General features: G+C 46.4%; 3 protein-coding genes and 5 long non-coding RNA genes across 14 annotated transcripts; 4 read left to right on the top strand and 4 right to left on the bottom strand.

Annotated features, from left to right (window-relative positions):
- Positions 1-2,310: 2,310 nt before the first annotated feature.
- Positions 2,311-8,128, bottom strand: LOC310666941. Its single transcript, XR_014506125.1, has 3 exons — positions 7,389-8,128; positions 5,288-5,418; positions 2,311-2,700 (listed from the first exon to the last, which is right to left on the bottom strand). It is a non-coding gene; the product is annotated as an uncharacterized lncRNA (long non-coding RNA).
- A 9,791-nt stretch (positions 8,129-17,919) lies between these two features.
- On the top strand, positions 17,920-38,932 carry LRRC43 (leucine rich repeat containing 43). 3 transcript variants are annotated; one of them, XR_014506045.1, is made up of 13 exons: positions 17,920-18,193; positions 19,080-19,358; positions 20,346-20,456; positions 20,915-21,054; positions 24,261-24,499; positions 25,813-25,991; positions 27,696-27,819; positions 29,566-29,705; positions 30,188-30,385; positions 32,802-32,987; positions 34,578-34,668; positions 37,683-38,600; positions 38,687-38,932. XR_014506045.1 is itself a non-coding variant. In XM_083418299.1 (12 exons), exons 1-12 carry the CDS (start codon positions 18,104-18,106, stop codon positions 37,823-37,825), a joined length of 1,920 nt encoding a protein of 639 aa, XP_083274425.1. In that variant the 5' UTR covers positions 17,920-18,103; the 3' UTR covers positions 37,826-38,932. The 3 variants fall into 3 exon arrangements, 1 of the variants encoding a protein (XP_083274425.1); XR_014506046.1 differs by having other exon boundaries at positions 30,188-30,395; positions 37,683-38,932; XM_083418299.1 differs by having other exon boundaries at positions 37,683-38,932.
- Positions 38,933-41,073: 2,141 nt separating this feature from the next.
- LOC310666910 lies at positions 41,074-66,268 on the top strand. Of its 2 annotated transcripts, XR_014506093.1 has the most exons (5): positions 41,074-41,139; positions 42,851-42,920; positions 45,879-46,081; positions 64,272-64,382; positions 66,144-66,268. It is a non-coding gene; the product is annotated as an uncharacterized lncRNA (long non-coding RNA). The 2 variants fall into 2 exon arrangements; XR_014506094.1 differs by lacking the exon at positions 66,144-66,268 and having other exon boundaries at positions 64,272-64,465.
- A 31,127-nt stretch (positions 66,269-97,395) lies between these two features.
- On the top strand, positions 97,396-450,444 carry TMEM132B (transmembrane protein 132B). 2 transcript variants are annotated; one of them, XM_083418175.1, is made up of 9 exons: positions 97,396-98,470; positions 204,414-205,320; positions 255,835-255,981; positions 346,208-346,394; positions 394,773-394,916; positions 437,325-437,530; positions 442,455-442,728; positions 445,845-446,036; positions 447,979-450,444. In XM_083418175.1, the coding sequence occupies exons 1-9, from the start codon at positions 98,392-98,394 to the stop codon at positions 449,125-449,127; spliced, it is 3,285 nt and encodes a 1,094-aa protein (XP_083274301.1). In that variant the 5' UTR covers positions 97,396-98,391; the 3' UTR covers positions 449,128-450,444. The 2 variants fall into 2 exon arrangements, with proteins under 2 accessions (XP_083274301.1, XP_083274302.1); XM_083418176.1 differs by lacking the exon at positions 204,414-205,320.
- Positions 167,794-172,811, bottom strand: LOC310666903. Its single transcript, XR_014506082.1, has 2 exons — positions 172,537-172,811; positions 167,794-168,261 (listed from the first exon to the last, which is right to left on the bottom strand). It is a non-coding gene; the product is annotated as an uncharacterized lncRNA (long non-coding RNA).
- On the bottom strand, positions 281,112-293,016 carry LOC310666924. Its single transcript, XR_014506108.1, has 3 exons — positions 292,604-293,016; positions 288,158-288,221; positions 281,112-281,874 (listed from the first exon to the last, which is right to left on the bottom strand). It is a non-coding gene; the product is annotated as an uncharacterized lncRNA (long non-coding RNA).
- On the bottom strand, positions 359,132-368,357 carry LOC310666939. Its single transcript, XR_014506123.1, has 2 exons — positions 368,280-368,357; positions 359,132-359,308 (listed from the first exon to the last, which is right to left on the bottom strand). It is a non-coding gene; the product is annotated as an uncharacterized lncRNA (long non-coding RNA).
- Positions 425,225-551,348, top strand: LOC310666890 (uncharacterized protein). Of its 3 annotated transcripts, XM_083418446.1 has the most exons (5): positions 425,225-425,228; positions 547,505-547,604; positions 547,711-547,794; positions 548,290-548,394; positions 550,811-550,981. In XM_083418446.1, exons 2-5 carry the CDS (start codon positions 547,509-547,511, stop codon positions 550,877-550,879), a joined length of 354 nt encoding a protein of 117 aa, XP_083274572.1. In that variant the 5' UTR covers positions 425,225-425,228; positions 547,505-547,508; the 3' UTR covers positions 550,880-550,981. The 3 variants fall into 3 exon arrangements, with proteins under 3 accessions (XP_083274572.1, XP_083274573.1, XP_083274571.1); XM_083418447.1 differs by lacking the exons at positions 425,225-425,228; positions 550,811-550,981 and adding an exon at positions 551,021-551,348 and having other exon boundaries at positions 547,388-547,604; XM_083418445.1 differs by lacking the exon at positions 425,225-425,228 and having other exon boundaries at positions 547,388-547,604.
- The last annotated feature ends 4,906 nt before the right edge of the window (positions 551,349-556,254 follow it).

The raw sequence follows: 556,254 nt of genomic DNA, 5'->3' as shown, positions 1-556,254 counted from the left end.
TCCTCTCTATGTTTACTCTGAGAAAAGTCCGTGTGAATTCCAGGGGCTTATTCCCAGGGAAGTGTGGACTGCAGCTTGGGGTCCACATTCCCTTCCAGGGGCCACATGTCAAGGGTGGACGAGCCCACAGTAAAGCAGATTTGCCTTTCTACTGCACAGCCCCAGAGATTCTGTTCTCCATACAGGGAAGCAAGAGGCATCATCAAGTTTCGCGGACACCTTTCAGACAGGCAGAAACACTCACAGGGGGGTGTAGAGCAGGGCCTGGGAGGAGGGTGGCTGGGGGGACCCCGAGGCCCAGAGAGAAAGAGGCTGGGGGCTCCCCAGCTTCTCTGTGCAATGAGAACCCTCCAAACTCTCAGACACCCTCCAAGTGTCCCTATTTCCCAGGGAAGTCCCTGATTTAGAAAAGCTGTCCCGGATTCTGATTTGATCCCAGAATGTCCCACTTTTCCTTAAAGGTAAAGGGTCCAGTCGTGACTGACTCTGGGGTTGCGGCGCTCATCTCGCTTTATTGGCCAAGGGAGCTGGTGTACAGCTAATGGGTCATGTGGCCAGCATGACTAAGCCGCTTCTGGCGAACCAGAGCAGTGCACGGAAATGCTGTTTACCTTCCCACTGGAGCGGTACCTATTTATCTACTCGCACTTTGATGTGCTTTCAAACTGCTAAGTTGGCAGGAGCAGGGACCGAGCAACGGGAGCTCACCCCGTCGCGGGGATTTCGAACCACCGACCTTCTGATCGGCAAGTCCTAGACTCTGTGGTTTAACCCACAGCGCCACCCGCGTCCCTTAGGACGTCCCTATTTTCATTAGAGAAATGTTGGAGGGTATGGAATTATCCCACCCCCAAGCTGTCTGAAGGCAGCCCTGTATAGCAAAGGAATCCCCTCCCATGTTTAATATTTTACAGTGGTACCTCGGGTTACAGACGCTTCAGGTTACATAGGCTTTAGGTTACAGACTCCGCTAACCCAGAAATAGTACCTCCAGTTAAGAACTTTGCTTCAGGATGAGAACAGAAATCGCGTGGCAGCAGTGGTAGGCCCCATTAGCTAAAGTGGTGCTTCTGGTTAAGAACAGTTTCAGGTTAAGAACGGACCTCCAGAACGAATTAAGTACAGTGGTGCCCCGCAAGACGAATGCCTCGCAAGACGGAAAACCCGCTAGACGAAAGGGTTTTCCGTTTTGGAGGTGCTTCGCAGGACGAATTTGCTATGGGCTTGCTTCGCAAGACGAAAATGTCTTGCGATTCCTGGGGTTTTTTTCCGCTCCCCACCCCCTTTTTCTAAGGCACTAAGCTGCTAATAGCCTTTTAGCAGCTAATCCGCTAATCCCTTAAGCCTTTAATAGCCGCTAATAGCTGCTAAACCGCTAATAGCGCTAATCCGCTAATCCGCTAATGGGCTTGCTTTGCAAGACGAAAAAACCGCTAAACGAAGAGACTCACGGAACGGATTCTTTTCGTCTTGCGAGGCAGCACTGTACTTAACCCATGGTACCACTGTATTATGTTTTTATATATGTTGGAAGCTACCTAGAGTAGCTGGGGACACCCAGTAAAACACGTGGGGTATAAATAGTAAAATTATCATTATAGATTGGGAACGTCCCTACTTTCATTGGAGAAATGTTGGAGGGTATGAACTCTTGGGTGCTTTAAGGTCCCAGTGCATTTGAAAAGTGGGCATATACATAACAGGCAGTGCAGAAACCTTTGAATGTTAACCTATAAAATGTTAAACATACAATTTAACTTTAAATATCATAATTTTATTTTGTTGTGAATCTTAAAAGGTGGCTTACAAATACATAAATAAATACAGAAATACATATAACGGAGGATCTTTCAAATACTTTAAAAATATATTTAAATATTTAAAGGCACCTGCCCCAGTTTCGTCCTGAGATCAATAAAATATATATTATTGTATAAACCTCTCTTTAATATAATTACACTTTATAAATTACACACACACAAATGTCAATATAAAAATAAATAGATTTTTTTTAAAAAATAGAATAAATATATGCATTAAAAACATTTAGACATACTGCAGTGTGAATTTCTTGGGTCTATAAATCAAATTAAAAAGCCACATTTATTGGCAGGAATCGACTTTCCACAGGAAGGAATTGTCTCCTTCCCATTTTATTTGTGTTTTGAAATGACGTTTTAATTCCCTTGCAATTAAATCATTACTCAGAGGTCAGCCCCACTGAGCTCAGGGACACTTAACTCATAGGAGCCTTAGTTTCTCCAGGGGAAATGTCTTCTGTATACAAAAATGTGACCAGCTGATCTTTACAAAATCTTTCTCTCAAACAAACTGTATTTTACTACTGAAATTTAACATGCAACTCTGGTACTCTTGGAAAGCATAGTAATATATCATTTTCTGATTAGTAAAAGAGGCATTTTTGGTGTAAGAAATCTTTTCATCAGGGCATCGGGCATTTTGCTGCTCAAAACAACGGCGGCATTCAGCTAGCTGTGTGATCGTTTTCGGAATCCCCCAGCCAGCGATCTTCAGGATGGGATCGTGGCTTCTGTTAAACTGCTCCAGCAGTCCAAGGAATGCCGTTATGGCGGCACAGCCTTCCTCGGCCTTCGGCGGTTCTGAGAAAGCGCAGTTAGGAAATCCTGTGAAATTGAGATGGATGTTGGGGAGAAGCGCAATTGGCCCGGAATCATTCTTCTGTGGAAGTTGAAACAAAGACAGCGCATTGTTAACAATGACATGTCCTGCCAGGGCTGGGAAACCTTTTGGGGCTGAAGTGGGACGTGGGTGGTGCAGTGGTCTAAACCACAGAGCCTAGGGCTTGCCGATCAGAAGGTTGGCGGTTCGAATCCCAGCAATGGGGTGAGCTCCCGTTGCTCGGTCCCAGCTCCTGCCCACCTTGCAGTTCAAAAGCACGTCAAGGTGCAAGTAGATAGATAGGTACTGCTCTGGTGGGAAGGTAAATGGCGTTTCCGTGCGCTGCTCTGGTTTCGCCAGAAGCGGCTTAGTCTTGCTCGCCACATGACCCGGAAAAACTGTCTGCAGACAAACGCTGGCTCCCTCGGCCTGTAAAGTGAGATGAGCGCCACAACCCCAGAGTCGTTTGTGACTGGACTTAACTGTCAGGGGTCCCTTTACCTTTATTACGAGGACAGTTGCCACTCCTCTTGGCTGTGTGCCAGGGACAGGCAAGGGATGCCACCTGTGTTCTGGCAAAATACAGGACAGGACGGTGTGCAGCAGGAGGGGGCATTGGGGCAAATCCACAGCCCCCCTCCCCCCAGCCCGGTGCTGAAATAACTTCAAAGCAACCAATTGCAATCTATTGCAGCCTAACTAGGTGCCCCCCCTCTCTCACACATACTTGTAAATCTGCCTGTGTAAAGGGGCCCCTGACCATTAGGTCCAGTCGTGACCGACTCTGGGGTTGTGGCGCTCATCTCGCTTTATTGGCCGAGGGAGCTGGTGTACAGCTTCTGGTTCATGAGCAGCGCACGGAAACGCCGTTTACCTTCCCGCCGGAGCGGTACCTATTTATCTACTTGCACTTTTTTGGCATGCTTTTGAACTGCTAGGTTGGCAGGAGCAGGGACTGAGCAACGGGAGCTCACCCCGTCGCAGGTATTCAAACCGCAGACCTTCCGATCGGCAAGTCCTAGGCTCTGTGGTTTAACCCACAGCGCCACCCACGTCCCTCGTGTTTTGCTATACAGAGCTGAAATACATGGCGCTTCACACACACATGCAGTACTGTACAGTCATACAGGCAGGCCGGGCAAAAAATAAATGGGGGGGGGGCATATTCTGATGAGGAAACAAGCTGTTCCATGTGTTAAATTTCTGAAAGAAATAAAAATATTGGGCTGGGGGAGAATAAGCCTTGCGAGGAGCTACTTCTCCCCCACCCTCCTCTCTCAAATATCATGCAGATATCTATGTTCAGAATTGGGACTTCTGGGCTACACCAACACAAAAACCACTTGTTTCTAGAGACTCTCGGAACCTGCTCCTCTCTGAGGGACCACCTTAACCCAGTCCAAGCTGCAGGGAACTGGAAGCGACAACACGAAAGAAAGCCTTGGCCTGGTTTGCTCTTCCTTGGGGTCAAGATGAGGAGAGGGAGAGAGAAGGAAAGAGGAAAGGAAAGGAAGTGAGAGGCGGGGAGAAAGAGAGAAAGTGCAGCAGCAGAGCAGAAACAGGGAAATGCAGGACAACCTGCGTCCTGTATTGAATCAATACAGGACATAGCATTTTACACTGAAGTAAAGGACAATCCTCTATGATGCACGATGGTTGGCAACCCTAGATGGGCCCACACACCCAACGCCCACGCAGTCAAAGGCGCCTGCAGAAACACACATTCAGAAAGGCACACACACACACAGGCCTGGTGCCAGCAGCTGCCCAGGTTGGGCCCTGACTGGGGGTCCATAGACCTATAGGCCTGAGCATTACATGTGGGGGCGATTCAACTTGTGGGTGGTCACTGCAGATGAGAGTCCAGCTTGGCTCCCTTTGCAAAGTGGCAGCCCTGGCAGCTATCCACGGTAGAGAGTCCCAGATTTATAGAAGCCATCCCGGTTTCTGATCTTGTCCTGGGATGTCTCACTTTTCCTTAAAGGTAAAGGGACCCCTGATTGTTAGGTCCAGTCGCGGACAACTCTGGGGTTGCGGCGCTCATCTCGCTTTATTGGCCCAGGGAGCTGGTGTACAACTTCCAGGTCATGTGGCCAGCATGACTAAGCCACTTCTGGCGAACCAGAGTAGCACACGGAAACGCCATTTACCTTCCCGCCGGAGTGGTACCTATTTATCTACTTGCACTTTGACGTGCTTTCGAACTGCTAGGTTGGCAGGAGCTGGGAACGAGCAACAGGAGCTCACCCTGTCATGGGGATTCGAAACGCCAACCTTCTGATCGGCAAGTCCTAGGCTCTGTGGTTTAAACCACAGCGCCACCTGCTTTCCCTTAGGATGTCCCTATTTTCATCAGAGAAACGCTGGAGGGTATGGCGTTGCTGCTGCAGGTGTGGTAGGAGTAGAAATGCATGGCCACACTGGGGGCTGGAGGGAGAGCTTGTTGGGGAGTCAGAGTGGGGCCTGGGAAGGCCATGTGGCCTAGGGAGAGTCCCACGGGCCTGATGGAGATCCCTGGAGGGCCTGAGGCTCCTTGCTCCTGAGCTAAATGCTCCTAGCATTTGATATTGCAAACTGCCCCGTGATTCTCGGATGAAGGGCAGTATAGACATTTAATTAATAATAAAAATCCATTCGGCATACTTACATAGGCATCGAAAAGTTCTTTTGCCTGGTGTCCCAACTGCCCACAACAATCTTTGTCCCACTGTTTCTGCTTTCCATGGGGAGCTGCGAGTGCCAGGGCCCAGCAGAGGACAAAGGCCAAGGCATGGATTCCTGTTCAGGGAGGCAAAGGAGGAAATAAAGAGCAGAGTTAGGCAGTATGGGGTTTTCCCTTCCCTGTGTGTCATCAGTGATTTCCAGACTGGGCTCTGGGGATGGGGACCCTGAGGATGGAGCGGACGTTCATCAATGGAAGGGTCCTCAAGCACAAACAGGCTTCCTGGGAAGACCCCTCCCCTGCCACAGCCTCACTTACAAGGCCACAATGCAGAGGGGTGAGTGGGGGGAGTTGAGGGGAGGGAAATTTGATCCTGTATACGAGTACAGTGGTACCTCAGGTTACATACGCTTCAGGTTACACACTCCGCTAACCCAGAAATAGTGCTTCAGGTTAAGAACTTTGCTTCTGGATGAGAACAGAAATTGTGCTCAGGCGGCACGGCGGCAGCAGGAGGCTCCATTAGCTAAAGTAGTACCTCAGGTTAAGAACAGTTTCAGATTAAGAATGGACCTCCGGAACAAATTAAGTACTTAACCCGAGGTACCACTGTATTAATATTATTACCTTTGTTGTTTGTTTTACAAATGTTTCACATCATAAAGTCATCAAAGTGGCATGCACAGGAAGGGACACCTACCCAATTTGCTCTCAACGAAACAATATGCAAACTGAAATTCAGCCCTTCTGCGAATTTTGCAATGCTTGTGTGCAAAAAATATTGCTGTTGTTTTTATTAATGCAGCACATTGTTACATTTATTAAATTGCATGTGCTGGGACAACATGTGCATAAAATGCATGTGTGAGTGAAAACAACGCACACAAATGCATTACGCTAGGGGCAAATGGCTTTGCAGGGATGCGTATATAAGAAGAAACTGAGACAAGCATGGGTTCCTGGGGGCGGATTTTCATGAGGACCGTTTTTGTGTGTATCAAATTCCAAACGGGTGTGGAATTATGAACTGAACTTGAAAGATGAGAAACAGAGAGAAGCCAAAAGGGGCAGATTTGCTCATCTGTCGTTGTCCAGCACTCTCCATTCAGCCAGCACAATTTTTAGTGTGGCAGAAACATTGGAACTCCCTGTTTATTGACACCGGGCAAAAACCTTCACCCTCACCTTTTTGCTTAGATAAGCCTAACCAGACATGTTGACATATGTTTCGAGCTTATTGTTGATTTTAATTATTTTCCAATTCTTTTAAATAGCTCCTTTAAACTTTTTTTTCTGATTGTTTTATTCTTTTTGTAAACTGTTTAGAAGGGTGTGGGTTTTTTGTTTTTTTTTTACAATCAAGCAGTATATAAATTTTATGAAATAAATAAATGAATAATAAGTCTGGTCCAAGACATTTTGCTACCTGAGGCTAAGATTGCCTCTCCCACCCCAAATTCAACATTGCAGGGCCAGAGTAACATGTTTCTGCCTGAGGTGAAAGCTTCCCTCTCAGAAGCTGACTGGACAGATGACTCCTGGCCACAGGACAGGGTCCCCCCACCACATCTGTGGGCAGCTGGCTAGCTTAAGGGCTACAGGGCTTCGTCCCTCCCCCCCAACACCCACCATCCTCCAAAGTGTGCATGGCCTTCTGGGAAAGGAGAGTTCCTTAAAGGCAGCACACTTGGAGAGCTTTGCTCTCCATCCCCCTGTGATCAAATGAAGAAGCCATATTTGCCAGAAAATCAGGCCATCGATAATTTTTCCCTTTGATGAAGCTCTTTTAGAGCTGTTGGTGCTGATTACCTCCTCATTCCCCCTTATACAGTTATCATTCTTGACATGTAATATAATAGAGCAACTTCCATGACCCCTTACATTTCAATAAAATAAAAACATCCACATTTACTGAAATATTTTGTCGCCATCCATTGCTTCATTTCAAATTCGGACATTTACACTGCAATGCTGCCTTCTTCATCCCCCTCCAGATCTTATTTTTTGTATTATTACTATTAATAATAATATGGCATACACACATACATCTATGATATATAAGTAATAAAAAATATACTATGCTCACCTTTGTGACTTTGCATGACTGATTGAGAAATCCTCTCCAATTTTACTGTCGAGTGTCGAGCTTCTGTGTCTTTCAGGATCAGCCATAGTGTCCAATTTATACATGTTGAAGAGATGGGAGTTTTGACTCAGCACCATCAAAAGTGTGGAAGATCTTACGTGGGGACCGAGAGGATTCCTTTCTCTTGAAAGAGGACCAGGGTCTTTCCCTGCAAGCGACCTGCTGCTACAGTGCCCAGGGAAGTCACAGCTGATTAGGATCGTTTTCTATTGCGTTCGTAATCGCTAGTTTCCTTTTTCTAACTTTCCTGTTTGGTTTAGAGTGGTGCTTTTCTGATTTGAGCAGGTGGGTGTTGAAAGGCTGGCCATCCCTGCCCAGGCAATCTGTGGCCTCGCTGTGCATCTGGCCTCAGTATCTCCAGTGGCAGCTGCAATTTTTGTAGAGAACTTGGCAGAGAACCCACCATTCCCTCTCAGTGCCTCTCACCCCAATCGTGGCCAACTTCCTCCTCATTGCAACACCCACCCCACCCAGCTTGCCATCATAGGAACCAACTCCTGGGGGCTGAGGTCCCTTCAGCCCCCCCCCCCAAATATTTGAAAGGGCCATCACCCCCAGAGTTGATGGGCATTCAAATGGTTGCATGCACCAAGTCTTGTGGTCAAGACCTCTCTCTCCTTGTATGTCCCACGGAGGAACTTATGGTCTTCAAATAAAAACATCTTGGAGATCCTGGGCCACAGGGAGGTTAGACTGGCCTTGAGCAGAGCCAGGGCCTTTTCGGCCGTGGCCCTGATCTGGTGGAACGCTCTGTCACAAGAGACTAGGGCCCTGCGGGACTTGACATCTTTCCATAGGGCCTGCAAGACAGAGCTGTTCCGCCTGGCCTTTGGGCAAGGCACAGTATGACCCCTTTTCTCCTTCTGTAATCCTCATAGAACTCTAGCCCAATGGTTGCCATTAATTTGATTCTGAATTGATTTTAGAATGTATTTTAATTAATTGACTATGTGATTTTATGTGCTATTTTTACTTCTTGTTAGCTGCTCTGAGCCCGGCTTTGGCCAGGAAGGGCGGGATACAAATAAAATTTGATGATGATGATGATGCAGGGTCCAGGGCTTACCTGCCCCCCCCCAATATTTTATTCAAGTTGTCACCCTTGCTTGCCATCCAGGGAGACAATGACCACACGGGCAGCAGCAACCACTGCTCTCATTCTCCACCACCACCATTATCTAGACCAGAGCGAAAGGGAGCTACACTATTGAAGCCAGGTGCAGTCAGTGGTGAAGAGTAGGAGGACCAGGTGCTCTTGGCAGTGTCCCCTGCCCTGCTGGGAGATGCCCAGTTGTGCCAACCTTTGTCGCCAACCCTGAGGACCTGCTTGTTCGCAACTGGGGCCATGCTGGCTCTCCCAAAACAGACGCTGTTTCTCCCAATGCATCTTGACTTAGATTGTTTTAAAATGGAAATCCGTGTCATCAGCCACTTTTGCATTAAAGTTTAGGATCACAAGCCCAGCCAGCTCACATAGCTAGCCTGGGAAAGGCCATTGGCAGACAAAGCTGTGGATTGCTGGTCATGAGCACATCAAAGTCCTTTTGTTGTTGTTTAGTCGTGTCCGACTCTTCGTGACCCGATGGACCAGAGCACACCAAGCACTCCTGTCTTTCACTGCCTCCCGCAGTTTGGTCAAACTCATGTTAGTAGCTTTAAGAACATTGTCCAAACATCTCTTCCTCTTCTCCTTGTGCCCTCCATCTTTCCCAACATCAGGGTCTTTTCCAGGGAGCCTTCTCTCCTCATGAGGTGGCCAAAGTATTGGAGCCTCAGCTTCAGAATCTGTCCTTCCAGTGAGCACTCAGGGCTGATTTCCTTAAGAATGGAGAGGTTTGATCTTCTTGCAGTCCATGGGACTCTTAAGAGTCTCCTCCAGCACCATAATTTGAAAGCATCCATTCTTCAGCGATCAGCCTTCTTTATGGTCCAGCTCTCACTTCCATACATCACTACAGGGAAAACCATAGCTTTAACTATACGGGCCTTTGTCAGCAAGGTGATATCTCCGCTTTTTAAGATGCTGTCTAGATTTGCCATTGCTTTTCTCCCAAGAAACAGGCGTCTTTTAATTTTGTGACCGCTGTCACCATCTGCAGTGATCAAGGAGCTCAAGAAAGTAAAATCTCTCACTGCCTCCATTTCTTCCCCTTCTATTTGCCAGGAGGTGATGGGACCAGTGCAAAACAGAGATTCTCAAGGTTATCAAAGGGTGGAGAAAGGTGTAGAATTCCAGCTTCCCTGATTACGAAAACAGGTGAGCAGACAGGCTATGCCCAGAGGGGGGAAAGTGTTGTTTTACAGGAGGCTTGAGTTTTTGGAGAAAGGTGTGCTGGAAAGAAGGAGGAGAGCAAAGACAGCCCTCCATGAGCTGCTGGGCTGGTCAGAACTCTATGGCTCTGGCTGGCAGCGGCTGAGGCGGCACTGGGAGATGGGGAGCCAGGGTTGACGGCTGCTTTGGACTCAGACTTCATGAAGCTAACGAGAGACACTTTTGGAGTGTGATATTCTTCACCCTCTCCACTGAAAACTTCCAGGTGTAAATATGTGCAGTGCTCCCCCCGCCCAATAAATTCACATTTGGGTCATCCATCAATGCTGGGGACTGCTGTCAGGTATAGTTCAGAGATTTTCACACCCATTCAGTGCTACTAGTACTTCATTAAAATAAAGTAATTCATTCTAAGTTCATGCCATGCACTGGGGTTTATGGAGGGGGGGGGGGCTCCTAAATTCAAATTTAGCTCATGCTTTTCCACACACCAAAAGTTTCCAACTGGCAACACACCAAGTTCGGAGAATATTTTCTTCTTATTCCTCACCTTGAATCAGTAATGCTGAAGGAAGTGACAGGCTTTGATGTGCTGATAATGTGAGGAATCATGACGGCTTTGAGGCCAGATGTCCTGATAATATGAGAAAGTTCAGAGGCCAGGAGGAAGGTACCAGCCTACTCCACATCCTCAGGGGTTCCCCCTCCCCACAATGAGCTGGAATGTGAGGGTGGCATCTGGACTCTCCCCACAGCAGATAAACACCAAAATGCCCCCTTCCGCCAGAGCCTAAAATGCCCTTATCCCCGAACCCCCACCCCAGCCCTACGATTTCAAGGAACTGATTCTGAGAGGAAGAAACCACCATTTCCATTTCTGGGCAAAATTAAATCAGAGCGCGTGAGATGACATGCGAAGTAGCACCTACAGGGGAAAGCGAAGCTCATTTTCATCCCAGTATCCTCCCACAACTCAGTGCAGTGGTACCTCGGGTTACATACGCTTCAGGTTACATACGCTTCAGGTTACATAGTCCGCTAACCCAGAAATAGTGCTTCAGGTTAAGAACTTTGCTTCAGGATAAGAACAGAAATTGTGCTCCGGCGGCGCATTGGCAGCAGCAGGCCCCATTAGCTAAAGTGGTGCTTCAGGTTAAGAACAGTTTCAGGTTAAGTACGGACCTCCAGAACGAATTAAGTACTTAACCCGAGGTACCACTGTATAATCGTCAAATTGTTAACCATGATTCCAATTTCAGTTTGATTCGTAAATGCTATCCTAGCTTCTTCTTTTTTAATCTCAATTTCGATTTCTCTAGAATCATGGAATCACAGATTTGTAGAGTTGGAAGGGACTCTGTCATCTAATCTAAACTAGATCATAAATGACAATGTGGCCATCAAATATCTACAGTGGTACCTTGGTTTACGAACTTAATCCATTCCAGAAATCTGTTCTTACACCAAAGAGTTCTTAAACCAAGGCATGCTTTCCAATATCTCCATTCAGACCAGGTCTCTCCATAGTTTTTAGTTTGGTAATGAGTTGCAATTCAGCAACTTCTCTTTCAAGTGTATTTTTAAAATTCTTTTGCAATAAGACAGCTACTTTAAGATCTTGTATAGAATGCAATTAGAAGCTAATTTTGGTCATCTATCCCTTTAAGAATCCTTTACCCTTCCCTGTGGAACCAAGTGGCCATAACATTCCTCAACAGTTAGAAGGCTAAAGTATCTGACGAAGTGTGTATTACACACAAAAGCTCATACCTTGAAAACTTATATTGAGTTGATCTTTAAGGTGCCACTGGAATTATTAAAAAAGATGTTTTCATCTTGTTATTTATTATGACTATGACAGATCAACATGGCCTTCCACCTGAATCTGGTGTCATTCATAGTTGACCTCTCCCACGCACACTGTCTTAGGCGACTTATTCCGGTTTTCAACTTCGGCTTTTGATCTCAAAGTGTTCTGTTTATCACAACTGATTCCTCTCTTCATCTTTATTGGAATCGGAGGGACCGGCCTGTGCACCATGCGCCTTGCTCTTCGCAACCCTGATGTCAGGTAACTGCCACCCCTCAGGGCAGGATCAGCCCTTGGCATGGTGCTGACAACTGCCATCCCCGCAAAACCACGTCACGTGCTCCCCGCCTCCCAGTGGCCCCTGGGTGTCCTTCACTGATGGATGCCAGGCAGCGCTTTTGAATGGGACCTCAGCTGGACTCCCATCCGTGGCCCCATGTAGAGCGCATGGTAGTAGTCCAAGATGGAGATAACGCTTAACGGTGCTGCCCTCTTTCAGTTCTGTGCAGTGAATGCAGACTATGACAAGCTGAAAAAAGGAGCGCCCAGATATCTGAAGAGCAAATGAATCTGGGAGCTATAATTTGGGTCTTTGGGTTTGATGCTTTTGTAACTGGATCTGTAATGGCTTTTAGTCAAATACAATAAATGATTGATTGATTGATTGATTGATTGACTGATTGGTGAAAAAGTGCTTTTTTACTGAGATGCTAACTTTCTCTCTGCATGCCATTGCTTGAACAGCGAAGATAAGGCTTGCTTTCATTGCTCTGTTCATTTGTGCATTTGACTAGTGTTATGTGGAGGGAAATGCAGACCCTGGGCTGAAAAATGTCCCCCTCCTGCCCCCTTGGGTGCCCAGTGTGGCCTTCGCAGATATAGACACAACTTGGGGGAGGATGTTTTGGCTGCTGAGCTGTGCCCCCCCCCCCATTGTGAGGCTGAGGGTGTCATGGTGATGCCTCCCCAGCTGCTGCCATTGTCTGTGGGTTGACTGTGATGCCACAAACACACCTGGCAGCTGAGTGGGTATAAATGTGGGCCAAGGCGCAAGCCTTGGCAGTTGCCCTCCCCAGAGAGAAATGGGCAGCTCGGTGGCACTCAGCCCTGGTGGTCTCCTGCCCCGTGGCAGCAAGCTGACAAGCGGAAGGAGGCAATCGCCTGGTGCTGGGATGCTGTGGAGCAAGGAGAAGGCAAGTACAAAGTTGACTTGCTGGTGAGATCGCTACCTGAAGGCGATGGATATTCAGCGCTGAAGCTGGTTGATGTCTGGCAATGGACCTGGCGAGGCTGCAGCTGGTGGGTGGTTGTCGGAAGAGTTTGCGTTCAGGCTAGTGGATGCCGTGAGGCTACGCTGGCAGAGATGGATGCAAAGTGGTTTGGAAGCCTTATTTGTTAACAGGCAGCCAAACAGAGGAGGAGTCTGGGGGGGGGGACGCTGTTGGATGGGGGCCATCCCACTCACCTGTTTGCTTTTGCCTTACAGGGATGCCGGTGAGGTTTTCCCCAAGTCCAGTCTTCAAAGTCAAGAAGAGAACCGCAGGACGTCCCTATTTACATTGGAGAAATGAATGTGAAATACTGGCAGTGAGCAATGGACAAGGCTGTGGCCGTCCCTGAGAGAAGGAGCTTTGAAGGAAGACTGCAGGCGGACATCTGCTGCATTGCAAGTGATGGGGCAGTGGGGAGAGAGAAGAAAATGAGGGAGGAAACATTAGGCCACATTAGGCCACATTGGAAGTGCTATGAAGACGCTTTGAACAGGAATGGCTTCCCCTCAGGGATTCTGGGAACTGTAGGTGGTTAAGGGGACAGAGAGTTGTTAGGCGGGTTAGGCTTAGGCTTAGGGTAGGGGTAGGGGTAGGGTTAGGAGTAGGGTAGGGGCAGGGGTAGGGCTAGGGTTAAATTGGGTTAGTGTTACGGTTAGGGTTAGGGTTCCCTTCTTGTCAGGGAAGTTTGGGAATTTTAGCTGTAGTTAAGGGTTAGCATTAGCGTTAGAGTTAGAGTTAGCGTCAGGGGTAAGGGTAGGGGTAGGGTTCCCTTCTTTTCAGGGAACTCTGGGAATTGTAGCTCTGGTTAGGGAGTAGGGGTAGGGTTCCCTTCTTGTCAGGGAACTTTGGGAATTGTAGCTCTAGTTAAGGGTTAAGGGTTAGCGTTAGCATTAGAGTTAGCGTCAGGGATAGGGTTCCCTTCTTGCCAGGGAACTCTGGGAATCGTAGCTCTTGGAGGGGAACAGGGGGTCTCCTAACAACTCTCTGCACCCTTTTCAAACTATAGCTCCCAGATTCTTTGGGGGAAGAAGCCATGAGTATTTAAAGCGGCTTCATAGCACATGAAATGGTGTGGATGTGGCCCTGGCCTCCCTCACCCCACTGCCCCTTATTATTGAGGAATCAAAAAGATTTCCCCATGCAAATCTCTCGGAAACAATGTATTTCATCTGGAAAACTATTTAATAAAGATTACTTTTTATTAAAACCTTTGAATGTGTTTGAACTCTGTTTGAGTGCGCAGAGAATGATTTCACTTGAAAGCAATGCCCTTAGATTACAGAATCATGGAAGGGTTAGACGGGACCACGAGGGTCTTCAAGTCCAGCCCCTGCAGGAATCTGTTGCTCAACGTGGGGCTCAAAGGACGGCCCTTAGATTAAGGGTCTTGTGCTCTACTCAATGAGCTATACAGATCTAAATAGCAAACACCAATTATTTATTTTCTACAATTTACAGTGGTGTAAAATAAAATAAATAAAGGATGTTTTGTTAAGTCTCTTGATTCAACATATTTATTTCAATATACAGTTGTACCTTGGTTTTCGAACTTAATCCGTTCCGGAAGTCCGTTCTTAAACCAAACCATTCTTAAACCAAGACGTGCTTTTTCATTGCAGGGGACTCAATTTACAAATGGAACACACTCAACAGGAAGCAGAACATGTTCTGCTTCCAAGGCAAAGTTCACAAACCAAAACACTGACTTCTGGGTTTGCAGCATTCTTCTCCCATAAACTAAGCTGTTTTTAAACCAAGGTACCACTGTACTTAAAACCTCCAAGGAAGAAGTGCCCACAACCTCCCAACGGAGACTGTTTCACTGCTGAACAGCTGTTACCTCCAGAAAGCTCTTCCTGACGTTTAGTCGGAATCTCCTTTCTTGTAACTGGAAGCCATTGCTTCGGGTCCTATACTTCAGAGCAGGAGAAAACAATAGGCAATAAACAACTATGTGGTGGTGGAAGACATGGGAACCGTACATTTGCAACTGCATCAGGTTTGGCCTGTGTTTTTGCCATTGTGAGTCAGCTTTTCCATCAAAGAAGCTGTATTCACCGCACACCGCTGTACCAACTACCTATAGAGAAACCAGAAACACTCTCTCTCTCTCTCTCTCTCTCACACACACACACACACACACACACACATTTCCCCAGGGTTGAGCATTGTACTGCAAAGAAAGGTGCCAATCAAAGCCTCATTTCTTGATCCCAACAAGAGGCCCAACCCTGAACTTAGACCACATTCACACCACACTTTCAAAGCTGCAAAATCCGGGGAGCTGTAGTTTGTGAAGAGTTGTTAGGAGGGCCCTGTTTCACTCACAGAGGTACAATTCTCAGAGATCCCTGTGGAAGAGGAACTGATTGCTAAACCATCCTAGCAACTGTAGCTCTGTGAGGACTAGCCTTGTGGATCACCATTTATTGACGACATCCCTTTCTTGCTTTTCCACCTGTGCATTCAAGGGGACGTACACCAAATTACAATTGAACTACTGTCTCAGAAAGCAAAAGAAACCATAAAACAGCAAAACCATCAGCCCACAGTTTATTGTTTTGTAACTGAAAAGTGAATTTTCTTTTCAACATGTGATGATAATGTGAAAGAAACTTGTAGCTTGGAGGATTACAAACTTCTCATCATCTCTGCTTCACCATTTACAGCAAATGGCCATGTAGAAAAGCAGCTTAAATTTATCTCTGTTATTTAATGTTCTTGTCTACAAGGGCTTTACCTGTTGAATTTTTCATTGCTTTTCTGTGTGTGACTATTTTATGAGCAAACCTAGTTGGCCGCCAGCATTTCCCCTTATTATTTTCAGCGTGGTCTGGCGTACACCAGGGATCGCTGATAGGCCCCATTTCACAGCATAAGAGTCACTGGATTGGAGCAACAACTTCTTAAGATTCTTTACTGAAGCGGAATGCAAAGCTGTAGACCTCATGGAAGCAAATCTGTTTCCACGACATGGAAACAATCTGCTCAGTTTGCCAGATTTGGGGGTGGAGGAGAGTCTGACCAATAGAAGGAAGATGAGATAGCCTTGAATGCATTGCCATAAATGTGCATTTTTGTTTCAGAGTGCTTTCTTCTTCTTCTTTTGCTCTAAAAAGAATAGGAAAAGGAAGAGATAAAGAGTTTTGTCTCAAGATTCCCCCGATTAAATACACACATGCAAGCCAATGTGGCTATGAGCAGTCAGATAATGAAGATTTAAGAAGAAGCTGCTGTCGTGAGGTTAAATTTGGAAACCAATTCCTGCCCCCAAAGGAAGCCAGACATGCTGGGCCACGTTGAGGAACTCTACAAAAAGATAGGCTCAATCAAATAAAGGCAATGCAGCTTATCATTTTCCTCTTACTGTGTGTCATGGACTGGCTAGACCAGTGTGGCCAAACTTGGCCCTCCAGATGTTTTGGGACTACAACTCCCATCATCCCTAGCTAACAGAACCAGTGGTCAGGGATGATGGGAACTGTAGTCCCAAAACATCTGGAGGGCTGAGTTTGGCCACCACTGGGCTGGACACAGAGGAAAGGTGGGAGGCACCAGCTGGGGAACCCCTAAGGGACAAAGGCTCAGAGCCTGGGAAGTGGTGGCGGGAAGACGATGAGTGGTCAGGGGAAGAAGAGGGAGAAGCCAGGGAGAAGGAGGTGTCAGAAGTTGAAGAGGTAACAGGGTTTAGTGAGCAGGGAGAGTCTGTGGGAGAGAGAAGCCCAGAAGCAGAAGCAAGAGAGGAAGGAGGCCAAGAGGCAGAGAAAAGTCCAGCTGGTGAAGAGGCGTGGGGGTCTCCTCACCCTGCTGCATCAAGCTCCCCTTCTCCTGGACCAGAAGGGGTATGAAGTGGGTGAAGCAGAGACAGGCACATTGGTATAGTCTCAGATTGCTTGAGAAGGACCCAGGGGAGGAGGAGATTTAGGCAGCTGTGGGAAGATGGGGACCTTCAGCCTCCACAACTGCCAACCAAGAAGAGTTGCTGTGCTCACTAGGCCTGGCACCCCTGAGCGGGCCTTCTTTCTTCTAATAAAGTTTTAACTTCACCCACTCCGTGTGATTTATTGCTGGCTGGGTTTCTTTCCTATGCTGCTAATCTGTTGCAAGACATTGTTTTCTTCTGTTATATTCATGCCTTGATCTCTGCCTGGTCTGATTTCTTGGGCCTGATTATCTACAGTGGAACCTCAGTTCTCGAATGTCTCTGTTGACAAATGTTTCGGAACCCAAACGCCGAAAACCTGGAAGTAAATGCTTCTGTTTTGGAACGCGCCTCGGAAGTTGAACGGCTTCCGCTGCGTGTTTTTCATTTTTTTCAATTGAATTTGCTGACAGCCCTTGCACTTCGGTTTTCGAACCTTTCAGAAGTCAAACCATCTTCCAGAACGGATTATGTTCAGAAACTGAGGTCCCGCTGTATTTCCTTTTATTCTGTTTGGCTTTTCACCTCTTTGTTCCTGCTTAGATTTCAACCATCAAATGTTATTACACCGCTGCCTGTTGCCTGTGAGTTTCTAACTTTTTCTCACTGAATTTTTCTCATTCTATTACCATTACACCTCCCTTTCCTTTATCATGTTCTTCTTTTTGCCTAAATAAATAAGTAAATTTCTTATTTATACCCTGCCCATCTGGCTGCCCATCTGCCACCTTGGGCATCTTCCAGCAGAATATAAAAACATAATATATTTTCTCCTATTCATATGCTTCTTCCTGTGATTTACTCCCCACACCACCCATTGATGACCTGTCTAATTGTATTTTCTTATCAGACTTTGGCTTTCTTTCTGTCTCTTTCTCTATTTCGGCTTTGACCGGCAACTTGCTGTGCAGTGCATAGAAATGCCCAGCCAAACTTCCCTGCGCGCGCACCGCTTCCCAACCCAGCGGTGGGAGCGCGCTGGACGCGGAGGAAACGGTGGAAGCGCGTGCACGGACTAATCTGGAAACTCCGGACTACTGTACTTTGGAAAACCGAAGCAGATTCTCGAGAGGGCGTTGCGTGTATTTACATCCGAAGGATTCCTACCCAGCCTGTCAGCAAAATTCCCGGGGCAGCTTTGCAACATTTAAACACCCAATAAAGCAACGTTCCAAACGTGCGGCGCATCTTGCGCGCCGGGAGAAGTGCGCGAGGCACCCGTTGCTTGCAGCGTCTACAAAGAAGGGATTCCAGGCCAGGATCCCGCGCAGCGCAGCCCTCGGCGCCTCCACCCGGAAGCAAGCCCCGGGAGCCTCGGCGTCGCGCGGCAACCCAGCCCGTCGCCTGGCAACGGGGGACGCCGGAGAGGGATGCTCGGCCATGGCGGGTCCCGGCGCCGCCTCCGCCGCCTTCTTGGAGCACCTCCGCCGGCTGTGCCTCGACCAGTTTCCCTGCGGGATCGGGAGCTGGGTGAGCTGGAGGGAGGCGAGGGGGGCGGCGGGAGATAGGGGGGCTGGGGGAGGGGGAGCAAGGGGAGTGGATCCTCGTGCTCTCTGCCCCTCCCGCCCAGCAAACAGCTAGCTGCCCCATGGCACTTCCACGCAGGGCTTGCCCAGGTGCGGAGGGGTGCCAATGGCGGGCAGAGTGTATTGCGGCGGGAATGCAAATTTCAGTACAATGAAATACAATATAAGAAATAACATAAGCAATGCACACATACACATTTTTGTGTGTTTGTGTGTGTCTACACACAGAGACACACATACACATAGATATAAAAGGTAAAGAACCATTAGGTCCAGTTGTAGCCGACTCTGGGGTTGCGGCGCTCATCTTGCTTTATTGGCCGAGGGAGCCGGTGTACAGCTTCCAGGTCATGTGGCCAGCAGGACTAAGCTGCTTCTGGTGAACCAGAGCAGCGCATGGAAACGCCATTTACCTTCCCGCCGGAGCGGTACCTATTGATCTACTTGCACTTTGACGTGCTTTCGAACTGCTAGGTTGGCAGGGGCAGGGACCGAGCAACGGGAGCTCACCCCATCACAGGGATTCGAACCACCAACCTCCCGATCGGCAAGTCCTAGGCTCTGTGATTTAACTCACAGCGCCACCCACATCCCTCAACGTATAGATATCCACACACACAAAATTAAAAATCATGCTCAGTCCAATTGCTACAGCAGGTGAGAAGATGTTTTAAGTGGTCTGCCAAGACCCTCCTCCGTTATCAGGTCGTCCATTGGGAGCAATAGATGGGGAGCAGCTCCCGTAGACTCTCAGCCTGTGGGTGTCTTGTCTCCTTCTCTGCAGTGGCCCCAGCAGAAGCTTATACATCCCTCCTTTGTGTCCTCCGCAGAATAAGTCCCGTTTCCCACCGAGGAAGGCTATAGTTTCCCCCATATGGGCCTTGCCAAAGGCCAGAGCTTCCCCTCGCGATGGGTTCCTGCCGCCAGAGGAGGAAAGTGTGGAATCGCTCACCGACTACCTGAGAAGCCTGGGCTCTCCGTGGGCCCTGCCTGCTGACTGCAGCCCTGAGGACCAGCAGCTGAGGGAGCTGGCTGTGCAGGCTCCAAGGGACATCCAGGACAGCTTAATCTTCTCCTACTTCAAATCGCTCAGGATTGTGAACAAAAATGTGGGTGGCCAAGACTCTTGGGTGGTTAAGACCACAGCGCAAGAATTAGGGAACCTCGGCTCCCCTCCCAGGTCAAGTGGGGCCCACCAGCCCTCCCCATTTGACCTGTAAGGCCATTGTGGCCAAGCTAAGCCCACTTACCTGTGGGGGCAGCACCTACGAAGCCTTGTGTCTGTCGCTTTGCAAGTGCCAAGAGTCAGCTGACGATGGAGGGAGTGGTTTTTTTTCTTTTTTGCAGAGCTGTGCAGGTGTTGACAGTCATCTAATTGTTGGCACTTGCATAGGTCAATGTGTGGCCCTAAACAAGCCTCAGGGATCAGCTGATTTTCAAAGCTTGCGTAGTTCTGTGTGGGTAGCACCCAAGCCATGTTGAGGGATGCCCTGTAGCCCAAGGAACAGCCTAGTGCTTATATTCCGTTCTGATGCCGATGCCTTGTTTGTGCCACTTTGACTCAGAGCTTGAGTGCTCCCCTTCTGTGGACAGCTCAGTTGGTTAGAGCGTGGTGCTGACAACACCAAGGTCACAAGTTTGATCCCCAAATGGGACAGCTGTGTCTGCCTTCATTGTAGGGGTTGGACTAGATGTTCCTCAGGGTCCCTTCCAACTCTATGATCTAAGTGCATCGACTGCTCCTTTCTGACTGCAGAGTTCTCAGGTGGGATGTAACTGCCTTCTGTATTTGGGTTGCCATGGCACTGCGTTTTTGAGTTCAAGTTTTACGCAGTTCTGACAATTTTAAAACAAGAAATAGAGTGTGATTGTTGTTTGCTTTTCTTAAGTTGCCTGGCTGCATTTACTGTGCTAGACCTTTACAGTGGATCGCTTGTTTCCTGCTTGTGACCACTCACAGTTTAGTCAGGATTGTGGAACTTGGACTGCTGGAGGCAGCAGCTGTGTTTTGCAACAAGAGGGATGGGCTGGATGACCTCTGAGAGACCCTTGACTCCCTGAGCATGAGCATTGTTTGTGTTTTGCTCTCTTCCTAGGTGACTGAAATTGATGCTGACTTGTTAAAGTTCCCAAACCTGGAAGAGCTAATCCTGAGTGCAAATCACATCAGCAAGATCAACTCCAGCAACCTCCCTCCAACCCTAAAGGTACCTGCAGGTGGGAGGGAAGGTGGATAAGGGCGGGGGACGTGGGAGAAGTTAGTGGAATGGAAGATACATGGAGCTGAGAATGTCAGCTTGTCGGTGGGAGGACCGGCTGAGGGGTGGGATACATAGGCCTTTGGTCTGATCCAGCCTCAGGGCTCTTTCTGGGTCAGAAGGAGTCAGATTGCATATCTTGGTACAGAAAGTATTGATGGGATGTGTAGAGATCTTTCCTTTTCTAATAAATTCAAGATGGTTCTGGAAGATTCTGGAAGCTTCTCTGTGTGAAAGAAAGAAGCAGAAAGTTCGTGTTGTGCTTTTCCCTGGAGGCAAAATTCCTATTCTTTCTCCTTCTATCTGAGGAGTCCCATTAAACGATTTGGATGTGTATCCAGCACTCTCGCCCTCTTTGTTACCCGAAATGTTATTTCCTCCCTCTTTCTCCGCCCTCCGCTTGGCAGGTCCTAGAACTTTGTGGCAACGAAGTGGATGGTCTGAAGGACTTGTGTGCCCACCCGCCTCCTGAGCTCCAGCATCTGGGCCTCGGCCACAACTGCCGGCTCAGTTCCTCCGAAGAACAGTATCTCACAGACACTTACTGGTAATGGGAAACTTTTAAGCAGGCAGGAAGGGGAACGGAGGAGAAATTTAGTTCAGTGCGCATTTGAAGCTAAAACAGTGGTTCTCAAACTTCTTTCTCTGGGTCTGGTTTTCAGAAAAAAAAAATATTTTTCATGCCACACCAAATTTTTCACGGATAAAAAATACATTGGAGAACAAAAAGGAGCAACCAGCAGAGCTTGATTTAAAACACAGAACACAACTATTTCATAATATGATCATGGGAGATACAGAAAGTATTCAAAAATGCAGCTGCATAAGAACATAAATCATTCCCAGAATATGATTGTAAACAAGTCTTCTCCAGCACTCTGTTCAAACAGTGATTCTGGATCACAGCTCGGATTTTCCTCTGTATCACTTGATGTTCTTGTTCTCATTTTGCAAAATATATCTATCCATATTCTGCAAATTATTATTATTTTTATATACTATGCTACACTGAAATGTTTGGATGTTTCTTTGATCTTGACTCTTCTCACCACCCTTGCTATACTCTCTGATCACACCAGTGGGACTCACCACACCCTTTGAGAACCACTGAGCAAAATCTATTAAAAAATTGCACTTTCTGAAACAATATGCAAACTAAAAGACCTTTGAAATTTGCACTTATCCAAATGTTGTGATGGACCAAATGTTTATAAAAATGTATATATTGGTTGAAAATGCATAAAAATGATGGTGTTAGTAGGAAAATACATACCAAAATCATTATTTTGGGGGAAATTGCTTGCAAAAATGTGTACATTAGTCAAAATTGCTTATAAAGATGTGTTTATTATGAGAAATTTACACTAACGTGCTGGTTAATTTTTATGAGGATCTTTTTAAAAGTTGTTGTTTTTTTGGCTGATTGCTGCAAATTGTGGGAAACTGAATTTAGGATTGGAGAAATGAGAAACTGGAAGAACTGAAAGTGACAGTTCTTTCCATCCTTAGGCAGGAATATGTTAAGAGTGTGGGAAACACACTAACCTCCCACCCCATCTTCTGCCACTAAGTTCAATCTCCCTTGAGGTGCAGATGGGGAAGGACCTTCCCCACATTCTTGGTCACAATCAGGTGTGGCTGAGAAGGAGGAAGGAATTAGATTTAGTTCCCAGTTAAAAGTGAACTCGCCTAATTTCCACGTTATGAAACAAGACACCAAGCAAGACACGGTTACTCTTTGAAATTTGCACTTTTCAAATGCTGTTTCCCAACCAAATAATGTTGTTTTTATTAAATGCATAGACTAGCCTAAAGTGTAAAGGTAAAGGGACACCTGACTGTTAGGTCCAGTCACAGACAACTCTGGGGTTGCAGCACTCACCTCACTCTATAGGCCGAGGGAGCCGGCGTACAGCTTCCGGGTCATGTGATCAGCATGACTAAGCCGCTTCTGGCGAACCAGAGAAGCACATGGAAACGCTGTTTACCTTCCCGCCAGAGTGGTACCTATTTATCCACTTGCACTTTGACGTGCTTTCGAACTGCTAGGTTGGCATGAGCAGGGACCGAGCAACTGGAGCTCACCCCATCGCGGGGATTTGATCCACCGACCTTCTGATTGGCAAGTCCTAGGCTCTGTGGTTTAGACCACAGCACCACCCGCCTCCCAGCCTAAAGTGTGCATGCACGCATTAGTTGAAAATAGCATTTACAGTCATACCCTGGATGTCTAACGCCTTGGCTCCCAAACAAATCGGCTCCCAAATGATCGAAACCCAGAAGAAAGTGTTCTGGTTTCTGAATGATTTTTGGAAGCTGAACATCTGATGGGGCTTCTGCAGCTTCTGTTTGGATGCAGGAACTTCCTGCAGCCAATCAGAAGCCGCGCTTTGGTTTTCGAATGTTTTAGAAGTTAATCGGACTTCTGGAATGGATTCCGTTCGATTTCCAAGGTATGACTGTACATGCATTGTTTTAGGGGAAATTGCCTTGCATAAATGTGTGTATTAGATAAAATTGCATGCAAACGTATGTACAGTTCTATCGCATCTTGTGCAGGGGTTCAGTACACATGAAAATTTCGTATATCCAAACTCTTTGTACCACTCCATGGCTAGCACCCCCAGAGCCTGTTGCACTGAGTGTAGGCCATGCTCAGTGATGAAGGCGGAGAGCATAAAAGCATTTTCCAAACTGGGTAACCCCAACCAGACCTTCCAGCTCTGGAAGCCATGGGGTGCTTGTGAGAGATCTTGCAGAAACTTGGATTGCCCTGCAAGATCTTGCATGAGCACACGAAAGCTCCCTGCCATGCTTGGGTTTAACCTGTGCCCTTTCAACCAGCCTGCCTTCAATCGCATATGGTTGAGATCGTGCCAGTTAAAATATGTGTAAGACACAATCATACTGTACAGTGGTGCCTCGCAAGACGAAAAGAATCCGTTCTGCGAGTCTCTTCGTCTTGTGGTTTTTTTCGTTTTGCGAAGCAAGCCCATTAGCGGATTAGCGCTATTAGCGGTTTAGCGGCTATTAGCGGCTATTAAAGTCTTAAGGGATTAGCGGATTAGCTGCTAAAAGGCTATTAGCGGCTATTAAAGGCTTAAGGGATTAGCGGATTAGCTGCTAAAAGGCTATTAGCGGCTTAGATCAGCTGATAAGCGGCTTAGATCAGCTGTTAAGCGGCTTAGCCATCAGCTGTCAAGCGGCTCAGCTAACAGCTGTTAAGCAGCTTAGGGGCTTGGGAAAAGGGGGGAGGGGAAAAAAACTCCTAGGAATCGCAAGACATTTTCGTCTTGCGAAGCAAGCCCATAGCAAATTCGTTTTGCGAAGCACCTCCAAAACAGAAAACCCTTTCGTCTAGCGGGTTTTCCGTCTTGCGAGGCATTCGTCTTGCGGGGCACCACTCTATTATGAAAAAATTACTGTTTTTTTTTTTAAATTGCAAACTGATATTGAAATGGGAAGAACTGAATTTAAGGTTGGAAAAATGAGAAATGGAGAGAGACTAAAATTGATGGGTTCACCCGTTGCCAGGTGGAACACATAGAGAATGTGGGGCACTATGTTCATGGGTGCGCGCTTCTCACTGAGTCCAGTGCAGCTGCCTTTAATCTCGAGGTGCCCAATGTGGTCCTCCCCGGATCCTGTAGGACTCCAACTCCCACCAGGCCCAGCCAGCAACATCCATCTTACTTGTCCCTGTTCCCATTAGCTCTTACTAAAGACCCATTCCCTTCCCTTGTTTTGCCTTAGGCCGAAACTCGTCTCCCTCGACTTGAGCTACAACAATTTCACCAACTTGCTGAGCCTCCTCTTGCATCTTTTGACGATGAAGAAACTGCGGGTTCTGGTGCTTCAGGGAAACCCACTTGCCCTGTTGCCTGGCTACAGGGGGTTTGTCATCGATAGCCTGCCAAAACTCTGCACGCTTGACGATGTGATCATCACACCTGACGAGAGACACGACTTCTTAGAGCTGTCTAGCACTCCGGGTGAGGCTTCCTTAGTCAAAGAGCAGTCCATTGATGGAATTTCCACATCCCTGACAAGTGGCCAGGCAGGGCTATCTTAGTTCCAGCAGCCAAAACATCCAATGTGTGATAGTCGGGCCAAGTAAAAGAACTGACTCATACTCAGAATGCCAAACCTAGCTTTGCAGTGCAGCTGGACCAGTGGTGTAGCGTGGGTTGTCAGCACCCGGGGCAAGGCAAGTAATTTGCGCCCCCTAACCCGGGGCAAAGCAAGTAATTTGCGCCCCCCCCGCTGCACTGTCCCTCCCCCAGATAGTCCCTCTCTCTCTCTCCGCACCGCACCGCACCGCATGCCTGGCACCCTCCCCTCCACAGTGGGCGGCGACCCGGCAGCTCGGATCGGATTCGCACAGCCAGCACTGCAGTGAGAGAGAGTGAGTGAGCCAGGTAGGGGCAGAGAGCTGCGAGTGCGAGCGTGCCCCCCCCCAGATGTTGCGCCCGGTGCGGCCGGCCCCCGCTGCACCCCCCACGCTACGCCACTGAGCTGGACACTTGAACCTAAGCCTGTGTATGTTTTTCTGGAGCCTCAATATTCAGTTTCTGCCCAGACCCTGTAATATTATGGCCCTTGGGTGACCCCTGGTGGTGTAGACTTTTAGGCCTCTTCTGAAATAGACTAGGGTTCATGCTGAAGCAAAGCTACAGGAAGTTAAAATGCTGTGCCGGGACAATACCCTCCGTCGTTTTTATTTTAGAATCCCCTTCCTCCTCTGCTGTGAGATCACAGAGTCTCAAAACACACATTTTGGTGCAAAGCGTTCAGGACTGCCACCTTGTGTGATATCATGGAGTCCAAAAATGTGGGTTTTTGTGGCTCTAATAATCGTGCGAGGTTGCAATCTCGTGTTTTGAGGTGCTGTGCTGAATTGCCTCCGTTTTAACCCCCCAAAACCCTTGCAAATGCTAAACATTCTGTGAAAACACAGAATGCTGATTGTTGGGTGAAAACATGGAAAGCCAGAGGAAGTGGAATGGAATGGAGTGTCCCGGGAGAAGGTGTAGCTGAACCCTGAGCAGGAGCATTCTATACTGCAGCATTCTGTTGCAGCTCCCACTTGTACCCACCCACAATTCAGTGCTCTCTACTCCCAAGCCCATGAGACCTTTGCACAGCTGAAACAGCTCACCTTCCTTTGCCCCCACGGCTTGACCAATCCTGCTTTGCTAAGCTGTTTGGGGGCAGATGTTACATCCTGCCTGGGTGTGTCTGTCTATCCTGCGATCTGCATTCAAATGGATGTTGCCGCTTGATGTTTCGTCTCCTGCTTTCGCAGAGCTCTTAAAGTGCTACACTAAAATGGTCGTGGTCGTTGGCAAAGTCAGGGGTGTCCCTAATCCTCTTGGCCCAGAGGAACCGGAGACTGGACCCGAGGCTCCAATAATCACCTACAATTACTACGTGACGTATGAATTTGCCAAAGATGAGAAAATTGAGGAGAAAGAAACATACAAGGTAGACTTTCTTGAAATGGGGTTGTGTGTATGCCGCTGATTAAACTGGTTTCAACAGTTCTGCACTTTCTCCAGGGAGCCCTGGAAACTGTAGTTCTGCAAAGGGAGATAGGGAACTATTATTAAAACAATTCTTAATTAAAAAAAAATACCCTTCAGCCAATGATCATAGGGTGCTTTACAATGTAAAAACACAAAATTGCATAGCATGATAACAAACGAAAACAATACCCCCTAAGACATATACACAGCTTAAAAGTCTATAGATTTTTTAATTAGCCAAAGGCCTGGCGCCTAAAGATATGAAATGAAGGCACAAGCTACAGTTCCCAATGTGGGGGAAGCCATGACAGTTACTATAGTATACCTTTGGTAGTGTGAACAAGTCTTACCCTATAAGCTTAAGTCCTACACATGGGAGTATTTGCATAAGGGCACAACAGTCCAGTGAGGACTGAACCTTGCTTGCAGCTGTTGTGCAGAACCATCAACTGCGAAATGAGGCGGAATTTGGGATGGATGCATTTAAGTAATTCAAAGGAGGGGGCAATTCTATCGTGCCAGGAGGAGACACCGCAGAAAATTATGATAAGGCTTTTTGCCCCCTTTAAAGCTGAATGGCAGGGACGTGGGTGGCGCTGTGGTCTAAACCACTGAGCCTCTTGGGCTAGCTGATCGGAAGGTTGGCAGTATGAACCCCTGCGATGGGGTGAGCTCCCGTTGCTTGGTCCCAGCTCTTGTAAACCTAGCAGTTTGAAAGCACGTCAAAGTGCAAGTAGATAAATAGGTACCACTCTGGTGGGAAGGTAAATGGTGTTTCTGTGCGCTGCTCTGATTCGCCAGAAATGGCTTAGTCTTGCTGGCCACATGACCTGGGAAAACTGTCTGCAGACAAACACCAGCTCCCTCGGTCTGTAAAGCGAGATGAGCTCTGCGACTGGACTTAACAGTCAGGGTCCTTTACCTTTACCCTTTAAAGCTTAATGGCAAGGATAGCAGAATATAAGTGTCAGCTACGATAAACATTGCAAAGTTGATTTTTTCTGTTCAGGATTCCAACCAGCCAGACAAGCCCCTTTTCAGGATATTCCACTCTATTCCCCCTGCAGTAGTTGCCCACAACAAGCTTCCCATCAATAGTAGATGCTTCCCTTATAGCACAGAAGCAGAGTCACTTGTAAATGCAGTTTTTCAGGGGGCCAGAGAAACTCTGATATACACCATTATGCAGTCTTTTCCAGGTTGATCAGAGTTTCTGTTGATAATCTTTTGGGAGAATTCCAATTTTTAAACTAAAGAGAAGTTTCAAAGCTCCTAAATGTAGCAATTTTGCTTAGACAATTTTTATTTTGCTTACAAATATCTCTACCTTTTAATATTATGTATTCTTTATTCTGTAACTGGTTGATGGGTTGTAAATAACTTGTTTTATTCAATAGTATACATTAGGACAGCCTTCCCCAAACTTCTGCTGTCCAGATCTTTCAGACTACAACTCCCATCAAGTTTGCCAGTTGAGGCTGATGGGATTTGTAGTAAGAAAAAATCTGGAGGGGACCAGTTTGGAGAAGGCAGCTTTAGTGCCACCTATGCCTTCATCCCCCCCCCCCTTATTTTGATCCATGGAATGCAGCTGTTCTTGGTGTCTGCATATTTCCCAGCTATGAAATTTTCACGTGATTCTTCTTATATATTATAATGGCAGTGTGTCTTAGCAGTGCCGGAATCAACTACATTGAATGTTGTAAATGCACAAGGAGGAGTGGAAGGAGGGGGAAGCAATGAGCCCACACCTGTGGAATCTTCAATCAAATCTCCTACTGAGCCTGGTGAGTAGCTCCACAGGGCCTGATGGAGTAAATTGGACCACAAGTGAACTTGCATTCTGCATGCTTTACCAGCCCCACACAGATAACTCCAAGAATCCTAGCTGCAGGGAGTTCCTCATGTGCTTAGCTGAGCCTTCTAGCTGAGCTTAGCCGAGCCTTTGGGCACAGCTGAGGGCTTCTGCAAGCTTTAAAACTCATGCAAAAATTAGCTAGGGTAATTATTAAATAGCTGAGCTCTAATGTGCTATGAGTGCACTTTACAAGACTGTAGTAGATTTGAGCTATCTAGCTGCTGATATTTAGCTATAGTTTCTAAATAATGCCTATTAAAATCCTTTGCTAGGCTTCTACTAGGAAGTTGCTTGGCCTCCTAGTTTCAGAAGTCATGATTGCAAAGTGGGGCATGACTCTTCAATGGCAGAAAGTTCTTATGCAGCCACCTTTGTTTCCAAGCTCTTTCCCAAAGTCTGTGGATGAGTAACGGACAGCCTTTAAAATGTCACCAGGTTTAAATGCACCATAAATGCAACTACCCATATGCCAGTCCCTTCAAATTAAGTCCAGGTTTTCTTCAGCTGCTATGGAAAGGAGGGGGAAACCTGTGGCCCTATAGATGTTGATGGACTACACGTTCCATTATCCCTGATGGTTTGCCATACTGACCTGGAGATGATGGGAGCTAGAGTCCAACCACACCTGGAGGACTATAGGTTCCTGCATCCCTGTGCTAAGGGACAAGACAAAGCACAAGTGCGATCCCACTTCATGCCCCCACCTCTCCTTTTCTGTCAAATCTGTTATTGTTACACCTACAATAACGACATTTAAATCAGTCATGGATAATGGACATTGTAGTCCAGGACACCAAGTTGTTGGAAGTTGGTTTAAATCAATAAAGCCTTTCTCTCTTTGCTTGGGAAGGGAAACAGCACAGATATATTAATTCTGCTTAATGAAAACTTGGTGTGATTGCAAAGTATGCAGGCTGTTATCTTTAACTGAACCACATATTTGGCCCAGTTAAAGAGAATCATTGCTGTCCTTGATTTTCTGTTACCTGAAGGTGATTATCTCCAACCAAATTTGGGAATGATTATTGGCCTAGTAAGAAATCAGCTGTCCATTTCTTAAATGGTGTTGCTACTGCTTTATCTCTTGGGACACTGAGAGCATTGCTGTTAGCAGACCATGCTGGCTGATTATTAACAAAGGACATTCTTATCCTGAACTGTCACCTGGTCTAGCACAAGAGTTTTGGCATTTGTGTTTAACATGCTGAATTGCAAATCAGACGTTGAGGCAAGAAGGGGTTGCTTTTAAATCTACCCGTCTGGTTTGATGCAAAACCCCAGTCATGTTATAAGCAATGGGGCAGGGCAGGGGTGGGTCTCTGGGGTTCGAAGCCCAGGGCATTGAAAACCAGAGAGATTCTCTGTATTCTTCTCAGATGCCTTTGCCTGGCTGGAATGTGTCATTGGAAATGTGATAATGCCTTTCGCTTGCCTGGATGAAGGGCTAGAGGGGTATATTGGGCAGGTGTCTGCAAAAACCAGAAATTTGCATTGCTAGACAGTATGCTTCCATACAACAGTAAGGGAAGAATCCATTGCTCTACCTCCATTTTGCCCCTGGTGTCTGCCCCACCGGCCCCTCAAAGGTGGCGCATGAGGGAATGTGGCCCGACCTTTGAGGTGTCCTGTTCTGAAGATGTGTTTTCCTCAAAAGCCCTTCGTTTCTCCCCCTTAGGAAATGTTTATTCCACCCCTCGAAAGCCCTGGGCTGAGGTCATAGACTGTGAGCACACGAAGGAGCATGTCACCAGAGATATGGTTGCTCTGAAGGCCTATCTTCTCGCCGGAACCACGGTGACAGTTGTGGAGGAAAAGGTTATGTATTCCAAGGCAGATTCTGTACAGATATAGATGCAAATATATGTGCAAATATTCAAACTGCCTTTTATATTTACATTTTTAAAATGGTTTTTGTATATGCAATTGTTTTCACATGTGTTATTATGTTGTTAATCGCTTCATGATGCCCCATGGGAAGTGATTTTGACCTGCATCTGCCTCAGCTTTTGTAGCTGGAGTCAGTCCGGACCCTGCCCTCCCAGGCCAGGGGAAAAAAAGCTTGCAGGGCAGGGAGCAAGTCTTTTAGGACTCACAGCCAAGATGGGAATATACTAAAAATCCATGTTAACATATCTGTTCTGGATGTTGGCTTTTTAAATGTTAGCGGATGACATGAAATATTACAATGTTACATTAAATGTTACAGTGACATGAAAACGCCCCTTTGCTTTTGCGTTTTGAAAGTTCACTAATAATCTGGCCTTTCGTAGCCCTAATAAACTCTCTTGCTTCTCCAGGTTGTCTCCTGGCCCGTCGTTCTCACCCCAAATGAAAGCCCAACCAAAAAAGGCAAAGATAAGGGGAAGGCAGAGAAAGGGAAGGGAAAGGGGAAAGGGAAGGAGAAGGAGAAGGAGAAGGAGAAGGAGAAGAAGGCAGAGAAAGGGAAAAAGGACAAAGCCAAAGAGGAGAAGGGGAAAGCAAAGGATTCTGGAAAGGTAATGAGAGGTGAGAGTTGCTCCAGTCAAAACTGTATGAAGCCAGACCAGGGGGCAGTTAAGCAATGCCTGAAACAGAAATGTCAGTTTGCAAAACATGCATAAAACATTTTATGTATCTAAACACAAAATTGGGGGGGGGGGGGAATGGAGCTATTCTCAAAAGGTGTGGCAGGAGAGGATGGCAAGGGTGACGGGAAGATTCAAGGACAACCCAGGAAACATTTTAACATTTCAGCCTGGTGCGGTGCAGTATCAAAATATTTTTGTTTTATTTGTAGAGTATGTAGCTGCATTGTTTAATACTTTCTGGATGTTCCATGATCATACTGCAAAGTAGTTGTGTTCTGTGTTATATAAATCAAGCACTGCTAGGAGTTGTTTCTTTTTAATTTTCCAAAAATTGCTGTAGTGCGAGCAAACCTTTACAGTGGTACCTCAGGTTAAGTACTTACCGTAATTCGTTCCGGAAGTCCGTTCTTAACCTGAAACTGTTCTTAACCTGAAGCACCACTTTAGCTAATGGGGCCTCCTGCTGGTGCCGTGCCGCCGGAGCAAGATTTCTGTTCTTATCCTGAAGCAAAGTTCTTAACCTGAAGCACTATTTCTGGGTTAGTGGAGCCTGTAACCTGAAGCGTATGTAACCTGAAGCGTATGTAACACGAGGTACCACTGTAATCTGAAAGTATGGCTCATACTTTCATATATAACCACTGGGTTAAGCAACGCAGGAAGCATTGCCTTCCCGTTATGTCCAAACAAGGGATAGTGGTTTGTTGCTCCTTAACAAGCTACGATTTGTAAGCTGGCAACAAACTCTGGCTTCAGGTTGGCTGGTGGTCATGGCAGCTTGTTTGGTAGAATGAAACCGTAGCCCCTGGTTTGGCTGTAACCTGCAAAGCCAGGGAGTCTGGCACAGTCCCCTGGGCTCCTTTGGGAGGAAGAGGGGTGGGGGTATGAATTTAAATAAAAATAATGGCCCTGGTTTGTTTATTGCACTCATGCAAAGTGTGTCCAAGCTCCCTGCTCCTCACAATAAGCCAAGGTAAGCCAGAAAGTATGCCTTGGCCACTTTGTGATGTAACAGAAAAAGATCTCACAAGGAAAACAATTAGCTGCCCACAGTCTCATTTTTAGGACGAAAAGGCTTGCCCTTCAAAATTCTCTTCCTGTGTAGACCTGATAAACTCTCTCCCTTCCCATTTTTAGATGTCACTTGAACATGTTTCCAAAAGGCGATTCTGCTTTTGTTGCTGTAGTCCAAAATATCCGGAAGGCTTTAGATTGGCGAAATCTGTCTTGCATTTGTTTGTAGGGCTAGCCTAAAGCATTTGGATCCTTTAGGTGAGGCAGCAGCAGATGGTGTCTCCCCCCACCCCAGAGAGGACCCAAAACTTGCCAAGTTTTTTTGGCATCCAAGGCAGAAAACCCCAGAAGTGCCTCTTTCCTTCTCTGGCAGGTAAAACAAAAATAACAGTAATAAATGCCTTTCGTGACAGCCATAATTAGCTGCCTTTGGTGCCTGCCTCACATTGCCCAACAGCGGAGCTAGTGATGGTTTTGGATTTTCTGCTGTTTTCAATTGACGACAACAAAAGCAATAATAAGTTACCATATCTTTATTTTTTAAAAGTATTTAGCAGTTTATGTTGCATTTGCAATAGAACTGCCAGGATAGCAGTGTTTAAAACATAATAAAATTTCCAAGATGATGGTCTTGGAATTGCATGCCCTCTAACATTTCTCCAACAAAAATAGGGGCATCCTATTCAATAATAATAATAATAATAATAATAATAATAATAATAATAATATTTATATCCCACTCATCTGACTGGGTTGCCCTTGCCAGTCCAGGCAGCTTCCAACATATATAATAACATAATAAAACATCAAACATTAAAGAAACTTCCCTATACTTCAGATGTCTTCTAAATGTTGTATAGTTACTTACCTCCTTGGTTCTGGGAATCACATAATTCCATACCCTCCAACATTTCTCTGATGAAAATAAGGACGTCCTAAGGGAAAGTGGGACATTCTGGGATCAAATCCGAAACCGGGACGGCTTTTGTAAATCTGGGACTGTCCCTGGAAAATATGGACATCTGGAGGGTCTGGAATTAGGATTCAGTATCAGTGAATCACAAATAAACAAGGAATTAATTTATAAATATTTAACTAAATAAAAAGTTAGCTGACTGTAACTCCTCCTCTGACCCACGGCAATTTTTGTAGACTCTTTAAATTGACCTGCTTGAGTTTACCATGTACATTATTGCAACAGCTGCGTTGCAGTTGTGTTTATTGTTAGTGTTTGTTACCGTGGTTGTTAGCTGTATATTCTGAAAACCTTTGAATAAGATTATTAATAACCCAGAATGAATTTATCTGATATGCTGCCACATCCTCATAGGGTGGGAAGAAAAAGAAGTCTCCTCCTCCTGAGCTACGAAGTGACCCTCCCATCGTGAAGGTCCTGGGCTCAGGCCATGTCAACCTGGAAAGCCTTCTGGCGGGAGAGCCTCTGGTGGAGACCGTGTGTGACTTTGGCATTCTGATAACGGAGTCAACTAGTAAGCCCCCGTCTCCGAAAGAAAAGGTACTTGGCAACTGAATCTGTGTTAAATGCAGCCAGCAGGTCAGAAAGGTTGTTTTCCTGAGAAAGCCCCCCGTGGGCAGAATTGGGCCTTGATGCTCCTATTTATTTCACCAACATTGCCTGAAACAGGACAGAAACGGCTGTTAAGCCTGTGCTTAAAGTCAGAATGGGATGTTAGGTTGGCCCCCATCCCAACATAGAGGAGGGAGAAAGGTTGTTTTCTGCTGCTCCAGAGAAGCGGACACGGAGCAATGGATCCAAACTACAAGAAAGAAGATTCCACCTAAACATTAGGAAGAACTTCCTGACAGTAAGAGCTGTTTGACAGTGGAATTTGCTGCCAAGGAGTGTGGTGGAGTCTCCTTCTTTGGATGTCTTTAAGCAGAGGCTTGACAACCACATGTCAGGAGTGCTCTGATGGTGTTTCCTGCTTGGCAGGGGGTTGGACTCGATGGCCCTTGTGGTCTCTTCCAACTCTATGATTCTATGAACATATATCCTGAAAAAAGCTTTCCCTGTCATCAACCAACATGGCCAAAGAGGTTTCAGTCCCATGATGGGTTTCAGTACCAGTTGGAAGGGATCCAAATGGTCCATGTGCTCCAGATGTGCCTGGAGGGAGCTCCCACTCAGACACCTTGGCCAGGAAGACTATCTGCAATAAGGAAAGCAACGTGGAAAGTGAAACTGGAAAGTATAGGGGTAACATTTTCCTGATGCAACGTCCTCTAGCCTCCCTGCAAACAAACCAGGAAGAATGCTCATTCAGCCGCCAACATCATCTAATCTCCCCACAGCCAAGTCAGGATAAAAGCAGCCAGAGGGTTGTAGTAACTGAGAGCTCAGGAGTCACGAGGCCCTTCGTGTGGCCCCTGGGGGCATGAGGCCTACTGCATGGAGCAAGGGCTATCTGCTGACCTGTGTGGGATGTCATTCCACCTACCCACAAATATGGGGCAGCTCATCAGCTGGGCTTCTTGTGGGCAATGTTATGTGCATATTGCCTTGAGAATGGTGTTATAGAACAGGGGTCAGCAAACTTTTTCAGCAGGGGGCCGGTCCACTGTCCCTCAGACCTTGGGGGGGCAGACTCTTTTTTTTTGGGGGGGGGGGGAATGAACGAATTCCTATGCCCCACAAATAACCCAGAGATGCATTTTAAATAAAAGGGCACATCCTACTCATGTGAAAACACGTTGATTCCATGACTGTCTGCGGGCCGGATTGAGAAGATGATTGGGCTGGATTCGGCCCTTAGTTTGCCTACCCATGGTTTAGAAGATGATTAATAAATGTAATAATGATAATGACCTCAGGTTGTGTCACAGAGTCTCAAAACGTGTAGGTCAGGCCTCCATCTGGCTGTACAGACTGTTCCTGGAAGAACTCTTAGTCTGTCATAACCTTGTACGGAAGAAAATACCCACTTTTTAGAATAACTTGGCTGATCAGACTGAAAGTACAGAAGTGTGGTCTGAAAGGTGTGGCTTCAAAGTATTTAATCGGTATGACATTTCTGACTGCCTTTTTTTTTTTTTTGCACACATGTGTTTCTAGCCTTCCTAAAAACCACAAACTTCTTTTCTGTAGGATAGTAAAAAGGGTGCTAAAAAGGACAAGAAAGCCAAAGCTGCAGCTGCCGAGAGCGCAGCGACAAAGAAGGCCACCACACCTGTCAAAGGTAATCCCAGGAGAGCCCCTTTGTATTATGGTTATTTTGGGTGTCTTTGGGTGCTAGAAATCTGCACGAAGCCCGGGCAAACTGCAAAGTTAAAATCTTCACTAAGATGACAGTTATGCAAAACTGTGGTGTTTTGCATACCTAACTGCCTGTAACTAGGGCTGTGTACCCACCATATATTTAAAGTACCGTACATTTGAAAGACATTTCCTTCCTCCTGGGAACGGTAGTTTGTTAAGGGTCACCAAGAACTGTAGCTCTGCTTGGGGTAAACTTCATTGCCCATAATTCTTTCAGGGAAAGAATGTGCTTTGAATATTCTTTAAAGGTATAATGGGTACATAGCCTAGGGATGTAAGAAAACCTCGTTTTCAATTCTGCCCCATACAGCACTGGTTCCAGTCCACTACCATTTGTTTTCTGCCCAAAACTATTCCACTTGTCTCTCCATCTGCTGTGGTGAAATTGGATAGCTCACGTAATTAATTATGTAAATTACATTATTGCATTGTCATTACGCTATTCCACCCTATTAATTCCAGGGCAAACACAATACGGATGGGGAGCAGGAAGCAACGTAATCAGCAACGTGCTCCTTGTGGACTGGAAGCCACAACAATAGTGACTATTTGCACAATTGATTTGTCTTCCAGACATGAGACGAATAAGCAAACATTGGAAGTTAATTTTGTTTAACAAAATTTCTATAACGCTTATAAAATTTCTAAGCACTTACAAAACACAACAGCAAAACATTAAAATCATCAATAAAAGAACAGTATTTAAAACATTCAAAAGATAATTAAAAGCAACAAAAAGGCAAAAGATGTGTATATTTCGATAGGCATCCCTAAGCAAAAATATTTTAAGCAACACAAAAAGGCCTGAGGCCAATAAGAGTCCCAAAGTGTAGCTGTGTTGCCACATCAAAATACCGTTCTCTTATTGAATGAGTATCCCTTGGCACTTGTAACAGTGCCACTTCCACACCGACCGAAGCAGCCAAGATGGGGTTAGGCAAGTAAATGTATGCTCCCATTCCCATTGGAATTCTCTGGCATCTCTCCCTGCACTTTTGCGAGCATTTTGCTTCTCTTATGGGGACCAGGAACTACTAGTTCTTTTTTTAAAGGGTAATGGAAAATCACCAAGAGGTCACGATTCTATGTCATTCTGTTAGACTATTTCGGAACAGAGGAAGCTGCCAAGTCAGAACCATTTGCCCATCTACCCCAGTATTGTCTACACTGACTGGCAGCAGCCCTCCAGGATTTTAGAGAAGGAGTCTTTTCCAACCCTCCCTGGAGAGGCCAGTGGGGACTGAACCTGTGACCTTTGGCTCGCAAGGCAGGTGCTCTGCCACTGAGCTGTGGCCCTCCCTCCTTGTCAGAGTGGACTGGTACGACTGTCTTACATGGAGGAAGTGATTTGACCTTTCCTGGAGATCTCAGGCCATAACAAGAAAGACTGGCTGCGAGAAAATCTATGAGGAGATTGTGCCCCTGTTGGTTAGACATGGGCAGATCCATTTTCCATTTGAATTGCACCCAGAATCAGTTGCAGTCCCCTTACGGTAGGACAGACTCTGCCATCACACACTAAAGGCATCTGCACTTTCCCTGGGCAAGAGGTCCAGGAATTCAATGGGACTTTGTTCTGTGTTGGATTGTGCTGTAAGTGCACATTTTAACCCTTCATTTTAACACTTGTAAAGAGCTGGGCGCACCACCTGATTTGTTCCAACTACAGGAAATGGCTGTCATTGTCTTCCAACTGGTGTCAAATATTGAGTTACTAGCCCATATAAGTAAACATAATATATAAGGCGGTGCTTGTCGCTTCCAGTTTTCCATGATGCGGATTACGATGTTTACCTGGGAGACAGGTAATTCCTTTCAGCATCATGTGGAGTGTTGTTAAGCCAGAGTAGAGTTGACTTTGTGATAAACACTCTGACTTACCCGTTGGTCAAGGTGCCTGGGTGGGAGAAATGAAGAGGAAATATGTTTTCATATAGAGGCATTTCCTTGAATGGTTTGTGAAAGGCAGACAATTTGTTTACAGATGTTTGGGTATGACTGCTGAACTTGAAAATGTTGTTTTCATAAAGTCATGTGGCAGGGAGGTGTGGTATCAATTCATGCATGAGGGATTCAGCCTACATGCACCCCAGACAGCGACAAAATATTTTGGCAGTAAAAAAAATAAACCTGGAAGATGAAGAAATAGCTGCAGGTGTGTTTCACTTCAGCTCCACCAGAGGCACTTTACCAATACTGTTTGATTTTGTGGTCAAAGTCTTTGACAGCCTGGTGTCTTCTACCTGTTTTGGACTACAACTCTGCCCAGCACCTCTGTGCTGGCTGGAGCAGATGGGAGTTGTGCTGCAAAAGAGCTGGAGAACACCCAGTGGGAGAAGGCTGGTTCCAACAGTAAGCAGGGGCTGTATGTGGCAATGACCATGTTAATGTAAACATATGAAATGGCATTGGAAGTTATAGATTAATCAAAACCTTAACGACTGGGCGTGGTTTAGCTCAGGGGATAAAACTCCGAGAAGTCTGTCTCTGGGATCTTTAATGACTCCCAATGTCAATTGCAAACAATCTGATAACCTGCACCTTCGCTTTTTCCTTCAGCTCAAAACCTCTTGTTGGAGTTTTGAATTTTAAAATTACTGAATGGGTAGTCCCTCCTTGGGTACATAGAAAGTTGACTCCTACCCATAGGCCCAACTAGCTCAGGACACTGTCTGGAGACAGGGTTGCTCTCAGACCTGCAGGCTGCAAAACATTTGCTCTACCACTGACTGACCTCCTTTCCCATTCCCCCCCCCATCAGTTCAGCCCCTTTGAGGTATGAATAATAGTTGGTTAAAAACAAACCAACAAACCCTGAAAGTCTACATGGGTTGAGGGAAAAGGTCCTTCAGGGGGTCAGTTTTAAGTATACCCACCCAGTGGATAGGAGGCTTAAAAGAAGCAACAGTACATATTTCTCCCTTCTTTTTCCAGGAAAGGGGAAAAAGAAGGACTCTCCAGATGGGGCAGATTTTCTTCAGAGCCAGCCAGTACCGCTGACGGTGGAATTCCAAATGCAACATGTGAAATGGAATTCAGCTTCACAAATCCTTTTAAATTACAACATGTCAGAGTAATTGTTTTGTGGGGAGCACAGATTGTGCTTTTTAAAAAGCTTCAGGGGTGAGGGATGTGGATTCTCAAGAGCTATGTCTACCTGCTGTGGGAAGCTGAGGTTGTAAGGGCAGGCAGCCGCAGTAAAGGTTATGCCAGGGCAGGGATGCCTTTATATCACACATCTGCATCTTTGGCCTGACCTCAGAGGTTTGACCATTCGGCTCATCCTGGATGCAGGGAGCATCACTTTCCTGTGGAACACTGAAGACCTGGTGCATTTGGGTGGGGGGCAGCGTGGCGGAATTGATTTATTTGCAAATGTTCTGAGGTCCAGATGCAGAACTGTCCAAAGGCAGAGTCGGCACAGGTTCCCCCTCCCCCCAAAAGGTTCTGAATAGACAAGAGTCCCCCACCCACAAGCCTTTATGCTTCCAAAATCCAAGATCAGCATTAGTGGCCAAATCTGCCCACCCCCTTTCCCCAAAATAGAGACAATATATTTGATGGGACCATTGGCTTAAAGAGAATGTACCAACTATGTCGTCAGTTTAGTCTCTAATCTTTTGTAAGAATCAAGGGAATAAAACCTTTAACCATCTACCAGCAGCCAATATATCCTCCTGTCTCACAGTGTGGAAAGTTTGAAACCTGCAAATATGGACACCCGAAAGCCTACGTATGTGGGGGTAAATGCATGTGCACTCTCTGTTCTTTATTTGTGCCTGATAATTGTCACCCCAAAGCCTGCAAAAGCTTTACTCAACAATAGCTCAACAATTTTGTCTTCAGCATCTAGTACATTTCCCACACCAGCAAATTGCATCATTGTAACTTTTGGGACTACTCTGGACATGCCATCTAGCTAGCAAGTTTTAATAGAGCATTTTTGGTTTGGTGAAATATGTTCTATTCAGCAACCTGGATTATTAGTTCCATTTATCACAAAGCAAGTGTTTAAACCTCATGGTTTCAGAGAAGCTCAGAAGAAAACTGAATAGCACTTGTCATTGTGATAGAGCTTCTGTTGGCTTACCTCTCCTACTGCACCCTGCCTCTTTTATTCTGCAGTTTGTGAAAAGTCTCAACAGCCCACCTGGTGTTTATAATAAATGTTAACTAGGAATGTTTATGTGATTCGCCTCGTTTATTTTGCAACAGAAAATCTACGCTTCCCTTGAATTTTATTTATATTGGTCTACAGAGACTGGCCAGTACTCTTTGGCTTTTGCTCTCCACTTCCAGAATCAAACACAGCCCCTATACTGTAGGGCAGCTTTTGTCAAGCTGGTGCCCTCCAGATGTTTTGTACTACAACTCCCATCAATCCCCACTGCTGTAGGGAGTTACTTCTGCACCCGCATCTTTCTCAACCATTTCCCTTTCAGCCTCCCGCGTCAAGATGATTGGCAGAAGGGTGCAATATGATTATCTTCCTCTCCCTTCCCCTTAAGACAACTTTGCATTTGGGGAAGAGCCCCAAAGAGAAGGAATGCACTGTACTTCCAAATTTTAATGCTGTGTGATGTTACATTTACGTTGTGTGATTCTAGAAGAATGTCTTGCTTTGTGGGAAGTGCCCATTGGGTATAGGCAATAAGCTGAACTGACGAGGACCCCCTGCCCCAACCCTGAGGCTGCTGCAGCCAGAGCGCCGCGTGGGCAGACTCCGTCGTTGCTGTGGTGATCCTGGCCTGGAGGCATCCCCAAAAGTGCCTATTGCGTTTCCCCAAGGGGGTCCGCGAAGGGCCCACTTCGCTGGGGAAAGGGGTTGCAGGGTAAACCGAGAGTCTTTCCCAACGTGGACCTGTTGGATTTCTGCCTGCCAGCCGTTTTGTTACTTGTGGTGCTGCCCGACTGACCTCCGTTCTCAGCCTTTCCCAGAGGGACGGTTGCTTCCACTCTCGGAAGGAGCTGCATTTCCTTCAGTGGGCGGCAGAGGACTGCCCCCACACCTGCTTTGTGTTGAAGGGTGACAATGACATATTTGTGAAAACGTGCAACATTGTAGAATTCCTTGAGCATCTGGACCCTGACAAAGATCTTTTTGCTGGGGATGTCATCAGCAACGCCCGGCCAATCAGGGACACCAACACTAAGAATTTTATCCCAGTCATTGTATCCGGCATCCTTCTATCCACACAGTGCTGGTGGTAGGGGCTTTGTCATGTCATGGCTGTCAGTGCAGCAGCTGCAGGTGACTGCAGGACACTGAGCTGTCCCCAACAGATGATGTCTTTGTTGGAATGTGCTTGGCCAAAATGGGGATCATCTCGATGCACCACCCAGGCTTTAAGACCTTTGGAATCTAGGCCCTTTGATCCCTGCCTGTACAAAGAACTGATGATTATACACAAATTGAACCCAACGGAGCTATGGTTCCTGTGGACGTTGCTGAAACACGACAACCTCTGATGTGCCATGTCAGAAACTATAGGATAGGTTATGATGTGTCTGGTACAGTAAAACTACCAGATTGAGACTCTGGTACCTGGTACCTTTGAAGAGGCAGATATTTATTTCTTTATTTAATACACGTCCAGTCCACCCTTACGGTGCAAAACAAGCAAAATAATCCAAATAAAACAATGCAGACAAACTACTTCCGGGTACGAGCAAACTGAACGAGCAGCTAAAAAACAACAGCAAGAGCAAGAGAGATTTGTACAGTGAATACAAACTGGGTGCTGTTACACTTAACTGGGTGTCCATATCAAATTTCGCTTAAAGTATCTACTGAGGATTTACTAATTCACTGCAGGAGCCGCTCGGCGGAGCGAAGTGAGGGAAGCGGGTTCCTTCCCACAGATACCTGAAGAAAGCGAAGCAGCTCCGCATCCACTGGCCCCTCAAGGCCGCCGCCATCTTGGTTCGGTCAAGGCGCAGCGGAAACACGTCATCACCTGCGCCACGGCTAATACCATAGAGCTGATTTCGTGAGGGGGGATGTAGCCTTCTGCGCCCCTTTTCTTCTGCGAGAGTCTCGGCCTTCACATTTCGCGCCGTCGCCTTCCTCAGAGACTGTTCTCCCCCCGGCTGCGTCTATTAGGGATTTACACAGCTAGAACGACAACAGAAATCCTCATGATTGGGAAGCCGCCGCCGCCTCTTCCATCGTCACTTCCGCTCTGGAACGGAACTTATCCTGTTTATGTTCACGCGGAGCGGGAAAGAGAAGGTGCGCATTATAGAGACGCGAAAGTGAAGAGTGGCGCTCTTCTGTACATACGGCGAGCTTGCTCCCCGCCCGCCGCCAGAGGCCACGTGCCTTTGGAAATCATGAGCGAGATGGCATTGGCGTCGGCGGCTGCGAGATCGGAGCGCCCTCTGCCGATATGTTACATAGAACAGGTCTAACATATTATTATATACTATACATTATATATTATATTATATTATATTATATTATATTATATTATATTATATTAATTAGTGTAGTATATGTATTATATTATATTATATGTTATATGTTATATATTAGTGACAATAATTTGAAGGCATTGTTCAGCCAGTTGGAGTGTGTTTTTCCCTGGCTAGGAGTTTTGATTTATTTCGCAACACAACCAGCCTGGCTTTCTCTTGTTTCCCCGGTGTGGTGGGGGCCCTAGGGGTGGGAGAGTGGGGGGGGGGGGTTCAGGCACAGGGGGTAATCATGGTGGCGGTGGTGGTGGCAGAGGTAAAAATAAGGGGAGGGGGAGGTCACCCCAATATGACAGTGAAAGAAGATCAGAAAGAAACGGGGGAGATACAGTTAGAAGAAGAAGAAGAAGGAAGGGGGTTGCTTCCAACCATTCCAAGGGAAAAAAACTAAATAAAGATATAGGTTCTTGGGAAAAACCCTCTTGGGACAGCGCTCCTCCATGGGCGCCCCCATTTTCATCCTCCTTTGCGCTCACCCATCAAAGCAAACCCCTCAAATATATATATTTTTTTACAATAGAAGAGAAGGACCGAACTGAACTAGGCAAAATAAAACAAGGCAGCACGAATTGCAGAACGGTTGAATTTGGACAGGGGGTGGGGTGGGGGGTTCAGTCTGTGACAGTAGCCTCCCTAGACCCGGGTTTGACAGACCTCTTCGTCTGTCTCCTTGTTTGTTCCAGGAGTTAGGGTGGACTTTCTATCCCTTCAGGCGTCCAGTTTTGGGGCTCCCTGGTGCGGTACCACGCCCCTGGCTCCTGTTCAATGGTGGGTGGCCTGGGAGAGCACTTGAGATGGCTCCCCCAAGCCTGCCATCTCCCCCAGCTCTTAGGATTTCATGAACGTATGGAGGGCCAAAGGTTCCTTACCCCTGGTCTGAAAGGTTATTCCAGTGGTTCTCAAAGGGTGTGGCAGGAACAGGGGTTTTCAGCTCCTGACAGATGTGAAAGATCAGAAAATACAAAGGCTTATTTGTGTTGATGAGGAGATGAGAGTTTGTCTGTCTTAAATTAGACCTAAAACTAAGGAGATTACCTGGCAAAAGCAAGCTCTCACCTCTCACTGAGGTTGTATACAGACTTAAGGTACATATGTAAGAGGCTCATTTATAATGATATTTTGGGAATGACTTGTGTTCTTACGCAGCTGCTTTGTTTTTTACTTTCTGGATGTCCCATGATCATATTACAAAGTAGTTGTGTTCTATGTTATAAATCAAGCACTGCTAGGAGTTGTTTCTTTTTGTGTTCCAATGTATTCTTATCAATAAAAAATTCAGTGTGGCCCGAGCAAATATTTATTCTGAAAGTGTGGTCCAGAGAAAAAGGTTTGAGAACCACTGGGTTATTCAGTAAACATAATAAGTTAAAAGGAGAGTGACTTGAATCCCTGAATCCCCCTACAGCTCTTCTAGTTTTCTGTGTTCTTGTAAACATTTTTAAAACTGATTTTATATACCGCCCTATACCTACCCTATACCCAAAACATTGTACTGTATTGTGTTGTTGTTTTTTTTAAATCATCAATTTCCACTGTTCTTGTGAATGTGAAAACAGATTTGTGTGCCATCCGGGCCTGGATTGTTGATAATTGACCTGGTTGCCCTCCATGTGGGTTTTTCTGGACAGGTGTCTGGGCTCACGGCGATTATTGCAAGATCAACCCCAAGACAGGAGGCATTGTCATGCTTGGCTGCAGGTATGCCCATCACTTTGGCGTGACCATATGTGAGGAATGCTTAGTGGCAGATAGCAGAATGGCATGCTGTGCACTTGTTGGCTGGGAATACGGGGACACAGTGTCAGTCTGGCTCTGCTGGCTGGCCGACGTTTCTGAGGCTGGGCCAGGAAATTTCAGAAACTCCCCCTACTCTTTTCTCCCCCTCTCCTCTGTTTCAGCGTCCCGTGGTCTTCGTCAGGTGGCACAACCTTTCCTTTGATGCAGGGCTGGCCCAGGGCATACTGCTGCCCGAGGCAAAACAGCAAATCCCTCCTTCTCCCCCAGGTCAAGTTGCATGGTACCCAGTCCAATGCCAAGCAAGTTGCTTTGGCATCTAAGGCAGGCTCTCAACTCTCAGCCCCAGCCAGGTTATAGAATCATAGAATCATAGAGTTGGAAGAGAGCACAAGGGCCATCGAGTCCAACCCCCTGCCAAGCAGGAAACACCATCAGAGCACTCCTGACATATGGTTGTCAAGCCTCTGCTTAAAGACCTCCAAAGAAGGAGACTCCACCACACTCCTTGGCAGCAAATTCCACTGTCGAACAGCTCTTACTGTCAGGAAGTTCTTCCTAATGTTTAGGTAGAATCTTCTTTCTTGTAGTTTGGATCCATTGCTCCGTGTCTGCTTCTCTGGAGAGGTTGGGGAAGGCTCTTTAATATCTTAGACAGACACTCTTTCTCATCATTTGCTACCTAAGCCTTTTACCTGGAGATGCCATTGTAGATTATCTCACGAAGAAACACCTGAGATACTTCCCCAAGGTCTCCTGGAACTTGGGTTTGAAAGCCACTGTGCTGCACAGGATAATTTGAAAAATTGCTTAAGGAAAACTCGTGTTTTTGGTAGACGAGAGAGGCTTAGTAATTTATTGTGAAGTTTATGCCCTGCCCTTCTTTATAAAATGATCCCAGGGCAGGTCACAGCAACAACATACAAATACACTGAGGTCACATTGAAAGATAAAATGAGGATTAAACACCACAACAAATTACCGTTTGATAAAACTAGTTCTTCATTTGTTCCGCTTCAGGGAACCAACCTGACGGTTGCTCAAAGAGACTGGCGGACAGGAATAGGAAAAATCTGATCCAAATGCTCGTGGTTTTAAGGTCCAAAATTAAATAGCCTTATGTTGTCCCTTTTAGTTGACACTCCCAAAAGAGGCTCTTAAGAACATCAAAGGAGGCTTGCTCCATTACAGTGAATGGGGCACTGCCCCACTAGGCCAGTCTGCTCTCAGCGCCCCCAACTGCCTTCTTTCTTAGCTACATTCAGTTCAGAGGGCTGGCACTGCCTGACAGCTGCCTCCTCCTTGGGCTCAGTGTTGTCTTTGGAGAACTCAGCAGGGAGGAGAAGGAAGGTGGGGACAAATCTAGAACTAGTTGCCTCTGCCTGCCCTTGCCTCTGGCGCCACCTGCTGTTAGTCTCCCTGCTTCTGCCCTTCTTGTTTAGTCGTGTCCGACTCTTCGTGACTCCGTGGACCAGAGCACGCCAGGCCCTCCTGTCTCCCACTGCCTCCTGCAGTTTGGTCAAACTCATGCTGGTAGCTTCGAGAACACTGTCCAACCATCTCGTCCTCTGTCGCCCCCTTCTCCTTGTGCCCTCCATCTTTCCCAACATCAGGGTCTTTTCCAGGGAGTCTTCTCTTCTCCTCCTGAGGAGGGGGAGAAGGGGGGGGGGCAAAGGGAACTGGAAGGAATACACCGTATTTTTTGCTCTATAAGACGCACCAGACCATAAGACGCACCTCGTTTTTGGAGGAGGAAAACAAGAAAAAATATATTCTGAATCTCAGAAGCCAGAACAAGAGGGATCGTTGCACAGCGATCCCTCTTGCTGTTCTGGCTTCTGGGATAGCTGCGCAGCCTGCATTCACTCCATAAGACGCACACACATTCCCCCTTACTTTTTAGGAGGGAAAAAGTGAGTCTTATAGAGCAAAAAATACGGTATGCTGGGTGCAACGGCTGTGAAACTTGTGCTTGCTTGTGAGTTATCACGCTAGCTCCTTCTGCTACCCGGAAGGCAGAATAAATAGCTCTTTCTCTGGTTTAACCCTTCGGTGTCTGTTGACTCCTTCTTCCCTCCTCAGGCGCAATGCTCTTCCACCCATGAGAAAGGCCTAAAAGGCTACACTATCCCACTTTAAACAGTCAGGGCTTCTTCCCCCCAAAGAATCCTGGGAACTGCAGTTAGTTAAGAGTGCTGAGACCATCCGATTCCTCTGTACGGAGGAAAATGGGGACAAAACTAGACCAAGCTGGCTGTGCCTGCCATTGACTCTGGCGCCACTGGGCTCCCTGCCTTCTGCCCTACCAGGCTTATGGAGTGCCACCATGGCCTGGCTTGATATTTTATTTTTTTAAAAATATTTTTATTAAGGTTTTCAAATAAAGGAAAAAAGAAGAAGAGAAAAATACAAAAATAAAAACAATTCAATTTCCATAATATTTCTTACATTTGCTTGTTTCCCGGACTTCCCCACACCTCCCCTCTCTGTATTCCAATTCAATTATTTAGTCAGCAAATCCCTTCCCTCTACCTTATCTTTATCTTAGTATATTATACCTTTAGTTTTTCATCTTTTAACCATCCATTTTTCCATATTTCTTCACCACATTATTGCTAACAACCCTTTAACCTCAATCCAACATCATGCTAACATTCATTAATTTTATAGTGTTTTTGTAAATAGTCTTTAAATTTCTTCCAATCTTCCTCCACCAGCTCTTCTCCCTGGTCTCGGATTCTGCCAGTCATTTCCGCCAATTCCATGTAGTCCATCACCTTCATCTGCCATTCTTCCAGGGTGGGCAGATCTTGTGTCTTCCAATACATGGCCTGGCTTGACAATGGGCACATGTTTACTGCTCCCTGCCTTGGGGGTGGGGGCACGAATAAGTCTAAGCCAACATTTCCTTTGTCTCTTCAGTGGAAGCTATTGAGGAGGTTTCGGACAGCCTCTGCGTCCCTCAGTACAACAATGATGGCGAAGAAAGGGTGATCCTTTTCCTAAAGATGGCCACCAACCAGGAGTTCGGCCCAGATTTGGTGAAACGCATCAGGGAAGCAATCCGTGTCGCACTCTCTGCCCGACATGTTCCCAGCCTCATTCTGGAAACTGAAGGCATTCCGGTATGTCAGCACAAGCCTTTTTTCTTACTTCTTACTGCTGCTATATGGTTTTTTTTCATTTTCACCTTGGAATAGTAATTAAGGAGCACTTGTCATCTCTCTTCAAAGCCCACACATGCCTGGAAATTTTAGCCTCATCTTTTTTTAATTAAAAAAAGTGGAGTGGAGTTTTATAAATAGTTTGTCCATGTTGCTTGGCAACTTGTGTGTGCTTTTCTTCCTGAATAAGCCTTCTCCTCTTTCTCCTCCTTTTTTTTAAACAACAAAAAAAGAGTCCCCTAATAATAAACACATCTATTTGGTTTATAAATATACATGCGTCCTGTTGATATACTGAGAACTCTTGGGCGTTGTTGATAATTATAAAATGAGATGATTGCCTTTCTGGTGTGCCAAAAAGCTGCTCCCCACAAAAAGCATTTCGGATAGTTCTGTTCTCTAAAAAGATAGGTTTTTGATTTGTTTTGCAAGAAGTCTCTCTCAAAAAAACAAAAAACAAAACCCGAAATATCTTGCAAAGCTTGTGACCAAATGTTTTTCAAAACTGAAGGAGCACAGAGACAAGTAAGGCCCATGAAGAAAGTTTTGATTTGCTTCTGACATTCATGTGCAGGAACATAGGAAGCTCTCAGATCACTAGTCCATCAAGCTCAGTGTTCTCCACACAGACTGGCAGCTTCTTTCCAGAGTTTCAGGCAGGGAGTCTCTCCCAGCTCTACCTAGAGAAGCCGAGAATTGAACCCGGGACCTTCTGCATGCAAGGTGGATGCCGTACCCTTGAGCTACGACCCTTCCAGTGATAGCCTTGTTCTCCGTAGTAAAGGTAAAGGGACCCCTGACCGTTAGGTCCAGTCGCGGACGACTCTGGGGTTGCGGTGCTCATCTCGCTTTATTGGCCGAGGGAGCCGGTGTACAGCTTCCGGGTCATGTGGCTAGCATGACTATGCCGCTTCTGGCTAACCAGAGCAGCGCAGGGAAACACCATTTAGTTTCCTGCTGGAGCGGTACCTATTTATCTATTTGCACTTTGACGTGCTTTCGAACTGCTAGGTGGGCAGGAGCTGGGACCGAGCAACAGGAGCTCACCCCATCGCGGGGATTCGAACCGCCGACCTTCCGATTGGCAAGTCCTAGGCTCTATGGTTTAACCCACAGCGCCACCCGCAGCCCTTGTTCTCCATGACTTTGTCCAATTTCCTTTTCAAGCTATCACTGCCTCCCGTGGAAAATTATGCACTGTATGACAAAGTACTTCTCTTGTCGGTCCGAAATCTCCTAAAATTCAGCTTCATTGGATGGCCCAGAAGCTGTGTACGCGCTACACCTTTTAAACCAGATTCAAAACACTCCCCCCCCCCCTTCAAAGAATTATCGGCAGAGAGTTAAAATTCTCACCAATCCTTAACTAATTACGGGGTCCAGAATTCTTTGATGGGGAAAATGTGTTTTAATGGTATAGGGTGTATACCTGCCCCCCTGAAAAGCAGCAGCGTATGGCCCAGTGTAGTGAAAGAGGGAGAAGAGCAGTATTGGACAGACTTTAAAAATGATGTTGAGTAAGTCACTCATGACTTCTCTCATATATATATTTAATGTGTGTAAGAGAGGCAGAGATTTCACACATGGCTGAATCTCCCTGCCTTTCCCAACCTGTTGCATATGGGAAGTTGTTGGATTGCAACTTGCCTTCCCATTGGCCTGTGGAGTAAGTTTGTTCATTTATAGAAGCATTTAATATACTGCCATATCATTTAATATACTGCCATATTATACTGGTGTACAACATATGAAACACCATTTAAAAGCAATAGAAATAGGTAGATGTTGAGTGTGATTCTCAGTGGTGATAGTAGCAGTGTTCCAAAAAACCCAAACCTCTTTTTAAGATTACCTTTTAAGATTACTTTTGGACTACTGTTTACATCAGAACAAAAGTTGGCATCTTGAATATTTTGTTGGCACAGAAATGGCTGCAGGTACAGAATAACCAACTGTCCAAGGAAATGTTAAAGTTCAGAGCTGAATATGCAGGGAAATTACTTTCCTCTTCAGTCAAAATCAGGCACTAGAAATTTGGGGCCAAGGGTGCTGACCTACAACCTGCCATGTTGGCTATATTGTTGAGGTATGGTTGTAAGAGTTAGGAGACCCTGTGGGAAATAGACATTATTTTAAGGGGAGAATTGGACCTTTCGGGATTCAGGGTTACAACAGACAGGTGTGTAGGGGAATCCCTGAAGAGATAAATTAGCAACCTACCCCTCCAGTCGCTCGGGAGTATAATAAAACAGCATTTCTTTACTTTGTAAAAGTTAAAAGCTGCAAGCCAGTTCAGGAACAGTTATATAACAATTAACGGGAAAGTTAAGGAACACTTTGCAATGACCCAACTTGAAACTCCTGCTAGTTCCCTGGCAACTGGGGGTTTGATGACTCAATGAATAATGCCGGTTAACTGTCGCCAGTTTAATAACAGTTTCTGTCACAGGACTTTTCAGTCTCTCAGAGCCTCCACTCTCCTTTCTGCTCTACAGTCTCTTCCCTTCTTCCCTCCTCTTCAGCTTCTCCACGCTGCTTCTTCTCCTAGTCCAGGCAGGGGGGTGTTTTTTGTAGTTTGGGGGCCACATTCCCTTCTGGATAGCCTTCTGAGGGCCATGTGCCGGTGGTGGGTGGGGCCAGAGACAAAAGTGGGTGGAGCAACAAACAAGCAAATGTTGCCACTGTACAGTAGGCCAGTTTCTCCACATACTCAAAGCACCCTTCCCTGTCCTCCATGTAGATGATTCTCTCCATTCCATGCCCACCTCACATTCAGTGGCCTCTGGAAGCAATGTATCGCCCTTGCAGAAGGAAAAGAGGTTTCATCACAGAGTCTTGAGAACAGGGGCAAAAGTGAGGGGGCACAATAAACTGGGCTGCTGTCCCTTACAGAGATCAAATCTGCAACCTTGACATTATCAGCACCACACTGTAACCAACCGAGCAAGGTGCTTTTCATTGTGGATTCAGGATGATTTGTCAGAGTGGCTATATATGATTCTGCTTTCAATAACGCTGGCACCTGCAAAAGTCTTGGGGCAGGCGTGTGGCTTTATTTCCAATCAGTGCGTGTCCTATAATTTCCTCCTGAAATCCTGTAACTTTTCAGAGCATACATATTCTGGTGTTGCTTTTTTTTGGTGTCCTGCTGTTGTTGCCTCTCCAGACCCCAGTAAGACTGCAGCAGTATCACAGAACAACTAATAAAATGGAATGATTTGCAGACGCTCCTGCATAAATCTAGCACTCGTGGATTATTTTTGCTGCACAGCACACCCACAAAAATCACCAGTCTGGAAAAGCCCTCATATTGCAAATAAAGACACCATAAGTCCATGTAGGGTTGTGGTCTAGATGAGGTGAGATAACTTTGCATGTGATGGCAGCTGTGGGCAGTTCTACTGCTCAGAAAAAGAGGGGTAGATTCAGTTTGGACAACGTCACTTCTAAATTTTCTTTCTAATTTATGCATGTAATGCTCAGCAGGTTTTGTTGGAAGTTGATCAATGCCATTTTATTATAAAATCAATAAAATATTCTAAAAAGAGAGAGGTGCTGAGTACACCACTGGTTCATGCAAATTGTATTCCTTCCTGGGGCATCAATGGTACTGGTGAAATCTCACCTGCACCCCTCCACAAACCTGCCCATGGTTAAAGTTCCTCCAAAGCCTTGGACCCCCAATCCCTTCTCCAGCATTCTTAAATGTAACTGTGTACAGTGGTACCTCAGGTTAATAACTTAATTCGTTCTGGAGGTCCATTCTTAACTTGAAACTGTTCTTAACTTGAGGTACCACTTTAGCTAATGGGGCCTCCTGCTGCTGCTGCGCCTCCGCCATGTGATTTCTGTTCTCATCCTGAAGTAAAGTTCTTAACCCGAGGTACTATTTCTGGGTTAGTGAAGTTTGTAACCTGAATGGTCTGTAACCTGAAGCGTCTGTAACCCGAGGTACCACTGTACATGTATTCATTAAAACCTCATCATATATTCTTTAATTCGTGCAAAATTGCTGGTGTTCACAAAGCACTGTAAAGTGGTACCTCAGGTTACAGACGCTTCAGGTTACTGACGCTTCAGGTTACAGACTCCGCTAACCCAGAAAAAGTACCTCGGGTTAAGAACTTTGCTTCAGGATGAGAACAGAAATCACGCAGCAGCAGTGGGAGGCCCCATTAGCTAAAGTGGTACCTCAAGTTAAGAACAGTTTCAGGTTAAGAATGGACCTCCAGAACGAATTAAGGTCTTAACCCGAGGTACCACTGTAATCTTTATTAATAAGCAAATACGGAATAGTACATTAATTAATGCCAGCTGCTTCAGAGAGACGCCAGTTACCTGAGGAAGTATACTAAGACTTATCCAAATTGGGTTTCTTTTTAAAGTCTTGTTTTCTAACAAATGCATGGCAGATCTCCTCCCCCTTTTTAAAAAGAATCGGTGGTAGCAGATGGGATTTAATCTCTTGTTCGTGTTTCCTGCATAGTGTGGCAGCCTAGTCTTTTAATGCACAAATACAAAAATGATAGATGATGGTGCTTCAAATACCCACAGGTGAACTGAGAATTGCAGAAGAATACCTAGACATGTGTAGCACATTTAAATCGGATATGCACCCAGAGAGGTTTTTAAAGGCAAACGATTTTTGAATACAAACTCATGGTCATAAAGTGCATTATTTTTATTCATTAAATAAACTACCACTTAACTGAACTTAAATTTTTAAATTAACAACTAAACTTTACTTTAAAATGTTACAATCTTTTTTCTGTAGCAATAACCAGGTGTATACAAAGATACAGGCAATTTTCATTATCTTTACCAGATAAAGAGTTAGTGCACATCTTTCTGTCCTGGAGAACGAGAGATCGCTCAGCAGGTGTGAGCAAAAGTTGGTGAGTGGAGCTCACAGAGGCAGAGCCACGAGACAGAGGCAGGAAGAAGCTGCAGATCCAGTCCAGTATTTTTATTCAGTCTCGAACCTGCAGTTTTTATCTCCCCAACCCTAGCCCCCATCCCTGTGAGCCATGGCAGCTGAGGGAGCAGGGCTTCCACCCCATACTCTCTCCTCCTTGCCATCATCCACATTTTCTGTAAAACATTAGTGTATGAGCACACCTGGCATATCGTGTGCACACAGCTGTGGAAGAATTTAATCTTCGGTGTCGCATACCCTGCAACATTTCTCCAATGAAAATAGGGATGACCTGTTCAATCATCGGGACACGGGTGGCGCTGTGGGTTAAACCACAGAGCCTAGGACTTGCCTAGTTTGAAAGCACGTCAAAGTGCAAGTAGATAAATAGGTACTGCTCTGGCGGGAAGGTAAACGGCGTTTCTGTGAGCTGCTCTGGTTTGTCAGAAGCGGCTTAGTCATGCTGGCCACATGACCCAGAAGCTGTACGCCAGCTCCCTCGGCCAGTAAAGCGAGATGAGCGCCTCAACCCCAGAGTCGGCCACGACTGGACCTAACAGTCAGGGGTCCCTTTACCTTTACCTTTATTCCATCATCATCATCATCTTTATACCCCACCCATCTGACTGGGTTGCCCCAGCCACTCTGGGCTGCTTCCAGCGCATATAAAAACATACTAAAACATTAAACATTAAAAAATATCCCCCATACAAGGCTGCTTTTAGATGTCTTCTAAAGTTACTTATCTCCTTGGCTCAACGGGTTGCACAACTCAATACCCTTCAACATTTCTCTGATGAAAATAGGAACGTCCTCAGGAAAAGCAAGACATTGCAGGATCAAATCAGAAACCAGGACAGCTTCTGTAAATCCGGGACTGTTCCTGGAAAACAGGGACACTTGGAGGATCTGGTGTTGACCAGTCCAGGGTTCTGGGGAGCATAGATATTTAGCCACTGCCTCAGTGACTTCCAGGTTAGAGTACTGTCTGTGGAGGCTGGTCCATTATGATATTTCTTTCTGCTCTGCTTCCAGAAAGGCCATTTCCATCCCCTCCTCTGTCCTCCAAAACTCTGTGGAGTCTGGGGTTACTTTTGACCCTGGTATTTTATTATAAGACACCCTCTTATCCCCCAGTTGTGATGTTCTTGGGGTCCCCTGCAAGGCCTGTCTCTGGGTGGTCCCTGAGGCAACAGAGGCTGGTTCATTAGGGCAAAGGTGGCACTGCCCCACCAACCTTAGTCTACTCTCAGCTAGTCCCTACCTGCCTGCCTGGTACTGCCTATTATCTTCCTCCTCCTTAGTCTCAAGTTGTACTGGTAGGGCTCTGCAGGAAGGAGGATGGGGACAAAATTAGAATTAGTGGGCTCTGCTTGTCATTGGTTCTGGCATCTACTGTTTGGGCTCCCTGCCTTCTGCACTACCAACTTAGTAGGCACCAGCCAACACTGACTACTGCAATGGGCTCTGTGCGGGCCAGAACTGTGAATTTCTTCAAAATGATTGGAGCAACAATCTTGGAGTGCTAATATACAACTCTCTCCAGCAGGTGTCTTCCTTTAGACGTGGGATCTAAAATTTGCTTTTAGGCATACTACTGTTTTGTTCAGAACCATTACCATTAGTGCTCACCCTAAGCAGCCTTGCTTTCGATATAGAAGAAGAAGAGTCTGGACTTGATATCCTGCCTTTCACTCCCCTTAAGGAGTCTCAAAGCGGCTAACAATCTCCTTTCCCTTCCTCCTCCACGACAAACACTCTGTGAGGTGAGTGGAGCTCAGAGACTTCAGAGGAGTGTGACTGGCCCAAGGTCACCCAGCAGCTGCAGGTGGAGGAGCGGGGAAGCGAACCCAGTTCACCAGATTACGAGACTACTGCTCTTAACCACTACACCATGCTGGCTCTACAGCAGGTTGTGCTTACACAAGTGGCACAAGATTGAAATTTGAGGCTGGAATTATATGTATGGAAGAATTTTGGACCTCTGTTATGCAGTGGCAAAGTTGTGGAAGGAGGGGGGTAATTTTCAATGGGAAAGCAGTGAGAGGAAAGATGGTGCTGAGATTTCCTCAACTGCTTCTCCTCTAACTCGAGTTCCCACATAAGTGATTGAAGAGAAGCAAGTGTGACAATCTGGCTCCAAGCAAGTTTCTACTGTGTTCCTCTCTCTGCTGCCCAACATTCTTCTGTTCATATTCTCGGACACCTTGATGCTTGCAGGACTCTCCTCGGGGCATCCTCCCTCCACAGGGAGGGCAGGGTTACCCACGCGACCCCCTAGGCTGCAACCAGGCACCCCACCAGATCTAGGTGCCACCACCCTCCACTGGTCCCACCACGACTATCTCCATGCTACAAAGTTAATAGTGATTTTCTTTTCCCAGTCAACCTTGGGAACTGTAGTTCCATAGTAGTCTTACTAGATTGCCAGCTCACTTGCCATGCTACAATTCCCAGCATTCTTTGAAGCCATGATACTTAAACTGGCATAAGGCAGATGCAAAGTTTGTGGCGTAGCTATCCTAACTTCCAAGTATAGGTTCTCAACATTAGGGATTAGGAGCTTCTCTCTCTCTCTTTCCCTCTCTCTCTCTCTCTCTCTCTCTCACACACACACACACGATTCTAAAGCTAACTCCTGTGTCCAGCTCCACATTCTTTGCTCGTAAGGAATAATGGAATATACATACCATTGATCATAACTGTGTGTTGTGTGAATGGGATGGGACCTGTTAGTTGCAGTAAGATTGTAAGCCAGGAAAGGGGAATCTCTGGCCATTCAAATGTTGACCTGCCCTTCCCATCCTCCCTAACCATTGGCCATGCAGGTTGGAGCTGATGGGAGTTATAGTCCAAACACATATTGAGGGCCACAGTTTCCCCACCCCTAACCTAAGTCAGCCAAGCACCCTTTGACAGCAGCAAAGGCCCCCTTACAGTAGCCTGTTTGCTGGCCTGCTTACTTTCCTTTGTTGCAAAGATGTGGGGGCTTCTGAATAGTGATTTCAATGTGATAGGGGGCTCCACTCTCCTACCCTTTTAAGATAGAACAACGAGGAAGCTGTAGAAACTTAGATTTATTGCAGCTAAAAAGAAAGAAAAAGGAAACGAAATTGTATGCAGATTTGCACAGCGCTGGAGTCGTGCTCTGGCACGACACAGTGGCTACTGAGATTTGGAAGCCTTCAGGTTTCTGCCTTTCTGGGACTTGGGGGCCTCGTTTAGATTCCAATCATGAGACCGTCAACAGAAACTCACTAGGCTCACTCTGTGTGCAGATGGAAGAAGCTGGATACGCAATGCAGCCTCTAGGAATTATGTTAGCCAGCCCAGTGGTGAACCTCTGATGGAATATTCTTTGCCTATCCACATACGAATGTCGTTAAGCAACAGATGTCTGTGCAATTTCTCATCATTACTCCTGATGCTCAGACAAAGTCTCCCTCTCCGACTCACAGAGAACAACGGCCAGTTGGAGGCATTTCTAAAGTTTGGCCTTTAGAGAAGGCAGAATTAACAGAATTACCCACCTTTTCACTGTATACCTAGCATATTAGTGCTTCATTTTATTTTTATTTTTAATCGTGGGGTGGAGCTGCAATAAACCATGATTGGGAGTTGCGTTTGGAGGAGTGGGTAGAGGAGATTGCTTGCGGTTGCTGAAGGTCAAGGTGAGAGGAGGAGCTGAAGGAAGAACGGAATGGTGGGAGGTGGTGAGAATTTAGGGGGAGGGAAGAAGAGAAGGAATTATCTGGCAGGAGAGCGAAGAGGCTGAAAGGTAGCAGTGGTGACTGGTAGGGAGGAAGGCTGGGAGGCAAACAGTAGGGGGAGCCAGAGCAACAACAGGACAGAGATACCTTCTCGCTGCTTAGTTCTAGAAGAGCAATACACACAGGTTCTCGCATGTGCCTTGTGATCTTCAATAAATCCACACATGAGAGCTTGGTGGAGTTTTGTTGAATGCTATCCAGATTGAGAGAGAAGTCTCAGGACGGAATACTTCCCCTACTCACCCAAAAATCCTGGGGACTATAGTTTGTTAAGGACGCTGAGAGTTGTTAGGAGTGCTTTAACAGCCAACCTATCTTCTCAGGGAACTCTGGGAATTGTAGTTCTGTGAGGGGAATGTGGAGGGTGGGCTCTCCTAATGAATCTCATCCACTTTAACAAACTACACCGCCCAGGATTCTTTGTGGAGGGGGAGCCTGTCGGTTTGCAAGCCCCCTCCATAGAGGCTGGCCCCTCTCACTGTCCTCGGAGCTTGCTTACCGGTAACCTCCTCTGGCTGATATCCAGACAGACCAGGGAGGTTTTCATAGGCGACATTTTCCCAAGCGTGGGTAAAATGCACAACCCCTCCCTCCTGCTTCCGCAGGGGAAAGAAAATAAGTCAGAAATCTGTTTACATGATGTTTATTTCTGACATTACAGCACTAGAGAAAAACACGTCCTTTCAGTTCAGTTCTTCTAGCAAGTCAGATAAACTTCCTGAACATGTGCACACAGAAGGTTTCAAGTTACACTCTTCACAAAGACTTATCCAGCCTGTGAACGTCCTGGGAAACTCTTCTTTCCCACAGATAGGCGCATCATGTGATGTCAACAATCTGGGTGTCTGCAGCGGTGATGTTTCCATATACTGACAGAGCCATGACTGTTTAAAGTGATGTAGTCCCACTTTAGGTGCACAAGTGTAGACGAGGCGTTATTCCCATCCTCTGGAACGCCTTGCCTGTTGCTGTTAGGGAGGCACCTTCCAGTCTACTGCTTTCAGCACCTGTAATTCCCCGCCCTCCGGCTTCTTAGGCAAGCCTAACAAGCAACATAATCTTATGTGCATTTGTTTTAAAACTGTACCAACATTTTGATAAAGGTGCTGCCAGCCTTTGGTTGCAGCAGACCAATACAGTTTACTTTTCTGCCAATAAATTAGCTTGCCTACCTCTTTGAATTAAAAATAGTCGCCTTGGAGCCTTGAGGTGTGGAGTGCCTCCCCCTGCTTCTCACCAGCCCTAGGGCGATACACATTTATTACTTTATTATTTCATTTATTCAATTTATATGCCTCGGTTTATCCAAAGATCCCAGGGCAGCATACAACATTAAGAACGTAATTTATGCAGCATAATAATAAAAACACAACACACAGCATAACAATAAAATAATCATAATAATGGGCCATAGATTATTTAATTTCCGAAGCCCTGGGTAAAGAGGAATGTTTTCGCCTGGCGGCGTGTTTGATTCCAACCTTGTTTGTAAGAAAGGATGCAAGTTCTGCCTTCTGGACATGTATAAAGCAACAGGCAGGCACAAGATTCCTGTGCTCTCCGTTTACTGCAAGCTGTAGTTTGATATATGACATTTTGTGAATTAATAGAAGGCTGCGGTGAGCCCAAAGTGAGCTTCTGGGGCCAGTTTAATCTGCCCAGCACAAACAGACAGGGAGAGTCTTTAAGTGACCTGAGTGTTTGAGAACTCCAAATCTATTTTGTGCTTCGTTGGCTCTGAAGGTTCTGTCTCTGTCATGGAACGATTTCGCGGCTCTGCTGGGGTGTAGCAGGGACATGGAAGAGGAGGAGGCCTGCAAGCAAACTTTAAATGCATCCGGGACGTGGGGGAATTATCATCTAGCGGAGAGAATGTTGGAAGGCAGCTCAGAAGGACCGTAAACGTGTTAGATGGATATCGTCTTCCAAAGTGCTGACGAAAGGCATTATTTAGTTCCACTAGGGAGAAATGGGTGGGTTGGCACAGAACATTGGAAGCTGCCTTATACGGAGTCAGACCACTGGCTCACCTAGCTCAGTGCTGTCTATACTGACCTGTAGCAACTCTCATGGTTTTAAGCAGGGCTGTTTCTCAGCCTTAGCTGGGCACGTCCCGGATTTAATCTGAAACCATTTGTGTCCAAAGCAGGGACTCTCCTGCTGAGGCCTGGTCTGTTGCCTAAAAAATAAAGTAAGATTCTAGTCCTCATGGTTCTCAATAAAGGGCAGTTAAATAAGGACACTGGAAGCTGCTTTTTACCAAGTCAGGTCTTTATCGAGATCAGTATTGTCTACACTGTTTGGCAGGGTCTCTCCAGGGCTGTAGACATAAATACATTATTAAGTATTTTGCATTCTCATTTTGCATTTTTCTGTTGTGAACTATCCTGGGATCTTTGGATGGAGGATGATAGATAAATTTAATTAATTCATAGAATCATAGAGTTGGAAGGGACCCCAAGGCTGGTGGCGTTTGGTGGGCTTGTTGTTTTTGTTTGCTACTACGGCGTGTATTTTTGTGTTTTTATATTGTGATCCTCGGATGAAGGGCAGTATAGAAATTTAATAAATAAGTGGCGCTGTGGGTTAAACCACAGAGCTTAGGACTTGCTGATCAGAAGGTCGGCGGTTTGAATCCCCATGACGGCGTGAGCTCCTGTTGCTCGGTCCCTGCTCCTGTCAACCGAGCAGTTTGAAAGCACGTCAAAGTGCAAGTAGATAAATAGGTACTGCTCCGGCGGGAAGGTAAACAGCGTTTCCGTGCGCTGCTCTGGTTTGGCCGAAGCGGCTTAGTCCTGCTGGCCCCATGACCTGGAAGCTGTACGCCGGCTCCCTTGGCCAATAAAGCGAGAGGAGCGCCGCAACCCCAGAGTCGGCCACAACTGGACCTAATGGTCAGGGGTACCTTTACCTTTACCTAATAGCAACCCCACGTGGAGATGCGTGGAAACTGAACCCGGGACCCTTTGCATGGAAATCTTGCACTCTCCCACTGAGCTTCAGTGGGGAAACTGTTTTGATAGTTCCTGTTCATACATTCCAGCTCCTGGGGAACAGCAAGTATGGAGAGATAAAGTTTTTTTTAAATATATTTTTGCATAAGGAAAGATGTAACAAGAGCCAGCTTTGTTATACTTGACACCCACCATTCCGAGAGAAAAGGGAAGGGGCCATAGCTCAAGTGGCTTTGTGTACTGAGGGCCCAAGGTTCGAATCCTGCCATCTCTAGTTAAAAGGACGTTAGCAAGCGATAGAGTGATGCAGCTTGTTTAACCTAATGATTTATAAAAATAGTAGACAGCAGGTATCTCCTTTAAAAAGACTTTCCCCTCAGAGTTCCCTGAGCACTGTAGCTTTGTGAGGGGAATAGGGAGCCTCCTAACCGCATCCATAGCGCCATTTCCCAGGATTCTCTGAGGGAAGGCATGGCAGTTTAAAGTGGTATCATAGTGCTTTAAATGTATAGTGCGGATGGGGCCTAAGTCTTTGCTAGGGGCTAAAGGTATTTTATTAAACTTAGAATTTCTTTTAGCTGGGTAAACAGGCCTGATGCTACCCCATTTAATTCAAAAACAATTTCTGTTGGCGTACCTAGGCAGGTATTTTGGCGAGTTAACAAGTGTCTCAACTTGCTGGGTTTATTCACTACTAACCAGCTAACTAACTAACTAACTAACTAAATAAATAAATAAAATGGCATCCCTGTCTCTACCCTTTAGCAACTGTAAGATGACAGTTTGATTTAAAAACTGAGTTAAGGGGGAAAAAGGGAAGGGGGAGAAGACAAATCAAATTCCACCGTCTGCTAGATGATGAAATGTATTGATTGCCACATACAGTTTCAAAATCTGTATTGATGGCTGCCGTATTCTCAGCTCTGCCTGTCGTAACCTGTGATTAGATTTAAGGGGAGACTAGTCGATTCCCATGCCATCCAAATATTAAAAGGCTTTCGTCGTGAGTCTGGAGCTTTCAAGGCTTGTGGGTCTGATTGAATTTCCAGGGAGACGGGTTAAGGCATTATTTATAAACCCGTAAGACAGAGGCTTCCGCAATGGCTGGGGGACTCGAGCTTCTTTCAGAACAGCGGTGGTGAAATGGGGGAGAGCATATGAAAGGGGGTCTCTTCCCTCCGTTTGCCACCTAACTTTATATTCCTCTTGTATTCTGTGTTCCACGTTGTATTCTGGCCATGTTCACACCGTACATTTAAAGTACTACGGCACCACTTTAAACAGTTATGGTTTCCCCCAAAGAATCATGGGAACTACAGTGGTACCCCGCAAGACGAATGCCTCGGAAGACGAAAAACTCGCTAGACGAAAGGGTTTTTCGTTTTCTGAGGTGCTTCGCAAGACAGATTTTCCTAAGGGCTTGCTTCGCTTGACGAAACGGCCCTGCCTCTCCTGTCATGGCGACGGTCACTGCACGCACGCACGCTCGCTTCCCCGCTCCTCCGGCTTCCTCCCACCTTCCGGCTGACGGTCGACCTTCCGGCTGCCTTGCGCCGCTGCCCACCGCCCTCGCGCGCTCCTCTCAGAGAGCCGTTGCAGCCAGAGTCGCGCTCCTGACCCCCGCCGCCCTCCAGCAGCCGCGTCGCGCGGTTGCCACAACACACGGGTGAGTCCGAGGTACCGGCTGCAGCAGCTGTCCTGCTTCTCCCCGCCCCTCCCCGCCGTTTTTAGTGTTAAAATGCAGTGGTGCTTCGCAAGACGAAAAAACTCGCTCAACGAAAAAACTCGCGGAACGAATTAATTTCGTCTTGCGAGGCACCACTGTATAGTTTGTAAAGGGTGCTGGGAGTTGATAGGAGACTCCCTATGCCCCTCACAGGGCTACAATTCTAAGAGGTCCCTGTGAAGAGGGATTGATGCTTAAATCAATCCTCAGCTCTGTGAGAGGAGCAGGGGGGTCTCCAAAGCCTCTTAGAGCTGATGGGAGTTGTAGTTTAACAGTGCCCAGATTAAAAGGAATAAGAGACAAGACATTTTTTGTGTGACCTTTGACCCAGGTTGCTTGGGCTGATAGGAGCTGGAGTCTAACAACATCCGAAGGGCAATGGCTTCCCTGGCCCTGAAATAGATGATAAACCAAGGGATACCTTTCCAGATTTCATCAGACTCCAACTCCCATCAGCCCAGGCAGCCAGGGTCAAAGCTCAGGAAAATAAAGTGGTACCTCTGGTTGCGAATGGGATCCGTTCCGGAGGCCCGTTCGCAACATGAAGAGAACGCAACCTTCAACACGCGCGGGTTGCAATTCGCCGCTTCTGCGCATGTGCGTGAAGTCATTTTGCATGTCTGCGCATGCGTGAGCGGCGAAACCTGGAAGTAACCCTTCCCAGTACTTCCGTAACGTAACATGAAGCGGACGTAACATGAGGTATAACTGTATGGGAGTTGCAGTCTAAAACATCTGGTGGGCCCCAGGTTGGGCAAGGCTGCTGTAATGCCTTATTACTCCAGCATAGAAATGCAAGGATTCTGAGTTTTGGTAACATTTCTGAATCCAATGTGACAATTCTATTAGGTTACCTGCTTGACCCTGTAAATTAAACACCTCAAAGGCCACTGCTTCTATCTCTTCTCCCAGTTTTCAATTTACTCCTCTCAGCTTTGTAGGGCAGAGAGACGTAATGCCAGAACCAAGTGTCATTTAAATCTGACTAGGGAGGCAGAGCAGTAGGTTTAATTTTTATTTTATTGGACATTTTTTCTTCCCTCTCCGCTTTCCCCTCCTGTTCTTGTAGCAATCCAAATTCCATTACACATTCGTGCTTTTGGAGCAAAACATTTATGCCTCTCATTTCTAGCCCCTGAAGGTAGAAAGAAAAAAAGGGGGAGATCATATTTGGCATGGGATTGATAGATTGGTTTGTCAAGATTTTGTGAGCTGTTCCATCAGTGTGGCAACGCTGTTTATCATCCCTTAGGATCAAAGAACTGATTTAAAAGTACACCTTGAATTAGACCTAAAGCACAAAGACAAGGATAGGCAATGTGGTGCCCCCTGCCCCGACTGCTGGACTCCAAATTCCATCAGTCTCAGTCAGCCTGCCCAGTGGCCAGGGATGATGGGAATTGTAGTCCTTGAAGGCACCATGCTGGCTACCCTTGTGCTAACAGTTCTGGTAAGGAAGGTGTTGAGACTCATGAATGCTTAGGAGGCATCATAGTCTCCGATTCGGGACCCTACGTTTTGATCCCAGATGTGGCGCTAGGGATGTGGGAGGCGCTGTGGGTTAAACCACAGAGCCTAGGACTTGCCGATCAGAAGGTCAGCAGTTCGAATTCCCGCGACGGGGTGAGCTTCCGTTGCTCAGTCCCTGCTCCTGCCAACCTAGCAGTTCAAAAGCACGTCAAAGTGCAAGTAGATAAATAGGTACCACTCCAGCGGGAAGGTAAACGGCATTTCCGTGTGCTGCTCTGGTTCGCCAAAAGCGGCTTAGTCATGCTGGCCACATGACCCGGAAGCTGTACGCCGGCTCCCTCGGCCAATAAAGCGAGATGAGCGCCACAACCCCAGAGTCGGTCACGACTGGACCTAATGGTCAGGGGTCCCTTTACCTTTACCTGTTTAGAAGCCAGTTGTGGTTGAGGAAAAACAAAACAAACCCCTTTGCACATGGAAAGCCTTCTGCATCAAGCCAAAGCCCATCTCATGCAGCAGTCTGTTCTCACGGTGGCCAACGGATGTCTGTGGGAAGCCCGACCTGAGAGCAGCAGCATTCTCTCCTCTTGGGATTCCCAATATAGCCATCCTAGCTAGTAGCCATGGATAGTTTATGATGCTCTGATGGAAGTAGCAGAGCCTCCTCAAGCAGATGCAGGTCTTCTCCATGAAGCGCAGTGCCTGTTCCACCTGAATATTGCAAAGAAGGCTATGCAGTGCCTTACAACAGGCATTGTAACTGTTAGCTCCCTCGTGAAGAAATGTGTGGAGTTCATCACATTGTGCCAGGAAAGCATCTGCCCAGAGGCAGTTATCGCAGCCAAAGGACTCATGGAAGCCCTTGATGTTGAAGCCACTTTCAAGGACTCCCCATGTAAGCGCTGCAAGAAGAGGCAGCTTGAGAGTCAGACTCACGATGAGGAGTGCAGTAGTCCAGAATAAATATTCAGGCAGGAATTCTTGTAAACACAGCTTGTGTTTTAAGAGAAGAGTGACTTGAACCGCTTGATTCTCACAGGAATACATAGGGATTCTTGTACAACCTTGAGAAGTTACTAGAAGAGACACAGGCCACCCACTGTTTGGACCGGCTTAGGGGCCCGTCTGATGGTAATCACTGACACGGATGGTGAGGATTGTTGTGTTGAGCCGGGATGTCTCCATCACATCCTGCCTCTTGGGAAAGGCTCCCCATGAGATGCCCTGAAGTACATCCACGATCCCAAAGTGTTTTCTCTCATGTTTGTGTCACACTACGAATTCTCCTGACACATCCACTTACAAGTTGCCTGTGGTGAGTGCAGCTTCTCAAAACTGAAGTTCATCAAAAGGTCCTTGTGATCATGTGACCATGATGGAGGAGAGGCTCACATCACTACTTGTCCTACCTGCTGAGAGGGGCATTGCTCAAAACCTTGATCTCTCAGCCAGTGTTCTGCAGTTTGCACAAACCACACCTCGAAAAACACACAGTGTGGCTGTGCACCATATAACACTGCAGAACTATCGCAGGTTTGCCTTTTTTTTGGGTGAGCATTCTTTATTTTAGAGTATCCATTATTTTTATGCTTAAAAATAATAAAGATAAGTCATAAATATGAAGGTATCCAGCTGACCTCTTACAACTTCAATTTATTTTATTGTTATTTATATACTGTTTGGGACACAGGTGGTGCTGTGGGCTAAACCACAGAGCCTAGGGCTTGCTGATCAGACGGTTGGCGGTTTGAATCCCCGCGACGGGGTGAGCTCCTGTTGCTTGGTCCCTGCTCCTGCCAACCTAGCAGTTCAAAAGCATGTCAAAGTGCAAGTAGATAAATAGGTACTGCTCTGGCGGGAAGGTAAACGGAGTTTCCATTTGCTGCTCTGGTTTGCCAGAAGCGGCTTAGTCATGCTGGCCACATGACCCAGAAGCTGTACGCCGGCTCCCTCGACCAGCAAAGCGAGATGAGCGCCGAACCCCCAGAGTCGTCCACGACTGGACCTAATGGTCAGGGGTCCCTTTACCTTTACTTTACATAGTTATTTTCTTGTGACTTTCTAGAGCAGTCAGAATTTCTGGCTTGCTGCTTAGATTGACTAAAAATGATTGGTTGGCTCAGGAGGATAAATGCTGTTGAGAAGGGTTTGAATGGCACAGGGTTGTTTTTTTCTCTTCATTTCTCCTTAGCTAAAGTTGGTCCTTTTCTCTCCCCCCCCCCCGCCACCCCTCCTAGTAATTGCATGTTCACCTGCCTCAGTGTCTCAGCTGCAGTACCTGGGACCGTCTGGCTTGCAAGAGCATCTTCTGTTTGAGTGTACCAGGGACTGGATCCCCCTTGAGACAGAGAGAGAGGGAGGGAGCCAGGTGGCGACTTGAAAGAAAGATGCAAAGCAGGAGAAACTTGCCAACCCCACGACCCCGCCTGGCTGCCAAAATGTCATGCCGTAAAGAAGCCTGTAAAAAAAGATCTCACACAACCTACTGATCCATCTGTCCATTTGGGGGGCGGAGTGGAGATTGTTCCTTTGTTGGCAGACTCAGAATTCAGCCCTGGTGCTGTGTGTGTGTGTGTGTGTGTCTGCCTAGCCCACTTTTTAAAAAGCTCTTAACAGTTGCTGCCACCCAGAGTCGTCTGCGACTGGGCTTAACTAGGCTTAACTTTACCTTTTTAACACAGCAGAAACAACATAGAACACAGCAGTTACGAGTTACCAGTTTCTGCAGCCGCAGCAAGCTCTGTAATTCTCCAGTAGTTTGACTTCACCTTCAGAGTCACACTGTATTGTCTCTTGAGACAGACAGATGCCAGCAACAGCAACAATAGTATTTGAAGTGCTAAGTGTTTGGCAATGTTTCCTCAAAGTAAAACTGTGTTCCACAGTTTACCCAGCGCAAATGACAACGAAGTGGGAATCAAAAGAAGAAAATAATTTAAGAAGGAGGGTCATCTCTGCAGTTAGTATCCAAATAACCTGTAGAACCTTGAGGCAGTGTGTGTGTGTGAATGTGAATGAATGGTTGCAGACACTTGACTTTTGCCACCCTTGCTCACTGCAGACAGTACATTAAAAACACAGAATCGCTGAGCTCCGCTTGGTGCCCCCCTCAGCTCTTTGCCCCAAGTGACTGCCCAGCTCACCCACCCCTAAGGCCACCTCGGGGTAGGTCACTGTGAGTACAGAAATCTGGATTAGGCGAGCCTTTGGTCTGATCCAGCAGTACTCTTCTTACACACTTGAACTTTTAAAAATTGCATATATATACACACAAAGCTTTCCCCATAATGCCCCTCTCTCCTTTCATCCTTACCAGGAATTCACCTCAGCTGACCGGCCTCCACCTGTTCCATCAATACCCAAAATGAATCCCTGATCAGGGATGAAGAGAGATGCTCAGCATTACTGAGCTCCTTGACGAGCCCAAGTAAGGCTCTGGTTCCAATTCAAGTTGAAACAATTATCTGTGTCCCCCCTTTCCCATTCCCCCCTTTCTTAAATATGCTGTAATATTTTTGCATCTTAAATATTTTCATGCTGGGTTCCTTTCCAGGCAGCTAATTATAAACTTCATTATAATAGTTCATTATATTCTTCTATTGTTCAATTAGTCTAACAAGTTGCCAAGCGGAATACAAGGCAGGCAATTAGCTTGATCTAATGGCAATGAACTCCTGAATGTGGGTTACCAAAAATATCCTTTATAGAGCTCTTCTTGCAAATTTTACCAATCAGTGAACAATAGAAAAAAGAAAGAAAAGGGGACAGAAAAAAACAGTGTGTCCAGAAATTTATCCATGGGTGGAATTGCTCTTCTTTGCTTTTATTAAACGGCCGTGTGAATAGTGAAGGAGAACATTAAAATTCTACCACCACAAACTTTCTTCTCCCTTTCCTCATAAAACACTGTGGGTATGTCGTCATCCTTGTCTTTGCTTTTTATTTAAGCTTTAACATGTTCGATGCACTGAATGGGCAAGATCATGATCGTTTTGATCTGATCAAGTATTTGTGAGCTTTTAAATGGAGTGTGTGTGTGTGTGTGTTCAGAGCAAAGGCATGAAAGAGAGAGAGAGTGCAAGCCAAACAAGAAGTTTGGACAGTGATAAGAACATAGAAAGGGCTCTGCAGCTGGATCAGACCAGATGCCCATCTTCTCCAGCATCCTGTTTTCACTGTGGCCAAGTGGGGTCCTATGGCAAGCCCACAGGCAAGACATGAGCACAACAGCGGTCACCTGCCTTGTAGTATGGCCTGCAATAGTGGAACCAGGTCATGGGCATCATGAGTAGCAGCCAGCCATTGGTAGCCTTCTCCTCCATGAATTTTCCCAATCCCCGTTTTAAGGTGTCTTAAGTTGGCAGTCATCTCACTAGTTCTTTAGGGAAGAAATTCCACAGTTTTAACTGTGTGCTGTGTGGAGTACTTCTTATCTGTCCTGAAACTCCTGACATTCGGCTTCAATATCTAGCCCAGAGTCCTAACACGAGAGGTAGAAACGATTTGCTTTCTCTCCATTGTGCGTAACTGTAATGGTTCTAGGGGTTGCTCGTGCGTAAATCGGCGCCACACCTGGGTGGGTTGCCTGAGTGAACCCTTTCTGTCTGGACAGCCACTCGCCCGTGGCTGTCTCAATCGTTGGCAGAATCCATCAGTGGGCATTTCTTGAACTTCTTCCAGCATAAAAGTTCTTTGACGCCTAGTCGCCGCCTACTCTCCCTGCGCGGAAGCCTTCTGCGCAGGGAGGGTGTGGGCATCGGAGGACCCGTGCTCTCCCTGCTGGTCCCCGGCGAGGAGTCTTGGAGCCACCTTGCCGATTCCCCCATCTGCCCCCCTTCTCCACTGGTGCTACGCTGATTTCCTTCCCCAGAAGATGTGCTGCTTCTCTCCCTCCCGGGACGCTCTCCGGAATCCCTCTGGAGCCCTCCCTCTCCTTCTGGCTCCGATGGCAGTTCCCTGACAGTAACGTCGTACATCCTCAGCATCTCCTCCCTTTCTTGTCTTTTTTCCTAAACTCAAAAGCCTCAGATGCTGTAACCCTTGCTCATATGGTAGCTCTCCCTTGATCATTCTGCTCGCCTGTGTGAATGCCTCTTTTAAAATCCACCCCAATAGCAATCCACAGGATTCCTAACATGGCACAGGAAGATCTGACACTTCTCCCTCTTTATCCAATACCTCCCTGCAGCGATGGCATTGATCACAGAAGGAGTTAATGACACGGCAGTCGATAGAATCACCATGGAATTAAGTTCAGGCTCAGGCATTATTAGCTCCTGATAGAACCAGAACTTCTTGACATCTGTTTCCGACAAGGACGAAAAGTGCACGTACCCCTCAGCATGCCACAAAGGGAACTAGGGATGCTAGTCTTTACGGGCCGAGTCATGTGATGCATATCCTTTGCTAAGAGAATCATAGACTTATAGAACAGCAGAGTTGGAAGGGTTCCCGAGAGTCACTGTTAGAATCCCTGCTCCATGATTGCAGTCATGGGATTTTTGTCTATCACATGACGGTATACGTTTTGACTCCACAGAGTGGGAAGTGACGGAGACAGGATGTTTGTGTTACTGTGTTCCGTGAAGTGGGACTGTTGTCCTTTGTTCTTTTTCTCTTTGGTGTCTGATGCTTGAGAGAGAGGGAGCCATGTTGCAGTGTTCTGTGTGTGTTTATATGTAAATAAAGTAGATTAGCCAAAATGCTGAGTTGCTGAGGTCTGTCACGCAAGATGCGCAAAGTGTGCCAGTGTCGGTTGGCATCTGTTGCTGTGATGTTCGGGCTGAAGAAAGCTTATGAAGCTCCCGAACGATTGAACAGGAGGGAGAGAACATGCCAGTTGGCCATGTGTCTCTGCCAGGGTCCTACTCGAGTGTAGGCTGAACTCCTGACACCCACTGCAAGGCCAGGATCTCGCCCTAGCAGGACAGGTTTACTGGAGGCTGAGAGTGCACACTCTCCCCTTAAAATCGGCTGCCTGTGAGGAATGTAGCCAGTCGGGTGACAGAGAGGAGGTGTGGCAGGAGCCAGAGCTGGAGTCCGCTGCATTCTGCTCCAACACTGGACAGAGGTAGCCGCCCTATAGCCAGTACCAGTGCTGCCACTCAGGGACTATGGGCACCCGCTTAGCCACTTGCCTCCCAGCAAGGATGGGGCACATGTCACAGCAGCACACCTTTTGCACAGCTGCACACTCCTCTCTTCTCGCTCAGGTGCCTGAGGAATTTGGAGGTACCTGCTGCGGCTGCCACGGTCAAGGGCGAAAGCCGCAGGGCTAAAATCTGGGGTGTCTCGATTAAATCAGGACAGTTGACGGGTTTGAGACTGATAAGCTCTCCGCTCTTGACACCAGCTGGGATTTATCCCTCAATTGAGACAGGTGTGTGTGTCTGAGACAAAGATTATGGTGGCTTGCTTATGGCACAGTGGCAAAACTGTGATAATAAAGAGTGGGGAATTCAGCATTATTGTTCAAATATCTAGGCAGATTTTAGAATTTAAGAACTTAAGAAGAGCCCTTCCGCATCAGGCCAAAGGCCCACTTAGTCCAGCATCCTGTTCTCACAGTGACTCTTGAAATGACTCTGGGAAGTCCACAAGCAGGGCATGATTCTGTTTTGAGGCATAGCAAAGTACACAGATCCAGTGTGAGAAGTTTGAACATTCTTAAGAAAAAGACCATTAATGGCCAGTATATTGTCACACCCAGCAGGGGACTTCATAATGGATCTTCTTTGTGGTAAAACAGACAGCTCATCGCAAGAGCAGCCGCTCCAGAAATAATGACGTAGAGCAGTCTTTGCCAACCTTGTGCCGTCCAGATTTTTGGGTCAACAACTCCCATGCAGGTGGTGTCAAGATACAACAGGCCTTCCCAGTGGTGGCTCCCTGTCTGTGGAATACTCTCTCCAGGGATGTGCACCCGATGCCTTCATTGTTTGCTTAAGGTGCCAGGTTAAAACATTTCTGTTTCCTCAGGTCTCCTGGCCATCTTTTAGTGGGGTGGGAAGAATTGAATTATTTATCTAGGATGAGCATGTCCAGGTATTGTGTCTTAAATTTGTTGTTGTTGTTGTTTTAAAGTGTTTTAATGCCTTTTAAAGACACCTGCTTCTTGGGAGAAAAGCAATGACAAACCTAGACAGCATCTTAAAAAGCAGAGACATCACCTTGCCAACAAAGGCCCATATAGTTAAAGCTATAGTTTTTCCAGTAGTGATGTATGGAAGTGAGAGCTGGACCATAAAGAAGGCTGATGGCTGAAGAATTGATGCTTTTGAATTATGGTGCTGGAGGAGACTCTTGAGAGTCCCATGGACTGCAAGAAGATCAAACCTATCCATTCTGAAGGAAATCAGCCCTGAGTGCTCACTGGAAGGACAGATCCTGAAGCTGAGGCTCCAATACTTTGGCCACCTCATGAGAAGAGAAGACTCCCTGGAAAAGACCCTGATGTTGGGAAAGATGGAGGGCACAAGGAGAAGGGGACAACAGAGGACGAGATGGTTGGACAGTGTTCTCAAAGCTATGAACATGAGTTTGACCAAACTGCGGGAGGCAGTGGAAGACAGGAGTGCCTGGCGTGCTCTGGTCCAGGGGGTCACGAAGAGTTGGACACGACTAAACGACTAAACAGCAACAATGCCTTTTATGCTGGAAGACACGTTGAGACACTCTTCTCTGTGTGAAAAGTGACAAAGAAATATAGTAGATAAAGGAATCACTAAATAATTTTGGGAATGGGCACAGATCCCACCCCAAGTCACCCACAGCTTCTCTGGTTTAACCACAAAGAAGAAAAATGCCAAGTCATAATTTCCTTCCATATTATGAATTCGAATATCTGAGGCCTGGGACCGAACACTCCCAGTCAGGGGCTGGTCCCCATGCATTGCTCTTTCTACCTCAACAATTTTAAATTTAAACCTGGGAAATCCAACTGAATGCCACCTGTGTGCCGTTTTCCAATTCAGCGCCACTTTGATTCCCTTCAGTCGTGAGCGTCACTGCCTGACAAACCCCCTCGCTTTGACAGATGGATGAGCTTTGTGCTATCCTCCCCTTAATGTGCTCCCTCGGTGCTCTTACAAAATTTCCTCTCAGGGATTCTTGTTCCTAAGCAGAAAGAGAGAGATAAATGGCTTGTCGCGTTGGAGAGATGAATAACCACACCCAGGACAGTTCATATGCTGCTTTTTCTCTTCCTCCCGTCTCTCTCCCTCTCCCTTTCTTCCCCCCTCAGCAAAATCCTCGTAATGTGGTGTCATATCTCCTCACGAGCTCTAATTAGTCTCTCCTTTCCAGTTGCGAGGGGACGGATGTCAACAAGTCTGTTCCCATAACAGGCTGGAGATTAAAGATGATGGCTGCCACCCAAGGCGAAGGGCGCTGAGGAGCCGGAGAGCCCATGGGGAGATGACAGAGGGAGGAATCCACATCTGCAACTCTCCAAAATCCAGGCGACTGCCTCATCAGTAATTCAGGTCTCAGCGGAGAGAACCGTTCCGCCTAATGAGGACACTTCCGTGCTGGAGGGTTAGCATTTGTGTGCATCTATCTGTTGCCAGGATGCTCTGACAAGACTATTTCTCCCAAAATGTCAAGTGAGCAGAAGAGGCAAGAAAAAGCCAGTTTTGTTGATGGAAGTGCCCTGCCCTGGTAGAATCATAGCACTGTAGAGCTGGAAGGGACCCTAGGGGTCATCTAGTCCAACCCCCTGCAATGCAGGAATCTCAACTAATCTAATGACAGACCCCACTCGGCTTTTCCTCAGTTTCTCATTCTGCCAATCTTAAACTCACCTCTCCACATTCTCACATTGGTTTTGGATTTTTTTATTTTTTATTGGCTCGCTAAATTCATCAGCGTTTTCGTGCGAATTTGTCCTACCGCACACATTTTCCCAACCAATTTTCATTAATTAATGCATTTTTTTACTAAATAAAGAAATATTTATTATTTATACCCTGCCCATCTGGCTAGGTTTCCCCAGCCACTCTGGGGGGCTTCCAACAAAATATTAAAATACAATAGTCCGTCAAACATTAAAAGCTTCCCTAAACAGGGCTGCCTTCAGATGTCTTGTAAAAGTTTGGTAGTTGTTTTTCTCTTTGACATCTGGTGGGAGGGCATTCCACAGTGTGGGTGCCACTACCAAAAAGGCCATCTGCCTGGTTCCTCGTAACTTGGCTTCTCGTAGCGAGGGAACCACCAGAAGGCCCTCGGAGCTGGACCTCAGTGTCTGGGTAGAACAATGGGGGTGGAGACGCTCCTTCAGGTATACTGGAACAAGGCCATTTAGGGCTTTAAAGGTCAGCACCAACACTTTGAATTGTGCTCAGAAACGTACTGGGAGCCAATGTAGGTTTTTCGAGATCGGCGTTACCTGGTCTCGGCGGCCACTCCCAGTCAACAGTCTAGCTGCCGCATTTTGGATTAGTTGTCGTTTCTGGGTCACCTTCAAAGGTAGCCCCACGTAGAGCGCATTGCAGTAGTCCGAGCGAGAGATAACTAGAGCATGCACCTCTCTGGCGAGACAGTCTGTGGGCAGGTAGGGTCTCAGCCTGCGTACCAGATGGAGCTGGTAAACAGCTGCCCTGGACACAGAATTGACCTGCGCCTCCATGGACAGCTGTGAGTCCAAAATGACTCCCAGGCTGCGCACCTGGTCCTTCAGGGGCACAGTTACCCCATTCAGGACCAAGGAGTCCTCCACACCTGCCTGCCTTCTGTCCCCCAAAACAGTACTTCTGTCTTGTCAGGATTCAACCTCAATCTGTTAGCCGCTATCCATCCTCCATTTCTGTGGACACTCTACCCCAGTATGTGCATTTTTGTACAACTTAGGGCTTGTCAATACTTCCACTTTTTTCCGTGCCCATAAAGCAAATGCTTGAGAGTTTTCTGCTTGTCCTATGCACAGATCTGAGCGGTTTTTGTTTATCCTGCCACTTTCCCTGGGAAAACCCTCTTTTTCCTGCTGAATTGGAACAAATGCCTGAGCACTATAGTTCACCCCTCACAGAGCTACAATTCCCAGCACCCTTAAAGAACTACATCTCCCAGGATTCTTTGGGAGAAATCATGTGCTTCAAATGTATGGTGGATCTCTACATATTTCCTTTTCTTCCTCCTCGTTTGATAACGGTTACAAGATCAGGCTCTGTTGCCGCCATCTACTGATTGTAACATTATTACACCTCACGTGCAATCGAGCATAAAGGCCCATATCACTCCAATACATCTATAGTCTCTAAAACTGAGCCCGAAAGATTTTTATCTTGAAGGGCAGCCCCAGAGACAAATGCGCAATGCCCAGCTCATTAATTTCTTTTGAAAGAGAGGCTCTCTTTCATCCATGTGTAGCAAACAACCCCATATTACAGTCAGCTATTTCCTCCACCTTAGAAACTTCACCAAGACCAGTGTAAATCTCTCCTCCCCCCAAAAGTAAAGGTAAAGGACCCCTGACAGTTAAGTCCAGTTGCAGACGACTCTGGGGTTGTGGCGCTCATCTCGCTTTACAGGCCAAGGGATCCGGCATTTGTCCGTAGACAGTTTTTCCGGGACATGTGACCAGCATGACTAAGCCGCTTCTGGGGAAACCAGAGCAGCACATGGAAATGCCATTTAGTTTCCCGCCAGAATGGTACCTATTTATCTACTTGAACTTTTGGGCATGTTTTCGAACTGCTAGGTTGGCAGGAACTGGGACTGAGCAACGGGAGCTCACCCTGTTGTGGGGATTCAAACCACCAACCTTCTGTTTGGCAAGCCCAAGAGGCTCAGTGGTTTAGACCACAGCGCCACCCGCCTCTTTCCAACCATAAATAAATTACTCCGAAGTAACATGGGTCTGTCTGTCGCTCTGACCCAGCTTCTGCCAAACTAGCAGTTCAAAAGCATACCAGCACAAATAGATAAATAGGTACTGCTGCGGCTGGCTGGTGAACGACATTTCTCTGTATTCTGGTCCTCTGTGCAGCAGTAGCAGCCCATGGTCAACTGGGCTTCACTGTCAGGGTTCCTTTACCTTTACTCCAAAGAGCACAATGTCCCGTCAAAATTCTCAACAGAATGACTTTCTCAGCTCCCTTCTTAACTTTAAAAACCAAAAATCTGGCTCTGCGCTTTCACTCAGGCCTGCTGCTGCTTTTGCTCCTGGGTCTGATCTTGGCTGGACTAAAGTGCTGGTGGTCTCATGAACCTGTGTCATGGGCTGGCTGGATGCAGAGGAGTGGGGGGGGGCACCAGCTTGGGAACCCCCAAGGGAAGAAGGCTCAGAGCCAGGGGACTGGTGGTGGGATGACAATGCATGGTCAGAGGGAGCAGACTGGGAGGAGGAGGTGTCGGAAGCTGAAGTAGTAACAGGGTTTAGTGAGATGGGAGAGTCTGTGGCAGAGAGCAGTTCAGGATTAGAGGAAGAAGCGGAGGCTGGTGAGGAGGGGGGCCAAAAGGCAGAGATGAATCACGCTGATGCAGAAGCCAGGGGGCTCCCCCTCTTGCTGCAACCATCTTCCCTCCCTGCTGGTCTGCCAGAACCAGAAGAGATATGAAGAGGGTGGAGCACAGCCAGACAAGGCGATGAAGTCCCAGACTGCTTGGGAAGGACCTGGGGGAGGAGGAGCCTTAGGAAGTTGTGGGAAGGTGGAGACCTTCAGTCCTCACAACTGTCTCATTGGGGCAAGATCTACTGGGAAGAGTTGCTGTGCTCACTAGGCCTGGCCTCCTGAGCTTTCTTGCTTCTTTGAATAAAGAGTTAACTTCACTGACGCCATGTGAGTTATTGCTGACCTGCTCCCAGCACCTGCTCCTGACAAACTATGACCTCAAGCAGAGTATTTCCCAGTATGGTGGTTTCAGGGTCGGCATTGGTGTCTTCTCATGTCCTCTTGAACTTGGTAAGGAGCTTCTCTTCCTCTCTGGTCCATTCCAGTTCTTGGCTGGTACTACCAGGAAGTGGAGATACACAACCAGCAGGAGTTGGGTCAATAACAAACTGGTAGCTTATGAGTGGAGCCAAGCAAATCCTGAAGGTCATGGATGAACATGGAACTTCTTTGCGCTGGGTTCTCCAACAGAACATTCCATGGATGGCCAGCAAGTGGATTTCTAGGTCGTCATTACACGGAGCAGCAGTATTGGAAATAGACTGGGAGTGGTCCTGTCCTGTCCTGCAGTCTGACAAAGCCAGGCACATCTTTGGGGAATGCAGAGGCCTGAAATTGCTCCAGCAAGGAACAAGCCTAAACTGAACCCTTTCATAAGAGATAACACCAGGTGCAGCCTAACTATTAGCATCACTCGTGCTGCAAGATGCTTAAAGGGTTCCAGACTTCTCCGGTAACGTCCAGCTGTGACAGAGCAGGAGAAGCTCAGGTCTTCCAGGGTCTTCCATAGCGGGTACCTCAGAGTCAGACAGTGCCAAATCTTCATTCCGGCTGTAGGTGGTGGACCCACAGGTTCACTGCTATAGCTGTGGCTCTGGGGCTGGTACAGGGTGCCCTCCAGAACCCTTGACTCTGTCACCTGATGAAGAATCCAACTCCTGATCATAGAATCATAGAGTTGGAAGAGACCACAAGGGCCATCGAGTCCAACCCCCTGCCAAGCAGGAAACACCATCAGAGCACTCCTGACATATGGTTGTCAAGCCTCTGCTTAAAGACCTCCAAAGAAGGAGACTCCACCACACTCCTTGGCAGCAAATTCCACTGTCGAACAGCTCTTACTGTCAGGAAGTTCTTCCTAATGTTTAGGTGGAATCTTCTTTCTTGTAGTTTGGATCCATTGCTCCGTGTCCGCTTCTCTGGAGCAGCAGAAAACAACCTTTCTCCCTCCTCTGTGTGACATCCTTTTCTATATTTGAACATGGCTATCATATCACCCCTTAACCTCCTCTTCTCCAGGCTAAACATGCCCAGCTCCCTTAGCCGTTCCTCATAAGGCATCGTTTCCAGGCCTTTGGCCATTTTGGTTGCCCTCCTCTGGACACGTTCCAGTTTGTCAGTGTCCTTCTTGATCTGTGGTGCCCAGAACTGGACACAGTACTCCAGGTGAGGTCTGACCAGAGCAGAATACAGTGGCACTATTACTTCCCTTGATCTAGATGCTATACTCCTATTGATGCAGCCCAGAATTGCATTGGCTTTTTTAGCTGCCGCGTCACACTGTTGGCTCATGTCAAGTTTGTGGTCAACCAATCTGATCTCTGACAGATCCAAGTTCAAATCCCTTCTCAGCCACAGAGCTTGCTGGGTGCCTTTGGACAACAGTCTTTCAGTTGGACCTGACTTTACAGGATCGTTGTGAGCGTAAAACTGTGCAGGCATGTATACTGTCACAAAACCTCTTTGAAAGAAGAGAGGGATAAAAATGTAATAAATGTGAACCAATTCCTAGACTCTGGCTTGAGACGGTTAACCTGGACCGGTGCCCAGCCAGCTTGGTTGTGACCTTTTTGTGAAGAAAAACTAAACTGGCCTCTTTCTTTGGGTGGAAAGGAGAGAATAACGGGAGAGGCTGAGAACTATGCAGGCTTTAGATGGAGATGGGGCAAAAGAAAAAAAAGGAACAGCAGGTCATTTGGAGAACAGCTATTAGCCCGATCCCATTCCTTTGTCACGAATTCAAAAGCCCCATTATTCTCAGGGCTGCCCCTCCGCTTCTACTTGACCCCAGAGCAGCTGCCAATTCTTCATGAACTGTGCCACTAGTGTCCCCTCCCTCTGCCCCTCCACAACTCACTGTGAAGACATCTAAAGCAGGGCAACCTCTCCGCAGCCCTTCCTCTTTCCTCGTTTCTTCAGTTTGACTTGCAGACCAAGTTTCATTCATGTTGTTGAGGATACAGTCTAGGGTGGAGGAATATGCCAATTCTGGTTCCTCTCAGTGTCTCATTTTGCCCAGTCTTAAGCTTGGCGTTCCACATTTCCACACCAGTTCATTCTTTTGCATTTTAGTGAAAAGTTCTCCTAATATACCCACCTGTGCATGCTGTTTTGCCTAATATAAACATCTTTGCAAAGCATTTCCACACAATGTAATGCATTTTTGCTGTGTCATTTTCACTAATACAGTGGTAACACAGGTTAAGAACTTAATTCGTTCTGGAGGTCCGTTCTTAACCTGAAACTGTTCTTAACCTGAGGTGCCACTTTAGCTAATGCGACCTCCCACTGCTGCCATCGTGCGATTTCTGTTCTCATCCTGAAGCAAAGTTAGTAACCCGAGGTACAGTGGTACCTCGCAAGACGAATGCCTCGCAAGACGAAAAACTCGCAAGACGAAAGAGTTTTTTGTTTTTTGAGTTGCTTTGCAAGACGAATTTACCTATGGGCTTGCTTCGCAAGATGAAAACGTCTTGCGCCTTTTTCTTAAAACCGTCAATGCATTTCCTATGGGAAACCGTGCTTCGCAAGACGAAAAATTCACAAGACGAAAAAACTCGCAAAACAAATTAATTTCGTCTTGCGAGGCACCACTGTACTATTTCTGGGTTAGTGGAGTCTGTAACCTGAAGCATCTGCACCTGAGGTACCACTGTATGTGCATTGAATGCACACTTTACATGAGTAGATGCATTTTTACACACTACATGAGCTGGAGAACTGCATTGCAAAATTCAGGGAAGTGCAGATTTCAAAGGGTGGCTAGTTGCTGAAGAAAGTGCGGATTTAGATAACTTTGGCTGTCAGTGAGAACTGAATCGAATTCCTCTTCTAATTTCTACCAGGACATCACACCCTCTGGTAGTTGTCATTGACCTCTTTCAAACTGTGATAAATTTTCATTCCCCCAGCACAGCAGTAGAGGCTCATGAAATCATAATTAATACACTTTCCCGCTTTCATTCTTTTTTTGTTTCTTTTAAACGAAGAAAATCCTACAGTTCAAGCTTCCCAAACAACCTCCCATCTGCCTCACATGCTGTGGCAACGAACTCTTCCAGATGGCATCTGAGCATCCTCACGGATGGCTCTGCGTGCTAATGGCTCCCAGCTAATTCTTAATAATGAGCGAGAGAACATCTGGAATGGATCTGGGTGCCTTGTTAGAGTCCCCTTTACCTGAGCAGAGAAACTGCAATTATGCTCTGACAACGGGAATATTAGAATTAATTGCACAGCACAAGGCGGGTCTTCCCTGCTCTCAGAGGGCAATTTTGGTTAGGGCAAGTCGAGTTCCTTCCGTTGGCAAGAAATACCATGTGGAAATAATGAGCTGTGTTTTTGTCCAGACCTATGCCACTTCTAGTAATTCGAGAAGCCTAGAAATTTCAAAGACCTGTAGCCAGATGCAATATTACTGAATTATATCTATGGCAGGGTATTCCAATTCCTGGCCTGAGGGCTGCATGCGGCCCTTGAGGCCTTTTTTGGTGGCCCTTGCAAACTTCTGAGGCCCCTAATCTGGTGCCCCCAGATGTTGGACCACAACAGGAGCAGGAACATTTTACAGCCCAAGCCTTCACACACCTTTCTCCTTCCTTCACCCAAGGCAAAGAGGCATTGGCAGAGTTGAAGAATATTTTTCCAGCCAGGCAAAAGCAATAATAATAATTTTTATTTATGCCCCGCCCTAATGGAGGGTGCAAAGCAAGACCAGTGGGGAGGGTGGGTGGAGTGGGTGGGGTGGCCTGGGGAGAGTGCTGAGGGGCCAGAGAGAAAGGCTAGGAGGACTCCATTCAGCCACCAGACCTGTGCTTCTCCACTACTAGGCTCCAAGATCTGAAGACCATCAGGTTGGGTGAGGCTGGGACAGCCACATATAGAATCATAGAATCATAGAGTTGGAAGAGACCACAAGGGCCATCGAGTCCAACCCCCTGCCAAGCAGGAAACACCATCAGAGCACTCCTGACATATGGTTGTCAAGCCTCTGCTTAAAGACCTCCAAAGAAGGAGACTCCACCACACTCCTTGGCAGCAAATTCCACTGTCGGACAGCTCTTACTGTCAGGAAGTTCTTCCTAATGTTTAGGTGGAATCTTCTTTCTTGTAGTTTGGATCCATTGCTCCGTGTCCGCTTCTCTGGAGCAGCAGAAAACAACCTTTCTCCCTCCTCTATGTGACATCCTTTGATATAGTTGAACATGGCTGTCATATCACCCCTTAATCTCCTCTTCTCCAGGCTAAACATGCCCAGCTCCCTTAGCCGTTCCTCATAAGGCATCGTTTCCAGGCCTTTGACCATTTTGGTTGCCCTCCTCTGGACACATTCCAGTTTGTCAGTGTCCTCCTTGAACGGTGGTGCCCAGAACTGGACACAGTACTCCAGGTGAGGTCTGACCAGAGCAGAATACAGTGGCACTATTACTTCCCTCGATCTAGATGCTATATTCCTATTGATGCAGCCCAGAATTGCATTGGCATTTTAGCTGCCGCGCCACACTGTTGGCTCATGTCAAGTTTGTGGTCAACGAAGACTCCTAGATCCTCATGTGTTACCCATGAGTTCATTCTTGAAGAAGTTTCACCTTGGCTGCTTTTGACCAGTGTTGGTGCTTCCTCTCACTTGCCTGCAGCTGTGTGACAGGAGCTGTGTGCTGTCTGAAGGTGCTGGGATTTGTGCGCAGTTCACTGTGTGGTAAACCACTGAACTGCGGACAGCAGCTTCTTAGCAAAGTACCTTCTGGGCTGCTGCTGTCCACCCAGACTGGTCATTAGATCTCCTTGAGATTGCTTGTAGCTCTCTATAGTCATGTTTTCTGCTCCCCCCCCTCCATATATATAGCAGTATCATCTGTGGTGCAAATATATGTTATATGACTAGTGATGCTTGAGGAATGAAATCTTTGCAAGTCCCTACATGAGATGATCTGATCCACACCTCGGAGTAATGTGCTGAATTTTGCAACCCACCAGGTTTTGCACTTTCTCCAAATGTTGGAACGCCGTTCTCTGCAATCTAAGCTAAATAATAACAAACATGCATTTTAATCCATGTTTTTAGAGGCAACACTAATTATGTATCTTAAGAATAGGTGCACATTTAAATATGGATTTAGATAGCATTGTGAGAAGTTTTTTAAAGGAGCAGCCGAATATTGCAGGGACATAATTATGGGTAAAAACATATGGAAGTGATAAGGACTGGCAGTTTTGCTGGTTCTCTACATGGCACAGTTGACTCCAGGTTGTCCCATCAGGAGTGCACAGCAAACAAGACCAAAGAGAACCAAAGAGTAAGGTCAATAGGACCTTCACACAGGTAAGTGCCATTAGAATTGCAGTCCACACCTGCTCACCTTCAAGGTGCATCCAGCCCAATGAACTGGGTCATTTGTCTTCTTGATGGAGATGCCGGTATGGTATTGTGCACAAATCGCCAACTTCTGGGGACCTCCAGTCACAAAATGAATGCAGCATAACACAAAATGGCTGCCATTTTCAAAAGAACCAAAGGAGAGGGTCCAAAAGGCAACAGGAGGTTTGAGGGAACTTCAAGAGTTGGAGAAGTATGGGAAACTTGGGGGGGGGTCCTAAGGTGGGGAGGAAACCCCAAACACCTCAGTAAAGGACAGTGTATACTCAAGAGGCAGGGAACACTGAGTGACTGTTGGGGTGGTGGCGGAATGGATGGTGCTTTTTTGGCCAGCGTGGTCTAGTGGTTAGAGTGCAGGACTAGGACCTGGGAGACCAGGGTTCAAATCCCCACTTGGTCATGAGACTCACTGGGTGACTTTGTACCAGTCCCTTCCTCTCAGCCTCTCCTACCTCACAAGGTTGTTGTAGGTGTTAAATGACATGGGAGGTAACTGCAATCAATATGAAGTTATAGGCGCTCTCAGTATATACACACAGCAAATGCTCTGGCAAGGCATCAAATCACCCACAGAGCAAATGGGGCAGAGAAGCTAGGGGTCGGGGGTGAGGAACCACCAGCCCTGGCCTGCCACACCTCACCATTCAGCCTAGCAGGCTGGTTTCTCTAAACCACTTCCACTTGCCTCCCTCTTCACATCGTATGTGACATCAACACAACTTGTCGGCTGTCTGTTAAGTTAGATCCCTCCTGCCTTTCACTGTGAGGCTGCAGTTGCTTTAGGGCATGGGTAGGCAAACTAAGGCCCGGGGGCTGGATCCGACCCAATCGCCTTCTCAATCCGGTCCGTGTACGGTCCAGGAATCAGCGTGTTTTTACATGAGTCGATTGTGTCCTTTTATTTAAAGTGCATCTCTGGCTTATTTGCGGGACATAGGAATTCGTTAACCCCCCCCCCCAATACAGTCCGGCCCCCCACAAGTTCTGAGGGACAGTGGACTGGACCCCTGCTGAAAAAGTTTGCTGACCCCTGCTTTAGGGTTTCCAGCTTCTCCACCTGCCTCGGCCTCATTGATACTGGAGAACCCTTTTCTCATCGCCTGTGATGCAGTCAGTTTTCAACACCTCCAATTAAAAAGGATGTCTGATATCAGGTATTGAAAGGATTCTGCTTGAGATCTAGAGAGCCACTCTTAATCGGAGTGTTTAGGGAAGTTTTTAATGACCGATGTTTTAATGTACAGTGGTGCCCCGCAAGACAAATGCCTCGCAAGACGGAAAACCCGCTAGACGAAAGGGTTTTCCGTTTTTCAATGCGCTTCGCAGGACGAATTTCTGTATGGGCTTGCTTCGCAAGACGAAAATGTCTTGCGATTCTGGCGATTTTTTTTCGCTCCCCACCCCCTTTTTCTAAGGCACTAAGCTGCTAATAGCCTTTTAGCAGCTAATCCGCTAATCCCTTAAGCCTTTAATAGCCGCTAAACCACTAATAGCGCTAATCCGCTAATGGGCTTGCTTCGCAAGACGAAAAAACTACTAGATGAAGAGACTCACGGAACGGATTCTTTTCGTCTTGCGAGGCACCACTGTATTTTTAACCTTCTGTTGGAAGACCCAGAGTGGCTGGGGAATCCCAGCCAGATGGGCGGGGTAGAAATAATAAATTGTTGTTGTTGTTGTTGTTGTTGTTGTCATCATCATCATCATCATCATCAAAGGCCTGGTGGAACAGCTCCGTCTTGCAGGCCCTGCAGAAAGATGTCAAGTCCCACAGGGCCCTAGTCTCTTGTGACACAGCATTCCACCAGATCGGAGCCATGGCCGAAAAAGCCCTGGCTCTGGTTGAGGCCAGCCTAACCTCCCTGTGGCCCGGGATCTCCAAGATGTTTTTATTTGAAGACCGTAAGGTTCTCGTGGGACATACCAGGAGAGGCAGTCCTGTAGGTACGAAATCCAGAAACATGAACCAAAACGATTTTATGCATACATACATACATACATACATACTGTTGCAAGACTCTTCAGGACTTATCTAAAAATAAAACCAGGGTTTTTTTTTTTTGCTTGGCTGCTAATGTGATTATGAGAAAACTGCTGGAGTAGAAAAGGAAAAGAGAGAGAAAAGCTTGATTGTGCCCCAGTCCTCATGGGATCTCTAGAAGGCTTATTGTGACTGTGTTTCTCAAATTTCTCCCTCCTGTGTACATGCTTGCCAGTGCTGCCATCCCATTCTTCTAAGTCAATTTCTGTCTGTGTGTAGCTGTGGGGGTAATCACGTTTGCCTGGTTAACTGCTCCTATGATTGCCATAAATTTTTTAAGCCTTTACATCCCACCACTGCTTCTGAGACACACAAATGCTGATTTCACTTTTCTTAAGGGGGAAGATGTAATGTTATCCAATTGCGGGTGATGTATTTCAAGTGGAACTTGTTCAGGGGGAATGAGACGAATGATAGGAACCGGGGGCGGGGGGGGGGGCGGACTCTGTGCTTTTTACATTTCCGTAAGGAAACGTAAGATTAATTAAAGAGAACTCGCTGCGATAATAATCAAAATCACCTTGTGCTTTTTCATCTTTTGTACTCACTGTACTAGAATAACGTCACGGCGCATTTAGCAGCTAACTCAGCTTTAATGAGCAAAAAGTAAGTTTAATTAGCTATGATACACATCGTTCAACAGCCCATTTCTTTGGCAAAGTAAAATAAAATAAAAAGGGTTGAGGCTAATAACGAATCAAGTGACGATCAGAACAGTTGAAGCTACGGATTTAGGATATTGCAGAGAGCGTTGCAACGAGATGCGGGGTCTACGCACACAAAGAAGCAAATTTAGGTGCATGGATGTATGTAGATGGACAGGAAACTGTGCACTAAAACAGGGCCCAGATTTGGGATTCTCCCCCGACTCCAGTCATACACAGCGGGAGCCAATGCAGTGCCTTCCAGATGTGTTGGACCACAACTCCCATGACCATTAGCCAGGTTGGCTGAGACTGCATAATCCATGACACCTGGGGTGTGTGTGGGCCATGTTGGGCATCCCTGACATGGCCCTTGAGGAACCATAGTATTTAAGAGTTGGGAGATCTGTAGAGGTCATTGAGCCCAACCCCTCTACTCAATGCAGGAATCAACAGCATCTCTGAGAATAGGCCATCCACATTCTGGGAGACGATTTATAATGAGCTGAAAAAAGTGTTTAAGTACACATTCCCGAAGAAACCAGAAGCCTTTCTCCTGGGTATGGTTAGCCAACAGGTGCATAAGAAGGATAGGACCTTTTTTATGTATGCTACAGCAGCAGCAAGAATACTCATCGCACAGTATTGGAAGACACAACAGTTACCCACGCTGGAAGAATGGCAGATGAAAGTCACTGACTACACGGAACTGGCAGAAATGACCGGCAGAATCAGAGACCAGGGAGAAGAGACGGTGAAGGAAGACTGGAAGAAATTTAAAGATTATCTACAGAAATATTATAAGATAAGGAATGTTTGATGACATCAGATTGATTATAAATGGTTATTAGTAAAAAAGTAAATAGAAAAAGATCCAACATTTTTAGATATAAGGAAAAGTAATTATATATTATAAATTAAGATGATTATAAGAGTAAATTATGACAGAGGGAAAGAATTTGCGGACACAATATATGATTGGGAATACAGAGAAGGGAGGTCTGGGGAAGTCGGGGAAATAAGTTAATGAAAAGAGTATAAGGAGACAGAAATTGTTTTTAATACTTATTATTTTTTATTGCTTTGTGTTTGTGTGTTGTAGTGTTCTTTTTTTTGTTAGTTTTTCTTGTTGGAAATTTCTTGTTTGTTGTTGTTTTGTGTTTATTGTAAAACTCAATAAAAATTTTATTAAAAAAAAAAAAGAGAATAGGCCATCCAGCCTCTGCTTAAATCCTGCCTCCTGAGGCAGCCTCTTCTACTGAGGAATGCCTCTTCCCCTTCTTCGGAAGTTTTCCCTAAGCTTTAGTTGAAATCTGGCTCTTGGCAGTTTTATTCCATTGCAGTGGCGTAGCGTGGGGGGTGCAGGGGGGCCGGCCGCACCGGGCGCAACATCGGGGGGGGGGGGCGCGCTTGCACTCGCAGCTCTCTGCCCCTACCTGGCTCATTCACTCTCTCTCACTGCAGTGCTGGCTGTGCGAATCCGATCCGAGCCGCCGGGTCGCCGCCCACTGTGGAGGGGAGGGTGCCAGGCGTGCGGTGCGGTGCGGAGAGAGAGCAAGGGACTATCTGGGGGGAGGGACAGTGCAGCGGGGGTGGGGGGCGCAAATTACTTGCCTTGCCCCGGGTTAGGGGGCGCAAATTACTTGCCTTGCCCCGGGTGCTGACAACCCACGCTACGCCACTGTCCCATTGGTTCTAGTCCTGCTCTCAGGACCAACAGGGAGAGGTTCGTTCCATCTTCCATACAACAGCCTTTCAGACGTTTGAAGCAAGTCAGGCAATGGTGTCATTGACAACATCCGGCGAGTGCTAACGATGCCAGCACAACTTCCGGTGCTCCCCTTGTCCTTCCTGGGGTGGGATTCACTCTTTAACAGCAACCTCAGTTCCTGGCTTGTGGATGGGGAAACTGGTTTCTGGGGAAGGATAGTGCCTTGCATGCAGAAGGCCACAGGTTCAATCCCTGTCATGTAATATCTTGTTTCGTTTTGGCAAAACCTCTGCAAGTCACTGTTGACAGTGTTGAACCAATGGTCTGACTTGGTATAAAGCAGAGAGTCTTCAAAAGGTTGGGCGGAGAGATGTGTCAGCTGCCTGGACATCTTGGAGCTTGCATTTGGTTATGAACCTCTCGCCTTGCCCACGTACCCTGAACTCTGTTTGTGGTTCACTGTGTTTTATATATGCTATAAGGAGCCCACAGTGGCTGGGGAAACACAGACAGATGTTGTTGTTGTTTAGTCGTTTAGTCTTGTCCGACTCTTTGTGACGCCCTGGACCAGAGCACGCCAGGCACTCCTGTCTCCCACTGCCTCCTGCAGTTTGGTCAGATTCATGTTTGTAGCTTCGAGAACACTGTCTAACCATCTCGTCCTCTGTCGTCCCCTTCTCCTTGTGCCCTCCATCTTTCCCAACATCAGGGTCTTTTCCAGGGAGTCTTCTCTTCTCATGCGGTGGCCAAAGTCTTGGAGCCTCAGCTTCAGGATCTGTCCTTCCAGTGAGCATTCAGGGCTGATTTCCTTCAGAATGGATAGGTTTGTTCTTCTTGCAGTCCATGGGACTCTCCAGAGTCTCCTCCATAATTCAAAAGCATCAATTCTTCGGTGATCAGCCTTCTTTATGGTCCAGCTATAGACACAGACAGATGGTGGGGTATAAATAATAAAAAAATCATCATCATCATCATTTGCAGCATCCCCTCAGGTACTGTGTCCAATGAGACAGAACTGGCTGCATTCCCCTAAATCCATCTCTGATAACAGAGGCCTGGGAAGCCTCATTAGACCTGCAAGCCACAGATTCCCTATTGCTGGGCTGCAACATGGTCAGTGAGGGCAAGGGTAAAACTATGAGCTGGAGGTGTCTCCATGATTCGGCCACTGAAGGCGAGGGCAGCGGGCAAGTGTTTTTGGGAAGGAGTGCTGAAAATGGGAGTGGTTTCTCTTCTCCAGCACCGCCAACAGCTCTGATGAAAAATGGCGAGTTGTTTTGCTTAGTCACAGTAACAGAGCACCCTCGGAGTATCTGTTCTTCTTGCGTGTCCTTGTCGTCAGCTGGCCTGTTAAATCCTCATTCCCTCGAACCCTATGATTTGTTGTTGTTTTTCATTGAAATTAAAATTCATTTAAGTGAGCGGTCAAGACAGGGGACGTTATTCACCTCACCCATGTCAGCGTTCTGACAAGCGGCTGTCGTTCAACATTGGCTCACCCATAAATTATGTGTTTCTTCTGCCCTGTTTTCTTCCCTCAGTGGGGATTTGTTTTTCCTGGCGTAGTTGAAATAATGGACACTAGGGGGCAGTCTTGTTATTGTTTTGTCAACAAGTTGCACTTTTTGGGGAGACGGCTAAAACAAATGCCAATATAACGGAAATGCAGGTGATGGATTTTGCAAAAAAAGAAGAATTGCCTTTTTTCTCATGCGGAGAACCTTATGAAGAAAAGTCTAACTAATTTAATAAAATGATTGTAACAATACGTGCAGAAAAAGCACATATATTGGTTTACCTTTTGGCAGTTGGCAAGGATGATTTTCCCCACTCTTGTGACATGGGAAATATTGTCAATGAAGAAATGGGCTTCAGTGATCACATTCACTGACGTTTGCTGCAGGCATATTCACACATGGTTTTTATTTCTTAATGTGCCCGTAAGATTTAAAAACGTAATGTGTGAATGGCATAAACACTTGAATGCAAACCAGGGTATGTTGAATGTCATCACGGAGCAATGGATCCAAACTACAAGAAAGAAGATTCCACCTCAACATTAGGAAGAACTTCCTGACAGTAAGAGCTGTTCGACAGTGGAATTTGCTGCCAAGGAGTGTGGTGGAGTCTCCTTCTTTGGAGGTCTTTAAGCAGAGGCTTGACAACCATATGTCAGGAGTGCTCTGATGGTGTTTCCTGCTTGGCAGGGGGTTGGACTCCATGGCCCTTGTGGTCTCTTCCAACTCTATGATTCTGTGCTTTATGGAGCCTTGGAACAGGCTGCCTGGCTGAACTCCTAAACCCACTTACCAGGCCGTTAGCAGAGCTGCTAAGACCCGTCCTTTTCTGTTCTCTCCATTTCTCAGGGCTCTGGCAAGGGCAGGAGGCCTCTGAGTGCCACTTGCTAGGAATCGCAGGTTGGCACAGCGCTGTTGCCCTCAGGTGAGAAGGGGATGCTGGGCTAGATGGGCCACTGGCCTGGTCCAGCAGGCTCTTTTTAGGGACTTACATTATGTTCTCATTTTTTCGGTCTCAAATTAAGTTCTCCACATTTGTGATTTTTTATTTTTTTTATTTTAAAATACTTTGTGAAAACTCTTAAGCATTTTAGTGTGAATTCCCCCTAATAAGCACATTTTTGCATGAGGTTTTTTACTAAGGTACACCTTTTTGCAAGCAACTTTTCCTAATATAATTTATTTTTTGTATGCTGCTTTCACAAATATATGCATCTTTATGCACACTTTCAACTAATACATGCATTTCTTGTAAACATTGCTTGGCTAGAGAGATGCATTGGATAAGTATGGATTTTCAGTTTTCCAGTTGTCTTGGAAAGTGAAAATTTGATCTATTCTGCTTTAAACGAGAACTGAACTGAATTTATCCTGCATCTCTAGCAGCATATGTCCCGCTGAACTAAATGGAGAATGAATGAATGAATCATTATTTGCATCAGCCATTGGCCATAGCAATAAAACAACAATATGATATACAAAAATAAAAATAAAAAGTCAATTATATAGAATACACTTTGGGTTTTGAATCAATAGTCAAATAGTGGATCTTATTCTAATTGCTCCGGCTAAAAACCTTGCAGCCTTTGCTGTCACCTGCTCATCTTGAAACTAAATGGAATGTTCTTGGGACACACTGTTCTCATTCCTTCCTTCCTTTCCTCCAGGGATCTTAAGGCACCACTGGTGCCAACCCCAGGCACTCAGCCCTCCCCCATTTTTTTGGGTGGAGCCTCAGCACACACACCGTGGGGCTCTGACACGACTTCCCAGGCGATGTCCGAGGCCCTGCGAAGCCTTCGACACAACTTCCAGTTTCTACTGGAAGTCACGTCAGAGATCTTGCAGGGCCTTCGAAGCAGTAGAGGAGGAAGAGGAGTGTGGGGGGAGCGCACCACCCCCGGCAGCGTGATCCCGGTGGGGTGCCATTGCGGCGGGGGGAGGGGGGTGTGCTATGCCCCAGGGATGCACACCAGCCCTGCCCCCACCTGCTCTCCACCCCCCGGTGCCGGAGCATGAAGCTCCACCACTGCTTGGACGTGACCTCTGAGGCCCTGCACTGCCTTGGAAGCAATGCCCAAGGCTCTGCCAGACTTCCAACACGAGTTCCGGTAGAAACCAGAAGTCGCGTTGGAGGCCTCACAAGGAGAAGAAGAGGAAGAAGAAGAAGAAGAAGAAGAAGAAGAAGAGGAGGAGTTTGGATTTGATATCCCGCCTTTCACTCCCTTTGAGGAGTCTCAAAGTGGCTAACATTCTCCTTTCCCTTCCTCCCCCACAACAAACACTCTGTGAGGTGAATGGGGCTGAGAGACTTCTGAGAAGTGTGACTGGCCCAAGGTCACCCAGCAGCTGCATGTGGAGGAGCAGGGAATCGAACCCGGTTCACCAGATTACGAGTCTATCGCTCTTAACCACTACACCACACTGGCTCTCCCACTACACCTCTAGCGTGACCTCCGAGGCCCCCCAAGGCCTTGGAAGTGCTGCTGTGGCGCACTAACATCACGTTACATCACAGGCGCCGTTGGGCACCCATAAACTGGGGTTGAAGTTGGCGCCCTTGTAAGGTGCCACCTTTGATTGTTTCGCACTTATTTTCTCCTCACAGGAACCCTGTGAGATAGAGTTCAGCTGAAGAATAACCACTGTCCCAATTTCTCCCACAGAGCTGCATGGCCTGAGTGGAAAGGTGTTGTCACTCAATGGCAAAGCATTTGACCCCAGGTTCAGACTCTGACACCTTTGGGTAGGTCTGGGAGTACTCCTGCCCGAAACCCTGGTATAAGACAGCTTCCTGTGTGTTAAGTTGTGGGTGAACATATCAGACGACACAGCGATTCTTGGCCTCCAGAATCCTAGCCTGACACGCTGAGCCTGCCTTTCTCAACAGAAAAGAGGATTTGGATTACAAGCTCCTATCAGCCTTTGTCGGTATGGCCAGTGGTCCAAGGTGACTGAAGTTGTGGTCCAGAACATCCAAAGCACAATGGAAGGTGGGCTCACCTGTGAAGATGGGAAAGTAGCAGGATAATCCTGTACAAGCCCAACTTTACCCATCATGGCAATTTCTCAGAAGGAAGCTACCACAAACCACTGGGTCTTGTTGACCTTCATTCTTTGACCACAGGTGCTCACATCCTCCACAGAACCTCTTTGCTCCAGGAGTGCCCACCCAGGCCCACAGGAGCCAGCCTGGGCACCCACAAAGTCAATGAGAAAAGCCGGCCAGCGGCAGTGGTGCTGCCTCCGAGACAGAAGCAGTTCAGCTCCGCCCTCTGCAGCCAGCAAGGGGGCTCGGGCATTGAGGCAGAGTTTCTCTGCCTCCAAGTGCGAGCCCCTCCCCACGGAAAAGTGGCCCTCACTGGCTGCTGAGAGGAGGAAGAGGAGCTGCCAGTGGCCACTGCAACACGGACAAGCGATGTCACACGCACATGCCTGCATGTAGTGGGTGTGATGTCACACGCACTATGTGCAGGTATGTGCGTGTGACGTTGCACGTCCGTGTTGCGGTGGCGGGCACCCACAATCCGGAGGGCGAGATGGCACTCCTGCCCATGCCCCTAGCATTAGTGCCATTGTGCAGGCTGCTGAGAGGCCTGGGGCAGATCGAAAGGGTGGGAGGGCAGAGTCCTTTTTACCCGCTCATGAACATGCCATCTCCCCTCTCCAGTTGCCGCAAGTAATTTCTCTCCCTCTTCCTCACCAGGATTTATTCAGTCTTTGACCCACGAGACAAAACACGAAGGTGCTGGGTTTTGCCTCCATAGGGGACACAGCTTGGCTCTTGTCTCCTATAGGCAAGAACATGTTTCAAAAGCTCCCCTCTGTTGTGCAATGAACAGAATAACTCTTCATAGAATCATAGAATCATAGAGTTGGAAGAGACCACAAGGGCCATCGAGTCCAACCCCCTGCCAAGCAGGAAACACCATCAGAGCACTCCTGACATATGGTTGTCAAGCCTCTGCTTAAAGACCTCCAAAGAAGGAGACTCCACCACACTCCTTGGCAGCAAATTCCACTGTCGAACAGCTCTTACTGTCAGGAAGATCTTCCTAATGTTTAGGTGGAATCTTCTTTCTTGTAGTTTGGATCCATTGCTCCGTGTCCGCTTCTCTGGAGCAGCAGAAAACAACCTTTCTCCCTCCTCCATGTGACATCCTTTTATATATTTGAACATGGCTATCAAAACAGGATGAACTGAAACACACCCACCTCATCCTCTGTTTCCAGTTTCTCATAGGCAACTACCACCGGGTTGCAAAGAAACACATTCATAACACATAACTTTGGAACTCCTTCCCATAATGTAACGTAACTGTCTCTATTTCTTTTCTCTTTTTTTGCAGCCTGCTCAGGATGCTCCTTTTTCAACAAGCTTTTAAGTAGAGTTCATTATCCCAGCCTATATCTCTACTGGATTTGTAATCATTTTGACATGTGAAATGGTTTGCAATCTTTTTGACATACATGATTTTAATTGTTTTTACATTTGGAGCTGTTTTGCATATGGAGTTGTTTTTAAATTGTTCTTATTGTCAGTGTTTTTGCTGTGAAATCGTTTTGAGAGATATCATGGGAAGCAATTCTTAAATGGAATCAAATAACAAATGGATGAATAAATAATATATCTAGTATTTTGAAGGCATTACCACTCCAGCGAAATATCCCTGACATCTTTAATTAACAAAGTTCCTTCCTTCCTTCTCTTTTGTAAAATGGGGGCATAAGGAATTGTTTACCAAGCGATCAGAGATATGCCAAAGAGGTCATTTGCTTTCTTCGAAGGATGTCTGATTACAGCTGAGTTTTCTACTTCTGGGTCCCAGCCTTGCTGGAGATTAGACCAAGGATCTAATCCATTGTGTCTCCAAATACAGGTCTGTCCCAATTTTTAATTTCTTGGGTGAGCAGGTGGTCTGGAGGCCTGAGAGGCCTAACAGCGCACACATACAGAAATAAAAATAAAATCTTTTAATGCCCGACGTCTGGAGCTGTATCCCAACTGGGCTGTAAGCGGTGGTCTCTCTCTGCATAATCTCTAAATCTAACCATTATTTTGTCTGTTTTGCTACCCCTCCCATTTGTCCCAGTTGGACATAATTGGGGGTTTTATGAATGAAGAGATTAGACTGGGAATCAGGAACAGTTAGACCCTGCTGGCATTTTGAAGGCTGTTGACTGAGAGGTGAAGATGGCAGATTTGTTCCTCTCCCCTGAGACCATCAAACAAAAGTTTAGATGCGGTAAAAAGTTTGCCGTTCCCAAGTGGGGAACCTACAAAGGTCTTCTGGAATTCCAAGGCGATTTGATAAGGCTAAAAAAAGGGAAGAAACTACAGAATTTGTGACAAATTGGTTCCAGCATCTCCAAATAAATGAGTGATTCAGGAAAGACAAAGAGAAAGGGTTTGCGGAAGAATAACCAGAATTTGGGAAAATAATTTGTGGGAAGAACAACAAATTGTTATCTAAAATCTACAGCATTTTATTGGAATGGGAGACAAAGGATGAGTTGGTGAAGGAGACAATTATTCACTGGGTGTCTGATTTCAGATACAGTATAGAACTATCAGCATGGGGAAAACTGTGGAACAACACGATAAATTTTTCAGCATGTTGTACAATTAGAGAAAGCATCCAAAAATGATTTTCAGACGGTATTTAACGCCCAGTAAACTGGTCAAAATGTACAAAAGAGGATCCTACATATGCTGAAAATGTTTAGACAATGAGGGCTCGTTAATCCATATGTGGTGGCAATGTGAACTCTCAAAAAAATTCTGGAGAATGATTTATGAAGGATTAAAGAAGATGCTCAAATGCACCTTTCCCAAGAAACCAGAAGCATTCTTGTTAGCTATAATAGGACAGGAAATTGCAGACAAAGTAAAAAAAAAAATACCTTCCTTTACGCAGCAGCAGCAGCAGCAGCAGCAGCAAGGGTATTACCTGCTAAAATGTAGAAGGAGAGGGAAACCCTTTGTGCTTTCCATGTGCATGGTGTGTATGCAGCCCAGTTCTATGAAAACAACCAAGCCTCCTGCAAATAGAAAGTAAAAAGGTAAAGGTAAAGGACCCCTGGACAGTTAAGTCCAGTCAAAGGTGACTATGGGGTTACGGCGCTCATCTCGCTTTTAGACCAACGGAACCGGCGTTTGTCCACAGACAGGTTTCCGGGTCATGTGGCCAGCATGACTAAACCGCTTCTGGTGCAACGGAACACTGTGATGGAAACCAGAGCGCATGGAAACACTGTTTACCTTCCCGCCACAGCGGTACCTATTTATCTACTTGCACTGGCCTGCTTTCGAACTGCTAGGTTGGCAGGAGCTGGGACAGAGCAACGGGAGCTCACTCCATCTTGGGGATTTGAACCGCCAACCTTCCGATCAGCAAGCCCAAGAGGCTCAGTGGTTTAGACCACAGCACCACCTGCGTCCCCTTGCAAATAGAAAGCAGTACATCATGAAGCAGACTGCTTCAGGACACTCCTTCCTGACGTTGCAGCCATTTTTCTTACTTGCATGGAGATTGTGCTTTGTTTAAATGAGGGGAGCACTACAAAACACCCCACCCTCCTCTCTGATGAAGTTTGATTCCCCCCAGGATGCAGCAGCTGCCTTATCCTGCTGCAGGTGTGGGGGCCAGGCCTTCATCCAGACAGCAGGACCACCCAGGCCCTGTTGCCAAGGGCAACAGAGAAAGGAAGGAGATATGTGGGACTGGGTCAGGACCACACCCAGTGCCTGCAGCCTAGACTGGCATGAGGGCAATCTTGGGAAGAGGCAGAGATGGGTTGTAGAAATGGGAGGTTGGGAGTGGCAACAGAGGGCTCACACAGAAGGCTTGGTCCCATTAGGCCTGGTGGGGACACTTCTGCTAGGATGACAATGCAGAAAACTGTGACTGCCATGATATATGAACTTAGGCCATGGGGAGGAGGGGGGAGCCTTTTTCTGTTTGAGGGCCACATTCCCCTTTGGGTCACTTTTGTGGGGGCCACATAACCAGTGGTGGGTTGTGCCAGAGGCAAAATTGGGTGGAGCAATGGCTGCAGATTTCACCCGTACACACACATTCCCCCACCCAATATCCTCTCTCCAGACATTCAAGAGGCGTTTTCAGAGTTCAGTGACATCTTCGAGTCACTGAAAAAACGTTTGTGATCCAAACAGGGCCAGAAAAAACATTTGTGATCCAAACTGGGCCAGGGAGCGATTGGGGCCTTTATGTCTCTTAAGACAAAGATGGTGAAGTGGCCCAACTGAGCTAGGAAAGAGAGGTTCTCGCCAGATTGGTTCACCTGGCACCTTCCTTAACCCCTTTTCAAGACCCTTCCTATTTTCCCAGGTCCTTTAAACTTTGTACTATGCAGTGGTTTTCTTGAAGTCATTTAGCTCTGTAAAAGCCCCCCCTCCTTCCCTAACTGGGTCATTATAATAGCGTTTCAATCTATTGGTCTCTGCTTTGAAGTGATTTGTTTTGATTTTATACTTGCTGCTGCTGTGTCTTGTTTTCCTGAAACTGGGCTTTCAAAATGGTATTTACTTTGGATGCAGGAGTGCATGTGTGCCCATATATATCCACCCGTTGTAGTTTTTGAATCCACAATAAAAGCCACCTGCATAAAGAAAACTCTCAAATAGTGGAGAAAGGAAGAAAGCCCTTTCCCTGTTGTCTTAGTTTAGTTCCATGTTTGACATGGAGGAGCACCGAAAGGATATGAGCCTCCAAAGAGCCTTTGTAAACTGAAGTGACACAATCCCATAGGCTGCTACCACCAATGGTATTGTGGAGGAGGAGTTTTTTTTTTTAGCAGGAACAATGACGTCATCTGCTGGAGCACCAGAGTAACTGATGGACCTTCCTTGCTCTACCAATAGTATGAGGTGATAACGAGGCTCTCAAGTTTAACCACGGATTATGACAAATTAGCACAGAAGAAGTCAGAGAATCAGGAAAACAATCAGAGAGATTGCATACCTCTTTCTTCTTCGATGGGCTTCATACTTTATGCAGCACTTTGAATAGTAAATTGTTGGGATTTTTTTTGGCAAAATCATTTGACTTTGTAAGGAGAGGTTGCATTTCAGCGGGCCGAAAATGCTTCGTTAAAGTGCAGTTCAGTGGGTACCTCGGGTTAAGAACTTAATTTGTTCTGGAAGTCCATTCTTAACCTGAAACTGTTCTTAACCAGAGGTACCACTTTAGCTAATGGGGCCTCCCGCTGTCGCCGCATGATTTCTGTTCTTATCCTGAAGCAAAGTTCTTAACCCGAGATACTATTTCTGGGTTAGCGGAGTCTGTAACCTGAAGCGTCAGTAACCTGAAGCATCTGTAACCTGAGGTACCACTGTATGTTTCCCAAGCTGAACCCACTGAGTTCAACAGAGCTGGTCTGAGCCTGAAGTCCAGCAAGGAGCAGCCCACCAAGCTGGAGACTACAGTGTCACAGGCTAAGCCAGTTCCCCGGTTCTGAGCCTGGTGCTGGTGACTAGGGGACCAGCAACCCCAATGCTGGACCGCTGTTAGATCCCACAGCACCAGGACTGGTGCAACCTGAGCCAGGGCCCTCGTGGGCATCTCATCCCAGTGCCAAGAAACTGCCTGCCTCCCATAATAACCATACTTCCCTGGTTCCCTGTTCACACCTTGTCTGCTTGGCATCCCTCTGTCTTGAGAGACAGTGGAGGAGTGCGCCTTTGCGGGTGAAGTCAAACTGTTAGAAGGTTGTAGAGCCTGTTGTGGTTGTAGAGACCGATATGGGAGAGACATGTTTTGTTGGAGCTGGAGCAGCTGAAGGTTGCGCTGCTGCAGATGTACCATGGTGTTTCTTCTCTCTGTGCTCCTCCCGGCGGTCATTCCTCCTCTGGTCACCGCTGTGGATACACAACCAGAATGTCTGTCTCCAGGCACTGCAGTTGTCTTCAAGGGATTCCCACACGGCAGCGTTGATGCTGTCAGCCTTCGCATCACATTTGCAGTCATCTTTGTAACACAGAGTTGGTCTGCCAACAAGCTTGGTGCCTGAAGCCACCTCCCCACAGACCACGTCCTTGCGGATCCTGCTGCCTTCGATTCTGTGGACATCACCAAGCCAGGAGAGATGTCGCTGAGACACAAGGGCAAACATGTTGGGAAGGAGAGCATGGGAGAGCACGTGTTTGTTTGGGACTCTGTGTGCAAAGTTAACATTTATATTTGTTGACCCACCCGCTTTTGCCACAGGCCCCCACCCCACCTTGGCATGTGCCCCCCCCCCCCAGAAGGAAATGTGGCTGTTGGACCTAAAAATGTTCCACACCAATGGCGGTGACAGCAGCAGTCGTCCTGCCACATGATCAGGAATGTGAAGCCCAAACCCCAACATGCCGACTGCTACACAGCCCTTCGCCATCTCAGTATTCTACATACTGTCTGTTGAACCTAATAAATTGGGAATGTGGTAGGGGCTGCTACTTTTTCTGGGTATATAATACCTGTCTGCATTGATGAAAACTGACACGCTGAGGTCCAGCACTTCTGAATTTGCCACTAAATTACCCTTTCAAAAATCTTTCCATTCACCTTGGCATATGCCGTGGTGTGATGCACATTTTAATGGTTTCTGAAAGTTTATTTTGACTACTCATTACTTCGGGTGCGTTTGGATTTTTAGCTGCATTTCTGTTTATATAAACTCAACTCGTTGGACCAAAGTGTGATTTTGTTGCGACTTCACCCATCTTTTGGCGTTGACAGGTCCAAAAGCGCGAATTATGTTATCCACTTAAAACTCACAATATTTTTTGGTTTCCACAAATTCCTGGGCACTCGCCGCTAATGACTTATAATTGGTTATCTTGTTTAGGTACCTATTTGGCCACCAGAGTGCCTGAATTAAGGGGATTGATCCAATATTCTTATTAATGTCCTCTGCAAATGTTTTATAAAACATTTTTCTTGTTATATTTGCACATTAAAAAACCAAAAACAACTACTGCACATTTTCATTTTGTATTGCATTGCCTTTTATGGTCTGGAAATGTAATTGTGACAGGAAAAGTAGACATGTTATTTATTTAAAAACGTAGAGATAACCATATTTAAAAATGTAGAGATAACCATCTGCCATGGGATACGACTTCACTGCGCATCCTGTGTCAAAGAGTCTTGGCCCTCTGACTTCTGAACTGCATCCAATGTCCTGTGTGCTACCCAGGCCTTTGAGATCTGGGGGGTGGGGTGGGCTGGGTGGGGGGCACAGCAAAGTGAGAGGCTGCTGATCATATTAAGGATACATGAAGGTGAGAGTGGCTGGTGGATGGAGCTCTTACTTAGGTAGCCCCAAGAAACAGGCTTGGAAACAGATGGGTTTTACCTAACAGGGTTCGTACACAATGACGCTTTGTGCATTTCTGGGAATAACAGTATCAGGGAAACAAAGAAAAAGAAGAAAAGGACAACCGCAGTTGTTGCTTGGCCACAGCGGAGGCAATAATTACACTTGCCTGCCTACCCTCTCTCCAGCACTCTGCAGCCAAGATCATTCACCTCTCGCGCAATTCCAGTCATGCAATGCCCCAACTTAAATCCTGACATTGGCTTCCTGTCGACTCCTGGATCCTGTTCAAAAGCCATACTTTTAAGCCTCTTTGCTAGGGCCTTGCACCCCATCTCTCTATATCCCTGCCTGGGACCTTTGCTCAGGGCCAGGGCAGCTGCTAGGGACATAGCAGGGCCCATTGCTGATAGATGCCCTAGCCCCCGCCCTAAATTCCAGCCCCCACCACTCCAAAACGCGACTAAGGCTGTGATCTCATACGCACGTAGTTGGGAGTGTAACACACACATGTTTATTTATTTATTAAATTTATATGCCTCTCTGTTTACAGCGTAGAAATATAAAACGGAAACACAAAATACACAACAAAATAAAACAACAACCAACTAACCAACAACAAAAAAAGCCAATAGCTCCCTCCTACAAACTGGTTTCCATTGATGGTTTAGTAGCCAAAGGCCTGGTTCTACAGGGAGGTTTTTGCCTGATGCCAATGAGCCTCCCTGGGGAGAGCATTCCACAAAGGGGGAGCCACTGCAAAAAAGGCCTTAGAGGATAATCTCAGGGTCTTGGTAGATTCCTGTGGGGAGAGGTGGTCCCTGAGGTTTTCAGAATCACTTAGATAAGAGCAGTGCTTTTTTTTCTGGAGGTACACAAGGGTACGCAGTACCGGCACCATTTTTTTCTAGAAGAAACGTACTGGTTTAAAATGTGGCACTTACTGTAACCACGGTGAGTAAAAAGGTAAAGGGACCCCTGACCATTAGGTCCAGTCACGGATGACTCTGGGGTTGTGGTGCTCATCTTGCTTTATTGGCCGAGGGAGCCGGCATACAGCTTCCGGGTCATGTGGCCAGCATGACTAAGCCGCTTCTGGCGAACCAGAGCAACACATGGAAATGCCATTTACCTTCCCACCAGAGTGGTACCTATTTATCTACTTGCACTTTGACATGCTTTCGAACTGCTAGGTTGGCAGGAGCAGGGACTGAGCAACGGGAGCTCACCCCGTCGCGGGGATTCGAACCGCCGACCTTCTGATCAGCAAGCCCTAGGCTCTGTGGTCTACAAGAAAAGCACTGGATAAGGGGTACAAAATGCATGCTGAATAAATAGGAAATGAACAGGAACTCTCATGGGAATGAGGCCTCTTGGGGGACGCACAGTTGTGCCGTCCAGCAGAGGCGAATATCTGGGGTGGCTGCTCCCAATCATCTTTTACCTGAAGCAGTTGCCTCACTCTGTCTAATGGTAGAGCCGGTTGGGTCAGGAGTTGTAAGTCGCTCACCTTGCAAGGCTTTTTGTAGGGGATGACGCCTGTGCGACACGATCTAAAGATGCAGAATTGCTGTTACACTTCCATGCCTGCTTACTTGGGAGTAAACCCCACTGTGTTCAATGAGACTGACATTCCCAAAGTGACGTGTGCATAGAGAAGGAGCTTTGACTCTGATCTGAGGCTGCACCCTTCCCTGGGAATAAGCCTACAACACAGTGGGACTGAGCCAGGGTCCTTGGCTTCAAGGCACTCCCAGCCCCACCGGGAGACAGGAGATGGTGGGGATGCAACAGAGGCCTTTTGCAGACTCTGATACCCAGGCTCAGCGCTTTCCCTCCATCTCCAGCCTGCCTCCTTTATGCAGTGGCGTAGCGTGGGTTGTCAGCACCCGGGGCAAGGCAAGTAATATGCGCCCCCTAACCCGGGGCAAGGCAAGTAATTTGCGCCCCCCCTGCTGCACTGTCCCTCCCCCAGATAGTCCCTCGCTCTCTTTCCGCACCGCACCGCACCGCACGCCTGGCACCCTCCCCTCCACAGTGGGCGGCGACCCGGCGGCTCGGATCGGATTCGCACAGCCAGCATTGCAGTGAGAGAGAGTGAGTGAGCCAGGTAGGGGCAGAGAGCTGTGAGTGCGAGCGCCCCCCTCCAGATGTTGCGCCCGGTGCGGCCGGGCCCCCCTGCACCCCCCACGCTACGCCACTGCCTTTATGGCCTGCTCTCCAGCTTCCCATACACACAAGCCCCACACCCATGCTGCTCCCATCTGAAGGCTTTACATTATCCCACTGTGTCCACTGCAAGCTCACTCCTGAGCAAAACAGTGCAAGGGCTCAGGGCTAACCTTTGCAAAGCTCCCACTCTTTTCTTTCAAGTTTGCACCCAAATTCTACTCAGAGTAGACCCGCTGAAGCGAATGGAGCTCAGCAGCCAGACTTTTTCCTATTGATTCCAGCGGAGCAGGCCTGACCCTGCCTCCTCCTGCAGCGTCGATCAGCCGCTGCCGCCTGTTTCGTTCTCTGGAAGTCAAGAAGCCGGCGCTCGCTCTATTTGCCAACGAACGAACGCGTTCACACGACGCAGAGCAAACCCGGAGCGGCAGCCCTTCTCTGCCTGCGATTTCCTCTCCGACTCCGTTTTGTTTTCATCTCTGGCATCCAGAAAGGCGCCCCCCCCCCCGCGAAATAAAATAAAATAAAATAGAATAAATGTGAGACCGGTTTAGGGAAGGGGGGAGGGGAAACCTAGGCAAGCCTTCATCTCTCTCTCTCTCTCTCTCTCTCTCTCTCTCTCTCTCTCTCTCTCTCCATCCCTCCAGGCTGTCCTCCCCCAGGCAAGGAGATTGGCTAAGATAGTTTGTCAATCGCAGCTCTTTCCCCTCCCTCCCCCCCCCCCTTCCATGCCATCCCACTCATCTCTGGCTTTTTAGGAGAGAAGAGAAAAAGAGAGAGAGAGAGCGAGGAGTTTGAATCAGTCAGCAGCCAAGCTGTGAGCGCCTGTCCCCGGCATTTATTCCCACCCCCCTAAATCTAATTTAATTGCATTTTTAAAGGGGGTGAGGAAGTGGGGGCGGAGTGGGGGCGCCTGTGCGTGGAAAATGGGAGAGGCATGGAGGAGCCAGCCGACCAGTTGCATCGGGCAAAGTCCCCGCAAGGCAGCCGGCGCCGAGCTGCGCTAAAGACCCGGCGCGCCTGGCAATCCGGATCGCCGGCGCCGCCGCCGCTGCAGCCAAGAAGGAGCTGCTCCGGAGTCGGAAGAAGAAGCTCTGCCCGGGTGGTGTTGTCCTTTTTTGGGGGGGTGGGGAGGGCGGAGGAAGAGGAGGAGGAGGCGGCGGCGGCAGAAGAAACCCCAAATGTTTGGAGGCGATCTGGAGGGGTCACAGCTTGAATTTTAGGGGTGCAAGCGGAGGAGCGCACCTGACCGGGACCCCGATTCTTCGAAGCAAAAGATCGAAGTCTATTTTTATCTCTCTCTTTTTGCTGCTGCTGCTGCTTTCACGGTTTTATTTATTTCTTTAAAGAGAAAGCTTCATTTGGGATTTAATTTCACCTTCCACGTCTCCTCCCCCGCCCCCCACTTTTCTTCTTCTAGCGAGGAGCGAAGGGGGGAAAGCGCTCTCTCGAATCGCTTTCTTGGGTTCGATTCGGAGCCGCTGAGCAAATCCCTCATTATTTTTTCCCCCTTTTTAAAAAGCACAGGTAGTTTTGGGATTATATGGACTGCAAGCAGGTTGGAAGGCGGACTCCAGAAATGCCTGCCGGTTGAAAAAGAGCCCAAATCTGAAATACGGTTTAAACAAAATAAAATATTTATTGGTCCTCACCCCGCCCCGCAACCAGGAAGACCTGCCGGTGCGGCGGTGGGTTTTTTTGGAGGAGTTTTGTCTTCGCGCAGCTTTTTCTCGCAACTGCTTGCCTGCCTTTTCTAAGCCCTCACCATGACTTCTCCTGGGCATGGAGCGACGCTTTCCAAAGGCCTTTTTCTGCTGTTGGCGCTCGGGGCCCTTCTCGGCGCAGGTAAGACGCAAAAAGTTTGACTCTTAACCTCAAAGTTCTTTTTTAAATTTTTCCCCCCCAGAAGTCTTTTTTTTTATTTGCAGGCAAAACTGAACGCAAGAGAAAGGGGTGTGTTGGTGGGCGTGTGTGTGTGTTCCTGTGTGTCTGCCTTTTGGAGTCATTAGTCGTCTTCTCCCCACCTGCAAAATGCACTTTGCAAATATGGAGTGTGTTTTTTTTTTTTGCCTTCCAGAGTAATTGTGTGTGGCTTTCAAAGTTTTATTTTATAATGCCTTGGAGTGAACTGGACGGTGTGTATGTGTTTTTATTTTTAAAGGTGAGATGCATGCCCCAAACTCCCCACAAACCAGCAAACTAAGTCCTTGGGTATATAATAGGCTGCCTTTGGTGAGAGGAGGGCATGCACTCTGCACATGCTAAAGATGCTCTTTTTCTCTCATGTAGGATAGGTCTGAAAGTCGCGTCTAGGTCAGAGCCTTGTGATACAGAAATAGACAGTGGGGCCCCAGCCAATTAAGTTCTGCTCAAAGTAGACCCAGTGAAATGAATGGACCCAAGTTAGTCATGTCCGTTGATTTTTATGGATTTCATATGACCAGCCTTGGATACATCCTGCTCTCTACAGAATGTGATGCCATGATGCAACTATAATAGAATGCTAGGATTGTAGAGTTGGAAGGGATCCTGGGGGTCATCTAGTCCAACCCCAGCAATGCAGGAATCTCAGCTAGATCGCAAGAGCCTTAGTTGTTGATGCTTATCTTGCTTACAACCCCTGTAAGTTGGGTCAGTTTTATTACCCCCCTATCACACATGGTGGACTGAGGCCATGAGAAGCTCTCTTGCCTAAGGGCAGAGCGGAAACCTCCATCGCTTCCATGCTCAGCTAGCTCCCCAGTTGTCATGTCTGTCTGTCTCTTCCTTCCCACCCACACATGTGAAAATTGCTGCCTTAGCTTCATCTTATATCTCCGGCAATTAAGGGTGCCACTCCCACCTCCCCCGTACATGGCAAAGCAGAAATTCAACAGGTGAAGCTCTCCCCATCTCTGGCTACTGTTTTTGGAAATAAAGCTAGCCTAGGTGCACTGAGTTCTGCTTCAGACTAGAGTTTTGTCCTCCCTGACAGGCTGCTCTTAAAAGTGGAGGGGATAAGGTGTCATCTGCCAAAATAGCTCAGCTGGGAGAGGGTTAGACTGAAGATCTAAAGGTCCCTGGTTCGAGTCTAGGTTTCGAGAAATGCTCTGGTCTAGGGCTTGTGGCTTTGCATGACGACGGTCCCAGGTTCAGTCAATGGAATCTCCAGACAGGGCTGTGAGAGACCCGGTCCAAAACCTGGGGAGAGCTGCTGCCGGCCAGTGTAGACAAGGCTAAACTAGATGGACCAGGATTCTGACTTAGCATTAGGTGACTTCCTGTGTAAGGTGGCAACCTTGTTATCAATTTCCCCCTTTAAATCACACTGATTTGATTAAAGAAGAAGAAGAAGAAAAAAAACCCCACACCGAGAATAGAGTGAGGGCAAGGAAGGAATAGTCAGACTATTTTGATGCTCACCATCTTTTCCAGTGACATTTTTTTATAAGGCGCTTGGTCTTGACCCTGTTTGCTCAGAAGCAAACCTCTCCTGGTTTCAGTGGAGTAACCCTTGCAGGTCTTGATCTGCGACACCTGTTCTCATTTTGCAGCTGGGGACAGCTGACCCTGGGAGACAATATCCTGAACTATGCAAGCTGACTCTGGCCTTAAGGGTCTGCATGCCTGGTTGACAGCCTTATCCCAAACATGTTTACTCAGAAGAAAACTCTGTTGAGTTCAGCAGGACTCGTTTCCTAGTCAGGAGTGCAGTCTTATTGGCAGGTCTTGGAGACATGTTACCTTTTCTTACCCATGGAGAATGTCTGCAGAGGCACACGTCCACCCATCTTTATTTGTGCCTGTGTGCAAGTAGCTATACCCAACTCTCCAAATCTGTGATTCTCCGATATTATGAACATGAATGTTCACAAAGTAACAGCAGCAATAATTTTATTATTTGTACCCCAACCATCTGGCTGGGTTGCCCCAGCCACCCGGGGTGACATAACCAAAGGCCGATGACAGTCTCTTGGCTTTGCAATCCAAATTTAAAAGATTTAAAGCAACCAGAGGTGAATATGAAATAATCATAGAATTGTAGGGTTCTCTAGTCCAACCCCTTGCTATGCAGGAATCTCAACTAAAGCATCTATGAGAGATCCATCCAACCTCTGCTTAAAAACCTCCAATGAAGGTCCACCACCTTCCAAGGTTGAACAGTTCTTACTGCCAAAAAGTTTTTTTTTCTGATGACAGGAAGTTACCTTATATGGAGTCAGACCATTGGCTGTCCAGTCCAGTCCAGTCTTGTCCTGGACAATACTCTGGGGTTTCAGGCAGGGGCCATTCCCACCCCTATGTGGGACCTAGATGCTGTACCACTGAGCCGCAGCCCACAAGCGCAGCTGCAGGTTTATTCTTTCAATGCTTCTGTTCTGTTACAGTGGAAATCCTGTGCCCATTTCCTTGGATGCGTGTCCTGTGGATCGGAGCAGAGATGGCTTCTTAGTAAATGCACATCCAAGCTGCAAATGGACTCAGATGTCTGCTTGGTGTGGGGATGGGCAAAGCCAAAGGCTCAGATTAGCAACCCACAATCCTAAATGCCCAGTGAGGTCTCTGAACTGTGCTGCAGAATGGCTAGAATGCGCTGCTGTCTGGGAACTTCTCTGGGGTGGGGGCAAAGAAATATGAAGACTCCCCAGCAAGGAAAATATACCATCTCCTTTCTCTTTACCCCAAGGCAGCATGGCAGGCCACCTCTGCTGCTGCTTTCTCTGAACTGGGCCCCAGTGGCGTAGCGTGGGTTGTCAGCACCCGGGGCAAGGCAAGTAATTTGCGCCCCCTAACCCGTGGATTTTAGCACTGATTTTAGCACTGCGAGTGCAAGCGCCCCCCCCCCCGATGTTGCGCCCGGTGCGGCCGGCCCCCCCCTGCACCCCCCACGCTACGCCACTGCTGGGCCCTCTCTAGGCTTGCAAATTTCCAACAGGAATGGCAGGGCACGAGGTCAGAAGTGTGCATTCCCTGTTCCCTACCCTTTCTCTGCAAACCCCTCCATCCACAAAGTGATTGTTCAGGTTTTCTTGTGTATACGTGTCTCCAAGTCCCTCTCAGTTGTAATGCACAGCTCCACCACTGTGTTCACTAGGTTGTGGGTGATGATTCCCAGAGGACTGGAGTTTACAACGACATCTTTCAACACAATGACTGTTATTTGAGTTTGGCATCTGAGAGTTTTTGCGTTTTGCTGAGTTTCTTTGCAGAGCAGGGAGGCTATTTTTGGGTTTTGTTTTGGTCTTTTCAAACAAGAATGGAGGAGAAATCTGATTTAGTTTGTGTCTAGAAGAAGAACAATTTAATTTGCACTTTCTGAAACAATAAAAACTCACCCTTCTCTGACTTTTTCAGCGCACTTCTCCAGCTAAGTAACGTGTACAAAATCCATAAAAGTGTGCCTATAAATGTGAATATTAATGAAAATAATGGAAATGTGCATTTATTAGGGGTAATTTCTTTGCAAAAATGTGTATGCAAATCTGCATACAAAAATGCATATACAGTATTAGGATGAATTTGCACTAATCAATCAAGTTTTTAATGAGGACTTGAAAGAACAAGATTGCAAACTGACGTAGAAAATGTGAAGAACTGAACTGAAGATTAGAAAATAAAGGAATTCAGGGAATCTGATATTGACATATTCAATCATCGCTGCTTTTTTTTAAAAAAAATCATTATTACTTTTCCTGTACTTTGCATAGTCAAACAGATACCAATAGTTTTTACACCCTGATTTTATTAGTGAAGGCATTTTCTAAAAGAGAGGATTGGAGCTGCATGGATTTTGATATAGAAATTGTGCTACGCAAGGGGCGCTTGAAGACTATAGCTATTTTCTGGTGGGATTCAGCCACAGTGTGGCAAAATCAGGCTCCAGAAACCAGAATCATAGCTGGTTTGGAACCTGCTCCCCAACAGCTTTTTTTGCAATAAACGAAGTGGTGAAGGAACAGTATGGGATAACTTTAGCTTGATGCAACATCAAGCTGACCTCCCTGCTAACAAATAAAAATGAATGTTCAATAAATAGGCGACATTGCCTAACCTCCCTGCAAACGTGCAAACAAATGCTCAATAAGCTGGTTGTCTGCAAGGGATCTGGGATTATTGGTTTGATTTAATTGGGGATTAGTGTGTCCTTGTCTCCCTGCTTTGCCACAACATTGCATGATGCAGCAGGCAGATAGCTCAACGGCAGAGCATGTGCTTTGCATGCAGAAGGTCACAGGTTCAATCCCTGACATGTAATAATATTTTTTTTTGTTTTTGTTTTTAAATAAAGGCTTGAATATCAGGAGATGGGGAAGCTTCTGCCAGTCAGAGTAGTTAGTATAAGGCACTTTTATCTTCTGGAGAAGTGTTCTTACAACAGAAGAACACCTTCTTCGTTAACAAAAAACAGGGCAATGGGCACCTCTGAGAGCAATGACTCTTACAGCCAAATTCTGAGAGAGTGTAAAAGCATTGCACATCCCCATTTTTTTTAGAATTTAGGAAACCCCCAGCCCACACTGAGCCGCTATCAGAAGCCTGGAAAACTCTCAGCTTGATAGACCATTGATCCTGCCCACTGGGGAGGCGAAACCTTGTTTTGCTCTTCTGTAGCTTCAGGGCTGCACCTGTTTGTATCTTTTCATCCTGGGGTCCAAGAGAGATGAATGGCTTTTAGTGTTGCTTGTGTGCAGGCTTTGATCATTGTGGTTTTGGTCCTTGGGAGGGTCTGTGTGTGCATGCCTGTGACTTTGATGCCATGTGAGTATTTTGTGTGTGTATGCACTGAGGGCAAAGATGATATTGAGTCTGTGGCAATGGAAGGGCTTCCATTGCATTTATTGTAAAGGTTCACAAAATCTCGGGGAACCACAAGGCGCTCTGTGTCTGAAACATCTTCCAGATAAGTTCATCTCCCTTTTCTTTCCCTCTCTCCCTCTCTGCATAATCTACTCTTTACCCAAAGGTTCCTGGACGGAAAGCAAACAACCCAAAAACACACATCAAAGTATCTCCCTTAGTTGGTCTCTAAGGTGCTACTGGACATTTTATTATTATCATCATTTATTTCGATCAAGATATCAGTGCTTTTTTCTGGGGGGACGCAGGGGTACGCATACCCCTAAACATTTTGTGAATCTAAGTTTGGCCTCATTGAGGGGCAGTACAGTGGTACCTCTGGACGCGAACGAGATCTGTTCCGGAGCCGTTCGCATCCTGGAGCGAACGCAACCTGAATCTGCGTGGGTCGCGATTCGCCACTTCCGCGCATGCGCGTGACGTCGTTTTGACCATCTGCGCATGTGCGAGTGGTGAAACCTGGAAGTAATGCGTTCCATTACTTCCAGGTCGCCGCGGAGCGCAACCCGAAAATGCTTAACCTGAAGCTACTTCAATCCGGGGTATGACTGTATTTCAATATGAGTAGGAAAATGAGAGTACTCCTAAACGTTCTTTTTTAAAAGAAAAAAAGCACTGCGCATAATTGTAAACTGCTTTGAGGTGCCCCATAGCAGCTGTGGGGAACCTTGGGCCCTCCAGATGTTGCTGCATGATCTCGGGGTTGTGGGTTCAAACCCCACATTGGGCAAAAGATTCCTGCATTGCAGGGGGTTGGACTGGATGACCCTCGGAGTGAAACAACAAATTCCACAACTATGTTAGAAATCAGTGGAACCCCTGCTGGCAGAAGCAAAGCGATTCCTATCCGGTGTCTGTGTCTGTGTCAATTCGCCATGAAATCCTGGACAAAGAGGCCCATCTCCACCTGTTGCTGGAAGAAAAGCAAAGTTGTGGTGAGGCACACCTCAGAGGGGAGGTCATTCTGTTGGCGAGAAGCTACCACAGAGAAAGCCTGCCCCCAGACCCTGCTCTATAGGAACATTGGAATCTGCCTTCTTTAGGCTATTTGGTTCATCTAGCTCAGTACTGTCCACACGGACTGGCAGCAGCTCTGCAGTGTTTCAGACCCGATTCCTTCCTAACTTGGAGATTGCCTAGCATGCAGAAAGTCCCTGCAGCTGAGCTATGGCCCTCTCCTCCCTCAAAAAAAAGTAGTTATGCCTTGCACATATTTGTGTAATCAGCACCTGGGCAGAGAACATAGGAAGAGTGAGTCAGACCAATCAAGCATATATAGATTTTGTTGAATAAACAAACATAAGGAAGCTGGTCTTCAAAGGAGGCTCCTGTAGGTGTGCTGCTTCCAGGTGTGCTTCTGACTTGGGGTAGCGGTTGAGAGTGTGGGAGGGAGAGCCAGGCTTCCACCTGGACACAGGTGTGAAGCTCATTGCCTGGCACTGGGCCTGTCTGTCTTTGAAGCTCACCTTGTAGGGCCAATGTGAGTAAGTGTGGGAAAACCATGGATTCACTTGCCCTGAGGTTTTGGGGGGAAGATGGTTGCGAGGCCTTTGCCCTGTGAGCATGGCTCTAAGGCAGTGGTTCTCAAAGGGTGCGGTGTGCCACACTGGCGTGGCAGAAGGGCAGGGCAAGTGTGGCAGGAAGATTCAAGGACAACCAAGGAAACATGTAAGCATTTCAGGATCAAAACAATTTATTCTGGGTATACAGGCAGAACCAGTATCCATGCTTTTCTTCAAGAGCATTGCCTAGTCTTTTACAGTTCTCCACCACATATTGTTGTGAACAGAGGTTTTAAACTCTGACAAATACAAAAGGTCAGAAAAGGGAAAGGATTCTTTGTGTTGATGCGGAGGTGAGAGTTCGTTTGTCTCAAATCAGACCTAAAATAAAGGAGATTACCTGGCAAAAGCAAGCTCACGCCTCTCATTGAGTTTGTATATAGACTTAAGGTACATAGGTAAGGGGCTCATTCATAATTATATTTTGGGAAGGATTCTTGGTCTTATGCAGCTGCATTGTTTTTTACTTTCTGGATGTCCCATGATCATATTACAAATGTAGTTGTGTTCTATGTTATAAATCAAGCACTGCTAGGAGTAGCTTCTTTTTGTGTCCCAATGTATTTCTTATCAATAAAATATTCAGTGTGGCACAAGCAAATATTTATTCTGAAAGTGTGGCCCAAGGAAAAAAGTTTGAGAACCACTGCTCCAAGGTTTTTCTTTCCCAGTGTTTCCACCTGTGTGTGAAAATAAAATGTGAACAGTGGTACCTCAGGTTAAGTACTTAATTCGTTCTGGAGGTCCATTCTTAACCTGAAACTGTTCTTAACCTGAAGACCACTTTAGCTAATGGGGCCTCCAGCTGCTGCCGCGCCACCGGAGCACAATTTCTGTTCTCATCCTGAAGCAAAGTTCTTAACTGGAGGTACTATTTCTGGGTTAACCTGAAGCGTACGTAACCTGAAGCGTATGTAACCTGAGGTACCACTGTACTTCAAAGGTTTGTAAGTCACTTTGAGATGCATGTGAATTCTTTTAATTACAATAAATAAAATATACGTGTGATCAAGGAAAAGAAAACAGAGCTGGCAACTCAATCAGAGATGCAGTGGGAAACCTCCTCAGACTGGAACCCCCCCTTATTAAATTAAGGGATTTAGGGGTTATTATAGTATTGAACCCCCCCTTCCTGTTACTTCAGTTTTGTACTCTCTCTCTCCAGTGCAGAAACTCTGGATCGAAGCATTTATATAAAAAAAGTTAATGAATGCTGCTTCCCCTCTTCTCTCTCCTTCTTCTGTGGCAAAGGACAAAGTTGATCAAGAGGCTGTGTTTTGTGCTTGATACCGGGTATATCTTCCCCCACCCAATTCCTTGCCTTTTCAGCCTGCTTTCCTGATATCTCTGTGGAATTGCGTCGCCTTCCTGAGCAGAGTGCGCTGGCCGGGAGGTGGTTGTTGCTGCTTTTTTTCCTGTAAAGAATTACTGAGGCGAAACGTTTGCTGATCTGTGTTGACAGTCCCCCCCCCCCCCCAATCTCTTTAACGTGACGAAAATCTCGGAAGCCAAGTTGGGTGGCGAGAGAGCCTTCCTTCTGCCTTCCTTGAACACAATCAAGTTGTTTGAGGCCTAATGGGCTTCTCGGCTTCCTCAACAGCATCGTTAAAAAAACACACAGCGACACTAAAGAAAAGATGGGAGAGCCGAACTTAGCTGGCAGCCTTTTGAGGAGACTGAGTCTTGCCTCCTCTTTTTCCTCCCCTTCGGATCTCGTCGCAACTGTGATTTATTTCTGTGTTGCTTCACACTGAGTTTGGGACTCTCTGCCCCTCTTTTTAAAGAAACCTGCGGGCTTTCTATTAGCAAGCTGCATGCCTCCCGTCAGACTCCTCAGTAAAGGCACAGATCCGTGCTTGCTTGTTCTGAAAGTGTTGCACCAGTTTTTATGCACATGCCTCCTGGACAAACCTAAGTAATCTCTTCCCCCCTTCAGTGGTTTCCTTCTGTTTTGGAATGCATCAAACATTGTTGAATTGAAGGAAGCATCTAGCCATCGTGGTCACTGAAGATTTTTCTTTCTTTAAGAAGCAAGTGGTACCTGTTTGCGGTTCCAGAAGCTATGTATTGATAAAGTAGAGCAGCTGAGAGCACAATCCAGCCCACATGAGTCACAGCAATGATTGGTTTACATATGTTCACAGGATGTACGTGCAGAGTGCTCACACATGTACACACATTGCTTACTGCACACTTTCTGACTGACATCTAAATATGTGCGCTAAACCTCTTCTCACGTAAATACTAAGTTCAGCTTAGTTAGGCTGCAGTGGAACCAACAGGAAAAGTTAGTCATGGCTTCCCCCAAAGAATGCTGAGATCTGTGGTTTGTTAAGGGTTTGGAGTGTACTTAGGAGGCCCTTGTTGCCTTCAAAGAGCTACAGTGTTCAGAGTGATCAATCCCTCTTCCCAAGGACTTGCTGGATTTAGGGCAGTGCAGGTGGTTCCTCAGCACAGGGCACCGAGTTGAGGGGGCACAAAATTGAGAAGATCCATAATTGAGAAGATCCATTTTTGGGGTGCCAAATTTTGGTTTTGCTCAGGGCGCCATATTACCGAAGATTGCCAAAGTCTGCCACTGTCAATGACTGGGAATTGCAACTCTGTGAGGTGAATAGGGGTCTCCTAACTACTGTCAGAGGACGCGGGTGGCGCTGTGGGTTAAATCACAGAGCCTAGGACTTGCTGATCAGAAGGTTGGTGGTTCGAATCCCCGCGACGGGGTGAGCTCCTGTTGCTCGGTCCCTGCTCCTGCCAACCTAGCAGTTTGAAAGTACATCAAAAGTGCAAGTAGATAAATATGTACCACTCCGGCGGGAAGGTAAATGGCGTTTCCGTGCGCTGCTCTGGTTCGCCAGAAGCGGCTTAGTCATGCTGGCCACATGACCCGGAAGCTGTACGCCGGCTCTCTAGGCCAATAAAGCGAGATGAGCGCCGCAACCCCAGAGTCGGTCACGACTGGACCAAATGGTCAGGTGTCCCTTTACCTTCTTTAACTACTGTCAGGACCCTTGACGAGCTGCAGTTCACAGGATTCTTCCCCACGACTGTTTAAAGCAGTACATTACTGCTTTAATGTGTATAGTGCAGATGGGGCCTGACTTAACTTGGATCCAACGCAATATGCTAACTGTGACCATTCCTTCACACATGCAGGTCATCAGAAGAATCACATGTGAACTAACATTTGAAATCAATGGGACTTGACTGCAGCTAACTTTTAGAGATACAAAGCCTCTTGTTGACAAGTGCTTGTTGGTATTGTAGAAGCAAGCTATGATGATACTGCATGACGTTAAAGAAATCTGCAAATGGTGACCAGGAAAACCTCTGTATCCTGTCAGCCTTGCCAGACCTGTACAAAGGCAATAAAGTCTAGCGCTTTCAACAGCCTTGTCAGTTGCACTCTCTTTATGGGCAGATGGGGATATAGATTTGCTGGTAATCCTTTTTTTCCCCCTATGGCTAGTATGTGCTTGAAACTATTCAGCATGTTCCTCCCCTCTGCCAACAATTTTAGATGAACTTACCTAGCAAAATTTACTGGGTTAACCATAACTGTGTGATAAGACGGTGACCCAGTTTTGATCCACAAGGAAATACTAACTGGCAGTGGCTCTTCGGGAATTCAGCCAGTGAGTCTTTCCCAGCCCCACCTGGGATCGAACCTGGAACCTTCTGCATGCAGGACAGAAGCTCTTACCCCTGAGCTATGGCCCTTCCTCAAAGGCAGAGGTCAGATTTCCTACTTCTGGGAAAAGGAACTTTCTGCAATTTCTTCCCATTTTCACCCCCCAGCTTATGAAAAATATCAATTTCTGCTTATCTGACAAAACCAACCATGTATCTCCCTGTGTGTGAAAAGAGTGAATGAGTGAGAACGAGAGCGTCACATGGGGAAACTTTTTCTAATCACAAATCCTCCTGGCAAATTCACAGGTCCCGAGTCGCAAATTACATTTTTCTTCCTCCCAGTGGAGTGCTTGGGCTGGTGTTTTATCAGCTCTTGCTGGGAAACGTAGTGAAACAAAACCCGTAGTACCCTGGTCCTTGTTGAGACACAGGCCAACCAAATAGATGTGACTGGGGGTGATGGGAGAAGGGAGGGGATTGTAAGAAGACTGAAGCAGGGAAACACACACAAGGACTCAATTTCCCCACAAAGTCTTAGGGGGCATCAAACTATTTTGTCCCAAGAGTTGAAAGGAAAATGAGGCAAATGTATGAAGTGGAGGTCAGCCTCTGGGTTGGGGAAGCCTTCCAGATTTCAGAGATGAAGGGAGCTGGTCCCTAGGTCCCCATTGTTGGTCTTTACTGAGGCTGTGAGCAAATGACAAAGGTATTCTTCCCAGGAGGCATCTAGTTGGTTCAGGCCAGGAGTTGGCATGTTGCCAAAGTTCAGTGCCCTGGCATCATCTACTGTAAATGGGTGACCCTTCGGAGTCTGCCTCTTCCCCCACAAACACTGAATGTCTTCGTCTGTGAGCTAGTACAATTTTAACCCCCCACAGTTCCTCTAAAATAGCATTGCTCTAGACCAGCCTTTCTCAACCTTGGGTCCCCAGATGTTCTTCAACTACAGCTCCCATAATCCCTGACCACTGGCTGCGGTGGCTAGGAATGATGGGAGCTGTAGTCCAACAGCATCTAGGGAACCCAGGTTTGAGAGGCTGTTCTAGGGTCCTTACCCATCAGGGATGTTGCTGTCCTAGGTAGTTGGCTGCTCAGCTGAGAGGACACCAAGTAAGGCAGTTAGGAGGTCCTGATTTGGAGGAGTGCTGGTTCAGGACCCTGAAGGTTTTGGTCCAGAGGTTCTTGGTGTGAGTTTTGGACCATGGCTAGTGATCATGAAGCAATGAGAAGAGACCTAACGCCTCAAAATCCGTTTGGAGAGATTGTCAGGAGTTTAGCGTTGTCCAGGAGAACCTCCTGGAAATGTCTCCATCATGCTTCAAGTGCTGTATTATAAAGGGCCTGGGATCTTGAGCTTCAGTTGCTGGCTTCTTCCCAGGGGTGAATGTTGGAGCAGTGTTGGCCTGGTTGAGGGATGCTCCCCCGTGCATTTTTGTGCACTGGAGGAAATCAAGGTGCATGGAGACTTAAGGGCAGCTGCTTGTCCCTGAATTCTAGTACATGATCTGAGGTGGGTTGCCCTACTTGGGAGTGGGCAGACTCCTCCTCTGAGGTGCTGCTTCTAGAGAACAATGACACTGAAAGTTCTCAGTTTGTGGCCATGATACGTGCCGACCAATTCATGGTGAATTTGCTTGTTGCTACCAGGGGGTCTCAGAGAGGAGACTGCCAAGGATAGCCTCAAGCGGGCTTTGATTTGGCTGCTGTGAAAAGCAGGATACCTGGCCAGAAGGAGCTTTGGGTCTGAGCTAGCAGACCTCACAAGGTGGTTGTGAGGATGGAGAGGGGCAGCCCCTGGGTGTATCTCTGTTCTCCTTGAAGAAAGGGACTCTGTGTTCTCCCTCTAACAGTGTGGTGTGGTGGTCACAGTAGGACCTGGGACACCAGGGTTCAAATCCCCACTCTGCCATGAAGCTCACTGGGTGACCTTGGGCCAGTGACTCACCTTCAGCCTGACCTACCTCACAGGGTCGTTGTGAGGATAAAGTGTGTGTGTGTGTGTGTGTGTGTGTGTGAGAGAGAGAGAGAGAGAGAGAGAGAGAGAATAACTATTATGACACCTTGGAGGAAAGGTGAGATAGAAATGTAATAAACAAATAAAATAAAACAGTATCTGAGACCTTTTTCCAAGGAGAACAAAGCTACAAGCAAGGACCATATCTCTTTGTCCTCACAACCACCCTGTGAGGTAGGCTAAGCTGTCAATGAATGAGCAAACCCAGTTCACTTCCATACCTTTGCTGAGTTCCCCAGTTTGAAAGCAAACAGATCCACTTCATTTCAAGCTATACTACACACACACACACCACCTGCCAGCTCATTATAGCAATCTTTTCTCTGACATCCCCATCTTCTCTGGTGTGGGTAGCTACCATGGTGAAGATAGCTTGTGGGTGTACATCTCCGAGCAGTTATGCTTATGGAAATGTACTTTCAAAATGGTTTTGTGCTGCAGATTTAGCTCAACAAAAAGGACGTTTTCCTGCTGCTTTTCGGTTTGGCTATTCCCTTGGGGCTCCGGAGAACCAGCACTCTGGTTGCCATGCCAGGTTTTAATGGAATCTGTTTGCTCACTCGCTTTCCAACTGGTTTTGGAAGAGGCTTGTTGCAGCAGTGGGGTAGACCTGGTGGGAGATTCCAGAGCCTTCAGAGGGGCAAAAGCGTTTGTGGCAGTGCCCCATGGATGAGCATATATGGACCAGGAATTCTGCTCTAGTGGAAACTGTTGCTAGGGAGTGCCAGAAAAAAGGAGTGTGTGTTGCACATTGACAATGAGGTTTGTTTGTTTGTTTGTTTATTTTATTTATAAATTTACTTACTGGCCTTCATCCGAAGATCACAGGGCGGTTTGCAACATAAAAATGCAAAATGAAAACACAAAATCCCAATAAACCCCCTCCCACAAATACGTTTAAATAGTCATAGATTGTTTTATCAGCCAAAGGCCTGGTGGAAGAGAATTTTTTTTGCCTTAAAGTGTACAATGAAGGCACCAGGCGAGCCTCCCTGGGGAGTGCATTCCACAAATAGAGAGCCACTGCAGAAAAGTCCCGTTCTCATGTTGCCACCTGAATGATAACTTCATCAGCGATATTTTAGCACACAAAATTCGGAGGGTTCTAAGGGAAAGGGCTGTAGCTCAGTGGTGGAGCATCTGCCTTGCATGCGGAAGGTCCCAGGTTCTGCCCTTGCCGCCCACTTCTAGGACTGGGTGAGAACCTGTCTGAAACCCTGGAGAGCTACTGCCAGTCAAACGATACTGAGCTCGATGGACCAATGCTCTGACTTGGTATAAATCGGCTTCCTGTGTTCCTTTATATTTGTATATACATACACACACTGTGCTCCATCCAGGAGGCAGACCCAGATCGCTGCAGCACAAATTGGGTCCACGCAGGGTGATCCAGGCAGCAAGGAGAGGCAAGAGCGAGACGGTAATGCTTCCAGGTAGCCTCTGTGCATCTCGCCCCTCTCCTTCTGATTTCAAGTTTATTGCACAATTAAATACTGTGCAAGGCATCTCCTTTGGTTCAGGACCTGGACCCGGGTTGGCTGGCACTGGAGAGTCCTGGGTTGGATTGGGCCCCAAACTGGATATGGGATTGGGGGCTGCATAGCCCTAGCCATTCAGCCCCCAGGCCTGCATTCCTTTAACCCCACTTTGGAGACTGCAACCCAGGGGGACAGAGAGCCAGGAGAGGTGGTGGAACTGGGGGAGGCTTTTGCCTACACATTTATTTATTTTTTAAAGCTGAGCCGATAGGTCTTTGGCTGAAGGTCTCCAGAAATAGTAGAAAAAGTCCACATTGCCATGGTGTTTCAATTTTTAATTATCATCTTCAATTTGTCAAGCTTGGTCTTGGAGTGCTGTTTGCCAAGATCTGACTCTTTAGCTGATCAATATTCCCTTCTCCAGGTCTTGGGGCTCTGAAATAGTTACATAAAAAAATCGATGGTGTCCAAATTGGATTTGGTGCATTTTATGATTGGGGATGATACGGCTTTGAAGAGACTTTTCTCTCGTTCTCTCTGAGAATCTTGCTGCCTATGCAATGAGGGTGGTGCCTTTGTGGACTGGATACTTACCCCGGCAATGCCTCGCCCTGCTCTCCATCAAAGCACCCCGGTCCCCTTCTGAATTGGCCCTAATTCGCAACATCTGGACATGACGTCACTCCAAGTGATAGTCCAGTGATAGTCAAGAACATGTAAGCATGTGGCCTTTACTGCAGCTTCCGTTGGGGACTTTGCAGAATTAATTATGGGATAATAATGGATGAAGGGGCTAATTGCCTGTGTTTCATATCTCTAGCTCTGCTATTTAGCATGTTTTTTAAAAACCGATGATGTATTATTGTATCGACAGCCATGCAAATCTGCCCCCTCCTTGTAAAGTTATGGAACCAGGTGGAGAGAGGTAGGTCAGGAAGGGGATACCGTATTTTTGCTCTATAAGACTCACTTTTTCCCTCCTAAAAAGTAAGGGGAAATGTGTGTGCGTCTTATGGAGCGAATGCAGGCTGCGCAGCTATCCCAGAAGCCAGAACAGCAAGAGGGATTGCTTCTTTCACTGCACAATCTTGCTGTTCTGGCTTCTGAGATTCAGAATATTTTTTTTCTTGTTTTCCTCCTCCAAAAACTAGGTGCATCTTGTGGTCTGGTGCGTCTTATAGAGCGAAAACTATGGTATATTTTTGTCCTTGCTGGTGCCTTCTGGCCTCTTCCAGTCCACACTCCCCCATTTCTTCCAGAGCTTGGGACTCTGGGGCTCAAGCCAACTTGAAACGATACGCTCCCAACTTCATAGCCCTTGTTTAATGAGTGGCTGTAATCTGAGACCATGGGAAGTGCATGCCTGTAATTGGAGACCATGGGAAGTGCAATTGGGGACCACAGGAAGTGAAGTAGCTCGGTGGTAGAGCAGCTGCTTTGCATGCAGGTCCCAGGTTCAGTCTCTCTGTGTTTTTTTAATGGCCTTGTCTAGATAGCTGGTGATGGGGAAGAGATGCTACCAGTCAAGTAGACGACACTGAGCTAGATGGACAATAGGATAAACAGCTTCCTTGGTCTCTAGCAGGGTATCACTGATCTCTCTGGTTGAGGCAAAACTATATATTCAGGTTTATTCAGTCAAAAAAAGGCTTCCAATGCATTTTGAACAGGGTTCTTGCATCTTCAGACAGAAGCTATACATCCCATGACTTTTCTTTTGCTGTGTTGAGCTTTTTCCCTGGAGAAAGAACTTTGAGATACGTTTGATGCTCTTGGACTGACTAAGTCTCTCTAAACAACCGTGGAAGCGTGTTGCTGTTTTGTACATTCAGGAGATCACCTGCTTGTTGTTGGATCTGATCCTAGTGCACATCACGTTTAGCTAAATATATTTCCTCCTCTATTTCTGCAGAGGGAGAAGAGAGCTTTTTCCTGCAAGAGATGATTTGTTTGCAGTTCTGCTGCAGATCTCATATTCCCTTTTTAAAGGCTTCTCTTCCAAATCTGACTGATGGAAAAATATTGGGAGCTATTCTTGTTTCAGTGGCTGGGCTGTTTCAAGCATAATATAATTATACTGCGTGCCTTGCAGAATATTATGATTTTTTTATATTAAAAGCACAATGTTAAATCCAGCATCAACCCAGATTACTCACTGCACCTTCAGTTTGCCTGTCACTTAAAAAGTGTTGATTAAGCCTACGTCTCTCACCACCTCAGGTGAAGAGAAGAGTGTCACAAGCTGTCCGGTTTTTGCTCTGTTTTCTCTTTGCTTCCAACTCTCAAAATATTCGTGGCTTGGCTGGTTTTGCTCAAGGTCTCCCCCCCCCCCCCATTTTGCTTCTTGCACCTGGTCCCCATCAGCCCTCTGTGGTCAGCAACGTGATGATGATGATGATACCATATCATTATCTATCCACCTTCTATCTAGACTGCTACTATATATTTTGGAAAGTTGTTTGTTTGCCTGTTTGCTCTGCATTCAAATACCTGTTAAAGGTACAGTGACCAATTTTGGCCTAGCGGTTCCTAGAACTGAAGAGAGCAGGCTTTTGCCTCCGTTTATATACAATCAAGCACCACTGTGGATCCAAATGGCAGTCTTGCTTTTAAAAACTGCCTTCTATTACCAGATTGGGCAGGGTTGTATATTATTGTTTACCCAACAGCATTTTTAAAAAATGAAATTAAAAACCTTTCTCTCTCTCTCTCTCTCTCTCTGAGTTTCCAAGCAAAGTTGGGCACTTTCTGCTTGTTTTATATCTAGTGTTTCTCAAGTGTCTAAAGGGCTTCATGAAGTTTATGTCCAGCCTGGAAAAGGAAAGCTTAAGAGGAGAAACAGTAGCAGCTTTGGCAAAGATAGCAGAGAAGATTTGTTTTCTGTTGCTGTGCAGCAGAGGGCCACATTCTGTTCTGGGCAGCTTTCCAGGGGCCATATGCCACCGGTGGGAGCGGCCAGAAGCAAAAGTAGGTGGAGTAATGACTGTAAACATTGCCTTTCTTGTCAGAAAGTTCTTCCTGATGCTTAGTCAGAATCTTCTTTCTTGTAACCTGAAGCTATTGGTTCGGGTCCTTTCCTCCAGAGCAGGAGCTTGCTTGCTCTTCCATGGGACAGCCCTTGAGATATTTGAAGATAACTATCATATCTCCTCTCAGTCTCCTCTTTCCCAGGCTAAACATACCCAGCTCTCTCAAGCATAAGGCATGGTTTCCAGACAGTGATCATCTTGGTTGCCCTCCTCTGCCCATGTTCCAGCTTGCAATATCATTCTTAAATTGTGGTGCCCAAAACTAGACACAGTATACCAGGTGTGGTCTGAACAAGGCAGAATAGAGCGGTACTTTTTGCAAATCCTTTTCTGGCTTAGAGAGCCCCCTGGTCACCCATGCCTGGACTAGAGGCATTGCAGAACTTGGCACACATTACGTTTCTATGGGGTTGGCAGAATGGTATCTCCTGAATTTCTAGGAAGGTTCTGAACAGTGGGGGCTGCTGCCCGCTGAGACTGGTAGGGGGCAAGGCAGGGAGACCAAACTCATTGTTGAGTTCTACAAGAACAATACTGAGACCAAGGAGGAAGAACCTGACAGCCACCTGGACTGCACTGGACTCTGACTCTGAGTCAACTCCCTGGGATAGTTTATTGTTGTACATTGTTTCTAAATTTATTGTTGTACATTGTTTTAATTGTCTGTTTTAACTATATTTGCACATCGGTTTCTAATGTTGTGAGTGTCCTCTATTTCAGAGGCTCCTACTTTGCAGTCTCTTATAGTTGTTTTAACTGTGAGTCTTTTAGTTCTTATGCTCTTACAATTGTTTTAACTGCGTGTTTTTGTTTGCTTTTTTAGTTCTTATCTGTTTTAATTATCAGTTTTTACCCATCCATTATCCGTGTTTAATCTTGTATTTTATTCAGATGTTTTATCCTATGCTTGTTTCTTTGTCCTTATTTGCTCTAACAGTTATCTGTTAAAAAAATCCTAACTGCTATTTTATTTATATGGTTTTTTTGGTTGTTTTTTTATCCTGGTCTGTGACCATAATAAAGTTCATTCATTCATGGACTGGACTCTGGTGCTGGAAACTGCAGAGTGCTCTTGTGTTCAGGTCACACTTGCAGGTTTCGCACTGGGAGCACAGGGCTTAAGAAGGTAGGTAGAGGAGGACCAGTTGAGGGCAGGCTGAGAAAGGCAGACAGAGGCTAAAGCACTGGATTGGGATCAGGGTATGCAGTCATTTGGCTCCCTTCCCCCCTTTTTTGGGGGGGGGGGGAGCTCTGTCAACAAAAGCACCTCCCCACCTCCCAGCCCCCTGCTAGTTTTGAAGACCTTTCAAAACAGACTGCGTAGCTGAGATTTATGCCCCATTTTAAGTGCAAGGGGCTGGTCTCAGGTCCTTATCGCCTTGCGGGTTTGGTAATAAACCCATCAGTGGGTGATTTAAGCTTCCTTTCCCCCTGATTGGAAAGAAGGGAGTTGATGTTATTTATGATAGGAATGTACAGCGATGCTAAGATGTTAAGGCGCCACATTTTTTTTTTGGGGGGGGGGGAGTTGATGCGGTGACATCTTTCCCAAAGAGATTATCTCCCAGAGTTGCAAAAAGGACAACATAAGCAAGGGGGGATTTGTAGCCGGCCGTTTGCTTTTTGCGCAGCTTGGCATCCATCATTCATCTTGAGAACTGCTGTCAATTTAGGCAACCGAGGTTTAGGGGCTGGAACCCCCTGCTTACCCCCCCCCCCCCCGCAAGCTTCAGGAAGAGAGAAAGGTTATTAGCCAAAATGGAAGGTTGAGGATTGGAAAGGGCTCTTTTGCTTTCCACCTCAGAAAGATCCAACATTGGGGAGCAGAGGGTGAAAGAAGCACATGAAGAGAGAACCCAGAAATAGAGATGGGGCAGAAATTCAATTCACATTTAAAGGTGAATTTCCCTAATTTGCAGTTTCCAAAACAGCATGAGGACCTAAACGTGGCCATGTTCCAAAATGCACAATTCTCAAGTTATGTGTACAAAACTGCATATACTAGGGTCAAGTGTGCATTAAAAAAATGTGTTTTGGTGTTAAGAACATAAAAAAAATGAAAACATTATAGACAGAATTGCACACAAACGTGTACATGGGGAGAACGTTGCACTGAAATGCAGATGAATTTTCATGAGGACTTTTTTGTAAAAAATTGTAAACTGATGTGGAAATGTAGAGAAGTGAATTTTAAGTTGGAAAAACTAATGAGGAATTGGAACAGCGATGCTCCGTAAGTGACCTTCATTCCTAGGTAAAAGGAAGTGTCAAATGTTTGTATCTATTCAAGAGAAAACTGTAAAATGAGTGCACTTTAAGCTGCAGAGTTGTTTTTCTAAACCCATTGGGTTGCCTTACCGGGGTGGCCAACGTGATACCTTCAGGGGGTGTTGAAATTCAGCCCTTATCAGCCCAGCCTACATGACCAGAGAGCAGTGATGATGGGAGCTGCAGTCCCAAAGCATTTGGAGAGCACCAAGTTGTATTCTCCTAATCTGTACTATATAAAAATGTGTGTGTGTGTGTGTGTGTGCGCGCGCGCACACACACACACACACACACACACACAGACAGTGGTACCTCGGGTTACATACGCTTCAGGTTACATATGCTTCAGGTTACAGACTCCACTAACCCAGAAATAGTACCTTGGGTTAGGAACTTTGCTTCAGGATGAGAACAGAAATCGTGCTCCGGTAGCGCGGCAGCTAAAGTGGTGCTTCAGGTTAAGAACAGTTTCAGGTTAAGAACAGACCTCCGGAACGAATTAAGTACGTAACCAGAGGTATCACTATCACTCTCTCTCTCTCTCTCTCTCTCTCTCTCTCTGTGTGTGTGTGTGTGTGTGTATATATATATACAATCCCTGCAATCCCTACACAGATCTGGCTGGCACAGGCCACAAAACCACAGCTCGCCCCTATACACGAAGCCAAGCCAGAGCACAACCAAGTGCAGTACAGCCATCTTCTCAGAAAAACTCTTCACAAAGTTCAAGAGTTCAAGACACGAAGGCTTTAGCAACTAATCCACACCTAATGACCCACCTAAGTGGGATTCAGGAAATCACTCAAGAAATCACTCAAGATATCCCTCAAGTAATTAAGGAACAAAAGAAGAAAAGGCACACTAGCCTGGGAACCTCCTCTCTGCCCAGAACATTGGAGGCTATACACCACACCTCCTCAACAGTATTTATAGGAACTCAAACACTGAGATCCTGCTCTGTTCCAGTAACAAGAAGCCGAAAGCACCAGCCTGAAGATGACGAGTGAGACCTCGTCGAAACGTCGCCTAGACACCCCAACTTTTACACGGGAAGACACCCGAGGACACCAAAACCTGCATTCCTGTACCCGTGAAAATCTACGAAAGCATATATATATATATATATATATGAATGAAGTCTTTCCCCAGCTGTAATGTGTTTGCATTAACAGAGTGCATAGTTCCCAGCTGTATTTAAATTCTCCCATTTGAATAGTCACTGGTATTTAATATAAAGAACCCTCCCTTTTGAAAAGAATGCTCTGTGTTTTTTCAGTTAGTGTCCCTAGTTCGTGTGTGTTTTAAAAAAATGTTAGTGCAACTGTTTTTTTGACCAGAAAGCTAATCTGCATTATGAGCTCTTTAGTCTTACAAAAAAGAACTCCAACGCTGTGCCAAGAGAAGCTCACTTTTGTGTATTTGCTACATCTGTTAAAGAACCTGGGCTGATGTTGATCTAACTCAGGTGTGGGGGGATTTTTGACCCTCAGTTGCTGCTGAACTACAACTCCCATAATCCCTGGTCATGCTTGCTATGACTCATGAGAGTTGCAGTTCAACAGCAGCTGCAGGGTGAAAGCTATTGCTATAATATCATAATAAATGTCATAATATAGCATAGTAAGTCTTTTTAATATGCCACATGATTGTGTCATTTTTGCTGCAACAGGCTAACACAGTTACCTGTCTGGAAAACCTTATTCAGGTTTCCGAGGTTTCTTATTCAGGACCACGGCACCATAGATCTCATTACCTCGACTTAGTGAGTGGGGAAGAAATTTTATTCCAGCTGCACTTCCTGAAACAATATATGAATTGAAATGCATCGCCCTTTGAAATCTGAACTTCTCTGAGCTTTTGCTCTCCAGTTCTCTAGTGTGCGCAAAATGCATATGTTAGGGTAAAGCATGCATACAGATGCATGTATCAATGAAATTAGCATGCAAAAAACCACATTATATTAGAGCTTGCCAAAACGTTTTCATCAGGGGAAATTGAATGCACAAATGTACTCAATAGGGGAAATTGCATGCACAGTTTTGCAGCTTAGGAGAAATTAGCACTAAAATGCTGATGGCTTTTCACAAAGACTTAAAAAAATACAATGAAATTGCAAATGAAAATGCAGAACTGAACAATTAGACAGGAAAAATGGTTCCTCTCTGCCCAATTATTGGACTGACATACTTCTCGTAGTTATTCTCTTGTGACATTCTAGAGCAGTCAGAATTTCTGGCTTGCTGCTTAGATCGACTAAAAATGATTGGTTGGCTCAGGAGGATAAATGCTGTTGAGAAGGGTTTGAATGGTACAGGGTTGGGGTTTTTTTCTTCATTTCTCCTTAGCTAAAGTTGGTCCTTTTCTCTCTCCCCCCGCCACCCCTCCTAGTAATTGCATGTTCACCTGCCTCAGTGTCTCAGCTGCAGTACCTGGGAGCGTCTGGCTTGCAAGAGCATCTTCCGTTTCAGTGTACCAGGGACTGGATCCCCCTTGAGACAGAGAGAGAGGGAGGGAGCCAGGTGGCGACTTGAAAGAAAGATGCAAAGCAGGAGAAACTTGCCAACCCCACGACCCCGCCTGGCTGCCAAAATGTCATGCCGTAAAGAAGCCTGTAAAAAAAGATCTCACACAACCTACTGATCCATCTGTCCATTTGGTGGGCGGAGTGGAGATTGTTCCTTTGTTGGCAGCCTCAGAATTCAGCCCTGGTGCTGTGCGCGTGTGAGTCTGTCTAGCCCACTTTTTAAAAAGCTCTTAACAGTTGCTGCCACCAGATTTAAAACGTGGTAGAGAGGACTATAACCCAGGAAGGAATTTTATTAGTTACATTTGTAGTTGAGTAGAGTCTCCCGGGAATGTATGGGTGTGCTGGGCCCGGGGGTTAATCCGAGCAACGCAGTCCAGGTCCGGTCCCGAATCCAAGTGTTCTGCGAAGAGCCAGTCCGACAGAGCCAAGGCAGAAAACCAGGCAAGGTCAGGCACAGGGTCTCAGGCAGGTAACAACAATGTTGCTCCCGCAAGCCAAGTTACAGGGAACCAGGATGAGGGCCTTCTCGGTGGTGGCACCCGCCCTGTGGAATGCCCTCCCACCAGATGTCAAAGAGATAAACAACTACCAGATTTTTAGAAGACATCTGAAGGCAGCCCTGTTTAGGGAAGTTTTTAATGTTTAATAGGTTATTGTATTTTAATATTCTGTTGGAAACCGCCCAGAGTGGCTGGGCAAACTCAGTCAGATAGGCGGGGTATAAATAATAAATTATTATTATTATTATTATTATTGTTGTTGTTGTTGTTGTTGTTGTTGTTGTTGTTATTTATTATTATCATGCACTGAAACCAAAAGTGAGTGGAGCAATAGATGCCCATTCTTGCACTGGAGGCCTGTTCCTACAGCCCTCTCCATCCCATGAAGGAAAAGGCCTGGTCTGAGTTCAAAAAGGCAGTTCTGCATCCAGGCGGAAATGCTCAAGGAAGGTGTGAAGCTGAGCTGATGACGAAGGGCGAGACCTGCAGAGACTCCCAAAGGCCAGGCAGAGAGCCTTGGAGGACTGCATTTGGGTCCTGGGTTTGAGGCGTCCCACTCCGGGAGTCCACAAGGTGTGGCAGCTGGACTCTGTGCCATCATCAGCTCTGAGCGCTCACCCGCCCTGCTCCAGCGTGAAATGCCAAGCGCCTTCCTAGAGAAGATGCACAGGCCCCCGTCCTCTCTGAAAACCAGTTGCTGGAGCTGAATGTTCCCAATTCCATGTACATTTCCCCCCCCCCAAACTGATTCTGTGTGGGCTGCTCACTAAGTGTTATAATGGAATTGAACCAGTTCCAGCTTGCTGTAGCCGTCGATTCATTGAAACCCCCTTTGAATGCAAATTAATCCTTATAAACTTTTTTGTTTTTAAGAAGCCATGCCAATGTAAGCATCGTACGCTTATAATGCTTACGGTACAGGAGCCCCCCCCCCCCCCCGGGTGTGGGTTGCACGGGGAAGGAAGAAAGAAAGGTATTGCAAACTAATTTCAAACTAGTTAATCTAATCAGGTTGCTGGCAAGTTGCTTTAATTACAAATGATTGTTTACAATAGCGGAGCATCTGCTGTTAACTGGTAATGAGGGGGGGGGACTCGCTCCTAGGGTGTACTGCTGTGCCACCAACAACATTTCAACCCCCCCCCCACCCTTCTGCTCTGCTAAGGGTCAAAGTAGACAGTGACATGGTGCACCAGCCAAGGCCCTTGGGGGTCACTAATGGGAACAGATTGCACCTGGTGGGGCAGAGTGATGGCCTTGGAAAAGATGTTGTGGGCGTGTGGTTCAGCCTGCCTCTCCCAAAGCGCAATCCAGATTGCCCCCTCTCCCATATACAGTATTTTGTAAAGAAAAAGATGCCAGATGCTCTACTTACAGAACTACCTTAATGTAGCCTGACTGCTTTGCTAGGGTGCTGGCCCTGTGCTGAGGGTCATCTCAAGGACAGAACTTTTTAGCAGATGTGGTCAGCTAAGAGACCTTTGAAACTGATGGTTAACTTTCCACGCCTGGGAGAACTTTCATGCACACGTTGTCTCTGAACACACCGAAGAAAATAGCTGTGCAATGCTGTGCTGAAGTGAAATATAGAAAATATAGAAAAAAGTGTAGTGAAACCAGGTCAGGATCATCTGAGTGTTGCTGTGTGTGTGAGTGAGTGATAACGCAAAACCCTCACATGTACTCCGAGGCAGTGCGATCGTGTAATTGCCAGTGCTATGAACCAGAATGCTGGACAGCCTACAACTCAGCTGAGGCAAGGCAGTTGCCTCAGAGGCCCCCCAAATTTGGGAGGGCCAGCAAATCCAGTCTCTGTGGAGGGCCCCCTGTTCTCATAGAATCATAGAATAGAATAGAATCATAGAATCATAGAGTTGGAAGAGACCACAAGGGCCATCGAGTCCAACCCCCTGCCAAGCAGGAAACACCATCAGAGCACTCCTGACATATGGTTGTCAAGCCTCTGCTTAAAGACCTCCAAAGAAGGAGACTCCACCACACTCCTTGGCAGCAAATTCCACTGTCAAACAGCTCTTACTGTCAGGAAGTTCTTCCTAATGTTTAGGTGGAATCTTCTTTCTTGTAGTTTGGATCCATTGCTCCGTGTCCGCTTCTCTGGAGCAGCAGAAAACAACCTTTCTCCCTCCTCTATGTGACATCCTTTTATATATTTGAACATGGCTATCATATCACCCCTTAACCGCCTCTTTTCCAGGCTAAACATGCCCAGCTCCCTTAGCCGTTCCTCATAAGGCATCATTTCCAGGCCTTTGACCATTTTGGTTGCCCTCCTCTGGACACGTTCCAGTTTGTCAGTGTCTTTCTTGAACTGTGGTGCCCAGAACTGGACACAGTACTCCAGGTGAGGAGGTCTGACCAGAGCAGAATACAGTGGCACTATTACTTCCCTTGATCTAGATGCTATACTCCTATTGATGCAGCCCAGAATTGCATTGGCTTTTTTAGCTGCCGCGTCACACTGTTGGCTCATGTCAAGTTTGTGGTCTCGTTTTCTTCCTCCTCCTCTGCCCATTGTCTTTTGAGGCAGATGGGTGCCAATAACAAGAATACCCCACCTTTTTCGCCAAGCAGCTCAAGGTTGCATATACAGTTCTCCCCCCCTCATTTAATCCCCACAGCAACCTTATGAGGTAGGCTAAGAGGCAGCAACTGGCCCAAGGTGAGCTTCATGGCTGAGTGGGGATTTGAACCCAGACCTCTCAGATCCTAGTCCGACACTCTTAACCACTAAACCACTTGCTTGCTTTGTGTCCTTCAGATGTTGTGGGACTACAACTCCTATCATTCACTGGCTTCCAATTAGCTACCGGGCAAAGTTCAAGATGCTCGTACAGGTATAGAAAGATGTATACAAACTAGGATCAGGACACCCAAAACACCTGCTCACCCTTTATATACCCAACCAATTGCTGTACTCCTCCATGTGCCATTTCATCAGGAGGTCTTGTTCCATGTGATTTAGGAATGGGGCCTTTAGGGTGGTGGCACTTCCTCTGTGGATCCCCCGTTATTTATCAGACAGGTGCCATCCCTATTGTCCTTAGGACACCTATTGAAGACGTTTCTTTTTTCTCAACAAGCCTTTTAAGTGGAGGTATTTAACCCAGCCTGTATAGAAATGGGCACAACTTTCATGGGAGACAAACCAACCAACCAACCAACCAACCAACCAACCAATCCAGAAACTCATGGGAATGTGAAGAGCTGAACTTAATGGTTGGAAAGAGAAGGCACTGAAATGGTCAGATTTGCTCCCCACCCTGCCAGTATGGCCAGTAGTCCAGGATGATGGGAATTGTAGTCTGGTGACACCTTGCAGCTTCCTCATCCCTGCAATAGATTGGGCACCCAGGTCTGTTGTTGTTGTTGTTGTTGTTGTTGTTGTTATTTGTACCCCGCCCACCTGACTGGGTTTCCCCAGACACTCTGGGCAGTTTCCAACAAAGTATTAAAATACAGTGGTCTGTTAAACATTAAAAGCTTCCCTAAACAGGGCTGCTTTCAGATGTCTTCTAGAAGTCTGGTAGTTTTTGTTCTCTTTGACATCTGGTGGGAGGGTGTCCCACAGGGCGGGTGCCACTACCGAGAAGGCCCTCTGCCTGGTTCCCTGTAACTTGGCTCGTCTCAGTGAGGGAACTGCCGGAAGGCCCTCGGCGTTGGACCTCAGTGTCCGGGTAGAACGATGGAGGTGGAGACGCTCCTTCAGGTCTACTGGGCCGAGGCTGTTTAGGGCTTTAAAGGTCAGCACCAACACTCTGAATTGTGCTCGGAAACGTACTGCCCATTTATAGCTGCCCAGGTGACTGTTGCTAGGTGAGTTCTAGCTGCAGCTTCTGTGGAACTGCAGTTTCTGCATAGCCATAAATGTTCGTTTCCTGTGCCCCCCCCCCGCTTTCCTTAAATATCTGTTAGCTGCTTGTGAGTGGAATTCTGGAAAGGGTGTGCGCTGGTGTTTCTTAACCGTGTTTCTTGTGCACTTGATGCTAAATGCAGTGTGGGTGTTTGTGACTTGATGGCTGGTTGTGAATGTGTCTGTCTGTCTGTCTGTCTGCCTGTCTCACACACACACTCTTACGCTGACAGGGCTGACAAAGATATTCAGACTTTTTAAAATTTAAAAGTGGGGAGGTACTTCAAAGGTCATCCAGGTGATGCTGGAAATCTGCTGTTAACAACACCCCTGAAAGCCATCCAAACTGCTTGAAAATATTTAATATTTAATATTAAAATACTAAATATTTAATTTTCCCCTGTTGGAAGTACAGTGGTACCTCGCAAGGCAAATGCCTCGCAAGACGAAAGAGTTTTTTGTTTTTTGAGTTGCTTCGCAAGACGAATTTCCCTATGGGCTTGCTTCGCAAGACGAAAACGTCTTGCGCATTTGTCAATGCATTCCTATGGGAAACCGTCAATGCATTTCCTATGGGAAACCGTGCTTCGCAAGACGAAAAATTCACAAGACGAAAAAACTCGCAGAACGATTTAATTTCGTCTTGCGAGGCACCACTGTATTGTTGCAAGTGGCATTTATGATTTGCTGGGGCAGCTGGTGCCCTGCATTTCTTTTTGGACTACAACTCTCATCATCCCTGACCATGCTGGCAGGGGCAGATGGGAACTGGAGTCCCACCATAGATTTAGCATAGATTTACCAAGTTTGCTGTTCCTGCTGCTTTGAGTTTTGGGACTTAGGAAGCTGCCTTACGCTGAGTCATCGCTTCATCAAGCTCAGCACTGCCTGCACTGGCTGGCAGCAGCTTTCTGGGGTTTCTGGTGGGGAGTCTTTCCCAGCCCTACCCGGAGATGCCATTTGGGGTTGAACCTGAGACCTTCTGCATGCTCCACCACTGAACTGTGGTCCTTCCTTGAGGGATTTTTGATCCAGTGCCCTGGGAGATGCCATCTGTTCTAGTGACACATGCTTCTCTTGGCCCTCTGTTTTCCGGCCTCCCCTTTACTTCAACTTCAGGAATGTCCTCCTGGTCTGCTTTCCCCCTTTGCTGCCCTTTCCTCAGCCATTCTTGAGTTCAGCTTTACATCACCATCATCATCATCATCAGTCCAGAGACCCACCAAATCATTACAAAGCAATACAGAATTCATACAGCCTACCTCCAGGTTAAACAAGCATTTGGTTCGGAATCTAAGGATCATTTGTTCTTGCAACCACTGATAAAAACTTTGCCACTGCTAATGTTCTAGCATTTGTCTGGTCTTCCAATAGGAACCTGATATAGTGAGCCTCTGAGTTCCCGGAAAAGGTACCAGCAAGGGTAGTATCAGTTCAGCCCTGGCTTGCTCATATTTTTACAAGTATCCTTCACTTTCTGGCTTGCAATGTTGTGAGACTCAAGACGTGTTGCGTGGCAAGTTCCCGCCCCCCACCAGGATAAATAAAGACACAAGACACCATAATTTAAAGGTTAAATGGGCGAATTAGGCCACAACTTTATTGAATTCAGGAATGAGAGGCATTGGCTTAGGCATTGGTCCTATCGACTATCCGGCTATTCGCCCATTTGCTGGAGACACGGGAAGGGTTAACACCATAGAGGGGGAGACTCCTGCTTTGGCACGTCAACTAGGAGCTCCCCCGGTCACCGCTCTGGGGCGTGCCTTTGACCCACACCTCCATAGGCTTCGGACAGGGCCACGCCCCCCAGAGTCCTTTATCGGACCTCCCTTCATTCACTGGGGGGAGGTGATGGTGTCCCCCTCCCCACATCCTCTTAACCCCTTCTTACCAATGCCTAACCGCTAAATAGGGCTAGGAAAGCCTTGGATCGGGCGGTGGTGCGTAGAGTGGCAGCCCTGGGTGGGAGGGTCATTGACCACCCGGGCATACGTTTCAACTGTGAGGCCCTCTACCGGCTTGATGGCGTGCATCTTTCGGATGCGGGAAATGATATTTGGCTGATGGATATAGCAAAGGGGGTAAGGGATTGGTTTCAGGCATGAGAGTATTGGCAGCGAGCGATTGCTCGTGTGGCGGGGCTAGCTGGCGAAAAGAGGGCGAGCCCCCTCTGTGCCGGCCCTAAATAGGGCAGGCCATGCCCTCCAGCCAGCCGATTGGCTGGCTGGGGGGGGGGAGATGCGGCCGGGATTCCCCTGTTCTCGCGGGGGCTGAAACCAGACCCCGCTCATGTGGGGGTGGGCATGAAGCCCGCAACCCCACCTCCTGGGCAGGCCGGAAGTGGCTGAATACACTTCCCTCCCTCTGTCTCTCATCATGTGTCAGCTTGGACCAGATAATTGCTTTGTTTGATGGCTCTGAACTCTATATGCAAAATGAAGAAAAAGCTTGCATAAGGGGAAGAGGCCTGCAGGATATCCAGGCATCCTGGATGCCCAGAGTTTTTCTTCCTTTTAATAACAGAGGTTTCCCAATCATTCCCAGCCCAATGCATAAATGCTGCTTCAGGAACAATTATCTTTCATTTCAGTATTTATCCTTCTCCCCTCCTCCAAGGACAGGGCAGCATACACCCCCCCCCCGGATTTCACCCTCACATCAACCCTGTGGAGCAGGCTAGGATGAGATTTAACATTTGATCTAGTGAGGTGTGCAGTGGTACCTCGGGTTACAGACACTTCAGGTTACAGAGGCTTCAGGTTACAGACTCTGCTAACCCAGAAATAGTACCTTGGGTTAAGAACTTTGCTTCAGGATGAGAACAGAAATCGCATGGTGGCGGTGCAGCAGCAGCAGCGGGAGGCCCCATTAGCTAAAGTGGTACCTCAGGTTAAGATTGGTTTCAGGTTAAGAATGGACCTCCAGAATGAATTGAGTTCTTAACCCGAGGTACCACTGTACCTGGCGAGCCTTTCTCCTGCTCTGGAGGGTAGGACTCAAACCAATGGCTTCAAGTTGCAATAGAGGAGATTCCAACTAAACATCAGGAGGAACTTTCTGATGGTAGGAGCTGTTCAAGGGTGGAACGAACCCCCTGGGAAGGTTACCCCCTGGTTACTCTCTGCCTCTTGCCCTCAAAAGATGAACAGCATTAGGAGACAATGCAATTGGCACTTTTTTTTTTGCTTCAGTAATTTTCTTAAACAAGTGCAGATTTAATTAAGGCTTATTGTAAATTAATTTGACCTGGGCACTGAGCCAATGAGGGGAGAACATAAAGATACACATCTGGCTCAAGCTGATCTTTTGCTCTGTTTTTTAAAACAAATCTTGGGAAGGGGCATTTAAGCGAGATTGGTCTCGGTGGGGGTCAAGCACAGGTCTCTCTCCAGGCTTCTGGAGAAAATCATGTACCGTATTTTTTTGTGTATAAGACGCCTCTGTGTATAAGACGCCCACTATTTTTGGTGACTCTAATTTAAGAAAATAGAGGGAGATGGCACAGAGTTGTTGAGCTTTTGGGGGGGAGGATTGAGGGGTTTTTTGGGGGGGGGGGTTGCACAGGGTTGTTGAGCTTTTTTTAGGGAAGATTGCAGACACGCATCACGAAATCTGCTTCTCGTCTGTCCCCTCGCTGGCATGAGCTACCAATCGCCCACCCAATTGCCGCAGCAACAGCCAATCAACACCAACCCTTGACGCAGCTACCAATAACACGCCCAATAGCCACTGACAGCCGCAGCAGCAACCAATCAAATGTCCACGCCATGCACTATCCATGTATAAGATGAGCCCCACTTGAAACAAATTGGTCTTATACACGGAAAAGTACGGTACAAAATGACTCTTGGATGTGAAATTGTAGTGCTACTTAGGCCAGTGGGGAGGTGTGGGTGTGAGATGTTCAGCAGCAGCAAACCAGGACAGCTGCTAGGGAGCTGGCTCAGTCTGTCACCTCAGCCACCCACAACCCACACTGTCCAGCTGGGTTGCCTGCCCACTCACCTGCCTGCCTGCTCTTCCACCACCCAGCTACAGTTCGTGTGGCTGCCTATTGGCAGCCATGTAAACTGCAGCATGATGACATTCTTAAAGGTAAAGGTACCCCTGCCCGTACGGGCCAGTCTTGACAGGCTCTAGGGTTGTGCGCCCATCTCACTCAAGAGGCCGGGGGCCAGCGCTGTCCGGAGACACTTCTGGGTCATGTGGCCAGCATGACATCGCTGCTCTGGCGAGCCAGAGCCGCACACGGAAACGCCGTTTACCTTCCTGCTAGTAAGCGGTCCCTATTTATCAACTTGCACTCGAGAGTGCTTTCGAACTGCTAGGTTGGCAGGCGCTGGGACCGAACAACGGGAGTGCACCCCGCCGCTGGGATTCGAACTGCCGACCTTTCGATCGGCAAGCCCTAGGCACTGAGGCTTTAACCCACAGCGCCACCCGCGTCCCTGATGACATTCTTACAGTGTTCTTTATATAGGGAGATATAGCAACTAGCAATTAAATTTGCAGAGAAGACAACCCATACTTCTTTCCAAAGGCCAAGGTACATGGCTTTATCTCAAGTCAACAGGTGAAAGGTTTAAAAGTGTTGGTGTCAGATGCACCTCTATAGGGAGGGAATTCCGTGTTTGGGGGGCTGGCCACAGAGAAAGCTATTGCATGAGCCAATGTCCCCTGAACCTCTGAGGACAGCCATACTGCCAGCAGGACTTCATCCTCCCATCTCCATATTCAGATTGGCAGCTAAGGAAGGAGGCACTCCTTCAGATATTTAGTTTTTGTTTAGGGCTTTATGTGTTCATATAAACTGAACACCATTTATTCACCCCTTTTGGCTTCTAAGATTTTGCTGGACATTGCTCATACATTGCCATGAGGTCCAGAAATTTGCTTCTTTTTAAAAAATGAAAGCTTAGATTTTTTGGGAAGTGGCAGCAGCACCTCTTTCCCATCTGTCCCTGCTACATGGCTGTGGGATCCAGGTCATATTCTCAGCTCTCTTGATAGGCGACACCATTAATAATGGCCTTCCTTAAGCAATCTGTTTGTTTTTTTTTTTAATAAGAGGTTGATGAAAACAACTGGATTATTATTTTTGTGTATTTGTTCAATTGCTTACCAGTTTCGACCGGAGCACCAGGCTTCTGCAGCAAGGTTTCTGTCGCTTGAGGATTGCTGCTGGCTTGTCGGAAGCCTTGCGGGCTATAATTCTCCACTCACTTCTGCAAAAGGAAAGGCTGCTTTGTTTTAGAAATCCACCTTGGGCAAGATGGTCCAACTGCCTCCTTGGACGCCTATTAGAAATGAGTTGGTGGTATTAAAGCACAGGTATCTTTTTGCTACCTAAATCTCTCTAACAGTCTGGTAGCTCTAATCAGGGAAGTTAAGGGTCTGAACTGGATTATCTTCTTACACCAGGAGGTGGCCTCTTCAGGCTAGAGATTAGATGTCTCCTCAACTGTCTGCCGCCTTTCATGCATTGTGATTTCCTTTTGAGCAAATCCCTCTGTTTCTTTTGGCTTTTCCTACAGGAAGCCTTTAGCTCTTTTGACTAGATCTCTGTTTTCTTTCTCTCGTCTTTTCTCTCAGTGTGGAACAAAAGGTAAAGGTAAAGGACGCCTGACCGTTAGGTCCAGTCGTGAACGATTCTGGGGTTGTGGCGCTCATCTTGCTTTACTGGCTGAGGGAGCCGGCGTTTGTCCACAGACAGTTTTTCTGGGTCATGTTGCCAGCATGACTAAGCTGCTTCTGGCAAAACCAGAGCAGCGCACAGAAACGGTGTTTACCTTCCCGCCGGAGTGGTACCTATTTATCTACTTGCACTTTGACGTGCTTTCGAACTGCTAGGTTGGCAGGAGCAGGGACCGAGCAACGGGAGCTCACCCTGTTGTGGAGATTCGAGCCGCCGACTTTCCAATCGGCAATCCCAAGACTGCCCACAGACTCATCAGCAGATGGTGTGGATGGGGTTGGGCACCCAAGGGGCATTTCTCTGGTTCCATGTGGACAGCATGGCACTGATCTCCTTCCTGTCTCCCCTTCTTCTCCACTTGTAGTATTCACAAGCCTCCTGCAATTTAGGTTTGACACAGGCAGAGGAGCAAGATGGGGCAGGATTCCCCGTGTGCCTTGTTCTCTCTCTCTCTCTCTCTCTCTCTCTCTCTCTCTCTCTCTGAGATTGCATGGATTGATTGGGGCCCAGGGGAGATGTGAGCAAACAGGCAGTGGCGACAGTGAGGAGGTGGGGAAGAGGAAAGCTGTGAGACCATCTTTGCCATTATCCAACAATGGGTCTCTCCACACACGCATCCCGCCCTGCCCTGTGGTCTGAAGTGATGTTCCTGGACAGGGAGGCATTTTAAAAGCTGCCTGTTTGAGATGCCATGACAGATGGCCATCCAGCTTCTGCTTAAAAGCCTTCAAGGAAGGAGAGTCCACCACCTCCCAATATAATAATTGTTAAGTTCATAGAATCATAGAATCATAGAGTTGGAAGAGACCACAAGGGCCATCGAGTCCAACCCCCTGCCAAGCAGGAACCACCATCAGAGCACTCCTGACATATGGTTGTCAAGCCTCTGCTTAAAGACCTCCAAAGAAGGAGACTCCACCACACTCCTTGGCAGCAAATTCCACTGTCGAACAGCTCTTACTGTCAGGAAGTTCTTCCTAATGTTTAGGTGGAATCTTCTTTCTTGTAGTTTGGATCCATTGCTCCGTGTCCGCTTCTCTGGAGCAGCAGAAAACAATCTTTCTCCCTCCTCTCTGTGACATCCTTTTATATATTTGAACATGGCTATCATATCACCCCTTAACCTCCTCTTCTCCAGGCTAAACATGCCCAGCTCCCTTAGCCGTTCCTCATAAGGCATCGTTTCCAGGCCTTTGACCATTTTGGTTGCCCTCCTCTGGGCATGTTCCAGTTTGTCAGTGTCCTTCTTGAACTGTGGTGCCCAGAACTGGACACAGTACTCCAGGTGAGGTCTGACCAGAGCAGAATACAGTGGCACTATTACTTCCCTTGATCTAGATGCTATACTCCTATTGATGCAGCCCAGAATTGCATTGGCTTTTTTAGCTGCCGCGTCACACTGTTGGCTCATGTCAAGTTTGTGGTCAACCAAGACTCCTAGATTCTTTTCACATGTACTGCTCTCAAGCCAGGTGTCACCCATCTTGTATTTGTGCCTCTCATTTTTTTTGCCCAAGTGCAATACTTTACATTTCTCCCTGTTAAAATTCATCTTGTTTGTTTTGGCCCAGTTCTCTAATCTGTCAAGGTCGTTTTGAAGTGTGATCCTGTCCTCTGGGGTGTTAGCCACCCCTCCCAGTTTGGTGTCATCTGCAAATTTGATCAGCATGCCCTTGAGTCCATCATCCAAGTCGTTGATAAAGACGTTGAATAAGACCGGGCCCAAGACAGAACCCTGTGGCACCCCACTAGTCACTCTTCTCCAGGATGAAGAGGAACCATTGATGAGCACCCTTTGGGTCCGGTCAGTCAGCCAGTTACAAATCCACTGAGTGGTAGCATAGTCAAGACCGCATTTTACCAGCTTCTTTACAAGTTGTGGGTGAACATATCAGACGACACCGCTGATGAGTCTGTGGGCACTCCTGGGACAGAAAGCAGCGACCTCTGGGGCTCCATGAGGCCTCCCCACCGAGCAGGCTTGACGGCCCCTACTTCTGGTTGCACCAAAATGTGGGCAGGCTGAGCTGGCAGCTCTGGTGGAGCTGCTGTGCCCCTGCCCCTGCTGGGTGGGGTGTGGTGGGCAGCTGCTTAGCACACTCAGTGGCTGGCACTGGCCTGGGTGCCTCCGCTGGGGCCACTTTCCTCTTGGTGGTAGGTGTTGGGACCTTGTTGTGCAGCTGACTGTCTTCCCTGCTTGCAGATCAGGGTCCGTTGAAGTGGAGCTGCAGAAAGTGGGAGGCAGGGAAGAGGAAGAGGAGCCCAGATAGCATGATGGAGGCTCCTCTTCCCACTCCACACAGGTGTTCTTACTTGTCAGTGACTCCATACCTGTTCTGCAGGCAGCTTCTGTTGGCTGTATCAGACAAAAGTGGTTGCCATGGTGTGTGTGTGTGCAGACATGATTTGGACCTTGGTGCTGGTGCTGAGGGAAGCTTATTTAACCCTTTCTCTCAACTCCGTTCTCGCCCTCCTCAGCTTACATTGCTACCTTCCCTACCCAGCCGCCACCTGCGAAAGGGGAAAATAGGTGGGTACCTGTATTCCGACCACACTTTCTTAACATGACTAGTGTGTGTACGCGCGCACTTGGATGTGTGAGAGTGAAATGGGGAGAAGGGCAACACCATCTTTGATTCCTCCCTCCTCTTAGCCAGAATTGCAAAGGGGTGGTTTTTTTTTTTTAATAGTGTTTTTTCAGTCAGCTATTTGGTATAATTCCACTTGGGCAGTTTAGTTCCTCTTGAATGTCACAGACAATACAAAGCCATCATAATGATCCATATTAAATTTATCTCCCCCTGGAAATGTTTCTCTCTCTTTCTCTGGAACATTCAGTGTGTACCACCCACATAGTTTAGCACCCTCAGAACAGCTGACAGGGCCTCGTGTGAGCTTCTATTACACGTTATCATTTGGAGAGCACTGTGGCCTGGTGTGTGTGTGTGTGCGCGCGCATCATATTCATCTCCATGGAGTCCTCGGCCTCCTCTGGTTATTCAGCCTGTGAGACATGGCACAATCTCTTTCTCTACCCACCCTCTGTATCACCCTCTCCCCCCCCCGTGAGACTCATCAGGTGGGAGGACTTGCTCAAAATCTTGCTCCTGTTCTCTTCCATGCCACCCCCCCCCTGGAAGATGATATATATAAAATCCAGCCCTGCTGGTTTTGCTGGGATCTGGCATGGCCAGGAACCGAGTACCCGAGAAAAAGCCGATTCCATGTTCAGGGAGGTAGATCAAGCAGGGGTCTGAAAGTAGTATAGAGTCCGGTGGTGCAGTAGCTCAGTGCATCTGCCTGTTAACCAGAATATTGGTGGTTCAAGCCCACCCAGGGACAGCTGTGGGCAGGATTGCTGCAACGCAGGGGTTTGGACAAGGTGAGCCTCAGGGTTCCTTGCAACTCTGCTATTCTAGAGGCAGGATAATAAGGCCTTTGTACCACCGGCAGTGTGCGTGCTGCCCTCCAGATGTTGCTGGACTACAGCTTCCTTCATTCTACAGTTCTGTGATTCCTGACCACTGGCCATGCTGGCTGGGTTTTGGAGTCCAGTTACACCTTGGTCCAGTAACACCTTAGGGACCCGGGTGGCACTGTGGGTAAAAGCCTCAGCGCCTAGGACTTGATGATCGAAAGGTCAGCGGTTTGAATCCCCGCGGCGGGGTGCGCTCCCGTTGCTCGGTCCCAGCGCCTGCCAACCTAGCAGTTCGAAAGCACCCCCGGACGCAAGTAGATAAATAGGGACCGCTTACTAGCGGGAAGGTAAACGGCGTTTCTGTGTGCGGCTCTGGCTCGCCAGATGCAGCTTGTCACGCTGGCCACGTGACCCAGAAGTGTCTGCGGACAGCGCTGGCTCCCGGCCTCTAGAGTGAGATGAGCACACAACCCTAGAGTCTGTCAAGACTGGCCCGTACAGGCAGGGGTACCTTTACCTTACCCTGACACCTTGGTCTCCTCCGCAGGCGACTTTGTGCTGCGGTCTCTTTGGAAACACCGTGTGCAGCACGAATGGAGAGCTGTATTCAGACGGAGGGCTGTTCTCCCTGCTGGGCAACCTTCCAGGGTCCACGTGCCACTGGTGGGGCGGAGCCAGAGGCAAGATTGGGCAGATCAACGGCTCCCAATTTTACCTTTGGTCAATAGTTTCTGCGCATTACAAGATCCTCCTCTCTCCTCCCTCAGGGCAAGCAGGAGATGATATGAGAGCTCAAGGTTGCATTCCAGTTGGGAGGGTGTGGCCTGTGGAGAAGGGGGTGTGGCCTGTGGAGAAAGGGGTGTGGCCTGTGGAGAAAGGGGTGTGGCCTGTGCCGAGTCCCAAAGGCCCAGATAGTAGCGTGTGGAGGGCTGCATTGCCCTCGCTCGGTGCTGAGGCTCCCCACTCCTGGTCCAGTCTTAAGAAGGGTATTGTGCAGAAAAGTGCAACCACAAGGATTGAGTGCCACAAGGAAAGACTGAAGCAGTGTTAGGGTATCGATGGCCTCCCAGCTGCTTCTGAACTCCATCTCCCATTACACCCAGCCAGTGTGACAATGGCCAGGGATTAAGGGAGGTGGAGTTCAGCAACATATTTTAAAACACTAGCTAAACCTTGGGAGTGTTTAGCATTTTTTCATACTGTGTATTAGGGAGATCAGCATTTGGCAGGAATCTGCTGTTTTGGACGCGGGTGGCGCTGTGGGTAAAAGCCTCAGCGGCTAGGGCTTGCCGATCGAAAGGTCGGCGGTTCGAATCCCCGCGGCGGGGTGCGCTCCTGTTGCTCGGTCCCAGCGCCTGCCAACCTAGCAGTTTGAAAGCACCCCCGGGTGCAAGTAGATAAATAGGGACTGCTTACTGGTGGGAAGGTAAAAGGCGTTTCTGTGTGCTGCGCTGGCTCGCCAGATGCAGCTTTGTCACGCTGGCCACGTGACCCGGAAGTGTCTCCGGACAGCGCTGGCCCCTGGCCTCTTAAGTGAGATGGGTGCACAACCCCAGAGTCCGTCAAGACTGGCCCGTACAGGCAGGGGTACCTTTACCTTTACCTTTACCTTGCTTGCAGGCATGGCCAAACTTGGCCCTCTAGAAGTTTTGGGACTACAACTCCCATCATCATTAGCTAACAGGACCAGTGGTCAGGGATGATGGGAATTGTAGTCCCAGAACATCTGGAGGGCCAAGTTTGGCCATGCCTGGGGAATGGGCTTCACTTACACTTTAGAAGTCCCTGCCTATTGACACCAAACAGACTCCTCCTCTACTCTTTTCAATGCCTGCATAAAACATGGCTTTGTTTAGGTCAGGCTATCCAGACACGTGGCGCTAGTTACATGTGTTTTATTTCTTTTTAGCTGCCATTGATTGTGTTTTGAATATTTTAAAGTACCCATCTTTAACTGTTTTTTTGAATGGATAATGCTTTAGTTTTTGTAAAAATTGCTTAGAGAGGTTTTTTCCCCCTTTATAATTATGCAGTATATAAATTTTGTTAAATCAAAATGAGTAATAATCTGCTAGCTGAAATCCAAGAGGTTGGCAAATGCAAAGCGGAACTTGTTTGCCAGCTTCCCTGCTCGCTCCCCCCCCCCGGCTGCCTCAAATTTCTTCTTTTTTTAAAAGCATTGTTCTGAGTCATCGTGCTAATAAACATGGAACGGCTTAGATCAGTGCTCGCTGTCCTTATCGAAAAGGGTCCTTTTCATAATGAACACAAATAGTTTTATGCTCTTCTCTGCGTGCACCTTTACAGTTGCATAGTCAAAAATAGCATGAAAACCTCCGGTAGTTTAGCAAGAGTGACTTGACACACCTGAAGCTAATCAGGAGCAGAGGTCAATGCGCAGTTTGAAATGCATCCGCAGGGAAGGTTATTACAACTGGGCGACTCTCTCTCTCTCTCTCTCTCTCAGCTGTGCCCTGGTTTTTACCTGTGGAAAACAACAGGCAAGAGGCAACAGTTTGTACAATGCTCAAGTCGCTTCATTTGGATGCAGGTTCCAGCTGTGCTTTTATCTGTCAATAGATCTAGGTCAGGGAGGGGGAAAACTTTCTTTGAAACCTGAAGCTTGCATTCCCTTAGGGCTAATTCTCCATTGCTGGCAGTGGGCGGGACAGAAATGAAAGTGGGCAGGGCCAGCTTCAGTGGTAAAGGTAAAGGGACCCCAGACCGTTAGGTCCGGTTGTGGATGACTCTGGGGTTGCGGCGCTCATCTCGCTTTACTGGCCAAGGGAGCGGCGTACAGCTTCCGGGTCATGTGGCCAGGATGACTAAGCCATTTCTGGCGAACCAGAGCAGCGCACAGAAACGCCGTTTACCTTCCTGCCGGAGTGGTACCTATTTATCTACTTGCACTTTGATATGCTTTCGAACTGCTAGGTTGGCAGGAGCTAGGACTGAGCAACGGGAGCTCACCCGGTTGCGGGTATTCGAACCGCTGACCTTCTGATCGGCAAGCCCTAGGCTCTGTGGTTTAACCCACAGCGCCACCCGCACCCCAGCTCCAGTGGTAGGTGGGGCTGTTCTAGCATCCCTCCCTCATGTACCACCCCACATCACAAATACAAATAGTCCACATATATATGTGTATGCATGTATATCTATACCAGGTGAGGGGAGGACTTTGGTACTATGACGCCCTGAGCTAGGCCAAGATTTAGTACCCCTCTCCCCAGCCCTCATGCTATGCCAGGCTTTGGGAAGGAGGTGATAGGGCCCTGTCAGGGTCCTAGAGCCCGCCCACCGCCTTCCCAAAGCTGGACATGTGCTAAGTAGGCATTGGGGAGAAGATGGGAGGACTCCAGGACCCTGCCAGAGCCCTCGCGCCTTCTTCTTGAAGCCAGGCTTGGAGGCTAGTGGGAGGGAACTGGGCACATTGCCCGAAAACCGCCTCTGCTTTGGCCCTCCAGATGTTACTGGGTGACAACTCCCATCATCCTTGACCATTAACCTTGCTTGCTGGGGTTGCTGAGTCCAGCAACATCTGGAGGAGCAAAGGTTTTCAACACCTGATCTACACACACACACGATTGTGAACACACATACACATTCACACACACCTGAATGTATGCGCTTATGCACTGTGAGTACATACACTCTTTCATTCTCTCCCTCTCCCTCTCGCTCTTTAGGCATCCTGCTGCCACAATCAGGCTTGAAAAATGTCTCCTTTTGGAGCCAGTGGGAGGCCTAGATTCTAGGTTTACTGCATTGATTTCCTTTTGGCATCTCCCTTGTCTCCCTTCCTTCCAGCTCGTACCTGTTCGATGGGCACACAAGGCGTTCCTTTCTCTGTGTGCTTCCAGCTATCGGCACGCACTCTGATATGGCATGTTGTACTGCTCAGAGACCCTTGTGCTGTCTTTCCTATGGCAAAATGACAGGCTGTGAGACGAAGGCAGCTTGTCTGCAGAGCAGATGATGGGGAGGTAGAACCGTTCCTGGACTGTCCAACTTCATGCTGAAACCACACACACACACACACACACACACAGAGCGCGTTTGAAATGAATGCTTAGCAAATTCGCTGAGTTAATTCAAAAATCACTAAATCATATCTGCAAGCTGTTTCTATAATTTCCAGGTACTGTTTATGATGGAACTTTGGGCAATTTTTAATTCCATTCCATTTTAATTTGTTTCAAGTGTATTATTTATTTATTTAGTTAGTTAATGAAATTTATATACCACTTGATTGTAGAAAAAAAACCCTCATAGTGGTTTTACAAAAAAGGTAAAACCACAAAATTATCACTAAAAATTTACAACCATAATTTAAAACAAAAAGAAGTTTGAAACCACAATAGACTAGACCAAAACAAATTAGGACAAATTGCAAACTTTCTAAACATTTGGGTCGGCTTGCCCAGATAAGAATGTCTTCAGCTGCTGCTGTAAAGAATACAGCCAAGGCATCTGGCTAATATAAATAGGCAGGGAGTTCCAAAGTGTTGGTGATTCTACACTAAATTATCAAATGTGGAGCGGGTATTATGTGGCACCTGTAAAAAGTGCCCAGTCTGCTGACTGAAGCGGTCAAGTGGGCACATACAGAGTAAGGTGATCTCTGAGGTAGACTGGTCCCAAGTTGTTATATATATATATATATATATATATATATATATATATATATATATATATACATACTATATCTATCTATCAATCTATCATCTATATCTATCTCTATCTATCTATCTATCTATCTATCTATCTATCATCTATCTATATATCATCATCTATCTATCTATCTATCTATCTATCTATCATCTATCTATCTATCTCTATCATCATCTATCTAATCTATCATCTATCTATATCTATCTATCACCTTTATCTATCTATCTATCATCTATCTATCTATCTATATCTATCTATCTATCTATCTATCTATCTATCTATCTATCTATCATCATCTATCTATCTATATCTATCTATCATTTATCTATCTAATCTATCTATCTATCTATCTATCATCTATCTATCTATCTATCTATCTATCTATCATCTATCTCTATCTATCTATCATCTATCTATCTATCATCTATCATCTATATATCTATCTATCTTAACAATAACACCTCGAACACGGACCCGTAGCAGACCTTTGAACCACAGGGGCTACTTAAGGTTACCAGATTTTTTTCAAAGAATCTGGGGACACTTTTTTTTTTGAAAAGAGAAAAAAAAGTTATTAAATTTTTTAAAAGACGTAATATCTTCTCTTCTGTGGTCTCCTCTGTCGCGTGGCCTTCCTCTGGGCCCCAGCCTGCTCTCTTGGAGTGCTAGCTGCTGTGAAGTAGGGTTGGGACAGGCCTGGACTCAACCAGGTGTCCTTGCCCTCCCAGTGCTCTCCTTCAAAGTGGTGGCGGCAGTGGCGCGGCAAGGTCGGGGCTCCCCTCTTTTTTCTCCTTCCTCTTTCTCTCTCTTCCTTCTCCTTCTCCTCTCTTCCTTCTCCCTGCGTTGGCCTCGGGGTTTTCCTGGCCCCGGAGCGCCGCTGGGCAGTCAGCCGGGTGCTCTTGCTCCCAGCTCGATTTGGGTTGCGGCGGTGTGTGTGTCAGTGGTTCCCCCAGTTGACATGATGGGCGTCCCCAGTTCCCCCTCAGCAGTGGTGGTGGCAGCGGCAGTCTCAGCAGCCCAGAGCCAGCCTGGTAGTGCAGTTGGCTCTGGCTGGCTTCAGGAGCTGCTCGCTGCCGTGTTGCCCACCATTTTGTTTCGCCGGAAGTCTCCATATGACGTGTCTTGTGCCACTGAACCAGTCACGCAACATTCACTCCCTACTAATAAATCTACAACACTTAAAATATAAATCTGGGGACATTAAATGAAATCCGGGAACATTCCGGGGACAGATTTTGTCCAGGGACAGATTTGTAAATCCAGGGACTGTCCCCCGGAAACAGGGATGTCTGGTAACCATAGGCTATACATACTGCAGCATTCTGCACCAGCTGCCGCTTTCAGGCAGGAGTTTCTCTCAATGCTACATAGAGATGCCAGGGATTGAACCTGGGACCCTCTGTTTGCAAGGCAGGTTCTCTGCCACTGAGCTATGGCCATCACCCAAAGGTTGCTGAGCTACATCCCCCCATCAGCCCCAGCAAGCACAGCCAATGGCTAGAGAGGATGGGCGTTGTAGTTCAGTGGCATTTGGCGCACAAATGTTTTCCTACCCTTGTGCCCGTTCAGGCCTTAAGTGGGAGAATCGCGCCTGGGGATATTTGCCTACCAACTAAACGGACCGCCTTTTGGCAGGAGCAGAGATGGGGTCTGCGCTGGCACAGACCAATGGAGCCTGGCAAATGGAGACTCTTGCCACATCCTAACGCCTTTCAATGCAGTGGAACAGGGGTTAGGACTGCTCTCTGCGATATGTTCCTGTCTACTTTGCAAGGTAGTTGCACAGGTGATTGTGGACTGCTATAGAGGACAAAGAGAGATCTGAAGAGTTCCTGAAAGATCTCATAAAATTTTCTTGATTTAAAGATGTCTCCTGTCATGCACCACTCTGATATGAAGATATATAGTGACTCTCTAGTTAAGCTGGATAATTAACACAGAGGTCCCGTTATTATGTGAGGCGATCGCCTCTTACCCTTTTCTGCTGGGGCACCAAGCTATGCACTTCAAAGGCATCTCAAAATAATGATTTTTAAACATTTTATTATTTATTTATTTATTTATTATTATTATTATTATTATTATTATTATTATTATTATTTATTTTGAAGGCTGGAGACAGTCCCCGATATGTATGGAGGAATTTTGTTAAATATTTCTATTGTTGCTTTCACAAACCTCATTGAAAATGAAAAGACATGACGATGTGTCAATTGGGTTTTATTTATTCCCTTTGATGTATCTTAGCTCATTTCTCCTTGTGATAGGATTGTCCGTGACTTGTGAAACCCTCCTCCCCCAAACCCGCACCACGCTCAAGAGCTGGACGTCTCTCCCATCTGCTCAGACCTTCTGGGCGATTTTTAAATTTTTGCTCTGCACCTTCACTGTCTGAATCCTGCTCTTTCCCCTGTGTCTTCAGCAGAGCAGTTCTACCAAAAGGTGGCTGAAGTGGGGCCCTCAAGATGTCATGCACCCAGAAACCCATCACCTTTGGCCTCTGACCAGGCTGACAGGGACTGATGGGAGCTGGAGTCCCAAGACCTCTGAAGGTTGTGCCTCTGTTGACTGCCTGTGATCTAGACCAGGGTGGCCCAATCTTTCATACCAAGTGGGTCGCGAGAGTACTTCAACATAGGACCCGTGGGTCACACACCGTCTTCATGTGTGTGGGCGTGGGGTGGGGAGAGCGAGACCCATACTCCAGCTCTCATACTGTCTTCCCCAAGCCAGCAAATCCAGATTTTGGGAAGGAGGTGCAAAGCTCTGGCAGGGTCCTTGAGCCTCCCACCTCCTTTCCAGAGTTTGGAAAGGAGGGAGAAGGGCTCTAGGACCCTGCCAGAGCCTTGCACCACCTTCCCAAAGACTGGCATCTTGCTTACCTGGCTTTGGAGAAGGCAGCATGAGGACTGGGGTGTGTGTCAAATGTTGCTGAGGGCCGCACAAAAGGTATGGAGGGCCGCATGCAGTCCCTTGTGCCGCGTGCTCGACTGCTCTGATCGAGACAGTTTGCTGGTATGTGGAACTGGATAAGTGCCTAATCACTGCTTGCCTGCATTCAACAGGAATATGGTTTTTGTTTTGTTTCCAAGCACATCTACAGTACAGAAATAGACTGGTTTAAATATAGCCCAGTCCCTTTCCCCAAGGGATTCTGGGAATTGTAGGTCTGTAGTTATGTGAGGGGTGTGCATGAGGTATTTCAAATGGAAAATTTTCAGTAAAATTCAGTGGATGAAAATGGAGACACTTTTGTGTCCCTCTAATGTTGCCGCTGTTTCTGTCTTTCTATCCTCCAAGGAGCTGAAAGCAGCATACCTGATTCTCCTCCTTCTCCTCCAAGGAGGTCAGGTTTGCTAAGCCTGTTCATACAGATGCAGTTGACTCACCCCTATTCTTTGGCAATGGAGGTGGCATTGATGGAGCCAGATTCAAGCCTCCTCTAGCCCCAGACACCCCCCTGGGGAGGGATGGCTCTTGGCTGGAGGCAGGCAGCTCTGGAGAAAACCTCTGTCTGCTGTGACGTATCACCCAGGGCAGCACTGAGGTGAGCTGCTTTCTCCCCCAGGGTCTCAACTGGGATCTCCCAACCTGCTGGGCCCTTCCCAGGACCCAGACTCTCCAGATATCTGCTCTCTTCCCATTCCCCCTCCCACCAGTCCTGCCGAGATTTCTCCACAGGGCTCGAGGCAATTTTCTAAGAGTTGTTATTGGGGTCCTATTCCCCTCATGGAGCAACAATTCCCATAGTTCCCTGGGAAGGGGAATTGATTGTCAAGCCCCTCTGGGAGTTGTAGCACTCCCATGGGAATAGGGGCCTCCTAACAGCTCTTGGCACCCTTAACAAACTAGCCTTCTCAGGAGTCTATAGTTTTCCCAGCAGTGATGTATGGAAGTGAGAGCTGGACCATAAAGAAGCCTGATCGCTGAAGAATTGATGCTTTTGAATTATGGTGCTGGAGGAGACTCTTGAGATCCCATGGATTGCAAGAAGATCAAGCCTATCCATCCTTAAGGAAATCAGCCCTGAGAGCTCACTGGAAGGACAGATCCTGAAGCTGAGGCTCCAATACTTTGGCCACCTCATGAGAAGAGAAGATTCCCTGGAAAAGACCCTGATGTTGGGAAAGATGGAGGGCACAAGGAGAAGGGGACGCCAGAGGACGAGATGGTTGGACAGTGTTCTCAAAGCTACCAGCATGAGTTTGACGAAACTGCAGGAGACAGTGGAAGACAGGAGTGCCTGGCGTGCTCTGGTCCAGGGGGTCACAAAGAGTCGGATATGACTAAACGACTAAAGAACAACAAAAGCACATGACGCCTGTCTCAAATCATTGACCAAACTTCACTTCGAAATATATGTAAAAATAAAAAAATTGTCCATTAGCACCTTAGAGACCAACTATGCATGCACACGAAAGCTTATACCAAGAACAAACTTAGTTGGTCTCTAAGGTGCTACTGGACAATTTTTTATACATATTTTGACTGCGTCAGACCAATACAGCTACCTATCTGAATCACTTGTTTCTGAGACTTTCTCTCTGCATTTACCTGCTAGGAGGCCTAGTCTTGTGTTCAGCTTTCCTCAGGCGGTCTCTTTCCTTCCTTCCCCAGGACAGCTCCTGTTTGTCAAATTGTTCCCTTTCGTGGGTGGATGTTTCAATTTGGCATTGCAGCAGCTGCTGTGGCGAATTAACACATTAGGGGGCTCTGGGGGTGAGTAACCCCATCACAAACTCTTCAGGCTCTCTCTCTCGTTCTTTTTTATTACTGTCTGCAAAAATATTCTTTTTTCCCAGCTGGAGACTCGGACTGTGGCTAAGGGCACCCACCATCAATCTTGTTCCAGGCAGGCAGAAGCAGGTAAAAGACTTCTTTTGACTGACGTGAGGCTGTCAGTCTCCTTTGGCTGAGTGAAATGAGGGTCTGGGTCAGCTGCTCTGTTTGGCTTTGCATTAAGCTTGTTTGGAGAATGCTAACTCAGATGAAAAGAGCGATATCGGCATGGAATTTGGTGTACACGGGCTCTGTTCAGGTGCTCGCTCCCTTGACTCAGCAAACAGGTAGGGTGGTTTTGGTGAAGAACTGATTTGAGTGTGCTAGCTCTGCCCCTGTCTCCCTCTGTGAGTTCAAGGGTGACTCTGCAGCTTAGAAGCCTCACGTACTTGTGGAGCTCCTCGTGGGATAGAGCACCCTGGTACTTTGTAGCAGGGAAATCTCACATACTTGTGGATCTCCTTGCATGACGGAGGACCTTGAGGACTCTGCAACAGGGAAGCCTCACGTACTTGTGGAGCTCCTTGTGCGATGGAGCACCCTGGTGACTGCTTCAAGGAAACCTCATGGACATGTGGATCTCCACAAGTCTGGGAGGCTTCCCTGCTGCAGTCACCAAGGTGCTTCATCCCACAAGGAATGGGGTGCTCTCGCCTGCTCTGCCTGTCTTTCACCCACCACCCATGTCTGTTTGCTTAACCAAGTTAGTGAGTGCCCAATTGCTGCTGAAACTTTGAAGAGCTGCTGCCCATCAGTGTAGGCCGCACTGAGCTACGTGGGCTAGTGGTATGACTCAATATGAAGCAGCTTCCTATGTCATTAAAAGGTGCCCTAGTAGACAGGACAACAGCTCACACGCTGCAGAAGGCAAACACCATTTTAAGAGGCGCTGTTTCTCACAAGAGGGAATAATACCTTTGAAATGCCTGCCACAATCCACATGGGTGACTCAAAAAATAATAAAAGAAAAATGCTTTTTTGTTTTGTTTTCTGGACTATTGTTTGCTCATATGCAAAGGTAATCTTTATTCAGTTGGTAAAACCAGTCAGTGTAGACAACGCTGAGTCGCTGAGACTCAGTGCATCCGTGTCTTGTGTTCCTGTGTATTGAATTTCATTAACAAATTTGACTCCCTTTGGCCTTGCTCAGGCATGCAATTTGGACTACAGCACCCATGTGGCAGCGATGGCCACCAACCTGGGTGGCTTTGAAAGAGGATTAGGCAAATTCATGGAGGAGGAGAGGGCTGCCGATGGCTACGCACTGCCTCTGCAGTTGGATGGATGGAGGCAGAAATGGTTCTGAATGCCAGTTGCTGGGAATTGCAATTGGGAGAGCGCTGGTGTGTTCAGGTGCCACAGCTATCTAGTTGGTCACTGTGAGCAGGATGCTGGACTAGGTGGCTCATTGACTTGATCCAGCAGACTCTTCTTATGTTCTTCTGCTGAGGCTTGATGTGGCAGTCAACAGGTGAATCACACAGGTGTGAACAACCTTCTTTATTGGTTCAAATTGAGCCTGTGGGTGGTTGGAGGGTGCAAAATGCTACAAAGCTTCAACAGGATAATTGACTCAGTCCATACAGATGGCGGCTGTGCTTTGTCCTATTTCTTATGCTTTGATTCCTGCCCTCCAGTCCCAATTCCGCCATGTGCCCGGCCCACGTTTTCCCCATCCTCTTCCCATGGCACCGGAGACATAGAAATTCTCACTCTCTCGCCTTTCACAGGTCATCTCTTCTTGGTTTTGGCTTTGAAAAGCACTTCACAAAGAACTTGCTTCAGCCAAACAAAACGATTCAAAGAAGTGTGGCTGTTCCCTGAGCCCGTCTAAAAATAGTGCGATGGAGGTCACTGTTTGTTTGTCTCTCAGAGATGTTCAGATCAGATTGTTACAAGTGAAGAAGGGGAAAAAAAAGAACGAGAAAAGAGAAAAAAAGGTCCCCCCCTCCCTCCCTCTCTTTAACTGGCAGTTCCTCGGTCTCCCTCTGGGAACCAGATTTCCAGCTGACTGCTCTGAGTTTGCCACCAACATCAGTAATAAAGATTTTGCAGTTTGCAGTCAAAAGGTAGATAGCAATTAGAGAGCTAATGCGCAGGGCAGAGTGAAGCTCACTTGCCTTTGCTCCTTCTTCCATGGCAATCCGATCGGCTTTAAGCTGTATTGGCTTTGGCAAGGGAGAAAACAACTTTTTGTCTGCCCCCCAAATTGCCCGATTTGATGTGGAATCTCCAAGCTGACGGCTCATAGCTCAGTGGCAAGACAGAGGTTGAGGGAATCTGCCAGTTTTGCTTTCTCTCAGTTTATCATTTTTCCAATCTTAAATTCAGTTCCCCATATTTCCACACCTGTTTGTGATACATACTTAAGAAAAAGTCCTCATGGAATTCCATGTGCACACTTTTGAATGTAATATTCCCTAAGATAGACATTTTTTTAAAGCAAACTAGTTCCTCCTAATATGATTTATCTTGGTATGCCCCCCCCCTCCCACTAACGTGTGCACAACATGTGTGCCACTCCAGGTGCCAGAGCAGCTAGCTCCACCTCTGGGTTTGCACTGTTAATCTTTTTGTGCTTAGCCATGTTTGGAAAGTCATGGCATCTGTAACATTTTAGCTTGTAACATACAAATGTGGAAGCACTGCTCTCTAATAATATTAATCTGGAACGATAAGATTTAATGCCTGGCATGGCTCCTGTTATATGGCACCGGGTGAAGCATCTTAGCTTTCCTTTTCTAAGCTGCGAAGGGATCTGTGATCCATTACTGAGCTGCTGGTCAGGTGGTACTTGGACTCTATCCTATCTCATTTCTGATCCTATCTCCAAGATGGATCAAGTGGATTCTGAAAGAACCAAACATTGCAGCATGAAAGCATAGATGTGTATGTATATCAATGGGTTTCAACTTGGTTGCATTGAGGATTTCTACACAGGAAACTGCTTCATCCCAAGTCAGGCTAAGAGTCCACCTAAATTCATAGAATCATAGAACTGTACAGTTGAAAGGGACCCTGAGGGTCATCTAGCCCAACCCCTTGCAATGCAGGAATCTTAACTAAAGCATCCATTCATATTGTCTATGCTGACTGACACCAGCTCTCCAGGGGACACTCCGAGCCCTACCAGGAGATGCAGATTGAATATGGGGCGCAGCTTGCGAAGAAGGTGCTGTTCTACTGAGACACAGTTCCTCCTGGCTGCTTGCTAGAGTTGACCACAGTGGCTTCAGGTCAAGATCCAGCACCTCTGTAGGTTGTGCTGCTGGCATTTCCTGATTCTGCAGATCCCTCTTCCGCTGTTGGCATAAAAGTTGCCAACAACTTTTAAGTCCAGGTTGTGGCAATGTCTTGGCCAGCTGGTCTTTGCTTTCTCTTTTCAAGAACAAGGGCTGCAGCTTAGCGGTGGACCATGCACTTTGCACCCGGAGGGTCCCTGGTTTTGCCACCTCAGCACCTCCAGTTAAAAGGCTCTTAAAATTAAGGCTCACAGATTCAAACAGCTTACTTCTGCCACTGCTGCTCAGATTACACTGTCCTGGACAAGGCAGAACAACAGCCCGACTCAGTGCAAGGCAGCTGCATATGTTCATACAATAAAAGCATCTTTATATAATTTCCCCTTGTATGAGAGAAGACTCGAAAACATTCAAGTCACGCTTCCAAGTGTGTGAGCCTGCGAGTCAAATTCCTGCCTCATTGTATTGCTGTCTCTTTTACTCAAGCATTGTACATGATCCAGCTATATATATATATATATATATGCAGGTTTTGGTGTCCTCGGGTGTCTTCCCGTGTCTTCCTCCTCAACAGTATTTATAGGAACTCAAACACTGAGATCCTGCTCTGTTCCAGTAACAAGAAGCCGAAAGCACCAGCCTGAAGATGACGAGTGAGACCTCGTCGAAACGTCGCCTAGACACCCCAACTTTTACACGGGAAGACACCCGAGGACACCAAAACCTGCATTCCTGTACCCGTGAAAATCTACGAAAGCAAATATATATATATATATATATATATGCAGGTTTTGGTGTCCTCGGGTGTCTTCCCGTGTAAAAGTTGGGGTGTCTAGGCGACGTTTCGACGAGGTCTCACTCGTCATCTTCAGGCTGGTGCTTTCGGCTTCTTGTTACTGGAACAGAGCAGGATCTCAGTGTTTGAGTTCCTATAAATACTGTTGAGGAGGTGTGGTGTATAGCCTCCAATGTTCTGGGCAGAGAGGAGGTTCCCAGGCTAGTGTGCCTTTTCTTCTTTTGTTCCTTAATTACTTGAGGGATATCTTGAGTGATTTCTTGAGTGATTTCCTGAATCCCACTTAGGTGGGTCATTAGGTGTGGATTAGTTGCTAAAGCCTTCGTGTCTTGAACTCTTGAACTTTGTGAAGAGTTTTTCTGAGAAGATGGCTGTACTGCACTTGGTTGTGCTCTGGCTTGGCTTCGTGTATAGGGGCGAGCTGTGGTTTTGTGGCCTGTGCCAGCCAGATCTGTGTAGGGAATGCAGGGGGGTGCAGCATCCGGAGGTGCCACCCTGGTTTGGCTACTGGATGGTGTCTGTAATTTATCTGTGGAGAGGGTCTGGGTTTGGGTCAGAGCACAACCAAGTGCAGTACAGCCATCTTCTCAAAAAAACTCTTCACAAAGTTCAAGAGTTCAAGACACGAAGGCTTTAGCAACTAATCCACACCTAATGACCCACCTAAGTGGGATTCAGGAAATCACTCAAGAAATCACTCAAGATATCCCTCAAGTAATTAAGGAACAAAAGAAGAAAAGGCACACTAGCCTGGGAACCTCCTCTCTGCCCAGAACATTGGAGGCTATACACCACACCTCCTCAACAGTATTTATAGGAACTCAAACACTGAGATCCTGCTCTGTTCCAGTAACAAGAAGCCGAAAGCACCAGCCTGAAGATGACGAGTGAGACCTCACACCCGAGGACACCAAAACCTGCATTCCTGTACCCGTGAAAATCTACGAAAGCAAATATATATATATATATATATATATATATCCCTCTCATTGTACTTTAGTAAAAGAAGAACTCTGTAAAAACTGATGTAAACATACACAGATCTGAAGCGTCATCTCCCGCAGTGGTACAATTCTTTCTGCATTTGAGGATGAGCGGCATTTGAAAGACACCCTTTAGTGTTCTTTTTCTGTGTGATTTCAGCCTTTCACAAAGAGTCGTCTTTTCATATTGATATATCCTAAAAGCCTTTTGGCTTTATTATTGGTTCTGTTGGGGAAACGTCTCTGCTGTGGAGTGTCGTTGCGACGGGAGCTGTGTAACAGTCCCCCCATGGCTGTTTAGCATGGAGTAGCTTAATGCGCAGTTTGGGTGCGGGATACAACACTTTAAAGTTCTCTTAGCCCTTTGTTTGAAGGCAAGAGCTGCAGGGGAACGGCATTCGATGGTCTGGATGAGAAACAAAGCTAAGGAAACAGCCAACACTCACCTGTGGAGTCTGCGTTCATGTAAATAAGGGAAGAGCCCACGCTCAGTGGGGGAGCAGCTGTTCTGCAGGCAGAAGGTCCAAGGTTCCACCCGTTGTGCCATGGTGCAGGGACCGTGCAGTGGGTGGTGGGACTCTGAGGATGAGGTCCAGGCTATTTCCTTGAAGGGAGGGCAGCCAGTAGTACTTTATTCATGGTCCAAACTGGAGAATGCAACCCTGCCACAGAGAATGAGTCCCTTGTAGTACCTCCGTCTCCACATCCCCTCATAAGCTCATCCTCCTTGTCATTTTGTAGGACTTTGTGAATGAACTTCTCAGGTGCCGCACATTTACTACTCAGTTCCTTCTTGTACACCCAACTGTTCTGGTCCTTTTGGCTGAGATACTAAACCGGTGGATCCTTCCATGGGGAACTGGCATATTGGTGTCTTTTAGGTATGATAATAATAATTTATTAATTATACCCCGCCCATCTGGCTGGGTTTCCCCAGCCACTCTGGGCGGCTTCCAATTGAATATTAAAAACAATACAGCATCAGACATTAAAAACTTCCCTAAACAGGGCCACTTTCAGTTGTCTTTTAAAAGTAAAATAGTTGTTTATTACATCTGCTGGGAGGGCATTCCACAGGGCAGATACCACTACCTAGAAGGCCCTCTGCCTGGTTCCCTGTAACCTCTCTTCTTGCAGCGAGGGAACCGCCAGAAGGCCCTCGGCGCTGGACCTCAGTGGGCTGGACGATGGGGGTGGAGACGCTCCTTCAGATATACAGGACTGAGGCTGTTTAGGGCTTTAAAGGTCAGCACCAACACTTTGAATTGTGCTCGGAAATGTACTGGGAGCCAATTAAGACCTTTCAGGACCGGTGTTATATGTTGGCGGCTGCTCCCAGTCACCATTCTAGCTGCCACATTCTGGATTAATTGCAGTTTCCGAATCACCTTCAAAGGTAGCCCCACGTAGAGCGTATTGCAGTAGTCCAAGCGGGAGATAACTAGAGCATGCACCACTCTGACAAGACAGTCTGCAGGCAGGTGGGGTCTCATCCTGCGTACCAGGTGGAGCTGGTAAACAGCTGCCCTGGACACAGAATTAACCTGCGCCTCCATGGACAGCTGTGAGTCCAAAATTGGAGCCTTCAGCTCTTGAAGCAAAGTGTGCCACTGAATACCATTTGCCGGTTTGGGGTGGGTTAGAGAACAGACAGGGAAGGATGCTGCCTTTGAGGCGGTGGTGGGCTTCCTGGCGTCTTCTGACTGCCCACAGTGGGAATCTGGGTGGAGAAGGAGGTGGAAGTGGCCCTTGGCTTGATACAGCCTAGGTCTCTTCTTAAGTTGTCAAGAGCTTGTACTTGCATGCTGGCGCACAACCGCATGTTTGAGCAATGATCAATCTGATCACAGGAAACTAGGCTTGGTGGCTGATAGTGGCAACAGAAGGTCTTGTAATCCTCTTTTCCTCAGCTTCATTGATTATTGGGTGGTTTTCATGTCGCACATGCCGGGAGGCCTTCTTATTAGATCAGAGTTATCTCAGCAGCCTTAACAAGAAAAAAAAAAAAGAGTTACCAGAGGGCAGTTTGTAAAGCGGTTCCTCAGTACTTGCTGATGTCCCTCCTCCTCCTCTCTTAACGGACTTTTCCTCCCCTTGTCTTTTGCAAACACTATTCAAGGTGACTGTCAAAGCCACAGAAGGCTTTTCTTAATGAATTGTAAAAAGCTTGTAAAGCTATCTTCCCCGGGCTCAGCAGCCGTTCCTTTTTATCTCCTAGTAATTGTCCCCCTTAGGATCAGCCATGTGATTCTAAAAGGTTCTTTTCTTTTCATGCAGCTGGTTTCAAAACCAGCATATTCCCCACGTATTGGCTTCCCAATCTTTATTTCACCCCATTCGTTTGGAAGGGCCTTGGCACGGGCTCCGTGGTTTCTTAATCCCTCGGGCAAAGAGAGAAAAAAATACCCACCTTCTCCCATAATAACATTTGCAGTGTTTGTTTGCTCTCAAGCAGGGATGGAGGGGGGGGGGGTATCTCAGGCCTGGGGCAACCTGGGGCCTCTGGACTGAGGAGAGAGTGTGCAGGAACGAGGCTTCTGTGCATATGTAAAATTCACCTTCATTACCCCTCTGGCCCCACCCAACGCTGCCATGTGGCCTCTGGAAGGTTGCCCAGAAGGGAATGGGCCTCCTCTTCCCTGCTCTACAGTAAATGCAGAGACCACAATAGTAGGATTAGGTCATGCTCACCTGTGGCTCATAGAAGCTGTGAGCATGCAACAGCAGCCACAACCTGGGAAGTGGCTTCAACTGGCTGGCAAAACCAGATGAGGGTAGCCTATGGGTCTCAAGCCCTCAGTGAATTAGGGACTTGCCCTGCATGCAAAGACAGGCTCCAGCGGATGGAGACCAATAGTGGGTCCAGCAGTTAAGAAGGTGGTTTCTACACGTGCTGTAGAGCAAAATGAGGGACAGATGGGGCGCATCAACCTGGGAACGTAGCCCATCTAGAAGGAAAACTCTGATCCTAAACCTCTGCTGCCTTGCGGGGTATCTTTGGGAAAAGAAAACATTAAGGAGTGGAGTCCCTAAGATGGTTGGATGGCGCGTTGTACGCCTCCTTCTGGAAACTCCTGCAGCCAAGCTGGTGCCAAGCATATTGCTCTTTGGACCACACCAGTGAGAGGGGGGTCTTGGTGTCTGGGCAGCCCAGGACCTCCAGAGGGGGGAATTCCATGCAGGATCACACCCAGAAGTGGCCTTCAACCTGAGTTTGTGCTACCAGTGCCTTTCTGGACCAAGGATGTTGCATTGCCACTCTCTGACTTTGTGGACTTCATGACAGTTGTCCCAGTACAGCCAGAGTCTCCTCTGCTCTGGCAGAGTATAGAATCATTGAATTGTAGAGTTGGAAAGGAGTCATCTAGTTTACCCCTCTGCAATGCTGAAATCCTACTCACTGCCATCCCTGGGTGGGCTTCAACCTTCTGGCTAGTAGCCAGACACACTGATCTTCTGTGCCACACAGGCTGTTTCACTTGAACTGAAGAAGCACCAGGAGGAGGAGTCATATTTGTCTTCATCAGAGGGTGGGTGGGTGTACTCTGAACCTGAAGGGGAAGGGTGTGTGGGACCAGCCCCAGAGGTTCTGCTTCCAGGTGAACCTGTGGGGCCAGTGCCTGCTCCCTACCTCTGAGTAAAGGATGTGGCATGGCCATTCTCTGACTCCAAGGACTCCACTGTAGAAGACCCTGAAAGGAGGCCCCTTTAAGTGGAGCAGCATCTTGCCTGTTTAAGCCTGTTCCTTGCTGGAGCAGAGCTATGTTCCCCAAAGCACAGCCTGAGCACTGCCTTGCATCTCCTTGCCTTGTGGCCATCCTGACCCTGACCCTGACCCTGTCCTGCACTCTATTTGAGCCTTTCCACACACCTTTCCATAAAGGCATAGCTTTCAGCCAAGGCAGAGCTGCTGCTCATTTATAAGGCTCAGTCTAAGTCAGGCTGTTGCTGATGCAGCATCCGAACTCGGTCGATGCCAGTGCTAGCATAGCATAGCATAGCATAGCATAGCATAGCATAGCATAGCATAGCATAGCATAGCACTGATGACTCTTTGCACCCAACTCCCATTTCCCGGCTGTTGTCCACAACAAGCCCAACCTTCACAAGAGGAGCCAGGCCCATTAGTGTGCAGTGAAGTCACTTACCGTTAAACAACAACTCCTACTCTAAGTGAACTCTCAACCTCTGAGGAGTATATAATTTGTGCCTCAGTTGCATGCCTGCTAATCATGGTGATCATATGGGCCATTGGTTGCCTTGGGGTAGCTTTACCTTGAGGTTTTTGAGTTTTTGTTTTTGTTTTTATAAAAATGCTCATTTCCATTCAACAGAAACAGAAACAGAGTCTGTTGTGCTTCTATGTCTCTCCCCACCTTCCATCTGTAATTGCTTAATTTATTAATCCCGAGAGAGTCATTGGCCTTAGTGGCACCTCTAGTACTGAACAAATGGAAATAAATACAAAGAGGTCTCAATAATAACCCCAGGAATGCATAAATCTTCCTTCTTTATATGGAGGAAGGAAGCCAAAGGGACTGTTATGTCTCAAAGCCTGAAGAAGAGAAAACTGAGAAGTGAGATTATAGACATCTTCAAATATCTTCACATGGAAGATGGAACAAGCTTGTTTTCTGCTGCTCCAGAGGGCAGGGCCCAAAGCAATGGATCCAAATGACAAGAAAGAGGATTCTGACTAGACATTAGCAATAACTTGTGTGTGGCAGATTCATCAATGGAGAAAGCTACCACAGTGTGTGGCAGATTCTCCTTCATTGCAAGTTTTTCAATGGAGGTTGGATGGCCATCTGTCCCTGAGCAGACACGGACTCTGGCGGGCCTCCTTTGGGAGACTGTCCTACATTGCTGGTGCCATGATTGAGAAGGCCATATCTCTATATTATGCTCATCTTCCCTACACATGTGTAAGGCTTCCAGTGTAGAAATGGGAGCCTTAAAGAGTGCTCTTGATTGCTCATTGGAAAGAGAAAGCAGACTTGGCTCTATCACCATCCGTGGGGAGCTCACTCAAACAGAAAGCAGCTCAAGCCCTCCAGTAGAGCCAACGCCTGCTGGATCAGCTGTGCTAGCAAGTTCCCTGGAGCCTCTGGCACTTTAAAGCATGGTGATGGGCTCTTCACGAAACCTGGGAGCCAGTGTGGTGTAGTGGTTAAGAGCAGTAGTCTCCTAATCTGGGGAACCGGGTTCGATTCCCCGCTCCTCCACATGCAGCTGCTGGGTGACCTTGGGCCAGTCACACTTCTGTGAAGTTTCTCAGCCCCACTCACCTCACAGAGTGTTTGTTGTGGGGGAGGAAGGGAAAGGAGAATGTTAGCCGCTTTGAGACTCCTGAAGGGGAGTGAAAGGCGGGATATCAAATCCAAACTCCTCTTCTTCTTCTTCTGTGCGATGCTTTGAAGTCCTGACTTTGGGACTTCGAAGTACCCAGTCATCTGACAGAACATACAGCTGGGTGGCCTTGCACACCTGCCAAACTATGTCTGAGAAAGATCTGGCTTGCAGGGACCAAAAGGTTTCCCGCCCCTCCAAGAATTAAAAGCATCAGCAGGTAAGTTTGAGGCCTAGGCAGAGAGCACCCAAGCAGGAGCTCTTAATTGGCCTGTCAGCAGCCTCTTCCTGCTTCCTTTTCCAGAGATTATTTAGCTTGGTTGGACTAGATGACCCTTTGGATCCCTTCCAACTCTTCAGTTCTTTGATTCAGGGCTGCTGGACAACTGACACCAAGAGAAGCTAAGGCATGCAATGAACTATGTGAAAACTTTTGTTGTAAATTGCATTTTGCATCCCACCGTTCTTCCAGCGAGGTCAGTTCTCCTCCTGCATAGTTCTCCAACCACCCTAACTACGTGTTGTCCTCACAGAAACATCAGTCCTGTAGGGTAGGCCAATGTGAGATAAAGTGACTGGACCAAGGACACTCATTGCACTTTAAGGCTCAGTCGGGGATTTTAATCAGGGGGTGGTATCTGCAATGGTAGATTGACCCTTTGGCCACTACTACATCATCCTGACGAATTCCATCTGTGGTCAGATGGATGTCTAGGTGGCGCAAGGTCTCATCCACTGGGGTACCTTATGCATGTAGTTATTTGCTGAAGAAGACTCGTCAGCCCCTCTTGCATTGCATCTCTTGGAGGAGGATGAAGAGTGAAAACAAAGAATTACAGGCGTTTTGGAGGCATTCAATAGCTGGCAATGAAGCTTTTCTTTGGATGGCTCAGATTGTCATCTGAGCTGGAGAAGAACCTTTCCCTAGCAGTTTGGCCACTGCTCCCTGGAGATGTTGGAATCCTACTTCGGTGCCATGGGAGGAATTGTATTTTCCAGGGTCCCTGCCTGTGATACTAACATTATGGATGCCAGGGGAGAGGAAGGCTGAGGTCTCCCAGGTCTTGATTCTCTTGCCAGTTGTCTCCTCTAAGCCAGATGTGCAGGGAGGGGGCAGGGGAATAGGGGTGCCATTCTTGTGTTAAAGTTTGGGACCGCATGGTGGAAACTTCCTGAGATCCATCACCTTTTTATCAGATAGAGGAGAAGAAACTTTTATAGCAAAGGAATTGCTAATTGCTGAGCTCTTGTGGATTCCTGTAATTTTTTTAAAGCTGTGTTGGCGACGGAACAGTGAGGCATGTGGTGCCACACTGGAAGGGTATTTTTATTGATATCTGATTCACAAATGTCGCCATGGCAATGGGGCACACGAAGGCGGAGGAAAGAAATGAGTTCTTGCCGTATTAAATGACTCCAGTAAGGAGAAAAGAGAGAAAGAAAGAGAACAAGGACACGAAGGATTAATTTAACAGCGCAAGAGCTGCCCGCCAAGCTATTTGCAATATTGTTAAGGATTCGTTAGTTATTTCCCCTTACTTCAAATGCACATTTGCTAATATCTTTATCTCGCTGTTGTGAGGCAGGCCGGAACTTTGCAGGCAGGTTTTGTTTTGCTTTTGTTGGCAAAGGCACTTCATATTAAAAAAAATAATGAAAGCATTTAAACCTGGAGTGCTTATGGCAGAGCTGGGAAAAGGTGTAGAAGGGGGCAACAAGAATGACTGGGGTGAGTGGAGTGGGTTCAGAGCCTGATACAGCTGGACTACAACTTCCATGATCCCTGACCATGCTAGCTGGGGCTCATGGGAGTTGGAGTCCAAACTTTTTGCTTCGTTTTGAGAAAAAAACTAGGGGGGGTGCGCGCGATGGCATGACACAATTTTATAACATTGTGGATGGAGTGGAGAAGGCAAATGCTCATGAATAACTTTAAAAAAAAAAAATCATTTTAACATTTATTTATATCTCACGTTTCCTTCAAGGAGCTTGAGGTGGTGTACAGCAGTCTTCAGCTGGTCCTGTTCCGAGACCCACCGGGACCCACCACGTGACTCCCAAGCTGCAGTTTGGGACTCACACATTAATTAATCCTAAAATGGAAATTCAAAGAGCAATATGCATAGTGTTGTTGTTACCTCAGCATTATTACTAAACGAAAACCAGTCCAGCATTCTGGCAGAAGGAAGGCACGAGCGCAGTGGCGTAGCGTGGGTTGTCAGCACCCGGGGCAAGGCAAGTAATTAGTGCCCCCCTGCTGCACTGTCCCTCCCCCAGATAGTCCCTCGCTCTCTCTCCGCACCGCACGCCTGGCACCCTCCCCTCCACAGTGGGCGGCGACCCGGCGGCTCGGATCGGATTTGCACAGCCAGCACTGCAGTGAGAGAGAGTGAGTGAGCCAGGTAGGGGCAGAGAGCTGCGAGTGCGAGCGCCCCACCCCCAGATGTTGCGCCCGGTGCGGCCGGCCCCCCCTGCACCCCCCACGCTACGCCACTGCACGAGTGTGTGGTTGGCCAGGAACTCTGTCTCTTACTGAAAAATGGCTCTTGTCTTTCTCCGGCCACATTGAAGCACTTGTGGAAGTTTATAAAATGGGCATCTTGTCCATAGAACGTGTGTCCAGATACACATGCCCCTTCAGTCTGCTTAGCCTAACCTGGAATCCAACATGGTGGCAACAGCTGTGCTTCAGCCCACCATGTGTGACCAGGTGATCCACTGGCTGAAGATCTGTGGTGTAGGACCTACAGTAACCTGACTCTATCCAAAACAGTTTCCTATCTTTGCTGGGTCCCCCACTTTCCTTCCCCCCAACAATAATTCAGCATTCTGAGGCTACTGAGCATGCTCAGTTCCCATTGGTCTATTTTAGGGTGATTGTTCTTTATTATTCTTTATTCGTGTTCTTACCTGCCCTTCTTACCTGCCCTTCAAGTTGAGGTCCCAGGGGTGGATTACAAGCATTTAAAATGCAATATTAAAATCAGTTAAGTTACACTTAAGAGCATAGGATGCGGGTCCTACATCTCTGTACAGTCATACTTTGGGTTACAGACGCTTCAGGTTGCGTTTTTTCGGGTTGTGGACCGCCGAAACCCGAAAGTACCAGAACGGGTTACTTCTGGGTTTCGGCGGTTGCGCATGTGCAGAAGTGCTAAATCGCGCTTTGCGCATGCGCGCTGAATTGCAACCCGCGCATGTGCAGCCACGCTGCTGCGGGGTGTGAATGTGCATCCTCAACGGATCACGTTCGCAACCCGCGCGTCCACTGTACTGCTTTGACACAAATTGTGAAAGAGGTATAGAAACCTTCAAATAAATAAAATCAATAAAATGTCTCAATATCTAGTAGCGTGGTGGCAAATTCAGAAGTGCAGGGCCCCTTCATGATAGTCACAGTCGTGCCACCATGTAGCCCCCTCACCCCTTCTAAAAGTCTACAGCTTATAGAGGAAAGTTTTCACCGGGCGCCTAATGATATGTAATGAAGGCGCCAGTGGCATAGCGTGGGGGGTGCAGGGGGGGCCGGCCGCACCGGGCGCAACATCGGGGGGGGGGCGCTCACACTCGCAGCTCTCTGCCCCTACCTGGCTCACTCACTCTCTCTCACTGCAGTGCTGGCTGTGCGAATCTGATCCGAGCCGCCGGGTTGCCGCCCACTGTGGAGGGGAGGGTGCCAGGCGTGCGGTGCGGTGCGGAGAGAGAGCGAGGGACTATCTGGGGGAGGGACAGTGCAGCGGGGGGGGGGGGGGCGGGCGCAAATTACTTGCCTTGCTCCGGGTTAGGGGGCGCAAATTACTTGCCTTGCCCCAGGTGCTGACAACCCACGCTACGCCACTGGAAGGCGCCAGGTGAGCCTCCCTGGGGAGAGCATCCCACAAACGGGGAGCCACTGCAGAAGAGGCCTGCTCTTGTGCTGCCACCCTCTGGACCTGTCATGGAGGAGGCACACAATAAAACAGTCGTAGCAGCTTTATCACCAGTGGTACCTTAGGTTACAGGCGCTTCAGGTAACAGGCTCTCCTAGTACCTAATAGTACCTAATCGCGTGGTGGCAGTGGGAGGCCCCACCGCCGTTTACCTTCCCACCGGAGGCCATTTACCTTCCCACCAGAGTGGTACCTATTTATCTACTTGCACTTTGCCGTGCTTTCAAACTGCTAGGTTGGCAGGAGCAGGGACTGAGCAACGGGAGCTCACCCCGTCGCGGGGATTTGAACTGCCGACCTTCTGAACGGCAAGTCCTAGGCTCTGTGGTTTAACCCACAGCGCCACCCGGGTCCCTTTGAGGTACCACTGTACAGAGTCCCAATTACAAAGCTGGACACTGTAAGTGTGATTGGGTGCTCCTCTTGCGCTATTTGGGGGCCCATGTTGGTGCTCTGGCAGCGGCAGCAGGAGGCCCCATTAGCTAAAGTGGTACCTCAGGTTAAGAACAGTTTCAGGTTAAGAATGGACCTCCAGAACGAATTAAGTTCTTAACCCGAGGTACCACTGTAATGGAGTCTTCCTAAATGCATGTTTAGACCAGCAGTGGGCCCTACATTTGAAAAGCTCAGAAGCCCAAAGAATGCAACATTTTCATTAATTTCTCACTCTTTGCTGTGTACGCTTTGTCTTACTTCAGCCTGCTTTTCCCGCTGTTTGAAACTTGCCTCCAAAGCGGACAGTTCATGTGTAATAATTTAGCTTTTACATTTATTATTAACTGGCTCCGTTTAGCCTCTCACTCCTCCCCTTTTTGGTTCATATCTCTGTGTGTGACGCCTTCTCTTTGGGTAGGCTGTGTGAATAACCTTCATTTCCCACATTTACTTGAATAGTTGTCATGGAAATCCCCTCACCTGTAGGAAAAAAGACACTTAAGAAGAAACGCCAGTCGTGAGCTCTGCCGCTTCTTGATAACAACAGTCAGATTTATGCTTCCTTTGGCTCCATCTGTACCATACATTTAAAGCAATATCATACTACAGTGGTGCCTCGCAAGACGAAATTAATTCGTTCTGCGAGTTCTTTCATTTTGTGAATTTTTTCATCTTGCAAAGCACCGCTGTGTATTTACAGTTTCCCATAGGAATGCATTGGCGGTTTAAAAAAAAAGGCGCAAGACGTTCCGTCTTGTGAAGCAAGCCCATAGGGAAATCTGTCTTGCGAAGCAACTCAGAAAACGAAAAACTCTTTCGTCTTGCGAGTTTTTCGTCTTGCGAGGCATTCGTCTTGCAAGGTACCACTGTACTTTAAACAGCCATGGCTCCACCTGCAAGAACCCCGGGAACTGTAGTTTGCTAAGGGCGCTGAGACTTGTTAGAATACTCAAACTCTCCAAGGAATTCCCGGATTGGCTTAATGATAAATCCCTCTTCCCTAGGACAACTGAAAGTTAAAAACTTAAAAATGAACAATTAACAAAATTGAAGAACCCCTTTTGTATATAGTGGTACCAGTTGATAAAATATCAGCTCAGAACAGGACAATAAAGCAAAGTTGCCCCCACCAGTGACAATGAATTGTTTTAATAATAATAATAATAATAATAATTAATAATTTTTTAAATTTATATCCTGCCCTCCCTGGCCAGAGCCGGGCTCAGGGCAGCTAACACCAATAAAATCACAGTAAAAAAACAAAACAAAACATGATAAGGGGGAAAGAAAACCAATTTAAACCAATTTAAAATACAGGTTAAAATGGAATTTAAAATGCAGTCTCATTTTAAAAGTAGCCGATATATCAAGACCATAAGGGGAGGGAAACATAAGGGTCAGACTGAGTCCAAACCAAAGGCCAGGCAGAACAGCTCTGTCTTGCAGGCCATGCGGAAAGATGTCAGGTCCCGCAGGGCCCTAGTCTCTTGTGACAGAGCGTTCCACCAAGTCGGGACCAGTACTGAAAAGGCCCTGGCCCTAGCTGAGACCAATCTAACCACCTCGCGACTTGGGACCTCCAAAGTGTTATCATTTGTGGACCTTAAGGTCCTCCGCGGGGCATATCAGGAGAGGCGGTCCCGTAGGTACGTGGGTCCCAGGCCGCATAGCTGTAATCAATTGGAGGAAATTGACATAATTATTAGAACAACCAAGGTAATATCAGGGAAAAACCAATGGATTCAAGTTACAAGAAAGGAGATCCCACCTAAACACCAGGAAGAACTTTCTAACAGTAAGTGCTGTTTGACAGTGGAACAGTCTCCTTTGGGAGGTTACGGACTCTCCTTCCTTGGAGATTTTTAAGCGGAGGTTGGGTGGCCATCTGTCATGGCTGCTTTAGTTGAGATTCCTGCATTACAGGGGGTTGGGCCAAATGAGCTTTGGGTTACCTTCCAAATATGATTCTATATTTATACTGTATCTGTTGGCTCTATTGCAGAAAGGATAGATCAACTATGCAGATTTCCAGTACAAACAATGGAGATCCATAGAGCAATGGCTTTATGAAGTTTTGTATTATCTTTTATCTGGCTTGACACTTCTGTGTTCCAATAGATGAGGTGATCTCTTATCAGGCCTTATCTGCATTATCATACCACTTCAAAGAGTCATGACTTCTTCTAAAGAATTACAGTGGTACCTCTGGTTAAGAACTTAATTCGTTCTGGAGTTCTGTATTTAACATGAAACTGTTCTTAACCTGAAGCACCATTTTAGCTAATGGGGCCTCCCGCTGCCACTGCACAATTTCTCTTTCATCCTTGTAATGGTTCTAGGGGTTGCTCGTGCGTAAGCCGCTGCAAACACCTGGCTGGATTGCCTGAGTGAACCTTTTCTGTCCGGACAGCCACTCACCCGTGGCTGTCTCAATCGCTGGCAGAATCCGTCAGTGGGCGTTTCTTAAACTTCTTCCAGCAAAGAAGCTCTTTGACGCCTAGTCTTCTCCTACTTTCCCTGTGCGGAAGCCTTCTGCGCAAGGAGGGCGTAGGCAACGGAGGACCCCTACTCTCCCCACTGGTCCCCGGCAAGGAGTCATGGGACCGCCTCGCCCCTTCTCCACTGGTGCTACGCTGATTCTCTTCCCCAGAAGATGGGCTGCCTCTCCCAATCCCGGGACGCTCTCCGGAATCCCTCTGGATTTTGCTCTCTCCCTCCGGCACTGATGGCAGTTCCCTGACAATCCTGAAGCAAAGTTCTTAACCCGAGGTACTATTTCTGGGTTAGCGGAGCCTGTAACCTGAAGCGTCTGTAATCTGAAGCGTCTGTAACCTGAGGTACCACTGTATGGGAAACGTAGTTTGCTAAGGGTGCTAAGAGTTGTTGTGTGGCTGCTAGTCTGCCCATTGAGCTACAGTTCCCAGAGTTCCCTGGGAAGAGGGATTGACTCATAGCTGTCAATCGTCCCTTATTTGGCGGGAAACTCCCTTATCCCAGCGCCGTTTCCCGCAGTTGTCCCGGATTGATGATGTCCCAGTTTTCTGTCAATCCTACCAATGTACTCTTTACAATAGCTTTTCAACTAAATTATAAACTTTCTGCATTCTTTATTAAAGAGGTCCTCTTCTCGGTTTCTAATTCTGCCTGTACTCTTTGCCATCTCGACGTTGTTCATCAGTTTTGTCTGCCACTCTTCTTTGGTCAGAGTTGTAGACCCTTAGGATCATCTACTCCAACCCCCTGCAAAACACAGTCAGTCACAGCAAAAGCAGCATGGCTCCATCAGTGGCAGATTTATGTATCAGCTAGGCAAAATCCCTTATTTTGGCTGCTGATCCCTTATTTTCAAGGCTGCTGGTCCCTTATTTTCAAATCTGTAAGTTGACAGCTATGGATTGACTGTTAAGCTACTCTGAGAATTGTAGTTCTGTGAGAGGAACAGGGGATCTCCTAACAAGCTTGGCATGCATCACAAACTAAACTCCCCAGGATTTTTTTTTAGGGAATCCAGGACTCTTTAAAGTGGTATAACAGTGCTTTAAATGTATAATGCGGAAGAAGCCATAGAGGAGATGACTTCATGGCCCAGTTAAGTGTAATGTTTCTAAGGGAACGTAAGGAAGTTGTTGGGGGTAATATTCAGAGAAGCAGCCACTTCTTTTTTAAAATAGGAACTTACTTTTGCTAAGTGCTGCAGTTGGATTCTAGCAGTTTGCTTCCAGTTGTTTGCTTTTCTTTTGCTATTGTTAAAAGCCTCGAATTACCCAGGAACCATTTTGAAGGTAATAATGGGGCTCCACAGAAAGCCCATGGAGGGCTAATCCTGCCAGGCCTGCTGTCTCTCACGCAGGTAAAGTGCTGCTGGTGCGTCGCACAGCACTCAGGTAATGAGTCCGATTTAATGCTGCCCGTAAAGGATGGAGACAGCTGCAGAGCAGAAACTGGCAATAATCAACCTAGTGAAGGAGATAGATTTCAAATCCTCTTGGCAGGACACAGAGTCAAATCGGGATTTGATCTGAAGAGGTTCACTTCAGCTTTGTTTGGAGAAGGTTAGCGCTTGTTGTTGTTGTGTTGTTGCTATGGAGATAATGGGAACCTAGTGTTTCTGCCTCCCCTCCCTGTACCTGCCAGCTTTTTCAAACCCACATCCACAGATTTAAGGCCAAATAAGTTGTTACATGGGCGTTAAAAGGAGGAAGAAAGGCAGCTGGGAAAGGCTTCCAGTTTGTGTAGAGGAACGAGGATGGTGATGTTTAGAGGCTGTATAACTCTTTCTTCTGCCACTGTTGTAAACGAAATCTGCCCCTTTTCCCTTATGGGGTATCCAAGAGCCCCTATAGAGTCCTTACATAGGTTCCCTATTGGTAGAAGAAAATAACAGAGGCCAACCAGAGAATATCGAAAAGCAAAGCAGCTAGTAAGCCTGATCTTTATTGATCTGTTGCAACAGGGTGCTCCCCTCACACGCAGGAGGAGGACCCAGAACAAAGGTGTGTATGCCCTTATATAGCCATTTTAAATTCCCTGCCCTGGAGCTCAAGACCACCCCTCCATACATCATACATACACCACAGAAGGGGTGTAACCCAAGACCACCCCCCACAAACATCATACCTACATCACAGAAAAAGTGGTCTACAACAGAAATTTGAATGTTGTTGTTTTTCCTGTCTGCTAGGTTATCTGATAATGCCTTATCTGATTGCCTTTCCTGGTAGTCTGGCCATTCCTTTGAGATGGCGATTCCCCAATTCTTGAGACAATGGGACGGTTACCTCCCTCCCTCCCTCCTTGCAGAGAAAACATTTCGTCAGTTTGGGAGTCAAAATGGTTTCAGGTCAGTCTTCCTGAGCTGATCTATGTACGTGCTTGGTTGGTACATTTATTATATATATAAGACCTTAAATTTTATTATTACATCACCTAAGTCCTCTTATGGTGCTGAGCCCCGATATGTGCGGCTAACATGTGCGGAGTAGGGGGGCGCCAGTCTCTGGGGGCCAGTGGGCACATTTGAGATTTTGAGAAAGTGCCCTGATCTCCAGGTGGGAAGAGATGCAACATTAGGGATGGGGCCAACATGCACCCTCTCCTACCCTTCCTTACCCTCTCCTCTAGGGATGGGTGAATTTGTCAGTTTCAGTTTGCACAAGAAGAGCCCTGATGGATCAGTCCAGCATCTCGTTCACACAGTGGCCAACCAGATGCCCACTGGACTCCCTCAATCAGGACTTGAGCGCCACAGCAGCCTTCCTTCCTGCCATTTCCAACAGCTGTCCTTCAGAAGCATAATGCCTCTTGTGCGGAAACCTGCAGCCGAATCACAAATGCATGATTGCCAAAATCACAAGCCGGGGACTGTATGATGTCATATCCTCTAAACTTTTGAGGTAGGAGGGGGAACAATAGGAAACTTAATCTTCTTCCTGTCACAGCACACTCTGCTTCTTACACACAATGGAGTAGGTTGTTCGTAAGCTCTCTTGCAGAGAGCGCACTCCATTTTGAATTGGACTATGGACCTTTGTAACTTTTAAGGATTATTGCCTGCCTGATTTGCATCGCTGCCACTGTTGAATCCTGGCAAGTCTTTTGATGTGAGTAAACCTTATATTTTTCTTGTTAAACAATCTAAGAGTGATTTCTTTGCTAAGAGGGAATCATAGAAGGGTGAAAAGTGACCCAAATCTACCTATGCATCCTTGGATATCATAATTGTTCTAGAATGTTATAAAACATTGTCTCTAAAAGATTCTAAAGATAAGCTGCACATGGATAGTGATTTTTTAACTCTGCTGAAATAGGTATTTGCATTCTTACAAATGTAAGACGAGGACGGCTAATTGATAAATAAAATATCCCCTCTTACTCATCTTAAAACCATCCAACTCCTCTGACAGTGGAGTTAGAAAAATGAATTCAGAGATGGGCTATGCGATCATCCAGCACGCGACCCTGAATCGTACTGTATTATTAAAGACATCCTTTGGCTTAAAATGTAAAGCAAGGTGCATGTGACTACAAAGTAGAAGTTTGATAAGACCAAAACTGTGTAAAGTGCCTGTGAGTGCTGCAGGGTGATACAGGTTTAATTCTTAACTTTAGGAAGAGCACAACCAATTTGCAATGCACATTGGCCAATTTAATGGATGTGAAATTGCACATCGTGTATCCTGCCCTTTGACTGTAATCCTTGAATGGACTGACAAATGCAATGGGGTACATTAAAAGCCATATGCTTGTGTGGAAGTATGGCACCAGGAAGTCAGTTTGGAGTGAGGGCAGCACTTCTTGCCCTCACTTGGGTTTGGCATCATGATGCCATTGTGTAACCAAGATGGGTTACAGAAGAAAAAGAAAATTGGGTGCCAAACAGAAGTGAAGTGGTATGACCAGCATAAAATAGTGAGGATCTTGAGAGATATTGAGAGCCCCCTTTTGTGTGTAGTGAAAATAGTTTCCAACAAAAGTTCAAGGCACCTTTAAATCTCTCTCTCTTTTCCTGCTAGTTGAGACTTTCCTCCTTTCAATACACTTAGAGTATAGGGTGAGGTGAGATGTTGCACTAGGTAACTGATTCAGGCTTGTCAGTTGATTGGGACTGCTTTGATCGGCTGACAGGTGTGCTCGAAATGGATCCTAACTGGCCCATAATCATGTCCTCTTCGCATTGACAATGCCTTCAATTAAACCTGCAAAGGAGCCTATTTGCATGCAATCTGAGTGCCACAGGGCACATCCTTGCTCTCTGGCAGAGAAATGGCAAAAAAATTCTTGTGTTGGTAGCGCATCAGAAAGTCTCAGAGAAGTTTCCCTGAGGGTAACTAAAAGCACTTGGGATGTTGGCAGCTGCTGCAGAATAGCTTGGGGCCATCCTCCAGAGAGAGAGCTTTAAATGTAACTGATTACAATTCACCTCCTTTCAGGCCAACTTGAGGAAAGCTGGAATAATCTGATGGTAAAAGAGGAGGAGTGCCTGGCGTGCTCTGGTCCATGGGGTCATGAAGAGTTGGGCACGACTAAACGACAAAACAACAAAAAGAGGGGGGAAGGCTGGTTATCTTTTGCTCATGTGTACAGGGACGCGAGTGGCGCTGTGGATAAAACCTCAGCGCCTAGGACTTGCCGATCGTCAGGTCGGCGGTTCGAATCCCCGCGGCGGGGTGAGCTCCCGCTGCTCGGTCCCAGCGCCTGCCAACCTAGCAGTTTGAAAGCACCCCCGGGTGCAAGTAGATAAATAGGGACCGCTTACTAGCGGGAAGGTAAACGGCGTTTCCGTGTACTGCGCTGGCTCGCCAGATGCAGCTTGTCACTCTGGCCATGTGACCCGGAAGTGTCTCCGGACAGCGCTGGCCCCCGGCCTCTTAAGCGAGATGGGTGCGCAACCCCAGAGTCGGACATGACTGGCCCGTACGGGCAGGGGTACCTTTACCTTTACTTACAGTCATACCTTGGGTTGAATATGCTTCAGGTTGAGCGTTTTCAGGTTACGCTCTGCGGCGACCCAGTAGTACAGGAATGCGTTACTTCCGGGTTTCACCGCTCATGCATGCACAGACAATCAAAATGACGTCACGCACATGCACGGAAGCGGCAAAACGCGACCTGTGCACGCGTAGACATGCCGTCGCATCTTACGTTCTACTCAGGATGTGAACGGGGCTCCAGAACGGATCCCGTTTGCATCCAAAGGGACCATTGTATTGAATGTTATCCCTGCCACGCCCCACTCTCTTGTTTTCAGACATCACCAAAATGTAGATTGCAAGCTTCTTGAGGCAGGGATCTTCCATTTTTTAAAGGTGCTGTTTGTATTACAGTGCAAATGCAAAACACACACACACACAACTCTGTAATGCCCTGTGATATTTTGTATGGTGTGGTACCTTGAGTAAAGTACCCCCAGATGAGCTAAGTGATTTTTGCAAGACTATACAGGGACTCCTTTGAGTCCCAAGGCAATCCATGGCAGGCTGAGATGAATGAGAAGGGGGAAGAAGATGATGACATGGGGGAAACAGAAGAAGAAGAAGAAGAAGAAGAAGAAGAAGAGGAGGAGGAGGAGGAGTTTGGATTTGAGATCCCATTTTATCATTATCCAAAGGAGTCTCAAATCGGTTAACATTCTCCTTTCCCTTCCTCCCCCACAACAAACACTCTGTGAGGTGAGTGGGGCTGAGAGACTTCAAAGAAGTGTGACTAGTCCAAGGTCACCCAGCAGCTGCATGTGGAGGAGCGGAGACGTGAACCCGGTTCACCAGATTACGACTCTACCGCTCTTCCTCCCCTTTCAGGATTCCCTTGCTCCAGCTGGAGAAGCCGAACTTCCAGCTCCCCTTTATTCTCCCAGGGAGAAGAGTACAGCAAAGGAATCTGGGGAGGGCATCAACCAACTTCTGAGGAGAACTAGCTATGGAACCCCTTCCACAGCACGGTTGTCCAGGACCCAGTGGTGCTTCCATCACTGGGAAAACACCCATCAGACCTGACTCAGTGAGCTCCTGTGTCCCCAGGCACGGGAATCTCATGAGCAAGCATGCCTTGTCCATCTTTAAATGCTTGGAGGGTGGGTCTGCCAACCTGTTGGGGGCAACTCCGTTGCTTCCATGCTTTGCTGAACATATTCCCCTGATTTTGGACTCGTTCAGCTTGGAGCTCTGCTTCTCACCTGGCTGCTCTTGCCTTTCCCGTCATCTAGTCTGAGTGTAGCAGCTGCCGGGGACCCATCACCTGTTGCTGAGTCCTGTATCTCTTTTCTGCCTCAGTGAAGATGTCTTCCTTACTCTAAAGCGGTAGTTCTGAAAGGGTGTGGCAGGAATAGATGGCAAGTGTGGCAGGAGGGTTCAAGGACAATCAAAGAAACATTTAAACGTTTCAGTATAGTATGGTATCAATTTTTATTTTTTATTTTAATTTGCAGAATATGGCTAGTCAATAGCATTGTCTAGTCTTCTTCTGTTCTCCACAACAGATTGTTTCAGCTCTGGCAAATATGAAAGTTCAGAAAAGAAAAAGGCTTTTCTTTGTGTCAGATTAGACCTAATATAAATGAGATTACTCAGCAAAGGCAGGCTCACAACTCTCATTGTATATAGACTTAAAGTACATATGTAAGAGGCTTGTTTATAATAATATTTTGGGAATGATCCATGTTCTTGTGTAGCTGCAATGTTTTATGCTTTTTTGGGGATTCCCCACAATCATATTATAAAGTGCAGGCAATCCTTGTTTTGTGCGTGGGTTATTTTCCAGACCCCTGTGGGCGACGGTGGAGTGGGCGTACGCCCACGCTGGCCTGTTCCGACCCCGTTCTACCCCTTCTCATGATGTCTTCACGACAATTTGGAGCTACATCTGGGTTTGGTGCCATGCATGTGTGATCGCATGTTATTCCGATGCACCAAAATCAGTTGCCTGTACTTTTGTTCTATGTTATAAATCAAGCACTGCTAGGAATTGTTTCATTTCGTGTTTTTGTGTTTTTCTTATCAATAAAAAACTTGATGTAGTGCAAGCAAACTTTAATCTGAAAGTGTGGTCCACAGGGAAAAAACTGAGAACCACTGCACAAAAGAGAGAAAACCTGTTGCTGTGGGCTGGATGGGAGCCACGACTGGCGCCGGTCATCTTGTTCTGAGTTGTTCAGGGCTTTATTTGTTATTAAGAAGACCTTGGACGTGGTCTGGTCTGTGAACCAAGACCTTCCTGTGGGAGACATTTCCAGGAGTTGCATAGAAATGATTACATTGCAAACATTAGGGGGACCCCTGACCATTAGGTCCAGTTGTGGCCGACTTTGGTGTTGTGGCACTCATCTCATTTTACTGGCCAAGGGAGCCGGCGTACAGCTTCCGGGGTCATGTGGCCAGCATGATTAAGCTGCTTCTGTCCAACCAGAGCAGCGCACGGAAACGCCGTTTACCTTCCCGCCGGAGTGGTACCTATTTATCTACTTGCACTTTGACGTGTTTTCGAACTGCTAGGTTGGCAGGAGCAGGGACTGAGCAACGGGAGCTCACCCCGTCGCGGGGATTTGAAGCTCCGACCTTCTGATCAGCAAGTCCTAGGCTCTTTGGTTTAACCCACAGCGCCACCCGCGTCCCATTGCGAACATTAGAAACCACTTAAAAAAAATATGTTGGTTGGTTGGATGTATTAGATTTAATAAATTGGAGAGCTACCTTTACATTGTCCTAAGGAGGCATTTTCAGCAAAGGAGAAAAACATGGATCTTACAACTTGGCTTTGAGAAGTCATTTTTTTCTTTGCCTTCAGCTTCTGCATCAGGTGTTCCTAGTCTGGATTTTCTCCGTGAACTTGGGAGCGAATGGCCAGACCTTAGTCGACAGGCTTGTCTCTTCTGCCTGAGCTGCGAGGATATTGGTGGCCATGTCCTTGTCCTTCAAAGTGGCTTGATGACAGCCAATCAAGTCCCGTGTTATGACTGGGGGTCACTGCCAAGGTCAAAGCAGCACACCTGTGGTCTTGCTTTAGCAGTTTTGATTGACAGGTTTCCAGTCCTTTGTTTCGTTTGCCCTTCTGTGTTTGAGCCCCTGTCTTGCACATCTGTCGCTGAAGGCTGTGTTTGGAGAAAGAGGGTTTTCTTCTTCTTCCCTTTTTGGAAGAGAGAAAGAGGATTCATTTGTACACTTGTGCAGATAAATATTTGCTCCTGGGTGTTTGTCTAAAATTCCCTGGAGATGGTGTGGAAAATGCATTTTCAATGGATGCAGTCATTTCTTTCTTCTTTTCTACCACCACCAATGTGTTTGCGCATGCATGGACACTCATGCCTTTCTTCTTATTCTTTTAGAAGTGAGAACAGGCCTCTGAACATTTCCAAACTGGTAGCTAGAAGGTCCTCCTCTTTCACATAGCAGATAGTAAAACTATGGCATTTGCTCCCACTAGACGTATCAGTGGCCACCAGCTTGGATATTTAAGGCATGGTGATGTTTCTTGTTGGTCATTCAATTTGAGGGAAACTGAATTGGGGAAGGACATGAGATTTTGGCTGATTTCCTGGAGGTAATTAAAAATGACTATCTAGAGATGATTTGGAGTGGGGTATTGTGTGTGCGGGAATGCGGGTGGCGCTGTGGGTTAAACCACAGACCCTAGGACTTGCCGATCAGAAGGTCGGTGGTTTGAATCCCCACGACGGGGTGAGCTCCCGTTGCTCGGTTCCTGCTCCTGCCAACCTAGCAGTTCGAAAACACGTCAAAAGTGCAAGTAGATAAATAGGTACCACTCCGGCGGGAAGGTAAACAGCATTTCCATGCGCTGCTCTGGTTGACCAGAAGCGGTTTAGTCATGCTGGCCACATGACCCAGAAGCTGTAAGCCGGCTCCCTCGGCCAATAAAGCGAGATGAGCGCCGCAACCCCAGAGTCGTCCGCGACTGGACCCAATTCTCAGGGGTCCCTTTACCTTTATTGTGTGTGCGGGGAATTGAAAGGGAACCGAACTGATTTGGATCATACGTAAATCATGATTTAAAGCAGAAAACAAATGAAAGAGGTACTTATTTGCACAGTGTATAGTTAAACTTGTTCGCATAAAAGGCAGTGATAGTCACCAGCTTAGCTGACTTTAGAAGAGGATTAGACAAGCTCATATAGTACAGTGGTACCTCAGGTTACAAACGCTTTAGGTTGCAAACGCTTCAAGTTACAGACTCCGCTAACCTGGAAGTAGTATGTCGGGTTAAGAACTTTACCTCAGGATGAGAACAGAAATTGTGTGGCATCAGCGCAGCGGCAGCAGGAGGCCCCATTAGCTAAAATAGTACTTCAGGTTAAGAACAGTCTCAGGCTAAGAACGGACCTCTGGAATGAATTAAGTTCTTAACCTGAGGTACCACTGTATAAGGCTATGCTCTACCTCTATTCCTCTGGTACTCAGGGGTAGACCCCATTTTGTTACAACTCCCTGGAGCCCCATAAAGCATGACCAATGATCAGAGATGATGGGAGTTGTAGTTCAGCAACACCTGGAGGGCCAAAGGGTCCTCACTCCTGACTTAAGTCATCTCCTCCCCCATCTAAAAATCCCCACATCCTTTTGCCTTTCTTTTCACAAGAAGGTGCCCCCAATTCCTTGATCCTTTTGGTTTCTCCTTTCATACTTTCCCTGCAAATGTCTTGTTTCGTGACCAGAACGGTGCCCAGTCTTCTAAATGCAGCTGCACCATTACATAAAGCAGGCTGTGGAATATGTCACTCCCCAGATGTTTCTGGACTCCAGTTCCCATCCCTGACTCTCTCCCTCTCTCTGTGTGTATGCATGATTTATGCACACACACACACATATGTATAGTGTCTAGAGGTCCCGGGCCCTAAGGAAGTTAGATTAGCCTCAACCAGAGCCAGGGCCTTTTCAACTCTGGCTCCGGCCTGGTGGAACGCTCTGCCTCATGAGACCAGGGCCCTGCAGGATCTGATTTCTTTCCGCAGGGCCTGTAAGACAAAGTTGTTCCGCCTGGCCTTTGGCTTGGAACCAATTTGATTCCCTCCCTCTCTTTCTTTTTTCCTTTCCTTCTCCTCCTGCGATGAGGCTACATTTTAATGTTTCAATATTTTAGTGTTGTATTTTAATTTTGTTTTTAAGTTGTAATCATTCAACTTGTTTTTATTATTGCTTGCAAGCCGCTCTGAGCCTGGCCTTGGCTGGGGAGGCGGGGTATAAATAAAAATTATTATTATTATTATATGTATATATATACATAGATCATATATGCATGAAAAAGACAGCCCTTTCCCCCAAAGAGCTTACATTTGGGAAATGCAACATGTGTCAAAGGGGGAAAAAAGCGTATGAGAGTAGCAAGTTCAGATATGCTGTTCCCTGCTCAGTGACCCTAACAAGACAGGGTGTCTTCTTGCCAAACCAGAGGGGTGGGGGGTGGGGACTCTTTTAAAGAAATCTAAAAATGAACAGATGGCGGCAGAGGAAGGGTGGTCCAGATGCAGTGAGGTGTGAAAAGCTTGAAGACCTTTGGCTGCTTTGACCTCAGTCAGATAGAAATTCTGACAGCCATTTACTCCACAGAGAAGAAGCTGCTTTCTGTAACCAAGGGTGGGCTGAGGGCATCAGCTTGGCAGGAAGAACAAGCTGTTGGAACGTGGCAGGCCCTTTCGCATAGTTACAGCCCCACACACCTGAGGGTGGGGAAACCATGCGTGGCCTCTCAGTCCTCTGTATATGGCCCTTGAGACTCTCCCTAGGTGACAGCCTCCCTTGCCAGACTTGCTCCCTACGGTCTTCAAGTGCCCTTGCCTGGCTGGAATGTGTCGTTGGAATGGAGACGATGCTGCTTGTTTCCCTGGTTGGAGAAATGTGGATGGTTGCGTGGCGAGTTCCCGCCTCCCCCCACAGAAATAAAGACACAGGACACAAGAATTCGAGTTAATGGGTCAAATTAGGTCACAACTTTATTGATTACAGGAATTGAGCGGTATTGGCCTAGGCATTGGTCCTACAACTAACTGGCCTGGCCGGTGAGGGTTAACCACCAGTGGGAGGAGTCCTGCTGAGGCACGTCAACTAGGACCTCCCCTGGGGTCACCACGTGGGGGCGTGCTGTGGGCTTACAACTCCATAGGCTTAGGATGAGGCCACGCCCCCCAGAATCCTTTACTTGACTGCCCTTTATTTGGGAGAAGGTGATGGCACTTCTTTTCCCCCTTCATCTGCATAACAATAGACTGGACCCCCACCAATGCCTACCGCCAATACCATGGAGTTGTGATGGTTTGCTACGAGGTAGGCGAAAACCAAATGGCTGGAGCCAATATGCCAGATGGAAAAATTCCTACCAGGCCCCTTGATGGCGACCAACCGGAGTTCATAGCAACGTCAGAGAACCTAGCCTAATGGGTGGGAGGGAAGGGAAAACCAGGTCAGCTGCAGCGTGGGAAAGAGAAAGGTCCTCGGCCGAGCCAGACCTAAGTAGGCGAGGCCACGCCCCCCAAGCCAGCCAATTGGCTGGCATGGGGTATGACACGGCCGAGGATTCCCTGCTATCCCGTGGGGTTGAAGCCAGCCCCCGCGAGTGTGCGGAGGGGTGTGAAGCCCGCAACCCCACCTCCTCCCTAGCTCGGAAGCAGATATGTCAGAAATGTTTGCTTGGGTGGATTGCAGATGACTGTGCAAAGGTGACTTGCATCGACTTTTGCCCCTGGCCTCGCCACTACTGGCATGCAGCCCTTGTGGGGTTACCTATTAGGGAACATGGGACCGAACGACGGGAGCGCACCCCGCCGCGGGGATTCGAACCACCGACCATGCGATCGGCAAGTCCTAGGCGCTGGTAAGCGGTCCCTATTTATCTACTTGCACCCGGGGGTGCTTTCGAACTGCTAGGTTGGCAGGCGCTGGGACCGAACGATGGGAGCGCACCCTGCCGCGGGGATTCGAACCGCCGACCATGCGATCGGCAAGTCCTAGGCGCTGAGGTTTTACCCACAGCGCCACCCGCGTCGTCTTAGCTTACGATTAATCACATATCCCAGAGCTGTGCTATGAATTGTAGACATGTAACCTGATCTGTGATGGGGCCCTATGGTGGATTCTGGAACAAAGCCTTTCACAAATGTTGGATAGATTTAGACGAGTAGGAGAGGATGTTTTATTTAGTAATTATTCTTCCTCTTTTTCTCACTTGTGTAAGTATGCAAATACTATTTCAGCAGAGGTAAAAAAAATCACCCTCCATGAACAACTTATCTTTAGAAGCTTTTAGGACAAAGTTGCATAACCTTCTAGAACAATTATGATGTCCATGGTTGCTTAGTCAAACTTGTATCATCTCATTTTTAATGTTTCACTCTTAACAAACAAATCACTCTCAGGCTGTTTAAGTAAACAAGAAAATATTAGGTTTACTCACATCAAAATCTTGCCAGGATTCAACAAATACAGTGATGAAAATCAGTCAGGCAATAATTCTTAAAAGTTAAAAAGTCCACAGTCCAGAATGGAGTGTGTTCTCTGGAGGAGAGCTTACAGACATCCTACCCCATTGTAGGTCAGAAGAAGAGTGTGCTGTGACAGGAAGAAGAAGAGTGAATTTCTATTATTCCTCTTCCCACCACAAAAAATTAAAGAATATGACATCATAGTGTTCTGTTTGTGACTCTATAGCAATCATGCTTTTGCGATTTGGCTGCAGATCTTCCCACAAGAACAATTGAGCTGAAAGTTTCAATGCTGAGTCTACGAGTGAGAGCCAGGACAAATGGGGCTGCAAATTTAGGCCAGATGTTAGGCTCCACGAGGAACAGGGACCTGTATGATATTGCTCAAGCTGTAACCAAGACTTCAATTTTTTAGCTATCTTTTATTACATTGATATAGCGCTTTCCTTTCATCATGGAACCTATGGTGGAGTGAGAGGGGCCACATCCCATTTTGCAGGTGTTCACTCTGGCAAAGCCAGAATGCCTCCCGAAGCCTATGGGAGGAATTTGCTAGGACAGGGATGTCCAACCGGTCGACCGCAATTGACAGGTTGATCCCCGGGTGCTAGCGGTCGATCGTGGTCTCTTTTTTCTCCATGGGGGAAAAAGAACATCCGGCCCTGCCTCCTCGCTCCGTCCTTCATTGGCACATGATCGCAAAAATGGAAGACGGGGGCCCTGCAGGATTTAACTTCCTTCTGCAGGGCCTGTAAGACAGAGCTATTTCGCCTGGCTTTCAATTTGAACTTAGCCTTTTATTCCCCTTCCTTCCCTCCCCCTCTCCATTTTACAAAAGATTACCTGCTCTGGGATCCCACAGCTAATTCTCCCCTGGTTTCCTCGCTGGCCCAAATAGGACTAATTTAGCCAGCTAGCCCTGGTGATCATGTAATGTTTATTGGATGCATCTCCCCCTAAATTGATTTTTGAATTCTGAATTTATTGTTATTCACATTTTATAGTGTATTTTATGCTATTTTTTGTTGTATCAATTAAGTGTTTTAAATTTGTTGTTAGCCGCCCTGAGCCCGGTTTTCTGAACTGGGAAGGGCGGGGTATAAATAATAATAAAAAATATTTATTTATTTGTTTGTTTGCTGAGTGACTTTTGCTGTCTCCCCCTCCAAAAAAAGCTCCACAACTTTGACCTCCCCCCTAAAAAATGCTCAACAACCTGGGTGTCCCCCCCCCAAAGGATAGACCATTGCCATTTTCCTCTTCTGGTAGTAGATCACAGTCTCTTGGGAGTTGGACGCCCCTGGGCTAGGAGACTTTGGGAGTCAGGAAATGGTGGCAAAGCTACTTCTTGGAAGTAGCGAATGGCGCTATCACTACTGTCTCATGAGGCTCCCCTGTTGGGGGTCTTTAGCAGAGTGATCTTCGCTGACTCCAGTTGCCCCCAGGACCCTGAAAATACAAACCCATACATCAAAAGAGCGGTCCAAAGACTGGGATCCTGGATACGGATAGAAAGTAGTAGTTTTATTCTGCTTATTTTATTTTATGTGCAACATAGTGGATGTAGGTTTAAAAGATGTGCTCTTGGGATGCCTGATTTCAGTTGCTCAGATACAAGAAGATAGTGAGAGTTTTTTGTATTTATTGTTACATTTAAAACTCACCTGGAGTTAGTAAAATTGATGGATTTAATAAGGCATAAGTCAAAAAAAATTATTCAGAAACAATGGAAATGATTATTTGTACAAGCTCAAATACGAAAGTTTGGTTGTGTCTAGACTAACCTTGTGAAGAATACAGAGAACATGAAGATTTGATTGATTATGAAAGAATCTAAGGGAAATTATTGAAGAACAGATTTAAATGCGAGCAAGAGAACTAAGAGACATGTGGTGAATGCGATGGAAGTCTTTTATAATATTTTAACTAAGATATTTATATTGCAGTATTTGAAGCAAGAATTTGGTAATATCTTTTATTTTTCCTTTTCTTTTTTTAATTAGTTTTCATTTTGGAAAATATGTACTGTATACAGTGGTACCTCGCAAGCCGAATGCCTCGGAAGACGAAAAACTCGCAAGACGAAAGAGTTTTTCGTTTTCTGAGCTGCTTCGCAAGACGGATTTCCCTATGGGCTTGCTTCGCAAGACGAAACGGCCCTGCCTTTTGTATCATGGCGACGCGCACTGCACGCATGCATGCTCGCGCCTGCGATCAAGCGAGCGGGACGTCACTGGCCGACCGTGCCCACTACGCGGCCACGGCGAGGCGGCTCGCGGAGGAGCGGTTTGTTTCCCCCCCCGCTTCCCTTCCCTACTCCTCCGCCTCCCTCCCACCTTCCCGCTGACGGTTGGTGCCTCGTGCCGCTGCCCACCCCCCTCGCGTGCTCCCCTCAGAGAGCCGTTGCCGCCGGCGCCTCTCTCTCCCTCTCTCCCTCAGGTGAAGAGGATGGTGGCGGTTCCGCCGAGTCGCGCTCCTGAGCCCCGCCGCCCTCCAGCAGCTGCGTCGCACGGTGGCCACAACGCGGGTGAGTCTGAGGTACCGGCTGCGGCAGCAGAGACCTCCTCCCCGCCTCAGGAAAGCGCCCTGAGGCGCCCGGCTGCGCTTTTGGTGTGGACGCCAGGCCTCCTCCCGGGGCGCCGATTGAATGGGGGAGCCGCGTTGGCCCCTCTCGCCTTTCTCCTATCCCCGCCAGCAGCATTCCTCCTCCGGAGTCTCCTCTTCCGTGCCACACTCGCTGCAAAGTCAGTCAGCCTGTGAATTAACGTCCTGCTTCTCCCCGCCCCTCCCCGCCGTTGTCAGTGTTTAAATGCAGTGGTGCTTCGCAAGACGAAAAAACTCGCATAACGAGAAAACTCGCAGAATGAATTAATTTCGTCTTGCGAGGCACCACTGTATAAGTGTGTTTCCAGTGTTATATATTGTTCTTTGTTTCTCTTTGTTTAATTTCTATTTCTTGAAAAATTTAATAAAAATAAATAAAAATAAACAAATCTCACCTTTCCTCCAAGCAGCTCAATGTGTCATGCATGGTTCTCCCCGCTTCCCATTTTATCCTTGCAATCATCTTGCAAGGTGAGCTAGGCTGATAGAGAGCAAGGCCACCCAGGGAGTTTCACGGCCAAGTGGAAGATTTGAACCTTGATCTCTCAGGTCCTAGTCCAGCACTCTAACCACTTCCTGTGCCTTGTGCTTTGCAGAAGAAAAAATGGGCAAGCTGCAGACTGATTTTCGTCCTCCTTACTGAGACTGCATTCCGTGTGTTATTTCCATGGGATTAGAGTATCTGACCTTGTTAGAAACCTTAAAGAATCCCAGCTTCCACTGTCTGCTAGAGCCTGGGTTGCTAAGGGATTTATACATGTAAGAAAAACACTGTCAGTAAACTCTGGAATTGAGTCCTCCCACAGTAATATTTGACTGCATCCCTGTGAAAAGTAGATTCTATGCATGGTTTGCGGATCTCTTAACGGTGTTAGTGTGACACCAATTACAAATGCTAATGCATCATTCTCTTCTGTACCAAATTTTTCATCAGGTGTGCATTTTTTGGGGGGAGGGGGGAAACCATGGAAGCATTGGATTATTTTTTATATATTGCACGCTGAGGAAAGATATGATAAAATCAATATGTTTTCTCTTCTCGCCCTACACATCACTTTTTCTGCAAATTTATGCACTGAAGCAATTACCAGGGATTGATGTGGCTTGGCGCTCCTTGCATTGATTCTGAACAATGCCGTGTGCTGTGCTGTAGCTTTTCAGAAAGTCTCATCCTCAAAAGATTCACCTAATCCTTAAAATATTCCCCTGCCCCACCATTAGTGAGAGCAAAGGTTCTCACCTGCCCTGCTGGCAGAGTCTGAACTACCATTAAGGGACAGCAAGTGGTCAGTTACTTAGTCTATAGACCAGGCTTCCTCAACCTCGGCCCTCCAGATGTTTTTGGCATCCTACAACTCCCATGATCCCTAGCTAGCAGGACCAGTGGTCAGGGATGATGGGAATTGTAGTCTCAAAACATCTGGAGGGCCGAGGTTGAGGTAGCCTGCTCCAGATCTACAAGAGCACCTTCCCCACTATTGGTCACCTTGACCTTGTTTGGGGTGCTGCCACTGGGGGCTGACCAGTTGCTGTAGGGCCATCCCAATGGGGCATTTTCAGTGGTGGTTCCCCATTTCTGCAATGCCCGCCCCCAAGATGTGTATCTGTCTCCCTCAATATTGACTTTCTTTTTTATTTAAAAAATATGTTTCACCCAGGCATTTGATGGCTCAAATACACTGTTCCAGCCAACTCTGAGATCACTGGTGGGGAGAATATTTTGATGTTTTTGGAATGTTTTTAACTGCTTTTAGAATGACTTTTAATTTTTGAAATATATATATATATTATTGATGCATTTGCTGCTGTGGAGGAAGGGTGGAGTAGAAATTGACTGATTGATTGATTTGCGGCTATGAATATTTTATATGGGTCCCCCCTCCCCGGCCACCCAATTTCTCAGCCATCTCTTTTCCCAATCTAGCGACCCTCACTGGTTGCTCCAGAGCAATCACCCCCCCCCCGGGTCTTCCCAGGTTGCCTGTTTGTTTCAATTGATGGAGGTGCCTGCGGATAAACAACACACTGTATATACCGTATTTTTCAGTGTATAAGACTCCCGCATGTATAAGACGCCCCCTATTTTGAGGGACTCCAAACTGAGAAAACACCCCCTCAGCACTACCCGTGTATAAGACAAGCCCCAATTTCAAACCTAATTTTTTGTTTAAAAAACCTAGTCTTATACATGGAAAAATACAGTAATTCCAAACAATACCATATTAAATGATGGAGAATTCCTAATGCAGAGGTCATCAAACTAAGGCCCACGGGCCGGATACGGCCCACTGGGCTCGTTAATCCGGCCCGCGAACCTTGCAGACCCTGCCACCCGCTCGGCCAGTCCCCGTGCTAAACAGGCGCAGTGCAGATGTCTCGCCGCACGGAGACTGACTTCCGCAACTTGGCACGGCTTCTGATCAAAAGCCACGGATGCCTCTGGGCAGGCAGCAATGCTGGCAGGAAGCTCCTGCAGCCAATCAGAAGACACAGACACCTTTGGGCGCCACCCCTTCCTTCCCACTGAGGCGGCCGAGCAGGAGGAAGCGGCAGCGGCGCGAAGGCGGCCTCTGCCACCCAGGCCAGTGGCATGGCCTCTGTGCCCCACCGAGACAGAGGATGCTGACGCTGCTGAAGACGACGCAGCGTGGGCAGCTGCGGCGTGAATGGCATAGGCGGGGAGGCATTTTTGGGAGGGTTTATTTTCGGGAGGCGGTGGGTCTGGCCCCCTACAAGGTCTAAGGGACAGTAGACCTGCCCTCTCCTAAAAAGGTTTGCTGACCCCTGTTCCCCCTGTCCCTGTTCATTCATTTCCTTTTGGAAAACAGACCCAGTAACCTGGAATACCCAAATCTAGGGAGAAGTTTTAAATCAGGGATAGGCAAATCAGCCTGCCTTTAGTCTGTTTTGGATTTGCTCCCCCCCCCAGTGTATCCAACACAGGGGCGTAGTAAGGGTGGGTAGTGGGGGTGGTCTGCCCCAGGTGTCATCTCTGAAGGGGTGTGTGACAAAATCCTGGCCGGGTGTGATCACAGCCATGCCGGATTGCACCCCCGGCTGCGTTGCTGTGCCGGATCGCACCCCCTGGGTGGATCACCCTGCCCCCCAGGCAGAGTGCCCCACCATGGGCGCCCAGCATGTGCACCGATCCGGGTGCCCAAGCGGCTAGCTCTGCCGCTGATTCAACTATGTTTTACTCAGAGTAAATCAGGCATTGCAGGGTGTCGTACTAGATGACGCTTCGGGTCCCTCCTAACTCTGCAATTCTATGATTCTATGAGGGCAGGCCCACTGAAATGGCTGGAAATGCCAAATTTCAGACCATCCATTTCCATCGTTTTTCTCTGCATAGAATCTACTTGGACGCAACCTATCCTGTTTCCACATTTAATCTGCAATTAAATAACAATAATACCTCAAATGTGTATTTTAGAATTTATTTTCATAATATGTATTTCTTTATTTATGAATTTATAATCTATTTATAACCTGCACTTCCATAAAAAATTTAGCAAGTACAACAAAAAAGGATGAAATTAACAAAATATCCAAGACAAATCAAGCATCAACAAAAGATGTGCTTTTAATATGCATATTTTAAGGCACATTTTAATAGACTCAGGTGTTCTACTGAATTTATTTTTTAAATCCTATTTATTAAGTCCCACTGAATTTAATGGGCCTTCCCCCCAGATAAGTCAGTGTGGGATTGCAGCCTTGGACAGCATTACAACACTTGCGGAAGTGCATAATCTGGTTTTAAGCAAAATTCCAATTTGCACCTTCGTTTGAGTGATGTGGATCAGGTCTGTTCATGCAGGAATTCACACGCATCCATTTCTTCCAGCATCCTTAGGTTGTATGGGGAGGATTTCTGAAGCATCATTTTCCTGTTGTTGACCAGCTGTGAGGTGGTTTGAAGACTGTGCCTGGACTTACCTCTGACTAGCACCGAGATTGCTGTTGCTGATGACTTATTGGCCTTCTGAGCATGCGAGACAGTAGCTGGCCTCTTCCAAAGTCTGAGGAAAAACCTGTCTGTCAGAAATTAATGGGGTGGGAATCCTAACATAAAGCAAAGCCTTGAGTGAAATTCCATGGCTTCATGGACTGTTAATTCTTTATTAGGTTTTCCTAAGACTGAGATAAAAGGCATTTTATCTTTTTTAAGGTTTGCATTAACATGTCATTGAGCTTTATAGGTACATTGATCTTCATTTGGCTAATGTGGAAAGGATAATAGAAATGTGTGTTCTTTGCAATGGCAAAGACAACTCCGTAACGCTTGGGATGGAGAGAGGGGGGACACAGTTATCTTGCATCGTAACAGTATCGGCTTGGACACCTTGGCTGAAAGGGTTCAGAGGAGGTCTGTGAAGGGGCTGAAAGAAGGGAGGGAGGAGAATTTGGTTTTGTCCATGTTTCAAAGCACACCAGACAAACATGTAGCTCCAGGATTTATAAGCAGATCAAAATGCAATTGACAGACAGATTGCAAACTGCTCTGAATTTTGCAATGCACATTGTATGTGTGTGTGTGCGCGCGCTATGCAATTATACCCCTCCTTTCCTTCAAAAGGGACGTGGGTGGCGCTGTGGGTTAAACCACAGAGCCTAGGACTTGCGGATCAGGAGGTCGGTGGTTCGAATCCCCGCGATGGGGTGAGCTCCCGTTGCTCGGTCCCTGCTCCTGCCAACCTAGCAGTTCGAAAGCATGTCAAAAGTGCAAGTAGATAAATAGGTACCGCTCCAGTGGGAAGGTAAATGGCGTTTCTGTGCGCTGCTCTGGTTCACCAGAAGCGGCTTAGTCATGCTGGCCACATGACCCGGAAGCTGTACGCTGGCTCCCTCAACCAGTAAAGTGATATGAGCGCTGCAACCCCAGAGTCGGCCACGACTGGACCTAATGGTCAGGGGTCCCTTTACCTTTACCTTTCCTTCAAAGAGGTCAAGGTAGTATACAAGGCTCCTCCCATTCCCCCTTTTGTTTCCAGAACAACCCTGCAAAGTAGGTTAAGTTGAGATACGGTGGCTGCCCCTAGCTACTTACCTGAACAGGAATTTGATATTGGGTCTCTCTGGTCCTAGTCTGACATGCTACACCACACTGGGTCCTTTTATTTTAGGGGGAAATATACAGGGGAAATGTCTGTTTCATGCATGTAGACAAGATGCATATATTGAGAAGAGCATGTACAAATATCTGTATAATTTAAATGTTGCTTCATTGCTTCTTAAGCAGCAACAACTCTGTAGCAAATGGAACAGAACAGACTTCGTTTTGCATGCATTCAGCAATGACGCCACACAACCCTTGACTGAATCATAGAATATAGGACTGTAGAATTGGAAGGGACTATAAGGGTCATCTAGTCCAACCTCCTGAAAGCAAAACCTGCCAGCCCTGGCTTGGCAGATGGTATCTTTAGGATCTTTATGCTTATTTACCCTGGAGAGCGTTTAAAAAGAGAATTGGGAGTGTTTTTTTGTTTGTTTGCTACATTTATATTCCACCTTTCCTTCCAGGAGTCTCAAAGCGTCTAACAATCTCCTTTCCCTTCCTCCCCTGCATGTGGAGGAGCGGGGAAGCGAACCCGGTTCACCAGATTATGAGTCCACCGCTCTTAACCACTGCACCATGCTGGGATTGAACCTGGGACCTTCTGCATTTTTATTTTTTTAAAAAATAAATTTTTTTAACCGACCAATCAAATCAAATCAAATCACATCACATAAATTCCAAATTACAAAGCCGAATTTTAAATTTTTTGTCGGGGGGACTCATATTTTAAGTTCCGAAGGGGATTCCAATCATCTTCTTGCTGCTGCGTTAATATCCACAAATCTGTCCAAATAATGTTCATAATTCTATCCAGCCCTATCTTGCTGTTCCCACATCTCATCTTGTTCGTATATTTTTCTTTTTTTATATTTTTCTTTTTTTATATTTTTCTTTATGATCTCTTCTGATAATCTCCTTAAGCAGGTAGACACCAGTTATAATCCTGTGTGAATTTTTCCGTTCGTCCAATCATCATGTCGAGATGGTTTCCATATATCATCACTTTCATAAATAAAAGCACTCTTTCCATCATTAGTCTCGCAAATCTGTCGCCTTCTTTAGTCCCTCTGAGGAGGCTCACTCACAATATGAAAACAGATCTATTCCTCCTCCCAGACATAAGTCTTCCGACAGAACTTGCCAAAATGGTGACGCTATTTTTTGCTGCGTCATTCCAAAGCTCTTATACTTCCCACGATCTCCTTAAAACATGCTTTGGTTAGAAAATTAGCTCCACACAGTCTTAATTCCTCAGGTTAAGTCATTTAAAGGGCATTTCTGACTTGTGACTTGTGGGGGGGGGGATTCTTGGTTAATCACATAGAGAAAAGAAAGAAAAGCCACCCCCCATCCAGGCTCGTTGCCGAACATACCGAGCCTTGGTGTGTCTTCTCATGATTTATTCCTGTTCCTCCGACCCGTCTTGTTTCTCAGAGATCTCTTCGGTTAGCAGTCTTTACTCCCCATTCTTCCTTGAAATATGTGCATTAGCTTCCCCCTAATTGCTTCTGTTTCGCAGCTAGAGGCGCGAATCAGAGACAGCGTCCAGGAGCGCCGAAGTCCGCACAAGGGCTTTCTGCCTAGTGCCCCCACCCCCTCAAATTCGCGGGTGGTATAGGGCACAGCAGGCAAGGGCAGTCCCCCCCCACACACTTGGGGGGGCGGGAGGCTGTTTACTCCCATCACAGCCTCTTAATTACTTCGTGTGGGTCGGAGAGATGTTATTGACAGCCATCTTCCGATGCACCCCTAGTGCCCCCCCCGGGACCTTCTGCATTCAAAGCAGGTGTTCCATCTCTGAACTGTTGTCCCTCCCCTTAACACCCAGGGTGGGAACTCCTTTCAGCCCCCAGGTGCCACACTCCTTTCTGAGCAACCTTCCGCGGGGGGCACATGCTGGTGGTGGGCAGGGCCAGAGGTGCAAATGGCCAGAGAAGCGGATGGAAACTATACCTCTGTGCAGCAGGCTAGTTTCTGCACATGTGCACATGCTCCTCTAGATCTAGGCAAGCAAGTGTCATTTTCAGAGCTCATGGGCACTTTCCAGGCAGGGAAACATGAGGCGTGTGTGGAGCAGAGATGGTATTGGGATGTGGCCTTGGGAGAATCCTGAGGGCCAGATAGAGAGGCCTGGGTGAGAGCCAGTGTGGAGTAGTGGTTAAGAGCGGTGGACTCGTAATCTGGGGAACTGGGTTCGCGTCTCCGCTCCTCCACATGCAGCTGCTGGGTGACCTTGGGCCAGTCACACTTCTTTGAAGTCTCTCAGCCCCACTCACCTCACAGAGTGTTTGTTGTGGGGGAGGAAGGGAAAGGAGAATGTTAGCCGCTTTGAGACTCCTTAAAGGGAGTGAAAGGCAGGATATCAAATCCAAACTCTTCTTCTTCTTCTGGGGGGCTACATTCAGCCCCATCCATGTGGTGCACCATCCCTGAGCCTTTCCAGAAATAAGGGCCTTCCAGATGTTACTGGACTCCAACTCCCATCGTCCCTGTCCATTGGCCAAGCTGGCTGGGGCTGATGGGAGTTGGAGTCCAACTTCTCTTGGAGTTCCACAGCTTCCTCACTCCTGCCAGGAACAGAATTTCCAGGTTGCATTGAGGGCATTTTTTTTTTTTTAATGGAATAAAGTCTCACACATTCAGGTGCCATTTATTAAGTCTGAATGCATGAACCAGCCCTGTTCTGTTTTCCACGAAAACACAACCCCCTCCATCTCTGATATGACTTCATCAACAAAGGCAGAGTGCTAGTTCACAAGTCAGAACCCCTTTTCTTTCTCTTCCATCGTAAGTGAGTAATCATCTGCCAGTAACCTAACTGTCGCCCTGCATCAGTCCCGTCACAGACACTTGCAAAGTTTCACTTCTGCACACGCCAGCATTTTTTGACAAATTTCTCCAGGATCAGTCTTGTTTGGAGCAGCAGCAGGGGAGGTTGCTGGGTGTTCCAAGGGTTTCAAAACAGCAAAGAAGTATCGGAGCCCTGGTTTTTAAAAAGAAAAGGGGAAAAAACAACCAAACAAACCTGAACCCCCTCCAGAAAAGTGTAACGCCAAGCAGAGAAATAGCTGCTTCCTAACTGGAGGGGAGCTGTTTGTGCCGTATCTGAATGGCATGTCTCAGCCTTTGATCATTGCTGGGGAAGATGACTGGTCCTTTTCCGACAGCATCTGCCATGCATTTGGAAAAGATGTCAAACACATGTGAGGAACGCTGGAAAAAAGTATCCCATTGGTTTCGGGGATTGGGGAGGAAACATTAGGCTGGGGTGTCCAGATAATGCAGTATATTTAAGTAAGCAAGGGATTTGGGAACTGTGTGTGTGTGTGTGTGGTTTTTTTGTTTGGCTTTGCGGTGGGGAGTGCTGAGTGACACCCTAGGCAGGCAAAGATGGTTTATGCAGCAACTCTTGCATGAAATGGCCGGAGGCTGTTTTTGTTTCAAAATGAAGCTGGAGGTACTTCAATGTAATGGAGGCGCTCAGGTGCCAGCCAGGGGAGGCTGCCCACAAAACTAGGCACATGGAGTTGTCCTTTGGAAGGAACTGATGTAGCTTTCAAATTTCTCTTTCATTGGAATGAGGCTCAGGAGACCCAGATATGCAGTATCAGAATATTGTGCACAAGGTTTTTCTTTTCTTTTTCGTGGAGAATGGGGAGGTATGATGATTCCTCCCCCCTTTTCGACTGGTGAAACCAATACAGATTTTGAATGTTAATTGTGGCAGGTAGGGATTGGCTCCGACCTTTTCCCTCACTCTGCACACCTGTGGGATGCAGGGAAGAGCCCCCTTTCAGGGATCAGCCCCAGCAGCTCAGAAGCAGGCGTGTGGTGTTTGACACAGGGAGCAGGCAGGTTCTAAAGCAAGCACACATGGATTGGAGTTTTTGCATGGTCAGGACCACCTGATTCCTTCTGCTCCACCCCAATCTGCAGTGGCGTAGCGTGGGGGGTGCGGGGGGGGGGGCGGCTGCACCGGGCGCAACATCTGGGGGGGGGCACTCGCACTCGCAGCTCTCTGCCCTACCTGGCTCACTCACTCTCTCTCACTGCAGTGCTGGCTGTGTGAATCCAATCCGAGCCGCCGGGTCGCCGCCCACTGTGGAGGGGAGGGTGCCAGGCGTGCGGTGCGGTGCGGAGAGAGTGTGAGGGACTATCTGGGGGAGGGACAGTGCAGCGGGGGGGTGCAAATAACTTGCCTTGCCCCGGGTTAGGGGGCGCAAATTACTTGCCTTGCCCCGGGTGCTGACAACCCACGCTACGCCACTGCCAATCTGCTCCATACATTTTAAGCACTGTTATACCTGATGCCTTTTATTCAATGCTAGTCCTACTCAGAGGAGACTCATAGAAAGCAATGGGCCAACGTTAGTCATGTTCATACATTTCAGTGGGTCTGCTCTGAGGAGGAATGCTGCAGGACACAAACCAAGGATGATAATGGGACAGTGGTTCTGATGCTGCCTTTAATGCTACATGTTTAAAGTCCTCAGACTTGGGTTCAAATCCTTCCTCAGCCATGAAACTTGCTGAATGGTTCACTTGTGCTCTCCCAGCCTAACCTACTTTGCAGGGTTGTTGTTTGGGTGTGTGTGGAATAATAGTCCAATGCCATTCTCAGCTGAATGGTTGAGAGGACAATCCTGGAAAAGGTCTGAACAGGTTTTGTAGATGGAATTTGCTGGGGCTTCATTCAGACAGCACTTTATCCTGGCTTCTGGACATGGACAGATTATTTGATGGATTATTTAATTCATATACTGCTTAATACATTAAAAACAACAACACTCTTAAGTGGTGTACTAAAAACCCGAAGCAGCAACAGACAACTTAAACAAAACATTACACAAACACACAGTTACATATAAAAATGTTACATTAATAAAAAATCTACAAATCTATCTCTCTATCTCTATCTATCTATCTATCTATCTATCATCTATCTATCATCTATCTATCTATCTATCTATCTATCTATCATCTATCATCTATCTATCTATATCTATCTATCTATCATCTATCTATCTATCTATCTATCTATCTAATCTATCATCTATCTATCTATCATCTATCTATCTAATCTATCTATCTATCATCTATCATCTATCTATCTATCTATCTATCTATCATCTATCATCTATCATCTATCTATCTATCGTCTATCATCTATCTATCTATCATCTATCTATCTATCATCTATCTATCTATCTATCTATCTATCATCAATCAACTATATCTATTATCTATCTACTAACTGTATCTATCGATCATCTATCCACCAACTGTATCTATCTATCATCTATCTACCAACTGTATCTATCTATCATCTATCAACTGTATCATCTATCATCTATCTATCTTTCATCTATCTATATCATCTATCTATCATCTATCTATCTATCTATCTATCTATCATCTATCTATCTATCTATCATCTATCTATCTATCTATCTATCATTATCTATCTATCTATCTATCATCTATCTATATCATCTATCATCTATCTATCTATCTATATCTATCTATCATCTATTATCTATCTATCTATCTATCTATCTATCTATCTATCTATCTATCTATCTAATCTCAGTTAATTTTCCTTCTGACACACACTCCCTGTCAGCCTCAAGGTTCTCACCCAGAGTCCAAACTGACTCTCAGCTCACTCACAAAAGTCTCATAAACAAGAGAGTTCCTGGAAACAAGCAGGCATCACCCTAGCCTCTCCTTCCAGACTTGCTTTTTATGAGCAGGCCCAAGGTAAATGATTCCTAATTAATACTTTATTTTATTTTATTGCATCTTTTGGTTGGACAGCTGAATTGCAGAATTCAGGGAACTGTAAATTCCATGATAGCTTTGCCTAGTGGCATTGGAAGTGGAAAAAGGTGTGCTTGCATTAAATCGTGAAGCAAATTAAACTCACTAATCCCCAAATCCTAATCTGATCCATCAGGACTACTTTTTAAGCCTCTGTCCATGGTGCTGAAGGACCTCCGTTTCATCTGTCTTCCTTTGTTGAAACTCCAGACTACTTGCTGAATAACTGGGAGTTTGGGGTGCTACTTTCTGATGGGCATCATAGAGTTGGCTTGTTGCATCCGATGTCTTACAGTTGCGCCAGTGACTAACTTTTTGAGAGATGGTGGCATGCTGTGCTATTCAACCTTAGCTGCTTAGATCAATATCTGTAGCAGGAGACTGATTTTAATAAAAGGACTCTCTCGGCATTCCTATCTCTGTGACAGATAGGCCCCGGCTAACATAAATCCTTGCTTTTCTGCTGTCACTCTCCTTGCTTAGCGTAGCTTGCACGTTCACAACACTGAATACAAAGTATTCCAAAAGTTGGTTAACGGTTCTGTGCATGCAGTTGGGAGATTTTAGCTGTCTCTGAAATCTTGAGGACCCCTGACTACCAGAGTAGCTCACTGGGCAGAGCTTAGGAGATCAACTCTGCAACTCAGTCTGCAAAAGTTAGAAAGGTGATTTTTTTTTTAAAATAAAAAATGAGACTTCCTGGTGCTCATATATAGTTGTGTTACTGAGGTAGGAGGATCAATGATCTGATCTGGTATAAAGTGGTTTCCAGTGTTACTGTGTGGTAGAGCATCTGCTTTGCACACCTGATAGTCCCAGGTTCAATCCCTGGCATCTCTAGGTAGACCCCTGAGATAGACACCTGCCTGAAACAATAACAATAACAATAACAATAACAATAACAATAATTTATTATTTATACCCCACCCATCTGACTGGGTTTCCCCAGCCAATGGGCGGCTTCCAACAGAATATTAAAATACAATAACCTATCAAGCAACATTAAAAGCTTCCCTAAATAGGGCTGCCTTCAGATGTCTTCTAAAAGTCTGGCAGTTGTTTTTCTCTTTGACATCTGCTGGGAGGGTGTTCCACAGGGCAGGTGCCACTATCAAGAAGGCCCTCTGCCTGGTTCCCTGTAACTTGGCTTCTCGTAGTGAAGGAACCACCAGAAGGCCCTCGGAGCTGGACCTCAGTGTCCGGGCTGAACGATGGGGGTGGAGACGCTCCTTCAGATATACGGACCGAGGCCGTTTAGGGCTTTAAAGGTCAGCACTAACATTTTGAATTGTGGTTGGAAACGTACTGGGAGCCAGTGTAGGTTATGTGGTCTCGGCGGCCACTCTCAGTCACCAGTCTAGCTGCTGCATTCTGGATTAGTTGCAGTTTCCGGGTCACCTTCAAAGGTAGCCCCACATAGAGCGCATTGCAGTAGTCCAAGCGGGAGATAACCAGAGCATGCACCACTCTGGCGAGGCAGTCCGTAGGCAGACGGGGTCTCAGCCTGCCAGATGGAGCTGATAAACAACTGCCCTGGACACAGAATTGACCTGTGCCTCCATGGACAGCTGTGAGTCCAAAATGACTCCCTGCAGAGCTGCTAGCAGTCAGTGTAGATATTACTGAACTACATGGACCAGTGGTCTGACTTGGTATAAGCTTCCTCTATTATTATGTTTTTCAAAGACAGCACCCCAGTGTTCCTAGAATTATAGAATCATAGAAATGTAGAGTCGGAAGGGATCTCAAAGGCCATCTAGTCCAACCCCTTCTAATGCGCTAATCTCAACTAAAGCATCCACGACAGATGACCATCCAACCTCTACTTTAAGAACACCAAGGAAGGAGCGTTCACAACCTTCCAAGTGACACCATTCCACCGGTGCTGGATTACCTAATAGCAGGCACCAGCCTATGGACCCCATGCCTTTTAGGGCACCATGTGACAACGGATCAAAATAATATTAATTTGATCTTGAAAGACAATTACAAAAACGTATGAGGAGATAATTTGCAAGGGTCCCCCCGAGATTTTGACTGCCTAGGGGCCTCCACGGCGTTTAATCGAACATTGCATTCCACTGTCAGACAGCTCTTACTGTCAGAGAGTTCTTCCTGATGTTTAGTCCAGACCCTTGATAATCTTGGTTGCCCTGCTCTGCATACATTCCAGATTTTCAGTATTTTTATTAAATTGTGGCGCCCAGAACTGGAACACATTATTCTAGGTATGGTTTAACCAAGGCAGACTAGAGCGGGACTGTTATTTCCCTAGATCTGGACACTATACTTCTGTTGATGCAGTCTAGAATAGCATTAGCTTTTTTGCTTCTGCATCAAACTGTTTACTGATGTCAAGCTCGTGGTCTACTAAGACTTTGGGATCCTGTTCACAGGTACTACTGGCAAGCCTACTATCTCCCATCTTGTACTGGTGCAGCTAGCTATTCCTGCCTACGTGTAGTACCTGACATTTGTCCCTCTTAAAATTTGTTCTCTTAGTTTGAGCCCAGTTCTCCAATGTGTTAAGGCCATTCTGAATTCTGATTCTGTCTTCTGTGGCATTAGCTACCCCTCCCAGTTTGGTTTCATCTGCAAATTAGATGAGCATCCCCTCAATTCCTTCATCCAAGTTATTTATAAAACCCTTGAACAACAACAGGCCCTGAAGACAACCCAGCACCACAAGTTGGGCTGCTGGTTAACTGATTGGTTAAAAGGTAAAGGTACCCCTGCCCGTTCGGGCCAGTCTTGACAGACTCTAGGATTGTGCGCCCATCTCACTCAAGAGGCCGGGGGCCAGTGCTGTCCGGAGACACTTCCAGGTCACATGGCCAGCGTGACATCGCTGCTGTGGCGAGCCAGAGCCGCACACGGAAACACTGTTAACCTTCCCGCTAGTAAGCGGTCCCTATTTATCTACTTGCACTTAGGGGTGCTTTCGAACTGCTAGGTGGGCAGGAGCTGGGACTGAACAACGGGCGCTCACCCCGCCGCGGGGATTAGAACCGCCGACCTTTCGATCGGCAAGCCCTAGGCGCTGAGGCTTTTACCCACAGCGCCACCCACGTCCCAACTGATTGGTTAGATATCAGCTTATTTTGTTCCATTTATATCCTGCCTTACTTCCATCATCAATCAAGATAAAGGGGCTGGGGCTCCTTCTTGGTTGCTCACCCACTGATCACACCCTGCTGCTGAGTTTTGCCCAGCACAGCTGTACAGGGGTACCTCGGGTTACATACGCTTCAGAGTACACGGAGCGCAACCCGAAAATATTCATCCTGAAGCTACTTCAACCCGAGGTATGACTGTAAGTTAATAGGATGAGCTACTTAAGCTTTCAATATTTCCTTTGTAAATGAACTTGTAATAGTTTGTTTAGCCGATGATTTTGTGACCTTTCGGGCTGTTTTACTAACATTGCTTAAGTGTGATTGGCAGAGCATTTTCCTGCTTGCTATTGTTCAAGGCTAGAAGAACTAACCAGAATGACTACTTTGGTGTTGTTGTTTTAAAACAATAACAAAAAACCCCTAGAAGCCTAAAGCCAGAAACTTGATTTGCTAAATTAATCTATGAAATCTGGCAGCTTCCACTTTCACTTGGACCTTTCTGGCCCCAATTCCCTGTCTTATATCTCACATCAATTTCCTCTCACTTGCCCTTGCCAGGTACTTTTCTGGAATCTACTGCCAGCTCTGCACCCTTCTGTCCGCAACTTCTCTGCTAGGTTCCCTACCCCTTAGCATATCTATTCCCTTGCGTCTCTTTCTAGCCCTCACAAAGCTTCCATTTGACTCTAGGAGTCTGTGTGAAGTTTTCAACCCAGCCACACTGACAACTTTATCTTTCCTCACAGAAACCAAACTGCAGACATTCTGACAGTTGGATTCCCTCTAAGTTTGGGATTCTGTGTTATTCCCACAGCTCAACCAACCAGCGTCAGAGATTTCACCACCAGAAATGCAGTACAGTATAGCTTGCTGTGACATAATGTGCTTACAATCATTAGACAGTCGAGGAGCCAAGGAACCACCCTCGCCAAAGTTGCCCCCATAATCATTCCAAATAGTACTATTTTCTTAGGTCATTCCACCATTATGAAGTTTCTCCTGGTGGCTTGTATGATCGGAGATCTCAATCTTCACAACATTGTTACTATTTCCCAGAAACCATTTATTTGGTTTAGACAAGGAATTCCAGGCTGGGCTAGGCTGCATCTTATTGTTGGCTACCTTGAGACATTCACCATCTAGTTGGACTACCAAGGAGCTCTTTATTCCACTTACCTCTCAGATCTGCATGCTATAAACAATAACCCTGCTCTTGCTGTATGTGGAACCAGATCTTGCTTTGCATGCAGAAATCCCTGTGCTCGATCCTAAGGTCTCCAAGTAAAAGAACTTCAGCAAGTAAGTGATGAGAGTGTTTTGTCTGAGACCTACTGATACCAATGGGCTAGATTACAGGTAGGAGCCCTTATTTTTGCTGAGAGCTGCACTCCCTTGAGGGGTAAGCTATTTGGGGCTACATGCTGACCATAGGTGAGTTTGGAGCCAATAGCTGGACAGACCACTTGGAGGAGGCTTTTGAAATCAGGCCAAGGCTGCTACAATTAAGACAAGGGCTGCATGTTGCCTGCCATGGGTTACGTGGACCAGTGGCTTGCCTCCATTACAAGGCACCTCCATATGTTCATTAGGGATGGAGGAGGAATCTCTTTTAAATGGATTCTGGCAGTTCTGACCTGATCAAGCTTGGCTTCCATCAGTGGCCTTTCACGCTGAGCTTCTGCTTTTGCCTGAGCCACGTCTACATTGTCATTTTTTTTACACTAATTATGTGCAAAGTATTTGAATATTATTTTTTTACTTATATATATATATAATACACATAAAAAGAGCCAAGTCCCATGCTGACTATATTTCTGCAGTATAATTTTATATGCATGTCCACAGATACATATTTTATATTGTTTTATGCACTCTTATATAGGTCTGTTTATGTGCTGGTTTCTTTAGGAAACCTGGAATGTTTATAAAAATAGCATAAAATGTGGGTTTCCCATCTCCTTATTTTATTTTAGCAAAGCTGGAAAGAGAAAAAAAAGCTTAATTCTCTTTGAGATTAAGGAGCAAAATGGAAATTAGAAGCAAATCACGCAGGGAAACTTGGCGTCAATATTTTCTGAAAATTCCATTTCTGAACTCCATAAATTTTATTTTATTTATTAACAGGGCCCAACAAATATTGGCTTGCCTTAGCAGCAGCAAAGCTCCTATCTGTTCTCTTGAACTCTTGGCCTGTGTTGGGGGCTTCAAGAAGACCCAGGCAAGCAGAGATAGCTTGCTAGATAAATTGAGTCCTGCCTCATTTGCATGACGGCGTGGTTGGAGGTTTTGACTTACCTAACTTTATTAATTTCAAAAGGTTTCTTCTGAGCAAAAATTTAGCTGGGTACTCTCCCTACTAGGGACACGGGTGGTGCCGTGGTCTAAACCACTGAGCCTCTTGGGCTTGCCGATCAAAAGGTTGGTGTTCAAATCCCCATGATGGGGTGAGCTCCCGTCGCTCGGTCCCTGCTCCCGCCAACGTAGCAGTTCGAAAGCACACCAAAAAATGCAAGTAGATAAATAGGTACCGCTCTGGTGGGAAGGTAAATGGCATTTCTGTGCGCCGCTCTGGTTCACCAGAAGCAGCTTAGTCATGCTGGCTACATGACCCGGAAAAACTGTCTGCAGACAAACGCTGCCTCCCTCAGCCTATAAAGCGAGATGAGCGCTGCAACCCCAGAGTCATTTGCGACTGGACTTAACTGTCATGGGTCCCTTTACCTTTTACTCTCCCTACTATTAATACTAGGCATGGGTACTGGCTGGGCCTTTACCCCAAAGAGAAATTGCTCCGGCTGAGGAACCAGGCTGACATGCTACATATTGGGCTGGATCAAAACCAATTGGCTCCTTATGATCACCTGCCGCTGCTTTGCCAGCATCCACAGTACTCCTCTATGTGGTGCAGTAGAGAGCAGGCTAGTAGCTGCCTCTTGTGGCCAGTTGGCTGATTGACACAGAGAACAAGGCACCTGGGTTTGGCCACCTCCGGGTTGAGAACATGGGCACACCACAGTCCAGTGGTGTAGCGTGGGTTGTCAGCACCCGGGGCAAGGCAAGTAATTTGTGCCCCCTAACCCATGGATTTGCGCCCCCTAACCCGTGGATTTGCGCCCCCTAACCCCAGATGTTGCGCCCGGTGCAGCCGCCCCCCCTGCACCCCCCACGCTACGCCACTGCCACCATAAGTTTTAGGGTGCTTGTGGAAAAATAAGAGCCTGCCTCATATCATTGGTCCATCTGCTTTGTGCACTGACTGACAATGTCTCTCCAGAGTTTCAGTAAGGGGTTTCCCAGCCCTGCTGGGAGATTGCCAGGGACTGATCCTGGGACCTTCTGCACGCAGAGCAGGCACTACCACTGAGCAATGGCTCCTGGCCATGAAAGTTTCTCCCTAGGCGTCGGTGCACATAGGCATAAAGTCACGCTGTGGTGACTTAAGACTCGGTGCCAATTATCCGTGGAGACCATTTATGTTTGGAGAATTCAACGTGCTCAGCATCTGCAAATGTGGCCTAATATTAGCTATGTATCTGCCTTACCTTCTGGGTCTTAAACCTCGGTGAGCGGCAGACGCAAAAAGAAGACGTTAATCCTGAATCCTTCTGGGTGTTGGATTACAGCTCTGCTCCGCTTCTCTGAGCGGGAAGCGCATTTCCGCTAACAATGGCAGAGCTGGCAAGGGACTGCTAATCCAGCCTTGCCTGTTCATTGACTTGCTGAAGAGGGGTGTAAGGAAACAAATGGTTGGCCCGAGTTTAAATTTAGCTTTATTCAAAGAGAGTTAATTATAATCTTCTAGTTAAGTTTCGAGTGATGCCTTCTTATCGTGCACTTATTATGGTGGGGGAAATTAATTTTTTATTCCACCATAAAGGTGAAGGCAATAATCTGAGTTCAGGGAAGGGATTACTTTAATAAGATTTACAAGCGGTATTTTAAAGCAGGAAGGCTTTCTTGCTATCTGAAGGTGGCCATACTTAAATGCCTACTTGTATGGATGACTGGCCAGCATGAAGAGACCTGTCTGACTCTGTAGATGCCATTGGTGGACACAGAGAGGCAGGTGGGGCTTGTCCACCTTGGAAGGTAGGTGTCCCTAAGACAGTTGGATGACATCTTGTATACCTCCTCCCAGCAGCTCCTGCAGCTAAGCTTGTAGTTTAGTCGTTTAGTTGTGTCTGACTCTTTGTGACCCCATGGACCAGAGCACACCAGGCACTCCTGTCTTCCACTGCCTCCCGCAGTTTGGTCAAACTCATGCTGGTAGCTTCGAGAACACTGTCCAACCATATCATTGTCTGTCATCCCCTTCTCCTTGTGCCCTCCATCTTTACCAACATCAGGGTCTTTTCCAGGGAGTCTTCTCTTCTCATGAGGTGGCCAAAGTATTGCAGCCTCATCTTCACGATCTGTCTTTCCAGTGAGCACTCAGGGCTGATTTCCTTAAGAAAGGAGAGGTTTGATCTTCTTGCAGTCCATGGGAGTCTCAAGAGTCTCCTCCAGCACCAAAATTCAAAAGCATCAATAAATAACAGGGATGGTGAAACCTGTGGCCCTCTTCACATTGATCAACTCCCACTAGCCCTTGCCAGAATAGTTTGGAATGGTGGGAGTTGTAGTCCAGGACATCTGCAGAGTCGCATGGTCCCCACCCCTGGAGCAAAAGATTCACACACCCCTGCAAGAGAGGGATGGTAGCACCAAGCATCACCCTGTTTCCAGGGGGTGAAATAAACCCCCACAGCCATTAACTTGCTACAACACATGAAGACTAGATTTCTTCTCTGGTTCCATCTGTATGCTTTTACTGCTACTGCTGTGATGTGGTGTGTGTGGAAGATTCTGACAAAATATCTAAGGGCACGGATGGGGTTTTCATGCATTTTTCATCACCACTTGAGCATCAGCAAAGATAAGCAGGCAGAACTGAGAACAAAACTTCAGCAAACAGAAGGGGAGACTCCGAACCCCCCATGGTAACAGAAACCATGTTTTCAAGCTGTGTGCCGCAGAGCATAGCAGATCCTTTGTTTAAGCAGTTTCACAGATCAGTTGCTGGTGATGCTATTATTATCATTACTATAATTACTGCAATTATTATTATTATTATTATTATTATTATTATTATTATTATTATTATTATTTATATCCCGTCTTTCTCGCAGAGCCAGGACTCAAGGTAGCTTACAAAAATTGAAACAAACACGGATAAAACACAGGAAGCTAAAAGCATGAAAGATAATAGTTAAAAAGTAATTAAAATACAATGGAATGAAAACAATTTAAGCTCCAAATTTATTAAAATACATATAGTAAATATAGCACAGCACTATTAAAAGGCCCTTCCTTAACAGCAGTCACTTCCCCCAAGCCTGCTGGAATAAGGCAGCCTTCACTTGCTGGTGGAAGGACAGCAAGGAGGGAGCCAGTCCAGCTTCTCTGGGAAGGGAGTTGTAAAGTCTAGGAGCCACCACTGAAAAGGCTCTTTCTCACATCCCCACCAAATGTGCCTGTGAGTGTGGCAGGACTGGGAGAAAGTTGGCTCATGGGGTGGTGGAGGGGGATAATGATGGGCCCCACTGAGCCCAACAGGTTGCCTATTCCTGCTCCAATGCATGTTCTGAAAGCTCCTGCCCCACCTCTGGATTTGGCTGTGGTTGTCCACATCTGTGGCTTGACTCTGCCACACTCTCTGTTCCCTGCACTGTGTAAGGACATAAGAAAGGCCGGCTGGATCTGGCCAGTAGTCCCACTAGTCCGGCATCCTGTTCTCACAGTGGCCAGCTTGATGCTTGTGGAAAACTATTAAGCAGGACCTGAGCTCTCCCCTCTTCCCTCCAGCAGTTTCCAGCAACTGTCAGCATACTGCCTCTGACAGTGAAGGCAGAACATAGCCATTGGATAGCCTTATCTACTATGAATTACCGTATTTTTCGCTCCATAAGATGCACCTGACCATAAGATGTACCTAGTTTTTAGAGGAGGAAAACAAGAAAACAAACATTCTGAACGAAACAGTGGATGTATGATTTTTGTGGTTCATGCTGTGGCCACAGACATGTGATCTGATGGTGAATTTGGGGTCACCCAATGCAAAAATCCATGGGTTTTTACCTCCCCCCTCCCAGGCAGCCTCCGCTAGCGTCCCTTATCCCTCTTCCGATCCCACCAATCAGCTGCTTCCTTTCAACACTCCCTTCCCTCTTGTTTGCCTTAGTGTCTTTTCCTTAGCTGGAGCAGTTTTTTACTCCTCCTTTTCTTCTAATTTCTCTCCTTATTGCTTTCGTCTTCCTGTTTCCCCCCTTTGATGTCTTTACCTCCCCCCTCCCAGGCAGCCTCCTTTATCTCTAGCGTCCCTTATCTCTCTCCCCAATTGGCAAACGATCAGCGGCTTTGTTTCAACACCCACTTTCCTCTTTAAAAAAAAAAAAAAAAAAAGCCTGACCTGCTTTTTACCCCTGGGCAATTCAGCTCCAGGGACCACACATTCTCTCCATAAGACGCACAGACATTTCCCCTTACTTTTTAGGAAGAAAAAAGTGTGTCTTATGGAACGAAAAATACGGTAATCTTCTTTTAAAGCCATCCAGGTTTATGGCTTTCGTTGCCTCCTGCTGGAGGGAGTTCCTCAGTTTTAACTACACACTGCGTGAAAAAGTCCTTTGCTTTATCTGTCCTGAATCTTCCAACATTCAGCTTCCTAGGATGAACACAAGTTCTCGTGTTAAGAGAGAGGGAGAAAAAATATTTCTCTGCCTGCTTTCTGTATGCCATGCATGATTTTATACACTTCTAATTAAACAATCTGCAACCTTTTAAACTGTGGGGTGGTGATGGTATTGTTTTTCTTTGTTGTTGTTATGTATTTAAGTGTTTTTATATTGTAAGCCACCCTGCAATCCTTGGGTGAAGGGTGGTATAGAAATTTAATAAATGATAAAAATAAGATAATGTCCCTCTGCAAAACAGCCCTTTCCGTGCTCTGTTACATATTCTCCCTGCTCCCTTTCCCACTGCTGGTCTTTTGTTTGATTGCATTTCAATGGAGCCAGCTGATGGCTCTTCATCTTTGCTCTGGATCTCAATGCAAGCGCCATTAGCGCAGCAGGTAATTTGCTAGGCGTTGCGTCAGGCTCCCAGAGCTGGATCCGCACCTCATTTTTCACCACTTCCACACTCAGATTCACGCCAATGGTCTTGAATCTTGGAAGGGACAGAAAGGTGGTAGTGAGGAAGTGCTTATCTCTTTCTGGGAAGAATGATGGCTTTTTTAGATGTCCCTGTGGCCTCATGAAAATGCTGCTAAATGCAGATCTTGCATTGAGTTGCAGGCAGAGACTGGGATCTAGCTCAGCCTATTGCTTGAGCTTTATGGCTTGTTATACAAGCTCTCAGGGTAAATTGTGTTCCCCATGACTGGGTTCTTCCACCTCACACCCCGTGCCCAAAGGTTGCTCTGAATTGCAGTTACTGGCGGGGGGGGGGGGGATGAAACTGGGAGAGGAAGATATGTTTTGTATACAATATTTTAAATCTGCCCTCAAAAGACGTGAAGTTCCCGAGTAGTGTGAGAAGGCTAAGGCAATGCACAGCACAGCATCAACACTTGCATATTTTTCAGAGGGGGGATGGAATTCTAGCAATATTAGACGCTGCCTTGTACTGGATAGGACCAACTGTCTATCTAGCATAGTATTGTCTCTGCTGTGGAAAGTGGCAGTGGATCCCTTGGGTGTGCGTGTGTGCGTGCGTAACCTTTTCTCAGCCCAAGGGCTGAACATCCTTCGGCATGACCTTCCAGGGGCCACATGCTGGTGGTGGGTGGAGCTAGAGGTAAAAGTGGGTGGGGCAACAAATGCACAGTTTGCCTTTGTGTTCCAGGCTGGTTTCTAAACACAAAACAACAAACCTATGGTTACGTGAAACATAATCAATAAACACACAGGACGTAACTGGACGTAACTTTGAATAAATAAGGTATACTGTTCATTGTATCAAATTGAAAATTTCAAAAGAAGTCTCACAAAGTTCAACGAAAAAAGGAGAAGACCCAATGGATTAGTTTATTCTCTAGTCAGTTCATGCATACGGTCCATCCATGTAAAAGTATCTATTCCACCTGTCTGTTCATAGAGTCCAATAATCCACATGAAGGGTTGTTACAGTTCCACAGAATCCTTTCACAGTCTCTAAGACAAGGATTTCCAGAATATTAGCCTTGTTTCGCCATCCATGCTTCATCAGTAGTACAGGCTCATATGTAATATTACAGGATAGTGGATCTAAGATGAAGCCTAGGATGGCAAAACAAGGCTAATATTCTGGAAATCCTTGTCTTAGACTCTGTGAAAGGATTCTGTGGAACTGTAACAACCCTTCATGTGGATTATGGGACAGGTGGAATAGACACTTTTACGTGTATGGACCTTATGCATGAACTGACTAGAGAATGAACTGGTCCATTGGGTTTTCTGCTTTTTTCGTTGAACTTTATGAGACTTGCATTGAAACCTTCAATTTGATACAATGAACAGTATACCTTATTTATTCAAAAGTACAGCCGGTTACGTCCTGTGTGTTTATTGGTTTCTAAACACAGCCACACACCCCTCGCTGTCCTCCATTCAGGGAAGCAGGAGGCATGGTCAGAGTTCAAGGACACTTTCCAGACAGGCCCCAAACATTTGGGGCCAGCGAAGCCAGACCAGCGAGGGGTATGGCTTGGGGAGGACTCCAGGCACCAGATGGAGAGGCCTGGCAAGCAAAGACTTCCTTATCGTTCCTCCTCTTTTTAAAAACACTTGGCAATGTCAGGGATTGAACCTGGCACACCTGTGTGCAAACAGGTGTTCCACCACTGGGTTACAGTCTGCATGCAGAAAGGTGAATCCTCTTATTCTTCAGCAGAAGTTCTACCAAGATTTGAGCAAGGACCGTGGTGCGCCAATTAGCTGTCTGCGTGCCACTGATATTTGTTTAATTTTATCCAAGGCCTTTGAGGCAGCCTTCAAGCCATGACAGTTATGTGGAGCCTCCATGTTCAAGTTGCACGCAAGAAATGACCTAGGAGAACTGTTGTCTTTTACATCCTCTTCATGGGTTTCTTGGATTGTAGCTGTTTGGAACTTTTTGACTGACCCAGCAGGGCAGAGCCTATGTTTTTGATAATCGGAGGGGACATCTGGATTTGGCCTCTATGGTGGTACAGTCTTATCACACAGTCAAACCACCTCAGATATCATGACTGGAGGGACAATTTTTTTGGGGGGGGGAGAGCTAGAAGCCTCCTCTCTTGACATAAATTATTTCACACACGACATAATTTTGAGTGGAGCATTCTTTCTGGCAAGATACCATCTCTTCCTAGTGTGAGGTCTAAGGTGGTAGAGTCCTGTGGGAGGCTTGTCTCACATCAAGGAAAAGATGTGCAAATCAAGCTTCTGTTCTGGGAAGTGAATTCTTAAAGTTTCAGTGAAAGTCAGCTCTTATTTCTTATCTGCACCTTTTAATGAACAGAAGCTGTCAAAACTCTGCTGACCCCATCTCTGTGTGGAAACTGGAATGTGGCTTTATTGTGGAAGGGCCATGGCTCGGTGGTCGAGCATCCGCTTTGCATGCAAAAGGTCCCAGGTTCAATCCCCAGCTTCCCCACATAGGGCTGACAACAGAGCCCTGTCTGGAACCTTGCAGAGTCTCCTTGCATAGTCAATGTAGACAATACTGAGTGGGATTTATCAATAGTCTGACGTGGTATAAGACAAGTTTTCTATTTTCTATGCATGTTCTTGGACATTTAACTAATCATATGTCAGTAGGGCTGCAATGTTTAGTGAGGCTTAAAACTGATATCTTCCAGATGTGGTTGGACTCCAACTCTCATCAAGCACAAATATAAGATGGGGGACATTTGGCTTGCTAGCATTGCATGTGAAAAGGATCTAGAGCAGGCATAGGCAACCTCTGGCCCTCCAGATGTTTGGGGCTACAATTCCCATCATCCCTGACCACTGGTCCTGTTAGCTAGGGATGATGGGAATTGTAGTCCCAAACATCTGGAGGGCCAGAGGTTGCCTATGCCTGATCTACAGGGTTTTAGCAGGCCACAAGCTTAACATGCGTTAACAGTGTGATTCAGCAGCATAAAAAGTAATGCTATTCTAGACTGTATCAAAAGAAGTCTAGTATGCAGATCAAGGGAAATAGTAGGACCACTATTCTGCCTTGGTCAGACCACACCTGGAATACTGTGTTCAGTTCTGGGCACCACAATTTAAGAAGCATGTGGCCAAGCTGGAATGTTTGCAGAGGAGGGTGACCAAGATGATCAAAGGTCTGAAAACCGAGCCTTAGGAGGAACGGTTGAGGAAGCTGGGTATGTTAAGCCTGGAAAAGAGGTGACTGAGATGAGATATGATAGCTATCTTCAAATATCTCAAGGGCTATCCCATGGAAGATGGAGCAAGCTTGTTTTCTCTTACTTTGGAGTGTAGGATTAACATTCCAACTAAAAGTTAGGTAGAACTTTCTGACAGTAAGGTCTCTTCAACAGTGGAATGGTCTCCCTCTGGAGGTGGACTCTCCTTCCTTGGAGGTTTTTAAGCAGAAGTTGGATGGCCATCTGTCGTGGATGCTTTAGCTGTGAATTATATGAGTCTAAGCCCAGCCAGCATGGGCAAAGCTAAGAAATGACGGGAATTGCAGTCCACCAACATTTGGAGGGCTCCAGTTTGTGGAAAGCTGGTTTTGTAGATGATTTAGTTTTGAATTTTTCTTTTTTTAAAATAACAATCTTTTGATCAACTAAAATGTCTGATCCACTAGACATCAGATAACTGAAGATAATGCAAAGTTGGTGGTTTGCAGGCAACAGTCTCCTTGCTTAGGTCTGTCTTGAATCTCCTTCAGATTAGTTTTAATTGCCTGACCCTGAGCATTCCAGGTGTTTGTGCGGGATGTGAAAGGGGATGCAGAACTAGCGAAGGAATCTGAGCAACCTAAAGAAGTAAGGAATGCTGAGGTGTGACAAGGGAAGGTTCTGTAGGTATGCAGAGGGCCGCAAGGCCAGCTGGCTAGGCCCAGCTGGGCCATCTCCTTCCAGCCGTCTCGCTGCGAAGACCCATCGGCCTCTGGTCCAGTGTAAATCAGAAACCTGGGCTTCAAAGCCAGGGCATACTATTTCAGCAGAGAGAACTGCGCACACAGGATAGGCGTGAGGCTTGTGGGAGCATACTACAACTACGGATTTATTAATCATAAATCAGGACAAAGAAACATGTTGTCCCTCTCTTTGTCTTCTCAGAGACACAGAGAGAAAAGCAAAAGCTATACACACAACAGAAGTTCCCAGCAAGCTGTGCTGGTATGTAAACAGACATGTGACACGCAACAGTTCCATGTCTGCTGCTTAAGGTGGAATAGAAATCTCAACAGGTTCAGGAGGAAAAGGCTGTAGCAGTGAAGATGGGAGTTAGCTAGACCAAATTTTAGGCTGATTTCCACACCTCAATTATAATATAATAGGGAACCTGCCAGATGTGATAAGCTCTTTCATTTCCTAAGTGGCAGACAAAAGCACTTCGTTTTACCTCCTTCTCGCTCTCCTTTGATTCTTCTCAGCTTTCCTAGGCATCAAGTTCAGCTTCACCTGGTAGAAACTTCCATTTTTCAGATTCTGCTGTGGTGTGTCGTTCCTTGTCAAGGGCCTCTATAAATAGCCATCTGGTAATGGAGTCTGCTGAAATGGCCCTCGCGTCTGGCAGAGGGACTTTGCAGGCACATCCAGGTTGCTTTCTGAGATGGCTATTGTAACTAGGATGCATGTGAGCCAGTTGGGAAGGAGATCAGCAGGGAGGTGAAGGTACAAGAGAGACTTGTGGCAAAATGTTGTAGCGTGGAGTTCAGCATTTCAGCCACTCCATGCCTCCCCCCGTCCCAAAAACAGCCCATCTGCACTATACATTTAAAGCAGTATCATGCCAGTTTAAACAGCCATGGCTTCCTCCGAAACGTCTGGGAACTGTAGTTCGTTAAGGGTGCTGAAAGTTGTAGGAGACCACTATTCCTCACTCTCCCAAAAACCCACAATTCCCAGAATTCCCTGGGAAGAGCGGTTCCCTGGGAAGAGCTTATAAAGGTGTAAAGGTAAAGGGACCCCTGACCATTAGATCCAGTAATGGCTGACTCTGGGGTTGTGGCACTCATCTCGCCAAGGGAGCCGGTGTACAGCTTCCGAGTAGTGTGGCCAGCATGACTAAACCACTTCTGGCGTACCAGAGCAGTGCACAGAAGTGCCGTTTACCTTCCCGTCGGAGCGGTACCTATTTATCTACTTGCACTTTGACATTCTTTCGAACTGCTAGGTTGGCAGGAGCTAGGATCAAAGAACGGGAGCTCACCCCATCGTGGGGATTTGAACTGCCCACGTTCTGATCGGCAAGCCCTAGGCTCTGTGGTTTAGACCACAGCGCCACCTGCGTCCCTTACAAAGGTGTAAAGGTAAAGGGACCCCTGACCATTAGGTCCAGTCATGGCTGACTCTGGGGTTGCGGCGCTCATCTCGCTTTATTGGCTGAGGGAGCGGGCATACAGCTTCCGGGTCATGTGGCCAGCATGACTAAGCCGCTTCTGGCAAACCAGAGCAGTGCACAGAAACGCCGTTTACCTTCCCGCCGGAGCGGTACCTATTTATCTACTTGCACTTTGATGTGCTTTCGAACTGCTAGGTTGTCAGGAGTTATAAAGGTGTTGGTGGTCCCTAATATACCCTGGGCTTAAATTATTCAGGGCTTTGCAAATTAATGCACAGATGGGACCCTGGTTTTCACTTTTATTCACAACAGCCAGTCATCCAGCATTTCATGGCACACTCAATCTCCACTGGACCGTTCTTTCTTTCTTGCCTGTCACACTGAAGGGCAGATTCCTAGTAAAGTGTGACCGAACCTCAGGGGCCACACGGGGAACATCCAGAAAGGCTTCCTCAGAGGAACCCCAGTGATTGAGGTGGAGCTTAGTCAGGCGGCACTTAAGCTACGTTGGACCCAAATTTAGATTGTAGATTGTAGAATTGTAAAGTTGGATGGGACCAGGGAGTCATCTAAGAAAAAGAAGAAGAAGAGTTTGGATTTGATATCCCTTTCACTCCCTTTAAGGAGTCTCAAAGCGGCTAACATTCTCCTTTCCCTTCCTCCCCCACAACAAACACTCTGTGAGGTGAGTGGGGCTGAGAGACTTCAAAGAAGTGTGACTGGCCCAAGGTCACCCAGCAGCTACATGTGGAGGAGCGGAGACGCGAACCCGGTTCCCCAGATTATGAGACTACTGCTCTTAACCACTACACCACACTGGCTCTAGTCCAACCCCCTGCAGTGCAGGGGTCCTTTGCGTAATATTGGGCTTGAACGCACAACTCTGAGATTAAGAGTCTCATGCTCTACCACCAACTGAACTATCCTGGGGATTAGGGCTTGTGAAGATGGCAGTCCTTGTTCCATATGCAGAATTCATCTGAACTAGCAGTTGAATCTTCTTTCCACCACTGGTGATGAGTCAACCACCACCACCGCTGCTGAGGGCAGCAGGCTAGCTTAGGAGGTGCAGCAAACTGGCTAATTCAGGGGACTTGGGGAAAATGAGAGGGGGAACTGCTTTAAGGCCCCTAACATCTGCTGCCTGAGGCAGCTGCCCCACTCTGCCTATTGTTAGGGGCCAACCCTTCAAGAAAATGATGTATTTGTTCCCAGAAGTGTAGAAACTGAGATACTTAATTAAGATGTAGGTAATGTCAAGTGGCTGAAAATAAACAGAACAGCTTTTTATAAATAGAGAGGATGAGATCGGAGCCAGGATGACAGATCTCATGAGTGATTTGGCACGGGAAGTTGAGGAATGCAGTTTTAATGACATAAAAATGAAAGCCTTTTTGAAAGGAGCCTGCAAATTTCACTTTTTCTTTTTTCACTGCAAAGTCTGCTGGCGTTGTCTGAGTCATCCTTGCTAGTAACAGGTGCCATGAAAGTCTTAATTGTTTTGGGGTGGTGTCACAGTATTGCATGTCTATTCTCCCCAATAGTGATGAGTATTAAATTGGTACCTTGAGGTTTTGAGGCAGACAGTACCATGCTTGATCTTAATCTGTTGGTGGGCCTCTGTTGTTTCTCCACAATATGCACCCTCCCTCCCTCCATCTAGCTGGCTTCTTAACATTTATGGTTCAAATCGTCCCGGTTTAGCATCAATTGGTGTTTCACTATCCAAGGCAGATTTTTTACTCCACTGGGAGTTTTGTTTCCTTTGTGTTTAAGAGCTACCATTAACTTTCTCGATAGCAACCTGTGTGTGTGTGTGTGTGTGTGTGTGTGTGTGTGTGTGGAATCCTAAGGGGGTGGAGATGTTACAGAAACCTCTTCATGTGCTGAGGAGGCCCCAGGACCATGCAGTCATCTCTTGCCTACCACCATGCTCCTCTGATGTTCACTCATTCAATGGACATCAGAAAGAAGTCTACTTACATACAGAATCTATATGTTAGCTGGCTCTCCAGGCCTTGACATTTGCTCCTCAAGGCTGTCTAAACCTATATGTGGTTGGGTTGGGTTGGGTTGGGTTGACTTGGTTTAGACCCCACCCTGCCAAGTGTGGGGCAGGTAAGACCTGACTCCCTGCTGAAAGCAGAGTTTGCCGGCACTACGAATTAGCTGATTGGTGGCATACTACCAAACCATCACCTGCCATCATTGCCATATCAGGGGATTGGCAGGTGAGTGGTTCCACCTTCCTCTCAAAGTTGACCCAAGGAGGGTCAGCAGCAGGATCCAGTCACCTGCCCCTGATATAGAGCTCCAGTGTTACCTCTTCCTTCACAAGAGGCCTGGAGGCTCCTCTTTTGGGGCAGAGATCTGGAGCCCAGCTTTCTATCGGGGCCTTCTGTAAGAGTGACTGCTTTAGGACAAGATCATCTCCAAAAGGACACTCCCCCTTCAGAGCCGTACTCTGGTTGGTTCTGGGGTTGGGGGGGGTGGAGAAATGCAAATGAGTGAGAAATCAGCACAGGGCCACCATTTTGACCTATAGGCCTTCATTGAGTCATAAAATGATATTTGGCCATCAGAAGCAACCTTCCCCGGTGTTCTTTAAAAGCTCTACAATGCATGGCAGATAATTTGCTTTGAACAGGGGCTGAATGGGAATAATGAACAGGTCCTCTAAGTTACATTTTCCGCAATTTATTTTCTGTTGCTTGCAGTGGTGGAAGGCCGAGGAGGTGTGGTAGACAGCATGCAACGATTCACGAGCTTGCCGGTGTACCTCCCTGTGAGTTACCACATCTCCAACACCGACGTTTCCTTTTTCCTAAAAGAAACCAACCAGGATATCATGAGGAATGCTAGCTTGCAGTCTCAAGTGGAGTCTTTCCTTGTCTACAAAGCCACCAGCTTGCCGGTGTTAAATGTGACATACGGCCCATTTACTGTGGAGCAAACGGTGCCTCCGAACCTCCTGCTGACATCTACTCTGTTCAGTTTTGCCAACGAGGTCGCTTTTAACTGGAAGCTAAGATCACGTGTTATTGACAGCTCCATCTATCCCATCAGGCCCAAAGTCCAGGCTTTGTTCTACATCGCTGGCAGAGACTGGGAAGACTATGAACCATCGGAGATCCTGCCCTGCGTGAGGATGATGGCCTTCCAGGAGGATAGAGTAGCTGTTGGCAGTTGTCGGTTGAAAGGTCAGCTGGGATTGTGCGTTGCAGAGCTGGAGTTCTCGCCGAGCTGGTTCAACTCTGCATTTACATCTCTGCCGCCACCATTGGCCCCAGAGTATCAACCGATGGAGGACTCTTTGGAAGGGATCACCGTGGAGCTTTTCTATTGGGTGTATGCAGAGGAAGGGGAATGCTCTTCAGAGGACCAGAAACTTGAAAGCTTTCATCATCTGGAAGGGCAAGAGGAAGCACAGGTGCCTTTGGCATCAATGGAGAGGATTGGCAGTGTTATTCTTTACCCAACGCAAGACCGGCTAAAGAAGTCCCTGCTGAATCTTGACGATAACCTTGTGCTCTCTTTACCACTCAGTCCTGTCAAGGAAGGTGACCTTGTCATGTTTCATGTATCCCTTGCCAGCGGGTCTCTAGCAGATCAGTTTACACTAAGGTAAGTGTTGTGGTTTTTAAAAAAAATGTTTTTCTCCCCTCAAAAGATATGTATGTGCTGTCATAAATCACCAGAGCAGAACCCACTTGGGTTGGCTGGCTCATCCTTTGTATCATCAAACACAGAGCTGGTCAGAAGGTAGGCTGTTGAGCCCTAATTCATTTCTGCAGCAAAATCCAGGTGTGTTACATGCTGGATGGAGAAGACTCTGCTTCTGCTGTAGGTTTTTAGCACAGTGTCTTCGTCATCTTCCTGAAAGCTAACTGTGGATGTGTAATGTGTATGCACACAGGGGTCCACATAGATAGACTGTATGCCAAATTCATGGAGGAGAAGACTGCTGAGGGTTACTGGCCATGACGGCTGTGATCTGCCTCCACAGTTGATGCTTCTGAATGCTAGTTGCTGGAAGACACGGGAGGGGAGAGGGCCACAGTTCTCAGGTCCTACCTTGCAGGTTTCCCACTCACAGGCATCTGTGAGAGCAGGAAGCTTGGTCCAGCAGGCTGTTCAGGCTGTTCTTGCAGGTTCTGCATCCTAGTTTTAAAGCTCACATGGCTGCCAATTATTTACCGAGCTAACTTCAAGGTGTTGGTTCTGGTGCACAAAGCCCTACACAGCTTGGGACCAAGATGTCTTGAAATGTTGTCTCACCCCTTGTGTATACTGTTGATCACTGTACTCTGCAGAAGAGGGCCTCCTGCAGGTACCAGCTTCTCGGAGGTCTGTCCTTCTGATACAGGAATTGGGCTTTTAAGTGTGGTGGTGCTGGCCATTTGGAAGCTCCTCCCATTGCACATCAGATAGATGCTGCCTCTGTTATCTTTTCAGAACCTCTCAAAGGCGTCTCTCTTCCAACAAGCCTTTTGAGATACTAGCTCTGAGGGCTATGCTCTGCTTCCACAGTTGGAGGCTGCAATGCTTCTGACCACCTTTGCTGGAAACTGAAAGGGGGGGGAGACTTTCTCTTGTGCGCTCTTTGTGGCCTCCCCTCTGAGGCATCTGATTGGCCACAGGATGCTGGTCGAGATGGGTCGAGTCCAGCAGGACTTCTTTTGTTTGTTTGAGATCTTTTTTTAAAAAAAATAATTTTTATTAACCGGCCAATCAAATCAAATTAAATCACATCACATAAATTCCGAATTACAAAGCCGAATTTTAAATTTTGTTGGGGGGACCCATATTTCAAGATCCGAAGGGGGATTCTGATCATCTTTTGCTACTGCGTTAATGTCCAAATCAGTCCAAATCAGTCCAAACAGAGTTCATAATTCTATCCAGTCTGTTTGTTTGAGATCTTTACCCTAGTCTGTATCTACATTGTACTTGAAATTGGTTTTTTTTTTGGTATATAATAATATAATTTTATAATAACAATTAATTATTTGTACCCCACCCATCTGACTGGGCTGCCCCAAGCACAATTGTTTTTATATATGGAATCATCTTAATTGTTTTTATGGTCAGTGTCTTTTACTGTGAAATCCCTTCTGAGATATTTTACGGGAAGTGATTCATAAATGGAATCTAATGAACAAATAAAGCGCAGAGACCAGCCACAACAGCAGTGTGGATAGTAACGTGGATACTCTCCTATGGCTAAGTTAATTAACACCTGCACTAACGAGACAGGGAACCACTATTGTGATTCAGGCCAGATATCTTTACTTGCTCATCAAGGAATGTGCCAAGCATTCTGAACCTGGGAACATTTTAATTTTCTTAAAGAAAATCCAGCCTGTATCATTTACATCGTCTTCTATTTTTTTTGCTGTACCCTTAACTGTCAGCATCTCAGATCAGAGCTGTGTAATCTCAGAAAGAAGCTGGCGCTCAACTTCTGGGGAATAAAAGGCCGAGAGGTAATTGGAAAGTGTTGCATGCTGAGAAGAGCGTTAAGACACCAGAAAAGGAAGGAGTTATAACTGGCAACTTCAAGAGAGACGTGCTGTGCCTACTTTTAACATGGATCTCAAAAGGCAGCAAGAGCGATGGAATTTTATTTATTTCATCCTCGGATCGCCTCTCCACTGAAAGAGGAGACTAAGGGAATGTACAGTTAAACACCCCCCTTCAAAAGAATATATTACTATCAGAGGTGCACCCAACCCTTGCTGGGGGCGCAGGCCCAGAGGGATGCAACCCCCCCCTAGAAATCTGTCTCTAGTTATCTGTGTAAGGTCCTAAGTTTAGACAAGAGTTGGGAGCTGGCCAGTTGGAGAAATGGCAAAGTGGGATGGTGGTAGACTGCTGGAGACTATGGGTTCATGACGTATGTGTGTATGGTGACACACTGGCACTACTGCAGTGAGAAGTGTGTTTTTCAGGGGTGGTGTGCTGGTATACCTCCCTGCCAAGGGTGCAAGAGACCCTGGGTATGGCTGTGATTATTATTGTTACTATGTTAAGCATTATTATTATTTTTTTGCAAAGGTAAGAAAGAATAAAGAATGAAACAATAACAGCTCATATGAACAATAAGAATAGTCCACCAGTCCTAATTCAGGCCCATCTGAACAATACATTTAAAGCTGTATCATATAACTCAAAAGAGTCATGGCTTCCCCTAAAGAATTCCCCTCCCAGAGCTACACTTCCCAGAGTTTCCTGAGGAGGAGAATTTATTGTTAAACCACTCTTGAAATCGTAGCTCTTTATGAAGAATAGTCTCCTAACAACTCTCAGCGCATCCACATTTAAAGCACTCTTATACCACTGAAACAATCATGGCTTCCCCCAAGGAATCCTGGGAATTGTGGTTTGTAAAGGGTGTGGAGAGTTCTTGGGAGACCCTCCACTGCTCCCTTCACAGAGCTGCAGTTATTGGAGTGGTCCAATCCCTCTTCCCATGGAATTGTAGCTCTGCTATGGAAATAGGGGTCTCCAAATATTGCCTAACATAATGTGACAGACTGGATTAGAGAAAGTGGGGGGGGGGGGCAGGAGACCAGGGTCCTGTGTGACAACAGCCAATGCTCATCTCCAAGTCAGATTTCATGATGATGTTCTCTGTCTAGTGAGGCTTGCAGCCAAGACGTTATGGGAGCCCTTTCCTTATGCTACCACCTGCCAGTGTGGTGTAGTGCTTAAGAGCAATAGTCTCGTAATCTGGGGAACCGGGTTCGCTTCTCCACTCCTCCGCATGCAGCTGCTGGGTGACCTTGGGCCAGAAACACTTCCTTGAAGTCTCTCAGCCCCACAGAGTGTTTGTTGTGGGGGAGGAAGGGAAAGGAGAATGTTAGCCGCTTTGAGACTCCTTCGGGTAGTGATAAAGCGGGATATCAAATCCAAAACTCTCCTCTTCCTCTTCTTATTTTACTGTTCCCATACAGCATCATTGCCATCCATTTTATCCTCTGCTCTCTGCTCTACCCCCTCCAAGGAAATGGAGCCTAGGGCTTGTGTCAGGCACTGGACACCCACTAGTCAAGGTTCACATCCTGCAAGGAGCCCACTGCTGATCCCCGGGGCTTCCTACTCCTGTACTTTGCTGACACTCTCTCTTCACTTCCACTCTCCAAGCAGGCAAGCAGTGTGGCAAGAGTGAGGAAACAGAGCAGTATCCTCTGCTTGCCTTGTGCCTCCCTTCTATGGCCAGCTGTGTGTTTGGGCCTGGAGAAGGCAAACGAATGAGTAGTGAGGACAGTGTGTTTGGAACTGCTGACCACTGACCCCATGTGGTGAGCCACGTTACTGCAGCTCCTCATTTAAGAGTCAGGAGCTGCTGTCCACTGCCCCGTGTGGTGAGCCTGCGGAATTACAGCTTCTCAGGGAAAAAAACTTCTGTGCCTCTGGCTCTCCTGGACAGGAAATAGTATAAGAGGGCTTTTGGGGGCACAGAGTCCCCTGTCTCATTTGGCCCCCAATTTGTCCCGTATTTGAGGTTATAAAAATTGGCATTTGTGTGCTCACCCAAACTTGCTTGTCTTGTGCACAACCAAAATTGCCCCGAAGGTGGATGAGATTTCTTTCCTTTGCCAAGAGGCCTTTGGACTGGATGGGCTACAGCTCTGGATAACTAAGCATCTTCCACAAGGTTTTTAAATGTCATCCACTCTTATAGGGAGAATTTATTCACCGCACAGTTTACACATTTAGCACAGAATTACACAACAGGAAATAAAGATCACGGCAGCTCCGACATCTAATTTATACAAGTTTCCTCATGGGCTCTCCTTATTTTTTCAGTCGATTAGTAATGTCCATAAAGACCCAGGAGGTGTTTTATATATAGAATTTTTCTGTCTTTCAGTCAGATATATATGCAGGCGTATGTTTGCCTTGGGAGATAGGGTATTCTTTCCCCCCTACTTTCCCCAAGTATAACTGATTGCTTTTAATCATGTCTGTGTGTCAGCAGAGTGTAATGTGTTCCATTTCAGGCAACATGGGGTTATAGATCAAAGTGGCATTCAGTTTTCTCTCTCACTCTGGTGCAAATAGCCACAATCTACATATTTGTATAGGGGCTCATTTTGCCCCATTCTGCAGCGTTGCCTTGAAGGTCAGGGCTGTAGTCCGTGCATAGGACCCAAATCTATGGGGCCAGGGTCCCTTTGCCCCACTTAAAATATTGAGGGGGGTTACTCTCATACTTTATTCAAGTTGGCACCTTCCTTCCTCCCTCCTTCCCACACCCCCCACAACCTGGCACTGCCCTCTTTTCCTGACTTGCCTCCTGGTTTTTCAGTGCCATTTCCAAGTACCCACCTGCCTCCCTTCTTACAAGAAATCCAGGGCTGGTACTGATAGCCTGACAGCTTCCTCCTCCCTAGTGCCAATGTTGCCCTTGTAGAGCTCACAAGGGAGGAAGAGAGAGACAAAGTGAGAAGCCTTTTGCTCTGTCTGTCATTGGCTCTGGCTTCACCTATGGTTGGCCTCCCTACCTTCCACCCTGCCAGTTCCAAGGGGCACTGCACAACCTCTGGCTGTAACGGAGGGAGGAACATGGGGGAGCACACCTCTGCCAGAGCACCAACATGGGGCCCCGAACAGCGCAAGAGGAGCACCCAATCACGCTTACAATGCCCAGCTTTGTAATTAGGACTCTGTACAGTGGTACCTCAAAGGGACGCGGGTGGCGCTGTGGGTTAAACCACAGAGCCTAGGACTTGCCGATCAGAAGGTCAGCGGTTCGAATCCCCGTGACGGGGTGAGCTCCCAATGCTCTCTCCCTGCTCCTGCCAACCTAGCAGTTCGAAAGCACGTCAAAGTGCAAGTAGATAAATAGCTACCACTCCGGCGGGAAGGTAAACGGCGTTTCTGTGCGCTGCTCTGGTTCACCAGAAGCGGCTTAGTCATGTTGGTCACATGACCCGGAAGCTGTACGCCAGCTCCCTTGGCCAACAAAGCGAGATGAGCGCCGCAACCCCAGAGTCGGCCACGAGTGGTACCTCAGGTTACAGATGCTTCAGGTTACAGATGCTTCAGGTTACAGACTCTGCTAACCCAGAAATAGTACCTCGGGTTAAGAACTTTGCTTCAGGATGAGAACAGAAATTGCGCGGCCACGGCACAGCAGTAGCGGGAGACCCCATTAGCTAAAGTAGTACCCCAGGTTAAGAACAGTTTCAGGTTAAGAACGGACCTCCGGAATAAATTAAGTTCTTCACCTGAGGTACCACTGTATTGGCCTGCCTTAGACACCAGCCTCTTAGATCTCATTCTTAGACATTCAGCAAGCAGGTGCCATAAGAAGCATCTGCTAGATTAGGCCCATCTAGCTCAGCACCCTGTTTTCACCATGGCCAAGCAGATGCCTATGGGGAACTTGGAAGCAAGGCAACAGCACAACAGCACTCTAGCAACTGGCTTTTAGCAACTGGCATTCAGGGGCCTACTGCCTCCAACATTGAAGGGAGAATGGAGCCAACATGGCCACCGATGGCCCATCTTCCATGAATCTATTTATCATTCTTTTAAAGCCATCCCAATTGGTGACCATGGGAGAGAATTTCAACCTCGTCTAGAGTTCTTCTGTGGGTGCCCATCACAAAATGGCTGCCACACAATGATTTCAGTATAGGAGAGGCCGAGCGAGTGCAAGTGGGAACTGAGTAAGAAGAGGAAATATTTCCCTGTGCATTGTGGATTTTTCAGGGGATACTTACTGGGATCTTTCTCAGGTGCCATGGATGCCATACTGGCACCTGCGAGTGTCGTGTTGGCATCCGTGGCCATAAGGGCCTGGGCACTGCCAGTGGTGGTGTTGCTGCTTTGAAATGTTCTTCCTAATTTGAGAACTGTGAGGCCTCCCCTCGAACCTATTTGTTTCCGCAGCCTTTCAGCGTTTCAGTGACTGAAGCCTTTTTGCCGCTACTGCAGGTTTCTTTTAGTTTTCTTTCTCCCCCCCGCCCACTTTAAACAGGCTATGTTTTTCACTGCTGTATTTTAGCTTTTAATGGTGTTGTTTTAAACTGTGCCTTTATGAGTGTTTGATGTATTTTTATGTGTTTTTGCTGTAAGCCGCTTCAAGTACAATGGAAAGCGGGTAGAAGAAAAATAAATAACACCATTCTTTGGCTGACTTTTCACATCTTCTGCTGAATGCACTCAGGAGGGGACCAACGGGAACAATCCTGACCCACCCTCATGCACTTAAGGGAAGGGCTGTACCTCAGTGGTAGGGCTCTGACTTTCCGTGCCAAGGGTCCCACACTCCAGCACCCACGGGTAAAGCTGGGAAAGACCTCTGCCTGAAATGCTGTAGAGCCTCTGCTGGTCAGTGTAGCCCTGGGGTGTCCAAACTTTTTTCAAAGAGGGCCAGATTTGATGAAGTGAACATGCGTGGGTTGACCTTTTTTAAGGACTGAAGGCCGGGACGCGGGTGGCGCTGTGGGTTAAACCACTGAGCCTAGGACTTGCTGATCAGAAGGTCGGCGGTTCGAATCCCCACAATGGGGTGAGCTCCCATTGCTTGGTCCCTGCTCCTACCAACCTAGCAGTTCAAAAGCACGTCAAAAAGTGCAAGTAGATAAATAGGTACCGCTCCGGCGGGAAAGTAAATGGCGTTTCTGTGCACCGCTCTGGTTCCCCAGAAGCGGCTTAGTCATGCTGGCCACATGACCTGGAAGCTGTCTGCGGACAAACGCCAGCTCCCTCGGCCTATAGAGCGAGATGAGCACCGCAGCCCCAGAGTCGGTCACGACTGGACCTAATGGTCAGGGGTCCCTTTACCTTTACTTAAGGACTGAAGTTGTTGAGCTTTTTTAAAGATTGAAGTCATTGAGAAGTCGATTTTACCCCAGGAAATAAACTGCCACAGGGACCAGATTAAACCGACCGGTGGGCCGGATTAGGCCCCCGAAATGGACTCTGGACATGCCTGGTGTAGCCAGTAAAGAACTAGATAGACCAATAGGCAGTTTTCTAGTAAGGGAAGGCCCGTAGTTTAGTGGCAGAGCATGCAGAAGGTCCTAGTTTTGATGCCAAGCATCTCCATGTTGGCCTTGGAGATACCCCTGCCTGCAACCCTGGAGAGCCACCGGGAGTGAGCGTAAATCCACAGGTATGAACAGTTTGGGATGCAGTGGATCTCTTACTCAGCCAGCTGATTTCCAGCTCAGCCAGGCTCAGCTGGCAGTAAGTCACTGGGTCAGATGGAGCTATATCGGCGTAGCTTGCTCATCTCAGCTGAGCTGAAGAAAGGGCCATTTTGTGGGTGTGGCAGTGGGGGGGGGGGTTGGATTTGATATCCTGCTTTATCACTACCCTGAGGAGTCTCATAGCGGCTAACATTCTCCTTTCCCTTCCTCCCCCACAACGAACACTCTGTGAGGTGAGTGAGGCTGAGAGACTTCAGAGAAGTGTGACTGGCCCAAGGACACCCAGCAGCTGCACGTGGAGGAGCAGGGAATCAAACCCAGTTCAGCAGATTACGAGTCCACTGCTCTTAACCACTATACCATACTGGCTCCAACATATGCAAGTTGCATTGGACTTAGACTGCATCCTAAGCCCATTTAGTTTGGTCCTATGGCCTAGCAACGGATTTGGGTCTGGTGCAATATTACGCTGGTTTAGTTTACTCTGGGTTGCTTTATGCCAGCGTCTTGTGTATAGGATTGCTCTGCCAAACAGCCAATGAGAAAAGTTTTTATTTTTTAAAAAATAATATTTATTAAAAGTTTAAAGATTACAAAAAGAAGTAAGAAAAAAAGAAAAAATAGACAATACAAATCAATACATTAGAATACATAAAAAGAAAACAAAAAACACAATACATCAAAACAAAAACAAAAGCAAAAACAATTAAAAACACATCCAATATTTATATTCATCTTTCATTAACTTGTTTCATTGACCTTCTCACACCTCCCTTTTTTGTATTCTAGTTATTAATTATTTCAGCAAATCCTTTCCACCTTTCACTATTTTCTGTCATTTAATTGTCTTAATTTGTTTTAACCTTATCTTACCATTAAAACCCTAAAATTTATTTGTACTTAACTCCTTATAATGTTTCTACTAAAGCCATGTAATATCATTCCAACATTTTACTAACACTCATTAATTTTACAGTATTTCTCTAAATAAATTTTTCAAACTTTTTTCCAATCTTCTTCCACCGTCTCTTCTCCCTGGTCTCGGATTCTGTCAGTCCTTTCTATCAGTTCCATATGGTCCATCAACCTGGTGATCTTCTGTCCGAGGCTCTTAACTCTTTTCCACGTCCCTTCTGCAGATCTTCTTCATATTTATGCATACACTTGAGAAAAGTTTTTAATTCATAGGACAGAGTTGAAAGAATGTGGATCTTCCAGTTGTTGAAACCTGTGGGGGCTGGAGTCAGGGTCTAGGCATCCATGCCCTTCTCCTAGAAGTAGGAAACTCATTTATGATGCTGTTGTCCTGCAAGATGGCCTTGGGAACTCATGCAAGTGTCTTAAGAAAGGGGAATAAAACTAAATGCATTTATCTGTTATAATCCCAGCAAACCATTTCAGATGGAACTTTTTGGTGCTTTGTATGTACTGTAAGGAGGTAACTTGAAACGTTCAATCATTCTCTAGCTATAAAAGCTTTCTAATTTTTTACAAAAAATATTTTTGGGCATTCATTTCTCTCTTTTCTAGTGATTCCACCCCTCTCCCTTTTTGTATAATAGGAATCGTCTATGGCTTTGTAGCAGTTTCTCGATAAATAGCTTTTAAGATTGATTAATGGCCAAAGCAAAGCAGAGGCCCTTAATCAATCTCAGCAGACGTTTATTGCTTTTGTATGCTACAAAGTGGGCAGCAAGAATTATGTCTTAATTCACCAGTGCAGACGTGCACCATTGTGCAAGATGGGTGGGGTGGGGAGGGGGAAAGAAATTCAGTCCCAAAGTTAGCTAGGAAGTGCTAAACCCCATTTCAACCTCCCCTCCTCTATCTATAAACTATCAGTCTGCAACAAAACGTTGCAGCATCGAATGCTCCCTGTTTCAGATTCCAGCTGCTCAGTTTTCCTTATGTAGGGAACTGTAGTTATTAAGGGTGTCATGAGTAGTTAGGGAATCCTTATTCCCATCACAGAGTGGTGATTCTCAGAGTTCCCCAGCAAGACAGATTGATCGTTAACTGAGAATTGAATGGATATTAGCTAGAACCTCCATGTTCAGGGCAGTGTATCTCTGAAACCCTGTTGCTGGGGTCTCAATAGGGGGAAGGATTGTGGATTCAGAGTGGGAGGCAGAATTGCCCTCAGAAGCACTTAACCAGGAAGCACTTCTGCTGGAGGAGCCGGTGGTACTTGGACCTCTCTGGTCTTCAGGTGCCAGGATGCCTCACCTGAATCAAAGAGCTTCACTCTAGAACCCCATGTGGAACCTCAGTCACTGCTGCTGTGCCTGAGTAAGGTTGGGTCCCTTTAAATCAGGCATTGGCAAACTCGGCCCTCCAGATGTTTGGGGACTACAACTCCCATCATCTCTGGCCACTGGTGCTGTTAGCTAGGGATGATGGGAGTTGTAGTCCCCAAACATCTGGAGGGCCGAGTTTGCCAATGCCTGCTTTCAATGAAGAGACTCCTCCCACTGAAGTCAGAGCTAACCACTCTTGGAAGATTTAAGACAGATAAAATAAATTACTTCCCCACTCAGTCTCATTACGTGGTGAGTTCCCAGCCCCCCCAGTGGAAATAATGACACATGACACAATTATTAAAGTTAATGGGCCACAACTTTATTGGTTACAGGTGATGAGCGGTGTTGGCTTAGGCATTGGTCCTAACCGACTATATCCAACTTCAGCCCGTCCGCTTGAAGTCTGGAAGGCGTTAACCACCATTGGGTGAGTCCTGCTGATGCACATCAACTAGGAACTCCCCCAGGGTCACCGATAGGGGGAGTGCCTTAGGCCCTCACCTCCCTAGGCTTCAGACAGGGCCATGCCCCTGGAATCCTTTATCAGACTACCCTTCAATATGGTGATGGTGCTTCCTCCCCTCTTCCATCTACAGAACTATACCAATGCCTAACCGTCAATACCCAGAAAGCTGTGACGATTTGCTACGAGGTAGGTGAAAAACCAATTGCCAAGTGGGAAAAATTCCCTTAACAGCGACCAACCAAGGTCCATAGCAAGGTTAAGGAACGAAAACCTTATAGGGCAGGAGGGTGGGAAAAGCAGGAACAGCTGATAGGCAGGGAAAGAGGGAGATCCCTGGCTGCGTCCTGCCTTAAATAGGCCAGGCCATACCCCCAGAGCCAGCTGATTGGCTGGCCAGGGAATGACACAGCCGGGAATCCCCCCAATCGTGCGGGGCTGGGCTGTGAAGCCCACAACCACCTCCTTCGAAGGGTGGAAGTGGCTTAGTTAAAGAAGGCAACTTGTTCCCACAGGAGGCCGTGATGGCACCAACCTAGATGCCTTTAACAGAGGATTAGGCAAACCCATGGAGGAGGAGAGAGGGCTATTGATGGTTACTAACTCTTGGGTATGCTCTGCACAGTTGGAGGCAGCAATCTTTTCGAATACCAGTTGCTGGAAAAGTGCAGGAGGGCAGAGGACTCTTGTGTTTCGGTCCTGCCTGTGGATGCTGGAGCAGACGGGCCATTAGCCTGATCCCGCAAACTCTTATGTTCTTAAGTTCATAAGACCAATGAGAGAGAGGTGCTGCTCCTCTGGACGGCTCAGCTTGAGGATGACTGGTGCTGACTGAAACGCCATTTGGGCCTTGCTCTTACAGGCTCCTAGGGACGCGGGTGGCGCTTTGGGTTAAACCACAGAGCCTAGGACTTGCCGATTAGAAGGTCGGCGGTTCGAATCCCCGCGATGGGGTGAGCTCGCGTTGCTCGGTCCCTGCTCCTGCCAACCTAGCAGTTCAAAAGCATGTCAAAGTGCAAGTAGATAAATAGGTACCGCTCCGGCGGGAAGGTAAACAGTGTTTCCGTGTGCTGCTCTGGTTCGCCAGAAGTGGCTTAGTCATGCTGGCCACATGACCCGGAAGCTGTATGCCGGCTCCCTTGGCAAATAAAGCAAGATGAGTGCCACAACCCAGAGACGGTCATGACTGGACCTAATGGTCAGGGGTCCCTTTATCTTTACCTTACAGGCTCCAGCCTGGGCCAAGCAAAGAGCTGTCCATTGAAGTCGTGCCTCATGGAATCATAGAATTGGAAGGGACCACGAGGGTCATCTAGTCCAACCCCCTGCAATGCAGGAAACTTTTGCCCGATGTGGGGCTCGAACCCAGGACTCTGAGATTAAGACTCTCATGCTCCATTGATCAAGCTATCCATGGTGGTAGATTCGCCACCACTGTGGCTGCCACTCAAAACAGAACATTAATGTTTGGTTGTAAGGGTTTTTTGTGTTTTTTTAATCCATGGAATTAATAAACCCACCCACAGAAGAAAAATACAGGCAAGAGAAAACCAGCAAACCTAAGCAGGCAAGGCTGTGAGTACGTTATGATACACGAAGGCCATTAGACTGCTCCAAAGTGTAGGGAATAATAGTCAAATATTTGTAATGTTAATGAACACGCAGACATGGTTTGTGAACTCTCCTTTGCCGGGTCCATTCAGCAGTTATAAATATATAATGTGACACGCATACAGTATGAGAGGGAAAAATGGAAACTATAAAAATGCAAATGGGGTCTTTTGGGGCGGGGTCCACGGTGATGTTGTGGGGGGGTGTAACAGGGTTATTTTTCAGGAGACTGTTATGCGGGGATTGTTCCTTTTTGTATTGGCTGGCAGGGTTGCATAAAACCATCTGAATAATGGCTTTATGTGCTTAGAGGATAATTTATGATCTTGCCTGGGATGTGCAAAGAGTGTTTAACTCCATTAGGAGATGGAAGGGACCAACTCTGAAAGGGGGAGGGAGAAGGGGAGAGGTTTGCTGTTGTGTGACTAAAGGGATTCTTAATGAATATTATGGGTTTTAGGAGGCAAAAAAAAAAAAAAAAAAAGGAAAGGAAATGTTTTAGAACAGACAGAGGGCTCATCCACACTACTGTTTGCCCTGCTGCTTTCCCCTGGACTCAGTGCTCAGTTAGAACAAAAGGCAGTTGGGTTTTCCATGGATTGGCATTTGTTCCAATTTAGTGCTAAAGAGGGTTTTCTGGGTGTGGGGAGGTGAGCACAAGGCCAGGACAAAACACCTCCTCCACATTCACCATTCCATTTTCCCGTAGCAAAAATGGAGGGGCAGTTTTCTAAATACAGTGGTACCTTGGGTTACATACACTTCAGGTTACATACGCTTCAGGTTACAGACTCTGCTAACCCAGAAATAGTACCTCGGGTTAAGAACGTTGCTTCAGGATGAGAACAGAAATCATGCTCCGGCGGCACAGCGGCAGCAGGAGGCCCCATTAGCTAAAGTGGTGCTTCAGGTTAAGAACAGTTTCAGGTTAAGAACAGACCTCCGGAACGAATTAAGTACTTAACCTGAGGTACCACTGTAAAAACTTATTTGTGGGGCAGGGGGGAACATAGAAACAACACTTCATCTAGTGCTGTGTTGTCTACACTGATCAGCAACAGCTTTCCGGGATTTCAGAAAAGGCAATCCTTCCTAGCCTTACCTGGAGATGCCAGATATTGAACCCGAGGCCTTCTGCTCTACTGCTAAGCTACAGCCCTTCTTAAGAACACCGGAAGCTGCTTCATGGTGAGTCAGAGCATTGCCACATCTAGCTCCATATTGTCCACACTGACTTGGCAGTGGCTCTCCAGGGTTTCAGACAGAAGACATTCCCAGTCCTACCTAGTGATCCTGAGGATTGTACCTGGGACCTTCTGCATGCCAAGCACACACTCCACCATTGAGCCACAACCCTTCCCCAAGTGGCTTTAGCAGATTTGGGGGTGTGGGTGGTTACTGTTGGTTGTGCTACCCCTTTTATTAATTTTATTTTTCACTAAGGTAAAGGTAAAGGGACCCCTGACCGTTAGGTCCAGTCGGACCGACTCTGGGGTTGCGGCGCTCATCTCACTTTATTGGCCGAGGGAGCCAGTGTATAGCTATGGTGCTGTGGCCAGCATGACTAAGCCGCTTCTGGCAACCAGAGCAGCGCATGGAAACGCTGTTTACCTTCCCGCCGGAGCGGTACCTATTTATCTACTTGCACTTTGACGTGCTTTCAAACTGCTAGGTTGGCAGGAGCAGGGACCGAGCAACGGGAGCTCACCCCATCGCAGGGATTCGAACCGCCGACCTTCTGATTGGCAAGTCCTAGGCTCTGTGGTTTAACCCACAGCGCCACCTGCATCCCTTTATTTATTTTTCACTACAAGACCTCTTTTGGCGAAGCCCCACCTTTACTTGCCTCACATCTGATGCCAGGTGTAGAGCAATGGGTGTGGTTTGTCTGAAATGGCCCCGCAGGCCAAATGGGCAGACCTGGAGGGCCAGATTTGGCCTGCGGGCTGGAAGTGCTCCAACACCAAACTGCAGCATCCTTGACAGACAGCTGTCTGCTCTCTGTGTAAATACGTGTTGAGAAAAGGCCAAGGTTCAGAAATAAGAAACAGCTAAAGGGGGCTTGGGTAGTGATCTCTGGTATTCCAAGTGTCACCTGTGAAATGCTGGGAGGTGGGGGAGACCCCCCCCAATTTTTTTAATCCCAGGCAGGCAGCAAGACAAGGGCTGGGGAACCTTCTTCAGCTCAAGGGCTTCATGCCCTTTTTGGGCAACCTGCCAGGGCCACATGTCAGTGGCAGGCATGACCAGAGGCAAGAGTGAGCAGAACAGCAAATGCAAAATTTACCTTCGTATGGTAGGATGGTTTATACACAGCCTTCTCTATCCTCCATCCAGGGCAGCAAAGATGCCTTCTCAGAGTCGAAGACACATTCCAGCCAGGCAGAAACTCTCAAGAAGTGTGTGATGCAGGGCCGGCCTGGGGTGTGACTAGGGAAAGGGTGCCTGTTTGTGGAGAGTTTTGAGGGCCAGGCAGAGAGACTTGAAGGGCAGAGTGTAACCCCTGTTGCAGGGGCTTCCTGTCCACACTTGGCCGGGAGCCTTCAACTTTGCTGGGTCAAAAGTTGTGCAAGCCTATCCTATCTGTTACATCTCTGCATTTACCTCCGGAATCTAATTAGCACCGTTCTCTCTGTGCGGAAATAGGCAATTAACCCTCTGGCATCAGATCACAAAATAGTGTTATCTCTGCATTCTCTTCTTCGGTGTTGCAGATTACTCTGAATTATTATGAGGTGTGCCATACGACGGTGGTGTTGCCTTGCAATAATCACTCTGGCCGGCGGGAGGAGTGATAATTGGCCTCCACCGTCACTTACGGACTCTCTGTTAAGACTGTGTTCATGGAAGGCAATCTTACTCGGGCACGAGTGATCGCCAGAGAAGATTAGGAATCAATATCCACAAACATGTACCCATGCGCTGAAAGGATAAATGCATTTGTAGCGAAGGAGCACAGAATGTATTACAGAGAACATAAAATGTTGACTCTCTCTCTTTAGGTTTTCCTTTAATAACCAGAGGTCTTTAGAGACATGGATGGCATGGTGGGGATTTTTCCCCCCTGTAGAAATTAATTCTTTATTGAATGTGTTGCAGGGTTTTTAAAACAACAAATACCAACAAAGAACAAATACATGGTTAACTGGGCTGCAGGAAAAGGAATTCTTCAGAGATGGCCTGTTCTCAGAGAAAAATACTGTTTTTTAAAAATTTATTATTATTATTATTATTATTATTATTATTATTATTTACACGTATTAACTATTATTTTCTCAATAGATTTTTGTCACTTAGCCATGAAGCTCACCTTCAATCAGGTTCTCTCTCTAGGTCAGCCCAAGACATTTTGCCACTTGAGACAAAACAGAAAATAGTGTCCCACCACCGTTGTTCTCTCCCCCCCCCCCCCGCCTGAGGTGAATGGAGACATTTCTCAGAAGGCCTGGTGTGTTGAAGGCAGTGGAAGAGAAAAAATGAAGGCAGAGAGGACTGCCCTGGCCTGGACCTAAACCTTGTAGGGCTTTAGAGGTTATTACCAGCACTTTGAATTGTGCCCAGAAACAGAGTGGTAGCCAGTGAAGCTGTTCTAGTAAAGGAGACCTCTGCTTTCTGTAACCATCCCAGGCCAACAATCTGGCTGCAGCTTTTCAGAGGCAGCCCCACATACTGTGTGTTACAGTAGTCCGAATGGGATGTAACAGAGGCATGTGTCACCGTGGGACTAACTGCTCTGCAAAGCAAGAGCCCTTTAACCCCACATTGCCGTGCAAAAGCTCATGGCCTGGATGGATTTCCCATCCCTCACACCTCTTAGGATGCTGCCCAGAACCTGCCCTGTGCAACATCTGGCTGAAAAAGCTTCTGATATCTCCACCAGTCTCGGAACAAGACAGTGTGTTAAGTGTCGAAACTTTGTGAGAGGAGGATGCTGAACTGAGCACCAGCTTGTAAAACTACTGTGAAAAATTAAAAAATTCATAATCATGGAAGATCTTGTTCCATTGTTGCCAGAGAGGAGAAGTTCACGTCAAGTCGCAGGCTGCCTGAGCCTCTTTCCAAAGGCTGTGAACATTTCACACATCCTTGCACACCCCTCCTCTCTTGTTTTCCAATTAGAGTATTGCAATAATTACAATAGAAGCTGTTGGCATTTCCATTATGAACCTTCTGCTCTCAGTGTGATACTTGCATGTATGCTCTTAAGTTCCTACAATGTGCCTGTACGGGGGTCTCAGACCAGGGACATGGCAGATGACTTTCAGGAGGGATCTGTGGGACTGCTGCATTTTGATGTCCTTGATGGACAGAGGGCGATGCTGCAGTTACTGCTCCAGCAGAGGTCATGCAATTTCTTAAAAAAGAGCCAATGGGGCCCTATACAGTGGACGCTCGGGTTGTGAATGTGATCTGTGCGGGATGCATGTTCACATCCCACAGCATCCGCAACCCGCAGTGGCGCATCTGTGCACGTGTGGGTCACAATCCGGCACTTCTGCACATGTGCAAAGTGCGATTTAGCACTTCTGCGCATGGGCGACCACCGAAACCTGAAAGTAACCCGTTCTGGTACTTCTGGGTTTCGGCAGTCCATAACCCGAAAATACACAACCTGAAGTATCTGTAACCCAAGGTACCCTCTGGCTTTGTGGTGGCTGCTCAGTCTGTGTGAATTGATGTTTCAACTGATCTTCTCTGCCTGCCCAGTCAGTGCTTGACTTTCCCTCCAGATTGCTACCCATGGCAAATATATTGTTTTAGAAAAGAAGGTGTCAGCATCTCCAGCACAAACCCTGCGGTGCTTTGCAAACCTTTTAGCTTCCCTTCCCCAACTCCCACTGTGGGTACCTGTAGGCTGCATCCGCCTGGGGAACCAGGATTTCCCCATCCTTGGACTATATGTTCATTCTGTGTTTTGGAGAACGTTGGGCTTCCTTGGAAGCTTCTCAGTTACTGGCAGTTCAGGGCGGAAAAGAAAGAACTTCTTCACATGACATAATTAAATTATGGAACTCACTGCCACAAGAGGTAGAGGCCATGTGCTTCAGTGGCTTTGAATAGGGATTAGGTAGATTTCTGAAGGAGAGGTTAATTGATAGCTGGTAGCCACAATGGCTAAAAAAAAAAAAAGAGCCTTCAGTTTCAGAGGCACCGTATCTCTTTGAAGAGCAGTTTCTGAGGGACAAACGATGGCAGATTGCTGCTGCTTTTATGCTTCTGCTTGTGGGCTTATTGAAGGCAACTGGCTGGCCACAGTTGGAAACAATAAGATTATCTGGGTGGACCTTAGGGTCTGATCCTGCAGGGCAGGGGCAGGGAACCAATTTGAAATCAAGAACGCTGCCTAAATTGACTAGAGCTAATTAGGAAACCATAACCAACCTTGTAGAACTCTTCCCAGAAAAGAGGACTGAGTTTTCTCCCTGAGATTTCCATGGAAAACCAGACCACAGGTCTAACCATTATGGCCAATGGGAGGTAGACCAGAATGCCTGTGGCTTCCCAGCCAAGCTTGACAGGGCCACCCACCTGTCTGTCACCTGATGACACCAGGTGGACACACAGACAAGCACCTGACTATCTAGCATGGTGCTATAGTTTCCCTGACGATCAGCTGTTTATTGGGGCTTGGAAATAACAACAACAACAACAACAACAACAATAATAATAATAATAATAATAATAATAATAATTTTTATTTATACCCCGCCCTCCCCAGCCAAGGCCAGACTCAGGGCAGCTAACAAGCAGTAATAAAAACAAATTGAATGAATACAACTTAAAAACAAGATTAAAATACAACATTAAAATATAGAAACTTTAAATATTAAAATGCAGCCTCATCACAGGAGGAGAAAGGAAAAAGAAAAAGGAAAGAGGGGGAGGAAATCAAATTGGCTCCAAGCCAAAGGCCAGGCGGAACAACTCTGTCTTACAGGCCCTGCGGAAAGAAATCAGATCCTGCAGGGTCCTGGTCTCATGAGGCAGAGCGTTCCACCAGACCTGAGCCAGAGTTGAAAAGGCCCTGGCTCTGGTTGAAGCTAATCTAACTTCCTTAGGCCCGGGACCTCTAGGGTGTTGCTATTTATGGACCTTGAGGCTCTCCGTGGGTCCCCGTAGGTACGAGGGTCCTAGGCCGTGAAGGGCTTTAAAGGTCAAAAGCAGCACCTTACATCTGACCCTGTACTCCACCGGGAGCCAGTGCAGCTGGAAAAGCACTGGGTAAGTATGCTCCCATGGCAGAGACCCCGTGAGGAGCCTCGCTGCAGCATTCTGCACCCGCTGGAGTTTCTGGGACAACTTCAAGGGCAACCCCGCATAGAGCGAATTACAGTAGTCAAGTCACATACAGTGCTCTGCAAACCCTGAAAATCAGCTGATGGTTGCTGCTTGCGAAGCAATGTACAATAGGCTTTGCAGGTGCCACTGATGGGTGGTTCCTGCCAGCTGACATGGGCCAGGAGTCAGCTTCACCTGCTAACATCAGCCTGAAGGGGCAGAAGGTGGAGTGACTCCTGCTGCTGCTGACTAGCCTTCAAGGACTCAGAGGAGGAGGCATTGATGAATGGCTACAGCCTTCTTAAGCAGGGCTTCCAGTCCCAGTCAGTTGCTGGAAACAATGTTTGTCATTCCTGGCCTGATCTTGCTGCTTTTTTCTCCTCTTGAACTCGGATCATTGGATTCCCTGACCCCTGGACCGTCTAACCACGTGAACTGCTATATGCCTGACCTTAGGACTGGACTTGACTTTGCTTACGGACTCTGCCTGCAGGCAACCACCCTCTGAGACCCTGCTGGTTGGCTGGCCTCTTACTCCAGTGGGCTCTGCTCATGGCTGTGCAGCACAGGACTATGACACCAGGTCCCTTTGGCCACATGTCTTTACCTGCACCATACTTGGTGTCATATATAACGCCAGCTGGGCTTGCCATGGCAAAAAATAGCTCGGTGGTCCAAGCAGGATTGCCCGATGAGCCTAATTAGGCTGCATCAAGGCTCATCTTACGTTCTTGCAAGTCCTCGGCAGACAAATTGGAAAGCGCAAAGTTGAAAAGTCTCCCTTGCCTTGACAAATGTGGTAAATGAGAATAGATGGCAAAAACCTCCCAGCCAAGGCTGCTGGGGCATCGTACCACCTTGCAGGAGGCCTGCTATGAAACTTTTAATGGATTCTTCACCTGGGGCGATTTCCCACCTGACAGCCCTATTGAGTTTTTCCTTTCCTGTGTGTGTTCCTTGCTTGCGATTGCATTGACTAATTCCCTCTACGGGTCTTCATTAGCCCAGGCAGGTTGTAAGTCACACTCCCTGTTTAAACAAATCAGATGAGCCGAGGGAGTCTAGTGCTGTGTGGAGCAGTCTGAGGGAAGTCTCAAACTGTGTCAGGCTGAGCTACCCCTCCCTCTCCCCCTCCCCCTGCCACTCTCCCCCCCGCCAGTCAAACTCAGAAGTCCAGGTTATTTACCTCATCATGGATTTCAAGGGAGTTTTACTTCCGCAGAAGCAAGTACGGTAGCCCTACAACTTCCGTGGGACTTCATGTGAAAAGGGGAATTCGTGAAACACCAGGAAGACCACCAGAACTCCCCTGGCATGACTATCCCTGCTTTACTGGGCTCTGGGAAGGTTGCACAAGATCTCACGGGGCCTTTTTGGGATCTCACCTGGCCTCTTCCGACTGTCCCTCCCGCCCAGCTCTCCATTTTATTTATTTATTTTCTGTGCAAAGCTGCAATGGCGTAAGTTTTCTGCTGCTCCAGAGAAGCGGACACGGAGCAATGGATCCAAACTACAAGAAAGAAGATTCCGCCTAAACATTAGGAAGAACTTCCTGACAGTGAGAGCTGTTTGACAGTGGAATTTGCTGCCAAGGAGTGTGGTGGAGTCTCCTTCTTTGGAGGTCTTTAAGCAGAGGCTTGACAACCATATGTCAGGAGTGCTCTGATGGTGTTTCCTGCTTGGCAGAGGGTTGGACTCGATGGCCCTTGTGGTCTCTTCCAACTCTATGATTCTATGATTCTATTCTACGTGCAAGTTGAGGGTCTACTGCAGGTTTAGAGGACTGTCACCCAAACTCAAGAGGTGGCAGCAGATGTTCTTGTGCTCCCGCATCTAGCAAAGGAGATGGACGGGGAGTTGGGAAATGAACTGGGAAAGGGCGAGCGAAATGATTGAGGGTTACGTGCTCCTTCCCTGCAAGAAAAAGCTAACACATTTGAAGGCTTTTTAGTGTTTTTTTTTAAAAAAATATATCTTTGACTACTACCGCTACTAAGCCAGTGTGGTGTCAAGGTTAAAGGGTCAGACTAGGACATGGGTAGGCAAACTAAGGCCCCAGGGCCGGATCCAGCCCAATCGCCTTCTCAATCCGGCCCGTGGACAGTCCAAGAATCAGTGTGTTTTTACATGAGTAGAATGTGTCCTTTTATTTAAAATGCATCCCTGGGTTATTTGTGGGGCATAGGAATTTGTTCATTCCCCCCCCCAAAAAAAATATAGTCCGGCCCCCCACAAGGTTTGAGGGACAGTGGACCAGCTCCCTGCTGAAAATGTTTGCTGACCACTGGGAGACCAGGTTCAAATTTCCAGCTGGCTGTGAAGTTTGCTGGGTGGCCCCTCCCACTCGTGCCCCTGCCCCCGCCTGTCACTGGCATATGGCCCTCAGAAGGTCATCTGGAAGGGAATGTGGCCCTCGGTCTGAAAACAGTTTGCTGCTCCTGGTTTAGATACTGTCCCACCTCCATTTACTGAAAGGCACCTGCGCTTGTCTCCTGCACAGAGAGAGACAGCACACAACCTCTGCCCTTTCTGGAGAAGTCAGAGCGAAGCTGATCTTGGACTTTCCATCAAAGCTCAGCAATGGGCCCCCTGTTTACTCGCTATATCTGAATTGGTCTGAAAGTGCTTTTTATGACAAGGATGTTGCCTTATGGTCTCTGCAAGACATCGTAAAATGTTTTATGGCGCTCCATAAAATGTGCAGTAGTAATCTAGTATCTGCAGGAGCATCATCGCACCATCTCTATATTTCAAACCACGTACATTCTCTCTCTCTCTCTCTCTCTCTCCCTCCCTCTCTCTCTCTCTCTCACACACACACACAACTTCTCTCTCCAGCTAGTTCAGTTCGAAGCTTAACCACACTTATTAAAAGTTTAAAATTGCCAAGAGATGAGACATCTATTCCCAGGGTTATTTGTCCTTTTTTTTTTTTTTAAGAGGAGGAAATTAAAATGCACAGATCCACTTTGTGCAAAATGACCTTATTTACCGAAGCTAATGAATGTTGGACTCTTTTCTTCTTCTTCTTTTCAAATAATATTCTGTTTCTGTCTAGAGCGGATGGAGCGACAGACTGGTTTAGCTATAGCATGGGTGGGAGAGCCTCAGGACCAGGGGCCCAATGGGGCCCGCCTGCCCTCTCTATGTGGCCCTGGGGCTGTTGCCAGGCCTTACCTCCGCCTGAGTCAGAGCCCCTCTCCCCAGGCTGCACCTCTCACCGGCCCAGCCACAAGAGAAAATCACAATATAAAAACACAAAATACAGAACAAGAATAAAAGCAAGAACCACCCAATAACCACGTCCTCCCCAACACATGTTAAAAGGGTATTGGATGTCAATAAGCCAAAGGTCTGGTTAAAGAGAAATGTTTTTGCCTGGTGCCTAAAGGTGTATGATGAAGGCATCGGGCAAACCTCCCTAGGGAGAGCATTCCACAAACGGGGAGCCACTGCAGTAAAGGCCTGTTCTCGTGTTGCCACCCTCCGGACCTCTTGTGGAAGAGGCACATGAAGAAGGTGATCTCAGGATCAAGGTAGGTTCATATAAGGGTATATGAAGGGTGAGATAAGGGTGCCAGGGGCACTGGGTTACCTTGGCAACAACAGGGAGATCGAGTGTATGACTTGCTGAGTCCTTCACCCTCCCATTGGTTCAGAAAATATGGCTACTTGTAGAGACTGGCGTAATAATCTCTAGGGAAGAGGCCGTGGGTTTTACACAGCAGAGTTAGCTAGCATGGTGATAGTGTTGGTGGTTCTCTCTGTGTCTATGTATCTTTGCTGCAGAGACCAGAAGATCTGTATATAGTTCATAGCAGTGTTCAGCTTTGGTCTTGTGTCTGGAGACCATAAACACTTTGTTGCTTTGAGCTGTGCGGCAGAGGAGTTTCCCCCTTAATCAGAGACTCTGAAAGAAGCTGTTCTGTGGGAGCAGGAAATCTCTGGGACTCCATACACTCTGCTGATACATCACACTGGTTGAGGTGTGGTGAACTACAGTGGTGCCTCGCAAGACGAAATTAATTCGTTCTGCGAGTTTTTTCCTCTTGTGAATTTTTCGTCTTGCGAAGCACGGTTTCCCATAGGAAATGCATTGACGGTTTCCCATAGGAATGCATTGACGGTTTCCCATAGGAATGCATTGACGGTTTTAAGAAAAAGGCGCAAGACGTTTTCGTCTTGCGAAGCAAGCCCATAGGGAAATCCGTCTTGCGAAGCAACTCAAAAAACAAAAAACTCTTTCGTCTTGCGAGTTTTTCGTCTTGTGAGGCATTCGTCTTGCGAGGTACCACTGTACCAACTTGCTTCTACAAGTCATCAACTGTTTGGTGTTTTTGGTTTTTTTGTACTGTAAAACACCCTGTGATCTTCTGATGAAGGGTGCTACCATATTTTTCGCTCTATAAGACGCACCAGACCACAAGACGCACCTAGTTTTTGGAGGAGGAAAACAAGAAAAAAAATATTCTGAATCTCAGAAGCCAGAACAGCAAGAGGGATCGCTGCGCAGTGAAAGCAGCGATCCCTCTTGCTGTTCTGGCTTCTGTGATAGCTGCGCAGCCTGCATTCGCTCCATAAGACGCACACATATTTCCCCTTACTTTTTAGGAGGGAAAAAAGTGAGTCTTATGGAGCAAAAAATACACTATATAAATTTTAAAATAATGAGAATACCTTTCCCAGCAGTAAGGGACAGTAAGCAGTAAGTAACCCTAACCTCTCAGAACAACACTTTGGGTTGTAGCGTTTGGTTAAAGTCACTTTGCAGTACATAGACCCGTTCTGCTAGGGAAATGTTGCTGTGCCAAGGGGAACGTTGTTGTGTGAGAGAATGCATAACCAGATGGCTGGTCACTTTGTTGCCGGATGGATTGCTTAATCTGTTGTGCGACAAGTTTCTGCCACTGCAGCTTTTGTGTTGGATCTCTCTCTTGCACCAAGTTAAAACCCACCCTCCCGCTAGTGCAGGAGCGATTGTGCTAGTCGTTGGAGAGCATTGGATACAGTCCTGCATTATGACGTAGCTTTGTTCCGGGTCACCATTCATTCATTTGGAATTTTATTTGCATGATGTGCCTTCCCATAAAATGAATCATTCCCAAAGCAGCAAAGAAAACAGGAAAGCCTCTCAACATCAAGCAGAGCAAAAACAATTTCACAGTAATATAATTAAAAGAACAACACAAGAGCAACTTTTAAGGTTCCAGAGGAAGAGGGAGGGGTAGGTGGAAACACGGCTTCCAAGATATTGTCTATACAGTGGTACCTCGGGTTAAGTACTTAATTCGTTCCGGAGGTCTGTACTTAACCTGAAACTGTTCTTAACCTGAAGCACCACTTTAGCTAATGGGGCCTCCTGCTGCTGCCGCGCTGCCGGAGCCCAATTTCTGTTCTCATCCTGAAGCAAAGTTCTTAACCTGAAGCACTATTTTTGGCTTAGTGGAGTGTGTAACCTGAAGCATATGTAACCTGAAGCGTATGTAACCCGAGGTACCACTGTAATCCCTTTCCTGTAGCAATTTGCAAGAGTTCTGAAGGCCCAGAGGTGGGATAGCTGGAGACACCCCTCCCATGATTTTGCTTTCCATGCCCCAATCCTCAAAGTTTGCCCCGTGTCCCTGACAATAGCCGAAGGCCACAAAGCTTTTCCGGCAAGGAAACAGAAGCCTTTTTGCTCAGCGTCAAACCCTTCCTTGTTCAGTTTCTTCTTTCTCTGCTTCGGTTTCAGTATCTCATTTCTGTTTGCATATGGATTTACAATATAGCCCATAGGTAAGTTTACACACACTGTAAAGCCTTTTTATTATTTAAAGAGACATTATTGAGCACGGAAGGCTGTTTTTATAATAGGCTTTGAGTGAGATTGTTGAATTTGCCTCTTCAACAATAAATGCAGGGAGAAGACAATGAAGGGCACAGCTGATGCAGAAATATTTGTGTGTGTGTGTGTGTGTTAGAGAGAGAGAGAGAGAGAGAGAGAGAGAGAGAGAGAGAGCACTGCCAAGCTACTCCACACCCTCAAGGATTTCTTCCTACACATTAATATGTTTAATTAATTGAAATGCCTTTTTATGTTTTACAACGTGCAACGAGGAAAGCAGATTTTGCCACAGAATAAAGCAAACGTTTCCGAGGTGCGTGTGTGGAATATGAGAGTGGAATAAGTGTCTGAATGTTTTGCAGAGGGCAGAAGACAGACAGACTGCAATAACGTTCATTCAGTTGGGACTGAGGGTGGTGCAGAATTTAATGGGCCCTGTTTCACATATCTTAGACTGCTACATATATTGGAATGTAATTTTTCAGATTTCACCCTCCTCCAAACTTTGCATAAACCAGGCTTGTGTAAAAAAAAAAAAAAAGTGTACATTTTAGGACAGAAGTGTGAAAAAATGAAATAGTCAAATTTAAACATGTATATTCTGATAAAATGAAATCTTACTTAAGTGCAAATTGCAGCTTAGGGTTGTATCCCATGCTAGTCTTACTCAGAGTAGACCTATTGAAATTATTGGGCCTGCATTCATAGAATCATGGAATTAGAAGGGACTAGATGACCACGAGGGTCATCTAGTTCACCCCCTGCAAATTCATTAACTTCACTGGGTCTACTCTGTGGTGGACATGACCAGTGCTTTCTTCTTCTTCCAGGGGGCACTCAAGGGTACGCAGTACCGGCACTTCTTTTTTGTTGTTAAAAAGTGTGGCACATACTGTAACAAATTCACAGTGAGTACCAGCACCCATTTTTCAAGAAACAAAGCACTGGGCATGACTAAGATAGATTCATCAATTTCAATGGATCTACTTTAAGTAGCACTTAGTTGGAGACAACCCTGAGTGTGGAAAAAAGGCAGGATGCAAAACTGACTTAAAAATAAATCTGTTCACCCCTACCCAGGAGTAAGCTCCATTTAACTCCACAGGGTCTACTTCTGAGTATATATGAATAAGTTGTCACTGTACAGCTACAACCCTAAGTACTCACGTCTGATTACAGTGGTACCTCGGCTTACAGACTTTTCAGGTTACAGACGCTTCAGGTTACAGACTCTGCTAACCCAGAAATAATACCTCAGGTTAAGAACTTTGCTTCAGGATGAGAACAGAAATTACGCAGCAGCAGCGCGGCGGCAGCATGAGGTCCCATTAACTAAAGTGGTGCCTCAGGTTAAGAACAGTTTCAGGTTAAGAATGGACCTCCAGATCGAATTAAGTTCTTAACCCAAGGTACCACTGTAAATATATTTAGGATTGTGCTGTTGGCTACCATTTTGGCTGAGAGGCAGTGACTGGCCCAAGGTCTGGCCCAGTGAGCTTCATGGTTGAGTGGGGATTTGAATCCTGGTCTCCCAGGTCCTGGGACGCGGGTGGCGTTGTGGGTTAAAGCCTCAGCACCTAGGACTTGCCGATCGAAAGGTCGGCGGTTCGAATCCCCGCGGCGGGGTGCGCTCCCGTCGTTCGGTCCCAGCGCCTGCCAACCTAGCAGTTTGAAAGCACTCTCGGTTGCAAGTAGATAAATAGGGACCGCTTACCAGCAGGAAGGTAAAACGGCGTTTCCGTGTGCGGCTCTGGCTCGCCAGAGCAGCGATGTCACGCTGGCCACGTGACCCGGAAGTGTCTCCGGACAGCGCTGGCCCCCGGCCTTTAGAGTGAGATGAGCGCACAACCCTAGAGTCTGGCAAGACTGGCCTGTATGGGCAGGGGTACCTTTACCTTTACCTCCCAGGTCCTAGTCCTGCACTCTGACCACTACACTACACTGACTCCCAGAAGGACTTCTTCTTGTCGTTTCTTGACTGGGAGAGGCACAGATTTGTCCACCCCCCATTTACAAATCTAGTTATTTTCAAAAGCACAAGACTCTCACATGTTGAATCTGTTCCATTCTCCGTTCCTCATGCCAGACATGCCCTCCTCCTCCTCGTCGCAGCACTTAAACTGGAGCTTAATTGCAGGTAATTATTGATCACTGAGGGATCACCGGTTGACAAATCCAATTTCCACGCTCTTATTGAGCATGACTGACACTGGACCGGCGAGACTAAGCAACGGACACAATCTGTCATGGAAACTTGCTATAGTGTGCGGCTAGGGAGATGCGGCAGATATTTCCACCTCCCTCTGGAGACGTCTCTCGCTAGCTTGATGGAGGGCTGAGAATTCAAGGCTGCCATGATACATTAAGACCACCAGGTATGAGGGGAAGGATGCCACGTCGACATTGTCCCCCTGGGAGATGCTGACAACATCACAGCCGTGGTCCTTAGACTATAAATCTCACCGACATGTCCCTGATTGGCTGTTACTTCCTCTTTTCTCATTAGTGGATGAATCTTACGGGCTGCAGTCCTGGATGCGCTTGCCAGGAATAGTGAAAATGCTTTGGATTGTATTTACAGTGCTGTAGCTATGGGTGTGTATGGGCTGGTGTGGAGGACTCCCTGGTCCTGAATGGGGTATCTGTGCCTCTGAAGGACCAGGTGCACAGCCTGGGAGTCATTCTGGACTCACAGCTGTCCATGTGGGTGCAGGTCAATTCTGTGTCCAGGGCAGCTGTTTATCAGCTCCCTATCTGCCTGCAGACTGTTTTGCCAGAGTGGTGCATGCTCTAGTTATCTCTCGCTTGGACTACTGCAATGTGCTCTATGTGGGGCTATCTTTGAAGGTGACCTGGAAACTACAACTAATCCAGAATGCGGCAGCTAGACTGGTGACTGGGAGCGGCCACCGAGACCACATAACGCCAGTCTTGAAATACCCACACTGGCTCCCAGTACATTTCCAAGCGCAATTCAAAGTGTTGGTGCTGACTTTTAAAGCTCTAAACAGCCTTGGTCCAGTATACCTGAAGGAGCGTCTCCACGCCCATTGTTCTGCCCGGACACTGAGGTCCAGCATTGAGGGCCTTCTGGCAGTTCCCTCACTACGAGAAACCAAGTTACAGGGAACCAGGCAGAGGACCTTCTTGGTAGTGGCACCTGCCCTGTGGAACGTCCTTCCAGCAGATGTCACAGAGAAAAACAACTACCAGACTTTTAGAAGACATCTGAAGGCAGCCCTGTTTAGGGAAGCTATTTAATAGGTTATTGTATTTTAATATTTTGTTGGAAGCCACCCAGAGTTATTACACACACACACACACACACACACACACGAGTTTTATTTCTGTCGGTGTTTAATTGTGGAACACCCTCCCTTCAGATGTGAAGGAAATAAGCAGCTATCCTATCTTTAAAAGACATCTGAAGACAGCCCTGTTCAGGGAAGTTTTTAATATTTAAAGCTGTACTGTTTTTAACATTTGATTGGGAGCCGCCCAGAGTGGCTGGGGAAACTCAGCCAGATGGGCGGGGTATAAATAAATTATTATTATTATTATTATTATTATTATTATTATTATTATTATTATTATCAAATGATAGTTTTCTCTCTCTATATTTTTAAGCAGTTTAGCTGTTCTTATTTTTTCTGTAAGTTGCCTTGAGTCCCTGTCAGGAAAAAGGCAGGGTATACAGATGATGATGATGATGATGATGATGATGATTGGCTGGGGCTGATGGGGGTTGCCCCACACACCTGGTGGGCATCAGGCTGCACTAGACAGCTGCCTTAATGCAACAAAAGGAACTCTGACTTACTCACTGGCGTGCTCTTTCCCTAGGCTGAACTTTAGGGCTGCATAAAGTTGAGAAATGGAGCAAAGTCAGTTTGATCTTGCAGCATAACTGAGCAGTAAGATTGCAATGATATGCTCCACTTTATTGAATTTCCATCTTTTCTACCAGATTTATGCGGTTCTGTGAGTAGCCAAAAGAGTCAAGGGTTTTAATTCTTTTCTTTTAAAGTACTAATGCCCTGTTCCATTTAAAAAATGCTTCTAAGTGGCTTACCTAGAAAATACAAAAATATATAGGCAAGACATTTAAAAAGTCACCAACCTTTGCTGGGAGGTTTGGAATTCCTTTCTGGAGGCAAATGTATCTGGGGGAATATTTAGGCCACCTCCTTTTGAAGTCATTTAGATGACACACAGCTATTTACTGTCAGGAAACGAGAGTTCGATAATGGTGACTCAACCTCGTTAGAAAGGTAAGGTTTTTTAAAAATAAGATGATGTCACAATAATGTGAAGCTTTTGAAGCTTCTTGATAAATTGAGGCTAGCAAGACTATTGTCAGCATGTGGATGACATGCCGAAAGAAACCTTGCCGCAGTCAAAGAGGCTTTTGTTTTGGATGAGTTCTAAGCTCAGCTAGCTAATTAAGGGTTGTTGATGGTATAGTGGCTCAAGCTACAATCCTATGCAAGTGTACCTGGCAGTATTTGCAATGTTCTATGCTTTGGGATTCATTTGAATGAAAAGTGTATAGCAATATAATAAATCAAATCAATTAATCAGACAGACACTCTCTAGCTCATAGCCTATAGGAGCACTGGTGCAGTCCAAGAGATTTCACACACGCATCCCAAGCAAACCTCATTGTTCCTTTTTCTACTGCTCTTTGTCTCCCCAACCAGTGCCGGATTTACGTATAAGCTAAACAAGCTATAGCTTGGTGCCTCACTCTCTTGGGGGCCCAATTTTTTTTTAAAAGGAAAAAGAAACTGGACGTACATTTCCAAAATGTAAGATAAAAAACAAACAAAATAAAACCTACACACAGCAACAGTGTTTTGTGTTGTGTAGGCTGCTGTGATGTAAGTAATGGGCCCTGCCTGCTAGCCTGCTCCCTAAAATATCACTGGTTTGCTCATTTCTCTATATAGGGTGCCTACATTCTGCATGCGCAAATGGCTTTAGATACCTATTAGGTCCATAAATTACCATATAGCATATATTCAACACAAAAAACAGCAACAATTTGTTGTTGACAAAGGACAGCTGGACGTATAAGGGCCCCGTTACCTTCAGTAGCTTAAAGGTAAAGGTAAAGGTACCCCTGCCCGTACGGGCCAGTCTTGACAGACTCTAGGGTTGTGCGCTCATATCACTCTAGAGGCCGGGAGCCAGCGCTGTCCGGAGACACTTCCGGGTCACGTGGCCAGCGTGACGAAGCTACTCTGGCGAGCCAGAGCCGCACACGGAAATGCCGTTTACCTTCCCGCTAGTAAGCGGTCCCTATTTATCTACTTGCACCCGGGGGTGCTTTCGAACTGCTAGCTTGGCAGGCGCTGGGACCGAGCAACAGGAGCGCACCCCGCCACGGGGATTCGAACCGCCGACCTTTCGATCGGCAAGTCCTAGGCGCTGAGGTTTTACCCACAGCGCCACCCGCGTCCCTTTTCAGTAGCTTAGGGCTTCATCAAACCTAAATCCGGCCCTGTCCCTACCTCTACCCTTTTTCCTTAGGGATGGCCTTAGACCCAGGCTATCTGAAAGACCATCTTCTCCCGTATAAACCTGGCTAGGCTCTGAAATCATTGGGAGAGGCCCTTCTCTCAGTCCTGCCACCCTCTCAGGTGGGGATGCAGGACAGGGTCTTCCTGGTGGCTGCTCCCAGACTTGGGAAATCCCTTCTTAGAGAGGTTAGACTGGCTCCCTCCTTGTTGTCCTTCCCCTGGCAGGTGAAGACTTGTTTTATTCTGACAGACCTTTGGGAAGTGACTGTTCCCCCACCACCACCCAGGAAAAGGCTTTAACAGCGCGGTAATTTTTATTATTATCTGATTTTGAAACAGATTTGCTGTTTATATTGTTTTGAATCTATTAGACTTTTTAAAAATTATCTTTTCTATATTTTTCAACACATTTCTCTGTGTTGTTTTAATTTCTGTAATCTGTCCTGGTCTGGGGGAAAAGGTGGGATAGAATCAAACGACTAGGTAAAGAAAGTGTCTCTTGCATGTCTACCCCTCTGAAATCTTTCACATGTGCTGTCTATGACTCAAATGTTCCAGCAGGTCCCTAGATATTTCTTTCCTGTTGTTGGTCAGTTCTTCTGTCTCTTTAGGACGTGGCCATGCAAAATAGGACAGAGGCCAAATACACCAGGTTGGGGGATGCTATCCTGGTTGGTCAAGCCCAGCCTAGGGTAGCGGCTGTGTCATGGGCTCAGGCCTCGGACGGGAGAAAAATTCAGGCTTGCTGTCAATGTGACAGGTCCAAAGACAGCTCCAAGGCGTACCTGTGGTGCAGGGAAGAGAAGTGGAAAGCAAATGGTTATATTGAACAACGCTGTAAGCCATCTCTTGCATTTAGGAGAGCTGAGATAAAACTTCTTTAAGAGCTTGGAGGCATAGATTAGTTTAGCTTAACAATAGAGCTCTGAGATAAGAGATGGCAGCCAGTGACTTAGAGACCAGGAGCTAAACACTGTGGCGTGCCTAAGGAAATCAATCGAAGATAATGTGCAATCATTTGGGAGATGAGGTTATGTGTAAAGTGTTCCTTGTTGTACAGGCTTGGATTTTGTGTGTGTTTGTATGTGAGATGGGGGAGGAGGTACCCTAATTGTTTCTAAAGAACATCTAGAGGTCTCCATGCTGCCATCCTAAACACAACTGCAGTGTTAAAGATGTTTCTGATGCAGTGGCATGTGGGCTTAAAATTAATAGTACAGTGGTACCCCGCAAGACGAATGCCTCGAAAGACGAAAAACTCGCAAGACGAAAGACTTTTTCGTTTTCTGAGGTGCTTCGCAAGACGGATTTCCCTAAGGGCTTGCTTCGCTAGATGAAACGGCCCTGCCTCTCGTGTCATGGCGACGGTCACTGCACGCACGCACGCTCGCTTCCCTGCTCCTCTGGCTCCCTCCCACCTTTCCGCTGACGGTTGGTGCCTTGTGCTGCTGCCCACCCCCCTCGCGCGCTCCCCTCAGAGAGCCGTTGCCGCCAGCGCCTCTCTCTCCCTGGTGGCGGTTCTGCCGAGTCGCGCTCCTGAGCCCCGCTGCCCTCCAGCAGCCGCGTCGCACGGTGGCCACAACGCGCTGGTGAGTCCGAGGTACCGGCTGCGGCAGCTGTCCTGCTTCTGCCTGCCCCTCCCCGCTGTTGTCAGTGTTTAAATGCAGTGGTGCTTCACAAGACGAAAAAACTCGTACAACGAAAAAACTCATGGAACGAATTAATTTAGTCTTGCGAGGCACCACTGTATTTATTACTCAACACCTACAAAGCACCTAAATTTTAAGCACTGGGCAGATATTCAAATATAAGACAGACCCTGCTTGCAGGTTTCAAATCTCATAAGCACATTGCAAAAGGAAAAATGGAAAGGTGAGGGTAGAGGAAAGCAAGCGTTGGAGCAGATGGAGTTGTGCGGCCAGGTTGGCTTTCCCCCTTGTCAGGATGTTGTTGTCCCTGGGAGGGCAGGAATAATAAAATAAAAATGAAACCCAGAACTTGCATTGTTGTTTTCCATTTACTCCCACCTGATGATGCAAACTTCCTTGGTTGGGAGTAATCTGATTTGAAGGTGAAGTTTCAACCTTCCCAGCAAAGGTGCAGCAAGGCAGTTTGTCTCTGTTGTGCATTCTATCAAGGTGGCCTTCCGACATTTTACATGCAGTTTGTGCGCTTATTACATTGTGTGGACTTGCCAAAAGTGTGGCATCCAACAGGGCTCTGAGCACTTTTTTAGCAGCAGGTTAAAAAGTGTGTGCGCACGTATGCATGTATGTGTCTGTACACACACACACGAGTTTCTGAAGTGAGTTAACAAGCAGTTGACTGGAGGGCCATTTAAACTGATTCCTCCCACTGTGCTTTTCTGTTCACATTGTAAATATTCTATTGAGGTGATTTCCTCCCCTCCACTTCCACACTGCTCTTGGTTTAAGAGGAATTCTTGCAGCTGAATAATAGGAGCACAGAGAGCAAATCACAATAGTCCTTTTTGGGTGGGGGAGTTGGCGTCTTTCTGCAAAAGAGTTGCATTGATAGAAAACTGGGAAGCAGTGCTTTAACCTGGGCTTCAGGTAAAAGCTGTGTGCGTAAGTGAGTTCTGAATGTTGCACACTGATGCGTTCCCACGCGAGAAATGCTTCTGGCTAGGACAAGGCTGTGCACAAGATCCTGTGTGGAAAAAGGGGATGTCTTGTTTTTCCTGGTCCACTTGGAAGCTATGATAGTCTTGAGTAAAACTTAGTTGAAATGCCTATTGAGTGGCTGGATGCAGAATAGTGTATGTATGTGTAGAAACCAGCCTACTGTACAAAGGTGTAAAATTCATATTTGCTGCTCTGCCCCTTTTGCCCCTGGCCCTGCCCAACCCAGGCTGTGGCCTCTGAAACCCAGCCTAGAATTGAATGTGGCCCCAGACTGTTCCACTTTTCCTTATTGGCACTGGCCCATTCACTGCTTCTCTAACACAACACAGCGATTCACCAGTGCCATGCTCTTGCAGAGCCCTCACTCACTGAAATGTCAGTTGTTGTGGATCAGGAGGAATGATCCCAGATCAAAAGATCTGATGCCTTCAATTTAATGGATGACACCTCTTTTGTTATCACTCTGCAGCTTCTGATTACCAAGTTGTGATTAATGATGTATCAGAGAGAGAGAGAGGGTTTTTCAGGTCTGGACTGGCAAAGGGGAAGATTCCTGGGATGACCAGCTGCAATGGAGGTGAGCAAGACTCCTGCTTAGTTGCTTAGAAGTGGGCTGGGGAAGCTCTGTGGACTTGTTTTGTGTGCAGAAGGTCCCAGGTCCAATCCCTGGCGCCTCCAATATGGTCCCCATCTTCAAAAAGGGGGGAAAGAAGACCCAGGTAACTACTGACTGCCAGCTTGATGTTGATAATTAAATGGTCAGTTTATGAGCACCTAGGAAAGGATGATGTGATTACTAACACCCAGCATGGATTTCTAAAAAACAAATCACTCCAGACAAATCTGATTTTTAAAAAATAGAGTTACAAGCTTGGTGAATCAGAGGAATGCTGCGGATGTAGTGTGTCTTGATTTCAGTAAGGCTTTTGACAAAGCCCCCCATTATATTCTTGCAGAGAAGCTGATAAAATGTGGGTTGAATGAGGTAACTCTTGGGTGAATTTGGTTTACTGACCAAAAGCAAAAAGTGCTTACTAAAGAACCACCCAGAGTGGCTGGGGCAACTCATTTATTTATTTATTTATTTATTATTTATTTATTTATTTATTTATTTATTTCCTCATCATTATGGGAAAAGGGGACAAGTGGGGGGGAGCGCAGGGTTGTCTTCTAGGCCTGTTGTTGTTCAAGGGTTTTATAAACATTTTGGATGAAGGAATTGAGGGGATGTTCATCCAATTTGCAGGTGATACCGAACTGCGAGGGGTAGCTAATGCCGCAGAAGCCAGAATTGAGATTCAAGATTATCTTGACAGATTGGAGAGCTGGGCCCAGACTAACAATATGAATTTCAATAGGGACAATTGTAAGGTTCTACACTTAGGCTGGAAGGACCAGATGCACAAATATAAGATGGGGGACACCTGGCTTGACTGTATTTCGCTGCCCACTCACCTCATCGCTTTCTGCCTTCTAACGAAAGCATAGTGAAATGTGCCGCCTGAGACCTCTTGCATTCTGCAGGAGATATGAATGAACTCATAGGCAGGGGAATGATTTGACAGATGAATTTGGTGGGTTTGTTCTGCAGACGGATTACCTGCAAAACCGCTTTAAGTTTCTGACATGCTTAGCTTCGTGAGACACTGAAATTATTCAGAAAGCCGATTACAGCTCTATTCCAATTAAAATGAATAAAAAAGGCAGTGCCGACTCAACTGCTGCCTCATTGCCTGACAGAGCCTGGGAGATCAGGAATACCCTTCGGGCCTTTCTTCTCCATCTCCTTCCATTCACAAGCTCCTCCTCTTTCAGGTGACATCAGCACTATATATTTAAATCTGTATCATCCCAGTCATGGCTGTCCCCCTGAAGAATCCTGGGAGCTTTAGTTTGTTAAGGGTTCTGGAGTTGTTGGGATCAGCGCTGTTTTTCTAGAAATGGAGGTGCTGGAACTCACCATGAATGCCTCCCTTGTTCCCCTATAATGGCAATGGCGCCCACCTGAGAGGTGCCGGAACTGAGTTCTGGCAGGTTCCTGCTGAAAAAAGTCCTGGTTAGGAGACCCCTGTTTCCCTCAGAGCTAAATTTTCCAGAGATCTCTGGGAAGGGTGATTGATGAACCACTTTGGAAGTTATCGCTCTGAAGCAGCTCTGAATGCCAGTCACTGGAAAGCAACAGCAAGGGCTTTGTGCTTGTGTTCTGTTTGTGGTCTCCTCTAGGCATTTGGTTGACCACTGTGGGAAACATCATGCTTGAATGGGTGGTCCTTTGGTTTGATAGAGAGAGACTCCTTACATGTTCTTAACCTACAGATGGGGCATAACCTTCTTCATAGGATCCTCCTTTCAGCTTTACTTTTCTTTCCTGGTGACCTCCTAAATCTCAGATTTTGATGGCTGTTGGGAATCATTTTCAAGGTTTTCTGTTGGGTCAGAAGGGTTTTAATTATATTGATTTCTAAATTGTGGGCTTTTGTTTTGCTGCTGCCAGAGGGAGTTTGTTTTAATCTTGCTGAGTAATAGTAGAAGATAGCATTTTCTTTGCACTCAGATGATTGGAGATAACACTTTGTTTGCACCATGCAGAACAGGAGTCAGCAAGATTTACCTCGCCTGGGCTGGTTCACTCCAGCGGAGATCCCTCCGTGGGCTAGATCACGTGAGCGCATGAGTGTGCGCAGCCGCAATTTCTGGCGTCTGCATCTGCGCAGATGTAATTTTTGGCGTCTGAGCATGCGCAGACGTGATTTCTGGCACCACGGAAGCGAGTCATGCCGTGCTGCGCCAGTTTGATAAACACAGAGGCTGTGAAAAGTAATGAGGATTAACATCGGAATGATTTACGGGAACTATCGTGAAAATTATGAAAGCAGTAGAAGTATGAGAGCCCCCCAACCTCAGAACATGGGAAGATACCTTCAATTTTTAAAAATAATTTGGCATAATATTTGGACTGTTTGATTATTCAATAATATGTACAATTTGGAATATTTAATATCGTTTGATTGGATTGTTAAAGTGGAAAATTTATTAAGGAGTTTTTTTTTTAAGTTTAGCGCAGTGCGCGGGGACTCGCTGAGTGGGTGACTCAGTTCAGGGGCGGCTCATGGGCCGGCTAAATGACCCCCGTGGGCCGCTTGTGGCTTATGGGCCTTTGGTCGCCTACCCCTGATGCAGAATGACTGAAGGTCATAGCAATGCCTTTGGTGCAAAGGCTTAATGCTAGCCCTTGACTGATCACCCTTAAATGTATAAAATATCTCAGCCATAATTTCTTGGCTCCCTCTCTTGTTGCGAATGCCGCTGCATTGTCAGCACACAGCCGACGTGTTTTCTGATATGTCGCCCATTTTACCCTGCCTCTCCTGAAGTCCTAATGTCTCTTTCTTTAATTGAATGCTGCATTGGGCTTCCTCGAGCTAATTTTGCTGGGGTTGTCATGTTCGATGCAAGAGCAAAGGATATGGTGGATGCCGCACTTTTTAAAACTCGCTGGCAGGAAATCACATTACACTCAATGTAATTACATTGTTCTAGAAATGTGATTATGTGTTTCAACGACCAACTTCCCATTAAATTACTTCAGATCCGTCTCAATCTATAGGACAGAATCCTCCTGATTTAGATGTTAAAAGTGTAATAAATCCGAGGCGGAACAATCTGCATTTCTATTTTATACTGCCATCTGAAGCTGCCGCTTCCACTGTTGCAATTTCACCCCGCTCTGGTAAGACATAGCTCACCTGCTTAACTGGATGGGGAAAACCTGGGCCTCAGCTTTTTGGGATGATTATGGCCTGTAGTTTTGCTGTGCCATGCAGAAGAGTGCCTAGCTTGGTAATTTCTACACTTTACAAATATCTGGAGGGCTGCCACATAAAGGAGGGCAAAGATTTGTTCTCTGCAGCCCCAGCGGGAAGGTTCAGATCTAAAGTGCTGAAGGTACTGAAGGCCAGATTTTGGATGAACTTTTGGAGCACTTCCTTCCTTCTTTTCTAAAAATACCTCTGTACCATTATTTCATAAAAAAGATGAAAGTGGGTCTGTTGTTGGCATTCGTCTGTCTTGAGAGACAATGTAGCGTGCCTCCGAGGGTGAAGTCAAACCGTTGTGTTATCAGCACTGAAGTGACCTCCTCGGGATACAGGTCTGGGCAGTGTCTGGAGGTCCTGGACTGCCCAGAGAACAAGACCCTCTTCTTGGCTTGGCTGATGTGGTCCAAGGGAAAGTAGAGCGCGCCTGCAGGAGTTGCCAGAAGGAGGCTTACAAGGTGCCATCCAGTTATCTTAGGGACTCCACTCCAGGTTTGTGTAGAGATTACTCCGTTTACTCCTGAGGTTTAGGACCAGGTCTTTCCATCTCCTAAATGGGCTACTTTCCCGGGTTCTCATCTGCCCCTCACTTCCCTCTACAGCATGTGCAGAAACTGCCTTCTTGACCGTTGGACCCACTATTGGTCTCGTCTGCTCCATTCACCCGCAGGGGAAGTCCCTAACTCACCGAGGGTTTGAGACCCATTGGCTTCCCTCATCTGGTTTAGCTGACCAGCCAAAGTTGTTTCCTGGAGGGTGGCCACTGTCGCAAGCTGACGTTTTCTAGGAATGTGTGAGTTGAGAGGGGAGTGCAGGGTGGGGACCAAAGGTGGATAAGCTACCCCCAAAGGAGCATACTGTGTCCCCCAACAGAGGTATTATCCCTCCCCTTACACCCAATACCCCGAAATCTATCTATCTATCTATCTATCTATCTATCATCTATCTATCTATCTATCTATCTAATCTATCTATCATCTATATCTATCTATCTATCTATCTATCTATCTATCTATCTATCTATCTATATCTATCATCTATCTATATCTATCTATCTATCTATCTCTATCTATCTATCTATCTATCTATCTATCTATCTATCTATCATCTATCATCTATCTATCATCTATCATCATCTCTATCATCTATCTATCATCTATCTATCTATCTATCTATCTATCTATCTATCTATCTATCTATCATCTATCATCTGCCTGTTTGTCTATCTATAAAGGTAAAGATGAAGGGACCTCTGACAGTTAAGTCCAGCCACGAACGACTCTGGGGTTGTGGTGCTCATTTCGCTTTACAGGCCGGGGGAGCCGGCGTTTATCTGCTCCACAGACAGTTTTTCCAGATCATATGGCCAGCATGACTAAGCTGCTTCTGGTGCAATGGAACACCAAAACCACAGCAGTGTATGGTAATGCCGTTTACCTTCCTGCTGGAGTGGTACCTATTAATCTGCTTGCACTTTTTGGCATGCTTTCGAACTGCTAGGTTGGCAGGAGCTGGGACCGAGGGATTCGAATCGCCAACCTTTTGATCGGCAAGCCCAAGGCTCAGTGGATTAGACCACAGTGCCACCTGTGCCCCAATTGTCAATCTATAGACATATACAATAAAAGACATGTAAAAATGTTGAATCACAGATCACTAGCTAACTGTTACAGGTGTTGCTTTCTTAATTGCCTGCATAAACCTGGCAGCATAGTGTTTGTTTGTTTGTGTTTGTTTTAGCACATAAAGGTAAAGGTTAAGCTAGAACATGGTTGCTGAATCCCTGTTGGCAGAGCATTTGAAAGGACTGGTAGGTGACACTCAAGGCTCGGTTTTGTGTCTATGTCAAATGAGTCTCACCATCTTGGGGGGATAACCAAGAAAGCTCCTGCAGATGATCTCATTGATCAAGGTGGGACAGGAGAGTTGAGGTGCTCTTTAAGGTACCCTGGACCTATGTTGTTAAGCGCTGTGCAGATTAATACAAGGACTCAGCAGTCAATGGGCACCCAGTGCAGATGTTCCCTTCATCAATCATGGGCTTAACTAGATGGCTTCCAAGACCTCCTTCAGCTCTGTGATAATATAAACAAAGAGTATGCATTTCCAACTGAATCACACCCTCCCACCCAGGTATCAAAATGTATCCAGATTTAGTTGGTTTGGGCCACAACCTTACATGTGCTTTCTTGGGAGTAAGCCCCATTGAACATACTGAGATGTACACAGTGGGGAAAGGCTACAACGCCCTAATAAGTTTTTACTTTCTGTGCAGAAAGTCCCAGGTTCAGTCCTTGGAATATCCAGGGAAGGTTGGGAGAGCCTCCTGTCTGAAATCCTGGTGAGCTGCTGCCAGCCAGTGTCAGTAGTACTGAGCTAGCTGGAGCAATGGTGTCAGACTCAGTATGAGGCAGCTACCTAGTTCCCCATGACTTACTTTTAAGCAAACTCACATAGGGTTCTGCTGTAATCCCATTAGCGTTAACCAGTTGATTAAACTCTCTAGTTTCTGCTTATGTTTCTCTCCTTCAGCCCTAGGCCACAAATAATTAATATATATAATTGCAACTGAAGGAAACACAATGGTAACAAATCCAATTTAAAAACAAGACTTTGCAACAAAATGCAAGCTGTCAGCAGAAACGTAACAGCCTCGGCTAACAACCTATCACACTGGAACTAGAATGTAGTTCTACTTGACTACATTCACGTTTGTAGTGTCCTTGATGATGACTCACAGCAGCTGGAGGAGCCACTGGGAAGATGACCATTTTAGCCATAAAGTAAAGGTAAAGGGACCCCTGACCATTAGGTCCAGTTGTGACCGACTCTGGGGTTGCGGAGCTCATCTTGCTTTATTGGCCGAGGGAGCCGGCGTACAGCTTCCGGGTCATGTGGCCAGCATGACTAAGTTGCTTCTAGCGAACCAGAGCAGTGCACGGAAACGCCGTTTACCTTCCCGCCGGAGAGGTACCTATTTATCTACTTGCACTTTGATGTGCTTTCGAACTGCTAGGTTGGCAGGAGCAGGGACCGAGCAACGGGAGCTCACCCCGTCGCGGGGATTCGAACTGCTGACCTTCTGATTGGCAGGTCCTAGGATCTGTGGTTTAACCCACAGCGCCACCCGCGTCCCTAGCCATATCTGGGCCTTCGTTCAAACCCTCAAGAAGTGGCTGGTGGTGCCCTTTGGGACTGGCGGGGGGAAAGTCAGGAAGACCAACAGTAGGTGGTGTCAGAGCCAATGACAGACAAACTAATACTAATTTTGTTCCCATCCTCCAGGGGTCAGCAAACTTTTTCAACAGGGGGTCGGTCCACTGTCCTTCAGACTTTGTGGGCGGCGGGACTATATTTTGAAAAAGAAAGAAAGAAGATGAATGAATTCCTATGCCGCACAAATAACCCAGAGGTGCATTTTAAATAAAAGCACACTTTCTACTCATGTAAAAACACCAGGCAGGCCCCACAAATAACCCAGAGATGCATTTTAAATAAAAGGACTCATTCTACTCATGTAAAAATCCGCGGGCCGGCGATTGAGCCAGATCTGGCCCCCATGTCTTAGTTTGCCTACCCATGCAATCCTCCTACCCGCTGAGTTCTGCAAGGGGATCACTGAGATTAAGGGAGAGGCAGCCCTCTGCTGTTTATAAATAAGAAAGCAGGCAGGTGGGAGCTGGGGACTGAGATTGGTGGAGCATCACTCGAACTCATTACTGCCCTCAAGCAGTTAGTGCAGGGGTGGAGAGTCTCAGGACATGGGGCCAAATGGGGCCCTCCAGGACTTCTGTTTGGGCCCTGGCGCTCTTCCCAACTCACATACATCACTAGCTATGCTTCATGCACTCATTAAATGGCTGTTCCGGGCTGGAATGTGTTATTGAACTCTGCTAAAGACTCTTGCTCAGTGCTGGGGAAGTTCATCTTAAAAAGGAATTAGTCCCAGTTCACCCCCTCCAAAAAAAAAAAGGGAAAATAATTCCATTCCAGTTGAATTTGGTCCTCAGCATTCCAAATGCCCTCAGCCTTCAGGGATTTTACAAGCTGGTCTGCTAACCCCGCTCCACAGTGGAATGTGAACAATTGCTTTATTTATTTCTCCAAAAGAGTTGTGATGATTAAAATGCATCATATTTTTTTTCAAAAAGCTAAATATGGTGAGTGCAGTGGCCACTACCAAACACAGTTAAGTTTGATGAAAAACCGTGTGTTTGTGTGTGTATGTATGGTGGAATAAAAACATAAATCGAACTGAATTAAAATTTTCCCAAAGTTCTGCCATAACCCGCCCCCCCCCCCAATTCTGTTCACCTAGAATTTCTAGGAACTATTTCCAGGTGTGATTCAGAGATTTTTGAATTAATTCAGTGAATTCATTAATCTGAATTAGTTCACCCCAAGTCCTGCTATCACTTGCCTGGATGGAGGAGGCTGTGTAGAAGGTAGCCTGCTGTATGAAAGCAACATCTACGTTAAAAGTTGCTCCCACCTTTGCCTCTGCTCCCGCCCACCATTGACACGTGACCCCTGGAGGGGTTTCTCAGAACCAAGTCTGGCTCTCAGGCTGAAAAATGCTCCCTACCTCTGGATGAGAAACCCCAGAGAGAGTGGGCCTCTGTTTGGTGGCTGCGCCCCCTTAACGCTTCCTCTTTGCCTAGCCTCGTCACCCTCAATGGATTGGAAGAGATGGATGGATGGATTGGCTCCCTTGCCCTCTGTATGATTTAGAGCAGGCATAGGCAAACTCGGCCCTCCAGATGTTTTGGGACTACAACTCCCATCATCCCTAGCTAACGGGACCAGTGGTCAGGGATGATGGGAGTTGTAGTCCCAAAACATCTGGAGGGCCGAGTTTGCCTATGCCTGATTTAGAACCCTTCTTGCTCCTGCTGCTGTAGTCAGGAAAAATATATAGAATGCCCTCTTTTCCCCAAACAACCAGTGATTAAGAAAGGATCAAGCAGGCATGGACAGCCTGTGGCCCTCAGCGTAATTTCCAAAGCTCGCCACAAGCAACCAGTTCGGACTTCTGGCGAGAGCAATTCACTTTTGGCAGTTTGCTGGGTGGGGAGGAAGAGTGAAAGAAAAGGGAATGGGTGTAAGAGAAATAATGTGTGTGAGAAGGGGATGAAAGAGAGAGAGAGAGAGAGAGACCCCACCCACTTTTGGATGTGGCTCCAACCACCGCTGTCTTTGGTCCTGCCCACTGATGGAATGTAGCCCTCAGTGGATTATCCCTGAGGAAAAGTGGCTCTGATGGGGAAAAAGACTGTCCAAAAAAGAAACATTTTCTGCATACGTTTTCACAAATGCAACACCGGAATACAGAGTGCAGATTTTCTTCTGTAACTTCCTCACAGCAGAGATAGTGCTTGACACAAGAAGACGCATGATGGTATTGCCTGTCTAATAATGCAGAAGACGTTTTTCTCTCTCGAAGTCTCAGCGGCGTGACAGCTTTTCTCATACCTGGGCAGAGCAGTTAAATTGTGTTTCAGGATGTGATGAAACTTTTTCATTGAGCACCAGGGTTCTGTTGTATTAGCAATTAAGACTAAATCATTCTGAATGAGGATATCTCTCAACCTTGTTTAAATTATAATTTAGCTACAGATTTTCTCGACTCTGAATATTATATGTGCAATAAACTTGCCCATCAATTCTGGGCCCAAGAGGGTCCCTTAGGAGAATGTCACTGTTGTGCTTCGAAAGGCATCTTGAAGAATCTTCTGAAATGTGATAGTTTTGATTAGCCTCCCCACAATCTGATGCTCTCCAGATAATACTGGAGTCCCTTGAGTTGGGGGGCTCTGGAGCAGGTTCAAGAAAGGTTAAATGAACTCCAGAATACTTTCATTTCCACTGGAGATGTTCCAGTTTTGGTTCTTAATTATATCAGCATATCCCCAAAGCTTGGCAGAATAGTTTTTAACATTTTCTTCTGATTCTAAAGACCAAAGAGACTTGCTGGATCAGATCAAGGATCTACCTAGTCCAGCAGTCTGTTCTCACAGTAAAGGTAAAGGTAAAGGTAAAGGGACCACTGACCATTAGGTCCATTTGTGACCGACTCTGGGGTTGCGGCGCTCATCTCGCTTTATTGGCCAAGGGAGCCGGTGTACAGCTTCCGGGTCATGTGGCCAGCATGACTAAGCCGCTTCTGGCGAACCAGAGCAGCACACCGAAACGCTGTTTACCTTCCCGCTGGAGCGGTACCTATTTATCTACTTGCACTTTGACATGCTTCGAACTGCTAGCTTGGCAGGAGCAGGGACCGAGCAACGGGAGCTCACTCCGTCACTGGGATTCGAACCACCAACCTTCTGATCGGCAAGTCCTAGGCTCTGTGGTTTAACCTACAGCGCCACCCGCAACAACTAATAGTCAGGGCATTCTGCCATTGATCTTGGAGCTAATAAAGTCACCATCATTGTTAGTAGCCATTCACAGTTACGTCCTCCATGAATTTGTGTAGTCTGAGATAGTTCAAAATGGGATTTAGCATAACTTCAGCATTATAAAATTTTTGCAAGTAGAATTTAGAATTCTAGACTGCAGCAATGAGCTGGCTCCTGGGAAATCCCCCAAATTTGAGTTTATAAGAGATTCATTGCATATGGCCCAACTGTCCTTATTTACCAAGAATGGCCTGTAATTTTTGTTGCCCATTCTTCCCTACTTTGTCAGTGTGTTTGCCCTGGGGATGGGCATGGCATGTTAGAATGTTGCTATACAAGGCTTTTTTTCCTAGAAAAAATGGTGTCGGAACTTGCTGAGTTTTTTTAAGGGACCTTGCCCCTAAAAAGCTGCTTTTTGCCCACTCGTCCCACCATTGCACTGCACCAAACCATCCCTCCGCTGCAGCCTGCATCACTCAACACAGAGTGCTGTGCCAAGCGACGGAATACGTGCTGGAACACACCAAAGAGGTACGGGAACTGCGTTCTGGTGAGTTCTGGCTGAAAAAAGCCCTATTGCTGTGTAAGCCGCAACTCAGGACTCAGCTACATTAGTAAAGAAAAAAACCCAGTGCTTTGGATGCATTATAAACATGCAACACCAGATGGTGACAGAGAGCAAAAAAAATTTTATGCATTTTTTACATAGCGTTTCTTTTCTTTTATTATAATGATCTAATTTCTGACTTATTTATAGCGGTTTTTCCCCTGTGTGTAGATCCATCCTGAGTCCTTTGTCTTTGTGTGCCGTTCTGCAGGAAGATGGGGGAGCACAGGTGTGCATGGAGGTGCAGACCAATCCTTTTCACTCTCTCTGTGCCAAGCTGTGGGTACATGAGGCTGGCTTGGGAGGGGCAAAACTCAGGCTCCAGGGCAGGGTTTGCTCCCGGGTTACAGGGCCAGCCCTCCCATGAGGCAGAATGATACAGCTGCCTTAGGCGGTAGATACTAGGAGATGTCGGCATCCCGCCGATTGCCTTTAAATGAGGCTGCTCTAGAATCATAGAGTTGGAAGAGACCACAAGGGCCATCGAGTCCAACCCCCTGCCAAGCAGGAAACACCATCAGAGCACTCCTGACATATGGTTGTCAAGCCTCTGCTTAAAGACCTCCAAAGAAGGAGACTCCACCACACTCCTTGGCAGCAAATTCCCCTGTCAAACAGCTCTTACTGTCAGGAAGTTCTTCCTAATGTTTAGGTGGAATCTTCTTTCTTGTAGTTTGGATCCATTGCTCCGTGTCCGCTTCTCTGGAGCAGCAGAAAACAACCTTTCTCCCTCCTCTATGTGACATCCTTTTATATATTTGAACATGGCTACCATATCACCCCTTAACCTCCTCTTCTCCAGGCTAAACATGCCCAGCTCCCTTAGCCGTTCCTCATAAGGCATCGTTTCCAGGCCTTTGACCATTTTGGTTGCCCTCCTCTGGACACGTTCCAGTTTTCAGTGTCCTTCTTGAACTGTGGTGCCCAGAACTGGACACAGTACTCCAGGTGAGGTCTGACCAGAGCAGAATACAGTGGCACTATTACTTCCCTTGATCTAGATGCTATACTCCTATTGATGCAGCCCAGAATTGCATTGGCTTTTTTAGCTGCCGCGTCACACTGTTGGCTCATGTCAAGTTTGTGGTCAACCAAGACTCCTAGATCCTTTTCACATGTACTGCTCTCAAGCCAGGTGTCACCCATCTTGTATTTGTGCCTCTCATTTTTTTTTGCCCAAGTGCAATACTTTACATTTCTCCCTGTTAAAATTCATCTTGTTTGTTTTGGCCCAGTTCTCTAATCTGTCAAGGTCGTTTTGAAGTGTGATCCTGTCCTCTGGGGTGTTAGCCACCCCTCCCAGTTTGGTGTCATCTGCAAATTTGATCAGGATGCCCTTGAGTCCATCCTCCAAGTCATTGATAAAGATGTTGAATAAGACCGGGCCCAAGACAGAACCCTGTGGCACCCCACTAGTCACTCTTCTCCAGGATGAAGAGGAACCATTGATGAGCACCCTTTGGGTTCAGTCAGTCAGCCAGTTACAAATCCACTGAGTGGTAGCATAGTCAAGACCGCATTTTACCAGCTTCTTTACAAGAATATCATGGGGCACCTTGTCAAATGCCTTGCTGAAATCAAGGTAGGCTACATCCACTGTGTTCCCTTCATCTACCAGGCTTGTAATTCTGTCAAAAAACGAGATCAGGTTAGTCTGACATGACTTATTTTTCAGAAATCCATGCTGACTATTGGTGATCACAGCATTCCTTTCTAGGTGCTCACAGACTGTTTGCCCTGCACCTCCTAAGGTAGTCTTCTTCCTCAGGTACAGTAGAGGGCGATGCCCCATTGCCAGTGGTTGAAAGGAGATTCAGCAGCCAGCCTGGTCAGGTTGTTAGATGTGAAAGTGGGCAGGGGGCATCTTGTCATTCACCTCAGGTTGCAAGTAAAGGGGCTAAGCTCTGCCACCACAGCTGGAGACAACAATGCTTCTTGAATATCTGGGATAGCTCAGTCAGCAGAGCATGAGACTCTTACTCTCAAGATGATGGGTTCGAGCCCCACCTAGGACAAAAAATCCCTGCATTCTACAATTCTATGAACCTTCTATGGTCTGCAGGAGAATTCGCTCAAGCCCTCAAAGGAGGGCTCAAGTCCCCCTTTGGCTTCATAATTTCCACCTCTTGCCTTTCCTGCCAAGCGTTCTGGTTTCCCTTTCCTTTTGTTTGCCAAAGCCATGCTGTTTGTGCGGAGTGCAATGCTCTAATAAGCTATTTCATACCTGCTGCATCCTGGCATGGCTGACAAGGAGGAAGGGAGGGGGTTAGACAATGCATCTGGAAAAGGTTATATAAAAATAGCAGCAGTGGAAAAATTAAAAAAGCTCACAGGAGCGATGATGTGTGATTCAGGTACAGTTTTAAAAGGAAAGCTTTGTGGAGGTGTTGGACGGGAAGGGAGGGGGGGAGCACAAAATGCTCTCAAGCCCAGTTCAGACAAAGGGGGAGCCTGTTTTTTCCCTACAATGTGAGTGAGCTGTGGTGAGTCTTTGGCTTGCATATTCTCCTCTATCCTCTTTCATGCATATGGAGGGAAAACTGGAAGCGTCTGTACCTGATTTTCAACAAAACAGAGTTACCTGTGACATACAAACACAGGGAACTGTGGTTTGATGAAACTCTAGTTAGGAAGAGTAAATGAAGCAGCCAATTCTCATCTCCAACCTGGTTAGAGCACAACTTCCTGCATCCTTGAGCATTGGCCATGATGGCTGGGGCTGGTGGGGGTTGTAATTTCAAAGATCTCGAGGGAACCCAATTGGGGAAGACTGAACTAGAGTTTGAAGAAACTACAGTTTTCCAAGTTTGGGCATCAGGTAGAACTGTGGCTTGTTTAAAACCATAAATGGAAGCTTCTGATCTCCTTGTTGCAGGTATGAAAAGAGGACCCCTCCGTGTTATCATTGCAATTTTTGCTAGTGATGTTGCAAGGTAGCAGGTCCAAAATGTGAACTATCTCTAGTTGCGAAGGTCTGGCCCATTTCACAACAGATCCACCCCTGTTTGAGCTGGATCAGACATTACCCTCTTCCTTCCCCACAACCCTCCCTCCCAATTTCCCCCCACTTTCCCCATGCCTCCCCCCCAAATGCCTTACACTGAGACATGGTCTCTTTCACAAGGCTCCACAGACAGTTTCCTGTGAAGGAGTGACCTTATCGTGGAAAGCCACTTGCATATCACCATCACCAAATGATAGGAAAGACCATCATAAAAGAGAGAGGGGGGACACTGATTTGCAGAACATTTGCACTTGCAAATTATCTGCATTGATACGAAGGCACATGAGCACCCATAGAGCAATAAATAGTGGTAGGTTAGGGGTGGCTTGGTAAGGGTCCACAAATCCTTCTGATTGTGCTGCCTGAGGGGGGTTGTCCTTATGCCCAACAGTTTCTGATCACAGGTTTGGATGGCGCTCTCTGAATTCCACCGATTCTCCCCTGCATTACTCTGTTTTGACTAAAACACAGGTGTGGCACAAAAGAGGAGCCTCCCAGTTTGATAATGTATCAGATTCAGTGCTTAAATTCTGGTGTCCAGAAAGATTGCAATGTGTGTGTTCATGCGCTTTGGGAAGTGAGGGGACTATCCAGTGGAGAACTATCCAGTGGAGGCTTCTCCATAAGAGCAAAGGGTGTCCTGCCCCACCTGTCTGTCTTCTGTCATGGGCTGGCTGGATTCAGAGGAGTGGTGGGAGGCACCAGTGGGGGAACCCCCGAGGGAAGAAGGCACAGAGGCCAGGGATGGGATGGTGGGATGACAATGAGTGGTCAGAGGGAGATGAAGGAGAAGACTAGGAGGAAGAGGTGTTGGAAGTGGAAGCTGAAGAGGTAACAGAGTTTAGTGAGCAGGAAAAGGCTGCAGTAGGGAGCAGTCCAGAATCAGAGGCAGAAGTGAAGGTATGAAGAGGGCAGAGCAAAGACAGACAAGATGAAGGAGCCTCAGATTGCTTGGGAAAGGACTGAGGGAGGAGGAGACTTAGAGAACTGTGAGAACACATTGTGTCATTGGGGCAAGAGCTACCGGGAAGAGTGGCTGTGCTCAATAGGCCTGGCCTTTTGAATAAAGAGTCATCTTCACTGACACTGTGTGAGTTATTACTAACTCGCTCCTAGCTCCCGCCCCTGGCATCTTACGTCCAACTGAGCCAAGGGGGTGGCACTGTCTGTCATCTTCTTCTTCCTTAGTCTCAGGGTTGCCATTTTCAGAACTCAGCAGGGAGGGAAAGGAGGCAAAACTCGAACAAGTTGTCTTCCCGTTATTGGCTCTGGCGCCACCTGCTGTTGGGCTCCCTGTCTTCCACCCTCCCAGGCCCAAAAGGCACCAGCCACTACTGGACTGGCATGATGCTAACCTGGGAAGACAGTGAATGAAATCTGCGTCTGTAGCAGACAACCAAGCATGTCTGCTGAAAACCCAGGAGGTTTTCTGTAAGGAGACGGCACCCCTGTAGGCCAGAAGCAAATAGCCAGTTGACAGGAGATGCATTGTCAGCAAATCTCTTCAGAAGCCCAGTTGAGTAAAAATAGCATCACCGAGTGCCCTTGGATGGACAAGACATGTGTTGCACTGCATCCTGGCTGAAGGGCTGGGAAACGCGGCAGTTGGCTTGAGCAGATGGGAGTGTCAGCATTTATCGGATCCGGCCTGTTAGGGACGAAGGACTGGGCTCTGAAATCACACAATGGGTGGCAACGGGAAATATGTAAACATGCTTAGCTTCCACCTAATCAATGTGACTTATGCACTTTGCTGCAAATTGTGTGTTTTAACAAATTCTTTCGAGATCTTTGCTCTCCCTATGACCTAATGGGTGGACAGCCTGGGAGGGCTGGTACCTGTAGGCAGGGAAACAGAGACAGGTGGATGGTCTGAAAGTTCGATATAGGTTGTGTGGCAAGTTCCTCACATTGAGTATCTAGGCCGCAGTTGGCAGCTTTAGAGGAGCAAGCTGAATTCTACTGGAACGCCTGTGGTGCTGGGAAGCTGCAGTACCACCCACTGGCCATTTGTGGCAGCAGTGCTGTGGTGCTGTAGAAAACTGTGAGAGCTGCTTATCACGGGTTGTGCCAATAAAAAATATATAGATTAAATAGATAAGAGGGTAGTCTGGATTGTGGAGAAGAGCAGATCAGTCCAATCCATTTCATATACAGTGGTACCTCGGGTTAAGAACTTAATTCGTTCCGGAGGTCCATTCTTAACCTGAAACTGTTCTTAACCTGAGGTACCACTTTAGCTAATGGGGCCTCCCACTGCTGCTGCCGCATGATTTCTGTTCTCATCCTGAAGCAAAGTTCTTAACCCGAGGTACTATTTCTGGGTTAGTGGAGTCTGTAAGCTGAGGCGTCTGTAACATGAAGTGTCTGTAACCTGAGGTACCTCTGTACTTAGAGCGGAAACTGAACTTGGACCAAACCTGAAATAGTTTTTGATGGAGTAATGAATACTAAGTTGGATAGATGATCAGAAAGAAAGGAGAATTTGGAGGTGACTCCACAAGAATGTTTGAAAGAAATTAAACCCCTATTCTAAATTGGCATATAGTGGCATAAGTACCCCTATGATAGACAGTAAAGCACCCAGGTCTTATTTATTTATATTATTTAATAATAAGTGGTTTACAACTCTTATCATACAATACAAACCATAAAAAATTGTTTGCTTGATTCCTTAGTCTTGATGCCTTTTCACATGAAGTACCTTCAGCCTTACATCTGCAGATGCAGCTCAGGATGCTGTGAAGTCCCAAGCGGATGCGAGCAGAACTGGGACAAATACCACAGCCCACCTTAAGTGGCTACCCACCTTGATTCTGCTCTCAGGCACCCTGCCAGCCTATATCTGCTTTAGGGAGGGATGAGCAGAAGAGTGCTCACCCCCAAAATGAATTGGAGCCCACCCCCCCTTGGACCAGGGCAGGACCAGTATAGCAAACGACATTAGAAACAGCTTCATTTTAGAACAGGGAATTCCAAAGCTCTCATGGGTATCAGTGTGCCCGCCAGTACCTTCTATGGCGCCTGTGAAAGTAAATATCCCATCAAAAATCCACAATGCACGAACGACTGTTAGCTTTTCCTGTTTAGTTCCTATCTGCATTTGCTTGGCCTCTCCTACATACCTCCCATGGTAGCCATTTTGTGCTGTGCCACACCCCTACAGCAGCCATTTTGTGACTGGTGCCCTCAGTATTTTCTCAGAATTCCAGATGTGCCCATTGGCTCCAAAAAGTTGGTGACCCCTCATTTAGAAATAAGGTAGAGAGGCCCACTGGGTCTGTTTGTGCTTAAGAGCATGGGAGTTGATCCCTCCCTATGATCCAAGGGATAAAAAGATGATGCCAGGAATGCTCTTTAGAAGGTCGAAATCATCCCACCATTTGAGGCATTTTCCACGTTTGCCTGAAACATAGAAGGGGATCTGATTCATTCTGGGGACAACCAATCTTCTGCTCAGTCAACCCTAAGGACAACTGTTTATATGTAAGTGCTTTGGGAACCAGCAGCCACTACAGTCACCAGGAGGCTTCTCCCTCCCTCTGTCATATGAAGCCTCATTAAGAGGCAAATCTATGAACCAGGGTGTCTATCTATTCTCCTTCAAAGTGGTTGCATCTGTAGTTCCTTGTGGATTGCACAGCTTGCTCCATTTTAATTCTGATTAAATATTTAAACAACCTGCTCCTTGACTCAATGAGCGGTTTGTCTTCCTTGGCAGTTTGCCCAACCAGGGAACCAGGGACAGCCACCAAGGGTCTGATTTGCATCTGGCTGAATGCTAGTCTAAGCTTCCATGGAGCCAGCGGAGTAACAAGAAGGGCGAGGTGTCGATTGAGGCTGCAGGGTAAGGACTGGGGGAAGGGGAGCTTTCTATGAGAAATGAATGAAAGCTTCCTTGATAAGCTAAATCCAACCAGAGAGGAGATCAGCATTGTGAGAGGCTCCTTCCAGAAGGAAACAAATATTCATTCTCTTTTAGATGTGGTTCATTCAGTTTTGGAGGTCATAAATTAACACACACATGTTCTTAACTGGTTCCAGTTAAGGGCCTAAGAAGATCAGAGCAAGACTATCCTGTAAGCCACGGGCTATTGGATGCCTTCAGTACCTGTCTTTCTGAATGCGCATAGTGAATGGGCCTAGTTTCAGCTGCTTAGTGCCTGCAGGGTGCATTTTCCAGTTATTTATTTATTAATCACATTTATGTCCCAACGTCCCTCCAAGGAGCTCAAGGTGGCGTACATAGTCTTCATTTCCTCTCCAAATTATGCTCACAACAGCCCCATGAGGTAGGTCAGACTGAGAGACACAACATGTGTGCATTCTTACAACACTTACGTTCACGTCTTGTGCAGCTGCAGGCCAGTCGGTGTTCCTGGGTGCGTAAATTAAGAACATATGCTCCTGGACCATCCACTGGGGCCTCCTGTGAGATTTCTCCTACCCCCAAAAGGCGTCATGTAGAACTAACGCTGTGCCTGTTCTTTCCTTGGTAGAATTAAGGCTGCTTCAGGTGTGAAGATAATAGACATCCGAGTCAGTGATCCGGACCAGTGGGGAGTTCAACAAGACGTGGACAATGGGAGGACACAGACGACCGCCACCATTGTATGTGAGCACATCAATCCAAATGCAGAGAGCAGGTAAGAAACCCAAGCTGAGCTGCATGCCATTTCTAGTTAAAAGACAGTGGGGAAAAATTCAGATACTTTTATTGATCTTTACCCTTGAATAGGAATCAATTTCTTTTTGTATTTCCAACATGAGCACAGCTTTCGAGTCTTGGAAAAATGTTCCAGAACTGGGGGCAACAAAGAGTCTTGTGGTGATGTCTTAAAGGCTAACAAATATCTTATGGCATAGATGTTCATGGACTAGCGCATGGGTAGTTTGTCCCAGTCATAGAAGCACAGCAGCATGGCTTGGATTCCCTTTTCTTGCCCATGGAGCTGTCCAGCAGGGCAAGGAGCTGACCGAGACAAGACTACTGAAATATGCAGAGAAGGTGTTCTGCCTAGGAGCTGGGCACAAGGAGATCTTGCCAGTGGCGTAGCGTGGGGGGTGCAGGGGGGGCCGGCCGCACCGGGCGCAACATTGGGGGGGGGGCGCGCTCGCACTCGCAGCTCTCTGCCCCTACCTGGCTCACTCACTCTCTCTCACTGCAGTGCTGGCTGTGCGAATCCGATCCGAGCCGCCGGGTCGCCACCCACTGTGGAGGGGAGGGTGCCAGGCGTGCGGTGTGGTGGGGAGAGAGAGCGAGGGACTATCTGAGGGAGGGACAGGGCAGCGGGGGGGGGGGCGCAATTTACTTGCCTTACCCCGGGTTAGGGGGCGCAAATTACTTGCCTTGCCCCGGGTGCTGACAACCCACGCTACACCACTGGATCTTGCACCAGCAACAAGATAAGGATGTAATAGCTGGCCTGGCTGCTTGTCAAAAAGTCAGCTGGCAGTAAATCACACCGTTCAAGGTGGAGTTAACTCTTTAATAGCATCCCATGGGTAGGGATAGATGACTCCTTCAATCTTGCTTTCCCTCATTTTCCCCGCTTTAAGCTGAGTTCTCTACATTTCCACATCAGTTTGCATCATTTTTAAAAATATATTAAAAAGTCCTCATAAAAATTCAACTACAAATTTATACTAATATACACATCTTTGTATGCATTTTGCATTTTTGCATCCCCCCCCCGACATATTCCGTGGTTGTGTGTGTGTTTCGAGAGATAAGCATCATTACACACACTCTCATCTTGGTATCTGCATTTTTCTCCATATTATTCGGCTTGAGAACTTCATTGCAAAATCCAGAGAAGCGTGAGTTTCGAGTGATGGCTGTGTTTCGATTCACATACTGTTTTGGAAAGATGCACCTTTAAATGGAAAGAGAATCAGATTTCTGCCCCCCTCCCTACCTGTTGGACAAAAGGTCATTTTGAATCCTGATTCTGTCTTCTGTGGCATTGGACTGAATATCTGAATACCTATATAAGGCACTATTTCTGATCCCACTCAAATCATTCTTCTGCCCCTCTGCCTTGTCATTTGCCAACCACAGCTATGGGATGGAATAATGTTTTAAAAACAGCAGCCCTATTGGAAAGCAAGCCTTGTGAGGAACGGTTGAGGCTAAACGGAGAAGACTGCGCAGTGATAGGAGAGCCCTATTCAAATATCTGAAGGGTTGTCACATGGAAGATGGAGAAAGCCTGTGCAAAAAGAGTTGTTAATTTGTCCCTGAGCTGGACAGTCAGAAGGGTTACTCAACATTAAGCGACAGGTTTAGATTTCCCCATTACTGTGGTTGTGACTTGCATTCCGTTTAAGAACTGCATGGTAGAAAAATCACATTAATAGAGAAATATTGAGGTTAAAGGGAGAATGAAATGTAATTTTCATCTGGAGGAGGAAAAAAAAGTATTTTAATTGAAGCAGGGCTGTGTAAAACAGAGAGGTTAGCCTTAAACTTGGTGAGAATGTTGGAAGTTTGGGCTAATCCGTGAAATTATACCTGTCACAGTAACTTAGTTTTTATTAACACCATTTTCTGCTCCATGTCGAACTTCTAAATTATACAAAAGCAATGAATCTCAAGTTAATTAATACCCTGACCCTTTCCTTTGTGAGATTAGTTTTAATATTTTTTTTAGATTAATTAAAGTATGCAAATAGAAAACTCCAGAAGATCCATTCCAGATTTGCAAATATTGTTGCTCTACAAGTAAATATTTAACTTTGATCTTCCTTTTCATTTGGTGTTCCACCTTGCTGTTAGTTTAGTACTGCGATGGGAAACCACAAGTCTGGGGGCCATATGTAGCCTTCCAGGCTTCTCTGCCCAGCCTTTGGGAATCTCCCCAGCCACCTCCCCCCCCCAGGGCACAGCCCTCACCAACCCTGCTTCACACCTTCCTTGACTGCAATGCACCCTTGAACTTGGATAATGGCTGTTACTGCCCAGACTGGTGACAGAGGGTTGCCCGGAAGGGAATGTGGCTGGAAAAAGGTTGCCCACCCTTGGTTCATAAGATTTAGTTACCCCATAACAAAATGAAAGGTATTCTCCCATCTCCTCAAAGCCTTCATAGTAGGTCAGTACAGTCTGTGAATCTGCTACTCCTCTTTGCAATGTAAGAACCTGCTTTTAATTTCTTGACCCCAGAGCTTTCTAAAATTACTGTTGAAAAAGCTAGGTACCAGCATCCTACTTCTGGTAAGCCTCTGAGCATGTCAGGATAACTAATTGGCTTGGAAGAAGAGACAATGTGACAGAGATGGATTGCCTCTTGGGGCGGGGAGTGTGTGTGTTTGTGTGTGTGTGTGTGTGAGAGAGAGAAGCCTATATTTGTAAGCAGGCTGTGACCATTCCTTCGGAGAGTTTAGGGCAGGCCCTGGTCTGCACAAACACATTTCTTATTTTATAATTTATTGTTATACTATAATCTTATTTATTTACCAAAATGGAGTCATTTTGGACTCACAGCTATCCATGGAAGCGCAGGTTAGTTCTGTGTCCAAGGCAGCTGTCTATGAGCTCCAACAGGTGTGATGGCTGACACCTTACCTGCCTGTACACCGTCTCACCAGAGTGGTGTATGTTCTGGTTATCTCTCGCTTGGACTATTGCAATGCACTTTTTGTGGGGCTGCCTTTGAAGGTGACTTGAGAACTACAACTAATCCAGAATGTGGCAGCTAGACTGGTGATCGGGCGCGGCTGCCGGGATAATCTACATTGACTCCCGGTACGTTTCCGAGCACAATTCAAGGTGTTGTTGCTAACCTTTAAAGCCCTAAACGGCCTTGGTCCTGTATACCTGAAGGAGCGTCTCCACCCTAATCGTCCAGCCTGGACACTGAGGTCCAGTTCTGAGGGTCTTCTGGTGGTTCCCTCACTGCAAGGAGTGAAGTTACAGTGAACCAGGCAGAGGGCCTTCTTGGTAGTGGCACCTGCCCTGTGGAACGCCCTCCCACCAGATATCAAGGAGATAAACAACTATACAACTTTTAGAAGACACCTGAAGGCAGCCCTCTATACAGAAGTTTTTAATGTCTGATGTTGTTTTTATTGTGTTTTAAATATTTTGTTCAGAGCCACCCAGAGTGACTGGGGCACCCCTAACCTCCAAACCCAAACTAACCCAAATCCCTAACCCCCTAACACTAACCCTAACTTCCTGACCTCTAACTCCTAAGCCTAACCCCAACCCTCAGGTTACAGCTGAGATGGGCATGGAGCTATATCTGAGGGCAAGTCATGCCAAAGAGGGTGGTGGCTGGAAGAGTCTCCCTGCCCACTTCCCCTCTCCTTCTGCGCCACCTAGGGATTTCAGAGAATTTCACCAGGAATGAAAACGAGAGCAAATTGCTGCAAATTGCACGTCTGCCTGAGGTCAGGAATGATGATCATGTGTGTGAATATTGCAAGTTGATGTTTTCTTAGTCTGTGAACATTCATAAATAATTGCATTGTTTTCCCATGTTGTCTTAGGTGTTTCCTCTGGTATGCCCTGACGTTAGTGTCGTAATTGAGGACATATTTAATTCCATTAGTTCTGGTCGCAGCACATAGCAAGATGGATAATGTCAGTTTTAGTGCAAGCTGAACTGCAGTGGAACAGAAACACGGCTGGCTGCAATGTGCATAGAATGGGACAGAAATTGCTGCCTCCTTATATAGTGCCAGGCTGAATCAAATGCAATAGGAAGACAGGAAGCTGCTTTGTACTGAGTCAGATCCCTGGTCCAACTGACTGCAAGCAGCTTTCCAGGGTTTCAGGCAGGGGACACTCCCAGCCTGACATGGAGATGTTGGGGATTGAACCTGGAACCTTATGTATGCAAAGCAGATGTTCTGCCACTGAGCTACAGCTCTTCCCCTAGTCAAAGAACGGCTACTGTGGCTCTGAATGCGCTCTTGCTTTCTCAGTTTTGACCTTGCAATGGGGATTTCAGAACCCTAAATCGTCCCTGTTTGCAAACCACAACACATACTTATCAAGGAAGCCTTGAAATTATATGCACATTTGAAAGGAAAAGCACACTCTGCCGACCAACATTATCAAAGACTGGGATACCAGCATATGTAGCATGTGTCTGACTACTAAAGAGGTGAATTCATAAACGTATTCTGAACAATACAAAAAGCCAGGAAAAGGCTTTAATCTAAGAATTGCAACAACCTTGGACAAAATGGATTTCTAATAGAATATAATGTAAACCGCCTGAGACATTGTGATAAGGAATTTAGTTTTTTTTAAAAAACGGGGGGAGAGAAATATGTGACACGCTTTGCATGAAAGGTCTTAATTTAAAATATCTTAATGAGCACTCAATTTGTGTGAGCAAATTGGAGAACTTGAGATGAAAACCCAGTGATAAGGGATAATACTGTGGGTGAGAGGAGGGGAAAGATTAGAAAAGTAAGCATATTTGAAAGCGGTTTGAAAAAGATAGCAAGAGCAGAGCAGAGACAGAGACTGGATTTATTAACTTACTCCCATTGGGCACTGCTGTTCGCCTGACTTTGGGGTACAGTATATTGTGACTTTTATGGCCAGCAAGAACCGAAGAAAGTATCTGTGGTTACGATCATAAGGAGAGGAGAAAGGTGCTTAGGATGTTAAGGGTACTCCACAGTCAACTTGGAGATCTGGATGAGAGCGCTTGATTCCCTGTCTTTATGCACACAGTTCCTCCAAAGTGCTTGATTGAAGCAAAACTTATTATGGCACACTTGTCTGTTGCAAAGCTAAACGTGTCTGGCAAAAGCACTAGTGGAAACTCGCATGATTTTGCTGCTGCTGTTGCCATCCATCTGTCTCAGGTGTCAATGGAGATGAGTGCACCTTTGGGAGTGAATTCAGACTGTTGGAAGGTTGCAGTGCCTGCTGTGGCTGTAGAGACCGACATGTGGGAGAGACATGTTTTGTTGCAGCCAGGGCAAATGAAGGCATCTGGTTGTGCTGCTGTAGATGCACCATGGCGTTTCTTCTTTCTGTGCTCCTCCAAGTGGTCATTCCTCCTCTGGTCACTGCTATGATGCACGACCTGACTGCCTATCTTCAGGCACTGCAAGAGATCCCAACAAAGTGGGGTCAGGGCTGTAGGCATCAATGCAGAGATGGTCTGTCAATGGATGTGGTGCCTAAAGCCAGTGCCCTGTAAAGTATGTCCTTGCGGATCCTGCCACCTTTAATTCTGTGGGCATGACCAAGTCAGCATAGACATCGCTGAGACAGGAGTGCAAACAGTCTGGGAATGTGGCCTTTGGAAAGCACATCCTTTTTGAAATTTTGTGATTCTATGGGGTACATCCCTTCAACACTGTGGCTCCTGACAGTTGTCCCCCTAAGGCAGACCCCACTCTGAATTATTCAGGACTGGGATCCCAAGGATTAGGTGCAAAAGAAATTTAAATAAGTGCAGATGAACAGGTGAGACTCTAGATAAGTGGCAACTGGGAGTGGAATGTGTAGCTAGCTGGAAGCCTGCTCGCATTAATAGCGTCACAGGGAGCCATTGCAAATTCTGCTATTGTTTCCTCCTCATTTCTTTGTCCCTGTTTTGTTTCTGAGACCATCTGAAGGCAAGTACCTGTGGGTGGCACAGCCTCTGTTGCCCAGCAACTTAAAGTACATAAAAGATTGCTATAGTAGCAGAATGGAAACCTTTTGTTCCTGGGGCCCACTTAAGGAGAAGCAAGAGAGAGAAGGCAATTTTCAGGATGAAAATGCAAGAGAAACATCGAGGCCTGTTCTCGAAAACATGGTGCTGAGCATAAGGAGATTATATCAGAGTCCTCTTTGTTGAATTTTGAAAATCAAATCAAATAGTTAAGTCACTTCGATCCACTGTGGTTTAAGACTTTGTGTGTTCTTAGAAAGGGAGTCTGGCCAGTGTAGAGAGGAACGGTGGGTGCCTAGAAGAGGCATGATGCTGGAATCGTAAGAATGTTATCAATACAATCATTTGAGGGCTCATCCAACCCAGTATCCTGTTTCCAACAGAGGACAGCCAGACTGTCTGGAAACTCACAAGGAAGTCATGGGGGTCATGGCCTTCTCCTCTTGCTTCCCCTCAGCACCTGCTTATTGCCTGTATACTGCCCCTATGTATGGAGGCACCATGTGGCTATTATGGCTAGCAGGCATTGGTACACCTGCTCTCCATCTCTTGGTCTAATTCAGTGATGGACCAGCGGTGGCTCTCTCAGATGCTGTTGGAACCCCTGGACATCTGGAGAGTTGCAGATTGCCTTTGTTGTTTAGTCACTTAGTCGTGTCCGACTCTTTGTGACCCCCTGGACCAGAGCACGCCAGGCACGCCTGTCTTCCACTGCCTCCCACAGTTTGGTCAAACTCATGCTGGTAGCTTTGAGAACACTATCCAGCCATCTCATCCTCTGTCGTCCCCTTCTCCTTGTGCCTTCAGTCTTTCCCAACATCAGGGTCTTTTCCAGGGAGTCTTCTCTTCTCATGAGGTGGCCAAAGTCTTGGAGCCTAAGCTTCACGATCTGTCTTTCCAGATTCCGTACTCCTGGTCTAATCCTAGTTAGTGGCTGCCACTCCCAGCTCTTGTGCTTTTTGATCAAAAAACAATTTAAGGCTATGACATGAATATACCTGTTTATGTGTCTGTACCAGCAGCAATAGCTCACCCAGCCCATCCCACAAGGGTGGGAAAGCAATTAACCACCCTTGTTGCTATTAAAATCAACTCAACAGCCCTAAGAGTTTGACTCTTCCATTGTCTACTGAGACAGATGGATTCCAACAGCTATGGCCGGAGTGGGGAATTTCTGGCCCATGTGGCCAGTTTCCTCATACTATCCTCAACTGCCCCATGCCTGATGCTACATGGCAAGTAAGGACAGCTCCAGAGGAAATATTGGTGCTTTGCAAGCCCTTACCATCAGCTGATGGTTGGTGCCCGCAAAGCACTGTGCTTTTGCCTGCATGTCAAATTTGGCCCGCAGGCAAAGGAAGCAGTTCAGCTATGGTCATGGTGACATCAGGTGATCGACAGGTGGGCAGCCCCTCCCACCCATCAAAGCTGCCCTGTAGGGGTGGCTTTGAGGATATTCCCCATCAGCTGGATCCAGTTGCCCACCCCCGCACTTCTGCCCTCACAGCCTCATCAAGCCCCTCCTAGAAACCTTCAAATGATTTAACGCCTCTCTGAAATTAACACGCTTTCAGCTTCTTCAGGCTGCCCCCCTCCTCTCAATTTCAAGCTGAAAGTTTTCGTAAGGATTGGCTGAATTTATGGGTTCAGTTTATACATCTGACGATAAAAGTGTCTCGTCTATGAAAACGACACGTCTGCGTTTCTAGCAATGCGACTGGAAGGAAGAGAGGAGATTTGAATCACAGAAGTTCCCTCTTCAGTGAAGGATTTGTGTGGGGAAGTTTTGCGGCCTCCCTCCTGCCTGGAGACGTCAGACGGAGGCTCTCTTGACTCATAAAAGCCTCTGATATTTTGAAGGGGAAATAAATTGCTGTGTCTGGCAGCTCTGGGCAAACCCCACATCTCCCGAGTGCTTGTTTGAATCTGTATGTCTGCTGCATGCAGGTTGCTGAGGTCTTTTTCAGACTGAGAGGGAGCAGGTTGCTTAAGAGAAGCGAACCTGGTTCACGCTGGCATTCAATCCATGTAATTCTCTCTATGAAAGCTGTCCCAATCGCAGGAAAACTTTCTTCGTTATTAATTTTAAAAGTGCAATAATGTTTTTTGGGGGGCTGTGTTGAAGGTTCATGGAAATAGACAGCCTTAAATTACTTGCAGTGTGTGTGAGAGAAAGCAAGCAAGAGACATCATGAGCTGTGTGGTGTAATGGTTAGAGTCCAGTTACAGGCATCACATTATTAAGGAGGTTTCCAGTGCTGTGGAAATAATAGGAGAGACCCCCTCCAAAACTAATAGATTGGCAAATTAAATTACAGGAATTTGTGGAGATGGCTCAATTGACTAGCAAACTCAGAGGAAACTGAAAGCAAAAATTGCAGAAAAATAGGATGGTTATACAGTGGTGCCTCGCAAGACGAAAAGAATCCGTTCCGCGAGTCTCTTTGTCTTGCGGTTTTTTTCGTCTTGCGAAGCAAGCCCATTAGCGGATTAGCGCTATTAGTGGCTTAGCGGGCTTAGCGGATCAGCTGATAAGCGGCTTAGCGGCTCAGCTGTTAAGCGGCTTAGCGGCTTGGGAAAAAGGGGGGGGGGGAGGAAAAAAACCCCGCAGGAACTCGCAAGACATTTTCGTCTTGCGAAGCAAGCCCATAGCAAATTCGTTTTGCGAAGCACCTCCAAAACAGAAAACCCTTTCGTCTAGCGGGTTTTCCGTCTTGCAAGGCATTCGTCTTGCTGGGCACCACTGTAGAAGATATGTTCAAAAATACAATAACAGTTTTGACTCCGTGCTAGCGTTCGAGTGATATATGAAGTAAAAGGAGGTGGACAACAATTAAGGATTTATTATGTTTTCTGAATGTATTGGAAAATCTATATAGAAAAGTTTATTGTTTTGTGTACATTCAATTGTAAGATAAAACATGCAAAGTCAAAATTGAAGAAAAGATTTTGTAAGATAAAAGGGGGAAAATATTTATTTTCATTATTTTCATTTTTATTATTATTATTATTTGTGTGTTTGTGCAGGTGTGTGTTTTGTATGGAATGTTTGGGAGGAAATAAGACGGTAAATAACAAACAAAATATTGATGTATGTAATTTTTGTTTCTCAATAATATTTTGTGGTAGTATGGTTGTAATGTTTTTTGTAACATAAAATCATTCAATAAAAATTATTTTTTAAAAAAGAAGAAATAATATGAGAGACCCCATCAGTATTGGCATCCTACTGGCTTTTGAAGATACACATGAACTTCCTGATCTAATCAGTTTAATTGCTCTTTATACTGCTTTAATGGTTGTGCTTTTAAACAAGCTTGTTTTATTGTATATTTTGATTATGGATGTTTTTAAAGTTTCGATGGAATTGTGTGTTTTAATTATGTGTGGCTTTTTTATAATTGATTTTGTAGCCATAAACTGCTTCGGAAGCATTTTGGCATGTAAGCAAATAAAAAAACCTTTGAGAAGCGGGAACTTGTCTAGAGGAGGGTGAAAGAACCTGGGGACCCCAGTCTTTGAGGTAAGGTTAAAGGAGTTGGATTATGTTTCTTAACTAATTAGCAAGATGTATAGACTGCTTAATCAGCAAAAACCTGTCATTTACACAAAAAACTAAAATATACATAAGAAAAAGTACTGATAAAATCTAACTTTGAAAAAAACCCCAACACAAGTAGACATGAAATTTATCAAAAGATAGATAAAATCTGCAGTTTTAAAGGCAAATCTACGCAGTCAATTGTATGTCTGAGTTGGCTTGCCTAAGTACAGTGGTACATCAGGTTACATACGCTTCAGGTTACATACGCTTCAGGTTACAGACTCCGCTAACCCAGAAATATTGCTTCAGGTTAAGAACTTTGCTTCAGGATGAGAACAGAAATTGTGCTCCGGCAGCGTGGCAGCAGCAGGAGGCCCCATTAGCTAAAGTGGTGCTTCAGGTTAAGAACAGTTTCAGGTTAAGTACGGACTTCCGGAACGAATTAAGTACTTAACCCGAGGTACCACTGTAAAGCTTTTTAATAGGCACCGAAAACAGCACCGCGAAGGCGTCTATCCATTATCAGTGCACAGAGGCTTGCAGAGGTGCTGCCACACTAAAGGATCAATTCCTTGCATGTGTGGAGCAAATTACGTGGCACTTGTAAAAGTGCCAGTGCCACAGATCAAATCAGGCAACACTGACACGTTTTGGTATTCATGGCAAAAGGCACAACATCAGTGGTCGTTCAACACATGGTGTGCCCATTGGGTTGTGGACTCCCTTGCACTGAAGGTTTTTAAAGTGGCGTTGGGTGGCCATTTGCAAGGGATTCTTTAGCTGAAATTCCTGCATTGCAGGGGGTTGAGCTAGATGAACTTTGGGGTCCCTTCCAACTCCATGGTTCGTTGATTCTATGACACAGAGCTTTTCTCTGGCATCTAAATCAGCACCTCCCAAACCACAAGGCTCCTCTCCCGAATTGGCCTCCAGACTCTCATCCTATTTCTCTCCTGCAAAGAAGTCTCCACAGGGCTCATGACACCTGCAAATTATTTGTCTGTGTTTGGAAAGGGCCTCACTATTGAAACATAAGGCATTTTAAGGGCTGGACTAACAAGGGAGAGTGATGAAGATGCACCTCACCTGAGGCTGGCCCTGAAGGGGTCTATGGTTTGAGAATGGGGTGTCAGAAGGCGCCTCACTTTTGCCTGTGAAATGTTGAAGGCTGAGAAATAGAGTTTTGGAGCTGAAGGGTGACGAGATCTCAACAGCCTTGAGAATCGTATTCATTCTGGGTTAGGAACAATGAAATTATATGGCTGTCTCCTGCTGGGAATCTAATAGACAGGTAACCACAGGAAGCTTCTACTGACCAGCAAGCTCATAGACTTTCCCCTTTCTATGCTCCTATTTCAGCAGACTGACTGCCGATTCAATAAAATCTCCAGTGGAGACAGGTCATTGTGATTATTGAGTGGTGGTGTCTGAATAATTACAATGCAGCTCGACTTCCATAAGACCAACCTCCTCCTTGTGCAAACACACACTCTAAGTTGAGTCTGTATCATTCCCCTCCTCCCCCATGGAGGTTTATAACATTTTTGTTTAGCTTTGCTGTTGCACAGCTGTTTTGTTACAATGAGAAGGAGCGCTTGGAAGAAGTAATGAAGCCTTTGTGACTGGAAACGGAGGACTTGCCACTCTCAAGCAATGCAAAGCTCGCACACACAGAGACACACTGGTGTTCCCTGGTGCACCCAAACTGAAATGCACACCCAGATAATGTGCATGAGTGGACAGATAAAGACATACACGGACTGTGTTATGTTCTCACCCAGGGCCAGCAGGGAGATACTGTAGATAGTTATGCAAATAAAGGATCGAAAGTGATGTTCAGTGATTGGATAGTTTTAGAAAGTTGTTACAGTAATGTTGTACTGGAGCTCTATATAAGCAGGCTGACTGAACCCTTTAGTTCAGTTCTGTCCTGGCCTATGAATAAACAAGAGCTGTTGAAGAATAGCTGTATCGTCTGATATGTTCACCCACAACTTAACACTGGCAACGAGGATGAGATGGATGGACAACAGAGCACAGCCAGATGCAGCCACCCTCTGAGCAGAGCTGAATTCCTTAGCTTAACAACTTAACAGACTGGCTTGCCAGAGTGGTGTATGCTTTGGTTATCCCCCCCCCCCCCCGGACTAGTGCAATGTGCTCTATGTGGAGTTACCGTTGAAGGTGACCTGGAAAATACAACTAATCCAGAATGAGGCAGCTAGGCTGGTGACTGGGAGCGGCCACCGAGACCACATAACACCGGTCTTGAAAGACCTACATTGGCTCCCAGTACGTTTCCAAGCACAATTCAAAGTGTTGGTGCTGACCTTTAAAGTCCTAAATGGCCTTGGTCCAGTATACCTGAAGGAGCGTCTCCACCCCCATCATTCTGCCCGGACACTAAGGTCCAGCGCCGAGGGCCTTCTGGCAGTTCCCTCACTGCGAGAAGAGAAGTTACAGGGAACCAGGCAGAAGGCCTTCTCGGTAGTGGCGCCTGCCCTGTGGAACACGCTCCCACCAGATGTCAAAGAGAACAACAACTACCAGACTTTTAGACGACATCTGAAGGTGGCCCTGTTTAGGGACGCTTTTAATGCTTGATGTATTACTGTATTTTAATATTGTGTTGGAAGCCGCCCAGAGTGGCTGGGGATGCCAGATGGGCGGTGTATAAATAATAAATTATTATTATACAGTCGGATGTCATTAGTAAAACGTGGAGGACTGCAGGATATTCCACTGGAAAGAGGGACTAGTCACATGGTCAGGAAGTGGATTCACAAGTGGCACAAGAACCTGTTCTCTTACTATTTCTTACCGTTGGGATCACAGAATTGTAGAGTTGGAACGCAACCCCAAGGGTATTCTAACCCAGTGCCTTGCAATGCAGAAATCTCAGCTAAAGGATCCATGACAGATGGCCATCCAACCTCTGTTTAAAAACCTCCAAGGAAGGTGACACCACAAGCTCCCGAGGAAGACCATTCCACTGTCCAACAGCTCTGAACTGTCAGAAAGTTCTTCCTGATGTTTAGTCAGAATCTCTTTTCTTGTAACTTAAAGCCATTGCTTCGAGTCTTACCCTCCAGAGCAGGAGAAAACAAGTTTCCTACGTCTTCCATTTGACAGCCCTTGAGAGATTTGAAGATGGCTATCATGGGTTCAGGCTAGGGAGGTGGGAGAAATTGGGTTTGATTTGCGTTTTGATGCGAGCCTACGTAATTCACACTTCCTGAAACAAGAAGCAAACTGGGTTGTAGCTAGCTTTCAAAATCTGCATTCCTCCGAATTTTGTGATGCAGTCTCCCACCCAAAGAAGTGCATAAAATTACATATTTTAGGAGAATGTTTGCACGCAGATGCATATATTAGTGAAAATAACATTCAAGGGTGCATTACATTAGACAAAGCACCATACAAAGATGTGTCTATTGGGAGAAATGTGTATTGAAAATCTTTGGGAGGACATTTTTTAAAAAGAAATTTGAAAACTGATGCAGAAACTTAAGATTGGAAAAATGAGAGAAACTAAAACAGATAAATTCATCTGCCCTTAGCCATGGTAAGGAATGTTCTGAATCTGATAGATTGCTGTCAAAATGTGGTTTGTTGACTTGGATTAGTGCAATAATACTGGAATGAGGTCTGGCTCCTTAAAAGAGTCTGCAGGTAGACAAGGAGAGAGTTAAATGTCTCTGTGAAGTCCTGGGTGGGCAGAGCTGGCAGTCTGCACACTGTTTCAATCTGTTGTGATTTGACAGGTGCAATGTCGGTTTTGCTGGTGGACACAGTTTAATTTCAGGGTAGGATAGTCTGTAAAATTAAGGTTGTAAGAGCGTGTTGGTTGGTTGCAGGGGCAGAAGGGGATGAGAGGAATCCCTCCAGCTCATTTGGGTAAAGGCTGCTGATGTGCTGCTCTGCTGTTGCTTGACGTGGTGGAGGTGAGCCTTTGCTGCTCCTCTTGGCTATACAGAGGGCACTTCTTCGTCTGTAGGACTGAATGTAAGACCATACTTTGCCATCATTCTCAGGCATGTCCAAAGTCCGCTTTGGGGGCCTAACCCAGTCAATTTAATCCGCCCCCCGTGGCAGTATATGTCCTTTGATGTTCACCTCATCAAATCTGGCCCTCTTTGAAAAAAGTTTGAGCACCCCAAGGGAAGGGTAGGGAATCTCAGGCCTGGGGGCCAAATGCAGTCCTCCAGCCTTCTCCGTCTAGCCCTCAGGACTCTCCCCAGACCTCCCCTCAGCCACAGCCCTTCCCTTCCTAGGCCACACTCTTCACCAGTCCTGTGGTGATTTCTTTCCATGTAGCTTTGTCCTAGCAAGAGATGAACGGAGCATGCCCCCCCCAATTCAGTGCCCCTTGCCAACACCCCCTCCCCACAATTCCACCCGTCCCCACCCACAGAACACCTTGGATGTAGCATCATTCTTGGCATGCAAAATGGTGGCCTTTAACTGAAGGTTATTCGTGAGCAGGGCCAACACATTTGCCACCTGAGGCAAAGGGCAAAATGGCACCCACCCTCCCATTGGATGGTGCTCCTGCCAGTTGTGCAGCTAAAGGCATCTGGTGCCAGCACTAGGAGACTGGATTTATTAATGGGCTACCACCTAATATTGTTGTTTGCTTGACTTCGAGGTATAATACAGCTTTTATGGTTGGCAAATCCAGAAGAAATAATAGTGGTTACGTGCATAAGGAGAGGAGAAAGATGCTTAGGAAGTCAAGGGTACTCCACAGCCTGCTTGGAAATTTGGATGAGAGCGCTTGATTCCTTGTCTTCATGCACACAGTTCCCCCAAAGGCTTTCTGCAATGCTTACGTGAAGCAAAACCTATTACAGCACACTTGTCAATCGGAAAGCTAAATGAGTCCAGTGGAAATGCTAGTTGAAACTGGTGAGATAGTGTCATCAAACGCCAGAATCTGTTGCCGTTTGTTAGCCTCTGTGCTTCACTTGTGGGTTTTGTAGAAGCGTCCAGGCAGCCAGTGTGGGAAACCGCAGCCTGAGCCCGGTGACCCCTTCAGTCGGTGGGAAGAGGGCTTCTTGTGTGGGCAAGGGCGCTTGAGCTCATGTTCTGCTTGTAGGCCTCACAGAAGCCTCTGATTGACCACTGTGAGAACAGAAAGCTGCTGGGTATGTTGAAATCAAGTTGCTTAGGATTTTATGAATTAACCCAAGAACCTTGAACCTGGCCTGGAAGGAAATGGTCAACCAGTGCCTCTCTCTCATCAGAGGAGTGAGATCTTGTCTGTAGCCTGATCCTGTGAGCATTCTGGCCACTGAATTCTGCAGTAGTTTCAGCTCCCAGACCAGATACAAGGGCAGCCACACATGAAGTTTGTTCAGTAATCAAGCCTCCCCGCTTTACCTGCAGTTATGGCAGATAAGAGCACTAGACATCCTTGGCGAAACCACACGGGCGAAGTGCCCACAGCAGGTGTCACGACCAGACAACCTGGCCAAAGGATCCTGGGAATTGCAGTTGGTTAAGGGTGCTGAGTGGCTACAATTCCCAGAGTTCTCTGGGAAGAGGGATAGACTGTTAAACCACCTTGGGAGCTGTAGCTCTGGGAGTAGAATAGGGGTCTCCTAAAAACTCTTGGCACCCTTAAGAAACTGCAGTACCCAGGATTCTTTGGGGGGAAACTGTGACTGTTTAAAGTGGCACGATTATGCTTTAAATGTGAGGTCCAGATGTGGCCTTGCTCCAGGTTGGAGGGGTTCAAGTGAAGCAGATTAACTGGGGCTGTGGTTGCACGGGAAAATGTTTGGACGAAACCTTCTCCCTGTTTTCTGAGCCACCCCTACTCTTCTTAAGAAAAGTCCTTACTACAATCAGGGGGAAATTTGCAGCTGAGTACTGGAGGTGATGGGTGTCCATTATACCAAGTTCCTCCTCCTCTCCTTTTGAAAATAACAATAAAAACACGTATCCATTGGGAACAACCCCCAGTTGCATTCTACCAGGCTCGAATTGGGCTGCAAACGGGGGCTTTCTTTTTCTTTTTGCTGTTTTGTTTTGGAAGTGTGGGCCTAATTATTTGCTAAAAGATTTGCGTTTACCATTTGACTTTTTAATTAGCTCCATGCAACATGGGGTTGGAAGGGCGAAGGTTTGAGAGGAGGGGCTGCTGGAAGTTTCATATGCAAATAGCAGCGCTGGTGTAACAGCAGCAAGGCTTCTTAATTTCAAGGTAGGATAGTTTGCGTAATTAAGGCCTTTTAAAAATATGTATGTGTGCATATATGTATGTGTGTTTGTGTGTATTGTACACACTCACGTTCACACACACACACACACAAACTCAGCAGGGAAGATGGAGGTGGGAAATAATTTGAAAGATTCCACCAGAACATTAATGTGTCACTAACTACACGTCTCCGCAGGGAACTCAACAGTTCTTTTATATATTGGTTTAAAGAGAATTGCTTTTTGTGAGTTGTCGCTTTACCGGAGTTGCAGAATGCGAGGGGGATTGTTTTTCACGTGTAATAGGCACATGGAGCTGACTCACAGCCCTGGCCCATCTCTACAGAGCTTGGCATAGTGGTTTGAGCAGCATTCCCAACCAGGCTGCAACTCCCATCTGCCCCGGTCAGCACCTGGCAGTTGTAGTCCAAAACCTCTGGAGGGGACACCAGGTTGGGAAAATCTGGGTTTGAGGAAGGGTAGCCAATATGGTGCTTTCCATGAGTTGCTTGACTACAATTCCTATCACCCTTGACTTTTGGCTCTGTTGGCTAGGGATGATGGCAGTGGGAATCCATTAACCTCTGGAGGGCGTTGTGTTGGCTACTCTTAGGTTAGAGTGCCTGGCAAGGAGCAGGAAGTCTCAGGTTCTCCTCTCTGCCAAGAAGCTCACCAGTTAATGTCAAGCCAGTCTTGCTTTCTCAGCCTAACATACTGTATTTTTCGCTCCATAAGATGCACCTGACCATAGGACGCACCTAGTTTTCAGAGGGGGAATGCAAGAAAAAAAATATTCTTTAAAGGAGCGCTTAGCAGAGCCTGTATGCATCCCAGGCTCTGCTCAGCGCTCCCTTTCACGAACTGCGTGGAGCATGTGTGCTGCGCTTGGGGGCTTTTCCCCCAAGGAGGGAGAAGGGCAGCCCGTCAGTGACTATGTGGCTCGTGAAAGGGAGCGCGGCTCTGGCTGGCTTTTGTGGGAGGTGGGGGAAGGGACAGAGGTGTTCTGAGGGTAAGGTGGAGGGAGAGCCTTGTGCCCCATATGTGAGCAAACGTCAAACGGGGAGCCTACTTTTGATCCAGGAACAGGTGCAAATTAATGGCTTGGCACAAAGGACTAAGAATTAAGGAATGAGATGCTGCTGAGCACATGCTCAGCCCAGGGGATGGTGATCAGTACCAGGTTCAAGCCTTCCACACCATGACCCACTCCTGATTTCCCCCCAAGCTTTCTTTTTCAGCAACATAATTTTGCGGAAGGGAGAGCATCTTTCAGCTGTTGCTATAGTTCAAAGCTAATGCCCCAGAGTGGCCTAAGGGGAACAGCTACCAGGTCTGTTGTGCTGGGCTACAAATATCCTGCACCTGCTACCAGCTTGCCTCAATTCACCCTGGAAGATTTATGGTGGAACAGGGATTTGATCCTGCCGGATCTCCATAGTCTTAGTCTGATGCACTAACCACAACTGCATGTGTGGTTAACCTTTCTTGTCAATTGCTACATTCCCTTAGGGGTAATTACAGGGTGTGGAAAGCCAGCAGTGGGTGAGGCCAGACCCCAAAGTGAGTGAGGCCTCCTTTCTTCTTTCTGACACCTCCTTCTCTCTTTCCCTCTTCCTCTTCTTTGGCATTCCCCTGCTGGGGGAAGAGAGAGGTTGTCCTTGGCAGAAGTCTGAACTGATCACTTGCAATGAGATTTTGCATCAGTACCACTGAAAGAGGAGTCACTTCTGAAAGACACACAGACAGAGAGGGGGTGGGGAGAGAAAATGCAAATGCTCCACTCTGTTAGCTGCTGCCGTGATAGGGCTGCACACTTCAGTTGGGTTTAATTGATATCTTGCAAATGAGTAATCTATTCCGAGTAATAAGTGAGTGCTGAAATTACTGCAGAAGGAGTTCTTAATAACAGGTGTTCTGACTCAAGAAATGAGACAAAATGAAAATGAGGGGGGGTTTAGTATTTCCTCCCTTGGCATAAATGTTGCAATTGTGATCATGAGATGGATGTGGCAGGTTCTTGGGCGAATGGTTTGGGAGAAGGATCACCTTGAAATATTCCTGGCAGACAAATCCTGCTTGAATTTGGACGCAGTTCTCCTGAAGTGGTATTAGACTTGCCAACCACCCCATTCCGTCTGGGACTCCGGCAGAGAGTAGGATGGCCCCTGACTCCCAAGAATGGTGAACATCTTTCTGTTCAAGGGCCACATTACCCTATGAGCTAAAATCCCCAGATCTTTTTCACATGTACTGCTGTCAAGCCAGGTGCCCCCCACAGTGGCGTAGCGTGGGTTGTCAGCACCCGGGGCAAGGCAAGTAATTTGCACCCCCCCGCTGCACTGTCCCTCCCCCAGATAGTCCCTCGCTCTCTCTCCGCACCGCACCACACGCCTGGCACCTCCCCCTTCACAGTGGGCGGCGACCCGGCGGCTCGGATTGGATTCGCACAGCCAGCACTGCAGTGAGAGAGAGTGAGTGAGCCAGGTAGGGGCAGAGAGCTGCGGGTGCGAGCGCGCCCCCCCCCAGATGTTGCGCCCGGTGTGGCCGGCCCCCCCTGCACCCCCCACACTACGCCACTGGCCCCCCATACAGTATTTGTGCATCTGATTATTCCTCTCTAAGTGTAGAATCTTATATTTGCTCCTATTGAAATTCATTTTGTTCGTTTTGGCCCAGTTTTCCAATCTCAGTATTACAAGGTAACATGAACGGAAAAGGCAGACCCCTGCCCCAAGCAGCTTACAATCTAAATTATGCCCCTTTCTTCTATATTTATTAATTCCGGTATTGAAAATGGAGTGGGAGTTTCTCAATTACTATGAGATTAAAAACGGTGGAGTCAGAGTTCTATGGCAGCTCTGATGCTTTGTTTATTGATTTATAATTTTGTAATCCGGCCAGTTGGAAGCGGTTGACTCCCGTTTTGACTTCCATTATGGATATGTTGATATGCTTACTTAACAATCAATGCATTAATGTATAAAAGCTAACAGCCAGTTTATTAGGCCTTTAGCCAGAATTAAAACCCACTTGATTGTCGCAAGATGCTGCCATCAAGATTGGCAGGCATTTAAAAGCTGTTGCTTTGATTTATTTGGGTTCCTTGATGCCAAATATTTTTCTAAAACAGCTCAGCATTAACTCTGCTTAAATTAATGTTGGCCTTTTGGCATTGTCCTGACAATACCCCTTATGTCTTGGTTTTAAAGGTTTGATTTGAAAGCGACCATGAAAGTGCTCATTAACTGCAAAAAATAAATAAAAGAAATGGATAATCAAAATTAGCTGCTGATGGATAAAATGAGGCTTTGTTCCTGTCAACAAAAGCAACTTCATTTGCAGCGCAAGCCCATTTTGCCTTTGGCTGCAATCCTATAGAGGCTTACTTGGGAGCAAGCCCTATTGCACCCAATGAAAATGATTTCCGCTCTACACATTTGAAGCAGCATCTTACCACTATAAACAGACACGGCTTTCCCCAAAGAATCCTGGGAGTTGTAGTTTGTTAAGGGTGCTGAGATTTGTTTGGAGGACCCCCCCTCCCCAATTCCATTCCCCTCAGCTGTTCCTGTCTCGTTTTGGGGGGCTTTGCACTCACACACAATTTAAACCTACAGCAGCAACAACATATTTAAAAAATAAATTTGAATCCAATATGGATACCAACTTGGATTGTGTGTGTGTGTGTGTGTGTGTGTCATAAACCGGCTACCTTTGAAGGTGACCTGGGAACTGCAATTAAACCAGAATGCGGCAGCTAGACTGGTGACTGGGAGCGGCCGCCAGGACCACATAACACCGGTCCTGAGAGATCTGCATTGGCTCCCAGTACTTTTCCAAGCACAATTCAAAGTGTTGGTGCTGACCTTTAAAGCCTTAAACGGCCTCGGTCCTGTATATCTGAAGGAGCATCTCCACCCCCATCGTTCAGCCCGGACACTGAGATCCAGCGCCGAGGGCCTTCTGGCAGTTCCCTCATTGCAAGAAGTAAGGTTACAGGGAACCAGGCAGAGGGCCTTCTCGGTAGTGGTGCCCACCCTGCGGAATGCCCTCCTATCAGACGTCAAGGAAATAAGTAGCTATCCTATTTTTAAAAGACATCTGAAGGCAGCCCTGTTTAGGGAAGTTTTTAATATTTAATGCTGCATTGCTTTTAACACTCGATTGGGAACCACCCAGAGTGGCTGGGGAAACTCAGTCAAATGGGTTGGGTAATAATAATAATAATAATAATAATAATAATACATATGGTGCCTTTCCTGCTATGTTTCAAAGGCCTGTTGGAAGAAAGGGGTCAAGTCTGAAGGTGTCGCCTAGATGAAAGTACTGTGAAGGGCAGTCTGATCTAAACAGGAAGGCGGTTTCGGTGGTGGGATGCCACCACTGAGAAGGCCCTTCTTTGTGTAGTACCCACCCTGGCCATATTCACTGGAAACATCTGGTGGGTTGGGTGCATGCAACATGGGCTGGTTGGTACTGGTGGGGAAGGCATTCCTTCAAGGTGCTCTGCATTGTGTGTGGGGAGCCTCCAGGAGTTCAGGAGTCCCCCTCTGCCTCATGAAGGGCGACAGAGATGGTGCACTCTTCTCTGCAATCCCTCTATTTAAAAAATAAATAAAAACCTGTTGCTGTCAAGAGCAGGTAAAAGCTTTTGAGTAGGAGATAATAGTTGTAAAACATTGGAGGTTTTTAAAGGTCTGCATATTAGCTGATTGTTTGTCTGTCACCCTTAAGCTTTGGCTATTAGGAGAACATGGAGACACTGGCCATTTAAATGCTGCATTTTTAAGAGTTGTTCACTTGGCACCAAGGGAGTCCAAATTGTGGGCCAAGAGGAGCTGAATTTTGCAACCTGTATAAATTATGCAAATTGAGCAAATTCGCACAATTTTCATAAACTGCACAATTTCTTTCTCGGTTCTGTTTTGTTGGTCATCCTGATGATATAGTTAGAATTTTGACCGTATTATTTCCTGCACACGGACTTCAATCTCACAAGTCAGGTTAAAAACAAACATCGTATTATGCCTGTAAGTATCTTCCACGGCATAAACTTTCCTATGTATTCTGAAAGCCTTGTGTGCTTGTGGTGTTTTGATATGTTTAATGATTTTTATATATTTGCAAACTGAATTTTATATATTGTTTTTATGGCTTTGTTACAAAAAACTTATATTTTTGTATATTTTTTTTGATTAAGTGGTATATTCAGAATTGATACATGGGAAGCCCGTTCCCTCTAATAGCAAATTCAGGTAGTGAGTGCCAATGGCAATGAAATCAAAACTTGGCCTCTGAGAAAGAAGAGGACGGTGTCAGCAGGCCTGGGAGAGTCCTGGGGTTTGCAGAGGTGCAATTGCTTAAAAGTGTAAGGGAGTAAGGACATCTACTTCAATATGTCAATAGAGACTGAGCATTTTCAGGAGTCACAGACTGTAGATTGACAGATGAAAAAAAAGAAAGAAAACTGAGAGCCAGGAGAGTGGAATGCTTCACATGAACTCCTTACCAGTAACAGTATCCCGGAGGAGGGTATTAGCAGCTGGCAGGCTATAACCCTGGACAGGAACACTCCTGCAGGGAAATGAAGATGCAATGCCACATTATGCAGATGGTCCCATGTTTACAGTTAGGGAGTGAGCCCTGTTTCAAGGTGCAGACTCTGAGCACATTTATCAGGTTTAATTTTGATCAAAGATCCCATTGAAAGTCATGGGAGTTCGGCCAGCCGTGTCTGTAACTGTTCCATGGTTTTTCATTACGGCTTACTCATGACAAACCTGGGCTAGATCAAGGCCAGGGTGTCTGTGGCCCTGGTAGTTGTTCCCCGGGGAGGCAGGGGCTCTGTTTTGCAGTGCCTCTTTTCTGGAGGTAAATGAAAGGCCTGGGGGCGGGGGGGAATAAAGCCCCTTCCTGATCACGGCTTGATTGTGAAGCCTTGCGTGAGTGATGTAGATCGTTGTCATTTGGAGCCCTTGTAAACAACACTACATGTTTTTATGTTTGCATGTTCCTGCTCTGTGTGGCTGGTGCACAATTACCAGCAGTTTTCATTCTTAATTACTCTTTTGCGTTGCTTTGCTGCCCTGAGGCCAGGCGCACACATGCACTTGTCTCAGAGAAGCTGCAGGAGGAGCAGGTTAACAGGAGCTGAAATTGCGGGATATATTTCTGGTTGATTCCAAGGTTCTAAATTGTTTCAGATTAGTTTTCGTTTTGATTTATTAAAAAAACACACAACTCATTTCCTTCTATTCCTGCCAAAAAAGAGGGGCAACTGAAAGAGAACAGTTCGGCACAGTGTGTAGTTTGTTGTGGAGACTGAACGTACAGAGTTAGCGAAATTAAGAGATGGAAAAGAGCAGTTTGAAAAGACACACTTCCCCTTTGTCAGTTATATGAAGCAAAAAAAAAAAAAAAGAAAAAAGCTCAATTGGATTTTTTGCTGCTGAAAGAATAAATGATTTATATTAATTTTATATTCTATTTATACAGTTCTTATAAGAGGTTTAAAATATTTATTTTTATTCTAAATATTTCTTTGAGTCGTGGAATCTTTGAGTCATGGGGCACCTTCCTTATGTTGCTTCCATTATATGTTGAGGATGCACCTGCTCACACCTGGCCTTTGACACCAAAGAGATATATATTTTAGAAGACACCCCATTCTTTCAACTGCGATTTGTTTTAAGCTGTTTTTTTTAATGTTTTGTTTTAAATTGTTGTAAGCCACCCTGGGACCTTACAATGAAGGGCAGGTAATAAATTAAAATAAAAACCACCATAGTAATTTATTGCAGTTTAATCTAAATCTACGTGTATAGAATTAAAGGTCCATCATCTACCTCTCTATCATCTCTCTATCTACCCCCAATCTGCCTCATGATTCCAGCCTAATTGCTCAGCCAGGCTGATCCACCCTGGGCCAGCTTGGGAACCCACCACAGTGCCTCAGATCCACCCTTAAATTTAGCTCAGGTATAGTGGCCAATATTTAATCAGGCACTGTGTCCCTTAGCCCTGCCCACCAACTGACAGCAGGGGGTTCAATTCTGCGGGGTGCTCCTTTGAAAGTGGCCTCTCTGTGGGAAAGAGAGTCAGGCAGTGTTGGGCTCCTACCTGCTCCTGGGAAAACGCAGCCACTGCTTAGGGAGGCCTTGGCCTTTTCATAGGTTATCCTGCCTGATGCCCAACTCCTTGACAGCCCCAGATCACTCTGCACCATCAAACCTGTTGTTGTTGTTGTTTAGTCATTCAGTCGTGTCCGACTCTTCGTGACCCTGTGGACCAGAGCACGCCAGGCACTCCTGTCTTCCACTGCCACCCGCAGTTTGGTCAGATTCATGTTTGTAACTTCGAGAACACTGTCCAACCATCTCGTCCTCTGTCGTCCTCTTCTCCTTGTGCCCTCCATCTTTCCCAACATCAGGGTCTTTTCCAGTGAGTCTTCTCTTCTCCTGAGGTGGCCAAAGTATTGGAGCCTCAGCTTCACGATCTGTCCTTCCAGCGAGCAATCAGGGCTGATTTCCTTAAGAATGGATGTGTTTGATCTTCTTGCAGTCCATGGGACTCTCAAGAGTCTCCTCCAGCACCAGAATTCAAAAGCATCAATTCTTCGACGATCAGCCTTCTTTATGGTCCAGCTCTCACTTCCATACATCACTACTGGGAAAACCATAGCTTTTACTATACGGACCTTTGTTGGCAAGGTGATGTCTCTACTTTTTAAAATGTTGTCTAGGTTTGTCATTGCTTTCATTGCTCCATCAAACCTAACCAGTAGCAATTGGAGTCTCAACCCGAGTTGACTGATGCCTCTGAATAGACCCCATCTGGCTTGGGCCTTGGCTGAACCCATTGCACAGCCCATACACACCCACCAAAGGTTTAACTCATGGGTCGGCAAACTAAGGTCTGCGGGCCAGATCAGGCCCAATTGCCTTCTAGATACGGCCTGAGAATTGCCTTCTAGATACGACCTGAGTATGGGAATCGCTGTGTGGATCTCCAGCGCGTGGATCACCAGAGTGTGTGTTCTTTCCCTCTCCCTCACACAGCGGCACTTTTCTCCTCAGGGATGGAACAATCTTGTCCCATGCTGGGTGCCATCGACGGTGGGAGTTGGCTCACCCACCTGCCTGCCTCAGGGCGGCGCTGTGAAGGGGGCGTGTGGCGCTGGCTGCCGGCTGTTGCTGCTCCTCCTCCCTCTCCCTCAGTCTGCCCTTCCTTCCTTCTCTGCGACTCTTTTCCGTGCCACTTCCTCGCGCGCTTTCTTTGCGTTGCCTGCCTGCCTCCCTCCTTCGTTCCTCCCACGGCATTCAGGAGGGTCATTGTGGTGGCCGCGGCTACTGCTTGTGGGTTGGTGGGCGGCTCTGTCTTCTTCTTCGTGGTGCTTCTTGGGAAGCAGCAGCAGGTGGTGGGCAAAAGCTCTGGCGACGCCCCAGTTCACCTGCCTCCATCCGTGGCTCCTCCACCGGGGCTGCTGCTTCTGTCTTCACTGGCCAGTGCAGCCTCCTACCCCACCATGGCACCTGGCTGGCTGGAGAAGCCCAACTGCGGCTGTTGGGACGACAACTGGGACAGGTAAAGCAAAGCATCTTCAGGCCTCTTTGCAGGCGGGAGAAAATCGTTCATCCCTCCCCCATACAGTCTGGCCCCCCACAAGTTCTGAGGGACAGTGGACCGCCCCCCTGCTGAAAAAGTTTGCTGATCCCTGGTTTAGCTACTTAAATCATTTGACTCTTGTGTTTTGGCTACGTGGTTATTCTTCTTCCCCCCCCCCTTCTGCTGGAAACTCCAGCAGCGATGAACCAGCCTTATGTGGCAGCACTGAACTGTAATTCTCCTTCAGCCATGATTATACGTCAGCCTGTCATATCATTTAAGTGGTACTTCTTTCTTCCTGCTGAGAGTGGTTGATTAGATTCTGGTGGGGCTTGGATCTTCTGCGTTAGAGACATTCTCCCCCTTGCCCAAGGAACTTAACAGTGTTATTTCTTTCCTCTGTTTAACTTCTCAATGGAAACAGAACACACTGCCTTTGGACACTCGCAAAAACTCCCAGAGACAGGCATAACCACCCTGGGACACACAGTCTGAAGGAAGAAATGTAAGCTGCATTAAAGAGTTACCGTGTTCAGGGGTCCAAGTACCCCATTCCACTCCCCCCCCCCATAAATAACCCAGTCTTCATTTTGTAGCCACTTAGCAGACTCAATTATCATTTATACAGGGATTTCTTGCCTCAGGATTATTTGCTAAATTTTGAAACCTCCGATTTATTTTTAAAAAATGTATTTCATTAACATAGACGTGAGTACATAAGTCTCAAGCAGAAATATACCGTAACTTGATAGATAACCATAGATTAGAAAACAAGATATCATCATTATAATACTATCTGTTACTTACTAGGAAAAGAAATTCTAAACAACCAACTTCACCAAAGAGTAAATAAATATATTATGACTGGGAATCAAGACTCATCACCATGCTTTTCTAAATCACCACAAAGTTCTTAATAAAGTATATGTTTCAGCATTATCTTGTACTTTATTATTCCAGTGCATAATAAAAACACAAACTCCACTCTCTATTCCTGACAGTCTGTTCAGGACTGATGGGAGTTGGAGACCAAAAATATATTGAGGGCCACTGGTCCCTCACCCCGTCTTTAATTTTTTGCCATAGAGGAGCCACTTTGTGCATTTCCATTTCCTTTGTCCGCTAATTGTTTCTAAGTGTAGTTACACCCTTGGAGGCTTCAGGTTAAGAAAAGGAAGGAAAAGATGAATAAAGAAAATAAAAAATAGCCTGCATTGAAAGAAGGACCCAATTGGCGCTCCTTGCAAGAAAGCGACGGCACCGCAAGTGTATTTTTAGCGCACGTCTTTCATTTCTCAATGTCAGCATGAGCCACTTTCTCCACATATCTTTTGGACCAAATGAAAGAAAACGGCTCTTTTTCTGCTGCTCATGCTGCTGCCTGTATTCAGTCAGTTTCTCGCCTTCTCCCGTGTGCACTTTCTCTCTTCTCAACTACCTGCTTCGACTTGCAGGGCTCAGCAAATCTTAATTGCACCAGCTCAGGTTCCAGGGCTTCAGGCTGTTTCCGACCTTGGCGGAATGGGCAGGGAGCTGAGGCCAGGATGTGGGCAGCTCTTCTGGAATACCATCAGAAGGGAGGGGCACACAGGAAGCAGAAAGCTAAGCCGGTGCCGTGTGTTGGACCGTTAGACTCCATGGAAAGGGATCCCAGGACAAGAAGGAGGGGGTGGTCTCTAAGGGTGCTGCTCAGTGCCTTAGGGATCCTGAAGCCGGCATGGGATCTGGTCACAGGAAGAAGATTCTGCAGGCTGCCATCTGGAGATGGTTAGCCATTGACTCTGCCCCGAGGCTGAAGGATCAGTTTCTTCCAATGAGGAACTGCAGGATTATTCATGTAGCTGAAGGTGCAGAGAATTAGTCTAAATAGAGAATGATTATGCTGCAAGTACTCTAGTGTCAACAAGTACTTATAACAGCAATGCGAAAACAGACCTCCAGATACTGCTAGATTGCAGCTCTCCTGTGATCCCTGAACAATTTGTCATCCTGGCCAGTTCTGATTGGAGCTGGAGTCCAGCAACATCTGGAGGGCCCTGGTTCCCCACTTGTGACTTGGAGTAAGGCTTAGCACAATCTTTTCATGGCTGCCTGACCATGCCTACCTTGTGTAGAGAGAGACCTTGTGTCCTTGGTCTGAATAATAATAATAATAATAATTTATTATTTATACCCTGCACATCTGGCTGGTTTTTCCCAGCCATTCTGGGCGACTTCCAACAAAACACTAAAATACAGTAACCTATTAAACATTAAAAGCTTCCCTAAACAGGGCTGCCTTAAGATGTCTTCTACAAGTTTGGTTGTTATTTTTCTCTTTGACATCTGGTGGGAGGGCGTTCCACAGGGCGGGTGCCACTACTGAGAAGGCCCTCTGCCTGGTTCCCTGTAACTTGGCTTCTCGCAGCGAGGAAACTGCCAGAAGGCCCTCGGCGCTGGACCTCAGTGTCCGGGCAGAGCGATGGAGGTGGAGACGCTCCTTCAGGTATACAGGACCGAGGCCGTTTAGGGCTTTAAAGGTCAGCACCAACACTTTGAATTCTGCTCGGAAACGTACTGGGAGCCAGTGTAGGTCTTTCAAGACCGGTGTTATATAGTCTCGGCAGCCGCTCCCATATGGATTTGCTTAGCTTGTTTTGTGGATGGTCCAGTATAAATGCATCAATAATGTGCTATTACTGTATCAATGTAGGGACACGGGTGGCGCTGTGGATTAAACCACAGAGCCTAGGGCTTGCCGATCAGAAGGTCGGCGGTTCGAATCCCCGTGATGGGGTGAGCTCACGTTGCTTGGTCCCAGCTCCTGCCAACCTAGCAGTTTGAAAGCATGTCAAAGTGCAAGTAGATAAATAGGTAGTGCTCCGGCGGGAAGGTAAATGGCGTTTCTGGTTTGCCAGATGCGGCTTAGTCATGTTGGCCACATGACCTGGAAGCTGTACACTGGCTCCCTCGGCCAATAAAGCAAGATGAGCACCGCAACCCCAGAGTTGTCCACGACTGGTCAGGGGTCCCTTTACCTTCTTTGCATCAATTACATGTTACAGAATATCCCTGCTCCCAAAAACCCACCCATCTGGAGGGGCTCACAGTCTATAACCACCATGTGAGCAGGTCAGGATGAAGGCTGAATAAAGAAGTAATCCAGAGAGAAAGAGGTCAATGTGGAGAAACTAGTGATTTTTGGAAGCAGTGCCAAAACAATTACCGAGAAAGGGAAGGTTTTCTTTCTCCAGTGCTGATGCAAAAGGTAAAGATAAAGGAACCCCTGACCATTAGGTCCAGTCGCGGACGACTCTGGGGTTGTGGCACTCATCTTGCTTTATTGGCCGAGGGAGCCGGCGTACAGCTTCCGGGTCATGTGGCCAGCATGACTAAGCCGCTTCTGGCGAACCAGAGCAGCGCACGGAAATGCTGTTTACCTCCCCGCCAGAGCGGTACCTATTTATCTACATGCACTTTGTGCTTTCGAACTGCTAGGTTGGCTGGGCTGATGCAAAACTTACCCTCAAATGGGGAATAGTTTCATCTGAATCCTCACAAAATGGAAATAGCAGGCAAATGTTTTGACAGGGGAGCTCTTGAAAGAGCAACTGCGGGCCCTTTGTATACTTAGAGAGCCAGCAAGTTGCTTCTTTGCAGTTTTGTTTGGCTTGCTTTATCCCTCTTCCAAAACAGCCATATTCTTCCCGCCCTGTAAAAGCATATGTTTGATTTCCTCCATCAATCCAAGGTACTGTGGAGAGGCTGCTTCTCCCGAGCTGAGCGTGATGCCGCAGCTTTCAATTTGTTAACACCCCATTAACACAAACACTATTAGTCCTGCAATCCTGGCACCGTTAATTAATATTTCTATGGTTTATTCTAATCACTCAGAACTGGGAGCCAAGCCAATGTGAACAGTAGAGGCTTCCAGTACAATAAATGTTTTGTGTGTGTGTGTGTGTGTGTGTGTGAGCACTGCTTTTACTTCACCCCTCAGTGAACCTGGTAGCCACAGCTAGAATAAAATTTCAAATCCCCCCCTTATTCCTCAGGGATATAAATTATTCAAATAAGAGATTTCCTGCTCTGAATGAAGTTAAGGCGCAAGCAGAATGGGGGGGGGGATGAGAGCATAAATATCACAGACCAATTTAATCAACTGGTTTGTGGCTTTCTCTGAGCCATGGGAAATTTGAGGGGTTTCATGGTTTAGAGCACAGGTGGAGAATCTGTGCCCTCCTACAGACATTGCTGGATTCCGACCCAATCACCCCTAGGGCAATGGCCAGTGTATGTAGTATGGAGAAAAGTTTGTCTCCCTCACAACATTAGAGATCAGAGACATCCAATGATGCTGAACATTGGGAGATTCGGGACAGACAAAGGAAGGGACTCCTTCACACAACACTTAGTTGAGGTATGAAATTAGCACCCAAAACAGTCAGTAACGGCCACCATTTTGCATGGTTGTAAAAGAGGATTCGGTACGTTTATGGAGGATAAGGCTCACCCTGAAGGCTATGGTCTGCTTCCTTTGTTGGAGGCAATGTGGTTCTAAATGGCAGCTGCTGGAGGCCACAGAAGGGGAATGGGGTTGAGAAGCTCAGGTCCTGCTTGGGTGCTTCTGTAGGCATTTGGTTGGATTCTGTGAGCACAGGATACTTACCGTATTTTTCGCTCCATAAGACGCACCTAGTTTTTAGAGGAGGAAAGGGGGAAAGCCCTGTTTTTGGCAGGATCAGCTCACAGTTGTGCAGCTTCTTTTGCAAAGGGGAAAAGCCCCCTTTTTTGAGGATCAGTTCAAAGTTGTTGAGCTTACTTTGCAAAGGGAAAAAATCTTGTTTTTATGGGGTTCAACTCACAGTTCTGCAGCTTCGTTAGGAAAGGAAAGGGAGCCGTTTCTGCAGTTTCCAGACAGATAATCTAATCAGCCAGTCACATGTCTCTGGGGAAACAAACAGCCTCTGTCTGGAGAACATTCAACAATGGAGGCCTGGGCAAGGGGGCGGGGCCAGAAGGGGAGGCAGCAATTGAGCACACATTTGCTCCATAAGACGCAGAGACATTTCCCCTTACTTTTTAGGAGGAAAAAAGTATGTCTTATGGAGCGAAAAATACGGTAACTAGATTGGCTACTGACCTAATCTAGCAGGGTTCTTGCTCAGAGGGCCATAGGCTCCCCATCTTTGTTTTACAAGATTTTATTATTTACGATTCCGGCATTGCAGGGGGTGGACTAGATGACTCTTGGGGTCCCTTCCAACGCTACGATTCTACGATGCTCTTATCCCACGCTTTGGTCCTAGGAGCTCAGGGCAATGTATGTGGTTTCTCCTCTCAGCCACTCAGAGCTTTCCAAACTTTTCATGTTTAGGACACACTTTTTAGACATGCATAATTTTGTGACACAGTAATTCTGTTTTACTAGCAAGCCAGAGATCAAACTAACCCCTTTCCAACCCCGGGAAGAGCATGGGGAGTGTTCACGCGACACACCTACACACTGCAGCCGACACATGAATGTGTCGCAACACACAATTTGGAAAGCTCTGCAACCACACTTTAAAGTAGCCCAAGCAGTGTGTGTGTGTGTGTGTGTATGTATGAGAGAGAGCAAGAGAGAGTGTGTGTGCAAAGCAGCATGCTGGGTTGTGAAAACTAGAACATCAAGCCTCTTGTGATCTGTCTTCAGCATGAAGCCACAATGCACAGCTCAGCACCTTGGATAGCTACAAGTACCCAGCTTGCCCCAACGAAGTTGGAGACTATCTTACCCTTCCAGATGTGGAGCATGAATTCTTAAAGAAGGCACAGGGAACCACAGGCCCAGGGCTCACACATGGCCCTCTGGCCCTCTCTGTTTGGCCCTTGGGACTTTCCTCAGATTGCATCCCTTTCCTAGGCCACACCCTTCACCCACCCCAATTTACACCCCCTTTCAGTTAATTTTGCCTGTCTGGAATAGGTCCTTGCACCCTAGTCACACCTCTCATTTCCCTGGGGGGGTGCATGTGTGCACTAAAACTTAGATTGCTATACAAAGGTCAAATTTACCTTCATTGCTCTGCCAGCCTTTGCCTCTAGCTCTGCCTAGAGGTCAAGACATGTGGGTCTTTTTTTGTCCAACTAGTTATGCTCAGAGTAGACCCACTGAAATGGATAGAGCTAAGCTGGTCATCTCCATAAATTTCAGTGGGTCTACACTGAGAAGGACTAACATTGAACTCACAACCCATGGATTCCCTTGCCGATTATGACTGACCTATTAGAATTGCAGTTAAGAGTTTTGTGGACTTGTTACAAATTAGACCATTTCTTCTGCTTTGCCTCTGGGTGCATCTCTTTAAAATCAGCCATAGTCACCAGTAACAGACCCAAAGTGAGGCTGGATGATGTCAGTAGTCTTCCAGGATCTCCTTGGGAAAGCTCCATTCTTGGCCATTGGAAACAGCATTTCCTGGACACATATGACCAGGCTGACTACTGTTCCTGCACCATCATTTCATATTTATGCCATTCAAGTGTGACAAAATGTGTGCTGGGACAAGTTTTAAGATTTTAGCAAATTATATCTAGAAGCTGGGGGTTGGGTGGAGAACAAGGATTCAGCAATGCAAGGCCTGGTTGTGGTTTTCGGCTATAGGATGCCAGGCGTGGTGATATGTATTCCTGAATGAGATGCCCTTTATGGGTTGGATAAAATCAATAACTCATTCCACACAGGATACAGAATCTCACTCTGCTCATAATGAGTCTCATGCTGACCCAAGACCTCTGCTGGCTCTTGGCTGATGACCATTAAATGAAATTTCTTATTAGCAATTCTTTTTTGATCAAAGGCCTTCAGATGGCCATGGGTAGGTAAGGGGAAAGTGATTAATGCTGCAATTGTATACTCCAGCCTTCTCCCAACCTGTCGCCCCCTAGATGTGGGACTGCAACTCCCATCATTCCTGACCAGAGGCCATGCTGGCTGGGGTTGATGGGAGCTGTTAGTCCAAAGCATCTTGAAGGCACCATGTTAGAGAAGGCAGCTATACTTGCCTACCTGGGAGCAAAGCCCATTGAACCCAATGGAGCTTACTTCTGTATAGGACTGCAGCATAACAGGTTGAGGGCAGGCACACAGAGAGGGAGACTTCCAGAAGAGAAGAGGAAGGGGGAGAGAAGGGTATATCCCAATGATGGTCAGGCAGATGTCTCTGTGAAGCCCACAAGCAGTGCAGGAAGGTAATTGCCAACTTCTGATGCTGCTCCCAGAAGCTACTGCTGAGTGAGCCTGGAGATTATCTGTAGCCATGAGGACTAGCAACCGGAAGCAGCTTTTGTCAAATACCATTCTAAACCCTTCTAAGCTAGCAGCTGTCACTGCATCTTGTGGCAGCAAATCCTACATATCCTTCATGAAGCAGAACGAGGGCCTTCTGGCGGTTCCCTCATTGCGAGAAGCCAAGTTACAGGGAACCAGGCAGAGGGCCTTCTCGGTAGTGGCGCCCGCCCTGTGGAGTGCCCTCCCACTAGATGTCAAGGAATTAAACAGCTATCCTATTTTTAAAATACATCTGAAGGCAGCCCTGTTTAGGGAAGTTTTTAATATTTAATGCTGCATTGTTTTTAACACTTGATTGGGAGCCACCCAGAGTGGCTGGGGAAACTCAGCCAGATGGGCGGGGTATAAATAATAAATTATTATTATTATTATTAGTTTGTACTGAAATTCTCTGCTGACTGGATGACCCTGAACTATAATGTAGCAATGGGGAACCTCAGGCCCGGGCGCCAAATGTGGACCTCCAGGACTCTCTGTCTGGCCCTTGCCCCCCCAAGCCACACCTCCTCTACACAGGCCACACCCCTTACCTGTCTTGTTTCACACCCATTATGCCACTGGAATGCATCCCTGCCCTCCGGTGCTGATCCTTGCCTGTTTGGGTGAAAGACAGGGAAGAGTGTATGTAGGAACCAGCCTTTTACAAAGGTAAATTTTACATTCACTGCTGTGCCCCTGGCCTCATCCACCCCTGGCATGTGCCCGGAGGGAATGTGGCTTTCAGGCTGAAAAACTCTACCTTCCCCTTGCTCTCGAGTCATGGAAGAAGACATGCAGGTGGAGACAGAGGTCAGGGCCTTGGATTTGGGCAAAGCCTGAATAACTGAGCTGAATCAGGCCTATATGGCAGATCCTGGCTGGGGCAGAGTCAGGTTGAGGAAAACCTAATTACACATTAGCCCTGCCTCCAAGTAGCTTTGGGGCTGGATCAGGGCTGGGACAGGTTCCTTGGGTTGGCTCATGTCAGTTCAGGGGATAGGGGACTGTACACAGCCCTACAAGACAGTTGAGATGTTGCAACAACAAGGGGTCTTGTGGCAACTTGCAGACTCACAAATTTATTCTGTTAGGTCTTCCAGGTGCTGCAAGAGTTATGCCTCTAGAGGTGTTCTAAATGTTTAACTTCCAGCTGCATCCATTCCCTACCTAAATAAGCTACCCAGTGCAATATTACATTTAGGTTTAAAGTGTGGTTAAATATTCACCCATTCCCCATCTCTGGGTAAATGAGGGTTTTTATACGGGTTATCTGACAGTATGGAATCTGTAGCCTCCCGGCCCAAATAATTTTGGAGAATTGCCTGTGTAAACACACAATTAAAAGCAATTTTCCAAGCCTCCTGATTATGTTGATTTTTGTTTTCAGCACACCTGGCTGTACCGACTCCTTCGATTCCATCACTTAGGCGGTAAACAAGTGTGTCCTCGTGAATAATGTGACAGATGCAAATGAAGATGACACATTGTAGGAGAGGGAGGAGGGGACAAATTTGCAGGGCTGGGAAGCTGCTGCTTTTCAAAAGATCCGGAGTGTGGGGAAACCTTCCCTTTGAGTCAGAATCTTTTACAAACATTTGAAAACTAGTCTGTATACAAGGTCCAGTCCAGTCCCAAGGTCAGGAGTATCTCAGTTCACACAGTCAGACAAATCAGGGGTCAAGAAAGCTGAGGGTCCAAGGGCTCAAGAAGCAGCAAGGTCTGGTCAAGAAGGACAAATGTTGTTTCCAGCAACTGACCGAGACTGGAAACCCTGCTTAAGAAAGCTGGAGCCAGCTGGTTCTCATCAGGAGCAAGAAGGCTGGTCAGCAGCAGGTGGAGTCTCTGCGCCTTCTGCTCTTTCAGGCTGCTGCTCAGCAGGTGAAGCTGACTCCTGGCCCATGTTGTCCCTGCCAACACTTGCCTGGGTGATAATTTTAGATCTCCTAGTAACTCTCCAGCAAAGATGGGGAAACCTGTGGCCCCCAAATGTCACTGGACTCCAACTCCCATCAGCCCCAGTCAGAATAGCCAATGAAGAGGGACCACATCTGGTCGTTCAACCACATCTGGAGGGCCACAGGTTCCCATCCCTGCTCAACAGCAGTGCTTACTAAGCTCCTTTTGCAAGTTACTTGCAAGAAGGGGCAAAGTGTTCATGAAATGGCCATGGGGCTGTTGTCATTGGACCAACCCCCAATGATGCTCAGCTCCTCCTATCTTAGCCCTGCTATCCAGATGTTTGAAATGTGGAAACCTTCACATGTGGACGGCCATGCATGTATCCTGGAGGAAAATCTGACCTGGTGGAGGGTACCATCCAGCACATATATTGTGAATCTTCATATCTATATACTATCTGATATTTTATAAGGAGGGAGATCATCTATGATGACTGTACTTCTCTTAACTACCAGCTGGCAAATTGTTCCAGGGAAAAGTGGAAGGTCAAGTTAAGAAGGCAAATGAAGCTTTCATTTTCATTGCCGTTTCCACTGCCACCCTTTCAAATTGCTGCATTGCTGACCCAGTCGTCGCCCCTTTGCTCTGCCGTGGGAAATGGTGATGATATTAAAAAGGGTTATGAAAATGTATGCTCCACCTCAGTCTTACAGGTTGGTTAACCTTTATCAAAGAACTCCAGCAGGTGAGCAAGGCACCTTTACTTGCCTTGTTGGCACTCTGCTGACTCGACTCTCTGGTCTTCTACAGTACTTGGCTGAAACCCCTGCCAGATTCCACTTAATGAGAGCTTTTTATTTCTGTTCGTTAAAAAAAAGGTTGGCTTTCCGGGAATGCTGGTGTATATCAGTGGCTGATAATTGCCAAGGCCCTTTAAGGGTCAGGAATAGTGGCTTAATTTGCTCCATATTGGCTCTGTGCCAAGGATGGAAGGCTCTGTGGACTTCCAGATGTCATTGGACTACAACTACCACCATTCCTGACCACCAGCCATGCTGGCTTGGCTTGGGTCTGACAGGAGAAGGAGGCCAACTCCTAAAGGGCCAGAGGTTGCCCATTCTTGCTGTCTTGAGGGTCAGCCAGAAACATCATTTCTCCTCTGGACTGTCAAGTTGGACAGCCTTACTCTTTTGTCCCAGGTTCATGTCCTGCCTTGTTCTCAGGGCTTATGGTCCTTACTGACCATGATGATATTGAGTGGAATTACAACATCACACTAATTACACTAATTCAATTGTTTTGTAGGTGCAAGAGATTTTGCCTTCCAGACAAAGCAATTTCCTCTCTCCCCTCCCTGTGTGCTTTTTGGGGAGGGGGGTTCTCCTTACCCTCCAGAGCAAATTTTGGGGAGATGTGTGTGTGTGTGTGGGGGGGGGAAGCTGCCTTGTGTTTGCAGGTGTCTTCTGAATTGGGCCCATTGAAGATTGATCATCATCACCACCATTGATATTGTTACTGTTATTTCAGTTCGTTATTTGTCCTTCGCCATCAGATCCCAGGGCAGGTTACAACAATCTGAAATTCAGTTTTAAAAACAGTTTAAAACAAATTTCAGTCACAAGAACAGGTTGGGTCCTGAAAGCATATATCTCAGGTGCCAAAGACCACGGTAAAGAGATGTGCATCTTCAGTCTGTGATGGAAACTGTGTTGGACACTCCTCTGTGGGAAGAGAAATCCATCATCTAGGAGCTGCCACAGAGAATGCCCTCCCCTGGGCCAACCCCCTCCCCCCGAATTTCAGAGGGCTGGAGGAACTACCAAGAAGGCCTCCTCTGCTGAGCTTAACATCTGAGAGCATCTGTAGAGAAGGGGGTAATCTTTCAGATATTACACATGCATCAAGAAGGGAGATTCCAGCTAAACATCAGGAAGAACTTTCCAACAGTGAGAGCTGTTTGACAGTTTGACAGGCTCCCTTGGAAGGTGAAGGACTTTCCTTCCCTGAAGGTTTTTAAGCAGAGGTTGGATGGCTATTTGTCAGGGATGATCTAGTTGAGATTCCTGCAGTGCAAGGGGTTGGACTAGATGACCTTGCGGGGTCCCTTCTAAATCTACATTTCTGCGATAATGTTCTATGCTAGTACAGTGGTATCTTGGTTTAAGAACAGCTTAGTTTATGAACAACTTGGATGAAGAACGCTGCAAATCCGGAAGTAGGTGTTTTGGTTTGTGAACTTTGATTTGTGAGCTGCTATGGGAAAGCACGCCTTGGTTTAAGAACACTTTGGTTTAAGAACGGACTTCCAGAATGGATTAAGTTTGTAAACCAAGGTAAAGGTAAAGGTATCCCTGACCATTAGGTACAGTTATGACTGACTCTGGGGTTGCGGCGCTCATCTTGCTCTATAGGCCAAGGGAGCTGGCGTACACCTTCATGTGGCCAGCATGACTAAGCCGCTTCTGCCAAAGCAGCGAATGGAAATGCAGTTTACCTTCCTGCCAGAGCGGTACCTATTTATCAACTTGCACTTTGATGTGCTTTCGAACTGCTAGGTGGGCAGGAGCAGGGACCGAGCAACGGGAGCTCACCCCGTCGCGGGGATTCGAACTGCTGACCTTCTGATCGGCAAGCCCTAGGCTCTGTTGTTTAGACCACAGCGCCACCCACGTCCCTGTAAACTAAGGTACCACTGTACAATAGAACCATGAGGCCAACAGAATAAAATGATGGGATGGGAGGGTAAAGAAGAAGAGCCCTGCTGGATCAGATCGTACTCTATTGACACTAGCTATCTGAATTTGAACCCGGGTCTCCACAGACCTAAGGCAATACCCTTAACTCAGAGCTAGCCAATGTGGTACCCTCTAGATATCGTGGGACTATGGCAGCCGGGATGGCTAACAGGTTTGTGGGTGCTGCAGTTTGACAATATCTGGAGGGCACAGCGGTGCCTATCCCCACACCCCGTGTTGGCACCGCCACATTTCATCACCTTTCAGTCTTAAAAATAAAATAAGAACTGTCCTAGGTTTTGGTCTGGTTAGCTGCTGGCAGAACAGTGTTGCTAGAAAAGCCACAAGATTTAAAAGACGCACCTGCTGAAATGACATTGTCTAAGAGGGAGCCCCAGGCCAATCGATGGAAGCCTATTCTCATTACAGCGCCGGCCTGACTCCTGCTGTTATGGTGATCCACAGTGCCATCAATGTAATGGATTTGCACAGCCGTCTTGCACAGGGACCTGGGTGCAGAGACAAAGGAGAAGTCTGTATTTCTTGAGTAGCAGGTACTGGCTAGGGAACATTTCTTTATTATTAGGTCTGGCAGGATTGGAACAGCTACTCGCACCTCCCTCCAACACCGGCCTGGCTGGCTAAGAGTGCAAACTCATTGTTTGCTACTTTTAAAATATTCCAGAGTTTTAAGCAGGGAATGTCACAGACTGGGGCTCATCCAGGAGAGTGTGTGTGGTCAGGCCTTGGCACCCGCTTAAGGCACAGAAAGGAACAACTAGTCCTGGCTCCACCCTTTGGAAAACTCCTGGGCAAGATGCCTTTTATGGGTCCCATCCCTGAGTGGACCTGCCATCTCCCGACTTCCATCCCCACTGTCCATTTACGTGCCCCTCCTTTCTCCCTCTCTGGCCGGAATCCAGCATACAAGGCAAGTCGAGGGTGATGATCTACCTCCTCGCTCTTGTCACTGCTTACCTGCTCAGCCTGGGCAGGTGAACAGGCTGAAACAGCAAAGAGGGAGGGAGAGCAGGGCTGGGAGGCTCCAGGGGTCAGCTGTGGGCCCCTCAGCGGATCGTGAGCCCTGGCATTGGCATTGCTTATGGGAAATGGTATTGCAGGTCAAATTAGACCTGTGGGCTGGAGGTTTTCCACCACTGCACTAAATAAATTAGCCGCGAGGGATGGGAAGAATGAATTGTTCATCCTGGCTGAAATATTTCCACTTGAATAAATAAGGTGGTCGGTACCAAAAGAGCTGGCCGCCCCACACTTTTCCATTAACTAAACTAAGGGTTGCTCTTTTTTTCTTCCCCCTTTCAGTCGCCTGATTTATCAAGTTGCAACGTTGTCAATTTTCCAATGTGGCTCCAGCGCTCCAAGCCATTGTGTCTATTATATATAGATGCAGGAGGTCCAAAAAGCAATTTAAAGTGTCGCAAGCAGTCAAATGATTTGGGAAGTAACTAATTAGCCATGTCGAAAGAGTGACAATATTTACTTCTCCGCTCACAATAGCACTGAAGAAAGATTCGCCCTCCCTCTCTTTTTCGTTTCTTTTCATCTACAGCGATTTACGGCAGGAAAATTAAATGCCTCTTGCGAAAGAGCCCAGTGGTGGACATTCTGCAATAGCCATCACACTATAAAGCATAACCTAATCATCTGCTGTGCTGGAGTAAATTAAATGCCCGTGGGGAGGGAGGGAGGGAAGCAGGGAGAGAAAAAGAACACAGGCAGTGAAAAGTGATATGTGGAAGTCTACTCTGAAGGAGCTTGGTCATTCCAAGACGTTTTGCTGCCTGAGGTGAAGTTCTAGATCAGAGGTGGCCAACCTTTTTGGATCAGGCGTATTTGAGGTGTTGAGAAAGTGTTTCAGAAAATGGCTGCCATGTGGGCGTGGCATAATACAAAATGGCTACTGTGGGTTTTGGCATAAAGGCTGTCACATCTAGAAGAGCAGGAAAGGAGACAAGCCCCCAACCTCAGCCCCTTCCACCATCAATGAGAAAAATGTAAATTCAACCACTGTAAGCAGATGAAAACATTAACAGGATTTTAATCTCACTTGTAATGTAACAATTACTGTGGACAATATGTTGTTGTTTAGTTGTTCAGTCGTGTCCAACTCTTCGTAACCCCATGGATCAGGCACGCCAGGCACTCCTGTCTTCCACTGCCTCCCACAGTTTGGTCAGAGTCATGTTTGTAGCTTCGAGAACACTGTCCAACCATCTCGTCCTCTGTCGTCCCCTTCTCCTTGTGCCCTCCATCTTTCCCAACATCAGGGTCTTTTCCAGTGAGTCTTCTCTTCTCATGAGGTGGCCAAAGTATTGGAGCCTCAGCTTCAGGATCTGTCCTTCCAGTGAGCACTCAGGGCTGATTTCCTTCAGAATGGACAATATGGATAGATATAAAATATAGATTATGAAATAATGTGCAGTTGGAAATGTTGACAACAGGACCTATGGAGGGGATGGGGGGAAGTCCCGAGATTCAGAGTAACCTTTCTATATCGATGTGTATTTAGTCTGGGAGGGTGAAGAACTGCATGCTGTTAGATGCAAAGTCCAGGCCTGGCCTTTTCGAGGGTGTTTTTGACAGGGCCAAGGTGTGCCTAACATTTTCTTTCTTTCTCCTCTCTTCTCCTGCTTTTGTGCTTGGGTGCCTGTTTCCCCTGTTGTGATTTGCAGCTGTCTTGTTTTTTTATAGTACTTCTTTTAAATGCCTGCTGTTTAAATGCTGCTCTTCTGTTTTTATCACGTTCTGTCATTTGATTTGATTGTTGTCGTTTGACTTTAATGGATGCCGTGGAAGCTGCTCTGGTTTCCGTCCCAAGAAGAGTGGGATATTTGGGAAGGGCTGTAGCTCAGTAGCAGAGCAGCTGCTTGGCATGTAGAAGGTCCCAGAATCTCCAGGGAGGGCTGGGAACGTCTCCTGTCTGAAACCCTGGACAGCTGCCGCCAAACTGTATTGACCATACTGAGCTTTTTCAATGGTCTCACTTGAAGGGTATAAGATAACTCCCTATACAGTGGTACCTCGGGTTACATACACTTCAGGTTACATACGCTTCAGGTAACAGACTCCGCTAACCCAGAAATAGTGCTTCAGGTTAAGAACTTTGCTTTAGGATAAGAACAGAAATCGTGCTCTGGCGGCGCGGCGGCAGCAGGAGGCCCCATTAGCTAAAGTGGTGCTTCAGGTTAAGAACAGTTTCAGGTTAAGAATGGACCTCCAGAATGAATTAAGTACTTAACCTGAGGTACCACTGTACTTATTAAAAGTTGTTGAAACTGTTGCAAATTAACAGGCTGAAAGGAAAACACCACGCTGCTGCATGTAGGTCTCTAATTGCCACAAAAGCTTGAAGAATCTACATTTGCCTTTGTCGTGTAAGAACTTACGGACTTTGGCTACTGCAGGAAAGATCAACACAAATAAATTGTTTGCTTTTGTGTCATGTGGGATTTTACTTCTTATGCTTTAGACTTTGTTTTATTATGTATTTTGTGCCATTTTGTTATTCTTTGTTTTGTATATGGCATGATGTGGAATGTCTTTATTTATATTTATTTATATCCCACCTTTGCTCCAAGGAGCTCAAGGTGGTTGACATATTTTATCCTCACAGCAACCCTGTGAGGTAGGTTAGGCAAAGAGTGAATCACTGGCCCAAGGTCACCCAGTGAGTTTCATGGCTGAGTGGGAATTTGAACCCTGGTCTCCCGGGTCCTAGTCTGGCTCCCAAACCACTGCACTGGCTTCCCATGCCGTACCCTACTACTGCACCTTTGGATTGTGATATTACAATATTAAAAACATTAATTAAAAAAAAAATAAACAGTTAAAAATTTGAAGAGGTGTGAACAACTCACAAAAGGTGGTTTGTAGACATGACGGCAGCAGGGCTCTCATTGACGGTGCAAATATAAGAATAAACCTCTAGGGCACAGTGTAATTATTTACTTTGCTAAATAACACAGAGTGGCTATGGTTTAATTACTGTAGTTTAGCAATGAAATAGAATTGCTGCTACGATGTTAGCGTCAGCGCCTAGCTTTTAATGAGCCTTTGCAAACACTCAGTTTTACAATATTAGCTAATGCGCCTTTTGTTTTTAAAACATCTTTTTGGAATTTGCTGGGGCACCAAGGACGTCGAAGATGAAACAGCATGGCTGAAACAGTTGGGAAAGTCTACATGAAGCCTTCTCTCTCTCTCCAGCCTCTGCCTTTTTTCTCTAAAAGATGCAAATCAACAAGGCATTAAATAGTGAAAATGTACTAAAACAAGCCAGACAGGGCTGTTTCAGCTTGTCTGGTCTTGAAGGCTGATTCAGCCTATTTTCCCTACGTTGCGATCGTTTCTTAGCTGGTGGTGGCAACAGATGAACATACATAGGGCACAGAAAAAAGCAAAGTGGCAGAAAAGTGGTGGTGGTGGGGGGCTTTTGAGATATATATATATATATATATGAATATATATATATATATATATATATATATATATATGAATGAAATAGAGGCCATTACTAAGCAGGCTCTGGGAAGGACCCCCCAATAAGCCCTTTGGGGCCTGTTTGTGGAGAAAAATGGGGTTCTTAAATCTAAAGAGCTGCTTCAGCGCTTGCTGACTGCTATACTGGCATTAATTGCCAGGGAATAGAAAAATCTTGAGGGCCTATCTCTAGACAGATGGCAGCTTGCCGTGTTTGACAGCTTGTATTTGTGGAAGAGCTGACACATAGACTGAGGCCAGCACGTGGTCAAAGGAAGACGGACTCATTTGTTGGGACATGCTGTGGCTTTATTGATGACGCAAGTTGCAGAGAGAGTGGAAGACCTGTGGACACTGTGAACTTCACCCTCTCCTACCATTTGCAGAGCTCTTCTTTATACTTGCCTGGCTCACCTACAGGCCACATTCATGCCACACATTTAAAGCAGTATCATACCGCTTTAACCAGGCATGGATTCCCCCCAAAGAATTCTAGGAGCTGTAGTTTTTAAAGGATGCTGAGAGTTGATAAGCGACCCCTATTCCCCTCGCAGAGCTGCCGTTCTCCAGGATTGTTAAACCATTCTGTAGACTAAACAAAATTTAAACAAATCCTTCGAGACCAACTTAAGTTTGTTATTGGTATGAGCTTTTGTGTGCATGCACACTTCTTCAGATACACTGAAACAGAAGAAGTGTCCATGCACACGAAAGCTCATGTTGGATGTTGGATAAGATCAGCCTTTGGCCTGATTCAGAAGTGCTTTTCTTATTCAGATGGGTTGTATCTAACTAAGGCCTACCCAGAATAGATCCATTGAAATCAAGGGACCTAAGTTAGCCATGGTCATTGATGTCAGTGGGGTCTACTTTGACCAGCACTATATACAACCCAGTACAGTGGTACCTTTGGATGCGAACGGGATCTGTTCCAGAGCCCTCTTTGCATCCTGAAGCGAATGCAACCCGCTTCTGTGCGTCTGCGCGGGTCATGATTCGCCGCTTCTGTGCATGCGCGTGATGTCATTTTGAGCGTCTGTGCATGCATGAGTGGTGAAACCCGGAAGTAATGCGTTCATTGCTTCTGGGTCGCCGCGGAGCGTAACCTGAAAACTGTATATGTCTCTGAAGTGGCCAGGGTTGAGTAACTGCCTTTCCCATACAACAGCCATATGAGTTACCGCAGGGCTGTCTTAAGCATATGCAGCACCAAGGTGCAAAGATCCGCCTGCCCCCCCCCCCAGGTTGCCCAGTCCCAGGAGCCTAGGAGGGCAGAGCCAGTCGGCTGCCTCAGTCTCTCGCTGGCTCGGTCGCCCCCGAACTCGTGGATCAGAGCTGCCCGCAGCAGAAGAGCCCACCGTGGTGCTCTGACGGGCGGATGGGCTCTTCCCCGGACTCAACTCTCAGGCCCTGGACTCTTGGCCTGTCACCCCTGAGAGCCCGGTGCCCGGGTGCCCCACACTCCTAGCGCCTATGGGTAAGATGGCCCTGAGTTACCATATTTTTCTGGGTATAACATGCCCCCGTGTATAACACAACCCCTATTTTGGGGGATTCCAAATAAAGAAATCCCCTATATGCATTATCCGTGTATAAGACGACCCCCAATTTTAAACTTGAAAAAATAGGGGGGGGGGGGAAATATAGTCTTATACATGGAAAAATATGGTAAGTTAGGTTGTATAGTTCAGTAACAAAGGTTATGGGCAAAGTTGTGTGGTGTGTCTCTGTGTGTGCTGAATCTGGAACCAGGCCATACCCTACAATAGTTCTCTGATGAAAATAGGTACAATGCTGTTTTTCTGGGAAAAGAGGTGCTGGAACTCACCAGGAACACCTCCCTTGTTCAAGCAATGGCTCCCACCTGAGTGGTGCTGGAACTGAGTTCCGGTGAGTTGAGTAGAAGAGTGACTAGTGGGGTGCCACAGGGTTCTGTCTTGGGCCAGGTCTTATTCAACATCTTTATCAACGACTTGGATGATGGACTCAAGGGCATCCTGATCAAATTTGCAGATGACACCAAACTGGGAGGGGTGGCTAACACCCCAGAGGACAGGATCACACTTCAAAATGACCTTGACAGATTAGAGAACTGGGCCAAAACAAACAAGATGAATTTTAACAGGGAGAAATGTAAAGTATGAGAGGCACAAATACAAGATGGGTGACACCTGGCTTGAGAGCAGCACATGTGAAAAGGATCTAGGAGTCTTGGTTGACCACAAACTCGACATGATCCAACAGTGTGACGCGGCAGCTTAAAAAGCCAATGCAATTCTGGGCTGCATCAATAGGAGTATAGCATCTAGATCAAGGGAAGTAATAGTGCCACTGTATTCTGCTCTGGTCAGACCTCACCTGGAGTACTGTGTCCAGTTCTGGGCACCACAGTTCAAGAAGGACACTGACAAACTGGAACGTGTCCAGAGGAGGGCAACCAAAATGGTCAAAGGCCTGGAAACGATGCCTTATGAGGAACGGCTAAGGGAGCTGGGCATGTTTAGCCTGGAGAAGAGGAGGTTAAGGGGTGATATGATAGCCATGTTCAAATATATAAAAGGATGTCACCTAGAGGAGGGAGAAAGGTTGTTTTCTGCTGCTCGAGAGAAGCGGACACGGAGCAATGGATCCAAACTACAAGAAAGAAGATTCCACCTAAACATTAGGAAGAACTTCCTGACAGTAAGAGCTGTTCGACAGTGGAATTTGCTGCCAAGGAGTGTGGTGGAGTCTCCTTCTTTGGAGGTCTTTAAGCAGAGGCTTGACAACCATATGTCAGTAGTGCTCTGATGGTGTTTCCTGCTTGGCAGGGGGTTGGACTCGATGGCCCTTGTGGTCTCTTCCAAATCTATGATTCTGTGATTCTATGATTCTATGAGTTTTGGCTGAAAAAAAGCCCCGGAGATGTCCTATTCCATACCTTGCAATATTTCTCTGATGAAAATAAGGTAAAGGTAAAGGACCCCTGACAGTTAAGTCCAGTTGCGAACAACTTGGGTTGCGGTGCTCATCTTGCTTTACTGGCTGAGGGAGCTGACGTTTGTCTGCAGACAGTTTTTCCGGGTCATGTGGCTAGCATGACTAAGCTGCTTCTGGCGAAACCAGAGCAGCGCATGGAAATGCCGTTTACCTTCCCACCAGAGTGGTACCTATTTATCTACTTGCACTTTTTGGCGTGCTTTCGAACTGCTAGGTTGGCAGGAGCAGGGACCGAGCAATGGGAACTCACCCCGTTGTGGGGATTCGAACCGCTGACCTTCCGATTGGCAAGCCCAAGGCTCAGTGGTTTACACCACAGCGCCACCCACATCCCTTCTGATGAAAATAGGGACGCCCTAAGGGAAAGTGGGACATTCTGGAATTGAATCAGAAACCGGGATAGCTTCTGTAAATCCAGGAATGTCCCTGGAAAATATGGACACTTGGAGGGTGTGCCAGGCAGTTTTGGAATCCAGACAGTTCCGAAACCTGCTGCAATTTATTTTGAAGAGCCAGGTTTCTAGATCTCATGACGACAGGGAAAGGCCTGCATAGTGTATGTACAATTTATATTAAAATACATGTCCTTCCTTCCTTCCTTCTTTTCAAAACACAACTTTCAAAAATGGGTTCATATCCAAGACAGCACTCTCTTCACTAGAGGAGGCACATGGACAACAAATCCAAGAATTTGATGGAAATGAAATTATCTGTCTTGTTTTGTTTTCATGTTTCCCGATGGAAGCAGACGTCCCATTAGGTTTCCTACAGTCACTTTGTTGATAAATGACCTTATCAAAAGCCCTGTCATAGCAAAATAAATTAATTTAATTGCCATGGCTAAACAAAATGGCCTATTTTCCCCAGTTAGGAAAAAACCAAAGGCAATGCGATCTAATCACGTTGCCCTTATTTGTAGTTCTGATATGTAAATTAAATGCATTAAGTGAACAGCAAAATGATTCATAGCTTCCCTAGACAGAGTATAATAAATGTGCTCCCCCTCCCTTTGGTTTAGAAAAACTGATATAATTAGGAAGCAGATAATGTTTCCTTTCTTCTCTCTCTCCAAGCTCCCCTCCCCCCATTTCTGTGAAATGAACAAGCCACAGGAGGCCCCTTCTTCATAATAATTAAAGTTGCGGAATAAGCTTTTTATTATCATAAGTATCAGATTTGATAGATATAGTTTTAATTTAGAGTAAACATCTGCGTTACTTTATTGCGCTAGGAATGAGGGCTCTCTTAAGGGAATGAGTGTTCCTTGGTGCTTATGGGAACTTTCGAGGCTGAAATCCTCTTAACTGGGGAGAAATCCTATTGAACATGGTGACATGGGAGCTACTTCTGAGGAAGCCGCCACAGGATCAGACTGCAAGGAGGCAGGGATAATCAAATGTTTAATATTCAGCCAATGTTTGGAATCCTCAAAGTTTGCCTTGGTTTTTTGTGTTTTTTTAGGGCATTCTCTTGCAAAAGAGAAGAGGACTGTTGCACCCCCTCTATTGCATTTTGAGGGATGGGGTTGAATTTTTAGAGGGTGGGGCACAAAACTTGTCTGTGCCCCCTGACTCTCTGCTGCTGCTCACATTGGCCACATTCAGACCATGCATTTAAACCTGTTATCACACTGCTCTGAACTGTCCTGGCTTCCCTCAGAGAATCCTGGGAGTTGTAGTTTGGTAAGAGTGCTGAGAGTTGTTAGTAGACTCCTATTCCCTTCCAGGAGCTACACTTCCCAGCATGGTTTAACAACAACAACAACAACAACAACAACAACAATTTATTATTTATACCCCACTGGATGGCTCCCAACAGAATATTAAAAAGACAATAGAACATCAAGCTTTTAAAATTTCCCTAAAAAGGGCTCCATTCAGATGCCTTCTAAAAGTCAGTTAATTGTTTATCTCCTTGACATCTGATGGGAGGGCGTTCCACAGGACGGGCACCACTACCGAGAAGACCCTCTGCCTGGTTTCCTGTAACCTCACTTCTCGCAGCAAGGGAACCGCCAGAAGGCCTTCAGCGCTGGACTTCAGTGTCTGGGCTGAACGATGAGGGTGGAGACGCTCCTTCAAGTATACTGGGCTGAGGCTGCTTAGGGCTTTAAAGGTCAGCACCAACACTTTGAATTGTGCTCAGAAACACACTGGGAGCCAATCAAGCTGTCTTCACAGAGAATTCTGGGAATTGTAGCTCCTGGAGGGGAGTCCTGGAGGGGTCTCATAACAGCTCTTAGCACACCCAGGAACTTCAGGGTGGTTTACAGCAGAACTGCTTCGATTGGCTTCCTTCAAAGAATCCTGGGAGTTATAGTTTGTTAAGGGTGCTGGGAGTTGCTAGGAGACCCCTATTCCCTTCCCAGAGTTCCTTGAGATGAGGGTTTGATTGTTAAACTACTCTGAAAATTGTAGATCCTAGAATAGGGGTATCGTAACAATTCCCAGGGGATGTGGGTGGCGCTGTGGGTAAAAGCCTCAGCGCCTAGGGCTTGCCGATCGAAAGGTCGGCGGTTCGAATCCCCGCGGCGGGGTGCGCTCCCGTCGTTCGGTCCCAGCGCCTGCCAACCTAGCAGTTCAAAAGCACTCCCGGGTGCAAGTAGATAAATAGGGACCGCTTACTGGCGGGAAGGTAAACGGCGTTTCCGTGTGCGGCCCTGGCTCACCAGAGCAGCGATGTCACGCTGGCCACGTGACCCGGAAGTGTCTTCGGACAGTGCTGGCCCCTGGCCTCTTGAGTGAGATGGGCGCACAACCCTAGAGTCTGTCAAGACTGGCCAGTACAGGCAGGGGTACCTTTACCTTTACCTTTAACAATTCCCAGCACTCTTAATGTTCTACAGCCCCCAGGATTCTTTGGTTGCTTAAAGTGGTATCCAGGTGATTTAAACTTATGGTGGCCCACCTGATCTCAGGTGTGGCAGCAGCATGCACAAACTTAAAGGACTGCCTTTTCCAAGATGCTTAAAGCTTCCATCAGAGGTCCTTCTTTGTGTGCCCCACCTGAGGGAGCTTCAGTAAAGATTTTCAAGCAATAAGAAGTCACAGGAATCCTGTATATTGGATAAGGAATAAATGCATTGATGTAATGAAAAAAGAGGCCAATCAGACCAAAAACTGATAGAGGAGAGGACTTGCGTGAAGGAATACATCAAAAAACATTGTTGTGGTATTAATATATCAATATGCAATGAATGAAACTTAAAGAGTAAAAAATTAAGAAGAAATGGGTATAAGATGAGATAGTCAAAAATAATATTGATAACACAGCGAAAAGAAGAAAAGAAACAAAGGAAGTCACATATAGGTGGAGGGAAGTCAAAATTTATGTCGTTTGTATGTTTGTTTTCTTTTTTGTAAACTAAGTTGAGAGGTGTATGTATCTATGTATAATAAGTTTGTTTAGTGTTCTGGTTTGTGTTTGTAAGTATTGCATTTATCAATAAAAGTTAAAAAAAGAAAAAGAAAAAAATAGATGTTTTAATAGACTTTAAATATGTTTTAATGTATTTTTAATGTTTTGTTGGAAGCCGCCCAGAGTGGCTGGGGAAACGCAGCCAGATGGGCGGGGTATAAATAATAAATTATGAAATGATGACGACGATGATGATGCAGGGCACCAGCTGCAGATTTTTTTGTGTCCATGATATGGCCGTTTGCACCAGTACTTGAGTTCTTCAAACAAGGGCAAATGATGTTGCTGAATCTTAATAATAATAAATAATAAATTAAAAAGGAAAGAAATGAAAGAGAGGTAAGAACTCTAAAAACGAACAGTGGCATATATGTTGCTTTTTAAAACCCAGAATTCAACCCTTGCCATAAAGTTTTATGGAGCATTAAGTTCAAGTTAATGGTAGAGAAATAATGACAAGGCTGAAGGCATTGTTTGTGCCCTTTTGGAACATGATAAAATTTAACGCCGCTGTTACTCCCGCAGTCTGAATTCATTATTTATGAAGTCCAGGAAAATATGATGGACCGCTGCAGGATGCCTGGTCTTTTAAAAATCAAACTCTATCTGAAGTCTGTTAGCTCAATGTCATTTGAGGTGACATGTTTATGTCTGTCCACTTGCTTATGTGTTTGTGCACATGTCTGTGGGGGGAGTCAAGAGCATGAGCTGTGAGCCACAACATCCCTGACTCAAGCTGCATTTCAGCTACTACTGCTTGCTTGGTGGTGTGATAGGAATTTCATGGTATTAGATAGATGGTAATGTTCATAACTGCACATACACAGATCAACACAGGAAGACCAACCTGGAACCATTTTGATTCTTAAACTGACCAAATCCTTTCTCTGCAAGGTTAAACTGGAAAAGCCTCCCCATTGTCTCTTTCCTCACAAATCTTGTCTCCAGGATATGTCTGTTTGAATAAGGTGTGACCTTTTTTAATGTTTTTTTTAATGTTTTGGAAATAAGTATTTTAACACTACAAAAGAATGGCCAGGCACCCCAGGCAATCCAATCAAGTAACTTGCCAGACAGGAGATAAACTGTGACAAGGAGAAAAACAACATTTAAATTTCTGATGTAGGTGGGATGTATCTGAGGGGTGGTCTTAGGTTACACCCCTTCTGTGATGTATGCATAATGTTTCTGGGTGTGGCCCTGATCTAGAGAATGGGAATTTCAAAAGACTTTATAAGCCCTTGCACAGCAATTTTGGGGGTCCTCTTCCTCTCCTGCGTGTGAGGGGAGCACCCTGTTGCAACAGATCAATAAAGATCAAGCTTACTAGCTGCTTTGCTTCTCAATATTCTCTGGTTGGCCTCTGTTTTCTCCTACCAATAGGGAACCCACTTAAGGACTCTATACGGGCTCTTGGATACCCCATAAGGGAAAAGGGCATATTTTAATTTACAACAGTGGCCTCAAATTAGTTGTCGTTCTGTCATCCTCAGTCTTTCCAACTGCAAGATGGAAATAATCAGATCTCAACCTGCCCTGAGCCTCCTTCACTTTCCTTCTTTTTTTACTTGCATCCTGTCAGCTTCTTTCTCCTTCATCTCAGGGTTCTCACTGGAGGACTCAGCACAGAGAGCTCTGTGTTGGCTCCCCACTTGTGGAATGCTCTCCCCAGGGAGGCTTGCTTGGTGCCTTCATGGCATATCTTTAGATGCCAGATGAAAACATTCATCTAGGCCTTTGGCTAATTAAACAACTGATGGCTTTTCAAAGTGTGTATGAAGGGGTTATTGTTATTGTTTGTTACGGTGCTATGCAGTTTTGTATTTTTATATTGTAAACCGCCCTGTGATCCTCGGATGAAGGTAGTATCCTGGTATTGCTGGAAACTAAGGGAGGAGAGTCCTGCCAACCTAGCAGTTCGAAAGCATGTCAAAGTGCAAGTAGATAAATAGGTACCACTCCGGCAGGAAGGTAAACGGCATTTCCGTGTGCTGCTCTGGTTTCGCCAGAAGCGGCTTAGTCATGCTGGCCACATGACCCGGAAGCTGTATGCCGGCTTCCTTGGCCAATAAAGCGAGATGAGCGCCACAACCCCAGAGTCAGCCATGACTGGTCAGGGGTCCCTTTACCTTAAGGGAGGAGAGAGTGTTCCTGTTCTCAGGTTCTGCTTGAAGGTTTCCCATAAGGCATGTTTGTGAGAAAAGCATGCTGGAGCATATGGGCTCTTGGCCTGACCCAGCAGGGCCCTTCTTGTGTTTTTAAGGTCCCAGGTGTTATCTCTGGCATGACATGACTAGTTAAAAGATCCTCTGTCAGAGACCCTGATAGTCTGCTATCTGTTGAAGTGGATGGTGTTGAGAGAGGTAGACAAAGCAGCCACCAGTATAATTTCATGATGTCCTTGGCCTCATTTCATTCAGGTGGCAAAGAGGGAAAGGGGGTGTCCAGGAGAGAGAGAAAAAGAAGAAAGAAAGAAAGAAAGAAAGAAAGAAAGAAAGAAAGAAAGAAGAGATGGAAGTGTGGTGGCAGAGAGAGGAGGTGCTGCTGCTGCTGCAGAGAGGAGGGTAGCAGAGAGAGAAAGAGAAAGAAAGTCATGGCACTATTTTTTTTGTTCTGGCACTGCCCCTCACCTGGATGTGCCTCCTGACAGATTATGCCAAAGAGAATGTGCCTCTCAACATGAAAGAAGGTCCCCTGCCCCAGTCAGATGCTCTTAAGTCTAGCAAAAATGCTTCGGACCATACTCTCAGGACCATAGCAATGTAGGTGTTTCCAGACTGGTGGCTTGATTTAGGGGGGGAAAACAAAAACAAAAACATTTCAGCTCCCCTCCTGGAACATGAGTTTGCCCCAGCACACACACTTTCAGAAGCGCTTCCCTGCCAGCCCCGTGAAATTCTGTAGATAAGATGCTTCAATTTGTAAAAGTAGGGTAATTTGCCTGCCCCCTCCCCATTCCCTTGTGACATTTATACATTCTTCACCACTCCTTCCTCTCATTCATTTGGTTTACTCAACCATTTCTTTCCACATTTAGCTCTGAAGGGCTCCTTGATAAGCTCGCGGCTTTGCTTAAGTAAACTGCTGTGTAGTTTATTTTATTTTCTCCCCCCCCCCTTACTCTCTGCACTTGATGTGTCTTTGGCAATAAATAAAAACCAGCATCATGGAGCTCAGGGCGCCACGGGAGCCGTGGCCCAATTTCACTGCCGCTTAATTTAGATCGCCAGAAAACACAGCCGGCTTGCGTTGCGTGTCGAGAGGCCCTGCCTATCCAATTTGGGGGGCCGGTTTTCCACTTTCTGCCTAATGGGGAACAGCTGATTGTTTTGTTTAGCCTAAGCAAGAGAAAATAAATCCAATGTAATCTGCATTACCACATAGTCGGGACACCTCCTTTGTGGCCCCAGCTAAGTCTGCTTTTACTTTTAGCCAGGTGATGAACAATGCTCAGAACTATGGACATAAGAAAGTAAGAATCCATTTTTAAGGCTATCCTAATTGGGGTTCGTCACTGCTTCTTGCAGAAGCAAACCCCATAGTTTCACTATGCACTGCATGCAAAAGAAGTACTTTCTTTTGTCAGTCCTGAATATTCCAACATTCATCTGTCCCTAATTTCCAGTGTTATGAGAGAGAGAGAGAGAGTGTGTGTATCTCCATGCCTGAAAAGGATATTTTAATAAATATTTGCTTTGAAATGGGCACATCTGATGTGGCCAAATTAGTAGTATTTATTTATTTTGTTTATATCCTATATTTTGTCCAAGGAAATCAAGGTGGTATGCCTACTTCTACCCCTCCACGTGTTATCCTCAGAACAACCCAGTGAGGTAGGTTAGACTGAGAGTTTCAAGGTCATCCAGTGAGTTGCATTATTCGGTGGGGTTTTGAACCCTGCTCTGCCAATACTGTGCTCCAACCCTCTAAGTATTCTGATAAAAAATACGTAGTTGCAGCTGAACCTTTGCATAGTTGTGAACCTCTCTGCATTCCCTTACTGCAGGTTTCCCCACTGCTACTAAATCTGGTTGGTTGTGGTAGAATCATAGAATTGAAAAGGACCCCAAGGGCCATTTAGTCCAACCCCATGCAATGCAGGAATCTCAACATACTTAGAATTGCAAATGTGCTAGCAGTTTTATTGTTGCACCACTAGGTGATAGATTCATCTGTGACATCATGCCCTATGTAACATTATCACGCGGGTGGCCAAATCACACGGGTCGCTGCAGCCAATCACTGTGCAAAGTGGGAAAGGGAAAGTGAGGCCAACGAACAGCAGCCACTAAGGTGAGAAAAGGATGCTTGTGAACCCACCAACCAGTTCTACCACTTAGCAAAACAGGGAGACGAGGGCTAGCGTTTGAGACCCAGCCATGGCTGCAGTCTCCACAAAACAGAGGCAATAGCAGAGGAATAGGGGCTGGATTCTGTGCCTCTTCCGGGGCTTGTGGGCAGTGGGGAAAGCATTCCTTCGCAGCGGGTACAGCAAATGGAGCCATAAAGACAGCTGGAGTGTGAAGCTGGATAAATGAAATGGAAAAGGAACCCAGGGTCTTCTGTTCGTTTGTTTACTCCTTGAACCATAGACCACTATTCCTCATTCCCTTGTTCATAGCCCTGAACACAGTTGATACCAAATTTGGGAATGGTTGTCAGAAGATGAACTACTCCAGTTCGGAATCCCGCATCTCATGAACTAAACCTTTCTAAAGTCCAGGCCCAGATCATAAACAGGTTTACTACTGTTACCATCAAAACCTCTCTCCCTGCCAGTCCTTGCCTCGTATCCTCACGGGAAACTTTCCTAGACAAATCTGTCACTTCTCAAGCTTTCCAGTCCAATTCATTCAGCTGGAAAGCATAGGTAAAGGTAAAGGGACCCCTGACCATTAGGTCCAGTCGTGGCCGACTCTGGAGTTGCGGCGCTCATCTTGCTTTATTGGCTGGTCATGTGGCCAGCATGACTAAGCCGCTTCTGGCGAACCAGAGCAGCGCACGGAAACACCGTTTACCTTCCCGCTGGAGCAGTACCTATTTATCTACTTGTACTTGATGTGCTTTCAAACTGCTAGGTTGGCAGGAGCTGGGAGCTCACCTCGTCACAGGGATTCAAACCGCTGACCTTCTGATCGGCAAGTCCTAGTCTCTGTGGTTTAACCCACAGCACCACCCGCATCCCTGGAAAGCATAGGAAACTGCAACTCCCATGCACCCCAGTGGGAGACACTGGTTAAATATGGGACTTGTAAGGCCCCTTATGTCCCCAGAAGTCTTAACTTTGTAAAGTGGGGGTGGAGAGCTGGTACCTGAGTGCAACCCCAGGGCTTGGTTTGCTTGAGCTCTCTTGGAAAAACTTGGCTTTTTCTGAGAAATCCCTGCCCCTGGTGCTTTGTGCTGAAAGCTAACCATGGAAGTGGAGGGTGGGCACCCTTGACAAAACTGGTTAAGGGTGCTGGAGATGGAATAAAACCTCGTGCCCAGCTAATGACAAGAGTTTCTGGACAGAAGTGTGCTGGTCTACCTTATAGGCTTGTTATACGCTTTTTTTGGGGGGGGGGGGAATCAAGCTTGTTATATGGTCAGGGAGGTGGGTCACATCCATCACTATTGATCAGTTTACAGTAGCAGCACGTGTTGAAATTATAGCGACCAGAAGTCTTTTGGAACAAAAAACCCCCCAAGGTGAACAGTTTTCAGCCGAGTAGTAGTCTTGAGTTATTGCAGAGAGAAAAAGCACAAAAGCTAATCCATTCCCTGCTCCCACCCCATCTCCCACCGTTGTTCACTGCAGCAATTGGAACAGTTTCTTGGTTCCTAAACATTGACATTCCATTTATTTTAGCTTTCAATCACTGTTTTCAAAATGTATATCCAGGTCAGGAATCCTATTTTCTCAGTAATGCCCAGGGACATACACTGGCGCGCAGGAAGCATGCGTTGCAGATTATATAAATGGAACCCAAGTGTAATCTTTCTTTGTGTCACTGACAACACTTTCTTGACATGAGCTGGTAGCCAGGGATTCTTTATGAGCTTATATCTCAATAGCTTCTTTTAAAGCCCTTATTTTAGATGGGAGAGCAAGGCGCAGGGCGGGGAGGGGAGGGGAGCCAGGCGATAAATAAAGAGGTTGTGAGTTTGTGTCGCTTAAGAAATGAGTGGCTGGGGAGAAGTGCAAATTTAGGAGACAAAGGGTCATATTACTGGTAAATAGGAGCTTCATCTAAATGTACTGATTTATTTGCAAGTGGCAAATAGGTTTGGGCGTTCAGGTCTCTCGAAGCTATTAGAACTTTGAAATGGTCTTGGCTCGGTGAGTTTGCTTTCACGGGGATCTTCTTAAGGGAAATGAAATAGCAGAGGCGGAGGCTCCGGGTTGTTATCTGCTTTCCCTGTTGTGACCTTGGCTCTCTGTTTTTAAAAAAGATGGGCTGATGCTTCCCAGACAATTAATAGTTTCAATATAATATCTAGGAAGAAATTCTTGTCGTTATCTGGTGCACGAGGTTATATTCCATCTCCAGCATGTTGATGGAGCAGAACTGTAGCTCTCAAATGTTCCCTGGACGCAGTGGTGAGATGGATGAGGGAGAACAAGCTGAGCTTGAATCCTGGCAAGACAGAGGCATATAGAACAGCTCCCATGGCCAAGAAATTGGCCCATTGCCTGGCCTGGATGGGGTCGTGCTGGCCCTGAAGAAGCAGGTTCACAGTTTGGGCTGCCTCTGGACCCAGCGCTGTCACAGGAGGCTCAGGTAGCCTCTGTGGATAGAAGTGCCTTGTACCAACTGTGACTAGTTTGACAACTGGGGCCATTCCTGGACCAGGAGAGCCTGGCCACAGCAGTTCATTCCCTGGTCACTTCAAGCCTGGATTACAGCAATGCGCTCTATGTGGGGCTCCCTGCACGCTTGATCCAGAAGCTGCAGTTAGTGTTGAATGCTGCAGCACAATTGCTGACAGGAGTGACACCTGTGCTCAGAGATCTGCACTGGTTGGCAATTTGCTACTGGGCCAGGTTTAAGGTGTTACTATTAAAAGACAAAGCCTTAGCAACTTGGGGCCAGTTTACCTACAGGACAGCCTTACCTTGCATGTGCGCACTGGACTGCTTTGACTGAAGGGACTGGCACTGCTACAGGTGCCTGTTCTGTATTTGTAAGAACTCGATCATTTAGTGTGGCAGCACCAACATTTTTGGAACTCCCTGCCTAATCAAAGAGGTGCCTTCACTGTATGCTTTTCACTGCCTGCTAAAAACTTCCATATTTAGACAAGCCTACCCAGATGTTGAGGGACGTGGGTGGTGCTGCAGGTTAAACCACAGAGCCTAGGACTTGCTGATCAGAAGGTTGGCGGTTCGAATCCCCACAACGGGGTGAGCTCCTGTTGCTCAGTCCCTGCTCCTGCCAACCTAGCAGTTCAAAAGCATGTCAAAGTGCAAGTAGATAAATAGGTACCACTCTGGTGGGAAGGTAAACAGCATTTCCGTGCACTGCTCTGATTCGCCAGAAGTGGCTTAGTCATGCTGGCCACATGATCCGGAAGCTGTATGCCGGCTCCCTTGGCCAGTAAAGCGAGATGAGCGCCGAAACTCCGGAGTCGTTCGCGCCTGGACTTATCAGTCAGAGGTCCCTTTACCCAGATGCTTACGAAATTGAGATCATTTAAATCTGTTATAGTATTTTAACTTTTGTATGTGCTGTTGTAATTTTTCCCTTGATTTTCTTGTTTTATCTTTTTGTAAATAGCTTTTGGGTTTTCTTTATTTATTTATGAAATAACTAAATAACGAATAACTAAATAATGAATATTTGACTATGGCCCAGATCCCAGGAAAAAACCCCAGCCTATTCTGAAGGATCCAGGACTCATTTGCTTTGGGATGAGACTGCCCTGGATTGCTCTAGGTCAGGTTGAGGGTCCAGAGCCTTCCAGGGCGTCAGGCAGGAAGCAGAGAGAGGCATGAGTGGATAGAAGGAGGCTGAGAAACTGTGAAAAGGAGAGTCCTAAGATCATCAAATCGACCCAAAGGGTCATCTAGTTCAAGCCGCTTCAATCACAGTCAAGAATCCCTGAAAGATGGCCACCCAACCATTGTTTAAAAACCTTGGATGAAGGAGAGTCCATCATCTTCTGAGTCTGTTTGTCACTGCCAAACAGCTCTTACAGTGAGAAAGTTCTTCCTAATGTTTAGCCTAGGGCTGCCATATGTCTGGAATTTCCTGGACATAGGAATACAGCAGTCGAAAGCAGTGTCCAGGCAGAAATTGCTGAAATGTTTGGGAAAACAGATGTCGGAAGTGTGGATTTTGGTGAAAGAAAAGCTCAGCAACTTTGGACAAAGCTAATAATAAAGCTCAACAAATTTTGTCTCTGTATTTCCACTTTTTGAAATATGGCAACCCTAGTTTAGCCTGAATTTCCTTTCTTGTCATTTGAATCCATGGGTTTGGATCTTACCCATCGGAGCAGCAGAAAACATGCTTCCTCCATCTTCCAAGCGACAGGCCTTCAGATACTTGAAGACGGCTATCTTACCACCCTTCTGTCTTGTCTTCTCCAGACTATACATACCCAGCTCTCTCAACTGTTCCTCATAAGGGTTGGTTTCCAGACCCTTTATCCCATCACCCCTGACCACTGTTTTTGATAGCTAGGGATGATGGGAGTTGTAGTCCAAAAACAGCTGGAGACCCAAGTTTGGGAAACACTGGTATATGTGCCTACCACATGTGATGGCTTATGGCTAGCAACCTTTATTCTTGCTGCAGTAACCATTATGCTTGGGAGATGAGCAGCAGAGATTCTGGATATATATCCTTTACCGTGCTTCACCCAGTGTGCATAACAACTGCCTAGGGTTACATTTGGCGAGAATCTAATGCTGTTGTTTGTGTTATTAATTAAGCTTCCGTCAACGTTTCCACTATAAACCCTCTTTGTAAAAGTGGCTGTAAAAATCCGCTCTAGATTAAAACTCGGCATATAAGACCTTCCACCTGGGAGAGTTAATATTTCTTCTATATTCTGTTACTAACTGTAAGAAGGCTTCAAGCAGCTCACAACATGGAAGAGAAGCAGTCATGGGTAAAAATGTCAATCTTTATGGATGTGTTTGGAGGCAATCCGAAGTCTTCGTAGCTGGAGTTGAGCTCTGATAAAATCAATGGGCATTATTCAGCTAAGCGCTACTCAGAGTAGACCCATTGAAGTTAATGGACATGACTGACTTAGGTTCATTAATTTCAGTAGGTCTGCTTGGATGAATACAACTCAATCAGGCTGGCACACAAGCAAAACTCTTCCTCATTCAGTGACTTGGGATTCAGCTACATTAGAAAAGAAACAGCAATCTGTATGTGCTATAAACATGCAACACCAGATGGCGCCAGAGAGCATGAATTTTTTAAATGCGCTTTTCCATAGGGATTATTTTCTTTTGTTATAATGATCTGATTTCTGACGTTTTATAGTGTTTTTTCCTGTGTCTAGATCTACCCTTGGGCTGCACTCACACTGCAGTTTATTCTATTTTCCAAATGTTTCCTGGTTAATTTCCACATTATATTTGAGCTTTTGCATGACATATGCACTGCTTCCAGAAATATAGCAGAAGATATTACAAGTTTCATGCTCATTTTTGTGTTAGTTGCACGGCTGATGGGAGTTGGAGTCAACAGCATCTGGAGGTTTAGATGTCACCCTCTATAGGAGTGGGATGGAAATTCTATTCAGTTTGCACTTAATGCAAAGTTATGTATTTTGCACTGCCCAAAACAGTACAGAAATCAAAACACAGCCATCCTTCGAAAACCACACTTCTCTGAATTTTGCATTGCAATTCTCCAGCCAGGTCATGTGTACAAAAAGAGGTGTGTGTGTGTGGCATTAAAATGTGTTACATTAGTAAAAACTGTATACAAGCATGTATATATTAGGAGAAACAGACTGATGAATTTTCATGAGGACTTTGAAAGTATATAAATTGCAAATTGATGTGGAAATGTGGAGAACTGAACTTAAGACTGGAAATGAGAAACTGAAATTGACAGGTTCACCCATCCCTGTTCTGCCATAGATGGATCTTCCATATTTCTTTGAATTATTCTAATGGCAATCCTTTTCAGTAGAACCTGTTCACAACTAGTGAACTGAATTCCTACTTTCTCTAAAATGCATATATTAGTGAAAGCAACATTAAAATGCATTATATTGGGGGGAAGGTAAAGGTAAAGGTAAAGGGACCCCTGACCATTAGGTCCAGTCGTGACCGACTCTGGGGTTGTGGTGCTCATCTTGCTTTATTGGCCGAGGGATCCGGCGTACAGCTTCCAGGTCATGTGGCCAGCATGACTGAGCCACTTCTGGCGAACCAGAGCAGCGCACGGAAACGCCGTTTACCTTCCCGCCTATTTATCTACTTGCACTTTGACATTCTTTTGAACTGCTAGGTGGGCAGGAGCAGGGACCGAGCAACAGGAGCTCACCTCGTTGTGGGGATTCGAACTGCCAACTTTCTGATCAGCAAGTCCTAGGCTCTGTGGTTTAACGTGTATAAAATGTTTATATTAGGATAAATTATCCGATGAATTTTGAAGAGTATTTTTTAATATAAAAATCAAAAGTGATGCAGAAATATTGAGGATTGAACTTAAGCTTGGGGGTGGATGAGAAACAGAGAGAAACAAAAAATGACAAATTTGCTTATCCCTACTCAGGATTCTACAGCCACATTTTGCTATGATTGGCAACTGTGGGTTGTATTCAGCTAGTCCTGCTCAGAGTTAAGGTAGTCATATTTATGATTTCAATAAGTCTACTCTGAGTAGGCCTAGCATGGAACACCTCCCCCTCAGGTGTGCATGCCATGGCATGTTTGAGTGTCCTCAATACCTCAGATGCTGTTGACATTGCCTGAAAATTCGCCCCTTTTTTTGGAGGGTGTCAGAGAAGGTCTTTTCAGGAAACTGAATGGACATCTGCTGTGGGATGATTGCATTGTTTCTGCCTCAGAAGTCTTGCAAAGCGCATTCTATTCTTGATGGAAGACTGTACATTTCCCCCTTTGCTCAGCCTATGTGTGAAGTATCAGCTTGAAACAGGAACCTGAAATAAGTGCCTCTCCTCCCACTCCATCACACAGAGGAGCGATTTGTGCCTGCGGCAATTCTGATGCCTCCTGGGCACTGGGCATTTTTGTCAAGGAGTTTGAAATGCCATCGTTTGTACTCGTTTGGAGAAACAAAGCTCACCTTGGCTTTAATGGATGGCAATTGGTTAGCAGCAGAAGGACCTGTAACGGTAGGAACAGTTTGTAACAAATGTGAAGTGACCAAGGAGTCATAGCAGATATAATCCACCCTCCTTGGAACAGAGCTTAACACTTATTCAGGGCCAGTCCAAGACATTTTGCTAACTGAGGCCAGGGACCAGCCCTACTGTTAGACAGAATGAGGTGGCCACTGTCTCAGAAAGTTCTTTTTGGATGAATGATTAGTAAATTACTCAGAACCCGAGAAGCTGCCTTATACTGAATCAGGGCATCCATCTACTTAGCTTAGTATTGTCTGCACTGACTGGGATTGACTTTTCAGGATTTCAGAGAAAGGACATTTCCAGCCCTATTTGAAGGTGCTGAGAATTGACCCTGGGACCTTCTGCATAAAAAGCAAATGCTGTACCACAGGGCTATGGTCCTTAGTCCCAGGATGCCCAGGAAGCTGCCCTATATCTAATCCAAGCTGCCCCATATCTAATCCAAGCACCAGTCCATCTAGCTCAGTATTGTCTTCATGGGGCTGATGGGAATTGTGGTCCAAAAGATCTGGATGATACCTGGGTTGGTGAAAGCTGATTTAGCCACTTTAAATACAACAGAAAAAACTGGAGATTGAACATTCAGTACCTTAAGATACATATTGTGCAAAGAACACAACAATGTAAATGTTGTTTACATCAACAAAGAGAATGTGTGCCTTGCATTTGTTTTTCTTTTGTTTACGTTTCGTTTTCATTTCGTTTGTATGTGTTGCATTTCTGCTAGTGGGAATTTCTTTGCTGAATGTTCCTCCAGGGCATCCAGCAGATTGGCTGAGCTGGGAGAAGGGAGTGGGGAGGAGGAAAAGATCATAATAAAAATAGGGAAGGAAGAAAAACACACATTCAAGCTGACTGGTGAATTGCTGTATTATTTTTATATTGAAAAAGAGTCAACGCTCATCGGTTTATATTAGCAGTGGATTCGACATCAAGAGTTATGGAATAACATTTCTTTTGAGAGGTGACAGGTGCCCACAGTCAGCACTTTCTGGAAACAATTGAAGACGTTTTTGTTCAGACAAGTTTCCCCAGCTGGATAAATGGGTTCTTGCCACAAGCACCCGTTCTGTAGGGTTTTAGTTTTGCCTTAGATGTATCTGCCGTTTTTAAATAATCAGTTTTTGTGGTTTTTATTGCATAGAATTGTCTTTATGCAGTTGAGGCCATTGTAATAATAATAGCTAGATTTCAAACTGCATGGCAGGCTGTAGAGGTGATGGTTGGGCTTTTGTCTGTTAACGGTGGGGAAATCTTATTTATTTCTTATTTACTATTACATTTATTTCCTACCTTTCCTCCAAGGAGCTCAAGGCAGCATACGTGGTTCCCTTCCCTCTGCATTTCTTTCTTTTCTTTTTAAAAAAATAATATTTATTAGAAGTTTAAAAGTTACAGAAAAAAAAGCACAAGAAAAAAAGAGAGAAAAAAAGTAAAAAATACATAAAAAGAGAACAAAAAACACAATACATCAAAACACAAAGAAAAACAAAAAACAATTAAAAACACATCCAATATTTATCCTTATCTTTCATTAACTTATTTCCTCGACTTCCTCACACCTCCCTTTTTTGTATTCCAGTTATTAACTATATCAGCAAATCCTTTACCTCTTTCACTGCTTTCTATCATTTAGTTATCTTAATTTATTTTAACATTATCTTACCATCAAAACCTTAAAATTTATTTATACTTAACTCCTTATAATGTTTCTACTAAAGTCATGTAATTTCATTCCAACATTTCCCAACATTCATTAATTTTACAATATTTCTCTAAATAATTTTTTCCCCCAATCTTCTTCCACCGTCTCCTCTCCCTGGTCTCGGATTCTGTCAGTCCTTTCTATCAGTTCTATGTAGCCCATCAACCTGGTGATCTTCTATCCGAGGCTCTTAGCTCTACTCCATGTCCCTTCTGCAGGTCTTCTTCATATTTATGCATACACTTTACCCTCTGCATTTCAAAAGAAGGGGAGAGGGAAGGGAGACTGGGAACCAACATTCTCCAGAGGGAAAAGCTGTACCCCCAACACTGTTGTCTGTTTATAGCTCACCCGCCTCTGACAGCATGAGTGCATGCATGTGGATGTGGCGTGTATGAAAATATGTCTCATGAAAATGCGGCCCAAGAGAATAAAATTAAACCAGACCAAGTGTTGCAGTGCCATGTCAACACGCCAGCCTTAACCAGGGATACTCCATTCTGTTTCCTCAAAGCCAGTTAACCTGCTCTGTTCTCACTAGTCGAGGTTTCCCCCTCCTAAAGGCAGATTGCATTTCTGCAAAACTTCGAGTTTCCCCCTGAATCTGCTGATAGCTCCCTCATGGGTGGGTGTTACTGTTTTGGCTACATAAGGACTGGTGCTCAGGGAATTGCAACCACATGGAAATGCTATTAAGATCCTCACACCTCTGCTGGTATAATGCCAGCTCCAATGCTTGGCCTTCAATTATTCACTTGTTTCAGCTTGCCTGTCAATACAGATCTCAAGGCAGCTTAGGCTGCGTGCACACTGTGTTGTCAAGGCACATTTGGGGCACATTCTTTCACTCAAAGGATTCTGGGCACTGTAGTTTGCTGGGAATTTTAGCTCTGTGAAGGGGAAACAACAGTGTCCAGAATTCTCTGAGGGAGAGGCCTAATGGGCACAGCAACTCTTTTTCGGTAGGTCTTGCCCCTATGAGGCAGTTGTGGAGACTGAAGACCCCCACTTTCCCACAGCTGTCTAAGTCTCCTTCTCCCCCGGGTTCTTCCCAAGTACTCTGAGACTACACTGATGTGCCTGCCTTTGCTCCTCCCATTTCATACCTCTCTTGGTCCTGGGAGACCAGAGAGGAGAGGAGCTTGTGCAGCAGGAGGGGGAGACACCCTGGCTTCTTCAGCAGCCTCTTTCTGCCCCTTGGCCTTCCTCCTCTCCTGCTTCTGCTTCTGGACTTCTCTCTGCTTCAAATTCACCCGGCTCACTAAACCCTGTTGCCTCTTTCGACACCTCCTCTTCCCAGCCTTTTCCCCCTTCTCCCTGTGACCGCTCATTGTTGTCCCACCCCCAATCCCCTGGCTCTGAGCCTTCTTCCCTTGGAGCTTCCCCAGCTGGCACCTCCCACCAATCCTCTGTATCCAGCTAGTCTGTGCTGGTCCCGGGGGGAGGTTACCGTGAGGTGTGGTCAGAGTCCGGTCCTGGGTCGAGGGTCTGGAGACTGTTCACCAAGGGGGAACGGGGTCCAAAGCAAGAAGCCAGGCGTGGTCGGGAACTCTGGAAGAACAGGTCTGGGTGCTGGCAGAAACAGGTTTCCAACGTCATTGCTCCCGCAACCTGGGACTGGGCTGACTGGCCTTTATCTCCTCTGATGCCAGGGGCGGTCCTGGCCCACAGGTGACCCACCTCGCCTTAAGGCGAGCACTCCTCCTGAGAGAACTTAGTTCCCTCCGCCTCTCTGCCCTGAGGCTCTGCAGCTCAGGAGAGGCTGGAGGGTTACTGGGCCCAGGAGCAGCTTCACCTTCCCCTGACAGGGCTGGGAGAGGCGCACCTGCAGGCAATGGGTCCTCAATCACCTCCAGAGCCAGAGTGGATACATCTGGTGTCTGCACCTGAGGATCCGGCACAGGTGCAGGCCCTTCAGATTCAAGCCCCTGCCCCGGCTCAGCCGGCCCTGGAGGCAGGGACTCCTGTGCAGGCTGGGACGCCTCAGGTTCAGCTTCTGAATCAGACTTCCAGGCCATCACACAGTCCATGACAGCCAGAATGTGCTTCTTTTCTGCTTTGGAGTCTCAGCAATTGATATTTAGAAGTGAGAAGTCTGCCCGGGGAGTAAGAAAGAAGCTCCCTGAAGCTGTTACTTCTGTTACTTCTGTAGCTGTTGAATGGGACATACAAGTTCATATGGACCAGAGGATGAGATGGTTAGACAGTGTTCTCGAAGCTACAAACATGAATCTGACCAAACTGTGGGTGGCAGTGGAAGACAGGAGTGCCTGGCGTGCTCTGGTCCATGGGGTCACGAAGAGTCGGACACGACTGAATGACTGAACGACTAAACAACAACAACAACAGTTCATACGCACATACACAAACCCCACCCCACTGTGATGTTCTTCCTAGGAGGCAGGGAGTTGGAACCTCTCAGAAGCACTTGGTATCCTGTCTGATGGTGGCCACTTACCTCACCTTGGAAGGCCTCCAGTTCTGATCTTAGATACCAGGAAGGTTGCAAGAAGGGATAACTCTGTGGTACCTGGGTCCTGCTTTGGGGCTTGCCAGAGGTATTTGCTTGGCCGGTGTGAGAACAGGATGCTGGAGTAGATGGGCCTTTGGCCTGATCCTTTGTTCTTCTGCTCTTATGGGGCAGCTTAGGCTGAGAAGGAGGTCTCCAAAGTCACTCAACGGGCTTCATGTTCTAAGCAGGCCTTTCAAATGCCAGCGCCCCCAAGTCAAGTCTAAAGCTCTCCAGCATCCCATGCCACACTGCCTCTGTGTTTGAGAAACAAAAGGCATCAAAGCTCACGGCAGTTCGTTAAGAAGCGTGGGAAGAGAGCCTACTTGTCAACTCCCTCCTGAGTTAGCGACTGCTATGGAGAGAAGTTGGTGTGTCTATTTTTGGCCTCAGCATTTTGGCATCTCTTCAAAGCTTCTGTTCCTGTTTGCTTCTCCCCTTCTGAACAGCCCCTTTCTGAGCAGGCCTGGCTGGTACCAAAAGGCAGAGGGACCACAGCTGAATGCAAGGGCCGGATCCTTACCTTCCCCACTGAACCAACTTTGACAGGTGGGTACGGCTGCCTACCTGTCAATTACCTGATGTCATCATGGCATCAGGCGATGACTTCAAAGCAGCTCCTCTCAACCCCAACGGGGAACTACCTGGTGCAGGTGATCCCAGCCACCATTTTACCTGCCCCACATATGGCCTCAGCTGTTGGGCCACTGGGTGTGGTTTGGGAACAATGGCCCCACAACCCAAATTAGGATCCCTGATGGGTCTATTTAGGCAGAAGTTCCTCACTGCTGCCCTAGCGGTGAAGTGCCTGCTTTTCTTACTGATGGCCCTGAGTTCACTTTTGGTTTTGAGCGCCTTTCTCTACTCCCCATAAAATATTTGAGGGGGCTGCCCCCCCAATTGATGGTCATTGCTATTCAAATGGTTGTGTTAGCGTGTTGTGTCTTGTGCACCGTGTCTTACCTGCCCCCCCACAATGTTTTATTCGAGTTGGCTCCCCTGGTCTCTGTCATCTCCAGTTAAAAGGATGCAGTAGAAGGCAATAGGAGAAACCTTCCTCTGCTGAGACCCTGGAAATCCTGAGAAGAAGAAGAAGAAGAAGAAGAAGAGGAGGAGGAGGAGGAGTTTGGATTTGATATTCTGCTTTATCACTACCCGAAGGAGTCTCAAAGCTGCTAACATTCTCCTTTCCCTTCCTCCCCCACAGCAAACACTCTGTGAGGTGAGTGAGGCTGAGAGACTTCAGAGAAGTGTGACTAGCCCAAGGTCACCCAGCAGCTGCATGTGGAGGAGCGGGGAAGCGAACCCGGTTCACCAGATTACAAGTCACCAGATTACTCTTAGCCACTACACCACGCTACCTCAAGCAAGGGGGCAGCTGTTGCTCTTTCTGAAGCCCTCTCTGCTACCTCCTCCAGAGCTTTTGCTAGGCAAGAGCATAAAGCTTGGCCTCCTTCCCTCTTTCCGCCCCAACATGATCATAAACTGTACAACTGCAGTCACTTTGTGCTTTCCTGTTCGGGGCCAGTGGAGAAAATCCGGAGGAGGGTTGGCAGCTTTGATCCTTTCTCAGGGAGAGATTGAGTCATCAATCACAAGTGACACCTGCAACAAAATGTTGCAGCGTGAGTGCTGCTGCTCAGGGTGCCAGCCAGCCAGCCATTTCCACTTTCGGGACATTACATAACTTTCCCTCTTTGTGCTGCACCTCTGCAGCAGTCAGCCAACATCCTGTAACTACTGACAATGCTCAACCCTCGTCGATCTGTTTCCCTCCCCTTTAGGGTTATATATGTCTGCAAAATTTGGATTTCCTCCAGGTCTGCCAATACATCCTTCTTGTGTGCGCATGCTGTCATTTTGGTTACATAAGAATGCACACTCTGAGAATGAATTTATATCAGGGGTGAGACGCCGGTAGCCCTCCATATCTTGTTGGAATCCAACCCCTATCTGCCCTGGCTCCCACCCAAATCCACTGATGCGTGCATTTACTTGTAAGTAAAGAAGCAAACTTTTCTAAGAGCACTTCTGTGAGCTAAACTTAGCAGTGTGATGTAGCAACAGCAGCAGCAAAAACAAAACAAAACAAAACAGCTAATGCAATTCTAGGCTGAAGTAATAGTACTGCTTGGTTCTGCTTTGTTAACCCTACACAAATCCAGAGTGGATTACCTTTGGACCACCTCAGTGAGTCAGAGATGGGGTTCCTGTCGTCTGGGTAGCCCAGGACCTCCACACACACTGCCCAGGCACTTCGGTGCTGCTACCACAGCAAAAACAACACCGGAGGCAGCAGTTATGGATTACTGGTCTCTGCAGCCACAGCAGGCACTGTGATTCTCCAGTGGTTTGACTCCACCTCAGAGGCGAACTCCATTGTCTCTTTGTCTCCCATTGCCAACAACAATTCTGCCTTGTGAGGACAAAATGGTCTATGCATACCTCCTTCTTCTTTCTTCTTTTCTTGTAGCCGAGTAAGATTGTCTTCCGTAAACATGGCTTTAACAGTGAGTCCGTAAGTGACTGTGGAGGCCAATTCTGGATCCACATGTCCTTCCACAGAGCCATTTCCCGTTCCTGGGGAAATGACGTTGTGGGCTGGGAGCAAGCCCTCCCCATGTGCATGGGGCATAGCCCCAGCGCCATTGGAGGGTCCTCGGCCACATCATCCCTAGGCTGCCCAATCTGGACAGTCCAGGGGCATGGCGTGGGCTGTTTAAACTGCCCGCAGCTGAGGACTCCTCCCTTCTCCTCCCTGCTTGGTCAGTTCTCCCGCCCTCCTCCCTTAGCTAGGGTTAGGCTCTTTATCTCTTGACCTTGCTATGGACCTTGGTTGGTTGCCTGTTGAAGGGGCCTGGTAGGAATTTTTTCCACTTGGCAAATTGGCACTGGCTATTTGGTTTTTCGCCTGCCTTGTAGCAAATCGTCCCAACTTTGTAAGGTTTGGTGGTTAGACATTGGGAGTATTCGGTTGGAGGTGAGGGGAGGTAGTGGCCATCACCTGCCCTTCCTAATTCAAGGGTATTCCTTTAAAGGAACCCGGAGGGCGTGGTCTCTGTCTGAAGCCCCAGGCAGGGGAGGGGGGCTAGGGCCATGGCATGACCCCTAGCGGCAACCCTGGGGGAGTTCCTAGTTGATGTGCATCAGCAGGGCTCCCCCTACTGGTGGTTTACCCTTCAAGACTTCCTACAGACAGGCAGGAGTCAGATACAGTGGTACCTCTGGTTACGTACTTAATTTGTTCCAGAGGTCTGTTCTTAACCTGAAACTGTTCTTAACCTGAAGCACCACTTTAGCTAATGGGGCCTCCTGCTGCCACAGCGCTGCCTGAGCACAATTTCTGTTCTCATCCTGAAGCAAAGTTCTTAACCCGAGGTACTATTTCTGGGTTGGCGGAGTCTGTAACCTGAAGCGTATGTAACCCAGGTACCACTGTATAGTCATGTCGTTTCCAATGCCAATACCACTCACATTCTGTAACCAATAAATTTGTGGCCATTTTTGCCCATTAACCTAAAATACTGTTTCATGTGTCTTTATTCCACTTCCTGGGGGGGGGGGGGGTGTTGGGGACCTTGCCACGCAATGGGGACATAGGTTTCCAGGTGAGGGTTGATCACAGTGAGCATTTGCCAAACGTGCCTTCCTCTTAGCACATTTCTCCCTTTTGTCCTGAGTTTGAGCGTCTTCAAAACCCAGGGCACCTTTGGTAAAGGCTGTTCTCCAAGTGGAGCACTTGCAGGCCAGTGTTCCCTGTTGTCTGTGTTTATTCTACATTTTTACTTACCACCCTGAGCTCCTTGGAGGAAAGGTGGGGAACAAATGTAATAAATAACAATTATAAGACAGTGGTACCTCAGGTTACATACGCTTCAGGTTACAGACTCTGCTAACCCAGAAATAGTGCTTCAGGTTAAGAACTTTGTTTCAGGATGAAAACAGAAATCGTGCTCCGGCAGCGCGGCGGCAGCGGGAGGCCCCATTAGCTATAATAATAATAAGAATAAGAATAAGAATAATAAGAATAATTTATTATTTGTACCCCGCCCATCTGGCTGGGTTTCCCCAGCCACTCTGGGCGGCTTCCAACAAAGATGAAAAATACACTAAAATGTCACATATTAAAAACTTCCCTGAACAGGGCTGCCTTCAGATGTCTTCTGAATGTCAGGTAGTTGTTTATCGCTTTGACATCTGATGGGAGGGCGTTCCACAGGGCGGGCGCCACTACCGAGAAAGCCCTCTGCTAGGTTCCCTGTAACTTGGCCTCTCGCAGTGAGGGAACCGCCAGAAGGCCCTCAGAGCTGGACCTCAGTGTCCGGGCAGAATGATGGGGGTGGAGACGCTCCTTCAGGTATACTGGACCGAGACCATTTAGGGCTTTAAAGGTCAGCACCAACACTTTGAATTGTGCTCGGAAACGTACTGGGAGCCAATGTAGGTCTTTCAAGACCGGTGTTATATGGTCTCGGCGGCTGCTCCCAGTCTCCAGTCTAGCTGCCGCATTCTGGTCTAGTTGTAGTTTCCAGGTCACCTTCAAAGGTAGCCCCACGTAGAGCGCATTGCAGTAGTCCAAGCGGGAGATAACCAGAGCATGCACCACTCTGGCGAGACAGTCTGCAGGCAGATAGGGTCTCAGCCTACGTACCAGATGGAGCTGGTAAACAGCTGCCCTGGATACAGATTTGACCTGTGCCTCCATGGACAGCTGTGAGTCCAAAATGACTCCCAGGCTTCGCACCTGGTCCTTCAGGGGCACAGTTACCCCATTCAGGACCAGGGAATCCTCCACACCTGCCTGCCTCCTGTCCCCCCAAAACAGTACTTCTGTCTTGTCAGGATTCAACCTCAATCTGTTAGCCGCCATCCATCCTCCAACCGCCTCCAGACACTCACACAGGACCTTCACCGCCTTCACTGGTGGTGCTTCAGGTTAAGAACAGTTTCAGGTTAAGTATGGACCTCCGGAATGAATTAAGTACTTAACCCGAGGTACCACTGTAACCAGATGCCCATGCGAAACCAACAGCACTCTCCCTTCCTGTGGTTTCTAGGAAGTGGTACTGAGATGCATGCAGCCTTTGGCCCCAGAACATAGCCCTCAGGGCTAGTAGCTACTGATAGGCCTTTATCCTCCATGGTTTTGTCCAATAATCTTGTGAAGCCATCCATGCTGGTGGCCAACGTTGCCTCTTGTCCCCCAGTTCAGCTCTGAGAGCCAGATTGAATGCTGACGTTGAGTGTGTCATCTCAGCTGCACCTAAATCTGGCCGCATGGAGCTGTGTGGGGAAGGATGCACAATGAATGGGCAACGGCATTGCAAATGAGATGTATAAACTAACACGACGAAAACGAAACAAAGCAAAAACAAATGATACAGCCGAGGCAATCATGTAATGCTGATGTAGACTTTTAAATCCCTCCCTCACCCCCAGAGTGTGGTTTTCAGTACGGTGAATGTTATTATAAAGCCAGGGTGCCGATTTGAATGCTACATTCTGTATACATTTGGATTAATTGTTATTGCTAATAATAATCAATTTGTATGCAAACTGGCATGCAGGGAATTTGCGCAGCGGCGCCTGCCTTGGAAATTGTCATCAGCAAATGGGCTCGTAAAAGCTTAGTTTAAATTTGAAGGGAATATTAGGGAATTACTGTTCTTACTTACTTGCTTCGTAGATTATGCAATTTGTTTACGTCTGTGAGTATTTTCCCTCTGCCATTAGAGGTCTCCCCACCCCTTTTGCTCTGTGTGCTGCTGTTTCTGTTAGCTCAGGGGTTGGGAACTGCTGGCCCGTGGGCCAAATTTGGCCAGCAAGGCTCCCACTTAGGCCTGGGGGGGGGGGCATTTCTTAGAAACCACACTCACATCTCACACCATATGTGATGCCAGGCATGTAGTCACCCACACAACTACAAAGGAACAATCAGGAGCTTAAAAGGAACACCCTTTTGCTCCAGGATCAGAAAACCGTTTGCATTTAGACCATTGCTCTAGCTGTGGTTTCAATGGAAACTTTGGCAGGTGGGCGGGGTGACCCACCTGTCAATCATCCAATGTTTGTACAGATGGCAAAATTCAGAGAAGGGGGCAATCTGTTAACAGTATTCTGATCTGTACGTCACTCTGGGCGCTGTGTGCTAAGTTGGTTCACTTTGCAACATGGGCCAATCAAAATTCTCTTCCATCCTTGGATAAGGTTTGTTATCTTGCTTCAGAAGCTAGTACAGGACTTTGTTATTGTAGAAGAAATGAATGCAGGGGATGGCAGGTGTAAATAATTCTCTTGCAAAGGTATTGCAAGCAGCAAACCTTAGGTTAGGAATAGGCATAAAAGTGGGTCCTGTAATAAAATGCTGCATTATACCTATGGCCCCTTCATGAGTGCTCCTGGTCAGGGCTTCAACTAACCAGTCATGCCTTCCCCTGGGTAACTAGGCTCAGGTACACCAGTTCACTCTTCTTTCTATTTTTCTTTTCCCACTTCCACTTGTCCCATGCCTAGAAAACATGGGTCTGAGCAGTTTTCTGCCTGTCCCATTCTTCCTGGGCATGGATTCAAGCAGTTTTTCCTTTGCCCCCCCCCCCACTGTTTTTTAGCGCTAAATCGGAGAAAACCCAATTGATGTTTGCTCTGATTCAGAGGTAAACAGCTGTGATAAGCTCTCACATTTAACATCTCATGGCTTGGGGTGAGTAGTGAGCAAGCTCAGTTATTCGGCTGCTCAGTGAGTAGTAGTGAGCATTTTCTGTCTCGTGCTAGTAATGGGTGAGTTTTAACGTTGCACAACAGAGGAATGCAACACAACAGTTGCACTAGCTGAAACTCATTGTGCAACAGAATCCACAGTCTGTTGTGCAAGGAAGTTGCCAGCAACTTGCTTGTGCATTCTCTCATCTGACAATGTTCCATTGCTGCAAAACATTTTGCCTCCAGAACAAATATACTACTAAGTGCCTTTAACATAGCATTACATTGGATACAACCCAGTTTCCCTGTTTTCATCTATGCAATGGTAGAAGGTGTGAAATAGTGTGTGTGTGTGTGTACTAACACATCTGGACCTGTATTAGGAGGAACAAGTAGGTCTTTCCATCACTATGTGCCCAGATTCAGGGACATTGTTAATGCAACCTTCCTGGAAGACATTCTTCTCGTCATTCCATCTCATTACTCTCCCCTTCCATTGTGGAAGAGAAAAGCAGTTGCATAATTAATCTTGATCTCTCTTAATCGTCTTAAGAAACACAATCTCAGACCTGATACAGACAATGAGTCCATGATCTTCATCGCAACTCGTTGCTCCCACCACTTTGGAGAGCATCGGTCCCGCACTAAGGGAGCAATATTGTTGCGCAGCAAGGCCGGGCCCAACCCGGGAAAAAGACAAGGAAAGTGTGCTGGTCCTGGGGGCAAACCAAGAGGCGAGGTCTGAGTCCAGTCCAAGGTCGATGGTACGGTATGGAGGCTGTCCGTCAAAGCTGTAGCTGGGTCCAAGGCAGGGAGTTGGGTGGAGTCAGGAACTCTGGCAGAAGAGGAGGACAGGGTGCAGGCAGGAACAGGCTAGCAACAACATTGCTCCCGCAACCTGGGACTGGGCTGGCTGGCTTTTATCTGCCCCGAGGCATAGGGCGGCCCCGGTCCACAGGTGACTCGCCTCTCCTGGCCTGGAGGCGAGCACTCCTCCTGTAGGAACTTAGTCCCTCCACCTCTCTGCCCTGAGCCTCTGCGGCTCAGGAGAGGCTGGAGGGTTACTGGACCCAGAGGCAGTCTCCTCTTCCCCTGACGGGGCTGAGAGTGGAGCACCTGCAGGCAATGGGTCCTCCATCACCTCAGGGGCCAAAGCAGACTCAGCTGGTGTCTGCACCTGAGGATCCAGCACAGGTGAGGACCCTTCAGGCTCAGGCCCCAGCCCTGGCTCAGCTGGTTTTGAAGGCAGGGACTCCTGTGCAGGCTGGGATTCTTCAGGTTCAGCCTCTGAGTCCGAATCTCAGGCCATCACAGAAAGGCTTAAGATGGGTGGAAGACAGGGGTTGGCAAGGCTTACCGGGCATGGGCCAGATCATTCCTGCGGAGATCCTCCATGGGCTGGACTGGCGCCAGAAATTGTGTTTGCGCATGTCTGCAACGCTGGAAATCGCTTCTGCGCATGCCCAGATGCCGAAAATCACACCTGCGCAGAAAGCGATTTTTGGCATCCGGGCATGCACAGAAGTGATTTCCGGAGCTGCGGAAGAGAGTCACCACGGCGGTTTAGCACAGCGCATGGGGACTCACCAAGCAGGCAGCTCGGTTCAGGGGCAGCTCATGGGCCGGTTAAGCGACCCTCATGGGCCGCTTCCGGCCATTGGGCCTTAGGTTGCTGACATCTGGGCTATGCTCTGTGGAACACAGAGCTCTGAAATTGCTCTGGCAAGGAAAAAGCGGAAACCAAGTTCTTATATAGTAATAGCAGCAGCAGCAGGTGCAGCCTAATTGTTCGCACCACCTGTGCTGCAAGATGCTGCTCTTCTGCCGGAACTCACCATGAACATCTCTTAGAATGGTGTTGGTACCCACTGGAGGTGCCAGAACTGAGTTCCCGCTGGAAAAAAATGGCCTGCTGTAAATCGTCCTGTGATCTTCATATGAAGGGTGATGTATAAAATAAATAAACAAATCCAGCAGGGCTCTTCTTATGTTCTTTTCACCATCCCCTAGAAATCATGCTCCCATCTTTGAGCCTTACCTAACTGGCCCAAAGGGGAGGACAGAGCATCTAGAAGCCACACTTATAGGGTTGCCCCACCTGAAAATATATAGTCCTTATTTTCACAGTAGGGGTGGGACATTGCCTCTAATTTCATGAAGGGGGCGGATATCAAATGTAGGGGAACACTATGTTAAGGGTTACTTCTTAGCAATTGGGGGAAAAAAGAGAAAGAATCAGGATGGTCTCTTGTACCGATTCCAGCGTAATTAAGAGGAAAATGAGTGCTGGCTTAATTGCGATTAGGCGATTAAAAAGACAGAAAACACCATGTTCCTCATCAACCAAGCTCCGCAATGCATATGCATAGCAAATGATTACATGTCTGTCTTTCTCCCCCCCCCCCCCAACAGAACAATATATTAAAGGGGAAGGAAAAAAGGGCTGCATGTAATTTTAAAAGGAGCCAATTTACCCCGGCATACAGTTTGCGGCTCTGTCACTCGTTAATCACTCTGTTAAACATAATAGCCATTCTTGTCTCGAGGCCGTTAATCATGTTGTGAATGCACTTATCAGTGCGTATTAGAAATACAATACAAGACTTTCCGACACAGGGATGGATGCAATTACTGCAATCAGGGTACATTTAGCTATTGTCTTATCATGCTGTGGTGGTGGTTTTTCAGCCTTTAGAAAAAGGAAGGGGGGGCACCTAACCCTGCACACAAAGAATTTAAATAGGAAGGGGAACTCTCCACAATGCCTGTTAGCACAATGAAATTGCTGACCTTCCTGTGGGGACTTCGGACAGCGGGGCTGGGGAGGGCATGGGCTGAATTTGGTTAAACAGAGGGCAGGAGTGCACATCGGAAGGGCAGGACTCTTCATGGCTTGCAGAAAGCACCGGCTGGGTGGGAGGAGCCATGGCTCAGTGGCAGAGAACCTGCTTTGCATTCTAGGGGTCGCTGGTTCAATCCCTGGTATCACCTGCAATAGAAACTAGGAAAGACCTCTGGTTTTGTATAACGGTCATGGACTGCCTTGATGCAGAAGAGTGGTAGGAGGCTGTGGCGATCACACAGGGTCCCCGGACGTTTGACAGTCTATTGAACCCTGTGCCACCACTGTGCTCGCTCCCCCGCTGCCACCAACCCGTTACTCTTGGGTACACACTGAGTCCAGACAGTTATTAAAATTGAACCAAATAAACAAGTTTATTTTATAAGCGTTAACAAGTTTATGGTTTCTCAGATAATACAGTGGTACCTCGGGTTACATACGCTTCAGGTTACGTACGCTTCAGGTTACAGACTCTGCTAACCCAGAAATAGTGCTTCAGGTTAAGAACTTTGCTTCAGGATGAGAACAGACATTGTGCTCTGGCGGCGCAGCAGCAGTGGGAGGCCCCATTAGCTAAAGTGGTGCTTCAGGTTAAGAAGAGTTTCAGGTTAAGTATGGACCTCCGGAACAAATTAAGTACTTAACCTGAGGTACCACTGTATTCTTGTCAGTTTCTTAACTTCAGTTTCTTTACCAGCCTATACTTTCCTAATACCTTCTGACTGATTATATCAACTATTTGACTTACTCCTCTTAACAGATTCTCTCACACCAGACTAGCCCAACCCACAGACTTATCCTCTCTCTCCCTTCTCTAACTCCTGACTGTTTTCTTAACAACTCTAACTCCTCCCCTTGGGTTCCTATTGGTTAGTCATTTTTCAATTAGTTAACCCTTTCCTTATGAACCCAGTGTGATGTCACACACCTAGGAGGGCAAACGCCACAGAGGCACCAGCTGAGAAACCCCCAATGGAACCCCCAGGGGAAGAAGGCTCAGAGCCAGGGATGTGTGTGCTGGGATGACGATGCCTGGGCAGAGGGAGAAGAGGGAGCAGACTGAGAGGAGGAGCCTCTGGAGAGGATGGGAAGCAGGCCGCTGAAGAAGCCAGGGTGTCTTCCCCTCCTGCTGCGACCAGGTCACTGCCCCCTGGTCTCCTAGAACACGCAGCGAAATGAAGAGGGTGGAGCAAAGAGAGACAAGATGAAGGAGCCTTAGTCTGCTCAGGAAGGACCCAGGAGAGGAGTCTTATAGAGCGGTGGAAAGGTGGGGATCTTCAGTCCTCGTAACTGCCTCATTAGTTCAAGGGTTGCAGTGGTCACTAGGCTTGAGCTGCTTTGGTTTCTTTGAATAAAGATTTAACTTCACTGACACCAGGTGCTTTATTGCTGACCTGCTCCTGACTCCAGCTCCTGACAATAAGGCATTCTAAATCCATGCCTGCTGCTGACACTGCAGGATTTCCCTGCTACCAACTAAATTGCTGAGGCTTCCATTAATGTGGAAGAACTGCAGATCAGTGGTAGAGGATCTGCTTACATTCAGGGGGAGGGTCCTAGGTTCAATCCAGACACCTCCCGGTAGGTCTGGGAATGTCTCCTATCTGAAACCCTCTGGAGTCATTGCGATCACAGGAGACCATACTGAGCTAGATGGACCCAAGGGTCTCAGCGTGAGTCAGCTTCCTGTGCTTGTCTTTGGAGTCTGTGTTTGGGCTGAGTTTGGGGGCTTGCTTGGTCCAGAGAGCAGGTGTGGTGGTCAGCCTGCCCTGGCCTGCTTCAGTTGGCTCCTCTGTGCAAAACAAACTTGTGAAAAAATGCACACACATAGAAAACTAGGGGCCTGGGGGAAGGGTCTAGCCTAACGCTATCAGATTTTTTTTCAAAGAATCCGGGGACCCTTTTTTTTTTTTGAAAAAAGAAAAAATGTTATTAAAACAAGTTTTTTTCTTTTTAAAGAAATAATATCTTTTCTGTGGTCTCTGTTGTGCAGCCTTCCTCTGGGCCCTGGCCTGCTCTCTTGGAGCACTAGCCGCCGTGGAGTAGGTTCAGGTCAGGCCTGGGCTCAGCCATTGTATCCTTGCCCTCCCGGTGCTCTCCTACCTCTCCTTCACAGCGGTGGCGGTAGTGGCGTGGCAAGGTTGGGGCTCCCCTCTTTTTTCTCCTTCCTCTTTCTATTTCTTCCTTCTATTCTCCTCCTTCTCCCGGCATTGGCTCCGGGGTTTTCCTGGTCCTGGAACGCTGCTGGGCAGTTGGCCAGGTGGCTGGGCGCTCTCACTCCCGGCTTGATTTGGGTCGCGGGGTGTTTGTGTGTGTGTCAGCAGTTCCCCCAGTTGACACGCTGGGCGTCCCCGTTTCCCCCTTAGCAGTGGTGGCGGCAGCAGCGGCAGTCTCAACAGCCCAGAGCCAGCTTGATAGCGCAGTTGGCTCTGGCTGGCTTCAGGAGCTGCTCGCTGCTGTGGCACCTGCCATTTTGCCTCACTGGAAGTCCCCATATGATGTGTCTTGTGCCGTTGAACCAATCACGCAACATTCATTCCCTACTAATAAATCTACAACACTTAAAATCTAAATCCGGGGACATTCCAGGGACAGATTTTGTACGGTGACAGATTTGTAAATCCGGGGACTGCCCCCGGGAAACGGGGATGTCTTGTAACCATAGTCTAGCCTAGCCTTGCTCATGTTCATGCTCAGCTTCTACACACAAGGGGTTTTTGTTCCATCTCAGCCTGAAGTGGTATGAATGAGAAATAGGTCTCCCACCCATGGGGTCACGAAGAGTCGGACATGACTAAACAACAACAAACAGGACTTGGTTTGTGGGGCTAAAAAAGGGTGGGGTTAAATGGGTTTGGTTAGACACAGTGTTTCTCAGACTTGGGTCCCCTGCTGTTGTTGGACTACAACTCCCACCATCCCTGACCACTGGTCCTGCTAGCTAGGGATGATGGGAGTTGTAGTCCATCAATGGCTGGGGATCCAAGTCTGAGAAACACTGGGGGCAGTAAGACAACATCTGTAGGCAATAGGCATTTTCTTCCTTACACCACTGAGGCAGCTCCAATCTACTCCCTCTTCTCTGCTGTACATGTCATCACATGTACCTAGAGCAGGGGCAAATCAGCCACTGTACTCTAGAGGAGCTTTCTTTCAGCCTGAGAGCCCCATTCCCCTGTGGGGGAGCCTTGTGGGGTCACATGCCAGTGGTGGGCGAGGCCATGTAGGTCTCAAAGCAGTGGCACAGCAATAAAATAGCAAGGCCAGTTAGAGATACCTGGAGTGTTGTGTTTTGCCTCTTAGGCCTGAGGTTCCCTAGCCCTGCTCTAATCTTTTATTAAGGAAAAGCATGATAACTCAGTGGTTGATCACCTACTTTAAATGCAGAGGAGTCCAGCTTTGATTCCAGGCATCTCTAGATAGGGCTGGGAAGGATAATACTGTATTAGATGGAGCAATTGTCCGATTCCTTATAAGCACCTTCCAGTGCTCCTATTTATTATATTTTAACTTGGGTATTTATTTGGGGAGGAGCTGTAGCTTGATGGGAAAGCATCTGCTTTGCATGCAGAATGTCTGAGGTTCAATCCTTGGCATCTCTGTGTAGGGCTGGGAAAAGCTCCTGTCTCAAACCTCAGGAGTAGCTGCCAGCCAGTGTGGGTAATGTGGAGCTAGGGGGACCACTGAGGCTCATAGAATGCTCAGAAATGCTATACAGTTGCCTATTGTTGTTTATATTCTTCTTCTTTATTATCTGAGGAGTTCCCCACTTATGCTTTCTGCTCCAGCACGACACCTACTGTACTGTATCTGCTAACAAGATATAGTTAACATTGTGAGTTGCTAGTGCTGTTAAAAAAAACCCTAAAACTTTATTAACCATTTAAAATTCGGCCACAATTTTTAATGCCAAACTTTTTTTTTCTACCTTCCTTTTAGTAAAAGGAAGCCATTGATATGATTTTTCTCTCAGTGTTGGCTGTCCCTGACCTCATGCTTTCTTTCTAATTGGATCATTTATTAGATTTCCCAAGCAAGCTCCTATTCAGGACTTTCTCTCTCTTAAAAAAAGTCCTAAATTGTAGCAAGGAAACAGAAAAGCCTGCTTTTATTTAAATGTTCTTAGAAGCAGCATTTCTGTGTAAAAGTAGAACGGGGGAGGGGGAGGGAGATTTGGATTCCAAAAAATTCTACTGTGAAAAGTCTTTTGTTAATAGGAACAAATTAATCCATTTATTATCGCTGAGCAGAAACTACTTGCCCCATTTTGTGGGTGATATCTGATGTTCCACCCAAGCATATACAATGTTAGTAATATTCATAGTTAGACACTTTGAGTTCAATAGTGTTAAATAACTCGAGTTCATGGGTCTAACCCAAGTATGACTAAGACTGCAATCCTTACCCCTCTTCCTGGAAGGAACCTCCACTGAATTCAGTGGGATTGCCTTCTGAGTAGACACAGTTTGTTGGCTATCAGACTATATTTTTGAGGTTGTGTAAAGCAGGGTAGGGAGCCTGTGATCCTCCAGATGTAGTCGGACTACAACTCCCATAATTCCTGGTTATTGCTCGGGCTGCCTGGGGCTGATGCAAGTTGGAGTCCAATAACATGTTCCCCACCAATGGCATTAAGTGTCTCTTGTTTGGCACTATTCTTGGCATTCCTGAACACATTTGCATAATTTGGTGGCTGTTTTTGGCACCCACCAACTCCTTCACCTTTGTAGTCCTTGGCTGTCTCTCTCCCCCCCCCCGTCTTGTAATCCTATTGGTTGCGGCTCCCTACATGACATTTGTCCGTGGTATCACTGCACTATATGTGACAGAATCTTGCGATGGTCAGTCATGATCATATGGCTCACCACAGCCAATTGGGTTAAAATGAGCTACGTGGGCAAATCAAGAGCCAGTGTGGTTTGGTGAAGCTCACTGGGTGACCTTGAACCAGTCACTGCCTCTCAGCCTAACCTACCCCACATAACCGTTGTGGGGATTAAACAAAGATGGGGAGAACCACGTATGCCAATCCAGAGCTCCTTGGAAAAATAAGTGGATACATATGCAATTTTTAAAAGGATAGGGCTGAAGGCAGTGAGCGTGAAGATGGAAGAATGTACCATTGAAATGAAGGATAATGAAAGGACACCCAGCAGGGTCAAAAGAAGGGATTTTATCCAGATAAATTCTAGTCCGAGTAGACCCACAGAAATCAATAGACCTAAGTTATTCTTCTCTACTCTGAGTAGGTCTAGCATTGGATACAATGCATAGGAAATATTTGTCAACATGGGTTTCCCCACCTCCCATCATCAGCAACAAATGTTCTCCCTCCCAAGCATCATCAAAAACAGCCCCAGGAGCTATACCAGGATGAATCTGGTCCCTGTGTATCCTTCTTAAGAGAAACGCTTGCTCAAACAGTATCCAAGGCCTCTTTGGCACCAAGAACAGACTTCCCTATGCTGGAAGAAGGAAATAAAAATAATTGAAGCAATTGTCTTAGTTGTCTCCCGGGTTGTCACAATGATGTGGATAAAATCAAATAAACGGGAAGTTATTGTGAGTTGTTAGCAGGAGAAACAGTTGTGAATTGGCAGAGCAAACCAACCCAGGCGCTTAAGATGTTTTCTCATTATCCGGATTTATTGTTTTCAGGAGCAGAGCAAGGGGAAAAAAAAAGTTGGCTAAGCAAAAATAAGGTGAATAATGCCTGGTCTGGGGGATGTTTAGTTTGGAACAAAAATACCAATTTTAGTGTGTGTTTTTGCTGTGGTACAGCTGGGAATTGTGGCGTCACTTTGCCTCTTAGCTGTGGTGGATTATGCTGCTGCATAAAGAACGTTGAGCACTCAGCACTGCAAGTGTTGGAAGTGCCATGGAAGGGCACATAACATGATGAAGAAGATAAAAGTACGGACCATCCATGTATTTTCAAAAACCCTTCAAAAATTCCCTGTTGGTAACCTCTGTTCCTTCCATCTGTCATGACCCACAACTAAGGAACCTTGCAGTGTGTGGCTGCAGTTTGAAAGTCCAGGCTGCTTCCTTGTGATTATCTGTCATTACCTTTGGTGAGGGGCCCTTAGCCAGTAGACGCATTGCCGGCACATGCTCGGACTCAGAGCATCCATCCCCTTAACTCCATAACTTAACATCTCCATAACTGCACAGAAGTCAAAGGCTGAAAAATAAGGGGAGGGCCACTTAGCCACCTTGCCAGTTTCTACAAGGGGGTGGAGTCTACCACACTCCAAGGTTTCAGATGTCTCTTGCTCCCTACTGAGACAATAAAGGTAAAGGTACCCCTGACTGTTTGGTCCAGTTGCAGATGACTCTAGGGTTGCATGTTCATCTCACTCTATAGGCCGAGGGAGCTGGCATTTGTCTGCAGACAGCTTCCAGGTCATGTGGCCAGCATTTGGCAAACCAGAGCAGCGCACGGAAACACCATTTACCTTCCTGCCAGAGCGGTACCTATTTATCTACTTGCACTTTGATGTGCTTTTGAACTGCTAGGTTGGCAGGAGCAGGGACCGAGCAATGGGAGCTCACCCCATTACGGGGATTCGAACCACCAACCTTCTGATCAGCAAGCCCTAAGCTCTGTGGTTTAGACTGCAGCGCTACCCGCGTCCCTACTGAGACAATACCTTCCTGCAAAGAAGCCAGCAAGGCCTTCTTGGTGCTGTCCAAGGTCCTATTCTTACCTGAACACTACAGTTGTATCTTGGTTCTTGAACACCTTGTGACTCGAATGTTTTGGCTCCTGAACGCAGCAAACCTGGAAGTGAGTATTCCGGTTTGTGAATGTTCTTTGGAGCTCGAACATCTGACGTGGCTTCTGCAGCTTCCGAATGACTGCAGGAGCTTCCTACAGCCAATCGGAAGCTGTGCTCTGGTTTCTGAACGTTTTGGAAGTCGAATGGACTTCCGAAATGGATTCTGTTCGATTTCCAAGGTACCACTGTACTTTGTGTTTTGCTCACTGGACACTGCCTATTTCCCCTAGGAGCCTCAAGTGCTTATGAATGCTGCCTATTCTTTTCATAAAACTATAAGTGACGATCCAGTGGATCACCAGCTGCTGACAGGGTGCCCTTTGCAGTGGATGTTGGTTGGTGGCTGATTCCCCCCCCCCCCCCCAGCCAAAAGCCTGCATCAGAGCATTATTTGGGGAGGAAGTGGCAGCCTCCAGGCACTGAGATGAGCACATTGTTGGGCATATTGACGGTGAAACTGCATTTTGCCCCCAGCTGAGTTCTGCACCCTGAAACTGGACAGAGGAAAATTGGTGTGCTTTGGACCTTTCTTGGATTTGGTCACAGGTTATCCTTTGAGAATTCAGTACTAACAACTAGCACAGTCAGAAACCTTGAATGCCCCCAGCTCCCTGTAACATATTCATTTCTTTTGCTGGTGTTTCAGATCCTTTGTGACCTTCAGCTCTTGAATATACAGCCTTGTAGATTTGCTGTTCTTTTCATAAACTGCCAACTCCTATTTGGCAGATTTGCAATTGACATCTTTGTCAGATACCTCTCCATGCCTCTCACTTCTTTTGTTTATTAAAGGTAAATATTAACGAGGCAGGTCTTGCTCATGTTCAGCATAATGCTTGTAAAATAACACTCCTTTGGTGTTAATCATCATAACAATTTAAAACCAGTATTGCCTCTGAAACAAAAGCAGCTTGCTGACATACACGGTGCAGTGATACCTGATAGTTGTTTTTCCCCTTCAGTGCCTTAGATCTCAACTGTGCAAGATTATTGTGGGTAAATTAGAGGCTGGTCAAATTAAAAGCAGAGTCCTACACTCGGAATAAACATGCAAGGCATGCAGTTCTGCTGGGACTGTACCACCACAGAGGGTTGCATATGTGAATGCTCTTTCATTTAAAAACTCCCATAGCCTAGACAACTAGAACTTTAGGGGAGAAAGGTATTGTCACTCTCCAGCTCAACCTTTTCCTGAAGTACTAGTTTCTTATAGTTTGCCTTAATTTACTTTGAGCAAATTACTGGTTTTTTTGCCTTTTTTAAAAAAGTAATCTCACATCTTTGACTTCCCTGCTCCCATTTTTGTCTCCTCTGGGAGTTTCAAGCTCTACTCTTTGTTCATCCTGGAGCATTTGAAAAGTATTTCCCCAGAGAAGAAGACAGTGCCCAGCAGATATGATACTACAGTGGTGCCTCGCAAGACGAAATTAATTCATTCTGCGAGTTTTTTCGTTCTACGAGTTTTTTCGTCTTGCGAAGCACCAATGTGTATTGACGGTTTCCCATAGGAATGCATTGGCGGTTTTTAAAAAAAGGCGCAAGACGTTATCGTCTTGCAAAGCAAGCCCATAGAGAAATCCGTCTTGTGAGACAACTCAGAAAACGAAAAACTCTTTCGTCTTCCGAGGCATTCGTCTTGCGAGGTACCACTGTACTCCCATTAGCTCCAACCAATAGTCAGGGATGATGGGAGTTGTAGCCCAATCATATCTGGAGACCACCAAGTTGGCTACCCCTTTCTACCCTCTCTTCCCAGTTCTTAGTTCTGAGGGAAAGGCTACTGTTTTTGTCTCAGGCATTCACCTAGTCCAGAGAAGATCTTCAACCTCTTTTAAAGCCAAGGTCACCTTAAGGGGAACAAGTCGTTTTCCTCTGAGGATGCAGAGTTTCAGACACCATCTTTGCCTTTGGCCTGCTTGACCTTGCAGTGGCCTTCAGATTATTGCTAGAGCAACATTCCACGCTCTCTGCATGTGGATTTGCCTCTCATCTAGACCGGTGTTTCCCAACCTTTTTTTGACCGTGACCCCTTTTGACCTTGTTTCCTTCCTGTGGCTCCCCTATGGGCATAGCCAAGGAGGACAGCTGCCCTCCAATAAGTAAAAATTGATACAAATCAATACAAATTTGAGGTTCTGACCCCTAACAAAAGCCTGACCCCTTCCTAGCTATGCCCGTCCGTCCCCCCGGTCCTACCGGTAGAAAGGTAGCTATTTAAATGTTTTGTTTGTAAATAGAACATACTTTATTCATAATTCTTATAATTTATACAAAATACCATTACATAAAATGATAGGAACATAATGAAATATTGTTGAAGCAGAAAAACATAGAATTGTGGAGCTGGAAGGGACCCTGAGGGTCATCTAGTCCAACCCCCTGCAATGTAGGAAACTCAGCTAAAGCGTCCATGACAGATGGCCATTCAATCTTTGCTTAGAAAACTCCCAAGGAAGGAGAGACCAGAACTTCCTGGGGGGAGATCCATCTTCCATGTATTATAAAAAGTAAACAACACTTATTTGACCCCAGTTATTTGACATAGAGGGGGAAAACTGTAGATACAGTACAAAGGCGAACAGGGAGTTCTGTATATATGGGAGAATTTTAAAAGCACGTGGTCCTTACTCACCTGGTGCAAAAAGATCTTGTCATCCAGAGGAGCCCTGGCTGCCTAGATAAAACCGTATAGCCCCACACACCCTTACCTTGGAGTAAGGCCCATTGAACTCAGGGCAACTTTCTTCTGAGTAGATACTTTACTATAATTTACTATATGCAAGTCAGCAGCACCCAGACATCCCTGCTCAGCTAGGCGCTGGGGTGGATTTCATCCAGCGCCTTGCAGAGCTGGGCAGAAACTGCTTATGGACCTTGTGCCCCTCGGCGACATCTGAAGGCCCTGATCCACTAGGCACTGGGGTGGATTGCACCCTGCACATTCCAGAGTCAGGCCCAGGCTGCCACTGGGCCCAACACTGGCAGCAACAACAAGCAGTTCTGGCTCTCCCAGGCCTACCCATTGCCCCCCCCCCCATTTGCCAGATCTGAGGGTTCTGAATTGCAGGCTCTACTGGTCCCAGATTCTGCCCACCTAGCAGTTTGAAAGCACGTCAAAGTGCAAGTAGATAAACAGGTACCACTCCGGCAGGAAGGTAAACGGCATTTCTGTGTGCTGCTCTGGTTCGCCAGAAGTGGCTTAGTCATGCTGGCCACACGACCCAGAAGCTGTCTGTGGACAAACGCCGGCTCCCTCGGCCTATAGAGCGAGATGAGCGCACAATCCCAGAGTTGTTCATGACTGGACCTAATGGTCAGTGGTACCTTTACCTTTTACTGGTCAAAACGGGAGCCTCAGTGATTGTCCTCTCCCACCAGACTGTGCCAAGAAAATACATGTGGCAAAAACAAGTACTCAGCCCTAGTGGGCTGCCCCCTTACCCGCTTGTGATTGGCCAAGCAGATAGCCAGCCAATCAGGATTTTTCTTATTTTAAAGAATGATTTTTTTCTTCACTTCTCACTTCCCTCTGTGCCCCCCTAGCCTCTTGCTGTGCCCCCTCATTTACACATTTTCCACCTGTGCCCCGCTTGGAATATCGCACCCTTGGGAAACACTGATCTAGATTTACCTTGCAGCAAACACTATAGTGAGCTGTCCATGGTCCTGAACTGTTCTACTCTATCCAGTGTTGCAGTGGTGGGGAATATGCAGCCCTCCACGCAACTGTCATCTGCAGACACAAAGGTCCAGGATGAGGGCAGTTGTTACAGTGCAGCAACATCTCCAGGGCTATATGTTCTCCACTCTGGCAGTACTATTCCCATGAGGACTTTCAGCCTTTTTATTTGAAAATATTTCTAAGGATACCAGGGGAGTGTACAAATAAGCATGAATAACATTGCTCATACACTGTATCTAATAGATAATATATAAAATTGTAAGTATGTTGTCACACTACAGTTTGCATGGCTGCCAATAGGTGGTGCTGCAAACTAGTGTGAGGACAAGTTTATCAGGAGGCCAGTGAGAAAGCAAGTGGGTGGCTGGGTGGCAGAGGCCACTGAGAGCAGGTGGCAGAAGCTTGCAAAGGAGTGGCTTGCACAGACCACAGTGGCCAGTGAGAGAGTGGCAAAGTGTGCAGCCAAGGCTGGTAAAACAGTGGTGGGGCAGGGAACTTGGAAAGCCCAACTGCTCTCTGAAGCAATGAACCCCTTCTTAAGACACCACGAAGCAATGTTATGGGGCGGGATGCTGCTTCAGAGAATGGTTTGTCTGGGTGGGTTTGGGGTGAGCTGTTAAGGGGGGGGAGGTGGGTGTTGGTGAGGTCTAAGGGAGATAAGCAGAGCTGGTGAGCAATGCAAGCAGGAGCGGAACCCCAAGTATGTACAATAAAAAGCAACCTTCATAACAAGCACAGCAAACCAAAACTGTCAAAAATCCAAAACAATTGACAGAGTAGAACTAAAGCAGCCCAGCAATTTTAAATGCCTAGACCTGGGGTCACCAATGTGGTGCAACCAATCAGTTTGTCAGTATCTCATATGGTGCTTGTGAAAGGTCCCTTCAAAAATCTGAAATGAATAAAAAAAAGTTTGCTCTTCCTGTTCAGTTGTGGTTTGAACCATTGAGGCTCCCATCCTGTTTGTGTGTGTGTGTGTGTATGCAAATGTGTGTAGGGTGTGTGTGCCAAACTGGGTTCTGACCCGTGTGAAAAAAGCCTAGTTTTGCCCTTGCATGCTCAAGGTAGTTTACAACTTAAACTTTTCAATGTAATTACAGACCTAACAAAGGTACTCATAAACAATAAATAAAACATCAAAAAATACACATCCAATTTGAACAATCTCCACATAAAGTGTTATATCTAAAAACAAAGCTACAAATTAATATCAATAACTCCAACAACCCCCTGCCCAAGAAAATCTCCTAAACAACATCCCAGCCCAAGAGTCTGTTCAGCAGCCTCAGCTTTTGTAGCTGGAGTCAGTCTGGGCTTCGCCCTCCCAGGCCACATGGGGAAAGGCCTGCAAGGCAGGGAGCAGGACTTCCAGGATTCACAGCCAAGATGTGACTGGCACCCTCATGGCACTCTCAAAATTCCAAGGGTGCCAATTGGACCCAGTGGGTTAGTGACATCTGGCATAGGCAAACAGGAGTCTCAACCTGGTGCCAAAAAGGGTGCAATGATGACACCCGTCTGTAATGGTGCCTTGTGCCAAATCTCCCATTATGGTATGAACCTGGAAGTCTTCTTCTCAGCCCTCTTCTCCTTGGTGAGCACCTTCTCTACAACCTGCTCTCCTGGCTACTATGGTGATGGTGTACGCAAAGTTTGATTGGAAATGACAGACACCCTGTGTCAGACGGAAATGCCCTGTCTCCTGCCATGCTCTGAGACTGCATATCTTCTTCTCAAACCCTCCATTCCTTGCTTGGCAACATCCCTGCAACTTACTCTTCTACGGTGAATTGCAAATAATTGGGCCGCAGAGCCCAAAGCCAGAACCCCCACTGAAATGGAAACATTACGACAGAAAAATTCCCATGGGAATTAAAGGCCACCCGAGTAGTTTCCAAACCCGTCTTTGATGACACTGGAGTAATTTAAATTTGTGACACAGTTCAAAGTCATGTCGAAAGCTAAAAAAGTCTGCAGAAAGTCCGTTCTCGCCCCCCACAAAAGAAAGTGCCATTACAACAAAAAATAGGATTCCATGACTAGGCTTTGTTCAGTGGACCTACTCACTTAAGACTGCAGGGAAGCAATAAAACTAAGTGGTGCTTTTTATTATTTCTGCCCCCCACCCCCTTCACCAGAAAGAAATATGTCTAATGAATGTCTCATGTCTGAAACACTGGGCTGGATTCATCAAAGGGAGTCAGTAATTACCAAATTGAGAGAATCATGAATTGCTTTTCTAAATTTGAAAAGCACATCAAGAATAGATCAGGAGCAGGCAAAATTAATAGTTACGAACTCATTTCCATAGAAATGGACTTATTAGCAAGCTTGCCAGCTGCCTAAAATTATAAGGTCTTTTCCTTCTGCTTGCAGGAAATAACCATGTTGGGTTTTTTTTTTTTTAAAAAAAAAAACCCCAAATCAAATATTTTCTCCCCTTCTTTCAAAATTCCATTGAAACTTGAATTTTGCTAAGTTTGCAGAAGGTGGGGAATATCTCTGTTATTGGGCAAATTGAAAATAAAATGGTGGAGGAAGAAAGTACCAGACAGAGAGGAGGAGTTTATGCAAGTTTGAAGTTTTGTCTTCCTCCAGAAGGAACGTGGTGTGTGGTGCAGAATCACTGGAACAGGGTTTGTTCTAACAGGACTGAGGACTGTGGTGTTCTTATCATTTCTTATGACAGCTAATCTGTAGTCAAGTTCCAGCCTTTGGAGTTCTTCTTGTCGAGGAGAGCCAATGGCCAGCATGCATGAGCGGTCACTAGAATACCTTTCCTTCCTCTTGGTTTATTAAGAATATTTATAGGCCATTCTTTGGCAATGCCTTCACTGAATCTTGAAATAACATAATTAAAGCCACCGTTCGAATTGGTAAGTTCAGGCCAGGGATCAGCTGCAGCCCTACAGCCCTCTGGTTTGCCACTGGGAGAAAAGGGTGCTGGACTTGCTGCTGGCCAGATCTAGCAGGCTCATCTTATGCTCCTATCATGGCTGTGCATCTTGACTTCTCTGCAGTTATGGAGACTGAGGTACTAAAGGGGAATGAGTCTGCCAGGCCTGCATCCAGTGGCTGCATCACACCCCCCCCCCGCAAAGGAATGGACAGATACCCACTCAAGACCCACTCCCTGCCTTGCTTGTCCTTGCACCTGACCTGGGAGGGCAAGGACCTGATTGACTCCAACTACAAAAAGCTGAGGCTGCTGAAGAGGCCAGAGACCACCTTGGCTGTGATTGCTGGAAGACGTGGTCCTTGCCTTACTGGCCTTTTCCCCACCTGGCCTGGAAGGGAGGAACTCTGACTGACTGACTGACTGACTGACTGACTGACTCCAGCTACAAAAGCTGAGGCTGCTCAACAGACTTTTGGGTTGGGGTATTGTTTTTTCTTGGGCTTTTTGTTGCTGTTATTGATATTATTATTATTTTATCTTTACTTTTAGACATTATGAGTTATGGGAAGACTGCTCAGTTTGGTTGTACACATGTTGATGTGTTTCATTTATTGTTTATGGCTACTTTTGTTATTTTCATAGTTATGTAAATCTTTTCATGTTGTAGGGGACACGGGTGGTGCTGTGGTCTAAATCACTGAACCTCTTGGGCTTGCCGATCAGAAGGTCGGCGGTTCGAATCCCTGCGATGGGGTGAGCTCCCGTTGCTCGGTCCCAGCTCCTGCCAACCTAGCAGTTCAGAAGCATGCCAAAAAGTGCAAGTAGATAAATAGGTACCGCTCCGGCGGGAAGGTAAACAGTGTGTTCCATGCACTGCTCTGGTATTGGTGTTCCGGGACGTGGATGGCACTGTGGGTTAAACCACAGAGCCTAGGGCTTGCTGATCAGAAGGTCAGCAGTTTGAATCCCCACAATGGGGTGAGCTCCCGTTGTTTGGTCCCTGCTCCTGCCAACCTAACAATTCAAAAGCATGTCAAAGTGCAAGTAGATAAATAGGTACCACTCCGGTGGGAAGGTAAATGGCATTTCCGTGTGCTGCTCTGGTTCGCCAGAAGCGGCTTAGTCATGCTGGCCACATGACCCAGAAACTGTACGCTGGCTCCCTCGGCCAATAAAGTGAGATAAGCGCCACAACCCCAGAGTCATCCACGACTGGACCTAATGGTCACAGGTCCCTTTACCTTTACCTTTACTGTGCCAGAAACGGCTTAGTCATGCTGGCCACATGATCCAGAAAAACTGTCTGCGGACAAATGCCGGCTCCCTTGGCCTGTAAAGCGAGATGAGTGCCGCAACCCCAGAGTTGTCTGCGACTGGACTTATCTGTCAGGGTCCTAAACCTTTAGCTTTTTTTTTCATGTTGTAAGCTGCCTTGAGCATGTTTCCCCCCCACTATGGAAAGGCAGCATACAAAGAAGATGATGGTGATGATGATGATGTACTTACATTTCGAGAAGTGCAAATCAGGAAGGTTTGCATTCAAATGCCAAGTGAACCGAATCTCTCCCTGATCCCTGTATCGGGCTCCTGCCTCCCCACACCTTCCAGGCTGGGCACTCATGTTCACTTTCTGCATTGCATGTGCTGTACTGGGACCCTGCTGGTTTTAGCAGCTTCTTCATTGGGCCATTACTTGCCTTCCCTGAAGAGTGAAACTAAGCTGAAGGGAGCTGCAATAGAACTGCTAGCCCATTTGCAAAGCTAAGGAGGGCCTGGTCTGGTTTCAAATTGGATGGGGGAACCACGTGTTAAGACTTCTGCATTGCAGGGGGGTTGGACTAGATGACCATCGTGTCCCTTCCAACTCTACAGTTCTATTACTCTGTGAGTTGGACAAGTTCCCCCAGCCTTTTCTGAAGGTCCCTTGCAAACTTGGGGATTTTGCTGAGTTCCTGAATGTGCTGATGGCAGACACAACTTGGAACTGACAGTTAATAACCTTTCGAGCCAGGGAAGGAAGTACCGATCAGTCTTCATACTCTAGGAAAGGCTCGGGGTCAATGGGGTGAGTGTAAGAACAAAGACTCCCGGGACGGCAAAAGGGCTGTGGACCACGCGAGAGGTGAAATAAAATAAAATAAATCCACTTTGGAAAGTTTTCGTGCTGTGGCTCATTATAACTACGACCTGGGAAGAGGCACGGAACAAGGGCCACAGGTTGATTGCAGTCTTCTCCATGGGGGATTCTGTGTCCCAGATACTGCCAGGCTTGGGCCAAATGATCTGTCTGTGAGATGGAGGGATAAAATCAAACGTTCAAGGAGTGGCAGAAGTGTCACAATCTTTTCAGAGGGCTCAATGCCTGCCAACGTGTACAGCATTTTCAGTGGCTGGTAAGCTCACTTTGTAAGAAGTTTCCTCTGGGGGATATATATATATATATATATATATATATATATATATATATATATGACAGTCTCAGACATGAAACCTAATTAGAACAGAACTGCTCTGACAGGTGAGTACAGCTGTTTCTGCAGCGCCACTAAAAAAAGGAGATTAAGACAACGCAAGCACCTTGTGTTGGTTTTATTATTATTTTTTGCAAATGCCTGTCCTGCTTGGTGTATGCAAATTGTCTGCAGGGGAAAGGAAAGAAGGGCATCACCAGTCCTTAACTTTAAAGCTGCCTTCATTGGAATTGTGCAGCCTTCACCCTTTTACTCAACCAGAGTCAGACCTGCCCCCAGCATGAGGATTATACAAAAAGCTTTCCTTCTAAAACATCGTCACGTCCTACTCCCTTTAGTATCCTATGGTAGGGAAAGATAAGGTGGCGCCCTCCAGATTTTGCTTGACCCCAATTCCCATCATCCTTGACCATTGGCTATGCTGGCTGGGGATGATGGGAGTTGTGGTCAAACAGCACTTCGAGGGCCACAGTTTCCTGCCTATTGCACACTCTAGCTATCCCAAGCCTTTCCCAGTGTGGTGCCAACTCCCATCTTCCCTGGTGAACTTGAAGAACATTTGGAGGGAATCCAGTTGGAGAAATATACATAGCACTGGCACAGTTAGGCATCCCCCATAAGTGCATTATTATTATTATTATTATTATTATTATTATTATTATTATTATTATTATTATTATATTTATACCCCACCCATCTGGCTGGGTTTCTCCAGCCACTCTGGGAGGCTTCCAGCAGAATATTAAAATACATTGATTCATCAAATAAAAATAAAAAGCTTCCCTAAACAGGGCTGCCTTCAGATGTCTTCTGAAAGTCTGATAGTTATTTTACTCTTTGACATCTGATGGAGGGCATTCCACAGGGCGGGTGCCACTATTGAGAAGACCCTCTGCCTGGTTCCCTGTAACTTGGCTTCTTGCAGCGAAGGAATCGCCAGAAGGCCCTCAGTGCTGGACCTCAGTGTCCAGGCAGAACGATGGAGGTAGAGACACTCCTTCAGGTATACTGGACCGAGGCTGTTTAGGGCTTTAAAGGTCAGCACCAACACTTTGAATTGTGCTCAGAAACGTACTGGGAGCCAGTGTAGGTCTATAAGGATGCATATGGATGCCAACTCTTGCAAATATTACTCCAGGGTGTTGAACTACTGGAGCACAGCCTGTGAATCTTCAGGTGTTCTGGTTCTGAAGCTCCCAACATCCTCTGTGCAATTGGGCACAGAGCCTTGGAGACACCGCAGGGCCACCACTGAAATCTAGGACCCCAAGGTTAGGATAAGGAGCTATTAATCACCCAGTATTGTTTTTTAGTTATGCTATCATATCATACCTTCCAAAGCCTCAAGAGCTCTGGAAAACTGTGTTTCCTAGGGATTCTGGTGCTCGGAATTCTACCTTGGGCATTTTCACTGTGCTTAATGTGGCCAGTTTATTGGCCTTGGACACTGACAGGGAACCCGTGGCCATCCAAATATGGTTGGATTTTCAGCTCCTATCAGTCGCAGCCTCTCTTTGGGCAATTGTCAGGGATGATGGGGGTTTTAGGGAGACTGTGTTGCATTATTGTGTAATGTTGCATAGAGAAAGCTTGGTTGGGGGGGGGGATGATGGCCAGCACTGGTGGCTGCAAGGAGCTTCCACTGTTTCCCACTGTGAAAAAGGGGTGGCTGCAGTGAAAGGGGTGAGTAACTTCACTCTCCTTTTGACCCCCTCCAAATTTGCCTGCGAGTTCTCTTAGGACAGTGATGGCCAAACTCGGCCCTCCAGCTGCTTTGGGACTACAACTCCCATCACCCCTAGCTAACAGGACCAGTAGTCAGGGAATTATAGTCCCAAAACAGCTGGAGGGCCAAGTTTGGCCATCACTGTCCTAGGAGAAAGCTTGTTGCCTGGCTCCAGGAAATAGGAACAATTTGAAAATTTGAAGATCTACTGTTCTGAGAAGGGGACATGTTGGCTGATTTAGGTGGTCTGACAACACCAGGCATATCTAAGCCCTCTAGTATGATTGCCAGAGGGGCCCACCACCCGTCCAGCAACAATTTAAGGAATCTCAGTCTTTTCTTTTTCTGCCCAAATATGAAACGTTTATGTAATATGTTAAAAAAATGATCCAATTTCAAATTCCAAGTAACACCACCTTTTAATTTTCCAGGGCAAATGTCTCTTCTTACGAGATCTTTCAGATGGATTTTGAGATAGACAACAGTAGTGGCCTGGTGGGGGCCCAGCAAATCACCTGGCAGGTGGAATATCCCCGAGATGAGTCCGTGAGCGAGCTGGTGGTCTCTGAGATCTTTGTCAGCCAAGCCACTTTTTCAGGAATTGTTCCACTTGCGATGGTAAGAATCTGCCTCCTCCTTTGTTATATTATTCTGTTTCATGTTTCATTCTGTTTCTGTAGATGTGGGAATTGGGGAAGGAGAGAAATATTTCCTGAAAAATGCTTTGATTGTTAGAACGCTCACCTTTCCCAGTCCCATTTATTGTCATCTATTTTTTATTTGGCATCATTCTTTGCCTCCTGGTATTTGCATCTCCCTCTTTCATGGATGATCCCAGCCAATCAGCAATCGCACAGATGAATGGGATGACATCACAATGATACATAGGCAATCAGATTTAGCCAAGTGAGGAAACCAAGCCCATCTGAGAGAAAGGGGAAGAGAAAATGGTGTGAATAGGTGACGTTTTTGGAGGTGTTCCTATAGTTGGTTGAAAAGATTGCGGGGGTTTTGACAGACAAAACCAAAAATGCTTCTGAAAAGCAGCAGTCTTTGGGTTCAGCCTTATGAATCCTTAATGTTTGTTCAAGGCAACTGGATCTGCTAATTTGCATCTGCAGTAGAAAGGTCTCAATGCATAAACTACATTTCAATAAGATTTTTTATTTACCTGATGTTTAGTAACAGCTCCTTGGAAACCATTAGAGTCTATTGTGTGATTCCACCCTCCCCCTTTTGGGGATTATGGGCCCAGTACATGATAATCGCTCCTCTGGAGCTGTTGCCTTCCGTTGTGTTAGTGGAATCTCCATGCATCCACACAGCGGTGATAGGCTACAATTAGCTGTGGCATTTTCATTTAAATTAATTAGCTGGCTCATGCTGGAAACTTTATATCTAAACCAAACAAAGTGAACCATTGGTGGGGAGGGCCTGAATTCTCTCCACTTCCCAGACCTTTGCATTTGCTAGGCTTCTATCACAGTCTTGTTGTGTTTTTAATAAAAGAAGTAATTTCAAAGGTCTTGGTGGACCCAAAGCGGAGTTCCATTTTAGCCCCTGTCCCATATGTACATGTAAAAAAGAGCCCATGGGATCAGACCAACATCCTGTTATCCAGAATAGTCAGCTGGATGCTTCCATAAGCAGGGTACTGCAGTTTGTTCCCCTGGTATTTATTACTCTGAAGCAAGGATGGGCAGAGGGACACAGGTGGCGCTGTGGTCTAAACCACTAAGCCTAGGGCTTGCCGATCTGAAGGTCAGCGGTTCGAATCCTCTTGACGGAGTGAGCTCCCGTTGCTCAGTCCCAGCTCCTGCCAACCTAGCAGTTCGAAAGCATGTCAAAGTGCAAGTAGATAAATAGGTATCACTCCGGCGGGAAGGTAAATGGTGTTTCCGTGTGCTGGTCTGGTTTTGTCAGGAGTGGCTTAGTCATGCTGGCCACACGACCCAGAAAAACTGTCTGCGGTCAAATGCTGGCTCCCTCGGCCTGTAAAGCAAGATGAGCGCCGCAACCCCAGAGTCGTTTGCGACTGGAGCTAACTGCCAGGGGTCCTTTACCCGTTTTTAAAGGATGGACAGACCCATTGAAGTCTGGTCCATCTCAGTTCTACATGGGGGCAGGACTCAAGTTGTGGTGACTGATGCTGTGAAGTAGAATTCACCCAGTTTTGGATTGTTCAACCACTAATATGAGTCATAGCTCAGTCAGTAGGGAATGGGACTTCTAATCTCAAGGTCATGGGTCCGAGCCCCATGTTGGGCAAAAGATCCTGCATTGCAGGGGGTGGACTAGATGATCCTCATGGTCCCTTCCAACCCTATGATTCTGTGATGCCCATTGGGACTGGTAAGGTAGAAGGCAGGGAGCCCAAAAAGGAGGTGGAGCCAGAGCTAATGTCAGGTAGCGGCAGAGTCTGGCTTTGTATTTTCTTTGTGCTAAGAGGGGGCAAAATGCACATGTTCGCAGACATTCTCATCTCAAGCTAATATATGATATGGGAGAGCCTGGCTTCTCTCTTTGACGTTGGCTTTTGCTCAAAGTTTCTGGGCTCCCAAACCGGAAAATCTACAGCTATTTTTCAGTGTTCCTTTAAAAATGTCTCTTGTCCTCTCGACACAGCTAGGGAACTTGCGTCATTGTCGGAGCTGAGCTTGGTTACAATTCGGAGTAAGTCCCAGTAAGCCCTGATGCTGTGATGGACCCCTCGGATGGCGATAGCTCTGTTAAGGCTCTTTGAGCTGGGATCATCTCTTTTAAAAGTCAGACAGCCCCAGAATTCAATGAAACCATTGAGATGACCTCATTGGGGAGGAAGAAGAATGATTTTGCTGCTGCTGTTGGCATCCATCTGTCTTGGGGGACAATGGAGATGAGTGCACTTCTGGGAGTGAATTCAAACTGCTGGAGGATTGCAGCACCCGCCGTGGCTGTAGACAATGACACAGGAAAGACATGTTTTGTTGCAGTCAGGGCAGATGAAGGCATCTGGTTGTGCTGCTGCAGATGCACCCTGGCGTTTCTTCTATCTGTGCTTCTCCCAGGCCCAGCTTTCATTCCTTCTCTGATCACTGTTATGGATGCACAACCTGACTGCCTGTCTCCAGGCACTGTGGTCATCCCACATAGCAGGGTTGGTGTTGCCAGCCTTCATGTCATGTTTGCAGTCATCTTTGTAATGCAGAGTTGGTCTGCCAATGGGTGGGGTGGGCACTGTCTCACCAGAGTGGTACATGTGCTGTTTATCTCCTGCTAGGACTACTGCAATGTGCTCTATATGGGGCTATCTTTGAAGGTGACTGGGAAACTACAATTAATTCAGAATGTGGCAGCTGGACTGGTGACTGGGAGTGGCTGCCAAGACCACATAACACCGGTCCTGAAAGACCTACATTGGCCCCAATTATGTTTCTAAGCACAATTCAAAATGTTGTTGTTTTTGTTGTGTTGTTGTTGTTGCTGCTGCTTATTATTATTATTATTATTACCCTTACAGAGATACAATTTTCAGAGTTCCTTGAGAGGAAGGATTGATTGTTAAACCAATTTGGGAACTGTAGCTCAGTGAAGGCTATAGGGATCTCCTAACAACTCTCAGCACCCTAAGCAAACTATAGTTCCCAGAATCCTCTGGGGGAAACCGTGGCTGTTTAAAGTGGTATCGTAATGCTTTAAATGTATGGCATGAATGTGGTCTAAGGTCGACTACAGTAAACCCATTAAAATTAATGGGACTGAGTTCATCATGTCCATTATTTTCAATGTGTCTACTCTGAGTAAGGCTAATTTTGGCTTCAATCCAAGATCCTCCCCCCACTGGCAATCTGCCAAATGCCCACATTAACTGAGTTCGAAATTGGCCCCTTATATCAGATGGTGACAATGAGGATAGTTTATTTTGTAGCTGTAAATCACGTCATGTTCTGTGGAGTGTAGCTTATCTCCAGCAAAAGGGACAAGAGGAAGGGTGAGAGAAAAGCAATTGGGAGAACATCACATCTTCTGCTCTTGCGTGATAAGCTCTGGGTGGCTCTGTAATCTTTCATAGACCCTGAAAGCTCTGGAAAATGTCTAGCAGCCTTATTCCTACACGGGTTGCCCGTCTACTACTGAGCTAGGTTCAAGGTTCTTGTATTACTCTACAAAGTCCTAAACAACTTGGGGTCTGGATACCTTCAGGATCAGCTGAACCCTTAAATCCCACCTCAGTCACTGGGATCATCTGGAGGAATGCTGCTAGTTGTGCCCCCCCCCCCCCGTCCTCTGCATTTCAGAAGACTACCTTCAACTAGAAGGTGAGCATTTAGTACAGGCATCGCCAAACTCGTTCCTCCAGCTGTTTTGGGACTACAATTCCCATCATCCCAGACCACTGGTCCTGTTAGCTAGGGATGATGGGAGTTGTAGTCCCAAAACAGCTGGAGGACTACAATGATTTAGTGCCAGCAGATCCGTGCTGTGAAATCCTTTCTCAGAAGAGATTTGGCAGGTACCCTCCCAGAATTCCATAGTTCAGTGCATTCAGTCTAGACATGTGCAAGTCCTGCATGTTGCCTGAATTCCGACTCCCACTTCATCCCACACATGCAGCAAATTATATATTGCTTTGGTGTTTAGTGGAGATGCCAGAGATTCAGCCTGAGGCCTTTTACATGCAAAGCATGTACTCCATCGCTGAGTTATGAACCTTCTCCCAAAGATGAAGTAAATTCTAATCCTCATGGTTCTGAATAAAGAGCTGAATTAAATAAGTGTGTGTCTTCTACTGAGTCAGATTACCATGATATTGGTCTGTTCCAGCCCCTCACAACCTGCTGAATCTGAATGTTGGGAGATTCAGGACAGAAAGAAGAAAGTCTTTCATCGTGCAGCATATAGTTAAGCTATGAAACTTGCTCTCACAGGCATAGGGCAATGACAGTGGTCAATAAATTTTCTATACTATATATAAAGGCTCAATATGGGTAAGTTGAGAAGTAAAAGGTTAAGGGTCAAATGAGGAGAAGGATTATGGTTGTGTTTCTTCCAAAAGTTGTCTGTTCCAACTCTAGACAACAGCAGCAGAAAGATAAATATTCTTCTTTTCAATAATGGTTCCCCCTGTGCGTTAGCCTTCTTATGAAAACAGTCCTCCCAAAAAGAATAAGGGGGAAATGTGTAGCAAGTCTTGTTCATCATACTGGCAAAGTTCCTGGTTGCTTGGATACAATCTGGGTCGCCGAGGGTTTCATTCTCATGGTGAAGATGGGTAATATTGTTTCAGCCGGTTCTATTCTGTTGCTGCTATTGCCGGGGGGACGCTGCGTCTTACATAACATAAACTTAAAGAAGAAGCCTGGACTGCAAACTGGAGTCTTTTCAGAAGAGTGTGGACACCTAGAAATGTAAAGTGTGAATAGGACACAGTTGTGTTGATAAACATGTGTGATGTAGAGCAGTTGTGAACAGACTTCTTGGGTCTATTTTTGTTTATTTATTGGAACCCTGATAACCACCCATCACACAGGCCAAGACGAATCTTAAATCGCTTTTAAATATTCAGACTGTTCATCTGTCCTTGGTGAGATTGCTGTCCTCTTTCCGCCATTACAAGAGGACTCTCCTTTGCTTCACCAATTCCACCCTACCCCCAACTAGCATTGAGGAACCAAACTTGCCTACAAGCCCGTGGGATCTTTCCATCGCAACATTTGAAAGACATACATCTTAGGCCACTAATCCTTTGCAAGCAACGTTTAGCCTCTGGTCTTCAACGCATAAGCTGCAAACTCAGCCCTTCTTCTGTATAGCCTCTAAAGGGAAATCAGAAAAGGAGATGATTATAACAGATGCAAAATAGTGGCTGAGTGGTGGTAGAACCAGATGTTTTGGAGGGTGGCACCATTTACCTGTTGCATCCTGTGAATCATACTCTGGAATAGCCTTCATATATAAATGCACAGTTACTGTAGGTAACCAATCTCCCCATCCCTCTCTCCCTCCCTCTTCTTCTTTTCCATCCTCCTCCTCTTTCAATTGTTAGATTCCACTCTTTCTCCCAAAGGAGCTAAGGGCAGCGAATATATCCATAATAAAACCTTCTTTTCCTTTAAACAAACCCTTCTAAAAACAGTTTAAAACATGCTCTCATTCATTGATCTCAGGGTTGCCAGAAACAGTGTTTTTCTACTATCAGATGCCTGGGCAAACAGGAATGTTTCCAAATTCCTCCTGAAAGTTCATAATGATGGAGGCAGACATACCTCACCAGCGAGGGTATTCCACAAATGGGGAACTGCCACTGAAAAGACCTTGTCATGGATCAATGCAAACCAGGGAGCTTCCAGCAGTGACACCACCAAGAAGGCCCCACCAGCTGATCAGAGTTTGAGGTGGTGGATGCTGGGAAAGGCACTCATTTAGTTACTTGGGAGACCCCAAGCTGTTTAGGGCTTTATATGCTTGTATTGGGCCTGCAATTTGGAGGCCAGGGTGGGTGGAGGTGTGAAGGAAAAGCTTTTGTTGTCCCTATTGTTAAACAAGAAGGACTGGTAACCTGGTCTACTGCCAATTGTCTACTGCTCTGCTTTTGCCTCAAGCAAAATTCAAAGTGACTCTTGCTATTCACCCTCAGGCAGAACACCTGAGGAATTCCGAGGGAAGACAAAATGGATTTGGTAAGAATGGCAGCCTGTCTTAGCAGAGGGATGAACTGCATCTTTCATTGGACCCTGGTTTTTGCATCAAGCAAACTTAGAATGGGATTGCCACATTCTCCTTCAGTGGCAACATCTGCATTTTTTTTTTTTTGAGGCGCCACAAAGAGTTTAAATAAATAATAACAGAAGTTTTTGAGTGTGGGGCAAGGAGGGCCTTGGGTTTTCTGCCTCTGCCTTAAAGGCAAGCTTGCAGGCTCCTATACAGTAGAGAGCAGTGTCCATTGGGACTGGTGAGGAGGAAGGCAGGGAGACCAACAGTAGGTAGAGTAAGAGCCAAAAGCAGGTGGAGTCAGCGCCAGGTACAGGCAAAGCTAAACCCCTGGTTAGTCGTAAGTAAGAAGGCAGCAGAGTTTGTCCTTATGGACCAGCTTTCACTGAATTAATTGTTGGTATCCATCTGTCTCGAGAGACAATGGAGTGAGCATCTGGGGATGAAGTCAAACTGCTGCATTAGAAGCAGGGCGCAAGCCTGGGCAATGTGTCTAGAGGTCCTGGGCTGCCCAGATGTCAAGACTCCCCTCTCGGGGAGGTCCAAAGGAAAACAGAGCAATATGTTTGGCACCAGCTTGGCTGCAGGAGTTGCTGGAAGGAGGTGTACAAGATGCCATCCAACCACCTTGGGACTCCACTCCGGATTAGTGTATTGTTTACTCTGGAGCCTTTTCTTCTCCCAAAGGTATCTCATAAAGCAGTGAAGGTTAAGGATCAGAGTTTTCCTTCTCCTAGATGGTGAACGAGCTCCATTTGCCCCTCACTTTCTCTGCAGCACATACAGAAACCGTCTTTTTGACCATTGGACCCACTCTTGGTCTCTTCCACTCAACCCATTGAAGCCTGTCTTCACATGCAAGAGAAGTCCCTTAACTCACTGAGGGTTTGAGACCCATCGGCTACCCTCTTCTGGTTTAGTTGCCCAGCCGAAGCCATTCCCAGGGTGTGGCCACTGTCACATGCTGACAACTTCTAAGAGCGCCAGTTGAGAGCTGAGTGCAGGGTGAGGATCAAAGGAGGACAAACTACCCCAGAAGGAGCACATTGTGGAAAATGTGTCTCGTTGGACAGCCACCAAGATGCATGGGTCTTTAGTTTCCCAGAATGCACTGCAGAAAGAAGTTTGTGCCAAGATTGTTAAAAGAGAAAGCATGTGCAACAGTGCCTTATGAACAGTGCTGTGTTAGTGTCCTGCAGGCCCACTGACCCATGCAATGAGACATTTGTTCCGCTGGGTTTCTATTCACAAAACGAGCAATAGGACGACACATTCTGAGCACGGATATCAATGGGGGAGAGAGAACCTGGCATCCTTTATGAGTTCCTAGGACTGGAAATTGGGCTTATTATCTACACATTTAATTATCTTCCCTGTGATGCTGAAAGACAAGTCCTTTGACTAAGTAATAATCCATACTGCACCCAACTGCTCCCTTTCCTGTTAAGATGAGTGGAGGAATAACTATTTTTTAAAGTGTTTCTGACACCCCGCGTCCCCCGCCTCACTTGCTTATTTTATTAAATCGCAATGAAAATGAATCGCCCTTCCATTCTTGGACTGTTAGCCGCCCATGTTGATCTGCACACCAGATGTTGAAAAGAATCAATTATGAGAGACATTTTGCTGCCAAGGAAAAAAAAGTTCCCTGGGCGTGTGGCAACTGACATTTTCATCTGGCGCTTGGGATGTTGTGCCAGGAAATTGTCCCCTAAACAGTTGGCACCCAATGGCCCTTGCTGTCTAAATGAGCACAACCAACGTGCTCGTAACAGCCAGGCACGGCTTCAGAAGGGCTTTCAAGAAAACCAACAGCTTGCAGGAAAGCAGGTTGCATACCCGGTGCCATGCCCCCACTGGAGGAATCCTCTTCAGAAAACCATCTGGAGCTCCCCAAGGCATAGGAGCCAACTTCTGGGGGCTGAGGGGGCTTCATCCCCCCAATAAAATATTTGAGGGGGTTGGGGGACCCCAAAGTTGATGGGCATTGCCAATCAAGTGGTGTGCAAGCACCATGTCATGTAACTGATTAAGCAGGGTGGGGGCTTAACTGAGCCCCCCCAATCAGGCCAATCAGGTCACTGATTCACTTCTACCTGGAGCTGGATTGGGTGGCTCCTGTGGACCAATCAGACTGCTGCATTCTGGATCAGCTCCATACGTAACAGTCCTCTAGGTGGGTCTCAGGTTTCAGAGCCTTTTTTTCCAGGCACAGAATGCAGACTGATTCTTTTGCACCAGCTCCCTGATTTTTGAATCCCTGCCTACCTAGCTGGTCAGTGAACACCCTCCTGTTTGCTTCTTGACCTTGCTTCAGAAAGATTCTGTTTGTTGTTTTAGTCGTATTTCTCTAGGTGGATCACATTTAGTCTAAATTCTCGGCTGTGACCTGTCTGTCTTGGGTGGCCCTGCATGGCATAGCTCATAGCTCCTTATTCAAGCCCCTTTGCCACAACAAGGCGGTGATCTATGAAGAGGTCTGAGAGATTCTAGGCCCTGCTTATTTTGCTGCTCCTAAATTAGTTAATTCTGCGTTTGCATGTAAGCCCAGGAGAGGATGTCAGGAGGTTTTTCAGAAAGTGCAGGCTGAGAGAGGTGTGCAGAGTGCAGTCCATCAGTGATAATTTGTGGAATGAAAGGGAAGAAACTTTGCCAGCTTGAAAAGAAGCAAAAACACCACAACAATCAGCTGCACCTGATTCTGGGAAATTTCTCTCTCCCTTTTGATAATTCTAGAACACAATTCCCCCACCCCACCCCCCAGTAATTAATGGAGAATGGTAAGAGGATAAATAAATAAATGTGGGAGGAGTTCTTGGCATAACACTATCCCTTGATTCAAGGCCTTTTGTAACTTTGAGTCCTAACAAGGAACTCAACGGAACAACCATAACAATAAAGTTAGCCACTGAAGTGTTAACAACAGCATGTTAGCTGCCAGCTACGGAATGTACACAATCACCCATCATTTCATGCATGAAGTGCTTCCTGTATATTCTTTAGTGTGTGGCCTTGGGTGTGATCAATTCCAATGGGAATCCTAATTTTGTGGCCTAGCAATTATCCCATTGACTACAATGATAATCTGTCTCCTATGCTAGTAGGCACTGTTTGCATACTTTTTTTGTTTTGAAGTTGTTAAATCAATCCCAAACAACTCACAAAGGGAACTGCTGTGTTGGTGTGGGGATTGTTAGGTGAACTCAAAAAGCTGCAAATCTCCATGAGTTTTTTTCTGGCTTAACAGATACATTATTGTGGAATTTGGGGGAAAGCTTCAAAACGGCGCTTTTAGAACCGAAAAGCGGAGCATGAATCATTCAGGAATGGAAAGAACCGAGGAGAAAGGGTTCATTACCATATAATTGCCAAACAAGATGTGTTCAGGACAGATTAGTGAGTTGTCAGAGTTTCCGGCACACATGGAGCGTTTTCAAGTGCAGAATGTTAAAGGCGGAAAATCCTTTTTTTTAACTTCAGGGGTAAGGTGGCCGTGGTGGGGATTGGGAAGGCTAGCTGAACTTGGTGGAAATGTCTCCAAACTAGAACCATAGGTTTGGATGGGACCTCAATGGGCATCTTTGAGAGCCAGTGTGGTGTAGTGGTTGAGAGCTGTAGTCTTGTAATCTGGGGAACCAGGTCTCCACTCCTCCACATGCAGCTGCTGGGTGACCTTGGGCCAGTCACACTTCTCTGAAGTCTCTCAGCCCCACTCACCTCACAGAGTGTTTGTTGTGGGGGAGGAAGGGAAAGGAGAATGTTAGCCGCTTTGAGACTCCTTAAAGGGAGTGGAAGGCGGGATGTCAAACCCAAACTCCTCCTCTTCTTCTTCTTCTTCTTCTTCTTCTTCTTCTTCTTCTTCTTCTTCTGGTCCAATCCATAGCCAATATAGGGAATCTGCTGCTATGGCATCCCTAATAGGTTGGCCATCTGGTTTCTGCTTAAAAAATGCAAATGAAGGAGAGGCCACCACCATCTTTGCCACCTGCAGCAGCACAGCCAGACACCTTCATCTGCCCCGGCTGCAACAAAACACGTCTCTCCCATATTGGTCTCTACAGTCACAGCAGGTACTGTAACCTTCCAACAGTTTGACTTCACCTGCCAAGGTGCACTCCTCCATTGTCTCCCAAGACAGACAGATGACAACATACACCACATCACACAACTGCCCTGCTTTGAGTGGGACTCCGTCAAAGATTTACAGAAGCCACCCAGGCTTCTGATGCCAATCACGGGTGTCCCATTTCGGCTCCATCTGTCTCTGCATCCATCTCCTCTGCCTCCACTGTGGCCTCTACTGCTGCGGCTGCTGCCTCTGCCGCAGCTGCCGATGTACTTCCGGAAGCTGGCGCTGCACTTGCCTGGGAACCAAAATAATGTGGGACCAAAAGATGCTGCACTCTCCTGTTCCTCTGGCATCACTTTGGGAAGAACATGTTTGTGTGTGGGGGGTGTGTGTTTGTGTATGTGCATGCACTGCTTGGGACGCGGGTGGCGCTGTGGGTAAAAGCCTCAGTGTCTAGGGCTTGCCGATCGAAAAGTCAGTGGTTCGAATCCCCGCGGCGGGGTGCGCTCCCGTTGTTCGGTCCCGGCGCCTGCCAACCTAGCAGTTCGAAAGCACCCTCGGGTGCAAGTAGATAAATAGGGACCGCTTACTAGCGGGAAGGTAAACGGCGTTTCTGTGTGCGGCTCTGGCTCGCCAGAGCAGCGATGTCACGGTGGCCACGTGACCCAGAAGTGTCTCCGGACAGCGCTGGCCCTCGGCCTCTTTGAGTGAGATGGGCGCACAACCCTAGAGTCTGCCAAGACTGGCCCGTACGGGCAGGGGTACCTTTACCTTTATGTGCATGCACACAGACGTGTGTGTGTGGTGTTGGGCAGCAGGTAAGGGCACTCCGTGGCGAGATGGGGGGAATGTGGTGGCGGTGGGGAGAGATTGGTGTTGCTGGACTCTAATTCCCATTGGTTTATGTTCCGGCTGACCATCCCCTTTCTCAGGGAAGTGGAAGCTGTGGTCCTCAATGTAATGCTGGACTCCGAATCCCATCAGCCCCAGCCAACAGAGGCAATCGTCAGGGGTGAGGGCAGTTGGAATCCAGCAAACATCTGGATGGCCACCAGTTTCCCACCTTTATCTTATGAGAAAAATCCCCTAGGGGAACCAATCTAGCCCATGGTCCAGCGGATCACCTGCTTTCTTGGAGTGTAGAACCTGTGGCCCTCCAGGTGACGTTGGACACCAACTCCCAGCAGCCCAGATGGCAGGATCAGTGATCAGGGATGGTGGGAGTTGGAGTCTAGCAGCATCTGAAGAGCCACAGATTTCCCACCTTTGCTTTATCAGGAGAATTGAAAGTACTTTGTTCTTAAATTGCAGCGCATGGTGGGATTCCATTCCTTCCTCTCCACAATTCTTCCTTGTATGACAATAGGACTGTAATTTTCAGTCTGTCATCATCTTGAAAGTGTTTCTCAAATGCTATCCATCAGTATCTCACCAACCTAGTCAGCCCCTGAGATTGATGTGTCTTCATGTGTCTTTTTTCTTTCTTTTTGTATATGTGGCCACATTTAATCTCTGCCTTTAAAAACCATGTTTTCACCCTAAGAGTACAACCTTTCCATTGATTAACAGTTGACTAATGTTGTGAATCACTTAGAACCACAGGTGTATGTTTCTGTGTGTGTGTGTGTATTCCAATAAGGTTTCTTTTAAATGGGGGATTGAATAATGGTGTCCCCAGTTGCCTGATGGCTGAAATGCTGACAAGGAACGCCCAGGAAAAATGGCCTTTAAAAAGCACTGAGTCCTTTAACTCAAGCTTGAGAGGGGGAAATTGCTGAGTGCATCACTTTAAGCATATTTGGACAGCATTGGACAAAGCACTTTCAGGTACTGCCAACTCAAGGCGTATTGAATCAGAATGCAAGCCTCAGTTTTAGAAGCAGGGGCAACCCCCTATAGGAATGTGAGCCTTGTTCCGTGCCCACAGTTCAAGAATCCTGAAGCCTACTCCTGCAAGAGATGCCAAAGATGTTTTGAACTATAGAGCTGCATCAGGGGTGGGGAACCTCTGGGCTATGGGCCAAACCTGGCCTGCCAAGGGGATCCAAGTTGGCCCATGAGACCATTTCCCTTAGTTCGGGATTTAGGGTGTGGGTTGCATTTTGATGGAAACCCATTCCTGATTCAGGATTAGTGTATGTGCGCACTGAGATTGTCTGCTAAAGTGAAGGAAAACCCTTCATTTTAGTGATGCCTTTCAAGGTGCTTTGCAGTCCTGACTTTGGGACTTCAAAGCACCTTTCACCTGATGCCATTGTGATGTCAGATGATTGACAGCTGGGGGGTAGACACCACTCCCATCAGACGGATATATGCAGAAGCTGGGAACCTGTGGCCCTCCAGATCATATCGGACTCCAGCTATCATCAGTTTCAGCCCACATGGCATAGGGTCAGGGATGATTCAAGCTGCAGTCCAGCAACATCTGGAGGACAACAGGATCTCCATCCCTGCTCTGTGCAACCTCCCCTTTCCAGATGAGAGGACCATCCATCCACCAGCTAGGAAAGAAGCAACTTGCCAGTTTCCTAGGCATTTAAAGCAGAGTTTATAATGTTCACCTTCTATTTGAAGCAACCATTATGAGCAGTTGAAGTTCATATTTCTCAACCCATGTGTATTTGTCTTGGCAAATTCTGTAGCACTAGAAGAAGTTTATATTTGCAAGCCACTGTAGCATGGCACCTTTTGTTGATTGGCAGTACTGACATTCTGTTAAATCAGGGGTAGGGCACCTTTTCCAGCTTGAGGGCCACATACATTTGGTGGGCACCTGAAAAACAAATGTAAATGTTACCTTTGTAATATGGGTTAGTTTCTACGGCCCCTCTCTATCCTCCAACCAGCCAACCAAGTCCGGGTACCCACCTTGCCCTAGTGACCAGCCTCCTCCGCTCTCAGGTCTCTGTCTGCTGCCCTTCCTGATCTGCCACCCAAGCCAATGGCTCAGCAAAGCTCATGGAAGAGCCAGCCCCAGTGGTTCTATTATAGCACCTTTACATTTATGAAAAGCTAGCATATGTCCACCCCATACCTTGCATTTCTTTTCTTTTGGGGTGGCGGGGTGGGGGGGGGGAAGAATCTTGGGCGAGGGTAACCTTACAAAGTAGAGTTTGCAATTGTTTGGTGGGAAAAACAACCACCACCTGATCGAAGTCGCACACGGAGCGTTTTTCTAAGAGCGATGTGACATGACAAATTTTGAGAGGCTCTATCATTGCCATTAATATTTATAAAGTGCTTGAGAAATCAGCCAGCGCGCATCCATCAGGGCTTGTTTTGGCAGAACTGTACTGTGTTGCCTGATCAACAAAGGATGGATTTTCTGTGCCGTTTTTTGGCCGGCTTGGGTCACTCATCCTGTCATCTCACTCAGTGCCCCTGCCCCCCGCCCAGCAGTTTTGTAATGTGTGAAAGGGGGTGTGGGTGTGTTTTCTACTGTCAGCAAACAATTGGGCTGGCAACATGCTTGCTGGAGTTCCAAGCCAATATTCTCTCAACACCATCTCAACAGGACCAGGCTGTGAATCAGGAATTACCCAGTTTGAATGCCACCTTTACCATGAAGTAGTAGTAGCTGTTGTGGTGGTGGTTAAGCATTTTTATTCCACTCTTCAGTTGGAAGTAAACCCCTCCCAAACAGGATTACAGATATTAGGGAGAAGACAGTCTCTGTCCTCAGGCTCACAATTTAAAAGACACAACACAAAAGGAAAAGGGTTTGAGAGGAAGGAGGGAAATGCAAGCTTGGGCCCTGATTCTTAGTTACAGAGAAACTTGTAGTGAAAGTTAGGATGGAAAATTTGGAGAGGAGACAAAGGTCTTTCCTCTGTGCTGATGGAGAGGCCCTTCCACCCCATCTCTTTCTTCTCTCTCTCTCTCTCTCTCTCTCTCTCCCCCCCCCAGGGGAATGTATTCTGTGGATGACAGCTGAAAGAGGGTCTGTTATGTACTGAGCTTGGATCCTAGAACAACAGGCAGGTAGGATTCTAGAAGGCAGCAACCTGATTGGTCTGCAGGAGCCACCCAATCCGGCTCCAGGAGGAAGTGAATCGGCAACCTGCTTGGCCTGCAGGAACAGTCCAATCAGGCTCTAGGAGGGGAGTTGAATCAGCCAATCACAAGGGACCCATTGCGTAAATAATGTATATATAGCCAGAGGTTTTTGGGGGGAAGTGCTCACTCATTGTTTACCATGAGCTCAAATAAAGAGCATGAAATCAACACTCAACTCTGAGTATATTTCAGGGTCCCTGACTGTGTGGGGGACCAGATGCAAAAGTGGGTGAAACAATGCATTTTCCCCCACCTGAATGGTGGGAACCAGAGTTGGTGGAGTGGGAGGAACCTTTGCTTTCCACCCTGACTTCCATCTCTTAGGGAGAAGTTGCAGGCATGTCAGTTCTCTCCGCAGCCCACCCTACTTTCCTGCCAAGTGGACACCCTTAGTAAAAGCTTTGGAGAGTTTGGAACTGAGTTTGGAGGGAGAACCAAAGGCAGCAGTGACTGAACAGGAGCCTGAACAGCAGGGTGCAGCCTTGTTGCCTAGAACCAGGCGCCACCTTTTAAGATGGGAACAGACCGCTCCCCGAAGGAGTGCATGTTTAAAGTCCCAAAATTTTCACAAGGCGAAAGAGTCTTACGAGTGGGAATGCCACACCTCACCTTAAAAGCTTGGTGGGTGGGGTATGGAAACTTCTTGGGACATCTTAGTTGCTTTTGTCCAGCTCTGAACTCCTTTCTCTGCTCCTGAACTCCTGAGTCATGCCTCCTGAGCATGGTTTGTGCTGCTGAGCCTGTACTGAGCCTGAATAAAGGTCTGTTTCTAACTTGCAAAAGAGAGCCTTTGTGTGAGTGTTTTAGGGTGGGAGCCAGGACAGTTACAAACTCTCTCACACACCCCTCCACCCTACACCCAGGCCAGCAAGAGAGATTATCAGCATTCAAGGAAACATCCCAGCCAAGCAAAACACACACAAAGAGGATGCGGAATAGGGCTGGTAAGGATTTCGGACTGGGGAGAGGGGATGTGTCTGAGCAGCCGGTTTTGCCTGAGGGCAGTCCTGGGGTCCATATAGAGAGTTCTGGCCATATTTGATGTCTGGACCCCCCTTGGTATAGTGTATCAGGATAAAAATGCACGACTTTGGAGCCATGTGCAAAGTGAACATAGAAAAATGAAAGGAGGGAAGCCAAGGTTTCCATAAAGTGCAATAAAAATTGGCACTTATAATAGTTGTACTGCTGGGCAGGTTGTATTTCACAGTGCCTTTGTGAGCCCATGACATCTGGCTGTGCTATCTGTGTAAATTTCCTAGCCAAAGTGCTGGGATGTGTGTGGGGGGCATGTTGTGTATGAAGATCAGAAATGCAGACGTTTCCATCTCTGCCGCAGAGCAACCACTTATCTGTGACACTAATTTCACAGCAAGAAGATCTCCCAAGTAAAAAGCTGTTACTCATCGCCAAGCAGGCTAATGACGCCCTTCCATCCATGCTTCCCATGTCTTTAGAGAGAAATTAGCAGGGAGGGCAATGGGATGCTGGAGCGATGGAGCCCCGTGGCATCTTTGTCTCCGCAAAGCTGGCACTTTGCTGTCATACTCCTCATTCCAAATGCACAGCTTTCCTTTTTTGGCTCTTGATGGGAGCAGGGGAGCCCAGGCGACTTGTTTACAAGGCAGGAGAAGGAGTGCCTTGGACAGAAGTGCACCTGAAAGTTGGGTTCACACATGTATCATTATGCAGTTGGAAGAGTTAACCCAAGAGTCATCTAGTCCAATCTCGACCAATGCAGGAATCACAGCTAAGATGGCCACCCAACCTCCATTTAGAAGCTGCTAACAAAGGACAACCCACCAGCTTCCAAGATAGCCCATTCCACTCTCAAACAGACCTTACCATCAGAAAGCTCTTCCTAATGTTTAGTCACAATCGGCTTTCTTGTCATTTCAATCCAAGTCCTACCGTCTGGAACAGCAAAAGAACAATCTTGTTCTCTTTTCCATGTGATAGCCCTTCAGAGAGCTGTCATATTTCCACCCAGTCTCCTCTTTTTCTTTTCTTTTCTAATTTTAATTTTAATTTTATTTTATTAACATATAAAACACATACATATACATTTACACAATACACGTACACAACACACTACCTTATTTTCATAACATAAAACATACATACATTACTCTATATAATACCTAGCTATACTATACATATCAACATACCTACACACCTACCCCACACGGACACCCACCAAGTGATTTGACTTCCAGCCGTTCTTGTTACGCTACTTTATTTTTCCAACTAGCTTAAACACATTTCATTATTTCTTTAATCTCTTCTTCTACCTTAACTTTACTCTCCTTTCACTCTAATCATTTTCTGGATTCACTCAATTTCTGTCAGAAATTCTACTTTTTCCACATAAAGTTTGATGTATTCCTTAAAGATAGCCCACTCCTTATTCACTTTTTGTACCATATCTCCTCTTATCCTTCCTGTTAGTTCGGCAATATGGAAGTATTCCATCATTTTGTCCATCATTTCCACCAGTTTGTTTTAGTTGGGACGCTGCTGCTTTTCCAATTTTTGGCAATCAATAACTTTGCCACCATAGTTGCATACATAAATATTGGTCTGACTGTTCTTTTTATTTCCTGTGACTTGATACTTAGGAGAAAGGATTCTGGTTTTTTCCCAAATGAAAATCTAAATATCTGTTTCAGTTCGTTATAGGTATTTTCCCAGAATCCCACTGTCTCTTTGCACTCCCACCACATATGTAGAAAGGTTCCTGCTCCATTGTTGCACCTCCCAGTCTCCTCTTTTTCAGGCTAAACATACCTAGCTCCCTCAGCCATTCCTCATAAGGCTCGGTTTCCAGACCCTTGATCATCTTGGTCATAGAAGAATAGAATCTTAGAGTTGGAAGGGGTCCCAAGGGCCATCTAGTCCAACCCCCTCCGATGCAGGAATCTCAGCTAAAGCATCAATGACATGACCATTTAACCTCTGCTTTAAAACCTCCAAGGAAGGAGAGTCCACCCCCTCTCTTGGGAGTCTGTTCCACTGCCGAACAGCTCTTACTGTCAGAATGTTTTTTTGAATGTTTAGTTGGAATCACCTTTCTTGTAATTTGAAGCCATTGCCTCAAGTCTTACCCTCCAGAGCAGGAGAAAACAAGCATGCTTCCTCTTCCATGTGACAGCCCTTAATATATTTGAAGATGGCTATCATATCTCCTCTCAGTCTCCTCTTTTCCAGGCTAGCTAAACATACCCAGCTCCTTCAACTGTTCCTCGTAAGGCTTAGTTTCCAGACCCTTGATCATCTTGGTTGCCCTCCTCTGCATACATTGCAGCTTGTCAACATCCTTCTTAAATTGTGGTGCCCAGAACTGGACACAGGACTCCAGGTGTAGAATAGAGTAGTACTATTGCTTCCCTTGATCTGGACATTATACTTCTGTGTTAGCCTTTTTTTCTGCTGCTGCATCATACTGCTGACTCATGCTTAACTTGTGGTCTACTAAGCTCACTAGATGCATTTCACAAGTACTACTGTCAAGCCAAGTGTTCTCTAGGTGTGCATCTGAGTATTTCAGTAGTGACTGGTGCCTTCAGGAACCGGTGAGTCAAAGGTCAGGGAGATTTAACAGTAGGCAGAGGTTGAGCCAATGATAGGCAGACCCAACCAATTATTGTTTCGTTTCCATCCTCCTCCCTGCTAAGGGCAACACTAAGGAGGAGGAAACTGATTGTATGAAGGCATGTTGGTGGTGAGGGGGCTGAGGTTGGTGGGGCAGTGTCCCCTTGGCCCTAGTGGTTGTTACTGTTGTGACATGTTACTGTTGTTACTTATTACTTATTACAGTACCATTAGAATACCTGGTGCTGTGTAATGTGTGTGTGTGTGTGGGGGGGTAGATTCACATCTACTCATGAATCTCTGGGTGATTTGCTGTAGTGAGTTCTGACTTGCAAAGTAAAACTGCATATCTGTCTCTCTAGATCAGGGGTCAACAAACCTTTTCAGCAGGGGGCCGGTCCACTGTCCCTCAGACCTTGTGGTGGGCTAGACTATATTTTGGAAAAAAAATGAATGAATTCCTATGCCCCAGAGATGCATTTTAAATAAAAAGGACACATTCTACTCATGTAAAAACATGCTGATTCCCGGACCGTCTGTGGGCCGGATTTAGACGGCGATTGGGCCAGATCCGGCCCCCGGGCCTTAGTTTGCCTACCCATGCAGATAGATCAGTCCCTCATATCATCACTGATTTCCTGATTGGCTGCATAGCAGCATGGTGCCATAAAGTTCAATTGCTGATTCCTGATTGTCTGGAATCACCTGTGCATGTACCTGAGAAAGAAGCCAGGAATTGCACTGATGCGTCATTTCCCAAGAGAAACAAACCCAGTGAACAGGATCAGGGGAAATAAAAGCGACACAAAATTGGGGAACGGATGGTTTGCCACAGTTCCCCACTGTACCAGAATAACTCAGTGTGGTGAAGTGGTTAGAGTGTGTCAGACTAGGACCTGGGAGACTCGACTTCAGATTCTCGCTTGCCCATGAAGCACACAGAGCAATCTTGGACAAGTCACTGTCTCTCTGCCTAACCCACCTCACAGGGTTGTTTTGGGGATTTAAATGAGGATAGGGAGAACCTTTAAATGAGGACAGGGAGATACTTGGAGAAAAAGGTGATCTATAAATGTCAGGGAACTGCCATCGGTTCAGGAGGGAGAGAGGAAAAGCCGGATGGATTACATAGAGCCCCCAAAGATCGTGGGAAGCAGCTCCTCCTCGGTGGGGGAGAGTAACCACGCCTCCAGTGGAGAGGAGCTTCAGGGCTCGGAGGAGGCGAGGCGGTGCCAGGACACCTTGCCTGGGCAAAGCGGGGAGGAGAGGAGTCCTCTGTTACCCACGCCCTCCTTGCGCAGTAGGCTTTCGCGCCGGGAGGGGAGGCGCAGTCTGGGCGTCAAGAAATTACTTTGCTGGGGAAAGTTTAAGCCCCGCCCACTCACGGATTCTGCCAGTGAATGAGCCAGCCATGGGAGAGTGGCGCTCTGGACAGATAAAGTTTATTTTGCATCAAAAGCAAGGCTTCACAGCCAAGCAGGGAGGTATTTTCCTGCTTGCTCTCAAGCAACCCCTTGGAAACCTAACAATAAATGTAATAAATAAATACATTTAAGTTTCAGGCTTTAATAAACAATCTGGAAAATATCTGCAAATGCCATTGCTTGCATGCATTTTATGTCTGGGCAGCTAAGGAAGAAGCGTTCTCCCTCATTTGGTAGATTTTTGGGTGTGGGGACTTCTTGTTGTGGCAGAGCATCTCAGCACGCCACCCCCCTACTTGCATTCTGAATATCTTCTTCTTTAGAAATGAGAGTTACAGCCAAATCCCTGAATGCCAAGGCCCACCCAAAGGAGAAAACTCATGGAATGACGCATAAACTTGTCCTTCTTAACGATTAGCCAACAATTGGCTTCCATTGTGTTTATGATATTTCTCTTCCCTCCCTTTGGACCACTTACTGTAGTTTTATTGCCAATCAGCTTAGCATTCTGGTTGTGTGGCGCCGCTTGAGAGGGCAGTAATTCGAACGGAAGCCCTCATCAAAAGGGCATTATTTGTAAAACAGGGAAGAAATTTCAGCTATCGCAACATTTTTGTTAATTAAATCTGTCAGGAATGTAACGGAGACGAGAGTGTTCTTTTTTTTTAAATGACAGTCTTGCCCTTTTTGCCATTCTTCCAGGAGCTGCAGTGTGCAAGCCTCATTAGTGTGAGTTAATTGTCAACCCCAGGTTTGGAAGAGAGATAGCAAGTGGAAGCACTTCTGCATGAAATCCTGCTCAGGTGCAGACTTGCATCTGCATGAATTGTCCAGTCTCTCAGCCCAGAACTGGGCCTGGAGGACTGAAGGGAGTCAGATGCCCTTGACTCACATTGGGGCAACCTATCTGTGGGGTAGGCAAGGGAGGGCAGTTCCATACTGATGATTTAGTTATTGAATTCATTTGTTAAATTAATATTTTATGTCTTTCTTTGTTAACATCATTGTTAAGATTGCTGGACTCATACTAAGACTCATGTTCTACACTCAGGTGTGCAGTTCACTGGGAAACCTTGGGATACTCATTGTGTCTCAGCCTAACCTACCTCACAGGGTAGTTGTGGGGATAACCTGAGTGTGTATAGAGAATGACATAGCACTTGGCAGTTTCTATCTTTTTTTTAAGCCCTCATGAAAATTCATCAACATCTATATTATTAATTGCTTTGGGATACCTTATGGAAAGTAGTTCAAAAATAAAAATAAAATAGTGTGATTTATCCTAGTATACAAATTTTTGCATGCAATTTCCCCCAATGAGCAAAAACATCCTTGCAAAGCAAACTTCCCGAATACAATACAATTTCCCTTCATGCATAAAGTACTTTGGTATATGTGTTTGTGTACATGTTACTTGGCTTACATGGCTGGAGAACTGCAATGCAAAATTCGTAGAAGTGCCAATTTCCAAGGATGGCTGTGTTCCAGCTATTGTATTGTTTCAGAATGTGCAAATTAGGGAGGCTCGCCTTTAAATGCGAACCGAATCGAATTTCTCCCCTGATCCCTCTCACGTTGTTTTTGCTGTGTTAGCAGCACCAAAAGGATCTCTCCAGACCATAATCCTGGACAGTGTGTATGGAGGTCCTGGGTTGCCCAGATGCTAGGACCTCCATCTTGGCCTCGCTGATGTGTTCCAAAGGGAAGCAGAACCACCTTGGCTTTCAAGTTACCAGAAATGAGATTCTGACTAAACATCAAGATGATCTTTCTGACAGTAAGAGCCGTTTGACAGTTTAACACACTCCCACAAGAGGTGGTGGACTCTCTTTTCTTGGAGATTTTTAAGCAGAGGCTGGGTGGCCATCTGTCAGGGATGATCTAGTTGAGATTCCTGCATTGCAGGAGGTGGATTAGATGACTCTTGGGTCCCCTTGCCAGCTCTATGATTTTAACTCTTGGATAGAGAGGCATGTGTTATTATTGGTGGAAACTATCCTTCTGTACCACGATAAAACTTGCATTTGTTTCTCTGCTCACCTTTCCCTCTGGCCTCACCCACCACAGGCATGTGGCCCTCGGAAGGTTGCCTGGAATGAAATGTGGCCCTCAGACTGAAATAAGTCCCTCACCCTTAGTTTAGGAGAACAAGGAGCAGGAGCAGGTTTGCCAACCGAGGCAATGCATTTGGGAAAGAAGCATGCTTGGCAAAATTCCTCCCTCCTTCCTGCCACTTGTCAAACTTGATGGGTTGTGTGCTGGTAGATAAATAATTGTGATGCGTGCCACTTTTCACCATGGCTGCACGTAAACAAAAGGCATGCTTCTTGGGGTTTTGTTGTTATTATTATTTTTTAGGAGACTCAGAATGCCCTCTGACAGGTGGTGCTGAAACTTGTATAATTAATACCATAAATGCTGTAATAAATTTCGGCAGCAGGACCGGGTTGTGTGCAAAGCACGGAATAATGGGCTGTAATAAATTTGTCATTGGAATACCTGTTGAAGGGTGGCACAGCAAATGGGGAGGGGGTTAGCAGCACCAAGTCAGATGCCTCCAAATTGCCTCTCTGGAAAGCGGAATATTTTCACATCAAAAGAATGAGCAGATGGCAGGTGCAGGAAGCTGGCAAGGCAGCCTCAAATGTGGGGTGGTAAGATGTTGCTGCTCACTCTGACTTCTGCTTCTGTTGATTTTGGGGTTGCCCTTCAGGATGTGTTGTCGTTGGCAGCATGAGTGGGGAATCTCAGGCCTGGGGGCCGAATGTGACCTGGGCTTTGGGATTCTTGCCAGGCTGCTTTGTCTCCCAGGCCACACCCCTTTCAGCCCATTGGTTGCTCTTTGTCTTGCTGGAATGTGTCATTGAACCCTGATAAAGCCTCTTGCTTACCTGGCCGGAGAGATGCGTGCGTAGAAAATTCAGGCTTCTGTGGATGGAATGCACATATGGAATCATAGTAAGAGTTGTACCTCTTGGTCTGCCCACCTTGGCATCTGGCTCTTCCCAGCATTGTTACGAAGTCCTGAGAAAGTTGCCCATGAAGGGACCCAATCACAGGCGGAGGCACCCCCTGACTGGCTCTAGGTGAGAAGTTGGGCAGGTAGGGGCTGGTTCAGGGCAGCCAGCCAGTGAATGATAGGAGTTGTACTCCAACAACATCTGGAGGACACCAAGCGAGCTAGCATAGTACAGTGGTTAGAGTGTCAAACTATAACCTGGGAGAGCAGGGTTCGAATCTCCACTCAGCCATGAAGCTCACTGGGTGACCTTGGACCAGTCACTGCTTCTCAGCCTTACCTACCTTACAGTGTTGTTGTGAGGATGAAATGGGGAGAAGGAGAACCATGCACCCCACCTTCAGCTCCTTGGAAGAAAAGCTGGTATAGAAATTTAATAAATAAATAAATATATAAAAATGCTTGTCTGGCCTCTTAATGATAAGTAGGTTCATTAATGAAGGTAAATAAAAGTTCCCTGACTCTTTCCTCCTCCTCCTCCTCCTCCTCCTCCTCCTCTTCCTCGATATCTCCCCCATTGGCTGGGGTTGCCCCAACCACTCTGAGTGGCTTTCAACATGTATAAAAACATAATAAGCACAAGGAGTGATGTTCTGTTAAGTTGTACTCAAAGTAGACCCATTATAATTAATGAACATTACTAAGTTAGGCTAGAGGGTAAGACCCGAACCAATGGATTCAGATCACAAGAAAGGAGATTCCAACTAAACATTAGGAAGAACTTTTTTTTTACTCTTAAGAGCTGTTTGACACTGGAGCAGACTGCATTGGAATGTGCTGATGTTTCTAAACAGAGATGGGATGGCTGTCTGTCAGGGATTCTTTAGCTGTGATTCCTGCATCTCAGGCGGTTGGACTAAATCACTCTTGGTATACCTTCAAACTCTACAATTCTTTGATTCTGTGAATAGATCTACTCTGAGTTAAACTTAGTTGACTACCACCATGGAAACAAACTTTCGGTGAGATTTGAACTTCAGGATGCATTATTAAAGTGTAATTGGGGCCGGTGTGGGGTGTGTGTCCACAAATATATCCCATCTGTATTGCTGTGTCGTTTGGGATAAGAAATAGGTTAAGGTCTCAGTTTTACACTTGAAATGTTTTCAGCTAAATTCCTACAACAGTCACCTTCTAAGTCACCGAATAAAATTATCTTAAAATATAACAGCAGCTGTTTCAACATATTGGCCCAGCAGACAATCTCCGATCCAGAATGTTGAAACAGCTGCCCAAGGTTAATGTCCCTGATTACTTATTCATTTATCACCTTTTGAGTTTTCCTCTCTTTTTGGGGGTAAACATTGACCCTGTCATCTGCTTTGGCACATCTACAAAATGGTGATGCAATTAACTAAGCGTATGACAGAAATTATGTAATTGCTCCAAATGACAAATAATTGGGATCTCAAGGGAAGTAATAGTACCACTCTATTCTGCCTTGGTCAGCCTGCACCTAGAATAATTGTGGAGTTTAGAAATTTAAGAAATATATTGACAAGCTCGAATGAGTGCAGAGAAGAATGACCAAGACAATTAAGGGTCTGGAAACCCACCCTTATGAGGAACAGTTGAGGGAGTTGGGTATGTTTAGCTTGGAAAAGTAGTGATGTATGGAAGTGAGAGCTGGACTATAAAGAAGGCTGATCGCCGAAGAATTGATGCTTTTGAATTATGGTGCTGGAGGAGACTCTTGAGAGTCCCATGGACTGCAAGAAGATCAAACGCATCCATTCTTAAGGAAATTAGCCCTGAGTGCTCACTGGAAGGACAGATCGTGAAGCTGAGGCTCCAATACTTTGGCCACCTTATGGGAAGAGAAGACTCCCTGGAAAAGACCCTGATGTTTGGAAAGGTGGAGGGCACAAGGAGAAGGGGACGACAGAGGATGAGATGGTTGGGCAGTGTTCTCAAAGCTACCAGCATGAGTTTGACCAAACTGCGGGAGGCAGTGGAAGACAGGAGTGCCTGGCGCGCTCTGGTCCAGGGGGTCACGAAGAGTCGGACACGACTAAATAACTAAACAACAACAAGCTTGGAAAAGAGGAGGCTGAGAGGAAATATGATTGCCATCTTCAAATATCTAAAGGGCTGTGTCATGGAAGATGGGGCAAGCTGCTCTGGAGGATAGGGCCTGAACCAATGGCTTCAAGTTGCAAGAAAGGAGATTCTGATTCAACATCAAGAAGAACTTTCCGACAGCAAGAGCTGTTTGGCAGTGGAACAGGCTCCCACGAGAGGTGGTGGACTCTCCTTCCTTGGAGGTTTTAAAGCAGAGGTTGAATGACCATCTGTTAGGGATGCTTTAGTTGAGATTCCTGCATTGCAGGGGGTTGGACTAGATGACCATTGGGTTCTGTTCCAACTCTACAATTCTATGACTCTGTGAAATCTGGAAGGAATACCCTCCACTGTCATGTCCAGTTCCTATACATGAGCTTCTCTGGAGATAGGATTAGATGTCACCGGAACCACACGGCAGCCCTTGGACCATATTTGGCCTGTGCAGTCTTCCCAACCATCCTACTGACTTCTCAGCCACTCTCTCTCCTCCATATTGATCTTCCTGGGGGGGGGGGGAGTGATATATTTATTGACTTTGTGCTGTGAATAGCATTCAGCTAAGCTCTACTTGAAATTAGTGGACCTAACTTAGTCCTGTTCATACATTTCAGTGGGTCTGGTCTGAATCCCCTTCCATTGAAATACATGATCTTGACTAAGCTAGGCCCATTAATTTAAACCGATTGATTCAGAGTAGATCTTAATTGAATCAACTAAGGTTGCTCACAGTGCTGCACAGGAATACTGTGAATTTGGGGTGCTCACGTGTGCCAGTGGCTGGAGTATCAAGCTAGGACCTGGAGCGGCCAGGGTTCAAATCCCACTCAGCCATGGAGCTCACTGGGTGACCTGGAGCCAGTCTCTTTCTCCCAGTCTAACCTATCCCTACCTCACAGAGGATAAAGTAGAGAGGAGGAGAGCCTCATATACTACCTTGAGCTCCTTGGAGGAAAGCTGGGATATAAATGTCATAAACAGACCATCAACAGGTGTACAGTCTGTGTGCCTGTGTGTATAAAATACAGTGGTGCCTCGCAAGACGAAAAGAATCCGTTCCGCGAGTCTCTTCGTCTTGCAGATTTTTTCGTCTTGCGAAGCAAGCCCATTAGCGGATTAGCGCTATTAGCGGTTTAGCGGCTATTAAAGGCTATTAAAGGCTTAAGGGATTAGCGGATTAGCTGCTAAAAGGCTATTAGTGGCTATTAAAGGTTTAAGGGATTAGTGGATTAGCTGCTAAAAGGCTATTAGCGGCTTAGATCAGCTGATAAGCGGCTTAGATCAGCTGTTAAGTGGCTTAGCGATCAGCTGTTAAGCGTCTTAGCGAACAGCTGTTAAGCGGCTTAGGGGCTTGGGAAAAGGGGGGGGGGAGGGAAAAAACCCCGCAGGAACTCACAAGACATTTTCGTCTTGCGAAGCAAGCCCATAGCAAATTCGTTTTGCGAAGCACCTCCAAAACGGAAAACCCTTTCATCTAGCGGGTTTTCCGTCTTGCGAGGCATTCATCTTGCGGGGCACCACTGTAATTGAACTTTAATCTCGTACAGTTATGCACATGTAATGTTCAACAACTGTCTAGTATGTTTACTTGTGTACATGGAAGCTGAGCTGTACAAATCAAGAAGAGTACACCCTTCCACATTTACATGCCTAGAGACAGCTTGTAGCTGTGTTAAGTGTAATGTGTGGATCAGCTTTTTCTCATAAAGAAAGTGAGGAATCTTTGCATTGCAGGAGCCACAGAAAGAACAGCCATAGCAACATATATAGGAAGTTGCCTTACTCTGAGTCAGACCACTGTCCATCTAGCTGAGCAGGGCTTTTCCCCAGCCTGAACTCTGTGCGCCAGAGGCTGCGTGTAGCACAACAATCTTTGTTTTGTGACGGAGGCTGTGGCTGGCATGGCAAGTGGTGCATTAGTTGGGTGCTTCCCTCAACAAGTTCTAGCACCTCTTTTTCTAGAAAAAATGTCCTGTAGCTCAGTGTTGTCTACACTGACTGGCAGCAGTGGCTTTCCAGGCTTCGATGCAGGGGGTCTCTCCCAACCATGCTTGAAGATGCTGCCGGGGTTCAAACCTGGGACCTTGTGAGTGCAAAGCAGATGCTCTGCTGCTGGGCCACAGCCCTCGTTCTCCTTTGGCTCCTCTCTCTTCCGGTAACACCTCAAACCAGGAAACTTGTGATGATGTCACTGTGTGGAGAGATTTCATTGATTGCTGCTCAAAGCAGGTGGGGAAACCCAGGTACATTTGACATCTTAGATATTACTGTGCGATTAGGTGTTATATCAGGGACGCAGGTGGCGCTGTGGGTTAAAGCCTCAGTGCCCAGGCCTTGCCGATCGAAAGGTCGGCGGTTCGAATCCCCGCGGCGGGGTGCGCTCCCGTTGTTCGGTCCCAGCGCCTGCCAACCTAGCAGTTCGAAAGCACCCCCGGGTGCAAGTAGATAAATAGGGACCGCTTACTAGTGGGAAGGTAAACGGCGTTTCCGTGTGCGGCTCTGGCTCGCCAGAGCAGCGATGTCACGCTGGCCACGTGACCCGGAAGTGTCTTCGGACAGCGCTGGCCCTCGGCCTCTTTGAGTGAGATGGGCGCACAACCCTAGAGTCTGGCAAGACTGGCCCGTACGGGCAGGGGTACCTTTACCTTTACCTAGGTGTTATATTGGGGGAGAGAGGAGAATCATAGAATCATAAAATTGTAGGCTTGGAAGGGACTTCATGGGTCATTAGTTCAACTCCTTGTGATGCAGGTATCTCAGCTAAATCCTACATGACATAGGACCATCCAACCTCTGCTTAATTGCCCTCCTCTGCACATGTCCCAGCTTGTCAATATTCTTCTTCAATGGTGGTGCCCAGACCTGGACTCAGTATTCCAGGTGTGGTCTGACCAAGGCAGAATAGAGTGGTGCTATTACTTCCCTTGATTGGGACACTATACTTTTGTGGAAGCAGCCTAGAATAGCATTAGCGTTTTTTGCTACAGCACCACAACCAGTCAACATAACACGTGTTTTTTTTGGGGGGGGGGGGAACCTAGCACAGGTAAAAAAATTGGGATTGAATTTTTCATCTCAAAGATTTGGGCACAATAAAAATGGCCTCCAAAATAGAAGTAAACGGGTGCCGAGAGAGAGAAGCTGTGAGGGTAAATTGCTAGCAGATAAAATTGATGCTAAAAATAGATTTTTGGAAGCAGATTACCTCCCCTCAGTCCATTGTTTCTCCGGCAGGCAGTGTGCCCTCTGCCTTGTAGCTGAACAAAATTGCTACTTTGGGCAAGCAAAGAGGAGTCTTGCTGTTTTGTGTTGTTTTCCCACTTTTGCCGGTTCTGCCATTTTTCAGGTCCAGTCTTACTTTATATATGATTTTGCAAGTCCCCTAAAGTGACAGCTCCCAAACTGTGGTCTACGGACCACCGATGGTTCATGCCCTGTCCATGAATTTGTCATTGAAGACAAGAGATGCCACATCCATTACATTATATATTCACATTGATTTTTAACTGTAGTTTCAATCACTCCTTTTATTTGTAATGTATTGCATTTTGCCATATTACAATCTGAATGCAATAAGGTACAATATATAAGAATTGAAAAGAGCAATAAGTGACAGTTCATGATCCTATGGGGGTTACAGAATCCCTGCTATAAAATATGCTCCTGGCACACTTCAATTTTTTCATTGAAAAACACTTTAATTTTGGAGTGTAAACAACTTGAAGCCCAAATCCTATGAGGAAAGGCTAGGAACAATAATAATAACTTACACAGGTAACTCGAAACTTACGTGCACTTAACTTGCATGCTTTCAACTTATGCGCTTGGCAAACATATGCATTTTTTTAAAAAAGTGATTGGAAAGTGGGAGGACGTCCAGGAAAAAAGGGTTTTGGTAACCCCACTCATCTATCAGGCTTCAGGGTATCCGATCCCTCCCACTCATGGCAGGCTACTAGTAAAAGATAGACAAGAAGCTCTTACCAAGTCTTTTATTCGATGTTCACAGAGAGAGGCTTAGAAATGTTGCTTCTCAGGGTAATGGTGTTGCTCTGAGTAATCTCCTCCCCCCTTCCCTTCACAGTCATCAAAAGCACCACCACCCTTACGGTGGCTGCTTAAGGTCATTTGCCTCTTAGCTCTCTGCTCTCCTACTTTCACTATTTGCCGGGTTCTGGGAGAAGGAATGCTTTCTAGTGATAACGTGCCAGCCAGTTTCTCCAGCTCAGCTCCTCCTCTCCCTTCTTCTCCCATTATCTCCCAGCGTTGTCCCTCTTCTGTCTCAGAGCTGTGATCTTCTGCAAACCATTGTTGTAAATCTATACAGTCATACCTCAGGTTGAATGTGCTTCAGGTTGAGCGCTTTCGGGTTGTGCTCCGTGGCAACCCGGAAGTAATGGAGCACGTTACTTCTGGGTTTCACCACTCGCGCATGCGCAGATGCTTAAAATGATGTCAAGCGCATGCGCAGAAGTGGCAAAACGCGACCCGCACACGTGCAGCCGCACCGTCGCATCTTACGTTCTGTTCAGGATGCGAACAGGGCTCCGGAATGGATCCTGTTTGCATCCTGAGGTACCACTGTACTGTCTTGCTCTCCTCTGGAAGTTTCAGGAGAAGGGGGGGGGTGGCAGTCTCCACCGTTCCTCCGCAGTCCAGTCCCTGACACCATCACTTAACCCAATGTGCTTTCACTGTACATAGTTTTGGCTTCACCCACTGTTCCCAGATGTGTAACCCCGGTGTAAGTTGAAAGTCACCTGTCTATGCCTTTTAATGTCAACAGAGGCTGCTAATTGGTTTAGAAAGGATAAAAAACCCAATTAAGCAAATATTAAAATATGAACATCCATAATTAAAATGCACAATAAAGCATCTTAAATAAACAGACAGACAGAGCAGTTGAAACAGGAGACTCTAGTATGGGGATAACTGGCGTGTTTTCAAAAGCCTGTGGCAGAGCTGAAGAACCTGTGTAGCTCTCCAGATCTTGTAGTGGGAGTGATTTTTATTAAATGAATTTCTATACTGCCCTCCATCTGAGAATCACAGGGAGGTTTGCAATATAAAAACTCAAAAATACCTAGCAAATAATAACAAACAAAGCAATACTCCACGCCCCCAGTTTAAAAGGTCACAGATTGTCTAATCAGCAAAAGGCCTGGTTATAGGTCAATGTTTTCGCCTGGCACCTGAACTTATGTAATGAAGTTGCCAGCTAAACCTCCCTGAGGAGAGCATTCCACAAACAGGGAGCCACTGCAGAAAAGGCCCGTTCTCGAGTTGCCAAACTCTGGATTTCCTGGGAAGGAATCACACAAAGATGGGCCTCAGGTGATGATCTGGGCTGCCCAAATGACAAGCCCCCCCCTCAGCCCCTCTGAAGTGGTCCAAAGGAGAGCAGGTCAAAAGGTTTGGCATCAGCTTGGCTGCAGAGTGGCCGAAAAGAGGCATACAAGGTGCTATCCAACCATCTTAGGGACTCCACTCTGGATTTGTGTAGGATTTTTCTTCTCCCAAAGATGGGCTACCTTCTCAGGTTGTTGAGCTGCATTGTACTGCACAATAGATAAATTTATATTCATCACCCCACTTTTCCCCCCTGGCCTTGCTCACCCCTGGCATGTGGCCCTCAGAATGATAGATGTTCCCCACTCCTTGTGTTGACATTACTGAGCTTACATATTAGTTTAAGAAGAAGAAGAAGAACATTCCACTGGACAACCATCTTTCTTTAGGTCAGTTTCCTGGCCAGTTTCCTGGCCTCTCTGCTCTTGTTTTCATTATCCAACAAAAGCACGTTCCCCATAAAGAAAACAGTTTTAACAATGACCAACTGAAGACTTCAGAGAGAAGCAAATGACCTCAGAGAGCAGCGTCTTGCAAAGAGCCATTCCAGGCGGAACAATTCACCGAGAGTGATTTTTTATTCTCAAGTGCCTGGTCTCTGAGGTCAAATACATTTGTGCACTGTGGGGACATATTGAAAGGAAGAACTCTGACTCCCTCTTTCCCTCACCCAGTCCATTTTCTGACTTTAGCAATGCAAGCAGACATGCGTGAGAAGTTAAGTTAAGGGTGGTGTGTGTGTGGGACCCTGGGACCCTGTCTCCAGTGGGCGTGAGTTCCATAGTATAACTCTGTTTTGCATGAAGAACTTTCTTTCTTACCTTTCCCCTGATGTGCATCACTTTTTGCAGGTTTACACTGACATGCATTTGCCATTTTGTTACCCGTGACTTCTTGTATGTATTACTTGCCTGGAGAGCTGCATTGCAAAGGAGAAATTCACATTTCAGAGGGTGGCTTTTTTGCAGTTCACGTAGTATTTTGGTATGCACATATTAGGTAGGTTCACTTTTAAATGTGCCCCCTTGAAAATTCCTCCTACTCCCACTAAGTGAACATAGGACTCCAGTCACTCCAAAAAGCGACTTCATAAGGTTGCTTGTGGGAAAAGATAGTAGAGTTTTTATTGCTGAGCAAAATAATCGAAACACATTTTTAATTGAGGGTGTACATCTAATGTATGCATTTTGGTGAACATTGTTTAGTTAGAGAGCTGCACTGTAAAATTCGAATAGGTGTGAAGGATGGCTGTGTTTTGGTTCTCATATTGTTTCATAAAGTGTGAATACGATCATTTGCCTTTAAGTGCAAGCTGAATCAGAATTCTCCCCCATTTCTCCCTCTCATGAGTGATTGGGGGCAGTTAGAGGGGGTTGATTCTTTACTGTTCCTTGCCTGATGCCACTTCTGGCTCTCAATCTGGGTTGCAGCCGGATCCTATTTAAATGTCTTAGGTAAACCAGCTGCCGTCACGTTGTTTTCCATTGTCTTCTCATCAGCTTGGATATTTCATGCGTCCTTTGAGATGACATCAGAAGACGCTTCAAAATACAGCTTTATACATGAGTTACATTTAGTAAAAGCTTCTGGGAGTTCCTCCTGGGTGCATTCAGCCATCTGTAGTGTTACCAAAGTAAAAGCCCGTTAACATCTTCCACTTAAGAGACATGGCAGATGAGGCCCAAGGAAAGAAAGACTTACCAGCGCCTTCTCTGTAATTTCTGTTGTATTCATCCCTACTTATTGGGAGTAAGCCCCACTGAAATAGATGGGACTTATTTCTGAGTAGGAAAAATGTTTCTACCTATCACTTAATATCAAAGATGGGGCTAGGCGTGCTTCCCTGGTGAAGCTTTCAAGAAACAGAGAGCCACCACTGAAAAGGCCTGTTCCTGTGTCGCCACAAATTCAATCCTGTGCATGAGAAGCTGGTGTAAAGCAAGCTGGGCTAAGTCACATCAGCCTAAGGTTACACCACATCCAAACTCTTTTCAGCAGTGGGGCTGCTGATGGTGCTGTGCCTAAACTTGGCAGAGAGGTAACAAGCCTATAAAAGAGTGTTTTGAGCCAGGTTGCCTGGTCATATGACCAAGCTGAACCAATTTAGGGTCCAGCCTTAGTTCCCTCCTTTCTGGTCCCACCACACTATGCCCCAGAATGCCCTCTTTGGGGACTTACAGAGGCCTCTGCTCAGCCAACAGGGCAGTGGCTAAGCAAGTTAAACTTAACGGCCGGCTGAGCCAGAGATTGTCTGCATCCTAAACTGCTCATCCCAGCAGATATTGGCATAGGATTGCACTATTTTGCAAGTGGCTTTAATTTAAGGGAACACCTGGCTGCAAAATCCTACCAGTGCTCAAATAATAGCCTCAGGTAACAAAAGCAACAGGCACGTTCTATGAAGTAGGGTGTCAAAATGAGGCTCTTCCAAAGGAAACCGAAGAGAACAGAATTCTCTTTCCTGAGAATTACAAGCAGGGAGATATAATAATAATAAAATAGTGGGACTTCATTTTGAACTCAAGCAAGATTGAGGTCATTCTTAATATAAAAAAAAGTTGGGAAGGAGAAGAGGAGATAATCAGATGTAGAGACAGGACTGAACAAGCAAAGAGCTGTTCAGCATGTGTGTTTTGGAAAAAGTCTTCAGGCTCTACGGGAAAACAAACAAGTCATGGTTGAAGGAAGAATTTGTCATGAGAAGGAAACTGAAAATGATGTTCTTATGTGGACTCTGCATTTGGAAGGTGGGGAAAACACAATTAAAATTCTTCAGTGCATGAACACAGGCTCTGTACTGAGACAAGCAGCTTGCTTGTTTGTAAGTTGCTTTGGGCTGCTTTGGGCAAGATAAAGTCACCAACAAATTTAATAAATAATACTAGTGTGACGCAAAGTGAATTTGCATGGTCCGTTTTAATAAGCATTGTTTACATCTAGGGTTGAGGGCACAGAATTCTTGGCTTTCCTTACATTCCTACCACATGTGAATGAACGAACCGCTTTCCCCACCCACCCTCCAACCAAGAGGAGACACAGTTTTCATAATATGGGAAAGCCTTTAAGCATCTACTACTTATAATGATGATGTGGAGAAATGCAGGATACTAAACCAATGCTCACAGTCACGGGGAATTTTGTGGCTGCTGAGATTTCAGCATGTGTTGCTCACATACAACTTCCTTGTGTCAATAAAGACCAGAAACTTGCTTGCTTTGAGATTCTTAGGAAAACTGGTTTCTCTGCCTGATATTGCACTGAGTTATGGTATGTACCAGTTGTGGGGAATCTTTGGCCCTCCAGATGTTGCTGGACTACAGCTCCCATCATCCCTGGTGATGCTTGCTGGGGCTGATGGGAGTTATAGTTCAGCAACACCTGGAGGGCCAAAGGTCCCCCACACCTGGTGTATATACACACAAGTGGTCCAACCACCTCTGTGTTCTACATGGCATTTATCCAAAGAGAGTTGGATTATGGGTATATCCAGCCACCAGAAAATTTGCTTGAATTAATGCTTATTCAGTAAGGTGCACTGTAAAAGAAGAGATCATTTCTGGAAGAAATAACAATTTCTGGGAAGGAGATAAAAGAAGTTCCCTTCCCTTCTGCCCCCTAACTTTTATTTTTCTCCTCTCCAGCTGGTTTCTTTGCATATTAACTGTTCTGAGTTGTACCTCATTATTAACAGTGATCCATTTTGACAGATGGGACAGTCAAGATCCTGCAGGCTATCATTTCAAAGTTAAAGGTCAGTCCTTTCCCCACCTCGCATCTACCTGCGTAACAGCTTTACTTCCCATTAGGATTCCCCAGGGAATATCAGGTAGGGGCGGATTTATCCTGTGAGAGAAAATTAATATTAAATCACACACTGAGAGAGAGAGAGAGAGAGGGAGAGAGAGAGATATGGTATAATTGTGCTACCTTCAGTTTTCCGCCTCAGTAGAACTTGTGAGCCACATTTAATATTATTCCAGGGGGGAGCCTAAGTTTGGATAATGAAGATGATTTAGCAGTGGCATCTTGGCAATTAACATATGCTGCGAAATATAGACCCCAAGATAAAATAGGATTTCATATCCTTCCTCCTGGTCAAACACATGGTGCAGAAGAAGAAGAGATAATCTACCACCTGTAAGCCATGAACAGGCTGGAGGTATTTTAAGAGCTGGCATGGCACAGCAACTAGAAGGGAGCTCAGGGTGCTGTAAAGACAACTGCGTCACCGAAATGCTAGATTTCCAGATGGGTGCCTTTAAAAGAGGATTAGAGGTATGAATGGAGGATAGGGCTCTCAATGGCTACTACCTATGAAGCCTATGTTCTAATATATAAAAGGATGTCACATAGAGGAGGGAGAAAGGTTGTTTTCTGCTGCTCCAGAGAAGCGGACACGGAACAATGGATCCAAACTACAAGAAAGAAGATTCCACCTAAACATTAGGAAGAACTTCCTGACAGTAAGAGCTGTTCGACAGTGGAATTTGCTGCCAAGGAGTGTGGTGGAGTCTCCTTCTTTGGAGGTCTTTAAGCAGAGGCTTGACAACCATATGTCAGGAGTGGTCTGATGGTGGTTCCTGTTTGGCAGGGGGTTGGACTCGATGGCCCTTGTGGTCTCTTCCAACTCTATGATTCTATGAAGCCTATGTTCTATCTCCATCTTTGGAAGCAGGTGGAACCCCTGTTGCTGGGAATCACAAATGGGGAGAACTGCACTCAGACCTTGCCTGCAGGCTTGCCATCGTCATCATGGTTGACTACAGTGAGAACAGGATGTTGGAGTGGGTGGGTCTCTAGCCTGACCCAGCAGGGCTCTTATGTTAATGTTTGGTATTGATGTGCTGCCATTGACTGACTCATGCCCCCTCCCCGGTTGATTTCTCACCCCCTCCATAGGCAATGTCAAGTGTGAATGTACGGCAATTAAGTCGATGATTCCGCCTCTCACCGTTGTTTCGGAAGTATTGCCTCACGCTTTATAAATGCCTCATCTCACTTAAACATTTCCGCGGTTATTGGCGATGGAAGTTGCAACCTTTAAACTGTTCCTTGGCGGCCCTCCAGAGTAAATTGTCTTGAGCACAGAGGCCAAAATGGCACCCCTTAAAAGAAAAATTCCATCTGAGTCACCGTGGCCTGCATGGCAGAAAATAAACATAGCTTTCCTTGCGATTGCCATTCATTAATATGTATTTGAAATCCTGGAAATACCATTCTATCCAAGCAGGAAGAGAAAGTGTGTTAGAGAAATTATGGGGGCTTGTAATCATTGTAGCAAAGCATCTAATTTAGATATTAAGCTCACTTATCAGATGTATACTGCCTTGCCCTTTGATCAGAGCAGGGTGGGGTTGGAATAAAGCAGTGAATAATTGATACAGAAAAAGAAGGGATGAACACAATCTTCCACTATAATTTCATTTTAAGGACTTGCCTTTAGAAAGGCTGGCCTGTGACTGCTGGAAGTTTCCCTTCCCACCCGCTGTTACACCAGGACTGCAGAACCAGTGGCCAGGGGAGGATTGCCCGTTAGGGCAAATGGGCTACTGCCCCATCAACCCTAGTCTGTGCTCAACCAACTCCCATGTGTCAGCCTTCTTACTTACAAGTCTAAAAGGTGGCCCTGACTCTCAGCTTCTCTTCCTCCTTAGTCTCAGTGTTGTTGCCCCTTGCAGAAGGAGGGTGTGGACAAAATTAGAATTAGGTGGCTTTGGCTGTCACTGGCTCAGGCTCCACCTATGGTTGGCCTCTCAGTGAGCACCAGCGGTGGCCTGTGGTCCTCCAGGTGAAGCTGGACTTCACATTGCATCACCTCTGGCTATTGACCATGCTGGCTGGGGCTGATGGAAGTCAGAGCCCACCAACATCTAGAAGGCTAAAGGTTGCCCCATCACTGTTTTTACAGAATTATTTTCGAAAGGTGGGCCATCAGGGCAGGAGTGAGGCAGAGGAATAACAATAAAGGGACTCTCTTCTGCAGACAAATGGATTGGCTCAGTGCCTTCTTTGGCAAAGACAGTTGTTCCAAGTAAATGCCAAAAGGCATTTAGCTGTAGCATTTGTCAGCTGCGTAAGGTGGCCTCTCACTTTTCTTCTTAATTTATGGCAGAGTGTTTTCTGCTGGGTTGACTGGACCACAGTGTGTTTGCATTAACCTCTTAACATGGAATGTAAAAAACCCTGTCTTGGATATCCATCTCAGCAGGCAGAAGCAGTGCTTGCATCAGAAGACTTTGGTGTGCTGGTAGATGGAACAACTAATGAATGGCCAAGCCAAGAGTCCATTTGGTCCATGGGGTAGCTAAGTATACTAGAAACCTTCGAGACAGGTAGTGTGAAGATAACAGTTTGCTGATTTCCTTGTTCAGTATCCAGGGCCTGTGTCAGAAATAGGCTTAACTGGGCAACAGTGAAAGTCGGCACCCCTTTAGGGGGCCCATTGTCAACGCCCGGGACCTACAGGGTTGACATTAGTCCTCCTTGCTGTGCTGTCACTGCTTGTTGGCACACAACCAGTAATGAGAGTGACCAAGATATTGTAGCATCCTCTACTGCCTTGCTCCAGGGGTGGTGAACTGAGGGCTGCATAGCCTCATGAGTGATCTTCCAGGGTCTGCATGCCAATGGTGGGAAAGGCCAGAGACAAAATTGCATGTAGCAACTAATGTGAATCTTACCTTTGTACAGTAAGTTATATTCATCCATGCAAAATCCAGAGTTTTCCAATCTACACACACTCTCTCCACCTAGGAAAGGAAGAGGCATAATCACGGTTCAATGACACATTGCCAGCCAGGAGGGATAAGGGCTGTAGAGTGTCCCAAGGGCCAGATAGAGAGGGCAGCCTTATCAGTAGAGCCCGCTGTGGCTGTTTCACCCAAATTAAGCAAGGTTCTAGTCCTCATGGTTCTGAGTAAATTTCTGAATTAAATAACAACATAAGAACAAGTTTCTGTGGAGCCAGAACATTGGTCATTTTGGCTTAGTAATGTCTTCAGCAGACCTGTGTCCTCTGTGTCCTGACTGGCAGCCACTCTTCAGAATTTCAGGCAGGAACCTTTTGTAGCCCTACCTAGAGATGCTGAGGATTGAGCTTGAGACCATCCTTGTGTGGTCTGTCACCGAGCCATGGCCCTGCTCCACAATCTAGGATATTATGTGTCAGGCAAAGTTTGCTTTGAGAAGGAGCTATTTCTCCCTGCCTCTTTGTCAGTGTGGCTCAGTCCACCTCATTTGGTAACACTCTATAAACCCTAATTACTTGGGCTTCCTGCCACACTCACTGATTTAATAAAGTAGCTTCATTAATGTCCCATTTAGTTGTTGCCGATAATCCCAACTCTTGGCTGAGGCTTCCAGCTTGCTAATGGAGAATGGGAGAGGCAATCATGATTTGAACTGGATTCCCAACAAGCTTTCGGTAGACCTTCTGCCCCCAATTGACCATCTCAGCCACTTGATAATAGTTTTGTCTCTGGCCATACATGGGGACTTAAATAGAGCCATTATCCCCCGCCGCGAGTTTCTGTAGCCTTCAACTCTTCCTCTGGAGTATTCCTCTCGGTGGTGCCATCTAATCAGCTTTAGGTTTTAATTAAACAGCTGTCATTTGCTTCCTAGTTCTGTTGCGACCTGATGTTGTATTAAATTTTAATTTAGCCAAGGCTGAATAAGAAGTAGATTCCCTCAGACAACAAAGAAACACTATTAGCAGGTTACAGTTGTAATTAAGAAGAGCCCAGCTGAAGTGCTAATGCAGTCAAGTTCAGAGGAAGAATTAGGAATAAACACAAAGACAATTATTATTCTGGAATGGCGGCTACAACTTGAGTTGCCTTCTCCCACTTGACTGGAGAGAATTTCATGTTCAAAGTGCACTTTGTACTTAAATTGTCATGGCCTCTGAGGGTTGAAACAAGATTACTTTGCTTTCTGACTCACCTCTGGGACCTGAAACCTACAGGGTCAAGATCAAGTCACTCTGGAAGTATGGGTGGAGTTCCGTACTTACAGTGTTTCCTGAATATTCCATACATGCAGAGTCTTTTCTTCTCATCCTGGATAAGCTGAGCAGAATCTGCTTGTCTGCACCCATAATTCCATTTAATAAGAGCAGAGGGCGCTTTTCATGGGGTTTTGGACACCTGTACACTGCTTGGAGTTAGTGGTAAAAGAGATATCAGAGTTCCAACCTGAAAGTGGCAACTCAGACTTTTCAGGAGATGAGTCTGAAACTGCCAATAACAATAAAAATTTATTGCTTATACACACCCATTTGGCTAGGTTTCCCCAGCCACTCCAACAAAATATTAAAATACAATAGTCCATAAAACAGTAAAAGCTTCCCTAAACAGGGCTGCCTTCAGATGTCTTCTAAAAGTCTGGTAGTTGTTGTTTTCTTTGACATCTGGTGGGAGGGAGGCAGGTGCCACTACCAAGAAGGCCCTCTGCCTGGTTCCCTGTAACTTGGCTTCTCGCAGTGAGGGAACTGCCAGAAGCCCCTCAGCGCTGGACCTCAGTGTCCGTGCAGAACGATGGGGGTGGAGATACTCCTTCAGGTATACAGGACCGAGGCTGTTTAGGGCTTTAAAGGTCAGCACCAACACTTTGAATTGTGCCAATCAACCACAAAATATTTTTTTCTCTTTAGCAATTTTCTGCTGGAGAATACAAAAGGGACAATCTCATGAACATTTAATGGTGCCACAGTGCTCAAATCTATATGAGAAAGCCACCCCATTAAACCTCTTACACCTGCACTGGAATGTTTAAATTCCGATAGTCATTGGGTCCCATTTTGAGCTTCAATGACTCCTGTTTTTGGGAACTGCCTCAGGTCCTGAAGTATCTGAGCCAGACCAGCTTTGTTTTCCATTCCTGATCCTTGCAGCCCCATACTCCTCTTTTCCTGCACTCCACAGGCTGCTAGCCATGTTGGAACAGGATATCATTCCCCACTTCAAAATACATGGAGGCATATCCCTACTTTTTGTCTCCTCTAGTCATTTTATGTTTGACCACCAAGTATGGCAAGCTTGCACAGGGACACAACTGCTCACTCATCTGTTAATTTTTCCTAAGAGCAGAGATGCAAATCAAAACCCTCCAGAATGTCCTATTGATTCTAGTGCAGATCAGTCTATTGAATATAATCTGACTAGAACAATTTTGTATAAAGTCTTCACATTGGCTGAATTTCAGCAACACAGCATTTTCATGTAGTGCCCCCCCCTTTGGTGGTTGTGGTTGAGAAGCTCTCTTCCATTTCTTAAAAAAGGCAATCTATTGAGGTGACAGGACACAAGAATCTAGCATATAAAAGACATTCTATCCAAATTTCTCCCATTGTGAAAAAGGGAAGGGGAAGATTGTGAACACTTGGTCCACCACAGTCGTAACATTTCTACCCACCACCAACACTCCCTCAGTAATTCCCATACCTGACATTCTTCCTTAGAACTTGCAGGACAATTTGTATGCACATTTCTTCCAATAAAACCCACATTTTTAAACACAATTTGACCCTATTATGCATTTTTTAAAAGCAGTTTCACCTAACACCATGCATTTTGGCCCACACTTTCCTCTAATCAACCTTTCTGGTGATTTGAGATCATCTGAAGAGGTCTTCCTGGTGGTTCCACATGTTCCTGTACATACTCAGAAGAACACGTTTGTTATAGTGGCACCAACGTTATAGAACACACACTCACTGTGGATGTATGACATGTGTCAACAATCTGCGGTTCATGACACATGTTACAAATGTTCGTGACAAACCTTCAGGGAACAGCAGTGCTGCTGGTATGTGCAGATTAGATTTTTTTAAAAAAACTTTATTATTATTTTATTGATTGTAATTTTTGCTTTCTTTTTAAGCCTGTCATATACTTTGGTATTTAGAGGATTATTAGCTCCTTGTGGGCTTCCCAAAGGCATCTGGTTGTCCACTGGTAGAACAGGATGCTGGACTAGATGGTCCACTGGCCTAATTCTAGCAGGCTCTTTTTATATGCTCTTGTCAACATCAGCAAGTAAACACATATTCCCATTTTTGTATGCATTTTGTTTCGGTTTGGGTGTTGGGGAACTATTGCAGAATTTCTAGAAGTGCACATTTCAAAGGATAGCTGTGTTCAAGATGTGGAAATGAGGCAGGTTGACATTAAAATACCCCAAAGATCAGGACCATGGATAGCTCACTGTGAGCCTAGATTCAAGAAGAGCCTAGGCTCTCAGAGAGACAGGGATCTGAGTGTTACTTCAGCACTGGTCTGGAGCAAACTGAGGGTATAAGTTGGTCCACAATTGTCTCACCCCTTATCTAGGCAGTGGTTTGTTGTGCTCTGCTGCAGAGAAGCAGACACGGAGCAATGGATCCAAACTACAAGGAAGAAGATTCCACCTAAACATTAGGAAGAACTTCATGACAGTAAGAGCTGTCCGACAGTGGAATTTGCTGCCAAGGAGTGTGGTGGAGTCTCCTTCTTTGGAGGTCTTTAAGCAGAGGCTTGACAACCATATGTCAGGAGTGCTCTGATGGTGTTTCCTGCTTGGCAGGGGGTTGGACTCAATGGCCCTTGTGGTCTCTTCCAACTCTATGATTCTATGAGATCCTTGCAGATACCACCTCATTGGGGGCAGAAGGGGCGAGGGAGCTGTTCCATACAATGCAGAATCAGGCCTTTGTTGTGGCAGCATCTAACCCAGGCATCCCCAACCTTCGGCCCTCCAGATGTTTTGGACTACAGTTCCCATCATCCCTGACCACTGGTCCTGTTAGCTAGGGATCATGGGAGTTGTAGGCCAAAACATCCGGAGGGCCGCAGGTTGGGGATGCCTGATCTAGCCTTTGGAATTCTCTCCTGCTGTATAGCAGACAGGGCACCGTCTGTCTTTTTCAGCACCTATTGAGGACCTTTCATTTTCAACAAGCCATTTTAGCAGGAATCATTATCCCAATCTGCATCTACATTGGATTTGATCTTGTTTTTATATGTGTTTTCATTCCTAATGGTTGTTTTTTTTTTTTTTTTGATGTTTTTATGATACTTTTTATTGGTAATCACTTCAACAAATTTCATGGAAAGCAATTCGTTACGGAAATCAAAGAGAAAAGTGACCCAGGCAAATTTTCTCCCAAATCTCTAGGCAGAATGAGCTGCTTGTCACTCACTTCCCCCTTCCTCTGGATTCACCTTGGTGCCGTGCTTTCCTTCAACAGACGTTTTGAATTCTGTTCTTATGGCAGACGAAAGAAAATACTTTTGAAACACAGCAGACAGTTAACGCTATGGAATTTCCTCCCACAAGTTATAGTGATTGTCATCAGTTTGGATGGTTTTAAAGGAGGATTAGTTAGAGAAATTCGTGGAGGAGAAGGCTATATATGGCTATGAGCCATGATGGCTGTGATCCCTCAACACAGTCAGTGTGCCTCTGATTGCCAGCTGCTTGAAACCACAGGAGGAAAGAGGGCTCTTGTGCTCAGGTCTTCCCTGTGGGTTTCCCATGGACATTTGGTTGGCCACTGTGAGAAAGCCTCTCCTCCTTCCAGAGGGGAGGAGTTGTGAGTGGGAGCCGTTTCCCACGTTGGCAGGGGGCGTTCCGGCCCCTGCTCAGCTGTCCTGGCTGCCGCGCCGCGCCCCCTGGCAGCCAACCAATCAGGCGGAGGCTAAGGGGCGGGGTTTAGCCGCTCAAATGCAGCCGCAGCAGAGCTTCCTCCTCACTGCGTTGTTGGGTTTCGTTGGATCACCCACCTACCCTTGTTTTTGACCTTGCTATGGACCTGTGGTTGGTCGCCTTGGTTGCTCAAGGGGCCTGGTAGGAATTTTTATCCAACTGGTAAATTGGCACCGGCCACTTGGTTTTTTGTCTACCTCGTAGCAAATCATCACAACTTTTCAGGTATGGGCGGTTAGGCATTGGCATATGTTTGTGTATTGGAGGGCAGGGTGTGGCCATCACCTACCCCTCCACTTTTTGGGTATTCCGTTAAAGGAATCTGGTCATTGTGGATCCTGTCCGACACCCTTGCTCCTGGCTAGGGCCATGGCATGACCCCCATTGACATCAGGGGGAGCTTACAGTTGTATTTGCATCAACAGGCTCCTCCTACTGGTGGTTAACCCTTGTTAGACTCACCCCTTCCTGAGTGGGTGGAGTCACGCTCTGTTGTTTTATCCAGTGCCTAAGCCAATACCACTCACATGCTGTAATCAATAAAGTTGTGGCCTTTTTTAGCCCATTAACCTAATATACTGCGTCCTTGTGTTTTTCTTATCCTCAAGCGATTGGCAGGTTCTCGACTCACAACAGGATGCTGGGCTCTGATAGTCCTTTGCTCAGTCCAGCAAGCTCTTTTTCTGATCTCAATGCCCAAAAGATTTCACCCCAAACCTTTCTCCATAATGTTCAAATGCCACAACCCGCCCCCTGGACTTTTGAAGATTAGGTGGGCGAGTCTTCCTTTCCCTTCTCATCACCTCTCAGGTGGACAAATACCATGTCCCCCTGTGGGTAATGAGAATCTCTATGGAGTGTATTAAATACTTTATGAAAATGCAAAACCACCTGTCTTGTGGTGATTAATCCTTCAAGTCACCCATGAGCCATGACCTTAATAAATAAATAGCTGTGTTTCCTATTTTGCATTCTGTGTTCCCTCTTCTTTTAATTTTCTGTTCTAGTCAATCTTGTCCTGTCCCTCTGCACTGGATGACAGCTGGGTAGAAATAAACCCCATAATCATCAATGAACATAAAGCAGATTGGGGGGGGGGAGCATAAAGCATCTGGTTTATGTCATCTGGAGTGCAGGGTAAAAATAAAGTAAAATATAGACACGTTGCCATCCTGTAGCTTTTTATTTCACACCATTTGTCCCCTGTTTACTGTCAGCTCTTAGCCAGATGTTTAAATACCTTGGAAACCGAAAGCTAAGCCACATGTCTCTGTAGAAGGGTGAGGGCGCATGGCTCTGCTTAGAGGAGGGGGAGAAAGGGAAGGAATTGAGTGCATGGTTTTAAGTGCTTCTAGGCATGATAATCTAATAGTAATTGGAACACAGGCGGTGCTCCTTAAACCACTTAGCTGCTATGGATCATATGTGAAAGGGTGCATAGGACACATGAGACACAGGAATGTAGGACGCTGCTGGACAGACTCTGTCCATCCATGCCAGTATTGTCTGCTTGGGGGATGGGGAACATTCTTCAAGGGCCACATTCTCTTCTGAGCAACCTTCCAGGGGCCATATGCAGCAGGAGCGGACCAGGCCAGAGGCAGAAGCGGGCAGAGCAACTAATGTGAGTTTTCACCTCCATGTAGGCGGGTGGTTTCTACAATCTCATCCACCCCATCACACAGGATAAGACTCCAGGAATAGACTCTCTGGGGTTTGGCGTGGGCAGTCTGCGACAGTCTGCGAAGACTATGAGGCTCCAGGAAAGGCTGTGATTGAAATGTCTTCAGATTGTGGCCAGGTGGTGGCTGTGGTAGGGAGTAGGAAGAAGAAGAAGAAGAACTCAAGGAGTATGCAAAGGAAGACTGGTGAGGGGTGTGGCCTGGGAGCCAGCTTTGGCCATGATAATAGTAGTAGTAGTAGTAATAATAATAATAATAATAATAATAATAATAATAATAATAATATATTTGTACCCCGGCCATCTGACTGGGTTTCCCCATCCACTCTGGGCATCTTCCAACAAAGATTAAAAATACATTAAAATGTCACACATTAAAAACTTCCCTGAACAGGGCTGCCTTCAGATGTCTTCTAAATGTCAGGTAGTTGTTTATCTCTTTGACATCTGATGGAGGGGCGTTCCACAGGGCAGGCGCCACTACCGAGAAGGGCCTCTGCCTGGTTCCCTGTAGTTTTGCTTCTCGCAGTGAGGGAACCGCCAGAAGGCCCTCGGTGCTGGACCTCAGCGTACGGGCAGAATGATGGGGGTGGAGACGCTCCTTCAGGTATACTGGGCCAAGGCCATTTAGGGCTTTAAAGGTCAACACCAACACTTTGAATTGTGCTTGGAAACGTACTGGGAGCCAATGTAGGTCTTTCAAGACCAGTGTTATGTGGTCTCAGTGGCTACTCCCAGTCACCAGTCTAGCTGCCACATTCTGGACTAATTGTAGTTTTTGAGTCACCTTCAAAGGCAGCCCTACGTAGAGCGCATTGCACTAGTCCAAGCGGGAGATAGCCAAAGCATGCACCACTCTGTCGAGACAGTCCGCAGGCAGATAGGGTCTCAGCCTGCGTACCAGATGGAGCTGGTAGACAGCTGCCCTGGACACAGAATTGACCTGTGCCTCCATGGACAGCTGCAAGTCCAAAATGACTCCCAGGCTGCGCACCTGGTCCTTCAAGGGCACATTTACCGCATTCAGGACCAGGGAGTCCTCCACACCAGCCCACCTCCTGTCCCCCAAGAACAGTACTTCTGTCTTGTCAGGATTCAGCCTCAATCCATTAGCCGCCATCCATCCTCCAACTGCCTCCAGGAACTCACACAGGATCACTATGTTCTATCTCCACTGCCTGAGCAATGTGCCTTTGGATGCCAATCTCTGAGAATCACAAGTGGGGAAAGCACTACTTCCCTTGTGCCCGGCTTGCAGGATTCCAATTGGCATCTGGTCAGCAACTTTGAGAACAGGAAGCTGGCCTCTGATGGTCCTTAATAGCTCAGTTGGGAAAGCATGAGACTTTTAATCTCAGGGTGGGCGATGGGTTTGAGTCTGATGTTGGACAAAAGATTTCTGCATTGCAGGGGGTTGGACCAGATGACTCTTGTGGCCCCTTCCAACTCTACAATTCTATGATCCAGCAAGTTCTCCTTCAGTTCTTCATTCCTAAAATATTTGACTCCACACCTTTCCCTGAAATTTCCAGATCCTTAAATCCATAGCCCATTCTTTCACAAACCACATTGCCCTTTTGGGGTGAGGGCACTGCTTTGGTGGACAAATGCCAGGTCCTCTGTGGTGCTCTGCGTCTGAAGTCCCCATTCATTTAGGCTGATTGGCAGTGGGCCTTCAAGGTTTCAGACAGAGGTGTGTCCCCCCCCCCCCCGCATCTGATGCCAGAACCTTCTAATTGGAGATAGCAGGAGTTGAATCTGGCGCCTTCTCTGCAGCTGCGCTACAGCCTCTCTTTGATCCCGGCTGGGTAGCATCTCTCTCTCTTTCCCTCTTTCCAGCAGAGCCTTTAATAGTTGCACATCAGGAAGAAACTGCACACAGGGTAGGCAAATTGGTGCCCATCACTTCATCTCCTTGTTGAGAAAAGCTGTTGAATTTCTGCCTCCCACACGCCTTAGAGAGGCAGCTGGTTTTTTTGTTTTGTCTTTCAATGCAGAACAATCTCTTTTTCCTCCCCACAAGCTGAAGGCATTTGGAAGCATGTGACGTTCTACTTTCTCAATGTCATAAAAAATATTTTAGATACTGATGCTGCGAGGATGGCAGCAGTGCCTCAGCTCGTTTAATTGTTTGTTTGATGGATCAGTTTCTCTCACACTCTATACTGTGGGCTATGAGGAACTTACAACATTTCTGCTGATTGTTAGTAGGCTGCCATGGATTTCCTGTCGGAGACAGGGCAGGGAGCCCTTTTCAGGCTGCGGGCTGCATTCTTTTATGGGAAGCCACCAGGGTTTCCTGCAAACTGCTTTGAGGGTTTTTTGTTTTTGTTTTTGTTATGATCAAGTGGTGTATATAGTTTATGAAATAAACAAGCAAGCCTTCAGAGGGTTGCATGCCATTGGTGGGTGGAGCCAGAGGAAATTCCCCCCCCCCATGCAGATGGAGTTTTAACAATGAATAGACTAACTCAGGCATCTCCAGCTGTTTTGGGACTGCAATCCCCATCATCCCTGACCACTGGTCCTGTTAGCGAGGGATGATGGGAGTTGTAGTCCCAAAACAGCTGGTGGGCCAAGTTTGGCCATGCCTGGACTAACTTATAGTAGGGCATGTGACTCCTTTCCAGTGCTACATTCCAGTTCCACTAAAGCCAGATGTTTCTACAAACAGCAGTCATATCTCCATTCTTCATCTAGGCAAGCAAGAGGCTCTATCACACTACAACAGTGTGTGTGTGTGTGTGTGTGTGTGAGAGAGAGAGAGAGAGAGAAGGGGGTGGGCAGAGATTGTTACAATCTGTTGCAATCTGATTTGAGGATCATTCAATCCAAAGGCAGGATATAAATCTCTTAAAGACCAGCTGCGTGAGGCTGCTTACTTAACTGCCAACTTAACTGCTTACTTAACCCTGCAGCACCCATTACATCAGGCTGTGTGTGTGAAAGAAAAGGGTGTCCTGCAAGCCTCCTCCTTGAGCTTTGCCAAAAGACCTGTTGGCTCCTCTCCAGTTTCCCCCCATTCTTTTCCCACTGCAAGTTCTCTGTAGTTAAGACCTGAGCTTGTCTCCTCCCTCTTTTCCTTTTGTGTTGTGTCTCCTAGATGGTTAACCTGAGAGCAAAAATGGTCTTCTCCCTGATATTAGTCACACTGAGAGCCTTTATTATTATTATTTACCTGAAGAGAAGGATGGATAAAAATGATACATAGGTAAAGGTAAAGGGACCCCTGACCATTAGGTCTAGTCGTGACCGACTCTGGGGTTGCGGCGCTCATCTTGCTCTACAGGCCGAGGGAGCTGGCATACAGCTTCCGGGTCATGTGGCCAGCATGACTAAGCCGCTTCTGGCGAACCAGAGCAGCGCACGGAAACGCCATTTACCTTCCCGCCGGAGTGGTACCTATTTATCTACTTGCACTCTGAGGTGCTTTCGAACTGCTAGGTTGGCAGGAGCAGGGATCGAGCAATGGGAGCTCACCCCTTGCGGGGATTCGAACTGCTGACCTTCTGAATGGCAAGTCCTAGGCTCTGTGGTTTAACCCACAGCGCCACCCGCGTACATACATACATACATACATACATAATGTTGGAAGCAGAATGCTTCTGAATACTAGTTACTGGAAATGGCAAGAGGGCAGAGTGCTGTTGCATTCAGGGCTTCTGCTGGGCATCTGCTTGGGCACTGCAAGAATAGAATGCTGGACTAGATGGGCCACTGGCTTAAACCAGCAGGGCCCTTCTTAGGTTCTTATGTAAGTAATAGGGGCTGATGCTCCTGCTCACTCCAACCTACCCACCCCAATTTCCCCCCCAAAAAATATAGTATTGAGGTATGTAAGTGAGGACTAACTAACTAGCAGAAGAGGGGGATGTTTGAAGCTCAACAGTATGAGAGAAGGGAGGCCCACAAGATTAGTTGCCAACAGTGGCATCGTCAAAATATCCAGTCTTATTTGCAAATTTTGCTTTTCTGGGGCACATGGCTTATTTGAAGTACCTTTGAAGAGTCTCTCCCTTCGATTTGTGCTGCTACTTTGCAAGCCTCAGTCAGCGCAGTTGTGGCATGGCTAAAGTAATTAATCAAACAGCATCCATGGTGACTCGTTGGCGAACTTTGCATTAATGGACTCATTAGTGCGCTACATCTGAGAAGGTAGAGGAGATGTATACGGCTCAGTGGCCTCTAGGATATCTCCAGGTGGGGTTTGGGTGTATGTGGATATTTGCTAAAATTAGCATTTTCCATTTCAGTGCTGTTGGTGCCACAGCAATCCGACAAGGAAAATGAAGGCTTTGCTTACTAGGCCATTATGCCTGTGGAGAAGAGAATTGCTTTATAGTCCTATCTGCTTAGGCAAATTTGGAAATCAAAGAGGATGATAGCTTGAAGGCATCAAGGTAGAAGCTGTATTAACATGACAGAGCTGGGGGGTTGGATAAAAGCAAGCAGGCAGGTGTGGCAGCCTGAGCATTATTATTTTTTTAGTCTGAGGCCAATTGTGAGTTTGCTCATGCTGACGCTCCAGGCTGAAATCATTGTTTTATAGGGCTCAATGCACCCTTTTATATCACCCCCTTGTGACACAAGATCTCTGCTGAGTTGGTAGCTGCAGTACCGCTACTGGCCACCTGTAGTGGTGGTGCTGCAGCATAACAGGGGACAGCTGAGGAACTCCATCACAAGAATATTGAACCCTGCCTTATGCTGAGTCAGACCATTGATACAGAGAATAGGATATGTGAAAAAGTCCTCCTTTTTGTCTGTGCTGAATATCCCACCATTCTAGGTAAAGGTAAAGGGACCCCTGACCATTAGTTTCCAGATCAAGGGACGCAATAAAGGTAAAGGTCCAGTCATGACCAACTCTGGGGTTGCGGTGCTCATCTCACTTTATTGGCCGAGGGAGCCGGCGTACAGCTTCTGGGTCATGTGGCCAGCATGACTAAGCCGCTTCTGGCGAACCAGAGCAGTGCATGAAAATGCCGTTTACCTTCCCGCCAGAGCGGTACCTATTTATCTACTTGCACTTTGACGTTCTTTCGAACTGCTAGGTGGGCAGGAGCAGGGACCGAGCAATGGGAGCTCACCCCGTCGCGGGGATTCGAACCGCGACCTTCTGATCGGCAAGTCCTAGGCTCTGTGGTTTAGCCCACAGCGCCACCTGTGTCCCATCTGCCTACTGAGCAGCAACTCCCACTATGAGTTTAAGGAGTGGTGCTGAGCTGCTGGAACTTGCTCAGATCATGATGGAGACAAGTCTTGTCTTTCTGGAGGCTAGGGACAAATTTCTGACAATAACTCTTCAGCAGGGTGAAGTTGTCAGGTTGATTTTAACAGTGCTATCTTTATGTGCTGTGTGCGTCTGCAGGACACGGAAGTCCTGAACACAGCCATCCTGACGGGGAAGCCGGTGTCTGTCCCAGTAAAGGTGGTTGCCGTTGAAGAAGATGGATCGGTGAGAGATGTGTCTGGTTCCACCGAATGCAGATCAGCTGATGAAGACGTCATAAAGGTAAGGAAGTCCACCCCAGTTCTAAACAGATGCCTTTGAGATGGTCACAAGAAGAGCCTGACCAAGGTGGCCTTCCCTTATATCTGGTATTCAGAGAGATAACACTGCCTCTGAAAATAGAGGTCCTTTATTCATTGATGGTATTTTACTCCATGAATTTACCTGTTCATCATCACTCCTAACAATGAACTCAAGTGGTGAGTGCCAACAGCAATGAGGCCTCTGAGAAACAAGAGGGTAGTATCAACATACCCTGATGTTTGCAGAAGTATGACCTTTCTACAAGCCCTGTCTTCATTTAGTGTTCAGTGTCAGTTGGAAAAGAAAATTGGAAAATGAAAGTAGTGATGCAGACTCTGGTATTCAGCTTTTGGAAAGCACCATCATGTAAAAGATGTGTGTGCAAAAAGCTAGCACATCAAAGGTAAAGTTTGCAACCTAGCCTCTTCCTCCTGTGTTCATTTTCTAATTGCAGGGGGATTTTTCTTGAAGGAGAACATTCAAAATGCAAGCACCCACCTGAAATCTTTTCAAGACTCTGCTATCACACCCACAGCACATTCACTTGCATGTGCAGACCAAGACCGTGTGTGGAAAAACTAGTCAGGGCTGCAAAGCATGGATGGGGAACCTGTGGACCTCCAGATGCCACAGAACTCCCATCAGCCTCAGCTAGCAAGGCCAGTGGTAAGAGATTATGGGAGTTGGAGTCCAGCAGCATCTAGAGGGCCACAGGTTCCCCAACTTTCCTCTAGAATTATTTCAAATGCTCTTGCAGCTTCTGGAAGCAGACATTTCCTTCTGGATTTCATGCTGCTAATGATTTGCAAGCTGGCATATATGTCCCCTGTGGATTTCTGTTTGAACCTCCAAGTCTTGCCTCTTTGTATTTTATGCTCATCAGTCTAACCTTTTATTTTGGGTTGACATATGACTGGTGATGGCTTCAAAGATAGCAGAGGCTTTGTCAGAGAATCATTAATTGGGGATCTTAAGTGGGCTGGGAAATATTAGGGCTGGCCTATTATTCATTCTCAAATAGACAGCTCTGGTTTTTATACCAGACCCTGAAACTCACCTTCGCACCTTACTTTTAAAGACTTTGAATGAGTTCAAGTAGAATGAAACAATGGGGGAGGGAAGAAAGTTCAGCAAATTCTCCAAGTCATTTTGCAGCTTTGAATTTGGCAGCTAAGAAATGTGACCTAAACTTTTATTGAGTAAAATACGGGAATATAGTATATGGGATACAGCAATGTCCAAGCTTCTTACCATTGCATTAAAGGCATATTGAATAGAGACACCTTCCAAGAAATGTAGACCCCTTTCTTTAATGATGTTAATGGCCCAAATCAAAACCTTGTTATACCAACCACTCAATACTTCACAGTGGGGAGATTGCGTTAAGTAATACGTTAGCATGTTGAATGTGTAAGTTTATGTCTAGAGTCAATGGATAAAAGAAACATAATTAGATGTACTGCTGGATAAGTGTTTAATGGTTCTTGTATTTGTTTAAAAACAAATAAAAATTTGTTGCAAAAAATGGGGGGGGGAGTCTCCCTCTCTTCTTATTGTAGCTTCTAAGGTAGAGGAACCAGTGGCCCTCCAGATGTTGCAGAACTTCACCTCCCACCATCCCAGCTAGCATGGCCAATGATCAGGGATAATTGAAGTCGTAGCCCAACAGTATTAGACTTGTTTTGCAGGGGTGGGTGGGTCCCTTCCTGGAAATTTTGACTCATCTCTGCTTTGTACTGGAATTGGCAAGGGCTTAATTCCTCGAGAATCCTTACCTGTTTCCACCTGCTGGCATTAGGAGATGTCTCCCAAGCTGTTCAAGGGGTTAACTCTGCTTGCATGCCACCTGTGCTAAATTATGAATGACTCCTACCGTCACTGCTTCTCTGATGGCAACCAAGCCACCCCACTGCAGCTGACACTTCTACATGCAAAATTCCTCAGCAAAATTCCATGCCAGGAGAAGTTTAGGCAGCCATAGAAATAGACTAGAGAATGAAACAAATGCTCCATATGGAGCTCCCTCACTTCAGGAAAGTGGGACAAATGATTGATCAGAAAATGTACAGTAGATTCCAGCGTATAAGACGACTTTTTAACTTCAGAAAATCCTCTAAAAAGTTGGGGGTCGTCTTATACGCTGGGTATGGGTTTGCTGGGCAGTAGCAGTGGGCGGCGGGCTCCGCTCCACGCCGGGAGGAAGCCGCCTAGCAAAGCCGCATTAGCATCGCTGGGCAGCTTCGCCGGGCGGCTTCCTCCTGGCGCGGAGCCTGCTGCCCACTGCTGCTGCCCAGCAAAGCTGCCGCGTATAAGACTGGGCATATGTCAACCCCCCCAAATTGGCAGCTACCAATTTGGGGGGTCGTCTTATACACCCAGTCGCCTAATACGCCGGAATCTATGGTATCTCATTGAAGTAGGCCCATGCCACATTGCAGCACTAATGGATAAAATGGGTGTTTCATCAGAAAACGTGTTCTAGTCCAGACAGGGTCTGGTGAACCTTAGCTAGAGACCCACATCATGGCCACAGTTTTGCCTGTGACCCACCTGGGATGGCCTTGCGACCCACCTGTGGGTCCCAACTGGTTGATGATGACCTATGGAGTAGATATTACTGAGCTAGATGGACCAGCAGCCTGACTCAGTATATCTATGGCAGCTTCTTCTGTTCTACCCCATCATAAGGAGGTGTTTGCGTGCCAACCTTCTGTAGACCGTGCATTCCTGAGACAGTTAAACCATCATTTCTGTATACACAGTCAGGATAAAGGTGTGATTAAGTGATGTGTTTGCCCTGCCTTCCCAAAGAGCATTGAAAAGGTCAGCTAGTGCTTCTGATCCCTGTCATTGATTTTGAGAATACCCTGGATCAGAAGAGATAGAGTAAAGAAATATTGTAAGATCACTGCCACTGAAAGATGAAAAGATAGGATAACCCTTGTTGCTCTGCTTCCTGCCAGTGGCCAGGGATGATGGGAGTTGGGAGCCCAGTAACATCTGGTGGGTAAAATGTTAGCCACCCCTGGTGCAAGGAAGAGTGAGCTCAGCAAACCAGTTTTTTGGCATAAGGCATTTCCCTTCGCTCTTGTATCTCCTCTGGCTAGCACACAAACGCCTCACTTTTCTTGTGACTCTCATGACTTCCTAGAGATTAAACATCCTAAAAGCTACGGTTGCATTGTTTAATTAATGAGCAAACTAGATTAATCAGTTCAGATGGTTTCAATGGACTTGAAGAATAAAGAAATAATTTCATCCCGCTCGTAAAATGTAAGAGCAGAAATATTAAAACAGCACTCTTATAACCTTTAAAGGGCAAAATCCCCATAGGAACATGTAGAAATGTGTGGTCCCTAATATCCATTTGGCCAAATGCGTTTTGACAAAGTCTTCTTCAACGGCTGGATATTTCCTTAGGCTTTGATGTAAGGGAACACCATTCCTAAAATGAGGACAAGTTGTATCAAAATGTAGGATACTTACATCCTCTCAGGTGAGCCAACTTGGGACCCATACCTGGGTGCCCAGTGTGCATGTGCCAAACCTTTCCACACGTCATGAAGTTGGCACAGCATGCACACGTCCTCTGGCACTGTGGTGGCAACTGGGCCAGGACCTGTGCCTCCACTGAGGAGCCTCTGTTGAGGCATGTGGCTGCGGCTGCACCCTGGAAGCATGTCTGCGGCTTCAGCAGGCCTCAACAGAGGCCCCACGGTGGAGGCGCCAGCCCCGGTCCAGTCATGGCTGCAGTGCTGGAGCGCCAGAGATAAAATGGCAGGCAGCAGGCGGCAGGGGCAGAGGCCCAACAGCCACAGCAAAAACTTTGTGGGTGCCTGGGCTCCCAGGGCCCCTTGGAGTTGGCACCAGTGCATCCCCTCAATTTCTTGTTTTACTGTTCTAATCAGAATAAAAATTTTCCTTCCAGTAGCACCTTAGAGACCAACTAAGTTTGTTATTGGTATGATCTTTCGTGTATCTGAAGAAGTGTGCATGCACACGAAAGCTCACACCAGTAATAAACTTAGCTGGTCTCTAAGGTGCTACTGGAAGGAATTTTTTAATTTTGTTTTGACTACAGCAGACCAACACCTACCTGTTTTAATCAGGAAATAGTAATTTTGGCAGGTACTAATGAGCCATGAAAAAATATAGCTATGTGCTCCTCCTCCTCCTCCTCCTCCTCCTCCTCCTCTTCTTCTTCTTCTTCTTCTTCTTCTTCTTAAGTCTGATGACTCTTTCTCATCCCCTCTCTCTCACTAAGTCTCGCTCTCATAAGAAAATAAGAATGCCTCTAGCTTGCAAGACCAGGCCAATGACCCATCTAGTCTATTCTGCTCTCACAGTGGCCAACCGGATGCCCATGTGAACAAGCAGGACCTGAGTGCAACCATGCTCTCCTGGTACAGTGGTACCTCGGGTTAAGTACTTAATTCGTTCTGGAGGTCCGTTCTTAACCTGAAACTGTTCTTAACCTGAGGTACCACTTTAGTTAATGGAGCCTCCTGCTGCTGCCGCGCCGCCGGAGCATGATTTCTGTTCTCATCCTGAAGCAAAGTTCTTAACCTGAGGTACTATTTCTGGGTTAGCGGAGTCTATTCAGAAACATACTGCGTTTAGCCGTCCTAACTTGAAGCTATTGACTCAGTCTCTCCTCCTCTCTCTCAGGAAGAAATGTCTGTTCTGAGATAATGCCTGCTGTGACACACACAGACATCTAAAAACAAAGAAAATATACTTCCTTCCCCCCACATTAGAACTGTTATTTTCCTTGATAATGGAAATTTGTGCAGATGTAATCAATTAATTGACTGATTAGAGGATTAGCTGATTCAAACTCCCACAATCTGACTAAGATTCCTTTAAACTTGAGTGACAGCCAAAACTTCCCTTTTCATGGCCACATAACTCTGCTGCAGTTCTTATCTGATGAGGGACTTTCTTATTTATCACTCCACGATAAATTGTAACTCTTGTAAACCCTCGAAGTTATAAATCACCCGTTTGTTCCTTGCCGTCTCTTATTTCCTCCCCCTCCCCTCTTCACTTCATTACGCCACACAGAGATGTGTTAAGATAGCATTTGTAGACTTATCTTGGTGTTAATTGAGTTTCCAACATTTTTTTAAAATTTTTTTTGCTGAGGTATTTAGGTGTTACTGAGCACCAAGTAACACTGACTGGGGAAATGTCATTAAAAAGGATTAGGTGCCCAGGAACATTAATATCTTTGTAGTGTGTGGGAGGTGCTGCATTTCAAAACTCTCCCATTAAAAGATACATCCCACAACACAAAGTAGCTAAGGTGAGATCTCATATTGGGCCAGTTGGATTTATAAGCTAGCAAGAACACAGAACTCTTTTGGGCATCAATGAATCAATCAATCAATCATATTATTTGAATTCTGCCTTCCAAAGTTATAACCATGCTCAAGGCGGTTTACAACATATTAAAAATACATAATTACAAACATATCAAAACAAAACATAAGAGCAACAACACCCCCTAAAACCCCCCTAAGCAATACCCCAACCTAAGAGTTGAATGATACAGTGGTACCTCGAGTTACATACACTTCAGGTTACATATGCTTCAGGTTACAGACTCCGCTAACCCAGAAATATTACCTTGGGTAATATTTACCTCGGGTTAAGAACTTTGCTTCAGGATGAGAACAGAAATTGTGCTCTGGCGGTGCGGCAGCAGCGGGAGGCCCCATTAGCTAAAGTGGTGCTTTAGAATAAGAACAATTTCAGGTTAAGAATGGACCTCCGGAACGAATTAAGTACTTAACCTGAGGTACCACTATACATGCAAATCCTCTGAAGGAGTAGAAGAGGCAGCAGAGACTGCTTCTCCTGTGACACTGCTTCTCAGTTCCATCTCTGTCCTTTTTAGTCCCATTTCCTCACTTCTTCTGCTGCACACCTGGGATCCTGCTGATCCCAGCAGCACTAGAAAAGTGATGAGCAGAAAGAAGGTCGCACGACAGAGGAGACCACAGAAGAGAAGATATTATTTCTTATTTTTTTAAAAAATAACTTTTAAAAATAGCTTTCCCCCCTCTTATTTTAATAAAAAAGTGTCCCTGGATTCTTTGAAAAAAATCTGGTAGCCTTACACAAACAGCCAAAGACACTGTAATTCTATCCAGAGTGAAGAGTCCAGTCACAACAAAGTAATAATGTTTCACAATTACCTAAAAAAAGGTAAAGGGACCCCTGACCATTAGATCCAGTCATTGCGGCGCTGGGTTGCAGTGCTCATCTCGCTTTATTGGCCAAGGGAGCCGGCGTACGGCTTCCAGGTCATGTGGCCAGCATGACTAAGCCACTTCTGGCGAACCAAAGCAGCGCACGGAAATGCCGTTTACCTTCCCGCCAGAGTGGTACCTATTTATCTACTTGCACTTTGACATGCTTTCGAACTGCTAGGTTGGCAGGAGCAGGGACCGAGCAACGGGAGCTCACCCCTTCGCGGGGATTCGAACCACTGACCTTCTGATCGGCAGGTCCTAGGCTCTGTGGTTTAACCCACAGCGCCACGTGAGCCAAAATAATCTGGAGCTAACTGATAGTACAAGTTGTTCCGGTCTTTTGCATATGAATCCTGAGAAACCCACACACCCTTTCCTTCCCTTTCTGTCCTCCACAAGTGAGACACTGTTCTAAGCCTCACCAGGCAGCGTGCATGTAATTGCCTAATTTTGTGCTTCTTTACCCCATTAATTCTGTCCCTTGTTGTTCTTTTCTAATTGATGAAATGTGTCATGTCCCATTGGCCGTGGCAAACGGCATGGCATTCTTAACCTTTGATGCTTTGCTTAGTTGATTTTGATTAAGAAGATTGAGCAAGACGGCTGAGGGGATGGGCCATGAGTTCATCTCCCCGCTCCCCAAACTTTGGCCTTTCTGGGAAAGAACTGGAGCACTCTGCCCCCCTGATTGGAAACTCTGGCACAATCCACTCTCCTACTTTGTCACCCTTTTGAGGAAGAGCCCTGCTATCTGTGTCCAGCACAATTGCACCAAAATTCAGCCACTCACATTTATTATATTGTTACCATCCTGTGATCTTCAGATGAAGGGCAGTACAGTGGTACCTCGGGTTACAAACGCTTCAGGTTACATACATTTCAGGTTACAGACTCCGCTAAGCCAGAAATAGTACCTCGGGTGAAGAACTTTGCTTCAGGATGAGAACAGAAATCGTGCTCCGGCGGCACGGCGGCAGCAGGAGGCCCCATTAGCTAAAGTGGTGCTTCAGGTTAAGAACAGTTTCAGGTTAAGAATGGACCTCCGAAACGAATTAAGTACTTAACACAAGGTACCACTGTATAGAAGTATAAAATAAAATGAAATTAAATGAAAGCTAGCAAAATGTCTGTCATTATATGGCAAGGCTGTGCATAGTGGAGTATCATGAGGACATTTGGAACTGCAGTCACTGACCAAGGAAGGGAGGGGCAGGGGGAGCGTACCACCCCCGGCACCATCAGGGAGGGGGGTACCATTGCAGCCGGCACCCTGGACATGCGCTGTGCACCCCCCCCATTGTGCCAGGTGCCATGCCCTCGCGGGCAGTGCCACACCCCCTGGACGCATGCCACGCCCCGTGTGTGGCACGCATCACACACCCCAGGGCACACGCCATCCATGCCCCACCTGCTCTCCACCCCCAGAACCGGAGCATGCAGTTTCGCCACTGACTGCAGGGCACCTCTGGACAATGGACCTTGGGTGGCTGTTGAGACAAGTCAGGAGACAAGAGTCGAGCTACAAAGCTGGAACTGTGGTGAACCAGATGCCTTATGGACAGGTCTCCCCCCCCCCAGCCTGAACATTCCAGCGCCTGTCAGGTGGGTGCCATTGGCATTATAAGGGAACAAGGGAGGCATTCATGGTGACTTCCAGCACCTCTTTTTTCTAGAAAAATAGCACTGCTTATAGGAATTCGGCTGCTTATGGGAAACAGCATCTGAGTGCAAAGGACTCTCCCTGCTTGCAATTCCCAGAAACTGGTATTCAGAGACATTGGCTCTGACATTGGAGGCAGAGCAGAGCCATCATGGCTAGTCGCCCCCAATAGCCTTACATTCCAGGAATTTGTTTTATCTCATTCTAAAAGCATCCAGTCAATTGAGCCATTTGCAAACATTAACCCCATCATTCTGGTGCATTTTCCACTATGGCCCCCAGACCTTCAAACTGGTCGTCATCGGAAGAAGCAGCCAAATATTATTTACTTTGCTCTTCTTGAGATCTGCAATCAACCTTACGCTCCCTCTGCTCTGTGAGCTTTAATCAGATTTCTCTAAACATTGCTTGAGCGAATGTGTTTGTGGTTTAATTTACCTGCACCTGCCTTCTGGCAACGTGTTCAAAGAGTCACTCCCTGGGGACGTATAATTGACACTGAAGACAGAGATGATGAGTCTGACACGCCACCCTCGTTCTGAAGTACCTGCAGTTAATTTAGGTGACATAAAAGACTCTCGCCATTGACAGGTCCCAGCTCCTTTCCCCCTCAAGTGGAAGGGTTGTGGGGGGTACTTTACCTTATTATTAGCTTCATTTTATTTTAAATTTTCAGCTGGAAAATGGAATATAGCCACAATTGGGGGAAATGCCTCTTGGAGTCAAATGCTTTCCTGCCTCTGAGCTTCATATGTTGTAAGCTGTCCTGAGTGACGTGTTATTTACACCAGAAGCTATAGATGGCCTAAGAAAGAAATAGCGTATTTTTTGCTCTATAGGATGTACTTTTCCCCCTCCAAAAATTAAGGGGAAATGTGTGTGCGTCCTATCGAGCGAATGCAGGCTCCTTGGCTTCAGCGATATCAATGCAAAGCCTCCAAAGCGCAGAGGGAGCGCTCCCTCTGCGCTCCGGAGGCTACGCGTTGCTTTCGCTGAAGCCTGGAGAGCGAGAGGGGTCGGTGCGCACCGACCCCTCTCACTCTCCAGGCTTCAGGGATAGCCACCTGAAGCCTTTGGAGTGCAGCGGGACCTCGCGCTGCACTCCAAAGGCTTCGGGTTCCTTTTGCTGAAGCTGGGAGAGCAACCTTGCCGCCACTCCCAGACCTGTTCTGGGGGCTGGGGTCGGGGGAAGCTCAGGCTTCCACTGCCCCAGCCCCGTGGCTAAAAACGAAGCCAAGACAGCGAGCGGGATCCATCCCTCTGGCTGTCTTGGCTTCTGCCAAAGCCGTGCGCAGCCTCTCCTGGCTGGAGAGGTTGCACGTGGCTAAAGAGGAAGCCAAGACAGCCAGCGGGATGGATCCTGCTCGCTGTCTTGGCTTCTTTGCTCTTTGGGGCTGGGGGGGAAATAAGATTTTTTTTCTTGGATTCCCCCCCCCCCTAAAAACTAGGTGCGCTTTATGGAACGAAAAATACGGTAGATGCTCTGCATGTGAAGGTTGCCGGTTCAGTCTGTGGCATCTCCAGTGGAGCTTGAAGGACCCCTTTCCAAACAGTGGGGAGCTGCTGCCACGCACTGTAGACCAGGGTGGGAATCCCTTCAGACTTGAGGACCATAGGCCTTTCTGTCTGCCCTTTAGAGTTCTTTCCAGGCCACACTCCTTACCCAGCCACATGTCAGTATGCCTTTGAGCCGATGCCAATGACTGGGCTCAACAACTTCTTCTGCCCTGACTGGGCTAGGCGACTGGGAAGCACTTCCAGAGATCTTCCACTCCTGGAAAGCAGGTCTAAGTGCACTGGACCCACAACTTTCCATTGTGAGCACCAAACTCAGCAGAGTATGGACAACACGGAAGATTGCTGTGAGGCATAACTTCTTTATTTCCTAATAGCTACTGCAAACTAAAAACTAAAAGAGACTACTGGACTGCATGAGTATTACAGTTCTCACTCAGCCATCTAATCACTATAGAGATAACACACAGACTCTCACAGAGTCAGGCAGGAGTGGAAGAAGCAAAGAGCACCACCACCCCTGAGCCACTGCCAAGAAGCAGGTACAGAGGGTATTGTTGCATTGTCCCACAGATTAAATGAAAAGAGGCAGAACCATGTACACCACTTTTTGCTCCTTGGAGGAAAAGGTGGGACATAAATGCAATGATTATTAATAATAGCAGCAAAAAATAACAATAAATTCATACATACATATTGGGTGGATCAGGGTGTTTGTAAATGCATTCCATCCTGCAAAAATGACTGATAGGTCCATAACTGTATGATGTTAACCTATGGGTTGCTAACCGTAGAAAACGAGTTGACTCTTCAGAGCTCAGTGGAAGCTGGTTTATTAGGGTAAAGGGGGCACTTCCCTATCAAGCACTGTCCGCCCTCAGGCAGCCCCCCCCCAATCTGCCTGTCTGCTTTGGTTACAACCACTCCAGCGGGTGACACTGGCTGTTGGTCTCATCTTCCTGAGTTTCTTTGTTGCCTTTGTAGAATTCAGCAGGGATGAGGATGAGGACAAACCAGAATGCATTGACTCCACCCATGGGTGTAGCCAAGGGGGCGGGGTGCACCTGCCCCCCATCAAGTAAAGCAATAGAAATACTTAACTAACTGACCAATCACGTTGGTTCTGCCCCCTAACAAAAGTCCTGCCCTCCCAAATCCTGGCTATACCCCTGACTCCACCCATTACTGGCCTTGGCTTTGCTTACTGTTGGCCTCCCTGCCAATAATAATAATAATAATTTATTTATACCCCGCCCATCTGGCTGGGTTTCCCCAGCCACTCTGGGCGGCTTCCAACAGAACACTAAATACAATAACCTATTAAACATTAAAAGCTTCCCTAAACAGGGCTGCCTTCAGGTGTGCCTATGGGCACTGGTGCCTATGGGCACCAGTCTCCAACAAAGAAGCTGAAATATGGGTGATGCTCCTGGCAATCATGTATAGCTCTGCTTCTTTCCTCCTGGTATAATCCCAGCTTTGCAGGCCTGCTACATCCTGATGAGTGTGTGTGGGGGGGCAGGGGGGGACACAGCCATGATCAGGAGACAAAAACCATATAACTATCCACACTCCCTAATGACTCCAAAGAGGACGGAATCATTCCTGTGAATGGGAAGATAATGAGCAGAGATACAAGAGCTGTTTCAAGTTTTGAAACAAGGCTTCTAGAATGGATGAGCTGCTGTAATGAAGTGGGGAAGCTCACTTCCTTGAGTTCCATTGATCTATTTGTTTGAATGGCACTGAGTCCTGTGCACAGACCATTTATTTCAGCTGGAAACCAAAGAGATTTGCACACCCTCTCCACTGAGTTTGGGAATCCCAGTTGAATTTTGACATAATAAACAAAACAAAACAAAACAAAGCAAAGCAAAACAAAACAAAACAAAACAAAACAACAAAACAAAACAAAACAAAACAAAACAAAACAAAACAACAAAACAAAACACATGCCCTTCTCAGGCTTGTCATTGTTGTTCATATTATTAGGGGCAGCAGAAGATTTATAGCTCACCTTTTCTCCAAAGAGCTCAAGGCAGCATTCTTGACTGCCCGCCTCATATTTTATCCTCTCAACAACCTTGTGAGGTAGGTCAGGCTGGGAGGCAGTGACTGGCCCAGGATTACCTTGTGAGTTTTGTTGGTGAGTGGGGATTGGGACTAGTCCAGCACTCTCACCAAGACAACCTGCTGGCATGTTTGATGGCAGCAGAGGGCTGCTGTTTTCAGATATGTAACTCTGGAGCCTTGCAATCTATTGTGTGCTGCCTTGGCTCAGTTTTATAAGGGTCTTCTATAACTGCACGTGAGATGGGACTGTGTTCTTCTCCGCTTGCAAATTGGCCCCTAAGGCATGGGTGGGGAGAGGGCTAATGGGCTTATGTTTTGCAGGTGGACATCTGACTTGCCAACAAAGGTCCGTATAGTTAAAGCCATGGTTTTCCCCAGTAGTGATGTATGGAAGTGAGAGCTGGACCATAAAGAAGGCTGATCGCCAAAGAATTGATGCTTTTGAATTATGGTGCTGGAGGAGATTCTTGAGAGTCCCATGGACTGCAAGAAGATCAAACACATCTATTCTTAAGGAAATTAGCCCTGAGTTCTCACTGGAAGGACAGATCGTGAAGCTGAGGCTCCAATACTTTGGCCTTCTCATGAGAAGAGAAGACTCCCTGGAAAAGACCCTGATGTTGGGAAAGATTGAGGGCACAAGGAGAAGAGGACGACAGAGGACGAGATGGTTAGACAGTGTTCTTGAAGCTACAAACATGAGTCTGACCAAACTGCGGGAGACAGTGGAAGACAGAAGTGCCTGGCGTGCTCTGGTCCATGGGGTCACGAAGAGTCGGACACGACTAAACAACATCTGACTGGTCACTGTGGGAAGACCACTCCCCATCCCCGGGGGGCGGCATTGCGGGCATGCATCTGGGACCTCCCTGTGACCCGGCAGTGGGCGGAGAGATGCCGCCCATGTCATTAGGACTCCCAGCCGTGTCACACCGGGGGCTGTTTAAACTGTGTTGTGGCTGGGGGCGACCTCCATTCACCTTCTTGTCGGATCTCCCAGCCCACCCTCCCTCTTTTTATGAATTGCTTGACTTTGGCCTTGCTATGGACTAATGTCAATCGCCTGGTTGTTGGGGGCCAGGTAGGAATTTTTCCACTCGGCAAATTGGCACCAGCCATTTGGTTTTTGCCAACCTTGTAGCAATCATACAACTTTGTAAAGTTAGGCACTGGGTAAGCCTTGTTTATAGGGACGCGGGTGGTGCTGTGGGTTAAACCACAGAGCCTAGAATTTGCCGATCAGAAGGTCGGTGGTTTGAATCCCCGTGACGGGGTGAACTCCCATTGCTCGGTCCCTGCTCCTGCTAACATAGCAGTTCGAAAGCACGTCAAAGTGCAAGTAGATAAATAGGTACTGCTCTGGCGGGAAGGTAAACGGCATTTCCGTGCGCTGCTCTGGTTCGCCAGAAGCGGCTTAGTCATGCTGGCCACATGACCCGGAAGCTGTCCGGTGTACAGCTCCCTTGGCCAATAAAGTGAGATGAGCGCCGCAACCCCAGAGTCGGCCACGACTGGACCTAATGGTCAGGGGTCCCTTTACCTTTAAGCCTTGTTTATGGTTGGGGAGGTTGTTGCCTCTGCCTGCCCCTCATCATTAAGGATCCAGAGGTGTGGATCTTGTCCGAAGCCTGGGCATGGGCTAGGGCCATACCACAACCCCATCGGTGACCCTGGGTTGATGTATATCATAGGGCTCCCCCTATCGGTGGTTGACCCTTCAGAGACTTCCTGCAGACAGGCAGGAATCAGGATGTAGTCTGGCTTCACCCAAATACCTAAGCCAAACCGCTTGCATCTGCAACCAATAAAGTTGTGGCCTAATTTATCTCAATTAACCCAATATATTCATGTCTGTGTGTTTATTTCTGAGGGAACCGCGGGGCCTCGCCACGCAACCGGGTGCTGAACTGCCTGGACTGTGCGCCTGATGCAACAGGTTCCTCTTCTGTCTTTATCCTCTCGCTCCTGATTAAATCGAAGGAATATTTCCAGCCACAAGTCTGCTCCACTCTCTTCCCTAGTGTTTCCATTGTATTGATTTTCATTTATTTGTTTGTTTGCTTGCTTGCTTGAAAGACTGTAAACTGAGTACCTAAAGAAAAGAGACAAAGCCCATATTTACATTTCTTTTACACTTCAGGGAAGAATGCAGGTTCTCCTTTCCTCCCTACACACCCTTAATTCACTCTTCTCCTCTGACAAAGCATAAGCACCAGATTTTTCTTCCCCTCAGCCGTTCTGAAGCTTCTGATCTCAAAGCACCTCTCCTTCTCAGTCCCCCCCCACCCCAGACAATGTTTCATCTTGCTGAGCATTTGAAATATGATTATTATTTTCCCCCTTCCCAGATTGGGAAGCTGTTTGTTCAAACGTGTGGATTTGGTCTTCTACTTCTGAGGACTGTAGCACATTTGTAGCATGTAAATTGGAAAGCAAACAGACAGGCACACTCTAAAACTTTGGCAAGGTGTGAAAATAGTGAAGCCAAAACAGGGTCTGCCAAGTATTTTCGAGAGTGCATCTGGGTGGGCCGAACTATCCAGCTGTTGCTGATAAAATGAATGGGTTTGTGTCAGTGTTTTCAATTTTCAAGATTTTAAGTCTTGTTTGTCCTTCACCAGTCTCGGGACTTAACTAGATGGGATGATGATGATCATCAGTAATAATATTATTTACCTTCCCTTCATCCTAAGGTCCCAGGATGCAACATACAAAATTAAATACAGTTTAAAACAAACCACAATCACAAAACAGGGTGCATCCTAAATCTGTACAGCTCAGGGGTCAAAGGTCAGGGTAAAGAGGTGTGTCCAGCTATCACTGAAAACTGTGGAAATGCCAGATGTAGGAAGTCCCACAGCTTAAGGGCTCCCACAGATAGTGCCCTCTCCTGGGTCACACACAGAGGCGGAACAAGGCGGGTGCGGCGCTCTCCGGGTGCCATCCTGATGGGGGTGACATTCCGCCCCCCGCCTGCCCGCGACTCCCAAGCCTACAGCAACCCGGGGAAAGGGGGGAGCTGCAAAGCGATGTGCAAGGCAAGCCTACCCGCTAGACATTGGCTGCGCATGGCTTTGCAGCTCCAGCGCTCTCACAGCTGCAACCATGAGCAGGGGATCCCACTGCCATCCGTACGGCACCGTGTTGGCAAACCGCCTGTCAGTGCATTCACGACATGTAGCAGTGCTGCACATGTGCCGTATGTACGGCGCACGCGCATGCACCACTGGCGATTTGCCCCACCCCCCGACACCCCGCACTGGGTGCTGGTTAGCCTTCCTTCGCCCCTGGTCACACATCCACAGATGAGCTTCTGAGAGTGGCATTACTACTAAGAGGGCCCCCTCCATCTTAACACCCAAGAGAGTCTGTAGGGAAAGAGTCAGTCTTTCAGATATTTGAGGCCCGAGTCTTTTGGGGATGTGGGTAGTCCTTTATTGGATCTCCTACATTGGCCTTCCTCCAGATATTTTGAACTATGGTAGCTCCCATCAGCCCCAGCCCCATGGTAAAAGATCAGGGATGATGGGCATCATGGTCTAAAACACCTGGAGGGCAGCAGGCTCAGTGATGCTCCCATGTGTCATCTTCTGTGCTTTAAAAAAACAGCTACGTGTGGATGAGAGATTTGGACCTTGGCCACAATACTTGGGTGGATATTTTTAAAAGTCTCTCCATAATTTCAATGACCCATAAAACTGCTATTAGACTAGGGTGGGGGAGGGTTCCCCTCTTATCCCTTCCATGAGCTGGTCAAGTCATGAATCCCCACATCACTTCCAGTTTGAGCAGAAAGAAGAAGGGTACTCACTGATGCTGTGCAAGGGGCGATTGTTCCTCCAAAAGCAGTGCTGGATTTATGTATAAGCTAAACAAGCTATAGCTTAGGGCCTCACTCTCTTGGAAGCCCCCCAAGAGTGTAAAGAAAAAAACACCTGGATGTACATTTCCAAAATATAAGATAAAAATAAAATAAAATAAAACCTACATACAGCAACAGTGTTTTGTGTTGTGTAGGCTCCTATTTGTTATGTGCAAATGGCTTTAGATACCTATTAGGTTCATAAATTACCGTATAGCATATATTCAACACAAAAAAAGTGACAATTTGTTGTTGACAAAGAGCAGCTGGACATATAAAGGGCCCCATTACCTTCCATAGCTTAGGGCCTCATCAAACCTAAATCAGGCCCTGCTCCAAAGTATTGTTGCTGTGGTCACAGAGGACCATTGGAGGTGTGTGGGGGTGGGCTGTGGCCCTTCAAATGCTGTTGAGACTACAACTCCCATCAGCCTCAGTCACGCGGTCAGTGGTCAGGGGTCATTCGTTGCCTTTAAACTTGGCACCAACATGGAAGCCCCGCCTGGACTGGCAACACGCAGAAGGTCCTGAGTACAGCCAATCTCTACCACAAGCAGATCTTGCTTTCGGCACTGAATTTAAAGGCTTCCCCACCCAAACGAAACCCCAAGGGCAATGGATTCCAGCGGGGCTTGCTTTTAGAGCTGAATTTGAATCCAGTGACAGCTGCTGGGACTGGGAGCTCCTGAGTGCAGTTGGTCCCTGCTGAAAGCAAGGCTTGCTTTTGATGTTAGCAACGTCTAGGCAACACAATGACCATATACATATGCAATAAACAATCTTTTACAGAATTCCTTCAAACCATTACAAGTCCAAAATGAAATCTTTAGTCTCAAAGTCTCTGAAAATCTTTAAATGAAGCAAGGTACCAGACTTTGTATGATGAAAGACAAGATGTGAAGCTTTGTGTATTCAGCAATTGTGATGTCCAACACTGAACAGTGATTCCAGATATAGCCTATCATACACAAAGCTTCACATCTTGTCTTTCATCGTACAAAGTCTGGTACCTCGCTTCATTTAAAGATTTTCAGAGACTTTGAGACTAAAGCACGTCAAAGTGCAAGTAGATAAATAGGTACCGCTCCGGCGGGAAGGTAAATGGCGTTTCCGTGTGCTGTTCTGATTCGCCAGAAGTGGCTTAGCCCTGCTGGCCACATGACCTGGAAGCTGTACGCCGGCTCCCTCGGCCAATAAAGCGAGATGAGCACCGCAACCCCAGAGACGGCCATGACTGGACCTAATGGTCAGGGGTATCTTTACCTTTACCTATGGTTTGAAGGAATTCTATAAAAGATTGTTGATTGCGTATGTACATGGTCATCGTGTTGCCTAGACATTGCTGACGTTCTCTTTGCAACACAGGGGCTTGTTTGGTTACTTATTGCTTTTGATGTTGGCTTGAAGGAATTGGCCCACCAAATGCAGTTCCCAGTTGCATCTGCCCTCTTCTCCCAAAGGATTGTGGAGGATGGGTCTAGTTCCCAGCCTCTATCTTAGATTATAGCTAAGCTTCTCAATTGATGCTGGCTTTTTTTTTACATAGGAAAGTCATGCCAATTTCAGCAAAATTCTCCCGAGTTTATGCAAGAAGGAGCCTTCCACCTTTGCATGCTCAGAAAGGAATCTAGGGGCTCTTTGTCAAAGCAGCACGAGTTTTCTGACAGCTTCATTGAAGTTCTCTTCAGAGAACGTCTCTGGAAATTCTTCCCCACTGATGTACATCATTCATTTCCGATGGGCTTATGTCTGACAACTTCCCAGTTCTATCTAAAAGACTTTCAACAAAGCTGTCAGAAGAAATCCTTAGAAACTTAACGAGCCATATCTGTCCCACAAGCCGGGATCCAAGTTCTTCAAGGCTGAGAGGCCCATAGGAGAATGCAGTGTACATTCCTTTGTATATGCTATGTGTGTTTCTGGGTGTGTGTATGGAGGTGTAGGACTGCAAAGAGTACTACCTTAAAACCCAGCAGTCAGGCAGGCCCAGAGAGAACACAGCTCAAGTCAGGCTAAAAATGAGTCCAGGGGCTACGTACGCACAAAACCTGTTAGGTAGGATTTATTTATTCATTTCATAAAATTCATATACTGCCTGATTGTTGAAAAAAGCCTCAAAAGTGGTTTACAAATGTGACAAGAAAACAATAAAATTATCACTAAAAAAATTTACAATCGTAATTTCAAATATACAGAAGGTTAAACCTGCAATAAAATAGACTAAAACAAACTAAAACTCCTACAATGTATGAGTAACAATGTTTTCAGCAGCTGCTAAAATGTAATGCAGTGAAGGTGCCTGCCTGATATCATTAGGCAGGGAGTTCCAAAGGACATTCTTTCCCTCAAAGAACTCTGGACACTGTAGTTTGTTAAGAGCTGCTGGGAATTGCAACTCTGTGAGGGGTATACTACAGTGCCCAGAATTATCTTGTATTTTTGTATTTTTAATATTTTGTTGGAAGCTGCCCAGAGTGGCTGGGAAAACCCAGCCAGATGGGTGGGGGTATAAATAAATTATTATAATATAATAAATTATTATTATTATCATTATTAATCATCTGAGGGAAATAATGTGTTTCAAATGTGTGTTAAAGGTACAGTGTGTACACAGCCTGAATCAAAAGTTCTCAAGAGAGCACTTTCACTTTGAAAAGGGATGGGAGAGTGTTGGGTTTTTCCTTGATTTCATGGTGGTAATTTTACAACAATTTATTTGTCTCTTAAAAATGAAACTAAGCATGACTTACAGATGTTATTAGAAATAATAATAATAATAATAATAATAATAATAATAATAATAATAATAATTTTTATTTATACCCAACCCTTCCTGGTTCAGAAAACTGGGTTCAGGGTGGCTAACAACAAATTTAAAACACTTAATTGTATAAGCAACATAAAATACAGTATAAAAACATGAATAACAATAAAATTCAAAGTTCAGAAATCAATTTGGGGAAAATCCATCTAATAAGTATTAGATAGTCACCAGGGCTAGCTGGCTGAATTAGTCCTACTTGGGCCAGCGTGGAGGCCAGTGGAGAATTAGCTGAGGGGTCTCAGAGGAGGTAATCTTCATAAAAGAGGAGGGGGGAAGAGAGGGGAAATAAAAGATCAGGCTGAATTCAAATTAAAGGCCAGGCAGAATAGCTTTGTCTATTAGACATAGAACACATTGGGAGGCAAACTTTTTGATGGGCTTGGAAGTTGCTTCTGGGAATGGAAGTTCTAAATGTGTATGTGGTAAACTCAGAACCCCTCATTATATATGTAGACAAAACTTGCCATATAACCATATAGATTGCAAAAGATGGAATTGAGATTCAAGATGGCCTTAACAGACTGGAGAATGGGGCCAAACTAGCAAAATGAATTTCAGTAGGGACAACTGTAAGGTGCTGCACTTAGGCAGGAAGAAGTAGTTGCACAAAAATAAGATGTGGAATACCTGGCTTGCCAGTAGTATATGTGAAAAAGGATCTAGGGGTCTTAGTAGGGCACAAGCTTAACATGGGTCAACAGTGTGATGCAGCAGCAAAAAAGGCTAATGCTATTCTAGGCTGCGTCAACAGAAGTATAGAGTCCAGATCAAGGGAAATAATTGTTGGCATCTGTCTGCCTCAAGTGACAATGGAGTGCGCTTGTAGGGGTGAAGCTAAACTGTTGCATTAGTGGCAGCAAAGTGACCTCCCTGGGGCACAAGCCTGGAGGGTATGCATACCCTCCAACAGTTCTCCGATGAAAATAGGGACGTGCAATTCTATAATGATAATTTTACTATTTATACCTGCACATCTTCCTGGGTTGACCCCAGCTTTCAACATATATAAAAACATAATAAACTTCCCTATACAGGATTGCCTTCAGATCACTTGGGGGTCAGATAACTCCATACCCTTCAACATACTCCCAGTGAAAATAGGGACATTCTACCACGCCCTCCAACGTTTCTCCAATGAAAATAAGGACATCCTAAGGAAAGGGGGACATCCCAGGATCAAATCAGAAACCGGGATGGCTTCTCTAAATCAGGGATGTCCCTGGAAAATAGGGACATTTGGAGGGTCTGTGCATGGAGGTCCAGCGCTGCCTGGATAACAAGACCCCTCTCTCAGCCTCACTGATGTGCTCCACAGGAAAACAGAGCAATATGTTTGTCTTCCAGAGAAAGGTTGTTTTCTGCTGCTCCAGAGAAGCGGACACGGAGCAATGGATCCAAACTACAAGAAAGAAGATTCCACCTAAACATTAGGAGGAACTTCCTGACAGTAAGAGGTGTTCGACAGTGGAATTTGCTGCCAAGGAGTGTGGTGGAGTCTCCTTCTTTGGAGGTCTTTAAGCAGAGGCTTGACAACCATATGTCAGGAGTGCTCTGATGGTGTTTCCTGCTTGGCAGGGGGTTGGACTCGATGACCCTTGTGGTCTCTTCCAACTCTATGATTCTATGATTCTATGATTCTATGTTTGGCACCAGCTTGGCTGCAGGAGTTGCTGGAAAGAGGCATGCAAGGCACCACCCAACAGTCTTAGACTAATCCACTCTGGATTAGTATACAGTGGACGCTTGGGTTGTGAACATGATCCATGCGGGATGCATGTTCGCAACCCGCAGTATCCGCAACCCGCAGTGGCGCGTCTGCGCATGTGCAGGTTGCGATTCGGTGCTTCTGCGCATGCACAAAGCATGATTTAGCGCTTCTGTGCATGCGCAACCGCCGAAACCCGGAAGTAATCCATTCCGGTACTTCCAGGTTTCGGCGGCCCGTAACCTGAAAAAAATGCAACCTGAAGCGTCTGTAACCCGAGGTATGACTGTACTCCTTAGCCCTTCCTTCTCCCAAAGACATCCCACAAGGCAGCAGAAGTTTAGGATCAGAGCTTTCCTTCTCCTAGACTGGCTACGTTCCCAGCTGATGAGCCCCATCGGCCCCTCACTTCCCTCTATACAGCACATGCAGAAACCACCTCCTTAAGGGAAGTAATCATACCACTCTATTCTGCCTTGGTCAGACCACACTTCCGGCCGCCACAGTTTAAGAAGCATATTAACAAGCTGGAACGTGTGTAGAGGAGGGTAACCAAGGTGATCAAGGGTCTAGAAATCAAGCCTTATGAGGAACGGTTGAGAAAACTGAGTATGTTCAGCTTGGTTATGAAGAGACCAAGAGGAGATAAGAGAACAAATATGGAACAATCTCTGGGGACTGGAATCAAGCCAATGGATTCAAGTTACGAGAAAGGAGATTGCAGCTAAACATCAGGAAGAACTTTCTGCTGTTTGACAATGGAACAGGCTGCCTCAGGAGTTTGCAGACTCTCATTCCTTGGAAGTTTTGAAGCAGAGGTTGGATGGCCATTTGTCCTGGATGCTATAGTTTAGATTCCTGAATCGCAGGGGGTTGGACTAGATGATCCCTGGGGTCCATTGAATCTACAATGCTATGATTGTTCCTACTGAAAAAACAGGAAGACAAACAAGAAGCCCATGTAGCTGTCTGGACAGTTTGTAATGATATGGCACTCTTGCATGATAATTGATACCTGTTGGAAATTAAATGAAGCTATTAGTGTCATTTGGCCACAGTCTGCCCTTCCAACCAGTCTGTTAAAAAGGAGAAACAAACTCAGTCACTCAGTGAAAAGGAATTAATGGCAGATCTGGTTTCTTACCCCTCTGGGATAAAGGAATTTGATCACCCTCCCGCACCTGCTTTGTGGGTGAGAGCAAAGTGTATCAAAGCGAGGCCAAGGGGAATCACTCTTTTTGAAGATGCATTTGGTGCCAAAAGGATACGAGGCTTCACGGTCAATCGATAGAGCTGTAGGCGTGCTGGGAATCGAATGCCATCTGATTGAAAAATTGGTGACCTAAGACCCAATCCATATTGCCGTCACGGTTCGGGGGTGTTAAACAACAGCACTGGGTGGAGGAAAGTGGCAAATTGTAACAGGCCAAGCATCTTAGTCCTCTTTCAAATCTAGTCGATGGGACCATGTCTGCAGCTTGCATAAAACATGAGGATTTAATAGAGCTGTTGTGGCCAACAGGCCAATGAAGGGTGTAAGTACAATCTGCCTTTGGGACGAGAGTGTTCATGCTATGACCCAGTTCTCAGTGATGTGGGAAATTATGGCTGGGCTGTACCACCTCCGAGCACTCTGTGTGTGTGGCTATGTTTGTGTTGCTGGGGGCGGGGTTGTAATCGAATGCTTCTCCATACAAACTTGAGGGTTCTAACTGAATGTTTCTCCATACAAGAAAAACAACAATTAAAAATAGCACAGTGTACATAAAATCACACAGTCAATTAATTGAAATACATTCTAAAATCAAATCAGAATCAAATTAATGGCAACCATTGGGCTAGAGTTCTATGAGGATTACAGAAGGAGAAAACGGGTCAGACTGTGCCTTGGCCAAAGGCCTGGTGGAACAGCTCTGTCTTGCAGGCCCTGTGGAAAGATGTCAAGTCCCGCAGGGTCCTAGTCTCTTGTGACAGCATTCCACCAGATTTGGGCCACGGCTGAAAAAGCCCTGGCTCTGGTTGAGGCCAGCCTAATCTCCCTGTGGCCTGGGATCTCCAAGATGTTTTTATTTGAAGACTGTAAGGTCCTCCGTGGGACATACCAGGAGAGGCGGTCCTGTAGGTACGAGGGTCCGAGGCCACATAGGGCTTTAAAGGTTAAAGGTAAAGGTAAAGGTACCCCTGCCTGTTCGGGCCAGTCTTGCCAGACTCTAGGGTTGTGCGCTCATTTCACTCTATAGGCCGGGAGCCAGTGCTGTCCGCAGACACTTCCGGGTCACGTGGCCAGCATGACAAGCTGCATCTGGCGAGCCAGCGCAGCACACGGAACGCCGTTTACCTTCCCGCTGGTAAGCGGTCCCTATTTATCTACTTGCACCCGGAGGTGCTTTCGAACTGCTAGGTTGGCAGGCTTAAAGGTTAAAACCAGCACCTTAAACCTGATCCTGTACTCCACCGGGAGCCAGTGCAGCTGGTATAGCACTGGATGAATGTGCTAAGTCTTTTTTTGAAGAAGTGCTCCTAGGAAGAATCTTAGGGGAGGGGAACAATTCTCCCATGAGCTACTCTTGGGCTAAGATCAGCAATTTAGCAGGGAGATGTCTCCAGGTTGGATTTTAATCCATGACAGGACGCTTTTAATATCTGAAGGACTATTGTATTTTAATATTTTGTTGGAAGCTGCCCAGAGTGGCTGGGGAAACCCAGCCAGATGGGCGGGGTATAAATAATAAATTATTATTATAAATTAATAAATATATAAAATTATAAAATTATTATAAATTATTATTTTAATCCATGACACTAAGAAGAATTCACAGGCTTCCTTGTTGAGCTCCTGAAACTAATTTCTGAGCCCAGTGAAGCTCCCCTGCACCTCCAACCCTAACACCCCAGTGTGGTGTAGTGGTTAAGAGCAGTGCACTCGTAATCTGGGTTCGCGTCTCCGCTCCTCCACATGCAGCTGCTGGGTGACCTTGGGCCAGTCACACTTCTCTGAAGTCTCTCAGCCCCACTCACCTCACAGAGTGTTTGTTGTGGGGGAGGAAGGAAAAGGAGATTGTTAGCCGCTTTGAAACTCTAGGGTAGTGATAAAGCGGGATATCAAATCCAAATTATTCCTCCTCCTCCTCCTCCTCTTCTTTTCCTCCTTCTTCTTCTTGTACATGGTTCCCACTCCCATATGGAGAAGCATTGAATTATGTGAGCTGCCATTTACAGTTTGAAGGGGGAGCATAAGAGCCATGAGCATCTAACCCAGGTTCCTGTTTCCCACAGTGACCTTTCAGATACCCCAATGGAAAGCATGCAAGTGGGGCTTGAATGTAGTAGCCCTCTCCCACTGCTGAAATTATAGGATCCTCACTGCATCGGACCAAGTGTCTATATTCTCCTTCTGACCAGTCAGATGCATCCAGGAAGCCCACAAGCACTGGCCTCTCCTGCTGTTACTACTGGCTCAGTCATTGGTATTCAGAGGCTTATTGCTTCTGAACATGGTCGCCCCATATAGCAGTCCTAACTACAGGCCATTGATGGAGTTATGCAGCCAAGACACAGGTTTACCACCTTGGGGCGAAATAAACCGCTGTGGTAGTTAAAAAGCAATTAAAAATTGAGTTAAGCTCCCAACCCTCCTAAAAGGTGTGATTGATCTCCTCATTTTTCCATATTATGTAGTAGACTCAGACTGATGTAATGAGGATAACATTAAAAAACATAATAAATCTGCAAAAGGCAGGGATGGGGTAGGATAGGAAGAATCTCCCCCTCCACAGCCACACACTGCAGCATCCTGCAATGTGTCATCCATCTTCCATAGCTTGAACCAATTGGCTTCTATTTTCACCAAGATGCAAGAGAGAGAGAAAAAATGCCAACATTTATGCAAAGTTATGTTTCCACTCAGATAGAATGAATGCACATGCACATGCCAGAAGAGCCATAGATCAGTAGTAGTGTGCATGCTTTGCATGCAGAAGGCCCCAGCTTCAATCCTTTGCATCTCCAGTTAGAAGGATCAGGTAGCAGCCAAAGGGAAATATCTCTCCTTGCCCGAGACTCCAGATAACTACTGCCATCCAGCACAGACCTGTCTTTCCCAGTTTGATGCCCTCCAGATATTTTGGGCTACAGCTCCCATTGTCTGTGACTGTTGGGCAAGCTGGCTGGGGCTTCTGGGAGTTGTAGTTCAAATAGTCTGATCTGGTGGAAAGCAGGCTATTACTGTATGTTCCATACTTCATTGAATGGTCTATGCAACCTTTAGACTGAAAAAGAGAGGGTGGATTCATAGCTAAAGCTCTAGAGCATGGGTAGCCAACTTAGTTCCCTCCACTTGTTCATGCTGGCTGGGGCGGGTGGGAGTTGAAATCCAGCCACTTCTAGAGGGCCACTGGTTCCCTATCCATGTTTTAGAGTCATTTATACACACACACACTCTCACACACATTTATATTGCACTCTATCCCCAAGGTTTCAATTTCTGATTTCAATTTCCAATTCTATACAGTGGAACGCTGGTTCTCAAATGGCTTAGTTGATGAACAAATCGGCTTCCAAACACCGAAAACCTGGAAGTAAGTGTTACAGTTTTCGAACATTTTTTGGAAGCTGAACATCCGATGCGGCTGTCAGCTATTGTCAGCCAGTTGGTGCCTGCACCAATTGGAAGGCACGGCTTGGTTTTTGAACATTTCAGGAGTCAAACGGAATGGATTCACTGTATTTAAAAAGAAATCTAGAGTTATCCCTTGGCACTTCTACAAAGAGGTCCCTGCCACCCAAGCCAGAACCTGTAAGCAGTACTTCCTAGCTTGATCACATGGGCAATCTTACCCAGTCAGGGATCACTCAGTAAGTGAGACAATACATTATGCATTATAGGGTCCTTTCTATGCATAGAGTTGTAGAGTTGGAAGGGACCCTGAGGGTCATCTAGTCCAGTCCTCAGCAAGGCAGGAATATGCAGCTGTGCAGTACAGGAATCAAACCTGTGACCATGGTGTTATCAGCAGCATGTTCTAACCAACTGAGCTATCTACCTGGACATAGCACAATGCTATGGAGGCAATGTAGTGTGTGTGTGTGTGTGTGTGTTAGGGGAGGGCTAGTACCTCTGGTGGGGACACATTGTGCTCCTTCTGGGGGAGTTTGTCCACCTTTGCACTCAGGTCTCACCTCACAGGCTCCTAGAAGCTGTCAGCCTGTGACAGCAGCCACACCCTGGGAACAGCCATGCCTGGCCAGCTAAACTAGATGAGGGAAGCCAATGGGTCTCAAACCATCTGTGAGTTAGGGATGTTCCCTGTATGCGAAGACAGGCCCCAGTGGATTGAGAAGACGAGACAGATACTGAGTCAAGAATACATGTGCTGTAGAGGGGGAAATCTGTACCTCTTGACTTGCAGGACATCTTCAGGAGAAGAAAAAGCTAAGGAGTAAACCCTACACAAATCTGGAGTCCCTAAAACAGTTGGACGGTGCCTTGTACGCCTCCTTCCAGCGACTTCTACAGTCAAGCTGATGCCCAACATATTGTTCTGCTTTCCTTTGGGCCACATCAGTGAGGCTGAGAGGAGGGTCTTGTTGTCTGGGCAACCCAGGACCTCCATATACACTGCCCAGGCTTGCGCCCCAGAGAGGTCACTGCGGTGCTGCTAACACAGCAAAAACAACACAGGAGCCAACAGTTACTAATTACCTGTTTCTGCAGCCACAGCAGGTGCTGTAATTTTCCAGTGGTTGGGCTTCACTCCCGGAGGTGCACTCCGTTGTCTCTTGAGACAGATGGGTGCCAACCACCAGGTAGGCAATAGATGACTGTGCAACTCGAGCAATTGACAGCATGTTTCCCATTCATAAAACGCTAGATTCAATTCCCAGCACCTCCAAGTACATTGAGGAAAGGTCCCTGTCTGAAGCTCTGGAGATCCCTTGCCAGTCAGCAGCCACTGAACTGGAGTTGGGGGTGGCAATGGCCTTAGTCCAACACATCTGGCTACGCTCCTGTGTTCTAGATCCACCTGCCCCACCTGGTGCCCGCCAGATATTTTGGATTACAACTCCCATCATCCCTGACCTATGACACTGGGTGGTGGGAATTGTAGTCCAAGACATCTGGAGGGGATCTGGTTGTGGAAGGTTCATCTGGACCTGGTGAAAATAATAAACCATTTGGGGAAGGGGTTAATGGTACTATAGCTCAATAAGAATTCCCAGGCCTTCCCTAATCATAATACAGAACAAAGAGGAGCAAAAAGGAAACAATGAAATGTGGTCTCCGCTATGAAGAATAGGAGCTAGCTTTGGTTTATTTAATTCCAAGCAAGGAAATAAGAAGAGCCTGGTGTCCTTATCTCTACAAACACCAACCAACTCTGGGAAGCTCTCGATTACAACATGAAGGCAATAGCTCTCTTCTGCTCTTCCTCCCTAGCAATTTTACTCCTGATCATGGAGATAATCACATCACTTATTGTGGCTTTTAGCCTTCTCCTCTGTGAATATGTTTAATCTTTGTAAAGAGCATCTAAGCCACTGACTGCCACCATGTCTCCTGGCAGTGTACTAGAAACATAAGAACATCCTGGCTGCTGGATCAGACCCAAAGCCTACCTATGGCAACATCATGTTTCCCATGGTAGCCAGCAAGATGCTTCTGGGAAGCCCACCTGCAGGACTTCAGGGCAGCAGCTCTCTTCTGCTGTTGATCCCCAACAGCTGGTGCTCAGTAGCGTTGTGCCAAAACCAGCCTCCCATTTCTAGAAGGTCTTTTTCCACAGCAAAGTAAGTTTCCATTCCACTACCTCATTCACAGGATGCTTTTCAGAATTTTGTTGGGTGTAGGCAGTGCTATTTTTCACCATGAACTTTTCGTTTGTTCTCTTATAATGGCAATGGCGCCCACCTGAGAGCTGCTGGAGCTGAGCTCTGGCTGAAGAAAAGCCCTGGGTGTAGGATTGAGGAACACAGGAACCTACCTTGTGTGGAATCAGACTAACAGTCCATCTAGCTCAGCATTGTCTATGCTGCCCAGCAGTGGTGCATGCAGCGAACCTATTCCCAGCCCTACAGGGGATTGCATCTGGGACTTCATGAAAAGCAGATGTTCTGCCACTCAGCCCTCTGAAGTTGAGCTGTCTTTATTGTGAGGTGGCTGCGCATGGAGTGTGTGTTCTGCTTTCCATTAAACACTTCTTCAGCACTCTGCAGCCTCCCTGGCTGAGTTATGTCATGATATCTCCTCCTGGTTTTTAACTGAAGCGTGGGAAGCTAGGACTACTAAGTGTGGTCATTGGTTACATTTTTAAGTGTGGCTGTTTTCTTTTTCCTTAAAAAAAAATATGCACTCATTTCTTTCACAGCTTTTACTTTGAAAATATAACAATGACCAGCTGTTAGGCAAATGGTAGAGAGCATCCTTGCCTTGCTGCTCTTGCAGGAAAGCTGTACATAGGACGTCATGGGGTTGTCAGGAGGTGTGGGCACCTGGGAAGGCTACAGAATGCAGGCCATCAAACTGATGATTTACAGAGTGCAAGAAAGGACCTTCACAAACACCACTGAAAATAAGGCAAGCACAACAGAACCCCTTTCCTTCAATAGTGTTTGAATAGTTTCATTGAATCATAGAATTGTAGAGTTGGAAATGACCCCAAGAGTCATCTAGTCCAATGCCCTGCAATGCAGGAATCTCAACTTTAGCTTCTGACCTCTGCTTAAAACCCTCTAAGGAAGGAGAGTCCATAATCTCTCAGTTCCACTTCCGAACAGCTCTCACTTTCACCAGGTTGGGCACTGCTTTCCTCTTGGGTGAAGACAGAGGCAAAGTAGGTGTTGAGCAGTTCTGCCTTCTCTCTTTCACCAATAGCATTTCTCCATCTTCTCCAGGCTTGCTCTTCCTCTTGCTTTGAACATAGCTGAAGAAACCTTTAAAAATTATTTTAAAGCTCTCTTGCAAGCCTGAGCTCATTCTAAGCTTCAACCCGCCTGACTCTCTCCCTGCAACTGTTGGCTACCCATGTATACCCTTCCTTCATGATTTCTCCTTTCTTCAATTTCTTATCCATTTCCTTCTTATATCTCAGCTCATCTGTAAGCTCCTTATGCAGCCACACCGGTTTCTTTAGGTGCCTCACCCTTTATTCTTTTCCTAAAGTGATGGGTAATGGTTAAAAGGAAAAAAAAAAAAACAGCAGGAGAGAATTCCACTATCCAGTTTCACATTTCTCTGAATCTGGAGCTGCTGTGCAGCCATCATGACTGACAGCCATTGATTGACTTCTCATCATCTGTTCAATAACTTAAAGAAAAACTGACATCAGTGCTTTTGTCATATGCACCTAGGTTTATATGTAATAGTTTAATGAAGAAGTAATCAATTGGCATGATTGATGGGGAGTCATCTAAACCAGCAATGGGGAACCTATGGTCAGTGCCATCTTTAGCATATGTGGTGCCGGGGTGCAAAAAGCCACCCATCGCAGGCTAAAGTTGTTGAGCTTTTTTAGGGGGGCAGCTTAGGGTGAGTGGCGCTTTTTTAGGGGGTGCCATATGAGTGGTGGGTGCTCAACTCTCTCCCATGCTGCTGCAGGAGGAGAGCATTTCCTGCAGAGGCTTGGGAGGGGAGCTGCATGCCCACCAGCCATCTGGCACCCCTCAGAATTCAGCGCCAGGGTGCCCCACACCCCTTCAATCAAGGGTAAAGACGGCCCTGCCTATGGTCCTCCAGATGTTTTTGCACTCCAGCCCCCATCAGCCCTGGCTAGCATGGCCAAGGAGCAGCAATGATGGGACTTGTAATCAAAGAACATCTGGAGGGCCGCAGGTTCCCCCCTTGACCTAAACATCCTTGGATCCATTGATAGCTCTCCTAGAATCCTCCTGTGAATCTTTAATTCCCAGTGACATTGCTATTGTATGTGGTGGTGGTGGTGGGGAATAAGATTGAGGGGATTGAAAATGTAGCATGAGACCCGACATATGTGCCAGTTTCACCTAATGAAATACTGATTCCCTGGAACAGGTTCAGGATTTGCAATTAAGACCAATGAGAAATGAGCCAGCACCATCTGATGAGGATTCACTGGATAAACAATGCTTAATCCCAGTTGGGACGCCAGCCATTAAATAAGAGGCATACGGATATTTGCTTAAGCTAACGATTGTCAGTAAGGCTTAATCTGCAAAAAGTTTAAGGATCAAATGCTTAGTCTGGTATAAACAGTGGACTCTAAATGGGATGCAAATACCCTTGATCCTCTTTAGTTCTCAGTTGGGTTAGGGTTGAAACTGGTCTTTGCAATTAATTTTCAACAGTTACCAAAACAGCCATCAAGTGCTTTTTCTCTCTCCCTCTCAGCAGTTGTTCACTGCTCGTTGAGAAATGTTGTGTAGGGAATGCCTTCAAATGACACACTATGGGAGCCTTCCAGATATTTTGGAGTACGATTCCCTTCATCCCTGACCACTGGCATGCAGATGGTCCCAGGTTCAATCCCTACCATCTCCAGGTACTGCTGGGGATGTCCCTTCTTCTGAAATACTGGAGATAGCACTTAGCTAGGTGGGCCACTGGTCTGACCTGGCAGCTTCCTATGTCCTCAAGTCAGGACAGACCCTCCTCTCCCATCAGGGCTCTACTGCCACAGCTACCATGCTTCCTCCCAGCACAACCATCCCTGCACAATAGGCCTTGCATGCGAAATTGAAACCCCCCCACAGCCGGCGCGATGTTTAATGATTCTCTGAGCTGGGCTCCCTTCATTCCATGTGGCAGGTTTTCACATTCTCGTTTGTGCGTTCATGGATCATTGCCTCCTCCTCAAAGCTTCTGCAATTGTCTTTTATTGTTAAAAACCGAAATGTTAATGCCTTCCACGCTGTTCTTCCCTTTAGTTCAGTGCTTTTAAATGCAAGGTTGAAAGGTAACAAGAACTTGGGAGGGGGGCGGAGCAGAAAAGCACATCGTAAAAGGCTGGAAAGCATTGCTCTTTGCCATCAATGTCACTCACTTTTTGTTAAGATTAAACACCACTGTTTAGGGAGTTGATAATATTCCTGTAGGGGAAACACGAGTCCATATGTACCTCATTGACATATGTGTTGCAGCAATCTCAGGGCAGTGTTGGGGCTGTGGCAGAGATCAGTCGTTGCTGAACTCCAACTCCCATCATGCTTGGCTCTTGGCCATGGCAGCTGGAGCTGGGAGATGAGTCTCACAGCATCTGGAGGCCCACAGTCTCCCCACCCCTTTCTTAGCATATGACCCTCTGCTCCAATGGGATTTATTTCCAGGTAAATGTATGTTTAGGCTTTCAGCCAAAGTTTAATTAACAATTCATAGGGCTAAAGTGAAAGAAGTCTTCCAAATCCGATGGTGAATTTGGGCAGGCTGTTTCCATCACTGGTTTATGACATGTTTCACAGTGGTGGAATTGCTTGTCATGCTGGAGGCTTCCCGTTATTTAGATATTTTTGTCTATTTTTAAAATGTTCCTTTCACAGTCTAAGAAATGTGGCATAACACATAACTGTGGTATGGCACAACAAAAAATGGCTGCTGTGGAGATGCAGCTGAGGATCCAGGCGCAGTCAGGGGTCCCCAGGTGCATTGTGGGTCCTCAGGAGATATTGATGGAGACCTTTCATAGGTACCAGAGGAGATGCGGGTGGGCTCACTGATGTCTGTGGGCACTGCGTTGGTGACCCATGTTGTAGTTATCTTTAAGAGCTCCGGCAATGGATCTGCCATTTTTAACAGTATTGTCACAATGTTTTTAAAAATATTATTATTCCTCCTTTGTGTGTTTTAGCAGGTGGGTGGCTGTGCATTTAAATATTATTGTGAGCTGCTCTGAGAAAGAGAATCTGGATCAAAAAGCAGTTCAGAACTTACATTTATGATAGTAAGTTTCATTTCTTTAGCTCTAGGCAGTGCCAAACTACAAGTAAAATAAACCGTGCAGATTAAAACAGAAAATATAAAATAGCATGGAAATCAATTATATGTCTTTTAGTCAATAACATTCTCATGCATAATTTTTCTTTGGCATTTCATAGCCGCCACATTGAGCCAGACCAGGGGAAAGGCTCACACCTTTTGCATTCAAATAGTTCCAGGTTCAATCTCCAGGGAGCTTTCTAGATACAGCTACAAAACAGGTTTCATTCATTCAAACAAAACAAAACTACTTTCATTCATTCACTCACTCAGTTCATTTGTATGCTGCTTTTCCACACACACACAAAAATCATGCTCAAAGTGGATTACAATAAAGAAACAGGGATGCATTTCTAACAAACACTTTAAAAATTTGTAATAGCATAGCAAAACAATAGCATAGCAACAATTTCATAACATAGCAAAACAATAGCAAATATAATACCTCAAAAAACCACATTCTGATACTATGAATATAAGAACATGCAGCATCCAATTGCAAAACGAACAAGGCAGCTTCACTTTTTCGTCTCCCTCCTAGAAACACCCAAAGGTGTCATGGGCTTTGAAGACACTCGAACTCAGGACACAAAAGAGAAACATGCTAAGAGGAAGACACGCTTGGCAAATCCACACAGTTATCACAGTTAAGTCCAGTCGCAAACAACTCTGGGGTTGCAGCGCTCATCTCGCTTTACTGGCTGAGGGAGCTGGCGTTTGTCCACAGACAGCTTCCAGGTCATGTGGCCAGCATGACTAAGCCACTTCTGGCGAACCAGAGCAGCGCACAGAAATGCCGTTTACCTTCCCACCAGAGCGGTACCTATTTATCTACTTGTATTTGACATGCTTGTGAACTACTAGGTTGGCAGGAGCAGGGACCGAGCAACGGGAGCTCACCCATCACGGGGATTCAAACTGCTGACATTCTGATTGGCAAGCCCTAGGCTCTGTGGTTTAGATCACAGCTCCACCCGTGTCCCTCTACTTAAAGTAGACACATTGAAATTAATGGAGATGGCTAACTTGTGTGTATTAATTTCAGTGGGTCCACTCTGCATAGGACTTAGTTGGGCACAACCCTTGGCATTCTGCTATTTCAGCAGTCCAGATGCCAGGGAAGAATTGAGGCCTCGCAGCACCCTCCAAAACACTGTTGGACTCCAATTCCCATCATCCCCAATAGGGTCGGCTCACCAATGAGGCAAGGTGAGGCAACTGCTTCAGGCAGCAGGATCTACAGTGGCATCAGATCCCAATGGAGATCTTTATCCCCCACTGATTCCTGATGATCCCTTCTTCCCTGGGGGGGGGGGGGGCACACCATTTTGTGGTTCACTTCAGGTGCCAAAATCCGTTGAACCATCCCTGAGCCCTAGCCAATGGTCACTGGCATTGGGAAGAGCTGGTTGAGCTTGATCCCTGTTCATAATGAGTTTGTGGCAAAGTTTGCCATTAAAGCTGCCCCATTTTGAATGTTGGTCATCTCCCTGTCTATAACCATAATCCCCTGAACACAAAACCTTGTACAGTGGTGCCTCGCAAGACGAAATTAATTCGTTCTGTGAGTTTTTTCGTTCTGTGAGTTTTTTCGTCTTGCGAAGCACCACTGCGTATTGACGGTTTCCCGTAGGAATGCATTGACGGTTTTAAGAAAAAGGCGCAAGACGTTTCGTCTTGCGAAGCAAGCCCATAGGGAAATCCGTCTTGCGAAGCAACTCAGAAAACGAAAAACTCTTTCGTCTTGCGAGTTTTTCATCTTCCGAGGCATTCGTCTTGCGAGGTACCAGTGTTCTATATGGTGCGTGTAGGTAACATTCATCCAAAAACTCAGGAGATTGCTGTTGATGTAATAAGATTTAGTGCTCTTCTTGATAAAAACGAGTGCCCTTCTTAATAACAACAGTAACAATACTGACTTGTGGTTCCCAAACACAAGACAAAACACAATTCTAACACCAACATCTATTCTCAAAATGCTGTGAATTCACTATTGAAATGTTCAAGGTCACCTTAAACTTATTCATTGCTCCCCCACCCTTTTTATAGTACTTCTTAAAAATATTGGAACAATGAAAATAATATCCTGTTCACCTTTATAATTACGGTTATTACATCTATAGAATGCCTGTCAACCTTTGTACAGTTGAACCAGGAATGGATCAGTTGGGGGTCGCAGGTGGTGGAAGAGATCAACCCCTGTGTTCCTTTGAACTGCATAATCTATTAATATAGACTTCTGAGGCTTTATCCTGAAAGCTGGTAAAAAAGTAAGAAGAAGTTAGTGACTCATTTCTTGGGACCCAACATTAGTAATGCCCATTCTTTGAAACTGTGAACATTCCCAAAATGATAACACTGAACGTCTTCTTCTTCTTCTTCTTCTTCTTCTTCTTCTTTAAAAAAAGATTTTGGGCTGGACTTTAAATGTCTGAGCACTCTAAATATTCATAAATGGGGATGGGGGGGATTCAATTAAATTCACATTTAAAGGCAAGCTTACCCAATTCACACTTTCTGAAACATGGACAGAAATGCAGCCGTCCTTTGAAATTCAAATTTCCCTGGATTTTGCAATAGCAGTTCTCCAGCTGAGTAATGCTTACAAAAATTCATATACTAGTCTTCAGTGTGTATTAAAATGTATATACTAGTGAATATAACTCATATTAGCAAAAGCTTTGCCAAAAATGTGTATGTAAGGCAAAATTGCATACAATTGTGTATATTTTCACTAAAATGTTGATAAATTTTCTTAGTTTTTTAAAAAGTTGCAAACTGATGTCAAAATACAGTAGTACCTCGGGTTACATACGCTTCAGGTTACAGACTCCGCTAACCCAGAAATAGTACCTCGGGTTAAGAACTTTGCTTCAGGATGAGAACAGAAATCGTGCTCCGGCAGCGTGGTGGCAGCAGGAGGCCCCATTAGCTAAAGTGGTACCTCAGGTTAAGAACAGTTTCAGGTTAAGAATGGACCTCTGGAATGAATTAAATACTTAACCTGAGGTACCGCTGTACGGTCTACTAAATTCAAGTCTGGACAAATGAGAAACTGCGAGAAACCAAAACTGCCAGATTCACCCCCTATCCCAACTCATAAATTTACACCATACTAATGGGGAATTTCTAAGTTAAGATGCAGAGCTAAGGGACAAAGTATGCAATCAGTTTTTCCTGAATTGCACTAGTTATTTTTTTAAAAGTCTCATCTGGCTGGCCACTGTGAGAACAGGATGCTGGGCTAGTTGAGCCTTTAGCCCAGGCTTCCTCAACCTCGGCCCTCCAGATGTTTTGAGACTACATTTCTCACCATCCCTGACCACTGGTCCTGCTAGCTAGGGATCATGGGAGTTGTAGGCCAAAAAACATCTGGAGGGCCGAGTTTGAGGAAGCCTGCTTTAGCCTGATCTAGCAGGTCTGTTTATATATTCTTAAAATTGCACTGCTTTTTTTTTTAAGAACACAGTTCTGCTTAGTACATGAGAGGCATTGTGCCTGAATGAAGACTGAACTGAACAATGGGTACATAGGTACAAGTATGTAAGTTTTGATAAATATTCCCAAGCATGATCTACAATTTAGCCTTAACGCGCACACCCCATGCTAATAGGGCTGCAGCTTTGGCCAAGCCCTTCTGGATCTCAAGGCCCTCTCCACCTCCATCCTTGGGCCCCATTCCTGACTATTGGCCCTGGTGTCTGTGTGTGATGGCCTGGGACTCAGGCTCAGACTCGGAACCAGAGGAGTCTCAGTCTGCACCAGATCCTTTGCCTCTGGCGGCATCTGGACCGAGTCTGGGACCTGATTCTGAAGAGCCCCAGTCTGCACAGGTTCCCCTGCAACAAGCACCAGCTGGGCCGAGTCAGGGGCCTGAGCCTGCCCTGGCTCCAGATGCGGGGATGACCTTGTTGCCTTCAGCTGGGCAATCACTTACAGCTGCTCCACTACCAGTTGGGTCAGGGGAGGCTGAGGCGGCCTCTGGGTCTAGTAACCCACCGACGTCTCCCGAGCTGCAGAGACTAAGGTCTGAGAGAAGAAGAGACCTGAGTACTCGCAGGAGGAGTGCTCGCCTTTGGGTGAAACAGGGAGGTGAGTCACCGGGGGATCAGGACCGGCCGTTACCCTGACAAAGATAAAAGGCTGTCGTACCCCACCCCAGGTTGCGGGAGCAACATTGCTGTTTGCTAGAACCTGCCTGAGACCCTGTGCTTGACCTAGCCTGGTTTCCTGCCTTGTGACCTGCCTTGGCCCTGTCGGACTGACTCCTCGTGGAATCCTTGGATTCGGGACCGGACCTGGACTGCGTCGCTTGGGTTAAACCCCGGGCCCAGCACACGATGACTGATAAGAGTTGGAACCCAACCACATCTGGGCACGGACACAGGTCCACCTCAGTTGTGGATGTTCCAAGGATAAGAACATTAGAAGAGCCTGTTGGATCAGACCAATGGTTCATCTAGTCCAGCATCCTGTTCCTACAGTGGCCAACCCAATGGCTGTGGGAAAACCACAAGCAGGATTTCAGCCATCTCCCTTCCCATGATCTCCAGCAATGGGTATTTGAGAAGGGAGCTGAACGACGGACTTTGCCATTGTTGCACATTTGGAAATGAGATTGGATTCAGCAAACCCCGTGTCCCTTTCTGCTTGTACCGTGTCACAAACATCTTGGGGAATCTTTAATCGCCTTAATGAAGGCCATAAATAGGATGAGTGGCTGATATGGCAGATCATAAAGCCTGCACCGAGGGAGCTCTGTTCAAATTCAGATGAGTCTGAGATAATTAAGAAAGCTCAAACTGGGAGAGATAAGTGTCGAGACCTGATCTGAAGGCTTAAGTAACCATTCAACAAGGAGGTAAATTGATATTCTAGGATGGGCCGATATCAAGCAGGTCTAAGCTCTACATTAGTATCTGCTTCCATGTTAGTCCTTAAGTTGTTTTTTTTTAAAAGATATTTATTAAAGGTTTTTTAGTTACAGAAAAAAGTATATATAAAAAAACAGAAAGAATGAAAAATTTAACAAACAATACATCAAAGATAAGAAAAAGAAAAAAAGATAAAGAAAAAAGAACAATACATCAAAACAGCATAATAACGAAGGAAAAAACACACATCCAAATTCCATGTCATTATCTTTCATTTACTTGTTTCCTTGACTTCCTCACACCTCCCTTTTTTGTATTCTAGTTCAAATTAGCTAATTCAGCAAATCCTTTCCCTCTTTCTCAATTTTTTGTTCTATAATTTGTCTTAACATAATCTAACTTTAAATTTTCCACTATAGCCCATTAACAATCAGTTTTTGCTTAATTCTTTATGACATTTCTGCTAAAACCATATAACTTCATTCCAGTATTCTTCTAACATTCATTAATTTTGCAATATTTCTGTAAATATACTTTAATTTTTTTCCAATCTTCTTCCATCAACTCTTCTCCCTGGTCTCGGATTCTGCCAGTCATGTCCGCCATTTCCATGTAGTCCATCAGCTTCATCTGCCTCATGTTAGTCCTTAAGTTAATCAGGATCACTTTTAGCCAGAAGTATCAAAAGGGGAGTCCCATCCAGTGCCATCTAACATTTGTTCCATGCTTATAACTATGAGATGAGGAGAGAAATTAGATTCAATTTGCCAGTGCTTTTTTCTGGGGGGACGCAGGGGTACACATACCCCTAAACATTTTGTGAATCTAAGTTTGGCCTCATTGAGGGGCAGGAGTTCAATATGAGTAGGAAAACGAGAGTACCCCTAAACATTTTTTAAAGAAAAAAAGCACTGCAATTTGCATTTAATATCAAATCTGTGCTTTCTGAAACCATTCTTTAAAATTTGCAGTTCTTCAACTTTACCAATGCAGTTTTCTAACCAATGTTAACAGAAGTGGAAAATGTGTGTAAAAATGAACATATTAGTGAAAATAACATACAAAAGTGCAATACAGTGGTACCTCGGGTTACAGACGCTTCAGGTTACAGACTCCGCTAACCCAGAAATAATACCTCGGGTTAAGAACTTTGCTTCAGGATGAGAACAGAAATCATGCTCCGGCAGCGTGGCGGTAGCAGGAGGCCCTATTACGTAAAGTGGTGCTTCAGGTTAAGAACAGTTTCAGGTTAAGTACGGACCTTCGGAATGAATTAAGTACTTAAACCGAGGTACCACTGTATATTGCGATAAAGTGCTTACAAAAATGTGTTTATTAGGAGAAAAATACACGAAGGAGCTGAAGAACTTTCATGAAGATTTTAAATACACACACACACACAAACTGCTGCAAACTGCTGCAGGAATGTGGGAATTTAAGACAGGAAAGAAAGAGAAAATGAGGGAACCAACGTTGACAGATCCTTACATCCCTACTTGTAAGGATTACATCAATCCTTCACTGAGTAGCACCTCTCTGGAACTCCCTGCTCATTGATATTAGGCAGACATCTTCACTGTATTGTTTTTTGTGCCTCCTAAAAGCATTGTGTTCAGATAAGCCTTCCCAGACATGTACTTTTCTTTTATGATGTTTATTTTTAAAACAGCTGATTTTACTTAAATTGTGCTAAATCTTAGGTTAGCTTGTTTTTAATGTTTGGTTTTGTCAGTATTTCCTTAAAGGAATGTTTTACATTCTGTGCATACTGTTGTAGAGGTTTTTGATGATTACATCCAGTTAATTAAAATAATTAAAAATCCAGTCAACATTAATGCTGCTGCCGCCACGCTAGCTTAAGAGCCCAGTAAAAGGCTGGAGCTGTGTGGAATAATTATCAGTTTAAAATTTTCAAACAAAAGCGAGCAAATTCTTTTAATGGGGGGAAAATGTGTGTGAATATTCTCGTTTTGGTGATCCTATTCAGCATTATAGCTTTCTCATTATTTCCTCGTCCTTCTTCTTTCTGGGTTCATCACCTATGTGATCGCTGTCAATCAGGGATCCTGTACTGAATGGTGTGGTGTCACAAAGATACCTAGTCAATCACCATGGGTTCTGTGATGACGTGGCTGAGAATAAATGAAGGCAATGTAAATGAAGAAATGAATATTTACACAAGTGGTTTTGCAGGGCTAGGAGAGAAATTGCTGGGAAAGGGAAAGGCATTTTTCAGAGCTCTGAAAATCTCAAAAGCTGTCAGTAGCTTTGCTTTGGTTCCGTAAAACATAACTCATGGCTGACTTATCTTGCATTTCCATTACAACAATGGGTCAACAAGGCAATGATTCATGCAAGCAATGAAACATTGCAGTATATTAGCAGCCTGTAGCTGGGAAATTCCAACTCACATCGCTCCCCCATCAATGGACCGTGCAAAAATCTCCCCTTTCCCCGCCCCAATGCCTCTCCTTTCTCCTCATTCAACCTTCTTGCCTGTCTCTGCCCTCTTCTGTACACTGCCAGTTTCCACAGTGGATCTTTGAATGAGTACCTTTTCTTTCATCTCACACCTTAAAGAACATATCATTACAGGATGGGAGAAATTAATTTGGTCCTCATTTTACAGTGAACCAACCCAATCTGATGTTCCCCAAACTCAATATTTGGGTTGGACTGCAACTCCCAGCTGAATTGTACATTTCTCTGGATTTCGCCATGGCTTTCCAATGCACAAAAGGGTGCACACAGAAATATGCATTTTATGTAATTGCAAAAGAAGTGCTCAAGATGCACATGTTCTTGGTGAATGCATTGAAGATTTACATGCACACAGGTCTACTGAGGACTGAGCATGCTGTGTGGCCACAGAACATCTCTGGCTGGTTAGAACGCTGAACCTGAGCAATGGTTACTCACCACAATACCTGTGTTCTATACCTGTTGTCAGAGGCCTCATGTCTCAGAATCCCAGTTGTTGGGAATCACAACTGGGGATAGGGCTGTCGCTCTCAGGTCCTTTTGTGGGCTTCCCATAAGAATTTGATCAGCCACTGACAGTACTGGATGCTGGTCCAGAATGGGCCATTTGCCCAATCCAACAGGCTCATACTTTTTAATGATTGCATTCTGCATTGCAACATTACCACATCATTGTGATGATGTGGACAGAAAAATAGAACAATCAAGTCATTTCCCCATCCGTTCTTAAACTTGTAAATAATTCTAGAGGTTTAACTGCCTGGCCTGCAGGCATCAAGTCAGACACCATCCCATTGAAAAGGACTCTGAATGCCTTGCTATTGTGTGAGATTTTCATTGCTTAATATTAATTGTGGCCTTAGCAAAAGGGATAATTAGCTACTTCAGAGCAAAGCAACTGCACTTTGCCATCGCCACTGCCATAATTTTAAATGGCAAAAGTAAGCTAATGGGAAACCTTTTGCTGAGTGGACAACTACTAGATCAGGGTAGCCAACCCCTTTCTAGCTCATGGACCATAATTCCTGTTGACCAACCCAATGTGGACCACGTATCAGCAACGGTGCTGCATCTCTTGTGCTGAGGACCTAAAAGCTGCTATGGAAATTCCCAATGTTGTTTGTATACTTTATTTGTTGCTGCCACTACCAAAAATCTTGAGCCTGGACAGGCGACACTAACAAGTATTGGGTGGGGAAATCAGGTCTGTGGTCCAGAGATTTTCTACCCCTGTACTTAGAGAGAGAGATATATATAAATTTGATTGGCTTATAGTCTGTATATGTATCAGTTAAACATCTTGGAAGCTGGAGCTGCCTGTGGAGTTATCCAGTTGTACCACTCGTTCTGTCTCGTTTGCACATCACTCGCATTGCTTAAAAAGTAAAAATAAAACACACCTGCGTCCCACTGGTAAAGTAAAAAAGGTACTTTATTTCCAGTTGCTTCATATGCACAATGGCAGCTTTTGATTCTTCACTATATGACTGGAGCAACTTTCGTGGCATCCTCACGCAAGAAAGAGGGAGGAGAGAGAGAGAATGAACATGAGGAAGCATTGATGTTTAGTGGGAAACCACAAAGTGTATTTCCCCTTACTTTCTGTTAGGGTTCTGTTAGGGTTGTTTATACCCAACCTGTGCTAAATGAGAGGATTTTTAAAAGAACGAAAAGAGATTCTGATCATTCATTTTCTAGTACGTAAAGTGAAAAATTGCAAATACATAGCAAACACCATGTTATGCCTAACAGAAAACACATTATTGTTGTTTTGGTGCAATTCATTTTATTTCATGCCTTTTGTACATCTGTATAAATGATGGATGGGTTAAAAATATTTCAATTAAATAAAAATGCATAAAGAAATGCATAAAGAAACAAACAGGTTCACCACAAATCCAGCTTTTAATTAATACAATTCAAGGAAATGCAGGCCAGGTCTGGAGGCTCCATTTTCCTCCCTAGACATATATGAATGGAGTTATGGTTTGGTGATTCCAGACAATTATGCTTTACACTCCCAAGTTTAGAGAATGCATTATGACTCATTAAAGGACCGTTGTCTGGCACCACGTTTTTTACTGTCCTTATATTTTTAAAAGGAGAGGTGGATGGTTCTGTTTTATGATTCTCAGAATGCTCTTCTTCCTCCCCTCCAGCATATGCCTCTTCCTTTAAGTAAGCTGTAAATACAACACTTGATCCTTGTCAACTCTGAAATTCTTATAGATTGCTGTGTTTCTGTTAGAAAGGCTGGCAGTGTGATTGCCTAACACCACTAAGAGATTGCTGTTTTTCTCATCATTTTCTATGGAGAAGCAGAACTGCCCCCAAGTTAAGAGATAATTCAAACCAGGGGTCACCAGCATGGTCCTCTATAGATGTTGTGGATCACAATCCCCGCCATTACTGATGGGTATACTAGCTGGAGTTGTAGTCCAAAACATCTGGAAGGCACTACATTGGGAACCCCTGATCCAAGCTGTACAATAGCCATGGTTTTCAAAATAAGCATAAAAACATAAGAATAGACCTGCTGGATCAGACCAAAGGTCCATCTAGTCTGGCATTCTGCTTTCCACAGTGATCCACCTGGTGCTTCTGAGAAGCCTACAAACAGGGCATGAGCACAATATTCCTATTCTGTTATTAATCAGCAGCTGGTATTTGGTACCGCTCAAAATGGAGGCTGCACAAAGCTCGATTTGTAGTCATCCTACATGTATTTATGGAAGATGAAGCCCATGAGTTTATAACTTCATATGGTCGCATAGGCCATTGGTAGCCAACATGGTGCCTTCCAGGTGGTGTGAAACTATAGATCTCATCACCCTGACCATTAGCCAGGTTGGCTGGCTGATGGGAAATGGGGTCCAACAACATTGGAAGGGCACTATCTTCTAAAGTATGCTGCATGGGTGGCGCTGTGGGTTAAACCACTGAGCCTAGGACTTGCTGATCAGGTCGGCGGTTCAAATCCCCGCAATGGGGTGAGCTCCCGTTGCTCAGTCCCGGCTCCTGCCAACCTGGCAGTTTGAAAGCACGTCAAAGTGCAAGTAGATAAATAGGTACCGCTCTGGCGGGAAAGTAAACGGCGTTTCCGTGTGCTGCTCTGGTTCACCAGAAGCGGCTTAGACATGCTGGCCACATGACCTGGAAGCTGTACTCCAGCTCCCTCGGCCAATAAAGCGAGATGAGCGCCGCAACCCCAGAGTCGGCCACGACTGGACCTAATGGTCAGGGGTCCCTTTACCTATCTTCTAAAGTAGTGGATTATCCCCACATCTTGTGGCAATAAATTCAATAAATTTATTTTGAGCACCATCATGATGCTGATATGATAGAAGGGACGTGAACATGTTCTAGCTCTGGGATACTCATTCCACATTGATCCATCTGCCAGAGAACTCCAGCACAATGTAGATGATTTGGAGGCATACTTTTAGGTGCATAGTCACTGTAGGCCCATTGGACCTCATCATTGTCCCATGTGAGGGTAGAGTATAAGCTGGAGTACACTCCACAGGGCCAATCTTGTCTCCTCCAGATTTTGTGGACAGCAGCTCCCAGAAGCCTCAGCCAGCATGGCCAAAGGTTAGGGATACTGACAACGGGTTTTAATTCACCAACATCTGGAGGGCACCAGACTGGCTACTCCATCCTTATAGTATCTTCATCTGCAGTTTGCAACCCTAGGAGATTATATGGCCTAGACCATCTCTTATCTTATACTTTCCTGTGGCTGCACATTGGAGGTAAAGTTCATCAATGGTAGACAAGAGGCCTATCAAAGAGGTTCTTTGCAATCAGTGAGTGCCTCATCAAGGATCCCTGATATGAAAAAAACCATAGTTCCTTGGATCACAGTTTGGAAACCGTTTTCATAGATCAGTTCGCAAAGTTGAGTAGCTACCTGCTTTAATATACCCACCAAACCAAGCCCTAGATGTGAATCCATTCACTTTGCTACTCTCCTGGTAACGGGGAGACTAGCAAGGACAGTAGATTAACAACTATGGAAATGATGCAAGCACTGAGGAGAAAAGCTAGTACACCTTGTTGGGGAAATGTTTGGTTACTTGCTTGGTTGAAACCCACAGCTGTTATCTTGCAGAAGAGTCTTTAGAAACCCAGAGTCAACTCTATTTCCTTTTGTAGTAATTAACGGACTTTGCTTGTTTGATGTTTCTGAAGGTTTCAGACAACTGCGATGCCATCTTTGTTAATGGGAAGGAAATGAAAAGCAAAGTGGACACCATTGTGAACTTCACGTACCAGCATTTTACCACCCAGCTAGAAGTCACCGTCTGGGTTCCACGACTTCCTCTTCAAATAGAGATCTCCGACACAGAACTGAGTCAGATCAAAGGCTGGAGGATCCCTGTGACCTCCAACAAAAGGTACCAGCATCATGCCTTAAAAATGGCTCTTGAGAGCAACACAGACAAGCCATGTAGTTCAGCATCCCCATTTAAGTAAATGAAGATTGCATGCTAGGACAGGAGTGGCTGACCACTGGTAAGCTGGACAAATGTGACCCTCTTGGCATCTTTGTCTGGCACTCAAGACTCTCCCTAGGTAGGGATGGATGGTTTCATTATAGTCTACTTCATCCCACTTCTACATGGGGATGGTATCTGTCCCATTCCGTTTCCATGCAGATTTTAAAGGAAAAATCCCTGCCCCACGTTTGTTTAGCACTACAACTGTATGTACTGATAAAATAACAAGGCAAAATTGATGCCATTGAACCTACAATTACAGTGCAATGCTTTTTGGTGGTGTTTTACTGTTGTGCATGTGTACTCTGTAGTGGCAAAACACCACACAGATAATGCAACCAAACATGCAATCTCCTCCAACTTGGTTGATTGCAGAGAGGGCTTTTTAAAAATAAATAAATAAATAAATAAAAAATAAAAATCAGTTCACACAAATGGCACATGCAGATTGGTAATGACAGGGCGTGTGAAACTCACAAATGATCTGAAGGAACTGGAAAAGGCAGTGAACAGTCAGTACACAGGGCCCTTCCCAACATAAGAAATAACAAGGGAGGATGTTTAAAGCATTAGTTCCGTTTTTGAATCTTAGATGAAAAATGTGGGGAGTTTCAGAAGCACCCCTAAAATGTGTGTTGAGATTAAAACAGGCAAGAAGCATCTTTGTCCATCTGGCCCACTATTGTCTCCTGCAGAGATGAGGAGCCCATGGTCCATTCAAGCCACATCTTTACAGTTACTGGTTCCGCATCCTTGTCTATTCCAATTGCAATAATTCTCCAGTATCACAGGAATGAGTCTTCCCCATCACCAGCTGCTGATCCTTTTCTTTTAACTGGTGATGCTGAGGCTTGAACCATGTGCTCTGCTACCAAGCCACGATTTCTCCTCCATTAGATGCTGGCCAAAAGAGTGAACCAACAGAACATGTGCCAAACGCGACAGGAACTTGAGAGTATTTTTAACAGTTATCATTGGCATTGGCAAAAAAAGAAAGAACAAGCCCATTCTTCTGCTGAGTTAAGTGCCTCATCCGGTTGCCTCCCTGTTCACCATATTGTTGGGAGTTTGCTTGCGCAAATGTCTGCTGAATCGTTCATGGCGATAGATCCATTTGAGGAATAAACCTGCCATCGCAGACGCGGCAGGTCACGCCTTCAGCAGCCATTAGCCCAGTGCGAACATTCTGCCTGTCAGCTCATTATGCCGCGTGCTAAAAATTTAACCCCCCAGGTGTCTAGTTCATATTTATTGGGCCAGCTGAAGTGAATTGAACGGCCCAAGTAGCTTCGCTGTTTGCAAGCTGGCAAGCCATTCTCGCCAGCAGCTATTCAGATTACCGCAGAGCCACTGGGCACCTATTTAGCAATTCATTTCTTCTTCTTTTTTTTAGGAAGGGGGTGGAATGGCAAAGCTGTTTGCTGTGAAAATTTGCAGCCGGTTGCCTGCACCATGGCCTGCCAGCCATTGTTTTTGGATGCGTGCGACAGCTCATGCTTCCAATAGAGCTGGCGAAAGTTTGTTTATAAGTAACTTAATCGCATGGGTGACTTGAATAGGGGCGGCCATTTCTTCTTGTGGCAAGAATGCAGTGGAGGTCGGTTTATTAGGGCTAATGGGGCACATCCTCACCAACCTCTGCCTGCCCTGCCTGCCTTCTTATTTGCAATCAATCCAGGTGGTGGCGCTGCCTATAGGCTCTCTCCTCCTCAGTCTCTGGGTCCTTAGAAGCACTGAGCTGTAGAGATGGAAGGGGCCAAAAGGACAATCTAGTCCACCCCCTGTAGGAATCACAGGTAGAGAATCAGGGACAGATGACCACCCATCCTCTGTTTAAATCCTGAACTGAATTCAGCTGATTCATGTGGATCCAGGCTTGAGATGAGTTGTTTGGAGACAGTCCCAAGTCACCCCAGGTTGGGCAGGGCCACTGAGAGATCCAGAGCTTTCAGGGGGTAATGAGTCAGGTGGGAAGGTTCTAGGGGTCTGCTTTGCAAGTGTGTTCACCACAGAGAATGCATTGGGGAAGCAGACCTCAGCAGGATTGAACCCTCCTCCTGCTGAGGGGAGGATTCAGTCCTGAGGGGTGCAGAGCGCTCCTTTTCAAGTGCTTTCCCCACAGGGCACAGCCTTAAATTATCACAGCTGAAGGGCACATTCCACCCAGGGGCAAGTGTCAGGAAGGGCACGTCAGGGCCAATATTGCAAGGGGTCTCTTGGAGACCATTCTGAGGACTGGATAGAGAGGTTTATGGGACATCGTTTGACCCTGGGTCCTGAGGTTCCCTACATGTGATGTAGAAGGTTCAGTCTCTGGCACCTCCAGGAGAAAAAACCCCTGCTTAAGACTTTGGGAAACTGCAGTCAGTGTATACCAGCCCCCTCCAACCTGCTGCCCTCTAGATATTTTATGCTACAGTTCCCATCAGCAAAGTGCACCATGTTCTTTTAGACAACACTGAGCTAGATGGATGAACAGTATGATAGGGCAGCTTCCTGCGTTCATTGGAATGGGCCTCCAACCAGGTTCTCTCTCAGGAAGCAACATTGAGATTCTTGGGCACTGTGCCATTGATAGCACCCATTGATTGGTCTGCCCGCCGCTTCCTTGAATGGGAAATTAATAAAAATGTAATAAGGAAGTGAGGATCTGGATCCCTTGTGAATATATCTGGGGAGATAATAAAAACCCATCTGGAGAAATATGGCTCATCATACTGATCCATAGATAGATGGGCAGCAGGAAGGGGGAGAGAGACTTTTATCCTTATTTGCAGTAGATGGGAGAATCATAATTTAATCTGGGTATGTGCCACTATCAATATGAGCGGCCCACTCTTCCAGATGGAAATCTGCTCTCCAGATAGGTGTGCTCTCATGACTAATCTACTGCATGGAACCCTTGAGCGGCACTCGGTTAATAGAAAAACCGGCTTGTGAAATGAGCAGTCGAAAAGCCCACAATCGCAGCAAATGAAAGGAATAAATATAAATTAAAGTCAAATAAGAGTGGGGAGAAGGGGAGGAAAGTCCAGGCAGGCAGAGACCGATGTTCTTAACAAGAACATTTATTTTGATTCATTATGCAGCTGGAAAATAATTATCCCCTTGTTGAAGTTCATGCATTACCTCTGCGGGTGGAGCGTTGGGTGGGAGGAAGTGATTTTTGTTCATTTCTTCTAAGGGCCGCTTAGTGAGTCTTTTGACGTATGTTGAAATGATGCCCTTTGGATCTCTTATATGTAACAGGGCTAAAGAATGCCTGTGCGCCTTTCTCTTGTCACCTGCAAGCCCTCCTAACCATCAGCCGAACTGCTGAGACATAATGGAATGCCTGCAAACATTCTGCAGCCACTCAAAGACTGAGAATGAGTCACTGGATGTTGAAAACGAGGGTGGGGCAATTGGTGGTGGAAGGGCTCCAAAAATGAGGGATAGCATGGGCTGAGAAGAATTTCTAACCATGTCCTCTCCTGACCACGAGGATCATGCTCTGTGGAGCAAAATAAATCCCCGAGGGTGGCTAAGTCATGCAGAAGGCAGGCATGGGCTGGAGCTGCAGGACCTTGGGTAGCTCTAAGAAAACAACTTGCTCCAACAAGATATGGAACTCAGTGCAGGGGTTTGATCTCTTGTGCTGCCTACTTCCCAATGGATGGTGAATTTTAATATGGTTGTCCTCTTGCCTGGACCCTAGCACCCTTGTCACTTATTAATCAGTTCCCGCATTGTACTCTTTCCCCCAAGGGGCCTAAAAATATCCTAGTCCCAGGCTTAGAGGCACAGAAAGGTTTACTCACAGAGGCAGCACCTTTGTAAATACATTGGCTGAGTCCAAGTGGTGCAAATTCTACACAACTGCAGTAATCAGCTGTGTGAGGAAGGGGTGGAAAACCTCTTTCAGCACCAGGACCTAACTCCTTCCTGGGAAACCTTATGGGGACCACACATCATTGGTGGGGCAGGTGAGAGGCAAAAAAGTGGGCAGGCCCTCAGAGAACAATGAGCAAAGCCAGCAAGGTGACTCTTACTGTGTATAGTAGAGAAGAACACTTGAGGAGAATGAAGAGCAAGTCCAGTGAAGGCTTAGAGAGGGGGCATGGCCTGAGAAAGAGCCAAACCTCCAAGAGATAGGTGTAGGGTGCCCACATTAAGTTCACAAGCCTGGTGTGAAGCTATGTACCCACAGATCCAGAGCCAGCTCAAGACATTTTGGCACCTGAGGTGGCACCTGAGGTGAACCACAACATGATACCTGCCAGTCAGGGACAAAGGGGCAAGTGGAGATGTACATCAGGTGCAAAGTGAGAATAAAGAACAAACAAGGATGAGAGGAGACTAACTTCGGTGAACCCTGTGAGGTCTATGTGTTGGAGGGGCCAAATGATGCCCAATGCTGATAATATAGGCATTTCATAAATTGTGTTTATTTATTTTATTCAGTTGCTGAGTTATCTAATAAGAACTATTCTCTAGACAAAGTGCACAGTACAATAAAGTGATTTAAATAAACGGTGCAGCAACTCGGTGGAACCTTAACGAATCAGTAAATCCAACCCAGCAGAAGATGAAATCCTGCACAGATAAAACCCAACACAGCCTCAGATGGAAAAACCAGGGTTGTATCTATCTAAGTTCTACCCAGAGAAAGCGCACTGAAGTTAGTGAACCTCCATTAGGCACTCCCGTTCATTTCAATGGGTTTTCCCCTGGATACAGCCTTTAGAATTTGCAATATTCAAAATGAACAGAGTACAGTTGTATGGCAAGAACAACCGCAACCTAGTACCTTCTTGTGTGTGTTTCTGTGTGTGTCCTACAGGCCCACACGCGACAGCGATGAGGATGAAGATGATGAGAAGAAAGGCCGAGGCTGCTCCCTGCAGTACCAGCATGCCATGGTACGAGTCCTCACCCAGTTTGTGACAGAATCATCCGATTTGGGAGGCCAGCTGACCTACATGCTTGGCTCCGAGTGGCAGTTTGACATTACGGACCTTGTGGCCGACTTCATGAAGGTGGAGGAATCCAAAGTAGCCAAGTTACAAGATGGCCGGGTTCTGATTGGTCGTGAGCAAGGAATCACAACAGTTCAGGTACAAAGTAAGGCTGAGTGTCAAGGGAAACATGAATGTGGGCTGCACAAGGTTACTGGTAGGTGGATTTGTAGCTCGTTGACGGACTGAACCCAAAGAGTACTCACTAATGGATCCTAATCATCCTGGAGAGAAAAAGTGATAAGAGGGTTGCCGCAGGGTTCTGTCCTGGGCCAATTGTTGTTCAATGTCTTTATAGATGACTTGGATGAAGGAAATGAGGGGACGTTCAACCAATTTGCAGATAACACCAAACTGGGAGGGATAGATAATGCCGCAGAAGACAGAAATGGGGTTCAATATGACCTTAAGAGATTGGAGAACTGGGTCCAAACTAACAAAATGAATCTCAATAGGGACAAATGTCAAATTCTACACTTAGGCAGGGTTTTAGTAGACCACAAGCTTAACTTGAGTCAACAGTGTGATGTGGTAGCAAAAGCAGCTAATGCTATTATAGGCTGCATCAACAGAAGTATAGTGTCCAGATCAAGGGACGCAATAAAGGTAAAGGTCCAGTCATGACCAACTCTGGGGTTGTGGCGCTCATCTCGTTTTATTGGCCGAGGGAGCTGGCATTCAGCTTCTGGGTCATGTGACCAGCATGACTAAGCTGCTTCTGGCGAACCAGAGCAGTGCACAGAAATGCCGTTTACCTTCCCGCTGGAGCGGTACCTGTTTATCTACTTGAACTTTGACGTGCTTTCGAACTGCTAGGTTGGCAGGAGCAGGGACCAAGCAACAGGAGCTCACCCCATCACCGGGAATCGAACCACTGACCTTCTGACCGGCAAGTCCTAGGCTCTGAGGTTTAACCCACAGCACCACCCGCGTCCCTCTAAGGGACGCAGTAGTAATGCCCTATTCTGCCTTGGTCAAACCACACTGTGTCCACTTCTGAATGCCAGGTTTTAAGAAAGATGTTGATAGGCTGGAACATGTGCAGAGGAGGCCAACCAAGATGATCAAGGGTCTGGAAACCAAGCCTTATGAGGAAAGGCTGAAGGAGTTGCATACATTCATTTTGGGTAAGAGAAGACTGAGATGAGATATGATAGTCTCTTCAAATATCTAAAGAGCCACCACATGGAACAAGCTTGTTTTTTCCTGCTCCAGAGGCTGTAACCTGAACCAATGGTTTCAGGTTACAAGGAAGGAGATTCCGGCTAAACATCTGGAATAACTTTCTGACAGTAGGAACTGTTTGACACTGGAACAGACTCCCTCGGGAGGTGGTGGACTCTCCTTTGTTGGAAGTTTTAAGCAGAGGTTGGGTGATTAATCAGAAAGCTGCTTTATCTTGAGGAGACACCAAAGCAGAGGCTCAGTCTAGGCATGATGCTACTTAATACTGTGCAGAGACCAAATTGGTCTAGCAAAAGCCATAGTCATAGTTGGCTGCCTACTGTTGGAAAGTGGAAGACAGGTGAGGTGGGATCTTTATTCTATTTCAGCAAGTTAATTCTCATGCCCTATGATATAGTGGTGTTTTCATGCACCAGTCCCTACAACGAGGGCCTCAGTCTCACATATTTGCAGAGAGTTGAAGTTGTTGGACTTTATAAAGAGGCAGACCTCCATATCATCACTAACTTTGGACCATGTTGTTCTGGGGCTGATGGGAATTGAACATTCGGAAGGCACCACAATGGCTCCTCCCACCCTTGTGCATCAGGTGACCAACCTCCAAGGGGGAGCGCTACATTCCATGCCACATTTTAGCATGGACCTATTTTTAACATTCTTAAAATGTGCATATGCTTGTTCTAAACCAGGCATCCCCAACCTTCGGCCCTACAGATGTTTTGGACTACAGTTCCCATCATCCCTGACCACTGGTCCTTTTAGCTAGGGATTATGGGAGTTGTAGGCCAAAACATCTGGAAGGCCGCAGATTGAGGATGCCTGTTCTAAACCATTCCCCCCCCCCAAATGTATGAAGCTATACAGTGAATTTACAGTTTTACAGTGCTTTTTACAGTGTTTTACACTGTTTTAAGTGAATAAAGTGAGCAGTGGGTTTTGTTAGTATGAGTTCCCCAACTTCTTTTCCAACTCTGTTATCCAATTGCCTTTCAAATGGGGATGGGTGGGTGCTGGAGATTGAGCCTTGGCACTTGGTGCATGTGTAGCTGTGCTCTAATAGCATTAAGAGTTAAACATATTTGATGTACCCTACCACAGAGCCTAGGACTTGCTGATCAGAAGGTTGGTGGTTTGAATCCCTGCAACGGGGTGAGCTCCTGTTGCTTTGATCCTGCTCCTGCCAACCTAGCAGTTCGAAAGCACGTCAAAGTGCAAGTAGATACATAGGGACCACTCCGGCGGGAAGGTAAACGGCGTTTCCGTGCGCTGCTCTGGTTCACCAGAAATGGCTTAGTCATGCTGGCCACATGACCCGGAAGCTGTACACCAGCTCCCTCGGCCAATAAAGCGAGATGAGCACCGCAATTCCAGAGTCGGCCATGACTGGACCTAATGATCAGGGATACCTTTACCTTTCCGTTTCCCTGAGATCACTTCCTCAACGAAGGGTAGGTTTAAAATGAAATAACTAACTAACTATGCCCCCCACAACCCCTTGGCTGCTTTCATAGGAATCCACTGTATTTGACTAGCAGAGCAATCCTATGCATGTCTATATCTTTTTATATTGCAAACTGCCCTGTGATCCTCAGTTGAAGGGCAGTATAGAAATTTTAAAACTACTTTTGCCAATATTAATACTCAAATGTAACCCCTATTCAGTTCAATGGGGCTTATTCCCAGTTATGTGTGGCTAGAATTGGAACCCAAGCAGGCAAAAGTGACTAAGAGGGATCTTCATTTTGAAATACAGTTGTACGTTGTTTTGTGAGCGGGATCCGTTCTGGAGCCCTGGACGCTAGCCGAAAAGGACGCATGACAAAGCACCGCTCTGCGCACGCGCTCGGAGCGGTTTGCCAGTACTTCCGGGTTTGTTGCGGATGTTCGACGAAATGGACACTCGGCGAGGCGGACTCAAAACGAGGTACCACTGTATGGCAACCAGTCCCTGGGCACTCATGATGCAGCAACTCCAGAATAGTTTAATGTGAATTGTCATCATCTTTCCTTTCCTTTTGTTTCCCTTAAAGGTCCTCTCACCTCTTTCTGATTCCATTTTGGCTGAGAAGACTGTGATTGTTCTGGAAGACCGGGTGACCATCACAGACCTTGGTGTTCAGCTCGTGGCAGGCTTGTCCCTCTCGCTCCAGACAAGCAAAGGAAACAAGAGGGTGATTGTTTCTACGACATCGGCTTCTGACATTCTTCATTCACCAAAGCAGGTGGGAGATGCAGTGACAAAATTAATGAACAGCACATATTTGCATCGTTTCATCAGCAAATAGGAGACCTAGATAAACCAGATGAGATTAAATGGAGGGTAACCTAAAGGACTAGATGAGGTATCCAGGACCCACTTTTAACCTAAACATGCATTTGGGGACCCATTTCTTAATCCTTTGCTATATTGTTTCATGATGTTAGTGGTCTTGTGGTTACCCACCTTGGATCAGGCTGTCAGACCCTCCAAGTATCCCTACTTTCCCGGGACATCCCTGATTTAAAGAAGCCGTCCCAGTTTCTGATTTGATCCCTGAATGTCCGACTTTTCATTTGGATGTCTCTATTTTCATTGGTGAAATGTTGGAGGGTATGGAGTTTTCTGACCCTCGAGTTGTCTGAAAGCAATCATGTATAGGGAAGGTTTTTTTTAAAAAAATGTTTAATGTTTTATTGAGTTTTTATATATGTTGGAAGCTACCCAGAGTGGCTGGGGCAACCCAGTAAGATGTTGTCGCGAATTCTCTGCGGCACTTTATCAGAAATGCTCAGAGTTCCAGGTTCTTCAGTGCAGTATTTATTTATTGTGAGCTATATATACAAATATCTACAGGCTATAATACATGAGCAGTTCATACAGTCAAACAGAGTACTTGGCTGCACCTTAAGACAAACAGGAAGACCTTTCTATCTCTCTCTCTCTGACCACACTCTTCTACACCACACTTTTACTGCTGGACAGGTTTCCCTTTTAAACCGATGACAGCCAATCAATTGTCAGTACATTACTGCTGAGTCATTCTGACCCAGCACTTCCATAGAAAGTATTGCAGGCTGATTGTACCAGCCAGTTGCATCAGCTAACAAACTCGAGCCTGCAGACTTACTATCTACACAGCATTCTGTGAATCCCAACATATGTGTGGGGTATGAATAGTAACATTATCATGGAATGGGACATCCCTATTTTCATGGGAGAAGTGTTGGAGGGTATGGGCTGTGGCCCACTAAAGAGTCTCAACTCACTGGCTGAAGGCCAGTGGACTAGATGGGCCTTTGGCCTGATCCAGCATGCCTCGTCGTATGCTTTTGTAACCATGATAGATGATGTGATCCAATGGGTAGTAGGAGAAATTAAACTAAGCTAGAGAGGAATGGGGTGGTTGTGTTGTGAGAGTGCTGTTGCACTGACATCCTCCTTTGATATTGCCTCCTACCCACTTTCAGTTCTGGCCCTGGCCACCCTTCTATATGGCCCCCAACAGATTTTCCCTAGGGAATATGGTCCTTGAGGACGGTAAAGGTTGCCCATCCCTGTACTAAGTTATGGGCCCTCCCTCTCTAAAGATCATGGAGGAAAGGTGAAATACATAAATGTGAATATGAAAAATGGGTGAGTGAAATGATTGGATCATGTTTACTGACACATTAAGCCAAAGAACAAGGGGGGAGGGAGGGAAATGCTACTCATTTTCATGTAATTATTTCCAGGCTTCGCAAAAACAGGGTGGGGGAGGAGCCCAACTCATGCGATTTCACTAAATCAGCCGCATGAGTTTAGGAAACAATATTTTGATGGCTAATTTAAGGCCCAGAGTTCAGATTGATTTCATGATGCAGTCTGAAAACAAATGATCTGACCGGTTATATGTGAAATTGATTCTGAGACATTCTGCTAGGAAGAGAATGTTAAAACTAAGCTTTCATTTTTTAAAAAGTTCACTCATTTCAGATGCATTATTTCCCAGCTTGAATTTTGAAAGCTCATAGCGCTGACACATTCAGCTAAGTTATACCCAGAGTACACCTACTGGTTGGTTTCCAATGCTAGTCCTATTCACAACAGACCCGCTGAAATGAACGACTAACTTAGGTTCATTAATTTCGCTTCTTAAAAAAGTTATGACTTCTTTTAAAAAGATGATACATTTTTCTATGTTGTAGGAAGCTGTGGTCAGTGCTTGGATTCTGTTCAGCGATGGCACCGTGACACCCTTAGACATCTACGACACGAAAGATTTTTCTCTCGCCATCACATCCCTGGATGAAATGGTGGTGTCCATCCATCAAAGCCAAGAGGAAGACCAGCCTGTGGTGGTGGCGGAAGGTGAAGGTCAAGGGCCACTCATTAAACTAGAAATGGTGATCAGCGAGCCTTGTCAGAAGTCCAAGAGGAAGAGTAGCTTGGCTGTTGGGAAAGGAAGCATCAAAGTCAAGTTTGGCCAGAAGGATTTGGACCACAAAGGGGACACCAATGACATTGAAGACGTTGAGGCTGATTTTAAAAGCCATGGGAGTAATTCTATAGAGAAGTCATTGGAGCAGGAGAGGTCAGGGCAAGATTGGCCCAAACATGGGGCTTCCATTAATCATGAAGAGGCTACTAACCAAAGCACAACTTCCAAGACTCCTGTTCACCCAAAAACTGCTCAGGGTCAGCTCCAAAATGGTCCAACCTCCTTTACGAGCTTCCCCATACAAGTTGACATTCCAGTGCAGAACAGTCCCAGTGACCTCACTTTGGCTTCCAGAGGTCTAACGGACCTTGAGATTGGCATGTATGCCCTTCTGTGTGTTTTCTGTTTAGCCATATTGGTCTTCTTAATTAACTGTGTGGCATTTGCTTGGAAGTACAGGCACAAAAGGTTTGCCGTCAGCGAGCAAGGCAACATTCCACATTCCCATGACTGGGTGTGGCTCGGGAATGAGGTGGAGCTCTTGGAGAACCCAGTGGACATTTCGCTCCCATCCGAGGAGTGCACAACCATGATAGACAGAGGGATGCAGTTTGAGGAGAGCAATTTCCTCCTCAACGGGAGTTCTCAGAAGAGCCTCCACAGCCAGATCCTTCGGTCTGCTGACTATGGTTGTGAGAACGATATCACAAACGAACCTATCAACCCCCCTGGGCCCAAACGGAAAAGAGTCAAATTCACATCCTATACCACCATCTTGCCAGAGGATGGTGGCCCATACACCAACTCCATCCTCTTTGACAGTGACGATAATATCAAATGGGTATGCCAAGATATGAACTTAGGGGATTCCCAGGAACTTAGAGACTATATGGAAAGGCTGCAAGACAATATGTAAAAAATAATTATTATCTCTCTCTCTAAAAAACTTTATCTTTGTATTCACCTTTATGCCTTCTGTTTTATGGATGATGGAGCACTCAAACCCAGCCAGCAATAGAAGAAGGCTCTCCAAAATATTTGGAGGTCCAGAAATACTAACTTTGCAGTGTTTTGATCAGCTGCAGGAGAAAGCTGGCTTGTTATACCCTGTTCCATCAGGTACAAGGGGATGTGAGCCCCTAAACAGCTACCTACAAATCTTGGAGGTATTGCGCACAACCAGCTATTTTTCATATATCATCTGATACTAGCTAATGCTGATCGAATTGCACCTAGACTCAGAGAAGATGGGTTAGTGTGCCGTGTTACGATGAGCCGTTACTATGGAAAAGGAACCATTTTGTGGGTGGGTGGGTTGATGATTTTTCTAGAAAATATTCTTTGTAAAAGCACAGTAGACATTCCTCGCTTTCAGCTGGAATCTAGGGTCCTTTCAAAGGATCGGAATGAATTGACCTAATGTAATCTGTTTATACAAAATACAGACAGATATATCCTCCTAGGCTTTTGTTTTTTAAAAAAACAAATATTCATCCTTGTGGTTAATTTGTTCAGCTGTATTGTTTATAAAAGCTTTCCTGATTTTATGAACTATTTACATATTTTCATTTGACAGGATTCCCTCCCCAACCCATAGATGTACCAAAGTGTACTGCATTGTTAGGGCTGCAATGTTTAGTCGATAAATCGAATAAAAACCTTGTAAAAGATGACAGTGAAAAAGTGCCCCCAGTAAACTGGGCAGCAGATTATTATTATTATTATTATGGAGAAAAAAATGTAACAGTTTTAAATACAAGTACTTAGAGAAAACATTGCTGATGGGTGCCATTTTTGGAAGGGCACCCCCCTTTTCTCACCCATGGAGCGCACCTCCTAAGTTATGACATGCACAGGTGCCATCTGAAATCAACAACAATGACGATAATACAGCTACTCAATTGCAAATTTATACAGGACTAATCAATTATTCGCTTATTAATTCAAACTCAAACGATTAATCGACTAAAACTTCTTTCGGTCGGGTGACAGCCTTACTTTCTGTGTTAAAAGGGTTTGTTTTGTAGCTGCTTGATATTGTTCCCTAATCCTCCCTCTTTCTTTCTTTTTCTTTCTTTCTTTCTTTCTTTCTTTCTTTCTTTCTTTCTTTCTTTCTTTCTTTCTTTCTTTCTTTCTTTCTTTCGTACATCTCTTTCACTGGAAAATAGAGATCTGTCTTCTTACAGGGAAAATGTACATACAATAATAAAAACCCTGGGGTGGGGGAAAAGAGCTATTCTGGTTTTTGTTTTCATTTTGGAAGGTTTGCAATATCATCATTTCAAAATCCCCAGGTGTCATTTGAAGGTACACGTTGCACCCACCTTCCTGAAGTTAAGCAGGTCTAGGCTGGATCTGGGTCTGGATGGGAGACTAGCAACCTGGGAAATTATAGAGGATAAAAGTTTCAGTGGCTAATAGTCATGATGGCCAGGGATTTTTTTAGCCAGAGCTCACAGGAGCTCATCTCTGGCACCTCTCAGGTGGGCACCATTGCCATTCTAAGAGAAGTAGGGAGAAGTTCATGGTGAGATCCAGCACCTCTTTTTCTAGAAAAATAACACTGATGATGGCTATGCTCTACACTGATGATGGCTATGCTCTGTTTTTGAATCCCAGTTGCTGGAAACAACAACAGGGGAGAGGGAACCACTTTCAGTGGTTTTTCCTTGATAGGAAATGTGTCCTTAAATACTGATTATGCCTCTTGCTTGCCTGGGTTTAGCATAGAGTAAGGACGCGGGTGGCACTGTGGTCTAAACCACAGAGCCTAGGGCTTGCTGATCAGAAGGTCGGTGGTTCGAATCCCCGCGACCAGGTGAGCTCCCGTTGCTCGGTCCCTGCTCCTACCAACCTAGCAACTCTTGCATCCAGTCCCACTTGTCACTGTTTTGTGGCTCTTGAAAGGTTGCCCAAGGAAAGTAACCCTGAGGCTTAAAATTTTTCCCCAGCCCTCGTGTAGACCATATTGAACTAGATGGACCAACAGTGATCTGATTTTGTGTACGTCAGCTTCCTAAACTGGTTTGGGTGCATCAGAATTGGATTTAGTTCAACTAAAGCAAGGAATTGAACGTCCGAACAATTTCCCACTCTCTCCTGGTCCCTTTCTGAAGGACTCGTTTATGGATTTTCAAGACAGGTGGGGAATCATTTGGTGTGATTTCAGAATGCTTTGTAAGCAATTAAAAATCCATATTTTAGCCCCCCCCTCCCATTTTAAGTGTGCAGCTTTGAAATTGTCAAGATCAAAAGACATCTAATGCCCTTCAATTAAAATTGTGTTTTGCTCTCCTTTCTGAGGAACAAACTTATGAGGTTGGGGTTTTTTTTGGAATGGCTAATTACGTATGCTGCAATCCTATACACAGTTATCTGGGAGGGGAAATTGGGGGCTGGGATGTGACTCAGTCTGCATTAAAGATGAATCCACATTTTTCAAAACAATAGACAAACAAAAACACAGCCATCCCTTGAAATGTGCACATTCTAAATTTTGCAACGCAGTACTCCAGCCAAGTGATATGTTCAGAAATTCATATGCTAAGCCAAAGAGTGCATAAAATGCATATATTTGTGAAAATGACATACAAAAATGTATTGGGGAACAATGGTTTTCAAAACTGTGTATATTAGGGCAAACTGCACAGAAAATAAGTTCGTTAGGAGAAATTCATATGGAATTCCTGGTGAATTATATTTTAGGCTTATTTTTTAAATCGCAAATTGCTGCAGAAATGAAAGCTTGGGAAAATGAGAAATGGAGAAATCCAAAATGGACAGAGCCATCTATTCATACCAGGGAACTCAGCAAGGCTTGTGTCCGAATGGACTTGTATAGGCTTGGCACTTTTAAGTAGTTAAAATAGTCCCACTTTAAGAATGCTGAAAACCTAGAAATCAGGGGTATTATTATTTTTTACTGCCTCGTGTAACGTAATGCACTGTGAAATGCGGCTTTGATTTCTTGAGGTTCTTCTGTTGAACACCGTAGAACCGCAATGCCATGCCACAAGTCCTATTCCAGGCTTGCATCAAAATGCCATAAGCACGGGGATTATACACGGGCACACACACTCGCAGCATAGTAATGTTATTGTGCGGTTGGTACGTGCTGGGGCCATGCACAATAAACACGCCTGTCTCCGCACAGCTTCACAGACAGAGCTCAGACCTAACGGAATTCTATAATGCGTACAGGAGATGAAGGGGGAATCAAATATTCAGAGTAGCGACGCTTTCAAAAATAAATAAATAAGCAAACGGTGCCTCCACTGTATTCAAAGACACTGCCGTGTGTATCAAATGGCTTATGCTAATTGCTGGATCCTTTAAGCTTGAAAATGCATACGAGAGACAGCATATTTTACCCTGGAAACATTGTACTGAGTTTCTGCCATGCCTCAGTGGATTGCTAAAAGTGTTTCCAGCAGTTCTGGGTTGTTGCTATTGCTATTATTATTAAATTTTGTATATCACTCTTCATCTGCACAAATTGCATAATAAAACAAGAACAAAAATGAACCAATAAGCCCCCCTCCCATAAACACATTTAAAAGGCCATAGAATGTTGATCAGCCAAAGGCCTGGTTACAGCAAAAGCATTAGAGAGGAAACCTAAGCCAGTGCCCTGGGATGGCCCCAACTGCTGTGGTTGTTATTAAATTTATATACCACATTATTGTTTTATAAGTAGTTTGCAGGTATAAAAGCACTTGCATAGTACAATAAAGGTAAAGGTAAAGGTACCCCTGCCCGTACGGGCCAGTCTTGACAGACTCTAGGGTTGTGCGCCCATCTCACTCAAGAGGCCGGGGGCCAGCGCTGTCCGAAGACACTTCCGGGTCACGTGGCCAGCGTGATATCGCTGCTCTGGCGAGCCAGAGCCGCACATGGAAACGCTGTTTATCTTCCCGCTATAAAGTGGTACCTATTTATCTACTTGCACCCAGGGGTGCTTTCGAACTGCTAGGTTGGCAGGCGCTGGGACCGAACAGCGGGAGCGCACCCCGCCGCAGGGATTCGAACCGCTGACCTTTCGATCGGCAAGCCCTAGGCACTGAGGCTTTAACCCACAGCGCCACCCGCGTCCCTTCTCGCATAGTACAATAACACCGACTTAAATCCCACAACCAAACAATTCCATCAAATCATTAAAATAAACTTCTACAATTCAAATAAATCTATCTTTCATCCAGCTGCCTGCATGTCCCTGCCTGGACTTGGCTGGCAGCATTGGCTGGGCTCAAGAAACCACCCATAATCTCAAGAAACCACCCAAATGCCCCTGAGGCACAGCTACCACCACTGTAAGCCTGCAGACCAGGAACGGCAGTCCTGCCACGGTGTTACAGCCCCAGCAACCAATTGAATATGCTGGATGCTGCTGCCAGATTTGAGTTTGGGGAGTCCTGCAATGCTAGAATTTCTCAAAGTTTTTCAGGGGTTCCCCAATGGGGAGATAAGTATGGGCAGAAAAACTGAGGTCTATTAGAAGCTTCTAAAAGCCACCTGCAAAAGATTGGCCCATACATCTGGCAAGAGTGACCTGTTCTACCATCTCAGAACTTACTTTGCCACCTCTTGTAAGTGAGAATGTAGAGTGAGAATCATGAGAGATATAATCCAGAATGCTCTAAAATGCACACAGCAGTTACAAGGTGTACCAGGAGGTTAAAAGGTGGGTGGGTGGCCACAGCCACACATAGTTCCCTACAAAGAGCTGCTGACAAAAGCTTTGCCGCTAGGGGAGTGTTTTGTATCATATAGTCATGGAGAAGCTTGTCCTGGTCTGCCTCACCTCGCCTGGGTTCCATTTCTCACTCGTGTGTGATGCAAGGGTTACAACTCATGGTTATCTCGGTTACAGCTTATGGTTTGTCTAGAACAAAACAAACCATAAACCCAGGTTCAGACAACACAGCAAATCAAACCATAGATTAGTTCACAGTTGTACAGTAGCAGCAAGATGGGAGGAAGTGCAAAGTGCCTATAATCTCTCCAAGAATTCATGTGCCCTCCTGCTTAGTGGCAAACTGCAGACCACCATTAGTGTCTGGAGTCTATTGGGACTGGTTGGGTGGAAAACAGGGAAGCCAAAGGGTAGGTGGAGCCAGGCCGAACAACAGGCAAAACCAACTTATTATAGGGTTGTCCCCAGCCTCTTCCCTGATGAGTTCCACAAAGACAACAAGGAGACTAAAGGGGAGAAAGCTGCCATGCAGTGTCACCCGCTGTACCAGTTGTATATCCAATTTCCTGGGATTTGGCACCACTAAACTCAATGGGCCTTGCTTTTCAGTAAGATTCAGTATAGGATTTGGCTGCAAACTTATTAGAACAGGGACGGAGAACCTCCAGGTGTTGCTGGATTCCAACTCCCTTCATCCCTGACCATTGGTCTAGTTGGGTGGGACTGAATGGGAGTTGGAGCCCCACAACATCTGGAGGGCCACAGGTTCCTCAGCCCTAGATGCTCTGCAGGTCATCGGAATCTAACACAAAAGCTTTCCTGCAGGCTTACTGCTGACGTTGCTTTCAATTTTACATTGGATAAAATCTGCACTGTTCCCTCACATAAAAGCTGCATTCCCACCATCCGCTATTATTGGTAATGAAGGGAGAAACTCATATATGTAACATTCTGGAACAGCACAGAAACAAAGCTTTAAATTAAGATAATGAAATGGACGTGTTTAAATAAAAAAAAGCAAAACAATCCTGTGTAATTTGTATACCAATTAAGTTATGCATGTGCTTCAGTTTCCTGTCATTAATTATATGAACTAATTCATTTTTTCCCTCTTACAGGCGGATATTCAAAATTTTAGCAAACAGTACTCTCCCAACAGGGACACAGGTGGCACTGTGGGTTAAACCACAGAGCCTAGGGCTTGCCGATCGGAAGGTCGCAGTTCGAATCCCTGCGACATGGTGAGCTCCCGTTGTTTGGTCCCTGCTCCTGCCAACCTAGCAGTTCAAAAGTACGTCAAAGTGCAAGTAGATAAATAGGTACCACTCCGGTGGGAAGGTAAACGGTGTTTCCGTGCGCTGCTCTGGTTCACCAGAAGCGGCTTAGTTATGCTGGCCACATGACCTGGAAGCTGTACGCCAGCTCCCTCGGCCAGTGAAGCAAGATGAGCACCACAACCCCAGAGTCGGCCACAACTGGACCTAATGGTCAGGGGTCCCTTTACCTTTACTCTCCCAAGAGGATAGAATAGACTGATATTGTATAGACATTTAACATGGGAAATTAAATGTTTGTTCCTGTACTTCATAAACATTGAGTTGTCTTTTTAATTGCACAGAGATGATTGGATAAGGCCTGTCACAAGAAGAGAAAGGTGATTTGTCTGCTTTGTGACGGAGTGGCTTAAACCACAGAGCCTAGGTCTTACCGATCGGAAGGTTGGCAGTTCGAATCCCCGCGACAGGGTGAGCTCCCGTTGCTCGGTCCCTGCTCCTGCCAATCTAGCAGTTCGAAAGCACGTCAAAGTGCAAGTAGATTGATAGGTACCACTCCGGTGGGAAGGTAAAAGGCGTTTCTGTGCACTGCTCTGGTGTCGGTGTTCCATTGCGCCAGAAGCGGCTTAGATATGCTGGCCACATGACCCAGAAGCTGTACACCAGCTTCCTCAGCCCGTAAAGTGAGATGAGCACCGCAACCCCAGAGTCGTCCGCGACTGGACCTAACGGTCAGGGGTCCCTTTACTTTACCTTTCTCATGACCAAGGTTCCCTGATATCCATCAGAAGAGGCATCCTAGAGGATGGAGAGAAATGGTTCCTCAACTGCATGAGACAGATTGTGAACATCCTCTCCTCTAGAGCCAGTGGTCCAGTAGGATGATGAGGCAGTGCCACACCAGTACCAGGCTGCCCATCTTCTTGTCTTCTTACAATCAGTCTCTAGGGTGGCACTACCTGGCAGCTTCTACCTCCTAGGCAAAACTAGAATTAGTTGCCTCTGCCTTTTATTGCCTCCAACTCTTCCTGCCATGGGCCTTCCTACCTTTCAACTTACCAGTTGCAATGGGGACCACCCATCATTGTTTGGAGGAGCCATCCATAACCTGATTTTCTCTAGATACTATGACCCAAGAGAGGGAAAGTGCCAACTATAAAAAGAGTCACTATTGCTTCCTGGCTGTTGTTGATGCAACACCTTCTCTACCACAGCTAGATGATGTCTGTCACTTTCCTGGGAACTTGTTCCCTGACTTGTTGGACAGTTCCCCAACTGTACCGGTAAGAGCAGGATCTAAGCCATCCTCCCTTGGCAACAGCTCCTATCCTCCGAACTGTTGACCAGGCTAGCTGGGACTGTTAGGAGTTGTAGTCCAAAACATCTGGAGGTCACCAGCTTGGTCAGGGTTGTTTAAAGTCACGCAGCAGCATTAGCAGTAAGAACAGAAGTAGGCTTCTAAACAAGGAGCAGTAGAGATAGATAATGGTTGGATATAAACTGGAATGAATGAATGTGCTAACCCTCAAAATATGACAAGATATTGCTAATTAGCAATGACACAGCAGGAAACAGAAGCAAAGCATGAATTCATGCTTATATTCTACTATATATAGTCCATATATAACTCTACTGGAGCCTTTGCGTCAATGACTAACATTAAAGCACACTGACAAAATTCTTCAATAAACACTATCTTGGGACCAGATGCTATTGAACATTTCACAAAACTCACTCTCTGCTTCCTGGAGTCAATCCCTCTGCCCTTCTATATAGCACATTAATTTTGATGGCCAACTTTATCTTATCTCCAATAGATCGCTTAACACAGTGTTTTATAAGTGCAGTTTAATTTGGTTTTGGAATAGAATAGAAGGTGGCAGCCAACTAAAAACCTGCTGGGTTGGCATTAAGCTGCAGTGCTTGTCTGTTTAAATGCAGGGTGGGATATGGATGGAAAACCAGACAGGGTCTCCCCACCCAACGTATTTCTTGTTAAAAGCCAGTGTAGTGTAATGGTTAGAATGTCAGAATAGGACCTTGGAAAGCAGGGTTCAAACCACTTCACTCAGTCATGAAGCTCACTTGGTGACCTTGGGCCAATCTCAGTCTCTCAGCCTAACCTACCTCAGGATTGTTTTAAGGATAGGATGGCGAGGGGGAGAACCATCAGCCCCACACTGAGCTCCTTGGAAGGAGAGATATAAATGTGTGTTTTTGTTTTAAATGCAACTCCAGCCCACCCTTCACCTTACAGTCACCAGGCTTAAAACATTCAGCAGACCACAACACATAACAACTATGAACCAGCAGCTAGTATCAAGCAAGCAAAAACCAGCACAGTAAAGGGAGGGAGGGATATTAGGCAAAAATTCACATCAATGTGTGTATTAGGAGACATTCACACTAAAATGTTGGTGAATTTTCATGAGGACTTTAAAAAAAATTCACATGTGGTAATATAGAGAATGCGTAATATAGAGGGACGAGGGTGGTGCTGTGGGTTAAACCACAGAGCCTAGGACGTGCCGATCAGAAGGTCGGCGATTTGAATCCCTGCGACGGGGTGAGCTCCCGTTGCTCGGTCCCTGAAAGCACATCAAAGCACAAGTAGATAAATAGGTACCGCTCTGGTGGGGAGGTAAACGGCATTTCCGTGCGCTGCTCTGGTTTGCCAGAAGTGGCTTAGTCATGCTGGCCACATGACCCGGAAGCTGTCTGCGGACAAACGCCGGCTCCCTCGGCCAATAAAGCGAGATGAGCGCCGCAACCCCAGAGTCGGCCACGACTGGACCTAATGGTCAGGGGTCTCTTTACCTTTACCTAATATAGAGAACTGAAGTTAAGACTGAAGAAATGAGACACCGAGAGAAACTAAAACCGGCTAGTTCTCCCATACCTGCTACTAGTAGAGACAGGAGTCCCATAGGGAGTGCTACACACCCAGAGCAACACAGATAAGTGGTGGGTCCATGAGCATCCCCGTCATGTCCTTCCTGTGGAGAAAATGGAGTCAAAGTCTCACCTTTCCATCTAAGCAGGAAATTAGCTTAACATCTTGATTTGGGTGAGCAATGCAGACACCTTCCATAAGGCTGCCATGAGAGATGAAAGTGAGTGAGCTGATATTGCACTCCTGGACCAGCAACATACTGTAGCCAACCATGATGCCTCTACCAATGAACACTTGGTGAAGGATTTAAGCGGTCAAAGTGGGATATTTGTGAACTATATGTGAATTTTAGAGCAAATGCAATGAATTGTGTATCCCAAGTTAGTACTACTCAGAGTAGACTCATTTAAATTCATGGGCATGACTAACTTAGGTACATTGATTTTAATGGGTCTACTCAGAGCAGGACTAATGTTGGCTATGATCCAATCTCTCTAAACTGCCGTGATAAACTGAGATTTGGAAATGACATTACAAGAATGTGTTAAATGTTCTGCTTGGTTAAAACAGCTAAAACCCATTTCTTGGTCATGGCCATGAATTTATATATCTACATTTCTATTTATTCTTTTTTGTATGTTGTTCTAGGTCCTTACTGCAAAAGACTAGGATATGTAAATACTCAATATCAATAACTTTGCTCAGGGACTCTTCCAACCTGCAGCCAGCCCTGTACAGTGGTACCTCTGGTTATGAACGTTTCAGGTTACAAAGTCTGCTAACCTAGAAGCAGCTGCCCCTGGTTGTGAACTTTGCCCCTGGATGCAAATAGAAATCGTGCACCAGAGGCTCATGTGCAGCAGGAGGAGGCCCCATTAGCGAAAGCACACTTCAGGATAAGAACGGTTTCAGCTTAAGAAAGGACCTCTGGAACAAATGAAGTTCGTAACCAGAGGTACCACTGTATGTTTATTGGGAAGTGATCAAAGATGTGTGATCTGCCAATTTCTCTGTTGACCACAGATACTTCCAATAATCTCAGATTTTGGAGTACCGAATGATCACAACTTTCTGAAGAGGATTCAATGATTTTGGGACACCCCCTCCCAGTTCTTTTTTTCTTTCTAAAAAAAATGTTTAGGGGTACTCTCATTTTCCTACTCATATTGAAATACTGCCCCTCAATTCACAAAATGTTTAGGGGTATGCATACCCCTGCGTACCCCCAGAAAAAGGACTGCCCCCCAGTGGCGTAGCGTGGGTTGTCAGCACCCGGGGCAAGGCAAGTAATTTGCGCCCCCTAACCCGTGGATTTTAGTAGGGGCAGAGAGCTGCGAGTGCGAGCGCGCGCCCCCAGATGTTGCGCCCGGTGCAGCCGGCCCCCCCTGTACCCCCACACTACGCCACTGCTGACCCCTCCCATTGCTTCATTTAAAAAGAGAGTCCCAGATTTGGCACAGAACACTGTGCCTGAGCCATTTGCCACAACATCCAAGTTCTTCCTCTTCTCAGCTGAAGGCCCACAGTCCCTTCTGGGAGTCACAAGCCGGAGATGGGTAAGGCAAGAGGGAACAAAGCAATGAATACAAATTTACCTTTGTCCAGCAGGCTAGTTTCTACATTCCCCTCTCTATCCAGACAAAGGACAATAACAGAATTGAAGGACGTTTCCCAGCCAGACAAAAACACTCAATGAGGATGTGAAGCAAGGGTGGTGAAGGGTTCGACCTGGAGGGAGCCCTGAGGTTCCCAACTGCTGCCCTTCAAACACAGATATGATCAATGTGAATAGCCACACTCTCCTGATTTTAGATAGGAATCTTCTTCCCAGAGGACACCACCGGTCAGAGGTTCCTGGAAATAGAGAGGAAAGAGGAAAGCACAAGGCTCTGAAGGTAACTGAATGGCACCTGCTCTCTATCACCACTGTAAACATCAAGCTGTGAGCTATCAAGACTCTCAGAGAATCCATTGCCTCTTCCCTCCCTTTTTGTTTTGCTGCCCAAATGAGAAAACACGCGGTCTGTCATTTCTCCTGTAGTCACGGTTTAGTGACCCATGAAATCTGAACCAGTTCATTGAGCAGGAGAGCTAAGCAGAACAACAAAACCCCAAATTAGCACAAAAGAAGGGATGGGAGAAGAAAAGGAGGGAAGAAAATGCCTGGGGCAATTGCTTTTTATATAATTTTAACATTTATCTCGCCTAACACTCCTGATTATTTATGAAACAATGCATCTGTCTCGCATGTGGGGGCTGCTATTTACTCCTTCTGTGATGCCAATAAAATAAAACAAAATCCTCCCAAACACACACACACACACACACTGCTGGGATTTCTTTTGCTTTAACTCCATTTTAATCAGCAGGTACGGGGAATCTTGTAGCTTAATTTCAGAAAGCAAGCAAGAAAAGAACAGTGGTCAATAGAGGTTTCTAAAACTAGCAGAGGTGGGTTAGGGTTTGTTGTGTATTACATTTTTTAATCCTTGCAACAATCCCTTGAGGTGAGTTAGGCTGGGAAAGAGCAAGTATTTAAAAGTTACTCAGAGAGCTCCACATAACTGGAATAGAGGGATTTGAACCTGTGGCCCTTTGGATGTTGCTGGATAGACTCCAACTTCCACCAGTCCAGGAATGACATTCCATAAGTGTGGGGCTACTACTGAGAAGGCCCTGTTGTGAGTCAGAACCCCATGGCAGCACCACAGTGATTTCCCTGAGGCAAGTTAGGCTGAGATGTCATGACTTGTCTGAGTCCATCCACTGCACTAATTCCCCCCCTCCCCGACACAGAACACATGAATGGATCTGCTACCAAGAAAGAAAGAAAGAAAGAAAGAAAGAAAGAAAGAAAGAAAGAAAGAAAGATTTCCACCAATAAATGAATGAATGTTTCCTGGGATGCAAGTTGAATTCACCAGGGAGGCTTGACCTCAAAAGGAAATTTTAAGGGACACCAGAAGTAGCATAAGATTTAGGTATGTTTCACATAGACATGATACAAGATGTTTTCAGTCGTGGTGCTTTTCTGGTGTTTGATGCAGTGCACATTTCCCAGAACCCTCCATTTTCTGATTCTCTGTCTATACAAGTTGACTAATTTATCTGAGGAAGTCAGTGAAGATCACACTCCAGTGTGCTTAAACCCCCTTAAGTAAAATATAAAGCTCAGCTTTCTCTGAAATTTAGAGCGCCAAATCAATAATGGACAAGAAATCATCAAGTTTAATCTCAAACACTGTGAACCCAAGTTATCGCTCTTCATGATATAAAACTAATTCCACTCCATGATAAAATGCTACACGCTTGGCTCATAAAGCAATAGATGAAATAAACTTTCTCAATTCGCCATTCTTACAATTTTGATCTTCCCCTGTGCAATAGGATATTTGGGATGAGGTATCGAGGGAGGACTGTGGGCTGTCTGATGTTCCATGCCAGGGGCAGGAATCACACTTCCACCCCAACAGCATGTCTAGGAAAACTTCCACGGGCTACATGTCATTCGTGGGTGGATCTGGAGCTGAAAGTGGGTGAAACAATAAATGCAAATTCTTCCTCTACCCAGCAGGCTAGGTTTTACACATAAACACTCACCCAGTCCTCTCTATTCTGCATCTAGGCAAGCGGCAAGCACTATCTAAGTTCAAGGTCCCATTCCAGCTGGGCAGAAACATGCAATTGTGAGTGGAAAGCAGTTTGATTATGGGGTGTGGTCTCAAGAGGGGTTGGAGCCTGCCTGAGGGCCAGTAGAGAAGCCTGGAGGACTGCATTTGAGGTTCTCCACCTCTTGAGCTGTACGTAAATGCTGAATATTAGAGGTATGGACAAAGAGCATTCTGGTGACAATGAAATAATAACAATTCTGAATACCAAAAAAGTGCAGCAAGAACGTCTAGTAATTAGAGAATATTCTGGCCCCTTGATCCCTTGAGTCATTGCCAGCAAACAATCAAAACACAAATTGCTTCAGGAAAAAGAAAGCGTCACCCACAAAAATAACATGTCCTTGGAATTCGGTGTGAGTCAAGGAAACAGAATGAGAACATGCAGCAGGAGAACAAAACATCAATCTTGGCGGAGTCAAAAGATGGGGAGAAAATCCTCCCACTTCATCCCTTCTTGCCCAGGTGCTGCTGCTGCTTGTTCTGAGACCAGATCTTTTTGTAACAAATCTCATCTGTGTACTTACTTTCTCTGAAATTGTCATGCCTTGACTGAGTGAAGATGCCATTGAGAAGCTGGTTTGCAGTGGACCCCAGGGAAGGCTCCAGTGGGCTTATGAGGGGGGTTGTTGCTGCTGTGAATGCTGCAAAGGCCCATTTCCACCTGGTAGGGGGCGGGGCCCACACTCACCTTGAACAGGTAAAAGAGGCTCATGGGAGGCTGGAGGGACATTTCTGCTGCTGTGAGTGCTGGAAGAAAGATCTGATCCCTGCTGCAAGGCCCAGACTCACCTGAAGTTGCTCCTGGGAGACCAGAGGGACATTGCTGGAACTACTCTTGGATTGGGGCATCTGGCTAAAATGTTTTAAACAGTTTTAACTTTGGTTCCTCTGTTTTATTTTTGTTGGGTTGGTGTTAGTTAAATGTTTAGCTGGGGTTGGCAGTTATTTTAATTTGGGTATAACTGCAAAGTGTTATTATTAGTATTAGTATTATTAGCTTCTATTGATTTATTGGCTTATTTATAGTCTGTATAATATATTCTGTTTTTTAAATGTTTGATGTTTTTAAATACGTTGTAAGTCACCCAGAGTGGCTGGGGAAACTCAGCCAGATGGGTGGGATAGAAATAATAAAAATAATAATAATAATAATTATTATTATTATTATTATTATTATTACACAAATGCACAGAGTATGGGAAACAAAGAAGATGAACTGGAGCTCTTAATACAAGATGGTAAATACAACCTGGTAGACACTACTGAAGCCTGGTGGGATGAGACTCATAACTGGAATGTAGGAATTGAGGGGTATAACCTGTTCAAAAGGAACAGACTAAAAAGCACAGCTCTTTGTTGCAGCAGCTCTGACTACAAGCTCCGCAGGCGAATGGTGTCTCTGGGGCTGGTCAGGGGGTGCTGGTTGCCAGGAGCCGAGGTGGCCTCAGAGTAAGCCAGCAAGCGGGTGAGGGAGCCCAGCCAGCCAGTCCTTCAGACTTTGCTGTTGTCTCAGGCCCCTGTGGGGCAGTGTGAGGAGGCAGGGCGGAAAGCTCAGAGACCAGGGGCGGCAGCAGCAGCTGCCCAGAGGACTCCCACTGGAATGTAGGAATGTAGGAGGGGAGAGGAGGCTAAGAGAACACTCCCCAAGGAAGGGTGTTCAAAAGAGGGTGAGGGGCTGCCAGCTCTGCAGGCAAGGGGTGACGTAACTGGGCTCCTGAGCCCCACGGGGTGCCACAGAAAGAATGTTGTTGGTCCAAGGGAGCTGTGGACTCAAAAAGGTTGTCAGATTTAGGTATGCAGTGACAGCAGCAAGAATTTTGATGGCCCAGAAATGGAAACAGGAAGAAATGCCGACTAGGGAAGAATGGAGAATGAAGCTGATGGAATATGCAGAGATGGACAAATTGACCGGGAAAATTCAGAACCAACGCGATCAGAGATTTACCGAGGACTGGAATAAATTTACAGAATATATCAAAAATGTATGTGAGGACCAACTAACGCTTGCTGGCTTTCAATAAGCTTTGTGAAAAAGATCGATTGAAGTGTTGCTTGAATGATATGATAAGATTAAGATTGGTAAAGTGCAATATAAATTTAAGAAATGCGAGTAGTAGTGATAATATGGAGAATTGTCAGATAGGCTGAGGGAAGTCTAAAGATGTAAATGTAAAAGGCGAATGTTAAATATGGATGGAATGTATATTGGAAACTGAATAAAAATTAATTATATAAAAAGAAGGTTGAGTCAGGATTAAGAGATCTGCTGGTGGCTTCAGGGATCTGCTGGTGCTTTATGCTTTGGAATTTGGAAGAGATCCCTTTAGGTCTGGCAAGCACATTTTAGGTGAACGCTTTGGTTTGCTTGCTGGCTTCATACCCAAGGCTCTCTTCGCAATGAGGGAGTTATTTCCTTAGCTTGGAAACCACAGCCTGCAGCTGCATCAAATGCCCAGGGGACTAGAGGAATGCTTCTCTGCCAGAATTAGCTAAATTCTTACCTGCCAGTAATCCTTTGATTATGGTTAATTGGGATAATGTTGGTTTGCAGTTTCTCCAAGTTGTTATACTTTAATAAATATAACTGTATACTAATGCTGTCTCATGAGTCTTCTTTTGGGTTTTGGCCCAATGAAGGAAACTTCCATCTTAAGAAAATATGGAAAGGAGAAGAGGCAGCTGCCAGACACCTTCCCATCATGCCTGTATCCAAAGCAAACTAACTTCCCTGCAGCATCATTTGGTACAGAAGCCTACAGGTTCAGATACGTGTCTCAGGTGCTCTAAAAGCTATGCAAACTGTAACATCCGCATCCAAGCTCAGATTAAACTAAGGACAAATCCCTGGCTTCTCTCCCACCCTCCTCACCACCAGAGGTGCTTGGTGCTCACTGGGGCCAGTAGGGTGGAAAGCAGGGAGCCCAAACAGTAGGTGGAGCCAGAGTCAATGACAGGCACAACCAATTAAATCTGGATTTGCCCCGACCTTCCTCCTTGCAGAGTTCAACACTGAGAATGGGGAGAAGGAAGCTGACAGCAAAGGCTGCCCTCTAGATTGGTTGAAAGTAAGGCAGGCTGGTGATAGGGACGCGGGTGGTGCTGTGGGTTAAACCACAGAGCCTAGGACTTGCCGGTCAGAAGGTTGGCGGTTCGAATCCCCACGACGGGGTGAGCTCCCGTTGCTCGATCCCTGCTCCTGCCAACCTAGCAGTTCAAAAGCACATCAAAGTGCAAGTAGATAAATAGGTACCGCTCCAGTGGGAAGGTAAACGGTGTTTCCGTTCGCTGCTCTGGTTCACCAGAAGCGGTTTAGTCATGCTGGCCACATGACCCGGAAGCTGTACGCCGGCTCCCTCGGCCAATAAAGCGAGATGAGCGCCGCAACCCCAGAGTCGGTCACGACTGGACCTAATGGTCAGGGGTCCCTTTACCTTTACTTTAAGGCAGGCTGGTACTTGGGAGCTGGCTGAGGATAGGCAGGGGTTGGTTGGGCAGTGACCTATTCATCCACATGGACCAGCCTCCATTTTGTGCCACCAATCCCACAACATGTCCTTAGATTCCCCCTTTGCCCTTAGATTGACTCAGAAAATAAGCTGTATTGTTTCCAATGTGTATTTTGGTGATGGGGAAATAACTTGGCTAGTTCCTCAGCTAATTCAACATGAGCAGGGGCAAGATTGCCCAGCACTGCTTTCTATTGCATTTTAATAGTTATTTGTATTGGGTTTTAATTTTTCATAGCTGCTCTGGGAGCCAATTCTTTTGGCTGAAAAGCCAGGCAAGAATATTATAGACAAACCATCCAAAGCTCATGCTGCTTTTCATTAGAAGGAAAGGCTGTTTGTTTGTTTGTTTGCAGCGACTTCTTCCTACATTTCCTGTTCGAGTAATGTCACCAGACTAACCAGCTGCAAATATTTAATGGGCAGATGGAGCGGGCTGTAAAGAGGGGTCATTGTGAAGTTGGTAGAGCATCTGTTTTGCATGTAGAAGGCCCCAGGCATGGGAGCCAACTCCTAGGTCCCTTCACCCCACGAATAAATATTGCCATTCAAATGGTGTGCTTGTGCCACATATTGGAATCTATTATGTGGAGTGGGACATATCTGGCCCCCAAACATTTTATTCAAGTTGGCACCCCTGGTCCCAAGTTCAGTCCCCAGGTAGGGCTGGCAATGCCTTAAATCCTGGAGTGCTGCTGCCAGTCAGTGTAGATAATAAGACAGTGTAGATAATAACTAGATGGACTAATGACTTACTCAGTATAAGGTAAGGTAAAGGGACCCCTGACCGTTAGGTCCTGTTGCGGACAACTCTGGTGTTGCGGCGCTCATCTCGCTTTATTGGCAGAGGGAGCCGGCATACAGCTTCCGGGTCATGTGGCCAGCATGACTAAGCTGCTTCTGGTGAACCAGAGCAGCACATGGAAATGCCGTTTACCTTCCCACCGGAGCGGTACCTATTTATCTACTTGCACTTTGACGTACTTTCAAACTGCTAGGTGGGCAGGAGCAGGGACCGAGCAATGGGAGCTCATCCCGTCGCGGGGATTTGAACTGCCAACCTTCTGACTGGCAAGTCCTAGGCTCTGTGGTTTAACCCACAGTGCCACCCGCGTCCCTTTCAGTATAAGGTAGTTGCCTATGAAAAAGTTCATTCTGATATGTCTCCTTTAGGCTTCTTCTCGGGAGAGATCCAGGCCCCCAAGTACTCTGAACATCAGCTTCAAACCCTTTCATCATACTTAAATTAGCCTGCGATTTGCAGGAGCCATCCTAGCTCACACAGAGCTATATTGTCATATGTATGTATTTATTTCATTTATTGCATTTGTATATCACCCTCCATCTTCACAACATTAAAATACAAAATTAGAACATGAAATAGATAACAAAACAAAAAAGCATGTATGATAAAACCCCTGGCCAGGGGTGCTGGCTCATGGGGGCTGAGCTGTTTTAGGCCCCCTCAATATTTTTGGGGAGGGGGCCCAGCCCTCCCAATGTGCAGGGCACAAGGCACTCCAGCAGACAGCGTGATACCCAGCCTCCTCCTGACTGTGGGGCACTCCAGCGCAGGGCATTCAGCATGGCACTTGGCGCGACACCTGGCCTTCTGGCCGCACACCATCACAAGCGCATGTTGCATATGTGACGTCACAAGCATACCTCATGTGCTTGTGACGTTGAACCCCATCAGTCTTTGACACAAGATGGTGCCTAGCAGTTCAGACCCCTGACTGTCCAGTGATCTCTCCCCCATTGGTGAGTAATTGCATTTGTACAGCACTTTTCTGCCAAGGTGCCCAAGGCAGTTTCCAATTTTAAACCATTAGAACAAACAGAGTTCTTGCTGCCCACCCATGTCTCCTCTGCTCCAGGGAAGTCTGAAATTGAAGATGTAAAGCCCAAGGTCAAGATGGGGGTTCAGATCGGCAGTGTGGGGTAATTGGGGGGGATGGAGCTGCGTGTACGACATCTTTAGGACTGGATAACCTGGACGCGGGTGGCGCTGTGGGTAAAACCTCAGCGCCTAGGACTTGCTGATCACATGGTCGGCGGTTTGAATCCCCGCGGCGGGGTGCGCTCCCGGCGTTCGGTCCCAGTGCCTGCCAACCTAGCAGTTCGAAAGCACCTCCAGGTGCAAGTAGATAAATAGGGACCGCTTACCAGCGGGAAGGTAAACGGCGTTCCGTGTGCTGCGCTGGCTCGCCAGATGCAGCTTGTCACGCTGGCCACGTGACCCAGAAGTGTCTGCGGACAGCGCTGGCTCCCGGCCTATAGAGTGAGATGAGCGCACAACCCTAGAGTCTGGCAAGACTGGCCCGAACGGGCAGGGGTACCTTTACCTTACCTTAACCTGGCCTGCTTGACACTGACTGTGGGTCCTGGTAGCCAAGGAGGTTGCTTCTATTTCTCAGACATCCTGGAAGTTATAGTTGTGCTGGATTCTGACAAAAGGACAATAGAGGCATCAGAGCCACCTTGGGAAGAGCAGAAAGTGGGGATGGGGGAAGGCTGCTGGAACAGAAGAAGGCAGGTGGACCCTGCTTTTTTCAAATTCCTTTCCAAATGATCCCTAGCATTGAATTTGTATTTTTCAGAGCTGCCTCACAGTGGGACAGCACCTTTATTGAGCTATCCAGTATGACCCCCAGGTTCTGGTCTTGGCCAGTCTCCACCAGTTCAGAATCCAGGAGTGCAAATTTAGACCTTTTAGCCCCAAGGGGCATCACTTGTTTACATTGCCTTAAGTGCACAAAACTCATTGCATGACTCTAATCTAAAGGTTAGTGAAAGAAGGGACAATGTAAATCATGCCTCTTGAGCATGGCCTGTTGTGGGCTAGTTGGACTCCTTAATTTTCCACTGACACAACAGGTGTTCCAAAAGTTACAATACAATAAAATTGTACCCAAATTTTAGATTGCATCTTATTCTTGAAATTCAAGGTTTTCAGGGAAGTGATACATTTGTTTTGTCTCCCCTGAATCTTCCAACATTCAGTTTCATTGGATAGCTGGTACAATCATCTTAGTGAAGCTGAGCTGGTCTGGTCAGTGCTTGGATATAAGATCACCTGGGAATACATGCCACCATGAGGCCATGGTAGCATAGAATGATAGACAGGACCAGCCCAAGACATTTTGGCACCTGAGGCAAACCACAAAATGGCATTCCCTCCACCAGGGAAGAAGGGGAGTGAAGATCTACATCAGGAACAAGAAGGGAATAAATATTTACATAGAAAAAAGAGTGGGAGGAGACCAGCAGCACCTCCTATTCACCAAGAGGTCATTGTAAAGGTGGCATGGTGGTGGGGCTGCCAAGGATGCAGTAGGTCCAGCTTCCAAGGAGGGTGCTATAGCTGTTGCTGCCACCATGGCAGTGGTAGCAGGGCACAATCATTCCTTGGAGACTGAATCTGTTGCCCTTGGGAATCCTGCTGCCCAAGGGCGGGCCAACCCTGATGTTAGACATTGAAGGGGCCTTGTAGGTATTTTAGTCCGGTGTTCTTCAACCTTTGACCCTCAGATGTTCTTAGACTACAACACCCATCATCTCTGACCATTGGTAAGTTGGCTAGTAATGATGGGAGCTGCAGACCAACAATATAGGAGGGCCCAAGGTTGAGGAACACTGGACAAGAAGGTCACCAAGGGATCTTTCATCTCTAACGTTCCATGATTCTGTTACACTATACTTCACTACTCTTAGACACAACCTGCAAGCATCATTTACACACACACACACACACACACACACACACACACACACACACACCCCTTCCATTCTAATGTTGCTGCTCCCTAAGTCAGTGTAGTTTTCTGAGAGTGGCATCACACTTGGGTGACATTGCTTCCTTCCCATCCCTGTGTCATCAAGCATCTGTCCCAGATACGCAGTGGCACTGGAGAGATCCAATCTCCTCTCTGAGTCCTATCAGACATTATCCGACAAGATTCAGCTGACAGCTGACACCGTCTCTTCTTAACTGCTTGCAGCGAGACAAATTTGATACACAGCACTGGCTTTATAAAAAAAAAGACCAAAACCCCCCCACAAAACCCTCCTTTCAAACAGAAATGACACTCTGTACACACACACAACCAGAATCATGCATGCATTCATGATTTGATTGCAGCAATTACTGTGAGCAGATGTGTTCTCTCTCATAATGAAGTCTGGACTTTAAAACAACACCATCACCACCAAGAAAAAACTAGCGGGCACAAACAAGCTTTGTGGGAAAGTTCCAGAGTTCTGGTAGATTGCCCCAGTTTTGGTTTTGCTGAGTGAGAAGCCAGTGATGGAAGGTTTAAAGGTTCTTTCTTTCTTTCTTTCTTTCTTTCTTTCTTTCTTTCTTTCTTTCTTTCCTTTTCTCCACACCCCCTCCCCAAAGGTTTTTGGGAAGCTTTAAGGGAAATGCCTGCTTTGTTTTGGCAATGGGCTGAGGTGTTTCATTGTCACCATGGGAACGGGAGGGAAGGCAGGCCCCAACCAAGCCGTGATGCTGCAAGGCCCACCACCTGGCTGGAGGCAGAGCAGAGCCAATGGGATAAATTTTTAATCTTTGCAAATTGCCTCTCTGCAGAAGGATTCTCATTCGTTCTTTTTTTAAAATATTGATGAATCAAGAGCAAAGTTCTTCAGGCTGGGGGATGGAATTATCAGTGTTCAAATGAGATCTTTACCTTAACTGGCAGCTCCTGATTTTCATGCCTCACCCTTTTTGCGGGGTTGAAACGGGATTCGCTTCAAAAGAATGCTTCCACCAGTCAGTCCATTTTTCAACTGAGTGAATGAACCTTCTTGAAAAATTACAGGGATATAACAAGAATGCCACTGGATCAGACCAACATCCCATCACATCCGGTTTTTTGTTTACCCAGTGGTCAACCAGATGTCCCCAGAACAGTGGCGCTGGGCACAAAATTGTTAGGGTGGCAAAATGTCAACACCTGGTGCTGCCTCAATACAGCTGTGCATTTTGTTAGTGCTGGGCTCCAGGAAGTGAACTCTCCAGACAACGGAACAACTTTTCTTTTCTTATTTCTGCATCAGAGATCTCCTGGGTGATGTGGATGCCTTTAAGCAGTTTAACAGGCTGCAGTAGTGACTGACTCTGGGGTTGTGACCTCATCTCGCTTTTTTGGCCGAGGGAGCTGGCGTACAGCTTCCGGGTCATGTGGCCAGCAGGACTAAGCCACTTCTGGCGAACCAGAGCAGCGCACGGAAATGCCGTTTACCTTCCCGCCAGAGTGGTACCTATTTATCTACTTGCACTTGACGTGCTTTCGAACTGCTAGGTTGGCAGGAGCTGGGACCGAGCAACAGGAGCTCACCCCATCGCGGGGATTCGAACCGCCGACCTTCTGATCGGCAAGTCCTAGGCTCTGTGGTTTAACCCACTGCACCACCTGCGTCCCTTGGGGGAAGTAATGACTGTTAAAGTGGAGTGGCACTGCTTTAAACGAATAGTGCAGGTGCAGCTTTCATGAAACAAACAAAACCGGGGTGCATTTTTGTTTACAAATACAAACTCAAGTGGAAACCAAACTGGCCAGGAAAATGAAGGCAAAATAATAAGAAAGGAAGTACAGTCTTGCCATTCATTATCTCCTGCCCAAAGTGTGAGAAATGGCAAGTTTGGGCAAACATATCAGCCATGGATCTCCCTTTCTATAAGACTTGCCAGTTTGAAGCCTATTATATCATTGTACCTTGAGACACATAGTTGGACCCCCTCTGGTTGAAGTTGGCTAACCTGCTGTCATTCCCCTTCCTGGTGGCTGGAAAGCAGAGTGTTGCATTCACAAGCTAGAGCAAGCCATTAAAAGAGAAGCCTTTGCTCTCTGCCCTGGGCAGGTTAGGCTATTTGTCAGCGGGTTCTGACAATCTTCTTGTAAGGAAAGTGCCCCCCTGGGCTTCCCAGAACAGGCTATCGTAGCACATTACGTGTCTCTGGCACCTGATGTATTGGATTAATGTCTATCAGAGAGGACCAACTTTCCTTTAATATACTGTGTTAGGCCAAAGGAGGACAATTCCCCATCAAAGTCAGCCTTTATTAGGAACGCGGTGGAAGCAAACAAACTTCGCCTTGCTCCATCTTGTTCTATTAGAGCAGGACGAGGTCAGGGAGATGAAATTGTAATGGCCTGCTGATCTTGTATGTGTGTATATATAGATATGTTAGCTTTCAAACTGGATGCAATCCGTGGGGGAACTAAGGTTTCTGAAGCCCTTTGATTTTACTGGGTTGTTATTTGTGGTCTCTGTCAAGTCCCATGTAAAAGAGCTGAGCATTCACAGAGATCGCTTCAGGGCCTCCCAGAGCAGGGGTGAGGAACCCCCAGCCACTGGGCCAGACGTGACCTGCCAGGCTTCCCCATTTGGCTCCTGTGGTCATTTCAATGAAAGCATGCCCACTTTCTCCACAGCTGGCATGGGGCAGGTAGAGATCAGATCCTCCAAGTGTCCTTATTTTCCAGGGACGCCTCTGATTTAGAGAAGCCATCTCAGTTTCTGGTTTGATACTCAAATGTCCCATTTTTTCCTATTTTCATTGGAGAAGCATTGGAGGGTATGGAGTTATCCGACCCCATAGCTGTCTGAAGGCAATCCTGTATAGGAAAGGGTTTTTTTTAATGTTTAATGTTTTATTATGTTTTTATATATGTTGCCCAGAGTAGGTGGGGCAACCCAGTGTGATGTGTGGGGTATTAATAGTAAAATTATCATTACAGAATGGGTCGTCCCTATTTTCATCTGGGAAATGTTGGAGGGTATGATAGATGCGGCTGCAGAAAGGTGAACTGAACTAGCACACACCAGCTGCTGTACAGTGAGTTCAGCCCTGCTAACTACACCAGTGTGGTGTAGTGGTTAAGGGCGGTAGTCACGTAATCTGGGGAACCGGGTTTGCGTCTCCGCTCCTCCACATGCAGCTGCTGGGTGACCTTGGGCCAGTCACACTTCTTTGAAGTCTCTCAGCCCCACTCACCTCACAGAGTGTTTGTTGTGTGGGAGGAAGGGAAAGGAGAATGTTAGCCACTTTGAGACTCCTTAAAGGGCGTGAAAGGCGGGATATCAAATCCAAACTCTTCTAACTGTGGGCATGCCAGCCAATTCCCTGCTGGGAACTGGATGGTGTGCCCAAACCCTGCAAAACACACACACACACACACACACACACCCCAGGACCAAACTTCCTGCACATCAGTTGATAGGTGGGGAGCTCAAGCCTCCTTTCTGCAGAATCTCCTCTCACCCTTGTAGACCAACTTTGACAGTTGAGTCAGACAACCTGATGTCACTATGCACCAGATGATTGTCAGGCAGCTGGCCCTGCCCAGCTTTCAAAATTGGCCCACCCAGTGGGGTTTGGGATAAATTTATGGTCTGGGCCACATAGGTTCCATATTCCTGTTCTACAGCTTTAGCCCATAAGCGATCCCTGTTCTCCTCAGTGAAAGTGTGCGTGTATAACTTTTTTAAAAAATCCTTAATGATCTTTTGTATGTCAGAGGTATTTATTTATTAGGCCTCTCTGAAGGGACTCTCAATAAAGACAGCATATAACTCTTAGATATGAAGCATCGGCAGTGTTTAAGCTAAAACCAATAAACAATTATTTTCATTAAAAATTACAGTGGTGGGTACATACGCTTCAGGTTACATATGCTGCAGGTTACAGACTCCGCTAACCCAGAAATAGTACCTCGGGTCAAGAACTTTGCTTCAGGATGAGAACAGAAATCGTGCTCCGGCGGCGTGGCGGCAGCAGGAGGCCCCATTAGCTAAAGTGGTGCTTCAGGTTAAGAACAGTTTCAGGTTAAGTACGGACCTCCGGAATGAATTAAGTACTTGACCCGAGGTACCACTGTATGCAAAACTGAAATAAAGCAGTAACACAGCTTCCCGGTCTCCCACAAGTTCTTAGCTGGAGCCACAATATCTATTTTGCTGGATTTAGCTATGCTTTCTCCTTCACCTCAGCTTCCACTGTGATCTTGAAATAGGTGCCAGAAAAATAACCGGAGGCTGTTTCCAAGATTTCAGGCCCTACAGAAAGGAAACAATAGGCACCACCCCAGCTGTGCTGTGGTAATATAAGCTGGTTGCCCATAATGGTGGCTGCTCCCTGACCCAGTTCTTCCGCTGAGCATGTCCAACCTTGTTAAAGCACAATATAGCAGTGGGTTACACATGCCCTAAAGGAGATTTCCCAAACTCTGAGCTGCCAGGTGTTTCAGGACCACAACTCTCACAACCCCCAGCTGTTGGCCATGCTGCCTGTGGCTAGTGGTCTTGTAGTCCAACAACAATTGTGGAAACTGACCTAAAAGGGCAGGACTACAAGAGAATGTTCCCCATGCTCAGTTTTCTTCCACAAACTCTGATTTCCTCCCCTCGTTTCCAATCCAGTATATTAACAGCAAACACCTTCTAAGACTGCAGACAGTTTACATGGCACCACTTGTACAGAAGAGGAAGGTGTCATATTAAGCAAGCTTGGGGGAAAGCTTGTGGCTGCAAAAGTCTTTTGGGTTTTTTTATAGGGAGGACCCCCACCCCCCCAAAAAAGTCCAATGAGGAATGAGAATGGAATGCTGAGTGACTGTTGGGCACAGTGGGGAATAAATCAGGAAATGAGAGGGGAAATAGAATGGAATGGAGTATCCTGAAAAAGGCATGGCTGGCTGGCTAGAATCCTTCCAACCCCATCTTATTGCAGGTCCCATTTGTCTCCCCTTAAATATAGAGGGAAGGCAATAAACCACTCCATAAAACGACAGCTGAGTGTAATCAGGGCCAGTCCTGCCATGGATTAAATAGGAAGCAGCAGCTGCAGGCAGAAAGTTTTTTCTTCATCCACTCTGCATCTTCGCACATCCTTTGAAAAGAAATGACCGCTCCCCACTTAAAATGGGGGGCGCCCTTTGCGTGGACGCACGCAGCCCCTAGATCTGGAACGGCTCCATCAGCATAGGCTTGGCTTCGCCTTCCCTCAGGTTTGATACCTGGAGGTCTCCGCCTACCTCAGTCAGTTGTCCAATCCCACCTGGGGGAAGCGTTGCCAAGGAGACCAGGCCAGGTAGGGGAGGGATTACATGCCCACACAATAAAGGGAGGATCTTACCTGGGAATCCTCACTTGGCTCCAGAGCTTCTCCCACCCTACCCACCCTCAGTTAATGTCTTATTTTGCAGGTTAACTTTTCTTCATAGGTTTTGCAGGTTAACTTTTCTTCACAGGTATGCGGGCGCTGCTACGTTAAGGTCGCTGTTAAAGGGCCGGAAAGGAATTTCCCTGCATTGGCAGGTTTCACCTTTCCTGTAGCAAAACGTCACAACTTTGGCGGTATCAGGCCTTGGGCGGAATCCTTTAGTCCATCTTCCTCTTTGCGGCGGCGATACCAGGGTTCCCCGTTAAAGGGGTTTCTGAAGGGAGGCTTTGACCGTACGCCGAGAGGTGGTCATTGCTCTTCCCTGCAGTGGCGGCGTAATGGGGGCAGCTATCTCTGCTTGAACATATGTTCTCCAGAGCCGGCCCATCCCCCCCCCCCACTGGATAACCCTGATGCTCCCTAGGTCCCTGGCTGGGGAGTGGGGAAGGAGAACGCCCAATGCCTGAGCCAAGGTCTACCCACATTTGAAATTTAATAAAGTTGTGGCCAATTTAATCCCATAGCATGTTGTCTTGAGTCGTTATTCCACATGATGGGGGGGGGGGACCGCTCGGGATCTGGGGACTCCGCCTGTCCACGCAATAAGGAACAGGCCAGAGCAGGGGACATCCTTTTGCGCTTTAGAGACAAGGAAGCTGAAGGCTAGTACTATTATATCTGCCTGGAAAGCATCCTAGATTGGTCCTCCTCTGCTTTTTCTTGCTTTCCTCACCCTCTCCCTCCTCTGCCTCCATTAAGGAGATTCTCCTGTCAAGCTGAGACCGAGTTCCTTTTGATTCATCACATCACAAGAGGGGCGGCGAGGCTTTTGCTGACAGCCTAAATTCTAGCCGTCTCTTCAAAACATGGTGGCATTAATGTTGGCTATAAATATAGATAGCGCTCACATGCCACTTGTCAGGCGAGGAGGCTCCGCTGACATCTCTAGGAGACCCATTGCAATGGAGGGCTTTTTCCCTCTATCTGTTGTATCATTTAAAATAGGGACCAGGAATATCAGTGCAGGGAGGCTGAACATATCTCCACTTTAATCTGCTCAGTGCTGTAAGGCACAGAAGCAAGGGGTTTTTGTACACGAAGCCCTGCTCAGAGTAGGCGCACTGAAATCAGTGGACATGGAACTTAAGTTCCTTGATCTCAGAGGGTCTACTCTGAGTAGCAATTACTTGGAGAGAGCCCAAGATCTTCTGTGCTCAATGGGATTTGTGCGTGGCATCAATGAGTACCCTTTGTCCCAGAGTCCGATATGCCCTCCCCAGCTGCTCACTGGCCCTGCTTCAAACTCCAAATATATTCGCCAAATATATTTTCTTATTTTGCCTTGAGCCACACCCATCAACCAGGCCTGCAGGGCCAAATTTAGAGGCCACAAACACTGAAATGGTTACAGTGCCCCCCCCAAGCAATTCACAATAAAACAATGCAAAACTGTAGAATAACATTTTAAAATTAACAAAACAAAACATAGGTTTATTGCAACACTTGACAGGATCTGATCTCCCTGCATTATTTGATATAACTTGTTTATTTTAAATTTATATTTTTTGTTATGACTTTTCTGTATCAGATTAGATTGTTATTTGGTGTGTGATCTTTGCTGTCTGTTTTGTTGTTTCTTCAGCTTGTAAACCGCCTTGTGCATATAGAAAAGGCAGTATACAAATTTAAAGTGAAATGTGATGCTATTCCTTTCTGTCTACGTTAGTAGGAAAACAGGGGGAGATTGGGGACTGGGGTGTAAGGAAGTCTAATAAAGTTCTGGTATTCTCATGAAGATTCCATGGATGCAAATTCTTTCCAAACACACAAACACACATTTTTGGGTGACCCCACTTTGCGGGTGCCCCAAGCATGCACTTAGTCTGCTTTTTGCGCAACCCAGCACAGCAGGCCACCCCCCTCCCCCCAAACTGCCTTCAGCCCCTGAACTTGAGATTCCCCGCCTCTGCTCTGGTAATTGTGAGTATGCCTAGGCTCCATGGCAAGAGGATTTAAGAGCACTGAATAAAGATGGGCAAAACCAATATCATTTAAATTCTATTATAGTTTAATTACTTTTTACCTGTTGTCTTTCATATGTGTTTAGCTTTCTCTACTTATCCATGTTTATTTTCATTTTTGTGAACCCTGTTGAGTCATAGTGCAGGGGAAATAAATACTGTAATAATACACATAGGTGAGGTAAAGGTAAAGGGACCCCTGACCATTAGGTCCAGTCATGACCAACTCTGGGGTTGTGGCACTTATCTCGCTTTATTGGCCGAGGGAGCCGGCGTACAGCTTCCGGGTCATGTGGCCAGCATGACTAAGCCACTTCTGGTGAACCAGAGCAGCACACGGAAACGCCACTTACCTTCCCGCCGGAGCGGTACCTATTTATCTACTTGCACTTTGACGTGCTTTCGAACTGCTAGGTTGGCAGGAGCAGGGACCGAGCAATGGGAGCTCACCCTGTCGCGGGGATTCAAACTGCCAACCTTCTGATCAGCAAGCCCTAGGCTCTGTGGTTTAACCCACAGCGCCACCCACGTCCCAATACACACAGGTACCGCTACTCAAATGCTTAACCAAACCGAGGAATTGGTGTCCTAACTTCGCTACTCACACTGCAGATTCAGTTTTCCAAGCAGCCCGACCTGCGTGTGATACTGTAAGCAAATAAGCAACCTTAAATGAACTTTACTTTTCCATGCTTTGCTGGTCCACAACAGATGTCCCACCTGTAACCTTGGTTGGTAGGTGAGAGGGGCAAATAAGAGAGGATTTCCCCTTTCCTTGTTTGCCTTTTGCAAGGTTTCAGAGGGGTTCCCCAAGGTTTCTTTGTCATTTGCAGGTCAAAATTCCATGGTCAGTGACGCATTAGAAATTTTCCCATAGTAAATTGTCAACTTGTACTGCGAACACTGACCTAACAAATGATTTCCTGTTCAGATAGTGGGGCCTGCTTGTAACAATAACGATATAACAACAATCTGCAAGGAATGGTGCATGTTGCACTAACAAATGCTCCTATAACCCTGGTCCTGCTCATGCATAACCACATTTGGATGTTACCTACACAAGGAAGCTGAAATTTCTTGGTCGATGTGGGGTAGGGTAGTCTGTACAAATAGTCAGAGTAGGGCGGGTGGGGTTTGTGGGGAGAGAAAGCGAATGTTTGCCTCCACACATAAAAGGTATCTCCCAGTGAGAGTGACACAAATTAACTTTGCTGCAACAAATTATATGCCGGCACTACATTTTTTGCCAGCCACAGGGTAATAAACTGTGGAGCGCACAAAGCGCATGCTATAATTACGATAACACAGTGATTAAACAGCAATTAGTAGTGGTCCATCTTGCTTTAGATGCAGTGCTGTGGGGAATAGGCACTGCTTTCCACCACTTTTGAGAAGTTTAATACGATTAACATCATTACTTCCCATGTGCCTCCCTCTCCCTCTGATCTTCTTTGCATTTGCTGACTTCATTAGTATAGTTCTCTCCTCCCCCAATTCAGTTTATTTATTTATGCATGCTAATAGGCTAACTGGCCCACCCACAAGCTTCCCCTGGTCAGTTCCATTCCAGAGAATGGATAGATAGTGACTTTGTCATTGGAACAACTTTTAGGGGAAATAAACATCATCAAACGTGATCAAAACCGCTGGCTGAGGTGGAACGCAACAAGATTCCCCACTCCTCCCTCTCCTGCCAACACATTAACTGCTACGATTTGCTGTAAAACGTTAGTGGTTGTCAGGCAGTGCTTAATATCATAATGATGTCTAATTGCTGAAAATTATAAGAATTAGCAGAGGGGGAGCTAAGTTAGTCTGTCCACATGGTTGTGGCTGCTTAAAGAGGTGGTTCAGTGGGAGAGCATCTGCTCTGCATGCAAAAGGTACCAGGTTCAACCCTGTTAGAGCCAGGGAAAGACCACTGCTCTGGAGAGCCGCTCCTGGTCAATGGAGAAAATACTAAGCTTGTTGGGCCAATGGCAGATTCCTATGGTCGTATGCTGTTGTTGTTTAGTTGTTTAGTCGTGTCCGACTCTTCGTGACCCCATGGACCAGAGCACGCCAGGCACTCCTGTCTTCCACTGCCTCCCGCAGTTTGGTCAAACTCATGCTGGTAGCTTCGAGAACACTGTCCACCCATCTCTTCCTCTGTTGTCCCCTTCTCCTTCTGCCCTCAGTCTTTCCCAACATCAGGGTCTTTTCCAGGGAGTCTTCTCTTCTCATGAGGTGGCCAAAGTATTGGAGCCTCAGCTTCAGGATCCGTCCTTCCAGTGAGCACTCAGGGCTGATTTCCTTAAGAATGGATAGGTTTGATCTTCTTTCAGTCCATGGGACTCTCAGGAGTCTCCTCCAGCACCGTAATTCAAAAGCATCAATTCTTTGGCGATCAGCCTTCTTTGTGGTCCAGCTTTCACTTCCATACATCACTAAGGTTCTTATGTAAGGACACTTAAGGAAGAGCTATATAGCTCCATGGTAGCGCATCTGGTGTGCATGCAAAAGGCCCCAGGTTCAATCCCCAGCATCTCCAGGTGGGACTCAAAATGTCTTCTGCATGAAATGCCAGAGAGCCACGGGCAGGGATGTAATGGGAAACAAACAAACTGTAAAGCATAATGACTTGATGCTATCATGACGATACAGCAGTCTAGCCTTGACGTTCTGCAGATTGATAAAAATCAAACATGGTAGCAATTATTCACAATTATTAAGTAAGAAATGACAACAGAGAAGTTTTTTTTATTTTAAATTCCAGTCCTTTTGTGCCAAAGGTAGCAATCCTTTGTGTGTCCACGGTGGCATTCTAACCCATCAATCAATTATGATGAAAGATGAATAGCGTTATCCACTCCCACCCATTATTAAAGGAACTACATTTTCGTTGGGATCATGGTGTGGGAGTTGTTCTCTTGCTCTCAACGGAAGGATGTCGTCACTTTGCCAACACATCATCTCTCATCTGTTTTGACATTGCTCATTGCTTTAAATATGATAAGCAGCTCAAACCCAGCCCTGGTAATCTCACTAAATTATACCTTATCCACCTGTCGTGCTGCCATTGTTTAATGAAATCAGTACTTTCAGGTATATATTTTTAAAGGAGCATTGTGAAAACGATGACTGATGGAAGTCTTGTGGGTAGCATGAATGGTATAATGCAAAGTGTAGCGGAATGGAATGCTAAGCAGCCATTTGTATATCGACTCCCTCCTCACAGTGTCAGATTTCAAAGTTGTTGAGGAAGCTGGAAAAACAGCCCTCCTCACACACACAGAGTCACATAAACACACATGTGTGCACGCGTGCACACACACACACACACACACACACACACACACCATTCATTGCTTCTCCCAGAATACTTTTGGGTGCCTTGAAACAAAGGCACTGATGTTTCCAGAAGGTGTCAAGATGACAGTATGACATTTTTTGGACCAGCGAGCACATGTTGAATTTTGAAAAAGCACTGTTGGGCACACATCACAAAATGACTGCCATGGGGCATGGCATACACAATAGTTGCCATGGTGGGGCATAGCATAAACCAACATGGCTGCCCTAGGGGTGTGGCATAACACAAAATTGGGGAGTGTATAGTCATTGCTGTAGTCGTCCCTGCCACTCGGACGACCTTATGCTTACTATGGGAGATCAGATGTGTCCTACTGGTTCTGACCGTGGAAATCACGCAGTATTGATGATGCTGTTTCTGTCTAATAACAAGGAACATTTCTAGTACCAGGAAAATATATGTACAAAGTGGGTGGCCACCCCACACTCAGTCTCTCGTGCACATTCACACATTCACACACTCACTGCAAGCATACAGACCACAAGCAACAGAAACAACTCACACTTCAGATATGCATCTCTCATTCTCTGCAGAATTGCATCTCTTCCTCACTTACACAGACCACACTTTCACACATACCCCCAACTCTCTCTCTCTCTCTCACCCACACCCACACCCACACACCCACACCCACCCCTTCCTCCCATTCTGTCCACATGTACATCTCTCCCTCTCTCACTTACTGTATATGTAGAATTTTCCCCAGGGGTTTTTTCCAAGGGGGTCGGGGTGGAATATCAAAAGGAAGGCACAGGCTAATTTCTCACAGAAAGTGAGAATGGTGTCTGTACATCTTGCTTCGTAACTGAGGTTTTTAAAAATGTAGAACCCTCCTTCAAAGAAAGAAAGAAAGAAAGAAAGAAAGAAAGAAAGAAAGAAAGAAAGAAAAGAAAAGAAAACTGGGAATCTGGAGCCTAGGTTTTATCCTCAGGAAGCCAAAAAAGGCTTCCATGGCACCCACAGCTTCCAGGTTGGTGATCCCTGCTATAGATCTGCCACCTTGGGTTCCCCAGATGTTGTTGGATTACCATTCCCATCATCCGTGATGGTGACTGTAGTCAAAAACATCTGGAGGGCACCAAGTTGGTGAAGGCTAGTCTGTTGAGTGTCTTTGGCTGGCTGACAGCTGCATGCAGAACACAACTCAGAGGATGGCTCTGTACACAATGAGAACTGCCAGCAGTTTACTCTATGCACTGCAGAGCAGAACAGTCCTCAAAGCAGTAAAACCTACACTCCAAAGCCAATGCTAGCGAGGGGCATGGGGGAAAACACTACTTCAGCTTCTAAACAAAATATGATTTGGGAGAACCTTTGTTCATGCCAGGAATTCTCAACCATGTCTAAAAACACACTTGGTTAGGAGCAGAAAGAGGAGTCCTGTTGGATCAGGCCAAAGGCCCATCTAGTCCAGCCTTCTAAATGCCAAGCACCTGCTTATAGGAAACCTGCAAGTAGGACATGGAGGCAACAATTCATTTCTGCTGCAATGCCCTCAGGACTAGTAATAAAAACATTAGAAGAGCCCTGCTGGGTCAGACCAAAGACCTAAGAATCTTAGCATCCTGGTTACCACAGTGGCCAACCAGATAGCTCTAGGAAGCTTCCTGGGACCTTCTTGGGACATGAGACAATACTGCTTGGAGGAGGAAATGATGGCCACTGGGAAGGAGCACTTCCACCAATCCGGCAGGAGCATTTCCACCAAATGGGACAGGTAGGACAAAGGCAAGGAGCCCAAACAGCATGTGGAGCCAGAGGCAAGGAAACGCAGGTGCAACTAATTCGACTTTTGTCCTCATCCTCCTCTCTGCTGAGTTTTATGAGGGCAACACCAAGACTGAGAAGGAGGAAGGTGACAGGCAGGGCCATGCCCTGGACTGGATATAGATGATATAGATATAGATGATATAGATATAGATATAGATATAGATATAGATATAGATATAGATATAGATATAGATATAGATGATATAGATATAGATATAGATATAGATGATATAGATATAGATATAGATATATAGATATAGATATAGATATAGATATATAGATATAGATGAAGCCAGGCAGGTGGGGGCTGGCTGAGGGTAGACTGCCCCACAAGCCCCAATGAACCAGCCTCTACTGCACCAATGCCAGTGAGCTTCACATTTCCCAAGTACACACCCACTTGAGAGCACAAAGACCATCAAGATTCCCTCCTCATCTCCCCCTCCCAAATGAGAGCAGCAAGTATAAGTGGGACATTTCACCTCACCCCTAGATCTGTTTCCTCTGCAGTAGTGATGGGAAAATTTGAGCCTAAGTGGGTGGATGTGGCCCTCCAGGTTTGTTTACCTGGCCCTTGAGACTCTCCTTGTACCATGTTTCCTCCCTGATCCTGGTCCTCACCCTCCTTGGGTGTTTTTGTCTGGTTAGAATGTGTCATTGAACTGTGACTATTTCCCCTGCTTTTCTGGATGGAAGGGGTGTGTGTATGTTTGTGTATGTAGATAGCCCTGACTTGCATTGGCTAGAATGGAATCTACTGTATAGAAGTAAGACTAACGTCAATTTCTTCATTCAGTTTTGCCTCTGGCCCTGCCTACCACTGGATGGCGGCCCCTGAAAAGTTATCCAGATGGGAATGTGGCCCTCAGGCTGAACGTGATCCCCCAGGGGATTCTACTTCCTCTGTAAAATTGGCCCTAAGAATGTGAGAACATGGAAAGTGTGAATCCACTCTTGGTTTCTCTACCTGCTGCCCACTGACTGCAGCCAACTTAGGCAGGTTTAGTCTCTTGAAGTTCCTCTAGTGAAACAACCAATGCAATCATGTCTTTACTTTGCTCCTTCATAGGTGCCTGCAGTGTAAGAATCCTCAAGGGATGCAGGCAGCATTTATGAGAACCCAGCTCCTCTGCAGTTGCTATGCTGAGCATCTCTGGATGATAAAGATCCCGAGAGTATTTTATAAGGGTGACAGCAGAAGGTAATTTCCCCCACGCTAGGGCTCAGATAAAAGCCAATGATGAAGATAATGCATTTCTCCGAGTTTTGAAGTACGATGAAAGTTAACATAAATCATGGCACTGGTTTCTGTGTTTGGCTTGACTGTTTTACTGTTCCTCTTGCAACAACAAGCAAAAAAATAATAACGAAGGGATTCTGCATTCATGTTTTGGGTCCAGCATTTGGAGCTGGGGCCAGAGGGCACTGCCAAGTTCTGAGAATTGTTTCATTCAGTGGAATTGCAAGGTGCCACGTAGGAATGCATGGAATCTGTGCTTCTCCTTTTGCAAGGCATCCTCCGTACCAAATCTTGATATCTGTGATATGAGGCACCGCAGGCATAAAATGTGTGTGTGTGTGTACACAATTTGAATGGGACTCCAAACATGGTGGGAGTCTGCCAGTGTCAGAAGTATGAATGACTATACCTATTCTTAAGCTTCCAGCTAACTTGCTGGAGAATAAAAGTGAGAAACCTCAGCACTGAGGGCCACATGTGGCCCTCTAGGCCTCTCTACCTGGCCCTGGAGACAGTTCCCAGGCCACATCCCCATTCCCGCACGACTACATGAACTTGAGTTCCTAGATGATTACTAAGAAGATGATGGTGGATTCTTGGATACATGCTGGATGCTGTTGAAACCTCAGTGCACCCCAACAGAAAGTTGCAATGGGTGTGAAACTTTCCATCCATAAGTCAGGAAATTTAAGCCGAGGCTGTAATATTTTGCCTTGCTGTTGCCGGAATGAAAAGGTACGCAAGGGAGCCCTCCGCAGATGTAGGGCTCTCTCTTCCAAGAGCGCCAGAAGGATTTTGCCACTCCAAGACAGAAATTAATATCCCACACACATAAGAAAAGAAACGAGAGTTTGGATATGAACTAGAGACATTTTGGCCTCAGAACAATAACTTCCCCGCTTGAGTTAAGTGCATTTTGACTCTGTCAATGCTGGGTTTCTATTGACAGCAGATAATCACATCCTACAGCGCAAAATGATTATAGGTGTGGCTGCTGTGCTGGGATGGTAGCCATTCCGGAAGGTGGTCTTATACAATTATTACATTGTGGACTGTTTACCGAGTTTATACATTTTAGAATAATCCAGGGACACCGTAGGCTATCTTTGTTGTGGTTTAGCTGAATGTGTATTTGTGCAGGCTGAAAATAACACATTTGCAAAATGACAGCATGGATAATTTGCACTAGCGGTGGGATGAGAGAAGACTGGGCAGGAGAGCCCTCTGGAAGTTGAATCAGTACTGGGAGGGGAGGGATCAGTCTTTGAATGCAACCCACACCCTGAAATCAAGGGCTGGGAACTTTCTTCAGTCTACATTCCCTCAAGGAGAACCTTCTGACGGCCACATGCCAGTGGTAGAAGTGGGTGGAGCAATGGATGTCACTCTCTGTAGGTAGAAATCTAGCACAACAGAGAGGGTTCTAGATTAGAAGCACTCTCACTGCTGCACTAGTTTATCCTTTTCCAGGAGGGTTTTCTTCCCTAAGGGAAAAGACATTCTCCCTCTCTCTCTCCCTGTCCCAACCTGAGGTCTGGAGTGGTACAGTCCATTCTAAATTCCACGACTCTACCATTTCATTCTGCTGAATGGGTAGATCCAGTCTGACTGAGGCATGCTACTAAACACATGGCCACCAATGCCATCCCTTCCTGGAAAGCTGAGAAGTGGAAGCAGAAAACATTTCTTCACACAACACATAGTTAAACTGTGGAATTTGTACTGATAGCCAACAACTTGCTTTAAAAGGAGATTCAAAGAATTGGTGTTTAAGGTTATTATAGGCTATTAGCCGGAACAGCTATGGTCTACCTCCACTGTTGGAGACAGTATACTTCTAGATACCACTTTCCCAGTTGCCAAGACCATGTTAAAAACTAGGCTGTGGGACATAGATCACCAGGAACTAATCTCAGCTGCGGCAAAAACATGTTCCTCCCTTTATTTTTGACTCTCTTGGGAGCAGGAATTTAATCTTAATTACAGTATTTACACTTTTTGTTCAATCCGCAAGAAAGAAGGGCCTTTTCGCTGGCTAGGTTCAATTCTAATCCTTCTAACCTCCTTTGGGGTAGGTTTGCGGGTTTGGCAGAAGGAGATAGGATCTGCCCATGCGATGCCCACCTGGTGGAAACTCCAGCTCACATAGCCCTTAAATGTAAAATGTATGATGATCTCTGCCAACAAGTTCTAGACCATCTATGTATTCCAACATGGAAACCAGAGACAGAGGTTATGCACTTCTTATTACAGGGGAGAGACCAGGAGCTAACCAAGACAGTAGCTAAGTTCCTCTATTTGATTTTCTGTCACCGAAGTATACTACAGGATCCTGCCCTTGCTGGAAACCCTCAGAGATGAGGTGGATTGCTCGCCTCTTCTGCCCTTTGGCAGATGACTGTGCCGTTGGGGTGGCGACGAGATCACGCTGGCCTATGTATTCTGAATGTTCTTATGTGATGCCAATAAACTTGACTTGACTTCTAGATACTAGTTACTAGAACTCATAAGTGGGGAGAGTTAATGTTGTGTTCAAGGTTTTGCTTACAGGCTTCCCATGGGCATTTAGCTGCCCACTGTGAGAACAGAAGGCTGGACTAGATGGGCCTATGGCCTGATCCAGCTCTTATGTTCAGATGCTGGGAAAGCAATAACCAGCCATAAGCCAATGAGTCCCTTTCTCAATATAACCCAGCAAAGTGGATCTGAATGGGTCCCAGTTTCTCATTGGCCAGCTGGCCTGAGGGCACTTCTGGAAAGCACCCAAGAGTGTGTGTCTCCCCTACTAAGACTTCATGAAAAGCTTCTCCCTCTGCCCTTGTGAGTGATGAAGCAGGTAGAACAGGGAACAGTTTAGGCTGAATTCACTGGAAACTCTCCTGGATTCCCTTTAAGTGGAGTGCCATGCCACAAGCACACTGGCTCACACAATTGTACGCTTCAATCAGGAGCCACCTCTATTTTTAACTTCCTCTACTATGATGAAGGTCACAGACAGCCCATTGGTGGCACCCTTGAATTTCACCTGTGGATTTATGGGAGGACGTTTGCCCTGAAATATGCCCACTTGATTCCCATCTGGGCTCAAGGTTTATACATCTTTCAAAGAGTCCCTCCATCAATCCCAACCATAAAGTGTGATAAACAATGTGCTTGGTGCTCTCAAAATGTTTTTCTGGGAGGTCTCTGTAAATCATCCTGCTTAAGGGTCTGCGAAAGGGGACGAAAACCCTCTCACACACCCTCTCTCTTTCCTCAAGAATTCACGAGCATTTATTCATAACAGCAGAACATCTTTTTCTCCTCCTCCTATTTGCCACCAGGAGCCAATTTTTAAAAAAGAAAGGTTATGTGGTGAGGAAAGAAGAAAGTTATATGCTTTCTTTAAAAGAGAAAAGAAAAACAAACCCTCATCTTTCATATTAAATGAAAAGTCAATAGTTTTAATTGGAATTTTTATGTTTAAAGACTCTCATTTTTCTTTTCGATCCCCTTTTTTCTGTTTGCTTTTCCAGGATGCAAGCCCAAGGCATTATCTGTGGGCGGTTTTGAAATTGTAATGCAATGGCAAGCAGAGTCTTTCTTATGTTTGCTTTCGATAAAACAGCACAGTATTCACGTAATTGCCTCCCTCCTCGCTTTCCCTCCGTTCAGCTTGAGGGAACAACAACTCTTGGGAGTGACATTTTATTTGCTACATGGCTATCTGATCTAGTGCAATGACTGGGATTTCGCGCTGTTCTTTTCAACGCAATCGGGAGGAAAGAGGATCAAGAAGTGGTCTGGGGTTTGGTCTTACTTGCAGTGAGGCAAGCGTTTTCTGGGCAGTTTTGCAACCTGGTGTCCCCTAGCTGTTCTTGGACTCCAATTATACCTGCACGTTGCCCTTGATGGACCCAGATCTGAACCAGAGTGATCTGGGAATACCTCAACCCCATTCCTACCAAATCGTGGGCCAACCCAAATCAGTCTGATTCAGTTTGGGATCCAGGATGCATCTGGAACCTGAGCACAGCTGTGGTATGGATACCTACCAGGGCTGGCCTAACTATGAGGTAACGTGACTGCCTCAAGATCTGTAGGGGCAGCAGATCCAGCCCCCAAGGAATGAATCTTCCACTGATGCTGTAGTAACAGCAACAGCACTGTGAGTGCTCCTTGGAGGCCAGATCAGTCTCCTCCTCAGCACCCCTGTGACACCTCGACAGCAGCTTCTTGGTGAGTAGGAGGTGCTGCTGGTCTCCTCCCACCCTTGTTCTCAGTTTAGAACTTTATCCTCCCCCCCCTTTTTTCTGATGAAGATCTTCACTCACTCCTTCTTCCCTGGAGGGGTGGTGGTTCTATTTGTTAGGATATTTCCGTTCCACCTTAAAAGGGAGCAGGCTTTTTGTGTCAGAGTCTGCGTATTTCCTGTTTCACAGGATGTTTATGTTGTGCCTTTGCTTTCGTTTCTCTCTCTCTCTCTCTCTGCCGGAGACATCTGAAGCAGGCAGTCATGTTTTTCTTTGTTCTGATCAACGCTGAATAAACTTGTAAATCATGCTCTCCTGGGTGCATCTTTCGCTGTGCATTATCTGCTGATAGAGCGTGCATCAGTTCTGGAATGTGGCAAGCTATTTCTGGAGCTCGTGTCGCTAATTGCTGATACTGCGTATCTGTGGGAGATCGATGGACGTCCGGACGTGGAGTCGAGATAGACTTTGTCTCCCTGGCAGTATCCCAACACTATTTCCTGGTTCACCTCAGGCGTCAAAATGTATTGGGCCGGCCCTGATACCTGCCTGCCTACTGAGATATAAAAGCTTTAAAGCCACAGAATGAATACCAGAAGCCTTCAGGTTTTTTTTATATTTATTGAATTTTATAACAATTAATAATACAAATCTCATCCATCATGTTATTTACAATTATTCTCCCTCCCCTCCCCTGGACTTCCTTCATCTTCCCCTCTGCTGAGTTATTTGGTTTTATTTATAGTATCCTGCTTTTCCTACACAAAAATAAAATCCCTTATCATTTCTCTGAAATATCTGTTACTCAAATGAAATTGTGAAGTTTATTCAAATCCTGCCAGTGAATCCAGTCCAGTCTGTTGTTTCTGCAAATAAACTGTAAATGGCTCCCAGACTCTTTTGAAGTCCTTTTTGTCCTTCTCTCGTAGTTTGTCTGTTAGCTTAGCCAATTCTGCATAGTTCATCAGCTTTTCTTGCCATTGTTCCTTTGATGGTATTTCTTCCATCTTCCAATATTGTGCAATCAAGATTCTTGCGGCTGTTGTAGCATACATAATTAATTTGCATTTTTCTTTTGGTAGCTCTTGATTTGAGATACCTAACAAAAAGGCTTCAGGATATTTAACAAAATTCACTTTAAATGTTTTTTCCCCAATTCATTGTATATCATTTCCCAATATTTTTTTAATGCATTTGCATTCCCACCACATATGATAAAATGTTCCTTCCTTCCTTCAGATTTAATAATCCCGAAACATGGTCTGAGTGGAAGGAGAGTTCCACTAGGAAGACATAGTGCAGGTAAGTTTACTCCTTTATGCTACAGGGGTAAAAAAAAACAACAACCATCAATGAAGCTGCTAGCTTTGCTGACGTGATCTACAAGTCTAACCACAACAACGTTTGGTTCGAGCAGCAACTTGCAACTTGCAGGAGCAACCCTGTTGCCTTCAGGAAAAACACAAATCTATTGCATGTCCAGTATGACTGCAGAATGATCCTGTTCATCCATTTATTACTTGTTTCATTCAGAATCATGCTGTATTGTTCAATCAAACCATTGTGTGTTCGTGCCCACTGTAAGGATGGGTATTAGTTAAATAGGGTAAGATCCCATTCTACTGCATATCAGGGGTGTGGACTACGTAGCCCTCCAGGTGTTGTCAGACTAAAATGTTGTCACTAAAATGGCCAGCGGTTAGGAATTATGGAAGTGAAGTCCATCGTCATTTGAAGGGCCACAGGTCTTCCATCACTGATTTCAGTCATTAGTGGTGCCCTTTGTCAACCTAAAACCAAATGTCTTGTCTCCTTATAACTGGACCTGTATGTAACACTTTGTTACTGGGCTTTCAAAAGGCGTTTTGCTGAGCAAGAAACACGGAAGAAGCTCAAAAGCTCATCTTTTTATCTGATTGCACTTGTCAGCTCAAAATAGATAATTGTGACGCTGGGATGTCATCATTAAGGCCATTTGGATCAAGTCCATCCTCATCTCTCCCCACTCTTCTTGAATTCTTTAATGGCTTGTGGAGTGTGAAATTCCACTTTACTAAGGCAAAGCCTTGTTTTTCTACCCATTTGCTTAAAAACATTGAAAGGGTGTTTTTTTGTTTTTGAAAAATAAATAAATAAAAATTAAAACTGTGCAAAAAGATTAAAGCGCTCTTGTGCTAATGAGATCCATCTGTTTATTTCTTCTTCCTTTTCTAAAAGTCTTTTTTGTTTTTGCTTTACCCCCAATAGGTAGCGAGGAAAAATATCAAAAGGCTTCAGAGGCAGTTTCATGTCTGGAGACGCAGCAAAGAGAAGCACAAAGACCGACAGTTTTCGTTAATGAACATGTCGCAAAGGAAGCGGTGGAAGAGGAACAGCAGACAATAGAAAAGTATTCAAAGGGCATGTTTGCATCTCTCTCTCTCTCACGCACACACACACACAAACACACAACTCTTTGTGGCAGCTTTCATTTGGTGTTCCTGAATGCTCTTTAAAAAAGTTAGCAACTTTAACTCTTCTATCCTGTTAGAACATAGCTAGCAAATCACCCGGATGGAACCTTATATTTGCTAGAATTAATTATTGTGTTAAAACAGGTTCTTATTTTTTTTTGGCAACAGCTGGATTAAATCTGCATGCCCGGTCACCTCTTGTGAATCCTTCTAAATGTTAGAATGATAACTGCTGTGAATTACTTGTGAATTTCTTGCGAGTGCAGACCGTATAGTTTGGGTCTGCCTCAGTGTTTTTGTGGGCAGTTGGTCTGAAAATTGCAGACAGCAGAGGAAAGAGTTAAAAATAGGAGAAGGACTTCTGCCAAATCGCACACAAATAGGTCTGGGGGCTATTTGTATTAGGCGCCTTGTAAATTAAATTTGTAGTGGGAAGAACTAAAAAGGGTTCACTTTCTGAGTAAAAACATTCCTTTGAGTACAAGCTAGACCTGTCAGTTGCAAAGAAGCTGTTTTTCCCCTATCCCGGCATCTTCCTTAAGCTCAGAATCATATTCTCTCTTGCAAACCTGCTCCCTCCCATGAAGCTCTGATAAAATCATTCCCTCTGATTACAAGCTAGACCTGTCAGGGCTCCCGGTGCTCCCGCCGTTCTACCCCCACCCCAACCCTTCATCCCACCTTGGGCTTATAGTATTATACCTTTGAGCCATTACTTTCATCAGACACTTGTCTGGAGCCTTTTTAAAATGTCTGGATCATCAAGGTGCCGCAAAACGCTTCACAGGCCCCCCTACTTTGACTCACCCCACCTCACAGAATCCTGCTTTTCCTCTGACAAATGCAAAATACGCCTGAGACATTCCATTTCGGCTTGGGATTCAGGATTCACTCTCACCTGAAGCCCGCTGCTTGTGCTTTTCAGAAACACTATGGCAATGTTGGAAAAGGACCTTTTGATGATTTATTTATTTATTATTACATTTATATATCTCCACCCCCCCCCCCGCTTTTCCAATTGAGATTTGGTCCAATCTTTGGATGCGGGTGGCGCTGTGGGTTAAAGCCTCAGTGCCTAGGGCTTGCTGATCGAAAGGTCGGCGGTTCGAATCCCCGCGGCGGGGTGCGCTCCCGTCGTTCGGTTCCAGCGCCTGCCAACCTAGCAGTTCGAAAGCAACCCCGGGGGCAAGTAGATAAATAGGGACCGCTTACCAGCGGGAAGGTAAACGGTGTTCCGTGTGCAGCTCTGGCTCGCCAGAACAGCGATGTCACGCTGGCCACGTGACCCGGAAGTGTCTTCGGACAGCGCTGGCCCTTGGCCTCTTTGAGTGAGATGGGCGCACAACCCTAGAGTCTGTCAAGACTGGCCCGTACGGGCAGGGGTACCTTTACCTTTACCTTCTTTCCAATCTTAAATTCAACTTGCCTTATTTCCACATCATTTGTATACACTTATAGATTGTATACATTTATAGAATCATAGAATTGTAAAGTTGGAAGGGACCAAAAGGGGCATCTAGTCCAATTCCCTGCAAGCAGGATTTTTATGCCCAACATGGGGCTCAAACCCACAACCCTGAGAACATACAGATTTCTCCTACTATGTACATTGTGTGCAATTTGCCCAATAGAGGCATATTTGCAAGCACTTTTTTGGTAACATAATGCAGCTTTTTGTATATTATTTTTACACACACACACACACACACACAAACACACACGCTTCCATGTTTCCTATCCCCTAATGTGCCCACTTTTTGTACACCTTTTGGGTTGGAGTACTGCATCTTGAAATTTAGAAAAGTCTGAATTTGGAAGGATAGCTGCAATTCTGTTCATGTCTGGCAACTGCTAGTTCAGGTAGGCTCACATCAAAATATGAACCAAATGAATTTCTGCTCCATTCCTAGTCCAAGGAGCTCAAGGTGGCCTACACAGGTCCCTTGTCCCCATTTTATCCTCACAACAATTCCGTGAGTTACAGTAATTTATTTATTACGTATTTGTGAATGATCTCAGCATTAAGGTTTGTCAGTAATCATCCTGGCTCCTGAAGGCAACTGCTGTTGCCCTCTCCAGTTTATATGGTCAAGCTTTTGGCACGGTCCTAATATTCTATTTAATCACTATTTTTTCAACCAAAGCAGTATTATACACCCCCACACCATATAAGCCTCTTAAAGCTTTATCCATTCATCGCAACATGGGTTTTGCTGTTTCTGTTGCATTATGCTCAGAAAGTTTATCATGAGGGATTATGAATGCAAAGTAGCAGAATTGCTACAGGTTGCCCCAAAACATACATAAAGTCCTAGATTTCTGTCCCTCCTAGGCAGCTTTATTAACTGTATTAGTTTTGAGTCAGGATGCAGCCTAAACAAGGGGTGCTTTGCAGAAACGTTTCCACCTCCCTTGAAGAACATGCTCCTTCTATGATTATTTTTTTTTAATGGGGAGTATGAAGAGAAAGCACCCATGGCATCTCCCCTGCCCCCCACCCACCAAGTTTAGAGGGAGAACAATGTTTTGTGTCCTCTTGCTGTATTGACTTTTGGTGTTATCACAAAATCAGATATGATTGACTATGCAATGCCACCATGAAGCCAATTTAGAGCAAGGGCTGAAAGCATTGCCATTGCTCAGAATTTGTCATATAACAAAATCTGATTGGCTATGTTGTATTGTGTTAAAATTGGATGCATTGGGTGTGTGTACTGGTTTTCTGCTGCAAATGTTTGCTTTTAATCATTCAGTGTGGTCATAGCTTATGTTCCCCCCATCCTTTGAGGAAGTTAGGCTGAGAGACAGCAATTGGCCCCAGATTAATCAAGATTCGTGACCTAGCTATTTCTTCCTCACTCTTGTTTTGACTGAGGTAAACTTGAACACCTATTGGGATTAACAAATAGGTTGCTTTATTCATTTTTTCCCTATCTGACACATGCAAACAGAAGTTACCTTCAGTTACGTAGGATCTACTGGTCAGTTCTTAACAAAGAGAGATGGGATGAGGGAGATGGACAAAAGGTTTCTGTAGAGCTTTAAACAATTTGTGCATCGACATGCGTCACAGCGGCTAGAAGATGCCTTTCACTTTTTATTATACAATTAGGGAGATTGGACAGATGTTCAATGTCACTCACTTCCTTTTAGTGCTGGTATCGATCTTTGCCATTCATTGTTCAGCTCCCCACTGAACCACATGTGACATTAATGGTTCTATTTTTGCTTTGCTTTAATGGCGGCATACAGCAATCATTTGTGAATGGATTTCACAGAAGGTCAGAGACTTGATGTTTCAATGAGGTCAAAGAAACAGTGAGTCCTTCCTGAGCAATCCTTGGTGGGAGTTGGTGTAGTGGCCAAAAGGGTGAACATTGGAGCAGGAAGCCCAGGACCAGAACTGGATAAGATCAATTGTTCTTCAGTAGAGGACCTCTGATAAACAGGGATCATTGTACCCTGATACACTGAGACTACCAGTCTGGGACACCTGGTGTCCCCGCCTGGTAAGGCTGAGTCCACAGTGGAGTTTGGAAAAAGCAGGAATGTTGGTGGTCTGGAGGAGATAAGTTTAACAGAGGATCAACAGGTATGGGGTCTACATGTCTTCTCAACTTTAGAGAATCAGAACCCAGAAGCAAAAATGGCCTGAGAAAGGTGTTGGAGTTCATAGTCTATGCGCAGCTTGGCAAGTGAGCAATTAGTGTTCTGACTACAGGCTAGGGAGACAGAGCACGGGAGAAATTTGCCTGGAGATAAGAGGACCTTGTAACAGCTTAGTGATTGGCTGAGGTCTCTCATATAGGCAGCATGACCTATGACATTGTTTGGCTAGTTAGGAGTAATCTGGAGTGCTCAGAGAGTGATGAAGTTCATGTCTGTATATAGTAACTTATATATAGCTTGTGAATTTACTGCCGTATATAATAAACTACAAAATCAAGTTGCTAGTCGTCAGCTTTGTTCCTGATCATCGTCCTGACTGAGCAGTCACAATCGCTGCCTAGGAAAAGCTGCACTACTCTGCTAAGTTGTGCATCATTGAAGAAGTTCAGAGGTGAAGAGAGTGGTCCTAGTAGCATGCGAGAGGACTTCAGAAAGTGCTCACAGGCTTCGAAGTTTTAACCAAAGATTCTTCAGGCCCTTGTACAGGTCCCAGGGAGTGAGCAATTTGTTTCTGCTGCCTGCTGTTAATGGAAGCTGCACATCAGGGGTGGCGAATCTGTCGCTCTCTAGCTGTTGTTGCAGTACAGCTCCCATCATCCTACCCCACTATCTGTGTTGTGTTGAGCTCCCCTGTGTCTTCTTTCTTCTGAATAAGCTTCAGTCCTTCTTTGCAGAACCTCTCTGAATCCAGACAACTGACAGCGACTGAGCTGGAAGTCTCTATACTGAATCCAGGGGCACCCAGTTCTTCATTCTTTTTTTTCTTCTTACTTAAATTTGCTTTATGACAAGGCTTTCGATTTTTAAAAGCAGAAGAAGTGATTTCCTTGAGTATGCGGAACAGGCTGTCATTTAAAGCGTCTTTCCCTAGCGTCAGAAAACAGTACAATCAGGTCCCTCTCCTTCTCTAGGGAAAATATACCTCCTCAAACACAGGGGAAAAGAAATAAATTGCACTCTCTCAGCTTCTTTCAAAATTCCTCAGATATTTTAGACAGCATTTGATCCATTGAGAAATGGATGCATGAACCTGCCTTATTCCAAGACAGATAATTGACCCATCAAGCTCATTACTGTTGACATTGGCTGGTAGCAACTCATTCAAACAAGGCTTTTTCCTCAGTTTACCTGGAGATGCCTGGGACTGAACCTGGGACTTCCTTCTAGCATACGCTCTGCCACTGAGCTAGCATTTCTATTTATCTCCTTAATGGAGCTCCGTTTTGTATTATAACTCCCCAGCATATAGATATATAGGACAGAACTAGAAATAACTCCCATTTATATCTTCCTCTTTTGTCCATTTTTAGGCCTTTCTTGCAAAATAAAAAATAAAAACCTACTTATTCATTCATACTGCCGTCACTCTCACATCACCTGCCTAATTTGCCTTCAGTTCTGTTACATTACAGTCAGTTCTGACCGGCAAGGTACCATATGATCTTCCACAATGTGACACCTGACTAGTTGGGATCATTCCAGGACAGGATATCCCACCAGAGCAACAGAGAAGATTAATTTTCATCCAATCCAAGTACAATTTCATGAAAAAAAAATTCTACCCTTCTGAAATTGCTGGTTTATGTCCCCTCTGCATATCACAATAAGATAATTCTAGTCACCTAAATATGTGTAGGAAGAGAAATCTGTATGCAAGAGAGCTGGCGGGCAATTAAGAACAACTGTCTGTCAAAACTCGCGCTGGAATACTTCCAGTGCATCAGCTTAAGACGGACGCTCCCATTCATTGACTTGGAATGGGTGCAAAGAATTTTCAATAGCCACATGCTGACTGAATCTTGGTTTTCAAACCTATATGAATGACTAAAAAAAGTACTTGTAGTAAAGTGAAACAAGAAAGTCAACAGGGAAGAAAATCCACAGCTTTTACTGGGAAACATGGAGCAATGAAAAGAAAGCAGTGGGAGCACTGCAAATGAATAATAAGGGGAAACTATTGGGCCCAGCTCATACAGAGTTTGTTTTGTGTTCCTCTTTCACGCGGGAGGTCTTGTTCCTTTGGTGCTGCCTACCAGAGACAGACGAAGTCCTTGTGAAAACCAGAGGATGCCAACTTTGTCCATTGTGGAAGACTTGGCCAACACATTCTTGGCTTCACACTCAGGGTCTAGAGGTGTGCTTACAGATAAATGCTCAGCACTCTGTGACTGAAACATGGGCCAGCTTTCAAAGAATTCCTTGGAGGTGTGTGGCCTTTCTGTGCTTTATAGGGTTCTTTTTTGTCCTCCCCCACATTTCCCTTTGAACAGGAAGACGCCACGACATGGCATAAAGCTCCTTTGGAATCCCACACAGTTGCAAAAGCACAGATGTCCAGCTGGAGTGGGGGGTGGTGAAACCCCATGGTTGCACTGAGCATGATGGGGTGGTTGTCACCTGGCCATCAATAGACAAAACATGCTTGTGTTGGAAAAAAGAGATATCCGTGCTAATAGTGTTATCTATTTGTATAGACTTGTTAAGATTTCTAATACTGCATATCAAAAGTCTGAAATGTATTACTGATGTTTCCGTCCCTCTCCTTTTGTCTCTGCTTTGATATTTCATCCCGAAATACTGACGCATAATGCTCTATGCTTGATTTTGCTTGCAGCTTCCAGGTCATGCCTGAAATAAGGACTGGCCCCAGGGTCAAAGATAATTCACTGAGTGCAGTTTATATGCCAGCTGCACTGATGTCATAATCTACAATAATAAACCATGTAAAAAGTTCAGATTGGCACCCATCATTACAGTCTGGCTTGCAACAGCACTGTCCCTGGGGGAGTTGGCCATAAGCTACAGAAAATAAAACACTAGCGAGGAAGCATCAGCGGAAACAACACAGGAGAGATGAAGCTGCTGTCACTGGGGATGCCTTAACAAGCTCTTCTTGGAAGCTGGGATGGAAAAGCCCTGGGAGGCAGGCACTATGCTGGAGTCATTAGAAAGAGTGGAACCCCTTAAGCTTCTGGAAACAGACAGGAAGAAATATAACAATGTCATTTAGGGTTGACATTTGTTTTTACTCCAGGGTTGGCAAACTGGATCCAGCCAGGTACTAACTTGGATCCACTAGGTAAGAACTCCTACAGAGTTTATACAAACCTGAACACAGAAATTCCCCCACCCCCAAGTTCTTTCCTCCCTTCGTGGACCAACCCACAGCCACCTTGTGACATTACCATTCAAAGCGTACTAAGACTTCTCTCGAGGAAAATGTCACTTGAGGAAATGTCAAACCTCTTTCCTTCCCCTGGTAGACCGAAAGTTAATAGCCTTGCAAAAACCATTCTAAAGATTACAGAAAAGGTCTACGATATGCAAATACTTTAACCAGACATTAACCACATAATAAAACGACCCCTTTCTCTGCATCTCCCAACACCCAATCCATTTTTTTTCAAGGGTCCCAGTTAATTCAAAACTTTCCACAATTTAGTGGGTTCCAATGCTAGAGTGTTGCCCCATTGACCTCTCCATTAAGAGAGTTTCAAGCCAATTCCAGCAGCAATTGTTAACTGAAAGGCCCACTCTGACACATCTCCTGAAAGGTGTCTGGCTATACTGATGTGGATGTCAGTGGTATCTGACACTGCCTTTTGCTTGAGAGATAGCAACACAGCTCTTGTGTTCATGGTACATAGATGCCAACCACCCTTCCAAGCCATTCCATTCCTTTTCTCAAAACGTGAACTTATACACACACAAACATGCATAAACAGAACAAAACATTGCATTAGGGTGTAATTGCTTGTAAAATGTGTCTATTAGGAGGAATGTACAAGAAAATGCATACAAATGTTCATGCAGACAAAAATAAAACACAATTTGCAAACTGGTATGGAAGGTAGCAAATTTAATTTAAGACTAGAAAAATGAGAAATGGAAAGAGATTGAAATTGGCTGTCCCTGTTAGCAGCTTGACTATTGGACCCCTGCTCAAAGAGTTCTGGGGGAGGCTACTAAATGAGTCAAGCAAAGACGAAAAAGCGTGATTTACAAATCAACTTGGATTTTTCCAATCAACTAGACAGGCCTTTTTCTGTGTCACTTGGGAGATCCCACTGATATGGGACTGAGTGCCTTTTTATTTTATAGCACAGTCAATAATGGATAAGCACTTGTTTCATTTTTAACTTAAGGGAATTGATCTCATTATGTCTAGTTATGATCACAGGTGATTCACGAGACTCAAGGAAGTGGGAAAGCATCCAACTGTATGTTCGTGCCATAGAAAGAAAGAAAGAAAGAAAGAAAGAAAGAAAGAAAGAAAGAAAGAACTGGAAGCTCATTGGATTCTGGTTGTCATGTGACAGAGATACTCTGGAAAAATTAGTTAGACCTGGAGGGGGGTGGATAGTCTTCAAATCTGCAGGATATACTTTTGTTGTTAGTAAAACCCTGAGATCCACCAAATCTGGGCACCAACCTTCTCATATACAGAAGTTTCAAATAACCAGGTGGAATGACTACCGATAGATGTAGTTTTGGAAGGGATTTTGTGTGACTGCCCTTGAGTAACAGGCGATGGATGGAGGGTGATGATCTGGCTATGTCCAAGGTGATGATTCTGCTGGCTGAAGAATACAACCAGGTTCCTAATATTAAATCCAGGTCTGATGGTGATAAACCTGAAAAACCTGGAGCCAAGTTTCTTACAGGCACTTTCTCCAGCTCTGATTAAGGCGTCAAGAAGTGGTGGACTCTCCTTCATTGGAGGTTTGAAAGCAGAAGTTAGGTGGCCATCTGTCAGGGATGCTTTAGTTGTGATTCCTGTGTTGCAGGGGCTTGGGCGAGATGACCCTGGAGGTCCCTTCCGTCTTTACGATTGTATGATTCTACCTTCCCATTCCACATTTCTTGCACAGGGATCAAGTCCAAGTACGAAGTCACAAAGAGAATGAGAAGTACTCATCTTCAGACCAAGGGACTGTCCCTTTGTGATGCCGTAGTCTTCATAGGAACATAGGAATCTGCTTTATGCTGAGTAATACCATTGGCCCCTGTATCTCAGTATTATCTACTAGTTTCAGACTAGAGGTCGTGCTCAGATCCACCTGGAGATATTGTGGGTTAAACTTGAGACATTTTTCATGCAAAGCTAAAGCTCTTTCCCCAAAGTAATTACTCCTCCCTATTGAGGAGACTAACCAAGGGATGATTACTACTATATAAATGAGGATGACCTGGGATCCAGCTAAGGCAAGGGGATGATGGACCCTAGGAACATCATCTGGCTGGAGGGAGTTTCAAGGCCTAATTCAATTTCCCACCTTTGTCACAGCAAGTCGTGCACCCAGAGTGTCCTGCTCCCCTGGCCTACCTGGCAAACAGTGTGCCAAGATGAAATTCCAAGTCCAAAAGCCAATCCGCACAAGTCCAATCCAAAGATCAGGAAACACAGTCCTGGGTCGGTTCCAAATAATCCAAGATAGGAGTTCAGGATACAGTCCAGAGTCAAACTTGAAGTAGAAACCCATGAAGGTCCAAGGAGAATCCCAGGCAGTCCCTCAATGTGGGCAGTTGAGCAGACCAAGCCCCTCAGCTCTGCTGCCTTCTGACCCTGTGCCTGCCAATTGCAGCATCTGGGCTTGATGTGGCAGGTGACCCTCACCTGCTCTCAGCCTGTCCCAGCTGAGGAATCACATGCCTCTTTCGCCGGCTGGCCAGCTGGTGAACTAGGCTGCAGGCCCAGGCCTGCCTCTGCTTCCTGGAGTGGCCTGCCCGCTGTACCCTACGTCTTACAACCCGCCGTGTTTGTGGGGACAAGGGCCTCTCTGGCTCCGGTGAGAGGTCCTCCCGCTCAGCTTCCTGTGCACTAGCCCCTGCCCCCTCATCTTCCTCTGTCACCCGGTGAGTATGGTCTACAACAACCTCTCCTTCCCCATCCCCAGCTTGCTGCCATGTGAGCCACTCAGAGCTGCACCCCTTGCCAGCATCTTCTTCCTCCTCTTCCTCCTCCCCGAAATCCTGCCGGTTCATGACACAGAGCTATGCTGAAGTGCTGAGAGTCTAACTGCCATGCTCTACTTTTTTTTCTCTCCCTGAGGACAGGTCAGAATAGGTGAGAAGCCAAGTGACACATAGTCCCAGCTAGGTTGATGGAGAGGTCCTGCTGTTTCAGCTTCCCATTGGATGAAGACAGGAGGAACAACTGCTGATGGGTGGAGTTTGGGAGGGGGATCCAAATGGCAGTTCATCCCAGATGAGCCCATGGAGGTGGTCCTGCTATTTCACATCTTCCTTAGAAGCAGCCCAGTGGAATCCACAAGATTGCTGATGGTACATTTCAGGGCCCAGGAAATGAAGCAGGCGATAATTTCTTTTGTATTCCCTACTGGATTATTCCATGGATGGATTCCCTGGGAGAACAACAGCCATAATATGTTTTTGACATTAGATATATTAGATGAATTTCCCTTGTCTACTGTCTACCGTTGCTGAATAGTGGAGTGCTAAATACTAATGTGTCATCCTAATCCTGTTTCCCCAGAGGCCCAGGTTTTTGTTGTTGAGGGAGAAATCAGGAGTTGCTCAAATGGCACAAATCAGTTGCTCTCCATTTTGGGGTCCATTTGGAATCTAGAAAGTAACGCTTAAGAAAAGGTCATCAGGGGCCTGGGAGAATTTTGGAAAGTTTGCTACTATGAAGAAACTTCATGACCACCCCAAATGAGAAATTCCACATTCTTTCCTGTTCTCCATTCAATGGAAGCTACATTTACCATTGCAAGTGGGCCAGAGAATATCATTTGTATTAGAAATTTTGGGGTGGAGGGCTCAACCCACAGGTGGAAAAGCTGTTGGAGTCAGAGGAGCAGGACAGTGCTACCTCCTCGTGCAAAGTATCCCTCAAAGTAGATCTTGGCCATTGGGGCTCCATCTTATGGAACTCTCCAGGAACAGTTGTTTCCACATGAACATTAGTTCGCCTTTCTTATCAAGTGATATGTAATATTTTACCTTGGTCCATCTAACTCAGCATTGTCTACACTGATTGGCAGCAGCTCTCCAGGGTTTCAGACAGTGAGTCCTGCCCAGACCTATCTGAAGATGCCAAAGATTGTACCTGGACCTTCCTCATGCAAAGCAAAGGCTCTACTGATGAGCTCCAACACTTCCCCTTACATCACTAACAATCGATCTGTGAGCTTCTCAGTGAATTTGGAAAACAGGAAGCTGTACCAAGCCAGATCATTTGTCCATCTAGCTCAGTATTGTTTGCACTGACTGGCAGCCATTCTCAATTATTTCAGATGGGGGGGCATTCACAGTCCTACCTTCGGTTGCAAGGGATTGAACCCGGGTCCTTCTCTGTACAAAACAGATGCGCCACTACTGAGGTATGGCTCCTTGTTGTCTGCCACACTGTTCCATCAAACAACACATGTTAAATGAATCAGGAGCTCATCAGAACATCTCAATATGGTGGAAAGTTGGCTGAGTTTTATGTTTGGCGAACAGAGCCCGATCAGCAGCACAGAGGTCAATAGAATCAGCCTGATCAGGATGTGTGACTGAGCCTGCTGACTCTCCCTTGGACATCTGTGTAGGTGATTTGGAAACCAGAGAGAACATGTTGCATGTGATGTCTCTCAACACTGCATGACTGATCTGCCTCCTTAAGGATGGTTCTGGACAGTTTTCTGGAAGGCCTCAATGTTCTTAAGCTTAGTGACTCAGAAATAACAAGTGGCTTCTGAATGTTCTAGTACAGTGTCAATGCAATCCTATGCTGGTCTCCTGAGAAGTAGGCCCCCATCAATACCCTAGGTGGGTATACTGTTCTGTGTATAGCTGGGGAGGGAACCTCAGGCACGAGGGCCAAATGTGGCTCTAATTGGCCCTTGGAATCCTTATCAAGCCACACTCCTCATTGTCCCTGCTTTAAAGGATGGTGGCTGGAAGTTGTTGTTTAACTCTGATAATGCCTCTTCTTACCTAGATGAAGCCTAGAGGTTTGTGTGCATAGAGGCAAGCCTATTAACAGAATAATAGAATTGGATGGGATCCCTAGGGTCATCTAGTCCAACCCCCAGCAATGCAGGAATCTCCATTAAAGCATCCATGACAGATGGCCACCCAACCTCTGCTTTAAAACCTCTAAGGAAGGCGAGTCCACCACCTCTCATGGGAGTCTGTTCCACTTTTGAATGGCTCTTACTGTCAGAAAGTTATTCCTGATATTCAGTTGGAATCTCCTTTCTTGTAACTTGAAGTCATTGGTTCAAGTCCTACCCTCCAGAGTGGAAGAAAACCAGCTCGCTCCATCTTCCATGGAACAGCCCTTCAGATATTGAAAGATGGCTATCACATCTTTTCCAGGTTAAATATACCCAACTCTCTCATCTGTTCCTCATAAGGCTTGGTTTTCCAGGCCCTTGATCATCTTGGTTGCCCTCCTCTGCACACTTTCCAGCTTTTCAATACCCTTCTTAAATTGTGGTGCCCTGAACCGGACACAGTACTCCAGGGGTGGTCTGACCAAGGCATAATTGCATGGGACTCTGACTGAAACTCATTTTTATGTACATTATTTATTTTGTTCTGCGCTTTTAAATTTTGTAATTGGTGCTTTTTGTCTTGATGCCGGTCTTTAACCCTAATAAAATGACTTGAACTCAGTCTGAAAAATGCCCCCCTTCCCTTTCATAAAGAGAGCCAGTGTGGTGTAGTGGTTAAGAGCGGTAGTCTCCTAATCTGGAGAACCGGGTTCGCATCTCCGCTCCTCCACATGCAGCTGCTGGGTGACCTTGGGCCAGTCACACTTCTTTGAAGTCTCTCAGCCCCACTCACCTCACAGAGTGTTTGTTGTGGGGGAGGAAGGGAAAGGAGAATGTGAGCCGCTTTGAGACTCCTTAAAGGGAGTGAAATGCGGGATATCAAATCCAAACTCCTCCTCCTCCTCCTCCTCCTCCTCCTCCTCCTCCTCCTCTTCTTCTTCTTCTTCTTCTTCATCATCATCATCATCATCGTAGCAGCCTAAATGAATGCAGAAACAGCCAGTGGGAGACCCAAGTTCAAATCCTTCCTTAACAATGATACTGTCTGCATGATCTACCCTGAGACTAATCTACTTCACAGGGTTGTTGTGAGGACTCCCCCTGTGCACAAAGCCACTTTCGAGCTGGAAAGGAGGTGGGGTTGCGGGCCCCACGGCCTCCCCACGTGCGCGGGGGCTGAATCACAGGAAGCTGTACCAAGCCAGATCATTTGTCCATCTAGCTCAGTATTGTCCGCACTGCGTCATCTCCCTGGCCAGCCAATCGGTTGGCCAGGGAGGCGTGGCCCGGGCTCTTTAGGGCATGCGTGACCAAGGATTTCGCTCCCTTCTTCGCTCCAGCTGCTCCAGTTTCCCACCCGGCCCGCCCTTAGGTTTGGCCTTCTGACATTGCTATGGACTTTGGTTGGTTGCTGTCAAGGGGCCTGGTAGGAATTTTTTCCACTTGGCAAATTGGCACCAGCCATTGGGTTTTTTGACTACCTCGTAGCAAATCGTCACAACTTCCTCGACATTGGTGGTTAGGCATTGGTAAGGGTATTGTTATGCAGATGAGGGGGGGAAGGAAGCACCATCACCTTCCCCCAAATCGAAGGGTAGTCCGGCAAAGGATTCTGGGGGGCGTTGCCCTGTCCGAAGCCTATGGAGGTGTGGGCCTAAGGCACACTCCCGAGCGGTGACCCCGGGGTTGCTCCTAGTTGATGTACATCAGCAGGACTCCCCTGCTGGTGGTTAACCCTTGCCGGTCCTCAAGCAATCAGGCTGAAGCCGGTTAGTTGATAGGACCAGTGCCTAAGCCAATGCCACTCAATTCCTGCAATCAATAAAGTTGCGGCCTTTTTACGCCCATTAACCTTAAATGCTGTGTCTTGTGTCTTTATTTTCCAAGGGGGGAGGCGGGTACTCGCCACGCAACTACTTTTGTAAAAACAAAGGCTGCACTAAATAGTACTTTGCATTTTAGCTATTGCTTTTAGGGGGCAGGAAATTTCCCACAGACCATGCAAATATCTATTTGAACATTGTCCCCGCTGACTGCTGCAGCACCAACACCACCCACCCTTGCTTTATTCCTGTTGAATTAGTCACATGGGTGATCCCACCCAATCAGGGATAACAGAGTGACCAGGATGATGCCATAACCCTCATCTGGGAGTGTTGTCATGGAGCATCAGTAAATGAAATCAAGAGGGTTAAAACAGTTTGGTTGACTTGATGATGTCACTGAAAGTAAATTAGAGTGGAAGGAAGGAAGGGCATTTAAAATTTTAAAAAGTGAGTATTATTGCAAGGAGTGCCAAAAACTTGATGAAAAGTGTATATTAGAAAACCCTATTAAGTAGTTTTGGATATGCACTGCAAAAAAACTGACAACATACTGTATTTTTCGCACCATTGGACGCACCGGATCATAGGACGCACCGGACCATAGGAGGGGGAGAACAGGGGGAAAAATGTTTTTCTTGTTCTCCCCCTCTAAAACAAGGTGCGTTCAAGGTACATTCACCAGAGCTTGTGGGGCTGGCGGTGGGGGGAAGTGCTGCTTTCCCCCACCGCCAGCCTTAAAGGTCCCTGAAGCCTTTGGAGCGCAGCAGAGGCTTTGCGCACAGCCATCCCCAAGCTAGAACAGCGAGATGGAGCCCTCCGTCTCGCTGTTCTGGCTTGTGAACAGCCTTGCTAGCTGGAGAGGCTGTGCGGGTAGCCGTCCCCAAGCTAGAACAGCAAGACGGAGCGCTCCGCAGTGCTCCGTCTTCCTGTTCTGGCTTTGGGCTTAGCGGTGCAGCCTGCATTCGCTCTATAGGACGCACACACATTTCCCCTTAATTTTTGGAGGGGAAAATGTGCGTCCTATAGAATGAAAAATACGGTATTAGCTCCTTTCTTTCTTTCTTTCTTTCTTTCTTTCTTTCTTTCTTTCTTTCTTTCTTTCTTTCTTCTCTCGGCTGGCAATACCTTTCACAAATATGCTTCCCATTTGGGACACTTCTCTGCAAAAATAGACATACTAAGCCACGTGCAACATCCCAGCTCAGAATGCCTTTTTAACGGTCTCTCTCTCAAGTGGAGAGCTTTCTGAAACAGATGCTTTCCGAGCATTTCTCAGGCTTCCTCTGCTTCAAAGTGCAATTCAACTTGAAAACAAAAAGCCAGACACGGTTGCCTTGATGCCTACACAGTGTTGCAGATGAATTCAACATAGCAGGGAATGTAAACGCCACTTCTCTTGCTCCTGGCTAAGGGACATCTGTTCCTTTGCAGATGTTGCACCACAAATCAAGAAACTCTTCTTTTCCACACATGACCCAGATTGATCAAATCTGCTTTTCTCTCCTGCCAAGTGTCCGGAAAAGACAACCCCCCTCCAGCGCTGGGATTTTACTTCTGTTCCAATTGCTCTGGAACAAAAACCCTTCATCAATGTGACACAAAACCTGGGCAGGATGGATGGCGATTGCATTTTCTTTTCCTCCTCTTCTCTTCAGTTTATTATCTGCACACGACCCTCACACTGCTTCTGACTCATAGCTGTTTCCTGTTCTTTTCATTACATGGAACTGACACTTGACTGATCAGGTCTCTGCTGCAGTGGAAGGATAACCTCCTGGGCAGATAGACATACACACATATATTCCCATGCATTCTCCCATATAACCCGGAGCAGTCAAAGATTTCCAGATTTTTGCTCAGGTGAGACATGTAACCTTTCCACCTCAAAGGTGGATGCCAAAGGTGAAATGGTCATTCAACACTTGAGTGCTTTAAGACTCATTTGAGAGACACTGTTGCCCAATGGTTAGAGTGTCAGTCTAGGACCTGTGTGGCCAGGGTGACCCTGAGCCAGTCACAGTTTCTTAGTCTAACCAACATCACATGGTTCTTGTTATGATAACATGGGGAGGTGGAGTACCATGTGACCTGCCTTGACCTCTTCCACAGAAGATGTAGATTTGGAAGGGGCCCTGAGGATCATCTAGTCCAACCCCCTGCAGTCCCATACGGGCATTGAACCTGCAACCTTGATGTTTCAGCACCACCCGCTTGCCAAATCTGCCCCAGCAGGGTTGGAGGACAGAAGGATCTGGCCTGTTGGCCAGGAAAGGTTCCATACCACTGTAAAAAGGTGCCTTGTGCAAAACACCCCAACCACAACAAAACAAAACAGCATATATTAGTGAAAACAACACAAAATGTACTGTTTAAATATGTCGGTCATTAATTTATTTATTTTTTAAATCAAGGTAATTCAAAGTGACATACAGCATATAAACAAAAGAAACCCACATACAGTGGTACCTCGGGTTACAGACGCTTCAGGTTACAGACTCCCATTCTCCTTTGAGGCAGGGGCCCGAGCTTGTCCAAAAAGGGTGAAAGAGGGGTGCACTAAAAGAATCTCCCTTTGCCAGGGATGTCTGGTGACTCTTGGGTCTGGCAGGGCAGAAGGAAAGGAGAATGACAGGCTTAACTGATTCTGCAAGGGAAAACTGGGGCTATGAAGAAGGAAGATGCAATCCATGGACAAGTTGCAATTAAGAAGGCAGGAGGGGGGGACTCGTGAGACTAGACTGACGTTCATGATGCTGTGCCCCCTTTGCCCAGATGGACCAGCCTCTGCTGCCCTTTGCTTTGTTGTCGTTGTTGTTTAGTCGTGTCCGACTCTTCGTGACCCCATGGACCAGAGCGCGCCAGGCACTCCTGTCTTCCACTGCCTCCCGCAGTTTGGTCAAACTCATGCTGGTAGCTTCGAGAACACCATCCAACCATCTCGTCCTCTGTCGTCCCCTTCTCCTTGTGCCCTCCATCTTTCCCAACATCGGGGTCTTTTCCAGGGAGTCTTCTCTTCTCATGAGGTGGCCAGAGTATTGGAGCCTCAGCTTCAGGATCTGTCCTTCCAGTGAGCACTCAGGGCTGATTTCCTTAAGAATGGATGCGTTTGATCTTCTTGCAGTCCATGGACCTCTCAAGAGTCTCCTCCAGCACCATAATTCAAAAGCATCAGTTCTTCGGCAATCAGCCTTCTTTATGGTCCAGCTCTCACTTCCATTCCAGCTCTCACTTCCATGCCCTTTGCTTAGCATTGCCTAATGCCCCTGCTACATGATCTCAGCTGCCCCGTTTGATATATTGGGCTTTTGAGAGCCTTAATTGCATATTCATTTCACAGCTGAACACAGGCCAGGGGGGGAGAAATCACACACGATTAATCAGACATTTTAAAAAATGCCAGCTTCTCTGCCATTTGATGTTTGCGGCGCATCTTTGATGAGAGGAGACAATTTCCTATTTTTCCTGTTATCCCTCACCCACGTCAGAGCTGCCAAGCTACCAAGATGTATAATCACAGAGAAAATAAGTGAAGTGCCCCTTCCTGAATCCATCATCCCTCTTCCTGATGTGAGAAGACACCATGAATTCTGGTGATGAAAAACCACTGGCTGTACGCTCAAGAGCGTTAATAATAATAATAGCAATATAAACACTGGGGCTGAATCGGGTGAAACGTGCTCGAGTTGACAACAGCTTCCTTTTTGCTTCCTTTTGATGGCCTTGATTCAATGTGGTTTTCCCCAAAACTTTATTCGCACCCTCCTTCGGATGCACAATCAGCGAAACCCCCACGAATGAGATGCTGACACAAATTACACCATGTTGTTTATTGTAATACGTAGAATAGTGGCATCTTCAGAAATGTGGGCGTCAAAACTGCCTTTTAAAAAACCACTATTATAGTCCTCAGGAAGGTTGTCACTGCAAATGTGAAACTGAAAGTGTTTCTGGGCACTCCTCAGTAGGTAAATTAATTTTGACGGATGTCGTAGGAGTTTCCTCAAGAGAAATAAAAACGTGTGTCTCTCTCTCTCACACTCTGTGTGTGTGTGCGTGTGCGTGTGCATGTGTATTTGGGGATCAAATGCACATTTGTAAGGCAATCACAGGATTTTGCATAGTCCAAACTGAATTTGCAGGATTCTTCTATGCACATAAAAGTTATTAGTCTGAGAAATGTAGATAGAGGGAAGTCAAAAGAGCTTCAGTGAGAGTAGAAAAATCCCATCTGTGTCTTAGTTCACACATCCTTAGGCCTCAGTGTTGCAATGAAAAATCTGGACACCACAGGCATTTTTTGCTTTATGTTCAAAGCATGAAATTCTCGGGACATTTCTCTCTTTCTCTTTCTCTCTCTCCCCGCCCCCCATGCCACAATATTACATCTTGGGTGGAAAAAGTGCTGAACCTCCTGAAACAGAAAGTTTGGGAAATCAGAGTGCTTTTCTCATTGTGTAGTACAGTGGTACCTCGGGTTAAGTAGTTAATTCGTTCTGGAGGTCTGTTCTTAAGCTGAAACTGTTCTTAAGCTGAAGCACCACTTTAGCTAATGGGGTCTCCTGTTGCTACCGCACTGCCGCTGCACAATTTCTGTTCTCCTCCTGAAGCAAAGTTCTTAACCCGAGGTATTATTTCTGGGTTAGCGGAGTCTGTAACCTGAAGCGTCTGTAACCTGAAGTGTCTGTAACCCGAGGTACCACTGTACTCTTTGCAAATGCTTGAAGAGCTGCTGGGTAGAAGCATCAGTAAACATTCAGGGCTTATCCACACTTCCCATTTGCTCTGCACTTTCTAGGCACAAGTCTGTGTTTTAAAGCTCCTTGTCTGAGCATTCATTCCATCACCTCATAGCTTTTCCAGCACAAACCTTCTCTTTAAAGCTGAAGTGTAACAAACAACAATTTTGGTTTTTGTGTGGACTAATGTTTGCTCCAATTCAAGAGCAGGATTTGTGGGGAAAGCTCTGGAGCAAAAATTAAAATAAAATGTGGAGGGGGGGGGGCTCTTCATCAATGCGCTTTAAAGCACCGACGAAAGGCAAGTGTCCACCAGCGTCTTACGGAAAAAGGTGTGACTGATTGTGGAAGTCACCTTTTGTTAAACCCATTAGTATTTTTCATTATGAAGTGAGCTAAGTAAATTCGACGGGCAATTGGATTCAGCTGTGGCACTGCCCTGGTGAACAGAGAATGGCGCTCTCAATTTCCGAGGCTGAGCAAACACCGCATCTCGTAATGTCCTTTGCCATGCAGGCGCTAAGACAAAATGCTTAAAAAGGAAAAGATTGAAGAGGGTCCTCCTAAGATTTGCTCTTACAAAATGAAGCAGGAAAAGATTTACCATCAGTCTTGCTAGTCCAGGAAAAGCATCTGTTTGCTAAAGTTTTGCAATCAGGCTGCTATTATAGGTCAGGGATGGACTCAAATTGGTGGTGGTGGGGGTAGCCTTCCCAGTCTGAGGGCCACATCACCTCATTATCATTCCTCTGGGGGCCATGTGCCCCTGGTGAGCAGACTCAGAGGTCCAATGGGGCACCTGGCCCCATGATACTGAAGGAAGCTTAGGGAGACTGGGTCTGATCTGTGCCTGGATGAAAGATCAGCTGAACTGCCCTGAGCTGCATATGGTCCTAAGGATCAAAATGGGGGCATTTGAATCTAAAGCACAGAATGTCCCTATTTTCATGTGGAATGTTGGAAGGTATCTTCAGATCTCCACCAAGAACTCCTCCTCACTCCAGTTATTTTAAATGTCAAGGAAACTATGATGTGTGCTTGCAAAAAAAGGAAACAAACAAACAAAAACAAGGTTGTTGATTTGCAGAAATTTAACACAAACATACAATCTCAAGGGCCCACATATACATTAAGACTGTCATAGCTGATGGGAGTGGTAGCGGGGAAGGCTGGGAGACCACTAACAGCCACAGCCAAAGCCAATAAAAGGCAGACACAACTAATTTTAGTTTTGACCCCATCCACTCTCTTGCTGAGTTCCACAAGAGGCAACACTCAGATGAAGGAACAGGAAGCTGACAGCCAGGGGGACTCAATGGACTGGTGATAAGATAGAAGGCAGGCCGGTGGTGGCTGGCTGAGGGCAGGCTGAGGTTGGTGGGCAATGCCCCACTTGTCATAGAATTGTAGATTTGGAAGGGAACCCAAGGATCATCTAGTCCAACCCTTGTGGTGCAGAAATCTCAACTAGATCACACATGAAAGCTATTCCACTGTGGAACAGCCCTTACTGACATCAAGCTCTTCCTGATGTTTAGTCGGAATCCCCTTTCTTGTAACACAAAGCCATTGGTTCAAATCCTATCCTTTAGAACACAAAGCTTAACATAAGTCAACAGTGATTTATACAATCTGAAGAGAAACCAGAAAGCTGTCCTTTCGGGCAGACAAATGACCACTGCTTTTTATGTATATGTGATTTTACATTGTTTTATTTTGTCCTGAGTTTTTAAATTTCGTAATTGCTGTCTTTGTCTTGATACTGGTCATTGACTGTAATAAAACTACTTGTACTTGAGTCAACAATGTGATGCAGCAGCAGCAAAAAAATGCTAATTGTAATAGTATCACTCTATCCTGCCTTGGTCAGACCACATCTGGAATACTGTGTCCAGTTCTGGGCACCACAATTTAAGAAGGATGTTGACAAGTTGGAATGTATGCAGAAGAGGGAGATCAAGATGATCAGGGGGTCTTATGAGGAATGGTTGAGAGAATTGGTTATGTTTAGCCTGGATAAGAGGAGACTAAGAGGCCATCTTCAAATTTCTAAAAGGCTGTCACATGGAAGATGGAATGAAATTGTTTTCTCCTGCTCTGGAGGGTAGGACTCAAACCAATGGATTCAAGATACAAGAATGGAGTTCAGAAAGAACCTTCTGACAGTAGCAGGTCTTTGACAGTGGAATGGACTACCTCAGGAGATTTTGGACTCTCCTTCAATAGTTTTTTAAGCAGAGGTTAGATGCTTTAGGTGAGATTCTTGCATTCCAGGGGGCTTGAGAAATTGAGCCTTGGGGTCCCTTCCAACTCTACAGTTCTTTTATTCTATGACCTCCCTCAGTTTACACTAACTGGCAGTGATTCTCCAAGATTCCAGATAGAGTTCTCTTCCAGTCCCAGCTGGAACCTTCTGCATTCAAAGTCTCTGGGTTCCAAACCCTTCTCTTAAGACACAGGAATGCCGGACGCTCCCTTATACTGATTCAGACCATTGGCCCATCTGGTTCAGAATTATCTACACAGATGAGCAGCAGCTCTACCAGGTTTTCAGGCTGAGGTCCTTCCCAGCCTTGCCTGGAGATGGTGAGGATTGAACCTGAGACCTTCTGCATGCAAAACAGATGCTCTGTTCCTGAGCTATGGCCCTTCCCCATAAAGGGTTGTGAAGGAACAGCTGGAAGTGATTGGACACAGCCGAGCTGCCAGGTTTAAAATAGATTCCCTTCCAGAGGTTTGATGTCCAAGGATGCAGCTTAAAGACACCTAGTTCATTCTCGAGCCAAGCAATCTGCTGCTCACCAATTCCTATGCAAAACACTGTTTGAGGTCAGTGATATCTGAAGCAGTGCCACTCAAAGTCATTGTGATTTTCTGGGTTTACAATGGGGATGGAAATCCCGGGTGTTGCATCTTGAGGCTATTAGGCCATCTTAAGCTGACAGCACTGGGCATATTTTGGCAGGGATAAGCAGCCCAAGCAATCTCAGCCGGAGTTATCATTCTTTCCATTCTCGGTGGTGAACCAGCAATGAGATTCAAAGGCCCTTGCGAGATCAATAAATGGCACAAAATGATTCCCAGCTACAAGAAACTGCCAAAATTAGTCATTTGGCTTCATTTGTTTTCTTCTTACCAGGCTGCAAACCTTCTCTCACTTGTTTGGCTCCCTGCCCCTGTCATTTCTGGTCATTTCTCCTACCTTCCTTCTCTGAGCAGGCAGGAGTATCTTTAGTTGAACTTCGCTGCTGGAGACGCTCCTTCAGGTATACTGGACTGAGGCCATTTAGGGCTTTAAAGGTCAGCACCAACACTTTGAATTGTGCTCGGAAATGTACTGGGAGCCAATGTAGGTCTTTCAAGACTGGTGTTATGTGGTCCTGGCAGCCACTCCCAGTCACCAGTCTAGCTGCCGCATTCTGGATTAATTGCAGTTTCTGAGTCACCTTCAAAGGTAGACCCACATAGAGTGCATTGCAGTACTCCAAGCGAGAGATGACTAGAGCATGCACCACTCTGGAGAGACAGTCTGTGGGCAGGTAGGGTCTCAGCCTGAGTACCAGATGGAGCTGGTACACAGCTGCCCTGGACACAGAATTGACCTGTGCCTCCATGGACAGCTGTGAGTCCAAAATGACTCCCAGGCTGCGCACCTGGTCCTTCAGGGGCGCAGTTACCCCATTCAGGACCTAGGACCATATGATAAACACGCATAAATTTCAGAGGAGTACAAAAAAAGGGAGGTTAAGGTCTCTGCCCCAAGTAGCTTACATTCTCCATTTTAACAGTGAGGGGAGAGGTGGATAAATGCAAACAACTGTAAGCTTTGTTACTCCTTAATATGGGGATTAAAGGATTGTTCCAAAAGCTTCGTTTGGGACTGGTCCAGTTACATTTTGCTGTGTGAGGCAAAAAGTGACACCTTCCAAGACAGAGATGGTCAAGTTATTTTGGCAGACCTGAGGCAGACAATAGCACTAGCACCTTTCTCCCTTACTGGCAGTAAAAATACAGCAATTGTTTAATTAGTTACTATTGTTATTATTGTTGCTGTTATTTCATTCACTTAATGCCAAAACTGCTTCTAAGCAGTTTACAAAGTATAAAAAGCAGTTACCCAAGCATTAAAATATAAACACCCATAATTAAAATGCACATTAAAACAATCCCATTAAAGCATTAAAATGTGAACATTCATAATTAAAACACACATTCGAAGAATCCCATTAAAAACAATGCAGCAATTAAAACAGGAGACTCTGGTCAGAAGATCATCATAATAACTAATCCTTCCCTTCCCTTTCCCCAACATCTTGCATCTTTGTATGCTATCTTCACAAATATGTTCACATGCATATGTATATTTATATACATTTATATGGTCAAGAGGGGACGTGGGTGGCGCTATGGTCTAAACCACAGAGCCTAGGGCTTGCCGATCAGAAGGTCGGTGGTTCGAATCCCCGCGACGGGGTGAGCTCCCGTTGCTCGGTCGCTGCTCCTGCCAACCGAGCAGTTCGAAAGCACTCTTGGGTGCAAGTAGATAAATAGGTACTGCTCCGGCGGGAAGGTAAACGGCGTTTCCGTGCGCTGCTCTGGTTCGCCAGAAGCGGCTTAGTCATGCTGGCCACATGACCCAGAAGCTGTACGCCGGCTCCCTCGGCCAATAAAGCGAGATGAGCGCCACAACCCCAGAGTTGGTCACGACTGGACCTAATGGTCAGGGGTCCCTTTACCTTTTATATGGTCAAGGGAGCCATGGACTCAAAAAGTTGAAAAGCTTCCCTAATACATGCATCCCCCCCCCATTGATTAGCTGCAGAACTGCACTGAGAAATACAGAGGAGGGGGAATTAAGGTGGATGGTTGTGTTTCTTTTTTCTTTTCAGAAAGTGCATATTAGGCAAATCTGCCTTTAAATGGAAACTGAATCAAATCTCTCTCCCTGATCATCCCTTTCATATTTTTCTCATTGGCAGAAAAATGTGGCATTCTCAAGGGAGTTCAGAAAGAGGGGCGGGGGGGCATTCACAGCGTTGTTTACAAGGCTGCCTTGTTAGCCCCCGACACGTCAGCCCCTCTGGTGTGAAGCGCATTAGGAATCCAAGCCGCACATCCTTGTCGATTAAAAGATGCCATATGTGCCTTCCTATCATGAGACGAAACTGACCTTGGATGCTGAAGAGGGGCAGCCGTGGGGGTGGGGAGAGACACAAAATTTCTGGCAGCTTGTCAGCGGTGATTAACGAGAGGTGGGAAAGGACCCTTGTTCTGATCATGTAAGGGAAAAGTGTCGGAAAGCTAAATTGGCAGCAGTCAAATCACATCGGCGTATAGAAAGCTCCACCAAGTCTGAGTTTTTCATCCTTATATCAGGAGACCAACCCTACTGAGATGGCATTTCAGACTGTGACCCACACAGTATGAATTCAGGGTGGAAAATCTATGACCCTCCAGACCCCCTGAGAACAGGCTACTGATCTAGTAGGGCCAGTAGCATGATCCAGCAAGCTGCACAGGAACAAGTTGTGTGCAAACCTGGGGTGCAAACTTGAATAAAACATTATGGGGGCCAAGGTAAGCCCTGCCTCACATAATCAGTCATATGATGCAGTGCACACACCCCATTTGAATGTGAATGCCCAGGAACTTTGGGGCCCACCAGCAACCTCAAATATTTTATTGTGGGGGTTGAAGCCCCCATGTCCCCTAGGAGTTGTGCAGACATAGCCTTGCCATGGACAAATTTAGTGATATTTGGAATTCATTTTTATAAATATCATATTAGGTTAAGGTTTGGTTAATGACAATAACACTTACTTTCTTTCTTTTTTGATAACGTACACAATTTCCTTTTCTTTCTGGGTCTGTTTTGTTTTCTACCTGGGTACTGTTTTTCTTCTTTTTATCTTATTCTGTGCACTTGTAATTACGCGGGTGGCGCTGTGGGTTAAACCACAGAGCCTAGGACTTCCCAATCAGAAAGTTGGCGGTTCGAATCCCCGCGATGGGGTGAGCTCCCGTTGCTCGGTCCCAGCTCCTGCCAACCTAGCAGTTCGAAAGCACGTCAAAGTGCAAGTAGATAAATAGGTACCACTCTGGTGGGAAGGTAAACGGCGTTTCCGTGCGCTGCTCTGGTTCACCAGAAGCGGCTTAGTTATGCTGTCCACATGACCCAGAAGCTGTTCGCTGGCTCCCTCGGCCAATAAAGCGAGATGAGCGCTGCAACCCCAGAGTCGGCCACGACTGGACCTAATGGTCAGGGGTCCCTTTACCTTTTGACTACTACTACTTTTATTTTTTTAAAAAAGTAAATTGGCTGTTATTATTCTAATAATAATAATAATAATAATAATAATATATGTTATTATTGTTGGGATACTGCCAGGGAGACAAAGTCCATCATGACTCCACATCGTCTCCGGACGTCTATCGATCTCCCGTAGACACGCAGTATCAGCAGTTATCGACACGAGCTCCAGAAGTAGCTTGTGACATTCCAGAGCTGATGCACGCTCTATCAGCAGATAATTCACAGCGAAAGATGCACGCAGGAGAGTATTATTTACAAGTTTATTCAGCGTTGGTCAGAACAAAGAAAAACATGACTGCCTGCTTCAGTGTTCAGGCACAGAGAGAGAAACGAAAGCAAAGACACAACAGAAACATCCTGTGAAACAGGAAATATGCAGGCTGTGACACAAACATCCTGCTCCCTTTTAAGGTGGAACGGAAATATCCTATATTATTTTATGCAGTGCTTTTTTAAAAAAAAGTTTAGGGGTACTCTCATTCCGTATAAGACTCAGGAAACACTGTGACAGGAAATGAGGTCACCATCAGAGCAACTGACGATTCATCGTGCTATTCAGTGAAACTGATGATTCACCATGCACCATTTTAATTTTTTTAGTTTCTTCTCCCGTTAGATTCACAAAATATTTAGGGGTATGCATAACCCTGCTTCCCCCCAGAAAAAAGCACTGGATTTTATGGTTTCACAGTAGGTTGATTGTAAGCAATGCGAAAGCCATATAGGGCGTGCCCTTGAACTCTCATAATGCCTAATACTTGCCTGGACGGAGGATAGAGAAGGGTGCATGAGTATGTTTTAAACTAGCCTTCTGTAGAAAGGTAACTTTACACTTGTTGTTCCACCCACTTTTGTCTCTAGCCACACCCACCACTGGAACATGGACCCCAGAACGTTGCCAAGAATGGAATGTGGCCCTTTACCTGGAAAAAGTTCCTTACCTCTGTTTTAGGTAGTTTTGGATTCTGTGCTTAATTGCCCTACACTGGATGGAACGAGGCTCTTATTAGCCGATCTGTATTACTTCACTTACTTCAAAGTGTGGCAAACCAGTCTTCTTATCTCGTCAGGCTATTCAGTCAATTCTGTCCAGATCTTTGCCCCCCAAGTCCTGCCCTGATGGCACCCCTTCATTTGCTCTCAGCTCTGTCTGTCTAGGTGGTCCCACAGATGGAACAAGTTGTGTTCCTGCAAATACTGCCTTGGCAGTCCTGGAATTCAATATCTCACTTAGCAATGTAGGTTCAGTTTCCAAGATGGCACCCCTTGTTGTTGTTTAGTCATTTAGTTGTGTCCGACTCTTTGTGACCCCATGGCATAGTCAACGTTTCCCTTTTTTAAAAGGAAAATTCCCTTATTCCGAATAGGATTCCTTGCAAGAAAAGGGAAAAGTTGACAGCTATGCCCCATGGACCAGAGCACGCCAGGCACGTCTTCCACTGCCTCCCACAGTTTGGTCAAACTCATGCTGGTAGCTTCAAGAACACTGTCCAACCATCTCGTCCTCTGTCGTCCCCTTCTCCTTGTGCCCTCCATCTTTCCCAACATCAGGGTCTTTTCCAGGGAGACTTCTCTTCTCATGAGGTGGCCAAAGTATTGGAGCCTCAGCTTCAGGATCTGTCTTTCCAGTGAGCACTCAGGGCACCCCTAAACTGGTTCAAATAGAATAATCCACTTTCTTTTGATGCTAATAGAAGGAGTTAGGATGGATTGATGCTATAGCAGCTGAGATCGGATTCTCATCTTAAATCATGTATAACAAGTTTTTTTGTTTTTTAAGAGAGAGAGAAAGTAAGTGGTTATGAGACTCATCCTGGGATGGTAAGCTGTTTTATTGTGTGTCTTGCCGCCTTGCCTATTGCTTCCTTAATTGAATCTTCTTCCGATACTCCAGAGAGCAAGCTGTAAATTCCTGCAGACTGTATACTTCTATGGCTAGCACAATTAAAAAAAAGAAAGAATTGATGAGACAATCTGCCTTTAAATTATCTGCCCCTGCTCAAGCTTCATGCTTAGAGTTATGTCAGCATGCTAAATTGTAACTGGAAATGGAACGATCGGGAAAGTTGAAACATTCCCACCTAGATCAAGTTTTGGCAGAAATAAGGTTCTGTTTAAATAGAGTTAGACCATATTTTGAAAAGTACTAACAAGGGAAAGTGAGAGGGGCGGGCTGCAAAACACTTACACCTGCAGCATTTATTCAATTAATCAGATAGATTCTTTGTCAAATGGATGCATTGGGACTCCGACTCCCATAAGCCGCAGCCAGTATGGCCAGTGGTCAAGGTGGCATAGTTCTACAACATTTGGAGGACCACAGGTTCCGCCTCCCTAATTTAAAATATTTTGCACTGCTATCCTCTGTATATCTACTCCAAAGTATAAGGACATCTGGAGTCCTGCTCTCTGGACCATCAATGAAAGAAGCTAGCTTGGGTAGATGGGTCTTTTCCCTGGTAGCTACATATTCAGGGATTGCCATTCCCTGGTAAGTACACGTGGTCTTATCACTGGTGATCCTTTTTTACATGCAAGTATTAATGTGTTTTCATGTCAGTCCCCTTTGTGTGGATTGTTGTGCCTTGATCAGTGGCATAGCGTGGGCGGTGCGGGGGGGGGGGCGGCCGCACCGGGCGCAACATCTGGGGGGGCGCGCTCGCACTCGCAGCTCTCTGCCCCTACCTGGCTCACTCACTCTCTCTCACTGCAGTGCTGGCTGTGTGAATCCGATCCGAGCCGCCGGGTCGCCGCCCACTGTGGAGGGGAGGGTGCCAGGTGTGCGGTGCGGTGCGGAGAGAGAGCGAGGGACTATCTGGGGGAGGGACAGTGCAGCGGGGGGGGGGCGCAAATTACTTGCCTTGCCCCGGGTGCTGACAACCCACGCTACGCCACTGGCCCTGATGAAAGATGTCAGGCTTTAATGTGGATTTTAAGCAGATCAGATTTTACATTGCTTCTGCTTCTTCTGCTGGTGGTCTCCGTGTGGAGCAGGGGCCAGCTTAGAGGATTGCTTCTAGAGGTGGGCAGGGATGGAAGAAGTGGTGGTGACCTGCCATCAATAATCCTAATAGCCCCATAATGTTGCATAAGAGCCGCTGCTTGTTTAACAGAAGGAAACGTCTATCAAACTTCTGTTGCTTCTCTTTCTCACCACCCCTGCTGTCTGGGCCAGAGTGAGGGGTGGCTAGACAAGCTAGGAGGTTCCAATGGCAAAGAGGAGCAGCAGGTCCAAGGGGATATTATTAGTGGACTCCCTGTTACAGAGTGGGTCTGCAACATATGCCTGACCATGCAGACCTTTGGTGAGCAGGTCCAGAAGACTCTCACCGGTGCACCCATTCCTGTGATGTCAACCCTCAACAGATGTCCAGCCTTGCTGAGCCGTGCTAGAGGGCCTTAACTGGAAAGTATGAGCATGGACCCTCCTTTTGCACTTTTGAGCATGGGAACATAGAAAGCTGCCTTATACCAAGACCCACTGGTCCTTCTGGCTCAGTATTATCTATTGCAACTGGCAGGATTTTAGTCAGGGTTCTCTATGCAGCCCTCCCTACAGATGCTGGGGGATGAGCCTGGGAGCTTCTGCATGTGAGGCAGATGTTCTACCCAGGGCCAGATTTACGTTTGATTAGGCCCTAAGCTCCTGAAGGTTATGGGGCCCCTTATATGTCCACCTGTCATTTGTCCGCAACAAATTGTTGCCTTTTTGTGTTGAATACATGCTATATGGTAATATATGGACCTGATAGGTATCTAAAGCCATTTGCACATGTTGCCATGCAACCGCTCCATGCAGAATGTAGGCACCCTATATATAGAAATGAGCAAACCAGTGATATTTTAGGGAGCAGGCTAGCAGGCGGGGCCCATTACTTACATCATAGGAGCCTACACAACACAAAACACTGTTGCTGTATGTAGGTTTTCTTTGTTTTTTTATCTTATATTTTGGAAATGTACATCTAGGTTTTTTTCCTTTACATTTTTTGGGGGGACCCAAGAGATTGGGGCCCTAAGCTACAGCTCGTTTAGCTTATACGTAAATCTGGCACTGGCTCTACCTCTGAGCCACACCCCTGCAGGGCTTCAGTCCAGCTCTGTCACCTTATCACGAATACTTTGAAGTGAATACTATCTCTGCATACAATTAGAGGGAAATCAATTTAATTTTTCTTTAGCACTGAATGGTAAAGTGGAGGGAGGAGAAGGCAAATATATACACAGAGCTTTGACAAAAGAAAGTCTCATTGTCACAACTGCACATCAAAATTAATCCCAACTTACGGGTGATTTGTGAGAAAGCAATACCGAAAAGTATCTGCCGGGCCCGTCTCCAAAAAGTTGAAATGAATTTATGACAAACTCGCTATTGACCCATTATTTATAAAGTCCGTTAAATTCATCTTAGGCTGGGGCTTTCTAGTGGGAAATGATTGATGATCTCAACTCATATAAATGGAATGAAATAGATTAAGTCACATTTTGAAATATTGTTAGCCATTAGAACGGGTACATTTAAGTCCGCTTAAAACATGAAATACCACTTTAGCAGCAACTACGGTCTCATGCCTAATTGTAGTGTTGCTAATGGACCCTGGGTTCTTGGAGTGGCAGAAGAAAAGATGCGGATGCAATTATTATTAATTTTTTGGCCGCTAAGTTTCCTGAAATTATGGTACTGAAAAGAAATTGCCGGTAGCAGAAACAACAATAAGTATATATTTTTAAAACATATTAATATGGTTTCCACAATACACTACACTCTGAATTACCAAAGAATTGACAAACTCCTATTGTAGTTTAAGTAAGTGCCACACTTTTTAACAACACCAAAAACGGTGCCAGTACTGTGTACGCTTGAGTACCCCCTGAAAAAAAAGAAAGAACTGCTTTCAGACAACCTTATGTGCCCAAGTTGTTGAAAATAATAAAAGTAATGATAATCATTCAATTTATAGCCCTTCCTTTCTTCTTAAGAATCCCATGGTGGCAAGTACTAAAAACATTTCTAAAGCGTTCTAAAAGCAACTGTAGGCTGACTGAACAAAGAATTTGATTTGGCATACATCAGCTTTCAAAGTTCATCATTAAATGAACACCACAGAGAGAACTTCTGTGTAGTCCTGCAACGCTGCAAAGACAATGTGGCCAAGCTTTACACACTGAGCTGCAAGCTATAAAGGACAGGATCCCATTACCTGATCGCGAAGTCATTATTTGAATGAATCGCCGCATATCCAACACTAACACAACAGCAGCTGATTATGTTGTCATCAGGAGCACGGCAGGTTCAAACCAAGCTCATAGGAAGTGGTCTTCTGTTCACTTAAAACATCCCCCCCCCATCTGACCCTGTGTTTCATCTGACCCTGTATCCCGTGAACCGCCCTGAGACCTACAGGTATGGGGCCATATATAAATTTAATGAATAAATAATAAATTGCCCAGTTTGCTGGGAATGGCTCTCTCGGGTTTCAGAGAGGAGTCTTTGCCAGATGCTCAGGACTGACCCTGAGATCTTTGGTATGCCCGCTCTACCACTGAGTTATGGCCCAGTATACAACATCAGATCATTGGCTCTCTCTTTGCCCCCCCCTTTTGTCTACACTGATTGGCAGTGTCTCCCCAGTGCATCAGACAAAGACATTCCCATCACCTGCTTCCTGATTCTTTGAACTGGATGTGCTGGAAAATTATACTCAGGACCTTTTACATGCAAAGCATGTTCTCCAACAGTGAGCTACTGCTTTAGTTAGTAGGAGAACAACAGGGTTTAGAATCAGGCTTGGAATTATCAAGCAATTTGACATTTGGGGAAGGTAGCTTCAAATCTAACAGGGGTGTGCCTGGAGATGTGGCCCTCGGGACACTGCTATTCCCATCAGCCTCAGCCAGCAAAGCCAATGGACAGGGATGATGGGAGTTCGAGTCCAGGAACATCTGAAGGGTGGCAATGATCTCCGCTTAATTGCCTGCATGGGGCAACAAGGAGAGAGCTTTCCCATTGCAAAATTGTTTGTTTATGACATGGAAAAATAGGAAGTAGGAAAGAAATGCAGTTCCCCCCTGTAATTACAGCAATAATATTTTTCTCTGTCATAACTTTACGAGCAAACGCAGCCGCAATAGCATTTGCACCCCCACCCCTCCTCTCCACCATTTCTGCCCATTTGCATAATTCCCAGCCTGCAATGCAGTAAAAACCTTTTGAGATATTAACAAGATTATAAAAATGTCATGTCACATTTGAGAACTGTCACAAACACGAGAGTTTTAATTATGAATAAATAAGATGGAGAGAGGGGAAAATAACAACCCCTTCCCACCCCACGATGGTGTTTGCTGTGGCACAGAGGCGGCTGCATTGTTGTATCAGTGCTAAGGCAGTGAAATGCTGAACGGCCGTAAAAATCCTTCCAAAATGCTAAAGAGCGAGCGAGCGAGAGATAAGGCAATGGATTACGTATTCTGAGAAATAAAATGGAGAAACGTAAAACTGATAAAGCATTACTAGTCAAATGCTATCTTTACAAGCAGTCATTACAAGAGAATTAATGGGTTTGGAGCATGATGTCTGGCTGGCCTTGGTATCAATGGCTTGCTGCAGTTAAGTGAAGAACTGTGTGAATGTTCAAGGCAAGCTCCACTCTGGAAATTATATCAAATGGAGAAATGTGGTTTTGGCATGGAATGGAGAGGTTGCGGACTTCCGTGATCTGGGCCTCTGCCCATAGCCGGTTCTGGGTGTAGTGGCTGGTTGCAGCAGCTGGAGACACAGTCACAGACAACAATGTGGTCAGACCTAGGAGCATTAATGAACTAGGGAGCTATTCGTTCAGAAAATGGCCTGAGGAGGTAGAGGGACCCATCGCCTCTACCTATGAGATGGCAAAACTCAGGCCTGCAGCCCTGAAAGCTCCCTAACTGGTCCTTGGGAGTCGCCCCAGGCCATAGCTTCTCTTCAACAACACAACCTCTCACCAGGGCATGATCCTCACTGACCCTACAATCCTCAAGTACTTTTGCCTGGCTCTGGTAATACCACTTGCAAGTCTGGATGGTGGATAGAGTGTTTGAGTTCAGGAACTAGCCCACTGTACAATCTGAATTTCTTGCTCCACCCCCTTTTGCCTCAGGCATTGACTGCCACTGCCATGTCTCTGCTCTGAATTTCTTACTCCACCCCCTTTTGCCTCAGGCATTGACTGCCACTCCCTCGTCTCTGCTCTCCCTGGTTGTTTGCTGGGTTACTGCCTGCAGCTGGGTGATGAGTCTTCTTGCTCCTGAGTAGAGCTTTCCTCCCAAGTTGAACCTTGTTGATAGAAAGCTATCCGACAGGCAAACACATTCTCTCCCACCTCTGTGTGATTCTGGGCTTCCCATCTGGTCCATCATCACCTCTGCTCTTGAGGCTCAAGGGGCAATGTGATTTGCTATGATTCCCGCATTTCAGGGGGTTGGACTTGATGGCCCCTGGGGTTCTTTCTAGGATTATTATAAGAAACGGGGTTCTAGGCAGGGACCCATATAGGGTCATTGGTGAAGCATTCCTGAGATGCAGGTCTTATGTTCTTATGTGCTGAGGATAGTCAAGTTTGGGTCAACAAGTGCAACTTAAGTAGGTGTCTGTTAAAAAGACAACTGCAGACGTCCCCTCCACCCACCTCTATTCTTCCAAGGGAGATGCTATAGATCAGGGGCACATGCTTTGCACATCCCTGGAAGCTCCTCTGCCAACCATCCGACAATGGGAACAAAATCTTCATTCCTGAATCCAGGGATGGTCATTTTCATGGGATAACCACATAAAAGTGGTTCAAAAGTGATTTTCCCTCTTCTTCATCCACATGACTCACCCTGTTCTCAACCTCTCTCATGCCCTCCCCTGCCCAATGCCGCCACCATGTTCTCTCTCATGTGTTCCAAATTCTTGCCATAGCAACAGCTCAGCTGCACCAAGAGCAACCTCCTTATATAACAGCCAAATAGCTTAATGTGCAAAGGCTGTTTAGCTAATGTTTACAAGCTGCTTCAGCTAATCAGAAAACACAGCTTCAAATGCAGTTTTCCTCTCTTGATGAGATAACCCAATACTGTCACGGGTGTGAGCTTTAAACAAATGGTGCTACAGAAGCATTGTCACATCCTTGACTTCACACAAGGCTCTGCGTTCATCTTCAGGCTTCAGATGTTTGAGCACAATTAGCTTCAGTTCAATCTCCTCCAGTTTTACCTTGGAAAGAAGAAGGGAAGTTGCTGGTATTCAGAAGCATTACTGCCTTTGGTGCTGGAGGAGACTCTTGAGAGTCCCATGGACTGCAAGAAGATCAAACCTATCCATTCTGAAGGAAATCAGCCCTGAGTGCTCACTGGAAGGACAGATCCTGAAGCTGAGGCTCCAAAACTTTGGCTTCCTCATGAGAAGAGAAGACTCCCTGGAAAAGATCCTGATGCTGGGAAAGATTGAGGGCACAAGGAGAAGGGGATGACAGAGGATGAGATGGTTGGACAGTGTTATAGAATTTGATGAAACTCCGGGGGGCAGTGGAAAACAGGAGGGCCTGGTGTGTTCTGGTCCATGGGGTAATGAAGAGTTGGACATGACTAAACGACTAAACAACAACTGCCTTTGATCATGGGAGGCAGAACAATAGCCATCAAGGCTAGTAGCCACTGATAGCCTTAACCTCCATGAATTTGTCTGGTCCTCTTGTAAAGCCACCCAAGTTGGTGGCCACCACTGCCTCCTGTACAAGAGAGTTTCCAAAGTTAAAGCATTTGAGGGGCTGCTTCATCTTCCCGTATATTTTCATGGTGGAATGTGGCTGTTTCCACTCACTGTAATTCACACTGTGACATAGTATTGGACCACTTGTCTATACTGACTAACCAGTTGGATCAGTGGTCTACACTGATTGGCAGTGACCCTCTAGGCCTTCAGACAGGTGTCTTTTACAGGTGCCCTTCCCAGCCTTACCTGTAGATGCCAGTGCTTGAACCCGGGAGCTTCTGCAGACAAAAGTGCACACTCTACCACTGAGCTAAGCTCCTCTCTTGTCTTTGCTGGAAACCATCCTAGAAATCAGCTTTATGCCAAGAGCAACCATTGGCCCATCTATCTCAGTACTGTCTACACCAACGGGCAGCAAACCTTCAGAGTTTCAGACAGGGTCTTCCATTGCCCCTACTGCATACAACAAGGATTGAACCTGGGACCTTTTCCAGCCAAAGCAAGTGTTCTATGACTGAACTATGGCCCTTTCCATAAAAATAGCTCTCATGGGTCTGAATAAAGGCCCACATTGCACTGGGCGCAGTCTTCCACCAAGTCAGATCATTGGTCCATTTACTGTCTTCAGAGACTGGCAGTGGGTCTCCAGGTTTCCAGATAGGGGTCTTTCCCAGATGCCAAGAACGGAACCTAGTGCCTTCTGCATTGCACAGAATGTGTTCTACCACCAAGTGCATAAGCTGTCACACTTGCGAGCATTGAGAGAGACCTCATTGTGTCCACTGGATGCTAGATGCTCCCTTTCACATTATTCATAATCCTGTCCCATGTGTTAAACTCAGCTCCCCAAATATCCTGCCAGCAGCAGACCCCCCCCCCTCATCATTTCCAGTGATTCCTTTGTTCTCACTGCTGTGCTGTTTTGTTTGCTTCCTGTTGGAATTTCAGTTGAAAAGCAACAGAGGCTTAAAAAAAATTACATTCTAATCACCAGCACTTCAGCAGCAAACGAGAGAAGAAAACAATCTCCGTGCTTCCTTTTCTGCAGAGACGAGAGAGTGGAAAGGAGAAAAACTGTTTCAAATCACATGGCAAACATGTGCCACCCTCATTCTGGGAAATGCAGGAAGCAAGAACATTTCAAAGGCAATCAGGTAGGGACCTAAATGTTTGTCTGCATTCATAAATAAAATGAGTGGGAGGACTTGGAGTCTTGATTATCCCTTCTTTCATGTCCATAAAAGCGAACCAGTTGCATCCCAGGAACCTGACGGGACCCATTAAGAAGAGAACATTTCAAAACCTGACACCTGTGGTTCTAGTCACCTGCCAGAAGAGGTGGTGATCCTTCGGAGGAGACATTCCCACTGCATTGTACCTTACAGCCCTGCCAGAATAAAGGCGACCCAAACCTTACCATATGAGCTAGTCAGGCAGGGGTTAAAAACCATAGAATCATAGAATCATAGAATCATAGAGTTGGAAGAGACCACAAGGGCCATCGAGTCCAACCCCCTGCCAAGCAGGAACACCATCAGAGCACTCCTGACATATGGTTGTCAAGCCTCTGCTTAAAGACCTCCAAAGAAGGAGACTCCACCACACTCCTTGGCAGCAAATTCCACTGTCGAACAGCTCTTACTGTCAGGAAGTTCTTCCTAATGTTTAGGTGGAATCTTCTTTCTTGTAGTTTGGATCCATTGCTCCGTGTCCGCTTCTCTGGAGCAGCAGAAAACAACCTTTCTCCCTCCTCCATGTGACATCCTTTTATATATTTGAACATGGCTATCATATCCCCCCTTAACCTCCTCTTCTCCAGGCTAAACATGCCCAGCTCCCTTAGCCGTTCCTCATAAGGCATCGTTTCCAGGCCTTTGACCATTTTGGTTGCCCTCCTCTGGACACGTTCCAGTTTGTCAGTGTCCTTCTTGAACTGTGGTGCCCAGAACTGGACACAGTACTCCAGGTGAGGTCTGACCAGAGCAGAATACAGTGGCACTATAACTTCCCTTGATCTAGATGCTATACTCCTATTGATGCAGCCCAGAATTGCATTGGCTTTTTTAGCTGCCGCGTCACACTGTTGGCTCATGTCAAGTTTGTGGTCAACCAAGACTCCTAGATCCTTTTCACATGTACTGCTCTCAAGCCAGGTGTCACCCATCTTGTATTTGTGCCTCTCATTTTTTTTGCCCAAGTGCAATACTTTACATTTCTCCCTGTTAAAATTCATCTTGTTTGTTTTGGCCCAGTTCTCTAATCTGTCAAGGTCGTTTTGAAGTGTGATCCTGTCCTCTGGGGTGTTAGCCACCCCTCCCAGTTTGGTATCATCTGCAAATTTGATCAGGATGCCCTTGAGTCCATCATCCAAGTCGTTGATAAAGATGTTGAATAAGACCGGGCCCAAGACAGAACCCTGTGGCACCCCACTAGTCACTCTTCTCCAGGATGAAGAGGAACCATTGATGAGCACCCTTTGGGTCCGGTCAGTCAGCCAGTTACAAATCCACTGAGTGGTAGCATAGTCAAGACCACATTTTACCAGCTTCTTTACAAGAATATCATGGGGCACCTTGTCAAATGCCTTGCTGAAATCAAGGTAGGCTACATCCACTGCGTTCCCTTCATCTACCAGGCTTGTAATTCTGTCAAAAAATGAGATCAGGTTCGTCTGACATGACTTATTTTTCAGAAATCCATGCTGACTATTGGTGATCACAGCATTCCTTTCTAGGTGCTCACAGATTGTTAGCTTGATGATCTGCTCCAGAATCTTCCCTGGTATTGATGTCAGACTGACTGGGCGGTAATTATTTGGGTCCTCTCTTTTCCCCTTTTTGAAAATAGGGACAACATTTGCCCTCCTCCAGTCTGCTGGGACTTCGCCTGTTCTCCAGGAATTCTCAAAGATGATTGCCAGTGGTTCTGAGATCACATCTGCCAGTTCTTTTAATACTCTTGGATGCAGTTCATCTGGCCCTGGAGACTTGAATACATCTAAACTAGCCAAGTATTCTTGTACTATCTCCTTAGTTATTCTGGGCTGTGTTTTCTCTACTGAATCATTTGCTCCAAATTCTTCAGGTCGGGCATTGTTTTCTTTATCGGAGAAGACTGAGGCAAAGAAGGCATTGAGGAGTTCAGCCCTTTCTGTGTCCCCTGTTTGCATTTCACCATCTTCTCCTCTGAGTGACCCCACTGTTTCTTTGTTCTTCCTTTTGCTACGAACATACCCATAAAAGCCTTTTTTGTTTCTTTTAACCTCTCTAGCAAGCCTGAGTTCATTCTGTGCTTTAGCTTTTCTGACTTTGTGTCTACACGTGCTGGCTATTTGTTTGAATTCCTCTTTGGTGGTTTCCCCCCTTTTCCATTTTTTGTACACATCCTTTTTTAATCTTAACTCAGTTAAAAGTTCTTTAGATAGCCACCCTGGCTTCTTTAGGCACCTTCCATGTTTCCGTCTCATTGGTATTGCCTGAAGTTGTGCTTTTACTATCTCCCTCTTAACAAACTCCCAGCCATCATGAACTCCCTTTCCTTTTAGTATTACTGTCCATGGGATCTCACCCAGCACTTCCCTAAGTTTTATGAAGTCGGCTTTCTTAAAGTCAAGAAATTGAGTCCTAGTATGCTTGGCTGCTCCTTTCCGTTGTATAGTAAACTTCAGAAGAGCATGATCACTTGCGCCTAATGATCCTTCCACTTCTACCCCATTAACCAGGTCATCGACATTGGTTAGGACCAGATCTAAAATGGCTGTTCCTCTTGTTGCTTCTCCCACTTTCTGGACAATGAAGTTGTCTGCAAGGCCAGTGAGGAATCTGTTTGACCTTATGCTCTTTGCTGAGTTTGACATCCAACAAATATCCGGGTAATTGAAGTCCCCCATTACTACTATCTCCCTTCCTTTTGCATGCTTGGCCATCTGTTCCAGGAAGGCATCATCTATGTCCTCCGTTTGGCTTGGGGATCTATAGTAAACTCCCACAATGAGGTCACTGTTATTCTTCTCTCCCTTAATTTTGACCCAAATGCTCTCACTTTGGCTTTGAGGTTCTAAATCTTGGATCTCTTCACAGGTATACACATCCCTGACATATAACGCCACTCCTCCTCCTTTCTTGTCTGGTCTGTTTCTCTGAAATAGATTGTATCCCTCCATTTTTACATTCCAATCGTGGGACTTATCCCACCAGGTTTCAGTGATGCCTATTATGTCATATTTAGTTTGCTGTACCAAGAGCTCAAGCTCATCTTGTTTATTTCCCATGCTTTGTGCATTAGTGTACAGACATTGAAGTCCATTAGTCATTCCCCCGTGTCTCTTATTTAAGGATTTTTTCCTCCCACCACTAGGTCTGCTTGCTGTTTGCTCCATTTGGTCTATGACATTTGGATGATCATCTTCATCAATTGATAGACTCCTACCTTCAGGAGCACTGTCTCCCTCCCCCACATTAGTCAGTTTAAAGCCCTCCTGATGAGGTTTCTGAGTTTTTTGGCAAAAACATTCCTCCCAACCTTTGTGAGGTGCAGCCCATCGCTTGCCAGAAGTCCATCTTCAAGAAACTGCAGTCCGTGATCTAAGAATCCAAACCGTTCCTGTTTACACCATTTGCGAAGCCAGCTGTTTACTTCCACTATTTTCCCCTCTCTCCCTGGACCACGTCGTTCAACTGGGAGGACAGATGAGATGACGATTTGTGCATTTAATTGCTTCAATTTCCTGCCCAGAGCCTCGTAGTCTCTTTTGATCTTCTGGAGGCTATTGCTTGCAGTGTCATTGGTTCCCACATGAACCAAGAGGAAGGGGTATTTGTCAGTGGGTTTTATGATTCCTGGCAGTCGTTCAGTTACATCTTGGATCTTAGCCCCGGGGAGACAGCACACTTCCCGAGACATCTTGTCAGGCCCACAGATCACTGCTTCTGTTCCCCTCAGTAGGGAATCCCCTATCACCACTACACGCCTCCTCTTAGGTTTGGTCGGGGTTCTTCCGTGAGTGGTCCGTTCCAAGGTCGCCAGCACATTCTCTGAGGACTGACTTTGCTGTTCATCTTCATATACCTGATCGACTGTATTGAGGGAGAGATCCTCAAATGGAGTCTGCTCTTCGTCTTCCATGCTAGGGGAGAGGACCTGAAAGCGATTGTGTATTTCTAAACAATCAGAGCGAACCCTGGGCCTCCTACTTCTTTGAGTCACGTTTCTCCACATATCGGGCTCCTGTGTTGGTGAACTAGCCTCCTTCCCAGGGGAGTCTCCTGTCTCCTCCTTGGTGGAGACGGTGTGCTCTGCTGCTTCCAAGAAGAGCTCCAGCTCTCTAATTCTTTGGAGTGTAGCTACACGTTCCTCCAGTTGCTGGACTTTGTCTTTTAGGAGGGCAATCAACATGCAATTGCTGCATGTAAAGCTGCCTGCAACCTTTGGCAAGATGGCAAGCATTGCGCAGGAACTGCAGGCGACTGCAGCTGTTCCCTCCCCCTCCATCTTGAGAACGTGTCGTTGGGGGTGGCTACAGCGGTCCTGCATCATAAGAAGTGTGAAGACAGGACTAATAACTCCTCCCAAAAAAACCTAGGTCTCCCCTAACAAACGTTTGAGACTAGCTCCCCTAAATCTAAAAGATGGATCCTTCTTCAGCCGCTGGCCTGCAAGGTCTGATAAGCTCCTCCCACAGCTAATCACCTGCCTCAACAGAAACCCTGCCCCCTCTGAGCTTTGTACAGGGAGAGCAGCTAATTAGCCACAAAGAATCACACACACAAGAAAACCCTTTTGGCTCCTTCTTCAGCCGCTGGCCTGCAAGGTCTGATAAGCTCCTCCCACAGCTAATCACCTGCCTCAACAGAAACCCTGCCCCCTCTGCCTTTGTACAGGGAGAGCAGCTAATTAGCCACAAAGAATCACACACACAAGAAAACCCTTTTGGCTCCTTCTTCAGCCGCTGGCCTGCAAGGTCTGATAAGCTCCTCCCACAGCTAATCACCTGCCTCAACAGAAACCCTGCCCCCTCTGCCTTTGTACAGGGAGAGCAGCTAATTAGCCACAAAGAATCACACACACAAGAAAACCCTTTTGGCTCCTAACCAGTAGGCTAGTTTCTGCACACACTCAGCCAACCCTTGCTATCCTCCATTCAGGCAACCAAGAATTGTGATCAGAGTTCAGGGACATGTTTCAGCCAGGTAAAACCTGCCGATGAAACAACGTGAGGCTGTTGCCTCTGGCAGCAGATCCAGCTTCCCTTATGTGTGGCTGCTGCAGCATCCGCCTCCTCTGTGCCCAGTGGCGGAGCTTCATGCTCCAGGTGGGGGGCGGAGAGCAGGTGGGGCGGGGCTGGCGAGCGTCCCAGGGGCCTGATGCGTGATCCACAGGGGTGTGGCACACATTTTGGGGGCATGGCGCCCAGCGCGGGTGGGGGTGCAGCCACGATGGCACCCCACTGGGATCGCGCTGCTGGGGGCAGTGCGCTCCCCCCACACTCCTCTTCCTCCGCCAGTGTCTGTGCCTGGCCATCCACCTTGCCATTGCCTGCTGCCTCCTCCCTTCATCCCCAGCCATTGCCCAACCTTGTCTGGTGATGATGGGAGCTGTGGCCCAGCAATATCTAGAAACTCAAAGTGGAGGAACACTGGTCTAGAGGAGAAACTCGAGCAGGGTTGCCATATGTCCTCTTTTCCCAGGACACGCCGTCTTTTTCATGGGCAGGGTCATCGTTGATCCAGTTAAAAGTAGAAGTCTGTAAATGTGCCCTCTTTTTTTGCTCTTCAAAATATGGCAACCCTGCCCTAGCTGGCCCATAAAAGGCCCAGGGCTATCTTAAGCATATGTGGCGCTGTGGTGCAAAGATCCCTCCAGCGCCCCCCCCTTCCCAGAGTTGTCAACCTTTTTTAGGGAGGACGGGTCCTCTGGCGGGGAAGAGGCGGAGGCTGGCCGCTTTGTGCCAAGGTGGCTGCGGCAGGCGGAGGCTCCGGGCGCGGTGCTGCTTTGGCGCGGCATGGCGGAGGCGGGTGAGGGTGGCAAGCTGATGGTGGGAGGCACCACTTCCAGCCTTCGCCTCTTCTCTGGTGCCCTCCAGAACTTAGCACCTTGCGCCGCTAGCCTCTATGGGTAAGATGCCCCTGGAAAAGCCACTCCTCAGTGATAGAGCAGATGTTTACAGACAGGTTCTGGCATCTCCAGGTAAGGGCTGGGAGTGTCCCCTACCTAAAACACTGAACAGCCACTGCAGTTGGTGCAGGTGAGGCTGAGCTAGATGCTCTGATGGGTTTCCGTATAAGGGAGGTTCCTATGTACCGTAAATTATGAGGAAGGACTGTAGCTCAGTAGCAGAACACGTGCCTTGCATGCAGAAGGTCCCAGGTTGAGTCCCTGGGAATGTCCCCTGTCATCATGTCCCCTGCTGGTCAGTGTGGATCACTTGGTTGGATGTGGTAAAAGGCTGCTTCTTATGTTCCTAGATGGTAACAGGTTCTCTTAACCCTGGTTTCCATCAAGCTCTTCCAGCCCCCCCTTGCTATTAAGAAGTATTTGTTTTCATTTTCCTCTCCTGCAGTATTTCCCAAGCTGATGCCCCTCCCCGCCACATACAAAGTGTCCTATATCTTGATTAGGTGAAAAATTAATTGATTGAGCTGTTGTTTTCTGAATGTTATGCAAGGAAGGCCAAGGCCAGGTGGATCAAGCATACTGCCAGGAGGACCAATTAGAGAGAAGGGGAGGGGAGCAATTGAACAGCTAAAAGACACAATTTCCTTCCTCAGAGTTTGCTCCTTTCATCTCCACTCCTTGCCAAGGATCCTTCTCTTTCTTCTATAATGAGCCATGCAGCCAAGAGTGAATATTGATGAATCAATACTGCGCCTCCCTTACTGTTAGGGTAAATCGCTCCAAATTGTACTAAGGACAAAAGAGACCGAGCCATAAAAACTAGCTTCAGGAGAAAACCCTAACCACCCTAATCTTCGTTTCCAGGAAGACGCACGCATGAAAAGGACAGTTCTCTATGCCTTCAGCCTGTTGCTGTGGACCAGTACTGTGCAAAAGCCTGCCCTCCAATTTCTCAAAAGGCACAATTTTTTTCCTGCCGCTTCTGTGGAATCTTGATGTGATCTGAGTCTATGGTTGGAAGCTGACCATGGGTGGTGTCCATGCTCTTCTTCCCATGAAACTGCGGGTGAGGGCCACCGGGCCTAGGGTCTAAATGTGGCCTTCCAGACCTCCATCTGACCCTTGGAACTCATCCCAGAACCTGCCCCTCCCCGACTCTACTCCAGGTGCTTCTTGAGTGCTTTTACCTGGCTGGAATGTGTCCTTGAACTGTGATAAGAACATAGGAAGATCCTTGGTGGATCAGGCCAGTGGTCCATATAGTCCAGCATCCCTGTTCTTGCAGTGGCCAACCAGATGCTTATGGGAAACCCACAGCAAGGACCTGAGGACAGCAGCATTCTCTCCGCTTGCAGATTCCACTATAGAACAACATCCTTGAACCCCAAGGATGTTGGGGTTCAGCCTCCAAAAGTGGAGGTAGAGCAAGTGGCAGTAGAGTAGGTACAGGCAAACTTAGCCCTCCAGATGTTTTGGGACAACAACTCCCATCATCCCTAGCTAACAGGACCGGTGGTCAGGGATGATGGGAGCTGTAGTCCCAAAACATTTGGAGGGCCGAGTTTGCCCATGCCTGCAGTAGAGCATAGCCATTGTATCTAGTAGACATCCATAGCCTTTTCCTCCATGCATCTTTTAGGGGTGCAGAAGACCTTTGGATGGATGGATGGATGGATGGATGGATGGATGGTAGTGATGCTCATGGGCAGGGATGTATTTGGATATATGAGAAGACTCATTTCCCAGTGAGCATGCCATCTGCACAGGGCCTTAGAACTGGATCATCTGCTGTCCAAGACACTGGCTCTGCTGCTAGTATTTTGCACTGATGTTTTGTGCGGAGAACGTGTGCACGCGTCCGCGTTCACACATGGAAATCTTAATTATGGGAAATTGCAAGACCTAAAAGCCCCTTTTTGTGCATTCAAGTTCTATCATTGATAATAAAGGGAGGGGAAAATAGCATTTGAAAAGAAAGGGGCTTGTAGCAGCAATCATTCTAGTTTACCCCTACCGCCAGGCTTTCATTTCCACTGTGCTCACAATGGCCTCTAATAGATTTCAAATGCTCTCCCTCTCTCCGTCCTGTTGCTTTGATGAGCCCGTCTAGAAGGATTTCTCAGCTTGTCCAAGCTAAGTGCAAATTTTGTTCAACTGTGGGTGGCCCCACCCTCGTTACCCAGCTTTCTTCTCCAAATTACTTTGGCACCAAATGGCTTTCTTTTTTGTCCCAAGTACTTTAAGCTGTATCATAATTACTTTTATGACAAACCATACCTTTTCCGGTATCAAATTAAGTGCTCAGTTTAGGAAAATACCTTCCTTTTTTTGCTTGCTTTCATTGAGGAAGGACATGGAGTCAACTGACACCTTAAGTGTTTTTTAAACATATTTGATATCATGTATAAGGAAGGGAAGAGGAAAAGGTCCCTGCTAAGTCTTTCAGTGAACCATACATAACAGAACTCTGCACCTCATACCACCCGCTTCCCGGATTAGCTTCAGGGCCCAATTCAGTGAATCAGATTGGACCCCAATTTGGTTCAGATCCATTCAGAGCTGACCTGACTCAGTCTGGCACCTTAAATCAAAATTCATAAATATAAGGCGCTAATTCAACTAAGCCATTGTGCTAGAGCAGTTGTGGAGAACCTCTGAGCCCACCAGGGTGGTCCATGCTAGCCCACAAGGCCATTTCCCACATTACCCACCCTGGGCGATCGAACCCTCCACATATCAGCTGGTGAGCAGAGAGCACAATTCTGATGGACAATGTATTGTTAGTGCATTGTCTGCAGGGCATCAACTTTGCTAGACAGATGAGAGCACCCGCCTATCAGTCAGCTGGCATCATGCCAGATAACCAACAGGCAGGTGGCCCCGCTCACCTGTCACAGGTTGTCTGCAGGAGAGGGGCAGATAAACATCTGGACAAAAAGATTCCCTTAGGAGATCATAGGCAGGGTACAGAGGGGATCACCTCCTCCTCCTGTTTGTCCTCAGCATCTGTTTATAATTACCAAGTGAGGATCCAGATTTGCATTCATATTTCACATAGCACACTTCTTCATTTCGCTCTCTCTTCCCTCCCCCAAGCTCTATTTTAAGGGATTTAAATTTCCTAGCAGCAATTTTCTGGAGAAAGAATTTTGATTGTAATGATAATGATCGCCCGGGGCCTTGTTGAGCAGGAGGGGGGACGGTGAGGGATGCTGGACCAAAAGGCAAAGCTGACATTCCTGCTCAGGACTAGTGGAGCAGCCTTGCTGAGTGGAAGAAGTGGAGCAACATGGGAAAGAAGCAAAGAACAAGATTGTCTCTGGAACTGGCAATGGTGACATGCACAGCTCTGGAAAATGGCAGGGGCTGGTACGATAAAACCAGGCCTGTCATAGCTCTCCCAGCTTATCCTCTCAGATTTGGGTTCTTGAGCTACTTGTAAGAGTGTCAGGGAATTCCAGCAGAAATGAAAATGGGAGGGGAAATTATCTGTCCCATGTCTGGAATGGAAATCCATCCAGTGAATGCAACTGGTGTTAGGTGTTACTGTTTTTAGTCTACAAAGAATATGTAATTGATCACTCCCCCCCATCTGCATTGCATTTCCTGTGCATTGTAACAACATGGTACAACACAAGGATAACTGAATTAATGACATAAAACTCCACCCCAGCAGAAAATGAGTCAAGCAAAATCGTTTTTGTCGGAAGCCGAACTTCGGAGGAACTGAAACTGGACTGCATGTGATGAAGATGGTGCCAGAATGGAAATAATTGCCTTCTTTCATCCATAACCTCCTGCCCTCCAGTCTGCTACCTTCCCTCAGAGGGCCTGAACCCAAAAATGTACCTCTGGTTTCCAATTTGTGGCTTCATTTACCTGTTTGCTTCTACCCCACGTCTGAAACTTTCAACCCTAGCTCTGATGCCATGCTACTCACCTGTATCCTCCTTGGCTTTTCTCAAGTCACACTTTCCATGTGTATTGAGCATCCTCACCTTCATGGCCACGAAGATTTCCATAGGCAAGGTGGCCATACACCAAGACTGGTCCAGAGAAGCCTCCTTCACCTTACTGATGCCTCAAGGTTAGGGGTGACTAACATTTGGTCCTACAAAAGCTGTTGGGACTCCAACCTCCATCAACCCCAGCCAACATAGTCAATGCTCAGGGATGATGGGAGTTGGAGTCCAACAGCATCTGGAGGATCACAGGTTAGCCACTCCTTGCCCAAGGTATTCACTGAAGGCCTCAACTCTAATTTCACCCCCTTAACCTCTGCTGGCCATGCATGGTGTGATCAATGTGAGGGAAGCTACATAATATGGACTACTGATCTCACAAGAGGAAAGCATTCTGACACAGTGATGCAGAGTAGTCAAATAAAACCAGATCCTGAAACTAATTTGGATCAAGGAGGGTGAAACCCTGGTTGATCCTGAAAAGCATACATCTTTGCAATACCAGAAGGTGGAAGCCACACTGAATGAGAAGCATTTGAAGCAGAGGAGATTTTTGGGTGTTTATTTACTAGGTTTATATCCTGCCTTTCCTCCAAGGAGTGCAAGGAAGCAGCCATGATTCTTTCTTCCTTTCCATCATATCCTCACAACAACTCCATGAGGCAGGTTGATCTGAGAGGCTGTCACTGACCCCAGATCGTCCAGGGAGCTTCATGGTGGAATGGGGATTCGAACGTGGGTCTCAGTGGCCTTAGTTCAGTGCTCTAATTGCCGTGCTGCACTGACTCACATCCCACATGCTTTTCACCACCTCCTCTTTATGAACATGCACAAATCTTTGTCAAATATACCCACTGCATGGAGCAGGGGGTGGAGGAAGAATTTATTTGGAACATATAGGAAGTTGCCATATACCATATCAGACCATCAAGGTCAGAACTGTTTAATCTGTCTAGCAGTGACTCTCCAGGATCCCAGACAGAGACCTCTCCCAGTTCTACATGGAGATTCCAGCGACGTTCTGCTGTCAAAATACGAACCTTCCCCTTGACCAATTCTATGTTTGCCTGCAAGGTCTTCAAGATGGTTTGCAATGATGGCGTTTGAAACAGCGCAACACAAATACACTGTAAACAATCAGTATAGGCGCACGTAAAAGGAACAGAATAAATCAAACAGCAGAGGAAAGCAGAATCAAAATCAAAACAATGGATTGTGACAATCAAAATCCTGCTAATAACACATATCTAAAGTAAACACATAGACAGACGATTACCTTGACTGCTGAAGGTCATCAGTGATGGGAGCAGGGTTAGGCTCAGCAGCTGAGTCTTTCATGCGACTGTTTTAAGGATTTTTTATTTTTATGTTCTCAATCATACATTTCTGAGACGTTCTTAATGTTTTGAAATGCTTTAAATGGATTTGTTATTTTATTTTTGATTGCATTGCTTCGTTGCTTTGTGGTTCAATTCCCTGGGCTCCTTTGGGAAGAAAGGAGAGAGAGAAATTTCATTAACATCATATGCCATAATTAATAATACTATTTTATCCCATTTCGGTCTTGCTAGCACTGTCGTGTCCTTGTTCCATCCTCTTGTGTGCCACTGCATCCTATTCCATCCCACCCTACTGTGTGCATCTTATACACACTTCTCATGTAAAATACACACTTTCCATTTGCCACTATGCAACTATCGTGTAAAATGTGCATTTATGGTACCCTTTCTGAGCTCCCCAAATGTCCTGCAAAATCCAGAAAAGTATGTAATGCAATGGACCCACTAGCAGATTCAGGGACCTCAGATCTTGTTGGTCCACTGTGGAAAGTAGACCAAGCCAATTCCTAATCTACAGTGGTACCTCGCAAGACGAATGCCTCGGAAGACGAAAAACTCGCAAGACGAAAGAGTTTTTCGTTTTCTGAGTTGCTTCGCAAGACGGATTTCCCTATGGGCTTGCTTCACAAGACGAAACGTCTTGCACCTTTTTTTAAAAACCGCCAATGCATTCCTATGGGAAACCGTCAATACACAGCGGTGCTTTGCAAGACGAAAAAATTCACAAGACGAAAGAACTCGCAGAACGAATTAATTTCGTCTTGCGAGGCACCACTGTATTCCCAAGCCTCTTGGAAGGCTGTTAATGGTCTTTCATAGAGGCCCCAAGTGGGAATCCTGTTTTAGGTAACTACCACGATGTCTTGGGTAACCTCATATGACGGTGGGGTTAGGTGGGCTTCAAGCAGATGTCAAAGCACTGTGGACATAGCTGACATATCTGAAATATTGCCTCCTTCCCTGCAGACCCTTGGCAGAGAGGGCCCTCTTGGTTGTTCCTCCACCCTCAGAAGCTCAGGGTGGAGAAGCCTGGGGGAGGGCATTCTCCATGGCGGCTCCTAAGCCATGGAACTCCTTCTCGAAAGAAGTGCATATGGCACCTTCAGGAGATTGCTGAAGACACACCATTTTACCCTGACATTGGGCACTTCAGGTGTATATTTTTAGGACACACCTTATTTTTGTAAGTTGTTTTAAACTGCTTTTAATGTTGCGTCCCACCCTGGAGCCTTAGGGTGAAGGGCAGCTAATTAATAAGAAATAATAAACCATTCATTCTGGTTTGTTATATAAGTTTCCCTCCCTAGTTGGCATGACAAGGCAGTTGACCAGCTTCCCAAGGTGTGATAAGCATACTGCCAAAAGATACAACTTTGTAACTCATTGACTGAGTTCAGCCTTTTTGTCAAACAGCCAAGGAAGTCCAAAAACAGTGTCTATGGATTTGGGGGTGGGGGCTGCTGGAAATAAAAACCTGCAGAAAACTGAGTTGCTTCTAGAAAAGAAGAAGAGAGCAGCAGCTTTTGATAAGAACTAGCAATAGAGGGAGAAAAACTCTCATCATTGTAGCATGCTCGGCATTTAATTTCTATCAATTGCAAATCACCTGCTTAGGCCATTTCCAAGGGAGGTGACGTTTCTGGGGCTGACAAATCACTTTCCCTAGCTAGAATCAACTTTGGGAGCCTCAGTTATTTAATCTTCTCCCCCAAGTTCTCCTGGCTTTGCCCTCTAACCGTATGCATTATTAGAAAATTAGTAACAGCCGTTCCCTTAAACCAACTGGCCATTAGGCACTGGAAGACAACTAGATGCAGAGATTAAAAGTGACAGTCCTTGCAAAAGATGTAGAGCACCAGGGAATCCCACGGCACTAATGAAATATTGATTGCATATGTGGAATGCCGGAGAAAGGCACTAATGGCTACAGAGCACACCAGCAGATTGCATGTGAAATGGCTGCTGAGGAATGTGGTGGCACACCTGGTCAGAACCAGGGCCCTTTTCCTGTTTTCTCCCTAGTAGTTGGCACAACCATCTACTCTCAAAGCCAGGGGGTTGAGAAGCGCTGATGGACAACACTGTGTTTTTCATCGTGGCTTTGGTTGTGAACACATCGCTTACTAATGTTCTTTCTGCATGTCTCAGTGGCTTCTGCAGTTGCAGGGGTCTGTCTAAGTGGGGCGGCTAAAGCCCTCTTTCTCTGCCACCATCAACAAAGCAGGGAGGAGGGTTGGGCAGGCCTCAATTTATCCCCCTGGGAGCACGCCCAAGAAATGCCTATCGGCTGGTTGAGCTCGCCCCCAGAGGAATTCCTGCCCCAAAGCCTGCCAGCAATTGGCTGATCCATAGGCAGGCTGCTATCCTCCCCAGTTGGACACTGGACTGTGGACATGGTCATGGCCAGGCCACAAAGCTGCCTGACCATTAAAGCAGGCTTCCTCAACCTCGGCCCTCCAGATGTTTTTTGGCCTATAACTCCCATGATCCCTAGCTAGCAGGACCAGTGGTCAGGGATGCTGGGAATTGTAGTCTCAAAACATCTGGAGGGCCAAAGTTGAGGAAGCCTGATTAATGGTAAGTGGGCTTCTCAGGTGGCCGCTGGAGGAGGAATTTGGAGTATGAACTGAAAAATTATGCAACACCTCCAATACAGCATAATTAACCTGTTGTTTCCATCCATTATTATGCCCCCCGTTACTTATGCACACATGGGCATCACACATGTTGCCCCCCATACACAAAAAACCCTCTTGAGGTGGTCATACATATTGTTACATGCCACCCTAATTTCTCAGTGGTGCGCGATTCCAGGGGTTCCAGCTGCTTCCCCAGGGTTTGTGTTTCCTTTGGTATGACTGAAGTGTCTTTATTATATATGGTTTATTTACACACATGTACAATCTGGGTCTGTCACCATCTGCAGTGGTGACAACAGCCATGAAATTAAGAGACGCCTGCTTCTTGGGAGGAAAGCAATGACAAACCTAGACAGCATTTTAAAAAGTAGAGACATCACCTTGCCAACAAAGGTCCGTATAGTAAAAGCTATGGTTTTCCCAGTAGTGATGTATGGAAGTGAGAGCTGGACCATAAAGAAGGCTGATCGCCGAAGAATTGATGCTTTTGAATTATGGTGCTGGAGGAGACTCTTGAGAGTCCCATGGACAGCAAGAAGATCAAACGCATCCATTCTTAAGGAAATCAGCCCTGAGTGCTCACTGGAAGGACAGATCCTGAAGCTGAGGCTCCAAGACTTTGGCCACCTCATGAGAAGAGAAGACTCACTGGAAAAGACCCTGATGTTGGGAAAGATGGAGGGCACAAGGAGAAGGGGACGACAGAGGACGAGATGGTTGGATGGTGTTCTTGAAGCTACAAACATGAATCTGACCAAACTGCGGGTGGCAGTGGAAGACAGGAGTGCCTGGCGTGCTCTGGTCCAGGGGGGTCACGAAGAGTTGGACACGACTGAACGACTGAACAACAACAACAATCTGGGTCTACAATTGAAGGGTTCACAACATTAACACCCCAAGAGGGTTTTGCTTCTGCCGTAGCCACAGTCTTGGGTTGCTGCAGATATCAGGCAAGGTTCTGTCTCCCAACTGCCCAGCCGGCAGCCTTGCTTCTACTTTCTAGTTCACATAACTCAGCTCTCGACTCTGGCCTTTGCCTTTCTAGCTACCAGCCAGTTGAGGAAGAGAGGGGGCCCCACCCATATGCTGTCTGCATAGAGCCACTTCCTTTGTTACCTTAATGCAGGCTTCCTCAACCTCGGCCCTCCAGATGTTTTTGGCCTACAACTCTCATGATCCCTAGTTAGGAGGACCAGTAGTCAGGGATGCTGGGAATTGTAGTCTCAAAACATCTGGCTGAGGTTGAGGAAGCCTGCCTTAATGGTCCATACTTAGAGGGCCATTACATCTCCAGTTAAGTAGCCTGGCTAGTCCAGGAACTGAATCTGTGTTGAGTTCCAGAATTAAAATGGTGCTCAGGCATGCAACCCACACACTCACGCCAAAACCTGTTAATACTATGATTGCATCAAATGAAAACCGGTGTTGGCCTTGGCCTTGGCTTTAATCTCCAACCTGCCATAAGGCTTCCTGGAGGATAAGGCTATCAATAGCTACCAACCACATTGGCGATGTTCTACCACCACAGTCAGAGGCTCAGAATATGCCTCAGAATAGCAATTGCTAGGAATTTCAAGTGGGGAAAGTGCTTTTTTTGCACTTGGGTCCAACTTTCAGCATCTGGTTGAACCACTGTGCAAAAAGGATGCCGGGCTAGATGGACTATTGGTGTGACCCAGAAAGGCTCTTGCATTCTCATATCCCGGGGTGACCTTGCACTAGGCGGCCTAACCTTCTTCACTTGTTGCAATGATGGGGAGAAACTCTGCATGCCGCCTTGAGCTCTTGGGGGGAAATGATGGGATATAAACATACAAGTAGATTAACAGATAAGGGCAGGAGAGTGTTTTAGGATCATCAGAAAACCTCCCTCCGGCTTCTTGGAGATACAAAACCTCCTTAATAGTCCCTGGGCAGTGGCTGGCTTGCCAACCCACAGTATGTTTGCTTTCACCTACTGCTATTCAGAGTCCATTGATATTCACTGCAGCAGCAGATCATAATTTAGATGGCTTCACCATGCTGACTCCCCCCTTCCTTAATGCTCAAAATAAATGAATTGTTACCACGGGTTTGCTGCAATTTAAAGCAATGGCTGTGGCAGAAACAGAAGCGTGAATCCCATTTCGGATCCCCTTTGAACCCTAATAGGCGCTTCGCAGCATTTGCAGGGCAGGGAGAGGCCATCTGCGGGAAAGATACCATTTCCCATTCTAATGACAAGCAAACTACAATATTGCGTCCACATGCCGGATGCGCCGATGCTGTGTGAACATATGCAAATCCCCGGATAATTGGACATTATTTTCTACGGACTCACAAATATCATTTTCTCTGCTTAAGCGGATCAGAATTATTCTGTTCATCATTATTAGGAAGCGCACATTGCCACCATTAGGAGCCTATAAACTGGCTTGGCACAGAGTCAGACCATTAGTTCATCTAGCTCAATGTTGTCCACACAGACTGGCAGCAACGATCCAGCATCTCTAAAAGGGTCTCTCCCATTCCTACTGGGACATGATGGGGTTGGATCCTGGGACCTTCTGCATGCAGACAGAAAAGTGAGCAGAGCCACATTTTATTTTCCCTTTGTACAGCAGACTAGTTTTTAGGTACACTCTCACACCCCTGCCTAACCCCCATCCAGACAGGCAAGCAAGCAAAGGCATCATCAGAGTTCAATGATATATTCCAGCCATGCACAAACATTCAAGGAGGGGGCAAAGTAAGGACTGGTGGTTGAAGGAACTCATTAGAGAGGCCTAGAGAGCAACACTTTGCCCTCGGGGGGTTCCCCACTTTAATGGCCAATACCAACACCTTAAATTGGGCTTGGGAATGCACTAGGCAACCAGGGCAGCTGGAGTAGAATTGGTGTCTCTTGACCTGAGTGCCTGGCTCCCACCAATGCTTGAGCAGTCTGAACAGCCGAAGTTTCCGAACCAATTGTATTTAAAGGAACAGATCAGGGACTCAGGTTGAGACAACACAGGAAGCATCTGGGGTGCCAATTCATGGGGGCCGAGCTGTTTTGGGGCTCCTCAATATGTGGGGAGTGGGGGCCCAGCCCCCCAAATTTGTGGGATGTAATCCATTGGTGTAATCCATTGGTGTAATCCATTGGGGGACGCGGGTGGCACTGTGGGTAAAAGCCTCAGCGCCTAGGGCTTGCTGATCAAAAGGTCGGCGGTTCGAATCCCCACGGTGGGGTGCGCTCCCGTTGTTCGGTCCCAGCGCCTGCCAACCTAGCAGTTCGAAAGCACCCCTAAGTGCAAGTAGATAAATAGGTACCGCTTACTAGCGGGAAGGTAAACGGTGTTTCCGTGTGCGGCTCTGGCTCACCAGAGCAGCGATGTCACGCTGGCCACGTGACCAGAAGTGTCTCCGGACAGCGCTGGCCCCCGGCCTCTTTGAGTGAGATGGGCGCACAACTCTAGAGTCTGTCAAGACTGGCCCGTACGGGCAGGGGTACCTTTACCTTTAATCCATTGGTGCAGTCAAATGCAACATTCCTTATTTCCCTAGATTGGGCACAGGCAGGGGGACATCCAGTCAGTGTAACTTCCTGTTCCACTGGTCTGAAGCACCCTCTCCCTATTTGTGACCAGGGAGATGGGTGTGGCTCTGATTGACTCCACAAAAGAGCCAAGCCATGCAGCCATTTTGTTAGTCTGTTCATCTTTCTATTGTCTTGCTGCTCTCTTGCTGCCATGTTGCTCTCCTGCAGCCATTTTGTTCTTCTAATGTATTTTTTTTTTGTCTGCTGGCTCTCAGCCAGCAGCACATGAGTTCAGTCTCCAAATGAAATGAACTCACTGTTTGTTTATGTAACTACTAAGAAAAACCTACCTTTCAGGGATCAAATCATGAACTGAAATGTGAGTAAACTTTTTGTTACTTTACTCAGAAAGACGCTTGTGTCTTTATTCTCTTAAGAGGGATTAAAGGGGACACCAGGAAATAATCTTAACTAAGAGATTCAAACAAATCTGCAAATTAGTTTCCAGCTATATTGAGGGGAATTTGCTCTGCTACATCACTCACTAGCGTGAGTGAAGGAAGGATAATGCTTATACAATATATCCTTTCCCTACTATCCTTAACATAAATTGTGCAGGGTGTGGCATGCGGTGTGCAGAGCAGGGCTCAGCATGGTATCCAGCCTTCTCCCAACAGCGAAGGGCAGGGCACTCTGGCATAGGGCATGGGGTGGGGTGGGGTGCCCAGCCTTCTCTCAACCATGGGGCATTTAGACACTCAGCGCTGAGTGCTCAGCGTGGGACTTGGCATGGTGATGCCTCCTCCCAACAGTGTGGGGAGGGGCCCTCCAGAACATAGCATGAGGGGATAGTGTGTTGCCCAACCTTTTTTTGATGGCACAGGCTGGGGGGCCCAGCCTTCTCCTGACCGCACAACGTCAAAAGGGCGCAACACAAAAATTAACCAATAAACTGAAACTGACACAGGGACAAATAGAAGAAGACGCCTTCACCCCGGTATGGCTCCCCTTTATCACATACACAGCCCAACAAGACAATGACAAAAATCCACCAACAGAATACAAATCAATATGGCTAATCTGATGCAAAACACCCACCCACCCCACACACACATGGAAACAAGGATCACCACAGCCAACCACAAATGAACAACCACATCCTAGGCCAACCCCAACCTCTCTCACCACCAAAGGAACACAAGTGAATAGCAGAGAACCTGAACAAGTGACGCTGACACAAAACCCCACATATATGTAAAGTAGAAACATCGCCACCCGACCCCACCCCCACTCACCTTTCCCCCCTCCACCTCTTTCCCCCTTTTCTTCCTAATGTCTCAACAAATGAAACTGATCTGTAAAAAATGTTACTTGGAAAAAGAGAGAGAGAGAGAGAGATTGCAAAAAAAGAGAAAAAGGGCACAACACACGCATGTGCACATTATGCCACAAGCATTCCTCATGCATGTGTGACATCAGGCCCCTTCAATCTTTGGCGCAAGGTGGCACCACTGGGAAGCATCCCTATGCCAAGTCACACCACTGGCCCAAACCAGGTATAGCGACTGACACTGGCTCTCCAGGGTTTCAGATGGGGACAACCTCAGCCCTAGCTAGAGATCCTGGGGGTTGAACCTGGGACCTTCTGCATGCAAAGCAGCTGCTAGACCAGTGAGCTGTGGCCCTCCTTATCAAAGGACACATGATACGGAGTACTGCTGTAGCTGAGCCTGGATGTGCTAGTGTTTGGACAACTGTTTTTGCGCATGGATACACAACACAGTGTGTGTTGCTAACACAGCATCCCTCCACGTATTCATTTAAGTGCATTGTGATAAATGCAGCTCTATCATTCATGGAGTTTTTCCCAGACTGGCTTCAAGTCTCCCTCTCTCTCTCCCCCTCCCCCCATTTCTGTTGGCTCCTTTGCTCTCAGCCTCACATCTGTCACCTTCTTGTTTTCTCTGTTTCCTACACCTCCCAAGACTTGGCAGGGCCTCCTGGCATCCATTACAGGCCAGAAACATTATTTCCTCCACCTGGTGGCTCCTTTGAAATGGATCCTGTTTTTCATCAGCTGCATTTGGTGTCCTTGCACAGCTGAACTGGGATATTTTTTTGCCCACCGTAGTTCTGCAATCTGCCCCTAGCCTTGCGCATTCCTTCAACAGCTTCTCACGTCAGAATTGGTGCCTCCTTTGTTGACTCTATCTTCTCTGATGAAACAAATCTGATTGTGGAGCATTGCCAAGCAATGGGAGCAGAGGAAGCAGAAACCAGGGCTGGTGTTCAAAAATGCATTTAGAGAGAGGGGGAGAACTATGCTGCCTTTACACATTGCAACCATCTACTTACTATTCTGTGGTCTCTATGAAATGTTGGTTCTAGTCCAGCAACTAATGGATGAATGTTTTTATGAAACAACACAGCTACAATCAGCACCCGCATCTGCGGAATCAGCAAGCCAAGCCAACAGCTCAACACAGTTCAGAAAGGCCTGGGGAGATCTTCCTTCATATCCAAGTCGCATCCTAGCTGGTTGGATGTGCCAGGCATTGCTTGAACTGAATCTAGGCAGTTGGCGTGACAGATGGCTTTCTCGCTCTCATATAACCTGAAACCAAGGGGATCAACCAATGGAGCTGAATGGTGGGAGATTCAGGAGAGACAAATGGAAGGGGTTGTCACACATTGCATAGTGGTGGCTGGTGCCCTTGGGGACTGATAGGCCAGAAGGCAGGGAGGTCAACAGTAGGCAGAGCCAGAGCAACTTGCAAGCAGACTCAACTAGTTGTAGTTTTGTCCCCATCCTCTTCTCTGAGGGGTTCTACAAGGGACAACAGTGAGACTAAGGAGGAGAAAGTAGACAGCTAGGTGCAGCTTGGACTGGTTGCTAAGACCCAGTGGGCTTGGAGAAATCAAAGCAGAGGTAGGAGGGGGCAGTGCCCCATATGCCCTAATAGACCAGCCTGGTCAAAATGATGGAATTTGCCACCACAATGTGTGGTGATGACCTTTCCCCCACCAGAGCCAGTCTTTAAGCCCACCTGCCTGTCTTTTTACTTAGAAAGGGTCTGAGGAGTGGTGTGGTCTGTCTGCTTCTACTTCCTTAGGACCACCATTCTTGATATGAGCAGAGGAGATCGTGCACAAAGATGACACATTCAGGGAGGCCAGTCTGGTGCTGGCTCCCTTTGCCTGCTTGAATAGGAAGAGGCCATTCTCAGTCAACAGGTTGGGAGAGAAGTGACTAGGCGAGAATGCCAGCAGTCCCAGATAGGCAACATTCAAAAATCACGGTTGCCAGCTTGATGTGGCATTCATGCAATGCCAGGATAGAGAGGTAAGCCCCCCTCCCTGAGTCATTTAGTCCAATCCCTGCAAGGCAGGAATCTCAACTAAAGCATCACAGGCAGGGCCCTCACCTTGGCACAGGTGGGTCAGGGGCTGGGGTGGAGATGCAGGGGGCAAGTGGGGCTAGCAATGAGGCCTTGGACACTTGTACTTATGGGTCTGCCTCTCCTAGTATATCCCATGGAGGACCTTACGGTCCACAAAAAATAATACTTTGGAGGTCCTGGGCCTCAAGGAGGTTAGACTGGCCTCGATCAGGGCCAGAGCCTTTTCAGCCCTGGCCCCAGTCTGGTGGAAGGCTCTGTCGGAAGAGACAAGGGCCCTGCGGGATTTGACATCTTTCCGCAGGGCCTGTAAGATGGAGTTGTTCTTCCAGGCCTTTGGTCTGGGCCCAGTCTGACCCCCTTCTTTCTATGGGACCCTGTATGTAAGTGGCCTCCTTGGCTCTTTCTATCGGCCCATATGGGACCAGCACGGATGGCCGGGTCTGATGAATATTTAATATTCTTTACCCCTATAGTTGTGATTTGTGGGTTCCCACTTAATTTTATTTTGATTTTAAATGTGATTCGAATTGTATTTTAAACTAATCATTTGATTTTGTGTTTTTAATGTATTATGTATTTGGTGTTAGCCTGAGCCTGGTCTCAGCTGGGGAGGGCAGGGTATAAATAAATAATAATTATTAATATTAGTATTATTAATATTACTATTACTACTACTATTATTAATGAGGCTGCAGGAGGAAGAGAGAGAGAGCAGAGTCTTCCTCAGGAGGTTCCTTGATAAAAGAGGGAGAGGAGGAGGGCTCAAAGGAGGATCATAGATTCATAGAATCGTAGAGTTGGAAGGGACCCCAGAGGCCATTTAGTCCAACCCCCTGCAAAGGATATAGGAGCAAGATTGGAGGTGCAGAAGCAGGAGGTTGGGCTAGATGACCCCAAGGTCCCTTCCAATTCTGCAGTTCAAGAATTATCTAAGCCAGTGGTTTTCAAGCAGAGTGCTGTGGCACCCTGGGGTGCCTTGAATGATGCTCAGAGGTGCCATGGGCAACACTGGCCTCGGTCCCTCTTTCCTTCCCTCCTTCCTCTGATGCCCTCTGGGTTCGAATTCCCACTCAGCCATGAAGCTCACTGGCTGCCTTTGGAGTCAGCCTCACCTGCCTTGCAGGGTCATTGTGAGAAGGAAATGGGGAGGAGGGAAATCATGTAAGCCACGTTGAGATCATTGGAAGATCAAGGTGGAAGATCAAGATAAGGTAAGGTAACGCGTGTGGCACTGTGGTCTAAACCACTGAGACTCTTAGGCTTGCTGATTGGAAGGCTGGCGGTTCAAATCCCTGCGACGGGGTGAGCTCCTGTTGCTCTCTCCCAGCTCCTGCCCACCTAGCAGTTCGAAAGCACACCAGTGCAAGTAGATAAATAGGCATTTCTGTGGCGGGATGGTAAATGGCGTTTCTGTGTGCTCTGGCTTCCATCACGGTGTCCCGTTGTCCCAGAAGCGGTTTAGTCCTGCTGGCCACATGACCCAGAGACTGTCTGTGGACAAATGCCAGCTCCCTTGGCCTGAAAGCGAGATGAACGCCACAACCCCATAGTCACCTTTGACTGGATTTGTGGCGTTCATACGGAGGCCCTGGTCATCTCACGGACTATTGACCACTAATCCGCTGCCACCAACCAGGTCCTCCCCAGTAAATCACTTAGTTTCAGTCAGGTTGAAGATTGTAGTTTATTGCAAACACAAATAAACTTTATCTGCATTCAAAACATTGTTACTCTTTACCCTCTTAGTCTTATTTTATTCTGTCTCTAACTCTTCTACCTCCCCTCACACAAGAACCCACTGCACTAACTGTCTCTATTTCCAACTGTCTGCCAACTGCTTTCCCAACTGCCTTTCCTAACTAACTAACTAACTAACTAACTACCTCAGGCTAAGGCCTTTTATAAACAGGTAGGCTCCGCCTCTGGCTTTTCTATTGGACTACCTATTAACCCTTTCTCTCCCCCTGTACAGACATTTTCAAATGAACGGGCAAATGCCACAGGACTTAACCATCCAGGGGTCCTTTAACTTTTATCTTTACTTTTGTTTTAAGAAAAAAACTGCTCCTTTTCCCTTATGGGGTATCCAAGAGCCTGTATAGAGTCCTTAATTAGGTTCCCTATCAGTAGGAGAAAATAACAGAGGCCAACCAGAGTATATTGAGAAGCAAAGTGGCTAGTAAGCCTGATCTTTATTAAATTGTTGCAACAGGGTCCCCATTCACCACACGCAGGAGGGAGGAGGAAACCCAAACAATGGTGTGCAAGCCCTTGTATAGACGTTTGATTGCCCACCCAGTAGCCCAAGACACCCCCCCCAACATCATACATACATCACAGAAGGAGACGGTCTACAGCGGAAATCCTGCCTGCCAGGATACCTGATAATGGTCACTGACTGCATTACCTGGGCAGGCTGGCCATTTTTTTGTGATGGTAAATACTTTAGTTCCTGAATCCAGGTCACAGGCTCAGCCTATTCATACATAAATATGCCCTTCAGACAGGATTTGTCAGCACAAAGACAATGGGAAGGCTGCCATTTGCCTCCCTTACTGCAAAGGAATATTTGAGGTCACTGGGAGAGTCAAAATGGCTTCAGGATTGTTCTCCTGTACTATTTCAGACACATGGTTTATGTGTACTTATGTACACATGATGCTTGGAGGACCCTCCTAGGGGTTGGGGGGGGAGCTCCGGGTGGGGAAGAGCAGGCAGGAGGGAGAAGGGGGCAAGGTAGACATGGAGGAGGCAGCGTCTAACGCCTTCATCTCTGCAGCACGATGAGGCCCAAATTCAGCTGTGACATGATCAGTGCGATCCTGAACAGGAAATTGGAGGCTGTGCTGACAGGGGCCGAGAAGGAGGAAGATAGAGAAGTATGTCCTTTGTTTTGACTTCCCTTCGCAGACTCTTTCTTCTTCTTCGTCACACACTTGGAGAATCCAACCCAGCATTCAAACTCTCTTCTCTCTTTTCCTGCAGGAACAGAAGAGGCACTTCCGGATCCTGCTGGGCAGTCTCCTTATGGAAGCCCCCAATCCTGGCACTCTCCTCCAGCTTCTCAGTGTAAGTGTCCCGATGGCATCAGGAGAGGTTTGGGCCCCCATTAGAGAGCCAGTGTGGTGTAGTGGTTAAGAGCCGTGGACTCGTAATCTGGTGAAAGGGGTTCGCGTCTCCGCTCCTCCACATGCAGCTGCTGGGTGACCTTGGGCGAGTCACACTTCTTTGAAGTCTCTCAGCCCCACTCACCTCACAGAGTGTTTGTTGTGGGGGAAGAAGGGAAAGGAGAATGTTAGCCGCTTTGAGACTCCTTCGGGTAGTGATAAAGCGGGATATCAAATCCAAACTCTTCTTCTTCCCATCCCTTACCCAATGGACTGTCCTATTTCTGGAGCATGGAGTCCCCTGTCCTGTTTGGCCACCAATGTTTCCCATTTTTGAAATCATCAGAATAGAAACGGGCACTTATGCAGTCACCCCTACTTGCTCGGTGCTTAGGCACTTGAGTCTGCCCTGCCGCTTTGGCCCAGACTGGCCCCTGACTCCTGTTTCCTCCCACAGGACCTCCGAGGATACACCCTTGGGGAAAGTGGGGAGCCAAAGAACCTGGTGGCCAGCAGCATCTCTTCGCTGCTGGCCTTTGACCGAAGGTTCCCACATCTCAGAGTATGTAGCTCTCCTTCATAGATTCAGTCCTTTCAATCCTTCCATCTCCCCAAGAGGCCCCCAAAGCTGCTCATCCTCTGCAGTTGACAACACACCTAACTGAAAAAAAAACGGCTTCCTCTTCTGATGACATCAGAGAATTCTAGACTCTAGGAATGTTGAGGGTGGCCACTGTATTCTGCTCTGGTCAGACCTCACCTGGAGTACTGTGTCCAGTTCTGGGCACCACAGTTCAAGAAGGACACTGACAAACTGGAACGTGTCCAGAGGAGGGCAACCAAAATGGTCAAAGGCCTGGAAACGATGCCTTATGAGGAACGGCTAAGGGAGCTGGGCATGTTTAGCCTGGAGAAAAGGAGGTTAAGGGGTGATATGATAGCCATGTTCAAATATATAAAAGGATGTCACATAGAGGAGGGAGAAAGGTTGTTTTCTGCTGCTCCAGAGAAGCGGACACGGAGCAATGGATCCAAACTACAAGAAAGAAGATTCCACCTAAACATTAGGAAGAACTTCCTGACAGTAAGAGCTGTTTGACAGTGGAATTTGCTGCCAAGGAGTGTGGTGGAGTCTCCTTCTTTGGAGGTCTTTAAGCAGAGGCTTGACAACCATATGTCAGGAGTGCTCTGATGGTGGTTCCTGCTTGGCAGGGGGTTGGACTCGATGGCCCTTGTGGTCTCTTCCAACTCTATGATTCTATGATTCTATTCTATGATTCTATGAGAGGACATATTGTTTATTAATATCTTTCCTAACTTGCGCTAGCAAGTTGCTTTACTTAGCAGAGTGCATTCCCCTTTACACAGCAGAAAACTAGTTGCAAACTCATGCGAGTTTCTTAAGACAATACACAATTCAATCTGGCTTGTCCAGGTTGAAATGTGTTCTAATATTTTCCTGGTAAGACCCCTTGAATCCCTCCTAAAAGAATAAAGACATCACAGTCTTATTCATAAGCAATAAATAGAAAGTTGACTCACAATCAGGCAGAGCACAGTGTGATCCCTGAAGGCAGGCTTTAGGCTTAAAGTTACAAACGTAAAAAAACAGGTTTACCCCACAAGGGAGATGACCTGTCAACCAGCAGTTCATTCCAGGAAGTTCGCAGGATGAAAGGAAGATGGAAAAGAGAGAGAATGCCAGCACACCTTGGCCTTTTACCAGCTCTGGAAAGGTCACACCCACCCACTAGTTGCATGTAAGGAAGGATGCTCCAGGCCAGGAGGAACAGGAAGTTTTGACTGGCTGCACCAAACATTCCCTTTCATGTCCACTCTAGGAAAACAAGGAATGTTGCATTTGACTGCTCCCAGTGGATTACATCCCACGCTGTATGCTTGCTCAGTCTGTTGCTTAGGAGCTCACTGTTGATGGGCAACTTCAAGGCCATGCCTGCTCTCCCTTCTTAGGGTGTTTTATCTTTAAACCAGACTTGGACTGGATAGAACTTTGCATAAAGGACACCCATAAAGGACACCTACATACAGAGGGCTAGCCTCTTTAAAGTAGGAACCATGCTCTGCTAGGGTGCTACCCCAAGAGGATGGGAATTGCTCAAGGTTGCCAGCATGGAAGGATGGTTTGCTGTCCCCCACACCTCTCTGCCTAATGGTAGGGCCAGGAAAGTATAACCCATCCCTCTTGGTTTGACTTCTGTCATTCTTCTTAAGAAATTTAGACTCCACCCCATGATCACTGAGCTGCCCTTTCCTGTATTTTTAAAAGGGTGAAAGAGCTTCTTCGTGGTAAAAAGGAAAGGGTTGCAGAAAATGGAAAAGATTTCCCCTTTTTCATATCTTCTTAAGTCGCTCGCAAAGGACTCAGCAACTCTACACTTGAGACATATATACATTTTTGCCCAGCCGGCATTTTTCACCCCAGGTGTGATTAATTCATGGCAACCCCCACCCCTAGATTGGAATTCAGGTGATCACACAAAATACCACTGTTGGCTTTCAGTGAAAAAGAATACTATTGATTCTGGTGTTGTACAGAAAAGCTTTATTCAAAAAATATATATAAAAAAGAAAAGGTGGGAAAGCGGTAGCTTAACTCAAGGTATCTGTGGATATATATTTCCTTTGTTTCAGAAAACTTTAGAGGGATTTTCTACAACACACCCTTAAGAAAATCAATACCCCATTACTTTGGAATGTTGACATTTAGTCAATTATGATTTATTGATCAGGATTCTCTCCCCTCCTTGATTTTTAAGGCGTTGGAAGCGGAGGTCTTCGAACAGATGACCTCATATGGTATATTTTAAACCTCAGCATTAAAATGTCTGTCTATGAAAGGTATAGATAGCTTTTACTTAAAGTATCCTTTATTACCCAGAATATGGCCCTGAATCTCCTCCCCCCACCCCCACTTCTAATATCGCGGCATATTTGGTTATTCCTCTTGCTTATTTCAGCATCTCCCATTACACTGGAATTCATGGACAGCCAATGGAGCTGAATGTTGGAAGATTAATGATACATAAAAGAAAGTGCTTCTTCATGCAGCACGCATTAAACTACAGAACGCGTTCCCAATTTGGATGGCTTTAAAAGAGGACTGGGCAAACTCATGGAGGGTGAGGTTATGAATGGCTGCTAGCATGATGGCTGTGCTGTCTCCACAGCTGCAGGCAGTAAGGCCAATTGCTGGAAGCCACAGGAAAGAAGACTTTCCCACCATTATTTGGTAATGTGAAAACCAGATGCTGGGCTACATGGGACATTGGCTTGATCCAGCAGCCTATTCTTGTGTTCTTTCCCCCCCATAATAATTTTTATTTCTTTTACATATAATCACATCACATAACATTACATCTTGTTATTATAGCTCTTTGGCTCAACTGAGCTTAACAACGCCCCTCCCTCCCGTCTATCAGTTTTCAAAATTAATTTTTTCATCTTAGCATTTCATTCCCTTTCCTATTCTTGTTATATCATAACTAAATATATTGAGTTTCTTATCCTGGATAGGTAGCAATTTAATCTTACGAGTCTTCAGATAACCCTGCCTAGTGATGTCAATTGTTTACAGTTGTCTTTCAAATGTAATATAAATTTATTCCAGTTTTTTTGGAACACTTGGTCTCGATGGTTGCAGATTTTTCCTGCCAGTTTCCCCAGCTCTGCAAAGTCCATCAATGTCATCTGCCACTCTTCTTTTGGTTCCATCTTTGGGCTAACAAAATTCTTGCTGCAGTAGTTGCATATAAGAATTTTCTTTTATCTTCTTTCTTTACCCACTATACCCAGTAAGAAAGCTTCTGTGTTTTTGTTTGATACAAATGTTTTTAAACATTTTCTTTCACTCATTATATATCATTTCCCAGAAAGCTCTTACCTCTTTACATGTCCACCACGTGTTGTAAAAAGGACCCTCCTTTTCTTTACATTTCCAACATTCATTTTTTGTTCTATACCTTTTAGCCAATTTAACTGGTGTTAAATACCACCTATACATCGTTTTCATAACATTTTCTTTAAGTTTACTGCACCTATTCTTATGTTCTTATCCCATTTGGCACACACAGGGGAAGAGGGGATGGGAGACAGATGTGGGCATCAGAAGGAAAAAGGGGGTTGCCCCACCCACTTTGGGCTGTTCCCTCTTCACTACTGACCTTCAACAGATTGTCCCTGAATGAATGCAGGCTTCAGCAGTGAAAAACAGTTGGTCAACCCCTAATATGAGTGTTTCCTTCAGCTGAATGTGGAGATATCAGGAACTGAACTAGGGACCTTCAGAATACAAAACAGGTCCTCTTCTTCGGGGTTGCTATTCACATAAAATAGGAGCTCCTGCCCACTTAGCAGAAAGCACATCAAGTGCAAGTAGATAAATAGGTACCACTCTGGTGGGAAGGTAAACGGCATTTCCGTGCACTGCTCTTGTTTGCCAGCAGCACTTTAGTCATGCTGGCCACATGACCCAGAAGCGGTCTGCGGACAAACGCCAGCTCCCTCAGCCTATAGAGCAAGATGAGCGTCGCAACCCCAGAGTCGTCCACGACTGGACCTAATGGTCAGGGGTACCTTTACCTTTACCTTTTACATTCGTAAAGCGAAAACGCTATATATGTGTTATGTGACACCAGATGACACTGTGGATTCCCGTTTTTCACCAGTGGGATTTCCCCATATGAAGTTTACAATGTGTATAACTGAATCACTTCTTTGATGTGTCCAGATCCAGCCTATCTCTCACTTTTCCATCGTAAGTGTTTCAAGGCAGCTTGCAGCCCAAAATAAAAACCATGTCAAACTGACTCCACATACCTCAAAACAGGGATAGAGAACATTTAGCTCTCTAGATGTTGCTGGATCTCAACTCCCATCAGCCCCAGCCAGCACTGCCAATGATCAGAAATGATGGGAGCTGGAGTCCAACAATATCTGGAGGACTACAGGTTCCCCACACATTCATCTATGGAGCATCCAAGGCAGCAAATGAAGCCCAGTAGAAGCCACTGCCCCAAAACTGGGAGCTGAAAGATGATGAAAAGGTCATGTCTATAGTTTCCAAATGCTTCGAATCTGAAAATTAGAAGTGTTGGTGCTAAACAGGAGGGTATTCCTTAATCAGGGAGCCAACACAGAGAAGACCCTCTACCAATGTTAGCAACTGGAGGGTGGTGGTGGTGGTATTTTCATACATATTTTAATGGAAACTTAACAAATCAACACTTTCCAAAACAATATTTGAACTGAAAAAGAAATAGCCTTAACAATTCACAGATCTCCCAAGTTTTGAAAAGTAGTTCTCCAATAAGAAAATCCATGAAAACAGTGTGTGTTGGGGAACGAACACAAAAGAATTCAGTATCTTGGGGGAACCTGCTTGCAGAAATGTGTATATTAAGCAAAATAATGAAGACAAAATCAGTAGAAATTCCTGTGGATTTGTTTTTAAGTTATAAATCCAGTTTTCCAAAGATCAGCATCAACATTATACTAATATATCAATAGATATTTGTAACAAAAAACAATACAAACCCCCACCCCAAAAAGGGAGAGCATTGTGCCACAATTGTCCATGCTTAGATGGGAGGGTCCCAGCTTGATGGATTGACAGACAGGGAAGTAATAAAAGTATACAATATTTCACTTTTTTAAAACTGAAAACTGCTGCAGAAATGGGTCAAACTGAATTTAAGACTGGAAAACCGAGGAATGAAAAGAAACCAAAACTGACCCATTTGTCAACTCTTACTATATCTGCCTAATTTCTAAGGCTGGATCCTTTGAGACATGCCTCAAATGGTGACCTATGTCAAGGGGCACATGCATTGTTGCACTCCAACTCCCATCAGTCCCAGACAGCATGGCCAGTGATCAAAGGTGATGGGAACTTTAGCCCAGCCGTAGCTGAAGGATGCAAAATTGGTTATTCCTCACCTCAGTAAAAGGACACATTCTAGGATTACCTTTGTATCTTAATCAATCGATTGATTTTACTTATATGCCATTCATCCACAAGGAGCTGTGCCCAAAATGGCTGAGCACAAAACATCGAAACAGAGAACATTGGAAATACAAATATACTAAATACAGTTGTAAATTCAAAATAACAAAAATCTATTTTGCAAACAGAATAAATTCAGTATTACAAAAAAACACCAAAAAAACAAAAAACAATCCAGGCTTAAGTAAAGGTAAAGGGACCCCTGACCGTTGGGTCCAGTCATGAACGACTCTGGGGTTGCAGCGCTCATCTCGCTTTATTGGCCAAGGGAGCCGGCGTACAGCTTCCGGGTCATGTGGCCAGCATGACTAAGCCACTTCTGGCGAACCAGAGCAGCGCACGGAAACGCCGTTTACCTTCCCACTGGAGCGGTACCTATTTATCTACTTGCACTGGCATGATTTCTAACTGCTAGGTTGGCAGGAGCAGGGACCAAGCAACGGGAGCTCACACCGTTGCGGGGATTCGAACCGCCGACCTTCTGATCTGCAAGCCCTAGGCTCTGTGGTTTAGACCACAGCGCCACCCACGTCCCCCAGGCTTAAGTACATAAATACAAAACAGAAATGAAAGTTAACCAACAGTGACGTTTCTGGTACTGGTCTTGCTGAACTCCAAGGAGCCTGGTTTAAGTACAGTTCAGAGGGTCAGGGTAGATGGCGACATACAGCTGGCATAATTGTTAGATGGCATACAGCTGGCTCCCACATCTCTCTCTCAGAGGAGTCTGCCAGAACCAAAAGGCAAATGTCATGGAGAGCAATGATGGTCAGTCTCTTCCCCAGCCTCCTGTGTCAACTGCTTGCTCAGGTCTTGTGGCAATTTCTTGCTCCATCCTGTCCACCTCTATTACTGTACTTCCTTCCTCCAACTCAGCTGAAGAGAAGAGCCGCTGTTCTGTCTTCTTACTGTTGAAACTAACCAGAAGTGCAACTTAAATGACAAACAACTCCAGCCATCCAAAAAAGCTCGAGAGACTTTCCACGCAGAAGGAAGAGAGGTCACCTGCATGCATTATTACACAGCATGATGGGCTAATGGCAGGGAGAGCAGAGCAGAGCAATTTTCACACAGTGTTTAAGTGCTAATCATTTTATGGCACCATGAATTATAATCTTTTTTTGGCAAACTCCGAATCCGTAACTGGGGCGGGGGGAGTACTCAGATGGGTCTGGGAGGAGATCAATCCACTCAGCCTCTTTGATGTGTGTTCCAGATGTTTTCCAAGACACTGGCTATGATTCGAAGCTCCTGACACAGAGCAGAGAGTTGCCTTGAGGTATCTGCCAAAAACGGTGGATGGCGCAGATGGTTTAGGCCAGGCATCCCCAACCTTTGGCTCTCTAGATGTTTTGGCCTACAGCTCCCATGATCCCTAGCTAACCGGACCAGTGGTCAGGGATGAGGGGAATTGTAGTCCAAAACATCTGGAGGGCCAAAGGTTGGGGATGCCTGGGTTAGGCAGTCATCTCTGTACCATAGTGTAGTGAGTGGGAAATGTGATTGGTGAACGTTAGGGGAACACCAGCCCAGATCAGAGTCAGGCTGCTCCCCAAGAACACAAATTGTGGGATACAGGGTGCTTGCTATAGTATAGCCATCAGCATGCACAGGGGTGTGTGTGTCAGGTGTACCAAGGCACTCTCTAATTTTGTTTTTTAAAAAATCACATTGGAGATGAAGGGAAGCAGGCAGAGAGAGACTTAAGCAGAATAGAAAGACTGGAATGGATCTGCAGCTTCTGCCTTCACCTGTCTCTGGAAATGGCAATGGGATTATTGGTTCCAGTGACCAGTGGCGTAGCGTGGGTTGTCAGCACCCGGGGCAAGGCAAGTAATTTGCGCCCCCTAACCCGGGGCAAGGCAAGTAATTTGCACGCCCCCCCCCGCTGCACTGTCCCTCCCCCAGATAGTCCCTCGCTTTCTCTCCGCACCGCACCGCACGCCTGGCACCCCCCCTCCACAGTGGGCGGCGACCCGGCGGCTCGGATCGGATTCGCACAGCCAGCACTGCAGTGAGAGAGAGTGAGTGAGCCAGGTAGGGGCAGAGAGCTGCGAGTGCGAGCGCCCCCCCCAGATGTTGCGGCCGGTGCGGCCGGCCCCCCCTGCACCCCCCACGCTACGCCACTGCCAGTGACAGCAGTAAAAGAGAAGGGGCTTTTTCCTCTGTAAGAGGACACTTCAAATCCATGCCAGCCTTTTTCTTCTGCCTCTCTCTCTCTCTCTCTCTCTCTCTCTCTCTCTCTCATGGTTCTGTCTCCTTCTGAGCTCTGTTCAACACCTTTTGTGGAAAGAAGTCTGTAGGGCCGAGGGACTGCTTTTATTCCATGCATGGAGACCTTATGGACCACCTCTCCCCACATGAACCAACTGGGACCCTGCAATCATCATCTGAGCCCCT

Source organism: Podarcis tiliguerta (assembly GCF_965153285.1).
Source record: "Podarcis tiliguerta genome assembly, chromosome: 16".
Lineage (NCBI taxonomy): Eukaryota > Metazoa > Chordata > Lepidosauria > Squamata > Lacertidae > Podarcis > Podarcis tiliguerta.
This window is presented reverse-complemented; position numbering and strand designations above follow the sequence as displayed.

What these genes read in the sequence shown, in the direction of transcription:
- LRRC43 (XM_083418299.1), top strand. Translation starts at nt 18,104, where the DNA reads ATGGCGGGTCCCGGCGCCGCCTCCGCCGCCTTCTTGGAGCACCTCCGC. An exon ending in TATCTCACAGACACTTACTG is followed by an intron (nt 21,055 to 24,260) that starts GTAATGGGAAAC and finishes GTTTTGCCTTAG; the next exon opens with GCCGAAACTCGTCTCCCTCG. An exon ending in AAGCAAAGGATTCTGGAAAG is followed by an intron (nt 30,386 to 32,801) that starts GTAATGAGAGGT and finishes ACATCCTCATAG; the next exon opens with GGTGGGAAGAAAAAGAAGTC.
- TMEM132B (XM_083418175.1), top strand. Translation starts at nt 98,392, where the DNA reads ATGACTTCTCCTGGGCATGGAGCGACGCTTTCCAAAGGCCTTTTTCTG. An exon ending in GAATTGTTCCACTTGCGATG is followed by an intron (nt 346,395 to 394,772) that starts GTAAGAATCTGC and finishes GTGCGTCTGCAG; the next exon opens with GACACGGAAGTCCTGAACAC. An exon ending in TTCTTCATTCACCAAAGCAG is followed by an intron (nt 446,037 to 447,978) that starts GTGGGAGATGCA and finishes TCTATGTTGTAG; the next exon opens with GAAGCTGTGGTCAGTGCTTG.
- LOC310666890 (XM_083418446.1), top strand. Translation starts at nt 547,509, where the DNA reads ATGAGGCCCAAATTCAGCTGTGACATGATCAGTGCGATCCTGAACAGG. An exon ending in AGAAGGAGGAAGATAGAGAA is followed by an intron (nt 547,605 to 547,710) that starts GTATGTCCTTTG and finishes CTTTTCCTGCAG; the next exon opens with GAACAGAAGAGGCACTTCCG. An exon ending in CTCTCCTCCAGCTTCTCAGT is followed by an intron (nt 547,795 to 548,289) that starts GTAAGTGTCCCG and finishes TTCCTCCCACAG; the next exon opens with GACCTCCGAGGATACACCCT.